At 42.7% G+C, this 576,716-nt stretch overlaps 15 protein-coding genes and 1 pseudogene across 27 annotated transcripts; 8 read left to right on the forward strand and 8 right to left on the reverse strand.

Moving 5' to 3' along the window:
• The first annotated feature begins 1,385 nt into the window (after positions 1 to 1,385).
• On the forward strand, positions 1,386 to 28,637 carry ntrk1 (neurotrophic tyrosine kinase, receptor, type 1). Of its 3 annotated transcripts, none has more exons than XM_029679731.2 (17): positions 1,386 to 1,834; positions 5,651 to 5,725; positions 6,321 to 6,392; positions 10,084 to 10,152; positions 10,502 to 10,656; positions 10,916 to 11,058; positions 11,400 to 11,538; positions 18,344 to 18,676; positions 18,863 to 18,883; positions 19,153 to 19,211; positions 19,339 to 19,441; positions 20,335 to 20,487; positions 20,649 to 20,779; positions 20,895 to 21,067; positions 22,541 to 22,796; positions 23,028 to 23,186; positions 25,319 to 28,637. In XM_029679731.2, exons 1-17 carry the CDS (start codon positions 1,635 to 1,637, stop codon positions 25,502 to 25,504), a joined length of 2,427 nt encoding a protein of 808 aa, XP_029535591.2. In that variant the 5' UTR covers positions 1,386 to 1,634; the 3' UTR covers positions 25,505 to 28,637. The 3 variants fall into 3 exon arrangements, with proteins under 3 accessions (XP_029535591.2, XP_029535592.2, XP_029535593.2); XM_029679732.2 differs by having other exon boundaries at positions 22,541 to 22,790; XM_029679733.2 differs by lacking the exon at positions 18,863 to 18,883.
• Positions 28,638 to 30,229: 1,592 nt separating this feature from the next.
• Positions 30,230 to 39,411, reverse strand: LOC115141106 (membrane progestin receptor delta-like). Its single transcript, XM_029679734.2, has 7 exons — positions 39,154 to 39,411; positions 38,573 to 38,700; positions 38,157 to 38,362; positions 36,054 to 36,180; positions 35,861 to 35,957; positions 35,436 to 35,580; positions 30,230 to 35,153 (listed from the first exon to the last, which is right to left on the reverse strand). The coding sequence occupies exons 1-7, from the start codon at positions 39,346 to 39,348 to the stop codon at positions 34,888 to 34,890; spliced, it is 1,164 nt and encodes a 387-aa protein (XP_029535594.1). The 5' UTR covers positions 39,349 to 39,411; the 3' UTR covers positions 30,230 to 34,887.
• Positions 39,412 to 52,625: 13,214 nt separating this feature from the next.
• LOC115141107 (nonsense-mediated mRNA decay factor SMG5-like) lies at positions 52,626 to 68,548 on the reverse strand. The gene is made up of 22 exons (XM_029679735.2): positions 68,108 to 68,548; positions 67,176 to 67,274; positions 66,961 to 67,084; positions 64,939 to 65,095; positions 64,777 to 64,866; positions 64,540 to 64,629; positions 64,010 to 64,088; positions 63,297 to 63,422; positions 63,107 to 63,175; positions 62,679 to 62,899; positions 62,358 to 62,495; positions 61,382 to 62,251; positions 60,941 to 61,110; positions 60,663 to 60,738; positions 58,243 to 58,418; positions 57,985 to 58,143; positions 57,789 to 57,848; positions 56,530 to 56,689; positions 55,027 to 55,117; positions 54,490 to 54,564; positions 54,194 to 54,332; positions 52,626 to 53,862 (listed from the first exon to the last, which is right to left on the reverse strand). The coding sequence occupies exons 1-22, from the start codon at positions 68,170 to 68,172 to the stop codon at positions 53,779 to 53,781; spliced, it is 3,318 nt and encodes a 1,105-aa protein (XP_029535595.1). The 5' UTR covers positions 68,173 to 68,548; the 3' UTR covers positions 52,626 to 53,778.
• A 13,343-nt stretch (positions 68,549 to 81,891) lies between these two features.
• On the reverse strand, positions 81,892 to 204,026 carry LOC115141108 (ras/Rap GTPase-activating protein SynGAP-like). The gene is made up of 25 exons (XM_065027201.1): positions 203,955 to 204,026; positions 194,045 to 194,169; positions 180,781 to 181,201; positions 180,539 to 180,698; positions 171,817 to 171,953; positions 161,702 to 161,807; positions 139,830 to 139,997; positions 131,650 to 131,744; positions 130,066 to 130,187; positions 125,303 to 125,456; positions 124,615 to 124,713; positions 122,292 to 122,531; positions 121,703 to 122,032; positions 119,892 to 120,036; positions 119,626 to 119,770; positions 119,200 to 119,436; positions 118,702 to 118,903; positions 118,176 to 118,384; positions 117,653 to 117,866; positions 116,717 to 117,313; positions 114,043 to 114,477; positions 106,058 to 106,240; positions 105,062 to 105,273; positions 97,779 to 97,860; positions 81,892 to 87,597 (listed from the first exon to the last, which is right to left on the reverse strand). Exons 1-25 carry the CDS (start codon positions 204,024 to 204,026, stop codon positions 87,187 to 87,189), a joined length of 5,301 nt encoding a protein of 1,766 aa, XP_064883273.1. The 3' UTR covers positions 81,892 to 87,186.
• A 1,668-nt stretch (positions 204,027 to 205,694) lies between these two features.
• Positions 205,695 to 222,640, reverse strand: LOC115142238 (PHD finger protein 1-like). Its single transcript, XM_029681692.2, is given in 16 exon segments — positions 205,695 to 208,633; positions 208,636 to 208,793; positions 208,930 to 209,013; positions 209,272 to 209,384; positions 212,264 to 212,342; positions 215,614 to 215,745; positions 216,009 to 216,076; positions 216,451 to 216,574; positions 216,798 to 216,866; positions 217,630 to 217,725; positions 219,127 to 219,275; positions 219,825 to 219,919; positions 220,439 to 220,525; positions 221,209 to 221,290; positions 221,394 to 221,472; positions 222,040 to 222,640. Coding segments are annotated over 15 exon segments (1,548 nt in total). The 5' UTR covers position 221,472; positions 222,040 to 222,640; the 3' UTR covers positions 205,695 to 208,499.
• A 4,397-nt stretch (positions 222,641 to 227,037) lies between these two features.
• Positions 227,038 to 252,568, forward strand: LOC115141110 (ral guanine nucleotide dissociation stimulator-like 2). 4 transcript variants are annotated; one of them, XM_029679748.2, is made up of 20 exons: positions 227,040 to 227,290; positions 229,008 to 229,177; positions 241,507 to 241,554; positions 241,687 to 241,770; positions 241,904 to 242,067; positions 242,266 to 242,322; positions 242,535 to 242,728; positions 243,032 to 243,138; positions 243,649 to 243,864; positions 244,600 to 244,703; positions 245,401 to 245,485; positions 246,650 to 246,709; positions 247,052 to 247,138; positions 247,261 to 247,293; positions 247,588 to 247,709; positions 247,840 to 247,929; positions 249,270 to 249,363; positions 249,706 to 249,930; positions 250,160 to 250,274; positions 250,370 to 252,568. In XM_029679748.2, the coding sequence occupies exons 2-20, from the start codon at positions 229,019 to 229,021 to the stop codon at positions 250,546 to 250,548; spliced, it is 2,223 nt and encodes a 740-aa protein (XP_029535608.2). In that variant the 5' UTR covers positions 227,040 to 227,290; positions 229,008 to 229,018; the 3' UTR covers positions 250,549 to 252,568. The 4 variants fall into 4 exon arrangements, with proteins under 4 accessions (XP_029535606.2, XP_029535608.2, XP_029535607.2 ...); XM_029679746.2 differs by having other exon boundaries at positions 227,038 to 227,290; positions 242,535 to 243,138; XM_029679747.2 differs by lacking the exons at positions 227,040 to 227,290; positions 229,008 to 229,177 and adding an exon at positions 239,778 to 240,127 and having other exon boundaries at positions 242,535 to 243,138.
• A 52-nt stretch (positions 252,569 to 252,620) lies between these two features.
• Positions 252,621 to 268,893, reverse strand: LOC115141111 (deoxyribonuclease-2-alpha-like). Of its 2 annotated transcripts, XM_029679749.2 has the most exons (7): positions 268,761 to 268,893; positions 268,128 to 268,225; positions 267,777 to 267,945; positions 265,408 to 265,507; positions 265,054 to 265,218; positions 253,675 to 253,899; positions 252,621 to 253,516 (listed from the first exon to the last, which is right to left on the reverse strand). In XM_029679749.2, exons 2-7 carry the CDS (start codon positions 268,223 to 268,225, stop codon positions 253,116 to 253,118), a joined length of 1,158 nt encoding a protein of 385 aa, XP_029535609.2. In that variant the 5' UTR covers positions 268,761 to 268,893; the 3' UTR covers positions 252,621 to 253,115. The 2 variants fall into 2 exon arrangements, with proteins under 2 accessions (XP_029535609.2, XP_064856151.1); XM_065000079.1 differs by lacking the exons at positions 268,128 to 268,225; positions 268,761 to 268,893 and adding an exon at positions 268,072 to 268,093.
• Positions 268,894 to 275,687: 6,794 nt separating this feature from the next.
• Positions 275,688 to 278,946, reverse strand: LOC115141112 (uncharacterized). The gene is made up of 5 exons (XM_029679751.2): positions 278,822 to 278,946; positions 277,949 to 278,480; positions 277,473 to 277,632; positions 276,916 to 277,142; positions 275,688 to 276,308 (listed from the first exon to the last, which is right to left on the reverse strand). Exons 2-5 carry the CDS (start codon positions 278,456 to 278,458, stop codon positions 276,168 to 276,170), a joined length of 1,038 nt encoding a protein of 345 aa, XP_029535611.1. The 5' UTR covers positions 278,459 to 278,480; positions 278,822 to 278,946; the 3' UTR covers positions 275,688 to 276,167.
• A 6,336-nt stretch (positions 278,947 to 285,282) lies between these two features.
• Positions 285,283 to 293,869, forward strand: LOC115141114 (pre-B-cell leukemia transcription factor 1-like). The gene is made up of 8 exons (XM_029679756.2): positions 285,283 to 285,737; positions 286,542 to 286,615; positions 288,364 to 288,608; positions 289,046 to 289,236; positions 291,032 to 291,167; positions 291,283 to 291,424; positions 292,912 to 293,000; positions 293,182 to 293,869. Exons 1-8 carry the CDS (start codon positions 285,499 to 285,501, stop codon positions 293,260 to 293,262), a joined length of 1,197 nt encoding a protein of 398 aa, XP_029535616.1. The 5' UTR covers positions 285,283 to 285,498; the 3' UTR covers positions 293,263 to 293,869.
• Positions 293,026 to 300,010, reverse strand: LOC115141113 (neurogenic locus notch homolog protein 1-like). Of its 3 annotated transcripts, none has more exons than XM_029679754.2 (11): positions 299,667 to 300,010; positions 298,541 to 298,691; positions 297,899 to 298,231; positions 297,558 to 297,787; positions 297,040 to 297,373; positions 296,611 to 296,759; positions 296,396 to 296,469; positions 296,153 to 296,282; positions 295,301 to 295,398; positions 294,783 to 295,114; positions 293,026 to 294,667 (listed from the first exon to the last, which is right to left on the reverse strand). In XM_029679754.2, exons 1-11 carry the CDS (start codon positions 299,719 to 299,721, stop codon positions 294,145 to 294,147), a joined length of 2,409 nt encoding a protein of 802 aa, XP_029535614.1. In that variant the 5' UTR covers positions 299,722 to 300,010; the 3' UTR covers positions 293,026 to 294,144. The 3 variants fall into 3 exon arrangements, with proteins under 3 accessions (XP_029535614.1, XP_029535615.1, XP_029535613.1); XM_029679755.2 differs by having other exon boundaries at positions 296,396 to 296,457; positions 298,541 to 298,694; XM_029679753.2 differs by having other exon boundaries at positions 298,541 to 298,694.
• Positions 300,011 to 301,057: 1,047 nt separating this feature from the next.
• Positions 301,058 to 312,360, forward strand: LOC115141115 (antigen peptide transporter 1). Its single transcript, XM_029679759.2, has 12 exons — positions 301,058 to 301,348; positions 301,799 to 302,128; positions 302,229 to 302,536; positions 302,726 to 302,856; positions 308,886 to 309,091; positions 309,419 to 309,616; positions 309,899 to 310,027; positions 310,274 to 310,462; positions 310,562 to 310,735; positions 310,899 to 311,058; positions 311,288 to 311,424; positions 311,646 to 312,360. Exons 2-12 carry the CDS (start codon positions 301,811 to 301,813, stop codon positions 311,871 to 311,873), a joined length of 2,178 nt encoding a protein of 725 aa, XP_029535619.2. The 5' UTR covers positions 301,058 to 301,348; positions 301,799 to 301,810; the 3' UTR covers positions 311,874 to 312,360.
• Positions 312,361 to 316,206: 3,846 nt separating this feature from the next.
• LOC115141116 (bromodomain-containing protein 2-like) lies at positions 316,207 to 325,329 on the forward strand. Of its 3 annotated transcripts, none has more exons than XM_029679762.2 (12): positions 316,207 to 316,394; positions 318,464 to 318,755; positions 318,964 to 319,101; positions 319,265 to 319,406; positions 319,619 to 319,776; positions 319,964 to 320,473; positions 320,693 to 320,821; positions 321,164 to 321,415; positions 321,856 to 322,118; positions 322,638 to 322,963; positions 323,203 to 323,328; positions 323,425 to 325,329. In XM_029679762.2, the coding sequence occupies exons 1-12, from the start codon at positions 316,375 to 316,377 to the stop codon at positions 323,550 to 323,552; spliced, it is 2,484 nt and encodes an 827-aa protein (XP_029535622.1). In that variant the 5' UTR covers positions 316,207 to 316,374; the 3' UTR covers positions 323,553 to 325,329. The 3 variants fall into 3 exon arrangements, with proteins under 3 accessions (XP_029535622.1, XP_029535623.1, XP_029535620.1); XM_029679763.2 differs by lacking the exon at positions 316,207 to 316,394 and adding an exon at positions 316,663 to 316,822 and having other exon boundaries at positions 321,164 to 321,403; XM_029679760.2 differs by lacking the exon at positions 316,207 to 316,394 and adding an exon at positions 316,664 to 316,822.
• A 4,473-nt stretch (positions 325,330 to 329,802) lies between these two features.
• LOC115142239 (H-2 class II histocompatibility antigen, A-U alpha chain-like) lies at positions 329,803 to 331,761 on the forward strand (annotated as a pseudogene).
• Positions 331,762 to 342,745: 10,984 nt separating this feature from the next.
• Positions 342,746 to 409,537, reverse strand: LOC115141117 (raftlin). Of its 2 annotated transcripts, none has more exons than XM_029679765.2 (10): positions 409,123 to 409,537; positions 399,339 to 399,505; positions 380,537 to 380,714; positions 374,709 to 374,817; positions 370,816 to 371,284; positions 367,855 to 368,058; positions 361,314 to 361,432; positions 351,512 to 351,615; positions 347,546 to 347,621; positions 342,746 to 346,825 (listed from the first exon to the last, which is right to left on the reverse strand). In XM_029679765.2, the coding sequence occupies exons 2-10, from the start codon at positions 399,481 to 399,483 to the stop codon at positions 346,073 to 346,075; spliced, it is 2,157 nt and encodes a 718-aa protein (XP_029535625.2). In that variant the 5' UTR covers positions 399,484 to 399,505; positions 409,123 to 409,537; the 3' UTR covers positions 342,746 to 346,072. The 2 variants fall into 2 exon arrangements, with proteins under 2 accessions (XP_029535625.2, XP_029535624.2); XM_029679764.2 differs by having other exon boundaries at positions 370,816 to 371,287.
• Positions 409,538 to 442,527: 32,990 nt separating this feature from the next.
• On the forward strand, positions 442,528 to 448,754 carry LOC115142051 (cysteine-rich venom protein pseudecin-like). Of its 2 annotated transcripts, XM_065000080.1 has the most exons (8): positions 442,528 to 442,612; positions 442,937 to 443,038; positions 444,637 to 444,737; positions 444,947 to 445,037; positions 445,368 to 445,510; positions 447,524 to 447,612; positions 447,736 to 447,818; positions 448,003 to 448,754. In XM_065000080.1, the coding sequence occupies exons 2-8, from the start codon at positions 442,975 to 442,977 to the stop codon at positions 448,128 to 448,130; spliced, it is 699 nt and encodes a 232-aa protein (XP_064856152.1). In that variant the 5' UTR covers positions 442,528 to 442,612; positions 442,937 to 442,974; the 3' UTR covers positions 448,131 to 448,754. The 2 variants fall into 2 exon arrangements, with proteins under 2 accessions (XP_064856152.1, XP_029537389.2); XM_029681529.2 differs by lacking the exons at positions 442,528 to 442,612; positions 442,937 to 443,038 and having other exon boundaries at positions 444,335 to 444,737.
• Positions 448,755 to 456,787: 8,033 nt separating this feature from the next.
• Positions 456,788 to 524,932, forward strand: LOC115141118 (inactive phospholipase C-like protein 2). Its single transcript, XM_029679766.2, is given in 8 exon segments — positions 456,788 to 457,124; positions 457,733 to 458,184; positions 499,245 to 500,205; positions 500,208 to 501,727; positions 508,531 to 508,734; positions 514,275 to 514,350; positions 519,087 to 519,196; positions 523,011 to 524,932. Coding segments are annotated over 7 exon segments (3,327 nt in total). The 5' UTR covers positions 456,788 to 457,124; positions 457,733 to 457,935; the 3' UTR covers positions 523,218 to 524,932.
• The last annotated feature ends 51,784 nt before the right edge of the window (positions 524,933 to 576,716 follow it).

The raw sequence follows: 576,716 nt of genomic DNA on the forward strand, positions 1-576,716 counted from the left end.
GAGCCATCACTATCTCCTGACTACTGCAGCAGAAATGGCAATTCAGCTGATAGCTGGTAATTGTGGTCAGGACACTATGACCTTATTCATGTGTATGATGACTAAGAGGGATGGGGGTGGGGTATACTATTTGTCCCTGGGGTAATGATTGGCTCCGTCTCATAGACGTCAAGAGATGGAGGGCCACAAAAGCAATGCTAATTCTATATGATTGTCTTTGCGATTTTGCAGTGAGCAATTTTAGCCTTCTTCGAATAACATTCTGCCGAGAAAAATTGGAGCCAAATTATATTCCGACATGAGTTTTTCAAATAATCATGCTAACCCTGTCTTATGACTATGTCACAAGGTAGAAAAGTGACAGGATCTGGGTTTGGTTTGAGCAGGCATTGTGAAAACAGAGGCAAACAACGTAAATACAGTTCAACACATTTACTTTAAGGCATGGTGTTTACCAAGGTTTCAGAACAAAGTTTCTCAATTTAATTCGATTTCATTGTCTCCATATTTCATTTACATAAACATCCTTTTCTCTTACGTTTAGCTTAAAATCCATGTTAGTTAAAACCATCACACAACATACAAAACAAACAAAAAGGGGCACAAGTAGGGACACAGGCCAGTATATTTGATCACTTAGTCATACAGCACAAAGTCCATTTGCCATGTGCTCTAATGAAACATTTCAGCCTTAAGCTCTGTTGCAACATGGATCCACCATGATTCTGCACTGCATCACTTTCTGTGGGCGTCTGCCTGGAACACAAAAGCGGGGGGGGGTTTAATACATCATTCAAAATCACATTATACGTTAATCGTCCAGTAGGAATGCTTGATTGTTACACATTGTTACACAAAATAGTGTAACAATTACCCCTTTGTAAATAAATGAAATAATTACATGCATAATAACCCTGTCAAAAAGTGATTGACCGCCTCATAGCCCGTTGTGTTGACTAGGGTTTCCTAGTATTGTATCTTCCCCGATTTGTCCACAACCACCACTAAATCCCTTATTAGCTCTGATATCACAAACCTACAAGGGAAGTCACCTCATTCATAAACCCATGCAGATAGACGGATTCACCATTTGCAACCATCTTCACTGCATGAGACTGGTTGGTACCCAAGAACCCTGACTCCTTAGTTGTCTCACACCTGCAACCACTGGTGGGACAGGAGACATCTCACTCAGAGGCAGGAGAGCATATCTCCCTCACCCCATTCCATCTCTTTCTCCCCCCAATTCCCTCTCTCTCTCTGAGGTGTCTGGTGACTGTGGCTCTCCCACACAGTCAACTAATGGCCTGCCTTGCCCCTCCCTCCGAGAGAGAGTGAGAGAGAGAGAGAGAGAGAGAGAGAGAGAGAGGGAGAGGGAGAAGGGAGGAGGGAGTGAGGGTGGGGAGGCTGCAGCCCACCAGCATCCCCAGGGCCCCTTGCCTGCCTCGCTCCTGCTGCTCGCTGCTGCTGTGGCTCAATACCAGAGACTCCTGGCTGGGATCACAACCCTGCGAGTCAGCCCAGAGAAGATCTGCTTTGTGTGGAGCCTTCCAGTCTGTTCTCCTGTTTAGTTCTACTCTGTCTCAGTCTGCACTGACAACTTTCTGAGCTGCCCCTCCACAATCTTCATCATCATGGCAGTGGTTGTGGGTTCTGCTCCATGGGTAGCCCCAATGGCTCTGGTACTACTGGCAATCACCCTGGCAGTACCAGCCCTGGGAGGGTGCCCATCCGCCTGCCGGTGCTCCTTCGCCATGCTGCAGTGCCTGGAGCCCAATGGCATTGCCACTATACCCGCGTTGGCACTACAGGAGAGCGAGAACGTCACGGAAATGTGAGTGCAGTTGGTTGCTTGGATGGTTGGTTGGTTGGTTGGTTGATTGGGTCTGCTGGGTTTGTTGTGTGTGTTTGTCAAGTGCTCATGTTCTGCTTATCTATCTGTTGGCTCAGTCTTGGATGGGGTGTCTGTCAGTGTTGATAATGAGTTGGGTTGGCATTATGGTTAATCTGTTGCTTTGATGAGCTGACGTTGGAGATGGTGAATGTAGTCCATATAGTCCAGTAGGGGGTTTAATCAAGGCGATTGGAGAGGGGAGTTATGTAACCCTATGGATTGAGTACCTTTTGTATGACCACCGGCCTTCAGGGTGTTAGTATGGTGATGAGCTGGTTAGATAACGGAGTTAATTTGATTGGTGTTCTTGCTTTGATGATTGCTTCTGCAAATTAGATTGGCAAAAGACACTCTGTGCAGGCACTTTTTGTGAAGTTTCACAGAACTGTTATTACACTTATTAAAGATGAAAAGTTCATGAGATTCAAAGAGTATGTATCAAAGTATGTATCCGGATGATCCGTCTTAAATCTTATCAGATACTTCTACTCTTAGCCCTCTTTCCATGATTTGTACAACTGGAGTTTCTCAATTTCTGTTTCCAGTGAACAAATTCCACTCAAAGAACTCACCGAACTGAACTCCCCCGCTTTGAGTTGGGGTTAAAGAGATTGTTTGATCTTGTGTCTGGTGGTTTCGCACAGGGCTGAACTGGGGACGAATGCACTGTAAGGGAATACTATCGATAAGAGCAGAGTTGGTGGTAGTGGAGTGATCAGGTCTGTGGGACTGTGTTGATATTGATACTGCTCACTGATACTCTTCACTGATACTCTTCACTGATATCCCTCACTTATATCCCTCACTGATACTCTTCACTGATATCCCTCACTGATATCCCTCACTGATATCCCTCACTGATACTCTTCACTGATACTATTCACTGATACACTTCACTGATATCCCTCACTGATACTCTTCACTGATATCCCTCACTGATACTCTTCACTGATACTCTTCACTGATATCCCTCACTGATATCCCTCACTGATACTCTTCACTGATATCCCTCACTGATACTCTTCACTGATACTCTTCACTGATACTCTCACAGCAAGGTGTTCAGATACATACATCCTTGCCTGGTGAGGGTCATCCTCACAAACCTGTTGAGAACATGTTGTTTTATAGGAGGCTTGTGGTTCCCTGAAGGACTATTAGCCAACAGAGTATATATACTTAAATAAAACTGCCATAGAAGAGACACATATATAATATTTTAAAGGGTACACAGTACACTCCACTTAAATATGCGCTACGGGATCCAGAGTTGGATTTGTTACATATCACATGAATTGCAACATTCATATGATATCATACCAATTGAAAAATGTGTAACATGTCACACGAAATGGTTGACATAGTACACAAGTAGATGAAAAATGGGGACCACTTTCAGCTCACCACTTTCAAAAGTGGCTGAAACTATACAAAAGTTGGAGGATGCATCTTTTAGGAGTTATCTGTTACTTTACAGTACCCACTTTTGTCCACTCTTTTCAGATAATTGGAAAATGGCTGTTATACTTAGGCAATACAGTACTGAAAATGGAACACAGAACTAAATGCTGTTTGCTGTAATCCAACGCTGTTCTGTCTTTGTTCCTCTCTATTGCTCTCAACAATTAACACTCGAACTGGCTTGTTAAGGGGGAGACTGCATCTACAGCATGTCCAGCTAGTACTTGACTTTCTCACTCTATACCTCTCTCTCTCTCTCTCTCTCCCTCTCTCTCTGTCTCTCCGTCTCTCTCTCTCTCTCTTCTCAGTACCTGTGGCAAAATGTGTTACTTAGAACTCCAGCAGAGCTGCTAAATTCATTCTGAATCAATTCAATCAATAAGCAAGAGCTGCTCGTTCGGGCATTTGTTTCAGCGGAACAAACAAGAAACCATTAACTGTGGAACAGGGGCCCAAATTCATAATTTGTTAAGTTATAAATAAAATGTTGCGAATTTGCAGCGAAGGCCCGCCTGAGAACACTAGATGAAATATGACCCACTTGGCTCAATCCAATAAGCATGGGGGCGATTGCTGATTCTCATTCCACCTGTCCTGCAATTACATTACTGCTCCGTGGGTCCAATAAATATCTGTGTTGCTCAGTGACAGACTGAAACAATAGTGCCCCACTGTTAAAGAAGGAAATATTTGGTGATGGAAAAACTGTCTGCAATGATGTCTGGCTGATGTCTTTTGTTACGTCATGGTCAGGTTGTATACTGACTGTAAAAGGACAATTTTAGTGATCAGAAAGAGAAGTCTTCACCTGGTTGTAATCTGGTTATCGGTCGTCATGTCAACCAGATACCAATGAAAATACATGACCAATTTCCCAGGTATTGTCATGAAAAAGGGTTGAGTGCTGCTTTTTTAAGCTGTCATATTTGGCTATACTGTATGTGAATAAAGTTTGGAATTTTTCTTGATAAAATTGTTCAAGTGGAGGAAAATATTTTCCCCTTGGTCCTTTTATGCTGCTTTACTTCTGGTTATTTATACAGTAATGGTGAAATATCATAGATGGTATATAACAGTCCACATAAAAATGTACTTTTCTGGCCACGTCGTGTACATATATAGGATCTTAATTTGATCACCCTGTTGCAGGATAACTTTTATGCAATGCAGGAAATGTTCAACTGGTGGTGTATTTGAGGTTTAAAAAGGCTTCTGAAGTTTGTAATTACATTTAGACATTTCAGAATAGATTTCCCTTATGGAAAATGTATCAACACCCACAAAATTTCCAATAATTATAATCTGCATAATAATTCACATTTTCTGTTGCTGCAAGATTATTTTCCTGCTGTAGCAAACTGGCTCACATTAAGTCCTACATCTGTACACTCTTACAAAAAAAGGATTCGAAAGGGATTCTTCAGCTGTCACATAGGAGAACCCTTTTCGTGTAGAACCCTCTGTGTAGGGGTACATGGAACCCAAAAAGGGGTTTACCTAGAACCAAAACGGTTCTTCAAAGGGTTCTACTATGGGGACAGCCAAAGAACCCTTTTAGGTTCTAGATAGCACATTTTTGTTCTAAGATTGAACATACAAAGAGGTTCAAGATACTGTAGTTCAAGACTAGGGCAAAGTGACCTTGTGTTAAATGAGTGTTGAGTTGACATACTGTCCTCTCGTGAAATAATAGGTTCGTCTGGAAAAGTGGAAAATGACTAATTGAAAATAATTTACCATCAGCAATGTCAACTGAGTGTCTCACAAGAAGACAAATGTTTTTTCCAAGTCTTCTCTACAGTATATTTAGTTTTGATATTAGCTTTGTGGTTTGTTTTCTTTGCATCTGCCTTGGTGTGGTTTTTGCTATCCGTTGTCAGGCTCTTGCCCACAAAGGCCCATGGTTTGGACAATGCACTCATGAATTTCACTATAAAATATAATACTCTGTGCTGTACTGATGTCAATTCGGGTATATTTTTAGGGCTTTCATCACGTTTAACACGTAAATCCTTTTGTATTGGTCATTATATTAACTGTCCTGCTTTGTCTGGATTGCTGTGGGTAAAAATAATTGATAACAATAAAGAGATCATTTTCCGCTCAAGCATTTTGTTTTGTTGTTTATAATAGGCCTACACAACTCATTGTTCCTAGACAGTATTATTGTATTTTACTTTTCAGTTGTTTTTCTGTTGCTTAAAAAAAAAATGTACTCAAATCAACTCTGAATGCCATAATTAAATGTCTGCTTTTAATTTGACATTGTATTTCTTTTTTTGTTTCATTACCCAGTTACATCGAAAATCAAGCCGACCTGGAGAACATTACAGAAGTAGACCTTGCCAATTATAGAGAGTTGAAGAATCTGTGAGTAACCTTGCATAATTTGTAATATGTACAGTATTTTTCTAAAGCTGTATGATAATGTGTTTGAGGATGTCTGTTTGTATTACTGCATGACATGTATACATATGCAAAATGTTCTACAATACGCCTAGCAGTTGATCTGATTGACTTGGCTTTAAATGTTTGGTTGGTCCTGTCATTGAGTGAGTGGTCTTCTCTACACTCCACCTTGTAGTACATAATCCCTCCCTATTCATCCTCTCCAATGTGCCCTCTACCTTGTTATAGCAATCTGCAGTACACAACTTTACAACTCAACATTTCATTCCCTTTATGGCTCTTTCAATCAAGGGGGTAAACCTCCTGTGTTGCACATTAGCCATTATTCTGCACCATAACCTGCAGTCCTGTACAGTCATTTCATTTCAATCCTTCTTCTGAGTACCTTACCACTACCGTATTCAAAGAAAGGAAATGGTCTGGCGCTAACTAATACAGCTAATACAGACTGGTCAATATACACACTATGGGTTTACTGTGGCTAATTAGTAGCATAATCAGTGATTCACACTTCCTGTTCTGTCTTTTGTTTGTCTGTCGTGTTTCTACCCCCCAGCACGGTCACGTTCTGCAGGCTGGCGTACATCTCGGCGAATGCTTTCCAACACAACCTCAAGCTCCAATATGTGTAAGTGTCCTTGGTTTTACAGAGGGATTGTCTTTCCTTGTCATGTCTCGACCCATGCTTGGGTCAGGCTCTTTGTTGCTGTCAATTAAGGGGAAGCCTCCCGAGCCTTGAGATCTTGAGCTTATTATTCAGCAGAGGTCACTGCAAAAATATAACAATTGCATAACAATAGATTTCTGCTGAAATACAGATTGAAATGACTGAAATGTAATCATAATTCATTTGATACCATTTTATTCAACAATGTAAGTTATTAAGGCCTTGGTGTAGTATCAGAGGCTCAACAGTAGTGGGTCATGCGGGACAGATTCTTACCTCTTTAACAGTGTGTTACATTTGTTTTACAAGAAACCTGCCATTTCAATTTCAAGTTAAAAGGATTGGGTTGATACAATGTAGACCAACCTGTTTTTACAAATGTAGTCACTATCAATGCACCAGCTATGGGACCACTTTTAGCATATTGAAATGACTTGGATTCCTCTTGTTAGAACGTTTGAATCAACTATATTAGAAGAACAAACACTGATGGGTGAATTGTAGATTATTTTTCTGATGTTTGTGTTTCTAACTCTGTGATCCAAACTTTCCCACAAATGGAATCCTTCAACTACCTTCTAAAGACACACCGTACAGCACACTGAAAAATAACAACTACAAACTAACATTAGTGTTGCCCATATGTAGTGTTGGGGAGTAGTGAACTACACGTTGTTCAACTAGTAATTGAACTACATTTAGCAGTAACTGGGTTGTTGTTTAACTAAATTCAAATCTTGGTAGTGTTTTCAGTAGTCAATGCCATTTGAATCATGAAGCCGGGCAGATAACTACTGGAACTACACACAACTTTTTTTGGGCGAAAATAAAACAAAATATGGGTGAAGTAGGCAAGAATTTCCTTACTTTTTCGTCATCAGACCTGCCTAATTCTCACTTAAAACATTGTTTTAGTTTTTAATAGGATAACAACTAAAACTGTGGTTGGTAATATAAGCCCTTAATTCTGTTAACATCTGACCCCAGAGTGAACTGTTCTTGCAATTTGTAGTCTATGACATTTCCGACTTAGATATGTTAATTTCCACGCAAAGTAGTTTGGATGTAGTGAACTACTTTTTCAAAGTAACTTTAGTTAAGTAAACTATGTTTCTCTTAACAGTAACTTAACTTCTTACAGTGTGAAGTAATTGGTAGCTTGGTAAACAATATTTTCAGAGTAGCTTCCCCAATACTGCCTGTATCCATGGCAATCATCCCTCCATCAATAGCTGACCCTTATCTCCACCATCTTGTCCTCATCATCTTACTAAACGTGTGTGACATGTCCGATGTTGTTCATCTGAAAGACAGGCGGTTTGGGAGGAGGAGGGGGTGTAGTGGGAAGGGCTCTGAAAGGGGTTCAGGGTTGGTGGTGGGGTGGTGGTGGGGCGGGGGTTCTGGCGAAATCGGAGAAGACTTCCACCAGTCACCATTTACTCGCTCATTTTGGTGGATTATCGACAACTGCTGCATAATAAATACACTCCACTAAGGGTCCATTATCGCTTAATCAATATTTCAAAGAGGGGGCTGTGGGGTGTAACAGATGTGTGTCACCCAAAACGGGTGAGAACATGGGGGGGGGGGCTCTGATACTGTACCCCCTTCCTTGATCCTTAAGATATTTAAGCAATAAGGCCCGAGGAGGTGTGGTGTATGGCCAATATTCTACAGCTAAGGGTCGTTCGTATGCAAGACGCAACGCAACGCGTGGTATATTGGCCATATATCACAAACCCCCGAGGTGCCTTACTGCTATTATAAACTGCTTACCAACGTAACTAACTACTACTATGTTTTTTCATACCCATGGTATACGGTCTGACATACCATGGCTGTCAGCCAATCAGCGTTCAGAGCTCGAACCACCCAGTTTATAAATTAAGATGCTAGGAGCAGCTGCCATTCCCGGCCATCTTCCCTCCCCCTGTGGCCTGGGAGGAATCGAGCTGGTAATAGATAAGCCCCAATGGCTAACCCATCTGACATGAACTTTTGGGAGCAAGGAAAACAAATAATTGAACCCCTGCTGGCCCCCATTGGCCCTGCCAGAGTGAATATGTATCGGTTGCATGAGCGGGCTCCCCAGTGTGGTCTGCTGTCATCTTCTGAGAGGTTTTGTTTACACCCTCTGTCAGCGCAGACGCATTTCAGAGCCGTCATGGGGATCTGCAGCATGTTTAAAGAGATACAATAGGGATACATAGGGGATAGCATATCTTAGCAGTGATATGCCTCAGAAATCCACTGCAAATCGCCCGCAATATTTCATATTTTTTATCAAATTAATTAACCTCATACACCTAATACACAGTATTTGATATGAGTAGAAACCTGTTCTCCTTTCTCCTCTTACAAGTACAAGCAGCATCATCAGGCTAATATAACTCGAGCACTCTAGTAGTGATCGATGGCCAAGTATAGCGCCCACCGTCTCAGAGAAGTGTTTGGGCTAATCACCTAATGTACAGAACGGTGAGACAAGGTGCGCCAATGACGTTTGTGAATGTAGCACTTGATGTAAAAAGACTTGCCTGGGTAATTGAGCAGAGTACATTTGGAGGCACTAATGTGTCCACCCAGAGAATAATTCTAAATAGGTCTGCATTGTTCTGCAGTGAGTGAACATATCATGGGATTAGTTCAGTATGATTTATTTCAACACCATAAACACACACATTTTACAAAACCATCTCTCCAGATGAATGTTTATTTACTTCATCTCCCCCCAAAAAATATTATAGATAAGACAAAAAAAAGTATATTACAGACTTGATTTTTTTGTCCTCATTGTGGCAGCGTTTGAGAAAGCAACAGGTGTCAGACGCGTGGTAGAACAGAAACACTCATTTGAATAGATATAACAAAGACGTGTGTAAACATAACAAGCAGCCAGGCTGTAGTGACTGCTGGTTGTTTGTGCGTGAATGTGAGGACTCTTGACACGTTGGACGTACAAAGACGAGCATGTGGAGACAGTGCAAAAACAAAATGGCCTCTTTTGCTTTAAATATTGAGCTGTTTGCCGTGCACAGACCATTCTTATGCAAAACTCAACATGGGTGAAACGAGGGTGGGGAATCAAATCAAATCAAATCCAATTCTATTTGTCACATACAGATGTTAATGCGAGTGTAGCGAAATGCTTGTGCTTCTAGTTCTGACAATGCAGTAATAACCAACAAGTAATCTAGCTAACAATTCCAAAACTACTACCTTATAGACACAAGTGTAAGGGGATAAAGAATATGTACATAAAGATTTATGAATGAGTGATGGTACAGAGCGGCATAGGCAAGATACAGTAGATGGTATTGAGTACAGTATATACATATGAGATGAGTATGTAAACAAAGTGGCATAGTTAAAGTGGCTAGTGATACATGTATTACATAAAGATGCAGTAGATGATATAGAGTACAGTATATACGTATACATATGAGATGAATAATGTAGGGTATGTAAACATTATATTAGGTAGCATTGTTTAAAGTGGCTAGTGATATATTTGACATCATTTCCCATCCATTCCCATTATTATTATCATAGGCTCAACAACAAATTGTATAATACTGTATTTAGATTTTTTTGCTATTTATATGCTGAATGTCCTGTTGGATGGATATTGTCTCCTTATTGTGTCACACAGAAACCTGGCATCTAACTCCCTGGAGCATATCAGTTGGAAGGTGTTCCATTTTCTTCCCCTGCTCAACCTGTGAGTAAAACACCACTCAGAACAACACTTCTGTACTCTCTTCAACTAGTCAACCTGTGACTGAACTATCAACTCAAAGATGGTCACTTTGTATGAGCAAAATAGACCCATTCCACTCTGTTTTGGAACTGATTGCAGAGAAATTATTTCACTGATGAATTATTTTCTATATTGAGTTTTTTCTCTCTATTCACTCTATTAATTCTAGAATGTTCTATTTGCTGTGTGCGTCTTTGATAATAATGACCTCGAATACTTTGTATAGACCTTTAGAAAGAACAAGAAGTTTACACAATTGAGAGAAAACTTTCGGACAAAAGAGACCGATTTTCTCTGTGTTCTCTTTCAGGGTTTTGAGGGACAACCCCCTTGAATGCTCCTGTGATATCCATTGGCTGCAGCAATGGCAGCTTAACGACCACAGTGACCTCGACAACCAACCGCTACAATGCTTCTCAAATGGCCATGCCCTACAGTTAGACTCCGTAGAGATGGAGAATTGCAGTGAGTTGAATTGATCGATTTTTTACTCAGTTTAGAGATAAAAATGTGATTTTACTTTATTGTTACTAAGTAATATATGCATGAATAGCATATACACGTATAGTTCAAACATTGTAGAAATAGTCTGACAAGGCTTTATTAGACTTAATTGCATTAGTGGCATTGCTGATTGGATTGCTATTAAACGTCATTATCAACATTTAGTACCCCAGGCCAAACCATAGAGTTTCCAACCCATTATCGGTCCATTGTTTTGCAGCTGTACCGGATGTCGCCATTGTCCATGCCAACACCAAGGTCCAGGAGGGAGGCAACCTGACATTTGTGTGTCAGGTGACAGGAGTGCCCGTGCCTGTAGTGAGGTGGCGCACGAATAAACTGCTGTCTCGCTATACTGTACAGGTACTAAGTGATGATGTCACGTGGACATACTGATTGGGGAAAACCAGCTAGATCAGTGTTTTTTCTGAGATATTGCACAATGCACTTTTTGTTCTCCTTAATATGCCTAACATATGTTCAACATATGTTTAAATACAAACTAGTAACAGGATCGGGGTCATATATGAAGGAATATTCAGAACTAAAAATAAAATAGAATTATGGTGCGTTTAGGTTTCTTTATTGTGTACATTGTCATAATCATTCAGACTCTCTTTGCATCTCAGATGTCTCCATGATTGTTGTAAACTGTAATGTGTAGCTAAACCCATGTTGTCCTCTGCGTCTTGTTCCATCTGCAGGAGAGGTTCTGGGGCTCTACTTTGGAGCTGGAGTTGCAGCTGTGGAATATGTCCTCAGAAGACAACCTGCACAACTTGACCTGTGAGGCAGAGAACCGGGCCGGGCCTGGGGAAGAGAAAGTGACGTTGGACATTGAATGTAAGTGCCAATGAACTATTAAAGCTGTCAGGGTGTTGAAAGCTGAAAGACTCAGTGAGAGCTGTCATACTGCAATGAAAGCAGGGGAGGTAGAGGAAGAGAAAAATTGTGTCAATTTTCCTATCGCAGCAATGTTTATAGCCAGACATTAATTCCCCAGAATTAAATATTTTGTATTAATAATTGTGGCAAAAAATAAGCCCACCTTGTCACTTTGCTTTAATATGCCACAAGTCTTTCGTTTCGATTATTATTGTTATCAGTTGTCACTCAATAATACATGACTACAGTAGGGATTTTAGCATGTAAATCTTGGTGGAGCAAACATTTATACTTTTTTTTTTATGCATACCAGCAAAGCCACTACATAACACAACACTAAACAATACATTAATTTCACTATAACGGTGACAAACGGTGCTCACAAACTGTTAGAGTCTTCTGTTCCAACAGCAGAGTTTTCTTTTCAGCACCATGGAGTGAATCCTTACCACCGCTACACCTGGCAATCAGCAGAGGCTTGTCTGGCAGCCAAACAGTTCATTCAGCCTCATAAGTGGATAAGAGCCCATCCATAATTTCGATAAAGACATTAACGAGCCAGCTAAGACGGACGTTGTCAATGTAACTATTTGTTCAACACTTTTGAAATGTACAGGGACAGAATTCAGAACATGGGTAGTTCTTGGAGTATTCTCTCTGTAGACCAATTCAGAACAGTAGGATAAATAAACGGGACATATATATCTACAGTGCATTCAGAAAAGTATTCAGACACCTTGACTTTTTCCACATTTTGTTATGTTACAGCCTTACTGGGGTGGCAGGTAGCCTAGTGGTTAGAGCTTTTGGCCAGTAACTGAAAGGATGCTGGATAGAATCTGAGCTGACAAGGTAAAAATCTGTCGTTCTGTCCCTGAACAAGGCAGTTAACCCACTGTTCCTAGGCCGTCATTGTAAATAAGAATTTGTTCCTACCTAACTGACTTGTCTAGTTAAATAAAGGTTAAATTAAAAAAATACATTATTCTAAAATTGATTTTACTCATCAATCTACACACAATACCCCATAATACCCCATAAGTAAAAACAGTTTTTTTGTTTACACATTTACATAAGTATTCAGACCCTTTACTCAGTACATTGTTGTAGCACATTTGGCAGCGATTACAGCCTCAGGTCTTCTTGGGTATGACGCTACAAGCATTCTTCTCTGCAGATCTTCTGAAGCTCTGTCAGGTTAGATGGGGAGCGTTGCTCCACAGCTATTTTCAGGTCTCTCCAGAGATGTTCGATCGGGTTCAAGTCTGGGCTCTGGCTGGGTGACTCAAGGACATTCAGAGACTTGTCCCGAAGCCATTCATGCATTGTCTTGGCTGTGTGCTTAGGGTCGTTGTCCTGTTGGAAGGTGAAGCTTCGCCACAATCTGAAGTCCTGACCGCTCTGGAAAAGGTTTTCATCAAGGATCTCTCTGTACTTTGTCAAGGGGTCTGAATACTTTCTGAATGCACTGCATACATATATATATATATATATATATATATATATATATATATATATATAAATACTGTCGAGGTTGAAGTTGAGGTTGAAGTGGAAGTTAACATACACTTAGGTTGGAGTCATTAAAACTTTTCTCAACCACTCCACAAATGTCTTGTTAACAAACTATAGTTCAGGCAAGTCGGTTAGGACATCTACTTTGTGCATGACACAAGTAATTTTTCCAACAATTGTTTACAGACAGATTATTTTACTTATAATTTACTGTATCACAATTCCAGTGGGTCAGAAGTTACATACACTAAGTTGACTGTGCCTTTAAACAGCTTGGAAAATTACAGGAAATTATGTCAAAGCGTTAGAAGCTTCTGATAGGCTAATTGACATAATTTGAGTCAGTTGGAGGTGTACCTGTGGATGTATTTCAAGGCCTACCTTCAAACTCAGTGCCTCTTTGCTTGACATCATGGGAAATCAAAAGAAATCATCCAACACCTCAGAAAAAAAATTGTAGACCTCCAAAAGTCTGGTTCCTCCTTGGGAGCAATTTACAAACGCCTGAAGGTACCACGTTCATCTGTACAAACAATAGTACGCAAGTATAAACACCATGGGACCACCACCGTCATACCGCTCAGGAAGGAGACGCATTCTGTCTCCTAGAGATGAACGTACTTTGATGCGAAAAGTGCAATCAATCCCAAAACAACAGCAAAGGACCCTGTGAAGATGCTGGAGGAAACAGGTACAAAGTATCTATATGCACAGTAAAACGAGTCCTATATAGACATAACCTGAAAGGCCGCTCAGCAAGGAAGAAGCCACTGCTCCAAAACCACCATAAAAAAGCCAGACTATGGGAACAAAGATCGTACTTTTTGGAGAAATATCCTCTGGTCTGATGAAACAAAAATAGAACTGTTTGGCCATAATGACCATCGTTATGTTTGGAGGAAAAAGGGGGAGTCTTGCAAGCCGAAGAACACAATCCCAATCGGGAAGCATGGGGGTGGCAGCATCATGTTGTGGGGGTGCTTTGCTGCAGGTGGGACTGGTGCACTTCACAAAATAGATGGCATCATGAGGAAGGAAAATTATGTGGATATATTGAAGCAACATCTCAAGACATCAGTCAGGAAGTTAAAGCTTGGTTGCAAATGGGTCTTCCAAATGGACAATGACCCCAAGCATACCTCCAAAGTTGTGGCAAAATGGCTTAAGGACAACAAAGTCAAGGTATTGGAGTGGCCATCACAAAGCCCTGACCTCAATCCTATAGAAGATTTGTGGGCAGAACTGAAAAAGCATGTGCAAGCAAGAAGGCCTACAAACCTGTAGGCTCTGTCAGGAGGAATGGGCCAAAATTCACCCAATTCATTGTGGGAAGCTTCTGGAAGGCTACCCGAAATGTTTGTCCCAAGTTAAACAAGTTAAAGGCAATGCTACCAAATACTAATTGAGTATATGTAAACTTCTGACCCACTAGCAATGTGGCTCCCTGCCTGTGCCATTAAACCCCTACAACTCATCCAGAACGCCGCAGCCCGTCTGGTGTTCAACCTTCCCAAGTTCTCTCACGTCACCCCGCTCCTCCGCTCTCTCCACTGGCTTCCAGTTGAAGCTCGCATCCGCTACAAGACCATGGTGCTTGCCTAGACACCTGAAACCCCACCTCTTTAAGGAATACCTAGGATAGGATAAAGTAATCCTTCTCACCCCCCCCCCCCCCCCCTTAAAAGACCTAGATGCACTATTGTAAAGTGGCTGTTCCACTGGATGTCATAAGGTGAAAGCACCAATTTGTAAGTCGCTCTGGATAAGAGCGTCTGCTAAATGACTTAAATGTAAATGTAAATGTAAATGTGAAAGAAATATAAGCTGAAATCAATCATTCTCTCTACTATTATTCTGACATTTCACATTCTTAGAATAAATTGGTGATCCTAACTGACCTAAAACAGATAATCTTTACTAGGATTAAACGTCAGGAATTGTGAAAAACTGAGTTTAAATGTATTTGGCTAAGGTGTATGCAAACTTCCGAGTTAAAATATATATATATACAGTATCGATCAAAAGTTTGGACACACCTACTCATTCAAGGGTTTTTCTTTATTTGTACTATTTTCTACATTGTAGAATAATCGTGAAGACATCAGAACTATGAAATAACACATATGGAATCATGTAGTGACCAAAAAAGTGTTAAACAAATCTGCAAAATGTTTTAGATTTTAGATTCTTCAAAGTAGCCACCCTTTGCCTTGATGACAGCTTTGCACACTCTTGGCATTTTCTCAACCAGCTTCATGAGGAACGGATTTCAATTAACAGGTGTGCCTTGTAAAAAGTTAATATGTGGAATTTTGTTCCTTCTAAATGCGTTTGTACCATTCAGTTGTGTTGTAACAAGGTAGGGGTGGTATACAGAAGATAGCCCTATTTGCTAAAAGACCAAGTCCATATTATGGCAGGAACAAGTCAAATAAGCAAAGAGAAATGACAGCCCATTTTTACTTTTAGACATGAAGGTCAGTCAATGCGGAACATTTCAAGAACTTTGAAAGTTTCTTCAGGTGCAGTCGCAAAACCCATCAAGCGCTATGATGAAACTGGCTCTCATGAGGACCGCCATAGGAAGGGAAGACCCAGAGTTACCTCTGTTGCAGGCGATGAGTTCATTAGAGTTACACATCTCAGAAATTGCAGCCAAATAAATGCTTCACAGAGTTCAAGTAACAGACACATCTCAACATCAGCTGTTCAGAGGAGACTGCGTGAATCAGGCCATCATGGTCGAATTGCTGCAAAGGAGCCACTACTAAAGGACACCAATAAGAAGAGACTTGCATGGGCCAAGAAACACGAGCAATGGACAATAGAACAGTGGATATTTGAGATTTTTGGTTCCAACCGACGTATCTTTGTGAGCCGCAGAGTAGGTGAACGGATTATCTCCGCATGTGTGGTTCCCACCGTTAATCATGGATGAGGAGGTGTGATGGTGTGGGGGTGCTTTGCTGGTGACACTGTCTGTGATTTACTTAGAATTCAAGGCACACTTAACCAGCATGGCTACCACAGCATTCTGCAACGATCCGCTTTCCCATCGTTTGGGAATATTATTTGTTTTTCAACAGGGCAATGACCCAACTCACCTCCAGGCTGTGTAAGGGCTATTGACCAAGGATAGGGATGGAGTTCTGCATCAGATGACCTGGCCTCCACAATCACCCGACCTCAACCCAATTGAGATGGTTTGGGATGAGTTGGACCGCGGAGTGAAGGAAAAGCAGCCAACAAGTGCTCAGCATATATGGGAATTCCTTCAAGACTGAAAAGCCTGAAAGCATTCCAGGTGAAGCTGGTTAAGAGAATGCCAAAGCTGTCATCAAGGCAAAGGGTGGCTACTTTGAAGAATCTAAAATCAAAAATATATTTTGTATATTTGTTTAACACTTTTTTGTTTACTACATGATTCCATGTGTTTCTTCATAGTTTTGATATCTTCACTATTATTCTACAACGTAGAAAATAGTAAAGAATAAAGAAAAACCCTTGAATGAGTAGGTGTGTCCAAACTTGACTGGTACTGTATATGTATATATTTTTAGCTAAACAGGTGGGGCTCAAAACAGGTGACTCTGCCTCACCTGCCCTGAATGACGAGTCGCCACAGCATTAGTAATACATCACTGTAACGTTACATTGGTGATGCATTATTTTTATAGTTGCATTTTTCTCATTTATCAACCCTACGCGGACAAAGACCCCAAACAGATGACAGAACAAAACAGACATCTGATTATAGAAGAGACATTATACTGTCAGAGACTGTGGTTTTGCATTAGCCCAGCTTCGCTACTGAAAAATATCTGAATTGCTGCAAACTGTGATGCCACAAAAGAGAGTGTGTTGATGCATTGGCAATACATTACAGTAAATATTGGCCAAACAATATCATTTCACCAACTCAATGACACTCATTGGAAAATAAATCCCCAAAAGAGTTGCAGCCAAATGCATGAGCATCGAGGGACAGTTAATGAATGTAGGGAGGAAAATGGGCTGATAAGCGTGGTAAGATTCGATAAGAGCCCCGGCTAATGGACTTCTCCCTCCTACTCCGGAACACAGTATTCATCCGGAGTGATTGGCAGCCTGTAAGTGCGTTAGCACGGCTAATCTATCAACATCAGTCCCCCTGGTGGATGGACACTCATTAACCGCTAGCCTTTAATTACCCTTAATTAGCTCCCCGATCAGCAGGGTGTTTACAGCCAGGGCTCTGCTCTGTTGAGTGGCTGGTCTGACCACTTCCTGTGATTCAGGCGATTGGTGCTGCAAGGGCAGCCTCCGTTCAGTAATATATATAAAATAAACTTGTTTGGGAAAAGGTTTTTCAAAATGAAAATATAGACTACACCCTAGAAACCGATTAGAAGACTCAATCAAACAAATCTAATCTATGAAGAAAACGTTTAACGGTTAACAATAATTTATTATTTAATTTCATACAGAGTTCAACAAAACTCATATTGTGCTCTTTTCTAACTCAATATTAACTAAATTGGGGTCATTAAGTCAAACCCGATGGATTGTGCTAATTGTGCTATTTCTTTGCCGTCCATGACTGTCTTTAGCATCTCTTTTCAGAGATAATCTCAAGAGGAAAGAGACAAATGCCTTGGTATCCCTTTAGCACAGCATTTTCTGCAGTAGGGTCATAGGTTAAGAGCAGTGGAATGGTCGGTGGAAATTGTCAGAGTGAGGGGTCTCTCTGCATCAGCATAGTCTTCGATCTAAAGAAGCCATTTCCTTAGGCTTCTTGTCGGCTCCGTGCTTCCAGGTAGCTCTTGTGGTTAGGGGCCCTAACAAAACCTGGATTCATTATTCATACCAGGTCAACAGGTTGACAGTGCAGATGGAGAACATTGATTCATGGAAACTCATAGGAGGAACCTATAGAGCACTTGGATGAGGCTGTACCTTCTATTGACCAACCAATAACTTTGTCTGAAACAGGTTGGATGTGGTAAACTGAAAATTCAGTACAAAGAGATAATTTATGTGTAGATAACTATGGTTATAGCTTAGTGGATAATTATTTAAGCTAAATGTGATCTCATTCTAATATCATGTTTAATGATTTACACACATTTATTGTCAACAATTTTGAGGGTATTGCTCACTGTACAATAGGTTGACCAATGTTCTGAATTCAGAAATAGCCTTTGTTTCACCTTTACCGCCTTACTCATTCACACATCCTAATGGACCACATCTCATGTCTTCCATCCAGTTCCATCCAAAATCATATTCCTGCACAACGCTGAGCAACAGCACCACTGGTGTTTCCCCTTTAAGGTGGATGGAAACCCTGAGCCATCCATCCGCTGGCTTTTCAACGGCTCCAACCTGACCGAGGGCCTCTACACCTACACACAGTTAATTCCCGACTCGGACGACGGCTCTGTGAAGCACGGTTGTCTATTTCTCAACAAGCCCACCCACCTGAACAACGGCCTCTACACCATCATCGTGGGGAACAGACTGGGCGTGGACCAGGCCACGGCCACGGGGATGTTCATGAACAACCCCTTTGACCCCTTTGATCCTGAGGGCATCATCCCAGGTGATTGTCTGAAATGAAAGGTCATAGAATAATAATAATAATAGTAATTGTATAGGATCTCAATGATACTGACCCTCACTATTCACCAACTTGTGTTATATTAGATACAGTCTCATGTGCTTGCATGTACAGTATGTACTGTATACTTAGTCTAAATTTGTCACCCTCTCCTTTTCTTCATGCCAGTCCTTGAAGAAAGTGATCCACGTAAGCCTTTTGAGTGTTATTTTAACAGTGATTATTACCTTGTAGAAACAGATAACCTTCTAAACTGTACCTAACGAGAATAAAAAATACTTATTACAGGTAGTAGAGTGTAAATTACCCAGGATTTTGCTTTCAGATACTCCACGTATCCCCCCCCCCAACATTTTTTTTATACACTGTGTCAGTGTCTTGCATACTTTATATGTGGTTATCAAGGTGATTTGTGAGTAACGATCCATCATTAATGATTCCCTTTCTGCTCCCTCCAGTTCCCACCAACAAATCTAACGAGGATGTCACTGAGAACACGGAGAGCAGAGTGTTTGGGGTGAGACACCATTCAATGGGTCTGAACCATAGCAATAATATAACATACAGTATGGAATGCTAATGTTTTAGCAAATGTCTGTTATGCTATGCTAAGCTATGTTGATGCTAATTATGTTTCTGTGCAGGTGTCAGTGGCAGTGGGTTTGGCTGTGTTTGCTTGCGCCTTCCTCCTCATGATGGTACTGGTCATCAACAAGTGCGGCCAGCAGTCCAAGTTTGGTATTCACCGTAAGTGACACACTCTACTATGCAATGTGTTTCAAATACCACAGTAGTGTCTGTCGGTTGTCATTTTGAACAAGGTATAGTCTCCTTTACTCAGAGGGTAAGCAACACGTTACTTGGGATTTCATAGAAGACAGGTACGAAACAACCTGAGATGGGTTAGCTGTTCTCAAAACACCTCAGTTGTTAGAAAGTGAAGGGTTGAGAATGAATTCGGACACTTCCCTGTCTGGATAATTCAATACGAGACAACCCCAGGAGAATATGACATTTTGACAACGGTAAAGACTCTGAAAGCGCATATCCATTCCAAACTGAAACAACCAAAAGCCAGCATCAATGCCAACTCATTTATTTCATTATCACATTGGAATTGCCAATAGTTCCGCAGAAAGCATTGTATTCCTTTCTAAAAGTAATTCACATGAGGCCAGGCAAAATAGGGTTTCCGCCAGGCTGTAACTTTGCACACTGTCAGCCCAACAGCTGGGTTAGAGTGCCTTAATTACAGCAGTGAACGGCGTCAGGAGCCCCTAGCAGCAGCGTTGGCCATTAAAGAAGACTGATGGAGACCAGCTCCTGTAGGCGTGATAGGTCCTCTCGGACCCCCCCCAGAAAGTGCCTAAGTGGGTCTGATTGCCTAAGTGGGCCCCCCTCCTGGCCAACTCGTTTCCCCTCGCTTGCTGCCATCCACCATTTTCTATCAGGGGCTCTGGGGGTTCTGTGGTTTTCTCGTTGAGTGGGTTTTACGATTGTTAATACTGTCTGCAGAAAATACAGTAGTTGCTTACTGCTCCGACGTCCACTTCCAACATTTGAACAATGCATCCATAAATTGCTGGAAAATAAATGGATGTATCACATTCAGGTCTCTCTCTCTCTCTCTCTCTCTCCAGGTTCATCTGTCTTGGGAACAGAGGATGATCTTGCTGTGTCACTGCGTTTCATGAACTTTGGGACCAGCCCTCCTTCCTCTGACGACTCTGGCATGTCCAGCTTTGTGGAGAACCCCCAGTACTTCTGTGGCATCTTCAAAGACAAAGACATGTGTGAGTGGAATTGGAATACAACTAGGGACTGGATACGTGCTAACTTCATTATGATTGCATTTCATATCTACCATGTTTTTCCTAGATAAAGTTGGTAATGCAGTGATCTTACAATGTTTTATAAGGCCCAATGTTAAAAGCCTTTCTCTTTGTATGTACAGGTGTGCAACACATCAAAAGACAGGATGTAGTTCTGAAGTGGGAATTGGGTGAGGGGGCGTTTGGCAAAGTCTACCTGGCAGAGTGTGCCAACCTCAGTCCGGACAGTGACAAAATGCTGGTGGCCATCAAGGTATGCATGAGACTTCCATCCATGGCCACACTTTCAGAGGTGCATTACATGAAGTTTAGACCTCCTAAACATGATGATGTCATATCCTCCCGTGACTGTGTTTCTCTGTGGTCAGACTCTGAAGGATGCCAATGAGTCGACCCGGCAGGACTTCCAGAGAGAGGCTGAGCTGCTCACAGTGCTCCAGCACCAGAACATTGTTCGCTTCTATGGAGTGTGTACAGACGGAGAGCCACTGGCGATGGTGTTTGAATACATGAGACATGGCGACCTCAACCGCTTCCTCAGGTATGGAAAAGAAACAGAACCTCCTACTTAAATCCCCACAGGGATAACCTCATGGCCGCCCATGCTAACCTTCCCCTGTTAACTTCTACTTATTAGCTTCAGCATGGTAACTATTTAGAAGCCGAGGGTTTTGTTCTAACATCTCTGCATCGTTGTGTCCACTGCTCTTCAGCAAAGCCACTTAATTGACCTTGATGAACCACACAAATGCAACTGTTTCTATGCCAAGCCACACTTGTAGACACCATCGTCCTCGCTGCTCTACCTTGTTGTGTTCCCAAGGCAATAACCCACTTGGGGTGGACTACATGGACCAACAATGTGTTGGAGTGGTTAAGGACACTTAGTTGTGAGAGTACCAAATCATTTCTGTGATCTGGGATGACTGAATATGTGATTTTAGATGCATTTTGGATATCATATCATTGAAGATGTCCACGTCGACCGCAGAACTTCTCGTAGCCTGTCTACACTCTGAAGTTCTAAAGACAAGTCTGGTCCAACATGGATGCAGGAGATATGTTCACTGAGCACTCAGACAGAGCACCACGTTGATACTGCAGATGACCACTCGTGCTGCACCTGGGATGTACTCTGAGACACCATTGAAACAGACATAGACAGTGTATGTCTGCCACTGCCAGGTGTCCAGTGGGGCCAGACTGGGAATGGAGACTCAATGTGCACACAGACACAGCCCACACTATCCAGATTCATGGATAGATGGAAATCACATTTCCAAGCAGACAGAATGGATGTGTGTCTCTTGGCCTATGAGGCAGCTGCTCGTCTACCCTACCACCTGCCTGTTAAACTAATAGTGATAGAATAGATAACTTCCTGCAAGTGACACATTTCTATTAGGATTGATGGACACATCGAGGAGCTTATTGGGAGTGAGCTACAAGTCAGAGTGGGTGGGGTGGATGCCATATTGAGAGAAACTGTGGAACGTTTGAAGAGTAAGGCTATCATGCATCTCGGAATCAAATTATTCCAAATGAATGCGAGGCGTATAACAAGCCTTATGTTTCCTATTAACCATTTGTTAAGTTGTTTTGTTATGGCTTGGTCTCTAGCTGAGCGCCTCTATTACACTTAAAAGATCTCGTATACATCCAACATGTTCCATCTGCAGATTGCATGCAGTAATCATCCATCTGGTCACTGTATGTTGATATTGCATCACTAGGTTGGTGCAAAAGTTAATGCATCAAAGGACCAATCAGAAGCCTAAATTAATCTGGGAGAGCTGGGCCCATATCACAAAGCATCTCAGAGTAGGAGCGCTGATCCAAGATCAGGTCTTCCGGTCCATATATTCATTTTGATCTAAAAGGCTATGTGATCCTATATAAACACTACTCTGAGACTCTGTGAATACAGGTCCTGATGGATGTCAGCCAAAGTATGTCATATGCCGTTCACCAAAAAGCCTGTAAAACTCGAAAGGTCGTGACCTCTGTCCACCAGGGCGCACGGTCCAGATGCCCATATACTGGAGGAGGTGAAGATGCCCCCGTTGGGCCAGCTCACTCTTCCCCAGATGCTGCACATCGCCGCCCAGATCGCTTCGGGCATGGTCTACCTGGCCTCCCTTCACTTCGTGCACCGAGACCTGGCCACACGCAACTGCCTGGTGGGAGATATGGGAGAGGGTCTGATGGTCAAGATAGGAGACTTTGGCATGTCCCGGGACATCTACAGCACAGACTACTACAGGGTAAAGGTGGAAGTAGTGAAATACTTTTTTAGGGTGGGGATTTGTCATCTAACACGCCATTGTCATGTAACATTTACACAACAAAGTATATCCAACTCTATGTACAACAAAATACATCTTGATATTTTCAATGTATAGGCTTATCACATATGAAGTAGCATGGTACATCTCAATTGTCATATTAATTATAATTCCATGAATGTACAATTGAATGACCATTGACCTCACTCCTGTCAGGTGGGTGGGCGTACGATGCTTCCTATTCGCTGGATGCCTCCGGAGAGCATCATGTACAGGAAGTTCACCACGGAGAGTGATATCTGGAGCTTTGGAGTGGTCCTCTGGGAAATCTTCACCTATGGGAAACAGCCCTGGTACCAGCTCTCCAACAGTGAGGTAAGGAACTGGGCACTAGGTAGGAAGCAACATGGGGTGGCAGGTTGCCTGGTGGTTAGATAGTTGGGCCATTAACTGAAAGAATGGCGGTTCGAGTCCCTGAGCTGACAAGGGGAAGAATCTGTTGACGTGAGCAACGCTCATTTCTCCAGGTGCTGTTCATAATGACAGACTCTGGGTGTGACCCTACACTCTGATGGTGTCTCAGGGAGAGTGGGATATGCAAAAACACATTTCCAATTCACATGTGAAATAGGACAAATATAAGCACCTACCTTTTTTTTGTAAAAGGGGCATCTTTGTATTGGTGATCAAAACCTTCTAGATTCATAGTAATAATGAAGTAGCTATAACTCTGATGTCTAGTTGAGTAATGGAACAGTGTCCAGGCAACGTGTAAATACTGTACCACATCATCATTCAGCCAGTGGATAGAGGGTGAAGTGTTTGATCATAGAAGGAGACTAGAGCACTAGGATTTCCCGTCTGCTATACAGCCAATCAATGACTTCATAGTAATCATGGCGGACCCAGTCCAACCCTTTTAGGTTGCACCCCAAGAAGTGGACTCTGTCCTGACCGCAACACACCATTATGGCCTGGAACCCTCTTTCCTTTCAAGTGGAGGGTAGATCAATTTTCCCGTCTACTCAATTCTAATCTCATTGGCTCTCATCTTTGCCCAGGGCCAATGACGTTTAACCTTGTTAACCTAATCATTCCCCGCCAATGATGGACATGTGTAATTATCATGTCGTCTAATTAGGGAAGGCAGGGATAAATCATCCCAAACACTCCATCTAGGTCTGAGATAAGGAGACGGGCGGCCATCTTGGAAAGTCACTATACATTTTTGTGCACTTATGAAGATGCACACAATGTTCTGAGAACCTTATGTTTCTTAGAGCTCGGTAAGAGCGTGGTTGTCCTATGGTTATTATGTATACAACCTTCCCACAACTTTCTGGGAATGGTGCAGGATAGTTGCTTTGAAACATTCTCAGCACTTTTAAGAAACTTTACAAAAAAACATGATTTTCTTGGTGTTTCATTACTTTGACAGAACGTTTCCTAAAAGTTATAAACTAAAATGACAAAAATGTACAGCTTTGTATAACTAAAAAAACATGGCATGCAGCTCCATCCTGGTAGTGCAGTAGACAAATTCCATGGCTGAAGAACAGAAGATCATAGGTTTGAATCTCACTGACGCTGTGCCACAATAAAAAATACACGTGTTTACATAATTAATGCCTAAGCAAATCCTATCTGTGCTTGGAGTTTCAAAACAATGATTCTAAGCTAGCAGTGTTATCAGAATGCTATTTAATTACCATCAAATAACCTATAATTTCCATTCTGGGAATGTTTATAAAAGAGGAAAACATTCAGGGAACTATAGTAAAACGTTTTCAGAACCTAAAAATATCAGGCAAAATTATCACTTCAAATCTCAGAACGTTTAAAAAACGTTCTGCTTTACTGGTCAGGAAATGTGTGGCTTCGTTCCCAGAACCAATGGGAAACCAAAAACGTACGTTCCCACAACTTCCAAGGACCCAAATGTGCTAGCTGGGCATTATAGTATCATGAGGTTCAGTGCTGACAGGTCTCTTCAGTTCATTGGATTAGGTTAGGGATATTGAACTCTTTAAAAGGGTTAAGTTGCTGGCTCTTTGTGTGATGTGGGGCCAAGGGCAGTCCTTGAATGGGAATAGGCATAGTGCAATTCAGTTCTTGACAGTGATAAATGCATCGAGCCATGCCAAGTGTAAGAATGTGTCAATTTGACCATTTTTCTGATGAATACCATTCCATTCTTTTGAAAGATCACCAGCTTATTAGAGGCAACATCTTTCGTTCTCACAGAACGTTCTCCAGAATTGTGCAGAAGTTGTCGACTCATCTTGACAACTCCACTTATTGTTCTAATCCAAGTGTCTTCACCTTAAGCTCTCTAGCGTAGCTTGAGCTTGTCTGGTCAAATTAATGAAAAGTTACAATCATGAAAACATTCAAACCCTGAGGTAATAGCCACAAATAAAGAGGCATTGCAAAAACTTGGAGTTACTGAAGCTAGCAGACCTTTTAATTCTAACCCCCTCCCTCTGCCTCTATTTGCACCCCCACAGGCTATCGAGTGCATTACACAGGGCCGGGAGCTGGAGAGACCACGCACTTGCCCCAAAGAGGTGCACGGCCTGATGCAGGGGTGCTGGCAAAGGGAGCCCCAGCAGAGGCTGGTCATCAAGGACATCCACAGCCGCCTCCTTGCCCTTGTCAAGAGCCCCCCTATCTACCTGGACATCCTGGGGTAGAGGTTGGGAGGTCTGGGGCTGGGGCAGTGTCCAGGCAAGGGGAAGTAGGGGAACTTACGGTCAGGGATGACGGGTATTGGGAAGGGGTGGGAGTTAGGTAAAGGACTGTGCGATGGCAATCCTGAACCTAAGCATTGCCGTCATTTACCTCTATTGGTCTTAAACACACCGACACCCCCTCTGATTGGATATTTGCTCAGGCCAGACTTAGCAAGGATCTAGTCTGATCGGTACCATTGGGTTGGGAAGGGAGTAGGGTGAAGTTGCCCCTAGATGCTGATATTGGGTATTTTTGGGCCACTAATGGTTACAGATCGGAGTGGGGGAGGGGAAGCTGATCCCAGATCTGTGCCTCAGAGAAACTTTACCCTGAAGCGATGGGAAGACTATGAAGATGGGGGTTACTTCCTACTTCCCGGCCACTGTTTTTTAACCCTAAAGCTGGACATACTGTACGGACACTGGCAACATCCATGCTGCTTCAGCTTTGCCTACTACCCCAGCTCGCCTCGTCTCATGACGACCCAGCCCCAACTCTGTGTGCCGCTGACTGGGAGCGGGAGGAAAAGAACGAGCCAGCGAAGACCTGTCAAGTGTTTACTGTGAGTGTTTTATTGTGTGATTGAACGGGTGTTGTCCTGATGAAGGGTTTTGCATGATTGGAAGAATGCAGACTATACAGTGCCTTTGGGAAAGTATTCAGACCCCTTGACTTCTTCCGCATTTTGTTACGTTACAGCTTTATTCTAAAATGGATTAAATAGTTTTACCCCTCATCAATCTACACACAATAGCCCATTTTTTTGTGCAAATTTATTACAAATAAAAAACTGAAATAAACATTTGCATAAGTATTCAGACTCTTTACTCAGTACTCAGCACCTTTGGCAGCGATTACAGCATTGAGTCTTCTTTAGTGTGATGCTACAAGCATGGCACACCTGTATTTGGGGAGTTTCTCCCATTCATCTTTGCAGATCCTCTCAAGCTTTGTCAGGTTGGATGGGGAGCATTGCTGCACGACTATTTTCAGGTCTCTCCAGAGATGTTCGATTGGGTTCAAGTCCGGGCTCACAAGGATATTCAGAGACTTGTTCCGAAGTCTTGGCTGTGTGCTTAGGGTCGTTGTCCTGTTGGAAGGTGAACCTTTGCTCCAGTCTGAGGTCCTGAGCGCTCTGGAGCAGGTTTTCATCAAGGATCCCATTGTACTTTGCTCCGTTCATCTTTGCCTCGATCCTGACTAGTCTCCCAAGTCCCTGCCGCTGAAAAACATCCCCACAGCAGGAAGCTGCCACCACCACCATGCTTCACCATTGGGATGGTGCCAGGTTTCCTCCATATGTGACGCTTGGCATTCAGGACAAAGAGTTCAATCTTGGTTTCATCAGACCAGATAATATTGTTTGTCATGTTCTGAGAGTCCTTTAGGTGCCTTTTGGCAAACTCCAAGGGGGCTGTCATGTGCCTTTTACTGAAGAGTGGCTTCTATCTGGCCACTCTACCATAAAGGCCTGATTGGTGGAGTGCTGCAGAGATGGTTGTACTTCTGGAAGGTTCTTCCATCTCCACAGAGGAACTCTTGAGCTCCGTCAGAGTGACGATTGGGTTTTTGGTCACCTCCCTGACCAAGGCCCTTCTCCCTCGATTGCTCAGTTTGGCCTGGAGGCCAGCTCTAGGAAGAGCCTTGGTGGTTCCAAACTTCTTCCATTTAAGAATGATGGAGGCCACTGTGTTCTTAGGGACCTTCAATGCTGTATAAATGTTTTGGTACCCTTCCCCAGATCTGTGCCTCAACAAAATCCTGTCTCTGAGTTCTACGGACAATTCCTTCAACTTCATGGCTTGGTTTTTTCTCTGACATTCATTGTCAACTGTGGGACCTTATATAGACAGGTGTGTGCCTTTCCAAATCATGTCCAATCAATTGAATTTACCACAGGTGGACTCCAATCAAGTTGTAGAAACATCTCAAGAATGTTCAATGGAAACCAGATGCACCTGAGCTCAATTTCGAGTCTCATAGCAAAGGACCTGAAAGGACTTATGTAAAAACAGGCATTTCTGTTTTTATACTTTAATACATTTGCTAAAATTTAAAAAAATATATACAATTTTTTTTTTTTTTTTTTTATTTAATCCATTTTAGAATAAGGCTGTAATGTAACAAAATGTGGAAAAAGTCAAGGGGTCTGAATATTTTCTGGGATTAACTGTTGCCTGAGAATATGGAAAAGTTGAATTACTTTAGTGAAGTTTAAGGGGCTCAGTGATTTTCAAGCCCGAGAATACTTTTCATAGGTGAAATTTCAAACATCTACAATTTTGATAATAACAGCTTTACCATTATGTTCAAGATGTATTGGAACAGTAAGACACCATCTTTCCATTTTCAAGCTGTGTGATATAATCAGCAGGAGTGAAAATATAGAGAAACCTCTTGTGCCAAGTCAATTGCACTAATCAGAAAGCTTTCTATTGTTAGGCAGTTATGTCAGATCCTTCATTTTTCATATACATAGCCCAGACCATAGTAAAGAAACTGCATACAAAGTTTGTGTTCTTCATGGCTATCACTTGCATTGTATTGGGATATTTTGGAATATGAACAAACAGTAAATGTTATCAATATAATCTTATTTGATAACCCAATTTGTTTATAACCCAAAACCCAACCATCATCTGGATTGAAAATGTCTGAATACAGTATTGTGTGTGTGTGTGTGTGTGTGTGTGTGTGTGTGTGTGTGTGTGTGTGTGTGTGTGTGTGTGTGTGTGTGTGTGTGTGTGTGTGTGTGTGCTCAATGGTAAGTTTGACCGGACGTCGTCTACTGTTGATATTGCTCACTACAGTTGTTTATAGCTAATGGAATACAGTACAATGTTTCGCATTTCTCCGCCTACTCATTCTAATCCGAATGTACAATATTACAAACATTATAGTAGAGTTGTACAGTTATTCTTTTGACCTATTCATTATTTATCTGATGTATTACTCTGCTTAAAATGTTTTACTGTATATGAAATAATTTGCTGTCAGAGGAAAAAAACAATGACGACTAATTGTAAAATAGGAATATTTTTGAAAAAACAGCGTGGGACCTTCTATTAAAGGCCAGGAAGGTGTTTTTCCTGATATACTAGTCTTACCTTTTTTTGCATTTAAATACTGTAGAATGATTTCTCTGTCCAAGGCCAGTGAGTATACTCCAAATAAAAACATGTGTAGGCAGTGCAAGATTATAGCTCATCGGTTCAGGTACAGTTACATAGCTTTCATAGGAAATAGCCATGTTAACATGCCTTATAGTGACCCCCTAAGCATTTAACATCAGCCTTTAACATCAAAGCAAGCTGCTGAAATCCAGGAAGGGACCAGATGGTTGAGAGAGATACAGCGAAATGGTTTCACATGTAACAGATGGATAACAGTGATCGAAACTTCAGGAGGAGAGTTACAGATGGAATTGAAATAGAGACCGTGATACAACCTATAGACACACAACAAGGTCCACTCTCCCTTTTAACCTTTCACCTTGAAAATAAAAGCAGACATTTTACAAGACTAGTAAAACAATTTGGACACCTTTGAATGTAAATATGTACATATACTTTATTGATGTAAAAAAAAAAAAAATGGTAATGTTCAGATATTGTTACCCCAACACTTTGTATATCGTCTGCCCATGAATAAAACAACCATTTGGTTCAAGGAGCTCAGTTTCCAATTGTCTACCATCTTACAGTACATGTTCTTATAATATTTCGGAGGATGAACAAATACAGACTAATTGTTCCTACACGTTTTAGCCTGCAAAAGCACCTTACATTGTGTGGAGGTCTGTAATCAATTACCTGAATTACACACAGCAGTACATTCTCACTGGAAGTCTCCCCACACACATCAGTTACTGGAAGAATAATGTTTTATATGACCTTAGGTTACCCCCCCCCCAAACAAACAAGCACACTTTGGATATATTACAGCAGCCTCTCATCACTTCACACTTTTTTTTCTCCCTCCCTTTTCTCCATATCCACTCCCTTAGGAGTGCTAATGGGTTGTGAGTAATGTTATATCGCTGGCTCTCTCCCTCTCTTTAGTGTATTGGAAATGAAAACACGTGTTAGGCTCATGCTGGACCACTGTTTCCTATGACGTCTTACAGGCAGAGACGGGACTATACCTTCAACCCCCTATAGAGATATACTTTCCACTGCCCATCTCCTTCCAGGACTGGGGCTAAGCGAGTCTCCCTCATCATCACTCCTCCTTTTTAAGATACGCTAATACACACTCTTTCCAAGGAAAAGAGCGCCTCTATTCCCCATCTGAAGTTTAGAGACCAATATGTCAGCATCTTCACCATTGACTGAGAGAAAACAATAACCTCAAATTGCCTCAAAACAAGATAAGCAGTGTATTTTGTTGTGTGTTATCGCAATTTGGTAGAATCTGTCAAAAATAACTATATTTTCTACTCTTGTGTGTACATACTGTTGGCTACAGAGGCAAAACAAATTATCCTTGTTCAATCATGCCCCCTACTGCTCACATTCATACATACACCAATACTTTGTTCCCTCTTGCAGTAGAACATTGGTTGTTTTACAGTAGATCATTGCTCAGTGAGTAGTGTATTGGAAAATAACTGCAGTACTACCCTATACGATCCAACATTTCAGCTGATACAGTTGTTATACACAGTCGACAGACAAACACATTAATGCTGTCAAATATGTGGTAAGTCATTTTTATTAGAGAATTGATTCCAGTGATGAATACACTCTAATAAGGCAGCATTGACACAATTTTAGTAACAAGATAGCAAACAATGACATTTTTTTTCTCTTCAGTTTTTCCCCCAGGAACTATATTAAGTTCTCCACACAAAACACAGCATATATGCTAAATAAAAATACAAATGGAATTAAAGGTAGTATGAAAGGAAAATAGGTACAGACATTCATTCAAACCGCTTCTTCCCTCTTCCCTAAAACCTAGCACTCTTCAGGAGTCACTGGAAGTTCCTTGGTGTGTAGTTTGTTGTGTCATCCAACCAAATCATTGCATAGCTTCCTATTTTACTTACTGTAACATGCCATTCAATATGAACACACTTTGGGAATCATCATAGCTTCATGAAAGTGATCGAAGTAAACAAACAGATGCATTTGAACTAATAGGTCATCACTGTGTTTTTTTCTCCAGCGATAACCTAGTTTGAACGAAAGTAGATTTCAATGACAAAAGCATAACAGAATGTTTAGAAATGTAGTTGAACATTCAAATATTCAACAAGTTAAAGGACAATAGGTTATATGCACCAACTGCAGGTATATCAGCACTACAATATGTCAATTCAGATACAGTTATGGTCGATATGGTCGGCCACACGCTAGTCACAACCCACTTCCAAGACACAAGTTGTAAGACGATGAAAGCACCATACCAAAATCAATAGTGTAAAACGGAGTGCTATAATGATGATGAAAAGGGCAACTACATAGGTCTCTCTGTGTTCAATACACTAACCCTCAAAACAAAAATTGTTTTTCAAACAATAGGGCTCTCGTTGGAGTAAAATGAAGTGTGTCTATGTGTGTATGTGTGTTTGCCTATACTGCCTGTACACTCTGCTCAACCTGCAACACAGTCCATTTCCCTCACTGACACAATATCACTTTCTATTCCCTCATAACCACCCAAAGGCTTTAGGGGAGACTTGGGTTGGTTGTCACACGTTTGACTCTGGTGTGTATTTCTCAGCACCAGTATATATAACAAGACTCTTTTCAACATTAACAGAAAGACCAAAGGTCTTGGGTTGAAATAGGGATCCTATTAGTATGTTTTATTCCAACATTGAGTAATAAGCCATCAAACACACTCTGCCCACTTGTGACAACCAGCCCCATCGCAGGGTTGGTTGTCACACAGTATAAGGTTCACAGGAGGTTGGTGGCACCTTAATTGGGGAGGACGGGCTCGTGGTAATGGCTGGAGTGGAATCAGTGGAATAATATCAAATATATCAAACAAATGGTTTCCATGTGGTTGATGCCATTCCATTCGCTCCGTTTCAGCCATTAGTATGCACCGTTCTCCTCTAGGCCGTCTCCCCTGATGGGGTTGGTTGTCACAATGTTGGCTATTAGTTTATTCCTTTATTAAAAGGAAATTAAGCAATATAGTTCACAGCGTCTTAGAAATAGCCTTTCTTTTATCAAATGATATTCCTAACAAAATGCAGGGTAACATATGACATTTTGAGTCAATTTGTGTGTGTGTGTGTTGCACACACATGTGTACATTTGTCGATGTGTGACAGAGAAAATATGTTTGGGAGAGAAAGGCAACAAACCCAGATAGCAGAGAAACCTCTGGACAATGGATGAATGATGAATCGGGAAGATGCAGGTTTAGACATCGTTTGCTAATTGGCAAGACGTCTCACAGATGGTTTTTAGAATACCTCCATTCTAAATTCTACAGTTCTACATAGTATATATGTCGGCCAGGCATCAAGACTCTATTCTGATGTCTCGGCGACATCTTCCCAATGTGCTAACGCTCTCCACCTTACATATATTATTCCCAACACATTTTGATCTTCCGGGAAGGAAGGTTTACAGCAACAGATCCCAATGCTAATTAAGATGCTACATGCTACCACATGGCTTGACCTAGGAACTCAGAAATAAGTATGGAATGTAGCTCTCCCTATAATATAATTTTTTGACATGTATACCCCCATAATGCAAACATTTATTTTTGGATGAAAAATGAAAAAAAATACTGGATGAAAAAAATACTGCCATCTTGAAAAAAAAGAAGAAGAAGTTTTGCCTATGAATTAAAAAATATATAAATAAATACCCTCACCTAAATGTTTTGTTATGATGACATGAATCGACTAGGTGGATTAGTTCTTTTGAAGAATTCACACATTTTAATCTTAAAAGTATTACACAGCGCCCTCTAGTTTGGGAGTTATAAGCACTGTGACAATCAACCCTGGTCTCCCCTACACACTGAATACAGAGCTACATGATAAAATAATGACGTGTGTGTTAGGTCTAGTGTGGTACATGGTAAGTGCAATTATGTCAAGAAATGATCACATGATGTTGGGGATGTAATTAATCATTTTTCCTCATCTATAACATTTACAAAAATAATCATGCAAATATACAGGTAATGCCCAAAATAAAGGAAACACTTCAGTAAATGAGGGATACAAAGTATATTGAAAGCATGTGCTTCCACACAGGTGTGGTTCCTGAGTTAATTAAGCAATTAATATCCCATCATGCTTAGGGTCATGTATAAAAATGCCCTATTGCCCATTATTTTGGCTACCATGGCTAGAAGAGATCTCAGTGACTTTGAAAGAGGGGTCTTAAAGGAGCACAGGGGGCTCAAAGGGTGTGTGTGTCTCTTAGTCACCACATTAAAACCCAATTGAACACTTATGGGAGAATCTGGAGTGGCACCTGAGACAGCGATTTCCACCCCTTCAACTAAACACCAAATTATGGAGTTTCTCGTGGAAGAATGGTGTCGCATCCCTCCAACAGAGTTCCAGACACTTGGTGAACCTATGCCAAGGCATAGAAGCTGTTCTGGTTCGTGATGGCCCAACACCCTACTAAGATACTTTATGTTGATGTTTCCTTTATTTTGGCAGTTACCTGTACATATTCACTACGCTTTACAACTGAACAGAAACAGTAAGTGCTGTTATATATACTACAAGGATGAAATACTCAAGAGATACCACACTCTTTTTCAAGGATACATGTAAACAATAGCCACTGACAATGTTATATCAGCATGGGGTGAGTGGTGTATTGGTTTGCCATAAACCTGCAATGACCACCACGATACCACATGAATACGACAGTGACAAGACCCTTTGACCTCCACTGACCACATCCACATGCCTGGGAGATGAGGAGACATTACTCATTCAGTTCTGTTGTGCGTCATCTAAGATTTCTTCCATCAGATATCTGTTATAAACAAAATCATTTGGTATGTCCTATCGATGTTACAATGATGGGTATGTTTTAGGGAGAATTTCAGTAATTCCCTGACATTTAAACAACATGTAGTGTTTCAAAAAATGTATCCAATGACCATTAATGTATGTTGTAGATGTAACAACTAAGAGTACTCCAAAGAACAATTAAAGTGACTGAGCATCCACAGGAACACAAACTGCAAAGAACCATGGAGTTTCCATGGAAACGTACCTCTGTAAAATGGCACCTGTCTTTTAATCATAGACATGGTACAGTGCTGTAGCTTTCAGGTACACGCTTAGAAAAAAGGGTTTCAAAAGGGTTCTTTGGCTGTCCCCATAGGAAAAACCTTTTTGGTTCCAGGTAGAACCTTTTTGGTTCCAGATAGAAATATTTTGGGTTCCATGTAGAACCCTCAGTGGAAAGGGTTCTGCAAGGAACTCAAAAGGGTTCTACCTGGAAACAAAAAGGGTTCTTTTAAGGGTTCTCCTACGGGGACAGCCAAATAACCTTTTAGGTTCTAGATAGCACCTTTTGTTCTGAGAGTGTAGACGTTTAGAGCAGGTTAATCTGAGAGAGCTATAATATAATCTGAGCACTACACTGGTCTGCAAATATATTCAAGTCATAGTGGAGATTTAAATGAGATGGTATTGAATATTAAAACAAAATGGTGGAATCATACTAAGTAGGCCAGTTAGTGATGGGAATCATGTAATGGATAGTCATACTTTATATTAAATATGGGTTTTGAGATGTTCTAATAATGGCTTACAAATATATAGGACAATTGAAAAACAGTTGCTAAATACTTATATATTAATATGAAAATTCCCTGCAAATTTAGAGTTAAAGATTTTTCCAGTTTGAGATTTACACAAACCAGAAATAATGTTAAGACTACTTAGGTAACATTTGGGTAACTATATATATAAAAGAAGGCACTTTTATGTGTTGTTAGACATCACATATGCTTCATACAACCCAGATCCTTTCAAGTATAAGTGAAAAGAAGTTGGCATATGATACTTTAACTCGAAATACTTCCACAACTTTAAACAGTAAACAATGATACTGAATAACTGAAAGGCTTCATAAAAATAGCTGGGTATTCGGCTTCAAAGTAAACAGTGAACACATTAATAAACTCCTAAACAAACCTTATAATGACGATAGAATAACATGTAGAAAAACCACCCTGTGATAATAATCCAATGGGTTTATACAAATACTACCTGGTTTTAAAAGGTAGAATACAACTTATTATCGTTATTATTTCCAAAGTTCACGACTGGGATAATGGTTTAGCCAACCCTTTACATTTGAACATACTAGTTGGTCACTGGTTGTGGGGAGTATCACTGTTGCTTGCGTTTCGCGGGTGGTGTCAGTGGGTGGTTGGCACTGTGGTGGGGGTTCCACAGCAGAGGGGCACTGAAGATGCCAATGATGCCTAGGTTGAGGATGATGCTGAGGGCCAGTGCCCCCAGGGTACTCAGGAAGGAGGGTACGGCCGCCTGCGCAGTGAGCCACGCCCTGCGTGAGGTCATATCTGCTAGCACCGCCTCCATCTGGAAGTGGGTACCCACCACGGCACAGATGTGGAAAAGCTGGTGACTGTGGCCTGAGAGAGGAGAGAGAGGAGGAGAGAGAGATCAATGAGAGAGAGTTATTAGAAATGCTTGAATTTGATCATACTGCAGTGAATAAGGATTTACCAGGGTTGCTCAAAGAATTGTCACCTTTCAAATATTTGCCTACAGTGCCATCACGGACACAGTAGAATGGACACTGATATGCGCCAACAATAACTGGCCACAGGCCAGACTAGCTAAAGCTTGCTCAATAACTGATGTAACCTCCCAATTCCAGTTGCCATGGTATCCGGGCGCTGGCGTGGACGTACCGAAGTAGTCGAAGCGCCCCGGGGCCAGCCTCTCTGGGAGGTGTGAGGCAAACAGGAAGCAGGTGAGGAAGGCGAAGAGGAGGTGGTAACAGTGACTGGGCAGGGCCTCACTGTGACAGCAGCTGCCCCCGCAGCACAGCAGCAGCTACACACACACACAGACACACACACATATACAAACACACATAAGATAATTGGCACAAACAGCGGCCAAGAGATTAAAAGCTTTAACAGCATGTGGTAAAATCTTTATTTATTCTACACAAAATCAGTTTCTAAGTTAATGAGCCAAAAGTCCTGGTCAATGTATTAAAGAGAGGCATTAATCGGATCTAAACTGTGACATAACAAACAGAATGCAACCCAATGACTGTAAAAGCAGACTTTCTGTGAACTCTGTCTACACCTTCTCAAAATACACTCACTCTGTAAAATAGAGGGATGTTGTCAAAGATGAATGGAAAGACAAATGCCCCTGTCCGGAGAACTTTACTGCGGTGTGGAAACTGCATCTCCAGGAATCTATAAACAAATAAAAACAGAGGGGGGGAAGTTACAATGGTTTCAACGACCAGGAGAGTGATGCATCATGGGTAGGATACCGTATTGGCTGCCTACCTAGAATAGCAGGACAGGCTGGTGCAGAATAGTGTGTTGCAGATGGCGATGGGCACAAAGTGTTGGTGCAGCCAGCTGTTGACCCAGCAGTCAGGCATCACATAGGAGCCATAGGTTATGGCACAACCTGGACACAAACACACTGAAAGGTAAAAAAAAAAAAAACATACGATATCTGAAACTAAATCTACCATGCATTTACCTACCATACACTCACCAAGCACTTACAATAATTATAAATTGCAATGCTCATAACATATCAATTAGGCTTTAATAACATACTAATGAAACATTGGCTTTGCACTTGCTGTACAAATGCTTCAATACCAGTTTCAATCCCAATGACGTACTTCCAATAAATCTAGAAGCTGTTTTAAATAAGCTTGCCTGCAAAACACCATCTACAGTAAATATTTGCAATTCTTATCCCAGAAACATCTGGCCATTTAGGGCTGGGTATGTTTTAGGGCTGGGTGTGTTTTAGGGCTGGGTGTGTTTTAGGGCTGGGTGTGTTTTAGGGCTGGGTGTGTTTTAGGGCTGGGTGTGTTTTAGGGCTGGGTGTGTTTTAGGGCTGGGTGTGTTTTAGGGCTGGGTGTGTTTTAGGGCTGGGTGTGTTTTAGGGCTGGGTGTGTTTTAGGGCTGGGTGTGTTTTAGGGCTGGGTGTGTTTTAGGGCTGGGTGTGTTTTAGGGCTGGGTGTGTTTTAGGGCTGGGTGTGTTTTAGGGCTGGGTGTGTTTTAGGGCTGGGTGTGTTTTAGGGCTGGGTGTGTTTTAGGGCTGGGTGTGTTTTAGGGCTGGGTGTGTTTTAGGGCTGGGTATGTTTTAGGGCTGGGTATGTTTTAGGGCTGGGTATGTTTTGGCAGTAAGGAGAATTGTGGTAGATTAAGGATCTTTTGTTTGTTTGAAAAGAGAGGGACAAGCCTATCACACACACCCATACAAGCAAACACACACCCAAGAAAAGCCCACGTATTCACAAGCAGAATGCAAATACCCAAGTATGTGAATTGGTTGAGCAAGCACGTGGACACAGACATGAATCCATGGAAAATGTATATGTGAAGGTGTAGAACAGTGGTATGCACACATCCATAAAAACTTTTCCCAGATGCTGGATCCGAGAGGAAAACATATGCTGATATTTTTATCTACTCTGTCTGTTGACCTAAATCTGACAGTGCAATCTGGTGCAGCATGCTTTCTGTTTGTAAGTAGCCCTGTATGGCTCCTCTATTGGATGAGCAACCCTCAGGCTGGATGTCTTAAATGAAAGACAAACATTATTCCAAGATGAAAGAATTGTAAAAGAAAACAAACTCTGATTTCACTGTTGGTATTGAGCTGTCGAACTTGTTTACATACTGCTTTACTCAGCTCATATGTACAGTGGGGCAAAAAAAGTACTTAGTCAGCCACCAATTGTGCAAGTTCTCCCACTTAAAAAGATGAGAGAGGCCTGTAATGTTCATCATAGCTACACTTCAACTATGAAGTCCTCTGAAGAAAAAAAATCCAGAAAATCACATTGTAGGATTTTTAATGAATTTATTTGCAAATTACGGTGGAAAATAATTTTAGTCAATGCCACTCCAACATTGCTCATCCTAATTTTTGAAATATTTCCTAATTCCATTCTTTGACTTTTAGATTTGTGTGTATTGTTAGATTGTTAGATTATTGTTAGATACTTGAACAAGACATGTATTATTATGAGGTTTTGTGGGCGAAAAAAACTTCATTACAGTGAATCTGACAAGCCCAGACAGCACAGCAACACGACACACACAGTGCCAAATCAAACATACACGAACAATGACGTAACCACACAAACAATGGTTATAAATGTGGCAAGTAGTATACAAAGTTCTAATCGTGCAAATGATTGCCCAAGTTCGCCGAGACTTTTTGGAACTTGAAAGATTGCACGTGGCCTTTAACCTGTGGGATTGCACCGGGTCGGATTAGTGGAAGCTGTAGCCTACTGTGAGAGTAGGCAGACTTGGTACTGGAGGAAATGTAACCAGAAAAAATAACTAAAGGTAAAGGAAGTACTAATAGTCTAACTGTGAAGTGCAGACAGTCAGACTTCATGCAGCGGGCCTTACCCAGGCTGTAGAGGCTGAGGGCGCCGTAGTCAAAGAAGTAGCAGATGTGGCGTGCCTCGGGGGACATGGTGCTGAAGGTGTGGGCACAGCTGGAGGTGAATGGATACACACAGATCAGCAGCATGTACACCAGCAGCGGCCAGGTGTAGCTCTCCGACAGGAAGTTCAGTGTGGAGCACAGGACGCTGAAGCGCCACAGGAAGTACCTGGGAAATGAGAGGCGTCGCAACACCGTCAGTTTCAATTCATATGAAATGGGGGAGTGATCGGAAGATTTGATACGAAGGCAGGAAGACACCAATCTGATATGCATGCTTTCCAGTCTAAACCAACCCTAATTGTTACAGAATACCTCCGGCTATCTATGGATCTGATCTCCTTGTCTACATTCAGAGTGTTTGCATTGGTGTACATACCATGTGGGCAGGAAGTGGGTCCAGATGTTGACTGTCTCATTGGTCATCTGGAAGCTGCTAAGGATGCAGTCCAGGGCGGAGCTTTGGGGGTGACGGTATCCCGAGATGATGCCATCCTCCCGGAACACCTGAAGGCAAAACACTGTGATACACAGTACACAGGCTACTATAGAGATTATCTAACAAACAACTGGAGGACATCAAGACCTGTCCTCCTAGTCTGGTACATCTGGGCCTGTATTTCAAAAAGTGTCTTCGAGCAGGAGTGCTGATCAACACATACATTGGGATTTTAGTAATTTAGCAGACACTCTTATCCAGTGTGACTTACAGTTGCATTCATCTTAAGATAGCTAGGTGGGACAACCACATATCTCAGTCATAATAGGTATTTTTTTTAGTAGCTGTAAGCAAAGTCAGTGCAAGTAGGGGAAAAGTCAAGTGCGAGTTTTAGTTCACGAAAGGCCATCTTTATTTTATTTTTTTATTTACAAAAATGGCTTGAACATTCAGTCTGTGAAACGTCTGAAGGTTTGTGAAATGGTTGCGAAAGGTTCCTCTTTCAGTATGGTCACTCTTACCTTGGGGACTTGGTGGATGTCGAAGAGCTGGGGGAGTTTGATGCTAAGCATGTCTGTGGGCAGTCTGATGGCCCCCCTCCCTCTCTGGCAGGCCTCCCTAAGCCTGGCCCTGCATCCCCGGCAGAGGACACACCAGACTGGGCAGTCAAATGCTGGGGCCTGGGCCCCCTCTCCAGGCCCTGGTTCCCATTGCATACAGCGGTCCCAACCCCAGGCTTGGCCCCAGCCCTGGGCCCAGCCCCCACCACCGCTGGCCACCCCACCCCCACACCACAAAGGAAAGACTGCAGAGAGAGAACAGGAAGAAAATGGCTGTTAGATATAACGCTCTAGAAATTACACTGACATACACTCAGATATATTGTGTGAGGACTGTTACATACCCATCAGAACTAGAAATGTGTTTACAAATCACACATGACACATCCACTGTATGTGAAATGGTTGGGGAATAGTCCACTCTGTTTCCACTTGATTTCAAATTACAAACCAATACAAAAACATTCCATAGAATTTTCTCATGGTTCCATCAAAATGAGTATTCTTTCTTTTGTCATAATGTCCTTTTTGACTGGACTCAACACAGTCTTCCATTGTGTCAACCTTCTCTAGACGTCCCCAGACATGGACTCAGATGTAGACAGTGGTTAGCATTGTCACATTATGGTGGACTGTTAGCTAACAAAGCTAGCATGACAATAACATGTTCCTGCTATGTAGTATTGAACAGAGGACTCCTTCTGTTCAGATAGCAAGGGAGATTGTTAATAAGAGCCTTTTGTTTATGAAGCCAGCAACCCACACCATGTTCAATATTGCAGGCATGCTTTGCTTGCCATTTATCAGCTGGCAAAACAACAAAAACCTCTTGTTGGTTTCATGCAAATCTGTCATCGTCTATTGAGAGTTCCTGTTGAGGAAGTTTCATTTTGCCCTACTTACTGATATTTAAATCACTCATCATCTCTCACTGTCTCTTTATAACTGAAAGGTATTTCAGATACCCTTTATGGAAATACACTGAGTGTGCAAAATATTGAGGCCATCAGGACCACATTTACAACATGAACTTGCTTCTTGGGATTACTCAATTAGCAGAATCAGTATGTGTGCATACAGGTGGGCAAACAGGTAGTGTCATCCCAAGGAGCACACGAATCCTATGAAAAGGAGAGCCTAGGAGGCCAAAATGATGGAGGCCACGGTGTATTCAATGGACCACTGAGTGTACAAAACGCTAGGAGCACCTTCCTAATATTAAGTTGCACTCAAAACAGCCTCAGTTCATCGGGGCATGGACTCTACAAGGTGTCAAAAGCATTCCATAGGGATGCTGGCCCAGCTGTGTCAAGTTGGCTGGATGTCCTTTGGGTCGTAGACCATTCTTGATACACACGGGAAACTGTTGAGCATGAAAAACCCAGCAGCAAATCGGTGTGCCTGGTACCTACTACCACACACTGTTCAAAAGCACTTCAATATTTTGTCTTGCCCATTCACCCTCTGAATGGCACAAACACAATCCATGTCTCAATTCTTTAAAATCCTTCTTTAACCTGTCTCCTCCCCTTAATCTACACTGATTGAAGTGGATTTAACAAGTGACATCAATACGGGATCATAGCTTTCACCTGGATTCACCTGGTCAGTCTGTCATGGAAAGAGCAGGTGTTCCTAATGTTTTGTATACAGTGTATATCATAGAAATGTGTGCAAACCACTATCAAAGCTTATTGTGAAATAGACACAAATGACTTGAGTTGCAAAGTCATACCGAATTCAATATAATATAGTTCAAATTGAAGAGGCAGTAATTGGGAGCACGCTAGACTTTGAAGTGACTTGTGTGAATCTGTGAGGAACAGGAAATTCGTGATGTGCAGTTCACAAATGATTATTTTTTAACAACCTTTTTAACTGCCTCGAGAGTCATGATACATTTTTCAGAGTGACTCGTTCCTTTTAGTCGTTCGTTTGACCTGCTCTGCTGGCCACGATGAATCCTACAGCAGGATTCAGACGCGTTTCTCCGGCTCAGTGGTTCCAGAGCTGTCTATATCATATGTGCGTGCAGGAAAATAGATCATGCTGCATATGCAGCATAGAGAAGAAGAATACATGTTTAGAACTGGTATTTGATCTCATGGTGTAAGAATTCATGTAATTAGTTGATTATCGAAAGCTATACAGCTTTGTAGAAGCCTAAACAGCCTGCCTCTGCTCAACAAAATCGAGTACGAAACGTTTGGGGGCCTGCAGCAGTTCGCGAACGATATCTTCCTCTCTGCAGTCAAGTCATTCCGCAAAGAGTCGTTCACAATCTAGTCTGGTTGTATGCTTATCTATCACCCACGTACGTTGTTTGAAGCACACTTGAGTAAGTCTCAGTCACAAATGACAGCTCCAATAAGCCCCCTGTGGTGAACGGGAGGCTTGTAGAATCATGAGCCTTTCCAGTTTTTAGTGAATCGTTCGCCGGCAGGGGGTCCTGCGCGCTCTAGGTACTGAATCAAATGAACGAAATGAGTCGAAAGATTCATACTTCTGACTGAACGAGTCGAAACGATCTGAGTCAGTAAAAAGAGTCAAACTTCCCATCACTACAGGAAATACTGTGTGATAGCCACTGAGGCACACACAAACAGCAGAGCATGTATGTGCTGAACAAGCAAACAGGATGGATAAACATGCCAGGAGAGGAAGGATCATGATGTCTACCTGGAACCAAAAAGGGTTCTTCAAAGGGTTCTCCTATAGGGACAGCAGAAGAACCCTTTTAGATTCTTGATAGCACCTTTTTATCTAAACATGTATGCTAAAGAGCACAATCAAACTAAATTCCACTCCAGCCATTATCACGAGCCCGTCCTCCCCAATTAAGGTGCCACAAACCTCCTGTGACCACCATCCATATGGTTTCCTTTGTGAGAGTACAGTTGCTACAACCGCCTCATATAAGTCCTATCCTAAGGCTCAGAACGGACGTTGCTCTGGTCTAATGATATGTCATAGTCAGAGCACTTATCTCAGTGTTGGCTGGGTGAAATATTACCTGGAGGTTGCCCTGTCATTATGGTGCATACCTCAGGCTCTGTGATGTGACAGTGTGTGAGGGGAGACAGAGACAGAGAGAGGGTACAGGACACTGCATGGTGGCCCAGCTGCAGGCCTTATCCTATTTACTGGGACAAAGTGTGCTTTGTGACTGAGGCCCTGTCTGGAGAGAGCAGGACCAAGGGCCGACTGTTACACACTGGCCTGGGCTCTATGAAAATGAGTAGCCATTCTGCTCAACACATGCACCCACGCACGCACGCACACACACACAATATTATACTGAATTCTGTATGACATTGCAATCCAAGTAATTAGTCTCTATTTCACAATAAGCTTTGATAGTGGGTTGCACATATTGATATGTACAAAACACTAGGAACACCTGTTCTTCCATGACATAGACTGACATATTGATATCACTTGTTAAATCCACTTTAACCAGTGTAGATGAAGGGGAGGAGACAGGTTAAATAATTATTTTTAAGCCTTAAGACAACTGAGACATGGATTGTGTATGTGTGCCATTCAAAGGGTGAATGGGCTTAACAAAAGATGTGCCTTTGAAAGGGGTATGGTAGTAACTGCCAGGAGCACCGGTTTGAGTGTGTCAAGAACTGCAACGCTGCTGGGTTTTTCATGCTCAACAGTTTCCCGTGTGCATCCGGAATGGTCCACCACCCAAAGGACATCCAGCCAACTGGAAACAACTGTGGGAAGCATTGGAGTCAACATGGGCCAGCATCCCTATGGAATGCTTTCGACACCTTGTAGAGTCCATGCCCCGATGAACTGAGGCTGTTCTGAGTACAAAAGGGGTGCCACTTAATATGAGGAATGTGCTCCTAGCGTTTTGTACACTCAGTGGTCCATTGAATAAACCGTGGCCTCCATTTTGGCCTCCTAGGCTCTCCTTTTCATAGGATTCATGTGCTCCTTGGGATGGCACTACCTGTATGCCCACCTGTATGCACACATACTTATTCTGCTAATTAAGTAATCCCAAGAAGCAAGTTCATGTTGTAAATGTGGTCCTGATTAAAACCTAGTTATAGGGTCAAAATGTTGCCTGTATAATGTTATTGGACTTTGGGAGTGTGCGGAATACTCACTTTGGTTACCACAAATCCCCACCTAGACATAGATGACTAAAACATCTGTGGCCATATTCAGAAAGTGTTTCAGAGTAGGATTGCTGATCTTGCATAAGTGCTGCCTTTTAGATCATAATGAATAACATTGAATGAACAGGGAGGACCTGATCCTAGATCCGACTGTAAATACGGTCCCTGGCTTCCTTTCTGCAGCAGAGAAACTGTGGTGAAGAAAACAAAATGAATTATTCTTAATCCTAACCCACCCCACTATGAAGTCATCTTTCATTCTAAGTGGACTCATCTTGACTCCAACTGTCCTCTCCCTCAGTACTCTCCCAAACGGACTCTTCCCAGCCGCCTCATTGCTAATCAGCTGTAAAAAAAAAATGATGTCAGGTGGTCATGTGAGTAAGAAATACTCTCACTGCAGAGTGGAAAAATAAACATGTCCATATATTTTGGCTTAGGGTACGCCCCAATTTTGTTAACTTCGTAGGAATCTGAATTGTCTCGCACAAACTATTGGCATCCATGTCCGTGTTTATGAGAAAGATCTGCTAAGTGACCAGGTGATGATTGGGTAATGGTCCAAACCAATTTATCTGATTAGATCTCATGACAATGAGCACATTGCAATGAGCACATAGATGATATTTCTCAGCTTACTTTTAAAAGAACTGCATGTTCTTTCACAACCAGTAAATCTACTTATGAATAACACAGATTTATAGCCTGGAATCTAACACAATGGTGAAAGTGAGCATATCAGTTTGGATTCCAGGGTGTGTCTAACAGTGTACGGTCCTTTCGATTCAGATTTCGTACTCCATCCACAGTTGGCTGGGGAGGACGGGCTCGTGGTAATGGCTGGAGCGGAATCAGTGGAATGGTATCAAACACATGATTTCTATTAGAGGTCGACCGATTAATCGTAATGGCCGATTAATTAGGGCCAATTTAAAGTTTTCATAACAATCAGAAATCGGTATTTTTGGGCGCCGATTTCCGATTTTTAAAATTTATTTACATTTGTTTTAATTATTTTTTTTAAATACCTTTTATTTAACTAGGCAAGTCAGTTAAGAACACATTCTTATTTTCAATGACTGCCTAGAAACTGTGGGTTAACTGCCTTGTTCAGGGGCAGAATGACAGATTTTCACCTTGTCAGCTCAGGGGTTTCAATCGTGCAACCGCACAGTTAACTAGTCCAACGCTCTAACCATTGCACTTCACGAGTAGCCTGCCTGTTACGCGAATGCAGTAGAAGCCAAGGTAAATTGCTAGCTAGCATTAAACTTATATTATAAAAAACAATCAATCATAATCACTAGTTATAACTACTAATCTAGTTTAGCAGGCAATATTAACCAGGTGAAATTGTGCCATTTCTCTTGCGTTCATTGCACGCAGAGTCAGGGTATATGCAACAGTTTGGGCTGCCTGGCTCATTGCGAACTAATTTGCCGGAATTGTACGTAATTATGGCATACATTGAAGGTTGTGCAATGTAACAAGAATATTTAGACTTAGGGATGCCACATGTTAGATAAAATACCGAACGGTTCCATATTTCACTGAAATAATAAATGTTTTGTTTTCGAAATGATAGTTTCCGGATTTGATCATATTAATGACCAAAGACTCGTATTTCTGTGTATTATTATGTTATAATTAAGTCTGATTTGATAGAGCAGTCTGACTGAGCAGCAGCAGGCCCGTAATCATTCATTCAAACAGCACTTTCGTGCATTTTGCCAGCAGCTCTTCGCAAGCACAGCGCTGTTTATGACTTCAAGCCTATCAGCCTAATGGCTGGTGTAACCAATGTGAAATGGCTAGTTAGTTAGCTGGGTGTGCGCTGCAAGGGCCGCGGCTTTTGTGGAGCGATGGGTAACGATGCTTTGAGTGTGGCTGTTGTCTATGTGTTCCTGGTTCGAGCCCAGGTAGGGGCAAGGAGGGGGACGGAAGCTATACTGTTACACTTGCAATACTATAGTGCCTATAAAAACATCCAATAGTCAAAGGTATATGAAATACAAATGGTATGGAGAGAAATAGTCCTATAAATACTATATTAACTACAACCTAAAACCTCTTACCTTGGAATATTGAAGTCTCATGTTAAATGGAACCACCAACTTTCATATGTTCTCATGTTCTGAGCAAGGAACTTACATTTACATTTTACATTTAAGTCATTTAGCAGACGCTCTTATCCAGAGCGACTTACAAATTGGTGCGTTCACCTTAAGACATCCAGTGGAACAGCCACTTTACAATAGTGCATCTAAATCTTTTAAGGGGGGGGTGAGAAGGATTACTTTATCCTATCCTAGGTATTCCTGAAAGAGGTGGGGTTTCAGGTGTCTCCGGAAGGTGGTGATTGACTCCGCTGTCCTGGCGTCGTGAGGGAGTTTGTTCCACCATTGGGGGGCCAGAGCAGCGAACAGTTTTGACTGGGCTGCGTGGGAACTGTACTTCCTCAGTGGTAGGGAGGCGAGCAGGCCAGAGGTGGATGAACGCAGTGCCCTTGTTTGGGTGTAGGGCCTGATCAGAGCCTGGAGGTACTGAGGTGCCGTTCCCCTCACAGCTCCGTAGGCAAGCACCATGGTCTTGTAGCGGATGCGAGCTTCAACTGGAAGCCAGTGGAGAGAGCGGAGGAGCGGGGTGACGTGAGAGAACTTGGGAAGGTTGAACACCAGACGGGCTGCGGCGTTCTGGATGAGTTGTAGGGGTTTAATGGCACAGGCAGGGAGCCCAGCCAACAGCGAGTTGCAGTAATCCAGACGGGAGATGACAAGTGCCTGGATTAGGACCTGCGCTGCTTCCTGTGTGAGGCAGGGTCGTACTCTGCGGATGTTGTAGAGCATGAACCTACAAGAACGGGCCACCGCCTTGATGTTAGTTGAGAACGACAGGGTGTTGTCCAGGATCACGCCAAGGTTCTTAGCGCTCTGGGAGGAGGACACAATGGAGTTGTCAACTTAACTAACTAACTAACTTAAACGTTAGCTTTTTTACATGGCACATATTTTACATGGCATACATTATTTTCTTCTCCAACACTTTGTTTTTGCATTAATTAAACCAAATTGAACATGTTTCATTTGAGGCTAAATTGATTTTATTGATGTTTTATATTAAGTTAAAATAAGTGTTAATTCAGTATTGTTGTAATTGTCATTATTACAAATATTATTATTATTATTTTTTTTTTAAATCCGACGATTAATCGGTATCTGCTTTTTTGGTCCTCTAATAATCGGTATCGGCGTTGAAAAATCATAATCGGTCGACCTCCAGTTTCTATGCATTTGATGCCATTCCATTTTCTCCATTCCAGACATTATTATAAGCCGTTATCCCCTCAGCAGCCTCCACTGTCTCCATCAGTAGTAGAATGGGAATTCTGTTTGTCTATTTCTGGTAAAGTCGAATAACGGGAGGTCTTGGAGGTGTTGCTCATGGGCCTCTGTGATAACAATGTGCTCACTACCACCCACTCTCAACTACACCACCCACTCTCAACTACACCACCCACTCTCAACTACACCACCCACTCACAAGGCTGTTCTGCACAGTAGCAACACATTTCTCTTCAGAATAATTTATTGGCAAGGACTTGATCATTCGTGACTTTCTATCTACAATACTATACAATTGTGCAAAGTAGTAACAAGAAAGTGAGAAGTAGGTTAAACCCTCCGTCGGAGGTGTTTGTTTAAGTGTCAGTGAGTGTCTGTCTGTGTTTGTGTGATAATACAGCAAACAAGGGGAAAACAAACACTCTAAACAGTGACTGCCAGTGGCGGTGACCATCCACAGTTCCCCTACCAACATGTTTCACGATCTACAAATGTTCCCATTTTTCCCTCCTTCCTCGCTCTCTCCTCTTCGTCTCCTCTTTACCCCTCCCCACCTCGTTTGAATGTGCAGCTTCTCTCCCACTTTTCCCTCTTTCTTGTTCCACTCTCTCGCCCAACTCCTGAATTCTGAAATTCTTTCCCTGGCTCGTGATCTCGTCACGTGACCTTCCTCAATAGAAGACTTTATGACTCAGGAGCTGAAGATAAGAAGTCTACGCGGGGGAGCATGTTGACATGGGCACATGTCAGTTTTATGTGAACAAGAACAAGGCACATCGTTCGCCCCATAGAACATTGCATTGTCATCTAGCTGCATGATTCTGTACAGTTTGCACTGGGATTGGAACATGGAAGACATCAACTCAACACACACAAACAATATGACTGACGGTCAAGTGTACCCTGAACAACGGGATTCACCGGTTTCTCATTAACGCGGTCTGTTGAGGACTTTAAATTCACACTATGCCACTATGCCATATGACATTATTGTAGGCTAGTGATAAATGGATTAGAATATCATCTGTTAAATCCAGTAAGAGCTAGATTTTCTTTCTTCTTAAATGAATCCTTCCTCTCGTCGCTTCTTTCCTGTAATCACTGATCTAACGTGAATAAATTGTTGAAAGCGTAACAGACCCTTTGCTTTCACCAATCTACAAACTGCTGAATGACTCTCTCACAATTGATTTGACACGATTTAAACAGGGTCACACAGTTCCTTGCTGCAGGTGTGGTGTCAACCAGTAATATCACTTATGATAATCTGTGATTAACTATAAGAACACAGTGTCACATGGAACAAGTTGCAACTTGTCATTGCAATAGCAATAGAGTGCCAACAACAGTAGACCAGACCAACCAGATATGTAGGGAAGAGATCTACATTTGGTCTATGAAATGTTTAACTCATATAGCCTAGGTAGGGCAAGGTAGCTGTCCTACCTGTCTCTCACACTACCTTTGTAGAGTAACGCACTAAAGCCCTGTACCAGAGGCAGGGTGAAACTCAATTAATTGCTCTAAAGTTGTCAACAACATGAACATTGCAAAAGAAATAATAAATGCTGAGTGCATAGTTTCATGAGAGAAACGAGATCCAACAATTGTACAAAGTTTCTCATAAAGAGCATATCCTGTTCAGACTTTTTTATAGGAATGTACAATGCCTGAAGTCACATTCATATGACATTAATACTGGAGAAATGGTCAAGGCAGACACACAACAATCACAGACAAACTGTTATGGCACAGGCTAAAAAGACAATCTCAGAGAGAAACTTTCTGGTGAGAGATTGGGATCTATTTTCCCCAAGAGAATAGCATTTACCCTGGGAGTCAGGCATGTGGAGGGAGAATATGCCCTAAAGAGAGCCGAGATGTGAAACCAGGGAAGGACTGCCTCACAGTCTTAGTGAACTGTAGGCGATCTATCAGCCTATCCTAGTAGCTCTCTACACAGCTCCTGCCCAGAAGAACCCTGGAGAGACTGAAGAAATGTTCCTCAGCGCGATCACGTGGACTGTTGCAGCAACATTAACAAGACAAAAGCCATTATCTGTGCTGCCGGCCAGAAATGACAAGATCAAGAATGTTCCCCCGTGCGCGTTTTTAATGCATGTTTGCTTTCCAAGAAAGAGGAGTACTGGATCGCCAATCTATTTTCAGGGACTATTTGTTCTTAATTTTCATGTCGGATAGCCTACCATATTGTAAGAAAATTGTTATAGGCCAATTGCCTATATGTTCGAGCGCAATGTCAAATTTGTCACACTTCAGACAATAAAACGCCTACACACTCATGACAGGCTACACTGCCAATTTCATCAATACAAATGAAATGTGAACACAAAACGGCAAATATGCCGACAAAACAGTGTAATGATATTTTAAATGACAAGATATATAGGTTACATAATATAATTAGCAAAATAGCTGAAAAGTCTGTTTCCGTGGAGACATTTTCCTAGATAACATTTTCAGGATTTCCATAGTTACCTACACGCAAGTGGCGCACACACATAAACGCACGCGCGCAGGTACACCCTCGCATACACCCACACAGCATCAAAAGAAAAACTAAGATATCAAAATCGATCAAATATAGGCTATTTGAAAGAAACATCGCACACTAAAAATGTAACTTTAAAAGACCTCGAATAACATTGGTTGATATATTATAGGCCTATCTATCTATGTGTGGGAGGGGTCATATAGCGATGTGAGAGGTAGCCCAACAACAAAAAAACAAGTGATGGTTTTCAGAAGTAGGCCTATAGAGTAATACAGACAGTGCTTGGAAAGAAAAACGCCATTTACCGGTAATCATATCCAGTAGCCTACACACACACTATAGGTTGTTACATTGTAACAAGCAAACTATGGGACGTGAAGAGAAAGAAACGAAGTCAAACCTTTCAGCTTTATATTGGCGGTGAGCTCATCTGCGCGAATCTTCACTGGTGCAATGTAGTCACTGACCAAAATGAACAATTGTTGCTTGTAATAAACTATAGTTCCATTGTAAATCCGATTATCCTGACCATTGGAGCCTGGTGTAAATCTGTATAAACTGTCTATGTCCTGCATTCCTTCACAGGCGAATAAAAACACTGCAAACCCGTTGCCCCAACGTCGAAATCCCACCCTCCTCACACAGCGACTTTTTGATTGGACGGGGACAAGAAAGAAACCTTGTTATGGAAAATCAGGAGACAAGGCAGAGAGCAATCTTTTAAGGAATCCCATATCATCGCATAATTATTATAATTTACATGCACAAACAGTTATATAATTTTCTTAATAAAAATGCCACATTGAAAAGTTTTTCACATTACATTGTTTAAACAGATTCGAAGACTATTGGATGATTTCAATGATGCTGATTTTCTTCTGTAGCCCATTCAATACCATAATCATATAGGTTTCAATTTTTCAGAAATTTTCACTCAGTAAGTCAAGGCAGGCAGGTCACTTTATAATATTCCAACTGAACCAAATCTACATGAAAAAAAAGGGCTTTTTTTTCATGGACTGAGAGGCACATTGATAAAATGCTTTGTTAGGACTTTTTATCCTCCCTCAGCACCCCTAGGGCCAGACTACCGCATTTGGGGTCAAGGGGGCCACAGGGCATTAACCTCTGCCAAAATGTGCATTAACACATGTTGCCATGGTGCAGAGAGACAAAAATGTTGTTTTCTAATGCTATTCTACACATTGTCATTATTGTTTTTTTTAAGCAGATTTCCTGTAATTCTGCCAGGGGCAGAGAACATTTTGCAGTTTTAAAGCTATCTGCATTTTTGCTATCTGCTATCATATGCTCCTACGAAGGTTCTAACGATGAACTTCGCCAAAAGATGCTTTTGGGAAACAGGGCCCTGGACTGTTCACCTCCCCACCACCATCCAGGGTAGTGAGGGGCACGAGACCTCACAACAGAAGAGACCAGGATAGATGGCACACAGAGACCTACTCACAGGACCGAGATTGATTGATGAGCCAGACTACACTGAACGGGTTCAGAATGAGAAGTTAGAGAGGAAAGTGGAACAGAACTACCATATTTCAATAGGTAAGGGTGTTTTTAAACTTTCGAACACGCCTGTAAAATAAAAACCATTAAATGTGTTCCACCAGCAAGCGGTACCAGAGTGCTAAGTCTAGGTCCAAAAGTCTTCTTAACAGCTTCTACCCCAAAAATAAATTCAACAAATAAAGAAACGTCATCTCACTGTCAACTGCGTTTATTTTCAGAAGATTTAACGGGTAAATATTTGTATGAACATAAGATGTAACACCTGAGACATAAACTGAACAAGTTCCACAGACATGTGACTAACAGTAATGGAATGTGTCCCTGAACAAAGGGGTGGTCAAAATCAAAAGTAACAGTCAGCATCCAGTGTGGCCACCAGCTGCATCAAGCACTGCAGTGCATCCCCTCCTCATGGACTGCACCAGATTTGCCAGTTCTTGCTGTGAGATGTCACCCCACTCTTCCACCAAGGCACATGCAAGTTCCTGGACATTTCTGGGGGGAATGGCCCTAGCCCTCACCCTCCGATCCAACAGGTCCCAGACATGCTCAGTGGGATTGAGATCTGGGCTCTTCGCTGGCCATGGCAGAACACTGACATTCCTGTCTTGCAGGAAATCCCACACAGAACGAGCAGTATGGCTGGTGGCATTGTCATACTGGAGAGTCATGTCAGGATGAGCCTGCAGGAAGGGTACCACATGAGATAGGAGGATGTCTTCCCTGTAACGCACAGCGTTGAGATTGCCTGCAATGACAACAAGCTCTGTCCGATGATGCTGTGACACACCGCCCCAGACCATGACAGACCCTCCACCTCCAAATTGATCCTGCTCCAGAGTACAGGTCTCGGTGTAATGCTCATTCATTCGACGATAACGCAAATCCGACCGTCACCCATGGTGAGACAAAACCACGATTCGTCAGTGAAGAGCACTTTTTGCCAGTGCTGTCTGGTCCAGCGAAGGTGGGTTTGTGCCCGTAGTCGACGTTGTTGCCGGGGATGTCTGGTGAGGACCTGCCTTTACAACAGGCCTATAAGCCCTCAGTCCAGTCTCTCTCAGCCTATTGCGGACAGTCTGAGCACTGATGGAGTGATTGTGCATTCCTGGTGTAACTTGGGCAGTTGTCGTTGCCATCCTGTACCTGTCCCGCAGGTGTGATGTTTGGATATACCGATCCAGTGCACGTGTTGTTACACGTGGTCTGCCACTGCGAGGATGATCAGCTGTCCGTCCTGTCTCCCTGTAGCGCTGTCTTAGGTACGGACATTGCAATTTATTGCCCTGGCCACATCTGCAGTCCTCATGCCTCTTTGCAGCATGCCTAAGGCACGTTCACGCAGATAAGCAGGGACCATACGCATCTTTCTTTTGGTGTTTTTCAGTCAGTAGAAAGACCTCTGTGTCCTACGTTTTCGTAACTGTTACCTTAATTGCCTACCGTCTGTAAGCTGTTAAGTCTTAACAAACGTTGCACAGGTGCATGTTCATTAATCGTTTATGGTTCATTGAACAAGCATGGGGAACAGTGTTTAAACCATTTTACAATGATCTGTGAAGTTATTTGGATTTTTACAAATTATCTTTGAAAAACAGGGTCCTGAAAAAGGGACATTATTTTTTGCTGAGTTTATAAGTCTTCTGAACAGCTAATCAAATGGCTACCCAGACTATTTGATTTGAAACACAATATTTTATTTTAAAATGTTGGCCGGTCATAGTCTCTGGATAAGTTCAACTTATTGAAACAATGGCTATTATTGTCATAAGGGTGCAGCAATGAGTATGTTCAGTTCAAATAGGTTGCTTTCCCAATTCAGAGTGTCCTGTGCCATGTCATGAATTGTGTAAAGCTTTGAAAAGTTGCCACTGTAAATGGTTTCTGCAAGAGAGTGAAAACAAGAAGACATTTTAAAATGAGTTCATTTTATTGTTCAATGCGTGGCCACACACATACCGAGTTCCTTTGCACTGTGCATGATGGGACATTTAGTGATGTGATGGTAGATGGGATATATCAGGAGTTCACAGGGGTCAAAACAAACACCTCGCACCGCCATATTGGGACAACAGCAGGCCCCGCTCTCCTTAACATCTAGCAACAGCACAAAGCTGACCCACTCGAGTCTACCTCTTCCTAAAATGGCACCATGACACAGAAGTCAGGACTATTTCCTTGAGAACGAAAGGATTACCAGACAGGTTTAGGGAAACGATATAAGACAACCCCATCCCTCCCCCTGCATTTCATTCCTGTGTGTATTCAGCACATCTTACAAAAACACAAAATAAAGTATATTTGGGTACAAAAATAAAATCCAAATTAAAACAATAGCAGGGCATAAACCGTCATTATTATTCCTCCTCATACACAGATAACAATACATTAGTCACTGGACACAAAAAGTACACCGCAAAAAAACTGATAGGAAAGAAACAAATCCTGGAGAAGTGTACGTCCATTGACCTGAACCCGTTTGTAACCCTCGAGCTCCAAGAATCCGATGTGTCGAGCGGCTCATCGCTTGGCACGCTAGAGATGTGTTCTCTCTTTGGGATTTACTCCACACCCCCCTGCCTTAGCAGACCAGACCCAGCCAGCCATAGGGCTGACAGTCCCACCTTCACAACACAAATAGAGGGAAAGGAGGAAACTGGAAACACTGCTCTACACATCTAAACCAATGGATTTAACTGAGCGTGAATGTGTATGAGTGGTTCTCTCTCGACACGTAATGTACTCGTTTCTATCGTATACAGTATATGCCTGGTTATGATGTGAACCAGGGTCACTTTGAGTGCGTAGCATCCCCACTTAATTCTCACCCCGACCTTTGGGATCACTTCTTTATGTTTGGGGGTCTTCTGCTGTTTCTTATTGCCCCCTTTGCCCATGTGTCTCGCCTTTTCTTTCCTTCAACTGTTTTACATCCCCCCTTCTTTCTTTCCGAGAGTTGATTTTCCTTGGAGACGCAGATACAGACAGAGCAACAGAGTGGGAGAGAGAGAGGGAGTGAGTGTGTGATCAGCTGTCCGCCGTGCCGACCTCGCCCCCGAAGCTCTCAGCCAATCTCCTTCCACTGACGGTAAAACTCCACAATGTTCTTCAGCTCCATGCCTGCTGTTGCCACTGCCTGGACGGCCGACTGTTACCAAGGAGACACAGACAATGGAGGGTAAGACTTCAACTCTTCTAAAGCCAATGAACATACAATGTAAGGTAAATATCACGGAAGGATGAATGGGGGAGGTCGAACATGCCAAACTTCTCTCAGAAAGAACTCTGGCTCTCTACAAAGATCTACACCATGGTAAAATGGTTTATAACAGGGAAATATTAATAGCAATACTGTACAATGCAAGGGATAAACCAGAAATACACAGTAGTCAGACCAGCCGCCCATACCAACAGTGGTTGCTGGAGAGCCTAAGGAACTGAGTGAGTGGTTGTAGTTATGTGTATTGTTGCTCACTGACCTTCATGGGTACAGAGCGGGTACACAGATCCTCCACTGAGTGACCGGTGAGAATAGTGACCATGCCAGCTGTGTCTTCATCTCCGTTGCTCTGGGAGACGGTCAGCTGACGACAGCTGTCCACCGTCTTGTATAGATGCCTTGAAATCAGGACACATAATGAAAACAGTTAACACTGGGAAAGAGTTCTACAGCTTTCATAAAATCTTTTACCACTTTTGAAGCATTTGTATAAGAATGCTAAGTATTGAGAGGTGGCCATGTGAAGAGACTGCAGAAAGACAAATGGAGGCTTACCAGGCTTCCATGTCCTGGCGTTTCAGTTTGTCCCTCTCAAAACTCCGCCCTGACTCCTTCTGGCAACGTATGTACCTGAGGTAGAGGGGGGCGGAAGAGGGGTTTACAACATCAAGTGTCTTCACCTATATGGGTTGCAGCCTATTTTTAGTTTACTGGATCACGGATTCAGAGTGGGTTATGGTTAGAAACATTGTTTTGTTAAGATCTGAAGTATTAAGGGCAATATGGGCCCCAACAGCTAGCTCATTTGAAATCGGTTACTTGAGATACATTGATATAAAAGGAACAATGACCTGTGTATCATTGTCTCTAGGGTTTCACACAGGATAAAGGCTAAGCACATTGAAAATGGCTTTATCTTTACATTCAAGGAACTGTCAACTCAACATATCCCATTCAATGATAACAGGCTATGCTTCTGACACAAGAACTGGCTTCGCTTGTGCTGGGTTGGCTGATTGTGGTTGTCAGATCTTAAAATGTGGCCCACTATATTACCATACGTCACACTTGAGGGTTGAGACAGACATATACCTGTTGCCTTTACGGAACTCAGACTCCAGGAAGCGGATACCGTCTCTCGCTCCGGCATTCTCCTTCTTCAGGTGGTCAAGGCCATCAATCACTGAAGCACATAACAGTCAACCATCATGTTTAAACTTTGGTATCTATTCATTTCATGCTCTAACTAGAAAGACAACACAGCTTCAGTCGTCCTCTCGGGAACTTACAAAACACAGCCAGCAAATAGCCAATGTCAAAACAAAATAGCAGGGCTATTCAACTGGCTGCCAGTAGGACAAATCAGGCCCGTTTATCAATTTAGAATGGGCTTCTGATCAATTCTGTAGTCCCGCCCATTAAATGCTGTCAATCAATATCACCCAACATACCAGTTACAGCCAATCAGAGCTGCTAACAGGGTCTGTCTGCCCACCTATCGGCTTTTTCACAGCAGATGAGATCACTGCAAATCATGCTCTGGTGTAAACTCAGCAGTGAGTTAAACACCACAGACTCAGCCATGGTTATCATAAACTTTATCCAATCAACATCTAGCCTGCAACATCACTTGTTTTATGGTCTGCTGAGCATCATGATCTACTTTTACATAATGATGCTCAGTGGCTAAGCACGGGTAGTAATGATGTCAAGAGAGCAGCCTGTGTTAGCTTAGGAAGGAGATAGTTGCTTTTCTCCGTGATTGACGCCACAAAAAAGCCAAAACATATCTAGTGAAAATGCTTGATGAACAGTCCATTTCAGATGTTCGTTTTTCAGTGACATCTTCAATCAATAGAAAGGATTTAATTTGAGAGTACAGGGAAGGGATAAAAACAGTTGATATGATTGAAAACCGTGTCAATAAAAAAAAATACATGTTATTTTCTCCTCTGATTTGATTTCCCTACACTGCGCAACTATATTCAGTTATCATCAGTACAGATCACTCCCGTGATGTCAGAGTTTTAAGATAAACTCCTCAAATCTGGTTGCAAAGTCAGCTTTCAGTTTAAGTCCCCAGAGGTGGTGCAGTTTGTTACAGGGAGTCGTTCTCTACTGATGCGAGGGGAGAGAGACTTCTCTGCACAAGTTAGTCAACTGAGATATGACATACCTAAAAGGTTCACTATGTGTAAACAAAAACAAAAGATGAAGCCATGTCTAAAACGGACAGGAAGGTAGGAATTAATGTGATGCAGGTCAACTGTGTTACAAGTACAAATGTGTTCCATTATTTAAAAAATGTCATGCACTGAATTAGGCTTATCTTAAAGCACTTAAAATGTACTTTTAATAAATGTGCTTTATAAGAGTAATCCCATGTATAAGATGTCTGGCCCCCCTGTAAATAACCTGATTCAAATCTGGACCCCGTATACTTCAATAACCCTGCAATATAGAAATCATATTTATCACAATTTTATCTCCACGCAATTCTGGTGAGAAACCTTTAAATTATGACTGCATTCAAACAGACTCATCCAGTCTAACACTGGGTTTATTCACCCAGACAGGGCATGGCTCTGTGCTCACCTGTGCGGGGAATGATGATGATGAAGCAGCCACTGCCAGCCAGATGTCTGAGGAGGTTGAGGTGCTGGCACAGGGCGGCAGAGTCAGGTACCAGGTACGGAGACATGGATGACTGGGTCTTGGGCTGTTGCAGACTGCCCTCTAGCTGAGACACCTCCAACTGTAGGGTAAGACGCGTGACAAATTGCTTATCTTGACGGGATGTTGAGTGAATAATACAGTGTCCTCCATAATTATTGGGACAGTGAAGCATTTCATCTTCTTTTGGCTCTATACCCTACAAATTTGGATTTTAAATCAAATCTATAAACTTTTTACCACACAAGTGAATTTGTCCCAAACTTTTGCTCTCCTAAAATGGGAGAGTGCCGTAATTTCTAAACGGTTATGGATGAAAATACCCTCAAATTAAAGCTGACAGTCTGCACTTTAACCACATAGTCATTGTTTGATTTCAAATCCAAATTCTTGCATAGAGCCAAAAGAAAAAAAATGCTTCACCATCCCAAGAATTACGGAGGGCTGTGTATTTGTACATTCAACATTAAGTAATATACTTCAATGGAATCATCCTAACCATCAGCTGAAATCTAATGAAATTCACTTCAAGGTTTTGGGTGCAAAAGTAAATTAAGACATATACACTTAGTATACCAAACATTAAGAAAACCTTCCTAATATTGGAGTTGCACCCCCCCCACCCTTTGCCCTCAGTACAGCCTCAATTCGTCGGGGTGTGGACTCTACAAGGTGTCAATTGCGTTCAAAAGGGATGCTGGCCCATGTTGACTCCAATGCTTCTCACAGTTGTGTCAAGTTGGGTGGATGTCCTTTGGGTGGTGGTCCATTGTTGATACACACAGGAAACTGTTGAGCTTGAAAAACCCAGCAGCGGTGCAGTTTTTGACACAAACCGATGTACCTGCCACATACCATACCCCGTTCAAAGGCACTTAAATATTTTGTCTTGCCCATTGACCCTCTGAATGGCACACATACACAATCCATGTCTCAATTGTCATAAGAGTTAAAAATCCTTATTTTCTAACCTGTCTCCTCCCCTTCATCTACACTGATTGAAGTGGACTAACAAGTGACATCAATTAGGGATCATAGCTTTCACCTGGATTCACCTGGTCAGTCTACAGTATGTAATGGAAATGGAATGTTACTAATGTTTTGTACACTCAGTATAGTGTCAGATAGCTAGATTGATAGTGTTTGGTTTATGATAGAATGGAATGTTCCAGAAGAAAGACCTGTAGTCGGAGCTGAGCCATGTCTCTCATCAAGCGATTTCGTCGAGCCTCCTCCTCTGCCTAGACACACAAACAGTGTTGAAATAGATAGTGTTGAAATAGATAATAGTATTTGAGCTTCACAAGTGAAACAAATACTGAAACTAGAGTGACTGCTGCTGTTTTGGTCTCATTGGTTCATTCAACTGTCGCTCACCATGCGGATCTGGGCCTTGGCCTGCTGCACCAGGTTTTCCTGCTCCGATTGGGTGATGCTGGTGAAGATGCCTGCCTCCGGGTTGAAGTGCAGCACATTGCATTGGAGATTAGTGAGGAAGTGGCCAAAGCTGCGGATGCAGCACACGCGCACCACACACTGAGATGGGGAGAGAAAGGGAGAGATCAAGTGAGATAGTAAAGTAGAGAGAGGGCAGCAAAACAGTGAGGGTGTCTAAGGGAAGCTAGGTGTGTGTACCTCCTGTACGGGGCTGAGGGAAGGTCTGGGGCGGGTGTAGTCGAGGCGGCGGTGGGCCAGGTTGAGGGCAGGTAGGTGTCGCAGGGCCAGGTCCTCAGGCAGCAGCAGGGACTGGACCAGGCCAGGCTGCTCACACACACTCAGCAGCTCCGTCACCTCAGTGTTCAAACCCAGCTCTAAAATACACAGAGAGAGAGAGATTAAGAAGTGACTTCTTGTCACATGTGCTCCACAGAATGAGACACATTTGGAATTTCATCCCTGAAAAGATGGGTTAAAATAACCAAAGGAGAGGAAAAGAGAACAGATGGAATGAGAAATATAATGTGAGAGAAGGGGAGAGAAGAATTTGGCCAACTCAAGCCTCCACCTCGGGCTCCCGAGTGGCACAGCGTTCTAAGGCACTGCATCTCAGTTCTAGAGGCGTCACTACAGATCATAGTTTGACTCCAGGCTGTATCACAACAGGCCGTGGATTGAGAGTCCCGTAGGGCGGCGCACAATTGGCCCAGCGTCATCCGGGTTAGGCAGTCATTGTAAATACCGTAATTTCCGGACTATAAGCCGCTACTTTATTCCCACACTTTGAACCTCACGGTTTTTTTAATGACGCGGCTAATTTATGGATTTTTCCCGCTTTCGCAAGATTCATGCCGCCGCCAAAAAACTGAGCACCGTCACATAATGTGACGTAAATCGAGCGCGCTCAAACTTCCCATCATTCTGATTATGGTAGTAATTTTGTCACCCTCATCATGGCAAAGACACAGAGAAATACATATGATGCAGCTTTCAAGTTGAAGGCGATCGATCTGGCTGTTGGAAAAGGAAATAGAGCTGCTGCATGGGAGCTTGGCTTTAATGAGTCGATTATAAGACTTTGTAAACAGCAGCGTGAGGAACTGACTCAATGCAAAAAGACAACAAACCTTTCAGAGGGAAGAAAAGCAGATGGCCCAAAGTATTTGCAGCCACTCGACATCAGTGTAAATCGTGCATTTAAGGTGGCGCTCCGTGTTCAGTGGGAGGCTTGGATGACAAGTGGGGAGAAATCCTTCACTAAAACGGGCCTCATGCGAAGAACAACTTATGGTCAAGTCTGCCAGTGGGTCCTGACAGCGTGGAGCATTGTCAAAAAATCCACTATCATCAACGGGTTTCGAAAGGCTGGACTGCTGCGTGTTGAAGGGGCAGCATGAGCTCAGCGGGGTATTTGCCTCCGGATGAAAGTGACAAGAGCGACAATGAAAACGATCCAACATCGGATGAAGCAATTCTGAGGCTATTCAACTCCGACACCGAAGGAGATGACTTCAGTGGTTTCAGTGCACAGGAGGAGGAAGATAGTGACCAATGACTTTCTTGGTAGGCTACTGTTTAAATGTTTGTTACAAGCCGTGTTTCATTAAAGCCTATTTATCTTTGTTACAAGCCGTGTTTCATTAAAGCCTATTTATCTTTGTTACAAGCCGTGTTTCGTTAAAGCCTATTTATCTTTGTTACAAGCCGGGTTTCATTAAAGCCTATTTATCTTTGTTACAAGCCGTGTTTCGTTAAAGCCTATTTATCTTTGTTACAAGCCGTGTTTCGTTAAAGCCTATTTATCTTTGTTACAAGCCGTGTTTCGTTAAAGCCTATTTATCTTTGTTACAAGCCGGGTTTCATTAAAGCCTATTTATCTTTGTTACAAGCCGTGTTTCGTTAAAGCCTATTTATCTTTGTTACAAGCCATGTTTCATTAAAGCCTATTTATCTTTGTTACAAGCCGTGTTTCGTTAAAGCCTATTTATCTTTGTTACAAGCCGGGTTTCGTTAAAGCCTATTTATCTTTGTTACAAGCCGGGTTTCATTAAAGCCTATTTATCTTTGTTACAAGCCGGGTTTCATTAAAGCCTATTTATCTTTGTTACAAGCCGGGTTTCGTTATAGCCTATTTATCTTTGTTACAAGCCGGGTTTCATTAAAGCCTATTTATCTTTGTTACAAGCCGGGTTTCGTTAAAGCCTATTTATCTTTGTTACAAGCCGGGTTTCATTAAAGCCTATTTATCTTTGTTACAAGCCGGGTTTCGTTAAAGCCTATTTATCTTTGTTACAAGCCGGGTTTCGTTAAAGCCTATTTATCTTTGTTACAAGCCGGGTTTCGTTAAAGCCTATTTATTTTTGTTACAAGCCGGGTTTCGTTTAAAGGCTGTGTAAAGTTCATTTGTTTCAATGTACCTGCGGCTTATTTATGTACAAAATACATCTTTTTGAATAATTCAGTGGGTGCGGTTTATATTCAGGTGCGCTTAATAGTCCAGCAATTACGGTAGGAATTTGTTCTTAACTGACTTGCCTAGTTGAAAAAAGGTTAAAAAATCAATTTAAAAAACGCAGATTAACAACCCATAAAAAGAACGGGTGCATTTAGTAACTCACCTGCTTCCAGCATCTTGTTCCCGTCAGGCAGCAGGTTGAGTAGCACAGACAGTCTGTTCCATAGGCTCTGAGAACTCTACAGACAGAGTAACGGCGTTACATTGAGCAGAAGACAGACAGTGAAACAGACACCAACAATGATGAAGACTACAAACCCTTCACCCGAGTCAGCTGATACAAAGATTAACTTGTATTTTACCAATTTAATGCAAATTGGATTTTTCAATGCATACTGTTTGTAAGAGCTTCTAGGTTTGTGAAAAATCCGCCCCCTTTACCTGTGCACACATGACGATAATGTCAGTGTTGGTTCTCAGCCAATCCACAAACACCTTGACCACCTGGATGAGCCCCTGATTGGTCAGAATCTCCAGTCTCTCTGACAGGGTCTTCTCGCTGTGTACTGATTGGTTGCTGTGCACGCTACACTCTGAATCGGAATCCACCTCTACAGGGAATGGACAAATAAAGAAATGAACATGTGTTTATTCTACACCCTAGTTTTCTTAGGGGTAACCTCAGATATACTGTTATAAAATGGCATATTTTTAGCAATGTGCTGTTGTTACCCAATGTAGTCTTTGGGAAAGACTAAAAACAGACTAGAAGTACATCATTATATTGAAGTTAATCTTAAAAAGAAAAACTAATATCCTGCACTATACAAAAATCACATAATAATCAACACAGCCGTCACTGTGTGTGGGCAGGTTACTAACCATTGTCGTTGGTTCCGTTGGCAGTGCCCGGGCCGGCGTCGCAGGGTGAGTCCCCCGGGGGAGGCGGCGTCTCCTGGGAGGGGGTGGTGGAGGAGGCATCTGGGTCGGTGGGGGTGGGGTTGGTGGAGGAGCTGTGGTGCCTCAGCAGCACGTTGCTGAAGGTGGGCGCCAGGCGGAAGCAGCGCTTGGCCTGGAACAGCTGGGATGACATGGCCTGGAGGTTACTGCTGATACTGGGGTCGCTGGGCAGGAGGGGGCCATTGGTGGCTGGAGGGGTGTCCCCGTCGCCGTCCTCCCTGGGATTGACTTGCTCCTCATCGTCTTCTCCGGGCTGCAGCTCCCCCCGAGGAGGGGTGTCCAAGTTCTCCGGGGTTTCTGAGTCCTCTATATCCTCCAGGTCGGAGCGTGACTCCTGGCTGTTCATGTCCGAGTCAGTCTCCACATCGAAGGCCGTGCCGCCCTCCTCGTCTTCCTCCGAGCCGCTCTCCCAGGTCCCCTCTGTCGGGTGCTCCCTCCCTCTCTTGCTCTCCTTCCCCAGCATGGCGGGGGTGAGTGGGGGTCCCGACGAGGCACCCCCAGAGTCGGCGCAGCCCCTCTGCTCTTCTTCATCCTCTTCATCACTCTCGAAGCCCTCGCTCAGGTCGCTCTCATCTTCTTTGCAGGTGGCGCGGCGGCGGCGCAGCATGGAGAGGCGGGCGTACTTCTTTTGCTTCTGTTTCTCCTCCTCCGCCTTCCGCTCACCGACGCCTGCTTTCTGGGCCAAACTACTCCGGAGGCCCCCCTCGTCCTCCTCATGGTCCAGGGAGCCGTTTTGCAGGGGCCTCTCCTCCGATGTCAACGGGTCAGACGGGTCTCTCAACTCAGAGTCGTCTAGGAGCAAACAAATATCATCATCGTTCCATTTCTTTTTCAGAGGATTAACAGAACATGAATAGTGTATAGGCAGCATGAGGTTAGCTGGGAGTGGTGTTCTCACCTGTGTTGTCAGTCTGCAGTGGGGGCACCTGGCTCTCCCCCTCCTCCAGCTCAGCCTGCAGGCGGATGTTGACATGGTTCACCAGGTGGGAGAAGAGGGCCAGCATGAAGGCTATTGACGCACTGTACTGCTTGGACCCTACACAAACAAGTCGACATATCAACTTTGCAATACAACGAATCAACATATCCCCTTATTTCTCCCTTGCAGTATGTCACTATCCTCACATGCCTACCGACTCAGCTCTACTTAAAACACCCTATACAATGTTTGAAAAGCGATTTGTAAAAACAAATATGTGACATCTATATTCTTACTGACCTCCCCGCTTCAGGCTGTGCACCACCATGAGGCAGGTGACCACCATCTTGAAGATGAGGGCGTCGGGGAGCAGGGCGCAGGGCGAGTCGTGCTCCTCAAGCTCCTCCTCGCTGGGGGAAGTGGCCTCGTGGCCATGTGGCGGCGAGGGCAGGTAGAACAGCACCAGGTTAAAATCCTCCAGCACCGACTGACACAGAGAGGTCAGCTCTGTCTCCAGCAGACTACTCACAGGGAGGAGAGAAATGGTAAGACATTACAAACACGGACCCAACAGACAATAGAAAGCAGGTTGAGACTAACCAAACAGGGTTATAAAAATTCAATCAATTGTTATTATCATCAGATAGCTTTGTCATATATGGACAAAATGTCAAGGTTCCTATTAAGATAAATGACTAGGGCCTAATTGGTTAAAAGTGAGTCCTAACCTGTTCTTGGGCTGCAGTAGACTCTGCAGGTACATGAAGCTCACCAGAAGTTGCTTGATGTCCTTGGATCTGGAAAGAAAACAGTTGTAGAAAGAGTAATAATCCCAAAAAGGACCATCTCAATACCTGTTTCAATGCTGACCTAGTGATTTGTCATTTCAGGGCTGTGGTGTGAGGAAACCAGACTGACCTTTGCCGTGAGGGAGACAGCTTCTTCATCTCCTGTTTCTTCACCTGGTGGTACATCTTAGCAGCTTTATCAAACAGACGCTTCAAATTCCCGTAGGCCCCCTCGAAGGGAGTCTCCGACTGTATACTGTTCAAACACGGGACCATAGAGGAGACAACCATGATCAATACTTGGTGGTAGGGGTGTGACGATACCAGTATCGCAATTTTTCGTCCATGGCAATGAAAACACGAAGCAGACCCAACTCTTTGGTCCTTTAAAAAACAGCTGTATGTAAAATAGTGTGTGCTATAGCTTGGAAAACAAATAATTGTGGCTGGATGACAACAATGTTTCTTTCCAAAATCAGGGCTGTTTTCCGAAAGCTCAATCCGCTTTGTGTTTTGTAAACCCACCACTACTAATGGTTATTGCAAAACTGGTATCGTCCCGGTACCACTCGGTGGCAAGTCTTTTTTTAACGTGTTCTGGATCCGAAATTGGGCTTCTTCTCCTAACAGACTGGTTTCAGAACCTCTACCATTTCAAACATGCTATTTAGTGCCTACTGATGTGATCCAAATATGAATTGCTGCCATGAAGATATTTCTCCCCAGCAGTGTGACTACATTGCCCCACTAAGGTAGAGAACAATAGCACAGCATAGTCTACAGACCAGTCAAAGATTGTGGATGTGCTGCAGTAAATCTAGACGTGTTGAAGTCACCTCTCACCAGCGTAAGTAGTAATAGGTGGCCTCCACGTTGTAGAATTTACTCCCCGCCAGTGTACCTAACTGATTGAAAGGCATTCCTGAAAACAAAACATCAAACACTTGTCAACATCATGGCACAATAAAGACATTGCTTTCCTTTAGCAGCAGCCATTTAATATTGACTTTCAGTTCGATTGATGAAGCCCTCTGAAGCACTCTCAAAAAGACAGAACGTTTCAAATGTGGATCAGTGATTTCTTGAGACTGAATGCACTCTCCTGGCCAGCTAACAGTTACTGAATTTCCCGTTTATGGCTCAAATGGTCCGCTAACCGTTCAGCTAGATCACTACGAGTTGCTTAAAGCTTTGACCAGTCATATAATAAAGCTCAATCAATAAGTGTTGTGTGAGTTCATCACTATGTGGGCAATATAACAAGAGTGATTCATTTGTAGATGGTGGTGTGACGTGAGTAAACCGGTTAGTGTGAAAAATGGCGGTAATGTGCTGTGAAAGAGAGGGCCGGTAACACCTTGTTGTCAACTCACCTACGTGCGGAGTGACTGACAGGGCCTGGTGGTAGAACCGCTCTGACAGCTGCTCAGCCTCCACCCCAGCCAACTCGTTCTGGTAACGGGCTGTGGAAAACATTCAAACAACCTCCTGTAAACCTCTCCTATACATTAAAATAAACGTGACCTTGGATTTGGGGAATGATATTCCATGGTCATACAAATAAGGTTGTCTCAAATCTCTTTGGTGAGAAAGATGAAGTTTTGTATTACCGAGATCTCCCAGGTACACCAGGCAGCGATGGCAGGCCATTTGGGCCCACTCCATCTCCTTAGGGGTGGCTGATACCGGCTTCTTCCGACCTACAAAAACAAATACAATAATTTATACACAGTGTCAATCACAGATACCGCTGACCTGAGTGTGTGTCTCACCGATGAGGGGGTCGGTGACATGGGTCCAGTCGATGCAGTCCTGCATTTCCAGCTGGTAGTGGGACTGGATGTAGAGCAGCAGGTGCTGATAGAAGCCCACGCCGGCTATCAGGTGAGTCCTGTAGGCACACTCCAGGGCACTGCGACTGTGGATGTGCTGCAAAAGACAGAGAGATAAAAGGGGGCCAGGTAATAAGAAGAGATTAGAAATAAAAGTTAAGGGTTGTGTGTACGGCATGAGGAAAGATAACGTGTGCATGTCTGAAAGCTCAGGAGTCACTGTACTGGCCACACAGTCAACATTTCCCCAATAACTTAGGGTGTTTTCACACATAGTCCCTTTTCGCACATTTTTGTGAACTCAGTGCGGTTTGCATAATGCAGTGTTTAACACTCCAAAAGGAACTCGGACCCCTCAAAACAGCCCCCGAAGCAAACTGAGGACATCTCCAGAGTTGGTCTGAGTTCGGTTCCATTATTTAGGGCAATGCTCCCCAGGTTCGCTTGCGATTACACACACTACTGCAACACTGTTTTCCCTGCCATAACCCCTCACATTGGTGCCACAAGAGAGAGGATTATGTGCAGGTTCGGAAAAAAAAAAACAGTGTGCCGTTTTTGGATATTGATTAGCGATTGTCAAGGACGCACAGACATTCCAAAATGTGTAGTGTTTTTAGTTCAGATTATTTGTTTGCAATATGTGATCTATAAGAGAGTTTCATACACTGTTTATTTGATTGTGGGGTTGGAAGTGTGAGAAAACATATTTGGGGAGAATCAACATAACATCCAAATCTATTCTAGCTCTTTAAGGGGCAGTAGCCTACATTGGGTGTACAATTTTCAATTAAAGCATTATTTAATCTGCAGTTATTCTTCCACTATTTATTCTGTTACCAATAATAATTACAAGTTAATAGTATCTTCTGATTACAATTACTTTGTCGCATCTTTTAACTAAATGCAATATATTAGATTATGAAATGTAAGTAGGTATATCTGTCCAATAACATATTTTGATTAAATGTATTATTTGTGATATATATATATATATATATATATTTTTTTTTTTAAACAACTAGGCAAGTCAGTTAAGAACTCATTCTTATTTACAATGACGGCCTACCAAAAGTCCTCCTGCAGTGACGGGGGCTGGCATAAAAAAATATAGGACAACACACACATCAAGACAAGAGAGTCACCACAACACTACATAAAAAAAGACCTAAGACAACAACATAGCATGGCAGCAACACATGACAACACAGTATGGCAGCAACACATGACAACACAGTATGGTAGCAACACAACGTGACAACATGGTAGCAGCACAAAACATGGCACAAGACAACAGCACAAAGGAAAGAAGGTAGAGACAACAATACATCACACGAAGCAGCCACAACTGTCAGTAAGTGTCCATGATTGAGTCTTTGAATGAAGAGATGGAGATAAAACTGTCAAGTTTGAGTGTTATTTGCAGCACGTTCCAGTCGCTAACTACAGCGAACTGAAAAGAGGAGAAACACAGGGATGCGTGCGCTTTGGGGACCTTCAACAGAATGTGACTGGCAGAACGTGTGTTGTATGTGGAGGATGAGGGCTGCAGTAGGTATCTCAGATATGGGGGATTGAGGGATTTATAAATAAGCATCAACCAGTGGGTCTTGCGACAGGTATACAGAGATGACTAGTTTACAGAGGAGTATAGAGTGCAGTGATGTGTCCTATAAGGAGCATTGGTGGCAAATCTGATGGCCGAATGGAAGTGGCTTGTCCCAGAGCGCATTGAGTGAATGTTAGAAAAAGATCTTGGGTCATTTCTAAATATAGCAATGTGAATGCAAAGAGGACTTGGACTGCAAAAGAGTAGAGTCCCCATTCAAAAGCGAGGAAAGTGTGAATACAAAGAGAACAGAGTTCTTTAGCTTCCTTTTTACCACAATGTTCACTTTAAAGAGGACGGAGATCAGTTATTTTAAAGAGGACTATATGGGAAAACACCCTTAAATGCTGTACCTTCTTGTGGGTCTTGATGACCTGGATGACCTCGTAGTAGACCTTCCTCCACAGAAGCTCCTCAGCCTTGCGACCATAGTCCACAGGGTGGAGAAACATCAGCTTCACACACAGCTCCCTCAACCTGGGCACAGAAGACGGATGAGGTTGGGGTTAGTGCTTTGCCTCTTGCCTTAGTGTTTAGGGCAAAGGTTGGAGTAGAGTAAAATGCTTACTTGTTGCGAAGGCTGATGTTTTCAGGCTTGAAGACCTCCCTGTACGATGACTTGCTGCCAATGATGACATCCAGCTTGTGTACCGACTCAACCACTGCCCTGAGCACGCAAGAGACAGTTATGGCAGGTAAATTACTTGGTAATTGTCATGGCAGGAATGAGGAAACTCATTCTTATAAATGTAGGGAGCTAACGTTAGCTAGCTAGCTATAACTGGAATATATAAACTGTCATACATGTTTCACACTGAGATAATGGTTGACATTATAGCTTCCTAACTAGGTATGTAAAGTTAGAGGCTTATGAAAAATTGTGTTTCGCCCTAAATAGGCCTAGTTATGCATGTTAAAAGTAGCCAGTCGACATTATTCATGTGGTGATGTTCTGCTAGACGCTTCTAGTTAGCTGCTAAATAACTAACTAGCTAGCAAGCAAGCAAGCTATGCCTATCAGCTAACTAGTACTGTGACAATACTGACAGCTGAAGCTATCACAACGTAGTTAAACAACTAATATTATTTAGAAAGCAAGTTGACACAGGAATAAGTTAGCTAGCTAATAGCACAGTAGCTTGTTACTGTGCTGTTAGTGCTCAGTTGTCTAGAAGCTAACGTTAGTTAGCTAATTAGCTATCCGCTTCATAAGTTCCCACTGTGCTACATCTGGTTATTTAAAACCCATACTATCGAAAATGTCCGACTACTTCGTAAAAATGTCATTGCCCTTCGACGAAGGCTTCGTGACAAGTACAGTTAACTAGCTAACGTTAGCTTATGCAAGTCAAAGACAGACAGGTGACTGGGTAGTTAGCTAACTAGCTAGTTGAATAGATGGCTAGCTAGTTAGCAAACTAGCTAAGGTTAGCTAGCCATTTATTTTACAACTGTTAGCTAGCTAATGTAATTGTTCCCAGCAAAAGGCCTTTACCTCACCTGTATAGCCGCTTGATGAGGAGGACTTTTGCCTCTGGCTCGCTATCCTGCCCAGGTCCACTCATGTTAGCATCTGGTGCCAAGAGTCACACGCTCCAGTCCAACAGAGTCTGCGTTCCCACCCTCTTCAACCCCACTCTTGTCACGGTTGCTCCGGGCTTGCCTCACCGGCAGTGACAACTGTGTTGACTAGCTAACGTTAGCAGCTCTATCCTATCCCGCAAACCACTACGTCGCTTTCTTATCTTATGTCGCTTGCCAAACTGCCCATCCGTTCGGAAACCGTTTAGGAGAGGGAATGCCCCAGTGTTTGTGTTAATTCCCGGTCAGTTATTACACCCCGATGGTTTCCTTGTGTTTTTCCCCGTTCCAAACATCGCTACGAGTAAGAGGACAGCCATTAAACAGCGGCCGCCAGAACAGCGCGAGACTTCGCGTGAAACGTTAGACCTGCTTCCGCGCGCGACCGGCACTAGTTACCACAGCCACAAATTCACGAACTCCGCTAATTCTACAATTTCCCTTAATTAAAATATGACTTTACCTTAACCCTAACCTTTACCACACTGCTAGCCTTATGTCTAACCTTGAATTAAGACCAATAAGCAAAACATTTTTTTATTTTTTTATTTGTGGCTGTAGAACCTAGTGGAAACCTAGCTATATTGCCAGACAGCCAGAGTCATTATGATTAATTTGTTTGTTTGTGATCCTTGGCAATGTAAAACGTTTGTATATATTTTTGGGTGATTAGGGCTGCATGGCACAATAACCGGGTAACCAATGATTATTGATGAAGACTGTCATGAAAATTAAATAAGAGCGATAACCACCGAAAAAAAACACCTGACTGAAGACGGAACTGCTGGGCAGTTGAGTTCGTTTCTGGACTCTAAAACTTGATGAAACTTTTATTGCACCTTGCTAAAACAAGCAAGCTGTTGTAGCAAACAAGTCTTTGGTTGCCTAGGCAATTTACATGAGTCATTTAGCAGACACTCTTATCCAGAGCGACTTAAAGTTAGTACATTCATCGTACCCCTTTCCTGCAGTCAAATGACCTAGTGGCCTCAAGGGTATAATGTTATTCATATTGTTTTCATAATTAATAATAATAAAAAATGAAAATCTGGTGTTTCTATGCCAAACAGTTTTGTTATATTTCAGTCTTCTGTGATGTATATAAAGTGTAATATTGGGATGCAAACTCAAAATTGAATACATGTCAACTATTTATCTGACAGGGTACAGATGCCTTTTTTTAAGCCCATGAACATGTGGGTGAGGTGTATACTTTTGTTTTGTTTAAAGTAGATTTGTTTAAAACTAACAAGAAACACTGTGTGACACAGATTTAGCCCACTGCAGTATTAAGATAGCTAGATTGGACAACCATATATCACAGTCATAATAAGTACATTTTTCCTCAATAAAGTAGCTATCAGAAAAGTCTGAGTTAGTAAGAGGGAAAATAGTTAAGTGTTAGTTCACAAAAGGAACTAAAATATAAAAAAAAAATTAAAAAAAAAAAAAAAAAAGTGTTGGTCCCATGTTTCATGAGCTGATATAAAATATGCGCACAAAAAGCTTATTTCTCTCAAAAGTTGTGCACAAATTTGTTTACATCCCTGTTATTGAGCATTTCTCCTTTGTTAAAATAATCCATCCACCTGACAGGAGTGGCATAGCAAGAAGCTGGTTAAACTGCATAATCACTACACAGGTGCACCTTGTGCTGGGGACAATAAAAGGCCACTCTAAAATGTGCAGTTTTGTCACACAACACAATGTCACAGATGTCTCAAGTTTTGAGGGAGAAGCAATTGGCATGTTGACAGCAGGAATGTCCACCAAAGCTGTTGTCAGATAATTTATTGTTAATTTCTCTACCATAAGCTGCCTCCAACATTGTTTTAGAGAATTTGTCAGTACATCCAACCGGCCTCACAACCGCAGAGCATGTGTATGACGTCTTGTGGGCTAGCGGTTGTCTGATGTCAACGTTGTGAACAGAGTGCCCCATGGTGGAGGTGAGGTTATGGTATGGGCAGACATAAGCTACAGACAACGAACACAATTGCATTTTATCTATGGCAATTTGAATGCACAGAGATACCGTGACAAGATCCTGAGGCCAAATGTCGTGCCGTTTAATCGCCGCCATCACCTCATGTTTCAGCATGATAAAGTACAGCCCGATGTCGCAAGGATCTGTACACACTTCCCGTTACCTGCATACTCACCAGACATGTCCCCCATTGAGCATGTTCTAGATCAATGTGTTCCCACCAATATCTGGCAACTTCGTATAGGTGTGCTTGGTATTATTGAAGATACTCTTTGAAGAGGTACGGTTTCAGATGTTTTCGGGAAGACTCTGTCGTCGTAGCTTCAGGTGGATGCTGGTTCCACAGTTGGGGTGTCAGAACAGGGAAGAGCTTGGACTGGACTGACCAGGAGCTGTGATTAGGATGGCCATCCCATAGGAGTGATTTAGATGAATTACCAAATCATGAGAGAGCAAACCACACACAAGTCAGAGTTATCATAAAGTCCATCTTTAATTATATGAGCTTCACCATAGCCCTGTGACTCTCAGATGATTCTCTGAGAGTGCTTACAAAACAGTCCTTAGTATCATTTATAGCCAAGACACACCCATCAAAACTCACATAACGAATAACAGATCTTAGGAACATTACACAAAGAACCTTTTACCAGAGTATCCCATCATTTATAGCATTAGCTATAAATTATCATTCAGTTTGGTCTCCTAAAACGAAACTCTTATCTCGTTCTTGGTACAACATAGTACCAAGACATTACCTCATCCAATGGTATATATCAATTGGCAATTTCTAGATAATCCCATAGAAAATACAACCCCTCCTGGACAAGCTTACAGAGAGAAGTGACTGGCACCCAGACATTGTGGAGCCAACTAACTGGTTCCCCATTAATCACACCATCCCTTCACATGGTTTAGGAATAGTTACAGACACATTCACAGATAAGACTAACCCGACCTCTCCCCTCTCTGGGCCCAAGTAACTTTTTCCACATACGCATGCTTATGAAAATTAATAAAACATCTTATTTATCAATGTTACCTAAAGGATTCTGATTCTGCTACCACAGGCCTTATACACTAGATGCATACCCTGTTCATAAGTGTAGCATACAAAAATTTAATTAAAAAGTGTAGCATACACTTCAGCCTATACGCTTCTGAGTGTGGACATCGCCACACTTATTGTAGATTCCAGAAGACCTAAGCGTCCCTTTACGTAAGATTGTTGCATAAACTTCATTTGACTTTAGGCTACTCTAATAGGGTGTGTTAAGTTACATTCGCTACGTTGCGTGACGGTTTGTACTGAACGACATGTTTCCCCAAAATGTTCAACGTTCTTGAACAGACTTTGAGGTACGTCGCAGACATCGATGCCTCAATCCCGGACAAAGAAAAACAACACAGAGCCATCGATGTGGGCCCCAGCTGATCATGAGGACTGTGTGCTCCCAATCTCTGTGGCTGACACGAGTTCAAGGATTCAAGGATTTTTATTTTATCTTTATTTAACTAGGCAAGTCAGTTAAGAACAAATTCTTATTTTCAATGACAGCCTAGGAACAGTGGGTTAACTGCCTGTTCAGGGGCAGAACGACAGATTTTGTACCTTGTCGGGGATTTGAACTTGCCACTGTTCGGTTACTAGTCCAATGCTCTAACCACTAGGCTACCCTGCTGATGTCGACCCTGACAAGGCTGCCAGCGCAGATGGCATTCCAAGCCTCGTCCTCTGAGCATGTGCAGACCAGCTGGCTGGAGTTTTTACGGACATATTTAATCGCTCCCTATCCCATTCTGTTATCCCCACTTGCTTCAAGATGTCCACCATTGTTCCTGTAGCCAAGGAAGCAAAGGTTACTGAACTAAATGACTGTCTTCGTAGACACTGTCACTAGCCAGCTACTCTACCCTGCACCTTAAGAGACTGCTGCCTTATGTATATAGAATCAATGAACACGGATCACTTTAATGTTTACATACTGTATTCTAGTCATGACTCATACTTATTTCATAACCAAAGTTAAGCAACACCCCATGTCCCTGTGTGAAAAGGAATTGCCCCCTTACACTCAACTGGTTGTGCCACCTTTAGCTGCAAAGACTAACCAAATACTTCCTGTAGTTGTTGACCAGTCTCACATGGCTGTGGAGGATTTTTGGCCCACTCTTGCATGCAGAACTGCTTTAACTCAGCGACATTTGTGGGTTTTCAAGTATGAACTGCTCATTTCAACATCTCAATTGGGATTAGGTTTGGACTTTGATTAGAACATTCCAAAACGTCAAATGTGTTGCTTTTTAGCCATTTCCATGTAGACTAGATTGTGTGTTTTGGATCTTTGCCTTGCTGTATGACCCAGCTGCGCTTCAAATTCAGCTCAGACGGATGGCCAGACATTCTCCTGTAGAATATAGTGATACAGAGCAGAATTCATGGTTTCTTCTAGTCAAGTCATCCAGGAACAGCAAAGCATCCATGAACCACACTACCACCACAATGCTTGACCATTGGTATGATGTTCTTAATGTGGAATGCAGTGAGTGTTTGGTTTTCGCCAGGCGTAATGGGACCCAGTTATACTTTTGAATCATCTGTCCATAGAACATTCTTCCAAGAGTTTTGATGATCATCAAGGTGCTTCCAGGCGTTTTTGGCAAACGTAAGTAAACTTTTGGATGATATGGGTCCCATGATGCCTGGTGAAAACCCAACACTGCATTCCAATACCTTGCAAAGAAGGACACCTAGTGGTAGATGGGTAAAATTTTAAAAAAGCATACATTAAATATACTTTTGAGCATGAAGTTATTAATTCCATCTCGGATGGTGTATCAATACACCCAGTCACGACAAAGACTATAAAACAGTTAGAGTTAATGGCTGTGATAAGAGAACTGAGGACGGAACATTGTAGTTAATCTACAATACTAACCTAATTGACAGAGTGAAAAGGCAGTTTGTACATAATACAAATATTCCAAAACATGCATTCGGTTTGCAACAAGTCACTAAAGTAATACTGAATACAAAGTGTTATGTTTGGGGCAAATCCAACACAGTTTTTTTAGGATAAAAAGTAACGGATTAGAGCTAAGCACAGGCAAAATCCTAGAAGCAAAATCCTAGAGGAAAACCTGGTTAAGTCTGCTTTCCAACAGACACTGGTTGACAAATTCACCTTACAGCATTACAATAACCTAAAACACAAGGCCAAATATACACTGGAGCTGCTTATCAAGACAACATTGCATGTTCTTGAGTGGCCTGGTTACAGTTTTGACTTAAATCGTCTTGAAAATCTGTCAAGATTTGAAAATGGCTGTTTAGCAATGATCAACCACCAACTTGATAGCGCTTGCAGAATTTTAAAGCTCCCAGAGACTTACCCAGAAAGACTCACAGCTGTAATTGCTGCCAAAGGTGATTCTAACATGTTTTGACTCAGGGGTGTGAATACTTGTGTAATGAATACTCAGGGAGAAAAAGGTGTAGATACCTGCGCGGCAGGTGTTTATTTCGCCTTTGCAGAAGGCAGGAATCGTGGTCACAGGCAGGCAATGGTCATACACAGGTAGGTAAATCAAAACTAGGACTGAATGCTATAACTGGTTCTCACAAATGAGCTAGGAAAAGGCTTAGCAGAGTCAAAACGAACAATACCTCACAAAGGCACAAACAGAATGAACTGAAGTAAATAAGGAGCTGATGAGACCATGTGAGTAACTAACACAGCTGAAATCAATGAACAAAAATGAAAGACAGGGCTACGTTCAAGAACACAAAGAACACAAAGAAACAGAACACAAGGTGGACTAAGAAAATTAACACAGAACCTTACAGTCCCCCCCCCCCCCCCCCCCCCAAGGAAGGCTCCTGACGACCCAATAGCACCGGAGGGTGGAGCAGGCGGGGGATCAGAGGCAGCAGCCTACCTCGTGGGGCGAGGTCCGGCAGGCTGGTTCGACAAGGTCGTGAACTGACCCGACATTCTGAGTCAAGGCTGATGTCCAGTGGGCCTGTTCGGGGGTCGACCCCGAGGTCGGGGAGCGGGACGATCCGGACGGTTACGGTGGAATGCCTGAATCATCCCTGTGTCGAGGATGTCCTGGTCGGGGACCCAGGACCGGTCTTCAGGTCCATAACCTTTCCAGTCCACTAGATAGTGGATGCAACCTCTCAGGCGTTTGGAATCAAGGATGGCTTGAATGGCATAGGCTGGTTCCCCTCCGACGTCCAACAGTGGGGGCGCACTGCAGGTTGACACTGTAGGATGAAGAGGACCGGTTGAAGAGACATGGAAGAACGAGGAGATTTTATACTGATGGGGTAACTGGAGGCAATACATGACAGGGTTGATGCGATGGGTTATCTTGAAGGGACCAATGAAGCGAGGACAGAACTTTTCAGGGGAGGCGGAGCCAGATGTCTCTGGTAGAGAGCCACACACGCTATCCGGGGTGAAAGAGTGGCGTAGGTCGGCAAAGCGTTTCTGGGTATTAGAGGCTTTCTGCAGATGCCGGTGAGCGGTCTCCCATACCTGTTCACTATGCCGAAACCAGTCGTCAACAGCTGGGACAGTACCAGGCTCCGCCTCCCAGGGAAACATGGGGGGTTGGTAACACACTGAAATGGAGTAAGGCGGAGGGATGAATGCATGAGTGATTTGAGCGTATTCGGCCCAGGCCATATACCGACTCCAGTCGTGTGGAGAGGTAGAACATTGTTGGCGGAGGTACTTCCCTATTTCTTGGTTCAGGTGTTCGGTCTGCCCGTTGGTCTGGGGATGGTACCCGGAAGAGAGGCTGAGGGCGACCCCCAGTCGGTCACAGAAGACTAGCCACACCCGGGAGACAAACTGGGGCTCCGGGGTCCTCCGGAATACCATACAGACGGAACACCTGCTGGAACATACACTCAGCCAATTCCATGGCGTTAGGTAAATGAGGAAGAGGAACCAGACACTTTTTTTTAAAACGGTCTACTATGACAAGGATGGTGGTGTTACCAGAGGATTCAGCAATGTCTGTGATGAAGTCAACAGCCATGTGGGACCAGGGTCTGTGAGGGATTGGCAAAGGTTGAAGCTTCCCGGAAGGGAGATGACGAGGGCTTTTGGTTTGGGCGCAGACTGGACAGGAGAGTACGTAATCCCTTACGTCGGATGCCAGTGAGGACCACCAGAACTTATGGGTTAGAAGTTTGGTGGCTCGTGTAATGCCCGGATGGCCGGACCCTAAGGACGTGTGACACCATTGCATCAGTTGGAGGTCTAACAGCTGCTGGTACGTAACTCCTCCCAGCTGGTGTCTCAGGAGGAGCCGGGTCTGAGGTTAGGGATTCTTCTATGGCTGAGTGAACCTCCGACAGTACCGGCCCCATAATGCAAGAGGAAGGAAGAATGGTGTAGGGTCTGAGTTACTGGTCAGAAGGTCAAACTGGCGGGAGAGCGCATCAGCTTTAAAGTTTTTCTTTCCGGGGATGTAAGTAACATGATAATGGAAGCGTGTGTAGAAGAGAGCCCAGCGGGCTTTTCTGGAGTTTAACCTCTTGGCCCCTCTGATATATTCCAGATTACGATGATCTGTTAGGACGAGAAAGGGATGTTGTGCGCCCCCCATTCTGAGGGCCAGCTTGATGGTAAGGAGTTATCTTTCCCCCACATTGTAATTCCTCTCAGCGGAGGATAACTTCCTGAAAAGAAGGCACAGGGATGTGATTTTGGAGGTGTTCCCACCTGCTGAGAGAGTATGGCTCCTACTTCAGAGGCATCCCCCTCCAGGGTGAAAGGAAGAGTCGGATCAGGTTGGCGAAGAACAGGAGCTGAGGGGAATAGGCATTTCAAGTTGTTGAAAGCAGTCAGGGCGGTATCAGTCCATTGAAGGGTCCGGGTCTTTTGGCTGGTAAGGGCACCGAGGGGAGCAGTTCCGAATGAACCGGCGATAGTAGTTGGAGAACTCAATGAAACGTTGGAGTTCCTTAATGGTGGTGGGTTTGGGCCAGTTACGGATGGCGGGGACTTTGTTCTCATCTATGCTGACACCTCCAGGTGTCAGTACGAAACCGAGGAAGTTTGCCAAGGTTACATGGAAGGTGCTCTTTTCAGTCTTCACATAAAGGTTATGGTCAAGGAGCCATTGAAGAAACTTTTGCACACGCTGTATGTGTTCCTTCAGGGAGCTGGACTAAATCAGGATGTCATCAATGTAGACAATGAGAAAGCAATCGATCATATCCTGTAAAACCTTGTTCATAAATAATTGGAAGACGGCAGGGGCGTTAGTAAGGCTGTAGGGCATGACCAGTGTCGTGGAAATTTCCTCTATTTACTAAATCATGAGAGCAAACCACAGTTAGTTATCACAAAGTCCATCTTTAATTATATGAGCTCTATCACAACCCTGTGACTCTCAGATCAATTCAGTGTATATCAATGAATTCTCTGAGAGTCCCTTACACATTGCAACTGAGATCCTTTATAGCAGAGACACACACATATCCAGACAGCATAGGCATAATTTATCGTTCAGCTTTGTCTCCTAAACTATGTTCTTTTCTCAAACTCAGAACCATAAACAAATCCTCCATATCAACAGCCATGTATCGAATCCATCCTATCTTGACAAGATCACAGAGACACACTGACTGGCACACAGACATTGTGGAGCCAAGAGATACACGCTTGACCTCTCCCCTCTCTCTGGCCCAAGCAACTTAGTCTTGACATAGAACAGATACTGGAACCCCGCCACAGTATTATACAAAAATAACATTCTGATGAGAAGTAACTTACAAACATATGATGAATATAAAACATCTTACCTATGTTACCAACTAATTCTGATTATTCCCCAACACCAGGTATTCGTAGTACCCTCATGCGGTGATAAGGGCCTTCTTCCATTCGTCGCCTTCACGTATACGAACAAGGTTATATTGGGATGTCCCAACTGCATGGGTTCTGGAAGACTCGGACGGGATGACGGAATCATGGAAAGAGAAGGTTTCGGGTTCCTGGGTGGCAGAGTTCTTCGGCGATCGGCGATGAGATGGTTGATGGAGATGGACATACGAATGTATTGATTTAAATCCTGAAGGTCACCTCTACAGGCTAGCTCCGCCTGAAGTTCCCTGTTGAGCCCTCATCGGTAGACGGTAAGTAAAGCAGCCTCACTCCATCCAATCCCTGCAGCCATGGTGCGGAACTCGAGGGCATACTCGGTAGCTGAATTGCATCCCTGTTGAAGTTCTATGGGGAGGTCTCCTATAGGATGACCGGAAGGAGAGTGATCGAATACCTCTTTTAAGAGGGTGTGGAAATGGGTCTCAGAGCCGAGTTCTGTGCTGTTGACAGTCCATATGGCGGTGGCCCAATCTAGGGCTTTGCCTGTGAGTAGAGACACAACCAAATCCACCCTGCTCTTGTCGTTGGCGAAGTTAGTGGGGATATGCTCAATGTATTTGCTGTATTTAAATAAGGAGCTGATGAGACCAGGTGAGTAACTAACACAGGTGAAATCAATGAGCAAAAATGAAAGACATGGCTACGTTCAAGAACACAAAGAAACAGAACACAAGGTTGACTAAGAAAATAAATACAGAACCTTACATTATGCAAATTAGATATTTCTGTATTTCATTTTCAATAAATGCTCAAACATTTCTGAAAACATGTTTTCACTTTGTCATTATGGGTTCTTTGTGTTGATGGGTGAGAAGAAAAAAAATATTTAATCCAATTTCAATTCACACTGTAACAAAACAAAATGTGGAATAAGTCAAGGGGTATTAATAGTTTCTGAAGGCACTGTATATATATATATACAAAGCTGTTTTCTTGCCCAATAAACATTTATTTGATTTTATTTGCTCCACTAGGCTACCCTGGGGTGGCAGGGTAGCCTAGTGGTTAGAGTGTTGGACTAGCAACCGGAAGGTTGCAAGTTCAAACCCCTGAGCTGACAAGGTACAAATCTGTCATTCTGCCCCTGAACAGGCAGTTAACCCACTGTTCCTAGGCTGTCATTGAAAATAAGAATGTGTTCTTAACTGAATTGCCTAGGTGCTTATTGAACAATAAGTGATGTATTTGAAGGGCAGTGAATTGAAATTAGACATTGGTTGTCCTTATGCCATTGAAAATCTGAGACACTGGCCGTGTCTGAAATAAAATAAATTTAGTATTGCTTTAAATGCCAAGATGTCATACTCCAGATTTTCCTAAACTCGGTCCTCGGGACCCCATTTTTTTTGTTGTTGCTCTGGCACCACACAGCTGATTCAAATAATCAACTAATCATCAAGCTTTGAAAATTTGAATCAGGGCAAAAATCAAAACATTCACCCCTTGGGGTCCCGAGGACAGAGTTTGGGAAACACTTTCATATTAATTTCCTCTAGTTGAATTCTCTGCACACTATTGAGGAAGAGAATCGTCTTTCTAGACCCAATTGTGTTAGATAACAGCTGATAATAGGCCTTTAATGATGAGGTGTACCAAACTTAACAAATGGCAAAATGCAATTGTTCATTTCCACACTAGATGAGCATTCTCAATATGGATGAGCTTAGTATGTTGATATTTGTTGCTTACTGCATTTGATTTGACTAAACAGTACGTTCTAAACTATGATTAGTACACGGTATGCAGTTTTAGTAAGTAGTAGGCAATACAGATTTCGGACACAGCCAATATCCACAGGAAAGTAGGCCTTAAATTGACTTCCAAACCCGGATCTGTGTGTGGCTCTCAAGGTTTGTTTGAGAAAACAATGTAAATGCATACACAGAATGCATGCATATACTAGCGGGGCCAGATCCCCAAATCTGGGGCACCTACCTCCAGGGGTTGGAACCAGAATTATTTTCCAATTGTTTAATTCTGAACAGAACCACATTTATTTTGTTCCGTTCCACTGTTCCAACCAAAATAAAGTTCTGAACTAGTTCAAACCCCCAAAAACAACCGGTTTATATCGTTCCTTACTGTTTATTTTTTAACCTGTGATATCAACAGTTTTTTACATTTAGCTCATTAAATTACTTGACCAATCAATGTGGATAGATTAGGCAAGGTAGTTGTTTACACGTGTGATGGACAGACAAGTGTAGACTATGGCGCAAGATGTGACTGACATTTTGTTGGTGGGGAGGGGATTGAGCGAAAGAGGGTAGTGGAGGAGGCTTGAAGTGCTGGGCATCTTGTTATGACATGCATTATCTGAATTAGGTCCACTGAATTATACCTAAGAGGGCCGGCTTCTATGACAGAACTTTGAATGTCCTTTGAGCTAGCTAGCTAACACGCTTGTGTGTGCAGAGTGGCACCAGAATTAAAAACACATCTTGCCTTTTTTGTAGTTAATAAATCCTTTGTGAAACATTATAATTAGGCCTTTTGAATCCTTAACTAGCATTGAAAAAGTGAATAGATTCTATCTTCTGAATAACGATTCTAACAACAGTACAGTAGCCTACGCTTTGGGAATGGGCAGGTAGCCTAAATACACACACTTACAAAGATTTTCAGCTTGCAGGCAGACACTGGAATAAGTTTCTGAGTGACAGAGTGAGCACTTTGCATAGGCGCTTTATTGCGTTTTCTTGTGGGACTAGTAAAAATGCCTACAACTTAAAATAAGGTTGTTAACTGGGTCCTTGTGCTTTTAAAATAACAGTTATGTTCCAGAACAGTATGGATTACTTTTGTATGTTCTATTTTGTTTCTATTTCTGTTTCTTGAAAATGTTTGCTATTTTTCTGGTTTTCGGGAGTCCTGCAATTCTACACATTTTGTCATGGCTTATGATAAGAGCATATGCTAAAATACAGGGGTTGGTTTAGAAAAGTCAGTTTAATAACACTTTCCTGTGGATATTTTGTCTCAAATTTCCAGCATAATTACCAACCACCAAAACAACCAGTAGAGTAAGTTCAAATGTAATTGTATTCAACATTCTGGCTTGCAGAGGTCCTGAAAGGACCTTTCCAAACAAGTTTATTGCATTATATCAGATGGTGACTAGCTAGCAAGCTATCACCAGATGATGTATCAGGCTACATACAGTGCCTTCCAAAATAATTCATACCCCATGACTTATTCCATATTTTGTTGTGTTACAATCTAAATCCAAAATTGATTAAATAATTTTTTCTCTCACCCATCTACACACAATAACTCATAATGACAAAGTGAAAACATGTTTATAAATATTGTTGCACATTTATTGAAAATGAAATACAGAGATATCAGATTTACATGTGTATTCACACCCCTGACTCAATACATGCTAGAATCACCTTTGGCAGCGATTACAGCTGTGAGTCTTTCTGGGTAAGTCTCTAAGAGCTTTGCACACCTGGATTGCAGAATATTTGCACATTTTAATTCTGCAAGCGCTATCAATTTGGTGGTTGATCATTGCTAAACAGCCATTTTCAAATCTTGACAGATTTTCAAGCCGATTTAAGTCAAAACTGTAACTAAGCCACTCGGGAACATTCAATGTCATCTTGGTAAGCAATTCCAGTGTATATTTGGCCTTGTGTTTTGTCCTGCTGAAAGGTTAATTTGTCTCCCAGTGTCTGTTGGAAAGCAGACTGAACCAGGTTTTCCTCTATGATTTTGCATATGCTTAGCTCTATTCCATTTATTTTTATCCTAAAAAAACTCTCTAGTCCTTGCCCATGACAAGCATACCCATAACATGATGCAGCCAACTCCATGCTTGAAAATACGAAGAGTGGTACTCAGTGATGTGATGTACTTTCCCCAAAGATAACGCTTCGTATTCAGGACATGAAGTTAATTTCTTTGCCACATTTTTTAAATTTATTTGTATTTTTTACAGTTTTAGTTTAGTGCCTTATCGCAAATATTTGTATTCTGTACAGGCTTCCTTCTTTTCACTGTCATTTATGTTAGTATTGCGGAGTAACTACAATGGTGTTGATCCATCATCAGTTTTCTTATATCACAGCTATTGAACTATTTAACTGTTTAAAAGACACTATTGGCCTCATGGTGGATCTCCCTGGTCCTTCTGGTTGAATCTCTGTTTGAAATTCATTGCAGAGACTGAGGGACCTTGCAATCATTTGTATGTGAGGGGTACAGAGATGAGGTAGTCATTAAAAAATAATGTTAAACACTATTATTGCAACTTATTATGTGACTTGTTAAGCACATTTTTAATCCTGAAATAATTTAGGCTTGCCACAACAAAGGGGTTGAATATATTTCTAAAAACATAATTCCACTTTGACATTCTGGGGTATTGTGTGTAGGCCAGTGACACAACATCTCAAATGAATCCATGTTATATTCAGGCTGCAGCACAACAAAATGTGGAAAAGGTCAAGGGGTGTGAATACTTACGAAAAAGACTAGTCTTAATTTTATCTCACATGAAATGCATCAACAGCCTCAGCAAATAATATCTGCAAACATGATCGGTTATGGTAATGTCAATGTCGACGACTATGATCTGACTGGCATACTGTGTCTTTGGTTGTCCAGTGATAATCTAATGATGTTTCTGTAAACTACAGTGTATCTCATGATATGGACCCCAGAATAGGCCGCATCAACTATGAAATGGCCAATAGGCCTTTGTAAGAGTTTCAAAATATGTTTCACTGTGGTGACTGTTCTGTAGGAATTATACAAAAAAATACACATCACATCTTAATTTAAGAAGTTAATTATTTGTTTATTATTCATTTATTTAAGTATTTCTATCTCCAAGATTCACCCACCCGAAAAATATAAATTCCGGTTTATTCAAAAATTAAATGAAGGAATTGTTATTGACCGCATCAAAGGAATGAATCAACAAAATCAAAGTGGCAATAATCATAATCATTATTACAATAATAATTAAATCATCAGAATATCCACATTCATAACAAATCCATGTACAATGGCAATACACTCTTCAATATCACTCTTCCATTAATATACACAAATCCCCGAATGTCTGTCCTTTTTAAAACAAAAATAGAGGGGTTGGGGGACTATGGCTTGTCAAGGGGTATGACTATGTGTGACCTGTGGGGTTGAAAGTTCAAGGGTGAGGGAGGGTTGGCGAGTTGGAGGCACACTTAATAGAACTTGAAGAAATGGCTAATAACATGGTGTTACTTGCATGGAAGAGTTGCTTCACAAGTAACAGTGTGACCTGAACCAAACGTTCAGCCTGACAGAGGGGTCTATGAGAGGCAGAGTTCGGGGAACTAAATTGGAAAGATTAGATAAGGGTTGTCTGGATAAATATATATATCTGAATGACAACCATTGCAAACATTTAATGTAGAGAAACGCAAAACTTAAATCAAATAACAACGAAGAATCATAATAGTTACAGGAATTCAAAGAAAAGGAGATGGAGGTCACTGGAAATATTATCTTAGTTATTCTATATACTGTATATGTACAAACATTGCTTGGTCACCCAAATATAATTTTTTTAAAATGCCTCGGTTGATGAGAAAATGAGTGCAAGCCAGAGATTGTTTTGAGAGGCATAAATAGGTGTGTAGGTGTTCAGAGGTGTCAGATCGGTCAGTGTCTGCACAGAAAGTGCTTCCCAGACAGCTGTCCTTTAAATTGCCAGTGTGAACCTCTCCACTCCCCAACATTTATTCTTTGAGGAGTCAAATACGTCATTTAAGAGAGAGAGAGAGAGAGAGATTAGAGGATTGAGGAAAAAACTGTACACCCTGCATATACAAACAAACTGTATATACACATAGACATACCATATATACACACACATATCCAGTATATACACAACAACTGTACACACACTGTATATACACACACATTCAATCACGTAAAAGGTATTAACCTCTAATCTCTCGCTCTTTTGATGTGTCACCGTTCAGTGGTCAGAGGTGAAGGAGGGCACAGGGTTTTATTTAGCTTCTGTGTCAGTGGAGTCCATACAAAGAAATCAAATGGAAGTTCTACAGAAACTTGGCTCCAGAATTCGGTCTCACCACACTGGAAAAACATGATAAACTCGCGTCTTCTCCACTAAGCTCACATCAGAGACAGAAATAGGAAAACAAGAACGTGATGGTAAGGATGTCCTCTTCTAAGGAGTTTTTAGATCGTCTGTAAAAATGGAGAGCTCCCCAGGGATTGTCAAGTAGAAAAAACAACATCCATCCTCACATCTCTCTTCCAGGGATTACAAGAGAGAAGTGGAGGGGTACAGGTCACGGCAACGTGCAGATCATTGTGAGGGGAGCAGGTAAAACAACAGTTTGTGTTTTTATCCGTCACAATCCCAGGGCAATCTTTCTCCCCAAAAGGGTCATGTTCCATAAGATTGTCTTAAGAAAAATCAGTTGATATAAAATGGATCATTTCTGGACTGTCATTAGATACTAGTCTTGTCATTATCAAGAAATAAACATTTGCGAGAGGAAGATTTCCAATGAAAAGTTGATGTAGTACTACGGTAAGAATAAGCATGATTATAGAAATATAAATCATAGCATTTTCTACATTTTTCAAAGTTCTAATTGAAGCAACATTTTGTTTTGTAGCAGTTTCACTTGTAATAGGCTGTGCATAATTAGTTTCCTTTAAATGTAAAACTAATAGAGATAAAGAAGAAAGAACAAAACCAAAACCAAAACCATGGCAGATATGAACAGGAGCAGAAAAAGTCTAAAAGTGAACAGAAACTGAGGTGGGTGGTTAAGAATAGATAGAAAGAGGAATGGGTAGATAGTGGGTGGACTGTAGAAAATGATAGGAAGGAAAAATGAAAGAAACCAATTGTGAGATCTTAGAAAAATGTTAGGAAAGAAAAATTACAGCACCTTTGAAATGCATCTTATACACAGCAGCTCTCCCTCTTTCATTTAACTTACTACTCAATCCCAAAAAGTTTATATCATGTCAATCTGCATAGCTGTTCTTCACATGCTTGATGAGCCAACAAAACCATTTCCCGAGATTGGCACGTCTTGAAAAGAAAAGAAAATATCTAATCACAAGCGTCAAATACAGATTGTCCAGCCATCCAATCAGAGAGAGAGGGCCCAAGTAAAGTAGGGTAAATAACACAGCAGATCCTTACATGGTCAGCTGTGGCTCTGGACTATCCTTAAGGTCAGGAGAATTGGACCAATGGCCCAACTTCTCCCTTTGTCAGCCAATCGCATCACGAGAGAGCGCTCTTGATATATGGCCAGGCCACGCGGGCTGCCCATGTTGCCTCAGCCAATTAGGTTCCAGATTGTCCTCCACGAAGCTGCGTGATTGGCTAAGGAGAGAAAAGGAAGACAGAGAGAGAAGGAACGGGGAGGTGCTTGATGAGTTGCTATCCAATCATAGCCATCCCACTAGGCACAGACGTCATTTCAACGTCTAATTTTGATTTACAATCGATTGAGTTGTCAACTAAAGTTAATTTAATCCATGTCATTGGATTTAGGTTCAAATTTGGGTGAAAAAATACTAAATTCCCTAACGTCCCTAATGAAATTGCATAACTACATCACATTTAGCCTTTTTGTTTAAATGATGTGGAATCTATGTTGATTCAACCAGTTTTTGCCCAGTGGGATAGATCTTGTTAAGAGATGCACCAACCACTGTATCGGATGGCAGTCCCTCCAAAGTAGGATTAATCTCTTTGTCAGTTTGTGTTTAGCTCTGAGGCAAATATTTGTTTACCTGAGTCTCTCAATTCTGCATCTCTGAGGTATATTAATGGCAATGCTCATATATCAACCAGTGACCCTGTATAGTCCCATATCTTTACTCAATGCAGATGTAAAACCCTAGTTGCTTTAAAAGCCATTTTATTACTGATATGTTTTGGCACTAGAAAGGTAGCCATATTAGCTGACTTAACACAAGTTAACTACAACAAACTCTCCCTATTAACAATCACATTTGGTTAACTTTTAATTCAACACTCTAAATCTCTCTCATATCTCTGAATCTCATCCACTCTACACTATGGCTAATCCCCTAGTACTGACCGACACAGCATTGGCGGAGGCATTTTGACCCTATACACAAAGTGCCGAATCCTAACTTGAGATCCGCATGTTAAACTCAGACTTACTCATAATGCATGATGCCAATGGGAGAACTGCAAAAATATAAATCAAGTTAGGATATGGCCCTTAGTAAATGGACTCTTAACCAAATACAAAAAGTGAAATAAGACTGGTGTTGGGTTCTGCAAAACCAGGACTGTCCTGAAGCATGTTAATTCACTTGAGACGCTAAGCCAGCTAAGGAATGTTATCCAATAAAGCACCACCAGTGTGAATCAAAAAGGGCCAAAATAAACCCAAGTTCACATCTAAACAAAGATTACAATGGACAAGTTATACACAAAACAAGAAGACATGACAACACAGTATAACAGTATTCAATGACATGATGATATCTGAACAGTTGACACAAAGCAACGAATTCCTTTTAGTGCACTGTGTGTGTAACATGTTTTAGATTCAAAGTACTCTTTACTAACGATGCCCCAAACAATCTTTTGTTTTCTCAAAATGTTGTTACATTAGCATTCATCATGCTCAGCTGAATGGTACGTTAACTTAAAAGTAGTCCCTCGAAACGACATGAAGAAAGTCTATGCCACATACAAATTTGTCTGAGCGCAGTTTGACTACTGGCCAAAATGTCATTATCTGAGACCCAGGCACTTAAGGCTAGACTTAACTGGCTACCCCAAAAAAAGAATCAAATAAATAGTTTACGTGGTACTAAACAGAAAAGGCCATGACAACAATTTTGGAAGTGTACTAGGTGTTACAAGTGACTACGTTATATGACAGGACACTGAAGGTCCACAAATAGTATCCCTTTGATATTTTCAACCACTTAAAATTGCTGGTAAACTTTTTACCTGACAACTTTGTTATTGTCTCATTTGGTTTAAGCACCCTACTGGACCCAGCTCCCACTCCATTAAACAATTGCACACGTAAGGACACGACACACATAACAAACAAACATAGACAAATACATAAAAGAAATAGGCTACCTTGACAATAACAGACAGAGTGAGAGAGACAGACATACAGACAGTGGGAAACATGACAGGCAGTGCTATTGACACACACACTTGATTTGGAGACGGCCCTGTTTGTGTCTGTAGCACCAGTTGATCACACACAGGTTCTGAGATTGAGAAGAGAAAACATTGCACGAGTCCAGTCCACGAATGGGAAGTCCCTTAATTTACACACGATGTTTTGAAAACATCAAACACTTTCCTTAGGGCAAAAATAAAACCGTATTCTGCTTGTTCTGGACTCTGTAGTTAGTCTGCATTTCAAACAGTTATTTTTGGATCTTGATTAGACTGTTTATGTACTATCATCAGTTAAAATAATCCTTCTGTCAATATCATCGCCGCCTGTTATTTGAAAACCCTGTTAAAATACACTCAAAGGCACTAAGGAAACCAGACTACAAAAGCCAGATGACCACATCTCTACCAATTAAATTTGAGAGCTGGAGTTTTCAGGACAGGAAATGACTAGACCTTTATCGATGTAATTATGGGATACTACACGCATGTATATAGTAGTAGGATGCTATTGGCTACTGAGAAGTTTTTGGGGAGTGAGACGTTATATAGTGTTTGCTTACTGTCTTTATTTGATTAAACAAACACACAAAGCAAAATCTCACATAGTCGCTTGGTTTGGGGATTAGGCCTATACCAGTGTATGATAGGCTCTATAGTTTGATCGATTGAAACAGTACATGAGGATCCCACAATGTCAACGATAACTAAAAGGTATCATTATCTTGTCCTGCAAGACAGATACTGACCAAAGCCCAGTTTGAGCATGACGGAAATGAGGTCCATTGGAAAGCCCTTTTGTTGTCTTGTATGATAATGCTGAACGTACTGTACAGTTAAATGTACAATGACCCCCCACACATTTCTTCTCTCTCTGGTTTGAGTACACATAAAAGAAACGGGAAAGATTGCAGTCATCTCATCCTCCTCAAAAAAGGAAGGAAATGTGGCAAGACTTTTTTATTTGTGTCTTCTCTCTCTGATTTGGTTTAGTGTTGTTTTTGACCTGCTCCCTCTCCTCTATGCCAAGTCCTGCTGTTGCATTGCTCTCAGTTGCCTCCGTGCTTGTCACTGGGGAGGATGTTGGGTTGACACGGAGCTCTCCATTCTGGTGTGGACTGGAGTGGAGATGAGGAGTGGGGGGAGGAGGAGGGTCTACGGGTGAGGTGACTCCATTCTCATTCCGGGGCAAGCCAGTGGAGGAGATGCATGAGGAAGAGATAGTATGGTCAGGATCAGTAGTCATCCCTCCTTCTTCTTCTCCTCCTCCTCCTCCTCCTCTTCCACCTTCAGTATTCACACAGGGGTCTGCTGAACCCAGGGAGGAATGCTGGGCCCCCTAGCAAGACAGAGAGAGGGAGGGAGAAGAGGAGTAGGAGAGGGGAGAGATGGGAGTGGGAGAAGGGGCATTCAGTGGGGGATTTGTGGCATGGACAAGGGTGTAAACGAGTCAGCCAATCCAGGAAGGAGAGAGGGAGGCAATATAAAGAGTCATATGTGAAGCAGGAAATGTGGGGAGAGAAGGCAACAGGGAGGATGGAAGGAGAGGGAGTATGGGTGATATAAACAATCAAGGAATAGTCAAATAAAAAGAGGAGGCCAGTGAAGAACAAACAGGTGAGTAGAGGGAGAGTAAATAGGTGAACCAGTTACGAATGTAAAAAGAATAGAATGGAGGAAATAGGGTGGGGTGATGAGGGTCCCGATAGGAGAGGATCCAAGCAGGAGGTAAAGAAAGAAAGGATCATGTGAGAAAGCAAAGGGAGGGAGAGAAATAAGTGACAAGGGATGGGAGGAACAATGGAGAAAGAGAAATAGAGGAAAATGAGTTACAGAGCAGAAGTATGAAGTACACCAGTAGAGATGGACAGCATAGGAGAGGGGATACAGTCAGAAAAAGAAAAGGTGGAAGGAATTACAATCTCGGGTTGACCAACATGTCAGAGTGTCTTGATCTTCATATGATGCTGAGTTAGAAGGGGGTACTAGTCAGGGACAGGTGTCAAAAGGAGTCTGAGCAGTCAAGTAGAATGAGAGTTGTGTCAGTCTTAGCCAATGAGATTAATTTCAAGGAATTTCTATACATTCTAATTTGTATTATAAACTGGGTGGATCGAGCCCTGAATGCTTATTGGCTGACAACCGTGGTATATCAGACTGTATACCACGGTTGTGACAAAACATTTATTTTTACTGCTCTAATTACATTGGTAACCAGTTTATAATAGCAATAAGGCACCTCAGGGGTTCGTGGTATATGACCAATATACCACGTCTAAGGGCTGTATCCAGGCACTCTGCTTTGCGACGTGCTAAGAAAAGCCCTTAGCCGTGGTATATTGGTCATATACCACACACCCTCGTGCCTTATTGCTTAAATATACTGTAGTAAAGGCTTGAAAACCATGGTGACACAAATAGTTATGACTCTATAACGTGATACAATTGTGTCACCTTAATTCATCTTACGCACATTAGAATCCATGCGCATTTCAGGTTTAGCATGGTTTTTGCTAAGCTTTCAGTCAATTGACCTTTGTCAGAGCAAAACTTTCACAGAAAGAAGAAAATCAATGAAGAGCCAAAAAGCGTTCACCGAAAGCTTAGCTAAGACCACAATAAATGTGCAGAAATTCAATACTGTTTTTTCATGCACCTTTGTTCCCTTGTCAAGTGTGTGGTTGATTCCCACACATCATTGAACCTTATAAGTACTTTAACATTTAAATAGTAATAAGTACTTTAAGATAAAACATTCTAGATGATAATATTATAGTATTGCATTACTATAATAGTCTAGCATGCAGATGTGTTACAGTAATGAACTTTGAATTGGAGGACATAATGACTAAATACTGCTCTACAAAGCGTGTATAAGAAGCTAGTATTCAAGAGCTCTTGAATAAAATCTCAACTGTGTCTAATCCACCAATCAGAATTTCTAACCCATACCCATTGACCAATTATCAATGGATGCTCATTCATTTACCAAATCTGTAAAACACTGGGTTAGAATTTGTAATAAGTGAATAAGTCAAAAGTTTGGTTTTGCTATCTATCCTTACCTACATTGGCGCAGAATAACGTCATTGCAAATACCAGATTGATTTCAGTTCTTAATTAAATCAAGCTCTGAATGCAAGTCATCGTGTTCAGTCCTGTTCAGTACAGTCTGTGTTGGAGCAGTAGGAAAGAAAATAGCTGGGTTATTGGCACTGATGGAGGTTGTGTTAGATTGAGGAAATGGTGTCGAACGTATCCAAGTCAAAACAGGAATGTGGAATCATTTCAAAGTTTTCTACACGAATAGAAGAATCTCAATTGACATTTACTCTACGAGATGCCAATACCTTTCCTCAAATGTGTAATAACTTCATTGAACAATAAGGACTAAAGACCATTCATATGATTGTACCAAGGAGTATGAAGTCTTAAAGATGTGAACGATGCACTGGAGAAGTGAAAGTCAGAAAAAAATGTAATTCAAGAGGGTTTTATGATCTGCATCCAGTACAGAAATTAGTCGGAAACAGGCCATTTGATTTCAAAACGAATTAGCATTAAATATCAGTGTGGGTGTGTCCATTGTGTGTAGCACATGTTTCCATCTCTAGAAAGAGAACAAAAAATGTCCTTCAGAAAGTGGAATTGAACTGGCAGACCTTTTCTCTTCTCACTCAGAACCTTGTAAAGCACACGGCGATAACCAATTTCAACAGAGATTACCGTTAGCATACATGCTAATCCCATTCCCTACTTGGTGCTAGCAACAGTAACAGGAAATGTGTTATGGAAACAAGAAGAACAAGTGGTATTTCTCTACCAGTGCTCGATTACTTTCAAACCAGTTCTACAAAAATTACTACAAACCCTTTCACATTATTTATCCAAGTTTAGCCAGACCTGCCAATGCAACTGAGAAAATTGTGCGAATATTTTATGATAAGAAAGTTAGATAGCTGCTAGATAGCCAACCTATGCTAATAAAAGAAGCAGCGATCCAATCAACTTAACAAAACGTGCATCACTCACTGTTAAAGATCCATATGTGCAGAGTTTGCTTACTTGAACAACTTGGTGTTTATATTTGTACAAAAGCTGCAACTAATAAAAGTTAGGAAATTGTAGACAAAAACAACACATAGCGGATGAATTGTGCAGTGTTAAGTGCATTGTTAGTATGCTTTGGTACGCAATTCTCAAATGTTCTTACTCAGCAACATGAATAGGAAATTAATTCTCATTTTCTGTTTCAAACTAGGCATATCATTGTGGAAATTAGATGTACAAACCAACCAAATATTCCAGAACAGTAGTATATGACTGACATACATATAAAGGACACTAGACAACTCTCCAAGTATGACCCAGAGCAAAAAGAACAACAATACAGTACTGGCGACACACTTGATCAAACTCACAATGACAATACATGAACATTGGATCAACTTATGTGCTCAGGTGCCATATACATACAGGACACATACACACAGGAATATATAAACACACTCTCCAAGAAACACACACAGTGACATATACGCACACCAGTTGTTTATTTTCAGGGAAGGATTGTGTCAGATACGGAGATTTCCCATAATTCCCGTCATTTATTTGGGGGAGTGGTGGGAGGGGAGATGAGTCGAATCGAATGGATATGTTGATGACCCACCGTAACGTGTTCCTCCGTGAGACACGTGCGGTGTGTGTAAGTGAGTTTGTGTTGATTTGAGCAGGGGTATTGTTGTATATGGATGTAGTCAGTTACCTTGTTGATATTGGTTCTTGGAATAGAGCCTACTTATATGTATTACTGCAGCAGAGCCATCAGTGTTTGTACATGTACCTAATAGAGTATCTGTGAATTGTCAAGCTGTTTGTCATAACTAGAACTAACTATGGCCTGGATTCAATCAGATCGAGCATTAACCATCGTTAACCAGTGTTGGCCGACATCTGCATAGCAAATGTTTTATTATCCCTACCGCGTTAGACGTTCATGAGCTGACATATCGGCGACTGTGCTCTTGTCCGTCACAAACCATTCCCTTCCTTGTTATCCCTACCGCGTTAGAAGTTCAAAACGGCGCTAGAAATTGAAGGCTCTATCGATGTTAGAAATAATGACTCTCAAATGTAATGTCAATCCATTGATGTTAGGCTAATGGGAGAGGTTTAAAGCCTATCAATCTAATTTGAGTGTTTGATTGGTAACACGGCTGCATAAATATCTAATGCGGCCGCATGGAATTTGTAGGATTACGTTGGGTGTAGTTTCGTTGCTTCTTGTGGATTTGACAACTCTTTCGCAGTTCCGACACTGCCAAAACAACGGCTATTCGGCTGTCAATCTGATTGAATCTAGTCCTAAGTATATATTACTTCCATCTATATTCTGATCAAACAGTTTGCTTATCATCCCAAAACAACACAGGGAATTGAAAGAAAAAAGTAGTGGAGGGATTAACAAGGATGAAGGATGTGAAGAAGGATGAAGGATGTGAAGAAGGATGAAGGAGTAGTTGCAAGGTTTTGCAAATGCCAACATTTGATAATAGTGGAGCATTGAAATGGAGCATTGAATTAAACAACTGAACATTTCGATGCATTTCGGTCAGGAATTCTACCATTGATGCTGGAGTTTTATGGTTTGAATTCAGAGGGTAAGCAATTTACCTAATGCAAAGAGTTACACGTTTAGGAAGTCTCCGTATATGACTGAATTTGTGCAAATAATGTTGGCATATTTGTCTGAGTGGTGTAAGAGTCACATACATTAATGTATACACTATGTGTATTTTAAATCTGTACAATACATAAATCTAAAATGTCAAATATATAGTGCTACACAGTGCCTATGGAAAGTATTCAGACCCCTTGACTTTTTCCACATTTTGTTATGTTGCAGACTTATTCTAAAATTAATTTAAATGTTTTTTCCTCTCATCAATCTACACTCAATACCCTATAATGACGAAGAAAAAAACATTTTTTTATTTAACAAAAAAATTAAATGAAAATATCACATTTTAATAAGTATTGAGATTACAGCAACGAGTCTTCTTGGGTGCGACGCTACAAGCTTGGCACACCTGTATTTGGGGAGTTTCTCCCATTCTTCCCTGCAGATCCTCTCAATCCTCTCCATTTTCAGGTCTCTCCATAGATGTTCGATCGGGTTCACGTCCGGGTTTTGGCTGGGCCACTCAAGGACATTCAGAGACTTGTCCCAAAGCCACTCCTGCCTTGTCTTGGCTGTGCGCTTAGGGTCATTGTCCTGTTGGAAGGTGAACCTTCGCCCCAGCCTGAGATCCTGAGTACTCTGGAGCAAGGTGGAGCAATTTTTGTCAAGGTTCTCTCTGTACTTTGCTCAGTTCATCTTTGCCTTGATCTTGACTAGTCTCCTAGTCCCTGCCGCTGAAACACATCGCCACAGCATGATGCTACCACCATGCATCACTTTAGGGATGGTGCCAGGTTTCCTCCAGACGTGACGCTTGGCATTCAGGCCAAAGAGTTCGATCTTGGTTTAATCAGACCAGACAATGTTGTTTCTCATGGTCTGAGAGTCCTTTCGGTGCCTTTTGGCAAACTCCAAGCAGGCTGTCATGGAGTACTGTCATTTCGAGTCTCATATGCAAAGTTTTTAATGATTTATAAATTTGCACAAATTTATAAAAACCTGTTTTCCTTTTGTCATTATGGGGTATTTTGTGCAGATTGCTGAGAATTTAAAAAAGAACACATTTTAAATCAAGGCTGTAATGTAACAAAATGTAGAAAAGGTCAAGGGGTCTGAATACTTTCCAAAGACACCGTCCAGCCTGGCCTCATAGACTAGATGTAAAAGTTAACAAAAATCTGGTACACTCAAATTAGTATGATATGTTATGTTTGGTATGGTTACATCAGGCCGAAGGTTATTTAAGGCAAAAATTAAAGGAGGGTAGTTGGTCGGTGTGGATGGTTGAGCGTATAGCTACTTTGCAACTACATAGCATGTTAGCTAACCCTTCCCCTAGCCCTTTCACCTAACTCCTGACCTTAACCTTAACCCCTAGCCTAGCTAACATTAGCCACTTAGCTAACGTTAGCGTTAGCCACCTAGCCACCTACTTAACGTTAGCCACAACAAACTGGAATTCTTAACATATCATACGTATTGCAAATGTGTAGCATATATTATGAATTGTAATATATCATACGAAATGGATGATGGACATCCACATATTAATACATGCCATACCAAACATAACAATCATACTAATTTGAGTGTCCCAGATTTTTGTTTACTATGTTATGTCTACCCCTGACTCTGGGTTGATATTTCAGCTCCAGCATTTATTGATTTTCTATTACAGTAAAGCTCGACATTATTCAAATTGCTGTTGACAAAATCAAAATAACCAAAATAATGTGAACAATAGGTAAAGAAAGAAATAATATTGCTGTTGATAATACGTGTGATTTTCTGTATAATGTCTGTGTAAGTCAATAAGTGCTTCTGTTGGTGCTGCATACGGTCAGTGACGCACATACAGTACAGTGGAGGAATCAAAGTGAAGAGGCAGAATGTATGGATGGAGAGAGGCAGTACCACTGAAGTGTATGCTGGTTGGTTTATTACCTTTGTACTCGGGGTGGAACGGGCGCGAGACGGGGCTGCACTAGGATGGATTGGCGCCTCCCCTAAGAGAAATCACCGTATCTCATCAACACAGGAGAAGAGGAGAGGAACGATAGAGAAAAGGAGGAGAGGAGAGGCTAGGCTTGTGTGCACTGAAGAAAGTAAAAGGTAGAAGTTGGGTGTCGAGGGTTGAGGAGCATTAGGGATACTCAACGCCCACAGGACACACACAAACACAAAGGAACACACACCACCATTCGCGCCAACACAAACCCAGCAGCCTGAAAGCACAAGAGGGCCCAACATGTCAACCAAGTCTGCATGCTGAGGAAGCAAACCAAGGCTGTTGATACACACATGCAGCAGTACAGATGGTAAGTAGCCATCTTGTGCAAGCCAGAACATGAGGCAGCTTGATGTACAAGTACACCCTCTGGACATGATGCTACTCTATCGCAGGGCCATAGCCCCCAACCTATCTCCTTAATGCGGAGCCAAGCAGAGACACATTGGGTCCCGTTTTTAGTCTTTGTAATGACACGGCCTGGGATCGAACTCCCAACTTTCCATTCTCAGGGCGGACACTGACAACAAGGCCACTGAGTTGGTTTGGCAGTAAAGATAGCTGCATTTTAATTCAAGCTAAATCTCATTCATTGATCCAAAGATTGAAAAGTCTTGTCCAGAAAAATGGTATCTCTGATCTCCTCTGAAGCTGAGGGGTTAGAAGTTGAGGCAAAAGGTCATGCTACTGCTAAACATGCAGTAATCATTGGCAAAAGTAATAAACACCACTGTTACTGCAACAAGGAATAAATAGTATTAATAAACAGAGTTAAACAATATAAATATGCATACACATGTAAAAAAGGTTGAATAACACACTTAAACACATACAGGGTTATAGAGACCGTAGATAACTGATGTGATAGAGATAACCATGTAAAGTGAGACATGCATTATATTCACAATGATGCATGGAACATTTAACATTAAGTTTGAGAGGATATGTACAGTACAACATCCAAATGATGATTTATTTGTTATGAGTCATTCCAAGGACAGGGTGATCTACTGTACTTTCAAGAGTGCTACCACTAGTTGCTGCCTACAGGTGAAATATCTTAATTGGACCCGTTTCTCACAGCAGGAACATAATCCTGCACCAACAGGAATGTGGATAATAATTCATGGATATGTTTGTAGGGGTTGATACATTTTTCAATAGGGCAAATCAAGTCAAACATTTCAAGTGGAAAATACAAAACATTAGAAGCTTTATAAACCCTCAAATACAAACAAGTTTGCATTTCCTGCTGAACAGGAAAATTCTCTGTTACAACAGATTGATCAAATTAAGATAGAACATTTGTATAAACGGTAATAATAAAAACTCAAGCAATATTATTACATTAACTAATTTAATCAAGTTTGACAATGAAATCCCATTAAAACCAGATATTTAGTAGAGAGGGGGTGGAGGTATTCTCAACATAATGCTGTAGGAATATGAATCCACAAATTCCACACAAAAAGCTGAAAGCCGAGTGAACTGCCCACTGTTGGGATAATAAAGATAACGTGAACGTGAACCCTATGAGTCACCGACACCCCCACCTAGACACCCGGCATTAAACACCTGTTGCTGCCATGGCGATGGACAAGTGATTGTACGGCTCACTGCAAATAATGACAGATATTGGATACGCAATCATTAAAACATGCCGACATGCTCTGCTTGGGCATAGCCATGATGGGAATGTAATGGTACACAAACAATTGGCCCACAACAATTTATGGCTTCATTTTATAATCTTATTGACTATAACCTTCAGAACAATGGAGATAACACAGAAATGTTCACGTGGTTGCATGATAATGGGCAATTAACATGAGATAAAAGAAAACCTGGGTGGAAGCATGACATGGAAATAATGAATGTCATCAGAAGTTCCATGTTGGACTGCTGTGATTTAATACTGTGTCCAGGAAGAGACCCAAACAGCTTCATGTTGGATAGCAAATCTGCCTCTTTCAGCTTGGAAACAAAACCAATGTCCAGATGGATGCCCAGCCTTGGATGCTCCTACGACCACTTGGGAAGAGCTACTCAAACTCTATCTCTCAGCCCTCAGAAAGAACCAATAGATTCCGATTCCAATGCTGTCTGAGGCTGTAGGCCAAGTCTATCATGACACTCCCTCAACTACATGTCAACCACAGACTGGCCACGTTCGACCGAGTGAAACCAGTGTGAGCGCAAAACTCTGGTCTGCTGCTTGTCTGGCAACTGAACACAACGCCACGCATCGCTGGACGGCTTTACCCCCTTTCAACCACAGTTTCTAAGCCTTTCTGGCTAATCTCTCCCTCTTCCCCCCTCCCTTCCTCTCCCTCACCCTCTCTCTCTCTCTCTCTCTCTCTCTGGGGGAGCTGTGTACTGAATGGAGAAATAACAGGAGAGACACATTGGATCACTGCTCACTTGAGGAAGCGTGGCTGAAGCCCTGACTGTTCGACACCTTGCAGGGGTGCTGCATTCAGCTGCATTCTTATCTGGGACATAGCGGGAGCCCTGTCTGTTCACACCGCTCAAACGTTCTGCTTTTGTTTTTATCTCTGCATGTCAGAACATGTCTGTTGCCTCTATTGAGTCTGATTTGACTCGGATTGGGATAAAGACATTTGGATTGGGGAAGTGGCTGGGTGGGACTCAGTGAAGCTTGAGCGTACATGTGGCATGTTGTTTGCAAGAGACATTGTGGTTTGACACATACTCACTCTCTCTCGCACATTCTTTTACACACACAAACACACACACACACACACACACACACACACACACACACACACACACACACACACACACACACACACACACACACACACACAGAGAAATCTGGCTTGTCTTTGCAGCATGACTCATGATTGAGGGTGGGCTTGACCGGTTTGACAGGAGATGATGGATGGCTGGCTAAAAGCATGGACCGAGAGACATTGAGTGTGGATGCTGGAGACGTTGTCGGCCTGACAAATTAACTCATCCTCAGGATCAAAACTGTTCAATAGTCGTGTATTATGTCTGTCTTGCATTTGTGTTAGACTTGTAATACAACTTGACGTTGACATGCTCAGTCTGAATAATAGGGATGAAGGAGTTTGGATTGAGGAAGCGGTTGGGTGGGACTCATCTTCTGGTGGAACAGGGATTTGATTTAAACGAATGAAAGAAGCTTGAGCATACATCTGTGATATCGTTTGCAAGAGACATTGGGGTTTGACACACTCTGTCTCTCTTCACACACACACACACACACACACAGACACAGACACATACACACACTGAAAGCTGGTATGTCTTTGCAGCATGACTCATGCTTGAGGGCGGGCCTGACGAGTTCGATAGGAGATGAGTGGCTGGCTAAAAGCATGGACCGTGAAACATTGAGTGTGGATGCTGGAGACGTTGTCGGCCTGACAAATGAACTCATCCTCAGGACCAAAGCTGTTCAATAGTTGTGTATTATGTCTTGCATTTGTGTTGGACTGGTAATACAACTTGATTTAATACATATAGTTCACACAAAGTTGATAGACGTGTCTGAGATGTACAGTTACTACAGACGCTGATTTGATTACAACCCGGATGTGGTCAGACGTAATATAAACAGATTGATTGAGAGACAGACACAAGATGTAAACAGACGTTCTTTGACCTTCAAAGCACCTAAGCGGATTGACAGACAAATGACAGTCTCACCCAAACCCAAGGACTTGTCTGGACGAAATAAAAGGGACAAATCAACAAAGAGATGAAAACAACATAGAGAAGGATAGAGAGATAAAGACACAGGCCATCCTACAGACATGGCGACCGGAAGAAGAAAATCACAGACCTGATCGGCGAAGACCCTAACGTTAGCTTTTGGCGGCTCAACCACGGCTCCTCCCCTTATCTCATCCTCCACAGCCATAAGTCTGAGAGAGAGAGAGAGTGAGTGAGAGAGAGAGAGAGAGAGAGAGAGAGAGAGAGAGAGTTCAAACAGTTGTGAGAGAATTGTGAGTAAACTAGACAAGAAGTAACTAAGTGTAATACGTAAGGCTTATAATGACTGTCCAGGTGCAAGCTGGATCTCTCATTGCCCTGAAAAACGTTGATTTGTCAATTATACCCATTACCTGGTCTATAGTAGAGTTGTTAAAACCTCTGGTAGCCAAATTATAATCTATTCAACCAATGCTGTAACTGTTTAACATACACTGCTCTAGTAATACGAGGAAGCATTTTTGAGGCAGTTGAAGTGCATGTTTCCATGTTCCCCAAGGGATTCAGCATGTCTGTCCAATTCAGGGTGTTTTCCAATGTAATCATGCCTAATGATGTCTAGATTGTGGTGTTTTGCCGGTTATCGTGTTCTGAATGGGGTTTAATTAGCAACACATCCTCATCCTCATGGAATAGTTGAACTGACACAACATGATAGAGATTCCAAATCCTTGTTAAAACCATTTCAAAGAGTCGTCTTGCAGGGATATTTGGAAACTTATTGCTACAGTCTCCATAGGATATTTTTCTTGCCTTGCAAATTCACCTTTAGACACGATTACTCAGCATCAGAATTATTTTCCAGAGAAGGGAACATGGATCATTAAATACTTGCCTCTGGAATTTCAAGATCTGGGTCATTCAAGGCAATGGTTCTGATATTTTCTTCAACAGACACAAAAGGTGAAGGATGAATTAAAAGTCACTGCAATCATGAGGTCAAATCCAAGATGGCGATCAGCTGTTTGGTGATGGACATTCAATGAACAAGGGTACATATGACATCCTAACTCCTACCTGGTCAATATTTCTGAGGTAATGAAATTCTTCTGCCTTGCTCATTATAGATTTCATTGTCTTCAATCTTATCACATCTACTTTCCGCCTGAATGACATGGTTGTTTTCATTTAAAGTCATACAGAAAAATTGCTGACAAAGTGGATGAACTTCAGAGTGTTAAACTCCTAAGATGAACAGAATGCTGAGAGAGGACTAATTACACAAAAGGAATGACTCATTTTAATACAGTGCCTTCAAAAAGTATTCACACCCCTTGACTTTTTCCCATTTAAAATGGATTACCTTGAGATTGTGTGTCACTGGCTGGGGTTACCCCATAATGTCAAAGTGGAATTATGTTTTTAAACATGTTTACAAATGAATTAAAAATTAAAAGCTGAAATGTCTTGAGTCAATAAGTATTCAACCCCTTCGTTATGGTAAGCCTAAATAAGTTCAGGAGTAAAAATGTGCTTAAGAAGTCGCATAATAAGTTACATGGACTCACGGTGTGCAATAATAGTGCTTAACAAGATTTTTAAATGACTACCTCATCTCTGTACCCCACACATACAGATAATTTTAAGGTCCCTCAGTCGAGCAGTGAATTTCAAACACAGATTCAACCACAAAGACCAGGGAGGTTTGTCAATGCCTCACAAAAAGGGGCACCTATTGGTAGATGGTTAAAAAAAGCAGACATTGAATATCCCTTTGAGCATGGTTAAGTTATTATTACACTTTGGACAGTGTATCAATACACCCAGTCACTACAAAGATACTTCCTAACTCAGTTGCCGGAGAAGAAGGAAACCGCTCAGGGATTTCACGATGAGGCCAGTGACTTTAAAACAGTTATAGTTTAAAGACTGTGAAAAGCGAGAACTGAGACTGGATCAACATACAATAAAACTGCAAAAAAATGTGCCAAAGAAATTAACAAGGCAAATATACACAGGAGTTGCTTACCAAGACAACATTGAATGTTCCTGAATTACCTAGTTACATTTGCCTTAAATCGGCTTGGAAATGTATGGCAAGACTTCAAAATAGCTGTCTAGCAACAATCAACAACCAGCTTGACAGAGCATGAAAAATTGCTATAACAATGTGCAAATGTTGTACAATCCAGGTGTTTCACAGCTGTAATCGATGCCAAAAGTGACTAACATACAGTATTTTGACTCAGGGTTGTGAACACTTATGTAAATTACATTTCTGTATTTCAATACAATTTCTAAAATAAAAAAAAACACGTTTTCACTTTGTCATTGTGTGTGATTTTTTTTTAAATCAATTTTTAATTCAGGATGTAACACAACAAAATGTGGAATAAGTCAAGGGGTATGAATACTTTCTGAAGGAACTGTATAGGACATTGTGCAGCGGCAACAGGGAAAGTGTGGACCAGACAGCCGATGTGATTGGTGCAAAAACTGAGCCAATAAGAGAAGCTAAAAACAGAAATAGCACAGATTTTAGTCAAACTATTCCAAAATGAGTGGTTGGTTTGGACAGAGGATAACATATAGTCATTTGCCACCATAATCAAGCTGTCACAATTCCGCAGAGAAAGCATTCTCTGAATATCTTTATGCTTAACATACAACTAAATTGATGCTTAACATGAATAAATAATGAAAATCCACAGGTGAAGTTTCAAACATTGGTGTTAGATGTTTTATTACATAAATAATGTACAGGGATTTATTTGACAAAAATAAGAAAGGGAAAAGGAATCAAACGTATGCACTGACAGAAACATTGGCACTGATCTAAGAAACAATGAAATGTAACATGAGTATACAGTAGAATTCTAAAAAAGGCAGACAGTGATTCACATGGGTGATATGTACCAAAACTAAACCTGTATATTTATTTACTTCAAGTTCAAGTAGTGTGCTTGTCAGGTCAAGTCGTACATGCAGTCAAAACAATGTGGGCATTTGTCAATATGAGGTCAAGGACAGGTCATGATATCTGACTTGTCTGTTACATAGAAATAAGGCAGGCGATTGGGTGAGTCAAAGGTCACATGATATGTAGCCAATTGTATGTACATCAACAGTAAACACTCACTATGTGCTGCTATTTGCCATGTCAATCCAAATGACTTTTTATTGCACAATGACAAGTTATATCTCTATGAAAACTTTAAAAGTAATACTGATGTAATATTATACATCTATACAGACTACCAATATTATGCTTGCTACAATGCCAAACGAGAGGCAATCGTATGATAGTGAACAATTCTTGTTCCACATCGTATCTCAAAAAATGACTCCCTCAAAGCTCTAACTTTAGCAAACAACGACGCCATTTACCCTTCGGTTTCCTATGACTTACTGCAGATCAAAACGACACACAGCAAAATTATAACAGATATATAAATCTTAACACTTTAGATAAATGGCACCAATATCCATCTGGCTACATGATTAACCTTTTTGTTCAAACACACTATACAGCCATGTGTAAGTCAGAGATATAAGTTATAAATGATTTTTTTACAGTACTGTATATGCTGTATCTATGGTATTTAGGGATTTACAGGATCCATGGTCATACATGCAGAAGTCTCCATATAATTTATGTTGATATGGGTTCATTTGATACTGAAAGGGACCTGAAAAAAACCTTTGAGTGTATGAGTTCTGTATGTATGGTCATATGATAGATGTATCTATGCATGTAAGGTTTACATACTCGATATCTTTGTGTGCCTGAATGTAGGCCTACATATGGATTGCTTCTGTTCGTAAATGCTAAATGTAGTCTATTATTGCACATCTCGTAATGCTAAAATATTGCTATTTCAATAGATTAAAATAGTTAATTACATTGGTAATATCATAACAAAATGTACATATAGAATCTTAAGAGTATCCTTATTGGTATGGCAGTACTGGTGCTTCAGTAGGGTATTGATAACATTTAGATAAAGTGTGTTACTCTAGCGTGTCTGATATTCTTTGATATCATATAATCTGTCATATTTCTCTTAAGAAACATAACTGCTACTCTAGAGGCACCAAGATAAATCACACACAAAAAAAGGCCTTCAAAAAAGTCGTTTCTAAGAAGAATGGTGAATGAGGTTTGAAAAACAATGATAGAAGTTTGGGTTTTGTGAAATGTGGAATGTATGGTTAATTATACTTTTGGAGGACAGTGGATATAACCACTTGAGCCACTGAAATTGCTTGAAACATACTTTCAATAATACATTTTAAAAACGCTAATAGCATCTCATTCATTGACAGCATATGGATCTGTCTTAAAACCTTGCAGCCATCCACTACTTACAGAATCCTCTAGATTACCTTGTCAACTGTAACAATGCCATTATCCAAACTAACTTCAAAGGGGAAGGAGAACTTGTCATTTAGATGCTAAATTAGGTTTACTCTGTGTTCTCTTTACACATCATATGTTAGGGAAATACTATCAAACTGTGGTTGCAGTTTGTAAAGATGGTATTGTTGGTATGGTATTGTTCATCCTCATGTCAAGCTGTTATGGTGATGACAACAAGATGTCATGTACTACCTTAGTCTTTGTTTCATGCATTTTTATCAAAAACACCATTATGGCCTCATACTGTATAGGACAGATAGAAGTCATATGATGTCACCTTTCAGTCCATTATTGTGCTTTTCGATTCAATCTAGGTGAATCCCTCTCAGTTTACGGTTATCGGAAATAATCACCACAGATGACGCAGGTAAACTACTGATGAAAAAAACAGCATGTTTGATATACTGGCAATAAAATGGCTGCCAAATAGTGCACAAAGGGCCTAAACATGTCTTTTGGGTTCTTTATGCACAAAGTTATGGGGTTATGGATGGGATTGGTTCCATTAAGTACAGCCAGGAACTGTCTCGGTCTTCATTCGATTTCTTCTTCCCTGGAATGGATTAAAAGTAGCAAAGTTCCCTGTGACACATATCTAACTATCAATTGCAGATTATTAGAAGTGGTGAACAAAAGCAGAACATTTACACGAATAGTTTCCTCTATCAAGTTCCTCATCTCAAGTCAATTTGTCAACGTTAGTCAGAATGTTCAATGAACATTTTCCTACTGACTGGGTGAAAACCAATTGCCTAAGGTATCTGCATACAGACATGAATCATTCATATGAATGAATTTCACTGTTGACCTCTCACCTTTGAATGAATGTGCAGTTAGTTTGAAGCTGTCCCATTATATATATACACTGCTCAAAAAAATAAAGGGAACACTAGAATAACACATCCTAGATCTGAATGAATGAAATATTCTTATTAAATACTTTTTTCTTTACATAGTTGAATGTGCTGACAACAAAATCACACACAAATTATCAATGGAAATCAAATTTATCAACCGATGGAGGTCTGGATTTGGAGTCACACTCAAAATTAAAGTGGAAAACCACACTACAGGCGGATCCAACTTTGATGTCAAAATGAGGCTCAGTAGTGTGTGTGGCCTCCACGTGCCTGTATGACCTCCCTACAACGCTTGGGCATGCTCCTGATGAGGTGGCGGATGGTCTCCCGAGGGATCTCCTCCCAGACCTGGACTAAAGCATCCGCCAACTCCTGGACAGTCTGTGGTACAACGTGGCGTTGGTGGATGGAGCGAGACATGATGTCCCAGATGTGCTCAATTGGATTCAGGTCTGGGGAACGGGCGGGCCAGTCCATAGCATCAATGCCTTCCTCTTGCAGAAACTGCTGACACACTCCAGCCACATGAAGTCTAGCATTGTCTTGCATTAGGAGGAACCCAGGGCCAACCACACCAGCATATGGTCTCACAAGGGGTCTGAGGATCTCATCTCGGTAACTAATGGCAGTCAGGCTACCTCTGGAAAGCACATGGAGGGCTGTGCGGCCCCCCAAAGAAATGCAACCAAACACCATGACTGACCCACCGCCAAACCGGTCATGCTGGAGGATGTTGCAGGCAGCAGAACGTTCTCCACGGCGTCTCCAGACTGTCACATGTGCTCAGTGTGAACCTGCTTTCATCTGTGAAGAGCACAGGGCGCCAGTGGAGAATTTGCCAATCTTGGTGTTCTCTGGCAAATGCCAAACGTCCTGCACGGTGTTGGGCTGTAAGCACAACCCCCACCTGTGGACGTCGGGCCCTCATACCACCCTCATGGAGTCTATTTCTGACCGTTTGAGCAGACACATGCACATTTGTGGCCTGCTGGAGGTCATTTTGCAGGGCTCTGGCAGTGCTCCTCCTGCTCCTACTTGCGCAAAGGCGGAGGTAGCGGTCCTGCTGCTGGGTTGTTGCCCTCCTACAGCCTCCTCCGCGTCTCCTGATGTACTGGCCTGTCTCCTGGTAGCGCCTCCATGCTCTGGACACTACGCTGACAGACACAGCAAACCTTCTTGCCACATCTCGATTGATGTGCCATCCTGGATGAGCTGCACTACCTGAGCCACTTGTGTGGGTTGTAGACTCCATCTCATGCTACCACTAGAGTGAAATCACCGCCAGCATTCAAAAGTGACCAAAACATCAGCCAGGAAGCATAGGAACTGAGAAGTGGTCTGTGGTCACCACCTGCAGAACCACTCCTTTATTGGGGGTGTCTTGCTAAATGCCTATAATTTCCACCTGTTGTCTATTCCATTTGCACAACAGCATGTGAAATTTATTGTCAATCAGTGTTGCTTCTTAAGTGGACAGTTTGATTTCACAGAAGTGTGATTGACTTGGAGTTACATTGTGTTGTTTAAGTGTTCCCTTTATTTTTTTGAGCAGTGTATATATTATATATATATATGTGGCTCCTGAGTGGCGCGGTGGTCTAAGGCACTGCATCTCAGTGCAAGAGGCGTCACTACAGTCCCTGGTTCGAATTCAGGCTGTATCACATCTGGTCGGGATTGGGAGTCCCATAGGAAAGCACACAATTGTCCGAGTTTGACCGGGGTAGGCCATCATTGCAAATAAGAATTTGTTCTTAACTGACTTGCCTAGTTAAATAAAAGTTACATTTGACTGTTTTTAAATTAAAATATCCCTGCATACATTTGAGTGTACAGGTTGAGGCCTCCCCATTATTTCTCCATACATTAATGTATCTATTTCATAACTATACATTATCTAGCCTCTCATATACTGTATATTCATCAATATTCCCCAGATGATTTCCAAAAATTAGCACCTGCCTAAGTAAGATTGTTGAATATTTCTTGGATAAACGTAATCAGACAAGAGTTCTCAACAATACATTAATTTATTTTCGTCTCTCCATTTTAGTTCTCTCTCCACACCTGTCTTCTCTTTCTCTTACTCTCTACATCTCCATTCTCCTTCTCCTCCACCACCCCTCTTTTTACCTGTTGATTATTCCTTTAATTTGGGAGTCTTTCTCCACCTGCTGTTGCCGTAGCCTCCTCTCGCTGTCCTCCAGGCGACTCTGGTATTGTGAGAGGATCTTACTGGTCTGCTGCTCCTGGGAGAGGAGCCTCTTCTCATACTCCTCCAGCTTCCTGTGGGACATGATCAGTCGCTCCTTCAGGGAGTGGATCTCCTCCTCGTATTCCTTTACCTGAGACAGACAGAGAGAAGAGAACGCATTGGAAATAGAAAATGGTTGAGCAATTGTCATACACGTCGACAAGTCACCATGGAATATGAAGGCAACCACTTTGTTGTCCAGTGTTCACTAAGGTCTAAGGCACAGTTTATCCCTTTTCACTTGCTCACTATGCACAAAGATCTAGCTATATCTGTTATGAAAATAACTCCAGAAGGGAGTATATTGAAAAAATAAAAATAGTTAAGCAATTGTCATACTGTTTATTAGCAACACATGACTAAACAACCAACAAATGTTCTTGGGGGTTGACTGAACACACCTTCACTCGGACAAAGAAATGTGGTAATGCGGTGTCTGCGGTCAAATATGAATATGCGAGCTAAAAGTTTGTTTATTTTCAATGACTCACTGTTGTTCAAGTTCATCCTCAGCAGTTTCTAAATTATTCATAAATAAGTGTCTCGGTACCATCTGCTCTCCACTGATAGACTTGACTTGCACTTCCCTGACATCTGCACTGTGCATTACCAAGGAGATGTGACTCAGATCAGTGTTACGGTTCTCTAGTCTCACAGTTTGCTGTTGAATATGCTGCTAAGTCGAATTCTGCATTCCTTTGAGGCATCGTTTTGTTACTGTCGATTTCCTAGAAGACTGGGATTTCAATGCCAAAGCTACAGTATATTGTTAAGACAATTATCTACTGTTTTTTTTATATATACACATTGAAAATGTCAAATTTAGGCTACCATTCTTTGTGTTGCAAAAGCTGTGGTGGGAGAGATGTATCTACCCTGTCTAAGCGAGACTCATCCATGCTTTTGGAGTACTCCTTCAGCTTGAACTCCTCACGGTCGATGCGGTTAGCCTCCAGAGTAATGTCAGCGGAGAGGTGAGGCATGTTGGAGACCCAGGCGACTGTTCTCTCATTGGCCGGGGTCGGGGGGTTAAGAGTCGAGGGCGACTGGCCAGAACCCTTGGGGAAAAAGACAAAAAGCAGATATGAAGAAGATGTACTAGCAGTGGTGTGTATTCATGGGTGCCAAGGGAAGCCAGGCTTTCACCAAAAAACATTTTTTTCAAATCATTTGTCTCTCTGTGTTTCATAGTTATCCTTCAATTCACAAGAGGCTGAATATATCTCACTGGAGAAAGCATCCGAGCGAGCAAAACACTGCCCCTCTGTCTCTGTATGTGTAGGCCATCTATCTGATGCTGTCTGGCCCAAAAGCGTATGACATTGTTGCCGGACGTAGCATTGAATACAAGGGAAGCAAATGAGCATTTGGATTTCCTTGATAAAAAAAAGTTTAAAAAATAGCCAATCGGCGTTGCGCTAAACTGAGTGAGCTCAACTGAATGGTCCTGGCGCATAAAATATAAATGTCATGGGAAGCCAGTTTGGATTTGGCATCACTCCTATCAAATCGCATTGGGAAACAACTTGAATTGTTGAATCTCGTTGTGTAGTTGTCCTCCGGTGGCTATCTAGCTAAAGTTGTCCCTTTCCTAAATTGGCCATGGATGGAGATAGGGATTTGGACTTGTGGTTTTACTTAATTCTCCGAACTGGCCAATGCTTATAACGGTAATTCTGTTCCAACTATTAATTCATACATTGTGCCCCTGGCCTGAGAGGATGGAAGTTCAATATGTATCTACTTGTAGAAGGCTAATGTTAACTAGCTAATGTTGATCATGAAAGAAAGTTAGGCTAGCGTGCAAGCATTTTAGCCAGGTAGCCTAGGACAACAAAAAATAAAAGCGTGTACTGTATGACAGAGTGATAGACTATTTTATCAACATGAAAGAGAGAAGGATGACATTGGCGTTTCTCTACAAGTAGGGTGAGTCAACATGTGTTTTAGACTTGCACATGCTGTGTTGTCATGTGCCTTGCTATGTTGTTGTCTTAGGGCTATCTTTATGTAGTGTTGTCTCTCGTGTCGTAATGTGTGTCCTATATATATACACACACACAGTTGAAGTCAGAAGTTTACATACACCTTAGCCAAATACATTTGAACTCAGTTTTTCACAATTCCTGACATTTAATCCTAGTAAAAATGCCAGTCAGGATCACCATTTTATTTTAAGAATGTGAAATGTTAGAATAATAGCAAAGAGATTTATTTTATTTAAACTTTTATTTCCGTTGAAATATTTTTTATTGAACAGACACAAGAATGGTGTATAGGTATAATATGATGATCTAAACATAAAAGAGCAGACAGAAACAACAAGACCCAGAGTTCTAGGTACAAAACAAATACAAAACATGACATACAGAAAAAGGACAGGTAGAAAGAGGGTAGATGTCACCCCCACTTATTCCCCCACTTTATCCCCCCCCTAATTCCCCCCTATTCCCCTCCTGACTGCTCGGGTGACGGGGCCAGCACATGCTGCCCAAATTAAAATATTACAATTAAGAGTTCGCTAAGATGTACAAATTCACAGCGCCGACTGGTCCAAGTAAGAGAGGTTTGCCAATTCGCTGAGCCATAATTTGGTACAGGGCGCTTCCCTCCTTTTCCAAAACAACAAGATTCATTTTTTTGGCGAAATGAGACTGTAAGAGATGAGTTGTTTTGGGGGGGGGTTGGTTAATCCGTTTAGGGAATCAGAGACACTCCCAGGATTATCAGAAGCGGGTCTGGGTCTATTGAAGTCTACAGAACTTCAGAGAGGATACTAAAAATTCCACACCAATAACCATACAAGCTAGAGCATAGGGCAAAGCAGTGGAGTAGTGTACCCTGCGCAGCCTGACATTTATAACACATAGGGGATGTATCAGGAAATATCCTAGTTTGGTTTTGGAGTAGTGTAATCTGTGTAATACCTTGAATTGTATGAGACGATGTCTGGAGTTAATGGAGCAGGTGTGGATATACTCCAAGCTATCTTCCCAGTCTGCCACAGAAATGTCAGTCCCTAGTTCTTCCTCCTATTTTGACTTAATGGCATCTGTAGAAGGTGTGCTAACAGATTGAAAAGCGTCATATAGACGAGATAACAGTTTGTCTGAGGTGGGGCATATTTTTATGCATCCGTCAAACATGGAAGGTTTAGCATTCCCAAATGTTGGGAGGTGTTTTCTAACAGTCTCTAATTTGTAGGTATCTGAAAAAGTTACTTCTGTGGAGATGATACATTTCCCTCAGCAGCTCAAAGGAAGCAAAGGTCCCTTCTATATATAAATCCCCTATGGTACTTATCCCCAGCTCTCCCCATCGCTCAAAGGTGTTATCAAGGTTAGAAGGGGCAAAGGAGGGATTCCTGGCAACAGGGAGCATGAATTACATTGGTCTAAGCTCAAAGTGGACTTTAATTTGCTTCCAGATCGAACTGTGCTATGTATAATAGGATTGTTATGATGAAGTGACATCTCCAGATTGACAGGCGACAAAATCACAGCGCCAATAGAGAAGGGGTGACACTCTTCCCGCTCCATACTAAGCCAGCTGGATGACGGAAGTGCGTCATCCAGCAGAAACGTAACAATGCGGAGGTTAGCGGCCCAATAGTCAAATATACAATTTGGGAGAGACAATCCTCCTTCCATCTTGGATTTACAGAGGTGTTTTTTTACCTATCCTGTGTGTTTTATAATCCCAGATGAAAGGATTGATAATTGAGTCCAGTTGTTTATGAAAGGATTTAGGTATGAATACTGGGATGTTCTGGTATAGGTAGAGCAGTTGTGGGAGGAAGGCCATTTTAATGGCATTAATTCTTCCGAGCAGAGAAATTGGGAGAGTTCTCCAAAATTGTATGTTTGCCTTGAGTTTTTGCATCAGAGAGGGGAAATTCTCTTTAAATAGTGAGGAGTATTGTTAGGTAACTACAATTCCTAGGTAGGTACATTTTTCTGAAGAACAACTTAAATGGGAGATGTTCTAGCCAGGAGGTGTTTTGCAACCATATGGGCATTAACTTGCTCTTGTTCCAATTGATTCTGTATCCCGAGAAGGTACCAAACAAATTAATCAGATCAAGAATAGCTGGAATACTAGCTTGGGGTTGTTATATAGAGGAGAATGTCATCTGTGTATAGGGAAATCTTATTTAGAGTATCTTTAGTATTATAGCCATGTATTGCTGCATGAGATCTCATCGCCTGAGCGAGAGGTTCAATAATTAGGGCGAAGAGCATAGGCGACAGTGCACAACCCTGCCTTGTCCCTCTGTCAAGGTTCAATCGGGGCGACAATGATTGGTTAGTGAGTATTCTCGCACAGGGGTTCCTATATAAAAAAATCTCCAATATTACATTTCTATAGGACCTTGAACTCTAACCCGTACGGGGATTGGTGTATATTCCTGGATAAACTTCTCTGCGTCCAAAACCGAGGAGACCAAATCTTCTCACCGGAAGGCGGGGTAATTCTGAGTCTTGCAGGGAAGAGCAAGGCTGGGCGAAGATGGAGTTTGTAGAGTTTGATCATGACATCTCTGTAGCCGGCACGATGATTTGCCACATCGGGCACATAATCCTCATAGACACGGAAGGGGTGCCCTTTATGTAACAGATTACCCCTCATTCAAGCCTCGCGCAGGATAAGATCCTTGGTCTTGACACTGTGACAACAGATGATTACTGGATGAGGACATTGACCCGGTCCAGTCACTGTGACAAGGGCGCGATGTGCACGGTCCAGCTGGGGATCCGAAGCCAAAACATCCGGTCCCATTGCATCCCTCAATAGCATGGCGAAGAAGTTAGTGGGGCGAGAGCCAGCCTCCACTCCCTCTGCCAGACCAACAACGCGAAGGTTATGATGTCTGGATCGGCCCTCCAGGTCGACCACTTTCACAGAAAGCCTCTGCACACTATCCTGCAATGACGTGAATAGCTTCTCTAACTCGTCTATCGTACCAGCGTTGAATTCAGAAGCTTTCTCAAGGTCCACAATACTCTGGCCCTGCGAAGCGACCGTTTGAACGGTGCTCTCGACTTTGGTGTCCAGTTCAGAAATAGTAGCCTTAAGATCCTCAGCTATAGCAACACGTAGTTCTCCCAAAGCCAGGGTAAGTTCTGTAAGTGTCACGTTGATGGCCACTCCAATACCTTGACTTTGTTGTCCTTAAGCCATTTTGCCACAACTTTGGAAGTATGCTTGGGGTCATTGTCCATTTGGAAGACCCATTTGCGACCAAGCTGATGTCTTGAGATGTTGCTTTAATATATCCACATAATTTTCCTCCCTCATGATGCCATCTATTTTGTGAAGCGCACTAGTCCCTCCTCTAGCAAAGCACCCCCACAACATGATGCTGCCACTCCCGTGCTTCACGGTTGGGATGGTGTTCTTCGGCTTGCAAGCTTCCCCATTTTTCCTCCAAATATAACAATGGTCATTATGGCCAAATAGTTTTTTTGTTTGTTTCATCAGACCAGAGGACATTTCTCCGAAAAGTATGATCTTTGTCCCCATGTGCAGTTGCAAACCTTATTCTGGCCTTTTTATGGCGGTTGTCGATCAGTGGCTTCTTCCTTGCTGAGCGGCCTTTCAGGTTATGCGATATAGGACTCATTTTACTGTGGATATAGATACTTTTGTACCTGTTTCCTCCAGCATCTTCACAAGGTCCTTTGCTGTTGTTCTGGGATTGATTTTCACTTTTCTCATCAAAGTACTTTCATCTCTAGGAGACAGAACGCGTCTCCCTCTTGAGCAGTATGACGGCTGCGTGGTCCCATGGTGTTTATACTTGCGTACTATTGTTTGTACAGATGAACGTGGTACCTTCAGGCGTTTGGAAATTTCTCTCAAGGATGAACCAGACTTGTGGAGTTCTACAAAAATATTCTGAGGTCTTGGCTGATTTCTTTTGATTTTCCCATGAGCTTGAAGGTAGGCCTTGAAATACATCCACAGGTACACCTCCAATTGACTCAAATGATGTCAATTAGCCTATCAGAAGCTTCTAAAGCCATGACATCATTTTCTGGAATTGTCCAAGCTGTTTAAAGGCACAGTCAACCTAGTGTATGTAAACTTCTGACCCACTGGAATTGTGATACAGTGAATTATAAGTGAAATAATCTGTCTGTAAACAAGTGTTGGGAAAATGACTTGTGTCATGCACAAAGTAGATGTCCTAACTGACTTGCCAAAACTATAGTTTGTGTTAACAAGAAATTTGTGGAGTGGTTGAAAAACGAGTTTTAATGACTCCAACCTAAATGTATGTAAACTTCCATAATCGAACCCACAAATGCTGATGCTCCAGATTGTCTAAAGAAGGCCAGTTTTATTGCTTCTTTAATTAGAACAACAGTTTTCAGCTGTGCTAACATAATTGCAAAAGGGTTTCCTAATGATCAATTAGCCTTTTGAAATTATAAACTTGGATTAGCTAACACAACGTGCCATTGGAACACAGGAGTGATGGTTGCTGATAATGGGCCTCTGTACGCTTATGTTGATATTCCATTAAAAATCAGTCGTTTCCAGCTACAACAGTCATTTACAACATGAACAATGTCTACACTCTACTTAGGATCAATTTGATGCTATTTAAATGGACAAAAAAATGTGTTTTTCTTTCAAAAACAAGAACATTTCTAAGTGATCCCAAAATTTTGAATAAATAAAAAAAATGGTGCTGGAATAGTTGAGGCAGCTCCTGTTTTCTTTGCGTCTTGTGGTAACTTTCCGTGGTTCTAAATCAATAGTTGTTTAGTGGTCCGAAAATGTTGGAAACATTAACTTGATTATGCAACGGTTTGTTACATGCAACATGCTTTGTGGACTTCGCCAGGTGTGATTGAATTTATTCTACCACTGTGTCTTCTTATTAACTAGGCCATAGGCCTATATATCAGGGTCGTAAGGCACATGAACTAACAGGTTATAGAGCAAACAAAGCAATTATCACAACACATAAGTTGTAATATGGCTTTTTTCTGACTTCCCCAGTGATTTTACCCACGCACCACTACTGTGTACTACACACATGAGGGGGTGACCCTTGGCCCTATTTAATCATACAGGTCACTGGGACTTTGGGGTTGGTCAGAAACAACTGTGCAAGAGATAGCATGGTAGAGGTGTTACAGTGGGGCAAAAAAGTATTTGGTCAGCCACCAATTGTGCAAGTTCTCCCACTTAAAAAGATGAGAGAGGCCTGTAATTTTCATCATAGGTACACTTCAACTATGACAGACAAAATGAGAAACAAAATCCAGAAAATCACATTGTAGGATTTTTTATGAATTTATTTGCAAATTATGGTGGAAAATAAGTATTTGGTCAATAACAAAAGTTTATCTCAATACTTTGTTACATACCCTTTGTTGGCAATGACGGAGGTCAAACGTTTTCTGTAAGTCGTCACAAGGTTTTCACACACTGTTGCTGGTATTTTGGCCCATTCCTCCATGCAGATCTCCTCTAGACCAGTGACGTTTTGGGGCTGTTGCTGGGCAACACGGACTTTCAACTCCCTCCAAAGATTTTCTATGGCGTTGAGATCTGGAGACTGGCTAGGCCACTCCAGGACCTTGAAATGCTTCTTACAAAGCCACTCCTTCGTTGCCCGGGCGGTGTGTTTGGGATCATTGTCATGCTGAAAGACCCAGCCACGTATCATCTTCAATGCCCTTGCTGATGGAAGGAGGTTTTCACTCAAAATCTCACGATACATGGACCCATTCATTCTTTCCTTGACACGGATCAGTCGTCCTGGTCCCTTTGCAGAAAAACAGCCGCAAAGCATGATGTTTCCACCCCCATGCTTCACAGTATGTATGGTGTTCTTTGGATGCAACTCAGCATTCTTTGTCCTCCAAACATGACGAGTTGAGTTTTTACCAAAAAAGTTATATTTTGGTTTCATCTGACCATATGACATTCTCACAATCTTCTTCTGGATCATCCAAATGCTCTCTAGCAAACTTCAGACGGGCCTGGACATGTACTGGCTTAAGCAAGGGGACACGGCACTGCAGGATTTGAGTCCCTGGCGGCGTAATGTGTTACTGATGGTAGGCTTTGTTACTTTGGTCCCAGCTCTCTGCAGGTCATTCACTAGGTCCCCCCGTGTGGTTCTGGGATTTTTGCTCACCGTTCTTGTGATCATTTTGACCCCACGGGGTGAGATCTTGCGTGGAGCCCCAGATCGAGGGAGATTATCAGTGGTCTTGTATGTCTTCCATTTCCTAATAATTGCTCCCACAGTTGATTTCTTCAAACCAAGCTGCTTACCTATTGCAGATTCAGTCTTCCCAGCCTGGTGCAGGTCTATAATTTTGTTTCTGGTGTCCTTTGACAGCTCTTTGGTCTTGGCCATAGTGGAGTTTGGAGTGTGACTGTTTGAGGTTGTGGACAGGTGTCTTTTATACTGATAACAAGTTCAAACAGGTGCCATTAATACAGGTAACGAGTGGAGGACAGAGGAGCCTCTTAAAAAAGAAGTTACAGGTCTGTGAGAGCCAGAAATCTTGCTTGTTTGTAGGTGACCATATACTTATTTTCCACCATAATTTGCAAATAAATTCATAAAAAATCCTACAATGTGATTTTCTGGATTTTCTTTCTCTCATTTTGTCTGTCATAGTTGAAGTGTACCTATGATGAAAATTACAGGCCTCTCTCATCTTTTTAAGTGGGAGAACTTGCACAATTGGTGGCTGACTAAATACTTTTTTTGCCCCACTGTATATAATGCTCTTTTCAGAGTGAGAGAAAATAACAGTGACAGCTATGAGCTTGTTGTCAGACTTAAGGGTAGATTGAACTACACAATAGAGTACAGTAGCCTGCATACCTGTTTGCTGATGGAAGGTTTAAGCAGGTGCTGTTGCTGTGGTTGTTGCTGTTGCTGCTGCGATTGCTGTATGGTCGTTGTAGTGCCTCCCTGTGGCCCCTGGCTCTCCCTGACAGAGCTCTGCTGGTGGGGCAGTCCAGGGGCTGTGTTGTCTTTGACCGACAGCTGTTGCCGCGGTGCCTGTTGCCGACCTCCGTAGCCCGACTCTGGCGATAGGTTGGCACTGGGCGGTCGTGTCTTAGCGGATGGTGTGGGAGCAACAGCCGCACTGACAGACAGCTGATGGGAGGTCTGTGATTTGACGCGTTGAGCGGAAGGCGGGGCGATGGAGCTCTGGCGCGTGGGCTGGACTGTGGAGGGGGGTGTGGCCAGGGAGGAGTGGGAGGTACCAGTCTGAGAGGCCATGCCCATCTGCTGTTGCTGTTGAAGATTATCCTAACAAGGACAATTAGAGAACACCAAGTTATCCTGGCCTTCAACCTGTTTCAGATGTTTACATTATGCTAATTCTAGTACCGTCATTTCCGGACTATAAGCCGCTACTTTTTTCCCCACGCTTTGAACCTCGCGGCTTATACAATGACGCGGCTAATTTATGGATTTTTCCCACTTTCACAAGATTCATGCCGCCAAAAAACTGAGCACCGTCACATAATGTGACATAAATCGAGCGCGCTCAAACTTCCCATCATTCTGATTACGGTAGTCATTTTGTCACCCTCATCATGGCAAAGACACGGAGAAATGCATATGATGCAGCTTTCAAGTTGAAGGCGATCGATCTGGCTGTTGGAAAAGGAAATAGAGCTGCTGCACGGGAGCTTGGCTTTAATGAGTCGATGATAAGATGTTGAAAACAGCAGCGTGAGGAACTGACTCAGTGCAAAAAGACAACAAAAGCTTTCAGAGGGAAGAAAAGCAGATGGCCCGAACTAGAAAATGAGCTTGAAGACTGGGTCAACACACAGAGAGCAGACGGCCGAGGTGTTTCAACTGTGCAGATCCAACTGAAAGCCAAAACAATCGCCACCGCAATGAAGTTTGAGGATTTTAGAGGTGAACCATCGTGGTGTCTAAGATTTATGAGACGTAAAGGCCTGTCCATCAGGGTACGGACGAGTCTGTGTCAGCAGCTCCCTCCCGACTACGAGGAAAAAGTTTCAAACTTCCGCAAATTCACTGATGCAAAGATAGCGGAGCATTCCATCGGCCCGTACGGCATCATAAATATGGATGAGGTTCCTCTGACGTTTGACCTGCTTCTCACTCGGACTGTCAACAGGAAAGGCATTTCAACAGGAAAGGCACAAGAAAAAACGCACTTCACCTGTGTTCTGAGCTGCCCGCCATCGGGAGAAAAGGCACTTCACCTGTGTTCTGAGCTGCCCGCCATCGGGAGAAAAGGCACTTCACCTGTGTTCTGAGCTGCCCGCCATCGGGAGAAAAGCTACCACCGATGTTGATTTTTAAACGCATGACGATGCCAAAAGAAAAATTCCCGAGAGGAATTGTTGTGAAAGTCAACAAGAAAGGATGGATGACGGAAGGCCTAATGCATGAATGGCATACGAAGTGTTACGGCATGCGACCGGGAGGATTCTTTCACAAGAACAAGGCATTACTCGTGTTGGACAGCATGAGGGCCCACATAACAGATTCTGTGAAAGAAGCCATCAAGAGGACAAACTCAATTCCAGCTGTGATTCCTGGGGGCACAACAAAGTATTTGCAGCCACTCGACATCAGTGTAAATCGTGCATTTAAGGTGGCGCTCCGTGTTCAGTGGGAGGCTTGGATGACAAGTGGGGAGAAATCCTTCACTAAAACGGGCCGCATGCGAAGAGGAACTTATGGTCAAGTCTGCCAGTGGGTCCTGACAGCGGGGAGCATTGTCAAAAAATCCACTATCATCAACGGGTTTCGAAAGGCTGGACTGCTGCGTGTTGAAGGGGCAGCATGAGCTCAGCGGGGTATTTGCCTCTGGATGAAAATGACTATTCAACTCCGACACCGAATGAGATGACTTCAGTGGTTTCAGTGCACAGGAGGAGGATAGTGACCAATGACTTTCTTGGTAGGCTACTGTTTACTGCTATTTATGTTATTTTTGTTACAAGCCGTGTTTCGTTAAAGGCTATTTATTTTTGTTACAAGCCGTGTTTCGTTAAAGCCTATTTATTTTTGTTACAAGCCGTGTTTAGTTTAAAAGCCTATTTATTTTTGTTACAAGCCGTGTTTAGTTTAAAAGCCTATTTATTTTTGTTACAAGCCGTGTTTCGTTTAAAAGCCTATTTATTTTTGTTACAAGCCGTGTTTGGTTTAAAAGCCTATTTATTTTTGTTACAAGCCGTGTTTCGTTTAAAAGCCTATTTATTTTTGTTACAAGCCGTGTTTCGTTTAAAGGCTGTGTAAAGTTAATTTGTTTCAATGTACCGGTAGGCACCTGCGGCTTATAGACATGTGCGTCTTATTTATGTACAAATTACTTCTTCTTTTTTAATTCAGTGGGTGCGGTTTATATTCAGGTGCGCTTAATAGTCCAGAAATTACAGTAATGTAGGCTACAAACAAATGTTGACTTAAATTATTATCATGTAGGAGAGACAAAAAGGCTAATTTGCACAAAAGTAGAACATGATTGTAAACACATTCTTGACCTTAAGTTAATCCATACCTGCCCGTGCATGGACAGTTGCCGCCGTGCGTAATCAGCCCTGCTGTAGTCATCACTATAGCTGTGTGAGTGGATAATGGCTGGCTGCCCCAGGTGCCCTGCCCCGGTCCTTAGGGTGGACAGGTCCTCGCTGCGGGAGAACCCCCCATGGGCGAACTGGGGGATGTAGGCCTGGTGCGAGCCACCGGGGTCAGGCTCCGGGGCCAGGAGCAGGGGCGGCGGGAGATGGGCCCTGCTGTGCTGGTGGTGAAGGTGGGGTCCATCTGCAGTGCCGGTGGCCAGGTGAAACAGGGGGTTCTGGAAGGAGAGCGGGTATCTCAGGGCGGCGGCCTGCTGCTGCTGCTGCTGGGACAGCGAGTCGGTGGTGGTGCCCATCTGGCTCAACTGGCTCAGCCGGAGGCCCCCTGACATGCTGGATCCCCCCGAGCCAGCCGAGTGGCGGCCCCCGGCCCGGAGCTGGCCGCTCAGGCCTGAGCCCAGGCCTCCTCCACCCTGGCTGCTGAGCCCTCCGAAGCTGCCCATGCCGGTGATGGAGGCCTGGGAGGAGTTGAGCATGGCCACCGACTGCAGGTTAGACACGCTGTTCATTGTGGAGTCCTGGAGGTCCATCATAGATATACACTTTATTGACACTGAGCACCTAGACTAGATTGATATAGCTAACACCCTTGTGTGCCCAACTCTAAAGTGCCAATAAGTTGATCAAGTGTTTTATCTATTGAGAGGGGTGGTTGTATGCCTGAATTGCATGTCCCATGACTTACCACTAAGGTACATGCATCATTTTCCTATGAGCGCATAGCTGCCATACTATCCTGCAGTCGTCTGCCTGACTTGGCTACCACATGGAAAGGAGATGTGCAGTTTACATAATTTCCTGTAGAACATTGCTCCTAATATATCTTAATGCTATCAAAACTCTAGAATTCAACTAACCTTGTGGTCTGGCTCGGTGATATCGGAACTACTGGTGCAGTAGGCAGGGCTGGATCGGGCCAAGGGAGGGCGGGTTACATAGAAAACGTCTTTGGAGGCTCGATGTGGGTGATCGCGCTCTTGGAAACTCAGCTGAGCATGAGCACGAGACGGCATGACCCCCCCACCGGACACACCAGATGTAGGGGAAGGCAAGCGAGTGATATCTATGGAGCTTAAGAAAGGCAACAACACATGGCAACAGATTGGAGAAGACGATGACAAGGTTATAGGTGTATTACAAGTTTGGCATAAAAGCCACAACCCAACTACAGCCTTATGGCGGGAAAGGCAACACCTTTACAAACGTACCAACCAACCATCCTCCTAGGGCTGGTTTCCCCAACACAGATTAAACCTAATCCTAGACAAAAAAGTATGTTCAAATGAAATTCTCCATTCAGAGTGCTTTTTTTGTCCAGGACTATACTTAACCTGTTTCCAGGAAATAGGCCCATAGGATTTGATAAAGCCAGGGCACTACCTGTTGAGATCCTTCATCATGAGATTCTGGAACTCCGAGGAGACTCCCCTGTGGAAGCTGGGTCGTGAGAGCAGCCTCTCCGTCTGTCTCTCATGGACTCTATCTGTCTGGTTCTGGTGGCTGGGCTGCCTCTGCAGGTGGGGGTTGCGCAGGGCCATGCTGATGTCATTCAAGAGGCGGGGCAAGGGACCCAGTTTGATAATGGCATCCTGTGGGTTAGGGTTAGAAGACTGACATGAATACAAGTTAGCAATGACAATAGGAAAAGCATTCAAATGGTTACATTTTTTGAAGTATCTTATTCTTGAAAATTGCAAGTATACTTAATCATTCCATTCATTCTACTGACTCATACTTTCAGATTACTGGTGTGTCAAGACCATACATAGATATTTTATTGTCCTGATTTCTAATTGGACTCAATCATTATTGAATAACACCACATTGGTTATCTGTAACTCGTATTTTTTTATTGGTCATATATTGTAGAGGTTATATTGTTAATATTTACCCTGATCCTCCCTACCTTGCTGAGCTGGGCCATGACCTCCCAGAGGAGGCTGTGCAGTATGGACAGCTCCCTGCCCAGGTCGATGTAGCCCTCGAATCCCCCCGCGTTGCTCACACTGTCCAGGTTGGAGATCTCATAGAGGAATTGTTGCATGGAGCCCCACTCCATCTCTAAGAACTCATTCATGAAGCTCATGTACTCCTCTTTCATACCAAATCTGAGGGAGTGAGAGAGAGAGAGAGAGAGAGAGAGAGAGAGAGAGAGAGAGAGAGAGAAGAAGAAGAGTCAAAATGCTGTATACTCACAGAGATTACATCATTTGCTGGTTTCCCGGACACAGAATTAGCCCAACCCTGGATTAATAACTAATAAGCACTTTCAATGGAGAATCTACATTGAGCACACTTTTTAGTCCAGGATTAGGCTTAATCTGTGTCCTGGAAAAATACTAAATATTACAAAAGTTTTAGCATAAGCATAACATTATAAGTTGTATTGAATGAATGAACTGACTTGGAGAAGTTGGCCAGATTCTGCACCACTTTGGAGATGAGGCTGAGCGTGCGAGATGTCTGCTCGTCTGGGTACTCCTGGGTCAGGTTGAACAGGGAGGGGGACATGACGGCCGGACACAGGAAGCGCAGGAAAAGGGAGCCGCTGATTAGGCGGTCTGCGATGTCCTCCCTCCCCCTCTCCGCACAGCGCACCCTCCACGAGGCAAACACCTCCTTCAGCTCTCGAGGAAACACACTGCAGAGAGATACAAATATTCAGTGTGTTATTATCATTTGATAGGATATTCTACTTTAGTCAGGCAGTGTATCCCAACAACTGAATGCAAATCTGGTGTTCAACAATCAAAATTCTGTAAATAAGTCTTTGGGTGCTGTAGTCCAGGAGTAATCCTGGTTGAATGAAAAAAATAGTAAGTCTACTGACCAATGGGAGTTGACGATTTTGCAGAGTGCCAGTTCGCAGCACATGCGGAGATTGGCTTGGTGATCTGGAAGGACAGAGGGTGGTGTCCTCATGGGGTCCACCTCGCAGTTCTCTTCTGATTCGTACAGTGCCCTTATGAACTCTCCTGAAACAAACACAATATCACTGACCATTAGGCAAACACAGAAAGATAATGAATATATAACAGCAAGAACAGTTCAACAATATGTATTGAGTGATTAATGTGAAGCATTTGAAGGCCACACCTATTGCATCCTTGAGGTACTTATGTCCAATCAGCTTGAGGTACTCTTCTATGGCTTTGGTGGCCAGAGTGTTCTCTCTGAAGATAAGGTGTTCTCGGTCAATGAATCTATCTACCTCACACATCGCCATGTCCGAAAGAAAATCCTGGGAAAAAACAAAACGTCAACATAGCATAGACTTTCTTTTTAAAACATTCAATTATAATCTATTGGGTACTCTCAAATTTAATTTTGAGGATATAATGCCTTTCCTCAGGTCAGAATGTAATTTGTTATCTCTTTTGGCTTATGGTTTGGGTAAGAAAACCAAGAAGTAGTCAAACTAGTGTTCATTTTGTAGTTCATAGTGCCTTAAAGATAGAATCCGCAGGTTGTGGGCGCCTCCATGTCGCCCCACTTCTTCTGTTGTGTTTTCACTTTGAACGAAAACAAGGGGATGGAGCCCTGAGCCGCCTTGGGCTGGCCTTCTGGGCAAGGTGTGTCTTCGCACTAAATCCTGTCTACTCAAACAACCCTGCTGCCATCCTCCGGAGCTGGAGAGGAAGTGAAAGTCACTTGCAAGCTACAGTCGCCAGAAACAAATACAGAGCAGACGAAGCAAACAAGCTAGCTAACTTGTTTGCAGATAAACTGTTCTGGTAGCAGGGTCAGCATTTTCAGAAAATGTAGACAGAAACAAGCATCATTCTCAGTTCTTGGATCTGAATCAACTCGACCCCAAAAGAGAAAAAGAAGCACGAAAAAGACTGCTCATGACCAATCCAGAAACCGGATAAACATTGGAATTAATTTTGAAAGGTGGAAGAGTGTTGCCGAAATGGCCACCATCCTCATGAACAGGTAGGTAAGTGTTGGGTTGCGTTTTTAGCCTGGGTTTTTTAGCTACATTAGCTGCTAACCTTAGTGTGTTCAATGTTCAAGCTTGCTAACATGGCTACTTAGCTAGCTGACATCTTTTGTATTTGGACTGTTTTGTACTCAAATAATCTAATGATAACTAGCTACATCATGTATACACTGCATAAACCACACAAGATGCCCAATGCCTTTATTTCAACCAGCTAAATCTAGATATGCAGATCGTTGACATGTTAGTGTGTTTGGTTTGTAGATGATAATGCTGGTTGACAGCATTTTCAACCTAGGACCACCCAAACAATGCATCATCTAGCTATACATTTGGTACAGTGACATCACACAAACATTTATTTCTCAGGGAGATACTGGTGGAGACAGTCTGATTTCGAAGGGAACCTGAGGTTGTAGAAGTTGTGGTTGTGGAAAATTCCAAAAGATAGGTAAGAAATGCTATGGAATGTTTTGTTGCGTTTTGTGATTCAATAATCATTTGATTGATAATCGACCAATGGAAGCGATGTTTGCCTGTTCAGCACATCTCCTACATAGCATGGCATTGAGCCCTACCATGAACTGCCCAAATTCAAGGACTGAATTAATATCCAGTGTGGCCAGTAAAGTAAACAATGGCTCGTCTGCATGACATATTGGTAGAACATGGGCCATCAAGTAATAGGATGGTTACATTAACATGACACATGTTACACTGGTTACATCACAACACCACATCCTATGTATTTAAAGAATACGGTTATGACACTGATCTATTTGGCAGTAATGCCCCCCCCACCCGTACTCCTGTTCCATCAATATTATGTTATCAAATCAAAAGCAGCATTTATCTGGTATATACACAGGATACAGTGAGGTAGGTGTATACAGGAATATGACCTTGTATTGTACCGTGTACTACTGAAGTAACAACTTGTTTAATGTTTCATGCCAATACTTACCTTTGCTTTCCCCGTGCTCTGTAGTATGTGGACCAGCGCACAGGCCACCTCTTCTTTACTCTTCACACTCAGTAGAGGCTCCAGCACCGCACACAAAGTCCGGTAGTTATTGGTAACATACTCGGCAAACTCCTTGTACAGCTCCATGGGCAGGATACTCATGGTCTGGTAACGGGATTTGAGGCGTAGGGAGGCATTGATGATCTTGCCCCCTGCTTGCCCCTTGGCCAGGGCGCTAGGCTGGATGACCGGGTACCACTGCTCCACAAACTGTCGGCCCGTGATGCTGGAGATAGGGATACTGACCAGTCCCAGGTATGTGCTCTTTTCCTGATAGAAGAGGGGAAATAAGGCATAAATCAGAGAAACTTAATGTGGGACTTTGTGGTCAAGAGTTATGGGGCCTGGGCCTTTAAGAAAGAGGAGAAAAAGAGGATAGTAATGAAACTAAAGTACATTTATTCCCGCGCCTAATCATTGGGCAAGCTGCTGTAATTAAACCACAGCAGTGCTTTAACCAGCCTGCAAACATGTCATTTTAACCAGTTTTATCCAGTTTTGCACACTGGTGAGAGAGTTGTCCCTTCACCTTGCGTCTCTTCTTGTCAGTCTCCTTGTAGAGATGAAGGCGTAGGTTGCGGACGGCTGGCAAGTTGTTGAACTCAAAGTGCTCGCCCCAGAACACGGTGTCAGTCCGGGGCTTGCTGGTGGTGCGTGCATAAAGCATGTCGTCCAGACAAAGTTCGCAGTAGTAGCGCTTCTTGGCGGGAAGTTCCCGCGCCTCGATGATCCAGAGTTTCAGCACGTTGTCCACCCTCCGACTGTTGTCCTGAAGAGGGTTCGAAGAGAGGGTGGCAAAAGGACAAGGTAGAACAGGGAGGAAAGAAAACCAAAGGGAGAGGGAGGGTTGAGTGGGTTAAGAACAGTGGTGTAAAGTACTTAAGTAAAAATGCTTTAAAGTACTGCTTAAGTAGTTTTTTGGGGGTATCTGTACTTCACTATTTATATTTAACTTCACAACAGTACATTCCAAAATAAAATAATGTACTTTTTACTACATTTTCCCTGACACCCAAAAGTACTCGTGACATTTTGACATGAAAATGGTCCAATTCACACACTTATCAAGAGAACATCTCTGGTCCTCCCTACTGCGTCTTATCTGGCGGACTCACAAAACACAAATGCTTTGTTTGTAAATGATGTCCGAGTGTTGGAGCGTGCCCCTGGCTATTCGTCAATAAAAAAATACAAGTGTGCCGTCAAGATTGCTTAATATAAAGAATTTGAAATGGTTTATACTTTTACTTTTGATACTTAAGTATATTTTAGCAATTTCATTTACTTTTGATTGTTAAGTATATTTAAAACTAAATACTTTTAGACTTTTACTCAAGTCGTATTTTACTGGGTGACTTTCACTTTTACTTGGGCCATTGTATATTAAGGTATCTTTACTTTTACTCAACTATGACTATTCGGTACCTTTTCCACCACTGATTAAGAACAGTCTAAGAACAATATGCACACATATGGATAGAGATAAATTAGAGAACACATATGTACTGGAGATAAATTAGAGAACACATATGTACTGGAGATAAATTAGAGAACACATATGTACTGGAGATAAATTAGAGAACACATATGTACTGGAGATAAATTAGAGAACACATATGTACTGGAGATAAATTAGATAACACATATGTACTGGAGATAAATTAGAGAACACATATGTACTGGAGATAAATTAGAGAACACATAAGTACTGGAGATAAATTAGATAACACATATGTACTGGAGATAAATTAGATAACACATATGTACTGGAGATAAATTAGATAACACATATATGTACTGGAGATAAATTAGATAACACATATGTACTGGAGGCATGAGAGACAGAAAGTGGACGTGTGATTGGTAATGTTGCAGCAGAGAGCTGCATTTTCTGAACATGTTTACAAAGAGCCAACTATGTCTGAAATCCCCCCCATGGGAGGAGAGCCTGCTGTGCAGATTGCACAGAGTGATGTTTTAGTCAGGGGTGACTCATTTTAACTAGTCTGAAATGCCACTGGATCGCTCAGCCCCGGCTTAGCTCAGCTCTTAATACCGAATTTCGATTGCTAAGTATATCACCAATTTTCCAAAGTTGTTATTTCTTAAGTACTCCATTGGTATGCCGCCTGACAATAAATGCAGATGTCCGCCGATACAACCCTTTCAACTGTTCATCATGAATTTCAATAGGAAGAAGAATCAAGAGCGTCTGTCTGCCCAGCGACGGTTGCGAAACCTAATGAACATCCTGGTCTCTATCGACGTCGCACCTCGTCTCATCTCTCCCATCATCTATCTGGTTGGAGATTCATGAGGGTGCAGAGGATATTTTGCAGCCCCCGTGTCGAGTCCTTGGAGCCCCGTGATTCAGGCCAGGAACCCTGCAGTCACCGCATCTGGATGAGTCAATCCACTCGGGCTGATGTTTCCTCTCGGTTTGCCTTAATAACTGCAGCTCCCTTGCTGCCACCGAGAGCAGTTATCTGTCTCACGTAATGGCTCTTTTGATAAGAGGGAGGGGAGGGAAGGGGCCTATTACGCAGACCTAGGAGATCAAGCTGAGCTGAAATTAGAAGATCTGTTTTAATCAACCGCATCTAAAGTGCTGAGTTTGCGTCTTTTTAGTTCTTTATTTAACTCTGATGATAGTGTAGAAGTGCTGTGTTTTAATATGTACTGTGTTTGATCACTATACATTACAGACATAGACAAACAGAGAGCACATGGAGGTTACAGTAAACAAAATGAGGAAATGCTCAGATTGACACAGACACATTGAAGACAGGGGAGAAGGAGGGAAGCACTGACAGACAGAGAAGTAGCTTAATTTCTCGTCCTTGTTTCCCCACCTTGTTGGGTTTGACAGCTCTCTGAAGATTCTCGATCCATTTGTCTCTCTCTGCACCCGAGCGACATGCAAAGCACTTGGTCCCTGAAGCCGTAGTCACCTGAGGTTACCAACGGTAACATCAACAGCCACAACCATTAGCAACTTGGGAGAAGATGACAAGTGGCATAACAACGTCCTTTAAATCATAGAGACTTGTGTCATGTACACGTCGGCTATGGGAAAGTGAGCCATGCAGTGAAAGCCGTTTTCACAACAAATTTCTGTGACAAATCAACTTGGGACATGAGCTCATTTCGAGCCGCTTGTTGGCTTTCTTTTTGATATCTTTTCCACAGATAACTAGATTTAAAAAAAATCACAGCCTTATTCAATAAATCCTTTTGTTGATGCCAATGGAGAGACTTCTACCCAACATTAGTAGCATTAGTAACAATAGTAGACAGACCTGGGTTCAAATGCTATTTGAAATCTTTAATATGTGTTAATGTGTTTGCTTTAGCCTGCCCGGAGTGGCAGATGGGCAGGATTTGAACTTTATTTTATTCTATTGGTTCCAGTGCACCAGGCAAGCTCAATCAAACCCAGCAAAGTTATTTGAAATGATTTCAAATAGTATTTGAACCCAGGTTTAATTAGTAGCACTATCTGTGTTCATTGTGTGTGTGTGTGTGTCGTGTCAGCGTCACCTCGAAACAGTACTCCTGTCCCAGGATGCTGGAGTGGACGGGCTTGATGATGGCGTCCTCATCCAGGGTGAGGTCCAGCGCCTCGGCAGCGCTGCTGGGAGACAGCAAGGACTCATGGGAGTGGGACTCTTTGAAGCTCTGCATCAGGCGCGTTCTGGGTGGGGAGCAGAGACACAGTGAGAGGAGCAGTCCCATACATTACATTACACCGCATCAAGGATACAGTACACAGCATTCTGAACTGTGGTTATGAAGGGTAACTCTACCACAGCCAAACAGCCACATATACACTAAAGTCAAAAGTTTCAGAACATGTCACTGTCACGCCCTAATCTGTTTCACCTGTTCCTGTGATTGTCTCCACCCCCTCCGGGTGTCGCTTATTTTCCCAAGTGTATTTATCCCTGTGTTTCCTGTCTCTCTGCGCCAGTTCGTCTTATATGTTTAGTCAAGTCAACCAGCGTGTTTTTCCCATACTCCTTTTGCTATTCTCTTTTTCTAGTCCTCCTGGACGCGCGGCTGGGGGCTCGATTCCTTCCATGTAGTGAGTTCTGGACGTACTCTGCTCGTCACTCCTCCACTGGTTTGAGCCCCTTTCAGTGTGCTCTGGGTTTTCAGCCGGACCTGGCTCCGTGGATCACGGGCCAGACTGAAGCTCCTGCGGTTGATGAGTGGTTCAGGTGCGCAGAAGTGTGGAGCGATGCCCACGTGAGACTCCAGCGTGCCGTCCACCGTCAAAAGGAGCAGACGACCCCCCGTTCCTCTACCAGGAACCTCCCACTCCGCCTGTCCTGCAAGAAGCTGAGCCCCCGGTTTGTTGGGCCATTCAAGGTTCTCCGGAGGGTCAACGAGGTGTCGTATAGGTTACAGCTTCCCAGTGACTACCGTATCTGCATCACCGCCTGGTATGGAAACTGCTTGGCATCCAACCGCAAGGAGCTACAAGGGCAGTGCGTACGGCCCAGAACATCACTGGGGCCGAGCTCCCTGCCATCCAGGACCTCTATACCAGGCGGTATCAGAGGAAGGCCCTAAAAAGTCATGAACTATTCTTTCTGCTTTCGCATGGCAAGTGGTACCGATTGGCCAAGTCTGGAACCAACAGGACCCTAAAACAGCTTCCACCCCCATGCCATAATACTGCTAAATAGCTAGTCCGTGTAGCTATTGGTTAACTATTTCACTATCTGCATTGACACTTTTTTTGCATCTCTTATGACTCATCACATGTGAGCTACTGTCACTGTTTATTATCTATCCTGTTACCAAGTCACTTTATCCTGTACATATCTACCTCCATTACCTCATACCCCTGCACATCGACTCAGTACTGGTACTCCGTGTATATAGCCAAGTAATCATTACTCATGGTGTGTCTATTCTTAGTGTTATTACTTTCTCTTTTCTTTTTCTCTGCATTGTTGGGAAGGGCCTGTAAGTAAGCATTTCACTGTAAGGACTACACCTGTTGTTTACGAAGCATGTGAAAAATACAATTTGATATGATTAGGGGGATGATTAAGTCAACAAGGCAACTGGCACCATGTGGCCCAAGAAATTCAACCACTGTCAATATTTTTCCTTTGAATGGCGGTATACACTTCTTGCACTAAAGGGACTACCCTCTGTTTATAGCTCCCTACAATCTCACTAACAAATCGAACTGTGACAAGGGGACTGGAATACAATCAGTCATTGAGGGCACAGAGAGCTAGAGATCTTTCATAACGGCAGGCCCAGTGGAGTTTTTCTGAGATACACTTGAGCATATCTGATTCTGAAAAAAATGAGAAACAGCACGCAACCATTCTGCTTTTCATGCCAAAGGAATCCGTCTGTACTCACAAATTCTGTGTTATGTGAGCGTCAAAAGAGGTCACATCAAAAAACAATGCGCTGCTAGTCTCACAATGGGTCTAATTGTCATCTGAAGAAGTAAACACATTAGCATTCAATTAGAGTTTCACTGGATTAGATTCGATTTGAGCATAACCACAATAGTGTTACCACGATAGTTCTTGGACAACAAAGCTATATTTCTATTGACAGCCATACTGTACATGCATAAGGCACAGAGCAACACGTGAATAGAATTGTCCATGACGCTTGCCCGCCCACACTGACTTATACATACAGACACACACACCGTTTATGCCACAATGCCACTGAACTGAAGAGGAGACAGATACAGAATGACAGAAAGGGGAATGACAGTGACCACAACACAGAAAAAGCAGAGAAAAGAAAGTAACAGTCTCCCTACTATGATGTCCCTGATGCATCCAGCTCTCTCGTGTTCTCCCTATGCCACTGTTTTTGTGGACATTCACTCATAACGTGCATCGAAACATTGAATACTTACAGTGGAGTAGGGAGAGAGAGAGAGAGAGAGAGAGAGAGAGAGAGAGAGAGAGAGAGAGAGAGAGAGAGAGAGAGAGAGATAGGAGAGAGAGAGAGAGAGAGAGAGAGAGAGATAGAGAGAGAGAGAGAGAGAGAGAGAGAGAGAGATAGGAGAGAGAGATAAAAATAGATCCAAAGAAATGAGTCAGAATGAGAGAAATAAAGGACAGTGGGGGAGGTCGAGAAAGGGAGGGCGAGAGGGCGGGAGAGACAGAAGGAGAGAGAAGGAGAGGGGGAAGAGAGTACCTCTCAGAGGAAATCAAGTTGTTATGTAAACTAGGGTAATTTAGAGAAGAAGGGAGTGACAGGGTTGATGAGAAAACAGAGAGAGAGAGACTAAGAGAGATGCAGTTGAAGTCTGAAGTTGACATACACCTTAGCCAAATATATTTAAACTAATTTTTCACAATCCCTGACATTTAATCCTATTAAAATTATCTGTTTTAGGTCAGTTAGGATCACCTCTTTATTTTAAGAATGTGAAATGTCAGAATAATAGTAGAGAATTATTTATTTCAGCTTTTATTTCTTTCATCACATTCCCAGTGGGTCAGAAGTTTACATACACTCAATTAGTATTTGGTAGCATTGCCTTTAAATTGTGTAACCTGGTTCAAATGTTTCGGGTAGCCTTCCACAAGCTTCCCACAATAAGTTGGGTGAATTTTGTCCCAGTCAGGTTTGTAGGCCTCCTTGCTCGCACACACTTTTTCAGTTCTGTCCACACATTTTCTATGGGATTGAGATCAGGGCTTTGTGATGGCCACTCCAATACCTTGACTTTGTTGTCCTTAAGCCCTTTTGCCACAACTTTGGAAGTATGCTTGGGGTCATTGTCCATTTTGAAGACCCATTTGCGACCAAGCTTTAACTTCCTGACTGATGTCTTGAGATGTTGCTTCAATATATTCACGTAATTTTCCTCCCTCATGATGCCATCTATGTTGTGAAGTGCACCAGTCCCTCCTGCAGGAAAACACCTCCACAACATGATACTGCCACCCCCGTGCTTCACGGTATGGATGGTGTTCTTCGGCTTGCAAGCCCCCCCCCCCCTTTTCATCCAAACATAACGATGAACATTATGGCCAAACAGTTCTATTTTGTTTCAGACCAGAGGACATTTCTCCAAAAAGTCCCCATGTGCAGATGCAAATCGTAGTCTGGCTCTTTTATGGCGGTTTTGGAGCAGTGGCTTCTTCCTTGCTGAGCGACCTTTCAGGTTATGTCGATATATAGGACTCGTTTTACTGTGGATATAGATACTTTTGTACCTGTTTCCTCCAGCACCTTCACAAGGTCCTTTGCTGTTGTTCTGGGATTGATTGCACTTTTTTCATCAAAGTACGTTCATCTCTAGGAGACAGAACGCGTCCAGTATGACGGCTGCGTGGTCCCATGGTGTTTATACTTGCGTACTATTGTTTGTATTGATGAACGTGGTACCTTCAGGCGTTTGGAAATTTCTCCCAAGGAAGAACCAGACTTGTGGAGGTCTACAAAAAAATTCTGAGGTCTTGGCCAATTTCTTTTGATTTTCCCATGATGTAAAGCAAAGAGGCACTGAGTTTGAAGTTAGGCCTTGAAATACATCCACAGGTACACCTTCAATTGACTCAAATGATGTCAATTAGCCTATCAGAAGCTTCTAATGCCATGACATCATTTTCTGGAATTGTCCAAGCTGTTTAAAGGCACAGTCAACTTAGTGTATGTAAACTTCTGACCCACTGGAATTGTGATACAGTGAATTATAAGTGAAATAATCTGTCTGTAAAGAATTGTTGGAAAAATGCACAAAGTAGATGTCCTAACCGACTTGCCAAAACTATAGTTTGTTAATAACAAGAAATTTGTGGAGTGGTTGAAAAAAACGAGTTTTAATGACTCCAACCTAAGTGTATACAAACTTCCGACTTCAACTGTATGTCTGTTCTGTGGCCATACGGCTGTCTGATGGTTGCCATGGAAACGTCAGGACTTTTTCAACTGAAATCGTCTATTGGTATTCTCCATGTATTAAGCAGTCATAAACGATGTAGTATGTAAAATGGGAGTGCAACGGCACTGAAAGGGGCGGTTGTGAAACAAACACTTACTGTCAAGGCTTACTGGTTTCATTAAAGCTAGGAGTAACAGTAAAACACAGTACATGCCACATTGTCCTTGAAAGGTATCCAAAATAGACACAAGAAAGCATCTTTAAGAGTCCCACATACATGTGGACACACAGGTAGGAGTGTACACACACACACTTAGAAAGACAAGTTAAGTGCCTGCCTGACCTGCTCCGGAACAGAGAGAGCAGGGAACACACGCACACCCACACAGAATCACACACAGACACACACAGAGACTCGTACCTGTCCTGGTCGGCACTACGGAAGCGGGGGAGGATCATGTGTCGAAAGCTGCTGGTGCGGTCCAGTTTGGGCTGACTCTTAGCCCTCTTGATAGAGCCCTTCAACCTTCTACTGAGGAAACTCTGAACAGGGCAGCCATGGAGAGAGGGAGGAGGAGGTGAAGAATGAGAGGGTGTGAAACAGGGATGGAGAGAGGGAGAGAGGGAGGGAGGGGACACAGGAAAGGAGAAAGATCAGAGTTGTCGAGAGGGGAAAGATCGATATTTTGTGCCCAAAATGGATTGGAAGAAGAACAGAGGACATATGTGATTTAGTGAATGACAGATGCACGAAGGGGGAGAGCAACAGAAAGATGTATTGCATATTATATCAGTCACACATCCACAATACAGCAGTAGTAGATTAGTGTAGTATCATCTGGTAACCAACAGTGGGTGGTGTTGTGCCATAAATATACCCACAATCCAACAGCATACACTGGACCTCAGTAAAAAAAGGAGCTTCCTATTGCAGTGCAGTTTTGTCCTGTGCTTCCATGCAACCATATTCCCCTGATTTTAATCAGCTGATTTAGTCAGTATATAACACAGGTCTAATCTAACAGGCTGTGTGTTGATACTGTGTCGTTTATAAGAAGTGCTGACAGGGAGAACAGGGCTTCAATAGTAGAATGAAAATCAATGAATGATGTCATTCTCCGCAACATGCAGTATAAGGTTCCATACAACTACTATGCAGCCTTTTCCTCTCAGAGTGGAAGGAGAGACATGCTGCTATTGTATCTGAATAATAACAATGCTTTTTATGACAGTCTTACAATACTGAATCAGCTGAATTCAACCTCTCTCCATGTCTAAAATCCACTCAGATATCAATCTGCACATTACACATCAACATTGAACACTCCATTCTGCGAGGAATTGGTCTGAATCGAGACCAACCATTCACTTTTTGTGAGCTTTGTGTCACTGAAGTCTGTTTTAAAGAAGTGACAAAAAATTTGACTAATTTGCTGACCGTCACAGTAACCGACTGGTAGGACTAGATAAGTCATTCTGGCTTGATTAGCCGGCCTGTCTGACACTTTGAAGCCTCATACAGTCAGAAGAACTGAATCACAGTGGTGGATCACATTTGGCATAGGGAACAGAAAATTCCATAGCATTTGGCAAAGGACGTAACGTGAAGTTTACAGGGGTTTCTTCACCACATACAGAGACATCTGAGTCATGTACCTCGATCGGAGGAAGAGGTGCGATATGGCGTCCGGTCACTGGGCTGGAAGCGGCAACCCTCCAGTCCCCCAGCCAATTAGAAGAAGGGGGGGAGTGGGGGAGACTAAGGGACAGGCAGGGGGAGAGGGGCAGTGAGAGAGGGGGAGTACCGACCCCTTTCTTGTAGCGTTGCTGAGGGCAGGAGTGGCCATGGGGAGGGAGGGGGAGAGAGAGGGTGAGAGGGCGAGGGGAAGGGGAAGGGAGGGGTTCCACTGGCCCTGCGACAGGTGTGTGGTGGGGAGTGGGAAGGGAGGGAGAGAGAGAGGGACGGGGGGAGCGAGTGAGGGCGGTAGGAGGGAGGGGTACTCACGGATTGTCGGAATGGTTGGGGAGGGGCAGTGGGAGGGATCTCCATGCTTGGCTGCTTCACGTTGGCTATGCTCTTCCGCCGGGCGCGAGCGTTCTCTGAGAGAGAGAGGGAAGAAGTCAGGTCAGAGAAAGAGAGAGAGAGACTCCAAAAGACAGGGAGCGAGAGAGGGCATGGTCTTGGCATGTGTGTCAGCGGGGAGACGGGGGTGAAAGAGAGAAGATACACACAGTACATGCATACGGTCAGGGGAGATAGGAAAAGTGTGAGAAACTGACAAGTAACGTGAAAAAAAACAGAAGGTGAAGTGAAGGTAGAGTGTCTATAAAAATTGCAAGGGAGAGAGCAAGAGAGCAAGGTTAAGGGTGAGAGAAGCAATGCGATGATAATGTCCCATTAACCCTGATCTCCATCATCCCCCTACTTTTTCTCCTCCTACCAGGAAAATGAGGGATGTAGATGGAGAGCTGCATGGGAAGGAAGATGAAAGAGGAGGGCATAGGAGGGGTGAGGTGAGTGAGTTGAAAGGGATGGGTTTTCTGTTTGGCCGTTCGACGAGGCAAACGTTAACAATCTGCACTGACTGTGTCGGGGGAGGGGAGAGAGGAGGCAGGGACCAAGGGAGGGGAGCAGGGGGGAGCATTCACAAACAAAAGCTCCTATTGACTTCCGTCCGTGAGTCAGTCCCTAATGTAGTGAATTAGGCAGTAAGGGAATACACTCTGTACTATCCATGATGGATGGCAGAGGAGACCAGTGGCCAGACAGTAGAGAAGATGGATCACACAAGCCCACTCTAACACTCTGTACTATCCATGATGGAAGCAGAACACACTGGACACAGACGTCAATTCAACGTCTATTCCACGTTGGTTCAAAGGAATTCCGCTGAAATGACGTGGAAACAACATTCATTCAACCAGTGTGTGCCCAGCGGGAGGAGACCAGTGGCTGGACACAGGAGAAGATCTGTGATAAGGCAAAAGAGAAGTTAACTAATGTACGCAGTATCATGGAAAGAAGGGAGCGAGAACGAAAGCGGGAAAGCATCTGAGGCCCCTTCATTTCAGTCTTTCTTTCCCTCCCTATCCCTTTCTCTGCTACCCTCTTTTGAGATAGATCAATGATAACATCGTCATATTTTGAGGCTATAAATATTCTTCCTGTCTCTTATTCTCTCTGTCTCTCACTCTTTCTCTCTCTCTCTTGTATTGTCTGTCTCTCTCTTTATCCCACCCTCTCTTCTCTCTCTCTTTTTCTTTCTCTCCTTCTCGCTCTCCCTGGTTCTGCTATCACGCAGACACACAAATACTCAGGCATACACACACACTCCTCCTCTCTCCCACGCAGCTATTTTACATAATTCAAAAGTGCATTTATCCTCTCCTCTCTCCAGCCTCTCATCGCACTCTCTTTCCTCTCCTCACTCTTCACGTTTTCCCATGGTCCCGTCTTTCCCCTTTACTTAATGTATCTTGTCTCCTCCATCCTTCTATTTCATCCTCCTTTCATTTATCTGAATTCCTTCTCTTTATCTGGTCTCTACATTCCCTCTACTTCTCAAAATGTCAATCTTTTCTCATGACTCTGCTGTCATGCTACTTTCCACTGCCCACGCACTGAGCTGAGCGAGCGCCTTAGGGAAGGATCCTCATTGTGATGATAACCAAGTCAACGAATCACAGAGGGTTATGAAATCCAAAAGGGTGTATGTCCATTATACACAGCGGAAAATCCCAAGACCAATGAACCAACTGCTAGTCCATCATTGTCCTTTGTAAATATGGGTAGCACACAAGATCTTAATTTGATCATTCTTTTGTTTCTGAGAATTTTCCTGCACAGCAGGACATTTTTACTTGTGGTGTATTTCAGCTTTAAAAAGGCTTCTTACATTTGTAATTTACACTTAAAAATGTCTGACTTGATTTGCCCTAATAATATATCAACCTCTACAAAAATGTCCATTAGTTATAATCCACATAATAAATAATATTTCCTCTGGCTCCAGAATTGTTTTCCTGCTGTAGCAAACTGGCTCAAATTAAGACCCTACATCTGTATTGAGGTAGTTATCATACTTAGGGACCTGAGTATTTCTGACCACATAACCTAACCAGGAAAACTACAGGCTCTAGTCACCCTGGTGTCATGATCTCTTATGACATAGACAAAACGTCATTTTTAGGGACCAGAGTTTTTTTCCTGACCATGTCACCTTTTCCTGGTCAGTTCACATAGTTAGAAAAATGGCAGGACAACAGTCATTATGTATGAACTCCAAATACAGCCCCAGTCAAAATGCAACATAAACTAAGAGGTGCATCATTTCCTCCTGGAACTACTGTTCACGAAACAAATTAGTTTTCCTAGAGCAAGTAGACTGTAGCCATGCCTGAGTAGCTAAATGAAATTCAGCTGGTATCCCTCCTACAGTCCAAAGGCGTGACTGCTCTGTGGCTTTAGCTAGCTAGGCATTTAGATAAGCTGGAAACAGTCAGCAACTTGACGTCAGGCTCTCTCCATGAGGGTGAAAACTTTGTCCTTTGTTGCCAATTTAGATTCATAAGATTATCTAAAAATATTGGTCTCATGGAGGATTTCATTGGGCCAAACCTTTGATTTGTTTGGAGATCTACCAAGTTGTTTTCTTCACTCTTTTCAACGCTGAGTCTACTACGTGAAGGAGATTATTCAAAAAGACAGCAAATATTACTCTTATGAATGTGGATTTGGATCGTCCAGATAATCCATCTGTAGATGCTCTACAGATGGTCATACTATTAACAAACTATCTGTTGATAAGCAACAGTTAGGATTAGGATTAGAATAATGTTACGTAATGGTTAAGGTTAGGGCTAGTGTTAGGGCTAGGGTTAGGGTTAGTCGATAGTTAGTTGAAATGTTGCTGATAGTCTGTAGAGCATCTACAGATGGACTATCCAAATAAAGTGTCACCGCTGGTTGTCATGGGTTACCCCTCTTGAAATCTTTGGGTTTTGTGTTCTGATATGATTGGTGAATGAAGCCTTTTGTTTGATCTGAAAGTGCACAGAGCCTTGCAGCGTGACGGTGAGTTTACGGAAATAGGAAATAGTTCAGCAAGGTCGTTCCGTATCTGCTGTTCACCACCATCGGCCTTCACTCAAAGCTCTCAAATCACAGCGTGAAGCCAAAACTGACATTGTGGAAGTGCTTATGCAATAAAGGTTCTGATGCTTCCGTACTAACAGAACAAACCCTTGAGATTCCCTTAGCATAACGCTTGCTAGGCAACAACAATAATTTGGCAAAGTCTGAGTGTCAGTTGGCTCAGTAAAAAAAGAAAGTAATGTACATGTTTGGTAATGATTATGAGCAAAACACTTAAATATACCTGATAGGCTGCAGTTATTCATACGAGCTTTGTGCATAATAAAACATTATGGTAATATTACTAGGATTAATGATCCGTTTCACTACAATATTTTAGTAATATAAAATCGACATTATATTTATTACACCACTTTTTTCTCATTATGGCAAATTTTGCAATCGCCAGGCAAGAATTTCTGCCCCATTTAAACATAAAGTGTTAATTGCTTTATCTACAAAGAAACAGTATTACAGTGTTGTGATTTTGAGTCGTTGCGGTTTGACCTCCAAAAGTGGATATTTCAAAGCTTTACAAATGCCAACAGTCTTTGTTCCAATTCCTTAGTGATATGCAAACTTACAAGAAAGGATCTGAGGCCGTGTAGTGCAGTGTAGCGCATACTAATCTCCACTAGTAATGTACTGTAGTGCTATGTCCCAATGTCCATACTAGCGCACTACTTAGCATACTACTTGCCCAATGCATTAGCATGCTTCATTCTAGATGCTATACTTATGTGTAACTGAGCCACAATGTATAACTGACCAGAGACAACATACTATGGGCAACTTTCTGTTCTATCCTGAAAAAGGAAAAACCTGCACTTGTTTTTTTCTTTTTTCACTATTCCTTTTGAACCAGGCACCCACATACTTTTAATTACCACAAACATTTCCTCATACTACAATTTTCTGCTCTAGAAATGACATAAGTAGATGTAAATGACAAGTGACCTAACACTGTTGTGTAGGGTTCATGGTACACAAGATCATCTGGGGTCTGGGCTAGCTTGTCACTTGGTATTAGGAAAGTGTAATCCCACGTGTCATAGCAGCAGTATGTCATTTTCGTATGAACTCAAATCAGATGTTATGAAGTAGGAGGGGAGAGGGGAATCATGCTATTGAAATCCTAAGAGCATCATGTATGTATTATGATGGGTGAGTCAGACACGTGTAAAATGTAGTCAAGCGTGATCAAACGTACATCCTTTAGGGTCTGTGCTATCCGGGATCTTTGGGATGTCCCTACACCAGTGAAGTTGACATTTTGACCCATCCTGACCCATACTGTAGTGGGGTGCAGTGCCAGTATAAAAGAAATGGAGCTCACACACTGATAAGCTCAACCACGTACCTTTATTCCCAAACATACCTTGACGTTGGAATTTATGAGTGTACGGCTCTATTTCTTCTACACATGTCAAACGTAACCACATATCCTCACTTGTTCAGTCATGTCCATGTGTTACTATAACACTTCATGCACTTCATGCTCAGAGTGGGGAGACAAGATGAGTGTGTTGAAGTTGCTTCTAAACACTGATATAGGGTCAGATCTTTTTTAATCCCAACATGGTCTCTTCTTATGAAGAGATTCGTAATCTGATCCTAAATCTGTTGTTAGAGCAACTTCTACCTTAAGTGGAGACAAATGAGAGGCGTGAATTTTGTGACGTTTTGCAGTAGCACCAGTATTATTTGTGTCCTATATGAACTCCTTAATGGTGTTCAGCAATAATCGACCACATTAAATATTGATTTATGATTATGCGTTAAAAAGCCACTGGTAAAAGGGACTCAATAGGTCCATTTCATTCAATTTCTCACCCAATCCCTTTTGATCCAAACCCGGGCTCTTTATGTAGTTTCCATGGCAACATTTTCCAAGTACCTTGCATTTGAGTTACAGACACATAACAAAGCCAGGAAACAGAAAAGACACTTAGGAGCCTATAAACTACATCCTACACATTCACCTTCGCAAACGCTAAGCAACAGAGGGAGGAAACACGCTCCAAATGTGGGGGGGAAATTAAAATCTATAGTCATGCTGATATCATTCGGTTAATGTTCAGGATATCTGGGGTACACCATGTCTAGTACTACCATAACTGAAATGACAGACGAATGCAAAGCAGTAAAAAAACATATAGCCTTAGACTGACTTAAATAGTATAGTAGTATATTAAATAGTACTAGGCATTACATAATGAAGGGAGGGTTAGAGGAATGTAGAGATGGTTTGAATGAGCCTTCTAAAAATAGAGGAGAAAGCAATAGGGTTCTCATTCTTCTGTTACTGCATCTGACTTTAACCCATAGAACCTTTTATACTGAGAACGTGTTCACAGATCCAGCAGGATGCACATGACGTGTGTGTTCATCTGCAATTGTGCATGCGTTTGTATACGCCGCCTACAGCCTACATGATGCCAATGATGCACGTGTGCATGTGCCTGTGTGCATACAGCACAGTTTGCACTGGCACGCACATGGATGTGTGAACATGTCAGTTTGCGTTGGCATGTGTTTGTGCATGTGAAATGGTGCACTCTTTTTCCTTCTGAATGTAAATCTGATGTCAAGCCGAAAGCTGAAGATGAAACGTGTGGGTGGCAACAGCTTCGAGCTTAGTCCCTCAGAGAGACAGGATGGGGAGGGAGGGAGAGTGAGGGAGTAAAAGAGCGAGAGAGAGAGCGAGAGGAAGGAGAGAGAGGGAGAGAGATGGATGTATAGAGTGAGAACGAGTGGGAGGGACAGAGCAAGACAGGAGAGTAAACGCAAGAAAGCAAGAGGTAGAAAGGTAGAAGGAAAACAGCGAAGGAGAGAGTGACAGAGTGTGAGAGAGAGAGAGAGAGAGAGAGAGAGAGAGAGAGAGAGAGTACAATAGCCAGAGTGATGGAGGCTGGAGAGGGAGTGGGTGTCTGAAATGCTGTGAGCCTTTTTGTATGTTTTCCATTGTTTTTCATATAATGCTGGTCTGCAGACCTGTTAGCTTTTGATCCAAGAACTGTAAATCCAAACGTAGGATCGTCTCTCCTGTGTGCAACATACACTATACTCCATTGTAGTTCTACGTTGATCTTTCTTGACGTATTTCAAAACACGTAGGTCATGTCTCTACATGTATGACCACGCCTTAGAGGATGTCTGAGCCATAGACATAGAATCTATAGAACTGATATCCTCATTCAAGTCAATGTTCCGTGATGGGTAATACCGGTGACCATATTGAGTGTACTGTCAAACTGACTTGGCCTTACCCGTTCTAATTCATTATTTCTATGGTATGCGCACTTAGGAGTAATTTCTGAGTTTTAATTGATGAATGATTTAACAGATAAACAATGTCGAGCTTTTAGGCTTGCCACTTAGCAGGCAGCGGCAGCTTACTTCGTAATTTGATGCATGTCAGAAAGGATACGTTGTCATGACAATACAATATTCCTATTTTTCAACTAGATATCCAGAATGAGCATGTTCTACTCTTGGTCTAGCTCTAGCCAATCAGGGCCAATAATGAAGAGGGCCGTAGCCATGTAAGATTTAAAGTTATAGTTGATATCCTATATCCTAAAATCAAAGTTTGCTAGATGTTTTCAGACCTCAAAGTGATTTGGTTTGAGTTTAGGGTGAACTATCACCATAAACTTGCCCAACTCAAATGTTTCATCTTATATTGGTGCAATATGTTACAATCTTCTTACTATTTGGGAAAGTATAAAAGCGGACCGTAACACATGAATAGTGGACCATGACAACATGCTTTCATGTGTGCACAACAAAACGAGATGCCTGTTTAATCCAAAAGCCTGTTCCTACTGTATAGGACCTGAATAGAATCTGGTGAATGCAACATACTTGGTCATGACCAAGATGAGACATGAAACATCAGATGATAACTTTGGTTCCTACCTAATAAAGAAGACGGCGTTGGTTCCTACCTAAGAAAGATGAGAGGTGTTGTGCTTCGATCCCAGACCTCTAAAGTATCTTCAGATGTCCATCGTCTATTCAGCCCACGATAAGAAAGTGGAGGCAATTCGAAGCAAATAACTTTAGATATCCAACTTTGTCTTGAGTTACCATAGTTTTCCACGGTCTGTGTCTGTTTGATATTGTTGTCGTTGTCACATTCCTTTGGGCCCAAACTTGCTGTAAATCAATGCTCCTCCACTATGCCTTGACATTAGTGTCTATATAAATAATGAAATGCATTGATGTCAGTGAGTATCTGCTGACACTGGACGTGATTGTGAATGTGTGTCATGGCATTTGTCTGATAGCCTAAGTGCATTCGTCTGGGTTGCTGTCAAGCAGGTAAGTGCCTCACCTATTGAGTTCAGCATCTGCAGGTCTGAGACTATGAGTTGGCCATACAGATATATTGCTCAGGCAGTGCTTGAGGTCAATTCTCAAGCAAAGAATCCAATTTAAATAACACCAGCAAGCAAAGACGGTAGAATATATTCTAATCAAAAATGAATATACAGCCAAATAACTATCAACAACTTTGTCCACACTTTAAATATTCAACACATAAATACACATATAAATGACTTGATTGCCAGACTTTACTATCCAGGCATCTTGAAATAGGAATCTCTAGATCAACTTAATGTTTCACTCATGAAAAAAAATCTATTCTAACTCAGTGAAATAAATATGAGAGGTTTTTATAAGTACAATTTAGGAGAGGGAAAATTAATAGCCTTACTCGTGGCATTTGTGTATAGGTCAATGAAGGGAGGCAGTAGTTTTCTCATAAGGTGCAGTGTCTAAACTTCAAGCTGTATACTTTTGAAAAGTGCTCATAAATATATTTATGATGACCTTAAAGTGCCACATGAAAGCTCACAGAGAATAAGGATGATTTTGTAGGCTACTATTTCCCCACACATAAATAACACCAAAATATTAGCTATCCTAGGCTATACTTGATTGAATTTGTAGACGTCTCTTACAGTAGTATATCCATATGGAAAAATATGAAGAATTAGAAATAGGCTATGTCTCCAAAGTCAGCGACTGTTATAATTCCTCACGGATGTATGGTTCATTCTTCCACCACCTCCCCCCAGCCAAGCTCTCCAGCACCGGCAGCGGCTGTTCCGCGGCGGGCAGTCGCGCTGAGAGCTCCTCTTCCCCGGCCTCTCCCTGTCCCCTCGCACCGGTGCCCTCGCCCCCAATCCCGCGGCCGTTTCCTCGGTAACCTACAGAAGATCTACAGAGGCGAATTTCTCTCATGTTTTGGTTGTAATTGAGCAATGGTTTTTAAGGGTTTTATGCCTTCTATCCACAAAATGATGTTGTCCAGGTGTGGAGGATAGATTTTCTACAAGACCTCAATTTCGAAAAAATAAAATAATGATTAAAATAAATAATAATAACACTTTTTGGTTAATGTTTTGTAGTTTTAGTTTTTTACAATAAGCAGATCAACCCATGACATCTGCAGCTGTGTATTTGTGTGAGTGGGGGGGGTTCGTGAGGTCCGCCTGTCCTGTGTGCCAATTATTGGAAATAGGCTAGTGCGCGTTCGGATGCGCTCCGACAAGTCCTACTCTTATACAAGGGGAAAGATATTCGAAGTCCTCTTTCCGTTGATAGACCGATGCTTTCTTAGTTCCCAAATCGCCAGAGAATATTGAACTAGCAGCAGTTTAGCAGATGCTGTGCCAGCGCCTGGACAGGCTACTCTTGCAAGTACAGGAAGCGCGAATCATTGGTGACCATCAAAACGCAAACGTCATACAAAAATAACGGCGAAACAGCAACACGAAAGTGAACAGTGTCCTACAGCATGGAATAACCGGGTGAATATTTCCAAATTAGCATCCCTTATCCAGTTGCTAGAAATTATAGTCCATCCTCAAGTAATCCGCCTCTCCTTCGATGGAGGTCTTATCCAACCTATATCGAACGAGACTGTGTCACACAGGTGTATATGGTTGGAGCAGCACTTATGCCTTGCCTTGCTTTGCCTTCACATCTCCCTCTCTCTCGCTCTATCACAGTTTTGTTAAAGGGATAGGACAGCGATGTTTTTGAAAGGGTGTGGGAGTCGAGTAATGGAGTGATTGTAAGTACAGTACTAGTATGAGGTGCCCAGAATGCGCTCTCTCTTTTTCTCTCTCCACCCCCTTCATCATTCTCTTCCTGCCCCCTCTCACTCACACACACACATCTGGGAGAATGAGAGGTTCAGAGCTAGGGGCAAGTGTGTGGGAGGCATGAGCGTAACAATATGACTATGACACTGAAAGTTGCAACCCGCTCATGCATACAGAAACACACACAGAGACACAAGACAAATCTGGGGTAGGTGTAATGGTTTCAATGCAAATAACATGATCTATCATGGAAAGAAAGGCAATGATAACTGAGTACATCAAAAGTACCCAAACACACCTGTAATGGTGACAAAACGCTATGCCTATCTTCACGTAGACCTACATCAAAGCACAATTTGCGGTACTCTTTTATCACCAACAGCTAAAAAGCCAGCCATTTTTAATTTCAGTCACTTAAGACATCGCCGGTGAAGGCACTTTATAGTAAATTTAAAGCCATCAGTATTTCCAAATGGGTAAAGGGTGACTTGGATCTGTTTCCATGACAACTGTAAGCTTGGACCAACTTTTAACCCATCGCATTACAGATAGTAAGACACTGAGCGATAAGAATTACAGGGATTGGTTAATTTAAGTATTGCAGAAAACAATTTACTACACCCCCTCCCACACACACACACATTTTCTCTCGTTCACCCCCCCCCCCTCGCTCCCTCTCTCTCACTCTCTCTCTCTTGCATTCTCTCTAACGTCTGTGTGTCTGCTCTATAATTATTTCCATGGTTACCAGTAGTGATGTGAACCTAAGGCGGATGTACTATTGTAGTAATCTTTCCGTCTCTCTCACCACTGTCATTTACTCTTCCTTTTCACATCCCTTGCTTACTCCATGCAATATAAATGTCCAACCCGTTCCCATAGTTCTCTCCCTGTCTCTCTCCATCAGATAGGATAGAGGGATGGTATGAAACGAGGACACACTTGAAGCGTGCACAGTGCCAGCTTGCTAGGTGGAGTGCCAAGGCTATAGAGTAAACTGGGATGTTGGCAGTGGTGGGCACAGGCACAGGCACGTGGGAAACTGGGAACGCATTGGAGGCACAGACACCGTTTACAGTACAGACACACGCACACGCACACGCACACACACACACACACACACACAAGCAGGCATATAAACACACACACAATTACAGTGCAGTATTCACAACACAAGCCCACGCATTCTCTTGCATGTGAAGATATTTGCATGGATGTTCGCACACCTTCTGTAGATACCCTACGGCCTCACACCCATAACACATACATCGCCTTCCCATTTACAACATCCCATTCACCCACCATATGGTGTGAATACTGTATCTCCCCATCTCCCATCCATTCTTACTCTATAACTTACTGATAGACCAAGTATATGAGCTCCTTTCTAGCTTCACAGAGCGTGGTGGAGCCTTTAGTTGACAGTCAGTCAGAGTGGGAGTGTTGGCCTGACAACACCGGTATTCTGTCTCTGGAAAACCACGTGCCTCCGGAGCTGCAGCACACGACTGTGTGCAAATATTCAATTAAGAGCCTGACTAGTGCAGCTGGAGAGCCTGGTAACGACACGCTACGTGTGAAAACAGAGCCAGAGAGCCGAGTTAGATATAATAGATATACAATACATACCTATAGGGGCATTGAGATAAAGGTGTTAGAGACAGACACAAGAAAAGGGCAACCAGTGAAGAACAAACACAACCCATATTTATGCTTATTTATTTTCCCTTTTGTACTTTTACAACGCTCTATATATACATAATATGACATTTGTAATGTCTTAATTGTTTTGAAACTTCTGTATGTGTAATGTCTACTGTTGATTTCTATTGTTTATTTTACATTTGTATATTATCTATCTCACTTGCTTTGGCAATGTTAACACATGTTTCCCATGCCAATAAAGCCCCTTGAATTGAATTGAGAGAGGGGCGAAGAGATAGAGACATTGACATAGGGAGAGAGAGGGGAGAGAGAGAGATGGAGAGATAGAGAGAGAGATAAACAGACATAGAGAGGCAGAGAGAGAGGGGGGCGAGAGAGATAAACAGAGAGATGGGGAGGTAGAGAGAGAGAGAGAGAGAGGGGGGGGGGCTAGAGCAAGCTCTAATACAATATGTACTACATGAAGGAAAGTTGGCCATCATATCGACATGTAATATCCGTTATGACTTCAATACTCTCCAGTCAATAGCTATTTTTGCCTCTTTTGTGTAAACGGATGTACTGGCATAAATGCTCTTGTATATGACGTGAGGACCAAGGTTGTTTTATCTTTGCTTGGTCACTTTCTTCAACACTGAACTCCCTCCATTTCAACTCCATCCATTTAATTGTGTATGGCAGTAACAACTACTGATTCTTGGCTAACCCATTTGTAGCAACTGGCATGCACCTATTTGAGATGCACAAAGAGGAAATATAGCAAACGCATACATTTGTATGCAAAAGGAGAGAGTCAGGGTCTATGAAAGCCATAAAGGAGAGAAATGATTGACATCTGCGTTAGCGATATGGTCCTCTGGATTGGTATAGCATTAACTGTTGGGGTTGTCAGTACATACAGTACTAGTCTGAGTCACGCCGGGGGGGGGTAGTGTCGGAACATACTAGTCTGAGTTGTGGGGGGGTTGCTGTGTAGTAGCAACTGAATGGTGGCATTTATTTCCCATAAGAATATGCTGCTGTACTAAAGCTCTGGAACACATTTCATGTCAGGAGAAGGTGAGGTGTTGATTGTGTGTAAAAAGACAGGGAAAAATAACAGTAGCGAGGCTATAAAAGTAGCGAGGCTACATACAGTAGCGAGGCTATATACAGTAGCGAGGCTATATACAGTAGCGACGCTATATACAGTAGCGAGGCTATAAAAGTAGCGAGGCTACATACAGTAGCGAGGCTATATACAGTAGCGAGGCTATAAAAGTAGCGAGGCTACATACAGTAGCGACGCTATATACAGTAGCGAGGCTATAAAAGTAGCGAGGCTACATACAGTAGCGACGCTATATACAGTAGCGAGGCTATAAAAGTAGCGAGGCTATATACAGTAGCGAGGCTATATACAGTAGCGAGGCTATATACGGTAGCGAGGCTATAAAAGTAGCGAGGCTACATACAGTAGCGACGCTATATACAGTAGCGAGGCTATAAAAGTAGCGAGGCTACATACAGTAGCGAGGCTATATACAGTAGCGAGGCTATATACGGTAGCGAGGCTATAAAAGTAGCGAGGCTACATACAGTACCGAGGCTATATACAGTAGCAAGGCTATATACAGTAGCGAGGCTACATACAGTAGCGAGGCTATATATAGTAGCGAGGCTATAAAAGTAGCGAGGCTACATACAGTAGCGTGGCTATATACAGTAGTGAGGCTCTAAAAGTAGAGAGGCTACATACAGTAGCGAGGCTATAAAAGTAGCGAGGCTACATACAGTATCGAGGCTATATACAGTAGCGAGGCTATAAAAGTAGCGAGGCTACATACAGTAGCGAGGCTATATATAGTAGCGAGGCTATAAAAGTAGCGAGGCTACATACAGTAGCGAGGCTATATACAGTAGCGAGGCTATATACAGTAGCAAGGCTATAAAAGTAGCGAGGCTACATACAGACACTGGTTAATCGGGCTGATTGAGGTAGTATGTACATATAGATATGGTTAAAGTGACTATGCATATATGATGAACAGAGAGTAGCAGTAGTGTAAAAGAGGGGTTAGCCAATATGCAGGAGCACTCGTTGGTCGGCCCAATTGAGGTAGTATGTACATGAATGTATAGTTAAAGTGACTATGCATATACTGTATGATAAACAGAGAGTAACAGCAACGTAAAAGAGGGGTTGGGGGGGGCACACAATGCAAATAGTCCGGTTAGCCATTTGATTACCTATTCAGGAGTCTTATGGCTTGGGGGTAAAAACTGTTGAGAAGCCTTTTTGTCCTAGACTTGGCACTCCGGTACCGCTTGCCATGCGGTAGTAGAGAAAACTATCTATGACTGGGGTGGGTCTTTGACACATTTCTAGGACCTTCCTCTGACACCGCCTGGTGTAGAGGTCCTGGATGGCAGGCACCTTAGCCCCAGTGATGTACTGGGCCGTACGCACTACCCTCTGTAGTGCCTTGCGGTTGGAGGCCGAGCAATTGCCGTACCAGGCAGTGATGCAACCAGTCAGGATGCTCTCGATGTTGCAGCTGTAGAACCTTTTGAGGATCTCAGGACCCATGCAGTGGGGAATGCAACCCCCGTTAGGAGCAACTTGGATTTACAGGCATAATGGAATGAGATATTGGACAGACAACTTATGGAACTCAACAGTCGTTTTCAGAACGATTCATGTGGGATAATGAAGAAGGCCGCAACTGCCTGCCTGCCCCGATCGATCTCATTTGGTCAAATGACAGTGATACAGCCTCCCAGTACCCATTATGACATTTATGTGGAAGATGCAGCAATAACTACTCTTTTGGTACAGCAGCTTAAACGAAAGGTACAATCATGCTGGCAATTTAAAAATATATATTTTTGTAGTAGCCTTTTTGCCAATAATGCGATAGGTGCACTTGATTCATCTGCCCTGCGTGCCGGGTAGGCGAAGTGTTCCCATTTTTAACCATTTTATTTGTCTGAAGATACAAACTCGGCGGGCCAAGAGAGCTAAATCAGGTGCACCTGTAGGCATTCCGTTGGCCAATTGGATAGCTTAGATCAGGGGTTTTCAAACTTTTGGGGGCCGGGGACACCTTTTGTGATAGCAAATTCATCAAGGAACCCTTCATTATTATTATACCTTTATTTCAACAAGGAACACAGACTGAGACCAAGGTCTCTTTTACAGCTGGGCCCTGCATATACATGTTTACACATACAGTTTAGGTACAATGATTAAGAAACGAGACAAGACAAACAAAATAATCACAGATAACACAAAGAAATACAGCAACAGATTACATTTACACATAGGTTATTCTACTAACAGCACAATAACTTGCATTACCCGACACAGTTACAAGCAATACAAAAATACAAAATGGGCAACAGGGGTACAAGAGTCTCAAGTTTAAGTTTAGTCTGCAGGCTATTCCATAGTCAGAACACAACTCCAGTGAGATAAGAATAGCATACAATAAGCTTTACTATGACTTTGGCCGTGCATGGCTGGACGAACCAAGTCTCGAGCCCTGGGAAGGAATGTTTTAAAGGCCCGCATCGGAGAGAACACCTTGCAGCTTTAAAGCTCCTTTCCTGCAATTCTACACATTTTATAATGAGGCAGAGAGAAAATGGGGCAGTTTTAAAGCTTAAATTACAGTGCATTTATGTTGTTGTGTTTACATTTTTTATTGTGGGGGAGAATACAATTAGTGGAGAATAGGCTTATTGTGGATACCAATATTCCTGTAAACCTACCAGGCCTATGTTGGCCAGGGTTAAGAACATACATTGTAGATTCATAATATTACATTGTATATTATTTTTGAGAACCCCTGGCTTAGGTCACCATGTCTACAGCAGCTTCGACGAGCATACAGCGAAAAACAATTAATTCAACCTCATTTACTGCCTTTTAAAAAAACATAGCTGGGATATGGCTGACTTGCTTAAAGAAATGTGGTTTCTACTGACAATTTAGATTTACAAACCATAGCATAAGGGAACGATGAGCGAATAAGAGGCAATCCGTAATTTTGATTAAGACATGATTAAGCCATCTAAGATGGACGTTGTCAATATAACTTTTGAAATGTACAGCGACAGAATTCAGAACATGGTCCATTCTTACAGTATTCTCCCTCTACACCAAGTCAGAACCAAATGATAAATAAAGGGGGCATACTGTGTAAGAAGACAATGAAAGCTCTTACAATATTTGAAAGGGGCCAAATTATTAAGGTGATGCACATGAGTTTCTAACAGTTTACTACACAACATACACTTACTATTACTTTCTTAGCTGCAGTATACATACAGTGGGGCAAAAAAGTATTTAGTCAGCCACCAATTGTGCAAGTTCTCCCACTTAAAAAGACGAGAGAGGCCTGTAATTTTCATCATAAGTACACTTCAACTATGACAGACAAAATGAGAAAAAAAATCCAGAAAATCACATTGTAGGATTTTTAATGAATTTATTTGCAAATTATGGTGGAAAATAAGTATTTGGTCACCTACAAACAAGCAAGATTTCTGGCTCTCACAGACCTGTAACTTCTTCTTTAAGAGGCTTCTCTGTCCTCCACTCGTTACCTGTATTAATGGCACCTGTTTGAACTTGTTATCAGTATAAAAGACACCTGTCCACAACCTCAAACAGTCACACTCCAAACTCCACTATGGCCAAGACCAAAGAGCTGTCAAAGGACACCAGAAACAAAATTGTAGACCTGCACCAGGCTGGGAAGACTAAATCTGCAATAGGTAAGCAGCTTGGTTTGAAGAAATCAACTGTGGGAGCAATTATTAGGAAATGGAAGACATACAAGACCACTGATAATCTCCCTCGATCTGGGGCTTCACGCAAGATCTCACCCCGTGGGGTCAAAATGATCGCAAGAACGGTGAGCAAAAATCCCAGAACCACACGGGGGACCTAGTGAATGACCTGCAGAGAGCTGGGACCAAAGTAACAAAGCCTACAATCAGTAACACACTACGCCGCCAGGGACTCAAAATCCTGCAGTGCCAGACGTGTCCCCCTGCTTAAGCCAGTACATGTCCAGGCCCGTCTGAAGTTTGCTAGAGAGCATTTGGATGATCCAGAAGAAGATTGGGAGAATGTCATATGGTCAGATGAAACCAAAATAGAACTTTTTGGTAAAAACTCAACTCGTCGTGTTTGGAGGACAAAGAATGCTGAGTTGCATCCAAAGAACACCATACCTACTGTGAAGCATGGGGGTGGAAACATCATGCTTTGGGGCTGTTTTTCTGCAAAGGGACCAGGACGACTGATCCGTGTAAAGGAAAGAATGAATGGGGCCATATATCGTGAGATTTTGAGTGAAAACCTCCCTGTCACGGGCGTCCTCCTCTTCATCTGAAGAGGAGAGGCGAGAAGGATCGGAGGACCAAAATGCGGCGTGGTATGTGTTCATGATGAAATTTAATAAAGAAAACACTGAACACTGACACACACTATACAAAAACAATAAAAGAAATAACGACCGTGACGCTAATGAGAAGTGTGCTGACACAAGCAATCAACATAGACAATCACCCACAAAACCCAACATTAAACAGGCTACCTAAATATGGTTCCCAATCAGAGACAATGACTAATACCTGCCTCTGATTGAGAACCATATCAGGCCCAAACACAGAAACAGACAAACTAGACATCCAACATAGAATGCCCACTCAGATCACACCCTGACCAACAAAACATAGAAACATACAAAGCAAACTATGGTCAGGGTGTGACACTCCTTCCATCAGCAAGGGCATTGAAGATGAAACGTGGCTGGGTCTTTCAGCATGACAATGATCCCAAATACACCACCCGGGAAACGAAGGAGTGGCTTCGTAAGAAGCATTTCAAGGTCCTGGAGTGGCCTAGCCAGTCTCCAGATCTCAACCCCATAGAAAATCTTTGGAGGGAGTTGAAAGTCTGTGTTGCCCAGCAACAGCCCCAAAACATCACTGCTCTAGATGAGATCTGCATGGAGGAATGGGCCAAAATACCAGCAACAGTGTGTGAAAACCTTGTGAAGACTTACAGAAAACGTTTGACCTCTGTCATTGCCAACAAAGGGTATTTAACAAAGTATTGAGATAAACTTGTGTTATTGACCAAATACTTATTTTCCACCATAATTTGCAAATAAATTCATAAAAAATCCTACAATGTGATTTTTGGGGATTTTTTTCCTTCTCATTTTGTCTGTCATAGTTGAAGTGTACCTATGATGAAAATTACAGGCCTCTCTCATCTTTTTAAGTGGGAGAAGTTGAACAATTGGTGGCTGACTAAATACTTTTTTGCCCCACTGTATCTCCCTTGCATATTACATCATTTATGCAGCAGCATACAAGACATTCTAGGACTCACCATTGTGTTGTGCTCACTTGAACAGGAAGGTGGCGCAGCGGTCCTTATTGTGGGCAAATTTTGTCATGAAACTTTGTCATCAAAGTCTTTAATTCTCTAGATTTATGGTGCTTTCAGGACAACTGGGAACTCGGGGAAAAAAACAGATCGAATCATGACATCTTCAGTTCGGAGCTCTAGAAAGAGGCCTGAGTTCCCGACTTGGAATTTCGTATTGGATGACCGTTCAAAACGTATTTTCCCAGTCGGAGCTCGTTTTCTCAGAGTTCCCAGTTGTCAAGAACACACTGAAGTCTGAGATTTCCCAGTTCTGCTTTTCAAGTTGTTTTGAACGCGGCAGAAGTCATGCTGGATTGACAGCATGGCTAATGTATTCAACCTTTTCTGGCCCATGGTTTTGCGTGTGAATGTTTATCCTTTTAAGCTTTGAAAAGTGACCTTTAAACCCAGACTTGGACCACACACCCTCTCCACCGAATAGCAGGCAGGGGAAGGAAAATTGTGATTGCTTTGCAATGCTTGCAGTTAGCCACTGATTCCTTCCAATCCACTCATTGTTGTTGTGTAATGTTTATGTCCAATGGCCGATGAGCACCGATACATTTTATCTATCATTTCTCTTCATATGACAAGGATTGAAAAGGATTTGCCAGTAGATTGTTGATGTGATTCATGATAATGACTGTTTTCTCTAACTTGCTAGTTAAGATTTTGAAAGTATGATGTTGACATGATCAGTCCAATCAAAGCTACGGTAGATATAACGTGATTTGATGTCATTTTATCTGTGGCCAACGACCTTGAGCCTTCTTGGATGGGCACTTCTAATGTAAATCTATGGCAGCACCCAAGGGGGTTTGAACTTTCTAGCTCTCCCTGTAGATTTTGAGATGACGTAGTGTCCCCATGAGTGACAGAACACTGAGCCAATCACGGAGCAACATAAGAAGATTAACAAACCCTATGCTCTGTATTTTCTGCTGGCTGCCCCTCCACAGAAAGCACTGAGCTAGGCTGAAACACTTGCATTTTGGAGCTGCCTTACTCAAGAAAGCAAAAGAGAGACAATGTCTGCATGCAGCTTTATCAACTCAATACATTTTTGTTTTACATTGTTTGCAAACTGATATGTGACACATTAATGCCAGAATAACAAGCAAAACAGGCAAAAATAAATATATGTTTCTTTTTAACTAAACAGGTGGGTCTCAAAACAGGCTCTGCCCCACCTGCCCTGAATGACGGGTCGCCACTGACCTAGCTTGAGACTCGCCACTGACCTAGCTTGAGGGTCTACAGTACATGGAAAAAATCAGACCTCTCTTACTGTATATGAAAATAGCCACATTTTTTCCCAGTCAATGTAAATATCCTATCATTTTTAGGAAATTAATTTCATTGTAAATATAACTTTGCCCTGTACTTATTTTCCCATTCACTGGCCCTATAGGCTACAGATAATTTAATTGACATCACATAAAAGACTACATTGTAGGCGCACTTGATCTCCTGTGCCCAGCAGACAATTGCACTCAGCTTACATTTTGACTCAGAACGTGATCTCAATAAAGAAAAGGTTGGTGACCACTGTTCTAGTCTATAATCCAGTAAACAGGAGATGACCTGAGGACATTTGGTGGCATTCCCATTAGGTCCCTAAATGGTCTCAGTGTGACGTTATCCCATTGACTTTCTTAGAACGTTGCGTAATGGTCCCAAAGACAAATTCTTTGGGTTAGTTCCGTCTAGTTCCTTCTACGTTCCCAGGACGTAACTGAAGACCATGTCAGGACCTTTCTCGGACATTCCCATGACTTTCATTAGGATGTTGTGCAATGGTCCCAATGGAACGTTCTCTGGGGGGCCTTTTTATAGTACCAGGTTTGACCCCTGAAGGTTCCACTGAACATTCTTAGTATGTTGTGTCATGGTCCCCTGGAGGATTTGTGTAGTTCCTGGTTGGACCCGGGGACATCCCCAAAGACATTTTTAAAATGTTCTTGGGATGTTGTGTCATGGTCCCCTGGAGGTCTTAAGGAACATTATGAATTTAAGAAAATGCATAAAAAAACAGAGTGGCATATTTTGAGCTTAAATATAAGTGCTTTGAGTGTTGACAGTAATCACAGTAATTCTGCCAAAAAGTTGTATTTTGAAAAACAGCTCAACGGGTCATTTTTAAGAGTAATTTGGAAACTGCAGAATCAACACGTCTTACCTGCTTGTGACTCTGTAGGATAATTTTAAAAAGTAAAAAGGAGTCGCTAGAGAACTATGAGCCAAGTAAAACCCTCCCCTAACCCGGGCGACGCTGGGCCAATTGTGCGCCGTCCTATGGGACTCCCGGCCAGTTGTGGCACAGCCCGGAAATGAACCCGGGTATGTAGTAACGCTTCTAGCACTGCAATGCAGTGCCTTAGAATTCTGTGCCACTCGGTAGACCCCATAATTACATGTTTTACCATTAAATTAGACCCGCTACCGGAATAGTGACATCCATGATGTTCTGGGTCAATTTGACCCGCAATTTGACCCACGCAATTTGACCTTGACCTTGGTCTATATAGTGCCTTCGGAAAGTATTCAGACCCCTTGACTTTTTCCAAATTTTGTTAGGTTACAGCCTTATTCTAAAATGTATTAAATTGTTTTTTTCCCTCATCAATCTAAACCCAATACGTCATAACTGATTTTTTAAAAACATTTTAGCAAATGTCTTAAAAATAAAAAACAGATATCACATTCACATTATTCAGACCCTTTACTCAGTACTTTGTTTAAGCACCTTTGGCAGTGATTGCAACCTCAAGTCTTGGGTATGACGCTACAAGCTTGGCACACCTGTATTTGGGCAGTTTCTCCCATTCTTCTCGGCAGATCATCTCAAGCTCTGTCAGCTAATTTCAGGTCTCTCCAATGATATTTGATCGGGTTCAAGTCCAGGTTCTGGCTGGGCCACTCAAGGACATTCAAAGACTTGTGGGGAAGTCACTCCTGCGTTGTCTTGAGGTCCTGAGCACTCTGGAGCAGGTTTTCATCAAGGATCTCTCTGTACTTTGCCTCGATCCTGACTAGTCTCCCAATCCCTGCCACTGAAAAACATCCCCACAGCATAATGCTGCCACCACCATGCTTCACCATAGGGATGGTGCCAGGTTTCCTCCAGATGTGACGCTTGGCATTCAGGCCAAAGAGTTTAATCTTGGTTTCATCAGACCAGAGAATCTTGTTTCTCATGGTCTGAGAGTCTTTACACGGAACCCAAACCAGCTGCGCGCTTTCGCCATCGTGCACTATCGTGCATAAATGTATTTAGTCCCCCTACACCAAACACGATCACGACACGCAGGTTGAAATATCAAAACAAACTCTGAACAAATTAGCTAAATTTGGGGACAGGTCGAAAACCATTAAACATGTATGGCAATTTAGCTAGTTAGCTTGCACTTGCTAGTTAATTTGTCCTATTTAGCTAGCTTGCTGTTGCTAGCTAATTTGTCCTGGGATATAAACATTGAGTTGTTATTTTACATGAAATGCACAAGGACCTCTACTCCGCCAATTAATCCACACATAAAACGGCCAACCGAATAGTTTGTAGTCATCTCTCCTCCTTCCAGGCTTTTTCATCTTTGAACTTATATGGTGATTGGCATCTAAACTTTCATAGTATTACCACGACTACTGGCAAAACAGTTCGTCTTTCAATCACCCACGTGGGTATAACCAATGAGGAGATGGCACATGGGAACCTGTTTCTATAAACCAATGAGGAGATGGGAGAGGCAAGACTTTCAGCACGATCTGCATCAGAAATAGAAAGGAGTTATATTTTAGCCCTTGGCATCGCATACGCTCGTTGGCACGTGCGAGCATTGTGGGTGTAATAATTGAATAACATGGATTTCTACATTTATTTTGTGACGCTCGTGCACGCGGCGTGACCGGTCTGGTCAGCATGTTAGGTGCTTTTTGGCAAACTTCAAGCAGGCTGTCATGTGCCTTTTACTGAGGAGGGGTTTCTGTCTTGCCACTCTACCATAAAAGCCTGATTTGTGGAGTGCTGCAGAGATGGTTGTCCTTCTGGAAGGTTCTCCCATCTCCACAGAGGAACTCCAGAGCTCTGTGAGATTGACAATCGGGTTCTTGGTCACCTCCCTGACCAAGGCACTTCTCCCCCGATTGCTCAGTTTGGACGGGCGGCCAGCTCTAGGAAGAGTCTTGGTAGTTCCAAACTTTTAAGAATGATGGAGGTCACTGTGTACTTGGGGACCTTCAATGCTACAGAAATGTTTTGGTACCCTTCCCCAGATCTGTGCATCGACTCAATTCTGTATCGGAGGTCTACGGACAATTCCTTCGACCTCATGGCTTGATTTTTGCTCTGACATGCACTGCCAACTGTGGGACCTTATATAGACGGGTGTGTGCCTTTCCAAATCATGTCCAATCAATTGAATTTACCACAGGTGGTCTCCAATCAAGTTGTAGAAACATCTCAAGGATGATCAATGGAAACAGGATGCACCTGAGCTCAATTTTGAGTCTGATAGCAAAGGGTCTGAATACTTGTGTATTTGCTGCAATGTGTGCCGATGCCCAGCTATTTAAAGGGACAGGTGGCTATTTGAGACAGAGTTTAATTGAAGTTGAAGAAAGTTGCAGTAAATCCCTGACCCTAGTCTCAGTGCAGAGAGATATTTTGCAGAGGGAAGTATTTTAAGACTACAGCCAACCAATGTATGAAAGCTGACTTACACACTCAGGGCTGAGGAAGGGAAACCAGCCTACACAAGAGATCCATGGACAACTGCCAGTCAAACCAGGAGCTATGCTGCTACTGCTGTTATTATTGTTGTTGCTCTATTTCATCCTCAGGATATATCACAGGATATGTGAGCACTTACATAATGTCGACATTTACATAGCTGCTCTGCATAAAAAGCTATTCACTAATTTAGGAATGGTATTTTCAATGGTGCTTCACTCCATTTCTTAACATGTCATTTCTGGTACCTCGTAATTGATCAATTGATCAGTAATCATTTATTAAAGGGTGATTTTTTTTGGTCAAAACTTCAATTACAAAGAGGATTCTAAAAGACTCGTCTTGAAAAATGTATTGTAGCTAAGATGTTGATTATAAAAACGTTATCTTTAAATCACATTTGCCTAATTTTTCAATAATATACAGCCCCAAGGAATACATATTTACTGTGTAGTGGCACTCTCTTCTCTGCTGGTTGTTACGCTTATTGAAGAGAAGGTTGCACAATATATTTCCACAAATCTAACAATGTAGATTGATATTCGCAATTTGAATTACATTTATCGGAAACTCCTATACCAACAAAACATTACGGTGGTGGCGGCAGTACACACTGAACTGCCTGATCTTTTTTGCAGGATATCATGGTAGTCAATGTTTGTTTTAGCCATTATACCTGGGTTTACTGCTGCTGCTAGTTGTAGCACTCAGGTTAGCATGTCATTAGCTATAGCTACAATCGGCCAACAACAGTCTTTGCCAGTTCGGGTATAGTTCAATGTCTATTATGATGGTTAAGGTCTATCTTGATTTTGTGTAGCAGATTTTGTGTATCGGCGAGAAATGCTGATGTGCTGAACTGCTAATAAGTGATGTGTTTCAAGACTGCTAGTGGTTAGCTAGTAGGGGTAAGCCAGGGGTGGAAAAGGGGCTATGCAAAAGGCCAGCGAGCTGTATTAGTGTTTTTTATTTAATGAGCTGAATAAGAGTTTTAAAAAATCACAGGATATGGTCAGATGATAAATTGGCTTTATTCAGACTGTCAAAATACATATCTTTAACAAAAGTAGGCCTGATGTGGGTATTCACCTTCTTATGTGGGCAGTGGTTTCACTCCTACTCCTGTAGTGCTCCTCTTCATGTCACATTTCCGAATGCTTTTCCGACCTGACTTCGGTCAAATTCGGTTAAAATATATAATTTCTCCCAAAATACAAATGTAAAGTGATAGGGTATAAAATAAACTTGATTCTACAATCTTCCCTTTAAGTGAAATATAATTTGACTACTTGTTCCAGATGAAGTAGCTTTACATCATTTCGAAAGAATTGTGGGAACAGTGATGTAAAAGAAAACAGCATTGATTCTAGCTTAGTGGGCATACAATTCCATGAACCATCTCTCTCTCTCTCTCTCTCTCTCTCTCTCTCTCTCTCTCTCTCTCTCTCTCTCTCTCTCTCTCTCTCTCTCTCTCTCTCTCTGCCCCTTTCCCCAGTGAATGTTCCCCTGCTCATGTCCATGAACCATCTCTCTCTCTCTCTCTGCCCCTTTCCCCAGTGAATGTTCCCCTGCTCATGTCCATGAACCATCTCTCTCTCTCTCTCTGCCCCTTTCCCCAGTGAATGTTCCCCTGCTCATGTCCACGAACCGTTAAAAGCTACAGTAGCGCTCCATTTGTATTCATTCGGAGTTCCAACATTAAGACAGCAAGATGACTCAGCAAATCTCTCCAAAGACAAGCGGCAGCTTTGGGGGTGGATTTGCAGTTCCCTCAGTGACAGACTCACAGGCTACCTGTCATCCTGCACTGTTAACTTGATATAGTACTAATAGTCTCACTAAAACAAACAATACTGTTGTTGATACTGCTACAGTACTATGTATGCTTCCTGCTGCAATTAAAACATATTGAAGTGTCCTTTGGTATTCCCATGTGGTAGCAAACAGAGAATAGCATAATTGGGGTTGGCTAATGGGATCATATTGCGTAATGTTGCAGTAGATTTTTGGTGTCAACGGAGGCTGAATTGCTCAAAACAAAGATATATCTGAGTAACAGACTCACTAGTCTAATATATACAAACTACGGACATGCATGGTAACTGTACTGAGGTTGTTGATGGGTTGGCAGGTTAGCGGTGGCTGCTGGAGTATGCTGCAAACATGAATCACTTCTGAGTTCCACTCTTAACCTGACAGTTGTTTTGTCCCTGGTGGAACCTCAAAGACATTGCATGTTGTTTTAATGAGTTAAAAGGCTGGGGGAAATCCATAATTTATACTGTTTATTATTATTCATTTCCTTAAAGTTATTGGAGGAGAAATTAGTTCAGTTATACACGCTAGTGTTTAAGATGGGATGTGGAACAACGCCTATAAATAAAATATCAATATGCCAATGTTGTTCCAGTAGACAGAAAACACAAGTTTATAATGGAGGAAAATACGAACAACACGTTGTGTTTTTTACATTGAATTTCCATTCAGCCAAAGGCTATCAATCAGATAAGCAGTTAGCTTATTATGGTTGTGATTTAGCCTGAGGTTAATTCATTCACATAACATGGATTCCTCTCAATGACTGAGCAGCCGTGGTGAAAGTCAATTTCAAAATGTAACACATAACATCGAAGGCCAACTTCATTAATGCAGATAATCACATCCAATTTTGAGGAGGTTAATAAGAGAGAGAGGAAACAATATATTTTCCTTCTGTTAGCACAGAATGTACTCTTTGAATGAACGTTATTGCAAGAGACCCAATAGGATCAGGAGCATATGCACTTCAATACCAATAAAGATTTAAAAGGATTATTTCTCTCATTATATTACATAATCAAGTCCCTTTTGCTGACCTTGCTCTATCAAATCAAACTTTATTTGTCACAAGCGCCGAATACAACAAGTGTAGACCTTACAATGAAATTGCCGTGCGGTAGCAGAGAAAACAGTCTATGACTTGGGTGACTGGAGTCTGACAATTGTATGGGCCTTCCTCTGACATTGCCTATTACAGTATATGGGTTCTGGATGGCAGGAAGCTTGGCCCGAGTGATGTACTGGGCTGTACGCACTACCCTCTGTAGAGCTTACGGCCAACCGGTCAGGATGCTCTCGATGGTGCAGCTGTATAGATTTTTGAGGATCTGGGAACCCATGCCAAATATTTTCAGTCTCCTGAGGGGGAAAAAGTGTTGTCGTGCCCTCTTCATGACTGTCTTGGTGTGTTTGGAACATGATAGTTCGTTGGTGATGTGGACACCAAGGAACTTGAAACTCTTTGCTGTAGTCCACGATCAGCTCCTTTGTCTTGCTCACATTGAGGGAGAGGTTGTTGTCCTGTCACCACACTGCCAGTTCTCTGACCTGCTCCCTCATTGTCATGATCATGTCTACCACTGTTGTTTCATCAGCAAACTTAATGATGGTGTTTGAGTTGTGTTTGGCCACGCAGTCGTGGGTGAACAGGGAGTACAGGAGGGGAGGGGACTAAGTACACACCCCTGAGGGGCCCAGGTGTTGAGGACCAGCATTGCCTACCCTTACCACCTGGGGGCGGCCCATCAGGAAGTACAGGATCTAGTTGCAGAGAGAGGTATTTAGGGTCCTTAGTTTAGTGATGAGCTTTGTGGGCACTATGGTGTTGAATGCTGAGCTGTAGTCAATGAACAGCATTCTCACATAGGTGTTCCTTTTGTCCAGGTGGGAAAGGGCAGTGTGGAGTGCAATTGAGATGGCGTCATCTGTGGATCTGTTGGGGCGGTATGTGAATTGGAGTGGGTCTAGGGCATCCGGGAGGATGCTGTTGATGTGAGCCATGACCAGCCTTTCAAAGCACTTCATGGCTACCGACGTGAGTGCTGCAGGGTGGTAATCATTTAGGCAGGTTACCTTCGCTTCCTTGGGCACAGGGACAATGGTGGCCTGCTTGAAACAGCCTGAGTTACACTTGGTTAACATCTGATATGGTAAACAGGGGTTTTGTGGTAGGTCAGACCTGCTCTTTGAGCTGTTTGAAATGACAAGTTAACACAAATGGAACATACCCTGCCAGTAAATACAGAAACATGCTACAGTACAGAGACAAGCCCAGCTAGTTTCAATAACTTCTCTTTATGGCTGAATGGCTCAGAAACGTGACATTTTGCAGCAGTACACAACATAAAACCACTTTTTACTCTATAGTGCTTATAGTTTCCATTATGCATGCTACTGCAATTGCAACCATTTAACATTGTATAAATAGAGTACCTCCACCATAATGCAGCAACTGCTATTCAAGCCAGATTCCTTATACTCCACTATTGGCACTACCGCCCCACACAGTCTGTCTCCCTATTCATTTTTTTTTCTTCCTTTAAAAAAAATGTTTACCCACTTTTTCTCCCCAATTGGTAGTTACGATCTTGTCTCATCACTGCAACTCCCCAACGGGTTCGGGACAGGCGAAGGTCAAGACATGCATCCTTTGAAACATGACCCGACAAGCCACACTTCTTGAACCCCAGGCTGCAGTGGCGCCTCAGCGCTGCAATACAGTGCCTTAGATTGCTGCGCCACTCGGGATGCCTTTGTCTCCCTATTGTAACTACTGTACCTTATATGTACCTTATATATGTCCAGGGTACATAGGGTGTTTCAACACCATGGACAGAGGGCCCAACATGGGCTAGAATCCACCAAAGATTAGATCTGTTTCAGTACCTTGGACCGCTCCGCACAGAGCAAAGATTTTGGGTTGGTCTGTGTGGCTGCATGCAGAACTTCTGTGGATAGGGTTTAGGTTGAAGTTCTAATTACAATAGATATTTGCATAAAACATTTACAGCACACTGCAATTATCTACCAAGATGAATGCCTTAATTGCATATTGATTGCTCCAACTTCAACTGTTTCCGTGCTTTCAAGGTGCAATACAAGGAAGTGGATGGGGAAGTAGACTAATTGCGTCTGAGTAACTTTCCGTATCCAATCCAAAGAGCATAGTGAAGTATCGTATGTGTCCCTAATCATAGATGCAGAGCCAAATGTCTTCATCAGAGATGGTCATTACATCAGGACCCAGCTGGGATTGTTGTCAAGTGTCTTCATTTATCAAAACGATGATAAATTAAAATTCACGTTTGAAGTATAGATACAGTACATAAACACATTGGAAGCATACCAAGATGGATACAAATTCAAGCTTGTTTTTTTGTTATGACACAAGAGTAATCTATTACTTTTACTGTATGTGTCCCTGGAATGAAGCACTTAAGTGAGTAGAGGACAACATCAGAGGGTCTATTTGACCTCATCCCCCATAGAGCATTGTTTGCAATCTCGATATTGTGTATAATTGGACAGTTTAGCCTGTCATTTTGATTCCATGCCTTTGTGTCCTATTTTTCTTTTTTGAAGTCTTGTCAAAATTGGATTTTCGAAGATTTATTTTGTACCGGTCAAATGTTTTAGAACACCTACTCATTCAAGGCTTTTTCTTTTTACTATTTTCTACATTTTAGATTTATAGTGAAGACATCAAAACTATGAAATAACACATATGGAATCATGTAGTAACCAAAAACGTGTTAAACAAATCAAAATATATTTTCTATTTGAGATTCTTCAAATAGCCACCCTTTGCCTTGATGACAGCTTTGCACACTCTTGGCATTCTCTCAACCAGTTTCATGAGTTAGTCACCTGGAATGCATTTAAATTAACAGGTGTGCCTTCTTAAAAGTACATTTGTGGCATTTATTTCCTTCTTAATGTGTTTGGCCAATCAGTCGTGTTGTGACAAGGTGGGTGGGGGGGGGGGGGGTGTACAGAAGATAGGCCTATTTGGTAAAAGACCAAGTCCCTATTATGGGAAGAGCAGCTCAAATAAGGAAAGAGAAATGACAGTCCATCATTACTTTCAGTCAATGCTGAAAATTTCAAGAACATCTTCAAGTGAAGTCACACAAACCATCAAAAACTATGATGAAACTGGCTCTTGCGAGCCTCAGAAATTGCAGCCCAAATAAATGCTTCACAGAGTTCAAGTAACAGACACATCTCAACATCAACTGTTCTGCCACTGTGGGGCGGCAGGGTAGCCTAGTGGTTAGAGAGTTGGGCTAGTAACCGGAAGGTTGCAAGTTCAAATCCCCGAGCTGACAAGGTTCTGCCCCTGAACAGGCAGTTAACCCACTGTTCCTAGGCTGTCATTGAAAATAAGAATTTGTTTTTAACTGACTTGCCTGGTTAAATAAAGGTAAAAAAAAAATAAAAAATAAAAAGAGGAGACTGTGTGAATCAGGCCTTCATAGTCGAATTGCTGCAAAGAAACCACTACTAAAGGACACCAATAATAAGAAGAGACTTGCTTGAGCCAAGAAACACATTAGACCGGTGGAAATGTGCCCTTTGGTCTGGAGTCCAAATTTGAAATTTTTGGTTCCAACCGCCGTGTCTTTGTGAGACGCGGTGTGGGTGAACGGATGATCTCTGCATGTGTATTTCCCACCGTAAAGCATGGAGGAGGTGGTGTTATGGTGCTTGGCTGGGTTCACAGTCTGTGATTTATTTAGAATTCAAGGCACACTTAACCAGCATGGCTACCACAGCACTCTGCAGCGATATGCCATCCCATCTGGTTTGGGCTTAGTGGGACTATCATCTGTTTTTCAACAGGACTATGACCCAACACACCTCCTAAAGGCTATTTGACCAAGAAGGAGAGTGATGGAGTGCTGCATCAGATGATCAGGTCTCCACAATCTCCCAACCTCAACCCAATTGATATGGTTTGGGACGAGTCGGACCGCAGTGTGAAGGAAAAGCAGCCAACAAGTGCTCAGCATATGGGGGAACTCCAAGTGAAGCTGGTTGAGAGAATGCCAAGAGTGTGCTAAGCTGTCATCAAGACAAAGGGTGGCTATTTGAAGAATCTCAAATATAAAATATATTTTATACTTTTTATATTTTACACTTTTCTGGTTACTATATGATTCCATATGTGTTATTTCATAGCTTTGATGTCTTCACTATTATTCTACAATGTAGAAAATAGTAAAAATAAAGAAAAAGTAGGTGTTCTAAAATTTTTGACCGGCAGTGTATCCTTATCCCATCCAATCCACGTGTATGCAATTTACTCACTTGCTTGCATCCAATCTACTCTCACTTTAGGATTATCCCAATGATGATCTCACGTTATCTCAGTTCCAAGTTATGCAGTAGGTCACAGTCTTTCTGAAATGGGTCACTGTGTCACAAGCATTTCCCTTGACACTGCCTCCTGATGACAGCATGGCAGGTTTCTGTTAATCAGCTCATTAATGGGATGCCTGGGGGGCCATTCAGTTTGGGCATCTCCTCAGGCTGGATGGGCTCTCACTGCATATGGTTCTCAATGGAAGGCTATTTGATAACATGCTATATCATAGATATGCTTAGAGTGGGATGAGCATCACTCTTCTGGAGTCAGTAGGCCTGTGTAGCCTGTGCCATTATAGGAGAGTATTGCTGTGTCAGACCGGAACAGGTTCATGCCAAATATGGAGTGAGTGGCCTATTGCAGTATCCCCACAAGACTGTTGTGGGGAGAGTTGCCCTATGTAGACGATGGGAGTGTATCAATGCTGAGACAAACATGAGGCAGAGTGAGAGAGATGGAGGCAGGCAGAGACAACGAGTCAGAGAGGCAGTAAGAAAGACATAATCACAAAATATCAGAAGTAGAAAGGCAGAGAAAGGTGAGAGCAGCCCATGACAGGTAGAGTCAGAAACACAGAACTAGAGTGAGTAGAACGGGCCTCCCATTCAAGTCAATGACGCCATAATCAGTGGACTGGCAGCCATTGCGAGGGTCCCCATAAGAGTAAAGCAGGAAGTAAAAGCAGGAAGTACAACATTACATTTGTGCTTTATGGTCAGAGGTTCCAAGCTATTGACTGTATTTCTATGGTCAAAAAGAATTCAGAGAGATAGAAGGGCCCTTAGCCTACTCACCCATCTCTGGATGGTGCCTCCCCTCAACAGGAACGCTGACTGTCCTCCGCAGCAGCTTGTTCCTGTGCAACTCGGAGCGCCGCTCGCGCATCAACAAAGGGTGTACCTGCATATGCACAGAGAGACAAGGTCAGGTCAACACACACGCATAATGCATTAAGCTATATTTTCAGAAGACCATAATGGATAGTATCTTGAAATGTCTCTCACTGAGCAGTAGCGGTGCGTGGGTAACATTTCTGGAGAAGCCAAACCAGAAAAAAAATCCTTATTACCTAGGTGTTGTGATAATTACATTGCTTGCTCTATAACCTGTTAGTTCCTATAACTTGACACTGATTTATAGGCCTATGGCTGAAACAATAAGAAGACACAGTGGCAGAATAAATTCAACCACATCTTTGTTTCATCAAAGAAACGGAGAGCAACATCTGTCCGGTGAAGTCAACAAAGCATATTGCATGTAACAAACAGTTACATGACCTACAGCATGGTAAAGCAAGTTAATGTTACTGACATTCTTGGACTACTAAACAACCATTGATTTAGAACCCCGGAGAGTTACTTCTAAATTTCAACAGAATCAAATCGCTAATGGTTAGTTTAATACAGTGACAACTACAAGATACCAAAAACAATTGAGTCCAGTCAACGTAAGTTAAATATGATGTGGCTATCCATGGTACTGATTTGTGTGTGTGTGCGTACAACTTAAGTCATTTTTGGGGTATCCCTACTTACTTTACTATTTATATTTTGGACTACTTTTACTTCACTATATTCCTAAAGATAATGATGTGCTTTATACTCCATAAATTTTCCCTGACACCCAAAAGTACTTGTTACATTTTCAATGTTTAGCAGAACAGGAAAAGGGTCCATTCACACACTTATCAAGAGAACATCCCTGGTCATCCCTACTGCATCTTATCTGACAGACTCACTAAACACGCATGCTTCATTTGTAAATTATGTCTGAGTGTTGGAGTGTGCCCCTGGCTATCTGTAAATGTAAAAAACAAGAAAATCGTGCTGTCTGGTTAAGGAATTTGTAATTATGTATACTTTTACTTTTGATTCTTAAGTATATTTTTGCAATTACATGTACTTTTGATAATTAAGTATGTTTAAAACCAAATACTTTTAGACTTTGACTCAAGTAGTATTTTACTGGGGGACTTTTTGTCATTTTCTATTAAGGTATCTTTACTTTTACTCAAGTATGACAATTGGGGACTTTTTCCACCACTGTGTGTGTGTGTGTGTTTGTGTGTGTTTGTGCGCGTCCATTTCAGCCCATGAAGGCCTGATTCATGCAGTCTCCTCTGAACAGTTGATGTTGAGATGTGTCTTTTACTTGAACTCTGTGAACCATTTATTTGGGCTGCAATCTGAGGTGAAGTTTACTCTAATGAACTCATCCTCTGGAGCAGAAGTAACTCTGGGTCTTCCTTTCCTGTGGCGGTCCTCATGAGTGCCAGTTTCATCATAGCGCTTGATGGTTTATGCGACTGCACTTGAAGAAACTTTATTCTTGAAATTCTTGAAATTGTCAGCATTGACTGACCTTTATGTCTTAAAGTAATGATGGACTGTCATTTCTCTTTGCTTATTTGAGCTGTTCTTGCCATAATATGGACTTGATCTTTTTACCAAATAGGGTTATCTTCTGTATACCACCCATACCTTCTCACAGCACAACTAACTGGCTCAAATGCATTAAAAGGGAAAGGAATTCCACAAATGAACTTTTAACAAGGCCCATCTGTTAATTGAAATGCATTCCAGGTGACTACCTCATGAAGCTGGTTGAGAGAATGCCAAGAGTGTGCAAAGCTCTCATCAAGGCAAAGGGTGGCTACTTTTAAGAATTTCAAATATAAAATATATTTTGATTTGTTTAACACTTTTTTGGTTACTACATGATTCCATATGTGTTATTTCATAGTTGTAATGTCTTCACTATTAATCTACAATGTAGAAAATAATCAAAATAATGAAAAACCCTGGAATGAGTATGTGTGTCCAAACTTTTGACTGGTACTGTATGTGTGTGAGGTTCGCTGGCTGGTCATATAACCACATTTTAAACATATGACCACGTCAGCTGTAATGTAATAGACATGTAGCAGGGCTTCCAGCAAAATATGGATGACATAAAAGTTTAATACATACAGTTGAAGTCGGTAGTTTATATACACTTAGGTTGGAGTCATTAAAACTTGTTTTTCAACCACTCCACAAATTTCTTGTTAACAAACTATAGTTTTGCCAAGTCGGTTAGGACATCGACGTTGTGCATGACACAGGTCATTTTTCCAACACTTGTTTACAGACAAATTATTTCACTTATAATTCACTGAATCACAACTCCAGTGGGTCAGAAGTTTTCATACATGAAGTTGACTGTGCCTTTAAACAGCTTGGAAAATTCCAGAAAATGATGTCATGGCTTTAGAAGCTTCTGTTAGGCTAATGTGAGTCAATTGGAGGTGTACCTCCAAGGCCTACCTTCAAACTCAGTGCCTCTTTGCTTGACATCATGGGAAAATCAACAGAAATCAGCCAAGACCTCAGAAAAAAATTTGTAGACCTCCACAAGTCTGGTTCATCCTTGGGAGCAATTTCCAAACGCCTGAAGGTACCACCAAACAATAGTATGCAAGTATAAACACCATGGGACCACGCAGTCGTCATACCGCTCAGGAAGGAGATGCGTTCTGTCTCATGGAGATGAACGTACTTTGGTGAGAAAAGTGCAAATCAATCCCAGAACAACAGCAAAGGACCTTGTGAAGATGCTGGAGGAAACAGGTACAAAAGTATCTATATCCACAGTAAAACGAGTCCTATATCGACATAACCTGAAAGGCCGCTCAGCAAGGAAGAACTGCACATGGGGATAAAGATCGTACTTTTTGGAGAAAACAAAAATAGAACTGTTTGGCCATAATGATCATCATTATGTTTGGAGGAAAAGGGGGAGGCTTGCAAGCCGAAGAACACCATCCCAACCGTGAAGCACGGGGGTGGCAGCATCATGTTGTGGAGGTGCTTTGCTGCAGTAGGGACTGGTGCACTTCACAAAATAGATGGCATCATGAGGGAGGAAAATTATGTGGATATATTGAAGCAACATCTCAAGACATCAGTCAGGAAGTTAAAGCTTGGTCCCAAATGGGTCAAAATGACCCCAAGCATACTTCCAAAGTTGTGGCAAAATGGTTTAAGGACAACAAAGTCAAGGTATTGGAGTGGCCATAACAAAGCCCTGACCTCAATCCTAATAGGAAATTTGTGGGCAGAACTGAAAAAGCATGTGCGAGCAAGGAGGTCTACAAACCTGACTCAGTTACACCAGCTCTGTCAGGAGGAATGGGCCAAAATTCCCCCAACTTATTGTGGGAAGCTTGTGGAAGGCTACCAGAAACATTTGACCCAAGTTAAACAATTTAAAGGCTTTGCTACCAAATACTAATTGATTGTATGTAAACTTCTGACCCACTGGGAATGTGATGAAATAAATACAAGCTGAAATAAATCATTCTCTCAACTATTATTCTGACATTTCACATTCTTAAAATAAAGTGGTGATCCTAACTGACCTAAGACAGGGAATTTTTACAAGGATTAAATGTCAGGAATTGTGAAAAACTGAGTTTAAATGTAGTTGATTAAGGTGTATGTAAACCTCCGACTTTAACTGTACATACACCCACTGCAGGCGACAGGACCCACCCCCCAACATACATAACAAGCAGTCTGCTGCGCTCAACATATCTAGTGGATGCACAGCACAGAGCACAGCACTCCATAGAGTCCTTTACCACGGTATACAATCCCCCATAGCCCAGTGAGCCAGAAGACATCTCCCGTCGCTGTCATTGGCAGGATTCATTTTGTTGACGTTTACCTCTTTAAAAAAAAAAACGTAATCAGGGATACACACACCATAAATCAAGTGTGTATATGATTATGCTTGTATTATCCACTTAGTGCACACTAATGAGTATGCTGTGAGATACATCACACGCCGAGGACAGATATATTGCAAGTTACGGAATGAGTTCCTCTATGAAACATGTATTATAAGACACCCAATCCCTACGAGTCCAGCACGTGCATGCATACAAGCTTGTGTACTGAAAGACTTGGCTTTGCTGTTTATATATTTTTTTATGACACACTGCGAGCACACTGTTTTAAATGCATCAGACCTCATTTTAACATCTATTTATAACGTTCACATTATTTCTGGTTATTTCTCAATGTAATCGAATTTACCTCAATATTGGACCATAAACACTCTAAGAATATCCTTCTAACACAGATATACTCTCTAACATGCTCATAATATGAGCCATCTGTCTCCAGGCCTTTTTATAAGGCCATAAGCGTAATAGTTGCTATATTGTTGGATAATTAACGGATATATTCATTCACAAGACTTCAGAGACGTCCCTAAATGTTTGTATCCACTCTTCTCTACTTCTGTTTCCTTGAGCCTGTGCTGCACCAGAACTCCTTTCTGCATTCTACGAGCACTTTGCTAATTAAATGTATCGATACACATAAAATAGTAATATAAAGAAATGTGATCAATGTACAGCATACGGTAAGTGCAAAATGCTTTGATAATCTAAGTGCATTATTACTTAATCAATCATTTTTATTCAGAAAGTTTTGCCCCGGACTTCAGTTGAGTCTAAGGCATGGAGTTGCCTCAATGAGAGTAGTGACTTTGACTAGGAATAAGAACTGAAAATGTTCACAGAGCAGCCGTGAGGCCGTTTAGATCACATTAAACTCTGACTCAAAACTGATCTTAAACACCCTACATAAATACTAGTCTATCATGGCATGCTAAACACGGTAATTTCCACAATGATGTCCACTTGAACGCAGTTAGCCCACTCCCCCCTCATCTCCACTGTGTCCCCATTCAGACACAATTCATCACAACAAGTGTATGGAAAAGACCCCCCCCCCCCCACACACACACACACACACAAACACACACACACGTACACACCCACTCTGACACACAGCACTTTCTGGTTGCGAGGGGGAACACCTCAGCGCTATTTATAGCTTGTGTGGCAGTGTTTGATTGGCAGAGGGGTGGGGGGGGGGCTGGTTAGGACAGTGGCGCTGCAGCTGGGGACTTGACACGGCCTTGGCACCGTCCCTGGTAGCCATGCTCATGAGTGGGCACACAAGGCAGGTTGGCACACAACACTGGCAGACTAGACAGAGGGCACATGGGGCCCGCACTGACAATCACACAGGGGCAGGGGTCTAGCATTGAAACCTGCAGGGAGCAAGAAAGCATGCTAATGGGGATTGCGTTGCTAATATGTAAACGACTATAATTGGAATGGGAATCTAATGCAGTATAGCAGTGTTTCCTCATTTCTGTCCTTGAGTTTCTGTCTCTGGGTTTTCTGGTGTTTGTTGGGCGAGTCAACAATCCATTTCATTCAATTGAAAAGTAGATTGAATACTGGCATGCAGACCTAGGCTCCCTTGAGTGTTGTCAGAGATAAGCTCATTCATACGTGAGGTAATTCTAATAGCTAACAAGAAGGTCAATTGTACTAGGTTTCGGCATCAGGCAAACTGTAGTCAGAGGCAAGAGTAGGAGCAGAAGTAGCTAAGACTGAAATAGACAGATGACTGTGCTCAGGCACTGCAAGGAGGGGTAGATGGTGGGTGGTGAGTAGAGGGAGAATGAAAGCCATAGATCTGAGTGAGAGGGAGAGGAGAGGGGCGCCTGGCATGGAGAGTTGAGCAATGCTGCAGGCTGCCTGGACCATATGTCACTACTGGCCCAGCTGTGATGGGTAGGCCGGGTGGGGGATATGGGTGGTGTGTGTGTTGGTGTGTGAGCTGTGTGTCTGTGGGGGTGGGGGGGTAATGGAGCGGCAGGTGTGTAATCCATTACTTTGTAACGGAGTCGTGATCAAACAGCGGCTGAGTCCACTACACGCGCACACACAATCACACACCCAGACACATTCACGCACACACACACAGACTTACGCACGCACACAAACACACATCAGCCTCTGTGTCCCTGGAAGTATGACAAACAGTTAGGCTGGCCAACACCACTGTCTGTCCTCAAGTCTCTCAATAACGTCCTATCACTGACAGATGTTCCCTCCCCTCGCCTCAGGCATTGGACACAGCAACTGGCATATGATAAAATCAAAGAGCGTCTTGGAATCTTGGCGTCTTGGAATAAGAAAAGAGGGCATTTAGAGAGCATCCCTAAGTACTAAATCGGATCAAATTCCAATCCAAAGTTGATCTTCATTGTTTGTATGTAAAATTTGAGCATGCTGCAGAACACTGGTGGAAGAGCTGTCCCACTACTCCCCTATGTGGACATTTCCCACAATACCTGCATTCAGTTGGAATGTTAGATAAAAGGGGGTGCTCCTAATGTTTTGTACACTCAGTGTATAACCCCTAATTATGTAATAAGTGGTGACCTTTTGAAAATGGCTTATTTCAGTTGTGCATAATAGTTATTCAGATGCCAAAAGGCAGTAAAGCTCTTGTTAAATAACCTTAGGATTTGCCAATGTACAGTGCATTGAGCCTTCTTATTGGTCAAATGAAGGAGCTTCTTTCTCATGACTCCTTCCATCCATGTGTGCCTTATTATAACATAATTGTCACATCCCCCCTGTTTCCAAATGGGTTCCCAAGGGTCATGCATGTGTAAAAATGCTAACTACTCCTGAGTCATGCTTTATGCAATGTGACAACAGTAGCTACAGGAAAAGCCACCATGGCGCTGCATTGTTGGCTCAGTCGCTAATGAATTTAATTTACAGTATCAACACTGCCAAAGCCATTGCAAACATATGGGCAGGGAATGCAACACAATGGCCATGCATGGATACTGAGACAAATCCTGTTCTAATTCCCTTTATTTTGAATTAGCCTAGCAGGCTAATGTGATTCAGTAGTAGTGAGAGAGGATACTAACATGTTAGTGCTAGCGCTGTGCTAGCAGGAAATAGTGCCCTCTGATTGCTTGCATAACACTGGGGCACAGTGGGAGGGAGAGCGATGACTGGAGGACAGGGCACTGGTGTGTGGCGTCTGGTGCACACAGTGCGGGGCTCTGTCACTTCATATCAGTGGCAGCCATCACTGTCGGTCCTCTCGCTCCCACCACGGGCACAGAGGGCTAACAGCAGCCCACTGGGAAGTGGTCAGTGCTCTTCTACTGTCAATGGCAGTGCAGCATAGAGTTTTTTTGTTAGGGAGTGAAGTTAAGTTGGATTGTGTCGTGTTCACTTTTTTCGATTGACTTCTGAGGTGGAGAGTATGCAAGTAGGGGAAGCTACACAAACAATATAGGGTTGAACAGAAGGTATAGTGACTTCTGTACTTGGACGAAAGGGTACACTCTTAATCTATTAGGTTAATTCGGACTATGCATAAGTCAAGCGTTCAACATCACCCATTTCAGCACTTGTAGTGTTTACTGAGGTGAATAAAGCATATTTGAAATAGGGGAGCACAGAATAGCACAATGGTGACGTGACAGATATTTTCACATGTTCTTCCAGAGCACTGTTATTTCCTCAAGCAGCCCCTTAGTTGAGACTGAAGAGGCCGCAATGAAGAGAGAATGGTATTTTGATGGATGTCATTCACAAAACAAAACAGAGTGGCATCTCAATGGAGCTGCTTGGGGAAGAAAGGAGAGAGCAGGTCTGTGGGATAGCCAAACACTACTGTCAGTCACACCAGGGAGAGAGGGAGGGAGGGAGCAGGGGGAGGAGAGGTAGCCTGAGAAATAGAATGTGTGAGAGAGCGAGAGAGAGAGAGAGAGAGAGAGAGAGAGAGAGGTACCCCTCTGTTCCACCTTATCTCCTCTTTGGCAACATATGATTGCTTTTTGTCATGCCACTAAAAGCATTTGAATCGAACAGAAATTAATCAAGAGGGGTGTGTGTGTATGACAGAGAGAGTGAGAGGTTGAGCGAGACATATAGACAGAGAGAGACAGAGCGAGACAGAGAGACAGAGAGACAGAGAGAGAGAAAGAGAGAACGAGAGAGAGAGATGGAGAGGCCCACTCGCGCCGCATGAGGTGAGTGACAGGCATGAATATTTAATCGCCTCTCATCCTCTCTCCAAGGTGGTGGCTATTGGCCCGTCAGGTCTGCCTCAAATCCATTCATAGCTTCTGCCTCATTGGCACAATTAGACAGGGATAAGCCTTTGATTAATTGACTTGGGCCTTCTTCTTATCGCTCCATAGCTGAAAAGGCCCTTATCTGGATCATAAGGTTCTTTATACTCCTTGTGAGTGACGAGAATGAAAGATATTGGCAGCTAGCCACCCTGCAAGTACCGCTACAGTACTCTATTACATCATTACATAGTCATTAATAGACTCATACTCTCAATCAAATGTACTATGAACACTGTTATTGTAGTGGAGTAGACGTTAAGTGTGTAAGTATTTTAATTGTGTTTTCGGATTCGTTTATTGGATATAAATCTGTAAATCTGTCTACAAGGTCTACATTTAAAGAGAATCCTTTCCAAAGGCGATACAGGTACAAAAGTGAAGGAATAGTACCCCCTTCTGGTCTTAGCTAGCAGGCTGAAATTCTACTTAGTATGATATAGCAAGTAATCTAAGGCATGCTATCTAAGGGCAAGTAATTTAAGGGGGGGGGATTAGTAATAAACAGTCAGATTGAAAGAGTCCCGTATTCCTAAAGTGTCTCAGAGTAGGAGTGCTGATCTAGAATCAGGTCCCACCTGGTCATGTAATCGTGTCATGTCTGTTATGATCTGAAAGGTATATTGATCCTAGATCAGCACTCAGATGGGAAAGGGGATACCAAGTCAGTTGCACAACTGAATGCATTCAACCAAAATGTGTCTACCGCAATTAACCCAACCCCTCTGAATCAGAAAGGTGCAGGGGGCTGCCTTAATCAACGTCATCAGCACCCAGGGAGCAGTTGTGGTTGGGGGTTAACTGCCTTGCTCAAAGACAGAGCAGATTATTTTTTCCACTTTGTTGGCTCTGGGATTCAAACCAGCAACCTTTCGGTTCCTGGCCCCAACGCTCTTAACTGCTAGGCTATGGGCACTGGTCTAACAGGCCCATCTTAGCCAGACGTGACCTACTTGCATAGAGGCGTACTGGTGTGAAAGTTGTTTGCCACAAAATCTTAAGCTAACAATAGGTGCAGGACTGAAACTCCCATAAGCAAGCCTTAGGCGACAGTGGCCCAGGACACCTGCCTTGAGTGTTTAATAGGAACACTGGCCTCCTTCAGGTCCAACATGTACATGAGATACTGTGTTATAACTAGGACCCCGGCCCAGAGCTTTTCCTAGTCATGTCATGTGGTCAGGAAAACATCCAGGAATTAAATCAGTGACAATGTTTATTGGCAATGTAATGTACTCAGAATACCATGTATGTCACGCCCTGACCTTAAAGAGCCTTTTTATGTCTCTATTTGGTTTGGTCAGGGTGTGATTTGGGTGGGTATTCTATGTTCTGTTTTCTATGGTTTTGTATTTCTATGTTTTGGCCGGTTATGGTTCTCAATCAGGGACAGCTGTCTATCGTTGTCTCTGATTGGGAATCATACTTACGCAGCCTTTTTCCCTTTTGTCATTGTGGGAAGTTGTCTATGTTAAGGGGCACTATAGCCCTTGTAAGCTTCACGGGCGTTTTTGTTATTTCTTGTTTTGTTGGCGACATTTGACTAAATAAAAGAAAATGTACGCTCACCACGCTGCACCTTGGTCTTTCTTGAACGACGGCCGTGACAATGTAATGTCAGGTCATGTCAAATACAGTTAGTTACATGCCTAAAGGGTCAATTGTGGTGATATCCTTTTTTAGATATGTATTGTTTTATTAAACCTTGTGGCTTTAGAAACTGTCATGACAGTGTTGCAGACACTCATGTCAGTTCAAATAAACCAGTCTAATACAGCAAAGTGAGCGATGGAATAGATAGAAATATAATTCCTAGAAAAGTAATCCCCTTTCAAGTCAATGGGTGGGTGATGGGTGGGATTGTATTTCTATAGTGTGTGCAGCAGTAGGTAAGTACCTCCTCCTGGTCCAACATGTAGAGCTGATTTCCGGAGATCACACAGAGACGGGGATTCCAGTCGGGGCGGTCGTAGGAGGGAGCGGCAAAGGAAGGGGCATGGGGGCGATAGGAGGGGGGGACGGCACACCTCGCATCTGGGGAGGAGAGAGAACAAGGGGAGAGGGAAGGAGAGAGGGGAGATGTGTCAGTTAGGGTGACTGGATGGTGGAGGACATGCCAGAACATGCCCGTCGACAGATGGTTGTTTATGTTTGCAAGCTGGTACATCTGCATCAGTTGAATCCAAAACACTGAAAATGCAATGTGACTTCTTCACATTTGTCCACATTTCACACATAACAACAATGCTCAATGAAAGAAGTGGACAGATTAATCTAGGACTGGTCGATTATGCAGTAAATAACTATATAATAATATAATAAACAAATCAATGCACTGATTCAGAGAAAATAAAACACACTTTTTACAGAGTTTATTTATTATGATTTGTAGCCATAGCCCAAAATATGGATAAAAGGGTCTGCAAAATCAGGGGTTCCCAAAATGGCGTCCGCAGAAGAGGTACTGCAGAGGGTCCGTGGCCAGATCTCTAAATATGTATAAAATAAATAATTTTAAAAAATACAGGGTACGTGCAATGCCGTCGGGGGTATGCCAAATAAAAACGTGATTCGCATTAAAAAAATATATATATATATATTTTTTTTTCTTCACATTTTCAAGCAGTCCATTTGTATTTTCTAATGGGGCTATACTTTTAGGTGAGGTTTTATTCTAGCCTGCGTAACCTTGTTTCACTGCCAAAAATAAAATGAAACCAAGCGAAGCGAAATAACAACACAATGTCAAATACAGCTAGCCTAGTCAAATAATTAACATCCAATCACATTAACCGTTACTCTGTCGCTGAAACTCCACTAACTGTCCGTATGTAGCCAAACGTAGCTGCTGCTCATTCCGTTTGCTCGAAAATTGATAAATGGTTCAAAAAAAGTAAGGCCCGCATCCATAGAGACACAAACCAGCTCTACTGGTAGTACTGCTACTACCAGCAGTACTACACCTGCACCTGTCGACAACACAAGTTGTTCTGCTTCCATAGAGACACACCCCAGCTCTACTGGCAGTACTGCTACTACCAGCAGTACTACACCTGCACCTGTCGACAACACAAGTTGTTCTGCTTCCATAGAGACACACCCCAGCTCTACTGGCAGTACTGCTACTACCAGCAGTACTACACCTGCACCTGTCGACAACACAAGTTGTTCTGCTTCCATAGAGACACACCCCAGCTCTACTGGTAGTACTGCTACTACCAGCAGTACTACACCTGCACCTGTCGACAACACAAGTTGTTCTGCTTCCATAGAGACACACCCCAGCTCTACTGGTAGTACTGCTACTACCAGCAGTACTACACCTGCACCTGTCGACGACACAAGTTGTTCTGCTTCCAAGAGCACATCCAATGCTAGCATCAGTAATTCTATATTTGTTATTAGCCCAGCTAGCATGGACACTGACAGTTGTGAATCTGATGCAGTCAAAGAGTTACTGCCCCCTTACCCGGGAAAGCACCGAACAACAGATAGGGACGTTGGACCATCGAAGAGGCGCAAATATGATGAGAACTACATTGATTTTGGGTTCACTGATATTGGGAATAGGTAGTTTCCTAAGCTACAGTGTGTTAATTGTGCAAAAGTACTATCTCACAACTCGATGACTCCTTCACTCTGGCGCAGACATTTAGAAACAAAACATGCCAATTTGAAAAATAAGCCAAAGGAGTTTTTTGAGCGAGAATTAAGACTTTCGAGTTGTAATACATGTACAGTATAAAAGCAACAGATACCATTACTCTCCTGCAACCCGCCTCACCCAATGTAGCTACTTTTTCCTAAAGTATTTATATTTACTTCGGAACCGGAACCCCTCAACTGAAGCTAGCCAGCTAACCACCAGCTATGCTAGCGGTCTTCAGCTAACCGGTCATCAGCTAACCTTTAGCTCGGAAAGCTCTCGCCAGTTCGAACAACGCAACGCTAACCAGAGCATAACGGACCTATTTATTTTTTTATCCCCGGATTCCCACCGCAAACGGAACATTTTTTTTCAGCTGGATCTTCACAACTAGCTATCGAGCTAAACCGCAACCCTGGTTGATTACTCCTGGCTAGCGTTTCCACCCACGTAGCTTGAAGCTAGCCCGGCCAGAGCCCCTGTGCTGCCACCGTAGCATACTCCTGGGCTACAATACCCGGACCCACGACCGGTCTATCGATGTCACCGCATGAAGAGGAATAAACAGACTCACCCCATCGCGACGTCCCCCAAAGGCTAACTCTCTAGCCCTCGCTATCTCCTTGCCTGCTAATTCGGCCTGCTAACTACTAGCTTGTTTAGCCCAGGTCCGCTAACTACTACCTTGTTTACCCCGGCCTGCTAACTCTTAGCTTGTTAGCACAGGCCTGCTAACCGTCTGCATCGCCGCGTCCCAAACACTCAGTGGCCCATATGTACTTTCTATCTCTTTGTTTATACCTTCCGGAAACCTGCCTCACCCAATGTGATACGGAATCGCTATTATTTTTAATTTTTAGAACACACTCAAGAACCTCCAGAAGCTAACCAGCTAACTAGCTACAAGCTATTTAGTCATTGTTAGTTTTTTAACCTGGATAACACTCGCCAGTCCAGCTCCCCTGCCCCATCCACCGCTGCCCCCTGGACACTGATCACTTGGCTACATAGCTGATGCACGCTGGACTGTCCATTAATCACGGTACTCCATTCTGCTTGTTTGTTTTATCTGTCGGCCCCGTTGCCTAGTCAACGCCATTTTACCTGCTGTTGTTGTGCTAGCTGATTAGCTGTTGTCTCACCTACTGTTTTAGCTAGCTTTCCCAATTCAACACCTGTGATTACTGTATGCCTCGCTGTATGTCTCTCTCAAATGTCAATATGCCTTGTATACTGTTGCTCAGGTTAGTTATTATTGTTTTAGTTCACAATGGAGCCCCTAGTCCCACTCCTCATACCCCTGATACCTCCTTTGTCCCACCTCCCACATATGCGGTGACCTCACCCATTACAACCAGCATGTCCAGAGATACAACCTCTCTCATCATCACCCAGTGCCTGGGCTTACCTCCGCTGTACCCGCACCCCACCATACCCCTGTCTGCGCATTATGCCCTGAATATATTCTACCATGCCCAGAAACCTGCTCCTCTTATTCTCTGTCCCCAACGCTCTAGGCGAGCAGTTTTGATAGCCTTTAGCCGCACCCTCATACTACTCCTTCTCTGTTCCGCGGGTGATGTGGAGGTAAACCCAGGCCCTGCATGTCCCCAGGCACCCTCATTTGTTGACTTCTGTGATCGAAAAAGCCTTGGTTTCATGCATGTCAACATCAGAAGCCTCCTCCCTAAGTTTGTTTTACTCACTGCTTTAGCACACTCTGCTAACCCTGATGTCCTTGCCGTGTCTGAATCCTGGCTCAGGAAGGACACCAAAAACTGCCAAAGGGGGAGGAGTTGCAGTCTACTGCAGAGATAGCCTGCAAAGTAATGTCATACTTTCCAGGTCCATACCCAAACAGTTCGAACTACTAATTCTGAAAATGACTCTCCAGAAATAAGTCTCTCACTGTTGCCGCCTGCTACCGACCCCCCTCAGCTCCCAGCTGTGCCCTGGACACCATTTGTGAATTGATTGCCCCCCATCTAGCTTCAGAGTTTGTTCTGTTAGGTGACCTAAACTGGGATATGCTTAACACCCCGACAGCCCTACAATCTAAGCTAGATGCCCTCAATCTCACACAAATCATCAAGGAACCCACCAGGTACAACCCTAACTCTGTAAGCAAGGGCACCCTCATAGACGTCATCCTGACCAATTGGCCCTCTAAATACACCTCCGCTGTCTTCAACCAGGATCTCAGCGATCACTGCCTCATTGCCTGTATCCGCTACGGTGCCGCAGTCAAACGACCACCCCTCATCACTGTCAAACGCTCCCTAAAACACTTCTGTGAGCAGGCCTTTCTAATCGACCTGGCCCGGGTATCCTGGAAGGACATTGACCTCATCCCGTCAGTTGAGGATGACGGGTCATTCTTTAAGAGTATCTTCCTCACCATTTTAGATAAGCATGCTCCGTTCAAAAAATGCAGAACTAAGAACAGATACAGCCCTTGGTTCACTCCAGACCTGACTGCCCTCGACCAGCACAAAAACATCCTGTGGCGGACTGCAATAGCATCGAATAGTCCCCGCGATATGCAACTGTTCAGGGAAGTCAGGAACCAATACACGCAGTCAGTCAGGAAAGCTAAGGCCAGCTTCTTCAGGCAGAAGTTTGCATCCTGTAGCTCCAACTCCAAAAAGTTCTGGGACACTGTGAAGTCCATGGAGAACAAGAGCACCTCCTCCCAGCTGCCCACTGCACTGAGGCTAGGGAACACGGTCACCACCGATAAATCCATGATTATCGAAAACTTCAACAAGCATTTCTCAACGGCTGGCCATGCCTTCCGCCTGGCTACTCCTACCTCTGCCAACAGCTCCGCAGCTCCTCGCCCAAGCCTCTCCAGGTTCTCCTTTACCCAAATCCAGATAGCAGATGTTCTGAAAGAGCTCCAAAACCTGGACCCGTATAAATCAGCTGGGCTTGACAATCTGGACCCTCTATGTCTGAAACTATCCGCCGCCATTGTCGCAACCCCTATTACCAGCCTGTTCAACCTCTCTTTCATATCGTCTGAGATCCCCAAGGATTGGAAAGCTGCCGCAGTCATCCCCCTCTTCAAAGGGGGAGACACCCTGGACCCAAACTGTTACAGACCTATATCCATTCTGCCCTGCCTATCTAAGGTCTTCGAAAGCCAAGTCAACAAACAGGTCACTGACCATCTCGAATCCCACCGTACCTTCTCCGCTATGCAATCTGGTTTCCGAGCCGGTCACGGGTGCACCTCAGCCACACTCAAGGTACTAAACGATATCATAAGCACCATCGATAAAAGACAGTACTGTGCAGCCGTCTTCATCGACCTTGCCAAGGCTTTCGACTCTGTCAATCACCATATTCTTATCGGCAGACTCAGTAGCCTCGGTTTTTCGGATGACTGCCTTGCCTGATTCACCAATTACTTTGCAGACAGAGTTCAGTGTGTCAAATCGGAGGGCATGCTGTCCGGTCCTCTGGCAGTCTCTATGGGGGTGCCACAGGGTTCAATTCTCGGGCCGACTCTTTTCTCTGTATATATCAATGATGTTGCTCTTGCTGCGGGCGATTCCCTGATCCACCTCTACGCAGACGACACCATTCTATATACTTTCGGCCCGTCATTGGACACTGTGCTATCTAACCTCCAAACGAGCTTCAATGCCATACAACACTCCTTCCGTGGCCTCCAACTGCTCTTAAACGCTAGTAAAACCAAATGCATGCTTTTCAACCGATCGCTGCCTGCACCCGCATGCCCGACTAGCATCACCACCCTGGATGGCTCCGACCTTGAATATGTGGACACCTATAAGTACCTAGGTGTCTGGCTAGACTGCAAACTCTCCTTCCAGACTCATATCAAACAACTCCAATCGAAAATCAAATCAAGAGTCGGCTTTCTATTCCGCAACAAAGCCTCCTTCACTCACGCTGCCAAGCTTACCCTAGTAAAACTGACTATCCTACCGATCCTCGACTTCGGCGATGTCATCTACAAAATTGCTTCCAACACTCTACTCAGCAAACTGGATGCAGTTTATCACAGTGCCATCCGTTTTGTCACTAAAGCACCTTATACTACCCACCACTGCGACTTGTATGCTCTAGTCGGCTGGCCCTCGCTACATATTCGTCGCCAGACCCACTGGCTCCAGGTCATCTACAAGGCCATGCTAGGTAAAGCTCTGCCCTATCTCAGTTCACTGGTCACGATGGCAACACCCATCCGTAGCACGCGCTCCAGCAGGTGTATCTCACTGATCATCCCGAAAGCCAACACCTCATTCGGCCGCCTTTCGTTCCAGTACTCTGCTGCCTGTGACTGGAACGAATTGCAAAAATCGCTGAAGTTGGAGACTTTTATCTCCCTCACCAACTTCAAACATCAGCTATCTGAGCAGCTAACCGATCGCTGCAGCTGTACATAGTCTATTGGTAAATAGCCCACCCATTTTCACCTACCTCATCCCCACAGTTTTTATTTATTTACTTTTCTGCTCTTTTGCACACCAATATCTCTACCTGTACATGATCATCTGATCATTTATCACTCCAGTGTTAATCTGCAATATTGTAATTATTCGCCTACCTCCTCATGCCTTTTGCACACATTGTATATAGACTCCCCTTTTTTTCTACTGTGTTATTGACTTGTTAATTGTTTACTCCATGTGTAACTCTGTGTTGTCTGTTCACACTGCTATGCTTTATCTTGGCCAGGTCGCAGTTGCAAATGAGAACTTGTTCTCAACTAGCCTACCTGGTTAAATAAAGCTACCGACAGGCAAGCCCCATACTATTATGGAGGACTTTAATTCTTCCTGCTGCAATGGATATAGCTTGGACAATGCTGAGGGAAAAGCCCAAAAAAGCTATTCAGACAATGCCTTCATCAAACAACACTGTTTCACGACGCATCAGTGAAATGGCAGGATATGTTTTGAAACAATTACTGCTTCGCATACAACCAGTGAATTCTATGCGTTACAGCTGAATGAGTCAACAGACGTGCCGGGCCTGGCACAGCTCCTGGTATATGTCCGTTACGTTTAGGTGGGGTCCACTGGAAACCAGGACAACAGGAGAGGATTTTTTTTAAGTACTGGAAAGCTTTGTGACATCAAGTGGACTTTGGTGGTCAAGATGTGTTGGTATCTGTACTGATGGCGCAAAAGCCATGACAGGGAGACATAGTAGAGTGGTAACGCGCATGCAAGCAGTTGCTCTCAATGCCACTTGGGTACACTGCAGCATCCACCGAGAGGCTCTTGCTGCCAAGGGAATGCCTGACAGCTTGAAAGACGTTTTGGACACTACAGTGAAAATGGTTAACTTTGTTACTTTGTTAACGCAAGGACCCTGAACTCTCGTGTATTTTCTGCACTATACAATGATATGGGCAGTGACCATGTAATGCTTTTACAACACACAGAAGTGCGCTGGTTATCAAGGGGCAAAGTATTGACACTTTTTTTTAAATTGAGAGATGAGCTTAAAGTTTTCTTTACTGACCATAATTTTCACTTGTCTGACCGCTTGCATGATGACGAGTTTCTCACACGACTGGCTTATCTGGGTGATGTTTTTACTCACCTGAATGATCTGAATCTAGGATTACAGGAACTCTTCGCAACTATGTTCAGTGTGTGGTACAAAATTGAGGCTAGCATAAAGAATTTGGAGCTCTTTTCACCATTGTATGATTTTTTGTGTGCAAATTAACACAAGCTTACGGACAATGTCAAATGTGATATAGCGAAGCACCTGAGTGAGTTGGGTGCGCAATTACGCAGGTACTTTCCCGAAAAACGGATGACACAAACAACTGGATTCGTTATCCCTTTCATCCCCTGCCTCCAGTCCACTTACCGATATCTGAACAAGACAGGCTCATCGAAATGAGTGATTTCTGGATTGGGCTGCGCTCAGAGTATCCTGTTTTGGCAAATCGCACTGTTAAGACACTGATGCCCTTTGCAACCATGTACCTATGTGAGAGTGGATTCTCGCCCCTCCTTAGCAAGAAAACTAAATACAGGCACAGACTATGTGTGGAAAATTATTTAAGACGGAGATGCTCTCCAATACAACCCAACATTGCAGAGTTATGTGCATCCTTTCAAGCACACTCTTCTCATTAACCTGTGGTGAGTTATTCACAATTTCTGTTGAACAAATAAAGAGCAAAATGATTGATTATTATAATCAAATATTATTATTTGTGCCCTGGCCCTATAAGAGCTCTTTGTCACTTCCCACGGGCCAGGTTGTGACAAAAACTCACACTCACTTTTATGTTTAATAAATGTATAGTGCGTGTGTGGCAGGCTTAAAATTATGGCAAAAAATAACATTTGAGAGTATGCTGATCCTGGTGCTAGAGGGGGTACGCAGCTGGAGGTTGAATGTTTGAAGGGGTACGGGACCATAAAAAGTTTGGGAACCACTGGTTTAGAGGATCTAACACAAAGCAATGTCATTATTATTCATCTGCAATGTAGGTTCTTATTAACCATAGGCAGCAAGGCCTGGGTAGCTCACAGGGATATCTACAAATTATACATTTTTCAGCTCAATGTTTCTTTGTTTTGAACATAAATGCACTTTAATTTCATCTTTAAAACTGCAAAGTTTTCTTTCTTGCTGACCATAGTAAGCTGTTTATTCTCTGTGTTGGTTGTGGCGTGATAGTGACTTGGGTGGGTCATCTAGGTGATATTGTATTTCTATGATGGCCTGATATGGTTCCCAATCAGAGGCAGCTGTTTATTGTTGTCTCTGATTGGGGATCATATTTAGGTAGCCATTTCCTCAGTTGTGTTTGTGGGATCTTGTGCACACCAGTAGCTTCACGTTTCGTTTGTGCTTTATTGTTTTTGTTTGATGAGTTTCGGTTTATTAAAAATATGTGGAACCCTACGCACGCTGCGCCTTGGTCTACAAATTACGAAGAACGTGACAGAAGATCCCATCAAAAACGCGCCTTCACAGCCCAGTGCGTCCTGTGCCAGCTTCCCCCACTTGCCGGGCTGGAGTGAGCATCCAGCCAGGAAGGGTCGTGCCAGCTCTGCGCTGTAGACCTCCAGTGCACCTCCACAGTCCAGTGCTTCTGGCGATGTTCCACAGTCCGGAATCTCCAACGACTGTCCACAGTCCGGAACCTCCAACGAAGGTCTAAGGTCCGGAACCCCCTGAGACGGTCTACGGTCCGGAACCCCCTGAGACGGTCTGCGGTCCGGAACCCCCTGAGACGGTCTGCGGTCCGGAACCTCCTGAGACGGTCTGCGGTCCGGAACCTCCTAAGACGGTCTGCGGTCCAGAGCCTCCTAAGACGGTCTGCGGTCCGGAACCTCCGGTGACGGTCTGCGGTCCGTAGTCTCCGGTGACGGTCTGCGGTCCGGAGTCTCCGGTGACGGTCTGCGGTCCGGAGCCTCCGGTGACGGTCTGCGGTCCGGAGCCTCCGGTGACGGTCTGCGGTCCGGAGCCTCCGGTGACGGTCTGCGGTCCGGAACCTCCTAAGACGGTCTGTAGTCCGGAGCCTCCGGTGACGGTCTGCAGTCCGGAGCCTCCGGTGACGGTCTGCGGTCCGGAGCCTCCGGCGATGATCCGCGGCCTGGTGCCTCCAGCGACGACCCACGGTCTGGAGCTTCCGGTGATGATCCCCACACCAGTAGCTTCACGTTTTGTTTATGCTTTATTGTTTTTGTTTGAGTTTCGGTTTATTAAAAATATGTGGAACTCTACACACGCTGCACCTCGGTCTACTCATTACGACGAACGTGACACTGCCTATGTTTTTTTATTTTTTATTGCATGAAATTAGCTTGAAAATGAAAAATATATATCTCCGATGCCAATAGGCAGGCTTTTTAACTGTTCTTTCCCTGGGACCGAGACATGGTTCGCCCAGCAATGCACTGCAGATGTCACAGTAAAACATCTCTTTGTATGACATTTTCATCTCACTGTGAGTTGTGTTATGGTTGTGAGGGGGTCCTTGATGAAGTTGCTCTCACAAAAGGAGTCCCCGGACCCAGAAAGTTCTGTGTGTTAAATGACTATATGTTCATACTACATCGCTAATGCATCGACATGCCTTTGCTCGTCCCCAGGTTCCCCCTCTGACCAGACGGCCGTAACAGACAGGCAGCTCTTCAGACAGACCCGGGGTCCTGAAGCAGAAGGGCCGTGGCATGAAACAGAGCAAAATAGGCTTGGTGATCCACTACAACTGCTGGAGTCAATTAGCCAAGCTCTGGCTTCAGTCAGCATGATGCTCGGTCACTGAGAAATAACCAGGGCACGATTCTTTGTCTTTTTCACTATCTTTCATAGTCTCCACTTCCTAGTGTGTCTCTCTATCACTTGTACTCACTCTGCCCATCCCTCTGGTTCTCCCTCTCTCAACTGTCTTTCACGTATTGACCTTCCTATTAATCTTTCCTCCAGTCTCTTTCTATGTTCCCTTCTTTCATATTTCTTTCTCTTTTCCCTCTAAGTTATGTCAGGGGCTATGTTAATGTTTTCATCAAAACACTTTTGCTATCCTTTCCATTTACATTTCAAGGAGAATGTGAAGCCAACATCTCAACGCTATTCTCACTTAAGACAGCCTTGTGTAGTGAATCCACAGACACCTCCCAACAAGGCCGGAAACAAGCACTCGACGAGAGGTTAGCCAAAGTGACATTCCCCACTCCTCACACCAAGACTGTTTTCACAATTCACACACTACATATCTGCAGATTGTACAAGTCCCAGAGTCAACCCTCTAACACACTTTATTTAACCCTTACCCATACATCTTGTAAAAACAACAGCTGTCTAGTGTCTACTTACACCTTTTCACTTTACAGACAGCACACTTTAACCCTTGCGCATTTCCCCATGTTTGAGAAAGGAAAGGCCCCTGCAGGTTGAATGATGTAAACAGGCTCTGACTCGGCTGACACACAGCACCATGGGCACACTCACAGCAGCGGGCCATGCTGTCCATTTGACACTATGCCAAGAAGAGAGCCACTCCGACCCTGAAAATAGGCCTACTTCAACCAAACAACCCTGTCAGAACCTTTATTTTACAATAAAAGCTTTCTAAAACATTCACTGTATTCACAATGCGAGTATCCCCACCAAGTAGGAAGCCAAGCACAAAAGGCAATCTGTCTAATTGTAGAGAATACAGCTGAGTTTGTTTTATATTCAAGTTTAATTATGAATAAAGCTGCTCTTGAATTATAAATGAGTTGCTAAATAAGCAAAGCTTATTAAGGGGATCACAGTGGTAGAATCCAAGGTATGATTCACCGTACGATATGAAGAGAGATGACATAACCCTGATTTCAACCTCTAAATCACCTTTCACTCATGGATTCACAGTCACTGTGGTTATTGTGACTGAGCCCCCTAGGGGTTTTCATATACACTCACATATCATTAAAAATTTGACCAAATCACAAAATCTAGGCCGTGAACATAGGCCAGGGCATGGAGGGATCTTTATATACAGTACCAGTCAAAGGTTTGGACACACCTACTCATTCCATGGTTTTCTTTATTTTTACTATTTTATACATTGTAGAATAATAGTGAAGACATCAAAACTATGAAATTCACATATGGAATCATGTAGTAAGCCAAAAATATATTTGAGATTTGAGATTTGAGAAAATTTCAAGAACTTCGAAAAGTTACTTCAAGTGCAGTTGTAAAAACCATTAAGCCCTATGATGAAACTGGCTCTCATGAGGAAAGAAAGACCCAGAGTTACCTCTGCTGCAGAGGATAAGTTCATGAGAGTTACCAGCCTCAGATTGCAGCCCAATAAATGCTTCACATAGTTCAAGTAACAGACACATCTCAACATCAACGGTTCAGAGGAGACTGTGTGAATCAGGCCTTCATGGTCGATATTGCTGCAAAGAAATCACTACTAAAGGACACAAATAAGATAAAGAGACTTGCTTGGGCCAAGAAACACGAGCAATGGACATTAGACTGGTGGAAATCTGTCCCTTCGTCTGATGAGTCTAAATTTGAGATTTTTGGTTCCAATCACCATGTCTTTGTGAGACGCAGAGTAGGTGAACAGATGATCTCCACATGTGTGATTCCCACCGTGAAGCATGGAGGAGGAGGTGTTATGGTGTGTGGTCCTTTGCTGGTGACACTGTCTTTGATTTATTTAGAATTCAAGGCACACTTAACCTTCATGGCTACCAGTGATACGCCATCCCATCTGGTTTGTGCTTAGTGGGACTATCATTTGTTTTTCAACAGGACTATGACCCAGCACACCTCCAGGCTGTATAAGGGCTATTTGACCACGAAGGAGAGCGATGACCAGATGACCTGGTCTCCACAATCACCCGACCTCACCCGACCTCAATCCAATTGAGATTGTTTGGGATGAGTTGGACCTCCGCAGTGAAGGAAAAGCAGCCAACAAGTGCTCAGCATATGTGGGAAGACTGTTGGAAAAGCATTCCTCATGCTGGTTGAGAGAATGCCAAGAGAAGAGTTTGCAAAGCATCATCAAGGCAAAGGGTGGCTACTTTTGAATTGTTTAACACCTTTTTGGTTACTACATGATTCCATATGTGTTATTTCATAGTTCATATTATTCTACAATGTAGAAAATAGTAAAAATAAAGAAAAACCCTTGAATGAGTAGGTGTGTCCAAACTTTTGACTGGTACTGTATATATACAGTATATATTTAAAAAAAAAAATCTTTATCATCTCTGAGAATGGCATGGAGAAAAATGTACAGACCATATAATCTTGTCCTGCAGCTAGAATTATGTACCTCCTTGTACATGGATGTTTACTTGTTTCACAGTTGAAGTGTTACTTTTTACATTCACAATATCAATGTTTGAATGTGGAAAGAAACGTTTAGAGTATTGAGACTACTACAGTATATCAATTCAATCATCATAATTTGATTGAACCTTTATTTAACTAGGCAAGTCGGTTAAGAACAAATTCTTATTTACAATGATGGCCTACCCCAGCCAAACCCGGACGACGCTGGGCCAACTGTGCGACGGCCTATGGGACTCCCAATCATGGCTGGATGTGATGCAGCCTGGATTCGAACCAGGTGACACCTCTTGCACTGAGATGCAGTGTCTTAGACCACTGCGCCACTCAGGAGTCCCCCAATCACCATCATCATTACCGCAGACAACATATAGCCTAAATTCCAAGGCCCAGGAATCCCAAAATATGAGTGTGACACTAGTTCCCCTCTTTCAGAGACACATTGGACAAGGAGAGAGAAAGCCTTTGACACTAAACGTTATAGACCTACAGCAGCATACCTAATGAAAGTCACAATGTTGTGGATCCACTGGGGATATCAGTGACTCATACCCACAATATGTGCTCCAGCTACAATCTGTACCTCCACCTTCATGCCTCATCATCTGAAAAACCTTGGGGGGAATTTCAATGAGTAGAAGCTAAAATGCATGTAGGGTATGGTGCATGCGGTTGGTGCGGTCCAATCTAAGTGGGCTTGTTCTGTGTTATAAATATAAAAAACACTGTTTTCGCGTTCTCTTATTAAAGCTCTCAGAATGTGCTGAGGTCTCTCTCTGTGGGCACGTAATGCCATTCTTTCCTGCCTACCTTTGCAGTTTGCCAAGGAGCAGAGCAGCCATCAGATGACTGGACAGCTTTATTCAACATTGTCATTACTGAGCCCAACAGGGGTAATGTTAATTTATACACATCACTAAGTTCTAAAACAGAGCTAAAAATAAACATGCAATATCCTCAGGCCGCCCGGGTCGGGCAACGTGCCAACGCCAGCGTGGCCTTGTTGGCTACTTTCAAGGCAAAGAAGCACAATGTACTGTACAGTATGTACACATTTTATACGTTACATGGTGCCCACATAGCTTCTATATCACATCATTCGGAATCAACAGGGGTATCCTACCATTCCATATTCTATGAATGCTTTTGAATTTATTGCCCAGATTTGATGTATTTATGAAAATATACACTGGTCTGCAATGGTGTTCTTTAATACGCTGATTCGGGACATTTAGTACATGGCCATCAGTGTCATGTGTGACGTCAAATGTCAGGGATGTGTCACAATGGGCCTCAAGGAATAGGTGAACACAGAGGTCCGCACTACACTGACACCGCACCGTGTGTGTGTGTGTGTGTGTGTGTGTGTGTGTGTGTGTGTGTGTGTGTGTGTGTGTATTCTCACCTATCAGATCATTCAGTCAGCCCTTGTCTGGCACCGCAGGGCTCTCCACTACCACGTATTTGTCCACACGGCGTCACTGTTGCTGCACTTTACGTGTGAATCCGCCCCCAACTCCACACAGGAAACAAGGTTACTGCCCAAGAGATGTCACTTCCGAAACACCCACTCTTGCTCGCTCGCGCTCTCTCCCTCACGCCCCCAGCCTATTGCCATGACAACCGAGAAAAGAATAGAATATAAGTGAGTGTTAAAGAGACAGATGATCAGAGACAAGGAGAAAGTGAGGAAGAGATGGAGGGAAAGATTGAGAGGGAGAATAGTAGAAGAGGGGAGACAGCAGGGAACGGAATGGACAGGGGGAGAGAGGAGTAGACAGGGAGAAAATGAGTGGGAGGAGGGAAGGATGGACGATAGGAGAGATAGAAAGAAGGGGGAGAGGAGGTAAGTGATGGGATGAGCTGGGGATAGGAAGAGAGGAGAGGTGAAGAACTGGGGATGCTGAGAAGAAGGAGAGAGATAAATGAAGTGATGAGAGAGGGAAAAAGGGAAGGAGGAGACTTTTTTTTGGAAAAGGGAGCCCACATCTTGTTCCCATAGCAACCCAGCCATCCATGAAAAACGGACTTGTTCCTCCCTCCCTCTCGCTCTCTCTCTGATGCGCACGCGCACATCTTTTCTGTCCATCTATCTATCTACACACTATAGACATATGTTGGTGGTGAACAATACTAAATTATTCCTTACACGGCTGTGTAACATACATCAACAGATACCACAGTCCAAAACGTTCACTACTGTTACTGTAAGACAACATAAGATGAGGAAACAAGATCTATATATTTATAAGCAAGCCGTCTGCTTGAATATACGGCGATAATAAAATCAAATGATAATATTTAAAGGTGAAATCAATGTTCCGATCATCCTACTATGAATCAAAATTAAATTAAACTTTCCCACAAACTCCCTGGCAGCCTCCCTCCATCTCCCCACAATCTATCGCTCCCCTCTCCCTTCCACATATCTGTCTCTCAGTCCCCCACTCCCACAGCCCATTTCCCTCTCGCTTCCTCACTCTCTCTCACACATGTATCTCCTACTGTCCCCCTTCTCTCACTCTACCCGTCTCCCTTTCACTTCTCTCACGCTCTTCTCCCTCCCTCTCGTTACCATCGTCTCTCTCACTATCTGCCACACAACTCTCTCTTGCCCTCTCTCTCTCCATTCCCATCCCTCCTCCAGGATGCTAGAGCAGTAGGGTGGAAAAACTCCACTGCCAGTTGCAGAGTTGGGTTGGCTTATTAGAGTGTACAGTATCACTCTCTCTCTCTCCTTTCCCTTCACTTGACTATTCCACGGGGCTACGCAGCAATCCCCCAAGTTGTGCTGCAAAACTCTCTTTACTTAGGCTTGAACAACATCTATAGGAAATGAGATGCAGGATTGCTTTGTCTGCTAACCCTTCATGGTGATGTGCTGTTCTGCCCTGTCAACCTGTGTGAAGGTGATATTCAATGTGCTGAGTATAGAGAAAATATACATGAATGGGACTCATCTGTGTGTGTGTGTGTGTGTGTGTGTGTGTGTGTGCGAAACCACGGTGATCCACATTCACAGGTAACTGCATTTATTTGCACACGTCTATCATCTATCATGGTGTGTTCTCCCATCTCTCTCTCTCTCTGTTTGCATATCCTGTCTCATGTCACCATGTGGGGGGTGCTCCACTGAGAGAAAGCAGGTCAAGCCTTTGGTCCTCAGAGATAAATAATAATTATAGTGATCTGTCCTCAATCCAGAGATAGACTAAGAACTGTGTCATTGTTATATTACCCAAAATGGCAATCTCTCAAACTGCTACACAGCTTAACTCACCTCGTCTGACAGACAGAGGAGTGGCGGGGAGTCTGACTGGGAGGCCCTCTGTTGCCCTGGGTGGAATTATGAAAGAACCTTCTGATTGAGAAAAAGCCAGAGGTGTCTTGGATCAGAGGTATCTGGGGTATTTCATGGCACCGTTTTGCCTCCTTGATTTTGACAGATCAACGCAATGATGTCTGAGTAGGAATCAACAGAGACCATCTAAATGGAATTCAGTTATGGGTTTTCTGCTTTCACTTCATCACCAAGATGTCTGTCATGTTCAGTGGAGTCTGAAATGATTGACACCCTTGATAACGATGAACAAAAATGACTGTATAAAATAAATAACTCAAATACTGAAAAGGAAAATTATATTGCTTTATACTAATAAAGTTGTTCTGAAAAATATATTTTGTTTAACAAGTAATAAAAAACAATCTCAAAAAGGTAGGGGTCAAATTATCGACACCCCTGTTTTCTATACCGTTCAATACCTCACAACGCAATGCCTTTTTCAAAAATGATTTATGAGATTGGCGAACACATTGGGAGGGATTTTACACCATTCCTCCATACAGAATCTTTCCAGATCCTTGATATCCTTCGTCTGCGCCTCTTCAATTCAAACCACATGTTTTCAATGGGAGTCATGTCCGGAGACTGAGATGGCCATTGCAAAATGTTGATTTTGTGGTCAATGAACCATTTCTTTGTTGATTTTGTGGTCAATGAACCATTTCTTTGTTGATTTTGTGGTGTGCTTGGGGTTATTGTCTTGTAAGATCCACTTGCTGGAAAATCCAATTGCGGCCAAGTTTCAGCCTCCTGGCAGAGGCAATCAGGTTTTTGGCTGAAATGTTCTGGTAGTGAGTGAAGTTCATGATTTTTAAGAAAGATTTTTAAGCCTTGAGACAATTAAGAAATGGATTGTGTAAGTGTGCCATTCAGAGGTTGAATGGGCAAGACAAAAGATTTAAGTTCCTTTGAACGGGGTATGGTAGGAGGTGCCAGGTGCACCGGTTTTCCCGTGTGTATCAAGAACGGCCCACCACCTCTGAAACTGTTTTTCTATCCAATAAATTACCACTTAGACGGACCACCTAAGAATTTTCTATACATAAAAACTCCTGTAATTAGCTCCAATGACTGTAATTTCCTCCATATTAAAGGGATAGTTTGAGATTTTGACAATGAAGCCTTTTATATACTTTCCCAGAGTCGGATGAACAGGAACAGCTAGCATGCTAACTGTTCCTGTAGACTTCCAGTCATTTAACTTTTTCAGACTGGACACAGAAACATAAAATTGGTATACACAGTGGTATTCTGTTTTCAGCTAGAAAAAATTTACAAAATTATTATTTTTTACATAATGAAATCCCCCAAAGTATTTTCCCCCAAAAATATATAAAAAAATATTGCGGACCCCTTGCAGCACCTCTGCGGACCCTAGTTTGAACCCCCCTGAATTAAGCAACTGCACAGAGCTCACCTCAGGGTTTTCTACAGTGCACACGCTAACACATTAACATGAATGGACATATGCCTCCCATGGCAAAAAAACGTCCTAATCTCAACAGGATCTACCAGCAGCAGGCTACCAGAACAGAGCAGCCCCTACTGCCAGATTCTATTTATTAATATCATTACTGTGAATGAGGTTTTAAATGAGAAGTGTAAGGGATGAGATAGTAAGGTTAACCCTAACTGAGTCCCAGACCCTCTTAAACTTGTCTGTGCATGTTACCGCATGTTATCTCATCCCTTGTTGCACTAAAACAAATACAGTCAAATTGTACTTGGGCGTCCAAGACCACTATGTGTGTGAACTGTCTGTTTCAGTTATAAAATACTGCAATACCTTCATCCATTATGTAAGTCAGATTTTTGTGTATTCTCCTCATCTTTCTCTGCATGTTCAAATATTCCGACATTCAGAGGGAAATAATGACATCATCATCACCCCAATTACCTTACACAACCCCTTCCCCTGACTGAATCAATCAGATCACTCAATCAACACAGTTATACAGCTTCCTGTGTCATCGTGGTATCGGTGGTCATGTGGTGACACATTTGCTGTCTGGTTGACAGTAGCCGTACAGAAGCCACTGAGCTGAAAGGACAAGAAAGGGGACTTGGGCAGACAAGATTAACTTGTGTATCTGTAGCGATCAAATGCATGCCAAATAACTTTTTGCTCAGTAAAGTAGTCCCCCTATGTCTCATTCCACAACTAACATTATTTTCCATTCAAAAAAGTTTAGTGACTTGGATAACTGATCTCAATTGTATATTCCCCAAAAAACATCATTTAGATATGTATCTGGTCACCATGACTGCAACTTCAATTAGGTAAATAAGATAGTTTTATTGTTGTTAAAGTCCCTTGTTCCACATGTATGCCCGATGTCTACAAAATAAGTGTCATTTAACTATCTCCCCTCTGAACAAGTTGCACAAATATATAGATGTATGTGCTTTCTCTCTTTTTTACTCTCTCATATGAAAAAGGTCAACTGTAAAACCAAATTAACAAAACTTGTTTTGGACAGCAAAGCTGTTGTTGAGCACTGATACTCTACCTCTGCATTCAGCACCACTGAAGTGGACAGCGACTGAATCGGTTTTCTGAAGTTCAGCCCCACATGTCAGTGGAAAGCGACTGTGTATAGTCAATGGCAGTGTGGAATGATGGTAAGGCCATTATACTTTAACCTAGAAAGGAACCTGTACTGAACAAAAATATAAATGCAACATGCAACAATCAATTTTAAAAAATGTATTGGTCCCTAATCTACGGAATTCACATAACTGGGAATACAGATATGCATCTTGTGTCACAGATACCTTAGGGGCATGGATAAGAAAACCAGTACCATCATTTGCCTCACGCAGCCGTTTGCCTCATGCAAATGTACTGCCAAATTCTCTAAAATGACGTTGGAGTCGGCTTATGGTAGAGAAATTAACATTAAATTATCTAGTAACAGCTCTAGTGGACATTCCTGCAGTCAGCATGCCAATTGCACGCTCTCTCAAAACTTGAGATAGCTGTGGCATTGTGTTGTGTGGCAAAACTGCACATCTTAGTGCCATTTTATTGTCCCCAGTACAAGGTGCACCTGTGTAATGATCATGCTGTTTAATCAGCTTCTTGATATACCACACCTGTCAGGTGGATGGATTATCTTGGCTAAAGAGAAATGCTCACTAACAGGGATGTAAACAAATTTGTGCACAAAATTATGGAGAAATTCCATACGCTCTTGTGCGTATGAACATTTCTATTTCAGCTCATGAAACATGGAACCAACACTTTACATATTGCATTTATATTTTTGTTCAGTCCATATAACCCTGTGTGTCATGTTCTTCATCTCAAACCAGGGGTTATCCAGCTCTGACATCCCGCTTGCTTGGTCAACACAATCTCAGTCAACTTTTCACCCCTAGCTAATATGAACACTCACCACTCGCTAGGTCAAACAAACTGAGACACTTTGAAGCCAGTTCTGTGGTTAAAGTGAGTGTGAAATCCAATGTAGTATCTTCATGCAGGAAATTAGTCTTCAAACATGGCATTGAAGCGAGAAACTACAATTAAAAGTGTTTCATAGGTGTCTCACACCTTCCTCTCCCAGCAGTCCATTTCTACCAGTTAGACTCTGCCTCTGATCAAAGAGATCAGGATGTTCTGCCATTATCTCCACTCTCATACAACTCTACTCCACATTGAAATGCCAAACAGAGCAACAACTGCAAGATAGGTTCTCTGAAAACCACTAGGACAGGAGCTTTCCTCCTGAAAAGAAAACTTACATAAAAAAACACTAGAAATTGGATTGCATTTCCAGTCTCTCTCAACAATCCACTCCAATTTAGATGATTCATTATTTGAAATAACAAAAGGGCATATCACTTAAACATTGCATGAATGCCAGCAAATACAGTCGAAATGCACTTATATTTTGTGTGGTGAAGATTCAAATGTGGTGGAGATGAGGTGCTAAATATAACGGCAGGCATGCAGAGTGAGCCTGGTAACCTTTATGAGATCTTCAGAGTAGAAGTTAATCACTAAAATAAAAACACACACAGACTCTCTCTCTCTCTCTCTCTCTCACACACACACACACACACGCACATGCACACGCACGCACACTCACAAACAAACACACATACGCACATGTGTAGGATCTTAATTTGAGCCAGTTTGCTACAGCAGGAAAATAATCCTGCAGCGACATAATGTGGATTATAATCAATGGACAATATTGAATGGGTTGATACATTTTCCGTAAGGGAAAATAAAGTTTGAAATTTCAAAGTGGAAATTACAAACTTCAGAAGCCTTTTTACCTCAAATACACTACAAGTGCTCCTGCAACAGGGTGATCAAATTAATATCCTACATCTGTACACAAGCACACTCACACACACACACACACACACACACACACACACAAAAGCATGCACGGCACATGCACGGCACACACACACACATTCTTGTGAGCCTTGTAAAATGACACATCTTTTTCTGAAGTAGACACTACCCTAAATGTGTAATAGTGAAACACTTTAAAATGGTAATAGACTACTCTGAAATGTCAGGGTCCAATGGCCTTGTTGTTGAGTATCAGCATATCAGTGTATTTGATTACAGCTAATTAAAATGCACCATTCTTCTTTGCAGTATCTGTGCATCTGAAGTGAATGAGAGGTACATCCCGTGAAAATTTAGACCTCCTTTCTCACCACCTTCAGTAAAAGTGCACACTGCATATATCAGCCACCTATTAGCATCACAAGAGAGGAGGGACGAATTAGCCCATCGCCAGCATGGTATTGACGGTTTGAGAGCACATTTGAATTAGCCGTCTGCCTTTATAACACTGTAATAAGATGGCTGTGAAGTCCTGTCAGCACATTATGGCGCCATGACTGGCTACTGTAACTCTCCTAAAACCTACGTCATATCAGAAAACAAACTAACATTCAAATGTCAGGTTCTATAGTATAATAATGAGTAATGTGAGGTGATCTGCTACTGTCATGGCCTGATTTGACCACCACGTCATTCTTACAACTGCGTATAATATGTATGCAATCTATACATTATGGCATCCTACATCAAGTGTAACCCCCCAAAAAGTGTGAAATGTATGTCACGAATATTACCGAAGGTGACTCCCCTTCTTGTTCGGGTGGCGCTCGGCGGTCGTCGTCGCCGGTCTACTAGCTATCGCTGATCCGTTGTTCTGTGTTCGTTTAGTTCTGTCTAATTGGTATCACCTGTTTCTTGTTTGGTTGTTAGGATAGGGTTATATAAAGTCTGTTCAGCCCGCTTCTGTTTCGTGCGGGCTTGTTCTCCTGTTTCTTTGTTTGAGTGTATTTTTGTTGGCATTTGGGTTTCACGCTGTCCGTTTATATTTCTGTTCATTTGTGTTTTCACTTTTGTTCATGTTATGTTTCCAGGACAATAAAGCGTGTTGTTTTTCCCACATCCGTTGCTCTCTGCGCCTGACTCCACACCTCTTCACTCATTTACACGTAACAGAAGCCCGCACCACCTATGGAGTCAGCAGGAGCAGCGACCACTCCTCTTCCCACTATGGAAGAGCGAGTTCAACATCACACGTCCATCCTCCATCGCCTAGGATCAGCGATGGATCAGATGATGGAGAGGATGGATCGTTGGGAGAGGAATGGTTTCCCTACTACTACCCCACCGACCCTCCTACCAGCAACTCTACCATCTCCCCCATCTGGATCCGGTTCCAGCGCTCTGCACATGACGCCTCCGAGGAATTACGATGGAGCAGCGACGGGTGCCAGGGATTCCTGCTGCAATTAGACCTCTACCTGGCCACCGTTCGGCCGGCCCCTCGGAGGAGAGAGAGTAGGGGTCCTCATCACCTGCCTGACCGGTAGAGCCTTGGAGTGGGCTAATGCGGTCTGGAACGGGCCCGACTCAGCGAAGGACAACTACCCGGAGTTCATCCGCCGTTTCAGGGCCGTGTTCGATCACCCTCCAGAAGGTCGAGCGGCGGGTGAGAGATTGTTCCATCTTAGACAGGGGACGAGGAGCGCGCAGGACTTCGCGCTGGAGTTCCGGACCTTGGCTGCAGGAGCAGGGTGGAACGACAGGGCCCTGATAGACCATTACAGGTGTAGCCTGAGAGAGGACGTCCGTAGGGAGCTGGCCTGTCGGGATACTACGCTTAGCCTGGATGGACTGATAGACCTGTCGATCCGGTTGGACCATCTGCTAGCTGCTCGTGGACGTTCTGAAAGGGTCCTGTCAGTTCTACCTCCTGATCCTCCTGCCCCTATCCCGATGGAGCTAGGAGGGACTGCGTCAAGGGAGATCGGAGGAGGAAGCTCCTCCTGTACCAGTTGTGGCCGGAGAGGGCACACGTCTGGTCGGTGCTGGAGGAATTCATCTGGGAATCGTGAGGGCAGGCTGAACACTCATCGGTCACCCCAGGTGAGTAAGCACCACACTCTCCCAGAGTTTCCTGTTGGTCACATGTTCATATTAATATGTTTCCTGAATTATTCTCCTTCTCTCCAGCATAAGGCACTGGTAGATTCAGGCGCAGCTGGAAACTTTATAGATCGCGGACTCGCTCAGAGGTTGAGGATTCCGTTAGTAAAAGTAGACCCCCCTTTTCTCGTGCACTCTTTAGATAGTCGACCATTAGGGTCAGGGCTGGTGAAGAAAGCCACAATTTCGTTGGAGATGATTACGCAGGGGAATCACAAGGAGCGAATTAGTTTGTTCCTTATCGATTCACCTGCGTTTCCAGTTGTTCTGGGGATTCCCTGGCTAGCTATTCATAATCCTACGATTTCGTGGAAACAGGGAACTCTACAGGGGTGGTCTGATGAGTGTTCAGGCAGGTGTGTAGGGGTTTCCATCGGTGCGACAACGGTGGAGAGTCCAGACCAGGTTTCCACCGTGCGCATTCCAGCTGAGTATGACGATTTGGCTATCGTTTTCAGTAAAAAGAAAGCGACCCAATTACCACCCCATAGGCAGGGGGATTGCGTGATAAATCTCCAGGCTAACGCTGCACTCCCCAGGAGTCATGTGTATCCTTTGTCCCAGGAGGAGAAGGTGGCTATGGAAACATATATCACCGAGGCTCTGGGACAGGGGTACATTCAGCCCTCCATGTCACCTGTCTCTTCGAGTTTCTTTTTGTGAAGAAAAAGATGGTGGTTTACGTCCGTGTATTGATTATAGAGGTCTAAATTCCATCACAGTGGGTTTTAGTTACCCAATACCTCTCATTGCTACGGCAGTGGAATCATTTCACGGAGCGCAGTTCTTCACTAAACTGGATCTCAGGAGTGCTTATAATTTGGTGCGTATTCGGGAGGGAGATGAGTGGAAAACTGCATTTAGCACTACGTCGGGCCATTATGAGTACCTCGTCATGCCATACGGTTTAAAGAATGCTCCAGCTATATTTCAATCCTTTGTGGATGAAATACTCAGAGACCTGCACGGACAGGGTGTAGTGGTGTATATTGACGATATTTTGATCTACTCCGCTACACGCACTGAGCATGTATCTCTTGTGCGCAAGGTTCTTAGACGACTGTTGGAGAATGACCTGTATGTGAAGGCGGAGAAATGTGAGTTTTCCAAACAATCAGTTTCCTTCCTGGGTTATCGCATTTCCAGCTCTGGTTTGGTAATGGAGGGTGACCGCATAAAGGCCGTGCGTAATTGGCCGACTCCGACCACGGTAAAGGAGGTGCAGCGGTTTTTGGGATTTGCCAATTACTACCGGAGGTTTATCCGGGGTTTTGGTCAGGTAGCTGCCCCTATTACCTCACTGCTGAAGGGGGGGCCGGCGCGTTTGCAGTGGTCAGCAGAGGCGAACGGAGCTTTTCATAAGTTGAAGGCGATGTTTACTGAGGCGCCGGTGTTGGCACATCCGGACCCTTCTTTGGCGTTTATAGTAGAGGTGGACGCATCCGAGGCTGGGGTTGGAGCGGTGCTCTCACAGCGTTCGGGTGTGCCTCGAAACTCCGCCCCTGTGCCTTTTTTCAAAGAAACTCGGGCCAGCGGAGCGGAATTATGATGTGGGGATAGGGAGTTGTTGGCTATGGTTGAGGCCCTGAAGGTGTGGAGACACTGGCTTGAGGGGGCTAAGCACCCTTTCCTTATCTGGACTGACCATCGCAACCTGGAGTATATCCGATCAGCTAGGAGAATGAATCCTCGTCAGGCAAGGTGGGCCATGTTTTTCACCAGATTTCGTTTCACTATCTCATATAGACCAGGTTCCCTCAACACTAAGGCTGACGCGCTGTCAAGACTCTATGACACTGAGGACAGGTCCATCGATCCTACTCCCATCATTCCGGCAGCTAAGCTGGTGGCACCAGTAGTATGGGATGTGGACGCAGACATCGAGCGGGCGCATAGGGGGGAACCTGCGCCTCCACAGTGTCCGGAGGGTCGTAGGTACGTGCCGCTGGCTGTCCGTGATCAATTGATTCGATGGGCTCATTGTCTACCCTCGGCGGGTCACCCAGGTATTTATAGGACAGTGCGAGGTCTTGAGAGGAAGTACTGGTGGCCCACTTTGAGGAGGGATGTGCGATTCTATGTTTCCTCCTGTTCGGTGTGCGCCCAGAGTAAGGCTCCTAGACACCTGCCAAGAGGTAAATTACAACCTCTTCCTGTTCCACAACGGCCGTGGACCCATCTTTCGGTAGATTTTCTTACTGACCTCCCCCCCTCTCAGGGTAACACTACAATCCTGGTCGTTGTGGATCGGTTCTCTAAGTCCTGCCGTCTTATCCCATTGCCCGGTCTCCCTACCGCCCTACAGACTGCGGAAGCTCTTTTCACCCATGTCTTCCGGCATTACGGGGTGCCCGAGGATATAGTTTCTGATCGGGGCCCCCAATTTATCTCTCGTGTTTGGAGGGCATTTATGGAACGTCTGGGGGTCTCGGTCAGCCTGACCTCAGGGTATCACCCGGAGAGTAATGGTCAGGTGGAGAGAGTTAACCAGGAGGTGGGTAGGTTTCTGCGGTCGTATTGCCATGACCGGCCAGGGGAGTGGGCGAGATATATTCCCTGGGCAGAAATAGCCCAGAACTCACTAAGCCACTCCTCTACCAACATGTCACCATTTGAGTGCGTGTTGGGGTACCAGCCAGTCCTGGCACCGTGGCATCAGAGCCAGACTGAGGCTCCTGCGGTGGAGGAGTGGGTACAGCGCTCTAAGGAGACCTGGAGGGCGGTCCAAGAGTCATTACGCCAAGCGAGTATAAGGCAGAAGAAGAGCGCTGACCGTCACCGCAGTGAGGCCCCGGGTTTGCACCTGGGGACAGGGTCTGGCTCTCGACCCGAAACCTGCCTCTCCGCTTGCCCTGCCGGAAGCTGGGTCCGCAGTGTATAGGGCCATTTAAAGTCCTGAGGAGAATAAATGAGGTTTGTTATCGATTATTACTTCCTTCGTATTATCGTATTAACCCCTCATTTCATGTGTCTCTTCTCAGGCCGGTGGTAGCTGGTCCTATGCAGGAAGATGAGGTTCCGTAAGTTCCTCCGCCCCCTCTGGACATCGAGGGGTCCCCGGCGTACAAGATACGAGCTATTCTGGACTCGAGACGCCGGGTGAGAGGCTTGCAGTACCTCGTTGACTGGGAGGGGTACGGTCCGGAGGGGAGGTGCTGGGTCCCGGTGAGGGATATTCTAGACCCATCTATGTTGAGTGAATTCCATCGCCTCCGTCCGGATCGCCCAGCGCCTCGGCCCCCGGGTCGTCCCCGAGGCCGGCGTCGGCGTGCTGCGGGAGCTGTGCGTCAGGAGGGGGGTACTGTCACGAATATTACCGAAGGTGACTCCCCTTCTTGTTCGGGTGGCGCTCGGCGGTCGTCGTCGCCGGTCTACTAGCTATCGCTGATCCGTTGTTCTGTGTTCGTTTAGTTCTGTCTAATTGGTATCACCTGTTTCTTGTTTGGTTGTTAGGATAGGGTTATATAAAGTCTGTTCAGCCCGCTTCTGTTTCGTGCGGGCTTGTTCTCCTGTTTCTTTGTTTGAGTGTATTTTTGTTGGCATTTGGGTTTCACGCTGTCCGTTTATATTTCTGTTCATTTGTGTTTTCACTTTTGTTCATGTTATGTTTCCAGGACATTAAAGCGTGTTGTTTTTCCCACATCCTTTGCTCTCTGCGCCATTTACACGTAACAATGTACACATAACACTGAAAATAGACTTAAAATGTCTGGGACTGAACATCTCAACAGGTGACTGATGATCTACCCTACAGTGCGATATCCCTTGGTTCTCATTGTAACTCTGGGTCCCAGGTAGGAACAAGGCTTCAGTGAACATTATCTTTGTGAGCCCAACTCTCCCATTTGTAATCCTGCTTGAGGCACCACAGTAGTATTTTAATAATCTATTCTTTTAGGGGGCACTTATCACAGGCTGGACTATCAGCATCGCAAATGACACGGTGCGGAATTCAGACTCACCCGAAAGCTATGTCAGGACATTTATTTGAGAAAATTAAGTCTGAGATTTCTAAGTGGAAATTACAAATGTCTTTTTAAACCTCAAATACACTCCTGCAACAGGCTGATCAAATTAAGATCCTACCTGTACATTACAAACTAACATCACACCTTTACTAAATGTTATTTTTTAATGATACATAAGCAAGTGAAACCTACTGTGTTTAGGTATCAGCTTTTTATTCCATTCAACCATCCCTAGGAACAAACTAGAGCTTGAGGTTGCCCGATTAATCGGAATGTTTTTGTAATGATAGTTTCCGGATTCGACCATATTAATGGCCAAAGGCTCGTATTTCTGTGTGTTATTATGTTATAATTAAGTCTATGATTTGATAGAGCAGTCTGACTGAGCGATGGTGATTTGATAGAGCAGTCTGACTGAGCGATGGTAGGCAGCAGCAGGCTCGTAAGCATTCATTCAAACAGCACTTTTGTGCATTTTGCCAGCAGCTCTTCGCAAGCACAGCGCTGTTTATGACTTCAAGCCTATCAGCCTAATCAAATCAAATCAAATTGTATTTGTCACATACACATGGTTAGCAGATGTTAATGCAAGTGTAGTGAAATGCTTGTGCTTCTAGTTCCGACAATGCAGTAATAACCAACAAGTAATCTAACCTAACAATTCCACAACTACTACCTTATACACACAAGTGTAAAGGGATAAAGAATATGTACATAAAGATATATGAATGAGTGATGGTACAGAACGGCGTAGGCAAGATGCAGTAGATGGTATCGAGTACAGTATATACATATGAGGTGAGTAATGTAGGGTATGTAAACAAAGTGGCATAGTTTAAAGTGGCTAGTGATACATGTATTACATAAAGATGCAGTAGATGATATAGAGTACAGTATATACATATACATATGAGATGAGTAATGTAGGGTATGTAAACATTATATTAAGTGGCATTGTTTAAAGTAGCTAGTGATACATTTTTTACATCAATTTCCATTATTAAAGTGGCTGGAGTTGAGTCAGTATGTTGGCAGCAGCCACTCAATGTTAGTGGTGGCTGTTTAACAGTCTGATGGCCTTGAGATAGAAGCTGTTTTTCAGTCTCTCGGTCCCTGCTTTGATGCACCTGTACTGACCTCACCTTCTGGATGATAGCGGGGTGAACAGGCAGTGGCTCGGGTGGTTGTTGTCCTTGATGATCTTTATGGCCTTCCTGTGACATCGGGTGGTGTAGGTGTCCTGGAGGGCAGGTAGTTTGCCCCCGGTGATGCGTTCTGCAGACCTCACTACGCTCTGGAGAGCCTTACGGTTGTGGGCGGAGCAGTTGCCGTAACAGGCGATAGGTGATACAGCCAGACAGGATGCGCTCGATTGTGCATCTGTAGAAGTTTGTGAGTGCTTTTGGTGACAAGCCAAATTTCTTCAGCCTCCTGAGGTTGAAGAGGCGCTGCTGCGCCTTCTTCACAACGCTGTCTGTGTGGGTGGACCAATTCAGTTTGACCGTGATGTGTACGCCGAGGAACTTAAAACTTACTACCCTCTCCACTACTGTCCCGTCGATGTGGATAGGGGGGTGCCTGGGGTACCAATGTAAGAAATAACATGTTAAAAAAACAAAATACTGCATAGTTTCCTAGGAACGCGAAGCGAGGCGGCCATCTCTGTCGCCGCCGGAAGTTAGTTAGCTGGGTGTGCGCTAATAGCGTTTCAAACGTCACTCGCTCTGAGACTTGGAGTAGTTATTCCCCTTGCTCAGCAAGGGCCGCGGCTTTTGTTGAGCGATGGGTAATGCTGCTTCGAGTGTGGCTGTTGTTGATGTGTTCCTGGTTCGAGCCCAGGTAGGGGCGAGGAGAGGGACGGAAGCTATACTGTTGCACATGGTGCCTATAAGAACATCCAAGGTATATGAAATACAAATGGTAGAGAGAACTAGTCCTATAAATACTATATTAACTACAACCTAAAACCTCTTACCTTGGAATATTGAAGTCTCATGTTAAAAGGAACCACCAACTTTCATATGTTCTCATGTTCTGAGCAAGGAACTCAAACGTTAGCTTTTTTACATGGCACATATTGCACTTTTACTTCTCCAACACTTAGTTTTGGCATTATTTAAACCAAATTGAACATGTTTCATTATTTATTTGAGGCTAAATGGATTTTTATTGATGTATTATATTAAGTTAAAATAAGTGTTCATTCAGTAGTGTTGTAATTGTCATTATTAGAAATAAATAAATAAAAATCGTCCGATTAATCTGTATCGGCTTTTTTGGTCCTCCAATAATCGGTATCAGTATCGGCGTTGAAAAATCATAATCGGTCGACCTTTACTAAAAACATCCAATAACTGCTCCATTTTGACTCCATGACTAATATAATTTTTTCTATTACTAATATAGTGACATATGTACAGTAAGTTGTTGAATATCTTCAGGTCTGAAGGCACAACCTGTCTGTGCATCATGTGAATCTGTGGGATCCAATGACATAATGTCCGGAAGGCCTGTGAGCCAACCATTATCCCGGATTGGCAGCCCTCTGATTGGCATCGGAGAGGAGATAGCTCATCCTGACCTTTTGCCATGAGTGAATCCTGACAGGATCAATCAAAAGACGAGCATCCTTTAAACATAAACTCATCGAGTCATTGGGCTCCAGGCTTTGCGGTGGAATTGAATAAGTGGGCCCCCCTCCCATAGTGTGGTCTGCACTAAGCAACCATTTCTCCTAGCTACTCATTTCTTATGGGATCCTTATGTAGATTTCCTCAGAATCAGCAGTAAGGCTCTTAGCGGATGGGGTATGTCTGGACCTTTTCACCACCAGGTTCAATCAGTACTGCTGGGGAACAGAGAGATAGTGAGGGAGTGGAGCCGTGGACTGAGGCTTAGCGGCATGCCTGAACTCACTGTACTAGAACTGTTCACGGGGGAGAGAGTTCCCTGACATGGCCCTATATCCATAGACCACAGATGTAGGATCTTAATTTGTGCCAGGAAATGTGAATTATTATAATTAATGAGCTCGCCCAGTACTCAAGCAAACTACAGTAGCAAAAAACATTCAGTTTGTCTGATTTCATTTTTGGACTACTGCATTATTACAATATCATTGTAAGGTCTTTCAACCACAACAAACATGTCCTTCCCCCCAGACAACATGGCTTATGGGGGGCAGCCCTCAAAATAACATTTCTGCTGACACTACCCAGAGGACACTTTATCATGTCACACTCAGAAACCATCAAGGACATTGGAGCACTGTGATACCCTGTGATAAACCGTGTATATTTTATACTGTGCTTTGATATAATGACACATGCTGCAGTGGACACTTTCACTTAAGAATGGTTATCTAACACAAGGCATGATAATTTATGGCCTGGAACATGTTTCAATCTGGACCCGATCTCGCTGTGCCGTATAGCATCATGGTCCTTGGTTTATTATGAACACTTTTTATGATAAAGGCAAGTCGTTGGTTGACCTAGTACAAAACCAAAGACCTTTAAGCATCTGCCAGTAAATGTTAATATGTGTAAACAATCTTGCCATCAAACTGCTCTACGCCACCTCCTGTGCTTATTCATACGTTCGCTGCACTGTTCCATGAATATGCTAAACAGTATGCAGATACAAGCAAATGAGGGGCAGTTGAACTTTGATTGACTTTACGTCTGTGGGCCAAAATTAGGAATACGATATTTCCTTGAGGATACCGAACAACACTGTCTTTGCTTGCATGCATACGCTAGCTGTTAGCATCTCTGGAAAAGGCTGAGGCGTAGTCACGCTTGACGCTCTTGAATGTTGACTTTTCACGTCTCGAGGGAAGTTGGCGTTTGAATTCCCAACTTCACGAAACTTGGACAGCGGGCAATTTAACTCACAAAATGCCAGAATCACTATAATGAATTGACATCAGACGAGATGGTATCTGGTGAGTCGCATCATTTACTCATTTTAGAATGAATTCTATATAACACTTCAATCTGCTGCAAACAGAACTCCAATGTACTCAACACCCATTGGAAAATGAATGAGCTTTTCCCCTGACAGATCATTGAACACGGTAGATCTCGAGCATACAGTACAGTAATAGCCTAACAGATGATGGTTCCTAGCACAGCTCGATTGGCGGAGGGTGTAAGACAGCCCCTTATGTCACACGAGAGGAGTGCTGCAGTCTGCGCTTTGGCGGTGCACTGTCTCTTTAAAATGAATGCCCATGCTTGAAAGGAGCTGCTGTATCAAACTACTGTAAAATCGACATGACTGGGTTGGCTCACAAAATACTATATGATTTCTATGGCATTTTCAGTCTAACAACTTTATAACTGATGCATTTCGGCATGGTGTTCGTCAAGGAGAGATAAAACAAGTGTTCTTATAGGGAACGACTGTTCAGTCAGCCATAAGTTTTCAAAAAAAGATGTGACTGATCACCTGATTTCATTTTGATAACATTACCTTGAGATTCAAACACAGACTCCTCTACCCAGAAAACCTGTTACATCTAAAAGGTTCATGGTGCCATCTATTGTAGTGGAAAGAGTATAGCCTGTACATTCCTATTGACACTGGTTTTGAAGGTATAATACTACTGTGCACACATTTTTCTGGCAGTGATCTCTCAAGAGTGGGCTCGCGTACAGTAGCGTAACATCTCACCAATATTATGCAACCAACTTCTATTGCTGTGCTCACACAAGAGGCTGTTGGGCTATTTCCGCTTGTGATGTGTTAGAAGATGACCAAAAGCATCATACTACAGAGTTTGAACTGGCCATTCTCTTCGAATGACTGATAACTTTAAGACATTCATGTATGGCTGCTGAACATGAGTTGGGTTTGAACTTTGTCAATGCACAAAGTACAGCACTGTCCTTACTGTACCCGGTGTTACAAGATATCACACCTCAGCAGCCTCAAGTCTCTCTCTTTCTCCTTCACCCCCCCTCTCTATCGCTCTCTCTCTCTCCCTTTACCTCTTTCTCTCACTCTCTCTCCTTCCCCTCTCTCGCTCTCTGTCACACACACATACATTCTCCCCACACAAGATGTGCAGTTGCTGTACAGAGCTACTTTGGTAATAGGGACTGGACTCAGTGTACCATACAACCCTTGGATCTCTCAAAGTCCCACCCAACTTTCAAGTAACCATAACATTTTACACATACGGTCAATCGCTCAATCAACAAGATATATTACCCCAAACAAAGCGTTTGGAAGCTCAAGTTCACACAGCATTAGTCATGGTTGCGGTGTCACAATTCCAAGGGAACTGACTTGAACATACACTTTCATGGACCATATTCCTCCACTACAAACTCATTAAATATTGAGTCTCCAAAACAAGCAAATAAGTACCCCTTCAGGCTCCTTACTGCACACATTGAATATATATGACTCAATTACTAGAGGGGCAAAGTTACAGTGTCATGGAGATACATGACCATGATCTAAGGACTTGGACTTGCAAGAATGTGATACCAGCAGGCATGCACACCTCAGCACATTGCAACACGGTGGACTATCCTACTCAGCGTGCACAGGCAAAGTGACATATTGACTGGCACACAGTGATAAAACCAGGTAGGTAGCTACCTCGAAGACACTACATCTTGCTGTACCTGCCTGTGTTTCCACTACGCCGCGTTAACGCACCCCTTTGCTAAATTCTGTATTGTATGATGGAGAGAGAGAGAGAGAGAGAGAGAGAGAGAGAGAGAGAGATGAGGGGGAGGGAGGGAGATGCAATAGTGGAATATTGTTATCTTACCTTGAAAGGGGACATAGGACATGTTCCAACGGCATTGAACGTGGTCTTCGAGTCTTGACAGTCTCTCGGCATGCAACAAAAATATCACACACCAGTCAGAAAATAAGGAATACGCTATTCACAATTGGAGTCGATATTAGCCAATATTCCACTGCTGTTCAGAAATATAAATTATAATCCACGACCGCCAAAAGCAATTGAAAATGTATCCCCGTGAATAAAAAATATATGCACAAATATATCACACGCACCGTTATTGAGGTGTGGGGGGAAAACACGAGAGAGAGAGAGAGAGAGAGAGAGAGAGAGAGAGAGAGAGAGAGAGAGAGAGAGAGAAAGGGGGCGGATGAGTGAGTGCGCGCGTGTGTGCGCTTTCCATTATATCTATAGCCTATCTAAGCATTGTATGTTCCATGTTTGCTCCTTGAAGTTCAAGAAGCAATGATGGCTAAAATCGCCTTATTGACTACGGCCCCTTCTACCGCTATCAAACGCGCACGCCACCGCACGCACAGCCACACACAAACGTGCGCACACACAAACACACTACACCGATTGGTGCTGCTGCCAATAACGCCGTACAGTTCGCTATAATTCTCTCGTTTTGGTGGTAGGCTATAAACTAGACTATTGGGAAGTCTGAAACTTATTTTAGGCTGTAGGCCTACGTCTGGTGACATGGTAATATTTTAAAGGGGTAGGCTAATTTAATGGTTTTCGAGAATGACTTCCACCAACTCATCTCAAATGTCAAAACGAACCACACATTTGGCCGTAGGCACTAAATTCAGAGCAAAATGGTTTCATCTTTATTCCTGAACTTTTTTGTTCCAATACAAAGATTCTGGGCAAAATTATTGATAAAGCTATTGATCATTTTTAGCGCCACATTTTAAGTTGCTGGTGTCCTAAAAGGAACAAAGCTAAAATGAGTTATACATGTGCATTGTATTCGTCCAATGTACACGTGCACAAATTGATTTGGAGTCTACCTACACATTATCAGGCTCAAGAATGGCATCACGTGTGCAGTTGGAAGCTGATGATTTCTCTTGGATCCAATCGTGGTCCATAGAGCCAACATGGCGTCCTGATCGGCTCAGTTGCTTCACCTGCCTGCACAGTACGGTGTCAAACTTGGATTATGGCTACCACCTGGCGGTAGACTCTTGCAGCTGCAGTTGGAGACCGAACGGTAAGGCCCTTTAATCTTTCCTTTACACCTCCTCCTAGTGGGACATGTAAGTAAGTACATGCATTATACATAATTCCATCCAAAGCTTTCATGCTGAATATACATTTCGGCCTAACGACCTATGTAAAGGCCTATAGTGATCTGCTAATTAGAATGACACCATATATATAGGATAACATACAGTTACTGCAGTAGGCATCATCATAGCCCTCTAAGATTCAGTAGGCTATCTGAAATGTCACTGCAATGAATCAACTGCTCTTGACATGCCATGGCAAAGAGATTCTTGGCAACAGAGCCATAAGGACTAGCCAATTGGTTTGCCTGGCAGAAGGGCTATTGATTCATCACAAAATACCTACATGTGAATGGGGTGTGAAATCTATTGCTATACCAATAGAATAAAATGGAATAGAATTGAAAATAACTCGCTGAAGTGCAATTCAACATATATTATTATTGGCTAGCCTACTGTAAATACAAATAGGCCTATACATATTGTAAGTTAAACAAGAAATGGACTGAAAACACTCAAAGCACATTGGTAAGATGTGAAGGGCAACTTTTAATGTTTTTTAATTTTACATTGGCTGTGTCAGCCTAGGTTATACATGTAGAAACGTAATTTGACCAAAAGTCCAAAAATACATCAAACCAAACTTGGACTTGACTACAAATAAAAAAGAGAAGACTATAGAGACTCTCTTAGCTTCTTATTCCTCAACTCAAAATCAGATTTACCCCAGTCCTTTGAAGTAATTTTGTATAGTTCCATCTATAACCTACAGTAACGAACACTTGACGGGTCTATAGACATACTTTACCATAGAAAACATACAGATACATTCATTACCATCGAACTGATGGTTCCACAGACCTCTTCCTATTCAACTACAGCCAAATTCACTGAGAATGATCTAAATCCTAAACTTGGATGGGAAGGACTGAGTTGGGAGGTTCATTTGACCTGCACTGCCATTTAGAAACGTGCCAAACACTTAGCAATCCAACCTGGACTCAGGGGTAGACGTAACATAGTAAATGTAAATCTGTGACACTCCAAATAGATATGTATTCATTTGTGGATGTCCATTATCCATTTCGAATTAGATGTTAGGAATTGTCATTTGTACATGTTACGAATTTGCAAAACGTATGATATGTTACGAATTCCAAATTGTTGTGGCTAACGTTATCTATGTGACTAACGCTAAAGTTAGCTAGGTGGCTAACGTTAACTACACTAGGGGTTAAGGTGAGGAGTTAAGTTAAAGGGTTATGGTTAGGGCTAGGGGATGGGTTAGCTAACATGCTAAGTAGGTGCAAAGTAGCTAAAAAGTGGTAAGTAGTTGCAAAGTTGCTAATAAACTAAAATGCTAAAGTCCGTGATGAGATTCGAACACGCAACCTTTGGGTTGCTAGTCATCTGCGTTATATACCTACCCATCCACTCTGACCAACCACATTACTTTCCTTTTTGCCTTAAGTAACCTTCTGTCTTATCTAACCATACCAAATGTAACATATCATACTAATTTGAGTGTTCTGGATTTACATTTACTATGTTACGTCTAGTCGATGAGACCAGGCTGAGCAACCATCTATTCACTATTAGAAACCAGGTCATTCGAGCACTGAATGCTGATTGGCTGAAAGATGTGGTATATCAGACCGTATACCACAGGTATGACACAAAATTACTTGTTTTCTGTTCTAATTACGTTGTTAACCAATTGCAATAAGGCACCTCTGGGGTTTGTGGTATATGGCCAATATACAATGGCTATGGGCTGTATCCAGGCACTCCGCGTTTGGTTGTGCTTAAGAACAGCCCTTAGCTGTGGTATATTTGCCATATACCACACCCGCTCGGGCCTTATTTCTTAAGTAAGAGATGGCATATTTCACATCATTCAATCTGGGGAATGGGCGACATCTTGTTGTGGTTTTTAAAAAAATGACTGAACATGGTTTCTGTTGACATGATTATAACAGTATAACTGCCTATTGTGTTATTTACTGTAACTACACCTGTAACACAATCTGTCTTCTGGGGGATACAACACATACATTTACTCTTATCTGTGTTTTATCCCACAAAAGGCAGAAATAAAGGATCTGTATAAATATAAACTCTGAACCTTGCACTATGATATTCTAGAGTTCTATACACAACCTCCTGTTCCACTATGATCTCCGGGGCCCAGTTCCAAATCAAACACAAACCCATAGCCCTTACCCCTTAGACACTTGGGTACATCTGAAAGGATCAGATATATGAGAAATATGATGAAAGCTGCACCTTTCCCTCTGATAGGTTGGATGAAACATAAGCCATATTGCTCATATCTATCCAATCTTGTCAGATCTACAGTGTCCAGACCAGGGCTTAGGTATCAGCATTGAAGTGGGCCAGAGTTAACGCTATCTCTCATCCTCAGTGTAAACCTGGAAGATAGGAGCTGACTCCTCTGTCTATGACCTGAAAATGGAAAACAGTACAAATAGTTTCACCTGCACATAATACCAGAATTTGTTGACTTCTCTTCCCTAAAAGAATGTAAAGCACCCCTCAACAAATTGACAGTGAAATCTGGCTCAACGAGCAGCCATTTTCCATGACTATCTGATCAAAGATTTTGATCAGTAATCTTGAGGTGTTTTGATATTTGTTTGGAATGTATTTTACACTAATTCTGTGTGTGAAAGCCTACACAACATTGTCGTGACTCTTCAATTGCAATTGGTGGATGAGGAAGAAAACCTTATAGAATAGTTATCATACATTTCAATCACCTGATCCCTTGATTCAGGTCAACTTCTCAATCTGCAGATGCACAATCCAGATAGGCACTATGCAACCACATCATCAAATCATTCTATAATAATATATTGTGAATATATAAATCTAACTATAAAACAAAAGCCCTGTTGCGGCTCCTAATATATTTCTATTACATAATATCATGTAAATCAAGTATGACAATAGGTAACATAACAAATTGCCTATAATCAAATACTGTATATACAATCTTCAAACGTAAACATGATAAATGCAAAGGCATATTCCAAAGGTATACAGTACAAATATAGGAGAAACACTAGCAAAGAGGGAGATATAGTAACACGTAGTGTGATGATATAGAATGGAGGCGATATCGTTTGAGCAACCTGGATTTGCCTTGTGTGGGGTTTTTGTTTTGCTTGTACTTGAAGTTGCCACACATTTCTGATGTGGCACCTGCACGACAGTCATTCTTTCTCTCTCTCTCTCCCCAATATCCCCTCTTTGCTGCCAAGCACTCTGGTGTGTTGATCCCCCCCCCCCCCCATCTCTCTCTCATTTTCTCTCAGTACACACTCACGTTCCCCCACTCCACGAGGTACTGGACCTTCCCGTCTGGCGTTACTCGCCTCGCCAAAATCCTCACCCCGTCCCCGCCCCCCCAGCCCCTGGCAGCTAACCCATCCCCCCCGCCCCCACGCCGCCCGGATAGGAAGGGACATCACGCAGCATGAGGGAGGGGCACGGATCCAACTTCTGGCCAGGCTGGTGGTGCTGCTGGTTGTTGTGGTGGTGATGGTGGGAGGATGACAGGGAGAAGGGGAGGCAGGGGGGCGGCACTCGACAAGGGTCTTCCGCACTGAAGAGAGAGAGAGATGAATATTTCACATCATACTTTTTGTCATTGTCATCCAGGCACAGCTATGGTTTCCTCTCTATATGTCTAGATTGAGGGTAGTCCCCAGAGAGCAGGAGGAGCTGTGGTTAATACTGACCTATAGTGATGCAGGGTTCTAGAGATGGCTGGGGCTCCATTATATGTGGGGTGATACAGGGCAAACATCCTCTTAGGTGGAGAGCTGTGGAAAGAGCAGGGATATAAACCTTTTTTTTTAAACGGACAAAGAGCAACAATGCATGGATTTCTACTGACACACTGCCTAATACAAGCATTTCGCTAAACATGTGTATGTGACCAATAATTTGATTTGATTTGATAAGGGTATCAGTGAGGATGTAATGTTAAAAAAAACAGTAACACTCTGTAAATATAGTACAATGCATTATTACTTGTTATACAGTATGTAAAGTGTAACCAATACAATAACAGTACCAACCCCAAATTCAGCTCCTCCTCCTTCCTGGAGTTGTAGAGGTTAGTTCCACCTACGTAGCCATGGCAACATGGCACCAGATCTATTGGGGTGGCTGGGACCGGGGGCGGACAAGGCTGGACACAGGAGAAACACTGATTAGCTAGTGTTCTGACGCCAAATCAGTGGATCCAAACACACATTAGACATGATACTCCAGTTCATGCCCTTTCATGTTATCTTTACAGAAGAATCCATACTGCTTGTGAATACATCTAAATAAAAACCAAAGGTCTGTTAACATACTGTATCATTTGATACATATCGTTTAAAAAATGCAATTGCATTTCACTTTTAAAAAGGCCGGACGCTGGAACTTTGTTAGTACAAAGGGCTAGTCTTTCCAAAAGGAAATATATGTTTTCATGTGACAGCTTTAAACCTGCATTACAATTCCACATCCCACACTTGTATTGTATTCCGCGAACACACTGCTGCAGCAACTTTTACATTATTTACAGTGTGATATTGCTATTGTATCACGATTAATTTAATTATCAGCACTTACTAGGTCTCATCAAGGCATAGCATGATCCATGTCCTACACGACCAAAAGTATGTGGACACCTGCTCGTCGAACATCTCAGTCCAAAATCATGGGCATTAATATGGAGTTGGTCCTCCCATTGCTGCTATATCAGCCTCCACTCTTCTGGGAAGGCTTTACACTAGATGTAGGAACATTGTTACGGGGACTTGCATTAGTGAGGTCGGGCAATGATGTTGGGCGATTAGGCCTGGCTGTGTGCAGGCCAGTCAAGTTCTTCCACACTGATCTCGACAAACCATTTCTGTATGGACCTTGCTTTGTGCATGGGGGCATAGCCCATGCTGAAACAGGAAAGGGCCTTGCCCAATCTGTTGCCACAAAGTTGGAAGCCCAGAATAGTCGAGAATGTAATCGTATGCGCGTTAAGATTTCTCTTCACTGGATAAAAAGTGGCTTGAACCATGAAAACATTCCCAGTTCATTATTCCTCCTCCACCAAACTTTACAGTTGTCATTATGCATTTTGGCAGGTAGCGTTCTCCTGGCATCTGCCAAACCCAGATGGTGAAGCGCGATTCATCAATCCAGAGAACACGTTTCCACTTCTCCAGAGTCAAATGGCGGCAAGCTTTGTAACACTCCATCGGACACTTGGCATTGCGAATGGTGATCTGCTCTGCCATGGAAACCCATTTCATGAAGCTCCTGACGAACAGTTATTGTGCCAACGCTGCTTCCAGAGGCAGTTTGGAACTCGGTAGTGAGTGTTACAACCGAGGACAGACAATTTTTACGTTCTACAAGCTTCAGCACTCAGAGGTCCCATTCTGTGAGCTTGCGTGGCCTACCACTTTGCGGCTGAGCCGTTGTTGCCCCTAGATGTTTCCACTTCACAGTAACCGCACTTCCAGTTGACCAAGGCTGCTCTAGTAGGGCAGAAATTTGACAAACTGACTTGTTGGAAAGGTGGCATCCTGTGACGGTGCCACGTCGAAAGTCATTAAGCTCTTATCCACTGTCAATGTTTGTCTATAGAGATTTCATGGCTGTGTGATGTTCAGCAACAGGTGTGGCTGAAATAGCCGTGTCCACATACATTTGTATATATATAGTGTATATCTGTCACCTCCATTGCCTATGATAAGTAGATTCATATTGTGGAGACTGACACGGAACCCAAACCGGCTGCGCCCGTGCGCCATCGTGCATAAATTTATTTTGCCCCCCCACACCAAACGCGATCACGACACGCAGGTTAAAATATCAAAACAAACTCCGAACCAATGACATTAATTTGGGGACAGGTCGAAAATCACATGTATGGCAATTTAGCTAGTTAGCTTGCTTTTGCTAGCTAACGTTAATTTGTCCGGTTTAGCTAGCTTGCTGTTGCTAGCTAATTTGTCCTGGGATATAAACATTGAGTTGTTATTTTACCTGAAATGCACAAGGACCTCTACTCCGACAATGAATCCACACATAAAACAGCCAACCTAATCGTTTCTAGTCATCTCTCCTCCTTCCAAGCTTTTTTCATCGTTTAACTTATATGGCGTCGCAGATGCTCGTTGGCGCGCGAGAGCAGTGTGGGTGCAATAATTGAATAACAAGGATTTCTACATTTATTTTGCGACGCTCGAGCACACGACGTGTCCGGTCTGGTCAGCATGTCAGGTACCATTTCTTACAGTGTGAGCTTGCTACCATAATAACAAAAGCATCAGTACTCTATCCCATCTATCCTTTGCTTCCTCAATTCTTAGCACACCCTCAGCTCTGTCAACCTCCAATGCTGGACTGTGACCCACAACATATACAGTAAATACAGCAGTGGTATACTAGCATTATCCCCTCCCCTTACTAGCGCGCTGTCCCTTTAAATCGAGGTGCTCTGTCAATGCTGCATTGTCAAAGCAGCCAGCGCCACCTGGCCAAACTGTAATCGACTGAAAAGTGCACTTAGAAGTGCTCCCAGATGCCTCACATCAGCGCACCTTCCCCTCTCACTTTCCCTGGGATAACCAACCTGCCCCAAGATGGCAGATGATTCATGTCCGCTCAGGATACAACAGTCTGCTGGAAGTGCTGCCTGCTGAAATACGACCAGTCTATAACATTTATTGTCTCAGGATAAGGGAGGCAGCCTGAGCAGTAGTATAAAAGGATGTGTATTTTCTATTAATATTAAAATATATATTTCTAAACCCGTGACCATAACATGTTGTCATATTCGATCGAGTCATAAACGTTAAACCAGCTTCAACTCAATAGTGTATGAGGGGTAGGCTGGGCTTTGAAGAACATGTAAACAGACAACACTGGCTATAAGGAGAACCTTTTCTCCACCCACTGACTGACTGTGACTGACAAGTCATTCCAATGTCAGGCAGCTCTTTGCTATGCAGTAAGGAGGCGGCTGATGGCTGATCTCTCCCTTGATGCCTGGTTCGAGACAGAAGCACTGACCTGTGTCTCCATGATGCGCCGCTTTGATTTGCGTGACTCTGGCCCCACCGCTCTCCTCTGGCAGGGCAGTGACAATGGGCTACTCCACATAACAACACAGAAACACAGTCAATAACTTGGGGAGTGGTGCAATGTTTTTACTTAGAAAACTACAGTACGAGTCAAAAGTTTGGACACACCTACTCATTCCAGGGTTTTTCTTTATTTTGACTATTTTCTACATTGTAGAATAATAGTGAAGACATCAAAACTATGAAATAACAGATATGGAATCATGTAGTAACCAAATTACTTTCCTTCTTAATGCGTTTGAGCCAATCAGTTGTGTTTTGACAAGGTAGAGTTGGTAAACAGAAGATAGCCCTATCTGGTAAAAGACCAAGTACATATTATGGGAAGAACAGCTCAATTAAGCAAAGAAAAACGACATGAAGGTCAGTCAATACGGAAACATTTAAAAAACTTTTAAAGTTTCTTTAAGTGCAGTCGCAAAAACCATCAAGCGCTATGATGAAACTGGCTCTCATGAGGACCGCCACAGGAAAGGAAGACTCAGAGTTAACTCTGCTGCAGAGGATAAGTTCATGAGAGTTAACTGCAGACATGAGACATCTCAACATCAACTGTTCAGAGGAGACTGTGTGAACCTGGCCTTCATGGTCGTTTGCTGCAAATAAATCACTACTAAAGGACACCAATAAGAAGATGAGAATTGCTTGGGCCAAGAAACACAAGCAATGGACATTAGACCGGTGGAAATCTGTCCTTTCGTCTGATGAGTCCAAATTTGAGATTTTTGGTTCCAACCGCCTTGTCTTTGAGACGCAGAGTAGGTGAATGGATGATCCTTGCATGTGCGGTTCCCACCGTGAAGCATGGAGGAGGTGTGATGGTGCTTTTCTGGTGACACTGTCAGTCATTTATTTAGAATTCAAGGCACACTTAACTTCTTCGAGATAGGGGGCGCTCTTTTCATTTTTGGATAAAAAACTTTCCCGTTTTAAACAAGATATTTTGAAACGAAAAGATGCTCGACTATGCATGTAATTGACAGCTTTGGAAAGAAAAACCTCTGACGTTTCCAAAACTGCAAAGATATTATCTGTGAGTGCCCCAGAACTAATACTACAGGCGAAACCAAGATGAAATTTCATACAGGAAATGGTCCAGATTTTGAATGCCCTGTGTTCCAATGTCTCCTTATATGGCTGTGAATGCACCAGGAATGAGCCTGCACTTTCTGTCGTTTCCCCAAGGTGTCTGCAGCATTGTGACGTATTTGTAGGCATATCATTGGAAGATTGACCATAAGAGACTACATTTACCAGGTGTCCGCCCGGTGTCCTCCGTCAAAATTATTGCGTAATCTCCAGCTCCATGCGCGTTCCATTTTCTTCAGAGGAGAAAGTCAACTGCCACGAATGATTTATCATCGTTAGATATGTGAAAAACACCTTTAGGATTGATTCTAAACAACGTTTGCCATGTTTCTGTCGATATTATGGAGTTAATTTGGAAAATAGTTTGCGTTGTAATGACTTAATTTTCAGTTCTTTTCTTACCCAAACGTGATGAACAAAACGGAGCGATTTGTCCTACACAAATAATCTTTTTGGAAAAACTGAACATTTGCTATCTAACTGAGAGTCTCCTCATTGAAAACATCTGAAGTTCTTCAAAGGTAAATTATTTTATTTGAATGCTTTTCTTGTTTTTGTGAAAATGTTGCATGCTGAATGCTAGGCTTAATGCTATGCTAGCTATCAATACTCTTACACAAATGCTTGTTTAGCTATGGTTCAAAAGCATATTTTGAAAATCTGAGATGACAGTGTTGTTAACAAAAGGCTAAGCTTGAGAGCTAATATATTTATTTCATTTCATTTGCGATTTTCATGAATAGTTAACGTTGCGTTATGCTAATGAGCTTGCGGCGATAATTACACTCCTGGATACAGGTTTTTTTCGTAGCCAAACGTGATGAACAAAACGGAGCGACTTGTCCTACACAAATAATCTTTTTGGAAAAACTGAACATTTGCTATCTAACTGAGTCTCCTCATTGAAAACATCTGAAGTTCTTCAAAGGTAAATTATTTTATTTGAATGCTTTTCTTGTTTTTGTGAAAATGTTGCATGCTGAATGCTAGGCTTAATGCTATGCTAGCTATCAATACTCTTACACAAATGCTTGTTTAGCTATGGTTCAAAAGCATATTTTGAAAATCTGAGACGACAGTGTTGTTAACAAAAGGCTAAGCTTGAGAGCAAATATATTTATTTCATTTCATTTGCGATTTTCATGAATAGTTAACGTTGCGTTATGGTAATGAGCTTGAGGCTGTATTCACGATCCTGGATCCGGGATGACTAGTATCAAGACAGCATGGCCACCACAGCATTCTGCAGCGATATGCCATCCCATCTGGGTTGCGCTTTGTGGGACTATCATTTGTTTTTCAACAGAACTATGACCAAACACACCTCCAGGCTGTGTAAAGGCTATTTGACCAAGAAGGAGAGTGATGGAGTGCTGCATCAGATGACATGGCCTCCACAATCACCCGACCTCAACCCAATTGAGATGGTTTGGGATGAGTTGGACCGCAGAGTGAAGGAAAAGCAGCCAACAAGTGCTCAGCATATGTGGGAACACCTTCAAGGCTGTTGGAAAAGCATTTCAGGTGAAGCTGGTTGAGAGAATGCCAAGAGTGTGCAAAGCTGTCATCAAGGCAAAGGATGGCTACTTTGAAGAATCTCAAATATAAAATATATTTTGATTTGTTTAACACTTTTTTGGTTACTACGCGATTCCATATGTGTTATTTCATAGTTTGATGTCTTCCATATTATTTCACAATGTAGAAAATAGTAAAAATAAAGGAAAACACTGGAATGAGTAAGTGTGTCCGAACTTTTGACTGGTACTATATGTCAGGGTATAAATGTGGTGTTTTTTATTTGAAGCCCATAGAGAATAAAAGAGAAGATGGTGTTGAGAATTTTTAGCAAGAGAATCAATGTCCACATGCGAATGCGCACATATGCACACACACTATAGATGATGTATTTATTGATGAAAATATTAGTTATAAACATATTCACCAGTGTGAAATAAGTGAGTCCTTCCCTTAAATGACTTAATGAGGCACACAGATGCCTGTTTAGTTAGGAACAGTTGTTCCTATCCAGCTAGAAGGACCACCGTTTACAAGGTGCCGCTCTTTTTCACTATTGTAAATGTGCAATTCATTACTAGAATGAATGTATCCATATAAAGAGTTGGGTCCTGAGGCTTGTGTTTGTGATGATGAGAGAATAATAATCACAGAAGTTGTCCTTACTCTGACCTTCTCCTTTGGGTGATGTTGATGGGCGGGTCAGTGATGAGGGGGGACGAATCAGAGGTCAGGGGAGGCGGAGCTCGGACCTGGAGCCCAAAAAGACACTTCTTCTTTTTGATCTCTTTACCAGAGACAAACCTGGATGACATCACAGAGAAAAAGACAACTTTCAAAAGACAACAACTTTGTAAAGTCAGGTCATCGTTCTTTTTAAAACAAGTTATCATTATTGTCTATGTTTTCTTATCGTTCTATTGACAATATCAAAGAGTTAAGAAACAATTAACTAACTGTATTTTCTTTACCCTTATGTACAATTCCAGAAGCAACACTATATCATAAATCTGGTCAAGCATAGCTGTGGCTTCTGTTTATTCTTCGCATCATATGCAGACTCTCACCTGTCTTTGTTGGAGTTCAAAGCGTTGAGCAGATTGTGACAGCGATCTTGCCTTGGTGTGTCAGAGAGCTGGGGGACAGGGAGGAATGAAAATCAAGAGCTTGATTAACACTGTGGATGGTAGCCTGAAACAAATGTTAATACATTTAGAGACACATTGACATTCATTGGTGAAAGGTAAACATTTCCATGGATAACGTAGTTAGTTATTAATGTGATTTGTGAACAGTTCATTAAAAAAGTGTATAACTGATTTAAATGCAACTGTAGTACCTGAGAGCCACATAAAATACAAGTGATATTCACTATTTAAAATGTGCTAAATAACAATGACAAGTAGCTAATGAAATCAAAGCACATAATTACCACGACTGCTAAAAATTACGCTAGCTAACACTTTCACATTGTTTCATCATAGCACATAAGTGAGGAAATGTTTATACCGAGCCTAGAAGCAAAGAGTCCCAATTCTCATTGGCAAACGACATGATTTCATGGTCGAAATCAAAGTATTTTCTCTTGCAGCACAAGGAGAGGTGGTAGAGCACCAAATGGGCCAAATCTACCCTGTATTTACAATAAACACACCAGGAAAAGACACAGTTAGTTCAGAATTTTTCACACCACAAAGCTTTTCATTACATCATTGAGTCGGAGGAATTAACATATTGTAACCCACATGACTCAATAAACCTGTCACAAGAAAATGGTTTTCAAGAGTGTTTCAGTGTGATAATCCCTGCAGTTTAAATGATGTAATCGTCTCTTAGCGGATACTGTATAGCTTTACCAGCTCATGGGTAGCCGTTGAATTGTCTCTGGTCCGTTTGCACAGACTGAGCACTGGAACTCATAAAACCTTTCAGAAAAAAAAGGAAACACAGATGATTCTATTTTTGTCTGTGATTGACCAGATATAAAAGTCAATGGAAACATAACATAGCATATCTGATTGACCAGATATAAAAGTCAATGGAAACATAACATAGCATATCTGATTGACCAGATATAAAAGTCAATGGAAACATAACATAGCATATCTGATTGACCAGATATAAAAGTCAATGGAAACATAACATAGCATATCTGATTGACCAGATATAAAAGTCAATGGAAACATAACATAGCATATCTGATTGACCAGATATAAAAGTCAATGGAAACATAACATAGCATATCTGATTGACCAGATATAAAAGTCAATGGAAACATAACATAGCACGCGGTTGCTGCTGTCAGCAAATTCTTCCCAGTTTCCATCACTTGTTTAGCAGATATAACAACCCCACCACATTCTACCTCACCATCGATCTCAAAAATTATTTTTCTATGCAGAAACAAAGAGTAATATAATATATCATGGGCATTAAACCAGTAGGATAATACAGATGGTTAAATGTGACAATAATGGTGTAGCGGACTGGACTAATTTGAATTCATTTTTACATCTACCACATTACATTGGACACCAGAGAGGCAGAATAACAACTGCACTGCTATTAGCAATAAACACTAACAGCATTAGCCCTACCACTGCCAGTTTTATAACCTCTCTGTTATGGTTTGACAATGGTAATGCAAAGGAGCAGTACAAGGCTATAGATAACAATACTCTGACTCACCTGTCTCCGTATAACAACGGCTTGGTCAGACACTGTGTGCAAGCTTCATGAAACCACTGACCACAACTTCCACACTGCAACATTTTCAGGTTCCACCTGCAGTTGATAAATATAAACATTAACCACACTCCCCAATGGCCTAAAACATAGCTAACATCTGGTGGCCACCTGACAAGAGTACTGTATATTATGTCTTTTTCAATAGGCTGCAATACTCAACTGAAAAACACATTATGTCTTGACAGGAGAGCTGTATAATGGTGAAAAGGACATACAGGGTTCCGACATGAATATTCTATTTGTTTTTGTCGGTAAGGAAAATGAATAGTAAATCTTATTGACCAATACTTGTGGTAAACACTAGTTATAAAATGTTATTATTAAGTGATAATGCCAGAGGAAGTGTTTGGAGGATATATTAGTATTATGGGTATTGTTAAAACCGAGACGAAGTCGAAGGCCGGCAAACCATGCCAATATATCCTCCAAGCGCGGGCTTTGAGGGCATTATCACTTTTATACAACGGGTTAACAACATATTCAAATAATGATTGACATATTTTCCTTATAAACGTTATTTTGATTAATTTATTCATACTATTTCATCATTCCACAAGATATAGTCCCGACACAAATCTAGGGTTGATACCCAAGCAGGCTGGTCGTTCGTTCTATCAGTTTGGTTGCCAGAGAAGCGACCCAGTCGTTCAGTCTTTTTGTTCTGTATCTATGGATGCGACTCAGTCGTTTGTTCTGAATGTTCCATTGAAATACTGACTTGCAACATTGTTATTCTTGCTTGCTAACTAGCCAACTACGGCTAACTTACAGTCATGTCAAACAGTGCAGCCAGAATAAGAGCAAAGTCGCTGCATTTGCATTGTCATTTATGTGGATACATCCGTAACAATGAGCTAATGAGGCACGATTTCGCCTGGCATAGAAAATGTGCTCTCTCTTTAGGACACTGCTGTTCAGAGGAGCTAGCCAACAACACAGCTAACACAATCACTTCAAACTGAAGATGGAAAAACAACAAACTAGCTGCACTTTGTTTCTTTTTATACATATAAAAATGATGCTGATTCATAATTTCAACTGGCTGAGAAAAGCTGCCTGCATGTCTGTCTCATCCCGACTTGTTACTATGGGACAGCTGGAGATAGAATTTGAATGTTGAAACAATGTTGCAAATGTCAGAGAGACAGACACCAAGGTTCATACAAATCTCTGATGTTAAAAACTAAATGTTGGTCTCAAAGAAATGTGAGATAATGTCTAGATGCTTTTTATAGTGGAGATCAGTGGATTGCGCAGTCAGATGGAACAGAGTAAATAGGCATTTTAACATCATAGACGTAGCCAGTGGTAACTTGTAGAATAGACACCATCTGGAATGCGGTTTTAACCAATCAGCATTCATGATTAGACCCACCCGTTGTATAACATAATTTATCTACTGAGGGCATCTGTTAGAAGCTATAAATTGTCACTCACTCTCCAGGTCCGGCACAGTAGCAGTAACACTGCTGCTGGTTGGTCAGATGCTGTGGGTCCCAGTCTAAAGATGACAGCTGATAGGGCAGCCGAAGTTTCATGATTTGCATGAGCCGGGCAAACCGTCCTCGTTTGATGGCTCCCCCTCTCTGAAAGACAATTTTGACAAATCGATTCACTACAGCGACCTCTCCACTCCCGGTCATGTCAGTACATTCAAGATAGATGACATTGGATGGGAACTATCCAGAAAAAGCGATTCATCTCATTTTATTGTAGGTCAGCTGAGTGAGATTATATCTTAAGAAAAGTCAGGTCAATGAGATCGACATTGACCGATGAGCAATTAGCCCTTAACCACAGTGCTCCCTCATCTAACACCTACAGTACGGAATTGGAGCATTCATGAATTACTGACCATAATGTCTATAATACAGTATAATCTTGAAACAATCTGCATTGACGAACTGGTCAGATGTCCAGGCACAACGTAGAGGAGTATCTAATCCCTATGGTGAATAATCCAGAGTTGTAACATTTCTGTGGTTTCCTTCAGATATATCCATTGACAACATTGTTTAACACAACACTGGTATTGAAATCCTCTGGATAGATTTTTTTTCAAATGTTACAAGTCTGAATTGGATATTTTCCCTGAGCCATGAGGCAGAGTGTGAAACAAAGATTAGCAGTCTAACCTTGGTTGCCACTGCAAAGACACATTGCCGACATATCCAAGAATTGCTGTCAGCTTCCGGCTCAATGGACGGAGTGTGGCACTCCGGATGATAACCTGTTATGGAATGGAGAGAGTGTTTACTGTAATTCACATACTGAGGATATGTTACTGATGGAGGCCTTTTCCTTGTCTCTTTTCATGAGATATTATACACTGAGTGTACAAAACATTAGAAACAGCAACGCTGCTGGGTTTTTCACGCTCAACAGTTTCCTGTGTGTATCAAGAATGGTCCACCACCCAAAGGACATCCAGCCAACTTGACACAACTCTGGGAAGTATTGGAGTCAACATAGGGACGGCATCTATGTGGGACGCTTTCGACACCTTGTAGAGTCCATTTCCCCCGACAACTGAGGCTATTGTGAGGGCAAAAGGGTTGCAACTCAATATTAGGAAGGTGTTCCTAATGTTTTGTACACCCAGTGTATATTATCTGGTAGAAAACCTGAAGACAAAAAATAGATGCCATTGTTTTTTTAAACTTTATTTAAAATAGTTGTGCCTATCCGTCATAAGTCATTCTTTGAAAATACCTCTATGAAGAGTACATAACATGTTGTGTTTTCTTACCATGACGACATTTAAGACAATTGATGAGAGGTTCTTTAAGAGGCGGGGCATCACAGACACAGCAAACTTCTTCCACTCCAACTGAGACTTAAGCGAGAGAGAAAATGAGTGAGTAACAGAGAGAGGGGGAGAAAGAGAGAGAGATCACTCAACAGTGTTAATTTATGTATATTGATTCATTTCGTTGCCACTTCATTGATTTCAAGGTCTCCTGCACCCTTTCAGATTTCACTCCTTTTGACATGTGGATATTTGGCTGTGCTTCCCTCCACTTTACACTACCTACGTGGGGGCGCCATTTCCCTATGGAGTCATTACACTAATAAATTCATAAATACACCAATTACACCTAAAAGTACCCCATCAGAATTGCCAATATTTCCAGGGAATGTTGTATTTCAACCTTGACTAGAGACATTAATTGCGCAACATTCTTTTGAACTACAATGGATCGGAATGGAGAGAGAGCATCAAATTAAGAACAAACTTTTCAAAGCTGAGAGAAAAATCGAAAAACATTTTATGAATTTCTTTAATCTCCCTGAAGTGAATCAAGGTAGGGTAAAAGTAAAGATTATTCAAATATGATAATAGTTGGAGCATCCTCAATTAGCCCCCTATCTATAGAAAGGGTAGATATGTATGAAATATTTGTATCAACATTTTAGGGGATATTTCTTTGATTCAAAAGTAATTCCACAGTGCCCAAGAACCCGCTGTTAAAGGTTTTGTGTTAACTGAGGAAAACAAGAGTAAGTTGTAAGTCTTACAAGAGTGAATGTCTTTTCTTAGGACCCAGAATTCCGAGTTATCCTCAAATCTCACCAGACAACACTGCTTGACTCCATCTACCTGAGGAGAGAGATGGAAACAGTGGAATTGTTCACTCAAACCTAAATGTAATACTTTCCAAATGCGCACATGCATGCACACACGTACGCACACACACACTTACTCTTTTCACATTGCCGAGGTACAGTAGTCCATCACTCCATCGAGCTAACACATCATCCCCTTCACTTACTCCCCCCATCCTGAAGAGAAGTGAGAGAGATAGAGAGAGAAGGGGTGAGGAAGAGGAGGGGGCTCATGTGAAATGGAAATCCAATTTATTTACTGGATACTTTGCTGCCATTGCCGACCGAGGTTTATGGCCTTATCGTTCCATGGGCACTGGGCTGGAGTGGATAAGGGGTTGCATTCTCACAAACCCAGCATAGCCACAGTCAGAATCCAGCAGGTTCAATGATGAGTGTAAATGCCCATGCATGGAGCAGGACAAACCATTATGACACAACACATGTGAGAAAATGCATTCACCACTGCATGATGACTGCACTGTAGTTTGATTGTAACACCACTGTACGCCTCTATACTTTGCTTTCTCATGCACTTCTGTGTTGTATCCTCTTTGAAAATCGAAAACGACAAACTTGAATAGAAAGGAATCGCTGTAGCCTATGGACGTAATCTCTGCACATCCAGCGGTTGTTCCAGTGCAGGCACTCAAGTCAAAGAGACACATGATACATAATAGCGTTTTCAGATCAATAAAAATTAACATAGATAGTGTTGCTGGATGAACAGAGAGCCATTGCTACCTGTCAAGTCGAACTCCTCTCCGTTGGGGTCACAGCGATTCCTGTGCCGGCTTGACATGAAATATTTTCTCCCTTCTGTTTTCCTCTCGTCTCAATTACTGCCCGGTTGGATGTGAAGCCTACGTGTGTGCCAAAGTGGATGTGCATGTATGTGTCTGTGCCAAGCGCGTATGTCTGTCAAGTCGTCAGTGAGACACCGTCGGTACGTCGGTCTTTCTCTCGGTCTGTATGGTCTGTCTGTCCTCCGCGACGTAGTTTCGTCATGTTCCGGTGCATTTGCTCTCTTTTCTCCACCTACTGATGCTATTAAGCGTGTTTGTCAGAGCAGCACGCGAATCAACCCGCGAGAGACGCCATCATCCCTGCCTCTTTCTCGACCGACTTGTTGTGACGCAGACATAAAACACCGAGAGATAGAGTGGGAGGGAGATAGTGGGGACCGGGTCAACGGCGGCGGGAACACCTTAACATCCGAAGAAATTACCTCTAAACCGTTATGACAAGGCAAGCTGTGTTTTCTAAAGAATTAACCAAATTGTGATAAAAGCCCGTTAAAAATCAGCCGACAACGATAGTCGCTGGAGTTTAAGTGGGCAATTAGTGGAAGTTAATTGGTACCTCCCGAAGAAGGGTGCTGCAAGTTTGGAGTCCTGGAGAAAGTTTTAGAAGGGCAAGTGGAAGCTGCGCTCACACGTGTTATTCACTTTTTTTCCCTTTTTTTCCCCATTCAGTAAATTGCACAATAAATAGTTTTCTTGCTATAGTAAGCATTTGTATTTCCTTCCAGCTAAAATAAAACTATAATCACAATCTAATCATACATTATCTAATTTCTTAACATTACTACACATTTTGATTATATAGCCTAGGCTGCAATATACAATATGTATAATAAACATTGTGATTGTTTATATAGAGTTACTTTGTGCAGTCTTTGTGGTCCCCTTGCCAGATAAGCCTATTTTCAGGTTTTGGACTATACAAAGCTAGCCTACTATGCCTAAGTAATTAAGGATAATTTAAGGCTTGGATTACTTTGAGCACTTGTCACTGTAGTCATCAAAGGGAATTGATGAATGTTATTTACAATAGTCTAATATTGTCCTATACATTTCCTCTTAATAATCATATTGTGTGTGAAATATTGATTATCTATGATCAATCATCTATTCTTTACTGCTTTACTGCACAATTAAAAGTTCAAACTTTGTGTATAATGTGATGAGTTACTCAGTGGCACAGGGCATGCATTCCATCACTGGTTAAATCGTTGTGTGTTTTGTAATATATACATACACTCAGTAATGTCATCACCACTTGTCTCTGCTCACTATCACCATGAATATCACTGGTCACACAAGCTTTCAATTCTCACAACAACTGGGTGATAACATAACATGGTAATAACCCATGTCAGAATGAGTAACAATTTGACTTATTTACCATTGGTTAATTATGAGCCCTGTAAATGTCACACATGTTCATGTGTATCATTTATGAACGGAAGATTAAAGGGCATTTAAGTGTCATACCATAACTTAGCACTGACAATTCTACGAGTAGGCAACATAGCCTATAGTTTAATAGTCAAAACAACAAGTGATGAGGTGTTTCATGTTATTTTTATCCTTAGATGACATGTATTTGTTCATTTGCTTGTCGTTGTCATTTGAATTTATCAAGCATATGGTAATTTTGTGCTCAAAATGGCCACTGGCATTTCTAAAGGGTGACAATGAGTTTCCATTGGCAACACTAGATGGCGAGCACACTACACCTTCTAATGCACTGCTTTGTCAGTACTGTAGTGGAGTGGTAGGCTAATAAAAATGCAGTGGTGGCATTTAGCTGAACTACAGTTCAATTCACATAACTGTGTGATGACAGAGATATTTTGAAATGTATCATTAGCATTTGGATGAGGATCACTTTGAATAATGGCAAAGCGGAATTATGCTTCTAGCAGTCTCACAGCAAGATTCACTATTTACCAAGAAAGGAAAGTGAGCCTGTTAGCCCAACTTAAGTATCATCACAGAAGAAAAAAAGGACCCCTATTCATGTTAATACGGGGCTTGTGCAGGGGTCATAAGGTTGACAACTTGATGCCTTTCATGTGCTCTCCCTTTTGGAATAAAGATGCCTCTCACACACACAGCCGGGGCTTTGTGAGCAGTTCTGTCATGAGACAGAGAGGAGGGGAAGGAGACATTCATGAGCTTCCGATAAAAACTCAGTGAGCTTTTGATAAAAGCTCAGTGTGGCTAGTGTCAATAGAAGGATTGAATTAAGAATATTAGAGTAAGTTTACAGAGAAAGAAGGAAACAAGCACCATTATTAGGATAATGTGATACTACATCATGGACAATGTTCCCTCTAATTGAGCACTGAGCAAATTTCAGGTCTGATGAGCGCAAACTTGAACATTGTGAACATTTACTATGAGCACTGAGGCTGTACCCACTTTAAGTTACAGTTTTAACAGTGTCCAAGTAGACTACTGTGGCTATTTGATTATAATGTAGGCCTACCATCAAAAACAATGAAGAAAAAGCATCCCATAACATATTAACATGGAAATGGCTGTTTAATCATTCTGCCTATAGTAGCAGCCATTGTGTGCTGTTCAATGTAGGTCTACATTCCATGAGACTTTTGAAAGAAAAAGAACATACAGGGCTTGACAAGAACCTGTTAATCCACTTGTCCTTCAGACAAGGAGGTCGACTGAAAATGTTGTTGTATTGTTTGATGCAAGAAACCACTTAACAAAATAAAATGCATTATTATTCCCTGAGTTGGAGCATTTAGCATTTTTCAAACACCTGAAAATGTTTTTCCTTCAATCTAGAGCCATAATAATTATGACTATGTTAAAAATATATTTATCTGAATAGGTTATCTAAGCATACATCTTTAACTATTCAATTGTTATTTTAATGAACGATGCACATTGATTCTTCAAGACCTTTTAGTACAACTACCACACGGGTATAGAGTATCCTAGCCATAAATATGCTTCTCTGCATCTCCACTAAAGTCTGGGTAAAAGATTGAAAGGAATTTGAGTCATTGCTTGCTTTTCTAAAGTCTAGCAACCTTGCCAGCAGGCATGCTAGCTAAGATAGTTAGACAAGCTTCTCTGACTTGATTAATAGCCTGAAATGGCTTGGTAGCTACCCATGCATACCCCACAAGACATGCCACCAGAGATCTCTTCACAGTCCCCAAATCAAGAACAGATTATGGGAGGTGCACAGTACTACAGAGAGCCATGACCACATGGAACTCTATCCCACATCAAGTAACTCATGTAAGCAGTAAAATGTAATAAAAAAAAACCAGATAAAAATACACCTTATGGAACAGCGGGGACTGTGAAGAAACACAAACACTGGTACAGGCACAGGCACACATACACATGATAAGATACGCACTCTACACACGGATGTTGAATTGTAAATATGTGATAGTGGAGTAGTGGCCTGAGGGAACACACTAAATGTATTCGGTAAAGTGTTATGAATTATGCAATATTTTAAATTGTATATAAATGCCTTAATGTTGCTTAACGAACAGTTCTCATGCTGACGTTGCTTCCAGAGGCAGTTTGGAACTCGGTAGTGAGTGGTGCAACCGAGGACAGACGATTTGTACGCGCTACGCACTTCAGCACTCAGACGTCCTGTTCTGTGAGCTTGTGTGGCCTACCGCTTTGTGGCTGAGCTGTTGATGCTCCTAGATGTTTCCACTTCACAACCGGGGCAGCTCTAGCAGGGAAGAAATTTGACAAACTGACTTGTTGGAAAGGTGGCATCCTATGACGGTGCCACGTTGAAAGACACTGATCTCTTCAATATGGGCCATTCTACTGCCAGTGTTTGTCTATGGAGATTGCATGGCTGTGTGCTCGATTTTATACACCTGTCAGCAACGGGTGTGGCTGAAATAGCCGAATCCACTCATTTGAAGTGGAGTAACATTATTTTGGCCATGCAGTGCATCTAGCTGGCTGGTGAAAGCTAACTTCATAAAATTGCTAAGTGGCTAGTATTACAGAGAAATAAAACATTTTTGTTTTATTTATTCATCAAGAAGGATCAATAGTCTAAATAGATTGATCAAATTAATTTACAAACATTCCTCCTACGAGTCCATCGCCGGCAGATAAAATCAAAGGAAACGCTATGTGTGTTACTCTACACTCTCTCTCTCCTCCTCCACTGACGATACTGACTACACACACACTAGAGCAGGGTTCCTCAGAAATCCCAAATCATAGAAAAAAGAACATTGACAATCCACCCAATTCACGCCCTGACCATACTTAAAACAAAGGCATAACAAAAGAACTAAGGTCAGAACGTGACAATCGTCCCTTGGCTGAATCTAGTTGATGATCCCTGAACTAGAGTATCCAGCTTTCTGCTTAGCATATCTGTACTCTGTGGAGCACCTTGGAAGGAACCTTTTTTTTTTACATGAAAAAAAGAAAAGAAAAAGAAGGACAAATCTGAGGGGGCTCATACCCTTGTGGCCCCTATGGACATGACACACTGTAATGCCTTCCAGCAGTGTTTGGTTCAATTTCCTTTAGGAAATGTTTTCCACTACTGTCAGCATTGGGGGGAAAAAGGTGTCAGATAGCCAAAAGAAAAGGTTTTTAAAATCCAGCAGATAAAATATTAGGTTCAATCACGTGTGTGTGTGTGTGTGTGTGTGTGTGTGTGTGTGTGTGTGTGTGTGTGTGTGTGTGTGTGGGTGGGTGTGTGTGTATGCTTTCCATAGGGAATTATTGGTTTTGTTCTTAAACCCTAATTTTAGGAGCCCATAGATGACTTGACATTTTTGATATTGTACACCAAACACACAGTCCAAATAGACTATATTTCCAAGACGACCACTTTTCCCCCCTCTCTCAGCCAGTGAGACAAGTGTAGGCTATGTTGCTAAACCCACTGAGCACACGTCTACAGGAACTGCGCCGTCAGAGCACAGAAAGCAGTGAGGGAGTGTGCTGCACACGAATGTGCTCAGTGCTGCTATCAGCACTAGAAGCTTGACAGGCGACCAGAGGGGGACACTGATACTGATAGAGGGGGTGAGAGACTCTCTTCCGACGTCGGTGCTGGAACGGATGGGCGCGACATTCGTCCACTAACCGGTAACGGTATATTCCACGGGGGCAAACACTACAGCTATCCAATGCTGGCGGAATTTAGCTGACGGTAGTTGGACACGCAACATTCAGTAAGTTCGTTCATACGATATAGACATGAATGACATTTTGTAATTTCATCATCTCTTTAATTGCAGGGCCCTCATAACATTTAATATATATGACCTTCTACAAATAGGCCTAAACCTTGTGTATTTGGTTACTAAAGAAACAAATGCTTTACACGCAAACTTTATCATCATATTCCGCTTAACCCCTATAGTGTCTTGTTTCCTATGATTTGAGGTGAACACAATTTGGTTGAGAAGTCAATACAGCACCACCCATCGGTTGGTTGAATTGAAAGAGAACATATGCAATTGGGGTGTGACCATCTGTAGCCTAGTTACAGTGTGGACTCACTCATGCAGACCAACATGTAATGTTTACCTTCCTCAAAAAGGCAGCAATGTCATGAATGGAAGTTATTCAGACCAGTGGATAACCGTTGGTTGTTTATGATGACAAACTAACAGTCAGTATATAGACACATTTTACAGATATGTTTTCCTATAACCAATATATATATATATATATTTAATAACACTAGGTCTAATTATATGTAGGCCCTCAAGACTGAGATACACTTCAAAGTTTAGCACCATGTTCCCAAAGATGATGTGATTGAGTTGACTGGTGTTCCATATAAGCCTATTGTATAACAATGCATGTAGGGTTGAAAAGTGCATTTCATTTCACAGACAAAAAGCTATGTATAACAGGTAGCCCAAATCTAATCTAATTGTATTTGTCACATGTGCCGAATACAACAGGTGTAGACCTTACAGTGAAATGCTTACTTACAAGCCCTTAATAACCAACAAGGCAGCTTTAAGAAAAATACCTAAAAGAATAAGAAATAAAGTAACAAATAATTAAAGAGAAGCAGTAAAATAAAATAACAATAGCAAATTATACAGATAAAGAGTAAACATAAAATGTTTGTTCCACCTATTTAAACACCTTTATCATCATTACTGAAGTAATGACATGAACCATACAAGAACAGGAAGTCTTCTGACATATCCATATGCTGTACATTCATATACAGTATCCTACACCACACTTGCTTGGCAAAAAAATGGCCTGAAACAGTTTCACTAATGTGAATCAGCAATGCATGGTCACATGAATATCTGCTGTCTCTAAATATATATAGTCAAATGGGGCGGCAGGGTAGCCTAGTGGTTAGAGAGTTGGACTAAAGGACCGAAGGGTTACAAGTTCAAATCCCCGAGCTGACAAGGTACAAATCTGTCGTTCTGCCCCTGAACAGGCAGTTAACCCACTGTTCCTAGGCTGTCATTGAAAATAAGAATTTGTTCTTAACTGACTTGCCTAGTTAAATAAAGGTAAAATAAAACATGTCAACATCCTCCTACAGTGTAACAGTGTTTTCTAGATTTCCATCATCATGGCAATCCACATCTCAGGGAGGGAGAAGGGAAAAGGAAGGAAGAGCTGGCATTCAAATTCAATGCTGGAGCAGGGCACAGTGAAATATAAATCATCATGTAAACAAATGAACTGCTACCACCAAAGCTTTGGTACACAATTAATTGTATTGTACAGTATACAGTGTTTATTGTACAGTATATTGTGTTTATTTGTTTATGCTTTTCCAAGTTAAAGTCCATGAACTATAAAATTATGTTGCTCCTGTGCCATTGACTCTCAATTTCTGAGTAGAAAATTGAAATTATAACCAATTAACCCCTTAAGTGCCTGTTGTTTATTTTGTGTCTCTAGCCGTCGGCACCATGATCCCTCGTAGTATGCGAACAGGTGGGATGGACCTGCCAGGGGTGGAGTCAAGGGATGTACCCCTCATTGGCTACCGGCCTTTAGCGTCTGACGATGTTCGCCTCAGCAGCCAATCAGGACAAGTGACTGAGAGTACTGGACTGGACTCCTCTGAGGTTGGAAGTGATTTTATATTTGATTAACTTGATTAGGAACATGTACTGTATGTAACTAATTCACAGCAATTAACTGCAGTAGTAGTTTCATCTGGGGCGGCAGGTATTCTAGTGGTTAGAGTGTTGGACTAGTAATCAAAAGGTTGCCAGATCAAATCCCTATGCTGACAAGGTAAACATCTGTTGTTCTGCCCCTGAACAAGGCAGTTAACCCACTGTTCCTAGGCTGTCATTAAAAATAAGAATTTGTTCTTAACTGACTTGCCTAGTTAAATAAAGGTGAAGAAAATTGTGATGAAGGATACATCAAGGTGCAGTTGCACTTTAATACCAGTAAAGTTATGGAGGGCACTGTTTCCTGTTATCTCATATAGCAAACTTTCTCCAGTGGTCTCATATTAAATACATTAATCTATGGGGAATTCAACAAATGGCTGCTTTGATACAGAAACTGTCCTGGGGCCCCCTGGGTGCACATTTTGGTTTTTGCCCTAACACTACATAGCTGATTCAAATAACCAACTCACCATCAAGCTTTAATGATCACATTCCTCAGACCAACCAGGGTAGGGGTTTAGTGTATTAGAGCGGTGGTCTGTGAAACCGTGGTAACAGGGCTCCCCTACCAGTTCCTTGAGTAAACAGCAGATGCGGTCGGTTGGTTTTCAAAGAACCTCAGGGATTTCAGTCGTTTTGATTTCGAAGACGGACACTAAAGAGGAGGTACTTTCCATCAAGGCATGCCAGTGAATTAGATGATGTTTGACCACCAAGCATTGAATATAATGCTCATGTCTACTGTAGACTACTGTAATATTTTTGCTAAGATGTTGCTTTCTTGAGCATTACTTTTATGACCATATCACATGTATTTTCTAATATAATTCACTATTTATATCCAGTTGAATTCCAATGAAACAGAAAGGGTTGTGTTGGTTGTTTTGAAAGTGTGCAAACCTGGACAGGTTGACAGCATGCGTGTTTTTCTCATGATGTATAACCTTTGTTTATGTTCCATTGGCTGAGACAGAGGCTGTAAAGGTTTTATCAGACTAGTTGTGGCAGTCCATTATTACTGGGTTATTCTATACTCACACAGCCGTGTTGTTATGTCACTAATGTCTGGGTTTTACTCCTTTTCAACCCTAAAGTACGCAGATAATTGTTTCCATTGTAAATTCTCGCCTCTTTTATAGGAACGATTGTGTTTGTGAGATATTATACTACTTAATTTATCAATCAATCAAATCCCTTTTTACATCAGCTGATGTCACAACGTGCTGTACAGAAACCCAGCCTAAAACCCCAAACAGCAAGCAATGCAGGTGTAGAAGCATGGTGGCTAGGAAAGACTCCCTAGAAAGGCCAGAACCTAGGAAGAAACCTAGAGAGGAACCAGGCTATGAGGGGTGGCCAGTCCCCTTCTGGCTGTGCCGGGTGGAGATTATAACAGAACATGGCCAAGATGTTCAAATGTTCATGGATGACCAGCAGGGTCAAATAATAATAATCACAGTGGTTGCCGAGGGTGCAACAGGTCAGCACCTCAGGAGTAAATGTCAGTTGGCTCTTCATAGCCGATCATTCAGAGTATCTCTCCCGCTCCTGCTGTCTCTAGAGAGTTGAAAACAGCAGGTCTGGGACAGGTAGCACGTCCGGTGAACAAGTCAGGGTTCCATAGCCGCAGGCAGAACAGTTGAAACTGGAGCAGCAGCACGGCCAGGTGGACTGGGGACAGCAAGGTGTCATCTGGCCAGGTAGTCCTGAGGCATGGTCCAAGGGCTCAGGTCCTCTGAGAGAGACAAAGAAAGAGAGAAAGAGAGAGAGAGAGAGAGAGAGAGAGAGAGAGAGAGAGAGAGAGAGAGAGAGAAAGAATGAGAGAGCATACTTAAATTCACACAGGAAACCGGATAAGACAGGAGAAATACTCCAGATATAACAGACTGACCCTAGCCCCCCATCACATAAACTACTGCAGCATAAATACTGAAGGCTGAGACAGGAGGGGTCGGGAGACACTGTGGCCCCGTCCGACGATACCCCCGGACAGGGCCAAACAGGCAGGATATAACCCCACCCACTTTGCCAAAGCACAGCCCCCACACCACTAGAGGGATATCTTCAACCACCAACTTACCATCCTGAGACAAGGCCGAGTATAGCCCACAAAGATGTCTGCCACAACACAACCTAAGGGGGGGCGTCAACCCGGACAGGAAGATCACGTCAGTGACTCAACCCACTCAAGTGACGCACCCCTCCTAGGGACGGCATGGAAGAGCACCAGTAAACCAGTGACTCAAACCATGTAATAGGGTTAGAGGCAGAGAATCCCAGTGGAGAGAGGGGAACCGACCAGGCAGAGACAGCAAGGGCCGTTCGTTGCTCCAGTGCCTTTCCGTTCACCTTCACACTCCTGGGCCAGACTACACTCAATCATAGGACCTACTTAAGAGATGAGTCTTCAATAAAGACTTAAAGGTTGAGACAGAGTCTGCTTCTCTAAAATTGGTAGGCAGACCATTCCATAAAAATGGAGCTCCACAGGAGAAAGCCCTGCCTCCAGCTGTTTGCTTAGAAATTTTAGGGACAGTAAGGAGGCCTATGTCTTGTGACCGTAGCGTACGTGTAGGTATGTACGGCAGGACCAAATCGGAAAAATAGGTAGGAGTAAGCCCATATAATGCCCATATAATTTGAGGTTAGCTGTAAAACCTTGAAATCAGCCCTTGCCTTAACAGGAAGCCAGTGTAGAATGGCTAGCACTGGAGTAATATGATCAAATTTGTGTGGGGGGGGGGTTCTAGTCAAGATTCTAGCAGCCGTGTTTAGCACTAACTGAAGTGTATTTTGTGCTTTAGTGTATTTAGTGTATTTAGTGCTTTTGCCGGAAAGTAGAACATTGCAGTAGTCTAACCTAGAAGTGATAAAAACATGGATTAATTTTTTGGCATCATTTTTGACAGAAAGTTCATGATTTTTGCAATGTTACGTAGATGGAAAAAAAGCTGTCCTTGAAATGGTCTTGATATGTTCGTCAAAAGAGAGATCATGGTCCAGAGTAACGCCGAGGTCCATCACAGTTATATTTGAGACAACTGTACAACCATCAAGATTAATTGTCAGATTCAACAGAAGATCCCTTTGTTTCTTGGGACGTAGAACAAGTATCTCTGTTTTGTCCGAGTTTAAAAGTAGAACATTTGCCGCCATTCACTTCCTTATATCTGAAACACAGGCTTCCACGGAGGGCAATTTTGGGGCTTCACCATGTCTCATTGAAACGTACAGCTGTGTGTCATCCGCATAGCAGAGAAAGTTAACATTATGTTTCCGAATGACATCACCAAGGGGTAAAATATCTAGTGAAAACAATAGTGGTCCTAAAACGGAGCCTTGAGGAACACCAACATTTACAGTTGATTTGTCAGAGGACAAACCATCCACTGAGACAAACTGATATCTTTCCGACAGATAAGATCTAAACCAGGCCAGAACTTGTCCGTGTAGTCCAATTTGGGTTTCCAATCTCTCCAAAAGAATGTGGTTATCGGTATCAAAAGCAGCACTAAGGTCTAGGAGCACGAGGACAGATACAGAGCCTCGGTCTGATGCCATTAAAAGGTCATTTACCCCCTTCACAAGTGCAGTCTCAGTGCTATGATGGGCTCTCAAACCAGACGGAAGCGTTTCATAAACATTGTTTGTCTTCAGGAAGGCAGTGAGTTGCTGTGCAACAGCTTTTTCTAAATTTTTTGAGAGGAATGGGAGATTCGATATAGGCCGATATTTTTTATATTTTCTGGGTCAAGGTTTGGCTTTTTCAAGAGAGGCTTTATTTATTGCCACTTTTAGTGAGTTTTGTACACATCCGGTGGATAGAGAGCCGTTCATTATATTCAACATAGGAGGGCCAAGCACAGGAAGCAGCTCTTTCAGTAGTTTATTTGGAATAGAGTCCAGTATGCTGCTTGAAGGTTTAGAGGCCATGATTATTTTCATCAATGTGTCAAGAGATTTAGTACTAAGAAACTAGAGTGTCTCCCTTGATCCTAGGTCTTGGCAGAGTTGTGCAGACTCGGGACAACTGAGCATTGGAGGAATACACAGATTTAAAGAGGAGTCTGTAATTTACTTTAATGAGCATGATCTTTTCCTCAAAGAAGTTCATGAATTTATCACTGCTGAAGTGAAAGCCATCCTCTCTTGGGGAATGCTACTTTTTAGTTAGCTTTGCGACTGTATCAAAAATACATTTAGGATTGTTCTTATTTTCCTCAATTAAGTTGGAAAATAGGATGATCGAGCAGCAGTGAGGGCTCTTCGATACTGCACGGAAGTTGCACGGAAGTTTTACAGTTTGGTGTAGCGCCATTTCCGTTCCAATTTTCTGGAAGCTTGCTTCAGAGCTCGGGTATTTTCTGTATAGCAGGGAGCTAGTTTCTTATGACAAATGTTCTTGTTTTTAGGGCTGCAACTGCATCTAGGGTATTCCGCAAGGTTAAATTGAGTTCCTCAGTTAGCTGTTTAACTGATTTTTGTCCTCTGACGTCCTTGGGTAGGCGGAAGGAGTCTGGAAGGGCATCTAGGAGTCTTTGGGTTGTCCGAGAATTTATAGCACGACCTTTGATGATCCTTGGTTGGGGTCTGAGCAGATTGCAATCATAATAAAATGGTGGTCCGATAGTCCACGATTATGAGGAAAAACATTAATTCCACGGAACAAAACTAGGTCCAGAGTATGACTGTGGCAGTGAGTAGGTCCGGAGACATGTTGGACAAAACCTACTGAGTCGATGATGGCTCCGAAAGCTTTTGTAGTGGGTCTGTGGACTTTTCCATGTGAATATTAAAGTCATCAAACATTTGAATATTATCTGCCATGATTACAAGGTCCGATAGGAATTCAGGGAACTCAGTGAGGAACGCTGTATATGACACAGGAGGCCTGTAAACAGTAGCTATAAAAAGTGATTGAGTAGGCGGTGAGGCCTCATTTAACACAGTACATTCATCAGGCTTCATCAGGCTTAAGCCATGTTTCAGTCAGGCCAATCACATCAACATTATGATCAGTGATTAGTTCATTGACTATAACTGCCTTGGAAGTGAGGGATCTAACATTAAGTAGACATATTTTGAGATGTGAGGTATCACAATCTCTTTCAATAATGGCAGGAATGGAGGAGGTCTTTAATTCCAGTGAGATTGCTAAGGCGAACACCGCCATGTTTAGTTTTGCCCAACCTAGGTCGAGGCACAGACACGGTCTCAATGGGGATAGCTGAGCTGACTACACTGACTGTGCTAGTGGCAGACTCCACTAAGCTGGCAGGCTGGCTAACAGCCTGCTACCTGGCCTGCACCCTATCCCATTGTGGAGATAGGGGAGTTAGAGCCCTGTCTATGTTCGTAGATAAGATGAGAGCACCCCTCCAGCTAGGATGGAGTCCGTCACTCCTCAACAGGCCAGGCTTGGTCCTATTTGTGGGTGAGTCCCAGAAAGAGGGCCAATTATCGACAAATTCTATCTTTTGGGAGCAGAAAACAATTTTCAACCAGAAATTGAGTTGTGAGACTGCTGTAGAGCTCATCACTCCCTTTAACTGGGAGGGGGCCACAATTGTATGACACTTAGGCCAATGTAATGTCATCACTTTGATATGACAAATCATTATATTCACCCAATAATTGCTGACCGTATCAGTTCAAATTAAGATGAAAACGTGATTGTCATTTATTTGATTGTCTCTTAATTACATGTCAATTAACTCCATAATTTTCCACTGACTACTCTCATAGACTTGCTACTTGGCTTTAGTGCGTAGTGCACATGATGCTCGTCTCATTGGCTTTGACTTCACTTAGCATGCAGTCTCAAGAAACTCCCCGGTGCTATAAAAAGAAGTCACACTGACTCAGGCACCAGCTGCAGTGGTAACTTCCCTCTTGCTCTGTTTGTGTCACATGACATGACCACTGTACTATGTGTCTCGTGTTAAATAATCCATGGGTGGCCACCAGCCAGTGGGTCTATGTGTTGTGTGTTGTACAGCTGCCACATCCCCCACTCCACTCAGATATCATAGGCCGGGTTTCAGAGGACATTCTATCAAGTGGAATTGAATCAAGCCACTTGTTCACTCTTTAATGAGGGAAACTTAGATGCATGTGAATGGATTTAGACAATGGGGTCAGGCCTCACAATGACAATCCCCCCCCCCCCGCAGGCAATGAAACTTTTCCACACAGGGCAACATGTTCTTTAGGTTAGGTTTCATAGATATGAGCTACCAGCAACAACATTTGTTTTGCTGGTATACTGTAGCTTGGTGGAATCATTTCAGTAGTATTTCCACTTATCTTAAAATGGGGCCTATGGTTTGTCATATATTCATTAATTCTGAACAAAACAACTAAGTGTCTTGCCAATATGACCCTGATAGTTAAAACAACCTTATGAACCAAAGATTTAAAAGAGATTTCAGATAAGACTTTGATATAAGGAAATAGAGCAGCTCTAGAATACCACCAGCGCTCACTTTAAAGAGTAGAGAGGGTACCATGGGATGCACAGATGAAAGCGTGAGAAGAAGAGTGGGGAAGGAAGGGGAGGAAGGGGTGGGAGCCTGAGAGGGAGAGTAGGGAGCGAAAGAAAAAAACAATAGGCATCTTTAAATAAAACTTCAGAGGATATATTTACGAGCCCCAATTGTACTGCTGTGTAAAGTAGTCAACAATATTGGTTTCAGCGGTGGGATTACGTTTTCACATGACAATACGCTCCCATTTGCTCACATACCCATTTGATCATACTGTATAACAACCATAGATACTTATTTAAAGAGACATAGCCCAAAATGTCTGATGTTGACGAATAAGTGACAGAAGTAGAACTTGAGACTGTGTAAAGACAGGGGGGGGAAGATTGAGAGATTGTGAGGCTCTTCCTGCTTTCCCCCCCTGCACCGATGCCTATCGTAGTGGTCAGAGGAGGCCGGGTTGTGAGGGAAAGAGAAAGAGAAAAAATAGCAGCTCGTCACAACCGCACGTTGTGCTTCCTGTGTTTGTCTCCGCTCATTATGTACTTCCTCTATGGAGAGAAAAGATGGAAATATAGAGACAAGGAGCATGTTGAATCATGAGAGAGGTTCCACATAAAGAGTATAAACATTGAGTTAACTAGCAGCGATGAGTTAAACTAGCAGCGATGGAAAAAGTGGGCAAACGAAAGAAAACATTGGACAAAATCTGTAAACATGAGCAGACAAAATGGGAGATTTGAATGATGCGGTATCTGAGGAGAGTCAAGCAAATTTCCTTATCAAGATGTTTCTCATGGAATGAACCTTAGCCACTTACTCCCATGATTGTTATCATCTGCTCCGTGAGCCAGCTTTTCCTTACAGCGGAGCAGCCAAGTCCTTGTATTGATTGTTGAGGAAAATGCACTCGAACAGATTCAAAGGTTTTGTGCATTTGGTAGAACAGAAACACTGTAGGGGTTGTTACATGCCACAATATTAGACATCCTCATTGGTGCCTCCCTGTTCCATCGCCACTCACAGACTGAGATGTGGTGATTGTGGTTGGTTGAGGTTGGCACGGATGGACCCAAGTAAGTGGTTCTACTGTAGGTAACTGTACCAGGAAGAGTTGTGGTTAAACTTAACCTTAGACCTACTGCTTGAGACAAAAACATAATACCATAGAAAAGTAGGCCTACAGTAGACCTATGTTAAAAATGTAAACAAGTTGTATTTTGCCTTACTTTTACAACTGCAGTCTCTTAGAAACAGTGACTGTGCTGTTAGCCTAGTTTGTAACACCCTGATTAGTTGAATGCACAGTGCTACTGTAGGCCTACAGTACAAAGCCTGTAGTCACTGTTTTGTGTGACCTGATGTAGGCTAGCATTGATGACAAGTCCTGTGTATTATATTCTTTCTGTGTACATTAAGGTGAATAAACCACGGCTATAAATCATCTTCAACTGGTTTGCAGTCCATGTATTTACACAACCTTCCTTCTGTCTGTTGCATAGAGTCATATGTGTGCAGACAGTGTGGTTATAGGTGCCGGTAAACAGAGCAACACAGGCTAACATAGGCTAGTAGTCTATGCTAGCTAGAGTTCAAATCACATTTTATTTGTCACAGGCGCCGGATACCAATGGTGTAAAGTACTTAAGTAAAAATACTTTAAAGTACTACTTAAGTCTTTTTGGGGGGTATCTGTACTTTACTATTTATATTTTTGACTACTTTTACTTCACTATATTCCTTAAGAAAATATTGTATGTTTTACTCCATACATTTTTCTTAACACCCAAAAGTACTCGTTACATTTTGAGTGCTTAGCAGGACAGGACAATAGTCAAATTCACACACTTATCAAACAAACATCCCTGGTCACCCCTACTGCCTCTGATCTGGCGGACTCACTAACCAACATGCTTTGTTTGTAAATGATGTAAATAGATTTCTATAAATAAAAAAAAACAAGAAAATGGGGCCATCTGGTTTGCTTAATATAAGGAATTTGAAATGATTTATTATTTTACTTTTAATACTTAAGTATATTATAAACCAAATACTTTGAGACTTTTACTCAAGTAGAATTTTACTAGGTGACTTTTACTATTACTTGAGTCATTTTCTAGGTATCTTCACTTTTACTCAAGTATGACCGCTACAAGACCATGGTGCTTGCCTACGGAGCTGTGAGGGGAACGGCACCTCAGTACCTCCAGGCTCTGATCAGGACCTACACCCAAACAAGGGCACTGCGTTCATCCACCTCTGGCCTGCTCGCCTCCCTACCACTGAGGAAGTACAGTTCCCGCTCAGCCCAGTCAAAACTGTTCGCTGCTCTGGCCCCCCAATGGTGGAACAAACTCCCTCACGACGCCAGGACAGCGGAGTCAATCACCACCTTCCGGAGACACCTGAAACCCCACCTCTTTAAGGAATACCTAGGATAGGATAAAGTAATCCTTCTCACCCCCCCCCCCCCCCACCCCTTAAAAGAATTAGATGCACTATTGTAAAGTGGCTGCTCCACTGGATGTCATAAGGTGAATGCACCAATTTGTAAGTCGCTCTGGATAAGAGCGTCTGCTAAATGACTTAAATGTAAATGTAAATGACTTTTTTCACAACTGCAGAATACAATAGGTGGACCTTACCATGAAATGCTTACTTACAAGCCCTTAACCAACGATGCAGCTCAAGAAATAGAGTTAAGAAAATATTTACTAAATGAACTAAAGTAAAAAAATAAAAATAAAGTAACACAATAAAATAACAATAACGAGGCTATATTGACTCGATGCCGGTGCGGGGGCAGAGGTTAGTTGAGGTAATTGTAAATCTAGGTAAGGGTAAAGTGACTATGCATAGATAATAAACAGCGAGTAGCAGCAGTGTAAAAACAAAAGGGGGGTTCAGCAGTCTTAAGCTGTTATGGAGCCTTTTGGACCTAGACTTGGTGCTCCTGTACCGCTTGCCGTGCGGTAGCAGAGAGAACAGTCTATGACTTGGTTGACGAGCAGTTGCCATACCAGGCAGTGATGCAATCGGCCAGGATGCTCTCGATGGTGCAGCTGTAGAACTTTTTGAGGATCTGAGGACCCATGCCAAATCTTTTCAGTCTCGTCAGGAGGAAAGGTGTTGTCGTACCCTCTTCACGACTGTCTTGGTATGTTTGGACCATGATAGTTTGTTGGTGATGTGGACACCAAGGAACTTGAAACTCTTGACCCGCTCCACTACAGCCCCGTCAATGTTAATGGGGGCCTGTCCGGCCCTTCTTTTCCTGTAGTCCACGATCAGCTCCTTTGTCTTGCTCACATTGAGGGAGATGTGGTTGTCCTGGCACCATACTGCCAGGTCTCTGACCTCCACCCTGCAGGAGGAGATCAGTTGGTTAACATGCTAACATCCAGACCTAGCTTCTACTAGTGCTAACAGGCTGTAGCCTGAACCAGTCTATCATTGTGAGGCTGTGAAAGTCTTCACCTGTGTGTCAACATGTGCTCACCCGCTAGTGTTGTTAGCCCCTTGAGTAAACAGGGCGTGCTTCCTGCTTTATTCGTTGACTAGGAACATTTATTAAGTAATTAGCATATGTCACATATTAACAGGTCAGTGTCAGAGGATGTAATGATCCTCAGAGCAGGTTTGTTGAAATGTTGATGATGGAGGATGAGTTTAGTCAATTAGGTCTGTCTCTAAATTTACTCTATTCATTGTGGGAAGAGATATAGTCAAACAGGTTTAGTTACACATGTAGGTCATTCACACAGTTAAAGAGAGTAGGAGAGAGGGAAGGAGGGATTGAAAGAAGGAAGGTATTGTTCAGCCAATAGCTGCAGGCCTTCTCATTGTGTGTAGGCTACGTGAGTCCCCTGTGTGTTCAACAGATGAGTATAATATTATATCATCCCTCTCCTGTCTGTCTGTCTGTCTGTCTGTCTGTCTGTCTGTCTGTCTGTCTGTCTGTCTGTCTGTCTGTCTGTCTGTCTGTCTGTCTGTCTGTCTGTCTGTCTGTCTGTCTGTCTGTCTGTCTGTCTGTCTGCCTGCCTGACTGCCTGCCTGCCTGTCTGGGTGCGAGTGAGTGTGTGCCTGGGTGCGAGTGAGTAAGTGAGTGTGTGTATACGTCTATCTCTGTGTGTGTTATGGGTGTGTTCATGTGACGCAGGCACACAGAGGGAGTGGTCCTACCTAATGACGGCTTCAGGTGTGTTTATGTGTGTTAAGTCCGAGAGCCAGACAAACTGAAAGACAAAGACAAACAATCCCTCGGTCATTGAAAAACGACGGTCAAGGAGACAATAGGAAACTAAAAAGACAGATGAAAGAAAGTGGACAAGATGGTGTTTGTGGCTTTCTTGTGAAGTTCTCAAAGAAGCTAAAGGCTTGTAGCCTGTCTGGACTTGTCGAGACAAAGGTAACTTGTGTTTTTTTGGGTCAATGTCAATCAGGTACAGATAGGGGGGAAAGAGAAAGAGCAACAGACATGAGATCAACAACAGAAACATGCTGCAGTAGGTAGACCAACATGTTCTGAACCTATGTCACGATAATAGACGGACTATGGATTTTTTAATCATCCTTTGTTAAACTAGGCAATTCAGTTAAGAACAAATGCTCATTTACAATGACGGCCTACCCCGGCCAAACCCTATCCCAGACGACGCTGAGCCAATTCTCCGCCGCCCTATGGGACTCCTAATCACGTCCGGTTGTGATACAGCCTGGAATCCAACCAGAGTCTGTAGTGACGCCTCTAGCACTGAGATGCAGTGCCTTAGACCGCTGCGCCACTCGGGAGCCCAAAATAAGATCCTTTCACTACATTAACTGAGCATGGACCTTCAGTACTCCAATTGATTTGAATGAGTGGTTACTGAAGGCACCTCCGCATGTCAAACATGAAACCGATAGACACGTTATAGGATACAGCAGTTGTTGCGTAACTGTGATGTCTGGTCAGTGGTCCAAAATGACCTGCTTTGTGCTTAATTATAATGCATTTGCACATATATGTTGACCTGGATATTGCTTATTGTGGTTGGATCTCAACTGAAGGGGGAAGTTAATGCAAAAGGAGGCAGTGCCCTAAAAAGCTTTTAAACGTGTTGAGGTTGTTGTGGTTTTACATGTCGGTCTCCTGTTTGGGTCACTGGTATGGATTGTTGATGTCAGACTAACGATGACGTCACTGTGTTTTCTCATGCATTTTCTTCAGCATGGAAAATCACATTTTCATGGGTGTAAATGTCAGGGGAAGTGTAAACGGATATATCCACTAAGGCATTAACCCCCCCCCCCCCCAGGTACTCACGGTAGGCCTGTTTCATGGAATGGCTCAGTGAAACTGTGAGCAGGTAATTTCAGTACAGTATCACAGTTGTTTTGCGAGTATTCGGATGGTTTATTTCATGTAATGTTATCCTTTCTGTTGAAGTGATGCGCTGTTTGTTTTCCAAAACAAATGAAAGATGCTGTGATCCATAGGCTTCGCTGCATTTACAACTGACTGTGGATTGTTTCGCGTTATTAAGACGTACTCCACTTACAACCTTATCAGATTTTTGGTGATATTTCACCCATGTTTGTTTCTTTTCTCTTTTCAACCCATTCAGATATTTCCTGTTAAAACTGCTTCGCTCCTTTGAAACTCCTAAATATTGATGTTTATTATTGTACATGTCTAATAACATAATATGCTTCATGGGCACGTCGGGGCTTTATGTTAAAACCTGAGATTCTGGTTCTGGTCATGTGACAGTACTTATTTTTATTGGATGTTATTGTATTCCACAGGGGGAGACTTCCCCCATGAAGACAACTTGGTACTGTCCTCTGGATTTGGTAGGTCAATGCAACTTGAGATAAGCATGAATAACTCGATTTTGGTGACAGTGGGAAATTTGTGCCAGAGTATGAATTATGCACTTTTTTTCTGAATCATACCCTTAATCATACTCTTTCTCTCTTCCTCAGTCTACTGTGTTGGAGGAGAAAGAGGACGGAGTGATATACAATGTAGTGGTGAAGCAACAGCATGGCGCCCCCACCAGTGCAACAGTGAGAATACATACCATTATGCAATGCACAGAAATTACAGTATAATTACACCTTACATCCTTACACTTTATCTTTGGAAGTCTGTATTGTCATGGTAGTGTTGTTATGAATCTCTCTCTCTCACTCCCTCCAGTCCGGCTCTCGTTCGCAGTGTGTGAAGGCGGGAACAGAGGAGAAGCTAGTTCAGCACCTCCTCCACTCCTTCGCCATGGGAGACTCCTCCTTCATCACCATCTTCCTCTCCACCTATCGCTCCTTTACATCCACCAAGAGAGTGCTGGACATCCTCATCGACAGGTGGGGAAGTCAGAGGAAACAATGCATTGCACACCGGTTGTATGTAGTGTTACGAAACGTTTTTGAAGTGCTGTAGAAAGACCAAGGGAAGGAAAGGAGACGCTGTGAAGAAGAAACCATCTCTTATTCAGCTTTTTTTTTCTCTCAAAGGAACTTTTGTCTATCTATTTCTTTCTCTTTTCTTCCCTCTTTCTCCAGATTGCAACATCCACCAGGAGAAAGTACAAGGAGTCAGACTAGGCAACCCTTCAACAGGTGAGTCTGATACTATATATATACTGTATGATCCCTTGTGTGTGTGTGTGTGTGTGTGTGTGTGTGTGTGTGTGTGTGTGTGTGTGTGTGTGTGTGTGTGTGTGTGTGTGTGTGTGTGTGTGTGTGTGTGTGTGTGTGTGTGTGTGTGTGTGTGTGTGGGCGTGCACACTTCTTGCATTTGTATTTCTCCCATTCCTCTCTCCCTCTCCCAGAGCGGTGTGTATGGTGTTCAGTATGTGGCTGTCAGAGTATCCTGAGGACTTCCGCTCTCTGGGAGAGCCTGGTCTTCTGCTGCGCCTGGCCCCCCTGCTGCCCTCCGACCCCTCTGGGACAGAGATCAGGGGTCGCCTCCTCAGACTGGCAGAGGAGCTCAGTGAACAGGCACTACTGCCTGACTCTAGTTCAGGTCACTATACACTCTGGGATTATGACAGTCATGGCACTGCCAACCTGAGGTTATATGAGGATTTTGTGGATGGCATAACCATAGATATATATGGGCAGAACTCTCCTCCAAATTGTTTCCAGGAGTTTTCTGTGATGATCTTCAGTGTTCTATTCCCACTGTCTGCTGTCCACCATCCAAATCTGGTGGAACCTGCTTCTGTAACGACCACCCTGATGTGTCTTTCCATAAGCCTTTCTTTTGTATCAGTTAATATAGACCTACATTCATTGGGATTAGTGTTGCATCCTCTCTGTCGTTTAGATAGGACCATTGCCAGCCCTCCTGCTGACCCCACTAAGTTTGATCCCACCAATATCCTGGGCTTCCCTGCTGGGCTGATTGCTGAGCAGCTCACCAAGATAGAAACGGTGGGTTTAACCTCTGACCCCTACAGTATCATTACTCCGCCTAACCTTATATAGATCATGGGAACATGCACTTTACTACAGTCTTAATTGTGTTCCTCTTTTTCTATCGTTACGTCTCTCTGACCCTTTTTTACTCATACTGGACATGTTTGCCACTTGCAATCTCCCTGGCTATGCTTTGCTCTCTCTCTCTCTCTCTCTCTCTCTCTCTTTCTCTCTCTCTCTCTCTCTCTCTCTCTCTCTCTCTCTCTCTCTCTCTCTCTCTCTCTCTCTCTCTCTCTCTCTCTCTCTCTCCCTGACTGACTGTCTCTCTTCCTCTGTGTATCTCTTTGTCTCTCTCTCTCTCTGTCTCTGTCTCTCTTGGTGTCTCTCAGTGTCTCTCTGTGTATCTTTCTCTCTCTCTCTCTCTCTCTCTCTCTCAATCTTTACTCACTCTATACCTCTTAATTCCCTCAATCAAGGTCCCTCACTCACTCACTCCTTACCTCTTCCCCCACTCTCTCCTAACAGGAGCTGTTTGTGCGTCTGGTCCCGTACCACTGCCTGGGCTCCCTGTGGTCTCAGAGAGACAAGAAGGGCCGCGAGGGTGTATGTTGGTCCGTCCGGGCCACTGTACGCCAGTTCAACCGGCTGGCCAATGCCGTGATGGCTTCGTGCTTGTGGCCCACGCAGCTCCGCAGCCAGCAGAGAGCCTGCCTCCTGGAGAAATGGATCAGCGTGGCAGAGGTCAGCCGGTCATCATTACAATAGAATAACTTTATTGTCCACCCACACCCGTTTGGAAGCAGCATTCCTCTGGAGGAATTTTGAGGTTAAATACCTCGCTCAAGGGCACAACAGCAATAGGTTTGGGATTCTGAGTTGAAGTAGAGAGTGAGGAGCAGAATACTAAGCTGTCTTTCTCAAAACATTAACAAGACTACACTGTACTTGACTTTCTGCATTATACTGTCCTCTCTCTATAAAGGTGCTCACAGTAGATGTAGTACTGCCATCCTGTAACTTAGGAGAACATTAGCAGCTTGCAGCAGGGCTGTTCCTGCTGACTCCGCGCACACAATCACACACACTTTCTTGCTTACACACTCTCACACACACACACACACACACACACACACACACACACACACACACACACACACCCCGTCCTCAGGTTGTTATGGACACATGAGCAAGCCGAGTCACTGCCAGACCTCTTTCTCCTTCACAACTAAAAGCCTAGCTAGCTCCTGTGTGTGTGAAGGAACTTGTTTGGAACACACACAATCTCACACACACTCTCAGGCTAGATATCACGGTTTGTTGCCAAAACACTCACGTCACCTCATCAACAGGTTTTTATGGGAGAAGTCACTTTAGGAATGTACATAGTTGACCATGTCAGACAGCGAGTGCCAAACAACCCCATTGATCTGGCGGCAGATATTCTCAGACAATGCTGCACTGTGTGTGTTTCAACAGGAATGCAGAGCCAGGAAAAACTTTTCGTCTCTCTACGCCATCGTGTCTGCCCTGCAGAGTAACCCAGTACACAGACTAAGGAGGACGTGGCTAGAAACGGACAGGTTGGTGGAGGAAAGCATTCCCATTGGTATAACAGAAAAACATACTTATTATTATCTTATTTGTTTTGTCTTTGTATGTTTATTGGATAGAGAGCGATACACTCTTAGAAAAAAAAGGGTTCCAAAAGGGTTCTACCTGGAACCAAAAGGGGTTCTTCTAAGGGTTCTGCTATGCTGAAAGCTGAAAAACCCTTTTGGTTCTAGGTAAAGGAGAGTGTGCTGAAATGGGCGGCCTGATTTGAACCCATGCTACAGCAGTACATATGCACTGGAGGCAGCGGCCTTGACCACTTGACCACAGCAAAATGTACTTCTGTTGCAGATGTTTTCAAAGTATTGTCATTCCCATAACATTGTCATTCTCGTAACACTATCATTGTCATAACTGTCTTTTTTTTCTCTTTTTTTCAACACAGCCATTTCAAAAACTCAGGAATTTAATCACGTTGTCATTGATATAACACCGTCCTTTCCCATAGTCAAACACATTTAACGTTCCATAAACACTACCGCGCATTGATCATCTCATCTTGTTATAATTTCCCCAATCATAGCTAAACTAATCATGGCTAGCTGATTCTCTTGGATGTGGATTATAGTGAGGCCCAGTAGACAGCAGAGAAATGTCAGTCCAGGCCCCTAATACCCTCTTTGGGTGCATGGCTCATTGTTGTTGTCATGTGACTCTGTCTGACAGGGACGCAGTGAGGAGATACGAGGAGCTGTCCAACATTTTCTCTGAGAAGGACAACTACTCCCAGAGCAGGGAGCTGCTGAAAGAGGTGAGTCACAGTGACATACGTACTGTATGTACATACACATGTACACACACACACACAGAGACACAGACACACACAGTGCACTGACAGCCATCCCATAATACAAGCGGTATGAGATGAGGACAGGTCTCATGTGAAGTGTCATCGGAGATCACACCAAACGTGTTTAACTCAACTCAAATGAATATATATTCAAGAGCGGTTGCGCTACACAGATCCAGATTAAGCACTACTCCAGGGCTAAAAATGACTTTGAATCATGAATCATGCCTTATAACCTAGAGGAAGGCTTCATCTGGGAGTGTACAGCCTCTCAATGTCAACGTCCTGTCAATCTAAATTCACCCGTTTCTCAACATGTATTGTATTTAGGATGCATTGTGAATTTCTGACGGGGGCGGGCTGGAAATCGGTAGGATTAGCAGGATTTTCATTCACTGTTATGCATTGTGCATCCATCAATACCTTATATTAGCTGCAATTTCACCAAGGCGTCCACGCAGGAATTCATCCAAACATATGCCGGAGCTTTCATTTGAAAGCTTCACTCCAGGCTTTGATGTTGGAAAAAAACTCACACTGCCTTCTGCTGTGCTTTGATAACTTACTAAGCAAGCTGCTTCCTTACCCTCTCAGTTTGTCTGGAATCGAGGGCCTACACAGTTACTACACAGGGTTTTAGAGCACATAGCCATGGTTCTTGTAACGATTGTCCTCTTCTTCTGACGAGGAGTAAGAGATGTCGGACCAATGTGCAGCGTGGTAAGTGTCCATAACGATACTTTATTTACATGATCACTAAACTACACAATAACAACGTGAATAACCGAAACAGACGAAACAGTCCAGTGTGGAACAAACACTGACGCAGGAAATAATCACCCACAACTCAAAAGTGAAACCAGGCTACCTAAGTATGGTTCTCAATCAGGGACAACAATTGACAGCTGCCTCTGATTGAGAACCATACCAGGCCAAACACAGAAATCCCAAAACATAGAAAAAGGAATATAGACAACCCACCCAACTCACGCCCTGACCATAATAAAACAAAGACATAACAAAAGAACTAAGGTCAGAACGTGACAGTTCTAAATTCTAGATTGTGTTCCAGATTATCATGCACCTAAGCATTGTCAAGCTTAGATGTTTGTCTGTGTTTTTCAGGAGGGCACTTCGAAGTTCGCCAACCTGGACGGAAAGATGACCAACAGGAGACAGATAGGAGTAATTGCTCTTTTTAGCGAGTTTGAAGTCACTCACAAAGCTCATAATCATTTTTGTCCTTGAAGGAAGAAGCATGGAATAAACTGTACAAAGGGCATCAGATAACCCTTTGCTGATGTAACGTAATGCAATGCTGGTATTTCTTCAATAGAGGAATTGTTGATGGTTAAGTAAGGACAACTTGATATACAGTACATTCACAGGTCTTAACCCAAGGTTCTCCATCTTAACCCAAGGTTCTCCATTGAGCATGCATTGAGTAGGCTTCATCTGTGTCTGGGAAGCCTGAAGCCCTATGCCTCTGTTTTTCATAATTCTCCACCCCTCCCCTCTCTCACACAGTCCAGTGCCCAGGGCACAGTACCCTACCTGGGGATCTTCCTCACAGACCTCACCATGCTGGACACGGCCGTCAAAGACAGACTAGAGGTGAGTCCCTTCATGTACTGTCATTTATCCCCCATCATGTGTCCAGCAACAGGAAGTTGGTCATAAGCTCTGGTGGTGAAGTTGCATTGACAGTGACATAATATCCTGTTCCTCCATTTCAGAACGGCTACATCAACTTTGACAAGAGGAGACGAGTGAGTGATGCGTTCAGGGCCTTTGCAGGGCTGCTGTTTAAATTCCTCATCACCCGTTGTCCACATGTTATTCCAGGATCCAGACTAATTCATTAGCCTCTGGCTCAACATAGCAGATGGTCTTCATAAATTGCTTTTCTGTTGTGCCACTCATTAAACGTGTGGCAGTGTATTGAATTCTGAAGCAGTGCGTTCATGCACATATTCATGTTTAACTTCTAGCATTTCAACTGATAATGTGCCATTAGTACTGGAGAGTCATTTGATGATAATGATTTGTTTTTCTCTTTGCAGGAGTTTGAGGTTTTAGCTCAGATCCGACTACTGCAGTCTTCCTGTAAAAACTGTGTTTTCCTCACCGACGAGGCATTCCTACAGTGGTACCAAAGTGTACCCTCGTTAAATGAAGAAGAAAGGTAAGCCGTGATTCTCTTTTGGTTTTTATTCATTTTACAATCAAACCATTCACGTTTGTACATACATGTTATTTCAAATTGAACTCTACAATTATGATGAATCGCTAATCACATTACATGATGTCTGCAGTTACAGACTGTCCAATGAAATTGAGGTGCCGTGCGAACCGAGCTCTGGTCGTACCCAGAACCCTACAGTCATCATCACACGGTGCCCAAAGTAATGAGGCCTATTATTACACTCTACACACAACATGCCGGTAGTATTCACTGCAGATCCCTTTCACTATCTATAGTGAAATACATTGGTTATATGGGCTCAGTACTATTGTAAAAGAATGGCCAGTCAGCATTTTCTGTGAACTATACTACACTACATGACCCAAAAGTATGTGGACACCTGCTCGTCAAACATCTCCTCCCCCCCCCCCCCCCCCCCCCCCCTTTGCTGCTATTACATCCTCCACTCTTCTGGGAAGGATTTCCACTAGATGTAGGAACATTGCTGCGGAGACTTGCTTCCATTCAGCCACAAGTCGGGCACTGATGTTGGGCGATTAGGCCTGGCTCGCAGTTGGCGCTCCAATTCATCCCAAAGGTGTTCAATGGGGTTGAGATCAGGGCTCTGTGCAGGCCAGTCAAGTTCTTCCATACTGATCTCGACAAACCATTTCTGTATGGACCTCGCTTTGTACACGGGGGCATTGTCATGCTGAAACAGGAAAGGGCCTTCCCAAAACTGTTGTTACAAAGTTGGAAGCACAGAATTGTCTAGAATGTCATTGTGTGCTAAAACATTAAGATTAAGAAACCCATTTCAGGAAGCTCCCAATGAACAGTTATTGTGCTGACGTTGCTTCCAGAGGCAGTTTGGAACTCGGCAGAGAGTGTTGCAACCGAGGACAGAAAGTGTTTTCAGCACTTGGCAGTCCGGTTCTGTGAGCTTGTGTGGCCTACAACTTCGTGGCTGAGACGTTGTTGCTCCTAGATGTTTCCACTTCACAAAAACAGCACTTACAGTTGACCGGGGCAGCTCTAGCGGGACAGAAATTTAGTGAACTGACTTGTGGTAAAGGTGACATCCTATGACAGTGCCACATTGAAAGTCACTAAGCTCTTCTGTATGGGCCATTCTACTGGTAATGTTTGTCTACGGAGATTGCATGGCAGTGTGCTCGATTTTATACACCTGTCAGCAACGGGTGTGGCTGAAATAGCCGAATCCACTAATTTGAAGGGGTTCCACATACTATATACTGTATATATAGTGACTATCTTGACTATCAAATTTGTAGTAATGTGGCCATAAGTAATCAGTTGTGGAAAATTGACTTGGGGGGGGTCTGGGGGTAAGTCCTCCGTACTTTTTTCCATTAAAAATATCCTCACACAGTGCAAGAGCTGGTAAATTAACATGCAACATTGGAAAGAGCTGAAAGCCAAGCTTGTACATTTACTATGTATTTCTCAGGGGCTGAGTAAGATGTTTTGTAGGTTGTTGTCATGCATATTACAGTGCATGATGAACATACATGATATGATTCTCCCACCTCCTTACAGCCTGAATTCCTCCAGGACCAGCCTTGTTGCTGACAGTGACGGTCTTTTTGACTTCCCCTCCCCCGTCTGTCACTTTCTTTCCAAATTCACCAAGGTAATTACAAAATAAGACCTAATATTTCCAGTTATTTTACATACTTTCCCAAAAATATAGTTGCATTGCCAGCTAGAATTGCAGAACATGCAATTACTATTCATGCGCAAATACTCGTAGTTATTGCTAAGTATTGCTAAGTAATCAAATGTGATTGGTTTAAAACAAATGTCGTAAAAACATACAGAAGAGCACTTTTAAAAGAGGAAAAGCTTTGATCTTTTAATTCTCTTCTGTGTCTTTTTATTTGCTTTGGCCTTTATGCAACAGACACTTTTTATCTTGTCATATCAGTAAGTATAATGTTTTTTAAAATGATTTTCATCACTATTATTATTTCAGCATATGAAATCCCCCTCAGTTTCCTGTCTGGATGTTGACTCCTCCCCTCCCACCAATGACCCCATCCCGTCTGCATTGACACCATCCACTCCCATTAAATCACATCGTCGATCAGTCTCCTGTGGCAACAATCCCACCAATAACAACAAAGGGTCTGAGCCTGATATGCGGATCGTCAGGATACGGATGGATTTACAAGATGGGAATATGTACAGAAGCATACTGGTACTGAGCTGAGATAATGACATATTGAGTTGAGATTTGATTAGAGATATTTGCCTTTTTTTGGTTTCAAATTATACACTGCACTGCACCCTGCACTCATGACTATTTACTTTAATCCACAAATATCCGTTAATGATAGTAATCCAAAACATTTCCTCAGGTTGTACACAGGATATTATAACTAGGAGTAAAAGCTGTCTGATATCATTGTCCTTCTCTGTTTCCTCAGGTGACAAGCAATGATAAGACGCCCACTGTGATCAGTTCTGCCTTAGAAAAACACAGTCAGGACCCCAAACAAGCATCCAGATATGAGCTGATCCAACTATTGCCCGAGGGAAAAGGTAAAGACATTTCTCAACCCGACCATACGAAATCCCTTTAACAGTTCTCTGTTCATATTGATTGTAGTGATGACTTTTCTTGTTCTGCCCTGTAGAGTTGGTCATCCCTGCCACAGGAAACGTCTTCTATGCCATGACTTCCTCTAGTGTGGACTTCCTGCTGCGCAGACAAGGAGGAAACACCCCTTTTCGCTCTCAACCAATCAGCACAGAAACTAGTGCCACCTTTCCTCGAATCAAAGCCAAGGGGCGGAGACAGCTCTTTCCCAAATAGGCTATATCTGAGACATAATTTGGCTAGTGCTTCTCAAGGACAGGACACGATAAGAATGCAGGCATATATCTCAGTGAGATGTGGCCTTGTCTTTCCTAATCTTTTTTCGAAGTGGAAACACATTCTGACCGAGCTTGTTCTAGCAAAATGTATCCTGAAACCTGTCTGAACTTGTTTGATGAATGTATTCTTATCTGCCTGTTTGTGTACACCAGGAAAGTCCATCAGTGTAGAAGGGTGCATGTCTCTCTCGTTGGCAATGCATACTACTGGAAATATACACCTAGAACAAGACCAATGCAAATCTTTAACAGATGGTGAATGGTGGTGAATGTTTTTTAAGTCTCTTTGACCATTGGCATCTCATTTCCTATTTAACCAAATGGAATAGCCTTGTAACCAAGAGCAACTGAGGAATCCAAATCATCTTGAGTATTTGAGGAATGTGCTTCAGGTGCCATCCTAGAAATGAGTTGGTAGTAGAGAACTTCATTAAATCAGAGTTTGGGTGATATGACCCTATTTGAATTGACCATGACCACAACAAAGTTTTACATTTCTCCATAGAGAGTGGATAGAATCAGGAATATGAATGATGGGGAGAGCACTGACAGACAGAGTCACTGAAACCTCTCATTATAGCAAAGCACAGGGGCTCATCAAAATGTTTTAACTATGTACTTTGTATGTATGCATATGTTTTTTTAATGTATGGACGATGTCATGATTGTGTTTACATTCCCAAGGAGCTATCAACAAGTGTCAGAATGACATGTTATTCATTGTGAAGTGACATGAAATGTATGAAATTGCCTCAAACTGCAACCATTTCAAATGGGTCAAGTCGTGTCAAAGATATACATGATCATTTCGCTTGGGCTTTCTGCATACATATTGAATGATAGTTCTGGTAGTATCTTGTGTAAAATACAACACATTTACATATACAGCCTTGCCACTCCCACACAGAATATAGTCATATTATGAGTACTAACCATTAGGCATAACAGCATCAAACCACAAACTCTATCCTAAACAATTCATGTGAAGACACTAATGAAAGTCCAGACTAGGTTGTGCGTATTGAAAAGATGTCTACCATCGCACCTTAATGCTATACTTTTCTAATACAGCATAAGCTCATCTTTATCAATGGTCTCTGAATGGGTATAGTTGGTAGTTGAAGTGGAAGTCTGTCTGAAGTGGACTTCAACCAGTGCACCCAAAGTCAGTCCTCAAAGACCCATGCGAGGTTAGTGAGGGATTCTCACCAATCCCTGAATGATGTTTAATTGATATTTTCTCTGACGTTTGATAGAGATCTGACAGCTATTAAGGTTTCATTATGCAATGTCTTTAGTCCAGGAACTGAATGTAGCGGGTTTTGCAGAAGGCTCTGCTTCTATCCCATGAGGATGAGACCAGTAGGAAGGAAAACCTGCACGCATAAGGGCGCATGGGGGACACGTTGTCGGAGGCCCTAACTGGTGAACTCTTGTGAACTCTGGCCAGTGCTGTTGAAGTCTCTACTAAAGGCTGAAGCATAGATACGGTAGTTCCAGGGAGAGGAGAGAGGATTCTGGGTAACGTAATTTGATGAAGTGTTAGCGCCAGGCTAAGCTACTGATTGTTTAGTGCCTTTCTCTCATTGGTGCTTGAACCACTTAAAGTGTCCCAAATGTCACCCTATTCCGTATATAGTGTATTACTTTTCACCAGAGCCCTATGGGACCTGGTCAAAAGTAGTGGGCTTAATAGGGTGCTATTTGACATGAAGCCTCTGCACTTCACATGCATTGGAATGTAATAGTACATATGATGTACATTCACAGTGCTGTATAAGCTGGCATGTTTATGCACTACATATGCCCTGTTGTTTTTGTGCGATGCATTTCCTTTTTCTATGCATTTTGACGTGACAGTAATATGAGGAATTTCTATGCAATTCCCCGGATGTGTGCTGTAATTCTGCTGTGTCATTTCTTATCAAATAAATGTACAAAGATGTACATATAAAATATTCAGACTGTGGTTTAGTATCTGGCTTGTTTAATGAAGAAACGTACGCAAAATATTTGTGCACCCCGCAACAGTACTTTCTTTATTGGGACAGAAGACAGTATCTTTGCCTGTTTCAAGCTAAAAGCTGAAAACGTCACCAAACATTTGACTAAAAAGTAAAAGAGAAATAAAGAAAAAACATTATACATACTTTAACGATCACAAAAACAAATAAATAATCTACATTTAAAAAAAAGGTTGAAAACAGACGCATATAAAATGTACCTGAGATCACAATCAACATTTCCTACAGTCATTAGCAACTTATAGAACTACACAGAATGTAGCAAAGTGCTCATTGTTGAATTATTACAGGAGTGCCACTTCCCTTTCAAATATGTTTCTATTCATGGCAATTTATGAAAAACTCCTAAACTGCCATAAAAAAAAGTGAATTAGATGCTGGTACCTTATTAATCAACATTCTATGGGGTACCTTGAGGGGTACCTTGTGAACTGTGTGCATACTAGTAACTTTACACTGATGCTTACTGCTTCATATCTCCCTAGTAGTGCCTTGCATCCTCTACGTCCACATCACACCCGCTAGTCCCTCCCCCGCACATCTCACACTCCAGCGCCGCTGTCCGATAGGCCTTCCACACCGTGGCGTCCTGCAGGCACACTGTCCCGCCCCCTCTCTTCTCCTCAGCCTCGTTCCGGTTGATGTCGCCCACACACACCCAGCCAGCAGCTCTATCCACCCCACCCCCGGTGGTACTCACGGCCCACTTGGAGTGGTCGTTGGAGGCCTTGAAGGTGATCCTCCCGCCTGGGGAGATAAGCTGGATGTCCAGGACCTTCCAGCCCAGGGAGCAGTCAGAGGGCAGGATGCCAGTGGAGCGGATCCAGAACTGGACTAGGAGGTCTGACTGGAGGGAGGGAGCCACCCAGGAGTGGTACAGATCTAATGGGAGACAGGAGGGGAAATGGGGATATTGTGGTTAAATGTTGGGTCATTCACAACTACAAAACGGCAATGACATGAATGGTCATTCTAACCATGAAACAACACTTCAACTGTTTAAAAAATGACAAACGAATAGTTTCTAAATTGTTCCTTACCATTATTGAATGATCTCCCCTTGGCAAAGCTGATGAACTCGGTTCCACCCAATGAGGTGAGGGACACGCTGCGATTGGATGCGGGTTGGGTGTGCGGTAAGTTGCTATAGGCCATCTGCCCTTGGCTGTTGTTACAGACGTCAGCCAGTGCGGGCACCAGAGAGGCCAAGGAAGCAGGGACACCACAGTCATACACATTGGGCTGGTTGATCTGCAACTGCTCTCCTGCAATGTAAAACATAATACATGTCAATTGAACACTTCAAACATTTCAATCAATGAATTGTGTAAAAAGTAAAGCAAATCATTATGAATTGACTGATCAATCTGTCTGTCTGTCTGTCTGTCTGTCTGTCTGTCTGTCTGTCTGTCTGTCTGTCTGTCTGTCTGTCTGTGTGATTCAATAGGCACCAAGCTCCAAGACAAGTACTATCTTAATCTATGACTTATTACATGACTTATTAGTATGATGACTTTTCAAAATGTTCAAACAGAGTAGCAGACAAATGCCTGTACGTATTAGACCACTGACTGTGGCTAAAATGAGATTAAAAATGTTTTAAGACAAGACAATGCTTTGAGTTCGATGGAAGTTGGCCTCCACTGAGAACTCCCATCACAATTTAATGACACTCATCTTAAGCTGAACAAAAATATATACACAACACGTGAAGTGTTGGTCCCATGTTTCATGAGCTGAAATAAAAGATCCCAGAAATGTTCCATACACACAAAATGTTTTTTCTCTAAAATGTTGTGCACTGTTAGTGAGCATTTCTCCTTTGCAAAGATAATCCATCCACTTGACAGGTGTGGCATATCAAGAAGCTGATTAAACAGCATGATCATTACACAGGTGCACCTTGTACTGGGGACAATAAAATGCCACTCTAAAATGTGCAGTTTTTTCACACATTACAATGCCACAAATGTCTCAAGTTTTGAGGGAGCGTGCAATTGGCATGCTGATTGCAGGAATATCCACCAGAGCTGTTACCAGATAATTGAATGTTAATTTCTCTACCATAAGCGGCATCCAAAGTCATTTTAGAGAATTTGGCAGTATGTTCAACCGGCTTCACAACTGCAGACCACATGTATGACGTTGTGTGGGTGAGAGGTTTGTTGATGTCAACGTTGTGAACAGAGTATCAAATCAAACTTTATTTGCCACATGCGCCGAATACAAGTGTAGACTTTACTGTGAAATGCTTACTTACAAGCCCTTAACCAACAGTGTAGATTTTACTGTGAAATGCTTACTTACAAGCCCTTAACCAACAGTGCAGTTCAAGAGGAAGAAAATACTTACCAAGTAGATTAAAATAAAAAGTAATAATAGAAAGTAACACAATAAGAATAACAATAACGAGGCTATATACAGGGGGCACCGGTACTGAGTCAGTGTGCGGGGGTACATGCTGGAGATGTTTCCTACCCTCACCACCTGGGGGCGGCCCGTCAGGAAGTCCAGGACCCAGATGCACAGGGCGGGGTCGAGACCCAGGGTCTCGAGCTTGATGACGAGTTTGGAGGGTACTATGGTGTTAAATGCTGAGCAGTAGTCGCTGAACAGCATTCTTACATAGGTATTCCTCTTGTCCAGATGGGTTAGGGCAGTGTGATTGTGATTGCGTCGTCCGTGGACCTATTGGGGCGGTAAGCAAATTGGAGTGGGTCTAGGGTGTCAGGTAGGGTGGAGGTGATATGATCCTTGACTAGTCTCTCAAAGCATTTCATGATGACGGAGGTGAGTGCTACGGGGCGATAGTCATTTAGCTCAGTTACCTTAGCTTTCTTGGGAACTGGAACGATGGCTCACACAGGAAGCGGCGCAGGTCCTAATCCAGGCACTTGTCATCTCCCGTCTGGATTACTGCAACTCGCTGTTGGCTGGGCTCCCTGCCTGTGCCATTAAACCCCTACAACTCATCCAGAACGCCGCAGCCCGTCTGGTGTTCAACCTTCCCAAGTTCTCTCACGTCACCCCGCTCCTCCGCTCTCTCCACTGGCTTCCAGTTGAAGCTCGCATCCGCTACAAGACCATGGTGCTTGCCTACGGAGCTGTGAGGGGAACGGCACCTCAGTACCTCCAGGCTCTGATCAGGCCCTACACCCAAACAAGGGCACTGCGTTCATCCACCTCTGGCCTGCTCGCCTCCCTACCACTGAGGAAGTACAGTTCCCGCTCAGCCCAGTCAAAACTGTTCGCTGCTCTGGCCCCCCAATGGTGGAACAAACTCCCTCACGACGCCAGGACAGCGGAGTCAATCACCACCTTCCGGAGACACCTGAAACCCCACCTCTTTAAGGAATACCTAGGATAGGATAAAGTAATCCTTCTCACCCCCCCCCCCCTTAAAACATTTAACATTTACATTTAAGTCATTTAGCAGACGCTCTTATCCAGAGCGACTTACAAATTGGTGCATTCACCTTATGACATCCAGTGGAACAGTAGTGCATCTAAATCTTTTAAGAGGGGGTGAGAGGGATTACTTTATCCTATCCTAGGTATTCCTTAAAGAGGTGGGGTTTCAGGTGTCTCCGGAAGGTGGTGATTGACTCCGCTGTCCTGGCCGTGAGGGAGTTTGTTCCACCATTGGGGGCCAGAGCAGCTTAACAGTTTTGACTGGGCTGAGCGGGAACTGTACTTCCTCAGTGGTAGGGAGGCGAGCAGGCCAGAGGTGGATGAACGCAGTGCCCTTGTTTGGGTGTAGGGCCTGATCAGAGCCTGAGGTACTGAGGTGCCGTTCCCTCACAGCTCCGTAGGCAAGCACCATGGTCTTGTAGCGGATGCGAGCTTCAACTGGAAGCCAGTGGAGAGAGCGGAGTAGCGGGGTGACGTGAGAGAACTTGGGAAGGTTGAACACCAGACGGGCTGCAGCGTTCTGGATGAGTTGTAGGGGTTTAATGGCACAGGCAGGGAGCCAAGCCAACAGCGAGTTGCAGTAATCCAGACGGGAGATGACGAGTGCCTGGATTAGGACCTGCGCCGCTTCCTGTGTGAGGCAGGGTCGTACTCTGCGGATGTTGTAGAGCATGAACCTACAGGAACGGGCCACCGCCTTGATGTTAGTTGAGAACGACAGGGTGTTGTCCAGGATCACGCCAAGGTTCTTAGCGCTCTGGGAGGAGGACACAATGGAGTTGTCAACCGTGATGGCGAGATCATGGAACGGGCAGTCCTTCCCCGGGAGGAAGAGCAGCTCCGTCTTGCCGAGGTTCAGCTTGAGGTGGTGATCCGTCATCCACACTGATATGTCTGCCAGACATGCAGAGATGCGATTCGCCACCTGATCATCAGAAGGGGGAAAGGAGAAGATTAATTGTGTGTCGTCTGCATAGCAATGATAGGAGAGACCATGTGAGGTTATGACAGAGCCAAGTGACTTGGTGTATAGCGAGAATAGGAGAGGGCCTAGAACAGAGCCCTGGGGACACCAGTGGTGAGAGCACGTGGTGTGGAGACGGATTCTCGCCACGCCACCTGGTAGGAGCGACCTGTCAGGTAGGACGCAATCCAAGCGTGGGCCGCGCCGGAGATGCCCAACTCGGAGAGGGTGGAGAGGAGGATCTGATGGTTCACAGTATCGAAGGCAGCCGATAGGTCTAGAAGGATGAGAGCAGAGGAGAGAGAGTTAGCTTTAGCAGTGCGGAGCGCCTCCGTGATACAGAGAAGAGCAGTCTCAGTTGAATGACTAGTCTTGAAACTGATTTGGATCAAGAAGGTCATTCTGAGAGAGATAGCGGGAGAGCTGGCCAAGGACGGCACGTTCAAGAGTTTTGGAGAGAAAAGAAAGAAGGGATACTGGTCTGTAGTTGTTGACATCGGAGGGATCGAGTGTAGGTTTTTTCAGAAGGGGTGCAACTCTCGCTCTCTTGAAGACGGAAGGGACGTAGCCAGCGGTCAGGGATGAGTTGATGAGCGAGGTGAGGTAAGGGAGAAGGTCTCCGGAAATGGTCTGGAGAAGAGAGGAGGGGATAGGGTCAAGCGGGCAGGTTGTTGGGCGGCCGGCCGTCACAAGACGCGAGATTTCATCTGGAGAGAGGGGGGAGAAAGAGGTCAGAGCACAGGGTAGGGCAGTGTGAGCAGAACCAGCGGTGTCGTTTGACTTAGCAAACGAGGATCGGATGTCGTCGACCTTCTTTTCAAAATGGTTGACGAAGTCATCTGCAGAGAGGGCGGAGGGGGGGGGGGGAGGTTGCAAAGAGCTTCCTAGGGTTAGAGGCAGATGCTTGGAATTTAGAGTGGTAGAAAGTGGCTTTAGCAGCAGAGAGAGAAGAGGAAAATGTAGAGAGGAGGGAGTGAAAGGATGTCAGGTCCGCAGGGAGGCGAGTTTTCCTCCATTTCCGCTCGGCTGCCCGGAGCCCTGTTCTGTGAGCTCGCAATGAGTCGTTGAGCCACGGAGCGGGAGGGGAGGACCGAGCCGGCCTGGAGGATAAGGGACATAGAGAGTCAAAGGATGCAGAAAGGGAGGAGAGGAGGGTTGAGGAGGCAGAATCAGGAGATAGGTTGGAGAAGGTTTGAGCAGAGGGAAGAGATGATAGGATGGAAGAGGAGAGAGTAGCGGGGGAGAGAGTGCGAAGGTTGGGACGGCGCGATACCATCCGAGTAGGGGCAGTGTGGGAAGTGTTGGATGAGAGCGAGAGGGAGAAGGATACAAGGTAGTGGTCGGAGACTTGGAGGGGAGTTGCAATGAGGTTAGTGGAAGAACAGCATCTAGTAAAGATGAGGTCGAGCGTATTTCCTGCCTTGTGAGTAGGGGGAAGGTGAGAGGGTGAGGTCAAAAGAGGAGAGGAGTGGAAAGAAGGAGGCAGAGAGGAATGAGTCAAAGGTAGACGTGGGGAGGTTAAAGTCGCCCAGAACTGTGAGAGGTGAGCCGTCCTCAGGAAAGGAGCTTATCAAGGCATCAAGCTCATTGATGAACTCTCCGAGGGAACCTGGAGGGCGATAAATGATAAGGATGTTAAGCTTGAAAGGGCTGGTAACTGTGACAGCATGGAATTCAAAGGAGGCGATAGACAGATGGGTAAGGGGAGAAAGAGAGAATGACCACTTGGGAGAGATGAGGATCCCGGTGCCACTACCCCGCTGACCAGAAGCTCTCGGGGTGTGCGAGAACACGTGGGCTGACGAAGAGAGAGCAGTAGGAGTAGCAGTGTTGTCTGTGGTGATCCATGTTTCCGTCAGTGCCAAGAAGTCGAGGGACTGGAGGGAGGCATAGGCTGAGATGAACTCTGCCTTGTTGGCCGCAGATCGGCAGTTCCAGAGGCTACCGGAGACCTGGAACTCCACGTGGGTCGTGCGCGCTGGGACCACCAGATTAGGGTGGCCGCGGCCACGCGGTGTGGAGCGTTTGTATGGTCTGTGCAGAGAGGAGAGAACAGGGATAGACAGACACATAGTTGACAGGCTACACAAGAGGCTACGCTAATGCAAAGGAGATTGGAATGACAAGTGAACTACACGTCTCGAGTGTTCAGAAAGTTAAGCTTACGTAGCAAGAATCTTATTGACTAAAATGATTAAAATGATACAGTACTGCTGAAGTAGGCTAGCTGGCAGAGGCTGCGTTGTTGACTATGTAGGCTAGCTGGCAGTGTCTGCGTTGTTGACACTACACTAATCAAGTCGTTCCGTTGAGTGTAATGGTTTCTACTGTGCTACTGTGCTGCTATTCGGGGCTAGCTGGCTAGCTAGCAGTGTTGATTTACGTTACGTTGCGTTAAAAGAACGACAATAGCTGGCTAGCTAACCTAGGAAATCGCTCAAGACTACACAATTATCTTTGATACAAAGACGGCTATGTAGCTAGCTATGTAGCTAGCTACGATCAAACAAATCAAGCCGTTGTACTGTAATGAAATGAAAAATGTGATACTACCTGTGGAGCGAAGCGAAATGCGACCGGATTGTTGAGTGCGGAAGTTCTGTTACGACCAGACTTAGATGCACTATTGTAAAGTGGCTGTTCCACTGGATGTCATAAGGTGAAAGCACCAATTTGTAAGTCGCTCTGGATAAGAGCGTCAACTTCCGGCGCCGACAGAGATGGCCGCCTCGCTTCGCGTTCCTAGGAAACTATGCAGTTTTTTGTTTTTTTACGTGTTATTTCTTACATTAGTACCCCAGGTCATCTTAGGTTTCATTACATACAGTCGAGAAGAACTACTGAATATAAGATCAGCGTCAACTCACCATCAGTACGACCAAGAATATGTTTTCCGCGACGCGGATCCTGTGTTCTGCCTTACAAACAGGACAACGGAATGGATCGCATGCAGCGACCCAAGAAAACGACTCCGAAAAAGAGGGAAACGTAGCGGTCTTCTGGTCAGACTCCGGACAAGGGCACATCGCGCACCACTCCCCAGCATTCTTCTTGCCAATGTCCAGTCTCTTGACAACAAGGTTGATGAAATCCGAGCAAGGGTAGCATTCCAGAGGGACATCAGAGACTGCAATGTTCTCTGCTTCACGGAAACATGGCTTACTGGGAAGACGCTATCCGGTGCGGTGCAGCCAACGGGTTTCTCCACGCATCGCGCCGACAGAAACAAACATCTTTCTGGTAAGAAGAGCGGCGGGGCGTATGCCTCATGACTAACGAGACATGGTGTGATGAAGGAAACATACAGGAACTCAAATCCTTCTGTTCACCTGATTTAGAATTCCTCACAATCAAATGTAGACCGCATTATCTTCCAAGAGAATTCTCTTCGATTATAATCACAGCCGTATATATCCCCCCCAAGCAGACACATCGATGGCTCTGAACGAACTTGATTTAACTCTTTGCAAACTGGAAACCATTTATCCGGAGGCTGCATTCATTGTAGCTGGGGATTTTAACAAAGCTAATCTGAAAACAAGACTCCCTAAATTTTATCAGCATATCGATTGCGCAACCAGGGGTGGTAAAACCTTGGATCATTGTTACTCTAACTTCCGCGACGCATATAAGGCCCTGCCCCGCCCCCTTTCGGAAAAGCTGACCACGACTCCATTTTGTTGATCCCTGCCTACAGGCAGAAACTTAAACAAGAGGCTCCCACGCTGAGGTCTGTCCAACGCTGGTCAGACCAAGCTGACTCCACACTCCAAGACTGCTTCCATCACGTGGACTGGGACATGTTTCGATTGCGTCAGATGGAAATATTGACGAATACGCTGATTCGGTGTGCGAGTTCATTAGAACGTGTGTCGAAGATGTCGTTCCCATAGCAACGATAAAAACATTCCCAAACCAGAAACCGTGGATTGATGGCAGCATTCGCGTGAAACTGAAAGCACGAACCACTGCTTTTAATCAGGGCAAGGTGTCTGGTAACATGTCCGAATATAAACAATGCAGCTATTCCCTCCGCAAGGCTATTAAACAAGCTAAGCGTCAGTACAGAGACAAAGTGGAATCTCAATTCAATGGCTCAGACACAAGAGGCATGTGGCAGGGTCTACAGTCAATCACGGACTACAAGAAGAAACCCAGCCCAGTCACGGACCAGGATGTCTTGCTCCCAGGCAGACTAAATAACTTTTTTGCCCGCTTTGAGGACAATACAGTGCCACTGACACGGCCTGCAACGAAAACATGCGGTCTCTCCTTCACTGCAGCCGAGGTGAGTAAGACATTTAAACGTGTTAACCCTCGCAAGGCTGCAGGCCCAGACGGCATCCCCAGCCGCGCCCTCAGAGCATGCAGGATGGTAAGTTGGTGGTTGAAGATATCCCTCTAGTGGTGTGGGGGCTGTGCTTTGGCAAAGTGGGTGGGGTTATATCCTTCCTGTTTGGCCCTGTCCGGGGGTGTCCTCGGATGGGGCCACAGTGTCTCCTGACCCCTCCTGTCTCAGCCTCCAGTATTTATGCTGCATTAGTTTATGTGTTGGGGGGCTAGGGTCAGTTTGTTATATCTGGAGTACTTCTCCTGTCCTATTCGGTGTCCTGTGTGAATCTAAGTGTGCGTTCTCTAATTCTCTCCTTCTCTCTTTCTTTCTCTCTCTCGGAGGACCTGAGCCCTAGGACCATGCCCCAGGACTACCTGACATGATGACTCCTTGCTGTCCCCAGTCCACCTGGCCATGCTGCTGCTCCAGTTTCAACTGGCCTGGGCCCTAGGACCATGTCCCAGGACTACCTGACATGATGACTCCTTGCTGTCCCCAGTCCACCTGGCCATGCTGCTGCTCCAGTTTCAACTGTTCTGCCTTACTATTATTCAACCATGCTGGTCATTTATGAACATTTGAACATCTTGGCCACGTTCTGTTATAATCTCCACCCGGCACAGCCAGAAGAGGACTGGCCACCCCACATATGCTCTCTCTAATTCTCTCTTTCTTTCTCTCTCTCTCGGAGGACCTGAGCCCTAGGACCGTGCCCCAGGACTACCTGACATGATGACTCCTTGCTGTCCCCAGTCCACCTGACTGTGCTGCTGCTCCAGTTTCAACTGTTCTGCCTTATTATTATTCGACCATGCTGGTCATTTATGAACATTTGAACATCTTGGTCATGTTCTGTTATAATCTCTACCCGGCACAGCCAGAAGAGGACTGGCCACCCCACATAGCCTGGTTCCTCTCTAGGTTTCTTCCTAGGTTTTGGCCTTTCTAGGGAGTTTTTCCTAGCCACCGTGCTTTTACACCTGCATTGTTTGCTGTTTGGGGTTTTAGGCTGGGTTTCTGTACAGCACTTTGAGATATCAGCTGATGTACGAAGGGCTATATAAATAAATTTGATTTGATTTGATTTGATGCGCAGACCAGCTGGCCGGTGTGTTTACGGACATATTCAATCAATCCCTATACCAGTCTGCTGTTCCCACATGCTTCAAGAGGGCCACCATTGTTCCTGTTCCCAAGAAAGCTAAGGTAACTGAGCTAAACGACTACCGCCCCGTAGCACTCACTTCCGTCATCATGAAGTGCTTTGAGAGACTAGTCAAGGACCATATCACCTCCACCCTACCTGACACCCTAGACCCACTCCAATTTGCTTACCGCCCAAATAGGTCCACAGACGATGCAATCTCAACCACACTGCACACTGCCCTAACCCACCTGGACAAGAGGAATACCTATGTGAGAATGCTGTTCATCGACTACAGCTCGGCATTCAACACCATAGTACCCTCCAAGCTCGTCATCAAGCTCGAGACCCTGGGTCTCGACCCCGCCCTGTGCAACTGGGTACTGGACTTCCTGACGGGCCGCCCCCAGGTGGTGAGGGTAGGCAACAACATCTCCTCCCCGCTGATCCTCAACACGGGGGCCCCACAAGGGTGCGTTCTGAGCCCTCTCCTGTACTCCCTGTTCACCCACGACTGCGTGGCCATGCACGCCTCCAACTCAATCATCAAGTTTGCGGACGACACAACAGTGGTAGGCTTGATTACCAACAACGACGAGACGGCCTACAGGGAGGAGGTGAGGGCCCTCGGAGTGTGGTGTCAGGAAAATAACCTCACACTCAACGTCAACAAAACTAAGGAGATGATTATGGACTTCAGGAAACAGCAGAGGGAACACCCCCCTATCCACATCGATGGAACAGTAGTGGAGAGGGTAGCAAGTTTTAAGTTCCTCGGCATACACATCACAGACAAACTGAATTGGTCCACTCACACTGACAGCGTCAACCTCAGGAGGCTGAAGAAATTCGGCTTGTCACCAAAAGCACTCACAAACTTCTACAGATGCACAATCGAGAGCATCCTGGCGGGCTGTATCACCGCCTGGTACGGCAACTGCTCCGCCCTCAACCGTAAGGCTCTCCAGAGGGTAGTGAGGTCTGCACAACGCATCACCGGGGGCAAACTACCTGCCCTCCAGGACACCTACACCACCCGATGTTACAGGAAGGCCATAAAGATCATCAAGGACATCAACCACCCGAACCACTGCCTGTTCACCCCGCTATCATCCAGAAGGCGAGGTCAGTACAGGTGCATCAAAGCTGGGACTGAGAGACTGAAAAACAGCTTCTATCTCAAGGCTATCAGACTGTTAAACAGCCACCATTGAGTGGCTGCTGCCAACACACTGTCATTGACACTGACCCAACTCCAGCCACTTTAATAATGGGAATTGATGGGAAATGATGTAAATATATCACTAGCCACTTTAAACAATGCTACCTTATATAATGTTACTTACCCTACATTATTCATCTCATATGCATACGTATATACTGTACTCTACATCATCGACTGCATCCTTATGTAATACATGTATCACTAGCCACTTTAACTATGCCACTTTGTTTACTTTGTCTACATACTCATCTCATATGTATATACTGTACTCGATACCATCTACTGTATGCTGCTCTGTACCATCACTCACTCATATATCCTTATGTACATATTCTTTATCCCCTTACACTGTGTATAAGACAGTAGTTTTAGAATTGTTAGTTAGATTACTTGTTGGTTATCACTGCATTGTCGGAACTAGAAGCACAAGCATTTCGCTACACTCGCATTAACATCTGCTAACCATGTGTATGTGACAAATAAAATTTGATTTGATTTGATTTGATTTTAAATGTAAATGTAAATGTAATGGTGGCCCACTTGAAGCATGTGGGAACAGCAGCCTGGGATAAGGATTGATTGAATATGTCCGTAAACACACCAGCCAGCTGGTTTGTGCATGCTCTGAGGATGCGGCTATGGATGCCGGCAGCTTTGCGAGGGTTAACACGTTTAAATGCTTTACTCACTTTGGCTGCGGTGAAGGAGAGCCCGCAGGTTTTGGTAGCGGACAGTGTCGTTGGCACTGTATTGTCCTCAAAGCGAGCAAAGAAGTTTTTTAGTTTGTCTGGGAGCAGGACATCCTGGTCCGCGACGGGGATGTTTTTTTTTTGTAGTCCATGATTGACTGTAGACCCTGCCACATACCTCTCGTGTCTGAGCCGTTGAATTGCAACTCTACTTTGTCTCTATACTGACGCTTAGCTTGTTTGATTGCCATGCGGAGGGAATAGCTACACTGTTTGTATTCGGTCATGTTTCCGGTCGCCTTGCCCTGATTTAAAGCAGTGGTTCGCACTTTCAGTTTTGCACGAATGTTGCCACCAATCCACGGTCTCTGGTTGGTTGCTGTGGGTACAACATCACCAATGCACTTGCTAATAACCTCGCTCACCAAATCAGCGTATTCATCAACGTTATTATCCGACACTATGGGGAACATATCCCAGTCGGATCGGGTTGTACGCACAGAGAGTCTGCCTCAGCATGAAACAGTCGCATGAAATAGAAACAATTCACAGTTTCATGCATTATAACAGGGTGGATAATCCAAGATCCTTTTTCAAAATTCTATGGTAAACCTATAGTATTCCAAATGACTTTTACAGGATTACAGTCTTACCAATGGCCTGAAAGCGTTCCAGTGGGTAGGTCACACAGATGAAGTTCTGTCCGTTCTGTACACCACTACCTGGGTAGGAATATTGCCCGATTTCCTTTACAGGGGGGAAATGAGGGGTGCTGTGGACCAACCAGTAGCCCTGTGTCTTGTCCAATAAGACAACACCTGAGATGGAGAGAGGGAGATACCAGTCACTCATTGAAAACTGAGTCATTTCACAACAGTACTTTCTTGTCTGACAAAAACATTAACATACTACAAATGGAGTAGCTGGCCAGATGCCTGGGTGCTGAGATTAACATTATAATGTCATGCCTGTATACAGTATACAGCTGAGGTTTATATTGTCCTGACCTTTAGTGTGGCCACCTCGGCTACTAAGGAAACCAAATCCTCTTTCTCCCTCCTCGGGTGGTCTCTGGTCATTGTACAGGATATATGCAATGTCTTCATTCTACAAGGGAAAGTAGAAACACTCATCATCAGAAGATATACACTTCCATGCATATTGTAAACTCTAAACTCAGAAACAAGGGTTATAGTGTCAATAGTGTTAGTTCTTTGATAACGTCATGTGCTGTATTTATTTATCATGGCTGTCTGGGTGAAAAGAAAACTCCAATTGCTCTGAAAATTAGACAGTGAAACAAGCAACCCACAAAAAGTTAGACTAGTTCCACATTTCTATTTTCTGTGTCATTCTGTCTCATTCCACTGTGACAAAAAACAGCCGCCAGCTACCAAAAATAGCTGCTAAATAAATACTGCTATGTGTTACTTCAAATGAAACTGTTAAGGCTGTGTATTTACCATCACAGACAGATGCAGGCAGGTGTCTTCACTGACATTTTCAACATGTCCCTGATTGAGTCTGTAATACCAACATGTTTCAAGCAGACCACCATAGTCCCTTTGCCCAAGAACACAAAGGCAACCTGCCTAAATGACTACAGACCCATAGCACTCACGTCCGTAGCCATGAAGTGCTTTGAAAGGTTGGTCATGGCTCACATCAACACCATTATCCCAGAAACCCTAGAACCACTCCAATTTGCATACCGCCTAAACAGATCCACAGATGATGCAATCTCTATTGCACTCCACACTGCCCTTTCCCACCTGGACAAAAGGAAAACTTATGTGAGAATGCTATTCATTGACTACAGCTCAGCGTTCAACACCATAGTACCCTCAAAGCTCATCACTAAGCTAAGGATCCTGGGACTAAACACCTCCCTCTGCAACTGGATCCTGGACTTCCTGATGGGCCGCCCCCAGGTGGTGAGGGTAGGTAGCAACACATCTGCCACGCTGATCCTCAACACTGGAGCTCCACAGGTGTTCGTGCTCAGTCCCCTCCTGTACTCCCCGTTCACCCACGACTGCATGGCCAGGCACAACTCCAACAACATCATTAAGTTTGCAGACAACAGAACAGTGGTAGGCCTGATCACAGACAACGACGAGACAGCCTATAAGGAGGAGGTCAGAGACCTGGCCGTGTGGTGCCAGAATAACAACCTATCCCTCAACGTAGCCAAGACTAAGGAGATGATTGTGGACTACAGGAAAAGGAGGACCGAGCACGCCCCCATTCTCATCGACAGGGCTGTAGTGGAGCAGGTTGAGAGCTTCAAGTTTCTCGGTGTCCACATCAACAACAAACTAGAATGGTCCAAACACACCAAGACAGTCGTGAAGAGAGCACGACAAAGCCTATTCTCCCACAAGAAACGAAAAAGATTTGGCATGGGTCCTGAGATCCTCAAAAGGTTCTACAGCTGCAACAACGAGAGCATCCTGACTGGTTGCGTCATTGCCTGGTACGGCAATTGCTCGGCCTCTGACCGCAAGGCACTACAGAGGGTAGTGCGTACGGCCCAGTACATCACTAGGCAGTGTCAGAAGAAGGCCTGAAAAATTGTCAAAGACCCCAGCCACCCCAGTCATAGACTGTTCTCTCTACTAACGCATGGCAAGCGGTACCGGAGTTCAAAGTCTAGGACAAAAAGGCTTCTCAAGTTTTTACCCCCATAAGACCCCTGAACAGGTAGTCAAATGTCTACCCGGACTATTTGCATTGTGTGCCCCCCCCCAACCCCTCTTTTTACGCTGCTGCTACTCTGTTTATCATATATGCATAGTCACTTTAACTATACATTCATGTACATACTACCTCAATTGGGCCGACCAACCAGTGCTCCCGCACAGTGGCTAACCGGGCTATCTGCATTGTGTCCCGCCACCCACCAACCCCTCTTGTACGCTACTGCTACTCTCTGTTCATCATATATGCATAGTCACTTTAACAATATCTACATGTACATACTACCTCAATCAGCCTGCCTAACTCGCTACTGTATATAGCCTGTCTTTTACTGTTGTTTTATTTCATTACTTACCTATTGTTCACCTAACACCTTTTTTGCACTATTGGTTAGAGCCTGAAAGTAAGCATTTCACGTGACAAATAAACTTTCATTTGAAAACACTCAAAAACTATATTTTGGTATTTTTTTCATTAGTCCACTGTTGATACAGTCCCAAAATGGTTTGCATGTCAGCAGTCAAGTTTCAAGATATTGGACTTCCAAGAAACAAAGTGTCACCGGCCATATCAACATGAAAAAAACATTTTGGGCCTGTATCAACAGGTCGTTTTTGAGTGGATTTTCCCTTTAAGTTTCACAGCTCATTCAAATTAATAATAGAAGGAACCAGACCTTCCCCTGCTCATACAGCTGGCCCACTGTCCTCCCCAGGGCTCCAGTGCTGTCATTCACCAACACTTTTCCATCCGTCCATCCCTCGCTCCCTTTGTCCATCAGTAGATAACTCTGTCCATCGTTGGGAAATTCACGATCAACATGGGGGAGTTTGTAGAGATAGAACCTGAGAGAGAAAGCAACAGAGAGAGAGAGAGAGAGAGAAGGAGAGATAGAGTTTGATTCTCAGTACTTTGTGTTGTTCTTGCACACCTTGCTATGCACACTGTCTGTGACTAAGTAGCTAACAGACCTAAGGGAAGAAGGTCATATCAGTTCAATCTTCAGTCTGCCCAGAACTGTTCTCACCAGTCAACAGCTTCCCCTTCATCATTGTAACAGGAGATAGGTGAGGTGCCTCCCTCTCCTGGTTGAAACAGGATCAGCAGGACAACAAGTACCAACATCTGAAGCGAAAGCAATGAGATCAAAATAGTTTTAGGAACTGTGAAAAACTATTGCCAAAATGGCAACTTCAACATTTGTTGACTAAAATGGAAAAGGGTGGCTGTAGAACAAGAAGAGAACGCAGCGATGCATTACAAATTGCATCAGTAGCCGAAAGTTGGTGTTACAATTATGTTACAATGTTGTTACAATGTATCAGAAGTAAACTAACAAAAAGTATCCGATTTTTCATTGAGTTGATATCTAATTGATTTGTCAAGAAATAATTAGAATGAAGCATAACCCATGCAAACGAAACGTATAGCCCCGTCAAACTCAACTCTGGACCTCGAAGCCAGTTCCACTGCGTTTTTTTGTTCCCCTCTAATCAGGAGGAGGGACTGGTCTGCGCAAATAATGATCAGATAGAACAGCAACCCAACAGGCTCCGGACCTCGTAGAATAAGAAAGAGTTGAATACACCTGCTAACGTTATAGCCTATGCCAAATGTGCCCCATTGAAAATTCTAATTTTTACATCAACACTTATCCTACCTTTGAGTAGATAAGAACTTGACAATTATGCTGATTCTACAGCTTTTCCGTATCCATGTGATCTTTGATTGTGGCGAACTATTCCATTTCTAAAGTCGAGATACATCCTTGTTTTGAAGTACGATGTCACGGGGCGGGCTTACGGTCACGAGTTAATGACAATAGTTTGCTTTTACCTACCCTTCTGCTAGCTCTGTTCCAGGGCGCCTTCAACGCCTAGTGGAGGATCTCGCACTAACGCCCTGGACCAGAGGCACTCTTCTGCCTTTTACACATGGGGAACAACCGAGGTGAAGACAGCTTCGGGTTGGATATTCGCCTGTAGTTTTCCTTACATTAACCAACAGCAGTTAGGGACCGTCAACATAGTGACAAATCAAAATGTTCACATTTCAATAGATCTTTAACCATTACTCCTAAAACCTTCAAAACTGGTTGTAGCTAACCCGATGGCATAGACACACATTGCACACACTTTTTTTTGTTGATTTACAACTTGCACTATTTTAAATTATGTATTTACATTTTTGAATTTCAATAGCTCATTGGTCATATGACCTAGTGACTTCAAACAACAATTCAAACAACAATTCAGAATGTTCAATGACTACCCTTCTATATTGCACACCCTTTAGTTTGTCCATTTTCATCTCACATGATTTTACATAAACTTTTCAAAATTTAGAATTTCAATAGCTACTTGGTCATGTGACCTAGTGACTTCAAACAAGGTTCAGAATGTCCACTGAGTGGGCCTACACATTGCACACCCTTTAGTTTGTCCATTTTCATCTCACATGTTTCTACCTGAATTTTTCTACATTTAAAATTTCATTCGCTCCTTGGTCATGTGACCTACTGACTTCAAACAAGGTTCAGAATGTCCACTGACTACCCTTCTATATTGCACACCCTTTAGTTTGTCCATTTTCCTACGTCTTTTGTGAGTAAAATCCTTTTTCCAAAATTGATGTAGGTACATTTCTGTGAAGAGGTATGAGGGTTGTGATATGGGTCAAATCTTTTAACGGATCAATACATTTCTATATTGCTTCCCCAGTATATGCATGAACCATCAGGCCAAGTGTTTTTGCTTGACCCTGCTGGACAGAAAGAGAATGAGAAATCGGAACACTCTGCATTCAAATTCAGGTCTTAGTTATTCCATTGTACTGGATCTAATACATATTATCATTTCACATACATTCATAAGTGTAATAATTTTTTATGACCTACTGTGAAAAACTCTCTTGGCTGCTGGCTCTGTCACTTTCAGACATGCACAGAGCAGACTGAAAGGGGAAGGGTAGCTCTTGACTTGAACCACAGGGGTTCTCTGTAAAGAGAGAGAAATCCAAAAGGCACAGACACACCCCTTGACTTTGAATTGGCACCGTTGACCTGTATGTATTCTCTCCTGATTGGCTCTGTGGTGCACAGTCTGGAAGTCTGACTAAAGTGCCAGAGGTATGAGAGACATCCTCCTTTGTATTTATGGGAACAAATATTTTCTAAAACTTTGGATCCTATTCTTGGACAGTTAGAAGACACAATGCATCAACGCAACAACAACAAAAATAATACTAATTACTGTCCATGAGCAACCTCAACCTTATGGGTCTGTGGGTGTTTGGGCAAATAAAGTGCCAACTCAATTCTACCAGTGACAAGTCTCTCATTCCCCTATGAACAAGGACACAGGGCAATAGTTTTTAATCTAAACCAGACCTTTTTTACTGAAGTAGACTAACCCCTAATTGGAGCTCTTTTCTTGACACACAGTAGCAGTTTACCAGATAAGAAGTCAAGAAGATCAAAAAGTATATTGTTGTAAGGGTGTATTACGTCCGGTGCTGGTCACATTGTCATATCCATTCTGGATTCTGAGTGGTAACATCAGAGCTGAAAAATGCCTATATGTATGTGTATACATTTTCTGCCAAGACAGAACTGCCAAAGAGGGTGGAGTTGCAATCTACTGCAGACACAGCCTGCAGAGTGCTGTCATACTATCCAGGTCTGTGCCCAAACAGTTCGAGCTTCTACTTTTAAAAATCCACCTTTCCAGAAATAAGTCTCTCACTGTTGCCGCTTGTTACAGAGCCCCCTCAGCCCCCTCAGCTGTGCCCTGGACACCATATGTGAATTAATTGCCCCCCATTTATCTTCAGAGTTTGTACTGTTAGGTGACCTGAACAGGGATATGCTTAACACCCCGGCCGTCCTACAATCTAAGCTAGATGCCCTCAATCTCACCCAAATTATCATGGAACCTACCAGGTACAGCCCCAAATCCGTAAACTCGGGCACCCTCGTAAATATCATCCTGACCAACCTGTCCTCTAAATACACCTCTGCTGTCTTCAACCAGGATCTCAGCGATCACTGCCTCGTTGCCTGCATCTGTAATGGGTCTGCGGTCAAACAGCCACCCCTCATCACAGTCAAACACTCCCTAAAACACTTCAGCGAGCAGGCCTTTCTAATCGTCCTGGAAAGATATTGACCTCATTCCGTCAGTAGAGGATGCCTGGTTATTCTTTAAAAGTGCTTTTCTCACCATCTTAAATAAGCAAAATTTGAACCAGGAACAGATATAGTCCTTGGTTCACTCCAGACCTGACTGCCCTTGACCAGCACAAAAACATCATGTGGCATACCGCATTAGCATTGAATATCTCCCGTGATATGTAACTTTTCAGGGAAATTAGGAACCAATATACACAGGCAGTTAGGAAAGCAAAGGCTAGGTTTTTCAAACAGAAATTTGCATCCTGTAGCACAAACTCAATAAAGTTCTGGGACACAGTAAAATCCATGGAGAATAAGAGCACCTCCTCCCAGCTGCCCAATGCACTGAGACTTGGAAACACTGTCACCACTGATAAATCTACAATTATCGAGAAATTCAATAAGCATTTTTCTACGGCTGGTCTTGCTTTCCACCTGGCTACCCCTACGCTGGTCAACAGCTCTGCACCCCCCACAGCAACGTGCCCATGCCTCCCCCATTTCTCAGATCCTTGACTTTGGCGATGTCATTTACAAAATAGCCTCCAACTCTCTACTCAGCAAATTGGATGCAGTCTATCACAGTGCCATCCGTTTCATCACCAAAGCCCCATATACCACCCACCACTGCGACCTGTATGCTCTCGTTGGCTGGCCCTCACTTCATATTCATCGCCAAATCCACTGGCTCCATGTTATCTATAAGTCCTTGCTAGGTAAAGCCCCTTATCTCAGCTCACTGGTCACCATAGCAGCACCCACCCGCAGCATGCGCTCCAGCAGGTATATTTCACTGGTCACCCCCAAAGCCAATTCCTCCTTTGGCCGCCTTTCCTTCCAGTTCTCTACTGCAAAATGACTGGAACGAATTGCAAAAATCTAATCTGGAGACCCATATCTCCCTCACTATCTTTAAGCATCAGAGCAGCTTACAGATCATTGCAACTGTACATAGCCCATCTGTAAATAGCCCATCCAACTATCTCATCCCCATACTGTTATTTATTATTTATTTTTTGCCCCTTTGCACCCCAGTATCTCTACTTGCATATTCATCTTCTGCACATCTATCACTCCAGTGTTTATTTGCGAAATTGTAATTATTTCGCCACTACGGCCTATTTATTGCCTTACCTCCCTAATCTTACTTAATTTGCACACACTGTATATAGACTTTTCTATTGTGCTATTGACTGTAGGATTGTTTATTCCATGTGTAACTCTGTGTTGCTGTTTGTGTCACACTGCTTTGCTTTATCTTGGCCAGGTCGCAGTGTCGCGACTTCCGCAGAAGTTGGCTCTCCTGCCTGTTCGGGCGGTGCTCGGCGGTCGTCGTCACCGGCCTACTAGCCGCCACCGATCCCTTTTCCTTTTTCTGTTTGTTTTGTCTTATTAGTTGCACCTGTGTCCTATTATGTTTTCCTGATGGGCTTCCTTATTTAAGGCTAGTAAACCTGCCCTTGTTTTGTGTGGGATTATTCTTGTGTTACGTGTTGTGTTGTTGGGTGTGTTCGCGCTCCGGACTGGGTACCCTGTGTTTTAGGTTGGTCCGTATTAAAGTGCACTTATCCCTTGGAACTCTCTGCTCTCTGCGCCTGATTCTTACCTCACACACCTAGTCCCGCGTGACACGCAGTTGTAAATGAGAACTTGTTCTCAACTGGCTGGTTGAATAAAGGTGTTCTCAACTGGCTTACCTGGTTGAATAAAGGTGTTCTCAACTGGCTTACCTGGTTGAATAAAGGTGTTCTCAACTGGATTACCTGGTTGAATAAAGGTGTTCTCAACTGGCTTACCTGGTTGAATAAAGGTGTTCTCAACTGGCTTACCTGGTTGAATAAAGGTGTTCTCAACTGGCTTACCTGGTTGAATAAAGGTGTTCTCAACTGGCTTACCTGCTTGAATAAAGGTGTTCTCAACTGGCTTACCTGCTTGAATAAAGGTGTTCTCAACTGGCTTACCTGGTTGAATAAAGGTGTTCTCAACTGGCTTACCTGGTTGAATAAAGGTGTTCTCAACTGGCTTACCTGGTTGAATAAAGTTGAAATAAAAAAATAAAAAATACTGTATGTGGGAATGTCTTATGTCCGTCCTTCATGTAGTGTTGGTACATGGAATATTCCTCAACTGCATATATCATAAATTGCTATTGCAAATAGAAGTATTATGTTCAACAGCTGACATTTTCAGATATTATTTTTACAAACACGCTTTGGTGCTTACAATTCATTCTCTATTGTCAAAGATTTGGTGGGCACTGTCATCTGTGATCTTTGTGATATGACTTTCTTTTAAGCACGTACTGATGAAACTGTTACTTAATATTTGTTTCTTAAAGTCTATAAACGCTCTACATTCATTCACTCTGTGATAGGGTTGGATCCTATATGCTACTTTTATTATTGTCCTGTAAATGGTTCAGTGCCTATAATTTAGGCTGTGTGTAGAATGGGGCATAAATGAAATTACCTTTACTACTAAATTACTACTAGATTATAGTGATAAGGAAAACAGCATACACATTTGGCTTGTGTATTCATTTGCCTATAACTAATCAGAATTCCCTTATGTTTACACAAAAAAAGAGAATACTTCAAAATGAGAAGATCCTGCCATGGATAAGACAACTGGGTGGACATAAAGTGGAAAGGAGGGGTATTAACTCACACCATGCAGCAGGACACCTTCAGCTGTGGGGTCTTTGTAATGCAGGTTTGATAGCTATATTTTCAATAATGAATGGTTAGCTGTTATGTGAAAATTAGGTCAAAACTCTATTTTATGGGCCTCCTGAGTGGCGGAGTGGTCTAGGGCACTACATCGCAGTGCTAGCTGTGCCACCAGAGACTCTGGGTTCGCGACCGGGTGGTCAGTGGGGCGACGCACAATTGGCCTAGCTTCGTCTGGGTTAGGGAGGGTTTGGCCGGTAGGGATATCCTTGTCTCATCGTGCACTAGCGACTCCTGTGGCGGGCCGGGCGCAGTGCACGCTAACCAGGTCGCCAGGTGCACGGTGTTTCCTCCGACACATTGGTGCGGCTGGCTTCCGGGTTGGATGTGCGCTGTGTTAAGAAGCAGTGCGGCTTGGTTGGGTTGTGTTTCGGAGGACGCATGGCTTTCGACCTTCGTCTCTCCCGAGCCCGTACGGGAGTTGTAGCGATGAGACAAGATAGTAACTACTAACAATTGGATACCACGAAAAGGGTATCATCCCCTCCCAAATTGATATGGAACTTTCAAAAACACATGGAGCAACTGTGAAAAGAAATTACTGAGGATATACTAAAATGTCTGGTATGTAATGACATTTAATTCAAAGTAAATGTCAATTCTTTATTTTTATGTAGTTGTGTGGGAAAGCCATATATTCAGTTTATGCCTATGATTTCAGAGTTCACAAGAGTGTGCAATATAGAAGGGTAGTCAGTGTACATTCTGCACCATGTTTGAAGTCAGTAGGTCACATGACCAAGGAGCTATTGACATTTTAAATGTAGAAAAATTCATGTAAAATCATCTGAGATTAAAGGGTGTGCAATGTGTAGGCCCACTGACTAGACATTCTGAACCTGGTTTGAAGTCACTAGGTCACATGATCAAGGAGCTATTGAAATATTACATTTTGAAAAACTCATGTAAAACCATGTGAGATGAAAATGGACAAACTAAATGGTGTGCAATGTGTAGGCCCACTCAGTGGACATTCTGAACCTTGTTTGGAGTCAGTAGGTCACATGACTAAGGAGCTATTGAAATTTGAATGTAAAAAAGGTTTGTACTTTGTTCACACTCCCTAACTATTTCAACTAGGAATACAAAATGCTGCTCACATTTCCACATGTTTATTAGCTTTGGAAAGCGAATGAATGCCCAAATCGTGAAAATAAGTCTTGCGCAATGTTGTGCACAATTTTTCCTACATCATGACACTTATTTGGAGTCTGTGGCTCAAGTGGTTTGAAAGCTATTGAGGTTTGAAAGTGCGAATATCTGTTGAATATCCAACTTGAAACTGTCTTTACCTCGGTTGGGGACCATCTATTTATTTAAATGGAAGAGCATATATGACCATAAAGCAAGCCGCAGACGTATGATGCATATTTGTTGGATACATATTTAATGAACAAGTGTGTTTTCCTTGCTGTTGTCAACAATGGTTGAACAGTTTAGGGATGGAGTTGATACATTTCCACTGTGCTGTGGAAAATGAATCCACGGCACATGTAGGCTAGCCTGACAGCCCAGTTGTCTAGAAAAGTTGGTTTCTGTAAACAGCACTAGTGCATTGCAACACTGTAATGTAAAGGCAGATATCTTTTGTTTGACAAATGAATAATTAATATTGAGTGGTCCAGTAGACAAAGGCTGAGGGACTTTATCGTAAGCGTTCTCAGGGAACAACTAGAAACACTCTTGATGCAAGTCTTTAACACATAGTTTATTCTCGTGAGCTGTATTCAAATATAACATGGAAACACAAACACTCTCATTCATACTCATTCACTGCTGCGCTGGGCAAAACTAATTTCCTCAAATTGCAATAAACACATTTAAAGCACCCAAAACCTTTTGGGGTTTTGAATATCATCCAAATTATTGTGCAGTCAACATACAAATCTGCCCACTCTGTAAGCTTAATATCATACAACAAACATTGGAATTAGTCTCTATAGCATTATGCAACTGAATTGACACCTCTGTTATTCACATACAATTTTTTTAAATGAAATTACTGATGCAGTCATCGATACAGATGATACTGTCAGCTCAGACCATAACAGAACAAAATGGTCATGCCTGGTCTGGCCAGGTGAATAAGAAGCAAAAGCCATTGCTCTATAGGGCTACACCACATACTCTGAGCCATTTGAGCCCATCACTCCAGCATGTGTATCTCTCAGGTTCCCACAATCCCAGGCAGCTCAGTCCTCTGGTCCTCCATGCGTCCTCCCTGGACACTCAGCAGTAAGGAAAAGAAGTCTTCATCATCCATAGGGCCCGGGGCCGCACTGCGCTGCTCCTCCAGCCTACCCTGGGCCTGAAGTACAGAGACAGACAGAAACACCACATGGCTTGATGCCTATTTTACACTGGACCTGAGGTACGGAGACGAGACATTACACCTACGTAACACCATATGACATGGTATGTTGTTACACCATACAACATAATACCTAAAGCCCATGTTACAGCACATGACACACAGGTGTAGGATATTCATTTGACCAGTAGAATAATCCTGCAGCAACAGCATTTGAATGTTTAGTCCACAATGTTGCATGATCGGTGGTTAGGCTATAAACTGGCCAAAATTAAGCTACATGAAAATGACAATACTGTTAATATAACTGTGTTAGTGCTGGTGTTTGTTCATTTTTGTAAATCACGAAGCTCATCTGCATTTTTTTGGGCTGCAGGAAAATTCTCAGCAACAACAGAGTGGTCAAATGAAGATCCTTCATCTGTAATGACAATGTAGCACTGTAACATGATATCAACGTAACACCATATGACATGATGCCTACATTATATTTTGCTTATGACAAGAACAAAATAATGTTTTGGTCACATTGACTACGGGCAGCTTGGGTGATTGAAGTCGTTTAAGAACACATTCTTAATTATCATGATGGCCAGTTACTTACCTGCGACATGAGAATCATATTGTACAAGTCCTCATTCTGCACCGCAATTGGAGCAGACTTTTTGGGCTTTGTATCTTTTACACTGCTCCTCTTCTTATTGGCTTTCGGCTTAGGGGGTGGGGTGTCATGTAGTTCCGCCCGCTGGTCGTCAAGCCGACGGCCTTGGGAGGTAGCCAGCAAGTCAAAGAACTCATCTTTCTGCAGCGAGGTCATTGAGGAGAAATGCACTGTTGGGAATGAAAGAGGAGAAAAGAGAGTGTAGACATGCTACATTTAGTGGCCTAGTTTCAGTTGGTGTCCTAGTTAATCATTCAAGCAATATTATTTCAATATTTCACCAATGTACAGAAGACATCCTAATATGTGTCCCTGCCACAGTTATATGATAGAAGCGCTTCAATGGATGTTGGTACCGTACAGTTATTTACAGTTTTTCCCCTTCATGAGTCAGCGTGTTTATGGGGAAACAAGGGAAGCTAATTGCAACAGCTTTTATGTTTACCACAGTCACTTAGTTAGTTATGATTACAGGGAGTTTTTTTTTCACATTCTATCACCTCTGTGGGCTCTGTGGGCTGGAATGTAGGTGTTGGGTTCAGAATGGCACCTTCTCCTCCCTCTGAACGAGCACCGCTGGTCATTGAGTCGTCTTCCTTCTTGCAGAGTAAAAACCAGGTCATACAGAGCGTCTGGGAAGTAAGGGGTTAACCGTTGAGCCTGGGAAAGACAGGTGGCAGGTGGCAGAAAGAGTAGCCATTATCAAGGATTTCAAAATGGGTGGTATCACTACTCATTTCAAACACACTGGCATTTCCACACCTACAAATTCTGTAACCACAAAATGAACCCCTCATTCTTCCACCACTGGGATGTTGTTTGTTCTTTTTCTATATGTGAAAGAAAACCCTTCTACATCAAAAACTAATGCTACATCAACAATGTTTAGACTGGTATTTGGTCACTAACGGAATTATTGTAATTGTGGGCACAAGGGAAATGTCTGTATTTTTTAGTGAAAGCAAATGTTATAAACCTGTTTTTGGGCATGCTCTGGGCTCAGCGTATCTTTGGGCAACTGGTCAGAGGCAAGATGTATATTTGTGCCAACTTGTAATCCTTGTGATGGTTTGTCCGTCTCCAAATCTTGTTCTGCTGTTTTGTATTTTTCTGTTATATCCACCATCACCAGCCCCTCTTTCTTGCATTCCATTTTCTGTCTATCCATTACCAATTCATCCATCCCTTTAATGTGCTCAACCCCCTCCTCTGTCCCAGTCTCTCCTTTTGCTTGATTTATTTGGTTATCCTTTTTTCTTTTGTCTCCATCTCCACTTTCAGTGTTGGCTTTTCCAATCTGTCCATGTCTGGCGGTGGCATCCTCTTCCGCACTGGAGTCTTCATCGTTGCTCTTGCCTGTTATTGGCTCTGTCCCTCCCTCAACAACTCTCTCAACATCCCCCTCCTTAATAATGATTAGATCCTCCAAAGGCTCCTCTTCAACTGTTTCAACTTTGACCCCTGGGTATTCCATGACAACATCCATTTACGTCTGTCTCAGTGTAAACCTGACAGAAATGAGATAAGACAAAATATATCAACTGAAGTTCTGTTGTACATTATTAGGATTGTTTAACTGGTTGTAAGAAAATGTTTTATGTAATCTAATAGAGTTTCTTAAAATGTTAACTCGCAACAACACATGTAGAAGACCTCTCGTTTGACATAGACTGAACGGCCACTGTATCTGTAAGCATAATATAGTAGAATCTCAAGACTGGTGTTTATGAAAAACCAGGACTGGTTTCCTGCTCCCTTCTTTAAGGCACTAAATTCCTATCTTGGATTGTACTTGCCCGCCTGCTAATCATTACCTTACCCACCCACACTCTCAATAAGTCTATCGTACCTGTGTTTGGCTGGAGTTCAGTTTCTGATAAACATCATCTTCTTGTGTCCACACTGATTAGGGATGGCATCACTGATTCACGACAGTTTTCTTCGTGAGAACTAATTGCTATCAGTTATGCTTCACATATCACCGTGACAAGCTCTTTCTCACTCTCTCTCTCTGCCTGCCTGTCAGCCCTCTAGTCTCTTCCTGTTCCTCTTACCCCAACCCACCCCTATTTATTTGTCCCCCATCTCTTTACGTAAAATGGCATTATGAGATATTACTGTAAAAAGTGAAGTGGTGCGATGTTATAGCCAGTGGTGTGATGATATCAAATAGCCTTGTTTTTAAACAAAGCCAAATCTCATAATTTGAGATGAACATCAGAAAGGGGGAAATGGCTATGAAGTTTAGCTCTGCTCATGTTGCATTTTGAGCCGAACAGCATACAGTCAGAAACAGCAACATGTTGAAACAGGCCCACTGTTATTCTGACAGGGGCTGTGGTTTGACATACTTCCTGTTGACTTGCAGCTAAAGGAGAAGTAGACAAAGTGTGTGAGAGAGAGAGAGAGAGAGAGAGAGAGAGAGAGAGAGAGAGAGAGAGAGAAAGGAAGAGAGAGTCAGAAGTGAGATGTGAGATGTTGATTATTTTTGGTGAAGTGAGAGAACAGCGGGGAGGGCAATTCATTTGGGTATATTCATATATGACTTGTCTGAACTATTCTGTAGTTCAAAAAGTGTTCTGCTGTTGTGTATGAAACTTGATCACTGTGAATTAATTTGTCAAATTTGTCAAATCTATTAATATCATGAAGTGCATGTATTAGCTGTATTGTCCTGTGTGGCGAGAGTAGGCAACAACACATCTGCCACGCTGACTCTCAAACTCTTTTGACTCATCACATACACAGCTGCTACTGCTTATTATCTATCCTCTTGCCTAGTCACTTTACCCCAACCTACAGTTGAAGTCGGAAGTGTACATACACCTTAGCCAAATATATTTAAACTCAGTTTTTCACAATTCCTGACATTTAATCCTAGTAAAAATTCCCTGTCTTAGGTCAGTTAGGATCAACAGTTTATTTTATGAATTTGAAATGTCAGAATAATAGTAGAGAGAATGAGTTATTTCAGCTTTATTTCTTTCATCACATTCCCAGTGGGTCATAAGTTTACATACACTCAATTGGTATTTGGTAGCATTGCCTTTAAATTGTTTAACTTGGGTCAAACGTTTCAGGTAGCCTTCCACAAGCTTCACACAATAAGTTGGGTGAATTTTGGCCCATTCCTCCTGACAGAGCTGGTGTAACTGAGTCAGGTTTGTAGGCCTCCTTGCTCGCACATGCTTTTTCAGTTCTGCCCACAAATGTTCTATGGGATTGAGGTCAGAGCTTTGTGATGGCCACTCCAATACCTTGACTTTGTTGTCCTTAAGCCATTTTTCAACAACTTTGGAAGAATACTTGGGGTTATTGTCCACTTGGAAGACCCATTTGCGACCAAGCTTTAACTTCCTGACTGATGTCTTGAGATGTTGCTTCAATATATCCACATAATTTTCCTACCTCATGACATCTATTTTGTGAAGTGCACCAGGTCCTCCTGCAGCAAAGCACTCCACCACATGATGCTGCCACCCCTGTGCTTCACAGTTGGGATGGTGTTCTTCGGCTTGCAAGCCTTCCCCTTTTTCCTCCAAACAAAACAATGGTCATTATGGCCAAACAGTTCTATTTTTGTTTCATCAGACCAGAGGACGTTTCTCCAAAAAGTATGATTTTTGTCCCCATGTGCAGTTGCAAACCTTTGCTGTTGTTCTGGGATTGATTTGCACTTTTCGCATCAAAGTACGTTCACCTCTAGGAGACAGAACACGTCTCCTTCCTGAGGGGTATGATGGCTGCTTGGTCCCATGGTGTTTATACTTGCGTACTATTGTTTGTTCAGATGAACGTGGTACCTTCAAGCATTTGGAAATTGCTCCCAAGGATGAACCAGACTTGTGGAGGTCTACAATTTTTTGGCTGATTTCTTTTGATTTTCCCATGATGTCAAGCAAAGAGGTAGGTTTGAAGGTAGGCCTTGAAATACATCCACAGGTACACCTCCAATTGACTCAAATTATGTCAATTTGCCTATCAGAAGATCCTAAAGCCATGACATTTTCTGGAATTTTCCAAGCTGTTTAAATGCACAGTCAACTTAGTGTATGCAAACTTCTGACCCACTGGAATTGTGATACAATGAATTATAAGTGAAATAATCTGTCTGTAAACAAGTGTTGGAAAAATTCCTTGTAAATAAGAATAAAAGAGAGCTGCACACTCTAGGAGCTCAGATGCAAAAAAATGTATTTCGAAACGTTGGTAATTAAATTTTTGCATCTGAGCTCCTAGAGTGTGCGGTTCTCTTTTATTCTTATTTTCAAGTTTTCTACTCCGCTAGCCAGCACCTCGCCTAAATAGGTGTGTGTTTCTTTTTCTTCTAGATCGTAAAAATTCCTTGTGTCATGCACAAAGTAGATGTCCTAACCGACTTGCCAAAACTACAGTTTGTTAACAAGAAATTTGTGGAGTGGTTGAAAAACGATTTTTAATGACTCCAACCTAAGAGTATTTAAACTTCCGACTTCAAATGTATATGTAAATCTACCTCAGTTACCTCCTAGTAACCCCTGCATGTCAACTCAACAGGGTTCAATTCTCGGGCTGACTCTTTTCTCTGTATATATCAACAATGTCGCTCTTGCTGCGGGTGATTCCCTGATCCACTTCTACGCAGACGACACCATTCTGTATACATCTGGCCCTTCTTTGGACACTGTGTTAACGAACCTCCAAACGAGCTTCAATGCCATACAACACTCATTTCGTGGCCTCCAACTGCTCTTAAACACTAGTAAAACTAAATGCATGCTTTTCAACCGATCGCTGCCCGCACCCGCCCGTCTGACTAGCATCACTACTCTGGACGGTTCTGACTTAAAATATGTGGACAACTACAAATACCTAGGTGTCTGGCTAGACTGTAAACTTTCTTTCCAGACTCGTATTAAACATCTCCAATCCAAAATGAAATCTAGATTCATAAACTGACTATCCTACCGATCCGGCGATATCATTTACAAAATAGACTCCAACACTCTACTCAGCAAACTGGATGCAGTCTATCACAGTACCACCACCACTGCGACCTGTATGCTCTCGTTGGCTGGCCCTCGATACATATTCGTTGCCAGACCCACAGGCTCCAGAACAGGGCTCCGGGCAGCCGAGCGGAAATGGAGGAAAACTCGCCTCCCTGCGGACCTGGCATCCTTTCACTCCCTCCTCTCTACATTTTCCTCTTCTGTCGCTGCTGCTAAAGCCACTTTCTACCACTCTAAATTCCAAGCATCTGCCTCTAACCCTAGGAAGCTCTTTGCCACCTTCTCCTCCCTCCTGAATCCTCCTCCCCCTCCCCCCCCTCCTCCCTCTCTGCAGATGACTTCGTCAACCATTTTGAAAAGAAGGTCGACGACATCCGATCCTCGTTTGCTAAGTCAAACGACACCGCTGGTTCTGCTCACACTGCCCTACCCTGTGCTCTGACCTCTTTCTCCCCTCTCTCTCCAGATGAAATCTCGCATCTTGTGACGGCCGGCCGCCCAACAACCTGCCCGCTTGACCCTATCCCCTCCTCTCTTCTCCTGACCATTTCCGGAGACCTTCTCCCTTTCCTCACCTCGCTCATCAACTCATCCCTGACCGCTGGCTACGTCCCTTCCGTCTTCAAGAGAGCGAGAGTTGCACCCCTTCTGAAAAAACCTACACTCGATCCCTCCGATGTCAACAACTACAGACCAGTATCCCTTCTTTCTTTTCTCTCCAAAACCCTTGAACGTGCCGTCCTTGGCCAGCTCTCCCGCTATCTCTCTCAGAATGACCTTCTTGATCCAAATCAGTCAGGTTTCAAGACTAGACATTCAACTGAGACTGCTCTTCTCTGTATCACGGAGGCGCTCCGCACTGCTAAAGCTAACTCTCTCTCCTCTGCTCTCATCCTTCTAGACCTATCGGTTGCCTTCGATACTGTGAACCATCAGATCCTCCTCTCCACCCTCTCCGAGTTGGGCATCTCCGGCGCGGCCCACGCTTGGATTGCGTCCTACCTGACAGGTCGCTCCTACCAGGTGGCGTGGCGAGAATCCGTCTCCTCACCACGTGCTCTCACCACTGGTGTCCCCAGGGCTCTGTTCTAGGCCCTCTCCTATTCTCGCTATACACCAAGTCACTTGGCTCTGTCATAACCTCACATGGTCTCTCCTATCATTGCTATGCAGACGACACACAATTAATCTTCTCCTTTCCCCCTTCTGATGACCAGGTGGCGAATCGCATCTCTGCATGTCTGGCAGACATATCAGTGTGGATGACGGATCACCACCTCAAGCTGAACCTCGGCAAGACGGAGCTGCTCTTCCTCCCGGGAAGGACTGCCCGTTCCATGATCTCGCCATCACGGTTGACAACTCCACTGTGTCCTCCTCCCAGAGCGCTAAGAACCTTGGCATGATCCTGGACAACACCCTGTCGTTCTCAACTAACATTAAGGCGGTGGCCCGTTCCTGTAGGTTCATGCTCTACAACATCCGCAGAGTACGACCCTGCCTCACACAGGAAGCGGCGCAGGTCCTAATCCAGGCACTTGTCATCTCCCGTCTGGATTACTGCAACTCGCTGTTGGCTGGGCTCCCTGCCTGTGCCATTAAACCCCTACAACTCATCCAGAACGCCGCAGCCCGTCTGGTGTTCAACCTTCCCAAGTTCTCTCACGTCACCCCGCTCCTCCGCTCTCTCCACTGGCTTCCAGTTGAAGCTCGCATCCGCTACAAGACCATGGTGCTTGCCTACGGAGCTGTGAGGGGAACGGCACCTCAGTACCTCCAGGCTCTGATCAGGCCCTACACCCAAACAAGGGCACTGCGTTCATCCACCTCTGGCCTGCTCGCCTCCCTACCACTGAGGAAGTACAGTTCCCGCTCAGCCCAGTCAAAACTGTTCGCTGCTCTGGCCCCCCAATGGTGGAACAAACTCCCTCACGACGCAAGGACAGCGGAGTCAATCACCACCTTCCGGAGACACCTGAAACCCCACCTCTTTAAGGAATACCTAGGATAGGATAAAGTAATCCTTCTCACCCCCTTAAAATATTTAGATGCACTATTGTAAAGTGGCTGCTCCACTGGATGTCATAAGGTGAATGCACCAATTTGTAAGTCGCTCTGGATAAGAGCGTCTGCTAAATGACTTAAATGTAAATGTAAAATCTATAAGTCTTTGCTAGGTAAAGCTCCGCCTTATCTCAGCTCACTGGTCACGATAACAACACCCACCCGTAGCACGCGCTCCAGCAGGTATATTTCACTGGTCACCCCCAAAGCCAATTCCTCCTTCAGCCGCCTTTCCTTCCAGTTCTCTGCTGACAATGACTGGAACGAATTACAAAAATCGCTGAAGTTGGAGACTTATATCTCCCTCACTAACTTTAAACATCAGCTTTCTGAGCAGCTAACTGATCGCTGCAGCTGTACACAGCCCATCTGTAAATAGCCCATCCAATCTACCTATCTCATCCCCATATTGTTTTTATTTACTTTTTTCTCTTTTGCACACCAGTATTTTCTACTTGCACATCATCATCTGCTCATCTATCACTCCAGTGTTCATTTGCTAAATTGTAATTACTTCGCTACTATGACCTATTTATTGCCTTACCTCCTCACGCCAGTTGCACACACTGTATATAGACTTTTTTTATTTCTTCTATTGTGTTATTGACTGTACGTTTGTTTATTCCATGTGTAACTCTGTGTTGTTGTTTGTGTCGCACTGCTTTGCTTTATCTTGGCCAGGTCGCACTTGTAAATGCGAACTTGTTCTCAACTGGCCTACCTGGTTAAACAAATGTGAAATTAAATTATATTAAAAAATAAACTCTGTACTGGTAACCTGTGTATATAGCCAAGTTATCATTACTCATGGTGTATTTATTCTTTGTGTTATTATTTTTCTATTTTTGTCTCTACATTGTTGGGATGGGCCCGAAAGTAAGAATTTCACTGTTAGTCTACACCTGTTGTTTATAAAGCATGTGACAAAGGGCCCGAGAGTTAGGATTTCACTGTTAGTCTACATCTGTTGTTTACGAATCATGACAAATAAAATGTGATGGAAAAAATAGTTGATGATTTGATTGGTAAAGACCTGTGACCTTATTATGAAGCTGATGCATTATTACATTAACTGATATGAAATCAGAAGATGATCCCTCCCTCATCATGGATGCAAATGCTCAATGTATTAGGCTACTTGCAGAATGAAAGATCCCCCTCTTCTCTCTTTTTCTGTTTCTGTTTCTCTTTTACACATACACATAGGCCTACACACGCCGTTGCCTCATAGTTATATCCATTTACCTGATTGTTCAGAATAATTACTGAGTTTAAAGTCATAGCTATGAATATCCCTAGTACAGTAGCCTATGGGCTCTGTCTGAAGTACAATTCGAATTTTATTAACATTCTTTTTCGAGACTTTCTTTGTCAATCGCTAGGGGACTCTAGTGCAGGTCTGCTATAGTGTTTGAGTTTTGAAGGGTGTGTGACTGTGATTACTCGTCCGCGCCACTGTGTGCCGCTCAGGATGTTGCAGCAGCAGCCTCTCACTGGCAACGGGCCCTCTAACGGCCGGGGCCTTGGCCTGAGCTCTCACCCCGGTATGCACCCTCTAAACTCGGTTCATCCATCTTCCCACCACCGCTCCGACGGAGACACGGGCCACGAAGGCGCAGAAAATGGACATGAAAGCCGCAGAGACATTGGCGACATATTGCAGCAAATCATGACCATCACCGACCAAAGTTTGGACGAAGCACAAGCAAAGTTAGTCACAATTGTTTATAACGTATTCAGATTTAGTCACACATTTCTGCAAATTTGCTCAATGGCCAAGAGTTAGCTAAAGTTTTCAGAAGTTTTAAATTGTTTTCTACTTTGAAGTGTTTTAATAAGCTAGCTAGGTAGCCAACGTTGCTAGCTAGCTAATTGGCTTTATGTCATGATATGTTGTTTATTAAATAGTTATTACTTATTCCTCTGGGCTATTTACACGGCTGTTGTTGTTGTGAATTTTTTGTGGCTAACTCGATGAAGAGGGTGAATTCTTGCTAAGCTAAAACTGGCCAGTTATCTAGCTATGCTCTATTGCTTTATTGTTAGCTTGCTAATGTGTTACTACTAACGCGTTAGCCAGTTAGATTTACATGTATATGAATTGCAAGATATTATAAACGGATTGTGGCCATGATCTTGGCATTAACCATTTCATGCTACATTTGTTCTACGAATAAAATGTTAACATATTATCTAGATATTGTAGCTGCTGCTAGCTAGCCATTTCATTACGTAGCCAACGTTAGCATAGCAGGCTACAGTGAACTCCAGTCAAAAGGTCACGAACAACAGAGCCGATGTTTGTTGTTGTGAATGACATATAGTTAACGTTAGCTAGCTAAATAAAGCGTGTGAAAGCAGGGAGCTAGCTAACAAACAAATAGCTAGCTAACTAACAAATATTTTGTTCGTGCTAATGGCTCGTTGCTAAATAGCTGACTAGATATACAGCTACAGTAGCTAACGTTAGTTAGCTAGCTAATAATAACAATAATATTTTTTTCCAATCGTCAGAAAACACGCATTGAATTGCCATCGAATGAAACCAGCTTTGTTCAGCGTCTTATGTGAGATCAAAGAGAAAACAGGTAAGTTAATTTTCACTAATTGAAACCCTTTGTTTGATTTTAAACTTGTTGCTAATTCGTTTAAAAGTTTCTGGCCATCTGTGATGAAACAGAAGAAGATGTTGGCTCCATCACAATAATAATGAGTTGCGCATAATCCATGCAGTTAGATGACAGTTAGAAAATTCTTTAGCTATTTTACATTTTCAACAAAGATGTATTGTGTATGATGACTTTTCAAATATTACCGCAAGATGACCCTTCCGTCATTTGTTTCATCCACAAAGTGCTTCTCCAAGTCTGTACCTCAGAGGGATAATATTTTAATATACACTGAACAAAAATGTAAACGCAACATGTAAAGTGTCCCATGTTTCATGAGCTGAAATAAAATATCCCAGAAATTTTCCATACGAAATTTTGTGCACAAATTTGTTTACATCCCTGTTAGTGAGCATTTCTCCTTTGCCAAGATAATCAATCCACCAGACAGGTGTGGCATTTCAGGAAGCTGATTAAACTGCATGATCATTACACAGGTGCACCATGTGCGGAGGACAGTAACTGGCCTCTCTAAAATGTGCAGTTATGTCACAGATAACTTTAGGTAGTGTGCAATTGGTATGCAGACTGCAGGAATGTCCACCAGAGCTGTTGCCAGAGAAAGTACTGTTCATTTCTCTACCATAAGCCACCTCTAACGTTGTTTTAGAGAATTTGGCGGTACATCCAACCAGCCTCTCAAAGCAGACAATGTGTAACCACGCCAGCCCATGACCTCCACATCCGGACTTCTTCACCTGCGGGATCGTCTGAGAACAGCCATCCGGACTGGTGATGAAACTGTGGGAATGTACAACAGAATAATTTCTTTACCTGACTTCAGTTCGGCTGCGTAATCGACTTCAGTGGGCAAATGCTCACCTTCATTGGATATGGCACGCAGGAGAAGTGTGCTCTTCGCGGATGAATCCCAGTTTTCACTGTACCGGGCAGATGGCAGACAGTGTGTATGGTGTAATGTGGGCGAGTGGTTTGCTGTTGTGCGTTGTGAACAGAGCACCCTATGGTGGCGGTGAGATTATGGTATGGGCAGGCATAAGCTACGAACAACGAACACAATTATATATGGAAATTTGAATGCACAGAGATACCATGACGAGATCCTGAGGCCCATTGTCGTGCCATTCATCTGCCGCCATCATCTCATGTTTCGCATGATAATGTAAGGCCCCATGTCACAAGGATCTGTACACAGTTCCTGGAAGCTGAACATTTCCCAGTTCTTCCATGACCTGCACAATGTCACCCATTGAGCATGTTTGGGATGCTCTGGATTGATGTGTACGACAGTGTTTTCCAGTTACCGCCAATATCCAGCAACTTCGCACAGCCATTGAAGAGGAGTGGGACAACATTCCAGAGGCCACAATAAACAGCCTGATCAACTCAATGTGAAGGAGATGTGTCGTGCTGCATGAGGCAAATGGTGGCCACACCAGATACTGGCTGGTTTCCATAAAAAGCCCCTACTTTTATTTTTATTTTTTTATGTATCTGTGACCAACAGATGCATATCTGTATTCCTATTCATGTGAAATCCATAGGTTACGACCTAATGAATGTATTTCAATTGACACTATATGAACTGTAACTCAGTAACATATTTGAAATTGTTGCATGCTGCATTTATATTTTTGTTCAGTGTAATAGGAGACATTGTAACTTAGTTTACCATGAATCAGATTGACAGACCTCTCTTGTTGCAGGCCTATCAATGCGAAATGCTCAGGAGGAAGAATCACAGGACCCACAGCTGGTGCGATTGGACAACATGCTGCTGGCGGAGGGTGTGGCTGGGCCGGAGAAAGGTGGCGGGGCGGCAGCGGCGGTGTCCGCAGCCACCAGCTCTGGAGGCATGTCTCCAGACAGCTCACTGGAACACTCCGACTACAAAAGCAAGTTGAGCCAGATTCGCAACATCTATCACACTGAGATGGAGAAATATGACCAGGTACTTTTCTAGTTGTTGTTTTTTTTCAAGCAGTGGGGCAGTCCGAAACCTTTTGTATTGTTTTTTTGCTTTATTGAAGAGATAGTAAAGTGTTGGAAAGACGGGGAAGATAGAGGGAGGGTGAGTCAAAGAGCAGTGGGCCGGATTCAAACTCATACCGACTCTGACATACACTGTGCATGTGTGCTGGGGTCAGTGGCTGTACTTGATTTAAGGTGGAGGGACTTGACACTTTGCACACACTGAAAATTACACCCTTTAGCGAAGTAAACTAAAATGAGGTGATGTTATAATTTAGGTGAGATAATTGAACATGAACATAAATGACCGACGTCAACAGTGTCGGCCCGCTGTTGACTTCCATCCTTTGAGCTCAACTGACTGTCATATCTGTCTCCAATCCCCCCTCTCGCTCTCTCTCTCCGTGTCTCCTGTAGGCCTGTAGTGAGTTCACTACCCACGTGATGAACCTGCTGAGGGAGCAGTCACGTACGCGGCCGGTATCACCGAGGGAGATTGAGCGCATGGTGGCCATCATCCACCGCAAGTTCAGCTCCATCCAGACACAACTCAAGCAGAGCACCTGCGAGGCCGTCATGATCCTGAGGTCCCGCTTCCTCGACGCCAGGTCAGCGTGTAACACTGTTATTGGGGTGACATAACACCTGTCAAAACTTGCCATGACAGTGAATGACAATTCATATACAGGTAGTATTTTTAATGAAGAATAAAACATTCCATAAATGAACAGTGGTTCATGGTCATACCAGTCATATTTCAAATCAAATTTATTTGTCACATACACATGGTTAGCAGATGTTAATGCGAGTGTGGCGAAATGCTTGTGCTTCTAGTTCCGAATGCAGTAATAACCAACGAGTAATCTAACTAACAATTCCAAAACTACTTCCTTATACACACAAGTGTAAAGGGATAAAGAATATGTACCGTAATTTCCGGACTATAAGCCGCTACTTTATTCCCACACTTTGAACCTCGCGGTTTATACAATGACGCGGCTAATTTATGAATTTTTCCCGCTTTCACAAGATTCATGCCGCCAAAAAGCTGAGCACCGTCACATAATGTGACATAAATCGAGCGCTCTCAAACTTCCCATCATTCTGATTACGGTAGTAATTTTGTCACCCTCATCATGGCAAAGACACGGAGAAATGCATATTATGCAGCTTTCAAGTTGAAGGCGATAAATCTGGCTGTTGGAAAAGGAAATAGAGCTGCTGCATGGGAGCTTGGCCTTAATGAGTCGATGATAAGACGTTAGAAACAGCAGCGTGAGGAACTGACTCAGTGCAGAAAGACAACAAAAGCTTTCAGAGGGAAGAAAAGCAGATGGCCCAAAGTATTTGCAGCCACTCGACATCAGTGTAAATCGTGCATTTAAGGTGGCGCTCCTTGTTCAGTGGGAGGCTTGGATGACAAGTGGGGAGAAATCCTTCACTAAAACGGGCCGCAGGCGAAGAGCATCTTATGGTCAAGTCTGCCAGTGGGTCCTGACAGCGTGGAGCATTGTCAAAAAATCCACTATCATCAACGGGTTTCGAAAGGCTGGACTGCTGCGTGTTGAAGGGGCAGCATGAGCTCAGCGGGGTATTTGCCTCCGGATGAAAGTGACGAGAGCGACAATGAAAACGATCCAACATCGGATGAAGCAATTCTGAGGCTATTCAACTCCGACACCGAAGGAGATGACTTCAGTGGTTTCAGTGCACAGGAGGAGGAAGATAGTGACCAATGACTTTCTTGGTAGGCTACTGTTTTAATTTTTGTTACAAGCCGTGTTTCGTTAAAGCCTATTTATTTTTGTTACAAGCCGTGTTTCGTTTAAAGGCTGTGTAAAGTTAATTTGTTTCAATGTACCGGTAGGCACCTGCGGCTTATAGACATGTGCGGCTTATTTATGTACAAAATACATATTTTTTTATAATTCAGTGGGTGCGGTTTATATTCAGGTACGCTTAATAGTCCAGCAATTACGGTACATAAAGATATATGAATGAGTGATGGTACAGAGTGGCATAGGCAAGATACAGTAGATGGTATCGAGTACAGTATATACATATGAGATGAGTATGTAAACAAAGTGGCATAGTTTAAAGTCGCTAGTGATACATGTATTACATAAAGATGCAGTAGATGATATAGAGTACAGTATATACGTATACATATGAGATGAATAATGTAGGGTATGTAAACATTATATTAAGTAGCATTGTTTAAAGTGGCTAGTGATACATTTTACATCAATTCCCATTATTATTTACAGAGCATAATCATGTTATTACAGTGCAGGTTGTGAATGACTATTGTGTGTCAATATCAGTTGTTACTGTAGTTGTGAAACGTATACTTCTGCCTGGGTTGCATGACTACTCTCAACACACTCACCTTTGTGTTGTCAGGCGTAAGAGACGAAACTTCAGCAAGCAGGCGACGGAAGTCCTGAATGAGTATTTCTACTCCCATCTCGCCAACCCTTACCCCAGTGAAGAGGCCAAAGAAGAACTAGCCAAACAGTGTAGCATCACTGTCTCTCAGGTAACCTTGTGTCATAAGTATATGCGTCATATATTTACTATTAGCTCACCCGTTGATACGCCCATATACAGTTGACTCCATTGACCAGCCTCTTACTGGCTTGTTAACTGAACAGGTGTGCAACTGGTTTGGAAACAAGAGAATCCGCTACAAGAAGAACATTGGGAAGTTCCAAGAGGAGGCCAACATCTATGCCATGAAGACGGCCATCGTGGCGACACAGAGCGAGGACTCTCCACACACGCCCAACTCAACAGGTAAGAGCTGAGGAAAGGAAGCCAGGCCTAGTGATACAAACTGTTTTGAGTTTATGGTTCATTTGGTAGTAGAAATGGATGGGTTGTTAGTGTTTTTGTGTTACGGAGCAGCAAGAGGAATATATATATATATATTCTGTTGAGTCTGTCAACAAAATTCAAACTTAAGGGGTACACCATATTTAAAGGGATGGCTTAAAATAAATGTGCTGAAACCCCTATTGAATGAAACATCTGTTGCCCAGCAAGTGGGAGGGTTTTCAGTGGTTGAATTACATTTAATCAGCACACGCAAGGGAACCATGTCTGCAAAGCCCGTTACGCAACTGAATAAGATACGTCTGAATTACAACTACTGAGAAGTGCATAGGAAAGGCCTGCTTGAGAAAGGTGTCATTTTCTAAGTTGGAATTGGGCCTTTTGTTCTGTCTTGCCAACTCCTTGCCCAACAATAGAAGTCGGTTTTACAGCGCAATCAGATCTGGGACCAGGTTGATGTTGTAGGCCTAATAGCACTTATTAAAGACGTCTCCCCTTTTGTTCCTCCACAGGATCAGATCTGGGACCAGGCTGATGTTGTAGGCCTAATAGCACTTATTAAAGACGTCTCCCCTTTTGTTCCTCCACAGGATCAGATCTGGGACCAGGCTGATGTTGTAGGCCTAATAGCACTTATTAAAGACGTCTCCCCTATTGTTCCTCCACAGGATCAGATCTGGGACCAGGCTGATGTTGTAGGCCTAATAGCACTTATTAAAGACGTCTCCCCTTTTGTTCCTCCACAGGATCAGATCTGGGACCAGGCTGATGTTGTAGGCCTAATAGCACTTATTAAAGACGTCTCCCCTTTTGTTCCTCCACAGGATCAGATCTGGGACCAGGCTGATGTTGTAGGCCTAATAGCCCTTATTAAAGACGTCTTCCCTTTTGTTCCTCCACAGGATCAGATCTGGGACCAGGTTGATGTTGTAGGCCTAATAGCCTTTATTAAAGACGTCTCCCCTTTTGTTCCTCCACAGGATCAGATCTGGGACCAGGTTGATGTTGTAGGCCTAATAGCCTTTATTAAAGACGTCTTCCCTTTTGTTCCTCCACAGGATCAGATCTGGGACCAGGTTGATGTTGTAGGCCTAATAGCCTTTATTAAAGACTTCTCCCCTTTTGTTCCTCCACAGGATCAGATCTGGGACCAGGTTGATGTTGTAGGCCTAATAGCCTTTATTAAAGACTTCTCCCCTTTTGTTCCTCCACAGGATCAGATCTGGGACCAGGTTGATGTTGTAGGCCTAATAGCCTTTATTAAAGACTTCTCCCCTTTTGTTCCTCCACAGGATCAGATCTGGGACCAGGTTGATGTTGTAGGCCTAATAGCCTTTATTAAAGACGTTTCCCATTTTGTTCCTCCACGGGATCAGATCTGGGACCAGGTTGATGTTGTAGGCCTAATAGCCCTTATTAAAGACGTCTCCCCTTTTGTTCCTCCACAGGATCGGGGGGCTTCTCACTCACTGGACCAGACCTTTTCCTAGGTGTTCCACCAATGAATGGAGAGCAGCCTGTCTACATGGGAGCACAAGTATGGAACTTCACTGTCATTCACATCATGTTACATATCATCTTTATTTTAGCTCGTAACTATTTGAGAGCACATTCTCATTCACAACAACAACCTTGTGGGGGAGATGTATTGGAGTGGAGAGGGGTTAATGTAGGTTAATGCCACTACAAGTCACCACATGTCTTTTTGTCTTTGGCAGACTAATGGGAACTGGCAAGGGCAAAACACACCCCCCTCTGCCACTTCCCCAGGAAACGACCACTCAGGGGAGTCTGACTGATGGCCCCGTCCACTTTGTGTCGATGACATAGATGGAAAGAAAACGGAAAAAGACTGAAAGAATGATATCACTCTTACTTGGCTGCAGTTTTTGTATGTCTTTTCTGTTTCTTACTGTCCAATGATATTATGTCCATGTTCATTATGTTTGTATGAGCTGTGTGTGTGTGTGTGTGTGTGTGTGTGTGTGTGTGTGTGTGTGTGTGTGTGTGATGTTTTGTAATTGGGATCATGGGTTTTGTTTTCCACTACTTTATATGTTACTGTGGTATGTGGGCAGGGAGGCTTGGGAAATTGCATTACCATTGTTTTATTAGGCTATATTATTAATGCTGTTACAAATATTTTAGGATTTTAGTTTAAAGGTCAGATATAGTTGCATTTAGAGGATGTGGGGGCAATAGAGAAAATCCAAAGATTTTGTGTGTTTGTTTTCTCTTTTCTACAGGGCTTGTTTGTCTGTGTGTGTCTATATCATGAATGAAGTATGTGTGCTGGTTATGTTAACAGTTTGAATGAGTATATCAACAGTGCTGTCATTCTGTACAGTGAGTGAAAAACACCTGTATTCTCTCTACCTCTTTTACAATAAAGACTCTGTATTCACAGTCAGTTGGTTTGTCTTGATTGGTTGATATTAGTATAAGAGAGACAGGTCACCTCCTAATATGGCAGAAGAAGAAAAAATTGCACATTAATCGTTTATTGATTTAGATATTTAGAGTAATTGAAGTTACTCATTTATTGACTGAGTTTATATCCCTTCTGTCAGTCTACTGTTAATTTAGGAGCAAGGGGCCTTTTACAGAAAATGTAAACAGCACATGATTGACATGCTGGTATTTGGGGTAATTTCAGCATGATATCTCACAGCAGAGCCCCCTTACAAAGCTGTTTGGTTCGAGTCAGGCATGTGGTTATTTAGCTTCTCACTTCGGGCTTTCTGTTCTGCCTTTTTAAAACTTGCTGCCTCAATCTCTGGCGCTGCCCTCCTGGGGTTGTCGCTACTATCGACTATTGATCTGCGATCTGATTGGGTGGGAGCATCTGTAGGAGGGACTATGATCACTCTTTCTATGGGCTCAGTGGCTATTTTCTCTGATAAGGCAACATAAATCGGTTCGGGCTGCTGTGAACTGGAGCGACGCTGCAGTGCATTCTGGGTACAGGAGAAGGACCGCTGTCGAGGAGCAGGCTGGGGTAACAGGAAGTGCGGTGTCGCTGCTCTCGGGACTTCCTGGGGCCTTTCACGATCTTCGTCCTCTGAGGTAACCTCCTGTAGAGTGCTGATTGGTCTTGGTGGACGCCCCATGATTCTTGGGGTAACCAAAGCGGTTGCTGATTGGTTGAGCTGTGGCCGCCAGTTCTGAGGGGAAGGGCACTGCACTCTGCCCATTGATAAATCACTGTCAAAAGAAGAGGGAGATCATACGAGTAGGCAGTGATGAATTTGCCTTATCAAGATGAGTAAATTGCTAAATGTTATTGTGAGTAGATGTGCCAAATGCCACAAGACTTTACCTTGGTGGAGGCGAAGACATATCCCGATGCCCTATGACACCAGAGAAGGAGGCACTTCTCCCAGGAAGCCCAGGGGAATTCACCCATTGGCTATACAGAAAGGCACGCTCATCCCACAGCATATCATTGGCTTGCTCCATAGGAATGGGCCCTCTCTGAACCCTGTGAGCCAATAGGAGTTCCAGGACTTGATGATGCATGCCCTCTCGGGCAACATCCAGTGCCCGGCGTCCTCTGCGATCAGACAGATCCTGATTTGCCCCGTTCAGGAGCAGGAACCGGGCGGTGTCGTAGCAACCGTGGAGGGCGGAGAGGAACAGAGCAGTCTCACCCTATCAGATAATGGGAGTGGTATATATCAGAATGGGAGTGTCGAAGCAATAATATTGGAGTGCCCTAAAGTTTAAACATTCTACGCAGATTTAACTGAACATAGTTTCTTTGAAGTTCCTCTTCCTAAATCTTCATACAAGTATGTGAAGAATCATTAAAGCAGAGGCTTCTGCTGGCCTTGGTACCTTGTTGTCCTGTAGGTCCACCGCAGCACCGTAGCGAGTGAGGGTTCTTGTCAAGGAGAGGTGGTTAACTGAGCATGCCCAGTGGAGGGCTGATCTCCCTGGGAGAGAGAGTGCATTTCAAGTGGAGGAAGGTAAGGGAAGGAAGGTGGGAGTTCAGTACAGAAAGAGAGGGAGTAAGTCAGCCAGTGAACAAACATTATACAACAGAGTCAAGCCCAAATGGTGAAAGATGGGGAAGAGGGAGATTTTGAAAGGGAGGAAATGAGAATGAAAATGATGGTGAGGGACTAGGGAATCAGCCCGAGAGGGAGAGAGCGAGAGATAGTGTGTGTGTGTGAGAGAGAGAGAGAGAGAGAGAGAGAGAGAGAGAGAGAGAGAGAGAGAGAGAAGAGCAATGAAGGTTAATATGGTACATCCACACTGCCTGGGCACTAGGGCACATTAACTTCTGTATCAGTTTGAGAGGGGGGCAGCAGGGGTGCTGTAGAGAGGAATGGAAGGGAAGAGTGGGAAGCCATGGAGGTTTTACCAGAACAGAAGAGAAGAGAAGGGGCACATGGGGAGGACCAGAGAGAGATGAGATCAGTTACACTGGTTACTCAAACCCTCAAAGTAATACAATATAGTAATATGTATGTGAGGCAGTGTGTTTATTTATGTCGTTATTACACCCATGGAAGCTACATAACATTTATGGATATTTGTTCCATGCAATATTGATTTTTAAAATACATTTGCACAGTAATCCTCCCATGACACTCTACAGGGAAGTTCAGTTAACAGTTTTTTTTACCGTCTAGCCTAAATTTAGGTTAATAATGTAATTGGGAAATTGGGAGAGTAAAGTGATACCAGTGTGGTCTGTGTTGTTGACCGGCACCCCAGCTCGTAGCAGCTCCAGAACCACACGGTCAAGCCCACTCCGGACCGCACGAATCAGGACCACTGACCCATCTGGACCACACCATTGAACCGAAGTAGACTGTCATAATAATGTTTGGTACAGTCAAAATGGAATACTGTAAATTACAACCAGCGTAATCTACAATTGAAATAAACATATTGACATTTATGTAGAATATGTATGGAACTCACTTGATTGGGTGCTCTGTGATGTGTCGACGGGACAGCATTTCTCTCCCATCCTCTTGGGGGGGCTAAAAGTGGAGCTGAAAGTCAATTTAGTTACTTGCGTAATTACGTTGTGCAAACCGTAAATTATTCTGTGACAAATTAATGTAAAGGAACAATGAGTCATTTTACAAGCCTACTAATACAGTATGTTAACCATGATCAGGAGGTGATGTTACGTTGTGTGGGTGATTGTGGGTGGCTCGGGGGGCTGCGGTAGTGCTTCTGCTCTTGCGTTCGGTGGTCACAGATGGACCTGTTGATGTCCTCCATAGAACTCTGGGTAAAGTCAGTGTCACTTCCAATATCCAGGTCCTTTTTCAGGGGCCTGAAATCATACGTTTATGCTCTGAATAGCAGTACTTTGTGCATACTTAGTGATATGACTACAGTATCACTAGTATTGTGTAAATTAGAGATAGTACAACACAACAGTTTTATCTAACAGACAGAGTAAAATTTCAGTTAGGTTAAAATGACCGTAATGGAAACAACTGAAAGCCATACAACCCATTACAATGAAGCAAATTGTTATCTGATCACAGCGCTGTTGATTTACTAGACTGAACATCCTCTAACTTCTCCCATAATCATTCATCTTCACTCACCGCAGTCGAAGGGCATCCTCCCCCAGTGGCTCTCTGCGTCTTTTCTTCTCAGCCTCCTTCGCTTTCTTCTTCTTTATCCCATTCCTGCCTTTCTCTCTCCCTGTCCTGCCCCTCTGCTCTCGGTGGGGTGTGTGCTGTGCCCATGCCTTGGCCACATTGGCTCCGCTGTCATTCTCAGTGACAGTGGATCTGTGCCTAACCCTCTCTCCTCCTCCCTCCCTCTCCTCTCGTCGTCGTCTCACCCTTCTGATCACCAAGACAACCATCAAGACCAAAGCCAGTACCAGGCCCGTTGCCACGCCGATCACAGCCCATATCCATGGAGGTGTTGCTCCTGTGTGGAGATGGGGGGCAGAGATATTAGGTGGTACTCGCACACACACGCACACACACACACGCACGCACGCACGCACGCACGCACGCACGCACACACACACACACACACACACACACACACACACACACACACACACACACACACACACACACACACACAAACTATGTAACAGGATACATACCATCATTAGTGTCCTCCTTTTCCTCAACTGGGTCCTCCTCTCTCCCTCCTATTTCCTCCCCAACCCCTCTTACACTAATAATGGCCTTTAATTCTGGGTGAGAGGGGACCGACACACGAGTCGATGACGTAGCAGCCCGCAGGAAGTTAGCTGCTTCGATGGCGTACGGGAAACAGGTAGAAGGAAGACGGGAGCACGGCCTGTTATCCACTTGCAGGAATAGGAGAGAACTGTTTCAGAGAGATGGGGAGTGAGAACATTGATGAGATGTTAACAAAATAACCTAGGTTAAAGGTTTTTTTTAAATAGGGGAAGCAAAATCACAATCTCTTCATAGTTACCCATTTGAGTCATCCGAAGAAGCTTGAGCCAGCAGGTTTTCGAGCTGCTGGGGATTAAAGGTGAAGAGGTCCTTGCTGGGGTCAAGGGGCACCGTGCCGCGCAGTTTGAGGGGCGTCTGCAGGAGGGTGCTGAGGGCCCAGAGAAGGGAACTGTTGGAAAATGTGCCGTGTTGCAGGGGGACGTGGGTGTGCAGGAGCAGGGTACCCTTAGCCCACAGAGGGCTGTGGTGCCCGTGACAGTCACTCCCGTCCCAGCCACAGGCGGCACTTTCACAGCCCTGGTCACAGTAAGAGTTGGAATAGTGGTCTCGGCAGTAGTGGATGTGACCTGAACTGAGAGAGGGGATAGTTAGAAGGATGCAGAGAAAGTGTGAACCCCAGCTGAAACATCTGGATGTATACAAAAAGGAAAGTGAAAGAGCAGGGTGTGTTTCATTCCAGGAAAATGTTCTCTCCCCTCTGCTCTTATTCACTCCCCTCACCATGAATATGAGACTACTGGGTAAGAGTAAGTCACCATATTGCTTTCACATATCCAGTCCTGTCAGATCCATGAAGGAGAGTGAGCAAATGGTAGAGAGGATGGAACATCTTCCTGGAATGAAATGCAGCTCAGATCTCCCTGCTGCTACAGTGTCTTACTTGCAGCGTCCTTTGTCCCTCAGACAGTCAAACCCGTCTCTCAGACACTCGGGCTCGGTGCACTCTTTATCACATGACCCATCTCTAAACTTGGCCTCACACTGTCTGGACGGACACTGGGCCCAGGGGTCACCACCAGGAGACGCTGCTGCTACTTGGGGAGGAATCACACACACACACACACACACAAACACAAAGGTTGGATTCCCACTTAATACTAATATACTAACTTAAACTGAATCACTTTGGATAAAAGCATCTATTAATTACAATACTGTATTACTGTATCAAGCAAGAACCTGTGCTTTGACCTATATTTTCAAGCTGTGTATTGTATAGGCCTAGGTGTATCTATCACCACCAAGCATTCATTGTTAACAATGCTTGGTACCGTGCCAGCCAGGCAGGCTATGAAAGGTGTGTCCTTGGCATGAACCATGAAACGGGAAATAGGAGGCCTGACACAAACAGGAAGTTTCCAGGATAGGCGAATAGCAACAGGAAATGGAGTGGGCTGGAACTGGATGAAGGTCGGAGGTCGTCACCCTGGCGATGAGGAATGGAATGGAATGGGACAATAGAGAGGCTTGGCAGGTGTGTGAGGGACAATACAATTATAGCACAGGAGAGTTGGGATTAGACATGGTGTACTGTATAGCAGTGAACATTTAAGAAAATACAGTACAATCTTTGACTCTTATGCAAGCAAAGCACTTTTTGGTCAGTCATATCTTTAAATCAGTGACACATTCACGCAGCATCTTATAAAGTGATGATGAAAGGATGTGAGAGCAGTATATGTCAAGTACGTCATAGTATTTTCTCCTAATGATATATCCTCAGAAATCTATAAAACATAGAAGTGAGAACATCAATGTAAAAAAAAAAGAAGTATGTTTTGTTCCTGGGTTTCAAAATAAAGAAAGTCGCACACTCCATGTATAAACTCCCATCAATTTAATGGGTATTTATCAACGTTTCGGCATCACTGTGCATTCCTCAGGGTTGCTAGGAAGTACCATGTAGGACTTCCTCTCTTTAGTCGATTACCTAGTAGAGACTTTACCTCACTCTCACAGGTATCGAACATCATATCAACAAGATAATAGCTGGAAGATGGACTCACCTTGACAGCACCTGCTCAAACCCAACAGAACAGCTGTCCACAGCACCAGCATCATTAAGGCAGGCAGGTCCCAGAAAGGATGGAGACGGCAGTAGCCTACTCTCTCTCACTATCCTCCCAGCTGTACCAGTGCGGTTACTAGGTCCAATGCCTTAGTCCAGCTATGGCAGGTCCGGCAGGACTGTACTCCGCTACAGTGTTGTGGGGTATCTCTCTGGGTCTCTTCTGGAGAACTTATTGTCTCACTGCGCTCCTGACCACGTTCGCAATGGGATCATGTGAACAGTTTATCTAAAGTATCTAAAGTGGTACACCCCAACTTCCAGTGCTGCTACCACCCACCTCTCTCTCTCTAATTATTTTTCAGAAGCACTGCGGATATGTGGACAACTTCCTGACACTGTGTGGAAAACAATAGGAGCGGTGTGTGTGTGTGTGTGTGTGTGTGTGTATGTGTGTGTGTGTGTGTGTGTGGTCTTTGTGTGAGTCTGCAGTCTGTTTTTCTACTGATTATAATGCCTCATGATGTAATCTTTCAAATGAACCAGGCCCTGTATTCATGAAGCAATCTAGGTGCCCCCTGTTCATGCAATCATACTAATTACGTTAAAAAAGGCTAAACTGATCCTAAATCAGTACTCCTTCTCTGAAACACATTATGAATACAGGCCCTGGAGTAAGCCTGCATATATCACTTTTTTAAAACTTCCCATGCAGGAGCATGTTCTCTGCATTTAAAAATATATATATAATCTTAACTACTGCAAACGACAAATAAAACTATTTCAAAATCTCAAAGATAACAAAGATAATAACCTCCAGGAATGTGGTGGGTGTTAAAATAGACAGATACAGCTGCAGGCCCATATGTCACCGGTCTCAAATGAAAGGATGGATCCAGGAACAGGAAACTAGGGGGTTCTACTTTCATCCTTAACCACAGGACTCATCAATTATGCCAAGAAACAGACTCACAGCAGGTGGTACAACAAAGATTGTGTGCCTTTTCAAGTTTTGGTGGTGGTGGTGGGGGGGGGGTGGGTCTATTTCAGGCTAAGGCATACTACTTACTCATTATCTTATCTGGGCAAAAAAACTAAAATAGTTTTTATTTATATGATGAGTTTATATGTAGAAACATTAGGCTGCTGTGCATTGTCAAGGGGAATATGCAAAAGATGGTCATGGAAATAATGTTTCAATGATGGTAGTGATGATGATTATGATTATCATCGTGTAGGTCATCAAGCATTCCACACGATGTCGCTATTCTGCATTAGATTCCTTTCAAGTTCAAAGGTGAATCAGCCAGTAAGTAATTTACTGTACAACATGTTCATATATATCAAGCCCTTACACAGTAATCACCTACTCGTTTCACATAAAGTATAGCATAGTATAATTAATATAAAATCGGCATTTGCCAATGTCAAGAAGGGGCGGGTCGTTCAAAAGGGACTTTCCAGTTGTGTACTTTCGGTTTTATCAACTCGAACGTGGGGTCCTCAAGTCTAGTCGCTGGCTGCTGCTGTATAACTCAATTAATACGAAGATTGCCCTTTATATGATATGCGTGTGTAACATAGAACATAGGCTAGATCTATTCTTAATAGATATAGGCTTTCGTTTCCTTGACATTCAGAAGAAAGTGCAACCTCATTCGCAAGAGCCCACATGCAAACGTGAGTAGTCTATATTTTTTAAAAGCTATTTAAACGTGTTATATTGTGTTATATATTACAGCATGTATTATAATGCGTTGTTACAATTCGTCATATCCTTCATGAAGCCAAAAAGACTTTGAAATTCACCTAATTGAAAGTGAAAGTAAAAATGGAAGCATAAGATAACAGCTGATTACACACTAGCACCCAATGTTGTCAATTATTAGTCGGTCAGCTGTTTTTCATTAAACTCCCTCCAATATTTTCAGATAATCTATGTCCCAGGAGTTTAATTTGGATTTTGTGCGAACTAATTCCCAAATTGCCACTTTTTCCATAATATGCTATATTAGGTCTATGTGCACATTTCATGTTCCATATGCTATCCCACTTAGTCCTCCTCAATTTAACCCCTTTATATGATGATCCTCAACCTCATTATCTGTCTCTCCCAACCTCCTGTTCTAGAGCCTGTTCAGGATGCCGAAAATGAACTTCTCTCCGCTGCTCTTCCTGTGCATGGATGTGTGTTTGGTGCAGACAGTCCGCTTGGCCCAACTCTCCCCTCTTCTCCTCCACCATCCCCTCATCACCTTGTGGGGTGGAAGCCTGCTCCGTGCCGGCCTCCACCTCTTTCTCACCTTCAAATTCCCTGGAAGTACCCCATGGATGAGCAGCTTCGAGGGGCTCCAGAGCATGGGGGTCCTCTGCTTCCATTGCCCACTCTACATCAGCCTTCTCTGGGCATGTGGCCAGTCCATCCTGGGGCAACTATGGGGTTGGCACTCCTGGCAGGGGGTGGGTGACAAGTCTATGTTGCTATAATTATGTTAATATATATACCCTTTTTGTTTTAAAAATTGACAAACCAAACAGACTAAAATCACTTGTTTTTCAGCTACTTCAGGGCTACTGCGTAACAGTCGTAGCATGGTTGTACTGGACACGCTACGTCCCTTCTCTTCTTACCAAGCCCACCAAGGAAACACAGAAGAAGACTGGGGCCTCTCTAGAGAAACTGTTGGGATACATGAAGCCTTATTTCATACGCTTTGGAGCCGTGCTGAGTCTTGTTGTCATCTCCTCCCTTGGTGAGATGGCTATTCCCCACTACACCGGCCGAATGACAGACTGGATTATGAATGAAGACGAGCCTGAAGCCTTTACTCACGCCATCACGGTCATGTCTCTGATTACAGTCATGAGGTATAGTACAGCATATATCAATCATTGGTGATACGATACTCTTGAGTCCTTCCAATTGATGCTCAGTGTTTGATAGTACTGTTTAATTTGGAGGTTTCAAGGGTCCTAATCACTTCCACAGGGCATTTATTGTAATGATACAGTAGTAAAGTGTTTATTTGCCCTCCTTCTCCCATCTCTATCATTCAGTGCTGTGTGTGAGTTTGTGTGTGACCTCATCTACAACATCACCATGAGTCGCATACACACCTCCATCCAGGGCCTAGTCTTCCAGTCGGTGCTGAAGCAGGAGATTGCTTTCTTTGACACAGCACAGACAGGTGAGTCACATATCATTGCAATCTACAGGTAACTGCCTAAATAAATTAAACACCAACATAAAGTGTCTTAATAGGGCGTTGGGCCACAACTAGCTGCCAGAATAGCTTCAGTGTGTCCTGGCGTAGATTCTACAAGTGTCTGGAACTTTATTGGCGGGATTGGCACCATTCTTCCATGAGAAATTCCATAATTTGTTGTAGGGATGCACCGATATGACATTTTTGGCCGATACCGATGTCCGATATTTTCCTTACCAAAAACAAACCCGATACCGATAACCTATATTTAACATTTTAGCAGCCTTTTAAGCATTCTAGTACAGTTAAATAGTTGAAACCAAGTGTCATATGTTCATTTGTTCAGTTAGGAACAGATTGTTTATTAACTTGTAAATTAGAAAAATTATTCATCCATGGATGTATTTTATCGCACAACAGATATTCATGACACAAATATGTTAGCTGCCCCGCATTACAAAGATGGTTAAGTTGTTGGTGGCTCTTCTTACTATCCAATCTTGACTGTATGGAGAAACTTAAATGCTTTAAAAGAAATATTGGTTTAAACTAAAATGCAGTTAATAATTGTTTTTGATTTAATTGCTTGAAAAAATGACTGTCTCTAGGCTGTCATAAACTGCTATAAATGGCACAACTTAAACTTAAAATGTGCTCAACTGACTTGACTAGTAAAATGAGAAGAAATATACAACACATCTCATCTTTCATTTAGGAAATAAAAACAAAAACACACAACTGCTTTGTTTTAAATTCAATTCAAATCTTGACCTAAACCAGCCATGAGTGAACAACAGAAAGGCATTGGGCTTAGTAAACATTTTTCCAGTGCCTCGAGATGGCTGGGTTACAATATGACTGCCCATTTACAATTTAAACATTTGGAGGAGGTTTTTCTTCACAAAGAGGACATGCTCGTCTTTGTCACAAGAGAGTCGTTTCTTTTTTGGTCTACAATGTGTGAAGCTGCACTGAAAAGGTGCTTACTGTCCACACTAGTACAGGGAGCACCAAGATACTTGCGCGCAGCTTTAGCTAGGATGGGGAAACGGTGCTTGTTACTTCTCCAGTATCCAGGTGCATCTTAATTCCTGGGAATAGTAGGTTCTGTCAGGCAAATGTTGGCCGATATAGTAACAGAAAATGAAAATACAATGCGTCTCTCTCTCTCTCACACACGCACACACACCAAAAGGTTATTTTGTTGGCATTTACGTATGTCCTCATTACCAGTAAAACATAATCAAAAACCTATTTCTTTGACTTACTTGCTGCGCTGTTTCGTTGTTCATTTGTTCAGTCGTTTCATTCTCAACCAGGATTTCATCATACATGTCAAGCAGTGGTTTCAGCCCTGTCTGTCCGTGGCCTCTTCTGTCGTGGGTCCTCTTCTTCGGTGCTCACTGTCACTGTGACCTTTTCCATCTTGTCCAGCTGTGTCGGTAACATTTCATGTAAACCCTGCTTCTTGTCTGCATCGAAGTAGCGGTCCTCGTACCGAGCATCGTGCATGTTGGCGACACAGTAAAGAGGCTCAGAGAGAATGCCACCAAATCGCTTGTTCACAGCGTCTAGTAGAGTATTTTTGCACGTTTTAACTCCACTGTCTGTGTCGGAAGTTTTGTTGAGCAGGTGTTTCAATGCCATGACAGATGGTATCACGTCTGCTGCAGACGCAGTTGAAGAGCTTATTTCTCGAGTCAGTTGTTCGAATGGAGCGAGGAGTGTGTTCATGTTTTCAATGAGAGTATCTGGTTTGTACTGATTGTTGCATGTAACTCATAGACAGCTGTGTACACGCCAAGCACTCGTTTTTGTTCCAGCAGGCTCTCCGTCATGTAAAAAGTACTGTTCCATCTGGTGGAAACGTCTTGCTTTTATGCCTTTTCGTTTTCACTCCAAGCTGCTCCTGTATTGCTTGTATGCCAGCTGTGAGTGTTTAAAATGACCAACTATCTTCCTACCTGTTGCCACTGTGTCAGAAACGCTGCAATGGACCAAAACACCTTCGTTCACAGCCAGTTGCAGCGTGTGTGCCATGCATGGCAAACTAGCGACTCCGCATTCTTCCAAAGCCTTTGTCATGTTACGTGCATTATCACGTAGCACAGCGTGTACTTTGTTCTTGGGGATTTTCCAAGTTTCAAACATTTTCTCAAATGCCATTGAAATGGCAGCAGCGGTATGAGAAGCAGCACATTCTTGAGCAATACGGCTTTCCTCAATAGGAAATCCTCATCGACCCACTGTGCTGTCAGACTCAGCATGCTCATGGGGCTGATGTCGCTGGTCCAAATGCCAGTCGTGAAGTTAATAGCAGCGACGCCCATAGCAAGTAGCTCGTGGATGTGCAATTCAGCAATACTGTGTAACTCCGGTAGGGCAACATCTGAAAAATAGCGTCTACTTGGTAGTGTGTACCGGGGCTCGAGATGCTCGACCAGTCGGTGAAAGCCAACATCATCCACAACAGAGAACGGTTGATTATCAAGGGCAATGAATTCCATTATATTGGCATTAATGGAATCCGCCTTTGAGTTGTCTCACTGAAATGATCTTACTCTTTCAAATGACTTGCTCGACTTGAACTTTGTTTTCTGCTTTTGTTTCAAGTAGTCGCTGAACGTCTGGGGGGATGCACTTTCAAATGAGTAATTAGGTTTGTGGTATTGAAAGATTTCACTTTCTCCCCTCCTCTGGAAATAATAGCAGCACAAACGTTGCATATGGCCTTTTTGTTATCTTCCTTTGAAACTTCGAAATAGATTCACGCCGCAGTCATTGTGGCCTAGGTTAGGAACGCTGTGTTGAACATGTAGCTCTGTATTTTTCGTGGCATCCTTACGTCACCTGCACTTCAGGTTTCACCTCGGAGTTAAACTAGATGTTGGCATTTTTGTCTAAAATCGGCCAATTCCGATGCATCCCTAATTTCTTGTTTTGTTGATGGTGGTGGAAAACGCTGTCTTATGCGTGTCTAATTGGGTTGAGATCTGGTGACTGAGACACACACATACCCTTTAAACCTCCTATGCTCTGTGAGACCCCTCTTTCAAAGTCACTGAGATCTCTTCTAGCCATGGTAGCCAAAATAATGGGCAGCTGGACATATTTATACATGACCCTAAGGATGTTCATTGCTTAATTAACTCAGGAACCACACCTGTGGGGAAGCACCTGCTTTCAATATACTATGTATACCTCATTTACTCAAGGGATTTCTTTATTTTTATCAGGTTTGAAGGTAAGACCCAGATGCAGACTGTGTCGGAGGAACAGTGTTTATTACAGCAACAGGGCAGGCAAACGACAGGTCAAGGCAGGCATGGGGTCGATAACCAGAGGAGTGGGGTAAAGGTACAGCACGGCAGGCATGGGGTCGATAACCAGAGGAGTGGGGTAAAGGTACAGCACGGCAGGCAGGCATGGGGTCGATAACCAGAGGAGTGGGGTAAAGGTACAGCACGGCAGGCATGGGGTCGATAACCAGAGGAGTGGGGTAAAGGTACAGCACGGCAGGCAGGCATGGGGTCGATAACCAGAGGAGTGGGGTAAAGGTACAGCACGGCAGGCATGGGGTCGATAACCAGAGGAGTGGGGTAAAGGTACAGCACGGCAGGCATGGGGTCGATAACCAGAGGAGTGGGGTAAAGGATAAGCCGGCAGGCATGGGGTCGATAACCAGAGGAGTGGGGTAAAGGTACAGCACGGCAGGCAGGCATGGGGTCGATAACCAGAGGAGTGGGGTAAAGGTACAGCACGGCAGGCAGGCATGGGGTCGATAACCAGAGGAGTGGGGTAAAGGTACAGCACGGCAGGCATGGGGTCGATAACCAGAGGAGTGGGGTAAAGGTACAGCACGGCAGGCAGGCATGGGGTCGATAACCAGAGGAGTGGGGTAAAGGTACAGCACGGCAGGCAGGCATGGGGTCGATAACCAGAGGAGTGGGGTAAAGGTACAGCACGGCAGGCAGGCATGGGGTCGATAACCAGAGGAGTGGGGTAAAGGTACAGCACGGCAGGCAGGCATGGGGTCGATAACCAGAGGAGTGGGGTAAAGGTACAGCACGGCAGGCAGGCATGGGGTCGATAACCAGAGGAGTGGGGTAAAGGTACAGCACGGCAGGCAGGCATGGGGTCGATAACCAGAGGAGTGGGGTAAAGGTACAGCACGGCAGGCAGGCTCACCCAGATGTTGGTAATCCAGAGGTGGGGTAAAGGTACAGCACGGCAGGCAGGCTCACGCAGATGTTGGTAATCCAGAGGTGGGGTAAAGGTACAGCACGGCAGGCAGGCTCACGCAGATGTTGGTAATCCAGAGGTGGGGTAAAGGTACAGCACGGCAGGCAGGCTCACGCAGATGTTGGTAATCCAGAGGTGGGGGTACAGCACGGCAGGCAGGCTCACGCAGATGTTGGTAATCCAGAGGTGGGGTAAAGGTACAGCACGGCAGGCAGGCTCACGCAGATGTTGGTAATCCAGAGGTGGGGTAAAGGTACAGCACGGCAGGCAGGCTCACGCAGATGTTGGTAATCCAGAGGTGGGGTAAAGGTACAGGACGGTAGGCAGGCTCACGCAGATGTTGGTAATCCAGAGGTGGGGTAAAGGTACAGGACGGTAGGCAGGCTCACGCAGATGTTGGTAATCCAGAGGTGGGGGAAAGGTACAGCACGGTAGGCAGGGTCACCCAGATGTTGGTAATCCAGAGGAGTGGGGTAAAGGTACAGCACGGCAGGCAGGCTCACCCAGATGTTGGTAATCCAGAGGAGTGGGGGAAAGGTACAGCACGGCAGGCAGGCTCACCCAGATGTTGGTAATCCAGAGGTGGGGTAAAGGTACAGCACGGCAGGCAGGCTCACCCAGATGTTGGTAATCCAGAGGAGTGGGGGAAAGGTACAGCACGGCAGGCAGGCTCACAGGCTCACCCAGATGTTGGTAATCCAGAGGAGTGGGGGAAAGGTACAGCACGGCAGGCAGGCTCACGCAGATGTTGGTAATCCAGAGGTGGGGGAAAGGTACAGCACGGCAGGCAGGCTCACCCAGATGTTGGTAATCCAGAGGAGTGGGGGAAAGGTACAGCACGGCAGGCAGGCTCACGCAGATGTTGGTAATCCAGAGGTGGGGGAAAGGTACAGCACGGCAGGCTCACGCAGATGTTGGTAATCCAGAGGTGGGGGAAAGGTACAGCACGGCAGGCAGGCTCACCCAGATGTTGGTAATCCAGAGGTGGGGGAAAGGTACAGCACGGCAGGCAGGCTCACGCAGATGTTGGTAATCCAGAGGTGGGGTAAAGGTACAGCACGGCAGGCAGGCTCACCCAAATGTTGGTAATCCAGAGGTGGGGGAAAGGTACAGCACGGCAGGCAGGCTCACGCAGATGTTGGTAATCCAGAGGTGGGGTAAAGGTACAGCACGGCAGGCAGGCTGACCCAGATGTTGGTAATCCAGAGGTGGGGTAAAGGTACAGCACGGCAGGCAGGCTCACCCAGATGTTGGTAATCCAGAGGTGGGGTAAAGGTACAGCACGGCAGGCAGGCTCACCCAGATGTTGGTAATCTAGAGGTGGGGTAAAGGTACAGGACGGTAGATAGGGTCAGGGACAGGCATTATACCAGGGGATAATGTGGAAGATGGGCGACACCTGGAGGGGGGTGGAGACAATCACAAAGACAGGTGAAACAGATCAGGCTGTGACAATTTTGGCAGTTACCTGTACTTCACCTTTCTTAAATATATTTTTATACAGTTGTTGGGTTACTAATTGATTAAGCTAACTGATAAACACATACTGTATGTCCAAAGGATATACCCCAGTTATTTTTAAGTGAAAAGGAGAGTATCTTAATAAACATGAGTGATCAGGTCAAGAGTATTGTGCGGATCGTTCTTTTCTTCAAAGTGAAGAGGATACCTTTATGCTATATATGTATGCTTTACGCTATATATATGATATATATATTTGCACACCGTCCCCTCCAAGGGGCTAACTTAACCTATGACCTTTGTTCCAGGTGACCTTGTGTCACGCATCACCACAGACACCAACGACATGAGTGAGTCTCTGAGTGAGAAGTTGAGTCTGCTGATGTGGTACTTCATGCGGGTCACTTTCCTCTTCATCTTCATGCTCAATCTCTCCTGGAAGCTGTCTCTCTTCACCGCTATGGGGCTTCCTATCATCTGGGTCATACCAAAGATATCCGGCAAGTGGTACCAGGTACAGGAAATCAGACCTTTTTCTAACGAATAGTAGTGGAAGTAGCCTGGTCCCAGATCTGTTTGCGTCTTCTTGGCAAAATGTATGGGGTGACAATGACAATAAGAGTTGGCTAGACAGCATAAACAGATCTGGGACCAGGCTATAGTGGGGGTAGTTTTGTGAACTACTGAACACTCCCATGAGTAACCTTGTCTGAGAGTTGCAGTTTCGTGTTTGCATACATCTTGATTCTACAAGTTACAGTCACCAAAAATAGCACTACAGAGCAGACAGAACGTTACCTGACCAATCAGAAGGTAACTGTGAATTTTGTTTTTGTCCCAGGAGCTCGGTGCGAAGGTTCAAAAGTCACTAGCCCAGGCCAATGACGTTGCCACGGAGACCTTCTCCTCTATGAAGACAGTACGCAGCTTTGCCAACGAGGAGGGCGAGACGGAGCGCTACAGGAAGAGGCTGGAGAAGACCTACTCTCTGAATAAAGAGGAAGCAGCAGCCTACGCAGCCTCAACCTGGACCAATAGTGTGAGTCTCAGCTTCAATTGTAAACGGTCACAGGGTGAGAGCAATTCATCCAAATTCAGTTCCAAAGAGCTTGGATTGCACATTGATTCATGAGGGTACATGAATTTGTCTGTAATATGGGCCCTGAGTTTTTCCTGGCCATGTGAACTGACAAGGGAAAGCTCTGGACAATTGTTATAGACTATAACTACTGTAGGTCCCAGAGTTTTTCCTGGTTACATGATCTGGAAAACTCTGAGCCCTAGTCATAATCAATAGTAACCCCATCTGTCTCCCTCTCAGATGTCAAGCCTGTTCCTGAAGGTCAGTATCCTGTACTATGGCGGTAGTCTGGTGACAGGGGGGACCGTCAGCAGTGGGGATCTGGTGGCCTTTGTGCTCTACGAGCTCCAATTCTCCTCTGCTGTGGAGGTAAGGCCATAGATTAACAATCTCCATCCAATCTACCCGCAGCCATCTTATGTTTAATGCCTACTGCCAAATCCAAACAGACCTAAATGTACACACCCTAACAAGGCACTGCCAAGTTGTTCTACAGTAAAATAGGGGTCAAAATGATTTATTAGTATCACAACATTTTAATCATAACTAGAGTTTTGAGTAGCAACATTTTCACTGTCACTTACTGGTGTCGCTTTTACACGTCCTGTCTGACAGGCCGTGATGTCGTATTACCCAAGTGTGATGAGGGCAATCGGTGGCTCTGAGAAGATATTTGAGTATGTGGACCGACAGCCCCAAGTTCCTCCAGAAGGCACCCTTGCCCCACAGAATCTTGAGGGACATGTTGAGTTCAAGAATGTCACATTTACCTACCGTACCAGGGAAGATACACCGGTGCTCAAGGTATATATACAGTATATTTACAGTATACTGTATACACATATACTGGATATGAATTAAAATTACATATACATTCAATTACAATTTCTCTTAATCTCTCAGGGCCTGTCTCTGGAGCTGAGGCCTGGGCAGATCACTGCCTTGGTGGGGGCTTCTGGAGCAGGGAAAAGCACCTGTGTGAGCCTGCTGGAGAGGTTCTACCTGCCCCAGGAAGGAGAGATCCTATTGGATGGACAGCCACTGCACAGCTACAAGAACCAGTACCTACACGACAAGGTCATTATGAACAGCAATGGAAGCAATGTTACTCTTCTCCTACGCCATATTAGTGCATAACATAATTAGCTACCAGCCTTTAAAGAAAAGTACACGATCACAATGTTTGCAAAGAAGTCATTAACCAACTAAATGCATTATCTAAATGAATAATTTCTCTCAGATCAGTGTGGTGAGTCAGGAGCCGGTGTTGTTTGCTCGTTCTGTCAAGGAGAACATCAAATATGGCAGAGATGATGCCACTGATGAGGAGATGTACCGGGCTGCTGAGCTGGCCAACGCCCACAAGTTCATCTCTGACCTGCCCAATGGCTATGATACAGGTGTGTCCCAAAAGATGAACGCATATTGACTTCATCCTGATAGGATTGGTAATATTGTTTCTTTGGGGCTTTGTTTAGTCCTTACTGATAGAAAGTTACACTTTTCTCTGCATAGCTTTGACTTTGAACTGTTAGTACTTTTCCTTCCTTAACTACTGATGACACGATTGTAGTGTATGTGTGTTATTCAGCTCTACTGTTCATACTTAATTGTTGTTCTTTATTCCAGATGCCGGGGAGAAGGGAGGCCAGGTTTCAGGAGGGCAGAAGCAACGCATAGCCATCGCCAGAGCTTTGATCAGAAAGCCTCGGATTCTAGTGCTGGACGATGCCACCAGTAACTTGGACACAGAGAGCGAGCATTTGGTAAGATAACTCTGAATCTTGTTATCTTTCACTGACAGGTCTATTTTTTGGGGGGTTAACCAGTTTCTGTTGATCATCTACTCATAATATAACCCGATGGAGGCTGTTTCTTTCCCTAACATGAATCATTTATTTACAATGTATTGTAATCTCAGCTAATCTCTGACAGTTCAGTGGCTTTAATTCAAACATACTCATCATGTTTCTCTCCATGTCCTTAGGTCCACCAAGCTCTGCTCAAGGACTCAAACCCCTGCTCAGTGCTGCTGATTGCTCATAAGCTGAGCACTGTGGAGAAGGCCAATCACATTATCGTTCTTGAGGAGGGAAAGGTGCTAGAGGAGGGGAGCCATGTTGAGCTGCTGGAGAAAGCTGGAACCTATGCTGACCTGGTGAACAGGCAGAACACTGGCTTCCAGCGCAAAGAAGGGGAGGAGCTGAAAAACTAAAACAGAGGCTCCAATCCCATGACACTTCTCAATTTACACTGAAATCCCACTCTGCCACCATCTCACATTTTCAACATTATTACCTACTATTTCTACTGTATCACATATGCTTTGCAAATACTCTGAGATCATAGCATCAAACTTTAGTTTAATTATCTCCCCTAAGTGATTTTGAGGTACTCAAAGAAAAAACGAATTACAAGAACAGTCCTGTAATATAAAAGGTTTCATGCAAAGAGCACATTTCTATGTTCAACTTTCTATTTGCACTATACTGCATCTTAAGTATTCTTAATGCCCCAAATGCATTTTCTATTTATTTTTACATGTATTTTTGTTTAATTGTTTTCCCACATTTGTGTTATAACTATGTAAATAGGGATCCCAAATAATGTTTTGTTTTCTGTGTACATTGTCTCTAAGGCAGTACAATACATTAGCCGTTTTCTGTTCTGTGTTAATGACAATAAACATTCTGCTCTCTGAATTCATTTCTTCATTTAGTATCTGTATGTGGGGGAATGGTTACATAATACCCGCAAGTGTTGCAGTTGATCTGTATTACAGCGGGAAACTCCACATCTCATGCTTTCACTTTTACTTGTCTTTGCTACAGGCCTAGATAATGATGCCAACGTCGAATCGCATAAAATGACCTCCAGCAATACTGTTACTGTAGAAGGCAATACGATGCTTAACACAGAGACAGTTTCATAACAGGTGCAATAGCATAGTTTTAGGTCCACAAACGTACACACTGCTGGAGGAGCCAGACCCTGCAGCAGTAGCAACACAGACAAGGGGTAACCCAAACATGTCACAGGGGCTGAAAATCTGAAGCATCCGTTTAAAACGTATGTCAACACCAAATAAATCCAGTCGCTGGTAGAGGGAGAGGATGGAACTAGGTGAAAATGTGCTGACATTCTGCAAATGTTCTCATCGATTAAACATCTGATCTCAACCCTTTTAGCTGTTCCCAGACTTGACGCTTAGCGTAAGTTAAAAAACATTGTTTAGGAGTGCACGGTCGAATTGAGTCTGTCTCGGTCCATGCGCACTTCACAGAATGTACACTAACGAAAATATGCAAATACATGAAACAAACGTACCAAATAGGATCTCGCTAGCTCGTGGCTTTGCCCACCTTGTTCTGCGCACAATTTCATTTGCTCACACTGTAAACGACCAACTATCTTGGGTTAGTTATAAATATCTTTGGTAGCGGGTCCATCACAGCTAAACTGTCGTAACACCATAGCAACAGTATTTGTTTCCCCATTAGCTTTTGTTGAGGCAGAAACTATTCCATGGGGTCCAAAAAAACACAAAACATGAGAAGTAACAAAACACTGGTACACTGATAGACAGTCGCACACATTTTAAACACAACGATATATAAACAATAAAAGTATAATAATTCAAACAATACAAGTAAAACAAATAAGTTGTGTGTGCATGTGTTTGTCAACGCCGATCCACGACATGTTTATTCTTTTTTTTTAAGGTAATTTTGCTGTTAGCTTGAGTAATTGGAGAATGGAATCCTGGCTCTGTGTAAACCTGTGCATTGTCGTTAATTCGTTTTGGATTTGGCTATTGGGAAGAGACCCCTGGTGGCATGTCTTGTGGGTATGTATGGGTGTCTGAGCTGAATGTTATTTGATTATGCAGACAATCTGGATTTGGTGTATTGCTCTGTTTTGAGCCAGCTGTGCTAGGTCTTTCTTTGCTGCACTTGACCATATTACCAGGCACTAATCAACATGGGACAAGACCAGAGTCTGAACAACTAGTACAGTTAATTTTTGTGTAAAAAAAACGCAGAACATCTAACATATTTTCATAACAGACATACATGTGTAAGACCAGTTGCAAATTATTTTAAAAATAGGGAAGAGTAATGGCTCAATGCAGCTGCCCTAAGGGACACTGTGGTGCTAGAGAAGCTTCCATTGATGAACACTCCCTGGGTTCTATTGGATAAATAACTCTCCAACCATGTGATTTCAGGTGATGTAAAGCCAAAGCAAGTGATGTTATTGATCCTAAATAGTTATTGAAGAAACTCAAAGACTGCACTGAAAATAATACAGCTCCAACTATCATATTATCCATTTATTTTAAGCAATCATCTGTCATCTGAGTCAGTGCAGTACAAGTTGAGTGCCCTTCTCTATGCGTGCTGAAAGTCAGTAGTTAACTTGTTCTCTGAAAAATAGCATTATATTCGCTCCATCAGTTTACTAAGAGCAGGCAGCGAAACTGATTAGGTGGCTATTAGAGCCAAAAAAAAGGCTGGTTTACTATTTTTAGGCAGTGGAATTACTTTAGCTTCCTTCTATGCCTGTGGACACCCTTTTTAGGCTTTGGTTAAAGATATAGCAAATAGGGGTGGCAATACAGTCTGCTACCATTCTCAATATTTTCTCATCAAGGTTTTCTATACCGGTTGGCTTATTATTATTGATGATAACAATAGGTTTTCCAACTCTCCCACACTAACTTCACCAAATTCAAAACAGTCATCATTCTCTTTCATTGTTATACATTTTACACAAAAATATGATGGTTCACTGACCAATGTTTTCATTTCACTTCAGAGTTTTTCCACTTCACTAGTGAAACAGTCATTGAAATGATTGCCAATATCAAAAGATGTTGATATAAATTACCCATCAACTTCAATAAATGGTGAAGATTAATTGGGTATTCTGCCCATGTAATTTAAGGTGCTCAGTCTTTTTTTTTCACTGTGTTTTATGTCATTTATCTTGGTTTGGTAGTTTCTTATTTTTGTACATTTCCCAATTTACAGTATGCCAACGAATCAGCTGACCAGCCTGACTTGTTTGCCACTTCTTTTACACCATTTTTTTGAACTATACAATTTTTCAATTCATCATCAATCTAGAGGGCTCCAACAGTTCTCACAGTTCATTTCCTAACAGGTGCATGCTTGTCAACAATTGGCACGAATAGCTTCCAGTGGATTCACTTCTTCATACACATCAATGGGAACTGATATTGCTTTAGAGCAAAGCCCTGCAGCATTATTAAGATATGATCAATACAAGTGGATGTCACAGATCCAACACTATTGGTATGCACTCTAGTTGGTTGAGTAATAAGCCTGAGTCATATTACAGGCATTAGCCACAGTTAGAAGCTTTCACTTGAGAGGACAGCTTCCCCTTCAGAGCACCCAGAAAAAATACCTATCTGTTAACATCGCACACACTATCAAGCATTGCACACATATTTAGATGAGGCAGATGAATTTGCAATCTTCTTATGGTCCATCTGCAGCTTTTTGGTGATTTTTCTCACTTTCTCCATCAAGGTCTCATGTAGAGACTGGAACGCCATCCACAACAATGTTATTCCTCTTGGATTGTCCCTCTAGATAGTTATCTGTAATAATGATTCACATACAGTACTGTCATCATCTCACATGGACTTAGTTTATCATCATCTTGCTGCAGTCAACTGCAATGCCATAGATTTGTTATTTTATCAGGCAAGTCAGTTAAGAACAAATTATTATTTACAAAGACTGCCATTTGTGCGCCACCCTATATAACTCCCAATCACAGCCGGTGATTGAGAGCAGCATGGATTCAATGCAGCCTGGATTTGAACCAGGTACTGCAGTGAGCCCTCTTGCACTGAGATGCATTGTCTTATACCATTTTGCCCATTGATTGTGGAACCTTCAGTCTACCATAAGGACAAAGCCTGATTTTCCTTTCCTAATTAATCATGTGACTTTTGGCTAAATGTCAGGTTTAAAAACATTCACTTTCAACTTAACCTTTATTTAACCAGGCAAGTCAGTTAAATAACAAATTCTTATTTACAATGGCAGCCTACCGGGGAACAGTGGGTTAATTGCCTTGTTCAGGGCAGAACGACAGATATTGTCAGCTCGGGGATTCAATCCAGCAACCTTTCGGTCACTGGCCCAACGTTCTCACCACTAGGCTACCTGCCGCCCCCAACTTTAATAGCCCTGGAAAAATATATTTCACTGCATAAGCTTGTAGGTTACTCTAGCATATCTGTTCAGTAGTGCAACTCATGGGAAAACCCTGGCCTAAACTTTATGATAAAATGGCACATCCAGGGTTACACTTATAGTATTGACTCTGGGCCAAGATGTTGAGAACAACTTCTTTAAATTTCAGAATCATCATGTCATGGCTGAACTGCCCCACACTCCCCCTGATGTGACAGATTGCATAACTTCCACTTCAAATAAAAAACCTGAGTTATGCTCCAACCTAGTGACTGAATAAAACCTACAACTGTGGCTGATACAGCCAATGGAGTGGGGACTGAGGCTGCTAGACTTTTAAGATTTTATTCATTCAATACATTGCAATTCTAACGTTTGGCAGGGGCCTTGGCCCATAAAAGGCTGTTGATTTTCTGGCTATTTTAGCTAGCTACCGTTAGCTACTTGGAGCTAAACATTGGGAAATTAGTACGCAGTCATGACATGAGCAAGACCTACCACCGGTAATAATTGTTTTGTATTTAGAATTCGGTTTCGTAAACGTAAATATTGTAACGGTTATATAAACAAATCATCTGTGTTGTTTTTATCTAACTAGCTAGCTAGATTAGCCGCCAAACTAAAGGAACGGGATGTTTTTCTTGCAGGGTGTGGCATGTTAAATTACAGACAGCGTGGATAGCCAAACATAATCTAGCACCCATGCGGAGTAGCCAATTGGAAGCAAGTATTACGAGAAGTAGGACAGGAATTGCACGGAAACGACACGTGATATGTTTATAAAGCGGCAGGCCGAAAGCTTTTCGGCGCCATTTCATTGTAGAACTGTTTGGTTTTTATTTAGTGGAAACCTAACAGTGGACAAATTTGGAACATAAAAAGAATCCGGATCCATCCTGATGGAAACGGCCGTTAACCCGCCCCTTGACAGGTACCTTTAGGAACATTGTACCTTCAGGCTCGGGTCGGAACTGATTTTGCAGGCTTGAAAATTAACACGAAACGGGACTGAATGGCTAAACCTAGTTAGCTAGTATTCACTGTCGGTGCATCATCTAGCTAACTAGTCTTTACTCAACTTGGACACCAAACAATTAAAATATTCCCTTGGGCTAGTAAGATGTAAATATAGAGATGTTTTTGTTCCGAACAACCCCTTAGTTAGTTATGCGGCGAGGGTGGATATTGCCATAATGTGGGTCAGCCTACTCAATAACTTAGTGCTGGGAGATTGTTTAGAATGGGCTGTGGTGATGAAATGCTTCACTGAGCGGCACTGCGCCACCGCCATTTTGCTGCTATAAATCATAATGACTGAGAAATAAACCGAGATAGGGCCGCAGATGTGCACTTTATTTGTAGCTTATTCCGTTGCTCTAACCCGTTTGTTTACTTTCTGATGTTCGCTAGCAAACGTTAGCATCCTGGCTAACTAGCTTGGTAGCTAGCTGGATTCAGTTGTTGACAAAGCTAGCCAGCTAAGTTAGCGTTTCCACAAATGGGGTCTCACATAAACAAGCTAGTAACAAGAGGATCTGATTGGATAGTTGTGCAAGGGTTTAAGTCACAGGAGTTTGAAGGTTTTGACTGACGATCCTGAGGGTCTGTTTTGGCGTCGGTGTGTTTACAAACACTCATAAAAGGCGGGGCGACGACACTGACCCCACGCAATAAGCGCAGAAGCCTCGCCTCTCTGCCGACTGAAATGATTGCCACAGTTAAGAATTAAAGCATATCACAATCTAACTAGCTAATTCCTTTGATTATAGCCTATTACCGGTTAACACCCACAAATCAATGTTAATTCAACGAAAATACTTGGGAGGTTAAGTATAACAAACACATAGAGAGGGCAGTAAACTGTTCAACATACTATCTATCCGTCTTTTTCCGGGTTATCAAGGAATAATATTACTAATATGTTGACAGATACTCTGCAGCTCTTTCCCTTTTCTTCAAAGGGGTTAACTTAACAAAGCCATGTTTGTGTGTAAGTCCTGAGATGAAAAATCAGCTCATGAGCATTGCCTACTTTTGTGTCAGTGGGGTGACTGGGATAAAAATCATCCAAATCTGGTCCAGTGCAAAAGATGGAAGCGAATAGAGGGAGAACCTGCATGTTTTCACTATTCTATCACTGAATGCAAGTTTAACTGCCATAAGTGGGGTACAGTACTGATGTTTAGTACAGTAGTGCTTCAATGCTGCCCCAGTGATTTTCCCATCCAGTGATCTGGGTTGCCGGGGCTGTGCCAAAAGTGGCAGCCTATTGATAGAATCCTCATTGCATTGGTGAGGGAGAAGATGGCGAAGGGCCTGTGTTGGCGAAGGGTTCCTTCCTAATGCTTTCCTGCTTGAATTGTAGGGCAATGATGAAATATCGCAAATATCAAGCACATTGTAGCTTACTACTTTTGAAATGCCAGGGCTGAGGGATAATTTTAGCATATGAATGAGTTTTCTGCCCAAATGTATCTCTCCCCTAATACACCCCTTTCTGTCTTCCCACGGCCTGTCCTGTCTATCCCACTACTTCAATCTCTCCCACCCTCTGTTCCTCTCTCCTGGTCAGCATCTCTCTGGGAGTGGTGGGGCTGTCTGGCGGCGGGATGGAGCACCATGTCTCGGGCCCAGGCAAGCGCATGCGGAAGCCCTCGCTGCTGTATGAAGGCTTTGAGAGCCCCCAGTTGCCACATGCGCCGCCCCCTCCCCCGGTCCAGCCCCCCGTCAGGGACCCCGGCCGGCAGGGTTGCATGACCAACCAGCTGCAGTTCCTCCAGAAGGCTATGATCAAGTCCCTGTGGAGACACCATTTTGCCTGGCCTTTCCATGAGCCAGTGGATGCCTTCAGACTCAACCTCCCAGTGAGTTACACTGTTTGTCTATGTGTAGAGATTAGTGGTCACCAACATTGGTCCTAGAGAGCCATTGGGGTTGCAAGCTTTTGTTACAACCAACCACCATGTAGGCCTACACCTATGAGTGTTTGTCCATAGTTGACATCCTTGTCACACCACCATTCAACAGTCGTTACTCTCTTTTTCTTTATTCTGTTCTTTCTTGCTCTACTAGGATTATCACAAGATCATCAAGCAGCCCATGGACATGGGCACCATCAAGAAGCGGCTGGAGAACAACTACTACCGCAGCGCCAGTGAGTGCATGCAGGACTTCAACACCATGTTCACCAACTGTTACATCTACAACAAGGTATGGCCATAATATTTACATGTGTAGGTCAGGCTAATGCATCAATGACAACGGACCGAATATGTTTATCATAAGGTCTTTCCATATTCACAGCAACTGTAGATGTACCGGTGTTAACTGGATTTTGATTATAAAGTGCCAGTGGCCTCTTCTCCTCTCCCAGCCCACAGATGACATCGTGCTGATGGCCCAGTCCCTGGAGAAGGTGTTCCTGCAGAAGGTGGCCCAGATGCCCCAGGAGGAGATTGAGCTGCCCCCTCCTGCCCCCAGGGGCAAGCCTGGCAAAGGAGGCCGCAAGTCCAACGGTGAGTCACTCTGGAGAATGTGGTGGGGAAAAGAACGTAAGGGCAATGTTCAATGAAGAGTTGGTGAATGTACTGTGTATGTTTGGTTACATATGAGTTGGAACAACAGTGTTTAACGTGTAGTTCACTGTACATTTTGGCCATAATATTCTTGGTAGTATTACCATTATGTATGTGTTCTTGTGTCTGATTTTTCTCTGTCCATCTTTCAGTGTGGAAAGCTCACCAGGTCCCTGCGGTGTCCCAGTCAGCATACTCCCCCTCCTCCTCTGACACGGGTGACTCCGACACCCCCCCCCAGACCATGCTGCCCAAGAGTCTGCCCCCCACACAGCTGTTGAGCCTGCCCCCCACACTGCCCACCGCTAAGGTACCACACCTCACTTCACTAAGACCTGAATAGGAACTTGCTATAGTACTGTACATTGTATTGATGCTACATACTTGTTGCTGCCTTCACACTGTATATAGGCTACAGAACCTCCATTGACAAACAGAATACCATACTGTAACTTCTCTCTCTCTCTCTCTCTCTCTCTCTCTCTCTCTCTGTGCAGAAGAAGGGAGTGAAGCGGAAGGCAGACACCACCACTCCCTCCAACATGATGACCATGCCCCTGGCTGTAGGAGGGGGTCGGATTGTGGGCCTGGGGAAAGGAGGCCACGGGCAAGGCCTGAGCCACGACCCCTCCACTCTCTCCCTCACCTCCCTGGGGGACATGGACCCCCCTCCCAGCCTGGTTAGAGGACCCATGGGCCCAGGAGGCCCCGTTCTGCTCCAGCCAATGATGGCCGGAGGCGGGAAGACCTTGGCTCGGCGCGGGGGCAGTGGACGCCCCATCAAGCCCCCCAAAAAGGATCTGCCGGACTCTGTGCAGCCCAAGGCGCCGCGGCGGGCCAAGTTGAGCCAACAGCTGCGTTACTGTAACAGTGTACTGAAGGATCTGCTGTCCAAGAAACACGCGGCCTACGCCTGGCCCTTCTACAAGCCAGTGGACGCCTCGGCCCTGGGCCTGCACGACTATCACGACATAATCAAGTGCCCCATGGACCTCAGCAACATCAAGGTCAGCTTGCAAGATAGAGATGTCGCACTGCCGTGACTCAATGAGAACTGAATGTGGCTGAAATACACAGTTCATAGATTACCTCATATCTTCTCAGATTTGTTTTGCGTGGATATCTGTCACAGTATGAAACCAAGGAGGCTTATCCCGATCTAGAGTCCTCTCTTTCATCTGTTGGAGTTTTAAAACGGTCTCTTTTCTCTCCTATCTTTCTCTCAGAGGAGGATGGACAGTCGGGAGTACAGGGATTCGCAACAGTTTTCCGCTGACGTCCGACTCATGTTCTCCAACTGCTACAAATACAACCCCCCTGACCATGACGTAGTGGGCATGGCCCGCAAACTGCAGGTGAGCTTGGTTCCGTCACCACAACTCACCCTGGAACCCTTAGTTCACCTTTGTTGCCAGACCTCTATGTCCACTTCATGCTCAGTGGGTTTTACTTGCAATGACTGCGGTATGTGGTCGTCTTACCTACCGTGGCTGAACGCACTGACTGCAAGGCGCTCTGGATTAGTCTACTTAATGACTAATATGTCAATCGTTTTGGTCTCCATTTCCTCTGTTCTGTCCCTACAACTTTGTCTCTCGTGATAACTGTTATTGTTGTGTAACAAAACAAAAAGGAACATGATCCACAATGGTGTTAAAAACAAGCTCTCACTCACTCCGTTTTGTCCGTCCATCCAGGACGTGTTTGAGTTCCGCTTCGCCAAGATGCCGGACGAGCCCCTCCAGCAGGCTCCCCCCAAGTCCCGTGGCATGGGCGGCGGCATGGGCACTCACGCTCACGGCGGAGGTGACTCCTCATCTTCGTCGTCGTCGTCCTCCTCCTCGTCAGAGAGCGAGCCCAGCAGCGAGAGCGAGAGCAGCCCCAGCTCGGACAGCGAGGAGGAGCGAGCACACCGCCTGGCCGAGTTACAGGACCAGGTGTGTACACAGGTAGAGTCAACCCCCCCCCGTTCACCTAACACACTGCACCACACACACACCTAACACACTGTACCACACACCGAACAGGTCTGCTTTCATCTACACATCACAAGCATAGACTGCATCAAGAGTTTAGACTTCTGTCCGACACAGGGTTTTCTAATATTCTGACAAATCCATGCTCGTATACATACTTTCACTCATTTGGTGTACATGTTTATACAAGTACTCTGTCTGTGTTCAAACATGCATGTACATAAGCCAGCCATTTGCTGTATTTTCTCACTATTACACTAAGGTAGGCCATCATTGTAAATAAGGATTTGTTACCTACTGACTTGCCTTGTTAAATAAAAAAATATCACAGTATTCCATCACGACCTAGCCATATACGTGAAGTGTATTTGTGCAGTTGAACACTCCACCTCTGGTCTGACCCCCGGTCACAGCTCCGAGCCGTACACGAGCAGCTGGCAGCCCTCTCCCAGGGTCCAATTGTCAAGAACAAGAAGAAGAGAGAGAAGAAAGACAAGAAGGAGAAAAAGAAGAAGAAGAAGCCGGAGAAGCGAAGCCGAGGACGGCCCAGTGCGGAGGTAGGGGGTGAGGACTGGGAGATGCCGATGAGGACTCCGAAGAGTAAATCCAGTAGCAGGAGCTCAGCTCCCGCCTCCTCACAGGGCAAGAGAGGCCCTGGCAAGAAGAAGGGCAGCAAGTAAGTACACACTGACCTCAAACATGACCTTTCTCTTTGCTTTTACTCAACTTTTCGATCTGTGATCCATGTCCTCTATTTCTCCTACCTGGCTTGTTTCAGTCTCTCATTTTGTAGACTTTCACATTGCTTCCTCTTTCCACCTTTTCTGTTTCCTCCCTTTGCTTTTTTAATGTTTCTTACACCATTTTATACTTCCACTCTTTCATCACATTCCAATTTCCAACTTAACCTGTTTGTCTCTAGAAACTGCAGTGGGGTAGCAGAGTACAGATTATTGTATGGGACCGTATATCAAGTTAATTTTGATAAGAGATGAAAATTTAATTAATTGAAGGTGATATGTTTATGTAAAAATGTAAATGTACTGAAATGTCAGTTGTCAATATATTTTGGGTGGGATCACGAGAAATAATTGGGTCCCCACAAGTTTTGGGCATGAAAAAATGGTCTCCCTGCTGGAAAATTTTGCATACAACTTCTTTAGGACTATTCCACTGTCTCTAACCCCCCCCTTAGAAACACCAAGAAGTCCCAGGCTGCTACCATGCCCTACTACGCTTCGCCTACTTTCTCCATGCTGCCCCACTACGACTCCGAGGAAGAGGAGGAGACGTCTCCCATGTCGTACGACGAGAAGCGCCAGCTGAGCCTGGACATCAACAAGCTGCCCGGCGAAAAGCTGGGCCGCGTCGTCCACATCATCCAGTCCCGCGAGCCCTCGCTGCGCGACACCAACCCCGAGGAAATCGAAATCGACTTTGAGACGCTCAAGCCGTCGACGCTGCGCGAGCTGGAGCGCTACGTCATGACGTGCCTGAGGAAGAAGCCCCGTAAGCCCTATGGTGAGCGGGAACAAATAGCGATAGCTGATGCTAGCTAGTATGGTGTGAAAGGGAATGCGTCATGTTGTCACTGCAGACACTTGTTATTGCCATGTTGCTGGTGCTGTGGTGATAATGCTACATGCTGGCGCTCTGGTTGACTAATACCATACAAAAGGAACCAGTCTTTCACTATGGAATGTTTTTATATGTATGTGTGGGCTGAGTATGTAACCTGTCCTCCTGTCTGTGTCTAACAGTGAAGAAAGGGGGCCCCGGCAAGTCCAGAGAAGAACTGACTCTGGAGAAGAAGAGGGAGCTGGAGAGGAGGCTGCAGGATGTCAGCGGACAGCTCAACTCTGGCAAGAAACCCCAGAAACCCAAGGGTGAGAACCACAGACACACGGAGCTGCTTTTGCACATGTAGCATTTAGCATTGAGATAAATGCTAATCCTATTCCCACTTTGTCTCTCTCTCGCAGCGGAGAAGCTCAGCGGCGTGGAGCCCCATGCCCAGCCCTCCCGCCTCAGTGGCAGCAGCTCCAGCTCAGACTCTTCCTCCTCCTCGTCATCCTCCTCCTCTGACACCAGTGAATCAGACTCGGGTTGATGAGACAGTGGGAGAGGGAGGGAACCCCCCGTAGAGCTCAGGGACATGCAGCAGCCCCAGGACGAGGTCTCCTGGGACGGTCTAGGGAGGAAGAAGAGTGCCCCTCCCTCGAATGGCACCCCAGCACGAACACTCAAGACGATTTATGATGATGGGATTTGTATGCAGGGTGGAGGACGCGTGAAGGTCACTAAGGATACTCAAGACCAGAAACGTAGAGATCAGCCAGGTTCAAGAACAGCTGCCATGTTAGCGCCTTTATTCTCAATGTTGGTAATGTAATAATACGAGAGCGCCTCTGACCGTTCTCAATGAAATGACCATTCAGGATAATGTATATCCAAGTCTTTACTGGTGTCAACAAATTGCATATCTGCTTTCGCTGAACATCTTCATAGGTTTTAAAACTATCAGGAATCAACAGCACAGCGGAGAAACGTCTATCACTTAGCAACAGCTATGGAGGAGGAAGTGGCTCTCAGAACGTTCAGACAGAAACCGCATCGGCCCAACTCTTTGACTCTGCTCAAGACCCCCCAACACAAATGCATTGTTATCCCTCTCCTCCCTGTGTAAATACTTGTACAATTGATCTATGTTTCTTTTATAAAGAAGAATTTTATGGTGATCCCCCAAAGAGGGAGACTGCGGAGTAGTGAAAGGATGTGAGATGTGCCCAGCCCCATGTTGGACACTTCTTGATATGCACTCATAGATTGATAAGAACTGAATGGGTATAAGCAGTATGGCAGAAACCCCACTTGCCCTCCCAGAAGCTATGTGGAGTGAGTATTGTAATGCTTCACACTTATCTGTTTTTTCACTACGGGGCCGTCACTGTCTAGTGGTTGATTTTCAGATCAGATTTTCAGACTTCTGTATTTTCTGTCAAGTCTTATAGCTGCAGGCACGAGTCAGTACATTTTTGTTGTTGCTGTCTGTGTTTCATTTGACATCTGTTCTAACTGCTAACAGACCTACGTTCAGCTGGACATAAAGTTCAGAGGCAAAAGGAGAGTTTTATTTCCATTCCATATGTTTACTCTTAAGAGATCTAACTACTGAAACTGTTTTCCTTGACAGTGAGATTTGTCCTACATGTACGACACTCACCATTTAAGAAACAGTCCGGGTGTCATTTCTCAGGAAAGGAGTAGGTTTCTTGATGGTGACACTGCAGTCTTACAATCACAGCAGTCATAGAAGCTGATTGGTTCTTCAGTTCTAAGCAATTCCGTTAACTGCTTAAAGGAAAATTCCAATCAATCATTTGGTATTTGTTTCATTAGTCCACTGTTGATGCAGTTCCACAATGTTTTGCATGTCAGCCATCAAGTTTTCAACATAGAACTTTCAAAATACAGAAAGTGTCACAGTATGATGCGCTTTGCAAGGTAACTGTTGGTTGGATGTAAAATCATCATGTACACAGGAGTAGACGTCCTAAGTTGAAGTTTGGACCAAGAGATACACCAGATGAGATGTACAGAAGCTAGGCTGTTATATATCAAAGGAAATGTGTGTGTGTGTGTATATATATATATATATAGTACTGTATTTCAGTGGTCAAATGATCATGTTTCTTTCTACCAGTGAGTCTTTTTTCCCCCCGGTCTTTTCTTTTATACTCTATTTTTATCCTCTTCCACTTAGTCATGCTTTTATTCCAGAACATGTCCTGAACATTGTTTTGCCTCCTGGTTGACTGGATTCCTGCCTCAGGAGCATGCCACTCATTTGAAAACTGTATATATTAAAATGAGACCTCTTCTATAAAGCCTTTTATATTTGTTTGCGATAATGTATACGCAGTACACCCCTATTATTTATACAGTGCCTATGGAAAGTATTCCGACCCCTTAACCTGTTCCACATTTTCTTACATCACATTTTCTTACAACCTGTTCCAGCCTTATTCTAAAATTGATGAGGAAAACAAACAATTTAATCAATCTACACACAATACCCCATAATGACAGTGGTTTTTAGAAATGTTTGCCAATTTATAATATTTTTTTTTTTAAATCACATTTACATAAATATTCAGATCCTTTACTCACTACTTTGTTGAAGCACCTTTGGCAGCAACTCCAGTCTTGAGTCTTATTGGGTGAGTTTGAAGGTAGGCCTTGAAATACATCCACAGGTACACCTCCAATTGACTCAAATTATGTCAATTAGCCTATCATACACCTTAGCCTATCAGAAGCTTCTAAAACCATGACATTTTCTGGAATTTTCCAAGCTGTTTAAAGGCACAGTCAATTTAGTGTATGAAAACTTCTGACCCACTGGAATTGTGATACAGTGAATTATAAGTTAAATCATCTGTCTTTAAACAAATGTTGGAAAATTTCTTGTCATACACAATATAGATATCCTAACCGACTTACCAAAACCTATAGTTTGTTAATAAGAAATTTGTGGAGTGGTTGAAAAACGAGTTTTAATGACTCCAACCTAAGTGCATGTAAACTTCCGACTTCAACTGTATATATATATATTTATATCTCTATATATATATATATATATACACACACACAAACAGACATTTTAAATTTGAGTTCATAAAAGGGAGTCAGTCAATCGAAATAAATTAGGCCCTAACCTAGGGATTTCACTGGGAATACAGATATGCATCTGTTACACGGAACCCAAACCGGCTGCGCGCGTGCGCTATCGTGTATAAATGTATTTTGGCCCCCTACACCAAACGCTATCACGACACGTAGGTTAAAATATCAAAACAAACTCTGAACCAATGTCATTAATTTGGGGACAGGTCGAAAAGCATGAAACATTTATGGCAATTTAGCTAGTTAGCTTGCACTTGCTAGCTAATTTGTCCTATTTAGCTAGCTTGCTGTTGCTAGCTAATTTCTCCTGGGATATAAACATTGAGTTGTTATTTTACCTGAACTGCACAAGGTCCTCTACTCCAACATTTAATCCACACATAAAACGGTCAACCGAATCGTTTCTAGTCATCTCCTTCCAGGCTTTTTCATCTTTGAATTTATATGGTGATTGGCATCTAAACTTTCATAGTATTACCACGACAACTGGCAAAACAGTTGGTCTTTCAATCACCCTTGTGGGTATAACCAATGAGGATGGCATGTTGGGTACCTGCTTCTATAAACCAATGAGGAGATTGGAGAGGTAGGACTTGCTGCGCGATCTACGTCAGAAATAGAAAGGACTTCTATTTTAGCCCTTGGCAAAGCAGACGCTCTTTGGCGAGCGGCAGCAGTATGGGTGCAAAAATTGAATAACATGGATTTCTAAATGTATTTTGCAATGCTCGCGCACGCGACGTGTCCGGTCTGGTCAGCATGTTAGTATGGGTCAGAAAACCAGTCCATATCTTGTGTGTCCACCATTTGCCTCGCTGCACGTTTTCAGGCTGTTGATTGTGGAATGTTGTCCCACTCCTCTTCAATGGCTGTGCCAAGTTGCTGGATATTGGCGGGAACTGAAACACGCTGTCGTACATGTTGATCGAGAGCATCCCAAACATGCTCAACGGGTGACATCTGGTGAGTATGCAGGCAATGGAAGAACTGGGACATTTCCAGCTTCCAGGAATTATGTGCAGAACCTTGCGACATGAGGCTGTGCATTATCATGCTGAAACATGAGGTGATGGCGTTGGATGAATGAAAGGACAAAGGGCCTCGGGATCTCGTCGCAGTATCTCTATCAGTGGAGGCTGCTGAGGGGAGAATGGCTCATAACAATGAGCGGAACTGAGAAAATGGCATGGCATCAAACCCCTGGAAACCGTGTGTTTGATGTATTTGATACCATTCCTCCGATTCTGCTCCAGTCATTAACACAAGCATATTCTCCCCAATTAAGGTGTCGCCAACCTCCTGTGCTGTGCATTGAAATTACTAGTGATAAAATGCAATTGTGTTTGTTATCCGTAGCTGATGCCTGCCCATACCGTAACCCCACTGCCACCATGGGGCACTCTGTTCACAACAACAAACCGCTCGACCACACAACGCCATACATGTTGTCTGCCTGGTATAGTTGAAACTGGGATTAATCCGTGAAGAAGACACTTCTTCAGCATGAGTGGTCATCGAAGGTGAGCATTTACCCACTAAAGTCAGTGACGACACCAAACTGCAGTCAGGTCAAGACCCTGGTGAGGACAACGAGTATGCAGATGACCTTCCTGCGAAGGTTTCTGACAGTTTGTGCAGAAATACTTTGGTTGTTCAAACCCACAGTTTCATAAATGTCCGGGTGGCTGGTCTCAGACGATCCCGCAGGTGAAGAAGCCAGATGTGGAGGTCCTGAGCTGGCGTGGTTACCCATGGTCTGCGGTTGTGAGGCGGGTTGGACGTACAGTATAACTAAGGGCAGACACTGTAATGATCATGACTCCACAGTAGGTGGCAGCAGTCAGACATGGGCTATGTCAGGGCGATGCTGATCATTCGGATAGAAATGTTTTGCGTAGAATAGGGAGTCATGTCTCAGCTCTATTTATTGCGTTTCTATCTGCAAAGTTCTGCATGTTTCACCTCTTTGATACATGCTAGTTGTGTGTAAGGTGTGCCATGCATACTCAGAATGCCTAACATGTTCTATGTAGTAACCATAGATATGGTAATACACATCAGTGTCATCCAGATCAAATCAAATCAAATCAAATGTATTTATATAGCCCTTCGTACATCAGCTGATATCTCAAAGTGCTGTACAGAAACCCAGCCTAAAACCCCAAACAGCAAGCAATGCAGGTGTAGAAGCACGGTGGCTAGGAAAAACTCCCTAGAAAGGCCAAAACCTAGGAAGAAACCTAGAGAGGAACCAGGCTATGTGGGGTGGCCAGTCCTCTTCTGGCTGTGCCGGGTGGAGATTATAACAGAACATGGCCAAGATGTTCAAATGTTCATAAATGACCAGCATGGTCGAATAATAATAAGGCAGAACAGTTGAAACTGGAGCAGCAGCACAGTCAGGTGGACTGGGGACAGCAAGGAGTCATCATGTCAGGTAGTCCTGAGGCATGATCCTAGGGCTCAGGTCAGTTGAAACTGGAGCAGCAGCATGGCCAGGTGGACTGGGGACAGCAAGGAGTCATCATGTCAGGTAGTCCTGGGGCATGGTCCGGAAAGAAAGAGAGAAGGAGAGAATTAGAGAACGCACACTTAGATTCACACAGGACACCGAATAGGACAGGAGAAGTACTCCAGATATAACAAACTGACCCTAGCCCCCCGACACATAAACTACTGCAGCATAAATACTGGAGGCTGAGACAGGAGGGGTCAGGAGACACTGTGGCCCCATCCGAGGACACCCCGGACAGGGCCAAACAGGAAGGATATAACCCCACCCACTTTGCCAAAGCACAGCCCCCACACCACTAGAGGGATATCTTCAACCACCAACTTACCATCCTGAGACAAGGCTGAGTATAGCCCACAAAGATCTCCGCCACGGCACAACCCAAGGGGGGGGGGAGGGGGGGGAGCCAACCCAGACAGGATGACCACAACAGTGAATCAACCCATTCAGGTGACGCACCCCCTCCAGGGACGGCATGAGAGAGCCCCAGTAAGCCAGTGACTCAGCCCCTGTAATAGGGTTAGAGGCAGAGAATCCCAGTGGAAAGAGGGGAACCGGCCAGGCAGAGACAGCAAGGGTGGTTCGTTGCTCCAGAGCCTTTCCGTTCACCTTCCCACTCCTGGGCCAGACTACACTCAATCATATGACCCACTGAAGAGATGAGTCTTCAGTAAAGACTTAAAGGTTGAGACCGAGTTTGCGTATCTGACATGGGTAGGCAGACCGTTCCATAAAAATGGAGCTCTATAGGAGAAAGCCCTGCCTCCAGCTGTTTGCTTAGAAATTCTAGGGACAATTAGGAGGCCTGCGTCTTGTGAGGTATGTACGGCAGGACCAAATCAGAGAGATAGGTAGGAGCAAGCCCATGTAATGCTTTGTAGGTTAGCAGTAAAACCTTGAAATCAGCCCTTGCTTTGACAGGAAGCCAGTGTAGAGAGGCTAGCACTGGAGTAATATGATCAAATTTTTTGGTTCTAGTCAGGATTCTAGCAGCCGTATTTAGCACTAACTGAAGTTTATTTAGTGCTTTATCCGGGTAGCCGGAAAGTAGAGCATTGCAGTAGTCTAACCTAGAAGTGACAAAAGCATGGATTAATTTAAAAGATTCGATTGGCTGATGATATTGAGGAAGTCACCTGACACCTTCAGCAGGACTGTTTGGAGTACAAGACTAGATTCGGAACAAAAACATTGGTACATTACTGATAAGCCTCACTGGACAAGTGTACTTGGGATGGGGTGCAGAGTGTTCCTGGCTTTAATACTGGGTGTTTGTCTACTGTCACACCGCCAAAGTAAGTCCACTTTTACTCATTTCATATGAGAGACAGAATGTGATTAGAGGAAGGAAGCAGACTGGGCATTATTTTGCTTGCAAGAATCACTTTAGCAGTATACTGGGTTCCAGTATTCTATTCCGTAAACCCATAGATGTAGACAGCTGCTTTATATCAGTTCGCATTGTTATTAAAACAACATTTACTGAAAGGCATAACCAAATTAATTATATTGCATTCAACTACTCTCGTACCAGAGAGCAAGATTGCCATGTTTGTCATTTTCCATCTCAACTTGTGTTATTGAACACAGGCAACCATTTCCTGCGTTTTTTGACCTTCTGCCAAAATAACATCACTAGCGACAAAGAGTATGACGTGGAGTTTGATGGAGATGAGCTCTTTTACGTTGACCCCATGACCTACTGGGTAGAGCAACGACTGTCAAAGTTCGCCCAGTAGTGGACCCCTGACCCAGGACTACCTCACTAAGTGTACGTGTCCCTCGGAACCTGCCAGTACAATATCCCCCACTGCATTGTGGGGGACAATTTGGGGCAGCAGTGGTTAGAGCGCTGGGCCGGTAACCGAAAGGTTGCAAGATCGAATCCCCGAGCTGATAAGGTATGAATCGGTCGTTCTGCCCTGAACAAGGCACTTAACCCATTATTTAGGCCCTCATTGTAAATAAGAATTTGTTCTTAACTGTCATGCCTAGTTAAAAAAAGGTTAAATATGTTTGTAATTTTTTTTTAAGAGCCTGCAGGAGGCAATATGCGAGTGCTGTTTCTGTAAAGTCACACCCCAGCTAGCACATCATTATCTGTTTTTTAGAGCTTGGTGAGAGTGTGGTTTCCTATGGTTATTTTGCATATAACCTTACTACAACTTTATGGGAATGGTACAGGATAGTTGCTTGGCTTTGTAACATTCTCAGCACATTTAAGGAACTTGACGAAGTGGTTTGATATTGGGAATGTTCTCAAATAGCTCAGAGAAGGTTAAGAAACAACATTCTTCTGTGTGAATTTCAGTACTTCAGCATAACATTTCCTCATGGTTCTACTTAAAGTCATGTTCTCAAATTGTTCAGAGAATGTTAAAAAAAAATCCATAAAAAAACCACAGGAAAATGTTCATAACGTTCTAATAATGTTATTTAAAAACATATACATTATGTTCTCAGCATCAATAAAACGCTCTGTTTGGTGCATTTTTTTTTTACAAACTCTGGTGCATTTAGCCCTTTAGGTCAGGTCATTTGGACTGGTGTGAACACTTTCCTCACTCGGGAGTGAACAACAGAGCCTCCCACATATAGTCCCAGAGAAAGGTGGAACTGGGAGTCCCCAACACACTCATCTGCCAGGTCATTAATTTCCACCCAACACCTGTTGATGTGACTTGGACCATTAATGAGCAACCGGTGGGAGAGAGGACCGTCAGTCATACCCAGTACTACTCCAATGAAGACTTCAGCTTCAGGATCTTCTCCTATCTCAGCATCACACCTCAGGAGGGGGACATCTACTCCTGTAGTGTGGGTCACATCAGCCTGCAGGAACCGTTCACCAGGAACTGGTGTGAGTCACTGCTGGTGTGACCTTATACTGTAGGGTACGACACAGAGAAAGGTGGAAGGTTGTTGATACTGTATTAGGGACAGTAATACATCCGTTGTTTCTTCACTATATGTGTCCACAGAGGTTGAAGTGCACACGACCCACCAGACTGTAGAGAGAGCAGTGTGTGTTGGAAGTGTGACTCTAGGAGTGGTGGGAGTAGCGACAGGAGTCTGGTTTATCAAAAAAGCCAAGAGGTCTGGTTGGGCCTTAAGAACATAGGAAACTATCAGCAATACAGCAAGGGCTCCATGTAACAATACCAAGTACAATTATCATATTCAGCAACCTACAACTGCGCTGGTGACTATGATGCAGTTCACTATTGTGAGGGAAATTTCTGTTAAACCTTACTAATGCTGTTGTACTAAGTATTGAGTAGCTTGGATGAATAAGGTGCCCAGAGTAAACAGCCTGCTACTCTGTCCCAGAGCATATTATTAGTAGTATTGAATAGAAAACACTCTGAAGTTTCTAAAACTGTTTGAATGATGTCTGTGAGTATAGCAGAACTCATATGGCAGGCGAAAACCTGAGAGAAATCCAACCAGAAAGTGGGAAATCTGAGGTTTGTAGTTTTTCAACTCTTTGCCATTTCAAAATACAGTGTAAATGGGGTCATGTTGCACTTCCTAAGGCTTCCACTAGATGTGAACAGTCTTTAGAACTTTGTTTCAGGCTTCTACTTTGAAGGGGGAGAGAATGAGAGGGGATTGAGCCAGGTGCCTGGCAGAGTGCCACAGGCTAGTGGCGCGCGGTCACGAGAGAGTTAGCACTCATTCCATTGCTTTTCTACAGACAATGGTTTCTACGACCTGTAATATAACTTTTTGAACTTTTCGTCCGACATTCGGCTGGACCTGAACGCACTTTTGGATTTGTTTACCAAACGCCCTAACAAAAGAAGCTATTTGGACATAAATGATGAACTTTATCGAACAAATCAAACATTTATTGTGCATTCTGATGAAGATCATCAAAGGTAGCTAGCCAGAAGCTAGTCAGAAGCTAGCCAGTTTACTGGCTAATGTTAGTATTCAGCTAAACACGGTTTGTGGTCATCAGCTATCCTTTAGCTCGAAAAGCTATCGCCAGTTTTGTACAACGCAACTCAGACCAGAACATACCGGACCTATTTTCTCTCCATATCCCCGGATTTCAACCGCAAGCTCTGGACATTTACACCTGGATCTCGCAGCTAGCGAGCTGCTATCCGTGTGACTATTGGCTTATGTCGATCCCCGGAGCAAACATAAATTATTCCGGAGCTAGCCAGCTGAAGAGTACCATCAGCCACTCCTGGGCTACAATCACCTATCCGTACCCGTTTTACTGCCGATGCGGAGCCCCACCGGGCCTTCACAACTGGACGACTGACATTATCTGCCCGAGGGAGTTATCCAACTGGCCCCTCCGTCACGACGTTACCTGAACGCCCATCTGCGGCCCGCTAATCGTTAGCTGTCTTATCGGCTGCAATCTGAATAGGTCTATTGGACAATTTTTCTTGGGTCACTATATCTATATCTATTTTGCCAATTGGATTGATCCCCTCTACCACACGGAACCCTACTAATCTACCGACGGAAACGCACGAGGTGGCTAAAAACAGACCTCCATCCTATGCTAGCTTGCTACCGATGGCCCGGCTAGCTGTCTGAATCGCCGTGACCCCAACCAACCTCACTACTCACTGGACCCTTATGATCACTCGACTAAAATTGCCTCTCCTTAATGTCAATATGCCTTGTCCATTGCTGTTCTGGTTAGTGCTTATTTCACTGTAGAGCCTCTAGCCCTGCTCATTATACCTTATCCAACCTTTCAGTTCGACCACCCACACATGCGATGACATCACCTGGTTTCAATGATGTTTCTAGAGACAATATCTCTCTCATCACTCAATACCTAGGTTTACCTCCACTGTATTCACATCCTACCATACCTTTGTCTGTACATTATACCTTGAAGCTATTTTATCGCCCCCAGAAACCTCCTTTTACTCTCTGTTCCGGACATTCTAGACAACCAATTCTCATAGCTTTTAGCCGTACCCTTATCCTACTCTTCCTCTGTTCCTCTGGTGATGTAGAGGTGAATCCAGGCCCTGCAGTGCCTAGCTCCACTCCTATTCCCCAGGCGCTCTCTTTTGATGAATTCTGTAACCGTAATAGCCTTGGTTTCATGCATGCAACATTAGAAGCCTCCTCCCTAAGTTTGTTTTATTCACTGCTTCAGCACACTCTGCCAACCCGGATGTTCTAGCCGTGTCTGAATCCTGGCTTAGGAAGACCACCAAAAATTCTGAAATCTTCATCCCTAATTACAACATTTTCAGACAAGATAGAATGGCCAAAGGGGCGGTGTTGCAATCTACTGCAAAGATAGCCTGCAGAGTTCTGTCCTACTATCCAGGTCTGTACCCAAACAATTTGAACTTCTACTTCTAAACACCTCTCTAAAAACAAGTCTCTCACCGTTGCCACATGCTATAGACCACCCTCTGCCCCCAGCTGTGCTCTGGACACCATATGTGAACTGATTGCCCCCCATCTATCTTCAGAGCTCGTGCTGCTAGGCGACCTAAACTGGAACATGCTTAACACCCCAGCCATCCTACAATCTAAACTTGATGCCCTCAATCTCACACAAATTATCAATGAACCTACAAGGTATCACCCCAAAGCCGTAAACACGGGCACCCTCAAAGATATCATCCTAACCAACGTGCCCTCTAAATACACCTCTGCTGTTTTCAACCAAGATATCAGCGATCACTGCCTGATTGCCTGCATCTGTAATGGGTCAGCGTTCAAACGACCTCCCCTCATTACTGTCAAACGCTCGCTGAAACACTTCAGCGAGCAGGCCTTTCTAATCGACCTGGCCGGGGTATCCTGGAAGGATATTGATCTCATCCCGTCAGTAGAGGATGCCTGGTTATTTTTTTTAAATGCCTTTCTCACCATCTTAAATAAGCATGCCCCATTCAAGAAATTTAGAACCAGGAACAGATATAGCCCTTGGTTCTCTCCAGACCTGACTGCCCTTAACCAACACAAAAACATCCTATGGCGTTCTGTATTCGCATCGAACAGCCTCCGTGATGTGCAACTTTTCAGGGAAGCTAGAAACCAATATACACAGGCAATTAGGATAGGAAACACTGTCACCACCGATAAATCCAATATAATTGAGAATTTCAATAAGCATTTTTCTACGGCTGGCCATGCTTTCCACCTGGCTACCCCAACCCCGGTCAACAGCACTGCACCCCCCCACAGCAACTCGCCCAAGCCTTCACCCATTTCTCCTTCTCCCAAATCCAGTCAGCTTATGTTCTGAAAGAGCTGCAAAATCTGGACCCCCACAAATCAGCCGGGCTAGACAATATGGACCCTTTCTAAAATAATCTGCCGAAATTGTTGCAACCCCTATTACTAGCCTGTTCAACCTCTCTTTCGTGTCATCTGAGATTCCCAAAGATTGGAAAGCAGCTGTGGTCATGCCCCTCTTCAAAGGGGGGGACACTCTTGACCCAAACTGCTACAGACCTATATCTATCCTACCCTGCCTTTCTAAGGTCTTTGAAAGCCAAGTCAACAAACAGATTATCGACCATTTCGAATCCCACCATACCTTCTCCGCTATGCAATCTGGTTTCAGAGCTGGTCATGGGTGCACATCAGCCACGCTCAAGGTCCTAAACAATATCTTAACCGCCATCGATAAGAAACAATACTGTGCAGCCCTATTCATTGACCTGGCCAAGGCTTTTGACTCTGTCAATCACCACATCCTCATCGGCAGACTCGATAGCCTTGGTTTCTCAAATGATTTCCTCGCCTGGTTCACCAACTACCTCTCTGATAGAGTTCAGTGTGTCAAATCCGGAGGGCCTGTTGTCCGGGACCCTGGCAGTTTCTATGGGGGTGCCACAGGGTTCAATTCTTGGACCGACTCTCTTCTCTGTATACATCAATGATGTCACTCTTGCTGCTGGAGAGTCTCTGATCCACCTCTACGCAGACGACACCATTCTGTATACTTCTGGCCCTTCTTTGGACACTGTGTTAACAACCCTCCAGACAAGCTTCAATGCCATACAACTCTCCTTCCGTGGCCTCCAACTGCTCTTAAACGCTAGTAAAACAAAATGCATCCTGGCCGCCTAGCATCACTACTCTGAACAGTTCTGACTTAGAATATGTGGACAACTATAAATACCTAGGTGTCTGGCTAGACTGTAAACTCTCCTTCCAGACTCATATTAAGCATCTCCAATTCAATATTAAATCTAGAATTTAATCTTCCTATTTCGCAACAAAGCCTCTTTCACTCATGCTGCCAAACATACCCTTGTAAAACTGACTATCCTGCCGACCCTTGACTTCGGCGACCTCATTTACACAGTAGCCTCCAACACTCTACTCAGCAAATTGGATGCAGTCTATCACAGTGCCATCTGTTTTGTCACCAAAGCCCCATACACTACCCACCACTGCGACCTGTATGTCCTCGTTGGCTGGCCCTCACTACATATTCGTTGCCAAACCCACTGGCTCCAGGTCATCTAAGTCTTTGCTAGGTAAAGCTCTGCCTTATCTCTGCTCACTGGTCACCATAGCAACACCCACCCATAGCACGCGCTCCAGCAGGTATATTTCACTGGTCATCCCCAAAGCCAACATCTCTCTTGGCTGCCTTTCATTCCAGTTCTCTGCTGCCAATGACTGGAACGAATAGCAAAAATCATTGAAGTTGGAGACTTAACTCCCTCACTAACTTCAAGCATCGGCTGTCAGAGCAGCTTACCGATCGCTGCAGCTGTACAAAGCCCATCTGTAAATAGCCCATCCAACCAACTACCTACACCATCCCCATATTTGTTTTGAGTTTTTCCTGGTCTTTTGCACACCAGAATTTCTACTTGCACATCTATCACTCCAGCTAAATTGTTATTACTTTGCCACTATTGGCATATTCATTGCCTCACCTCACTTTGCTCACACTTTATACAGATTTTCTATTGTGTTATTGACTGCATTATTGACTGCATCCGTTTGTTTATCCCATGTGTAACTCTGTTTTTTTGTCACACTGCTTTGCTTTATCTTGGCCAGGTCGCAGTTGTAAATGAGAACTTGTTCTCAACTGGCCTACCTATAAAAAAGGTCCTTCTCAATGTGTTCTCCAATCTCATAGAATCTTTTTTTTTAAATACTGTGTTGTCCTTGCAAGGACAGGGTGCTTGGAGTACTGAAAACAGGAGTACAAAAAGTACCCAAAAAGTTTTTTGGCGCTATCTTTTTTAGATTTGTATTACTTGTTGAACAAAATCTATTTCTTTATGCTATTGTGTTAGTATAATGAGTTTTTTAAATAGGTTTTGTGTGTGTGTGTGTGTGTGTGTGTGTGTGTATGTATATATATATATATATTTTTTTTTTTCGCTCCTCTTTATCAAGGGTGCTGGTAATTATGGACCTGGCTGTATGTAATGTTAACATGTGTGCAGGTAATTGATGTGCATTTCAGACAATAATGCTAGCTAGATACAGGGGATACAAGAGGTTATACAACAAGGTCATTTTTCTGTCTTTATTTAATTGGTAATGTTGACTCATTAACATCCATATAATTGTTTGAATGTCGATTATAGCAACAAAAAAAATCATAGAATATCACAGCTCTGTTATACCAAATGTGAGGAAAAAGCTACTCATTATGCAAGTCCTGTTGAATGAAAATGATTACTTCAGTTGCCTTGGGACTGCACATGCACAGCGATAACAGAAAGGCTCTTTATGTGAGGTAAGAAAATGAACATTTTGAAGTCAATGTAAATTAACTGATCTATTTTGATAAATAGTCGCTCCTACCTATCTCTCTGATTTGCTCCTGCCGTACATACCTACACGTACACAAGACCCAGGCCTCTTAATTGTCCCTAGAATTTCTAAGCAAACAGCTGGAGGCAGGGCTTTCTCATATAGAGCTCAATTTTTATGGAATGGTCTGCCTACCCATGTGAGAGACGCATACTCGGTCTCAACCTTTAAGTCTTTACTGAAGACTCATCTCTTCAGTAGGTCCTATGACTGAGTGTAGTCTCGCCCAGGAGTGTGAAAGTGAACGGAAAGGCTCTGGAGCAACTAACCGCCCTTGCTGTCTCTGCCTGGCCAGTTCCCCTCTTTCCACTGGGATTCTCTGCCTCTAACCCTATTACAGGGGCTGAGTCACTGGCTTACTGGTGCTCTTTCATGCCGTCCCTAGGAGGGGTGCGTAACTTGAGTGGGTTGAGTCACTGATGTGACCCTCCTGTCTGGGTTGGCTTCCCCCCTTGGGTTGTGCAGTGGCGGAGATCTTTGTGGGCTATACTCGGCCTTGTCTCAGGATGGTAAGTTGGTGGTTGAAGATATCCCTCTAGTGGCGTGGGGGCTGTGCTTTGGCAAAGTGGGTGGGGCTATATACTTCCTGTTTGGCCCTGTCTGGGAGTATCATCGGATGGGGCCACAGTGTCTCCTGACCCCTCCTGTCTCAGCCTCTAGTATTTATGCTGCAGTAGTTTGTGTCGAGGGGCTAGGGTCAGTTTGTTATATCTGGAGTACTTCTCCTGTCTTATCCGGTGTCCTGTGTGAATTGAAGTATGCTCTCTCTTTCTTTCTCTCTCTCGGAGGACCTGAGCCCTAGGATCATGCCTCAGGACTACCTAGCATGATGACTCCTTGCTGTCCCCAGTCCACCTGGCTGTGCTGCTGCTCCAGTTTCAACTGTTCTGCCTGCAGCTATGGAATCCTAACCTGTTCACCGGACGTGCTACCTGTCCCAGACCTATTGTTTGATCATGCAGGTAATTTATGAACATTTGAACATATTGGCCATGTTCTGTTATAATCTCCACCCGGCACAGCCAGAAGAGGACTGGCCACCCCTCATAACCTGGTTCCTCTCTAGGTTTCTTCCTAGGTTTTGGCCTTTCTAGGGAGTTTTTCCTAGCCAACGTGCTTCAACACCTGCATTGCTTGCTGTTTGGGGTTTTAGACTGGGTTTCTGTACAGCACTTTGAGATATCAGCTGATGTACGAAGGGCTATATAAATTAATTTGATTTGATTCCATCTGCGTGTGGAGCCCCACCAGGGTATATTCGGTGACGACACAGCCGCCAAAAACATCAGGTTCCGCTGCAGCAGCAACCCCACACTCACAGGCGCCGGGCCTGGACTACGGCGAGTACAGCCTCTGGAGCCCAGGATTGTGGCGATGGCGGAATCTGTGGCATCGAGACCAAGATGGACGAATACCAGTACGGTCTGGATGACTCATCTCTCAATGACGTGCGCTCCGACTGTTGCGCCAAACTCCAGCAGGTGAGATAAGATGGTTGTGATACCGGATCATTTATCATAGAGGGTCTTGTGTATGATATTGATATCATGGCAGCTCTGGAACAAGGTATATCACTCATTTTCTAACTCTCTGGTATTCTTTTGTCTTATCTTCACTGTAATAATCTGAGGGAGATACCTCTTCTGGACCAAACAGCCCAGACCTGTCAACACACAGGCACTGACCCATAGTCCATTCAAGCCAATCTACACTCAATATCTGAATCTACCACTGGTTCAAACCTAATAAATCATTCAACTGTGTCTTTATGGCTCCTTCGTTCAGTGAGGCTGAAACAAATGACATTAGCTCCTACTGAATATAACCCACTCATCTCAGCTGAAGACCCCCCAGATCACTCCACAATACACACTGAAATCCTCATCAGCATGAGAACAGCATGTTTTCATAGAGCGTCTCTAATGAACCAATAAACTCAAAAGCAAAGTCATAACAAGTGTGCACAAAATGGAGGTGCTGACACATGCATTTCTCCTCCTAGAAAGGGAGCTAATTAAGAAATGACAAGGGTTATTAATTAATTTACAGTTCAAAGGCCTGACGGGGTTCGATAAGGCAGTGATTGGCATACACAGAGGTAATTGTGTTAATGTGTAATCTGCAAACGCAGTGAAGGACCGTGTGACTTTATCAAGCTGCTCCGCAATGGTTTTCACCAGATAATCAAACATGAGGCAATGGAGGCATACTTATAATGACCCATAATTCACTGCTCTGGAGTTTCTCTTTCATGCTAATGAGTGAACTTCTGGTGAACTCCAAGTTAAGTTCAAACTTATTTGCCTCTTGGTACACAATACTTTAATTTAGTGTGGGTTAGATTGGAGTGATGGTAAAGAGTGATGACATAGGTCCTCTGTATATGTATGTTGATACTTTGAAAGGAACCTTATAAGACCATGAAGTGTTTAAATGCAGACAAAATACGCATTTGTTTGCTGAGTCATAAGGAGCATCAGAGGTAGGTACATCCAACCAGATGAGCAGGTGACTGGCATGACCACTAGATAGCAGTGTTATCTTAGAGGTGAATTGACATGGTTTAGTGGATGGATGGTATGACACAGGGGCATTCAACTCTTACCCTACGAGGTCCGGTGCCTGCTGGCTTTCTGTTCTGCAGGATAATTAATTGCATCCACCTGGTGTCCCAGGTATAAATCAGTTCCTGGTAAGAGGGGAACAATGGGGGGGAAAGCAATGGGGCTGGCCTCGAGGTCCAGAGTTCAGTTTAAGGGGTATGACAGAACCAACTAGATGAAAACCAGCAAAAATAACAGTATACACAATGTAGATGAATAGAAATGATTAAGTGATCCGTTTGAATGTCCTCTTACAGTTTGCAGTAAATCAATTAACCTTTATGGCCCTCTGGGCACAGAATGGTATTCCTTGAATTAACCTTGGCGTATCATTATATAAATATTTAGTCTGATAAAATCAGATCTTAAAACAAGATTACCAAAATTCTCCAGACATTCAGTATGCCACATTCAGCAGGTTTATCCCAAACCAAACATCAGTTCAGGTCTTAGTGGTAAACCCCATGGGCCACAGCGCTTTAGGCCATAAGTACAGTTGTTCAATACTACAACTGCAGGGTGGAAATGAGGATTTCTGACACGCTCTAGTGGTCCACCTCGTCCCCTTGGTCATTTAAGATCTAATAATGCTTCCTGTAGTGGACAACATGGATATGATGTGGTTGTGGTTTCATAGCCCTTGTTATAATGACCCTGTCCTCCCCAGGGCTCCTAGCTCTCATGATGTATAGATCACCCCTGACCGCGAAACTCTACGTAAATAGGCTTGTTTTCACAAGCAGCATTACCATGAGTTATGAACACATGGGGCCCACGTAATGTATTTTAATACAGCAGCATAATGCCTATACATCTGATCACCTGTGACCCCTCCATGGTACTGAAAATGTCATAAGTAGATACGACAGATTTTAAACAATAGTTATGTTCGTTTTTTTACCCCCTTGTGCCCCCTAAGAAAATGACATTGTCTGTAAGCGCATAGCTACACAGCACTCAGGTCCAGCCTGATCCAACAATAGAGAGTCCTTGTACTGTAGAGACTGTGAGGGACTGAAGTTTTCTGCATTTACCTCTTTACATTCTTTCAGCACTCCAAGGCCAACCTACAAGAGCCCTTCATTCGGGGGCCGATTCCAACCCGAGTTAAGCGTGTGTAAATGGAATGGAATGACCTTTTTATGCACCTTTCTCTCTATGGGTATTCTGACCTTGAACTTGAGAATAGCATGCTATTCAACCGCTATTCGTTTTGGGTGGGGATCAAATAAATGAAGGTGTGGTGGTGTGTCTACAGATATGCCGTATTCTAACCTCGACTTAATTCCCTCATAATTACACCATCTTTACACATGATGAAACAATGAATAAGGTCAACATCTACTTTATTCTTTTCCCCTGATAGAAATAACACCATTCTCCATGCACTGTAATTTACAAATTGATAAGAGCTAGGTAAATGAGTAAGACGTTTGGATAAGGGGATTGTAAATATAAATGACAATCGTTTCCTAACCCTAAATAATACACAAGATCAGAGTATTTTAAAATCTACTAACTGGTGGTGGGAAGGAGATAAATATGTGTGTATTAAGATGGCTCTTTCATTAATCCCCATTCTGAACCAATTCTCTCAATTACACTGAGTGTACAAAACATTATGAACGCCTTCTTTTTCCATGACACTGACCAGGTGATTCCAGGTGAAAGCTATGATCTCTTATTGGGGAAATTGCTTAAATCCACTAAAATCAGTGTAGATGAAGGGGAGGAGACAGGTTAAATAAGTATTTTTAAGCCTTGAGACAATCGAGACATGGATTGTGTATGTGTGCCATGTAGAGGGTGAATGGGCAAGACCAATATATTTAAGTGCCTTTGAGTGTGATATGGTAGTAGGTGCCAGGCGCACCGGTTTGAGTGTGACAAGAACTGCAACGCTGCTGGGGTTTTCACGCTCAAATGGTCCACCACCTAAAGGCCATCCAGCTAACTTGACACAACTGTGGGAAGCATTGGAATCAACATGGGCCAGCATCCCTGTGGAACACTTGACACCTTGTAGAGTCCATGCCCTGATGAATTGAAGCTGTTCTGAGGATAAAAGGAGGTGCAACTCAATATTAGGAAGGTGTTCCCAATTTTTTGTACACTCACTGTCTGTCAAGAAAATTTGAATTAAAGGTACACCATATTTAATGGGATGGCTTTAGAAATATGTACTGAAAACCCTTCCGAATGAAAACTCCACGACAAAATCTGTTGGCCAGCAAGTGGGAGTGTTTTCAGCAGTTGAATTATATTTAGTCAGTACGTGCAAGGTAGCCACACCTGAAAAGCTTGTTACACACCTGCAAAGCTTGTTACACACCTGCATACGGTAAGTATGGATACCAACTACCGAGAAGTGCTTAATACATTTTTAAAAAGAATAGATTTTCTGAGAGTGAATTGGGCCCTTAGAGCTGAACCTGAACAAAACATGTCTCAGCTTGTTTTTCTCACTGGCCAATGTCATGTTTAACCACCCGTGTGATTCTACAGTCTAATGGTGCATTTGAGTGTTTACGGAATCTAAGACATTGAAGGTTGCACATAAAGCTTTTACAAGAGACTTGAAAATTGAAAGACCACTGATGAGCGAAATGTGTAGTGCTGGGTAATGATTTGAGTTTAGGAATGACCCCAAACATGGCAAAATGCATTGGTTTTCAGAATTCCCCTAGGAACATAAAACACCACAGGTGCACATTAAATATAAATAATTTTATAATATACAAATTGTACAGTCATGAACAGTAGGGATGTGGACATTTCCATGAAAAGCGAATACAAAGAATACCTTCGTTTTTACAAAGACTGCAGTGCATGACGGTAGCCGATGACCAAAGACACTCAACATTCAAAATGGCAGCGCAGGTGATGAAAACAGCAACATCGGAGATGAAACCTAACAATACAATTCCAGAGGCCACGAGCAAGCTAAAGTGACAACATAAAGAGATTGCCCTCCTACTGTATCATGTTTCTGTCATTTCTAATCTGTCCATTTCACATCATAACACACAGGAAATGAACCCTGGAACACACATTTTGCACAGCATTATCAAGAACAATTGCACTGCCACTGACTGCTGAGCTTTAGACAATTATGGTTACATAAAGACAGGAAATAGTAGATGACCTTTTTTCTATGAGTGGGTTGGAGGCGCTTGTTCTAGACAAGGCTGAGGTTAGTTAGTCACAGGATGAGGGATCGTCAAGGAAGAGTAAGTAAACAACATTCAGCATCATTTAACTGATGAAGTGCCAGATCCTGCTTCACCTTCTCTCCATATCCTTGTTTTTCAGTATCAGGAAAAATGTAGCCTACCCACTCTCCCCAGAGTCTACTTATGTCAAAGCTGAGCAAATGTACAATCACAAATCATCTCTTATCACGAGAGATGAGGGCATGGAGTTCACGAACCCCCAGGTAATACAAACGGATACAGGACCTGGTGTCATTTGACCCAACTCTGTGGAGGTTACAGTTGTCCATGTTAACGGTGTCCTACCGGAATGCTGTAGGTGTTAAAATACAATGATGTAAAGGATGAGATCACCTGATAGTTCCTGGCTGTATTTTTCCACACTTTCCTACCATAACTTGATGTACATTGTACTTGAACAGGCAGTATTGTCTTCTTGTAAAATAATATACAAAGGAACAAGGATCACAGATATAAAAAAAAAAGACTCAAATTGGTATGAACAACAGAACTGATGAACACATAATAAACAATGTATGAATAAGCAAATATGACAGTCCTACGTGATCTTATATCCGGGCAAAAAGCGATTTGTTTAAATCTAAAGAGAAAAAATGACTTGATAAGAAGCCAATGGGGAAATCTGTCTCAGGTCCAGATAATCTCTACTGTTATCACAGAGGGGTGTTTTAGATTTACATTTCTTACTCATATTCGTCCTAGTCACACAAATATTAAAACTGACAAGTCATTTATATTCTCTCTCTAGCTGTGACCCACAAAGCTAAATAAAATATGTTGAATACAACAAGTGCTTATTAAAGCTCGTAATCGCCTAAAGCGAAGTGTCGCTGGAGAAAAACAATACCACAGATAATATCACAAAATAAAAATAAAAGATCCTGACTTCATATCAAATCTGCTATTTGACATGTGGGCAAACTCCTTTCTACTTGAACAAGTAGCAGCGGTGGAAAATCCATCAAATATGGTTCAAACATGACCTCTGACCACTTGGCCATTAGTAATGACCTCACGCCTACAGCATGGACCATATGGTGGGAAAAGTTGCCAATGACGACTCCATAGCTACAAATCCCCAATATGCCTAAGGAGGTAGCTAGCTCCAGTATGAGCGTTAGAAAGCACACTTCAGCTAGCGTTAGCACGACAGAATACACCGAGCCTAACTTCAAATCAAAAACAGAAACTTACCCTTTAAATCAACAACACCTGTTAAAGCCAAATTCCTTACCTCCCGTTCAAATCTAAAACAGAGAACACTGAACTTACCCTCATACTACCTTCAAACACTGATTGTAGCAACCCTCTCAGGCTATAACACTGAAACCACCTTGAAACTTCTGACATTTGTACTTGACGATTTAGGCCCAGTATCACAATAAGGCTATCCTGGTCACAGTTTGGAATTCTATTCTATACAATACATCTGCCATTGAGATGAACATTTCAGAACAGTCGGTTTATTCAGAAAATTACCACATCTACAAAACGGCGACAAGCCTATATTCATCTGTAAACATACAGGTTTCTACAGACTTTGCTTAGCAACTGCAGCACAAGACAAATCAATCCCTATGAAAATCACAATTCAAATGAAGTGCTATTTGTTATTTTTCGAGGTGAGGTTTTCCACTGTCAATAGCCACATAAGTGACCCCCATTATAAATGTATGACTTGACTGACACCCCACTGACAACGTCCATTAGGCGGTTAATGATTTCTCCACACAGCATCGATGCAGCACCACTTTCAAATGGAAAGCAACATGACACCTTGAAAGACTACATTAGGATTTTGGTATGGTCAGAAATGACACCGTCAAGAGGGGCTTTTAAAAGCTTGAGGTGAAATACTAAAGCAAAGTCAATGGAAAATGGCAATTCGAACACAGCTATTCCAAATTGCTCAATCATTTTTTTTTTTTTTTTTTTACTTCTTCTGCGCTCCGTTTCTATCTTGAACACCCAGTCGTGGCACAGCTCATAACCTTGCCCTCATACTTGCCAAGTACTTTTTAATGACCATTGATTGGAAAAGCTATTAAAATCAAACGTGTGTAAACTCTCAAAGTTGACTCAACATTTCCATGTTTGGTTCTCATCACACTTCACTTCCACTCACCCACACACATTCAATGGAGATTTACTCCATTATCAAACCCTTGACTTGGCTTGGATATTGACACATTCGGAATGCAAGGCGAATGCATCATACCTACTATAAGAATCAAAGTGATTATCAGCATCATCTGTAGTACTTTACATTATGTGCTAAAAGTAAATCAAGTTCCATTCACCTTGCATTGGATTGCCTGTCGCAACAACAGCCACTACATTTCCCACAGTGCTCCTCATCTAAACCCATGTGACATACAGTAACTGTACCACTATGGTACTGTACAAATAAGGACAAGCGAGTTTGCCTGGTTAAAGTCTGTGTTTCTTCAGACCCAAGCCCCACTGGTTCCATCAATTTGTCCATTATATCCAGTGACTCTCGTACATTAGTATCCTGCGCATCATTCTCAGTTATGTACGTTCACTATGTGTAGGCATAGGATCAGTCTGAGGCTGTGAGAGAGACTGGTGTGTGTCCATCTGTGGTAGAGATGTGTCCGTTGTGGAGAGATGCTGCAGAGGATAGAGTGATTACATGGTAGGAGGATGTTGCAGCAATTTAGGCTGTTCCAGGGGGTAATGGTGACTTTGTGGAGCCCCTATCTCAGGTTATGATGTTTTGTAGGTAAATGATTGATGGGTAGGAAAACCCTTAGGTGTGATCTCTGCTGTGGTCTGAAGAGGTTTACACATCCGACCTTTGACTTTCTTCGGGGCATTGATTGGTCAATTTGATCTGTCCATCATCCTTTACTGCCTTTTGCACCTCCTGCACTAAATGTTCATCCTGGTCAGCTGGGTCTTGTTGCAAGTCAACATTCTCAGTTTCTCCATTCTCTTCCCCTCCATTTGTCTCTTCCTTAGTCTCAACCCCATTTTCCTTCACTTCCATTTCAGCTCCTCCCCCTTTCTCCTCTTTCTGCCCTTGCTCTTTGGTCTCCACCTCCACCTCTGAACCCTTGGTAGTTTCGGTTTCATCATCAACTGCCACCCCATTTTCTTTCTCTTCCACGATCTCCCTCTCTCCATCTCTTTCCTCCTCAGTCTCTGCCCCTGTTTCTTCTCCCTCCTGCACTCTCCCCTCTTTGTCGCTCTTGTCATCTGTTCCTGCAGCTCCAACTCTCTCCTCCCCAGTTTCTACCCCGCTTTCTACCCCTTCCTCAGTTTCTGCCTCAACTTTTTTCTCTTCCTCCACCTCACAGGGAGCCTCACCCTCTTTACACACAGTCTCTACCTCCACCTCTTTCGCTTTCTCCTTTTTGTTCCCCCTGTTTCCCTTCACGTTGCTCTCCTCTTTGAGCACCTTTTCCCCATCGTCAAGAATCTTGGAGTCTTCCAGATCTTTCTCTGCTGCCGATTGCTTGTTTTTCTTCTTCTTCTTGTTTTTTGACGTGTCTTTAACAGAGTTCTTGTTGGACTTGCTTTTGAATATCAGTTTCTGAAAGACAGGATGTTTGTGTAAGAACGTTTCTCTAAACTGCTGTTCCATTGGCCATGTTAAGGATGGACAGACAGACTGTTGGAAATGGACATAATAGCAAACTTGGAAAGAACAAATTAAAACGATTCTCATTGTGGGGAATGAAATGGTAATTTCAAGGGAATTGATTGGTGCCTTCAGGGGTACAGACCAAACAAGAACATATGGCTGGTAATATTTTTTGAGATTGCCTCCATTGACCCTCTTTTAGCTGAGACTTACAGTATACTGAGGCAAACAGCATGTTTCCTGCACACAAACATTCACATTATCATTCTCTGCCCCACTCTGCCAGGGTTATTGCCCATCAGTTTGGTTGCCAATGGTGACCAGAGTTTAAATTCAGGTCACAGACAATATCAACACAGATTCATTCCACAAAGGACAAAGGTCAAATCTAGAGGTTATATCAGTACAATCTAGGGTCAAATGGAAAGTTCTTTCTCAACATGCATTGCCGTGGTTACCACAGAATGGCTCATATCTCAGGAAGAAAGGGGTTCATTCTCATTTGACCGGCAGTGTGCATATTTATCTCTGTGAAAACAAAAAGAAGTGTGGTATGGTGAGGGGTGATGTTGGCCTTGGAGCGCTGCTCTGGCTAGTGAAAAAGCTGCGAGTCGACCCACATGTGCATAAGACAAACACTAGGAGGGGTCATAATGAGAGGTCACACACCTTGGAGTCCCCCCTCTTGCGGGGAAGGACAGGTCTCTGAAGAAAAACGACCTGCTTGGTGGCCAAACTTCCATCACTAGGGCAGAGGGAGAGATAACAGGTAGAGGTGAAATTGGAGAGCGGGAGGGAGAGAGAATATAATTAGAACTGAAATACAAATAACTTTGGAAACCATAGCCATTTTCTTGATTGTTACTTTATTTGTAGAGAACAACATCTGTACCATCGATAAAGAAATCCATGTCACACAAATCAGATTGCCACAAGCTCTTTTAGAAATACTTGGGGTCATTTCAGAGCAAGGAAGAGAGGAATGGAAAATGCAGTTTGTATTATAATGCTCCAGTTCCACATGGGGGAGGAATCCACACTCCAGGGTAGACCTTATAATGGTTTGTGTGACTAGTATGGTCAGCGCTGATGCTATATTAATAGCTGACATCTACCACAGATGTGAGTTACATAGCAGTGGTCAACCTCGATAATTCTGCTTTCTTCCCTTTCTATCCTTTCTTGTTAACACGAGAAACCAAAAAAGAATTTGGAGAAATGATGTATGTACATGTGAATATGTTCTATGCTTAGCAGAGAGTTCAGACACCAAGAGAAAGATACCATGTTTACTGGTTTCCCCAAAACATGGCTGTCCTCATAAACCTCTCCAAAATAATCCCTGTCCATGCACATGTCACACTCTGTGTTCATTTATGGATAATCCATACAGTACAGACGACAGACAGACTAATCCACCGAGGAGATTCTGTCATCAGAGGGCTTCCGGTCTCTCGTGCTTGCTCTCTCTCCTGTTCATCTCTCTTCGTTCCATCTCACACGCATAACCTTCTCTCTGCTTCTCTCCATCTTTCCATCCGAAATGCACGTATCGACTCTGTTTCTTACTTTAGCCTGCTGTTTCTAACGATCTGTCTCCTTCACTTTACTTCTCTGCTTCTTCCTCTTCTGTGAGCTTCATGTAGACTTTCTCTGTCCTTTCCCTTTTCCCTTCTCTCTTTTGTATTTCCCCTGATCTCCCTCTCCAGATCGCTCTCTCTGTCACTTCCTCTCTCGGACTCCCTCATCCGTTAAAATATATGTACTCTTATACACATGGGGAAGAAGCAGCTTGGAGTTAAGCTGGATCCTTAACTTGGCATATGAAGAACAACGGAAATGTATGATAGGGTGACAACGGTATAGCGCTGGCTACAAATCTTCCCCACAACATCAAATGGGCTTCCAGATCTCCTGTAGAGGCTTACTATCTAAACCACCCCCATTTCCCATCCCTCCCTCCTTACCCTATTTTCCAGCCTGTCATATTGCCCGACAGCTTCCTGCTGAATGAAAGCGGAAAAGCCAACCGGAGTCCTAAGAAAAAGCCCATTAAAGTAGAACGGAGCGGATGAATTACAGGCCCCTGGTTGCTACAGTCCTCTCATAGCTGTCAGTGTCTTGTTGCTACAGACCTCTCATAGCTGTCAGTGTCTTGTTGCTACAGTCCTCTCATAGCTGTCAGTGTCTTGCTGCTACAGTCCTCTCATAGCTGTCAGTGTCTTGTTGCTACAGTCCTCTCATAGCTGTCAGTGTCTTGTTGCTACAGTCCTCTCATAGCTGTCAGTGTCTTGTTGCTTCAGTCCTCTCATAGCTGTCAGTGTCTTGCTGCTACAGTCCTCTCATAGCTGTCAGTCTCTTGTTGCTACAGTCCTCGCATAGCTGTCAGTGTCTTGTTGCTACAGACCTCTCATAGCTGTCAGTGTCTTGTTGCTACAGTCCTCTCATAGCTGTCAGTGTCTTGTTGCTACAGTCCTCTCATAGCTGTCAGTGTCTTGTTGCTACAGTCCTCTCATAGCTGTCAGTGTCTTGTTGCTACAGTCCTCTCATAGCTGTCAGTGTCTTGTTGCTACAGTCCTCTCATAGCTGTCTATGCCTTGTTGCTACAGTCCTCTCATAGCTGTCTATGCCTTGTTGCTATAGTCCTCTCATAGCTGTCAGTGTCTTGTTGCTACAGTCCTCTCATAGCTGTCAGTGTCTTGCTGCTACAGTCCTCTCATAGCTGTCAGTGTCTTGCTGCTACAGTCCTCTCATAGCTGTCAGTGTCTTGCTGCTACAGTCCTCTCATAGCTGTCAGTGTCTTGTTACTACAGTCCTCTCATAGCTGTCAGTGTCTTGTTGCTACAGTCCTCTCATAGCTGTCAGTGTCTTGTTGCTACAGTCCTCTCATAGCTGTCAGTGTCTTGTTGCTACAGTCCTCTCATAGCTGTCAGTGTCTGCAGTACTGGAACAGAAACTTCATATACCAGCAACAAGACTTTCTTTGGTACAGTGGTAGGGGAACTTGGTGTATCATGTTTAGTGGTTACCTGTGGTTGTTCAATTCAGCTTTATTCATGTTTTCTGTAGTGTAACGTTAAGCATTTATAACGGTATAATGAAGCACTTACTTATTTACTTAAAACAGTTACGATGTCCAAACATCAGATTTACACCAAACGTAACATGTTTCATGTGGCAGAAATATGCTGCACATTACCACGTGCACCTTCACATTGATGTTACGTTGATTAAAGAAGCCTTGAGTCCCGGTGGATGTTCACTTTAGATGCTAACTAGTGTGTACGTAGGCCTATGCAGATCAGAGTCCATGTAGACCCCATTGGAAGAAGTGCACTTTGCTCATCCTCAGATAGTATCCCAATGTGCATTAGCTTTAATATAGTTGTGGAAAAATGGAAGAGTCAACATAATACAAGTGTAATGAAGAAGCTAATCTGAAATGGGTCATCAGCTACCGTTGCTGTGCACAAAGAGACGAGTGTTTCAGAGATGGAGAGAAATGAGCGTTGCTGTGTTGTATCTAGGCCGGCTCTCTGATTAATTAGCCATGTTGCGCTGTTGTGTTGTTGCAATTTGAGAGAGAGGGATACAAATAAAGAGTGATGAAAAAAACAAGGGACGAAAATAGAGCGGTAATTAATCAGCTATGCTCCGGAACGGTCACAAACACGACCCCCAGAGACAAGGTCACGCAAGGGAAACATATAACTGCAACCGTGTTGAACTCTAAGCATATACTTGGAGTCTACATAAGCGTGACACAACACATAACTCTGACCACTAGCGGCAATCAGTAGTTGAAACAATAACAAAGTGTTCTCCCCACCACGGTTTCAGTCAAAAACGGGGGCATGGGGTTGGAGAAATGTTACCACTCAAATTCTATGGATGCAAGGACCATCCATGATATTAAAATGATAGTTTTAACCATGTGTTCAGTTTGTTTGCCTTTACTTTGTTTACAAACATGGGAGTGAAACATTTTGGGTTCTGATGTGGTACGACAGTTGAACTAAGCTCACAAGATATTTATTTACAAGTTATATTCTTCAAGGATCAATGCAAGGGGTACATATCATTGGATTGGACGTGTTCTGACTTGTGATAATGATGAGTGATTGTGCTTGTGACTGTGTAAAGTGGGGTTTCAGGTGAGAGACTTGGAAGACATGTTGTGGCTGCTGATAGATGACTGAGTTGTTGACTGCTAGCGAATGTGTGCGTGCATAGTCCTCATATAAGATGAATGAGTCAGCAGAGGCTGAGCAGAAGAACCGTTACATTTCTCTGAAGGGATTTTCCAGTTACACACATTTGTGGGTTTAAACTGTCTCGCACCACACGCTGTTACGTATGAACCTGCCAATTGGGGCCAGTTAGTATTTTCGTTGAACAACCTTGTTCGAGTTCTTCTGACTGACTTCACAATCCATTTAAGTTGAGCTGTTAATTGACCAGTGATATGGGCTGAGATGGGTGCTCTTTGAACTCAAAGAGAAGGCAATGTAATCTCCAGAGGGTTAATCAGGTTGACCAATCGATACCAGAGTTAGGTAACCAGGAGATATGGTGGTCATTCAGGCCCTAACTCAACATTAGTGAGAGTGTGTATTGGAAGGTGAAAGTAGTTACCTGTTGGTCTTGATGATGGGTGTAGGCAGCACACACGTGAGTCTCCAGCCGTACATGGCAAGAGACTGGAGCAGGGGAACATAGTCTGTCTTCACCTGCAAGCCCTAAAGAGAGAATACAAACACATGAATATTACATACTCCAGTCATACACAAACACTATATACACGCATGCATACACGTACGCACAAGCACAAGTACGAGTAGGGCTGGCACAATTATCGTTTCATCCTATTACTGACAATTATAGACAATAACTGTGAACTTCAAAAAGAGTGATCATAATAGTCATAATGCATATTCATTTTAAGAGAAGGGGGGATTCAACTTCATATTCAAGTAGATATAAATGACTCAATAGCAGTTTTTCATTTTTACGTGAAGCGGGTAAAGTTAGTAATCATTTTACGAGCAGAACGGCACCGTTGGGAGTAGCTTAATTTCCAAAAGTTCCAAGAGGTTTTTGAGACGGGGGTGTTACCAAAGCTGGGTTGTACTCATTAGGTTTGTCGTAGCTATTTTTCAGAGATGCATTACGATGCTCAAAACATTTTAACAAAAATGACAATTATGACAATAACTGTGCCCATTTGCATGACAAGTAATCTTTACCCAAAATTCCAACGTATGAAAACACACACGCAGGCAGACAGGCACACACACGCATAAATGTATGCATGCATAAACACATAGACCATTAAAACCCCATGAAAAGATCCACGATTACCCAAGCTCTTGACAACAGATGATGAACTATGTATGATGCATAGCAAAATACATGCATTTCTGTCAGATTGTTCGCTGGTATGACAGTGTAGTGCACATGAGATTTGGGTTAAAGACACACTCTCGTCGCACGCACACATGCGCTAACGCCTCTGCTCACACAGGAAGTGTGTTTGTGGTGTTCCATCTCCTCTGCATCTGCCCTCACTGACAAACCACAGCACATGTCAGATTTGAAAAGAAATACACTGCTCAAAAAAATAAAGGGAACACTAAAATAACACATCCTAGATCTGAATGAATGAAATATTCTTATTAAATACTTTTTTCTTTACATTGTTGAATGTGCTGACAACAAAATCACACAAAAATGATCAACGGAAATCAAATGTATCAACGCATGGAGGTCTGGATTTGGAGTCACACTCAAAATTACAGTGGAAAACCACACTACAGGCTGATCCAACTTTGATGTAATGTCCTTAAAACAAGTCAAAATGAGGCTCAGTAGTGTGTGTGGCCTCCACGTGCCTGTATGACCTCCCTACAACGCCTGGGCCTGCTCCTGATGAGGTGGCGGATGGTCTCCTGAGGGATCTCCTCCCAGACCTGGACTAAAGCATCCGCCAACTCCTGGACAGTCTGTGGTGCAACGTGGCGTTGGTGGATGGAACGAGACATGATGTCCCAGATGTTCCCAGATGTGCTCAATTGGATTCAGGTCTGGGGAACGGGCGGGCCAGTCCATAGCATCAATGCCTTCCTCTTGCGTGAACTGCTGACACACTCCAGCCACATGAGGTCTAGCATTGTCTTGCATTAGGAGGAACCCAGGGCCAACCGCACCAGCATATGGTCTCACATGGGGTCTGAGGATCTCATCTCGGTACCTAATGGCAGTCAGGCTACCTCTGGCGAGCACATGGAGGGCTGTGCGGCCCCCCAAAGAAATGCCACCCCACACCATGACTGACCCACCGCCAAACCGGTCATGCTGGAGGATGTTGCAGGCAGCAGAACGTTCTCCACAGCGTCTCCAGACTCTGTCACGTCTGTCACATGTGCTCAGTGTGAACCTGCTTTCATCTGTGAAGAGCACAGGGCGCCAGTGGCGAATTTGCCAATCTTGGTGTTCTCCGACGTCCCCCACTTGTGGACGTCGGGCCCTCATACCACCCTCATGGAGTCTGTTTCTGACCGTTTGAGCAGACACATGCACATTTGTGGCCTGCTGGAGGTCATTTTGCAGGGCTCTGACAGTGCTCCTCCTGCTCCTCCTTGCACAAAGGCGGAGGTAGCGGTCCTGCTGCTGGGTTTTTGCCCTCCTACGGCCTCCTCCACGTCTTCTGATGTACTGGCCTGTCTCCTGGTAGCGCCTCCATGCTCTGGACACTACGCTGACAGACACAGCAAACCTTCTTGCCACAGCTCGCATTGATGTGCCATCCTGGATGAGCTGCACTACCTGAGCCACTTGTGTGGGTTGTAGACTCCGTCTCATGCTACCACTAGAGTGAAAGCACCACCAGCATTCAAAAGTGACCAAAACATCAGCCAAGAAGCCTAGGAACTGAGAAGTGGTCTGTGGTCACCACCTGCAGAACCACTCCTTTATTGGGGGTGTCTTGCTAATTGCCTATAATTTCCACCTGTTGTCTATTCCATTTGCACAACAGCATGTGAAATTTATGGTCAATCAGTGTTGCTTCCTAAGTGGACAGTTTGATTTCACAGAAATGTGATTGACTTGGAGTTACATTGTGTTGTTTAATTAAGTGTTCCCTTTATTTTTTTGAGCAGTGTATATATTGCACACCTTGTAGTTCTACACGGGCATCTACAGTACATTTGGGTCCCAAACCAACAGATTGTATTTTATTTTTAAAAATGTACCCTGTTTTCTCCCCAATTTCGTGTTATCCAATTGTTTAGTAGCTACTATCTTGTCTCATCGCTACAACTCCCGTACTGGCTCGGGAGAGACAAAGGTTGAAAGTCATGCGCCCTCCGATACACAACCCAACCAAGCCGCACTGCTTCTTAACAAAGCGCGCATCCAACCCGGAAGCCAGCCGCACCAATGTGTCGGAGGAAACACCGTGCACCTGGCAACTTTGGTTAGCTCGCACTGCGCCCGGCCCGCCACAGAAGTCGCTGGTGCGCGACGAGACTAGGATATCCCTACGGACCTCCCGGTCGTGGCCGATTACGACAGAGCCTGGGCGTGAACCCAGACTCTCTGGTGGCACAGCTGGCGCTGCAGTAATAGTGCCCTTAACCACTGCGCCACCCGGGAGGCCTCACAATCAAGTCTTAAGCCACAAGCCAGTGAGAATTGGCCAGGACCCATTGTTCGAGAAACACTGCAGTAGGGTAGAGAGGGCTCTGTTGAAACTGTTATTTACATTGGCATTTGCTGTCCCAGCATCCCTCTGAATATCCAGAGCTGTGAGAGCTGTGTTTTAGGGTTTGTGTTGGAACCTCTGCCAGAAATGGACACATTTTCAAAGCTATAAAAGCAAAGTAAATTGGGAAATAAGTTTTGTTTAATGGCCCTCTTCATTCCTGAGCGTAACTGAGACTCGACTGAGTGAATCATGTTCTGGAAGATTCCCTCACCCTGATCTCACCGTGGTCACCTTGCTGCATCAGCACATGAGAAACGGAACCCGGGGAACTCTGTCTTCTGATTTGTGTGTTAAATATAATCTATATATAAAAACAGGGTAGGAAGCAAGCTAGGGTGGTAAAGGGCTACATTATCAAGAGTGGAGAACAGTGAGGTAGGGGCTAAGATTTGAAAACAGAACCGTGTTATAGAGTAAAACTAGCAGGGTGGTGTTGAGTTCACAAAGAGTTGGAGGAACGAAAACAGAGCTCTATTGTTTTGAAGTAATTCTCAACCGTTTCTATTTGAGAAGAATTGACATACTTCGCTCACTTTTTGCAATAAGTCTAATTGTACCTTCATGTTTTTACAGGCCGTAGTCTGGTCTATCAGCCCAGGGAAATGATCTAGGCTACTCCTCTAGCCTTCTAGCTATCACTTTGTCTTTGGACCGGGCTGTACTTCTTCCACCACAATCTCATTGTATTTTTATGGACAGTGTATCCTGAAACGAGGCTTAAAAGTCCCTACTCTGCATGTCAATCATTGAGAGACTGAGAACATTTTTGAAAACCAACAGCTGTAATGAAGACTAATCACACCATATACAGTATAATAATAATAATAAGAGTAATAATAATCAACATAGTTTCAATAGAATATGTCAACATTTTGACATTTAACCATTGTAGTTAGCCTAGATGTCAACCAATTATTAGTCACATATTTCGGTGAGCAGAATTCTCTGGGAACTTCCTCATCCACAAGCCATGAGCATAATTTCCACATCCCTCATCAAACTAGTCTGACCATAGGAGTGGACTCATGCAGGGAAAGTGAAAATTGGTCTCTGTATATAGGTCAGCTTGTCTCACCTCGGCTTCAGAGGAAAAATAAATCATTGGCAAAGGATACACTTTAATGATCCCTTCAGTGGTCTCCCTGCCACACCTGCTGCTACATGACTATTGACATGCCTTGGTTTACTTTTGACCAGTATGTGTTCAAATAAATATTTCAGTAAAAAGCCAAATAACAAGCAATATCTATGCTTAGATAATCTTTAAAAAGTCATGCAAGTTATTACTAATTTCCCCAAGACCCATTGGTGCTGTTGAATGAAAAACTAATCTCCAAAACATAAACTTTTCAGGAAATGGAAAAAAACGGCAACATTTTCTCATTAATGAACATAAAATTATGAAACTTCAGAAGCTATTTTGAATCCATGTTCTTGGTCCTGAAATGTCATGAATTGTTCAGAATTAATTGAGGGGAGTTACTGCTTTCAATACATGCAGAATTGTAGATACAAGGTATTCATCTGACAGAGATGATAATTTAGTCTATTCTGGCTATTCAACATTTTGCAACACCCACTGCATGTTAATTGGCTGCTCAAATCGGGCAGCACCAATAGGGTGGATGGCATATTTTAGCTCATTACATCATATAAATCAAGCATAGCACCATGACAGACAAATGTTGGGAGAACTAGAGTCTAGACTACAAGTTAACATGAGAGGCCCTCTGACCGATGACACCTGTTAAAATGGCCAGCTTCAGTCAGCTGATTCTAGCCATCCTTTATGGTTAGCTCTAAATCGGGTAGTTTAGCCTCCTATTCAGAGGTCCCCCACTTTTGTTAGTATCTTATTGGCCAAGGTCACGCCAAATACTTATCATCACATCTTGTTCAGCCTATCAGCAGCCTTAATTTCCGGGACTTCAGTTTCAGTTGGTCTATGTCAGAAACGTACTATCTCCATCCTGATGAGCACTTCCACAGTTTTCCCTCCTGCTGAAGTTTTCCTACTGTGGACTGAATCCCTGTATGAATGATGTTTAATTGTGCGTGCATCTAAACGTAAGTGCCTTGAGATCTGTGTCATGTTATGTGGAGCTAAGTTTTGTGGTTTATTGTGTACAATTACCATGTGTTGAGCTTGTTAGCTAGCTCGCGCTTCCCGCTAGCACTACAGTTAGCATTTTGCATTGGAATGCATGAGCATTTTAGCATGACTGTTAGCGATTAGCGGTTTGTTAGCCTTACACCATAAATTAACAATGCTATCTTCTATTCTATATATATACAGTGGGGCAAAAAAGTATTTAGTCAGCCACCAATTGTGCAAGTTCTCCCACGTAAAAAAGATGAGAGAGGCCTGTAATTTTCATCATAGGTACACTTCAACCATGACAGACAAAATGAGAAAAAAAAATCCAGAAAATCACATTGTAGGATTTTTAATGAATTTATTTGCAAATTATGGTGGAAAATAAGTATTTGGTCAATAACAAAAGTTTATCTCAATACGTTGGTGTAGCTATTATACCAGCTTATACGAACAGGAGTTCGCATTAACTTCTTGTGACTCCCCATCCCGGATCCGGGAGCGTAATCATCGCTTGACACTAATTAGCATAACGCAACGGACATAAATATCCCTAGAAAATATTCCTATTCATGAAAATCACAAATGAAATATATTGAGACACAGCTTAGCCTTTTGTTAATCACCCTGTCATCTCAGATTTTCAAAATATGCTTTACAGCCAAAGCTAGACAAGCATTTGTGTAAGTTTATCGATAGCCTAGCATAGAATTATGCCTTGCTAGCAGCAGGCAACCTTGTCACAAATCAGAAAAGCAATCAAATTAAATTGTTTACCTTTGATGAACTTCGGATGTTTTCACTCACGAGACTCCCAGGTAGATAGCCAAAGTTAATTTTTTCCCAAAATATTATTTTTGTAGGTGAAATAGCTCCGTTTGTTCTTCACGTTTGGCTGAGAAATCGCCCGGAAATTGTAGTCACGAAAAAGGCAAAAAATATTCCAAATTAGCTCCATAATATCGACAGAAACATGGCAAAAGTTGTTCATAATCCATCCTCAAGGTGTTTTTCTAATATCTATTCGATAATATATCCGTCGGGACAATTCGTTTTTCAGTAGGACCGATTGGAGTAATGGCTACCTCTGTATTTTACAGAGTCACCCTGGGAGCCATCATGTGACCACTTACGGCTATTCTTCAACATAAATGCGTTAAAACCTGTTATGGATCATGCGCATTTTCGCAGCTTTTTGTTAAAAATCGCGCAACATTTCAGCGTCCTGCTACTCATGCCAGGAATATAGTATATGCATATGATTAGTATGTGTGGATAGAAAACACTCTGACGTTTCTAAAACTGGTTAAATCACGGCTGTGACTATAACAGAATGTGCGTTTCATCGAAAAGTGCAGGAAAATCTGATCACTGAAAATGGGAAAATATATCCATGCGCCACATTGTTAAACGTGAACGACATTAAATGGGGCCGAGGTTGCAATACCTACAGCTTCCACACGATGTCAACAGTCTTCTCATTTGCCTACGATTTGTTTCAAACGGACGCAAGGCGGCGCCTTTCTTCCGGTCTCCGACCGGATATTTTGGTTGAGATTTACCCGGACATTATTTCCAGACGTACAGCTATAGAATATACATCGCCTCGTGATCAATTTGATCGCTTATTAACGTTTACTAATACCTAAAGTTGCATTACAAAAGTATTTCGAAGTGTTTTGTGAAAGTTTATCGTCGACTTTTTTAATAAAAAAAAATGACGTTACGTTATAAAACGCTATTTTTTTCCTTAATCACACAGTCTTCATAGATCAATATCTAGGCTATATATGGACCGATTTAATCGAAAAAAAGACCCAATAGTGATGTTTATGGGACATCTAGGAGTGCCAAGAAAGAAGCTCGTCAAAGGTAATGAATGTTTTATATTTTATTTCTGCGTTTTGGGTAGCGCCGGCTACCGCAAAATCTGTCGTTTTAAGTGGCGTTGCAGTATTTTGGGGGTGCATGCTATCAGATAATAGCTTCTCATGCTTTCGCCGAAAAGCATTTTACAAATCTGACTCGGTGGATAGATTCACAACGAGTGTAGCTTTAATTCAATACCTTGAATGTGTGTTTTAATGAAAGTTTGAGTTTTATCAAAAACTATAGGTGTCTCTCTGAAATTTCCGCTGATTGATGTTCCTGCATGGGAACTATATTCTGCGTCATCCTTAAGAAGGTACGTCACAATGCTGTAGACACCTTGGGGAATACGTAGAAAGCGTTACTTTTTTTTTTTAAACAACACCGTGCCAATATATCCTCCAAATATTGGCTTTTTGGGCATTATCACTTAAGTATAACACTTCATAAAATCTCAAGTAATGTATAGTATAACCCAAATGTTGACCATATTGCACCACATGCATTCCAAATCCCCAAAGGACACAGTTAGGCATTACATATTAGCAGTAGTGCTATCATAAAATAATATTCACACACATCCACTTCCTGTTGTTTTCAGTTGTCATTCATGTTATTTGTTAAATAATTTATCTAGAAACTGAGAATGTTAGTAGTACATTAACATGCCGGTATTCTAAGTATTTCATTCCCTTCCATCAATGTGAACTAATAACAAGGTTGCAAAATCTATAAAGAATATTTCTCAGAGGTCTCTAGGAGAGGAACTTTTGTTGCAGCTTTAAGAGCTCAATGATAAGGGGAGGCATTGCATTATATCCAAGGCTGAACTTTCATATTGATTTTCCTTTTGATACGAGAGACGGGAGCACAGTCCTAATTTGAATTTCATTGTGTAGGAAATTATGTCTAGTTATTCATTTTGTGGGCTCCATGAACATCTACTATATGTCCTATTCAGTTCATTTAGTAATTTATTGTAGAAATAGGAAAAGGTCTTCCAGTCAGATGCAAATGTCTTTCATTGTAGCCGAGCTTTGTCAGTCGGCCTTCATCAGAGCATAGTCATTTATTGAAGAAAATGGGAAGTATGTCTCTGATTGGCTAAGGTAGAATGTCCATCCATAGACCTATGCAGAATTCTGAGCATCTGTACAGTTATTATTTAGCCTTACTTTTCTTGATTAAATGGTCTAACGTATACATTCTTATATGGTGAATACATATGGACTAATATGAATTTTAAGTACCAAATAAATTGCTGTCAAAATGACCTCATCTCCCACACAAAAATGTGACATTAGTGACAATTGAGGAAGGTCTGAATTTCTAGATTACAGACCACAAACAGTTTGGCCACAAACAGCTCTACATATCTACACTGTACCAATCATACCACCTTCTACCAACGTGATTGTGAACACTGCGCATAAAATACTGTAACTCCTCATTTGGGTTTAAAGTCAGATTTGTTTTAAAAGTTTGCTATCAATTAACAAAATCTCTGAGAAAAACTGCACTTCCTGCTTCAACACAACAATATTGATTAAATTCTCAGTGAACCAGCCTGTTTTCTTGTTTTCGCGGCTCATAAATCCAACCACCTGTCAGTCTTTCAGCAAGACGGCAACGAGAGCGCTGAAGAAAAATATCCCAATCAATATTCTGCATAATTTTTCAGTGTAATTATTCTGGCACCGAAATGACAATGAGCGGTGAGGATAATTTGCATATACATTTTAAGCAGTTATCATAATGAATGTGCCAGCAATGAAGTCTGATCATCCTTTGTAAAGTAGTGTTATCAAGCTAACTTCAGGAGCGATAAGTTGAGCAAAATTGCTTTTGATAAAGTCCTGGCCAGCATATTTTGATTGGATCCATTGGAGCTATAATGTGAAACATCTAAAGTTGTTACACATTGTTGCTTTGTCCTTCAATGAACTTCCAAAGGTGCTTAAAAAAGTATATTAAATCCATGTTATTTCTCAGTGGTTGACAAAATAATTGCTAAATCTTTAAAGACATTATTGCAGTATCTTTACCACAGTATTCACATAAAGATACCTACATACTCCACGATTTTCAAAATGGCGCAGTGTATAACCTTCACAAAACACATGCGCCTAGGTTTTTGTGTGGTGTGGGACACTGACAAACATGACGTTTTAAGGCGGCGAATATTGTGTAGTCTGAATTCTTCAGTCATTTTAAAGGGTTAAGAGCATTTTGATGTCGATGGTTAAATTCTGTCTTTGTGAGCCGACTTCCTTTCTGAACTGGACGATGCTCCAGTCACATTTAGGGGACATAAGTATATTTTCACACTTTGACAGCCTCAAACTACAAACTCTGACAGTGATACACACACACACACACACACACACACACACACACACACACACACACACACACACACACACACACACACACACACACACACACACACAGAGAGAAAAAAAGCCTCAAACCCTTCAGAAGTAGACAGAAATCCATTTCCAACTTGGATTTGCACAAACTGGGGACTTAATGGCTGGCCAGATAAGGGCTTGTTTGCTGCAGATAAGACAAGCCACCATGACACATGTGCCATAGCCACCATGGTTAGAGGGAATATTTCCATATGATGACTCTCCCAGTAAAATGTAAGGACAAACCGCTCCAACCTTGGAAAACACTCCGAGCCATGTAAAAAGCCCACTCACATCAATGACAGTCCACTGCTCCACAACGATGGCGTCGTACGTGGTGGTCACGCTCTGGTCGCCGCCCTCCGTCCCCTCCTGGAAGATGAAGACGCTTTCCACTGATTTAGGCTGCAAATCTGTAGAAAATGGAGAGGGAGGCCATGAAGGAGTTAGTATTTACAGAATGGAGGGTGTCTGTCTGTCTGGCTCCAAGGCCTCTAGGCTGTGCAAGAGGAGAGGGAAGTTAATGACATTACGCAGCCGACCAGCAACCCACACACACACACTGGGCCATTTATTACCAGGCATGGCTGCAGCATGGACCATTTGTATAAGCAAGGGCTATGGATTATGGATTATGTAGCTATGACAGAACAAGAGAGAGGGGGAGAAGAATGTTTCCTTCAGGGAAGAAGCTTGGAGAGATTATAGATGAACAGACAGGTATTACGGACAGATTGTTGAAGCATAACACGATTCATCTGAAAACAATGATATGCTTTACATATTGTAGATATTTACATGGAAGAGACTATTAGGGCCATGGTACCATAAACATACTTTTCTGTAGACTCCATTTCATTTGAACCCCATGGATAAGGGTAACATTCCCAGTTTGGGCATTATTGGTATAGGAACATTGGTGAGCTTCTTCTCCATCGCATTTCTTTTGATTCCATTGAGCTGTGTGCTAGAACCTATTGCCCTTCAGACCAGGGCTCTCAGTTGGCTCTCAGTTGGCCTGAGTGCTTTCTCATTACTCCTGTACCATTTACACACTAATAGAGTTGGTGCGGCCCAGGCTCCACCATGAGACACTCCACATTTCATTACTCTGCCCTAATAATGGGGGAACGAGGGCCGGCTGGAAAGGGAGGGATGACAGGGTCCTTTATTTCTCCCCAGAGAACCCATTTAAGGCTGCTGGACGAGCTCAATTGAAGATCTCTCAGACATCTATTGGCTCCTTTCAAATACAGACATTGTCGTTGTTCATTCCCCCTCTCTCCCGCCCTCCCTCCCTCCGTCCTTCCTCCACCCTACCCCTCCTTTACACCCCCCCCCATCCATTGTTCATCAGACGTCTCCCTGCTTGGCGTGTAATTGGAAAGCCCTCTTGGAGATTGTGTTGGCCTGCCGATGCACTTGGATCACACAGGTGAGATGCATACAGGGATTGAGTCCCTTTGCTTTAGGAGGAACACACTGCCTCCTGGCATGATGCTGCCAGACACTGAGGCACCGTGGGGTTGAGAGGTTTGGGGGACATGTAGTGCCAACACAAATAACAGCATAACATTTTGAGTTGAGTCTTGACTGACAATGTAGTGAGCAAAACAGAAGCTTGGAGGGAAACACATGTTCATTTGCAATGGGACAATGTAATCTCATCCACTAGCCTATCCTCTCCAGGCACCTGAGGTTGAACATACTGAGTGAGATGTGCTCATACTATCTCCGACACATAGAGAGTGAATTGAAAGACAAAGAGTGACAGACGTACTGATAGATAGTGACAATGGCGGCATGAGTCGTGACACCGACTGACACGGAGCATCAACCTAACTAGGGCCCAGTGACAACCAGTGACAGGGGAGTGGACTGAAGACAGGCACTAAGTGAGAAAGACTGATGCTAGGTTGACATAGACTTTGAAGGAGAGACACAGAGGAGTAAAAAACAGGGAGAGGAATCTAAAGCCTTATTGACCGCAGAAGCAACCGAATGACCCTGCCCCAAGTCCTGTCTGTTACTGACATGACTTAAACATGTGTGCTTAGCACTGCCGGGGAGAACAGGAGGGCTGTGACAGCTTATCTATATTTTAAAACGGGACAGGCAGGCATCCAGAGAGAGAAGGAGAGATATAGAAAGAGTGGGGTTACTAATGTGTGTTGATTGGCCAGGGCTTTCCTCCTATGAGCCAAAGGTTTGGAGGCTGGGAGCCATGTACCTGTGGTTACCGGGCAGACTTCTGGTTGTAGCTAGGGTTTTGAGGAATATGACATGAATAATGTACCCTGCCTTACACAAAGGCATATACTTCCAAAATCACACTCACAGTCAGTGGTGTGAAGTACTTAAGTAAAAATACTTTAAAGTTCTACTTAAGTTGTTTTTTTAGGGGTATCTGTGCTCTATTTTTGACATATTTTACTCCACTACATTCTCCATCATTTTTTCCGGACATTCAAAAGCACTCGTTACATTTGGAATTCTTAGCAAGATTCCAATTCACACACTTATCAAGAGAACACCCCTGGTCATCCCTACAGCCTCTGTTCTGGCAGACTCACTATACACAAATGCTTTGTTTGTAAATTATGAGTGTTATTTGTAAAAAAAAAACATAAAGAAAATCGTGCCGTCTGGTTTGCTTTATATAAAGCAAAGGAACTTGAAATCATTGACACGTTTACTATTGATACGTAAGTATATTTTAGCAATTACATTTAGTTTTGCTACTTAAGTATATTTAAAACCAAATACTATTAGACTTTTCTCAAGTAGTATTTTACTGGGTGACTTTCACTTTTACTTGAGTCATTTTCAATTAAGGTCTCTTTACATTTGGGTACTTTTTCCACCACTGCTCACAGTCACTCACATGCACAAACACACGCGCACGCACGCACGCACGCGCACACGCACACGCACACACACACACACACACACACACACACACACACACACACACACACACACACACACACACACACACACACACACACACACACACACACACACACACACACACACACAGGCCTTCAAGCCCTATTGCACAACCAATCTTTGGCCATAAAAATTGCCAGCACAACTTTCCTCCAAATTCTTTTCACTCTGAAGTAATACCTTATTGGAATTTCATATTCTGGGGAACTCTCTCTCTCTCTCCACCGGCTTTGCCTGAATATAGAAAGCCAAGCGCTATGCTAGCTGTCATGCATATGAATAGCTCAAATGTTTCACAGTGCCGGCTACAAATCCTCATTGTCGCGGCAGAGATAGCGTAAGCTAAGTGTAACAAAGAAAACACCTCCCATCAACACCATTAGTGTCAATTCACCAGTAAACAAACCGCTCCCCTTCAGAACTCCAGCTGTGGCGTAGCCGTGTAGGGCTGCAAGGGCGCTTTGACACACTGGGCTGGGCATAAATCTTTAATGCCCCTCTCATGACGCCGCAGGGTGGCGGGGCCGTTAACGTTACACAGGAGCCGCCTGCCAGTGCAACGGTCTGCAAATTCAATAACAAACTAATATCCGACCCTCCGTGCCAGAGAGGTCTCTTCCTCTCTGAACCCACTCCCACCAGTCTCCCGCCTCCATCCACCTAGCCACGCTGGGATATTAAACAGGACTTATTCCCCCCCTCCCACCGCCCCGCCTCCTCAGTGAGCTTCACCATGGAAACCCATCTCTTCAGGGGCGAGGGCAGAGGAGCAGGAGGAGAGACTGTATGTGTGGTATTCCCCTGGTATGGTTGTCGACAGCCGGCCACAATCGGGAGGTAGCGCCGGGTTTAGCAAAAGGCCAGCCGAGCAGGGAGAATTCATGAATATGTATTCGAAGAGGCGTAGGACTGTAGGAGTAAACAACAGTGAAACAAGTTCAGAACAATGGAGGGAAACTTTACATTGCTGAGAGATGATTCCTCTGTAACTAGAAGGTACAGGGAGATGTATAGTTATTAGCGTTGTTAATTCTGTTTTTAAAGAGAACCTAAAAGGGGTAACTGCCTACCGCTAACCAAATTTGCTTGGCTTGTTTTAGGGTTGTTACATATATATGATATTCCACTGGCGGTTACTTTGGTAGGCCTGTGATGTTTTGGAAAGTGGGAGAACATCGGGAAAGTAGATGCACTACCAAACAGTTCAGAGGAAGAGCTTAACAACAGGAACAACAAGACCTCTTTCAGAAAACATCAAAAGGGAAATTGAAGAAAAAAAATAAGAAAAAAACAAGGCAGAAGAAGATCATGCAGAGTACTGGTACACAGTTGTATTGCACAGGGGACATGATGACAATCAGAGACACTTATTTTGCACTTCTGATGCTCTGCTGTGACTGTCATTATAATCCCCAATCAAACCGAGTGTCATCGCCACTGACACGCTACATCTTTTATTGTGCTGCTTCACGTTCCAGAATACCCTTGATGTTTATAGAGAGGAGACGGTCTCAAGCGCCAGAGAGAAGAGTTTCTTCTCATGCTCTAATGTATTCACACATGGATCTCAAAGAGGTGCTAAATTTGGATTCGTCTGCATGGCCATGGGTTCTCAGGCTTGTTAAAACCAGACGCTCCTCCGTTTTGATGTAATTAGCAACAAACACATGATGTTGCCTTGGCTTTGATATCCTACCGTTCACAGTTCCCAAGAGGGTCACACGAACACAACGTTCACCTAGACAAACTTGTCTGTTTTGAAAAGGGTTTGGCAGGCATGAATTGACAGGCTGTTCCCGATACAGTATACTTGACAAGCTATTTCTGATAGGGAGCTGACATTTTCCAGATCAATACAGAACACGGCCTAGCCAATGATTTATTTTTAGAATATACTCATTCTGTAATAAAAGATGCATATCTTAACCACACATAAAAATGGTAAATATATTAGAATAACTTACTAGAAAAAAGGAATTATAATAACGCGGTTCATTACCCCACATTCTAAAGAGAGAAAATATGCAAGGAGGCACTCATTTGCCATCAGGTTAATTATCTGTGTTTCAGAGGCGCTGATGCGTTCACTTTAGGAGATTAATGAATTATGACTCTTATTTACTCAAGCTTAGGTTTTTCGTCACCATCAGAATTAAGTGGCATGCCCCAGGGTCTAGATGCAGAGTGCAATGTGCAGTAGAGGAGTAGCACAGCACACTACCAGAACAACAGCAGCACAGACTGGACAGTTTGAAAGGGGACATGATATGGAGACATTTTGGCAATAGCTAAGTCATAATTTCCTTTGTCTTAATATTAATAATTGTTTACATTGTTTACTAATGTGGAACAAAATAATTGGTTTGACAGAGGGATGAAAAAATACTTTCCATAACTAAACTAAAGTCCTCTCACTGTCAACTGCGTTTATTTTCAGCAAACTTAACATGTGTAAATATTTGTATGTACATAACAAGATTCAACAACTGAGACATAAACTGAACAAGTTCCACAGACATGTGACTAACAGAAATTGAATAATGTGTCCCAGAACAAAGGACTGCACCAGATTTCCCCGTTCTTGCTGTGAGATGTTACCCCTCTCTTCCACCAAGGCACCTGCAAGTTCCCAGACATTTCTGGGGGGAATGGCCCTAGCCCTCACCCTCCGAGCCAACAGGTCCCAGACGTGCTCAATGGGATTGAGATCCGGGCTCTTCGCTGGCCATGGCAGAACACTGACATTCCTGTCTTGCAGGAAATCACTCACATAACGAGCAGTATGGCTGGTGGCATTGTCATGCTGGATGGTCATGTCAGGATGAGCCTGCAGGAAGGGTACCACATTAGGGAGGAGGATGTCTTCCCTGTAACGCACAGAGTTGAGATTGCCTGCAATGACAACAAGCTCAGTCCGATATGCTGTGACACACCGCCCCAGACCATGACGGACCCTCCACCTCCAAATCGATCCCGCTCCAGAGTACAGGCCACAGTGTAGCGCTTATTCCTTCAACGATAAACGTGAATCCGACCATCACCCCTGGTGAGACAAAACCGTGACTCCTCAGTGAAGAGGACTTTTTGCCAGTCCTGTCTGGTCCAGCAACGGTGGGTTTGTGCCTGTAGGCAACATTATTGCTGATGATGTCTGGTGAGGATCTGCCTTTCTACAAGCCTACAAGTCCTCAGTCCAGCCTCTCTCAGCCTATTGCGGACAGTCTGAGCACTGATGGAGGGATTGTGCGTTCCTGGTGTAACTCGGGCAGTTGTTGTTGCCATCCTGTACCTGTCCCGCAGGTGTGATGTTCGGATGTACCAATCCTGTGCAGGTGTTGTTACATGTGGTCTGCCACTGCGAGGATAATCAGCTGTCCATCCTGTCTCCCTGTAGCGCTGTATTAAACGCCTCATAGTACGGACGTTGCAATTTATTTCCCTGGCCACATCTGCAGTCCTCATGCCTCCTTGCAGCATGCCTAAGGCACATTCATGCAGATGAGCAGAGACCCCGGGCATCTTTCTTTTGGTGTTTTTCAGAGTCAGAAGAAAGGCCTCTTTAGTGTCCTAAATTTTCATAACTGTGACCTTTAATTGTCTACCGTCTGTAAGCGGTTAGTGTCTTAACGACCGTTCCGCAGGTGCATGTTCATTAATTGTTTATGGTTCATTGAACAAGCATGGGAAACAGTGTTTAAACCCTTTACAATGAAGATCTGTGAAGTTATTTGGATTTTCACGAATTATCTTTGAAAGACGTAGTCCTGAAAAAGGGACGTTTCTTTTTTGAGTTTACTTTGCTAGTACTATACCATAGCAGAACAGATGTTACATTGAAATGTAATGTGTGTAAAAACACAAAGTGGACGTTGGATAGTTTGTTTACCGTTGTCGTTGCCCAGGTGGAAGTATCCATCAACGAGCGAGGCCCCGTTGTTGAAGTGCTGGGTCATGTGATCCAGCCAGTTGGCCTCCACCCCTTTGACCCCCTCGTCACGGAGTTGAACCCTCAACGGTACCTTCACAGTGTAGTACTTCAGTTGGCCCTCACTGTCAGTTGGGTGGTTGAACAGGGCTAGCAGCTCCACCCCTGAGAACACAGAACACTCAATCTCAATCTCTTTAGATTGTGCTGACATGAAACATGTCATGCAACAGAGATTCATAACGCGACAGAGTTGATACTTTGTAACAGAGGTGATTTATAACACTTAACAAAGTTGACTCATACCCCATAACAGATGTGATTTATGACACATAACAGAGTTGACTCATACCCCCATAACAGAGGTGATTAATAACACATAACAGAGTTGACTCATCATCATTTTCCCACAATCCCGTACCAAAGGCTTGTGCCTCAATTGAAATGGTCCTTTAATATGGACCAATGCTTACAAATTTGGATGGACTGTTGTTTTGGCAGCAGCCATTTAAATGAAGTGCGGCATAATCTTCTCTTTTTAATGCTAATATCTGCCATTCCCATGTGAACCAGACGGAGGGCCAGAATGTGTTCGACTCCCACACACGAAGACTCACAAAAGATGCACGCACGCCTCACACACACAGAGTGCATCAGAGGGGACCATGGTTCAGTTGCTCTGGTTTTCTGTCAGTCATTCAGTCAGACACCCAGGAAGAATGAATCATTTATATCCATTTCCTTTCTGCCACGTCTGACTGATGTGACAGCTGGCCACCAAATTCCCAAAATCCTGTCGTTTTTTCCACTCTTCAAAGCTCCAGAATGACAACTGAATGACAATAATGCAACACAACTCTCCCTGCATACGTTGGAAAAACGACAAAACTTATTGAAAACCAAGCCAAGTCAATACAACAAAGTCGCTCCACTAATCTTAATTGTTCTGTTGTTTTCCCCCAAAAGAGTGAATTTAAATGAGGCTTTCACATGATATTAAAGTTGATGTTTACTCGTTCAAGGCCAGCGGTTCTGAGGGACTGCTAGCTTCACCATCCCACTAAATGCTCTGCGTCTGCAATGTGTCACAGACCGTTTATCATTTATGCATAGCTGACAGAAACCTTGCACTAATGCATCTGACTAAACCAGACAGCTCAATGGGAACGCATTTAAAGATGAGATAATCGTGGTAAATTGTACAACATACATTTTAGAACAATTTGCGGCATAGGTTATTTCCATTTGCTAGGTTAAATCTGAATTACGGTAATCTGGAGATAAAGATAACCCAGGGTCCATATCTGTCAGATCAGTTCCCACATGATGACCACTTCAAAGCGCAACTGACTCGACAATTTCAGCATCAGGGGCATCAAAGTTAAACAAATATTTTAGGATCGCCCTCGACTTGCCCTGAGAGTTGGCGATAACACAAACAGTAGAGTGTATTGGCTATTGAGACCTGCCAGGCCACAGTCGCATGGGAAATGACAGACCTGCTATGAGACGATACCTTGTGTGGTCCAATCATTTGAGAAGATTGACGACTAAAGAGTAAACGAGCGCATGAACGCAATTGCAACATTCCAAATGGGTCTCCTTTTAAAGTTTGGTCTGATGGATGCCTGTCCAAGTGACAAGGTCAGGCCCCATAATCCTAACTGGTAATGTGTACTGTACAGAACCACTGTTGAACATGACAGCATCTGTTCTGCTAATCCACCCTCCTCAACACTGATTTAATCAGGACTAACATTTCATAATAAATACATGCTCAAACCAACATGTAGACCAGCTTTCTCTGCAACATTTACATTTACATTTACATTTAAGTCATTTAGCAGACGCTCTTATCCAGAGCAACGTGATTCTTAGTTGGGGAGTGGTTAGCTTCATACTGCTTCATTTCTAAGAGGTAACGGCAATAATGTGAGTGACCATTGGGATGTTTGTCCAATCTCTGTCTTCTTTTTATACCATCACTTCCTCCTCTCACAAGGAATGTTCTCAGCACTAGTTTCAATAACCTCAACGATCTTTGATGCTATTTTATAGCACGTCGGTTTCAAGTCCCAGTTTCACTTCTGACTGTTGGCTTGTGACCCTGTTCCCTGTTCCACATTCTGCTGTTCAGGAGGATTATGGGGGCAAAGCCACCCAGAACTGAGACTTTGAGTCAATTTCAGCAGAGAGCATTAGCGAAGAGGACAAGGGTACTTGGCACATGGTCACACACAATGCTGGCTATGCCGTGGTGGTGGTGTGGACTGTGGAGGTTTGAGGAGGAGGCTGAGTGAGGTAGGGGGGATTATCTCACTGGTTTGGGGAGGAGGCTGAGTGAGGTAGGGGGGTGATTATCTCACTGGTTTGGGGAGGAGGGATGAGGCTGAGTGAGGTAGGGGGTGGGATTATCTCACTAGTTTGGGGAGGAGGGAGGAGGCTGAGTGAGGTGGGGGATTATCTCACTGGTTTGGGAATGAGGGAGGAGGCTGAGTGAGGTAGGGGGGATTATTTTACTGGTTTGGGGATGAGGGAGGAGGCTGAGTGGGGTGGGGGGGGTGGGGGTTATCTCACTGCAATACACACTTGAGGGACGTCCAGATGGACCAGGGTGCTTTGTCTACAGGGAGCCAAGTATGTATGGGCGCACACATGCACACACACACAGAGGGGAGCATTCAACACACATGCACATTTATGTTTTCCAACTGGGGTTGAAAGAGAATGTGTGAGAGAAGAGAAGAGCTGTCCATCTGGTATTCTAAGATGCTGAAATATGCTAATTTAATCCAACTTTATGCTGCACCACAGTCTGAGGAAATTGAAGAACCATTTATGCGGTTTCAAGTTGAATCTTGCCTGGCATACAGTATACAAATCCAATTACATAGTAACGAATAGAAATCTGACAATACTCACCATTGGCTCGCTGAGGGTGACGGCTTGGCTTCTCCTTCAGTTCTATGACGTTTGTCTTGTTATTGTTGTGTGTCAGTGTGTCTTCCACTATAACATCCTGATCATCATCTTGCTTGCTCTCTGTGGATGGTGTTATGGGAAGAGAGGACCTCCCATCATGGTTGCTTTCTCCGACAGTGGTCTCACTCCCCACAGTGTCCATAGTCTGGTCCTCCCCCTCCCCACCCTTACATAAGGAGCCTTGTCCCTCATCAGCCCCAGTGTCCATCGCCTGCTCCTGGGCTCCTGGTTCTCCATTGGTCCGGGGGCTAGTGGGGCTTTGGCTGCTCAGGGAGCCTAGCATGGAGCTGGGGCTGGAGTGAAGGGAGAGGGAGGGCGTCTCTGGTTCTCTTGTCTGGGTACCTCGTAACCCACACGGCTCCTGGATGAAGCCCACAAACATGACCCCCTGGTCTGCAGCATCCTGGATCTGCTGGAGAGACAGATAGCAAACAACCGCCTTAGAGAGATCCGTGGACGACCTGACTTTTACAAATACAATTTAATAATACCAACCTTTCATACTGTATGCTCTGTTATGATGGACTGTTATTTAAGATCATGTTGGTTAATCATGAGTAAGATCAAAGTTGTAGCTAGTGCTCAATGGACTTTCTAAAAAATGTGTGATAATCTTGAAACACAATCTAGAACATAAGCACACAATGCTAAGTCATACCATTATAGAACCATGGCTATTTTTCCCCCCTGAATTTCCCCCATTTACTCCCTATTTTATCAACCAAATGGATTCCAGGGGAACTGTTTACATACCTGGTATTATCATATAATTATAGAGGCACTCCCCCTCCCTCCACCCCTCTTACCAGCATCAGCCATTCAAATTGAACTAGAGTTGATTGGATTGCAATGGCTCCAGCCCTGGCAGGACTGCATCCCAAATCAAGCATTGCTTTTCCCATTTCATTGTCATCTGGCATTCTATGTCAATATTGGGATTTTCCATCAAAATGAAATTGAAATGTTAACTGTCAAGCAGTGTTAATGATGCCATTCTCCATTCACATTCTGTCACAAGATCCAGCCAGAGGCAGTACATTCTGCTATCTGCAGCCGGGGACCAGGAGAATCCAAATCAAATCAGCATGGGTGCCATATCACAGGTTATCCTCTATGAAATGAAATTGTAAAACAGTCACATCGTTTCCTAGCTCCATTGTTTAATATCTATTGAACGTTCACTCAGCACTTGCACATTTTTATTCCCAGACAAATTGCAAAATGGAATTGCCAAGATGAAAATAAAAATATTATATCTCATTTGAGGGTAACGTTGCCAGTCAATGAGGGAGAGGGATCATTTCTACTGTGTGTGTGTGTGCGTGTGTGTTAATGTGGGTCGACTCGGGTGTGAAGGTAATGGATAGCCTTTGAAATGGTCCGCATTGAATGGAAAATCACACTACTGTGTATTGCACATGCTCAGGTCAGAGAAACAGGTAAACGTCATATGTTTCTGTTACATTGCTATTTATAATGACAAGTCTCTTTTGCTTTTAATAGACGCCTGTGATATCTCCTAACATCAAATCAAATCAAATCAAATTTTATTTGTCACATACACATGGTTAGCAGATGTTAATGCGAGTGTAGCGAAATGCTTGTGCTTCTAGTTCCGACAATGCAGTGATAACCAACAAGTAATCTAACTAACAATTCTAAAACTACTGTCTTATACACAGTGTAAGGGGATAAAGAATATGTACATAAGGATATATGAGTGAGTGATGGTACAGAGCAGCATACAGTAGATGGTATCGAGTACAGTATATACATATGAGATGAGTATGTAGACAAAGTAAACAAAGTGGCATAGTTAAAGTGGCTAGTGATACATGTATTACATAAGGATGCAGTCGATGATGTAGAGTACAGTATATACGTATGCATATGAGATGAATAATGTAGGGTAAGTAACATTATATAAGGTAGCATTGTTTAAAGTGGCTAGTGATATATTTACATCATTTCCCATCAATTCCCATTATTAAAGTGGCTGGAGTTGGGTCAGTGTCAATGACAGTGTGTTGGCAGCAGCCACTCAATGGTGGCTGTTTAACAGTCTGATAGCCTTGAGATAGAAGCTGTTTTTCAGTCTCTCAGTCCCAGCTTTGATGCACCTGTACTGACCTCGCCTTCTGGATGATAGCGGGGTGAACAGGCAGTGGTTCGGGTGGTTGATGTCCTTGATGATCTTTATGGCCTTCCTGTAACATCGGGTGGTGTAGGTGTCCTGGAGGGCAGGTAGTTTGCCCCCGGTGATGCGTTGTGCAGACCTCACTACCCTCTGGAGAGCCTTACGGTTGAGGGCGGAGCAGTTGCCGTACCAGGCGGTGATACAGCCCGCCAGGATGCTCTCGATTGTGCATCTGTAGAAGTTTGTGAGTGCTTTTGGTGACAAGCCGAATTTCTTCAGCCTCCTGAGGTTGAAGAGGCGTTGCTGCGCCTTCTTCACGACGCTGTCAGTGTGAGTGGACCAATTCAGTTTGTCTGTGATGTGTATGCCGAGGAACTTAAAACTTGCTACCCTCTCCACTACTGTTCCATCGATGTGGATAGGGGGTGTTCCCTCTGCTGTTTCCTGAAGTCCACAATCATCTCCTTAGTTTTGTTGACGTTGAGTGTGAGGTTATTTTCCTGACACCCACTCCGAGGGCCCTCACCTCCTCCCTGTAGGCCGTCTCGTCGTTGTTGGTAATCAAGCCTACCACTGTTGTGTCGTCCGCAAACTTGATGATTGAGTTGGAGGCGTGCGTGGCCACGCAGTCGTGGGTGAACAGGGAGTACAGGAGAGGGCTCAGAACGCACCTCTTGTGGGGGCCCCGTGTTGAGGATCAGCGGGGAGGAGATGTTGTTGCCTACCCTCACCACCTGGGGGCGGCCCGTCAGGAAGTCCAGTACCCAGTTGCACAGGGCGGGGTCGAGACCCAGGGTCTCGAGCTTGATGACGAGCTTGGAGGGTACTATGGTGTTGAATGCCGAGCTGTAGTCGATGAACAGCATTCTCACATAGGTATTCCTCTTGTCCAGGTGGGTTAGGGCAGTGTGCAGTGTGGTTGAGATTGCATCGTCTGTGGACCTATTTGGGCGGTAAGCAAATTGGAGTGGGTCTAGGGTGTCAGGTAGGGTGGAGGTGATATGGTCCTTGACTAGTCTCTCAAAGCACTTCATGATGACGGAAGTGAGTGCTACGGGGCGGTAGTCGTTTAGCTCAGTTACCTTAGCTTTCTTGGGAACAGGAACAATGGTGGCCCTCTTGAAACATGATATGGTTATGGCCATCAGCTTGCTTGAGAGTGGTTAGTGTTACCATGTCCTCACTGCAGAATGAGAGCAGCCCTCTGTAAAGACTTTCATTTTCCAGTTCTACATAGGCTACATATTTCCTATTTTTCCAGATATTAGAGAGAGTGCTCCAGGAGCCGATAGTTTGAAGGTCAGAATGAAACTCAGGTCCTCAGGCGACTGGCCGGCTGAATTGATAACCCATTTCTACTCCCCAATGTTTTATTAAAACTAAGGACCGTCTCGTCTACTGGCTGTGGAAAGCAAGTCGAGATAAAGAAGAAACCAAACAGATTTTAGTTTTTGCCCACAGCGCCTTTAGGACTTACTCATAGGCTGGTCAGTTGTGTCTGTTATCTGAGTCCACTATACCCTTTTCACACTATCACGCCACCTGAACAAAACTGTGCAGGCTTAATAGTTTCGTTCACATCGATGTCCTTTTCAGCACAGTTGTGGATGCCTAACCACTAACCTGGCCAGCTCAGTACAGCTTGGCTTGGCTCAGCTCATCTCAGTAGTGTGACAGGGCCTTATCTGAGGCTCACCTTCTTGACATAGCCCTGGATGAGCTCAGGGGTGGGCACCTGGTCGGTAGACAGACACTGCTCCAGCTGCAGACGGTAGGGAGCACAGTTTGACTGGCTCTTCTCCAACCTGCGGTAGCAGCCCACACAGCAAGAGAGAGAGGAACAACACATTTCAGCCAGTCACTTCAGTCATACACGATACAGACATACACCACATTCTGTAATACATCTCTGAAATGGTTGCACAGAGAAATCCTTGGCAATGAAGTATTTATGGATTTATGAAAATAATGTATTAATAAATCACATATGAGCCGTGTTAATGTAATTGTTGGCCTGTGTGACAAAAAAAAAGAAGGAGCACTTAACGTAGACACAAATCAGGATTGAAAGGGGCACATTAGGGTGGGATAGGAAACTCAATGCAATACAAATCTTGTCTTGTTTTTCCACTTATCAGTATTGTGGGTGGATGGAATCTATGTATATGGGTCTGTATTTTTCTATCTTCTCTGGAGGAAATCCCACAGCTAGCCCTGGAGGAGGCCAATGCCCCAGCTTCCATCGCTCTGCTTCACCTCTCATCCTGTTGACAACACGGATGGGACCCTTCCACCCTCGCCACTGCATGTGTGTGTATGTACAGTACGTACGTGTGTGTGTGTGTGTGTGTGTGTGTGTGTGTGTGTGTGTGTGTGTGTGTGTGTGTGTAAGGAGACTTTAAACATTATCCCATGCAGCCTAGGCCTAGCTCTCTCTCTGTCACACGGACTTCACAACACAGCGGGAACCTGAGTCATCTCTCACAGTCAACAACAACCCCACAGAAGTCAGACGTCACCGTCACGCCAGTCCCCCATCATTATGCAACTTATCCCAGATCAAATGTCAGTAGCAAACTGTGTCAAGGAAAATCTGCACATTGGATGCAAATGTTTTTGCAAACTTACTGTGCAATTCACAGCACCGTGAAGCGCCAATGTAAAGGAAAACCTCTGAATTCTTGCTATTTGTTTTCCACGTTCTGTAATTTGAAGTCATGAAAAGCAGATTGGATCTGTAAACTTGAGGAGGGTGTCACGCCCTGACCTTAGAGAGCCTTTTTATGTCTCTATTTGGTTTGGTTAGGGTGTAATTTTGGGTGGGCATTCTATGTTCTGTTTTCTATGATTTTGTGTTTCTATGTTTTGGCCGGGTATGGTTCTCAATCAGGGACAGCTGTCTAACATTGTCTCTGATTGGGAACCATACTTAGGTAGCCCTTTTTCCCTCCTTTCGTTGTGGGTAGTTATCTTTGTTTGTGGCACTAATGCCCTGTAAGCTTCACGGTTGTTTCTTTCGTTTGTTGTTTTGTTGGCGACATTTTGAATAAAAACGCTGCACCTTGGTCCACTTCTTTTGACAGCCGTGACAGAACTACCCACCACCAAAGGACCAAGCAGCGTGGTGAAAGGGACTCCTGGACATGGGAGGAGATCCTGGAGGCAGGCTGGGGAGTATCGCCGTCCAAGGGAGGAACTGGGGGCAGCTAAAGCAGAGTGGCGGCGATATGAGGAGGCAAGTCAGTGAAGCAGGCACGAGAGGCAGCCCCCCAACATGTTTGGGGGTGGCACACGGGGAGATTGGCGGAGTCAGGTTATAGACCTGAGCCAACTCGCCGTGCTTACCGTAGGGAGAGAGTGACTAGTCAGGCACCAGGTTATGCGGCTCTGCGCCATGTGTCTCCAGTGCACTCTCATAGCCCGGTGCGCTCTCTGCAAGCTCCCCGCAGTTGCCGTGCTAGAGTTGGCATTCAGCCAGGAGGGATTGTGCCGGCTCAGCGCTCCTAGTCTCCGGTGCGTCTCTTCGGCACAGGTTATCCTGCGACAGCTCTACGCACGGTATCCCCTGTTCGCCAGGAGAACCCAGTGCGGCCTGTGCCAACTTCCCGCACTTGCCGGGCTAAAGTGGGCATGCAGCCAAAAGGAGAGGTGCACGTGGTAAGCATCAGATCTCCAGTGCTCCCCCACAGCCCGGTTCGACCTGTGCTGCGCTCGGGAGGTGCCGGGCTAAAGTGGGCATTCAGCCTGGAGGAGTGGTGCCAAGGGCTATGCACCAGATCTCCAGGGCAGCCACACGCACCAGGCTGTCTATACGCCTCTTCCCATCAGGGAGGGTCCCCAGTCCGGAGCCTCTGGCGACGGTCTCCAGTCCGGAGCCCCCGGCAACGGTCTCCAGTCCGGAGCCCCCGGCAACGGTCTCCAGTCCGGAGCCCGCGGCGACGGTCCCCAGTCCGGGGTCGGCAACGAGGGTCCCCGTACACCAGAGGTGCCACCAAAGTGGGGTGAGCCAGTGGTGGAGCGGGGTCTGCGTCCCGCACCTGAGCCGCCACCTCGGATAGATGCCCACCCAGACCCTCCCCTATACGTTCAGGTTTTGCGGCCAGAGTCCGCACCTTTTGGGGGGAAGGGGGTACTGTCACGCCCTGACCTTAGAGAGCCTTTTTATGTCTCTTTGGTTTGGTCAGGGTGTGATTTGGGGTGGGCATTCTATGTTTTGTTTTCTATGATTTTGTGTTTCTATGTTTTGGCCGGGTATGGTTCTCAATCAGGGATAGCTGTCTATCGTTGTCTCAAATTGGGAACCATACTTAGATAGCCCTTTTTCCCTCCTTTCGTTGTGGGTAGTTAACTTTGTTTGTGGCACTAATGCCCTGTAAGCTTCATGGTTGTTTCTTTCGTTTGTTGTTTTGTTGGAGACATTTTGAATAAAAAGGAAAATGTACGCTCGCCACGCTGAACCTTGGTCCACTTCTTTTGACGGCCGTGACAGAGGGCTCAAATCCATAATGGACAAAGTGGGAGAAAATAACTAGTCTCCCATCGCCTCTCTAGAGGTAAGGACTTCTTTAAAAATAAAATGCAGTCCATTTTAAAATGCAGTCCATTTTCTCGGTGTGAAACAGGTTACTTGCATTCAACCCCATTGATCTGCTGTCTACCGCCAGGCTGCTAGAGTAAGTGTCAAATGCATGCCTGGCTCCAGCCTGCAGCTGGTCTGACTGCAGACTCCTCCTGGGTGTACATCTACATCTGACTTCCCACTCCTTATGCAGACTGCTGCTGCTATCTATTCAGCCGCACTGTCAGTCAGGTTCAACCGTTCAAGGTTCTGTATCCCGGACCACAGGGACTATTAAAGGCACAGTCTGGGATTTGGAATCTGGGGATGGTTATTTTAATTCTTGATATGGTGGGGCGTGATGAAACCCAGAAGCCCTCACATCGGGCGCCAAAATCGCAATTCCAAAAATCACAATCTCCATGACAACGGCTCGGTCAGGCTCCACCATCGAACCTGTGTTTAGCAATCTTTCATCCCTGGCCTTTAATAATATAGCACATATTTTTCTAATGTCAGCTTTTCACAGAGTCATGAATAATTTCTTTGGACGAATCCCCTCTAATGGTTTCTGGTCCATACAGCTCTCTACCCGAGCGCATGTGAATTCTACAATTATCCAATAGATGATGAATATATCCCATCAGACACTGCCTGCTGAACTGTAACCCCTCTACGCCGCAACCAAATTGAACATTGGGAAATTTGACAGTTGACATTTGAAAATTAAAATGGTCCTATCCATTCTCTCTGATCCACAGATTTGAGCAGGTTACCACGGTCACCAGTGACAAATCACAGTCAAAGAGACAACAGGCTTTTAAAGTTATGGCCTACTTAAAGATGCACTCCAGGACCTTAAGCACAACAAATTCGGAACGTATAGTACAAATTGGATTGAAAATTTATAATTGTAAAATCGACAACATTTGCAGGACATAACATATCATTCAAAATGAATGACGTACTGTAGTACCCAATTTGATGACATAGTACACACAAAAAAGGGACCACTTTTGGCCCGTGAGCGCCACTTTCAAAACTACTGGCTGAAATGATACAAGTTTGAGAGTTTATCTTGAACTAAATAGTTGTTCCAATTGACAGTGTTTAACATGAACAATACTGGCTCCCAGCTCTATATAAGCTACCTGCCCCTGTGTAATTCCTGGCTCTAGAAGCTTTTGCAATGTCACACTACTGTGCAGCTATACCCTTGTTCACTGAGGCTTTACAATTGAGGCTAATACTGTAGAAAATTGGTTGGGATTGTATCCAAAGAGACATTGTGTGCATACTAAACACAGCACATCCAGCTGCTGCTAAGCATAGCCTAGCTGCTGTTCTTGTTCTGGTTCTCACACACACACTATCTCTCCCCCTCTGTCTGTCTCCAGCTGACGCATAGCGCACTGCAGAGCGAAGAAGACACTTTTGGGTCTGTTTGCTTTGGGAGAGTGATGAATGGTTGCGCTGTCATCTGCAGTTTTGGCTCCCTGATTCAAGGGACTGACAAGGGAATAGGAGAGGAAGATGCTACCTGGTTGATTTTTTTGTTTTGTTCTTTCTCTTTTATCCCACCCCTCCCCCCCGGGGCTGGTGCTGATGTGAGCAGCCGTCTCCACGGTGACAGACTCTGAGATAAAGCAGGACGGTTTGGCCGGAGGCATCAAAGGATGGCAGCCCTTTCCCCTTTCTCTCTTTCTAACTCCCGCTCGCTCGGTCACACTCCAGCTGTGATCTTATTTTCTCTCTCTACCGCTTTCTATTCCTCATATTCTCTTTTTTCCTTCAGAGGAAGGCAACCATGTCGGTGTGTAAAAACCATGCTGCTGCCCATTCATCCATCCCTTTTCATACAAAATCAATATTTATGTGCTCCCAGCATAGGATTAGTGTCTGGAACTTGTTTGTGAGTGGTTTTTGTGTAGAGACAGTGGGAGAGAGGTGTGATGTATTTCCCTAGACCATAGGAGCTCATTAATGGGCACAGGCTGTCTTTAGAAAGAAGGCAAGAGCCACCTGAGTGGATGGATTGTTGTGCTTTACAACTAACTAAACCCTCCACCTGTACCAGCCAAATGGTTTGATCCTATCAAGACAACACTAGGCAACCAGGAAGCACAAAACAAGAAAAACAGGGCACGGAGCCTAAACCCCAATATACTGAGGAATGTGCAGGAATTATATGTCCATGTTTGGAATTATTTATTTTAGGAATCTCGAGATTAATTCCTGGATGATAATTCAACGAGAGGAGAGTCCAGGGATTTATGGAGTGTGGCGTCACTGTCCGACCCCAGGGCTCTGGATCCACGAGAGAGAGCAGACCCGGCCATAAAACACTGTTAAGAGGGGAGGGTGAGAGGTTCAACTGCTTCCCCTCTAACCTCTCTGTGGGGAAAGTGACTAGTGAGTGTCTGGTTCTGCTTCACACAGGCAGAGACAGACCTGCATGTGGCCTAACACGCATGAAACCGCTGTCCTTCATAACAGCCAGCTGGTAGAACACAGGGCACACGAGGCAAGCCAGACAGGGCTTCAGCCGGAAACCACCACTACCAGCACCACCCCACCATGCCCTTCACATACACTTGGAGTAAAACCATGCCCTGATCCAAGCTGACTGTCACCCAGGGCTCGCTGACAGGTGCCCGGGTGGAGGGCAGACATGGGGGGGCAGCTGTGACTTTGGCCCATTCCACATGTTGGCCGGAGCATCAAAAGCTTGGAAAGAGATTATTTGCTTGCTAACGACCAAAACAACAGCCCTGTGACAGCTAGCCCAAAACAACCTCTGCAATACCAATGTCTACATCCATGTAGTAATATACATTTTTATTTGCTGTACATATTACATAATGACAAAGCTTACATAAACACAAATGTATTGACCCTGGATAAGGCGTCTGCTAATTGTGTCAATGAAGGTGCTCTGAATAAGTGCAATGTGTATGTACTCGTACCCATCATCGAGTCGGATCAGCACGGCCCTGTAGAGCTGGTGCTGGGGGCTGACTGCGTCGGAACCACAGGGATGAATGAAGGGGTGAACGGCAACTAGGGAGAAGCCCTGCTGGTACAGGTTCTGGAGCTGGGCTGGGAGCTCCCGCACAGACGAAAGACACAGTGTAGATGAGCCATCTGAAAGACAGGGAACGAGAAAAGGTACAGATTCTGAAGAACGTGTGTGTGGTTGGTTCAGGTGTTTTGTCATGGTAGTGGAAGTTATAGTGATAGTACTGACTATAGTTGTAGTCCAGTGAATGATACTCAAATTCAGGTAAAAGTGATAAACAGAGAGGAGATTCAGCAACCTTTGGAAGACAATGGAATTCAATAAATAAAAGCTTCATTGTTAAAAGTAGAACCGAAGCGTTTCGGCTGTTGGTCTTCCTTCGGACTTTTAAACATACACAGGGAACTATCATGTACAACCAGGAAAAGTCTCACAAAAAGGTTACATTCAAATGGAATCTAGTGGAACTCATCCATGACCAGGTCAAATAGAGATACGGAGGGAGGTCAACCAAATTGCCTAACAGAAAACATCCCTATCAAATGTCATAATACTTTACTGCAGTACAACAACCCAAACGTAAGCAGGACCGGATGTCAGTGTTGATCCACGGAGCATTTTCAGTTTGTTTTGGCAATTAGCATCATGCCTTTGGCTTTGGCTCCCTGGTCTGAGAGTTGATAAGACAGGATAAAAATCCAATCAAAGCTGATTGTTTAGCTCTATGATACGAGCCGCTTTCGAGGACAGCTTTGATGCCTTCTCGACAGGGCTTAACCTCCCAATAGCAATAGCAGTGGTGAAGACAGACGCTTGGAATTAACAAGATAGTAGACTCGCTGAGTGACCAGATATTTTGACGTGGGGGGGAGAGGGAGGGGGGGGGGTGTATTTTAAGCCTAGTCGTCTCAGCACAATCCAAGCAGCTCGGCCAAGCCATCCACAGCTCCAGAACACGCTGTGAGGCGACATTTAAACAGGTCCAAACAGTTTGCCCGCTTGGGAGACAGTCAAGACAAAGAGCAGGATGGAGGGAGGGAGGAGGAGAGGAGGGGTGAAACAAGTTGTGGGAATGTCACTGCTGTAATTGGAATCAATGCGGCATAAAGTGGGAAGAAAAAAAGCAAAGTCCATGGGAACGTCGGAACGGAAAGTATATGAGAGGTCACGGTCAGGGAAGGATCATTTGGTCATAGAGAAATATTCACAACTTCATGTCATCAACAAGAAAATGCTTAGGACAAAATTAGTGTAACTCTCACATTAGCATTTGTGGTTGAATAGATCCAACAGAGTGATGGTGCTACAGACATGGGTTCACTCAAGCGAAATGATGAAGTTAGTGTTTTCCCAGTCAAACCACAAATCAAAAAGACATAATGTGCCTGTTTCTATTTGCCATTTACTTTGGTTGATACATTTCACTGTGTTAACTGAGTGTCTGTGAATTAATATAACAACTCAATTGTTCTACCAGTCTATAGCACACTACTGTAACACAATAGTGTGACTAACAGTATAGTATATCGGGTTTCCCAAACTCTGTCCTGGGCTGAATAACCAAGTCATCATCAAGGTTTGATTATTTGAATCTGCTCTGTAGGGCAAAAAATAAAACGTGCACCCGGGGGGCCCCAGGCCCGAGTTTGGGAAACCCTGCAGTATATCACCAGAACAACAATAGAGGAAAGGGGAGCAGTGGAGCTTGTAATGCCAACCAGGAAACAGCAGCATTGTGGAGGAGATGAAAGCTGATTCAGTGAGGATCTGAAGTCTCTCCTGGGCATGGAACCAGAGGTTCATTGTGAAACAGCTACAAAAAAAATCCTCTTTCCCCTCAGGCCAGTAACTGGTTGGCTAAAAATATCCCCACATTTTCTCAATCACACTCTGTCCTACTCCGACACAATACAGGAGCTTCCAGAGCTAAAAGGCATGACAGAGAAAGGAAATAGGCCACCCTCTCAAAATGTGTGGAACATCATTTCTTTTCTGCCCTACTGCCGTTGGAAATGTAATTAATCCTTCTGTGATCTGTGATTTTATTTTCTTGTTTTGGTGATCCACGAACTCTTTTCCCTTTCCCTTGAGGCTGGGTTCTGTGCTGTGTATGTATGCTGGGTCTGTGAGATGGTGTATATATAATAACGTGACCAGAATTCTCTCTGCTTACTTTCTGAACACTCCATTGAGATGAGTAAATATAGAATATGTTTTTCATTAAGAGCCAATGGAAACACACCCATAGGGGACTTCTTAAGTTGCCTCTAATCGCTATGAGAGCTGATCCTGAAATCGAATCCAAAAGCCGTCATACAGTGACCAACCGATATGTATATTTATCATTCAAACATCTCTTTTGAAGCCTAGTGCAGGGTAATGCGAGGTCTCACAAAAATGTGTGACGCGGTGAGAGCGTTTATTTGGCAATAAGACCCTGTTATCCATACAGAAACCCATTTTTTTTAAGTAGATAAATTCAGATTAGATTCTGTGCAGTATATGTATATCTCAAGTCAATGTTTGCGTTTAATATCGTAAACGTGAGGGCCCTTGTTTGAAAAGCCCATATTCAGACTGAGGCAGTCTGTTTAACGTTATCAACAAATTGGAAGCCAATTTCTCTTCCCTTTTTTTTTGTTTACCCAGAAAATAAATGAACTTACATAAACAGAAGGGGAAAAAATGAATCGTACCTTGACAAATAATGAAAGAAAAGGCTCCTGGCTGACAGCCAATAAATTAGTTTTCTGTCAAATTCTGTTAGCACAGAGTCATCAAACAAAATACTCCCATTTAACAATGAAGAGTAAACAAAATGTGGGATTTAAAAACATATATTATCTGTTTCTCCAGGTTATGTCCACACACAGGCCATACTGTTTCTCCAGGTTATGTCCACACACAGGCCATACTGTTTCTCCAGGTTATGTCCACACACAGGCCATACTGTTTCTCCAGGTTATGTCCACACACAGGCCATACTGTTTCTCCAGGTTATGTCCACACACAGGCCATACTGTTTCTCCAGGTTATGTCCACACACAGGCCATACTGTTTCTCCAGGTTATGTCCACACACAGGCCATACTGTTTCTCCAGGTTATGTCCACACACAGGCCATACTGTTTCTCCAGGTTATGTCCACACACAGGCCATACTGTTTCTCCAGGTTATGTCCACACACAGGCCATACTGTTTCTCCAGGTTATGTCCACACACAGGCCATACTGTTTCTCCAGGTTATGTCCACACACAGGCCACACTAGATGAAAATAAGTTTAACTGTTGGATCCTATTTTTGTAAAAAATAAAAAGTGATCTGTGAAGAGAAAAAAACAGACATTGAATATCCCTTTGAGCATGGTGAAGTTATTAATTACACTTTGGATAGTGTATCAATACCCTCAGTCTCTACAAAGATACAGGCGTCCTTCCTAACTCAGTTGCCGGAGAGGAAGGAAACCGTTCAGGGATTTCACAATGAGGCCAATGGTGACTTTAAAACAATTAGAGTTTAATGGCTGTGAAAGGAGAAAATTGAGGATGGATCAACAACATTGTAGTAACACTGTCATGACCCATATATTTACACCTGATGTGACATACAGTATATTGCTTTATTTTATGGCCGGTTATGACGCATTCATATGTTTCAAAACCTACATTTATTCAAATGTGTCAGATGTAATCACTGCCAAAGGTAATTCTAACATGTATTGACTCTGGGGTGTGAATACTTATGTAAATGAGATATTTCTGAATTGAATTTTCAATACATTTGCAAACATTTCTAAAAACATGTTTTTACTTTGTCATTATGGGGTATTGTGTGCAGATAAATATTTAATCCATTTTGAATTCAGGTTGTAACACAACAATGTGGAATAAGTCAAGGGGTATGAGTAACGTTTTGATGGCACTGTCAATGTGACATATTATACAACGGTGTGTCTAATCCTGAATGCTGATTGGTTAAAACCGCATTCCAGCCGGTGTCTATTCCACAAGTTACCACCGACTAAATCTATGACGTTAAAATGCCTATTTACTCTGTTCCATCTGGCTGCGCAATCTGCTGTCTCATCAGCCCAGCCAGGCAATTTATAAACTTGATCTCCACTATAAAAAGCATCAAGACATTATCTCACATTTCTTTTAGACTAACATTTAGATTTCAACAATGGAGATTTGTATAAACCTTGCTGTCTGTCTCTCCAACATTTCCAACATTGTTTCAATATTCAAATTCGACCTCCAGCTGTCCCATAGCAATAAATGTTTTGGGAATAGGGAAGTCTGAACGTTTTGAAGTCTTTCCAGCTTCAGTTTGAATTGATTGTATTAGCTGTGTAGTTGGCTAGCTCCTGTGAACAACAGTGTCTTGACGAGAAAACACAGCTATGCCAGGTGATATCGTGCCTCATCAGCTCCTTGTTATGAATGTATCCAAATAAATGTCACAGCTTAAAGAAATGTTAAACAGCTTAAACAAATGCTAATGCAGCTACTTCGTTGTTATTCTGGCTACACTGTTTAACGTGACTGTAAGTTAGCCGTAATTGGCTAGCTAGCAAGCAAGGGATAAGAATGTTCCCAGCCAATATGGCAATGGAACATTTAGAATGAATTCCTGGGTCGCGTCTGTAGACACTCAACAAAAAGACTGAACGACTGGGTCGCATTTCTGGCAACCGAACCGATAGAACGAACAGCTTGGGTAGCAACCCTAGATTTGTGTCAGGACTATTTCTTGTGGAAGGGTGAAATTGTATGAATAAAATCATTAAAATATATTTTTTAATGAAAATGTCAATCATTATTTTAATATGTTGGTAACCCGTTGTATAAAGGTGATTATGCCCTTGAAGCCAGTGTTTGACTGTCACACCCTGACCGTAGAGAGCGTTTTATGTCTCTATGTGTTTGGCCGGGTGTGGTTATCAATCAGAGGCAGCTGTCTATCGTTGTCTCTGATTGAGAACCATACTTAGGTACCCTTTTCCCTCACCTGTTTTGTGGGAAGTTAACTTTTGACTTTTGTTCAGGGCACATAGCCCAAAGCTTCACGGTTTGGTTTTGTTCTTTGTTTTGTCGGCATCATTTTTAGTAAAGAGAAAATGTACGCTTACCATGCTGCACCTTGGTCCAGTCCTTCAGCCAGCCGTGACATTGACTTCGTCTCGTGCCTAACACCCGTGCCAATATATCCTCCAAACACTGGCTTCTTGGGCAGTATCACTTAATTATATAATGCTATGTCATCAAAAGTGACATTCAACTAATGTCAGCCCAGGTGAAATATACTCTAACTACAATGGGTAGATGTCACTATTTTGACATCCTCTAATGATACAATGTTGCAGTGCCAATATGTTTACAATATAATAGCATCATACACCCCACTTGCCATACAGCATTAAGACATGTGTAGACTCTGACATCCCTTATAATGACACCGGCTCAATTGTTCATTCGCCCTCTACCATCAGTTCCATGTAAGCACCATTGAGCTCGGCTGTTGCACTTCCATCAGTCAATGTATTAAAAATGAAATGAGTAAATAGGAAATTAATAAGCTGAGAGATTTGAGCGTGTGGGCTCCACCGACACTCGGTACTCTGCCACTGGGGGACATGGTTCAATACGATTTGCATGAAACTTGAGTGGGGAAAAATAGACCCGAAATAAATTATCTATTAGAACTCCACAGGAAGAAGGTTTCACTTTTCCCCTATCTGCTGTTCAGCATCATTTTCCCTCATCACAATTAAAGCGCTGTATATTTTCCTACCACACTAATAACTCATTTTGCTTATGGACAATATCATATTCAAACTGATGTACAAACAACTTGAAGTTTATAGTATCATTTCATTCAATTGAAAAAGTTAGCTGCTATGAGTTCAGGGTATGGAAAGTGGTGTTTTGCATGACAAAATGATATGCATACTGTAGAGTAGAATATCCTTAAACCATACAGGAAGGGGCCTCCATATTGTAATTGGATTAGGATACTACAATATGTCATCCAAAGGACAATGACTAATGTAGCACCGTGCTCAAAATTACAATAGCCGCCACCCCTTTCCTATTTCTCCCCTAACGGGAGTACATGGTCGTGAATTGTGGGTATACCTATGGGGTTTACGGCAGTTCATAAAGCCTTACAAATGACCACAGAAGACCATTTAAAGGCTGTGTTAACCCACCCTTGCAGTATACTGTAAGTATCCAAAGTTCTCATACCCTCATCTGTGTCCAATTAAAATACTCTCCCTGAACCCTTCTTTCCACTGAGCACAACCTCTGGACCCATATCCCCTGTCCAGGCCCTGCCCTGTGTCATTAGCTTTCATAGACCCATAATGAAAATGCCGGCAGGTCCCCTGTCCGCACCTCTCCCACATTTCTTCCCCCACCACCCTCCTTTGTGGAGAGCAGAACCTATGGACCATACTTTCCTTCCATCTCTCTCTGCTCTGGGCCTAGTATCATTAGCAGTCCTAGCTCACAGTGCTCCACTGTGGAGCCCCGGGGGCACAGCCTTGCGCCTTAATTACCTAACTAATGAGTCATTGTGAGAGGCCTGCTGGTGCCGTGCATTGGCCCGCCACTCGCTCAGAAGTAAACAAAAATGCACGCTCTCTAAGACTTAGGCACACCAACCCCGGTAAGCACACAATCTCTCAAACACACACAAAGAGACAGACACGCACACACATGTATGCTTGCTCTCTCACACGCGCGCACACACACACGGGCATTCACACCTTGTGCTCTGGCGAAGTGGGAGATAACCTGCTCCTGTTCCCTTCTCAGATACAGTGTTGAAGATGACCACATTCTAATCATTTAAAACTGAACTACTGCCAGGGGTCATGTTCCAGAGGGAGGAAGAGTCACTGCTAGCTTGCAAGATGCTGTTACAGGCAAGTCTTATGACAGCTTACACAGTGGCACCGTAACAGACTGCATCATGAGAAGAGTAGGCGGTCATCGAGAGACTGGACCCATCCGAAGCAGGCATAATTGATGAAGAGCTTTGGTTTAGTGTGTCGTTTGACTAGGCAGTGAGTCTCCAACAAGGACTGCTAAAATGCTCATGTAATTGTACTTTTGAAGTCTAGACAGTGCATTTAAGCGTCCATCTGTAGATCACCATGTACATATGCATCCCCTGCTACTTTCAATCTCAGCACAACCACACATAAGCTTATAAAAGAGCGGAAAAGCACAGAGTTAACTAAAAGCTCCCTCTTTAAAATGTCTAAACACTGTACGTTGTGATGGCTAAATGAAAAGGCGCTCGGCGACTTGATGGAGGGAAAACTACCTGTAATTTGTTCTGCCAGTAAAAAGGTTTATAAATAGGAAAAAAGGGCTCTCTGGAATTAAGTCTCTCCCTCCATCAGATTTTCTTGACAGGAAGTCTCTGAAGCAAGTTTTCTGAGAAAGTAGATCTGTTGACAGCCCTGTTGCTCGGAGACGGGCAGCTCTTGAGAGACAAGCAGTGTTAAATAAGCAGGCGTTTATCAATGCCCATATGAGTCCATTGACGACATTCAGCAGTGCACCACAGCAGACCTGGGTTCAAATAGTATTCTGAATCTTTCAAATACTTTAGCTGTGTTTGACAGAGGTTGCCTGGCCGCAATTGAACCAATCGGAAAATAAATCCCAAAAGTGAAAACCCTGCCCACTTGGCACTCCAGGCAGGATCAAGTAAACACTCAAGATCTCAAATACTATTTGAACCCAAGTCTGGCTCCACAACAGTACAAGAGTTTCTCCTTCCTCCCTTTAGGTTTGAGTCCATTTCCACCACATTTTCTGACATTAGGGTTCCATTGAAAGAAGCCACACTTGAATAAGTGAAGTGTTCAACGCCAATTGATTGGAAGATCCAAAATTAGAATTGTAAAATATGGAGATTAGAATTTGACAAAGTAGCTTGTGATTAACATAAGGATTAGACCCCTTCAACAAGGCTAGATTTACATTCCTTATTTACAGGCACCTTGTCCCTGGCATCAAATGCATTTCTGTTTACTCTCAAGTCCATAATCTTCTTTACTTCTGTTCTTGGTTTATATAATGTATGAGAATGTTTTGGGGAGGGATACCAATGACCACAGCTCCAGCTGTGAGAATATTTCTTCTTAGGAAAACATGGGTAATATGTCTTAGTGAAAAACGAAATAGTTTTTATAATGCCTACCGACTGTGTTTGTACTAGATGTATAAATCACCACCACTATGACTATGGGATCATATCTTTCCATATAGAGAGATATTACAAACCACAAGGCTGTATGTTATGTCTGTCTGGTTACCTGTGGGTGGCGGAGGTTGTGTGCGTGTCTGTTTCTGTATTGTACGTGGGTGGAAGGCGGTATCCACATTGATAATGACATGCAAACAGCCCTAGGTCCCCGGCATTCCTCTGGGATCACCAGTTTGAACATCTCATGTAGTGCCCTTGGTACGGAGAACCAACTGCAACTCAATACCTAAAGCCTAGTTAAATAAAAGGTCCAAAATTTTAAATAATAACCCAATGGAGTAGAACACCTCGGTGCAGTAGTAGACAATGTAGTGGTATACCTCAGGGCTGAGTACAAGCCCCATATCAAAGGCTGTGAACTCGAATATGTTTGATGATAAAATGTGGCTGCATAAAACTATCAATGAGGTGTTACATGTTTTTCAGCTGAACACAGGCCTCTTGAGAAACCACATGCAGTACCTTCTGAAAGTATTCATACCTCTTGAATTATTCCACATTTTGTCGTGCTACAGCCTGAGTTCATAATGGATTACATGTATTTTTTCTCCCCCATTTACATACACCCTATAATGACAAAGTGGAACATGTTTTTAGAAATATGTGTTTTGTTGGATTTTCCCCAAACATAACGATTTGTATTCAGAAATTGCCCCCCCCAAGAATTAAGTTTTACTTTGTCTTATTGCAAACAGGATGCATGTTTTGGAATATTTTTATTCTGTACCGACTTCCTTCTTTTCACTCTGTAATTTAGGTTAGTATTGTGGAGTACTACAATGTTGTTGATCCATCCTCAGTTTTCTCCTATCACAGCAATTAAACTCTAACTGTTTTAAAGTCACCATTGGCCTAATGGTGAAATCCCTGAGCGGTTTCCTTCCTCTCCAGCAACTGAGTTAGGAAGGACGCCTGTATCTTGGTGACTGGGTGTATTGATACACTATACAAAGTGTAATTAGCTCAAAGGGATGTTCAATGTCTGCTTTTTTTTTACCCATCTACCAATAGTTGCCTTTCTTTGCGAGGCATTGGAAAACCTACTGGTCTTTGTGGTTAAATCTGTGTTTGAAATTCACTGCTAGACTGAGGGACCTTACAGATAACTGTATGTGTGGGATACAGAGATGAGAGTCATTCAAAAAGCATGTTAAACACTATTATTACAGAGAGTGTGAGTCCATGCAAGTTATTATGTGACTTGTTAAGCTAATTTTACTCCTGAATTGATTTAGACTTGCCATAACAAAGGGGTTGAATACTAATTGACTCAAGACATTTCAGCTTTTAATGTTTAATTAATTTGTAAAAATGTCTAAAAACATAATTCCACTACGAAATTATGGGGTACCTCAATTTAGTCCATTTTAAATTCTGACTGGTAACACAACAAAATGTGGAAAAAGTCAAGGGGTGTGAATACTTTCTGTTTTCACAACTGTGTAGAGTAGATGATCCACTTCTATGTGCAGCCGGCCCTGTAAAACATGTGTCTGCACCTGCACACACGGTGTGAATCATCTCATTCTCTTACATAGCAGTAATAAATAACTCTACTCTTCCTCATATTTTCCATAGAGATGCACTTAGTATTTGCAGTAACAAAAGTTAGGGAGACATATGGGAAACAAGAGGACCCCAAACTCTAACTGATTCCCCAGACTGAGTCTGAAGGGGCCAGTGGGATACATCAAAAGACACTATCCTAAATGAATAAACAGATACTCTAATCATCCACACCCTCTTCAGTAGTCATTAACTCCCATTACAGAAAGCCCTGTACTCACACCTCAGTCTCCCAGCAGATGGGAGCTCCACCAGACAACAGGTGGTAGATCGTCATGGAAACCATCCCCGGCACTATAATGATTGAACCCATGGAAACAATGCCTGGGACCTCGCTAACAACTCAGACGTATGAGTGAAATACGAGACAGATCTGCAATAATTACAGAATGTGTCTATGATCTTTATTATAATTAATTGCTTACAGTGCCTGCGAAACACCATCTTTTGTTTGTAAATTACCAGAATAGATTGCTATAGACATAGAGGATTATTATATATATAATTGACGCTGTGATACCTACATACTTCACAAGCGATGTACTGAATTCTTGGAGGACAAGACCCGTGTTCCCATGAATTATGAAATAAGTCAAATGCAGGAGAATGACTGACTGAAAAACATATGAATATATTATTAAAGAGAACAGATAGAGACGACTAGTGCTACGTACGATTGACTCCGTTTACACAGTATGAGAGACAGGCTCATGGAGAAAGCACACACAACCAGTGTGTGTTGGTGAGGTGGGCTCAAACCTTGACATTACTATTTAGAGAAGACGTTTTGTCAATACGATACTTTTTCTTCTGTGTGGTTTTCAGAGAACCCACACGGCCCAACGGAGTCGAATGAACACTGTTTAGCAAACATTTCCCCAAGTTTGTCGATAGCTGAGGATAAGTCATCAGTGGGTAGGCTACTCTCGTCCTTCAGGTTTATTTGAGGGTTGATGATTTCTCAGTGGAGTCTTGTGTTGGTTCTCACAGCAGAAATCTGAAGAGAACCCCCTCCCATATCTACATCGATCTAATGAGATATAACTAATGAATATGCTTTTGAAAAGTCAGACTTTTCATAACACGCCAGCTCAGAGGAATTCAAACAGCTCCAGAATGTCTGAAGCTCAACGTTAGTGGTTGATGGGAGAGCATGGCTATAGGATAAGCAGCAAGTAGCATGGCAGTCTTGAGCTGTGCGTGTCAATTATTCAGTGACACTTTTTGAATGACAACTGGAATTCCACTAACTGAATGAGAATGAAGATGAATGAAAAACAACTGCACATGTTCAGATCTGTCATTTAAGTGTGCACATGCATACACTCTCAGTACATTCTGTATCTTGTCATTACAATTTCAAGCTTTCACAGAAAACCAATGCCTCATGCACATTGAGGTGAACCTTCAACCACGACCTCCTTTGAAAACAGAAATGTTCAAACCTAGCTTTCAGGAAGTGAGGTCAAGATTCTCCAGAATGAGGACACTTCCTGTGAACAGTGAGCAACAACCCAGTGCTGTCTTTATAAAGTCCAAGAACAGCCATGAGAGGATACAATATATCCTCTTTTTATAGCAGACAAATATCATTGTTCCTCATTTGGGTTGTGTGAAGGCTGGGGCAGAAGTGTTTGGTTAAATTGAGCTTGTTTACTCCTCAGCTATCTTTGCCTAGATTGCATTTCAACACAATCAATACTGTCATATTGGATCAGAGCAACAGGATAATACGACCCAATAAAGCTGTGAGGGGGCGTATAGGGGGTATTGTGTATCAGAGTAGCGGGAAGAGGATGGAAGCTAGGATCGAAAATGGGGTTGGTAAAAACAGGCATTCAAACACACACGTGCAACATGTGCACGCACACACACACACACACATTCTTACAGTATATTTACAAACACATAATGCACACAGACCCCACACTCAGAAATCCCTACACACCTCTAGAGAGATAAAGAGAACTAAATAAGACAGGTTTATATCTGGGCTGCCAGTAAAACCAAATCATGAACAGACTATTTGCCTCCAAGAAGGAGAAGGGACATATTTGTATGTACACATATTTCACGTAGCAAATGAGATTCCGTTCACCACAGAAGACAGACCCTGAGACACAGGAAACAGTATTTGCAGAATAAGAATAATTCCCTCCTGCAGAATCAAGGCTAATCTCAAACATATTGCCTCAGACACAGGCTCAGATACAGGAGGTAGAGAGAGAGGGGGAGAGGAAGGAACTGTACAGAAATCTGCGTTTCCTGTTGATGAAAACGTTGTCAGCAGTTGCTCTTGTTTGAAGCCTAATGATTAAGAACCTGCTGAGTTTTACAATGTCAGACATTTTAATGCTGCTCCAACACATTTTCTTTTAAAAACAATAGGCTGGTATTTGACTGCTTGAGTGGTCCAAAGCAATAGTAAGGAACATTCAGCACTACATAATAGCAGAGTAGCAATCATCTGTTGCTGTATGGACACCTGTAAACATATGCCTTCTGTATCGAGCAACCTCAAAGGGTATTTATATGTGGCGTATTTACAGAATAGTTCAACATCCTACTTACAGTGTATGACATACACTGAGTGTACAAAACATGATGAACACCGGCTCTTTTCATGACATAGACTGACCAGGTGAATCCGGGTGAAAGCTATGATCCCTTGGAGGTGGATTTAACAAATTACATCTCTATCAGTGTAGATTAATGGGAGGTGACAGGTTAAAGAAGGATTTTTAAGCCTTGAGAAAACTGAGACATGGATTGTGTATGTGCGCCATTCAGAGAGTGAATGGGCAAGACAAAATATTTAAGTGCCTATGAACGGGGTACGGTAGTAGGTGCTGCTGGGTTTTTCAAGCTCAATTGTTTCCTGTGTGTATCAAGAATGGTCCACCTCCCAAAGGACATCCGGTCAACTTGACACAACTGTGGGATGCATTTGCATCAACATCGGCCAGCATCCCCGTGGAAGGCTTTCGACACCTTGTAGAGTCCATGCCCCAACGAATTGAGGCTATTCAGAGGGGAAAAGGGGGGGTGCAAACGCTATATTAGGAAGGTGTTCTTAATGTTTTGTACACTCAGTGTATTTGGTTACAAATTGAACCTAGTAGGAGCTGTCTGCTATCCAAAGCCTTCTGTGGTTTATTGATTGACAGAGTATGCTAATCCAACCAGTAACATCAGAGGTTTCCATCGCTATCACAACGTCTACAGTTGAAGTCGGAAGTTTACATACACCTTAGCCAAATAAATTTAAACTCAGTTTTTCACAATTCCGGACATTTAATCCTAGTACAAATTCCCTGTCTTAGGTCAGTTAGGATCACCACTTTATTTTAAGAATGTGAAATGTCAGAATAATAGTAGAGAGAATGATTTCTTTCAGCTTTAATTTCTTTCATCACATTCCCAGTGGGTCAGAAGTTTACATACACTCAATTAGTATTTGGTAGCATTGCCTTTAAATTGATTAACTTGGGTCAAATGTTTTGGGTAGCCTTCCACAAGCTTCCCACAACAAGTTGGGTGAATTCTGGCCCATTCCTCCTGACAGAGCTGGTGTAACGGAGTCCGGTTTGTAGGCCTCCTTGCTCGCACATGCTTTTTCAGTTCTGCCAACAAATTGTCTATAGGTTTGAGGTCAGGGCTTTGTGATGGCCACTCCAATACCTTGACTTTGTTGTTCTTAAGCCATTTTTCTACAACTTTGGAAGTATGCCTGGGGTCATTGTTGATTTGGAAGACCAATGTGCGACCAAGCTTTAACTTCCTGACTGATGTCTGGAGATGTTGCTTTAATATATCCACATAATTTTCCTGTCTCATGATGCCATATATTTTGTGAAGTGCATCACCAGTCCCTCCTGCAGCAAAGCACCTCCACAACATGATGCTGCTACCCCCGTGCTTCACGGTTGGGATGGCGTTCTTCGGCTTGCAAGCCTCCCCCTTTTTCCTCCAAACATAAAGATGGTCATTATGGCCAAGCAGTTCTATTTTTGTTTCATCAGACCAGAGGACATTTCTCCAAAAAGTACGATCTTTGTCCTCATGTGCAGTTGCAAACCAAATTCTGGCTTTTTTATGGCAGTTTTGGAGCAGTGGCTTCTTCCTTGCTGAGCGGCCTTTCAGGTTATGTCAATATAGGACTCGTTTTACTGTGGATATAGATACTTTGTACCTGTTTCCTCCAGCATCTTCACAAGGTCCTTTGTTGTTGTTCTGGGATTGATTTGCACTTTTTGCACCAAAGTATGTTCATCTCTAGGAGACAGAGCACGTCTCTTTCCTGAGCGGTATGACGGCTGCGTGGTCCCATGGTGTTTATACTTGCGTACTATTGTTTGTACAGATGAACGTGGTACCTTCAGACGTTTGGAAATTGCTCCCAAGGATGAACCAATGTGGAGATGGAGGTCTACAATTATGTTTCTGAGGTCTTGGCTGATTTCTTTTGATTTCCCCATGATGTCAAGCAAAGAGGCACTGCGTATGAAGGTAGGACTTGAAATACATCCACAGGTACACCTCCAATTGACTCAAATGATGTCAATTAGCCTATCAGAAGCTTCTAAAGCCATGACATAATTTTCTGTAATTTCTCAAGCTGTGTAAAGGCACAGTCAACTTAGTGTATGTAACTTTTGACCCACTGGAATTGTGATACAGTGAATTATAAGTTAAATAATCTGTCTGTTAACAATTGTTGGAAAAAATGACTTGTGTCATGCACAAAGTAGATGTCCTAACCGACTTGCAAAACTATAGTTTGTTGAAAAAGCGAGTTTTAATGACTCCAACCTAAGCGTATGTAAATTTCCGACTTCAACTGTACATTCACACTTTAAGGCAGATGTGCATCCTACATGGGGCGGCAGGTAGCCTAGTGGTTAGAGCTTTGGACTAGTAACAGGAAGGTTGCTAGATCAAATCCCCGAGCTGACAAGGTCAAAATCTGTGGTTTTGCCCCTGAACATTTACATTTACATTTAAGTCATTTAGCAGACGCTCTTATCCAGAGCGACTTACAAATTGGTGCATTCACCTTATGACATCCAGTGGAGCAGCCACTTTACAATAGTGCATCTAAATCTTTTAAGGGGGGGGGGGGGGTGAGAAGGATTACTTTATCCTATCCTAGGTATTCCTTAAAGAGGTGGGGTTTCAGGTGTCTCCGGAAGGTGGTGATTGACTCCGCTGTCCTGGCGTCGTGAGGGAGTTTGTTCCACCATTGGGGGGCCAGAGCAGCGAACAGTTTTGACTGGGCTGAGCGGGAACTGTACTTCCTCAGTGGTAGGGAGGCGAGCAGGCCAGAGGTGGATGACCGCAGTGCCCTTGTTTGGGTGTAGGGCCTGATCAGAGCCTGGAGGTACTGAGGTGCCGTTCCCCTCACAGCTCCGTAGGCAAGCACCATGGTCTTGTAGCGGATGCGAACAAGGCATTTAACCCACTGTTCCTAGGCTGTCATTGTAAATACAAATCTGTTCTTAACTGAATTGCCTAGTTAAATAAAACAGTGTGTCTTGGAATATAAAATACCCATAATCATTAGTAGTCCTACAGGCTCATTCATTTGTCATACCTCTAATGTTTGGATTAGGTCATGGGATCCTAGATTTGTGGTTGGGGTCAACATCTACCCTAAGTGTGTCTTTTCTGTTTAGGTCATATCTACATTATAAACAGCATGTTGAATGGAATCGAGCATGTTTCATCTGTGCAGGTGCATCAAAGCTAGGACCGAGAGACTGAAAAACAGCTTCTATCTCAAGGCCATCAGACTGTTAAACAGCCACCACTAACATTGAGTACACACTGACTCAACTCCAGCCACTTTAATAATGGGAATTGATGGGAAATTATGTAAAATATATCACTAGCCACTTTAAACAATGCTACCTAATATAATGTTTACATACCCTACATTATTCATCTCATATGTATATGTATATACTGTACTCTATATCATCTACTGCATCTTTATGTAATACATGTATCACTAGCCACTTTAACTATGCCACTTTGTTTACATACTCATCTCATATGTATATACTGCACTCAATACCATCTACTGTATCTTGCCTATGCCTCATATATCTTTATGTAAATATTCTTTATCCCCTTACACTTGTGTCTATAAGGTAGTAGTTTTGGAATTGTTAGCTAGATTACTTGTTGGTTATTACTGCATTGTCGGAACTAGAAGCACAAGCATTTCGCTACACTCGCACTAACATCTGCTAACCATGTGTATGTGACAAATAAAATTTGATTTGATTTGATTTGATTTGTGCCATGCAAACACTTCACCCAATGAGAATATAATGGTAATCTAAAGTAAAACCTGATGACCGTGAATTCACTTCAATGTCATTCCCCGAGAACCGACCGCTGTTCAATTCTCCCTCTCGGAGTGGTGAACCGGGATAAATTCTGGCTCCCCGCATCCAGGGGCTAATCTCCACTCAGAACACACGACGGTGTTCTACAATTCCACTGACCTCTCATTTCCGTGCTCCATATTCCCGCTTCCGATCAGAGCACAGGCGGAACGCCGCTGCTTCTACATGTCAGTCACACGGAGCGGTGAGGAAAGCTTATATTAACAAGAGGACTTCAGGCTCTGGGGGTTTTGCATATAAATAATGTGTCTGGAGCCAAGATGAAATCAAATGGTGTGTGCGTGCGTGCGTCTGTCAGCTGGATTTGATTTCAAGGACAAAATCTCTGTAGCTATATGCTGTCTACTGGAAACTAACATAAGTGTGTTTTCAATTTTTCATCCTCTTGACATTTTAAACATTTGAAATCACATTTTAGGAAATAAAATACGTGCCAGGCACTCCAAGAGCCTTTCTATGTGTGTACGGTGAGATGGTTTCTTTCCACACCGGTTAGCACAGCACTCAGTTTGTCCTTTCCCTATGGGGCCATGGTGTTAATATCAAATAATTCTTGCCTCTTTGTTTCAAAGCCATTTTCTGAGGTAAATGAAAGGTAGCAGCATGGCTATGTTCGTGAATGTGAGTAATATACTTACATAAAACTTGGGGTTATAGCTTGCTAGCTAAGGCTGCCTGGTATTTACAGTGGCAGTTTATTAAAAGCTCATGACACATTGCTCTTCATACCTTGGTCCGGTCTTTATGTGGCTCAACATGGCCCCCTGTCATTTGGTAATTTAAGGGCGCTTTCACATATCCCCTTATGATCCGGATCCTGGAGCGTTTGGTACCCTGATCCGTGCTATAAAGCATGTGTGAAACGCAAACGAACCCTGGCTGAAATGAATCCTGGACCTGTGTGAGTAGCGGGACCAAGATCCAGGACCAGAGTACCAGATATCGTGACACAGCAGCACGAGTTGCGTGGAACTTTCTTTCCCAGTTGTAAACACGCTAGCTTGCTAACGTCATGGAGAATGTGCATCTTGATAATCGCACCCTGAAACTGGTATTTTCAGGTCTTGAGAAAGCAAAACGTATTCTGTAGAATTGCTCCAGGAAACCGAACCAGGGTACCAAATTACATTTGTGAAAACACCCTAAAAGTATCTGGCGGTGCTATATAGTGCCTGTTTTAGAGATACATTGAGCTATGGACATTTGGAAACAAATAAACTAGAACATTTGTAATCTTCCAATGTCCTAATTGTTTGCCTCAATTCTCCTAGATTTGATTAGTTGAAAGTGTTTGGTTAGAGCTTGTTGCTGAGACCAAAACACTTTTTAGAACAAGAAAGTATAAACCCGGATACACAGAGGCCACATTTACATTACAAAGGCCTTATACCCAAGTAATTGGAATAAACAGGCTAGTTAGTATATACAGCCATGAGTACGTATAGTGCACTTCTGTGATCATATGAAATGTTGTGTATTTTGTAGGAAACAGCACTAAGAGTTGCAGGAACTATGAAACTCCCTGTAGCCTAGTCACATGCCTGGTACAATATAATTACATACAGTAAGTTATCCCCCAACAGTTACCCTAAAAACTGCTTAGGTAATGTAAGGATTTTCAGACAGACCCAAACACTACAGGGACACAACTACACAGACTCAGTATAGTCCTAGGAGACATAAACAGACACAGCTTTAAAAAAGAGCGAGGCAGAGAACTGAGAAAGAGCGAGCTAGCGAGAGACAGTCAGACAGACCCAGTGGGGGTGGGGGGGAAGAGGAGAGAGAGAGAGAGAGAGAGAGAGAGAGAGAGATGCACACATACAGCCCCAGACACCCAGATGGTGTATCTTAGTGCCCATTCTCTCCCCGTCAGATTGACTAGCTAATGGAGTCTAATAAACTGTCACAGCCAACACACAGCACACTACATCTCCCAGCTTCTCCCGGCTCCAGAGGGCTGCATCTCCCACCAGCACACCACCACTCACACTGTTTGAATTGTAACTTCTCATGGAGGGAAATAAAGTGATGGCTATATTTATCCCCAGCTTCCATAGGTCTCTGCTGCTCACCCCATATACCCGCCCCTGAGCCATGAGCAGAGCAGGTCTCAGGAAGCAACACCCCAGCTTCCATCTTATCAACACCTCAAATTGCAACAAGAAACGCCTCTGTTGGCTGCGGGTGTGTGAGTAGGTGGGAGAAGGAGATGGAGTCTATTATGGTGGAGGAATGTATGTCAATCTAAGTGTGAGGCGGCGGGCAGCATGTTCTGTGGTTGAAGTGCATGTCAGTTTAATTTCTGGTACTGAACTTGAACAAGATGATGGACAATATGATTGTTCAGCATATCTTTGGTGTGTAAAAAGAGAGTTGGAAAACATTATAATTTGGTATTCTTACTGTAACAGTGATTTAGTACGTTTTTCAAACGGCTTAGAAATAACCACTGAATTGTCTCTGAAATTTTGCATGTCTTACCGTCTTTCCCGACGAGGAAGTCGACGTATTGGTATGTGTAGGCTACGCCCACCTTGGTCTCCACCTGTGGTCTCTTCAGGGTGGAGTAGATCTTCCCTGGACTGCTCTCCTCTGATGGCTTCAGCTTCCTCAGTCCACAGCCCATTTCCCCAGAGTGTGTGTGGACCCTACATAGGGAATAGATGGGGCAGAATGAGATGTGTGTGTGTGTGTGTGTGTGTGTGTGTGTGTGTGTGTGTGTGTGTGTGATAAGGTGGGTTCATATATTTGTCCTATTTCACACATGTACAAGTGTTTATTAATACACTTGTGAATTTGAAATTAGTTTTTTTGCATATCCTAAATCCCCTTGAGACACCCTTGAAGAGTGGGGTCATGGCCAGGGTCTGCCATCACCTTGTTTGCTCTGGGATTTAAACTAGCAACCTTTAGGTTACTAGCCCAACGCTCTAACTGCTAGGCTACCTTATGCTTGTGTGTGTGTGAAACTGGACACCAGTCCCCAAAGCATAAGACATGTTCAATTTAGGGAGAGATGGATTAATCTCTCTATCACACACACCTACACACACACACACACACACACACACACACACACCTCACGTATGGGGCCCCAAGGGAGTCTCAGAGGGAAAACCAATAAATAAAAACATGCTGGATAAGCGGCTCCAAATAAATAAATAAATAAAGCATAAATGAGCTTGATTTTTCATGGGTTCCGGAGCCCTCGTTCCCTGGGGGACAAATTAACAGAGACAACCGTGAAAGACTATGGAAAGGGGCCTCTAAAGAGCCTGTGCACCGGGTGTCACCCAAATGGCTTGTGACAGCGGTGCTGCATCTCCATTGGCTCAGGCTGGCACAGGTAATATCCCATTGTGCTCTGCTGATTAAACCTGGGAGGGTGTGATGGGGGTTCCAGGGGGCGCCGGCCCCCCAGCTGATGAGGAACGCACTGTATTATGTTCCCCTCTAATTATACGCCGTTCCGGGCTTCGCCAGCGGACTAATCCAAGAGGCCGTGGCGGAGACAGGAGGATAGGGGGGGGGGGGGGGGGACAGGAGCGAACCGGTGCTCTGTTAATGAGGTGAGCAGGAAGAATGAAAAGGTGAGAATCAATCAAGGGAAAAAGAGGAAATGGGTGGCTGGTTGGAGATTGTTCGCTAGAGAGACGAGTTAGGTAATGCATGGCAAGTAGAGTCTGGAGAGATAGGCCACTGTAATTAGACCCTGTTGAATAGAAGTGACGAGAAGAGGGAGATGACAGAGATTCAAAAGTATTGTCATGAGAGCCACTGTCTTCCACAACACCTACATAGATATCCGTGTTTGTATTATGAAATGAAATGTGTGTATCACCTATAATCTTTGTCTCTTTTTAATAAATGTCATACGTGTGCATAACATGTATAATTTATAACAATACAGGCAATGGCTTTCAAGTCAATACAACCAGTGGCATACCACAGTTTTATTGACCATCTCATACTATTCTACACATTTTGCAATGAGGCTGAGAGACTTAAGCATTCTTTAAGCATATTTCCTGCTATTCTACACATTTTGCCATGGCTTATGTCCTGCCTTGCAGTGGCTGCAGGGCGTGTAGTACACCAGTGAATACAAGGAATGCTTGCAGGATCTGATGTTTTGTATTTTTGTAAATATGCTTCAAAGAAGTTTTAAAATTGGTTTTTAAATGTTTAAAATAGAACTCGGCGAGTCATCTCCGGGAATTGTGTAATTTCTTCTCTGTCTTTAAACTGGGGCTCATGCCTCAGCTCCAAAATCAAGAGCACACATTTCAAATCCCCAAAAAAACAGATCTTCCATTTCCCTAAAAGTGTTCAATTTCTCCAAAACAGCCCCCCAGGACTGAACTCTAAAGCAACTCGGCTCAATGACATCACCATTTTTCTGTCATCAAAGAAAACAGGCGAATACTACAGTAAAATATCCATAGTTTTTAATATTATCTCAGATGTGCTCTGTCTAAGTTCCAGTGAACTCCGGAGAGAGGCTCCGTAATGTAATGTACAGGAAAGGCAGAAGAAGTCTGAACAAAAGAAGAGAGAAAAACAAAAGGCTGAACATTTTTGAAAAACGTAGGGGCTCTTATTCGTATAGCTCCTGGAGACCAACGGGGGGAGTGAGGCGAGGCCAGGGTATTTTTAGAGTTGACAGAAGAAGTGTGAGATGTTTATGATTTTCAGAGGGACTGTTTTCCCTCTCAAACGTCTCTTCAGAATCGAGGTGCATGTTCTGAGCATGCTCTGTCTGAGCTCTGCCTCTATGGGCCTGCTTTGGTTAATCTCCTCTGCTTTTCAGACTGACAGCGAGGGAGTTTGGGTTACACCAACAGTCCAAATAACGGCTCGATATTGTCAGAAAAACAGAAAGGCATTGATTCCTTGCTGAATTAGTAACGATCGGTTCACTGTTTCTTTCCTTCTTTTGTTTGGAGTTAATTGCATTTGAGGTTTTACTCGATAAGACTTTGTAAGGCAAGATGTTATAGAAGTCCAAAGGGTTTGTTGTAACTGGATGTACTTAAATAGGATGGATATACACTGAACAAAATAAACGCAACATGCAACAATTGAAATTATTTTACAGTTCATATAAAAGAAATCAGTCAATTTAAATATATTTTTTGGGGACCCTAAGGTGTGGATTTCACATGACTGGGAATACATATGCATCTGTTAGTCAGATACCTTAATAAACAAGGTAGGGCGTGGATCAAAAAGCCAGTCAGTATCTGGTGTGACCACCATTTGCTTCTTGCAACGCATCTCCTTCGCATTGAGTTGATCAGGCTGTTGAGTGGGGTCTGTGGAGTGTTGTCCCACTCCTCTTCATTGGCGGATATTGGTGGGAACTGGAACACGCTGTGGTAAACGTCGATCCAGAACTGGTGAGGATGACGTGCATGCAGTTGAGCTTCCCTGAGATGGTTTCTGATAGTTTGAGCAGAAATTATTTGGTTATGAAAACCAACAGTTTCTCCAGCTGTCTGGGGCTGGTCTCAGACCATACATTGTTGGTTAAGGGCTTGTAAGTAAACATTGCACAGTAAGGTCTACACCTTCGGCGCATGTGACAAATAACATTTTATTTTATTTGAAGAAGTCGGATTTGGAGGTCCTGGGCTGGCGTGGTTACACATGGTCTGCGGTTGTGACACCGGTTGGACGTACTGCCAAATTCTATAAAACGACATTGCTTATGGTAGAAAAATCAACATGAAATTATCTGGCAACAGCTCTGGTGGAAGTTTCTGAAGTCAGCAAGCCAATTGCACGCTCCCTCAAAACTTGAGACATTTGTGACATTGTGTTGTGTGACAAAACTGCACATTTTAGTGGCATTTTATTATTCCCAGCACAAGGTGCACCTGTGTCATGATCATGCTGTTTAATCAGCTTCTTGATATGCCACACCTGTCAGGTGGATGGATTATCTTGGCAAAGGATAAACACTCACTAACAGGGAAATAAGCTTTTTGTGCTTATGAAACATTTCTGAGATATTTTATTTCAGCTCATGAAACATGGGACCAACACTTGACATGTTGCATTTCTATTTTTGTTCAGTGTAGAAAGTCATGTTTGTTAGCCATGAACCTGTTTGGAACGGAATATAACCGTCTTAATGGTGCTGGACCCTAGGAAGAGTAGATCCTTAATAAATATAGAATTCAATGGTTAAACATCCTTCATAACCTTCCAACGTCTCCACAGTTGCTTAGCACAGAATTTATGTTATATCTGCGTGGGAGTAAACTTAATACATGAGTTAATAATGTACGATGATTCTGTAAATATTTGGTTGGATCAGATATGGGCAACAATATAACGAGTGATGATTCATTAACCTTCCATAATGCTGTCTAATCATAAAATAATTTGTCTTCTTGGAAGAGTCATGTAAAGACACAAATCCCTGAGAACAAAGCTCAACTTGTGATGAAAAGATCTATTTGGACTAGAAAGGATTAGAGAAGTGGTCACCAACCGTTTGATCGGATTCTAAGTTGATCACCAAACATTTCAGTAAAAAAACAACGATAAAGCCTTGTGTTCCTATTTTTTGACTTAGAAAGTGATGTTGACTCAGAAAAGGTTGGTGACCGCTAGATTAGAGGAAGAGTTATCCATCTCCAAACTTAAAGGGTGGCTGAACTTCCTGATTTGGCCTTGTTTTTCGGCTTGGTCATTAAGAAATGCAGCGGACATGACAATCAAATAAACGTTTGACTCCCATCGATGCCACATAGGCAGGCTGTATTCAAAACTAAGAAGTTGGTTTTCAGGGGCAGACGCTTTTTAAAACACGGCCATCTCTTACATTGCCTCCGTTTCTACCCCGGACTTCTGCCTGTGTCTACCACAGTAACCCCGATTACCCCGGTTCTTAAATGTGACAAATAAAGCAGTTGTGCAAAAGGCGCAGTTTCCTGGCAGCTGCTGTGTTGTCCACTCAGGGGGGAGAGTGCTCTCAGGGGCCCGGAGCAGGGCCATTCCCTGTTTGGACTTCCTCCCTCCTTCCTTCCTTGGCTTCTCACCTGGGCGGGACAGTGGACAAGGAGGATAGGAGCAAGGGGCCCGACAGAGGAAAAACAGAGGTGGGCTGGGATTTAGGTTGCGTTGGTGACCATACTACAGCAACAAAAACAATTAGACCAGTTCTAATATTACATAGCTTGAAAGCCCTGTAGTTAAGATGAAAACAATGACCATAGCGCAATCCCAAATACCGGGGCTTCTCTGAAAACTGGAATAGCTTTTTTGAAAAACCACAGCTAGACACAGTTTATTCAATATAAATCTCCAAGGACAAGACATAATGACACACATAAAGAAAGAGCCTTGCTGAAAGATGAGGGGAGATAAGTGCTGGTAAAAACAGAGTGTAGTAAACAAGCATCTGCTTGAGCCTCTCCAGTGCTTCAAGGCTGAGTGTCCTGGCTGGCCCGGTGGTTGGTTCGATCTGGTTCCAGCCAAGCCATCCCTCTATCGTCTCAAGGCCTGGGCACAGCCGGCTACATATGCTGCACCCAGACACACATGTACTGTAGGGAGCTATTGCCATGGGAACCAGCCCCTTTAGAACTACTTCCCCTCTCAGGGGAATAATAGACACCAATATCTCTATTTTCCTCTCTCCAAGGGCTATGCTCTCGTCTCTCCCTTCTCTTTCTCTCACTGCCTGTAAGGTCTTCTCTCTAATTTCCTCCCAGTCTCTGTCTTTCAGGTCTGTATTTTGCATTTGCTTTGTTTGACAGTCATTATCTTGATAAAGTATGTGTAATCTCTTCACTCTGGGTTTTATACAATACCCTGAACTCAACGCATTTCTAAATCTATCATGCATAAACATTGCAATGGATGAGTCCGATCATGACTAAAGTGAATGGCACACAGCAAGAATGGAAATAACATTGCGAAAGAGGAAAATCTGGTTAATAATATTATATTTTCCAAAACATAGGCACAGAGATTTCAAGGAATGACTCATTGTTTTCATGCAAACTTGCTGGAGGCGGGCCATTTTTTTATTTACAGCCAACTGAAGCTTTGCTTTTCAGATACAGTATTCGACAAGTCCTTGAACATTACTTGATCAATACTGCTGCAAGTTCTTGACCACCCAGTCAATTTTCCTTCGAGACATGCAGTATCAAAGGGAAGTTTTCTTCCTCGCTTAGCGACTACAAAACAAGTGAATACTGCATACCACCATGTTTTCCTTCCAGCAAAGGGACTTCTCTTAATATCCATTCTAAGTACTTTCAGGCTATGCCAAAGGCTTGAATAAATTGGTCTCTTCAAAAGCCCATCACTAAAGAAAGAAAAAGGTACAATCTTTGCCACAGATCATGTACTGAAGCATTTCAAAGGACATAGATGTGATGCTTATGCAAGAGTATAATCCATTTAGACTGTCATCGCTGTCAGGAGAAATGCAAAGAATTACCCGTCATCTTTCAGCAAGTAATCAGGCTAAGCTGTTTACCCAAAAGGCCTAAAATACGGTGGGTAGGTACTTGTAGGGAGGCAAATAGGGATAAATAGAGTATGTGTGGAATTGTGTGTGTGTAGAGTCTTTCAATATGGAAATATTCTTTCAGTAATTCTCAGTTTTGGTTCTTGTTTAAAATATGTTTTATGGGAAGACAGAACTATGTTCAAGTACTATCCCAGCTAGCACAGTGAATCTGGGCCAATTCCGGCTGAGAGTCGGGGCACTCGGCTGAGAGTCAGACACGGCCGATGTCATGTGGCCCAAGTCTGGGCCCCCTTCGGCAGTATTACTTGTGGCTAGGATGTGGGTTTGAGCTCGGGCTGATTCCGGTGTGAGTTTTCTGGCCCAAATGTATTACTTGGGCCTCAGACTGATTCCAGTGAGAGTTATCTGGCCCAAATATATTACTTGAGGCTTGGGCCGATTGGGGGCTACTCTCTGGCAGATGATTACACGGGCTGCTTTATATAACATTTAATTATTGATTTTTCCATATTTTCTCATTGTGTCTGTGATCAAAAAATACAATGAACAATTAAATGAAATTCTTTAAGAGTCCTGTGTAGTATTTGAGTATTTTGATACTTTGTGCAAGGCAATTGATAAGCATTAAAATCTTTGTGGATGGAGCCTCCTGAGTGGCGCAGCAGTCTAAGACACTGCATTGCAGTGCAAACTGCGTTGCTACAGATGCTGGTTTGAGACCTGTGCCGGCTGCAACCGTGAGACCCATGAGGCGACGCACAATTGAGTTAGGGGAGGGTTTGGCCGGCCAGGATGTCCTTGTCCCATCGCGCTGTAGCGACTCCTGTGGTGGGCCAGGCACAGGCACGCTGAAACACAATTGTTTTGTGGATGGGTGGGTATAATTTGTATGTATAAAATGTATAATAGTAATATTTAAAATTACTAAATCGGGTAATTTTGTATACATGTATTTAAATTAGCATCAGGCCGCTTCTGGGGAGATTCTGGTAAGATGCTGGCAAAGTCGGCTGAATTCCGTTAAATGGAAACGGTTTAAAATCAAGCAAGACTTTCCAATTCTATTCAAGCCAATTCAATTCAAATTCAACTCAGGACCTGTTTGGCCCTGTTTGGCCCTGTCCGGGGGTGTCCTCGGAGGGGGCCACAGTGTCTCCTGACCCCTCCTGTCTCAGCCTCCAGTATTTATGCTGCAGTAGTTTATGTGTCGGAGGGCTAGGGTCAGTTTGTTATATCTGGAGTACTTCTCCTGTCCTATTCGGTGTCCTGTGTGAATCTAAGTGTGCGTTCTCTAATTTTCTCCTTCTCTCTTTCTTTCTCTCTCTCGGAGGACCTGAGCCCTAGGACCATGCCCCAGGACTACCTGACATGATGACTCCTTGCTGTCCCCAGTCCACCTGGCCATGCTGCTGCTCCAGTTTCAACTGTTCTGCCTTATTATTATTCAACCATGCTGGTCATTTATGAACATTTGAACATCTTGGCCATGTTCTGTTATAATCTCCACCCGGCACAGCCAGAAGAGGACTGGCCACCCCACATATGCTCTCTCTAATTCTCTCTTTCTACTACCTGACATGATGACTCCTTGCTGTCCCCAGTCCACCTGACCGTGCTGCTGCTCCAGTTTCAACTGTTCTGCCTTATTATTATTCGACCATACTGGTCATTTATGAACATTTGAACATCTTGGCCATGTTCTGTTATAATCTCCACCCGGCACAGCCAGAAGAGGACTGGCCACCCCACATAGCCTGGTTCCTCTCTAGGTTTCTTCCTAGGTTTTGGCCTTTCTAGGGAGTTTTTCCTATCCACCGTGCTTCTACACCTGCATTGCTTGCTGTTTGGGGTTTTAGGCTGGGTTTCTGTACAGCACTTTGAGATATCAGCTGATGTACGAAGGGCTATATACATTTTTTAAAAACATTTTGACCAGTTAAATCTCTACACCCTGGTCCAATATCAGACATGTGGGAACTGGATTAAAATGGAAGTTTGAACATCAACGCAGCTGGACGACAGAAGTCAATGTTCAGAAAATCTGTGAACATGATCAACTTTATGAAACACACAATAGTGAGTTCCTACTATGTAGGCCTTATAGATTATATCAGGCGAGTATTCAATTTAACACCGTAATTATGTAATGAAACTGTTTTTGCTCCGGCTCGCTCGCTTCACCTTTTGTCCCATCTATTATTCTCTGTTTCAAATGAGGCCTACAGCATGGAGCAGATACCACAATGACTTTCCCATTCAGGGCTGGCCAGTTATATTTGGGTTGTGGCTAGTCTGTGATGCAGTCATATGGGGGTTCCTGTTGAAAAGTGTTTCCCTGTGTGTGTGTGTGTGTGTGTGTGTGTGTGTGTGTGTGTGTGTGTGTGTGTGTGTGTGTGTGTGTGTGTGTGTGTGTGCGTGCGTGCGTGCTAGCTCGTGACCCAGCAACAATATAGGGTTAACAGCCCAGCCCTCACAACCAACCAGCTGGAACTGATTAACAGTTCACTCAAACTCTCTCTCTTCCTCACTCACTCCCTAACACTCTCTCTCATTCCTTCTCACTCTTCCTGTCTGTGTGCATTCCTCTCTCATGCCCTCTTCTCCTTTCTCCCAACCTCTTATCCCTTCTCACATCCTTCAACTCGTTCGCTCTACTTTGTCCCTCCCTCGCTCTTGCTTTCTCTCACACTGGCAAACACACTCACACTCTCTCTCTCTCTCTCTGCAGTAGAGCCTAAGGTTTAATACTGTATGTCAAGCACATCTTGAAATGCCATCAGGGTTCAGTGATTGGAGCTAGGTAGACATTTTTGGCATTCTCACCCCTCTGGTACCACACTTCTAGTTCTCTGCTGCCAATGACTGGAACGAATTGCAAGAATCACTGAAGCTGGAGTCTTATATCTCCCTCACCAACTTTAAGCATCAGCTGTCAGAGCAGCTTACCAATCATTGCACCTGTACACAGCCCATCTGTAAATAGCCCACCCACCTACCTCATCCCCATACTGTTATTATTTTTTGCTCATTTGCACCCCAGTATCTCTTCTTGCACATTCATCTTCTGCACATCTATCACTCCAGTGTTAATGCTAAATTGTAATTATTTTGCCACTATGGCCTATTTAATGCCTTATCTCCCTAATCTTACTACATTTGCACCCACTGTATAATGATTTTTAGATTGTGTTATTGACTGTACGTTTGTTTAACCCATGTGTAACTCTGTGTTGTTTGTGTTGCACTGCTTTGCTTTATCTTGGCCAGGTCGCAGTTGTAAATGAGAACTTGTTCTCAACTAGCCTACCTGGTTAAATAAAGGTGAAATAAAAAAATAAAAATACATTTAAAAAAGAATGTGACTTCAAACCAACCAGCTCATTGATCAACACGATTACTGCTCTGAGCATAAGAAGGTGTTTATGTGTGTATGCGCGCGCACGTTTGTGTGCATGCGTGGGTGTGTATGGGAGGAGTGTGGGTTGGTGATCAGGAGTTTCTTGTAAGACATTGCACACAAGCCAAACTTGTGGCTTGCGGCATCCCTTGACTGATGCATTCATCCTCATTAATCTGCCTCTGAACAGTTGTTATGCTATAAACAACCAGAACACTAAGTTGTCTGTGACTTCTGTCCAAAAAGATGTACAGTCTGTCTTTATCAGTGTCTTTTCCTGTAGGCTACATATTTATTTTCTCAAGCCTTGAGAAATAAGGATGTAGACTAGTGGTAAACACATGCAAGTTAAAGTAGAAAGAAAAGGGAGTTACCTGATCAGAAGCTGTTGACTACGGGAGTTGGAAAGTTTACTGTTGAGATCAAGAGAAAGCCACTGGAACGGCTCCCCGAACAAACACACACATTCTACTGACAGGAGAACAGCACCGCGCAACAGTCCACGCTCAGATCCTCTGCGATTCTTCACTCAGGTCCTGCAGATACAGCTCGAACAGAGGCTTTCTGGTCAAAGAGGGGAAAAAGACAGCAAGAAGACTAAAATCTGGATGGGATCAGTAGCTCTGCCAGCTTGTTCGATCCTCGCCAGAGGCTGACTAGCTAACGGTGCGCAGCAAACACTTTGAGCGCGTGCGTTTAGGTCATGCTCAAAGTATGCCTCGGCTATGTTCTGCAAGCTCAGGGAAACCACATCCTGTCACATATCTACCTCCTCTCTATCTCTCTCTCTCTCTCTCTCTCTCTCTCTTCCTCTCTTGTGATTGTCTGAAGCGATGGAGCGCTCTGACCCAACCTCTGTTCGGCGCAGCCCCTCCACCCCTCTATCTTTCCCTCTCCCTCTCTTTCACTCACTCAAGGCTTCTCCGGGAGCCGCACCAGTTCCAGTCGACTGACTGAAGAATCCATCTGAGGATGAGGCTGGGGGAAAGAGGGAGGGCGAGAGGGAAGGATGGGGGGATGCCAGAGAGAGAGGGAGGGCGAAATGGGGAGAGGTGAGGAAACAATAAAGGGTGTACAAGGAGTAAAAGTGGAGAAAGAGCTGGGGAGACAGAAGGATGGAAAATAAAAATGGTAATTTCAAGGAGAGATATGATGTATTATACATACTAGTGTATTCCTTGACTATTTGGTGGGGTTGACTATGGGTAGGGTACAGGGTGTGAGAATGTTTTGGTGGGTAAGTTGTTGTGTCAGCACTTCTGTGGTGACTATATATATTTAATACGATCCTGTCGAGGCCCCCTATAGCTGCATATTCATTATTCACACCAGGCTGTGAGAGGGACCACTGCTCTGGAGACAGTTGTCTGACACAGAAACCAGGGATTTTGACAGAAGTGAACATTGAAGTAAAACAACATGGGAAAGCGATTGCAATGTAACATGGAAGATATTCTTTATGCAGGTGCAGTGGTGGAAAAAAGTTCCCAATTGTCATGCTTGAGTAAAAGTAAAGCTACCTTAATAGAAAATGAAAAAGTGAAAGTCACCCAGTAAAATATTACTTCAGTAAAAGTCTAAGTATTTGGTTTTAAATATACTTAAGTATCAAAAGTAAAAGTATAAATCATTTCAAATTCCTTATATTTTAAGCAAACCAAGATGGCACAATGTGTATTTAAATTTATGGATAGCCAGATACTCAACAGCGCTCAATTTGCAAACAAAGCATTTGTGTTCAGTGAGTCCGCCAGATCAGTGGCAGTAGAGATGACCAGGGGTGTGAATTTGACAGTTGTCCTGTCCTGCTAAGCATTCAAAATGTAACTTTTAGGTGTCAAAATGACATACTTTTACTTCACTCCTAAAGAAAATTAAAAGTTGTCCAAAATATAAATAGTAAAGTACAGATACCCCAAAAAACAAATTAAAGTAGTACTTTAAAGCATTTCTTCTTAAGTATTTTACACCACTGTGCAGGTGGATGGGACAGATCATTTATGGGACATCAGCGTTGGGTCTGCTGTGTACATTTGGGGCTCTTGCATCATTGAGGATACTATTCTCTCATGGAGCAGCAAAAACATTGCTGGACAGTTCAGATGTTGCCACCAGAATTGGCAACACACTGTTGTCTGAGTAATTCAGATGGAACCAATGCTTTTCCAATGGGAGTCATCTGTTAACGAATGAGAGAGTCTGTCTTTTGATGGCGGCAAATCGTCCGAAAATAGTTCACTTGAGTTGTACTTTTGACAGAAAATGATGTACGTCATATACGATTCCATCCGTTTTCGTGCGTCTCAGTGTGTCTCTGGCTTAATTGCTGAAACGAAGGACCAGAGGCAATGCCTTGAGAAAGATGCCATTGTCCTGGAGAAGTCAGTAGACAAGGGGAGTTTACATGGAAGGCAGAAATCACAAGGAATCTCAGTTTATCGCAAGTGAGTCATCGCATTTTAGCTAACAAATTGGCTGAGAAGCATTCCTTTGTCCATCTAGATGACAAATCGGAGTGCAAATAAAATTGAGTTTGGCATTCAAGATTCTGCTTTAAAATGTCCTTTGCGTTACTCATTGGAAATGTTATCAATAAACATATGCATTTCCCTTGCGCTGCATGCTGTGCAGATGATAGCCTCATGATGCTCTTGGTCATAAGAAGCTTATGAACATGTTAGAACTCTCTGAATTGTTGTTAAAAATGGCTTGTGTCAACTTTAATCATGGCCTGACATTTGAAAATCACATGAAAAGCATATCCATGACAGCAGACTTCCATCCCAATGAACATTTCTAGAAATACACTACATACATTTCAGCCTTTCTGGACAAAAACATTATCATACAACATCATGGTTATGCTTAGAACATTGTGATGAGCTTCTGAAAGTATTATCTGGAAAGCCACTCTGCAATTGAAAGAATCCTGGCCTCAGCCCATTTCCTTGAACAATAGGGCAGTTGTATGCTCAAAACAGGGCACTTTCATCCAAGGGCATACACCTCTTCCAGTGGTGTTGGGCCTCAGTCAGAAGGCAACCATTTCTTCGGGTCACAAATTAATGATGCATCTCTGTTGAAAGCTTGAGATTCTCTATTCTACTACACAACAGGATCCCTATTAGAGTTCAAACGTACCCCCTGAAAGCAAGAATAGGAACTGCCAACACACATTTAGTTCTGGGCTACACGCATCCAATTTAATATGGCATATTTAGCATTGGAGTACATTTTACAGGCAAAGGTGACATTGGATGAAACACTGTTCCAGGAGTACTACTCTGCCCTTGGAGAAGATTTCAAATATCACGTAACACGCAGCACTGATGGTAAAGGATGGGTAGCTGTTTTCCCGCTTGTTATAAGTTACAACTGAAATCAAAAGCAGCCAGTCTGCCAGAATAGCTCCTTTGCTGAAGCCTGAAGAACAGTAATGATCTTCCACAGTGTAGTTGCCACCATGTTTAGTCGCGGGTAATCAGTTTATAATCTGTCAAAAAGAATCATGTTGAAAACAAAGGACATTTACATGATGTCATCAGAGTGATTGCCTGGGTGGTGTTATTAGGTTTATACTTGACTGTAACCCTAAGATGACCATAAAGGAATGCACCACTGGTATTACTGACATTTTCCCACTGACACAAGTTCAGAAACCATTCAAATGGGATAGCATCACCTAGCTTTAGCCGTAGCTTTGTGCATGCTGGTGTTTCATACAAGTCATACTCAAAATAAGTCTAAAGAAATTGCTTAGATGGAACTTTGTGTCATTGTAGCATAACTGTAAACACTGCCAAATCTTGAGAAATTGAGTTGAGATTAAAAAAACATGACCAAATACATTTCCAGATTCAAATGTTTAATTTTCAAATAATTGAGCTAACTTATGTGCTGAAATGTAACAGTTTATTTGGTAGATTTTACACAGATAAACATAATGATGAGAACTGCGAAGAAACATTTGGAACATATTGTAAATTTAACTTGGGTTTATTGACTGACAGTACTTTAACAAAAACAAAGGAATTCATAGGAATTCACTTTTTCTTACACAATACAGGTTCAGTGGACCCACTTATTGTATGGGATGCCTTTAAATATTCATCCCAAAAAACAAAAATGTTATTGGTCAATGGAGAAAAGACTTACAACAGAAATAGAACATCTAACATTACACATTAATGGTATTGGTAAATGTACTACAGAAAGCACTGAATAATCTAGACACAAGACAAAATAAGTTTGAGGGACTTAATTAGGAAAAATCAGGCTTCACTTATCTTAAAAAAACTGAACAAACTGGATGGAGAATGACTTAAATGCCTCAACCTTCAATATATAAATGCAACAAAAGAATTACCTACAGAACTACTTCTCACCAAAGGAGATTTTGAATGAGGAAGTAAAATATTGTAAATAAATGTTCAATTGTCAAGTTCCTCCGACCTCACTTCACGATGAGTTGTGATATCCTTCTACCAATTTTTAAAAAAAACTATGTGACAAAAAACAAGATTCTTGTTACAATTATCTAATTACACAAAATTAATTATCGATGGCAATTGATTCCTTTCAGATGGGGAAAAGCCCTAGCCTGGACATTACAATAGAGATATAAACATTTGAACTACTGAAAGATCCATTACTATCATGTTTTAAATTACTTGAATATAAATGGAAAACTGTCAGACACACAAAAAGAGGGACCGATCTCTCTCCTACTGAAGCAGGAATCGGGGAATTGGAGGCCCCTCACCCTTCAATGTTGCAACACAAATATATTGGCAAAATGTATTGCTCAGAATTTAAAAAGAATCATCAGACGGGATTCTTTAAAAAATATTTGAAAAATTATTGAAAATGTAAGAAAATGCACCCTGCACCCACAACAGCAACTCGCCCAAGCCTTCCCCATTTCTCCTTCTCCCAAATCCGTTCAGCTGATGTTCTGAAAGAGCTGCAAAATCTGGACCCCTACAAATCAGCCGGGCTAGACAATCTGGACCCTTTCTTTCTAAAATTATCTGCCGAACTTGTTGCCACCCCTATTACTAGCCTGTTCAACCTCTCTTTCGTGTCGTCTGAGATTCCCAAAGATTGGAAAGCAGCTGCGGTCATGCCCCTCTTCAAAGGGGGACACACTCTTGACCCAAACTGCTACAGACCTATATCTATCCTACCATGCCTTTCTAAGGTCTTCGAAAGCCAAGTCAACAAACAGATTATCGACCATTTCGAATCTCACCATACCTTCTCTGCTATGCAATCTGGTTTCAGAGCTGGTCATGGGTGCACCTCAGCCACGCTCAAGGTCCTAAACGATATCTTAAGCGCCATCGATAAGAAACATTACTGTGCAGCCGTATTCATTGATCTGGCCAAGGCTTTCGACTCTGTCAATCACCACATCCTCATCGGCAGACTCGACAGCCTTGGTTTCTCAAATGATTGCCTCGCCTGGTTCACCAACTACTTCTCTGATAGAGTTCAGTGTGTCAAATCGGAGGGTCTGCTGTCTGGACCTCTGGCAGTCTCTATGGGGTGCCACAGGGTTCAATACTTGGACCGACTCTCTTCTCTGTATACATCAATGAAGTGGCTCTTGCTGCTAGTGAGTCTCTGATCCACCTCTACGCAGACGACACCATTCTGTATACTTCTGGCCCTTCTTTGGACACTGTGTTAACAACCCTCCAGGCAAGCTTCAATGCCATACAACTCTCCTTCCGTGGCCTCCAATTGCTCTTAAATACAAGTAAAACTAAATGCATGCTCGTCAACTCTTCATCTTGGCCAGCTCGCAATTGTAAATGAGAACTTGTTCTTAACTTGCCTACCTGGTTAAATAAAGGTGAAATAAATAAAAATAAAAATGTTAAAATTTAAAAAATATCTAAATCCAAACTGGTTTTCCTAGTAGGCTACTCAGGCTATGTCTACACAGACAGCCCAATTGTAATATATATTTCTTGCAATAATTTGTCTTTTGACCAATCACATTGAACTTTTCCCACCAGATCATTTTCAGATCTGATTGGTCAAAATACCAATTAGGGGAAAACGATCAGAATTGGGCTGCCTGTGTAAACGTAGCCTAATGTAACAGTATAACTTTAGACCGTCCCCTCGCCCATACCCTCTGCACACATCAACAACGGACACCCACGAAGCATCATTACCCATCGCTCCACAAAAGCCGCGTAACTACTACTTCAAGGTCTCAGAGCAAGTGACGTCCCCTATTAAAAAACGCTATTTAGCGCGAACACCGCTAACTAGCTAGCCATTTCACATCCGTTACACTAAGAGAGGCACAACCAATGTTCAAAAGGGGGCCTTTTCGCCATAATACAGATTAAAACCCACCATGTCTGTCACGTCTGCCACCCCGGGCGCTTGAGGGCGCCAGGCTGCCCTGCATCACTCACTCCTTCCCTCACTCCTTCCCTCGTCACACGCATCAGCGTTATTGGACTCACCTGGACTCACTCATCATCTGTTTATTTCCTCCCCTATATTTGTCAGTTACCTTGCTCTGCTCCCCACTGCTGCATTAATTGTTGTTTTTTGTCCGTGTTCCCTGTTTGCTGATGCTGTTACTGTCTCGTTCCATGTCTGTTCTATATTAAGCGTTTTATTCCCCGTACCTGCTTCGTCTCTCTAGCGTCATCCGATGTTACCATTACAGGTGGCTTGACAATGGAACCCTATTTAAAGTGTCCTTTTTTTAAATGAAGTCATACAGAGTTGGTTACAATTCTAATTTCATCCTCCAGAAGAGGCAGAACAAATATTACAGTTTAACTCCAATATACCGATAGAGCAAAGATCCATTTATTTGGAAAAATTGTATATGGAAGGTATCATTATGAATGATATTGTAAATAATGATGGTAAAATTGTCACAATCACAATTAACAAAGGTGTATGGAAATGTACAGTATGTTCAATACAAAAGTATAATAACTCATCACATCTCTGCCACAAAAATGGAAGAGGCAATTACCTAAAAGAGAAAGGAATGAATTGGTTTGTCTGCCTTCAATGAAAAACCATGCATGACTTAAATTGAGTAGTATAAATTGTAAAATGTATCAGTTTCACAATTGTAGAGTACTGGGAAAGATGGCTAAGCACGTGGACATTTGAGGGTTGGAATTAGAGTGTACAGTATATGTGAGTCAAAATAGCTTTAAGTAACAGTAGAAGTTTACTACATTCAGGGAAGGGAGGGTATGACAAAAAAAGAGGGGAAAAAATAAACATTTGGATGTACACTCCCCTCCATATGTATTTCGATAGTGAACCATATTTTAAATATTTTCATTTGTTTAACATTTGGCTCTACACTCCAGCATATTGGATTTAAAGTAAACACCTATGAAAATATCCTCAAATACAATGTGCATTCTGCATGAAAAGAAATCTGTTTTACCGTATATGAGGTAAATATCACTTTATGCATACCCCCCCCCCCTCATTTGAAGTCAAGTACTGTATTTGGACAAATCCCTTAGTGTATTAAAATAGCTGCCAGAGCCGACCGTCTGTCCTGAGCTGCCAGAGCCGTTCGTCTGTCCTGAGCTGCCAGAGTCTCCAGTCTGTCCTGAGCTGCCAGAGTCTCCCATCTGTCCTGAGCCACCAGAGCCGCCCGTCTGTCCTGAGCCGCCAGAGCTGCCTGTCAGCCAGGAGCTGCCAGAGCCGCCAGTCAGTCAGGAGCTGCCGGAGCCGTCCGTCAGTCAGGAGCTGCCAGAGCCGCCCGTCTGTCCTGAGCTGCCAGAGCCGTCCGTCTGCCCTGAGCTGCCAGAGTCTCCCATCTGTCCTGAGCTGCCAGAGTCTCCCATCTGTCCTGAGCCACCAGAGCCACCCGTCTGTCCTGAGCCGCCAGAGCCACCCGTCAGCCAGGAGCTGCCGGAGCCGTCCGTCATTCAGGAGCTGCCAGAGCCGTCCGTCTGCCAGGAGCTGCCGGAATCGCCTTTCACTCCGGAGCTGCCGGAGTCTCCCGTCCGTCCGGTGCTTCCAGAATCTCCAATCCTTTCGGGACCCAGGGCTAAGGTCCCCAGTCCGAGGTCGGCGGCGAGGCCACGGAGGCAGGTGAAGAGGCGGACAAAAACTATGGTAGAGTGGGGTCCACGTCCCGCGCAAGAGCCGCCACCGCGGACAGACGCCCACCCAGACCCTCCCTTCAGGTTTTGCGGCCGGAGTCCGCACCTTTGGGGGGGAGGGGTACTGTCACGTTCTGACCTTCAGTCCTTTGTTTTTTCTTTGTTTTAGTATGGTCAGGGCGTGAGTTGGGGTGGGCAGTTCCTTATTCTATAATTTGGGATTTCTGTGTTTGGCCTGGTATGGTTCTCAATCAGAGGCAGCTGTCAATCGTTGTCCCTGATTGAGAACCATACTTAGGTAGCCTGGTTTCACTTTTGAGTTGTGGGTGATTGTTTCCTGTGTCAGTGTTTGTTCCACACTGGACTGTTTCGTTTGTTTTGTTTATTCACGTTGTTATTTTGTATTTTAGTGTAAATATACAAGATGAACACTTACCACGCTGCGCATTGGTCCTCTGATCCTTCGTACTACTCCTCTTCGTCAGAAAGGAGACACCCTGTTCTGTTGCCTCATTAAACATTTGATCCAAAATCCAAAATGCAGAGCCACATTTTACATTTCTGCTTCACTGTCCAAATACATACAGAGGAGAGTGTAGCTGCCTCATCCTTTTAACAAGTGAGAATGCCCTCTAGTGTTTATTACTGAAGGTACAGCTTCACTTGGCTCAAATATTCAAGAGACACTGGACAAATGGAACTGTACAGTCTGAGGATAGTTCAATATCTATAGGTCATACAACTGAGTGTGTGTGTGGGGGGGAAGGGGGTTTAAATAGTATTTAAAAGGGGCAATCAGGGATTGGTACATCCATTTTAGGACATTTCAATTAATATACCGTATAGCCATTGAGTCTTGAAGAATATAACTTTCAAAATGTATTGTGATTTTATTTCAACTGTCTTGCCACATCAGGACCAAAAATATAACAATATCCAGAATCTTAAAATGACCCAGTTCTTCCATGGCGTGCATACTCACCAGACATGTCACCCATTGAGCATGTTTGGGGTGCTCTGGATCGATGCGTACGGTAGCGTGTTCTAGTTCCCGCCAATATCCAGCAACTTCGCACAGCCATTGAAGAGGAGTGGGACAACAATCGACAGGCCACAATCAACAGCCTGACCAACTCAATGCTAAGGAGATGTCATGCTGAATGAGGTAAATGGTTGTCACAACAGATACTGACTAGTTCTGATCCACGCCCCTACTTTAAAATAAAAAAGGAATCTATGACCAACAGATGCATATCTGTATTCCCAGTCATGTGAAATCCATGGATTAGGGTCTAATGAATGTATTTCAATTGACTGATTTCCTTATATGAACAGTACCTCAATAAAATCTCTGAATTTGTTGCATTTATACTTTTATTCAGTATTTTTAGGTCAGACTGCATACATTGTATTTGCTGCATCCCAAAAATGTATAGTGTGTAGAGAGGAACACCCAGTTAAAAATACAAACATAAGTGTTGTTGACAGACGTGAATGATGGTAAAGGTGACGTGGGTGTTTGGTTTCATCATATTCTCTCATTTCATTTTAAGTGGTTTGCAGATTTAAAAAATGTAAGAGGTTAGCATGTTTTGTTCTAGCCTCTAACCTTCTCACTGACCATTATTCACTAAAAGGAAACCATGGCATTATCAGGATTTATTTAGAAGTGTTCAGGGACGAGATGAAGTGCTTTCATTTCTAAACTGTAAAACAGATTTGCATGAAAATAGCCACAAGAAGGTGACACCCTGTTCTGTTGCCTCGTGAAACATTTGATCTAAAATCCAAAATGCAGAGACACATTTTACATTTCTGCTTCACTGTCCAAATACATACAGAGGAGAGTGTAGCTGCCTCATCCTTTAAATAAGTGAGAATGCCCTCTAGTGTTTATTACTGAAGGTACAGCTTCACATGGCTCAAATATTCAAGAGAGACTGGACAAATGGAACTGTACAGTCTGAGGATAGTTCAATATCTATAGGTCATACAACTGTGTGTGTGTGTGGGGGGGGGGGGGGAGGGTCAGGGAATATGTTTGAGGATCTTAATCAGGAAAGATCAGGCTTCATTTATCTAAAAAAAACTGAACAAACTGGATGGAGAACGACAAAAAATGCCTCAACCTTCAATATATAAACGTACCAAAAAAATTTCCGACAAAAATACTTCTCACCAAAGGAGATTTTGAATGAGGAAGTAAAATGTTGTAAATAAATGTTCTATTGTCAACTTCCTCCAACCTCACTTCACGATGAGTTATATCCTTCTTGCAATCTTTAAAAAAACTATGTGACAAAAAACAGGATTCTTGTGAAGGTCTAATTACACAAAATGAATTATCGATGGCAATTGATTCCTTTCAGATGGGGAAAAGCCCTAGCCTGGACATTCCAATTTTTAAATTTTTAAATTTATTTATTTCACCTTTAATTAACTAGGTAGGCTAGTTGAGAACAAGTTCTCATTTGCAACTGCGACCTGGCCAAGATAAAGCATAGCAGTGTGAACAGACAACACAGAGTTACACATGGAGTAAACAATTAACAAGTCAATAACACAGTAGAAAAAAAAAGGGGGAGTCTATATACATTGTGTGCAAAAGGCATGAGGTAGGCGAATAATTAAAATTTTGCAGATTAACACGGGAGTGATAAATGATCAGATGGTCATGTACAGGTAGAGATATTGGTGTGCAAAAGAGCAGAAAAGTAAATAATTAAAAACAGTATGGGGATGAGGTAGATAAAAATGGGTGGGCTATTTGCCGATTGACTATGTACAGCTGCAGCGATCGGTTAGCTTCTCAGATAGCAGATGTTTGAAGTTGGTGAGGGAGATAAAAGTCTCCAACTTCAGCGATTTTTGCAATTCGTTCCAGTCACAGGCAGCAGAGAACTGGAACGAAAGGCGGCCAAATCAGGTGTTGGCTTTAGGGATGATCAGTGAGATACACCTGCTGGAGCGCGTGCTACGGATGGGTGTTGCCATCGTGACCAGTGAACTGAGATAAGGCGGAGCTTTACCTAGCATGGACTTGTAGATGACCTGGAGCCAGTGGGTCTGGCGACGAATATGTAGCGAGGGCCAGCCGACTAGAGCATACAAGTCGCAGTGGTGGGTGGTATAAGGTGCTTTAGTGACAAAACGGATGGCACTGTGATAAACTGCATCCAGTTTGCTGAGTAGAGTGTTGGAAGCAATTTTGTAGATGACATCGCCGAAGTCGAGGATCGGTAGGATAGTCAGTTTTACTAGGGTAAGTTTGGCGGCGTGAGTGAAGGAGGCTTTTTTGCGGAATAGAAAGCCGACTCTTGATTTGATTTTCGATTGGAGATGTTTGATATGAGTCTGGAAGGAGAGTTTACAGTCTAGCCAGACACCTAGGTACTTATAGATGTCCACATATTCAAGGTTGGAACCATCCAGGGTGGTGATGCTTGTCAGGCGTGCGGGTGCAGGCAGCGAACGGTTGAAAAGCATGCATTTGGTTTTACTAGCGTTGAAGAGCAGTTGGAGGCCACGGAAGGAGTGTTGTATGGCATTGAAGCTCGTTTGGAGGTTAGATAGCACAGTGTCCAAGGACGGGCCGGAAGTATATAGAATGGTGTCATCTGCGTAGAGGTGGATCAGGGAATCGCCCGCAGCAAGAGAAACATCACTGATATATACAGAAAAAAGAGTCGGCCCGAGGATTGAACCCTGTGGCACCCCCATAGAGACTTCCAGAGGACCGGACAGCATGCCCTCCGATTTGACACACTGAACTCTGTCTGCAAAGTAATTGGTGAACCAGGCAAGGCAGTCATCCGAAAAACCGAGGCTACTGAGTCTGCCGATAAGAATATGGTGATTAGCCTCCCGGGTGGCGCAGTGGTTAAGGGCGCTGTACTGCAGCGCCAGCTGTGCCATCAGAGTCCCTGGGTTCGCACCCAGGCTCTGTCGTAACCGGCCGCGACCGGGAGGTCCGTGGGGCGACGCACAATTGGCCTAGTGTCGCCCGGGTTAGGGAGGGCTTGGTCGGTAGGGGTGTCCTTGTCTCATCGCGCACCAGCGACTCCTGTGGCGGGCTGGGCGCAGTGTGCGCTAGCCAAGGTGGCCAGGTACACGGTGTTTCCTCTGGCGCATTGGTGCGGCTGGCATCCGGGTTGGATGCACACTGTGTTAAGAAGCAGTGCGGCTTGGTTGGGTTGTGTATCGGAGGACGCATGACTTTCAACCTTCGTCTCTCCCGAGCCCGTACGGGAGTTGTAGTGATGAGACAAGATAGTAGCTACTACAACAATTGGATACCACAAAATTGGGGAGAAAAAGGGCTAAAAAAGAAAAAAAGAAAAAAAGAATATGGTGATTGACCGATTCGAAAGCCTTGGCAAGGTCGATGAAGACGGCTGCACAGTACTGTCTTTTATCGATGGCGGTTATGATATCGTTTAGTACCTTGAGCATGGCTGAGGTGCACCCGTGACCGGCTCGGAAACCAGATTGCACAGCGGAGAAGGTACGGTGGGATTCGAGATGGTCAGTGACCTGTTTGTTGACTTGGCTTTCGAAGACCTTAGATAGGCAGGGCAGGATGGATATAGGTCTGTAACAGTTTGGGTCCAGGGTGTCTCCCCCTTTGAAGAGGGGGATGACTGCGGCAGCTTTCCAATCCTTGGGATTCTCAGACGATATGAAAGAGAGGTTGAACAGGCTGGTAATAGGGGTTGCGACAATGGCGGCGGATAGTTTCAGAAATAGAGGGTCCAGATTGTCAAGCCCAGCTGATTTGTACGGGTCCAGGTTTTGCAGCTCTTTCAGAACATCTGCTATCTGGATTTGGGTAAAGGAGAACCTGGAGAGGCTTGGGCGAGTAGCTGCGGGGGGGGGGGGCGGAGCTGTTAGCCGAGGTTGGAGTAGCCAGGCGGAAGGCATGGCCAGCCGTTGAGAAATGCTTGTTGAAGTTTTCGATAATCATGGATTTACCGGTGGTGACCGTGTTACCTAGCCTCAGTGCAGTGGGCAGCTGGGAGGAGGTGCTCTTGTTCTCCATGGACTTCACAGTGTCCCAGAACTTTTTGGAGTTGGAGCTACAGGATGCAAACTTCTGCCTGAAGAAGCTGGCCTTAGCTTTCCTGACTGACTGCGTGTATTGGTTCCTGACTTCCCTGAACAGGGGAAGTCCAATGGAGATATAAACATTTTATAAACTACTGAAAAATCCATTACTATCATGTTTTAAATTCTTTGTATATAAATGGCAAACTGTCAGACACACAAAAAGAGGGACCGATCTCTCTCCTACTGAAGCAGGAATCAGGGGGGCTGTACAAAGTACAACATTTGTGATTGCATGAGGCAATGTAGCATTCCACCATTCACATGCAATCACAAACTGATTTGCAGCCCATCCAAGAATGGTTTCCTTTTCCTCCCCACCTACTCACCTTTTTTATTGCCTGGAGGTGGAAAGTGGATGATCATCGGCCACATGACCAAATGTCCCTCCTGGATGTAATGGATGCTGGGTGCAGAGACTTCTTAGTTGAAGACTGCCAGGGGTGGATAAGGCATGCCAAGCATTTCTATCCAAGCTGCATAGCGAGAGACGACATAAGATGTGATGTGGACGAGAACATGTGGCCAAATGCTGAAGATCATATAGATTAGAACAGGACTGTGCATTTTTGTGTTTTTTCCCCTCTGTGCCTATTGTACTGTAATTGTGTTATATTTTTACACATTTGGAACCAAAAGCAATGTATGTTGGTTTTGTTGTTGATCACTGGCAGCAATTTCATGTTGCTAATAAAGATTTTACTGCAGAAATTCTGTCACTTAATATTTTTTCTACTCTACGTTCTATAAAGTAAAGATGACTCATTCACTTTTAGATAGTATGTTGCCAAAAATGCACACATTCAACACTCAACCAAAAAATGTAGTGGTTTACAGTAAAAGGAAACTGAATTATGAAACACTATGGATTTCGTATTGTCTATTGTATGCAGGTAGAACAGAAACATGAAAAGTAATGCAGTTTTTGTAATGCCATCAACTTTTAGTATTTTTGAAAGTCGCTGTGCTATGATTTCCTATATGTTCCTCTTGGATAGAAAACATGTGTAAGTGTTTTGACAATGATTAGATATTGAGACGGGTTTGCCGTGTTATGATAGAGTTAGTGTACGTAGAGAAAGTTTTTTTGTATTTTGAAATGTAGAGTTGGTGTTTAAGGAACAAAATGTGGTTTTGAGCAGAAAATGTACTATTTGGCTAATTGTGTGATGTTGCTGTTTTAAGACTTTAGAAAAAGTATCTTACGTATAAGTAAATGCTTGTTAGCAATTGTAAAAAAAAGTAAACATTATTTAAAAGGGGCAATCAGGGATTGGTACATCCATTTTAGGACATTTCAATTAATATACTGTATAGCCATTGAGTTTTGAAGAATATAACTTACAAAATGGATTTTGATTTTATTTCAACAGTCTTACCACATCAGGACCAAAAATATAACATTTTCCAGAATCTGAAAATGACCCAGTTCTTCCATGGCCTGCATACTCACGAGACATGTCACCCATTGAGCATGTTTGGGATGCTCTGGATCGATGCGTACGGACGCGTGTTCTAGTTCCCGCCAATATCCAGCAACTTCGCACAGCCATTGAAGAGGAGTGGGACAACAATCGACAGGCCACAATCAACAGCCTGATCAACTCAATGCTAAGGAGATGTCGTGCTGCATGAGGCAAATGGTTGTCACAACAGATACTGAGTGGTTCTGATCCATGCCCCTACTTTAAAAAATAAATACATCTATGACCAACAGATGCATATCTGTATTCCCAGTCATGTGAAATCCATGGATTAGGGTCTAATGAATGTATTTCAATTGACTGATTTCCTTATATGAACTGTACCTCAGTAAAATCTCTGAAGTTGTTGCATTTATACTTTTATTCAGTATTTTTAGGTCAGACATCTTCAAATAATATTTTTGCAGGAATCTCCTTGCGAATGATTTTGCCGAAGATTGTATCACTGCCGGGCTGGGCAACCTGAGCCTTTGCTATCTAATCCACCATTGTATTTGCTGCCTCCCAAAAATGTATAGTGTGTAGAGAGGAACACCCAGTTAAATATACAAACATAAGTGTTGTTGACAGGTGAATGATGGTAAAGGTGACGTGGGTGTTTGGTTTCAGCATAATCTCTCATTGCATTTGAAGTGTTTTGCAGATTAAAAAACATTTCTGCTTCACTGTCCAAATACATACAGAGGAGAGTGTAGCTGCCTCATCCTTTAAATAAGTGAGAATTCCTTCTAGTGTTTATTACTGAAGGTAATAGCTTCACATGGCTCAAATATTCAAGAGACACTGGACAAATGGAACTGTACAGTCTGAGGATTGTTCATTATCTATAGGTCATACAACTGAGTGTGTGTGTGGGGGGAAGGGGGTTTAAATATTATTTAAAAGGGGCAATCAGGGATTGGTACATCCATTTTAGGACATTTCAATTAATATACCGTATAGCCATTGAGTCTTGAAGAATATAACTTTCAAAATGTATTGTGATTTTATTTCAACTGTCTTGCCACATCAGGACCAAAAATATAACCATTTCCAGAATCTTAAAATGACCCAGTTCTTCCATGGCGTGCATACTCACCAGACATGTCACCCATTGAGCATGTTTGGGGTGCTCTGGATCGATGCGTACGGTAGCGTGTTCTAGTTCCCGCTAATATCCAGCAACTTCGCACAGCCATTGAAGAGGAGTGGGACAACAATCGACAGGCCACAATCAACAGCCTGACCAACTCAATGCTAAGGAGATGTCATGCTGAATGAGGTAAATGGTTGTCACAACAGATACTGACTAGTTCTGATCCACGCCCCTACTTTAAAATAAAAAAGGAATCTATGACCAACAGATGCATATCTGTATTCCCAGTCATGTGAAATCCATGGATTAGGGTCTAATGAATGTATTTCAATTGACTGATTTCCTTATATGAACTGTACCTCAATAAAATCTCTGAATTTGTTGCATTTATACTTTTATTCAGTATTTTTAGGTCAGACAGCATACATTGTATTTGCTGCATCCCAAAAATGTATAGTGTGTAGAGAGGAACACCCAGTTAAAAATACAAACATAAGTGTTGTTGACAGAGGTGAATGATGGTAAAGGTGACGTGGGTGTTTGGTTTCAGCATATTCTCTCATTTCATTTTAAGTGGTTTGCAGATTTAAAAAATGTAAGAGGTTAGCATGTTTTGTTCTAGCCTCTAACCTTCTCACTGACCATTATTCACTAAAAGGAAACCATGGCATTATCAGGATTTATTTAGAAGTGTTCAGTGACGAGATGAAGTGCTTTCATTTCTAAACTGTAAAACAGATTTGCATGAAAATAGCCACAAGAAGGTGACACCCTGTTCTGTTGCCTCGTGAAACATTTGATCTAAAATCCAAAATGCAGAGCCACATTTTACATTTCTGCTTCACTGTCCAAATACATACAGAGGAGAGTGTAGCTGCCTCATCCTTTAAATAAGTGAGAATGGCCTCTAGTGTTTATTACTGAAGGTACAGCTTCACATGGCTCAAATATTCAAGAGACACTGGACAAATGGAACTGTACAGTCTGAGGATAGTTCAATATCTATAGGTCATACAACTGTGTGTGTGTGTGTGTGGGGGGGGGGGGGTCAGGGATTATGTTTGAGGATCTTAATCAGGAAAGATCAGGCTTCATTTATCAAAAAAAAACTGAACAAACTGGATGGAGAACGACAAAAAATGCCTCAACCTTCAATATATAAACGTACCAAAAAAATTTCAGACAAAAATACTTCTCACCAAAGGAGATTTTGAATGAGGAAGTAAAATGTTGTAAATAAATGTTCTATTGTCAACTTCCTCCAACCTCACTTCACGATGAGTTATATCCTTCTTGCAATCTTTAAAAAAACTATGTGACAAAAAACAGGATTCTTGTGAAGGTCTAATTACACAAAATGAATTATCGATGGCAATTGATTCCTTTCAGATGGGGAAAAGCCCTAGCCTGGACATTCCAATTTTTAAATTTTTAAATTGATTTATTTCACCTTTATTTAACTAGGTAGGCTAGTTGAAAACAAGTTCTCATTTGCAACTGCGACCTGGCCAAGATAAAGCATAGCAGTGTGAACAGACAACACAGAGTTACACATGGAGTAAACAATTAACAAGTCAATAACACAGTAGAAAAAAAGGGGGAGTCTATATACATTGTGTGCAAAAGGCATGAGGTAGGCGAATAATTAAAATTTTGCAGATTAACACGGGAGTGATAAATGATCAGATGGTCATGTACAGGTAGAGATATTGGTGTGCAAAAGAGCAGAAAAGTAAATAATTAAAAACAGTATGGGGATGAGGTAGATAAAAATGGGTGGGCTATTTGCCGATTGACTATGTACAGCTGCAGCGATCGGTTAGCTTCTCAGATAGCAGATGTTTGAAGTTGGTGAGGGAGATAAAAGTCTCCAACTTCAGCGATTTTTGCAATTCGTTCCAGTCACAGGCAGCAGAGAACTGGAACGAAAGGCGGCCAAATGAGGTGTTGGCTTTAGGGATGATCAGTGAGATGCACCTGCTGGAGCGCGTGCTACGGATGGGTGTTGCCATCGTGACCAGTGAACTGAGATAAGGCGGAGCTTTACCTAGCATGGACTTGTAGATGACCTGGAGCCAGTGGGTCTGGCGACGAATATGTAGCGAGGGCCAGCCGACTAGAGCATACAAGTCGCAGTGGTGGGTGGTATAAGGTGCTTTAGTGACAAAACGGATGGCACTGTGATAAACTGCATCCAGTTTGCTGAGTAGAGTGTTGGAAGCAATTTTGTAGATGACATCGCCGAAGTCGAGGATCGGTAGGATAGTCAGTTTTACTAGGGTAAGTTTGGCGGCGTGAGTGAAGGAGGCTTTTTGCGGAATAGAAAGCCGACTCTTGATTTGATTTTCGATTGGAGATGTTTGATATGAGTCTGGAAGGAGAGTTTACAGTCTAGCCAGACACCTAGGTACTTATAGATGTCCACATATTCAAGGTTGGAACCATCCAGGGTGGTGATGCTGGTCAGGCGTGCGGGTGCAGGCAGCGAACGGTTGAAAAGCATGCATTTGGTTTTACTAGCGTTTAAGAGCAGTTGGAGGCCACGGAAGGAGTGTTGTATGGCATTGAAGCTCGTTTGGAGGTTAGATAGCACAGTGTCCAAGGACGGGCCGGAAGTATATAGAATGGTGTCGTCTGCGTAGAGGTGGATCAGGGAATCGCCCGCAGCAAGAGAAACATCACTGATATATACAGAAAAAAGAGTCGGCCCGAGGATTGAACCCTGTGGCACACCCATAGAGACTTCCAGAGGACCGGACAGCATGCCCTCCGATTTGACACACTGAACTCTGTCTGCAAAGTAATTGGTGAACCAGGCAAGGCAGTCATCCGAAAAACCGAGGCTACTGAGTCTGCCGATAAGAATATGGTGATTAGCCTCCCGGGTGGCGCAGTGGTTAAGGGCGCTGTACTGCAGCGCCAGCTGTGCCATCAGAGTCCCTGGGTTCGCACCCAGGCTCTGTCGTAACCGGCCGCGACCGGGAGGTCCGTGGGGCGACGCACAATTGGCCTAGTGTCGCCCGGGTTAGGGAGGGCTTGGTCGGTAGGGGTGTCCTTGTCTCATCGCGCACCAGCGACTTCTGTGGCGGCCTGGGCGCAGTGTGCGCAGTGGCGGCCAGGTGCACGGTGTTTCCTCCGGCGCATTGGTGCGGCTGGCATCCGGGTTGGATGCACACTGTGTTAAGAAGCAGTGCGGCTTGGTTGGGTTGTGTATCGGAGGACGCATGACTTTCAACCTTCGTCTCTCCCGAGCCCGTACGGGAGTTGTAGTGATGAGACAAGATAGTAGCTACTACAACAATTGGATACCACGAAATTGGGGAGAAAAAGGGCAAAAAAATAAAAAAAAAAAAAATAAAAAAAGAATATGGTGATTGACCGAGTCGAAAGCCTTGGCAAGGTCGATGAAGACGGCTGCACAGTACTGTCTTTTATCGATGGCGGTTATGATATCGTTTAGTACCTTGAGCATGGCTGAGGTGCACCCGTGACCGGCTCGGAAACCAGATTGCACAGCGGAGAAGGTACGGTGGGATTCGAGATGGTCAGTGACCTGTTTGTTGACTTGGCTTTCGAAGACCTTAGATAGGCAGGGCAGGATGGATATAGGTCTGTAACAGTTTGGGTCCAGGGTGTCTCCCCCTTTGAAGAGGGGGATGACTGCGGCAGCTTTCCAATCCTTGGGATTCTCAGACGATATGAAAGAGAGGTTGAACAGGCTGGTAATAGGGGTTGCGACAATGGCGGCGGATAGTTTCAGAAATAGAGGGTCCAGATTGTCAAGCCCAGCTGATTTGTACGGGTCCAGGTTTTGCAGCTCTTTCAGAACATCTGCTATCTGGATTTGGGTAAAGGAGAACCTGGAGAGGCTTGGGCGAGTAGCTGCGGGTGGGGGGCGGAGCTGTTGGCCGAGGTTGGAGTAGCCAGGCGGAAGGCATGGCCAGCCGTTGAGAAATGCTTGTTGAAGTTTTCGATAATCATGGATTTATCGGTGGTGACCGTGTTACCTAGCCTCAGTGCAGTGGGCAGCTGGGAGGAGGTGCTCTTGTTCTCCATGGACTTCACAGTGTCCCAGAACTTTTTGGAGTTGGAGCTACAGGATGCAAACTTCTGCCTGAAGAAGCTGGCCTTAGCTTTCCTGACTGACTGTGTGTATTGGTTCCTGACTTCCCTGAACAGGGGAAGTCCAATGGAGATATAAACATTTTATAAACTACTGAAAAATCCATTACTATCATGTTTTAAATTCTTTGTATATAAATGGCAAACTGTCAGACACACAAAAAGAGGGACCGATCTCTCTCCTACTGAAGCAGGAATCAGTTGGGCAGTACAAAGTACAACATTTGTGATTGCATGAGGCAATGTAGCATTCCACCATTCACATGCAATCACAAACTGGTTTGCAGCCCATCCAAGAATGGTTTCCTTTTCCTCCCCACCTACTCACCTTTTTTATTGCCTGGAGGTGGAAAGTGGATGATCATCGGCCACATGACCAAATGCCCCTCCTGGATGTAATGGATGCTGGGTGCAGAGACTTCTTAGCTGAAGACTGCCAGGGGTGGATAAGGCATGCCAAGCATTTCTATCCAAGCTGCATAGCGAGAGACGACATAAGATGTGATGTGGACGAAACATGTGGCCAAATGCTGAAGATCATATAGATTAGAACAGGACTGTGCATTTTTGTGTTTTTTCCCCTCTGTGCCTATTGTACTGTAATTGTGTTATATTTTTACACATTTGGAACCAAAAGCAATGTATGTTGGTTTTGTTGTTGATCACTGGCAGCAATTTCATGTTGCTAATAAAGATTTTACTGCAGCAATTCTGTCACTTAATATTTTTTCTACTCTACGTTCTATAAAGTAAAGATGACTCATTCACTTTTAGATAGTATGTTGCCAAAAATGCACACATTCAACACTCAACCAAAAAATGTAGTGGTTTACAGTAAAAGGAAACTGAATTATGAAACACTATGGATTTCGTATTGTCTATTGTATGCAGGTAGAACTGAAACATGAAAAGTAATGCAGTTTTTGTAATGCCATCAACTTTTAGTATTTTTGAAAGTCGCTGTGCTATGATTTCCTATATGTTCCTCTTGGATAGAAAACATGTGTAAGTGTTTTGACAATGATTAGATATTGAGACGGGTTTGCCGTGTTATGATAGAGTTAGTGTACGTAGAGAAAGTTTTTTTGTATTTTGAAATGTAGAGTTGGTGTTTAAGGAACAAAATGTGGTTTTGAGCAGAAAATGTACTATTTGGCTAATTGTGTGATGTTGCTGTTTTAAGACTTTAGAAAAAGTATCTTACGTATAAGTAAATGCTTGTTAGCAATTGTAAAAAAAAAAGTAAACATTATTTAAAAGGGGCAAACAGGGATTGGTACATCCATTTTAGGACATTTCAATTAATATACTGTATAGCCATTGAGTTTTTTTTTTTTGTAACAGTATTTTTATTGAAATTTCACAATTTTCACCCATATTAAGAGATACAACAACAGAGACAAAGCACACAGAACAAAAAGAAAAACAGCCCCCACTTACCCATATCTACGTGCATATACATACACATACATACATACCCATACATACACACATATACATATACCCATGCATATACATACACATACATACATACACATACATACATACCCATACATACACACATATACATATACCCATGCATATACATACACATATACATACACATACATACATACACATACATACATACACATACATACACACATATACATATACCCATGCATATACATACACATACATACATACACATACATACACACATATACATATACCCATGCATATACATACACATACATACATACACATACATACACACATATACATATACCCATGCATATACACACACATATGCATACATACACGCACGCACGCACACACATATACACACCCATACATACGTACACCATTTTCCTCTCCCCGCTCTGTGCTTCTCTCACCCCATCACCATCATTGCGTCCCTCAATACATACATTTTAAACAAACTTACAAACAGAAATTAAACAAAAAAGCTCAGTTTAAACCAAGAGGTTAGGTTCCACACATGGAACGTACAGTGTAGTTCTGAAATACATAGATCCCCGCCATTCTAAGAGAATCCTTGCAGCATAATAGCTGATACCTCAGGTTCTAGGTAATTTAGATAAGGTTCCCATACTTTGTAGAACTGGTCTGTTTTAGAATGCAATGTACATGTCAGATATTCCAGAGGCACCCATTCAAATAGTATCTTATGCCAGTCTTTAATAGAAGGAACCTTATCACTAATCCACTGTAAAAGGATGTTTTTCCTCGCTGCGAAGGTAAGGATGTTGTAAAGCCTTCTTTTACAGACAGAAGTAACATGCCTACTAGGGAGACCTAACAGTAAAGAAACTGGGTCCAATTCTAGATCAACCCCTAGGATCTTTTCAATTTCTTGCAGGACACCAGACCAGTATCTTTGTATTTTGGTACATGACCATAAACAATGTGTTAGGGTGCCTGTATCAGTTTTGCATTTAAGACACTGAGGGGAAGAGGAAGTGGGGCTAAAAGCATGTCTGCGATTTGGGGATATATGCAATCTGTGTATTATTCTTAATTGGATTGCTCTAGTACGGTTACATATAGATATTGTTTTGCATATCTCCAAATGTCCTCCACATCTCTTCGTCAATAGTAACAGACAATTCTTTCTCCCACACTTGTTTCACCCTCTGCGTGTTGACAGCAGAAAAGGACCTTAAAGTATCATAAAACAGACTTACAGACATTTTCCTTTGTGGGAAAAAAGCATTCTTTCAATGACAGACATATCAGGGTTACCAATTAAGGTGGTGCTCTCCAGAATATAATGTCTTACTTGTAGGAAGCGGAAAAAGTCCTGCTTTGGGAGTCGATATTTCTCGACCATCTGCTCAAATGACAACAAAATCTTGTCAGCAAATAAGTCGTTTAGCCTGCGTATGCCCTTATTAAGCCATAAGTTAAAGCCAGCATCCAGCAATCCTGGACTGAAATCTGGGTTGTTAAGAATTGGGGTAAGAGCAGAGGTTAGCTTGGACCTTCCCAGGAAGCGTTGAACTGACCTCCATACTTTGAGTGTGTTAAGTGTAACTGGATTATTGCAGTGTTCTTCTACAGACTTGAAACTTCTGAAAAATAAAAGATCCTGTAAGGGGTATTTTGAAAGAGAAGTCTCAATGTCTAACCAAATAGAGGAGTCATCATTTGTGATCCAGTCAGAAATATAACAAAGGTGGGCACACCATTGATAGAACTTGATATTGGGCAGGTCCAAGCCGCCCATAGAACTTGGCAGCTGCAATATTGCCATCTTAAGTCTTGGCTTGCGTTTACTCCATATAAAGGAACTTAGCCATCCATTTAACATCCTTTATTACCTTATTGGAGAGTAACACTGGGATCATTTGGATTGGGTAAAGTAGTCTAGGTAAAACGTTCATTTTCAGGAGGGATATTCTACCCAACCAAGAAATGGGGAGAGAGTTCCAGCGCTCCAGATCCTGTCTTATTGTATCAAACAAGGGAACAAAATTGGCTTTGTACATTAGCTGGAATTTAGGAGTTACAAATATACCCAGATACATGAAGCCTGAGGGAGACCATTTAAAAGGGAAGGGGGGAGAAGTATTAGGTACAGAGTGTAGGCTACCAAGTGGCATAGCCTCTGACTTAGTTAGGTTAATCTTGTAGCCTGAGAATTCACTGAATAATTCAATTATATTAATAAGAGATGTAATTGAAGTCTCGGGACTAGAGATGAATATCAGGACATCATCAGCATACAAGCTTATTTTATGGTGAACATCACCAATGAGCAGCCCCTGTATAGCAGGCGTTACCCTGATGGCCTCGGCCAGTGGTTCCATAACGAGTGCAAAGAGGAGGGGGGATAAAGGACAGCCCTGTCTGGTACCTCTGTATATAGAGAAGCTATTTGACCGTAGCCCATTAGTAAGGACAGCAGCCTGAGGATCATCATACAAAACTTTCACCCATTTTATAAAGTTGTCCCCCCAGACCAAATTTATTTAGAGCAAATAATAGGTAAGACCACTCCACACGATCAAATGCTTTCTCAGCATCTAGGGAGAGCACAAGACCATCTACAGCACTTTGTTGGTAGGCTTGAATTACATTAAGAAGCCGCCTGACGTTGTTGCATGACTTACGGCCCCTAATGAAGCCAGTCAGATCAGGCCATGGAACTCTTTATAGAACTCACTACAAAACCCGTCTGGTCCTGGGGCCTTACCATTTTGCAGATTCTTAATTGCGAACATTATCTCTTCCTTGGTAATAGGGGCATTAAGGAGGGACCTCTGTTCTTCGGAGATAGTAGGGAGCTCAATCTTACCAAAGAAGTTCTCCATTAATTTTGGTGCATCCTTTGGCAGTTCTGAGGCATAAAGGTTTGTATAAAATTTCTTAAATGAGTCACTTATCAATTTATTTTCATATAAATGATTACCATCAGAATCAGTAATAGTAGCAATTGACTGAGAGTCAGCCCTCTTTTTAGCTAGGTATGCCAAGTACTTTCCTGGCTTATCGCCATGTTCATATAGCTTTTGCCTGACAAATCTCATTTTCTTTTCAGCGTCCTGTGTTAGGAGAGAGTCTAGCGTTGATCTAATGACTGATATTTCCTTTAATAGGGCAGGAGTGGGCGTTTTAATGTAGTCCTTCTCTTTAGTTCCTAATTCACCCTCTAACATTTTTTGCTTTTCCCGCTTTTTCCGTCTCTTAGTAGCTGTGTATGACATAATCAGACCCCTGGCATACGCTTTACAGGTCTCCCAAAGGAGCGAGGGGTTATCTGTTGATTGAGAGTTAATAGAGAAAAATGCTTTAAACTCTGTTATAAATTATGATGTGAATGTATGGTCTTGAAGAATGGTTGTGTTCAACCTCCAATGTCTTGACCGATTGAATGCCCCGTTGAGTTTTATGTCCAGGATCACCTCAGCATGATCAGATATGACTATGCTTCCTATCCTAGCAGATAAAACAGACTGCAAAGACGTCTTGGGCATAAAAAAATTATCTATTCTAGTCTGACATCCATGAGGTGCAGAGAAAAAAGTGAACTCTCTGTTGGAGGGATGGAAAGCTCTCCAGACATCCGCATACCCCAGATCATCACAAATAGCTTTAAGTGACTTAGCTTGAGGAGAGAGTGAAGCTATACCACTGGGAAACCCATCAATAAGGGGGTTCAACAAGCAGTTAAAATCTCCTCCAACCACTGCAGTGTCTGAGTTTAATTCTGAAAAGTCTAGAAATGCCTTAGTGAGGAAATCAGGGGGGTGAGCAGGGGGGAAGTAAATGTTCATTATGGAAATGTTCTGCCCTTGTAAAGTACCATTAATTATAACAAAGCGACCAAATTTATCTTTCACACAATTCAAGACCTTAAGTGGTAAGTTCTTTTTCACCAGAATTGCTACACCTCTACTTCTGGATGTAAATGATGAGAAAAACACTTGACCAAACCCTCCTTGTTGTAATTTCAGGTGCTCCTTATCATCCAAATGGGTTTCTTGCAACAGTGCAATATCAATATTTTCTTTTTTCAAAAAAGACAATACTTTCTTCCTCTTAATGGGGTTATGGCTCCCTCTAATGTTCCACGTACATACACGCAGTCTGTTATCTGCCATTGTATCTTGACCATTCAATATTCAGACTGGATCCTACTGTAAAAGTGGGGTGGTACCTTTTTCCATGTGTTGAACTCTCCTCTATCTCACTGAGCATAAACAAAAAATATGAACCCTGAACTCGAACTATACTAAACCCAAAAATTAAACATGTAAAATTCCAAAAGGGGGTTTTCCCACTAGCTAACATGCAGGGGATTTCAACTCTCCAATGTAGACTCTTAAGTCCGCATTGCCGCTCAATAGCCTCATCCTTTATATATATGGAAAAGAAAATCAATAGAAGAAGATTGAGGCTCTTCCACCTAAAATCAAGCCTAGGCACCAATATGGATTCACACATATCCCAGCCTGAGCTATAGCGGCTATTACTTTAGCAAGAAAAATAATAAAGTTACGAATATTACTGAGCCGGAGTACGTGGGGACTCACACCACTGTTTCGTGATCAGATTCAACCAAAAATAAGCAAAGTTATTCAATGCTGTGGAGGTGCAGCTTAAAGTTATTTACCCGAGAGAGTCAATAAACGCAGCAGCCTCTTCAGGTGTGTAGAGCTTTTTAGGTGATCCGTTGACCATAATCTTCAATGTGGCCGGGTACAACAGAGCGTAGTCCATCTTCATTCTCCTGAGTCGAGCCTTCGCCTCATCAAACGCTTTGCGTCTTCGTACAACCGCTGTGGAATAATCATTGAAGAATGAGACCTTTGGACCTTTATGTTGACTACCATCAGAGCCGATGTTTCTAGCCGCATCCATGACGCGCTGCTTGTCGGTGAAGTTGTGGAACTTTATAACCACCGGCCGTGGGCGTTGATTGGGGCCCGGCATCGGTGCTTGAGAGCGATGGGCTCTGTCCAGCTTCACACGACCAGCCTTAGTGTCCATTTGTAGGTAGCCAGGGATCCATTCCTCAAAGAATTTTACTGAACGTGTCCCTTCAGAATTTTCCGGGAGTCCCACAACACGAATATTGCATCTGCGTCCTCGATTATCCAAGTCGTCAATGTGCTCCGCCATTTCGCGCACCTGTTTCTCAAGTGCTTTTATCTTAGCGTCCATAGATGTAGTTGAAGTTTCCACTGCAGCAATTCTTCCTTCCGCCTCAACAACACGTTTCACAACGCTCTGTATTTCAGCTGAATGGCCTGCTATTGCTTCCAAGACCGTTCTTATCTTAGCATCGATCACTTTAGTAATGTTATCAGTCATCTTTTGAATCATCAGGTCCATTGTGCCCGGGTCCGCAATGGTGTTAGCTTCGCTAACGTTAGCTAGCTCCTCATGCACATCCACAGGGGTGGTGGTTTTGGTCGACTTCTTAGTAGTTCTATTGGGCATGTTGTCGGAGATTTTTGCGAAATAGTCGTCAAGACTCATTATATGGTAACTTATTTAGCCAATTCTACCACTTTTTCAAGCTAGGAGATTAATGTAAGAATATAAATTTACGAATGCCACGAGAGCTCACTGAAACACTGTGTTCTCTCTATGGCGCCATTTTGTCCCCCCGCCATTGAGTTTTGAAGAATATAACTTACAAAATGGATTTTGATTTTATTTCAACAGTCTTACCACATCAGGACCAAAAATATAACATTTTCCAGAATGTATAAAAAGTATCTTACGTATAAGTAAATGCTTGTTAGCAATTGTAAAAAAAAAAGTAAACATTATTTAAAAGGGGCAAACTGTCACGCCTTGATCATTGTATTTTGTGTTTTTGTTTGTTTGGGTAGGCCAGGGTGTGACATGGGTTTATATGTTGTTTTTCGTATTGGGGTTTGTAGTATTTGGGATCGCGGCTGATTAGGGGTGTTGTATAGGCTTGGCTGCCTGAGGCGATTCTCAATCAGTCAGGTGATTCTCGTTGTCTCTGATTGGGAACCGTATTTAGGTAGCCTCAGTTTCGCTTTGTATTTCGTGGGTGATTGTTCCTGTCTCTGTGTAGTGTTCACCAGATAGGCTGTAATAGGTTTCACGTTCCGTTTGTTGTTTTTGTATTTATGAGTTATTTCATGTATCGTTCCGTTTTCATTCATTAAAGTCATGAGTAACCAACACGCTGCATTTCGGTCCGACTCTCTTTCTACAAACGAAGAAAGCCGTTACACAAACAGGGATTGGTACATCCATTTTAGGACATTTCAATTAATATACTGTATAGCCATTGAGGTTTGAAGAATATAACTTACAAAATGGATTGTGATTTTATTTCAACAGTCTTACCACATCAGGACCAAAAATATAACATTTTCCAGAATCTGAAAATGACCCAGTTCTTCCATGGCCTGCATACTCGCGAGACATGTCACCCATTGAGCATGTTTGGGATGCTCTGGATCGATGCGTACGGACGCGTGTTCTAGTTCCCGCCAATATCCAGCAACTTCGCACAGCCATTGAAGAGGAGTGGGACAACAATCGACAGGCCACAATCAACAGCCTGATCAACTCAATGCTAAGGAGATGTCGTGCTGCATGAGGCAAATGGTTGTCACAACAGATACTGAGTGGTTCTGATCCATGCCCCTACTTTAAAAAATAAATAAATCTATGACCAACAGATGCATATCTGTATTCCCAGTCATGTGAAATCCATGGATTAGGGTCTAATGAATGTATTTCAATTGACTGATTTCCTTATATGAACTGTACCTCAGTAAAATCTCTGAAGTTGTTGCATTTATACTTTTATTCAGTATTTTTAGGTCAGACATCTTCAAATAATATTTTTGCAAGGAATCTCCTTGCGAAAAATTTTGCCGAAGATTGTATCACTGCCGGGCTGGGCAACCTGAGCCTTTGCTATCTAATCCGCCATTGTATTTGCTGCCTCCCAAAAATGTATAGTGTGTAGAGAGGAACACCCAGTTAAATATACAAACATAAGTGTTGTTGACAGGTGAATTATGGTAAAGGTGACGTGGGTGTTTGGTTTCAGCATAATATCTCATTGCATTTGAAGTGTTTTGCCACATTTTACATTTCTGCTTCACTGTCCAAATACATACAGAGGAGAGTGTAGCTGCCTCATCCTTTAAATAAGTGAGAATGCCTTCTAGTGTTTATTACTGAAGGTATAGCTTCACATGGCTCAAATATTCAAGAGACACTGGACAAATGGAACTGTACAGTCTGAGGATTGTTCATTATCTGTAGGTCATACAACTGAGTGTGTGTGTGTGTGTGGGGGGTCAGGGATTAAGTTTGAGGATCTTAATCAGGAAAGATCAGGCTTCATTTATCTAAAAAAAACTGAACAAACTGGATGGAGAACGACAAAAAATGCCTCAACCTTCAATATATAAACGTAACAAAAAAAAATACAGACAAAATACTTCTCACCAAAGGAGATTTTGAATGAGGAAGTAAAATGTTGTAAATAAATGCTCTATTGTCAACTTCCTCCAACCTCACTTCACAATGAGTTATATCCTTCTTGCAATCTTTAAAAAAACTATGTGACAAAAAACAGGATTCTTGTGAAGGTCTAATTACACAAAATGAATTATCGATGGCAATTGATTCCTTTCAGATGGGGAAAAGCCCTAGCCTGGACATTCCAATGGAGATATAAACATTTTATAAACTACTGAAAGATCCATTACTATCATGTTTTAAATTCTTTGTATATAAATGGCAAACTGTCAGACACACAAAAAGAGGGACCAATCTCTCTCCTACTGAAGCAGGAATCAGTTGGGCAGTACAAAGTACAACATTTGTGATTGCATGAGGCAATGTAGCATTCCACCATTCACATGCAATCACAAACTGGTTTGCAGCCCATCCAAGAATGGTTTCCTTTTCCTCCCCACCTACTCACCTTTTTTATTGCCTGGAGGTGGAAAGTGGATGATCATCGGCCACATGACCAAATGTCCCTCCTGGATGTAATGGATGCTGGGTGCAGAGACTTCTTAGCTGAAGACTGCCAGGGGTGGATAAGGCATGCCAAGCATTTCTATCCAAGCTGCATAGCGAGAGACGACATAAGATGTGATGTGGACGAAACATGTGGCCAAATGCTGAAGATCATATAGATTAGAACAGGACTGTGCATTTTTGTGTTTTTTCCCCTCTGTGGCTTTTGTACTGTAATTGTGTTTCATTTTTACACATTTGGAACCAAAGGCCACGTATGTTGTGTTTTGTTATTGATCACTGGCAGCAATTTCATGTTGCTAATAATGATTTTACTGCAGCAATTCTGTCACTTAATATTTTTTTCTACTGTTTTTCTGTACTGTCGCCTCATTTGAAAATATCTGTTTACCCGTTTAGAAATGAAAGCACTTTATGCATCTATCCCCCCCGCCCCTCATTTGATGCCAAGTACTGTATTTGGACAAATTCCCTTAGTGTATTAAAATAGTCCAAAATTATTTGGTCCCATATTCCTTGCACTCAATGACTACATCAAGCTTGTGACTTTACATTTGCAGTTTGTTTTGGTTGCATTTCGGGTCAAACTTAGCCCAAAAGAACTGAATGGTGAATAATGTATTGTCATTTTGGAGTTACTTTTATTGTAAGTAAGAATATAAGATATTTCTGAACACTTCTACCTTCTACCTGTGGATGCTGCCATGATCATGGATAATCATGAATGAATCGTTAATAATATGTGAGGATACAGAGGCACAAAGATCACCCCCCTCTGCAAAAAAAACATAAAATGCTAAACTCACATTATTTGCAATATGAGAGGTTAGAATGTTTTGTTATAGCCTCTAACCTTCTCACTAACCATTATTCACTAAAAAGAAACCATGGCATTATCAGGAAACATTTAGAAGTGTTCAGGGAATAGATAAGGTGCTTTAATTTCTAAACTGTAAAACAGATTTGCATGAAAATAGCCACAAGAAGGTGACACCCTGTTCTGTTGCCTCATGAAACATTTGATCTAAAATCCAAAATGCAGAGACACATTTTACATTTCTGCTTCACTGTCCAAATACATACAGAGGAGAGTGTAGCTGCCTCATCCTTTTAATAAGTGAGAATGCCTCTAGTGTTTATTACTGAAGGTACAGCTTCACATGGCTCAAATATTCAAGAGACACTGGACAAATGGAACTGTACAGTCTGAGGATTGTTCATTATCTATAGGTCATACAACTGAGTGTGTGTGTGTGTGTGTGTGTGTGTGGGGGGGGTCAGGGTTTAAATATAATTTAAAAGGGGCAATTTGGGATTGGTACATCCATTTTAGGACATTTCAATTAATATACTGTATAGCCATTGAGTCTTGAAGAATATAACTTTCAAAATGGATTGTGATTTCATTTCAACTGTCTTAGCACATCAGGAAAAAATATAACAATTTCCAGAAGCTGAAAATGACCCAGTTCTTCCATGGCCTGCATACTCACTAGACATGTCAACAGTTGAGCATATTTGGGATGCTCTGAATCGACACATAGGACAGCATGTTCCAGTTCCCGCCAATATCCAGCAACTTCGCACAGCCATTGAAGAGGAGTTGGACAACATTCCACAGGCCACAATCAACAGCCTGATCAACTCAATGCGAAGGAGATGCCGTACTACATGAGGAAAATGATGGTCACAACAGATACTCACTGGTTCTGATCCACGCCCCTACGTTTAAAAAAAAAAGGAATCTATGACCAACAGATGCATATCTGTATTCCCAGTCATGTGAAATCCATAGACTAGGGCCTAATGAATTTCTTTCAATTGACTGATTTCCCTATATGAACTGTTACTCAGTAAAATCTTTGTAATTGTTGAATGTTGCATTTGTACTTTATTTGGTATTTTTAGGTCAGAGAGCATGTATTGTATTTGCTGCACCCAAAAATGTATAGTATGTAGAGAGCAACACCCAGTTAAATATACAAACATCACAAGCGTTCTAGACAGGTTAATGATGGTGAAGGTGATATGACATTGAAATACATGACCTGGGTGCTTGGTTTCAGCATATTCTCTCATTGCATTTTAAGTGTGTTGTAGATTTTTTTTTAAATACTATTCTCATAAATGTACCTACCCACTTTCTATGTGCCCTCTAGACATACTGTATTTCAGCCTTTTAGGGATAGAGGGAATCGATTTGGAAAAAACGAATTACACCTTGACTATGACAGACATTTGTTTATTAGCAATGATACACAGTCAATTCAGTGATTTATTGGTTTATTAATCAAAGTTAACAAGATCTTGATATAAAGTCAAGTCATTAGCATAATCCAATAATCTTATTGAGGGTGGCAGGTAGCCTAGTGGTTAGAGTGGAGGGACGGCAGGTAGCCTAATGGTTAGAGTGGAGGGATGGCAGGTAGCCTAGTGGTTAGAGTTTAGGGACGGCAGGTAGCCTAGTGGTTAGAGTGGAGCGATGGCAGGTAGCCTAGTGGTTAGAGTGGAGGGACGGCAGGTAGCCTAGTGGTTAGAGAGGAGGGACGGCAGGTAGCCTAATGGTTAGAGTGGAGGGATGGCAGGTAGCCTAGTGGTTAGAGTTTAGGGACGGCAGGTAGCCTAGTGGTTAGAGTGGAGCGATGGCAGGTAGCCTAGTGGTTAGAGTGGAGGGACGGCAGGTAGCCTAGTGGTTAGAGTGGAGGGACGGCAGGTAGCCTAGTGGTTAGAGTGGAGGGACGGCAGGTAGCCTAGTGGTTAGAGTGGAGGGACGGCAGGTAGCCTAGTGCTTAGAGTGGAGGGACGGCAGGTAGCCTAGTGGTTAGAGTGGAGGGACGGCAGGTAGCCTAGTGGTTAGAGTGGAGGGACGGCAGGTAGCCTAGTGGTTAGAGTGGAGGGACGGCAGGTAGCCTAGTGGTTAGAGTGGAGGGACGGCAGGTAGCCTAGTGGTTAGAGTGGAGGGACGGCAGGTAGCCTAGTGGTTAGAGTGGAGGGACGGCAGGTAGCCTAGTGCTTAGAGTGGAGGGACGGCAGGTAGCCTAGTGGTTAGAGAGGAGGGACGGCAGGTAGCCTAGTGGTTAGAGAGGAGGGACGGCAGGTAGCCTAATGGTTAGAGAGGAGGGACGGCAGGTAGCCTAATGGTTAGAGTGGAGGGATGGCAGGTAGCCTAGTGGTTAGAGTTTAGGGACGGCAGGTAGCCTAGTGGTTAGAGTGGAGCGATGGCAGGTAGCCTAGTGGTTAGAGTGGAGGGACGGCAGGTAGCCTAGTGGTTAGAGTGGAGGGACGGCAGGTAGCCTAGTGGTTAGAGTGGAGGGACGGCAGGTAGCCTAGTGGTTAGAGTGGAGGGACGGCAGGTAGCCTAGTGGTTAGAGTGGAGGGACGGCAGGTAGCCTAGTGCTTAGAGTGGAGGGACGGCAGGTAGCCTAGTGGTTAGAGTGGAGGGACGGCAGGTAGCCAGTGGTTAGAGTGGAGGGACGGCAGGTAGCCTAGTGGTTAGAGTGGAGGGACGGCAGGTAGCCTAGTGGTTAGAGTGGAGGGACGGCAGGTAGCCTAGTGGTTAGAGCATTAGGCCAGTAACTGAAAGGTTTCTGGATTGAGTCCCCGAGTTGATAAGGTAAAAATCTGTCGTCCTGAGCAAGGCAGTTAACCCACTGTTCCCTGGGTGCCGTGGATGTTGATTAAGGCAGCCCCCCCACACCTCTCCGATGCAGAGGGGTTGATTTAAATGCGGAAGGCATTCAGTTGTGCAACTGACTAGGTATCCACTTTATTTGTTAGGGACCTTTCTGAACACCCAAAGTCACCTTGCATCATGATAAGGTGTACAAAATGATTTCCAATTGTATTATGTCAGTTGCCAACAAGTCATGCATTCCATTTTTAAAGAAATGCCTCTGACCTCAGAGCAGATAGTTATTATGCAAAAGATAAATCCTTCTTTGTTAACTGAATCTATACAACAGGATTTAGTCATACACACTAAACAGTCATTATTGTGGCCCAGACACATTGGCTAGACAGACCCCACAGGCAAAGTCTTCAAAGGCTAATTAATCTGACTGACAAAAGTGCAAGCTAAAACAAACTCAAGGAAGACTATTTGCCATTGTGAGCTCCCTAATTGGTGTATCATTCCAAACAAAGAAATGCATCCACTCATATGCAGTCAACGCCATCCATAATTGTTATTTTATTTACACTAGTATTTACAGAGCGCTTCTCCTTTCTTCGTGGAGGGCTGCAGAGTGGAGAAACTACACCCCATGCGCTTACAAATTCATATTTACCTCTGTCAGCTTCTCAATGCTGGTTTCTGGATGCATTGTTGTTCTGCATCTATTGTGTAATATTGACAGCCTCTGCATCATTAGTAGTGAAAAAAAAGGTGAGCCTACCACGTAGCCCGGCGTTGGCCCTATAAAAGGAAAAAGAACAGCACCAAGCGCCACTCAACCTCTTGAAGACCCATGAGCAGGTAAGCCTCTTCGCTCTGCAAGAATTACAGATCTTTGCAGCATTAACTATTCGAGAACATGCAAGTTAAAATATGAATTCATCAGTCTCCATGATGTGCAAAGGCTAGTCTCTTGATTCTCAAAGGATTGCCTATTTTCATTGTTTAGTACATTTTTCGCTTATGGCTATCAATGTGAATATGTTAGTGAGAAAAGACAAAAGTTGGTGTTAAAATACAGTAACAGAAATGCAATATATACCTTCATACAGTTGTGCAAAGGTTCTGACAACAGGTCAACTAAGGCAAGGTACTCCATTGTGATCATGTGGATTCTTATTCTAGATAGGTGCAGTGTCTCTCTCTCCCGGATTTCAGACACAATGTTTGCGTTATTGGTTTGCATCCTGACACTGCATGACGTGTACTCTGCGTGCAATGTGGTAAGTACTGCTACTAATTACTGAAAAGAAAACCACATATGTAATATGGAACAGTACATTAGATGTGAGGCCAATTACATGTTAAAGTATTTATGAAAGATCTGACTCTGAAAGCTTTTCATTCTTTCCCTTGGGCCATCTCCTACTGCTGTGCCCACAGCCACGTAAGTACAATGCCTTGCGGACATTCTAACACAGTGTCCAGTGAAAGTCTACACACCCCTTGCTGCCGTAACATTTAAAAAGCGATTCATTTTCATATGTTCCACAACAGAGCTACACAACCGACTCCAGATTTTAAAAGTGAAAGACAGTTGTAGAACATTCTCCAAATCAATTCTAAATTAAATGAAAATGTCTTGATTGCATATGTCTTGACATCCCAGAGTTCATACTTGGCTGAAGCACCTTTGGCAGCCCTTAAAAGCATTGAATCATTTTGAATAAGATTCGACCAGCTTCGCAAAACTCTTAGGGCAACATGTATTCATTGTTTTGTCAAAATTGCTAAAGCTCAGTAATTTTGGCTAGGAATCATTGATGGACAGCAATATTCAAACCTTTTTTAAGGAGATTTAATTCAGGATTGAGACTGGACCATTCAGGAACAAGTAAGCACCTCTTGGAAAGCCATTCAGGTGTGTCTTTGGCATTAAAATAGTTGTAATTTTCCTGTAGAAAAAAAACTACCTCAGGGTTATTATTATGGTGGCAGATTCATGTTTTGGTAAAGCTTGTCATCGGCAGGGACTGGGGAGTTTGTCAATTTCAAAATAAATATGAAAGCCGCAAAGCCCAGGTAAATATTGACCAAGAAATCCCCTCCTCAGTCTTCTGAAAACCCTGGGATAGAGTTGTATTTTTCAGTGAGACAATTATACCTAACCTTATGTCAAAGACACACCCGAATGGATTTCCAAAAGGTATTGTGTCGCCGAGTGGTCTGGACTTAGTCCTGACATAAATTTGCTTGAAAAGAGGTTTAAATATGCTTTCCATCAATGATACCCAACCAAATGTACTGCGCTTGAGCAATTCTGACAAAAAATTATTGGCATATGCTGCCCTAAGAGTTGTGCACAGTCGGTAGAATGTTATTCTACATGATTTACATCTGTAATGGCTGCTCCACCAAGTATTAACTCTGGGGTGTGAAGACATACGCAAAAACAAAACATCTTTGTTTTTTTGTTGTAGTGTGTTTACATTTTCTATAACTTCATTTTACTTCAGAAAGGTGGAGTAGGTTGAGTAGATCTGTACTGTAGGAGAACACCCCCCCCGCTGCAATTAATCCCTTTCAATTTCATGCAGCAAAATGTGAAGACTTTGCAAACGGTGTGCACTTTCACTATCCTCTACCAACATGATTCTAAACTATTTAAACTGGATTTAGTCATTACACACAATGTTTAATTCATCACGTGCTGTTTTTCAAAAGAAAGTGGATTGATTTGGGACTCAAGATGTTGGAAAATACATTAGGAGTAAATAGTTGTTTTGTATTATGGTTTAGTGAAGAATTTACCTGTGGGGTAAGTAATGTGCATATAATCCCACAATGTAATATATGTGTGTGTGTGTGTGTGTGTGTGTGTGTAGAAATGTGCCCAAACAGCACAGTAGTTCAGGCTGAGATCCTTAACCAGCACAACGCCTTCCGGAGAGCGGTTACGCCAACTGCTAGAGACATGCTCAAGATGGTACGCTTTCATGATTCATATACTTTCCATCAGTAACAACCTCAGAATCAATGTTTCCAACATAGTATCCCCCAAAATCCATCGTAAAGAGTATAATCCCTGATATGTAATTCATAGAGCAGCCCTATGGTATACTCCTTGGACACTAGTATGTGGATGTCAGTCTTGTGGATGGCATTATTCTAGAGTTTTTTGTATCTGATCTGCAGAACTGGAGCGAGGAGGCAGCGGCCAGTGCTCAGGCTTGGGTTGACACCTGCTCCATGACTCATGGCCCACCCAGCAGTCGCATGCTTGGCGGTATGTTTTCCCCTTTGTCTCTCCTTGACATCTCCTGTTCGTCCCCTGCTGTAGAGCAAACTAAGACAAATATATATATGATTGATTCATGCAACTCAAGACTTTCGCTGCAATGGTATCAATGTGAGCGCAATCTTAAGCTCAAATATATTTGGAATGTCATGATTTCTTATCACCAGTGACTATGGTAGCTTACCTGGTATCTTATATTTGTTGACATCTTATATCCTGCATTCAAATACATTTTCGTCAACTGTTCCAGTTTGATTTCATTGTTACCCACCGACAGTATGTAGCAAACTTTTCCATGCATGCTTTACTTATGAACAGACTACGAAATGGGTGAGAACCTGTTCATGTCCTCCACTTCGAGGAATTGGACTCAAACCGTTACAGCCTGGCACAGTGAGGTCAGAGATTACTCCTATCCCAATGGATCTATCAATGGTAAACCCATCGGCCACTACACACAGGTAACATTCATCTTATGTGCAGATACATTATGACATGAAGTGCCTTCAGAAAGTATTCAGACCCCTTGACATTTTTCACATTTTGTTAGCCTTATTCTAAAATGGATTAAATAAAACAACTTCCTCCACACACAATACCCCATCATGACTAAGCGAAAACAGATTTATTTTATTTTTATTTTGCACATTTATTAAAAACAAAAAACCGAAATACCTTATTTGAATAAGTATTCAGACCCTTTGCTATGAGACTTGAAAACAGGATGCATCTGAGCTCAATTTTCATTGATCATCCTTGAGATGTTTCTACAACTTGATTGGAGTCCACCTGTGGTAAATTCTTGATTGAAAATAAAAAATAATTGAAAGTAAAAATTGATTGGACATGATTTGGAAAGGCACACACCTGTCTATATAAGGTCCCACAGTTGACAGTGCATGTCAGAGCAAAAACCAAGCCACCAGGTCGAAGGAATTGTCTGAGAGCCCCGAGACAGGATTGTGTCAAGGCACAGATCTGGGGAAGGATACCAAAAAATGTCTGCAGGTCCCCAAGAACACAGTGGCCTCCATCATTCTTAAATGGAAGAAGTTCGGAACCACCAAGACTCCTCCTAGATCTCTCTAGGAGGGGGAGAAGGGCCATGGTCAGAGAGGTGACCAAGAACCTGATGGTCACTCTGACAGAGCTCCAGAGTTCCTCTGTGGAGATGGGAGAATCTTCCAGAAGGACAACTATCTCTGCAGCACTCCACCAATAAGGCCTTTATGGTAGAGTGGCCAGACAGAGGCCACTCCTCAATAAAAAGACACATGAAAGCCCGCTATGAGTTTGCCAAAAGGCACCTAAAGGACTCTCAGACCATGAGAAACAAGATTCTCTGGTCTGATGAAACCAAGATTGAACTATTTGGTCTGAATGCCTAGCGTCACATCTGGAGGAAAACTGGCACCATCCATATGGTGAAGCATGGTGGTGGTGTCAGATTCATGCTGTGATGATGTTTTTCAGCGGCAGGGACTGGGACACTAGTCAGGATCGAGGAAAGATGAACGGAGCAAAGTACAATGGGATCCTTGATGAAAGCCTGCTGCAGAGCGCTCAGGACCTCAGACTGGAGCAAAGGTTCACCTTCCAACAGGACAACGACCCTAAGCACACCGATAGAGAAATAAACATACCTTCTGAACAGATTCGACCACACCCAAAACAGTGCACAGCAACAACACTATGCAGTCTTAACACTGGACCTTTAGGTACAAAAGGACCCGCAATGGACTATGTTGTATTTTTATACATTTTTACATGTCCACCACTAATTAGGTCAGATAGGAAACACACACCAAAACTACAGTTCATATTCTGTCACATACATTTTCAGGGATATTTAATTGCATATACTTGTTGACACCAAAGGAGTATACTTACAAAATAGATTACTAACTCATTGACATTTCTTTGAGTAGCAATTTCAGTCATTGTATTGTACATACACTGAGTATACCAAACATTCCTAATATTGAGTTGCCCCCCCCCCCCCCCCCACAAACTGGTGCATCTGGCACCTACTACCATAGCCCATTCAAAGACACCTTCCCATTCACCCTCTGAATGGCACACATACACAATCCATGTCTCAATTGTCTCAGGGCTTAAAAATCTTTCTTTAACCGGTCTCCTCCCCTTCATCTATGCTGATTGAAGTGGATTTAACAAGTGACATCAATAAGGGATCATAGCTTTCAGCTGGATTCACCTGGTCAGTCTATGTCATGGAAAGAGCAGGTGTTCTTCGTTCTTAACATATTGTATACCGGTACTGTATATTGCTATGGACCATTATGCTACACCTGCAATAACATCTGCTAAATATGTTCATGTGACCAAGGAAATGTGATTTGATTTGCTATGCTGTATGGTAGTCAGAGAGGTGTGTAGTTACCGACAAGTGTCATTATGGTTATTTGCCAATGAAACTCTGATAACACTAAACTGCGTTTCCTTTCATATAGGTGGTTTGGAACAGTTCGTACAAGGTTGGCTGTGGTGTGGCCTTGTGTCCTGGCCCAGTCTACGTCTATGGATGCCAATACTACAGAGCGTATGTTGCACCAATCACACCCAAAATGCACCTAACACCTGTGTACAATTTCACCCTATTTACTGTAACTGGTAGTGGAAGGCAGGCATCATCCAGCGATCATTTCAATACTTTGGTTAACAGGGGAAACTACAAAGGAGTGGCTCCATACAAGGAAGGAGCTACATGTGCCGACTGCCCCAACTCCTGCGAAAATAAGCTTTGCAGTAAGTACCAGACAGGATGAAAACACATGCCTGCTGTCTAAAATCTTACCAATATGACTCAGCAATGTTAGTGATGCCTTTTAAAAACATTTCCACACGGGTTCAATGTACAATAATCACCAAATGTAAACTGTCAATATACAATGAATTGACTGCCAATGTTTCTTCTCATGTGTCATTTCAGCCAATCCCTGTCCTTACGTAAACAAATATGCCAACTGTGCCGCCATGAAAAAGCAGGCCGGATGCAGCAACTCTTTGGTGTACGCCTGGTGTCCCGCCCTCTGCCAGTGCACTTCCAAAATAACATGAAACCACCAGGCCTCTTCAAAATGGTCCACTGAAAGATAACTTTGAATGATTCCTCTGTTGTTTCCTTGTCTATGAGAAAAGAAAAAAAAAACATATACACCTGGTTGATCTATCTACTGTACTTCTGGTGAAGTCAGTTCATTTGAAAAATACTAACTGTCACTAATAATATCTTAATTATCACTGTAGGTCTAAGGTACAGTTAAAGCCTTAAAAAATTATTCTTATTCTGGGGGTAACATAGGGTGTCTAACCTATAGTAACTAATGATAGTTGGAAGCAGAGCAATTTATTTTGTTCCCTTTCATTGATTTCAATGTCTTCATACCAATTTGACCTCCCAAAAAATCCATATTTTATTTGCATGCAAGTTGAATAAGAATATCTTCTACATTTTGATACTTAAATTTCTGCTAATAAACTACACAGTAATGTGGTTATACAGAACAATAATACCTCAACACATTTAACTTTAAGTTGAATCAGGGCATTATTTGATGTTTGATGGAATGCAAGGAATGCTGCTCGTAATTTTCTCTATCAAAATGAAATATTTTCACGTGACAGAATTATATAACCCTTATTATTTTCCTCAATCACATTAAACGATCATGACGATTCATTCATGGACTCTGTGTTAATGGTTTTACAACCCCCAAAGCACAACATTTTCTTATGATTTTAAATGGGAAACTGAGGTGATGGAAATAGATCCAAAGGCCTCAGTAACAGGTCCCTATCAGATAGTCAGTGTCACCACCAGATGCCTCTGTTGTACAACAGTCAATTCTGTATCAGAATAACTATCTGCAGGCTTGATACACACCATCCCTTCTCATGTCCCTTACAACATCCTGGAACTGATCAATATGTCTTTTTAACAATTGATTTATGTGAACTATGCATAACCCTCCTACACATAAACTCAGACATGGTTAACTTTGACTAAAATATTAGAATGTAAACTGTAAGGATCCTTTTTAAATAGCTAAAGAGAATAAGAGATGCTACAAGCAAAACAATGAATTATACTGTTATCTGTTTCAATAACTCTATAGGCTATGCTATTGAAGGAACATATAGTCTTCTGTTGATAATTTACATAAATACAGCATATTGATAACGTCTCAGATTGACATTTTTCAGACTGTAAAATGCTATATTTTTTACCCAGGAAATCATTTGGATTGACACAATCTAGCATCTTGAATTAAATCCAAGATCTTAACATTTGCTGATTAACATCCCGTGCGAAAAATGTGTAATATTTTAATATATTACAAGTATACTTAAATATACAAGAAAATTATAATAATATACATCAAATACGAGATTTTTCTCTTGTATATCCTAAGTATACTATAAATATAATATCATTACACTTATCATTACACCTTTATTAAAAGTGTACTTTAAATTAATTTTAATATAATTTAAATTAGTATACTATAAATATACTATTGTCAACCTTCAATACACTTATCCAAAATATAGTTGAAATTAATTGTTTTTCAGTCTTTTAGTATACTATATGTTCACTATCTTTAAACTTAAACACACTCATTAAAACTTGAAATGCTTGAATTGTAATTTTAGTATATTAATTCAAAATACACTTGGTTGTTTTTAAATTGAAGCATAGATTTGACTTAAAAGACACACCCTCGTCCACTTACCCTCGCCTTATGCCCTTGGGGGAATCCCCATCGCCATCTTGGCGAGTGGTCCAAATGATTAGACAAGCAAGGGACGTTTTCAACGTAAGGCCCTCAGCCCTCGTTTTTAGTTGGCTTTGCTGTATAATTATGTTCAATCCGGGGCCTATAACTTCCCTAAAACTTTAATTGTCATGTGTGTTATCAAAATACTCTAATGTCAAAGTGGAAGATAAATAAATAATAAGATTAATACAAATTTGATAACTAAAATAGTCATTCAGCCTTTTTGTTTAGGCAAGCATAAATTAGTTCAGGCTTAACAAATCACAGAACATGTTACATGGAGGGGTTGATATGATTTTTTTTATGACTAACCCTTCCTCATACGACATATGTAAGGTCCCTCAATCAAGTATTGAATTTCAAGCACAGATTCAACTACAAAGACCAGGGAGCCATTCAAGAGCCTCATAAAAGGGCAGTGATTGCTAGATGGTAACAATATCAAACCAGACATTGAATATCTCTTTAAGGATGGTCAAGATATTAATTATGCTGTGGAATATGTATTAAACCACCCAGATACATTAAATATACAGTTATCCTTCTGAACTGAGTTGCAGGACAGGAATGAAACTCTTCAGTAATGTTACCATGAGGCCTTTGGTGATTTGTAAAATACTTACTGAGTTTAATGGCTGTGATGGGAAAAATTGATATTGTCGTGACACAATAATTGTTGAAATGACAGAGTAAAAATATTAATACAAATATACAGAATATTCCCAAAAATACATTGTATGCAGGCACTAAAGTAACACTGCAAAAAAACTAAACGCCAAGCGTTATATTTGGGGCAAATCCAACAAACATCACTGAGTAACTGACTCCTTATTGTCAAGCACGGTGGTGACTGCATCATGGTATGGGTATGCTTGATATCGGCAAATACTGGGGAGTTTTTCCCGGATAAAAAGAAACAGGATGGAGCTAAGCACAGCCAAAATCATAGGGGAAAACCTGCTTCAGCCTGCTTTACAACAGACACTGGGAGAGGAATTCACCTTTCAGCAGAACATTAACCTACAATACAAGGCCAAATCTACACTGGAGTTGCTTACCAAGAAGACAATGAATGTTCCTTAGTGGCCAAGTTACAGTTTTGACTTAAATCTGCTTGACAATCTATGGCAAGATTTGAAAATGGCTGTTTAGCCATGAGCACCAACATCATGACAAAGCTTGAAGGATTTTGAAAAGAATAAACAGCTAATATTGCACAATCCAGGTGTGTAAAGTTCTTAGAGACTTAAGCAAGAAGACTCACTGTTATAATCGCTGCCAACAGTGTCATTACATACTATAAACTCAGGGAGCTGAATACTTACGCAACGACTATATTTTAGTAATTTAATTTCAATCAATCTTTCAAAAAAAAAAGATAAATCTTCCACTTTAACATTAGAGTACTTTGTGTAGATTGTTGACAATTAAATCCATTTGAATCCCACTTTGTAACAACAAAATGTGAATAAATCCAAGGGGTATGAATACTTTTGCAAGTGCCAATAATTAGTTTTGAAGTACTTTCTGCATTCCTGTTCAACTGCTTTATAAGGGCTCCTGAGTGGCGCAGTGGTCTTGGGCACTGCATCTCAGTGCAAGAGGCGTCACTACAGACCCTGGTTAAATTCCAGGCTGTATCACATCCGGACGTAATTGGGAGTCCCATAGGGCGGCGCACAATGGGCCCAGTGTCGTCCGGGTTTGGCCGTGGTAGACCGTCATTGTAAATAAGAATTTGTTCTAACCTACTTTCCTAGTTAAAGAAAAGTTAAATATATATATATATATATTTTTAAAGCTGAGAAGCTGCCATGGTCAATCAAGGTAACCTTTATATAGCTAATGTGATTAATAAGCAGAAGTGTATTGAAAAACTATACTTGAAACATTGTAAAAAAATGTTTTGTAAAGAAAACACAGGAATTCTAATTCAAATATCTTTTTAGTGTAACGGCGTTCTTCGTTTGTGGAAAGAGAGTCGGACCGAAATGCAGCGTGTTGGTTACTCATGACTTTAATGAATGAAGTGCGGTACATGAAATAACTCAGAATACAAAACAACAAACAGAACGTGAAACTAATTACAGCCTATCTGGTGTCTACAACACAGAGACAGGAACAAACACCCACGAAATACCAAGCAAAACCCAGGCTGCCTAAATACGGTTCCCAATCAGAGACAACGAAAGCACCTGACTCTAATTGAGAATCGCCTCAGGCAGCCAAGCCTATACCACACCCCTAATCAGCCGCAATCCCAAATAATACAAACCCCAATACGAAACACAACACATAAACCCATGTCACACCCTGGCCTGACCAACTATATAACGAAAACACAAAACACTATGACCAAGGCGTGACATTTAGTATATTTCTAATTGTCAGAAATACTGTATACATAAAATGTACTTAAGGTGTATTCAAAGTATATTTGTTAAGCTCTTTATCTAATATACAAAGAATATACTTAAGCACAGGTTTCCCAATTTAGATCATTTGAAATGTAGTTAATATATTAAACGCTAATAAAATTGACATTACATGCAATAAATATGTAATATTTCTCCAATTTAAATGTACTTAAAATATGTTAACGAAGTATGATTTAAGTATATATTGTTTTTTAAATTCCCACCTGGGATGTCTAGCATCCCTGGTTTTCCTTGTATAATTTCAAACATTCCTTTTTAATGTATAACATTCTACAACATATTTGATGATGAAAGCCCAGAACCTAGGAAGAAACCTAGAGAGGAACCAGGCTTTGAGGGGTGGCCAGTCCTCTTCTGGCTGTGCCGGGTGGAGATTATAACAGAACATGGCCAAGAGGTTCAAATGTTCATAGATGACCAGCAGGGTGAAATAATAATCATCACAGTGGTTGTCGAGGGTGCAACAGGTCAGCACCCCCGGAGTAAATGTCAGTTGGCTTTTCATAGCCGATCATTCAGAGTATCTCTACCACTCCTTCTGTCTCTAGGGAGTTGAAAATAGCAGGTCTGGGACAGCACGTCCGTTGAACAGGTCAGGGTTCCATAGCAGCAGGCAGAACAGTTGAAACTGGAGCAGCAGCACGGCCAGGTGGACTGGGGACAGCAAGAAGTCATCAGGCCAGGTAGTCCTGAGATATGGTCCTCCGAGAGAGAGAAAGAGAGAGCATACTTTTTTTTACATTTTCCTTTATTTAACTAGGCAAGTCAGGCAATATTTTCAATGACACAGTGGGAACAGTGGGTTAGCTGCCTGTTCAGGGGCAGAACAACAGATTTGTACCTTGTCAGCTCGGGGATTTGAACTTGCAACCTTCCGGTTACTAGTCCAACGCTCTAACCACTAACCCCCAGTTAAATTCACACAGGACACAGGATAAGACAGGAGAAATACTCCAGATATAACAAACTGACCCTAGCCCCCCGACACAAACTACTGCAGCATAAATACTGGAGGCTGAGACAGGAGGGGTCGGGAGACACTGTGGCCCATCCGACGATACCCCCGGACAGGGCCAAACAGGAAGGATATAACCCCACCCACTTTTCTAAAGCACAGCCCCCACACCGCTAGAGGGAGGGGGGGGGCAACCCGGACAGGAAGATCACTTCGGTGACTCAACCCACTCTAGTGACGCACCCCTCCTAGGGATGGCATGGAAGAGCACCAGTAAGCCAGTGACTCAGCCCCTGTAATAGTGTTAGAGGCAGAGAATCCCTGTGGAGAGAGGGGAACCGGCCAGGCAGAGACAGCAAGGGCGGTTCGTTGCTCCAGTGCTTTTCCGTTCACCTTCACACTCCTGGGCCAAACTACACTCAATCATAGGACCTACTGAAGTGATGAGTCTTCAATAAAGACTTAAAGGTTGAGACCGAGTCTGCATCTCTCACATGGGTAGGCAGACCATTACATAAAAATGGAGCTCTATAGGAGAAAGCCCTGCCTCTGTTTGCTTAGAAATTCTAGGGACAATTAGGAGGCCTGCGTCTTGTGACCGTAGCGTACATGTAGGTATGTAATGGCAGGACCAAATCGAAAAGATAGGTAGGAGCAAGCCCATGTAATGCTTTGTAGGTTAGCAGTAAAACCTTGAAATCAGCCCTTGCCTTAACAGGAAGCCAGTGTAGAGAGGCTAGCACTGGAGTAATATGATCAAATATTTTGGTTCTAGTCAAGATTCTAGCAGCCATGTTTAGCACTAACTGAAGTTATTTATTGCTTTATCCGGGTAGCAGGAAAGTAGAGCATTGCAGTAGTCTAACCTAGAAGTGACAAAAGCATGGATACATTTTTCTGCATCATTTTTGGACAGAAAGTTTCTGATTTTTGCAATGTTACGTAGATGGAAAAAAGCTGTCCTTGAAACAGTCTTGATATGTTCGTCAAAAGAGAGATCGGGGTCCAGAGTAACGCCGAGGTCCTTCACAGTTTTATTTGATACGACTGTACAACCATCAAGATTAATTGTCAGATTCAACAGAAGATCCGTTTGTTTCTTGAGACCTAGAACAAGCATCTCTGTTTTGTTCCGAGTTTAAAAGTAGAACATTTGCAGCCATCAACTTCCATATGTCTGAAACACAGGCTTCCAGGGAGGGACATTTTGGGGCTTCACCATGTTTCATCGAAATGTACAGCTGTGTGTCATCCGCATAGCAGTGAAAGTTAACATTATGTTTCTGAAAAACATCACCAAAAGGTAAAATATATAGTGAAAACCATAGTGGTCCTAAAACAGAACCTTGAGGAACACCGAAATTTACAGTTGATTTGTCAGAGGACAAACTGATATATTTCCGACAGATCAAATCTAAACCAGGCCAGTCCGTGTAAACCAATTTGGGTTTCCAATCTCGCCCAAAGAATGTGGTGAGTGTGATGTTAGTGATGTTTCAGTTTCACCATGTGTTTTGATCAATGACGTACAGTGCATTCGGAAAGTATTCAGACTCCTTGACTTTTCCACATGTTGTTACATTACAGCCTTGTTCAAAAATGTATTAAAGTTTTACACACAATACCCAATAATGACAAACCAAAAATAGGTTAACATTTTTGAGAATGTATTAAAAATAAAAAACTATTTTACATTTAAATAGGTATTCAGTCCCTTTACTCAGTACTTTGTTAAAGCACCTTTGGCAGCGATTGCAGCCTCAAGTCTTGGGTGTGACGTTACAAACTTGGCACACCTGTATTTGGGGATTTTCTCCCATTATTCTCTGCAGATCCTCTCAAGCTCTGGCAGGTTGGATGGGGAGCAGCCGTTTTCAGGTCTCTCGAGAGATGTTTGATCGGATTCATGTCCAGGCTCTGGCTAGGCCACTCAAGGAAATTCAGAGACTTGACAGGAAGCCATTCCTGCATTGTCTTGGCTGTGTGCTTAGGGTCATTGTCCTGTTAGAAGGTGAACCTTGAGCGCTCTAGATCAGATTTTTAACAAGGATCTCTCTGTACTTTGCTCTGTTCATCTTTTCCTCAATCCAGACTAGTCTCCAAGTCCCTCCCGCTGAAAAACATCCCCCCAACATGATGCTGCCACCACCATGCTTCACCGTAGGGATGGTGCCAGGTTTCCTCCAGACATGATGCTTGGCATTCTGGCCAAAGAGTTCCATCTTGGTTTCATCAGACCAGAGAATGTTGTTTCTCATGATCTGAGAGTCCTTTAGGTGCCTTTTGGCAAACTCATAGCGGGCTGTCATGTGCCTTTTACTGAGCAGGGGCTTCTGTCTGGCCACTCTATCATAAAGGCCTGATTGGTGGAGTGCTGCAGAGATGGTTGTCCTTCTGGAAGGTTCTCTCATCTCCACAGAGGAACTCTTGAGCTCTGTCAGTGACCATCGGGTCCTTGATCACCTCCCGTACCAAGGCCCTTCTCCCCTGAGTGTTCAGTTTGGCTGGGCGGCCAGCTCTAGGAAGAGTCTTGTTGGTTCCAAACTTCTTCCATTTAAGAATGATGGAGGCCACTGTGTTCTTTGGGATCTTCAAAGCTGCAGACATTTTTTGGTACCCTTCCCCAGATATATGCCTCGACACAACCCTGTCTCGTAGAGCTACGGCCATTTCCTTTGTCCTCATGGTTTGGTTTTTGCTCTGAAAAGCACGGTCAATTGTGGACCTTACATAGACAGTTGTGTGCCTTTCCAAATAATGTCCAATCAATTGAATTTACCACAGGTGGACTCCAATCAAGTTGTAGAAACATCTCAAGGATGATCAATGGAAACAGGATGCACCTGAGCTCAATTTAATTTCAATTTCTCATAGCAAAGGGTCTGAATACTTATATAAATAGGGTATTTCTGTTTGTTATTTGTAATAAATGTACACACATTTCTACAAACATGTTTTTAATTTGGTCATTATGGGGTGCTGTGTGTAGATTGAGGGAAACAAATATTAGAATAAGGCTGTAACGTAACAAAATATGGAAAAGGGGACGTGGTTTGAATACTTTCCCGAATGCACTGTATATAAACCCTGGATGGAATATGCTGGGTATTGGCCAAAGAGACTCTTTGAAGCCACTGGTCGGCCATATTGGCACTCCACAGAAGGAGTCCTCCAAAGGAATGAATGAATTTCTACAGTATTTCAGTTAAATGTATCAAGGACAGAATTACATGCATATGTATTTTGTTATTGTCGTGGGGACAGTAACATGAGTACTTTCAAAAATGACACTTTAAATATATATATATATTATATAACGTATGTTTAACTCACATAATATAATTGTAAAGTATGCATTAAGGTGTTTGTAATAGAATAAACGTGGGGGGGGGGGGGGTTAGACATGAATAAATGCATTTATATAGCTTCCAAAATGTATTTTTTCTACTGTGGTGGGTGCGTGCCAAGGTGTAGGCGCGGTGGCTTCAAAACTGTGCCTGGTGCTGTCTTCTAGTGTAATTATAAAGCACTGGTTTTGATCGATGAAAGCAGTTTTCATGTATTTCAATAAGACATATTTTTCTATGAGCAAGGTTTGATTGACAGAAGGTTCGTTGTCGCTGCTGCCTGTTACAAGTAGTTCGTTCACCTTTTGACTTTTGCTTAACGGGTAGCTCGCTAGATACATATTTAGATAGCAAATGTATTGACAGTTGGGTTTAGTCGGTGACTATTTGCTAACTAACATTAGCTGCATTGCAAGCTAACTAGTGCAGCAACTGGTGGTGATGCATGGACTGAACAGTAGTCTCGTCGTTGCAGCTGGATAGCACAACAGAATGGAACTTCGTTCTCTTTTGACAAGACTTTATCAAGCAAGGCAAGTGTGATAACATGAAATTATGTTGGCATGTGTGGCTGTAGAACAGATACGAGAGGGTTAGTTAAAACATATTTGTCTGTAACATTAGTGTTAGTTTGCCAGGTTAGTTAATGTTAGCTAACTATTGGCAAGTTAATTAAACGTGGGCTAATTTGTCAGTTAACGTAACATGACTGAGTAAGGACGTATAACTAAGTTTGCTAGCTATAACTAAATTAGCTCTAGTCCAGATATACAACACAGCAGCTAACAAACAAGCCACTTCTATCCCAGACGAACGCAAATATGGCTAACTTGTTGACTAACGTTAAACTAATTTACGAATGTTGCATAGCTAGGCAGCTAACTATCGAATGACTTACCAGACATAATTTCAAATGATCCATTATGAAATAATTTTGCAATGTTTTACCGACAGCTTTGCAAATTTAAAATGCCATTGAATGCAATTGAACTGTTTGTACGTAATTAACGTTCGTCAGCTAACGTTACCATTCAAAGTCACATTATTAGACATCGTCTGCATACCATTTCAGATCATGTCTAGCATTGAACAGTTTAATCTATTGGTATTCAATGTCTCTTGTTGATGTTTTGTTTTACAGAGCACAATCCATGGAAGACGCGACATTAAATACCAGTCAAATATGGACCAAGAAAATGATACGGAACGTTTTTGTGCAGTTGTTATAACGAGGTAGCTAGCTAGCAAGCCAGGACATTGGATAAATACAACAGCGTTGCAAGTGAAACACCTACATAGCAGCTTGACAGCTAAACTTGGTCTGTCTGTGTGCGTGGAGTGCCTATGGCGGAGTTTGGAGAGAACGACGGCTCATCTCCATCGAATACTGGGGATTCGGTGCCTTTGCCCAGTGATAAAACAGACGGGAAGACGCAGTGCGAAGTATCGGTCTTCAATGGGGACTGTGGGATACCGGCAGACATGGTTGGATCAGAAACATTACATGACAGCCCAGGGCTTGAAAGCGCCTTCAACTCCTCTGTCAGATTGGATTCCAAATCCGGAATACCACGCAGGAGCAGCATTATAAAGGTAAATCATATTTTTATGCAGATTTACAGGGATTTGAGAACACAAAGAGGTCTATGGTTGGCTAGATTGTTAGCTTCGTGGATGCATCCTTAGATTTGATCTTCCACTAAGTGTACATGTTATGCACATTGGTTCAGCAACCTCGACCAAATGACCACTTGCAATCCAAAAACCACTGTTCACACACACATTGACAATGCAAACAGTCAGGTGAAAGTAGAGGTATTGTCTGAATTTCATTGCAAGTGTCAATTCACCATTCAGAGAAAAAAGTGATCCGTTTGCGGCATCTCTCAAACAGCAATTTTGAGTGCTTGATGTTTACCATATGTTGCCATTCAACATTTGGGAAAGTCTGGACCAATTCCTGTGGTTAAGAACAGTTTCCAAATTAAATTGATGCCATTGTTGCTTCTCAACACATTGGTTTGGTAAGCAGTTCATCACATGAGACAAAGCTTTTCCTCATTTAGACCTTTCAGCTTTGAATTTCGTTGTCTTCATTTAGATAGTGTTGTCAGTTGGCCTCAATATTAGCCAACAACAGATGGCCTCATGAAGGAAATTATGCATTCACCTATTTCCTCATATTGACTGTTTTGCAAGGTTGTTTTGTTTTCCCTGTAAGTGAAGGCTACAAATCCCTAAATAGGCCTACAAATTGCATTTAAGTGTAGCCTAGGTCTTGCATACTGAGGCTACCACATTGCTAAACTCACAGCTTTTTTGTATTTCTCTTATTGCCGCTCTCTAGGCAGGTTTCCATTGCTTTTGTTGAATAAACCTGTGTCAATGTCGTGAAAAAACAATTGCGACGTGTAATGGAAACGGCAGCTATTGAAGAAATGTTCTAAAGATCAACAACATTTTTTATCCATTCAACGGGTGGATTTGTCTAGTCAAACTTTCTTCATTGCAAGAAATGATGATGGAAACAGTTTTTCAGAATAAATGAATAATTTAAGGTACTCTGGGCACGTGATGTCACACGTTACTATAAAGCTTCACTACACATTTGAATTCTTAATGTCTACTGCTTGCAAAAAATGTTTTTTTTCAACTATACAAATGTTTATTTGGAGAACAAGGATTGTCTTGACTTTCAAGAATGCTTGAATGGTTTTGCCTTGCTTTTCTGGTTGGCTGGATGCAAGTTTTACAATCCAATTATTTCAGCTCTACAGGAGTGCAAGTTTCACAATAGCACAGACCATGGCGATACGTTGGCACATGAGAATTATTAGAATATGGCAAAGATGAGTAAATTCTTGCATTCTATCCATGCTGGCCTTTGCGGGCTACCTGAGACATGAAACATACTGTAGGTGGGAAGGCATACAGACTGTCACATTTATTAATGCGCAAATCTTTAGATTTTTAAGCTGGTTATGGCTTACACTCTAGCCCAGGGATGTGCAACTCCAGTCCTTTGTGGCCTGATTGCTTTCACATTTTTGCCCCAGCTAACACCCCTGACTCCAAAAATCAACTAATGATCTTTAGTTTAGAATGCAATTAGTTTAATCAGATGTATTTGCTAGGGTTTGGGGGAAAAGTGTAACAACCACTGAGCCCCTGAGGACTGGAGTTGCCCATCCATGCTCCTAGCCTTCTTAGTGATACACTTATCAGATCTGCAAGTCAACTGTGTAGCCTTATGAATGGATAGTCCACCCTGTGACTAAAGTTGCATCACTATCTTTAGATCAGGTAATTTCTGGACCAACTGTAGATGAGGCTCGTACTTGTTATTGTCCAAAATCTCAATCAACTGTTATTCATTGTGAGCCTTTTCATTGTGTTATTGTTGATTTGCCAGCAATGAACACAGTTCTTTCCATTTAAGCTCTTTTCCAAGCCAGGTTTTGTGGGCAGCACTTTCTTGGCACATTGAAAGCGTTGAACTTTCATGCTCTCTCTGCCTGGAGATTGATGTAGGTAATATTGACATTTCTGCCATGTAAAGTTCCAAGTAATCTCTCACCACACAAGGACCTGTCTCACTTCCCAGCTGTGAAGAACTATTTATTTTATCTGATATCCACTCCTGTGACACAAGGTTCAATATCCTCTGTTAATAGGTCAATTATATCTATTGAAATGTATTGGAGAGCAGAGAAATCTGTATTTACCCCCCCCAAAATGTATTGCACATACCTTCACTCACCAAGCTCTTGGTTGGTCCAGGAAGCCCACATTTAGGAAACCTTTTGTGTCAACAAACCTCTTATTGCTATTGAACAAAGCATAATGCACTTGTCGTGCAAGAACTGACTGGTCCGAAGGTAGTCTACTGCCAAAGGATCCAGTCAGCAAATGATCACATTTTTAAATAGATTTTATTTCACCTTTATTTCATTTATTATTTGTAAGTCGCTCTGGATAAGAGCGTCTGCTAAATGACTTAAATGTAAATGTAAATGTAAATTTCACCAGGTAGGCCAGTTGAGAACAAGTTCTCATTTACAACTGCGACTGGCCAAGATAAAGCAAAGCAGTGCGACAAAACAACAACACAGTTACACATGGGATAAACAAACGTACAGTCAACAATAGAAACATCTAAATACAGTGTGTGCAAATGAAGTAAGGAGATAAGGCAATAAACAGGCCAATAGTGGCGAAGTAATTACAATTTAGCAATTTACACTGGAGTGATATGTGCAGATGAGGATGTGCAAGCAGAAATACTGGTGTGCAAAAGAGCAGAAACACAAATATGGGGATGAGGTAGGTAGTTGGTTGGATGGGCTATTTACAGATGGGCTGTGTACAGCTGCAGCGATCGGTAAGCTGCTCTGACAGCTGTTTTCTTTGCAATTCGTTCCAGTCATTGGCAGCAGAGAACTGGAAGGAAAGGCGGCCAAAGCAAGTGTTGGCTTTGGGGATGACCAGTGAAATATACTTGCTGGAGCGCGTGCTATGGTTGGGTGTTGCTATGGTGACCAGTGAGCGAAGGCAGAGCTTTACCTAGCAAAGACTTATAGATGACCTAGAGCCAGTGGGTTTGGCGACGAATGTGTATCGAGGACCAGCCACCAAGCGCATACAGGTCACAGTGGTGGGTATTATATGGGGCTTTGGTGACAAAATGGATGGCACTGTGATTGACTGCATCCAATTTGTTGAGTAGTGTTGGAGGCTATTTTGTAAATGACATCGCTGAAGTCGGTAGGATCGGTAGGATAGTCAGTTTTGAGGGTATGTTTGGCAGCATTAGTGAAGGAGGTTCTTTTGCGTAATAGGAAGCCAATTTCAAGATTTAACTTTGGATTGGAGATGCTTAATGTGAGTCTGGAAGGAGAGTTTACAGTCTAGCCAGACACCTAGAATTTGTGGACAACTATAAATATCTAAGTCAGAACCGTCCAGAGTAGTGATGCTAGTCGGGCGGGCTTGTCCGGGCAGCGATTGGTTGAAGAGCATGCATTTCGTTTTACTAGTATTGAAGAGCAGTTGGAGACCACCGAAGTAGTGTTGTATGACGTTGAAGCTCGTTTGGAGGTTTGTTAAACCTCTTAGGGATCCCTTATATCCCATTCCCGCTCGAATCCCGTTAACAGGATTGGTTTGACAACATCCAGTGAAATTGCAGTGCGCCAAATTAAAAAACACTCATAATAAGAATTCATAAAACATACAAGTGTTCTACATCAAAATAAAGCTTAATTTCTTGATAATCCAGCCGCTGTGTCAGATTTCAAAAAGGCTATACGGCGAAAGCAGACCATGAGATTATCTGAGGACAGCACCTCGCATACAAACACATGAAAATCACATTTCAACCAGGCAGGTGTGCGATAAAAGTCAGAAATAGCGATATAATTAATGCCTTACCTTTTGAAGATCTTCTTCTGTTGGCACTCCAAAATTTCCCAGAAACATCACAAATGGTCCTTTTGTTCGATAATGTCCTTCTTTATGTCCCAAAAATGTCAATTTATTTGGCGCGTTTGATTCAGAAATATACCGGTCTCAAGTCGCTCAACATGCCTACAAAGTATCTAATAAGTTACCTGTAAACTTGGTCCAAACATTTTAAACAATGTTCCTAATCCAACCTAAGGTATCCTAAAACGTAAATAATCGATAAAATGTAAGACTGGGTATACTGTATTCAATACTGGATAAAAACAACGTGAAGCGCATTCCAGGTCATGCGCAACAAAAAACTTGAGTCCATCTGAGTGACAAATGGAAAGAACAGGACTACTTCTTCATTTCTCAAAAGAAAAACATCAACCAAATTCTAAAGATTGTTGACATCTAGTGGAAGCCATAGGAACTGCAAATATTCATATTAAAAAGGGTTTCCCATAGAAAACTAATGGAAAACACATTGACCTCGAACATTTTTTTCCCCCTGGATGGATTGTGCTCTGGGTTTCGCCGTGCCAAATCAGTTCTGTTATACTCACAGGCATTATTCAAACAGTTTTAGAAACTTCAGAGTGTTTTCCAAATCTAGTAATAATATGCATATCCTAGCTTCTGGAACTGAGTAGCAGGCAGTTTACTTTGGGCACACTTTTCATCCGGACGTGAAAATACTGCCCCCTAGCCCAAAGAGGGTTTAACACCGTGTCCAAAGAAGGGCCAGATGTATACAGAATGGTGTCGTCAGCGTAGAGGTGAATCAAAGAATCACCCGCAGCAAGAGCGACATCATTGATATATGCAGAGAAAAGAGTCGGCCTGAGAATTGAACCCTGTGGCACCCTCATAGAGACTGCCAGAGGTCCGGACAACAGGCCTTCCGATTTGACACACTGAAATCTATCTGAGAAGTAGCTAGTGAACCAGGCGAGGCAGTCATTAGAGAAACCAAGGCTGTTGAGTCTGCCGACAAGAATACCGTGATTGACAGAGTCGAAAGCCTTGGCCAGGTCGATGAAGACGGCTGCACATGTGGCTTACCACCAATGTCCCAAATGCAATAAGGGACTGTAAGACTACACAATAACAGCCTTCTCTGCCAGTCTTGACAAGTTGGTATAATACAACACTGGTCCATATGCAAACCAGAATTGGGCAAATTTCCAGGCTAATCATGCTGGCCCTGTCAGACCAGAGTTAAAATGGACAACCCCCATTAGTAGCAGTGGGTTCTGCTTCAGGTCTTGGACCTGTTCATAACTGTGCAGCCATATTACATGCTCACATCTCTACATTCCACTTCCACCTTACACTAGCCTTTCAAATATGTCAGTGACTAGAAAGTGATGCCACCATGCTTTTTTGAAATGACACTGAACAAAAATATAAACGCAACATGCACTAATTTCAAAGATTTTACTGAGTTACAGTTCATATAAGGAAATCAGTCAATTTAAATACATTCAATAGGCCCTAATCTATGTATTTTACATGACTGGGAATACAGATATGCATTTGTTGGTTACCGATACAGTACCTTTAAAAAAATAATAATAATAAAATGAAAAGATAGTGGTGTGGAGCAGAAAAACAGTCCGTATCTGGTGTGACCACCATTTGCCTCATGCAGCGTGACGCATATCCTTCGCATATAGTTGATCTGGCTGGTGATTGTGGCCTGTCTTCACTCATAAAATGACTGCTGATTTTCAACTGTATTATGGAGCGCAAATCCCCATTTGCACAAGTTGAAAGTTTTCCCTCAATTTGTAACCTTTGAAATCAATATTGTTTTTACATTTAGATTATTTACTCAACAAATTTTCACTGAGAGAACAGCTTTCTCTGGAACAGGTAAGATATTTGTTTACATGTTTTGATTGGTCAGATAAGTGCAGGCTTGTGGTAATGGCTGGAGTAGAATAAGTGGAATGGTATCAAATACGTCAAACCCATGGTTTCCATATGTTTGATGCTATTCCATTTGCTTCGTTCCGGCCATTATGCCTCCTGTGATGTGGGGAGAGAGCGGGGTGGGCAATGGAGGGGGCTTGACATGAAGCACTGAACATCATGATGTGAATTGGAATGTGTTTAGGATATTACATGCATTATTACAGAATGATGCACTAAAAATGTGTAATATTTTTAGAACATGGAACAAGGAAAAACATTATTAACCGGTTCTTAAGATTTGAAAATAATGGTTCTGACCCGAACACTAGATATCACTTTTGTTTCTGTTCCTCAAAATGGTTTTGTTCTTTTTTTGTTTTGTTGTTATTTTAAAAGGTTCCAATCCCTGAGTAATATAATAACCGATTTCTCTACTAAAGCAGGATAGTTTTTCTGCAGTAATGAGAGGATGTGGTCAACAGTGGTGGAAGAAGTACCCAATTGTCATACTTGAGTAAAAGTAAAGATATCTTAAAAGAAAACTACTCAAGTAAAAGTGAAAGTCACTTTGGCCTAACAGTTAAAAATGATCTGTTCAGTTTTGACCAACAACTGGAAATTACTGATTTTGAATGAGTTGAATGAACCTGTGGCTAAATTATTTTTTCACAGATAGTTCACTTAACAAGGTCCCTCCATTGTTTGATAGCTATCAATTCTCTTCTATATCTTGTTGCCAAACCACAGCTCAGAGCATGTCCCTGATTAGTGATCAACCAAGCAAAATGTAGGCCTAGGATTTTTCCAACTGTCCACTGCAAATAAGTCTTCTGATCTGGTCCAGGCAAAACAAAAGTAGCAAAACATTCTCTTCCAATTCAGATGCTCCTTATTTCAAGGGGAGCCTTATACTGCTACTTAGTTAGCTTAGGAATCCCTTGCAGCAATTTATTTTTCTCCCTTTTCTCAAGATCAGATTTATTTGTCGATATTGAGTAGTTTACATGACACAATCCTACACCAGTTTGATGCCTGATATTTCTTGCACCCTAGTCCTAACCAAACCCAGTTGAATGTGAAATGTCATTGGTCTCATAGACTAGATGCAACATGGTAAATGTAAATCTTGGACACTGAAATTGGATTGAAATGTTACATTTGCTATGGTTACATAAGATGGATGATTACATGAGACAACTAAAGGAGGGTTTGTATGGCTGGGGTGGATATATAACGCAAATGTCTAGCAACCCAAAGGTTGTGTGTTCGAATCCCATTCATCATTTTAGCAAAATTTGACATTTTACTACTTTTTAGCTACTTTACAACTACTAAGCATGTTAGCTAATCTTTCTTCTAACCTTAACCCTTTTAGCTAACCCTAACCTAACTCCTAACCTTGACCCCTAACATCTAGCAACCCAAAGGTTGTGTGCGAATCTCATCAAGGACCATTTTAATTAATTAACAACATTGCAACTACTTAGCATGTCAGCTAACCCTTTCCATAACCTTAACCCTAACCTAACTCCTAGCCCTAACCTTGACCCGTAACTCTAGACCCTAGCCACCTAACTAACGTTAGCCACAACAATTTGGAATTCGTAACATATCCTACGTTTGCAAATATGTAAAATATTGTACGAATTGCAATTTGTAACATATAATACGAAATGGATGATGGACATCCACAAAATAATAAATGCCATACGAAACATTACATATCATACTAAATGCAGTGTCTCAGAATTGTATGCACAGAATAATATGAAATGCTCTGAGACCAGGTTGGAAATGTCTGGTGTGTGGCTGCTATTACGGATAGGCATTAGAAATAATTTCACTACTCAAATATCATGACCCCCCCCCCCCCCCCCCTTACATGTTTTTAACCTGAGCCTTGCACGAGGGAGAAATGCGGAGGGTTCCGCTATGATGGAGCAGCAGGCAGAGGGGCCGGTTGTGTGAGATTGAGAGAGACAGACTAGAAAGTAGCCACGCTGGCTCGTGCTAGTTAGATAGACAAAAAAGGTTAGCTGCTGTTTATCAGCCCATAACAGTGCATGTCTTGAGTCTAGGGCTGGGCGGTATACCGGTATTCATTCATGGACCAGTTTGGGTTTTTACTTTACCTTCTGTAACGGTATTTGAATGTTTGGTTCGTTAAATGTGATATAGTTTGCAAAGCTACTTTAGTCATCTTTCTCAGCTCTCTCTCCATGTCGCTATCCACACAGACCTAGCCCCGCCCCTTGCCTCTCAAGGTGCAAATTTGTTGTTCCTCGACCACGAGACACTTGCGTTCAGTCTGCATGGTCAATGCAGAGCATGCAACAATGTTGATGACAATGATTCTGTTTTTGCTTTGCTTTTTAATATAAATCCACTTGCGTTCTATAATTACACAATTAGTTTGTGATTCTTACATCTGCAAACAGCAAGTTTGGCCTAAATATTGTTAGTCGCTAATTGTTAGCCACTAATGCTAATTGCTAGCTAGCTAATAAATATACTGAGTCAGAGCAGACGTAATTAGATATACAGCCTGATTTACATTTACATTTAAGTCATTTAGCAGACGCTCTTATCCAGAGCGACTTACAAATTGGTGCGTTCACCTTAAGACATCCAGTGGAACAGCCACTTTACAATAGTGCATCTAAATCTTTTAAGGGGGGTGAGAAGGATTACTTTATCCTATCCTAGGTATTCCTGAAAGAGGTGGGGTTTCAGGTGTCTCCGGAAGGTGGTGATTGACTCCGCTGTCCTGGCGTCGTGAGGGAGTTTGTTCCACCATTGGGGGAATGAAACTGATAATACCAGTGATGGTGTAGACCTAAATCAGCATGTTGTTTGTGCAACAGTATCTTCTAAATCAAAGAGGAATATGCAAAGCAAGACCGTGTTAGCTACATGAAGTAGCTAAGCGAACATTAAATGTAGCCAAAGATTATAGGGTCCCCCAGGAAACACTTCTCAACACTTTGGTTCCTACCCTGTTGCAATAACTCCTCCCTAATCATATTTCCATGATTCCAACAGTTCTCCCAAGTGTTTTGCTCTAAATCGCAAGTCAAAATCGCAATTGCAACATTTGGTTAAAAACAAGGCCTAGATTGTTTGCCCATATCGTGCAGCCCTACATGGCAGTGTGGACATGATCTCAAATGAGTGCAGGAAATGCAGAAATGGATAAATGCGTAAAATAATTTTTGGTTGAAGTTTGAACGGTATGAAACAGAATGGAGAAATACTCATTGCAATCACTTAGAATCTATGTGTTGCTGCTATATGTTCACACACTACTCATAAAGCAAATGTATAACTTGTATTATTCAAAAACATAAAATATGTCCACTCTAAAAAAATATAAAAATAAAATAAATACCGTGTTGTGATATTTTGGGCCATATCACTCAGTCCTACTTGACTGCATCAAATCGATATAGAGAAGATGGCTAGCTGAGCAAAGTTAGCCAGCTAGTAAATGAGGCTACAATATGCTGCGCTCCTTGTCCTTGTAAACAAATAACATCATAATTCAGATTAAACAGCCTACCTTGTTCGTTGTAACCCACTCATTCTCATTTGGCGTTTAATTCCATAATTTCTTTTCATTTTGGATTGATTAGAGATCTCTCACTTCCCTTGCTACATATGGAACCGTGGACTGTAGAGCAGTTTTGATTGGCTGACCAAAATCAACAAGCTACATGTGTGAAATGTGTGTAGGTTACCGGCATAGATGGCTACCAGTATTATTTGTATTTTTATGGGGCACACGTCATACACACACACACACACACATATATATATATCCATACGTACACATTTTTAATACAATTTAAAAAAATTGTAGTTTCAAATGTCATTCTTGTATGTAACAGTGTCATGTGGATAATTTACTTAAGACAAGGCATTTTCATTCCTAAATAAATTAGGCCTACATTTTTTTTTTTAGGCCTATTAAAATACTAACATCCGTTTCAGATATTCAAATATTTGAATAACTGTGCCCATCCAAATTAAATAAATTCGCAATAGACTGGCTCATGATTAAAATGTGCAAAGTTATTAGGGCTGTCCTTGACAAAACAAAATCTCGGGCGATCGAGAGTCGTCTGTTCTACATGTAAAACATGTATTTTTCCATATATAGACACACCCTATGTTTGAATACAGCCAACTATATGTAGGCTACTGAGCTTGTCTGATGCTTTAAGCACTGTGATTTAAAAATGAAGACACACAAATTACTGAAGAGGGAGCCAGAGATCAATATAGCCTAACCAGAAGAATAAAAACCTGTTCCCGACACTCTTCCTCCTGCTGCTGGCCTTTGCAGATTATACCAGTTTATGCTCCTGAAGTTGCCGGTAATGGGCTACACCAGTGGTCGGCAACTTCTTCCATTTGGAGTGCCAAGTTATCATACTATTTCTACTGATCTGCATGCCAGTTATGATTTTCAAATGCACATTTTCATGGAACAGTTTTATATATCTCAATCAATGTCATGTGGTTAATCAAAATTCTATCTGAATGAAAACTATTCAAATTTAAACTTCTGTTGCCATTGCCGATATGTAAAAATAGCGTACATAAAGCCAACAAATAAAAACATTGCAGTCCGCAGGTAGAAAATATCCTATGAATCACATTGGCTATGCATGGCCTGTCTGTAAGGAACTTGAAACATTGTCAACTATTAGCCCAAAGCTCCTGCTAGCAAACTTGTAACATTGTATAAAATATTCTGGGCCCTCAGTTTCCTGTGCCAGTGAGCTCCGGAGAGACAGACACAGCTGTAGGCTGTTTGCGGGATAAGAAGTAATCAGGTAGGTCTATTTTATGACGTTTACACCGGATCAGAGCATGACATTTTTATCAAGAAAGATTTTTCAAATAGGCTACATTGAGGAACTATTGGCATTCTCAATGGATGTAAAAAGTCTTTGTTTACTTGCTTTTTGAGGCGAAGAAAAAATTACTTTGAGAAATAGTATCAGATCCCAAAGGGGCACATTTATAGGCCTACATTTGCATGCAGGCCCGATAGTCTATAGGCCTACTTCTATGTGTAATTAGGTGCGTGTCCTTAGTCAAGATTGGCAGGAGCAGTACAGTACAAACAAGACATGGAATAAATTGACAACTCGTAAATGGAATGAAATAAACCAGGGAAGCCTAGGTTGTGCACTCTGCAAACACTGTCCACAACACTGTCCACTCCTACAATGACAATGGTAAGACTGTAGTAATAATATATTGAATGCATAAACAGAAATGACCTTAACCAAAAAACATTGTAGATTTGTAGAAATAATGGGAATTAATTGGTAAATGTACTACTGGTGATACTGGTGTGCCGTCCCTGCGGCCTCTGCAATGGATTAGTCCACTCAGACAGGCGTGAATCAGACGGGTGCCTCGTGTGCCATACACATTTTTTAAAATATTTGCCACTGCTCGACAAAAAAAAAATCTTGGTCGACCAACAGCCTATCAACCAAACAATCGACCAGTCAACTTAATCGAGTCAGCCCTAAGAGCTATGAAGGGAACATGGAGCAAATGGATTGCGGGAGCAATGCCTCGCCTCATTGATCCTGTAATTACTTATCATTGGGTAGGCTATATTATGGTTTCAGTAATCGGCCATCGGATGCATGTAGGCATACCTAATTGTCACACATGCACTGTGCATCACTGTTCGTTATATTCTTTGTAATTAATATTTCACCTTGTTATATAAATGGCTGCAAGAATGTTAGAAATTAAGCACTGCGGCAATATTCTGCCTCGGTTGAAAGGAGAGAGCCTAGGTCTCTTAGCCTAGTATGCTGCGCAACATTTGCTGTCAGTGAAAAGCCGGAAAATATGTAGGACATAGAAAGTTCGAACGCCAACCCATTTTCATGCTAAGCTACTTGGTCAGAGGAGCAGTAGTACGTTTTTAGGGAAGACCGCAGTAGTGGTGCGTGGGTAAAATCACTGGGGAAGCCAGAAAAAAAGCTATTATATTACTATGTGTTGTGGTAATTGCGTTGTTTGCTCTTTAACCTGTTACTTCATAGGCCTTGCAACTGTGACAAATATGCCTAAAGGCAGAGACAATAAGAAGACAGTAGCAGAATAAATTCAACCACACCTTTGTTACAGCAACATCTGTCCAGTGAAGTCCACAAAGCATATTGCATATAACTGACAGTTACATGCCCTACAGCATGGTCAAGCAAAGTAATGTTTCTGACATTTTCGGGCCACTAAACAACTATTGATTTAGAACCATGGAGAGTTGGCGCAAGTCGCAAAGAAAACAGGAGCTGCCTCCACTATTCCCGCACCATTTCAACTTCATCATCATCAAATCACCTACAGTATGCTTAGTCTAATACAGTGACTACCAAAAAAGATTTAGTCCAATCAACGTAAGCTAATATGATGTGGCTCTCCATGGTTCTGATTTCTGTGTGCATGTGCGTTCGTGCAAATAGAGCGAACATGTTGACTCACCTTATTTGAAGAGAAAGGCCAATGCCATCCTCCTCATTCATGTTGATGAAACGGTCTATTACTCTGTCATACAGTACACTCTTTTATTTTTTTGTGGTCCTAGGCTACCTGGATAAAATGCTTGCTCGCTAGCCTAACTTCCTTTCATGGGCAATGTTAGCTAGTTAACATTAGCCTTCTACATCTAGCTACTTATTGAACTTCCATCCTCTCAGGCCAGGGGCACAATGTATGAATTAAGGGTTGGATTAAGCATTTGCCTGTACGGAGAATTAAGTAAAACCACAAGTCCAAATCCCTATCTCCATGGCTAATTTAGGAAAGGGACAATTTTAGCTAGCTTGCCACTGGAGGACAACACAATGAGATAGAAACAACTTGAATTGTTGTGTCAATGACGTTTGCTCTCAATGCGATTTGAAAGGAGTGACACCAAACCCAAACTGGCTTCCATTGACACATATTTATTTATTTTAATTTTTTGGGGGTGCGCCAGGACCATTCACAGTTGAGCTGACGCTGATTAGCTATTATTTTATACTATTTTTATAAAGAAAGGCCGAATACTTGCTGGCTTCCCTGGCATTCAAAGCTACGGGCTGCATCATACTCTTTTGGACAAGACCGCATCAGATGGCCTACACATGGAGACAGAGGTGCGCTGTTTCGCTTGCTTGGATGCTTTCTCAGATGAGATGCATTCAGCCTCTTGTGATTTGAAGGAAAATTATGAAAAACAAAGACACATTTTTTGGTATGTTTTCTCTCTTGGTAATTTTTTGGGGAAGTCTGGCTACCCTTCACATCCATGAATACACACCACTGGAAGACTGTCCATCCCCCATGTACCAGTATCATTTATTAATTCATCCACTCAGGTGTCACTCATTTACAGGGCTGGGGACTTGACGGAGAGCTACTGGCTATAACCTGTTATTTTAGGGGGACCACAGATGACTTGGCAGTACTCAAGTGGCTTTACCAGGGTAATGTTCATAGTAGACCACCATTAATTGAAGGGAAGTGCATAAGAGCACCATAACGCAGGTATACACATTTCTGACACCTTTAATTATTAACAGATCTTAGCACCTGTTCACTTTAAACACAAGTCCGTTTTTGAATTGTATAGTGGTAGGGAATAGGCAACTAGATTCAGCTGCGGTCTGATTTTTGTTAGAGCGGATGTTCGGGTGTCCGGAACATAATTATTTCTACACTGCAAAATTGACCACAAGTAGTAAGGCCAAAAATATATTGTATTTGAAAACAGTTTTGTACCTGATTTTATATTGACACGATCACGTATTTTTATTTGTGGGAATACTTGATATAAATGTTAACTGAATTCCTGGTGATTTAAGTATATATTTTTTGCAGAAAAACTGAAATCCTTGGTGATATTAGTCTTTAATTTTTTTTTTTTTTACAAAAATCTTTGGGGGGGGGGGGGGGAATCACTCACAGGCTGGTTTTGGCCCACGGGACGCCTGTTACTGACCCCTGCTATACATCTTCAAGAGTTGGCCCAGGATATGACAATTGTTCGATAGCGTACATTTTGCTCAGTCTGTAGTCACTGACTGCAATGAAGGCTAGTCGATCTCAAACACGGCCGGCATCTTTTGATCTGTGATTGAACGCTAGAAAGACAGTCACTGTCACGACGCATTGGCATTGTACTGTAGAACTTTAGTACAATTTATTGATCTCACAAGATTTCTCTTCTCACATCCTAATTTGTTCATGATTGGCATATGGATTCCTTTGACCTGACCACATTCCCTCTGCCCCACATTCCCTCTGCCCCAGCACCGTTCTCTTCTCCTGTTTGACCTTTGGGCTCTTCCAGCTATGCAGCTGATAAATTAGCAAAACCGTAATCACAATAAAGTTTATGCAGGCTTTGGGCATCTTGATACCCATGGCAAAAACTAAGCAGTAGGGCCTAATTTTATTCACAGTGCAGTACTGTGGTGTTAAGAAGCCTTCCAGCAGGATGTTAGGCTAGTCTCATTAAAGATGCTGAACGATATTGAAGCTGCTCACTCTCCTTCATGGATATATATTGTGTGACACGACACCTATGATTTATTGCTGCTTGCTTCTTTAAAGTTATACTTTGGTAAGAGTCAGATGAATTGTGGATACCATTTTTATGTCTGTCCAGTATGAAGGAAGTTGGAGGCAGTTTTATGAGCCAATGCTAACTAGCGTTAGCGCAATGACGAAGTCTATGGATATCTGCCAGCATGGGTTTGGACCTATGCAATACGATGACTGCACATGTTGCCTTACTTCCTGGATCCAGTCCCATACTGTTTTGAATGGGATTTAAGATTATATAATCAAATTAATGAAAACATGGTCATTTGAGATGTGTATATGAATTTATATTTGTGGATTAATTTACTTCTACCCAATGCATTTTATAAAGATTTTTGATTTCATCTCATTTTTATTTATTTATTTTTAGCTTGAAGACCATTGAAAAAACAGAAGTGGTCACACTTTCCCATCATAAAGCAATGTTATAACTGATATTGCACATAGGTCTACCTTTCATTTACAGTATTGGCTATTGTTTCTAAAATCACATTATAGTCTAATACAAATCTGGTTCAGGTCAGATTAAATCAGGGGTTCCCAATTAGGGCAGGGCTCGACATTAACGCTTGTCCTCTTGTCCAGGACAACTTGAATCTGAGCGGAGGTGGTCAGCATTTTAAAACTATTAATCATAAATGTTTAAAACCTGGATGTTTTATGTCATTTTATGAAGCATGTATTACCTTGTTTCAAAGTAGCGTAGCTACAATTCAACCTTTTTTATAAATTTTGAGGGAATTATTTTATAAACACTTAACTTCCTATGGCTGGGGGCAGTATTGAGTAGCTTGGATGAATAAGGTGCCCAGAGTAAACTGCCTGCTACTCAGGCCCAGTTGCTAATATACGCATATTATTGGTAGATTTGGATAGAAAACACTCTGAAGTTTCTAAAACCGTTTGAATGATGTCTGAGTATAACAGAACTCATATGGCATGCAAAAACCTGAGAAAAAATCCAACCAGGAAGTGGGAAATCTGAGGTTTGTAGTTTTTCAACTCTTTGCCTATCGAATATACAGTGTCTATGGGGTCAAATTGCACTTCCTAAGGCTTCCACTAGATGTCAACAGTCTTTAGAACCTTGTTTGATGCTTCTACTGTAAAGGAGGGGGGAATGAGAGGGGATTGAGTCAGTGGTCTGGCAGAGTGGCATGAGCTGACCACTCGCGTTCACGTGAGAGTTAGCTTGAGTTCCATTGCATTTCTGAAGACAAAGGAATTCTCTGGTTGGAACATTATTGAAGATTTATAAAAACATCCTAAAAATTGATTCTATACTTAATTTGACATGTTTCTACGGACTGTAATGGAACATTTTGACTTTTCGTCTGCTCGCGTGTCATGAATTTGGATTGCTGGGCTAAACGCGTCAAAAAGGAGGTATTTGGACATAAATTATGGACTTTATCGAACAAATCAAACATTTATTGTGGAACTGGGATTCCTGGGAGTGCATTCTGATGATCATCAAAGGTAAGTGAATATTTATAATGTTATGTCTGACTTCTGTTGACTCCACAACATGGCGGATATCTGTATGGCTTGATTTGTTGTCTGAGCGCTGTACTCAGATTATTGCACGGTGTGCTTTTTCGGGTAAAGCTTTTTTGAAATCTGACACAGCGGTTGCATTAAGGAGAAGTGTATCTATAATTCCATGCATAATAGTTGTATCTTTTATCAATGTTTATTATGAGTATTTCTGTAAATTGATGTTGCTCTCTGCAAAATCACTGGATGTTTTGGAACTACTAAATATTAACGTGCCAATATAAACTCAGATTTTTGTATATAAATATGAACTTTATCGAACAAAACATATATTGTGTAACATGAAGTTCTATGAGTGTCATCTGATGAAGATCATCAAAGGTTAGGGATTAATTTTATCTCTATTTCTGCTTTTTGTGACTCCTCTCTTTGGCAGGAAAAAAAATGGCTGTTTTTCTGTGACTAGGTTTAGACCTAACATTATCGTTTTGTGTGCTTTCGTTGTAAAGCCTTTTTGAAATCGAACACTGTGGTGGGATTAACAACAAGTTTATCTTTAAAATGGTGTAAAATACTTCTATGTTTGAGGAATTATGAGATTATGAGAATTTGGTGCCCTGCACTTTCACTGGCTGTTGTCATATCGATCCCATTAGCGGGATTCAAGCCATAAGAAGTTTTAACCTCTTAGAGCTACCCCCTACTTTTTTACATTTCCGCCTGAAGACATACCCAAATCTAACCAAATGTAGCTCAGGCACAGAACCAAGGATATGCATATTCTTGGTACCATTTGAAAGAAAACACTGAAGTTTGTAAATGTGAATTGAATGTAGGAGAATATGACACAATAGATCTGGTTTAGATAATACAATGAAAAAAAACATTATATTTTTATTGTGGAATCATCATCTTTAAAACGAACAAGATAAAACAAACATTCAGTGAAAAACATGAGGGCAACAGTACTAAGTTTCAGAATAATAACTTCCAAAATGAGTGTGCTACATGACATTTATCATGAAGTCACCCAGGTGTCCCACACAAGTAGCCCAAATGTACCCAAATGGCCAAATTGGTGAAGGTATACATTTTGAAACAAATAGCTATATACAAAATGCCAAAATGGTATTCTAACACACCCCCCCCATTTCTTTAAAAAAAAAAAAAAAAAAAATGAAAATAATAATAATTATTGACAAAAAAAAAAGAAAAAAAAAATATACATTTACAAAATAACATGGACGGCAAGGAGTCATCATGCCAGGTAGTCATGACGCATGGTCCTGGTCCTCCTCCTCCGAGAGAATTCGAGAGAGCATACTTAAATTCACACAGGACACCGGATAAGACAGAAGAAGTACTCCAGATATAACAAACTGACCCTAGCCCCCCGACACATGAACTACTGCAGCATAAATACTGGAGGCTGAGGCAGGAGGGGTCAGGAGACACTGTGGCCCCATCCGATGAGACCCCCGGACAGGGCCAAACAGGAAGGATATAACCCCACCCACTTTGCCAAAGCTCTACACAATATTGTGCTGCTGATGCCAGGTGCCATATCAGTCCCTTTCTGCTGTAAAGTGAGTATCAACAGGTATAATAAACAGATATATATATGAGTACAGGGAACATAAGGTTGAATATATTATTACAGACCTGCTGGATCTACTGTCTTTATTATATTACAATAGACCAGCTGTATCTACTGACTCCATTTCACTTTGGCCATTGTTGTGGGCCTGCCCTCCCCTCAACAGCCTCAAATAGGCTATTTCATGTGGGTTGGGGTGGGGCGGCAGACACGCATCTCACATTTCATATCATTACATGTTTATATATTGCTTCTAAAATAAAAAAAAACTTAATTGCAAACAAGGGCATTAGCATGAGAAGAACTTACCAGTCCAAAACATGTCCTCTCCGTTCAAAAAATATTCCTCCACTTGGGAATCGCTAAATGAATCGTCCTACAACAATCTGTCTCACTTTTCTTCGAAAATTGTGTGTACACCTGTATATCTAGACTTCGATTTAGCTTTCCCTGACTTAGTCGCCATACTGATTGATATATTAACAGCTGAATCTGCGCGTTTACTAAACAATGCTGTGCGTAATATGCGTAGCTCCTTCCGGTATAAAACTTCAATAGCGAATGACTCGTAACGCCGGAGTTTACTACATGGGTTGGTCTTCCAACACATAACCATAGCCAATGAGCTGAGGTAAACGGCAATATGCAATCTACCCAGCTAGATTTCAAGACAATCAGTGGTCATTGGGTTAAAATACAGTCAATCAACGAAACCATCGTCATATCATTGGTGCACAGTGATGTCATTACTTGTTGTCTTCAAATCGGTTTCTTTCAGTCAATACGTCCCGCAAAATGTCCCATCAGGTTTGGTTGTGTTACAAACAAACCAGTTGATTGCATTGAAACCAAACATGACTGGAGAAGTCACATTTTGTGTGGGTATTTAGCCTCGAATGTGTTGTCGAAAATGGAATGAGACGGAATTCATGACACAAGCGGTTCACAAAAATGTTTCGTGTTAGGCTATAAAAACAGGTTTTATCAAACAAAAGATAATTCATTGTGTAACAATGAGCATTGGGATTGCAAACAGACGAAGATCGTCAAAGTTAAACGATTTCTTTTAATGCAGTTTGATTTTGTTAGCCTGTGTTGAAATAGTATTTTTTTTTTATGGGGCTCTATCCTCAGATAATCGTATTGTATTCTTTCGCAGTTAATCCTTTTTTAAATCTGACAACGCAGTTGGATTAGTAAGATTCTAGGCTTTCGATATATGTGAGACACTTGTATATTTATGTAGCGATCACCGTATGTTGTGGAATTTCAGCCTGCTACCGGGTTCCGTGTGCAAGAGGTTAATATGCTATTGAAACCAGCATTTTTCTCATGTTCTCTAAAAAAATTAAAAATAATAATGTTTTATTTGTTTTATTGTCCAGCAGCCAAAGGCATAATCCTAGTCATAGCTTTTGAGAATGGCGATTTCCCTCTAATTGCATTTTGGAACATTTGCGTGTCGCCTACAGCCATGTGTGTGCACTGTTGAGCTTATAATATGAAAATATAAAACAAATTTTAAAAATGTTAAGCTAAACGATCTGTCCTCCCTGAACTGTCCCCAAAGCCGGTTTTGAACCAAATACATATTTTTTTATCGCCTCCAATTTCGAGCCATGGAGGAACTTATTTTATAAGGCATAAAAAGTATTTGATTGTAATATTTTATAGGCTACCAAGAGTAGCCAACCATCTAAGAGTCTTAAAAGGGTTGTGTTCTGTTTTGAGACAGGCTGGAATATGCAAAGAAGCCAATATGCAGAGTAGCCTACATTTTTATCTGATTCTCTGTTAAGAAATATAGTAATTGATTTCATTTTGTAAAGTGATTTCTTGCATCATACAGTGATGTAAAAATGGTGTTACAGACTTTTTGTTGACAAGTACTAAATCAGTCATCCAAAGGACAAGTATCTAAAATAGTTCATGTCAAGCCCTTATATGGGTCTCGCCCCCCTGTGGGTCACAGGATTTTCTCTGATTTGGGGCGGGGGACATTTTTTCTAATGTGGAAAAATAAACCTGGATTAAAGGACTCTTGCTAGACTAGCTGTGAAAGTGCTTAGCTTCCTCACACACTGGTGGTGTATGCATTGATTGCATCACTCAAATCACACTCTGTGTGAGGAGTGCATCAGGGATTGACTGGAGCTAAATCAATCAATGTGGATTTGGGTAGCTTCAGGGGCTCTATCGACATCCTGCAGCTGCAGCAGTTCTCTTCTGTCTCTGTTTTGTAATGCCTGTCTGATTGGTAACCCAGCTTGGCCCTTTGTCATTCTGCTTTCCTAAAGCTCAGTATTTACATTTTGTTTTTTTGCCCTAGCACTACACGGTTGATTCAAATAATCATCAAGCTTTGATTATTTGAATCAACAGTGTAGTGCTAGGGCAAAAAAATAAACGTGCACCTCTTTGGGTCCCGAGGACAGAGTTTGGGAAACACTGGTGTTGTAGGAATGGCCCAATTCACTGGGGTTGGTAATTACTTAGTCTTAGAACACTCTCCAGTCCACATGTGAATTTATGTATCTCTATAGTCAATGTTTTTGAAGTAGCTGTGAACTAATTGAAATGGGCCATCTGAATACTGCAGTAGAAAAGAACCAGGCCCAAATAATTACCACAACAGGTATGCTTTATCATGTGTGTGAGGCACCCAGTGAGAAAGCCACCAGGGTTTTGGAGCGGCTCGTGTGTTTTTGTTCACTATTTGGATTGCAATTTCTTTCACCCAGGATGAGCTACTGAATATTAGGGACAAGTTACCAGGTGGTTTTTGTCCTGAGATTCTGTCCTCATCCGATGATATACTGCTGGAAACCCCAGACCATGAGTCGGATTTCTAATTGAGGCTATGCGACTGTGCTTTGGAGAAAGAGGGGGAGATGCGCCAGGGAGAAGGCGAGGTCTCCTGTTCCCTGCTCCTAGGTCATTTCCTCTCCAATGTGCATTCACCTCACAATTGACATGCTACAACTTCTGATTAGAACAAAAAATGACTTCTGTCACTTCTGCTTTCTGCTTCACTGAATCTTGGCTAAATGACTACACACCTGAAGCTGCTGTGGATATACCAGGCTTCCAGCTATACTGGGCTGATGGTGTACAAGAGCTGTATGCTTTTACATCAAACAATTTTGGTGCAATGATGTCACTTTACTGGCGAAATCTTGATCTGTTGACTTGGAATGTATTTTCATCACCTGCCATCTGTTTTATTCACCACGTCCCTCACCCCCTGGTTTTGGGGTTCCGGGATCCCCTCCAGATAATTTTTGTATAAGGACTTTTTAACAGGACATTCTATTCCAAAATGAATTAAAAATAAATGATGTTGACACATTTAAAATATAATTTCCTCCTCTAGAAATTATTCCAATTACGTATTTGGTTTTTCTTACAATTATTTTAACATATTGGACCATACATATAGCCTATGCATGGTCCATATTATCAGGTATGCTAATAGCAATAAGCATTACCACATGTAGTTGGGGCTGATGCGGTGACTGTATTACCACCACACCGGTGGTCACGAATCATGAAGGCAGTCAAATTCTACGTGACCGTTTAGTCACGGTAATTAGGTGTCACGCCCTGGTCGAAGTATAGTATGGTTGTCTTCGTTTATTTGGTCAGGCCAGTGTGTGACATGGGTTATTGTGGTGCGTTTTTGTCTTGGGGTTTTGTGGGGTGTCTAGCATAGTCTATGGCTGCCTGAGGCGGTTCTCAATCAGTCAGGTGATTTTCGTTGTCTCTGATTGGGAACCATATTTAGGCAGCCATATTCTTTGAGTATTTCGTGGGTGATTGTTCCTGTCTCTGTGTTAGTTGTCACCAGATAGGCTGTATAGGTTTTCACATTCCGTTTGTTGTTTTTGTATTGTTCGTGTTTTTTTTTCTTCATTAAAGATGTATCGAACTAACCACGCTGCATTTTGGTCCGACTCTCCTTCGACGGAAGATAACCGTAACATTAGGCTTCTCCAAGCTTTGATGCTGCTGATTGTCATTAGTAGCCTACCAAACTTGCTAACTGCCTGGTACTCAGCACTCTATTGTCCCTCTAATAACTCTGACATCAATGCAAATGTAATCGAAAATCTAATCAAACACTTCATAAGAGCCCATGAGCTTATGTTGTGCAACGTTTCTATAGGCTAAACAATTGCGTGAGAACCGAGTGATTGCCTCTACTAAAAAGAGGATCCAATCAGTTTTCTATAGGCTAGGCCTACTATTTTCTCCACTTTCCTAATATTAAGCACATTGCTTACTTTTACAACAGGAGTATAGCCTACCTGGCTGGCATTAAAATGTCCCATGGGGAAAGTGTTCTCTATTTGCTATTTAATAGATTACATGTATTTTTTCCACTGCCCCTGTTTCGAGACAGGTGCATGATTTAACTTTTTGCGTCGAGCCATCCCGGATCCGGGATCGTGACTACAGCCTCAAGTCCATTACCATAACGCAACGTTAACTATTCATGAAAATCGCAAATGAAATGAAATCAATATGCTAGCTCTCAAGCTTAGCCTTTTGTTAACAACACTGTCATCTATGATTTTCTAAATATGCTCTCAACCATAGCAAAACAAGCATTTGTGTAACAGTATTGATAGCTAGCGTAGCATTTACCGTAGCATTTAGCGTTAGCATTCAGCAGGCAACATTTTCACAAAAACCAGAAAAGCATTCAAATAAAAATAATTTACCTTTGAAGAACTTTGGATGTTTTCAATGAGGAGACTCTCAGTTAGATAGCAAATGTTCAGTTTTTACAAAAAGATTATTTGTTTAGGACAAATCGCTCCGTTTTCTGCGTCACGTTTAGCTACGAAAAAAACCTGTATCCAGGATTGTGTAAATCTATCCGCAAGCTCATTAGCATAACGCAACGTTAACTATTCATGAAAATCGCAAATGAAATGAAATAAATCTATTTGCTCTCAAGCTTAGCCTTTTGTTAACAACACTGTCATCTCAGATTTTCAAAATATGCTTCTCAACCATAGAAAAACAAGCATTTGTGTAACAGTATTGATAGCCTAGCATAGGATTATGCCTGGCATTCAGCATGCAACATTTTCACAAAAACCAGAAAAACATTCAAATAAAATAATTTACCTTTGAAGAACTTCAGATGTTTTCAATGAGGAGACTCTCAGTTAGATAGCAAATGTTCAGTTTTTACAAAAAGATTATTTGTGTTGACAAATCGCGCTCGTTTTCTTCATCACGTTTGGGTAAAAAAATAAAGTCATTAAAACGCGAACTTTTTTCCAAATTAACTCCATAATATCGACAGAAACATGGCAAACGATGTTTAGAATCAATCCTCAAGGTGTTTTTCACATATATATCGATGATAAATCCTTCGTGGCAGTTGACTTTCTCTTCTGAAGAAATGGAACGCGCATGGACCTAGAGATTACGCAATAATTTTGACACAGGACACCGGGCGGACACCTGGTAAATGTAGTCTCTTATGGTCAATCTTCCAATGATATGCCTACAAATACGTCACAATGCTGCAGACACCTTGGAGAAACGACAGAAAGGGCAGGCTCATTCCTGGCGCATTCACAGCCATATAAGGAGACATTGGAACACAGCGCCTTCAGAATCTGGGGCATTTCCTGTATGAAACGTCATCTTGGTTTTGCCTGTAGCATTAGTTCTGGGGCACTCACAGATCATATCTTTGCAGGTTTGGGAACGAAGTTTTTTTCTTTCCAAAGCTGTCAATTACATGCATAGTCGAGCATCTTTTCGTGACAAAATATCTTGTTTAAAACAGGAACGTTTTTTATCCAAAAATTAAAAATTAATTTCACACAAATTATTAAGTATATGTAAAGACAAGATTAAATTAACCTGTTGCTTCTACCCGGGACGCTTGCGTCCCAACTAGAGCTCTGGAAATGCAAATGCTAATAGTATTAGTTAAAACTCAAAAGTTCATTAAAATACACATGCAGGGTATCGAATTAAAGCTACACTCGTTGTGAATCCAGGCAACAAGTCAGATTTTTAAAATGCTTTTCGGCGAAAGCATGAGAAGCTATTATCTGATAGCATGCAACACCCCAAAAGACCCACAGGGGACGTAAACAAAATAATTAGCATTTCGGCGTTACACAAACCGCACAATAAAATAGAAAATTTTCATTACCTTTCACCATCTTCTTTGTTGGCACTCCTAGATGTCCCATAAACACTATTTGGGTCTTTATTTCGATTAAATCGGTCCATATAAAGCCTAGATATCGTTATATGTAGACTGTGTGATAAACGAAAAAAACATCGTTTCAAAACGTAACTTCATTTTTTTAAATTCAAAAAGTCGACGATAAACTTTCACAAAACACTTCGAAATACGTTTGTAATGCAACTTTAGGTATTAGTAAACGTTAATAAGCGATAAAATTCATCAGGAGGCGATGTAAAGATCATTAGCTGTCCGTCTGGAAAAATGTCCGGCTAGAAACTCAACGAAAATATCCGGTCCTAGACCGGATTAGATACGGTGTCCTGTATGTGTTTGACCAAGAAAAAACTCGAAGGGAAATGACAAGACTCTAGACACCCTGTGGAAGCTGTAGGTACTGCAACCTCAGTCAATTAATTGTGGTTCACGTTTATCAATGGGTTCAAGTAGCGCATGGATATATTTTCCCCATTTTCAGTGATCAGTTTTTCCTGTGCTTTTCGATGTAAATGCCGTTCTGGTAAAGCCACAGCAGTGATTTAACCAGTTTTTTAAACGTCTGAGTGTTTTCTATCCACACAGACTAAGCAAATGCATATACTATATTCCTGGCATGAGTAGCAGGGCGCTGAAATGTTGCGCGATTTTTAACAGAATGTTCAAAAAAGTAGAGGGTCGACTGAAGAGGTTAAGAATAGGCTAATATTGTCACCCATCAGACTATCATTTGTGAATTATATATTATCACTGAATGATGCCCAGCATAAGGCAAGAAACAATGCCTTTTTTTTTGCATCTTTGTCGAATCATAGTCGCACACCTCGTAGTATGTTTTGAGAAGGTTTGTATTGCAACTAAAGTGGGCAAATAACTTCACATCTATAAATAACTAGGCTGGGGTTGCCGATCTGTATTTATGCTAGCTTTTTTAACTATTTAGTATCCTATTGATTAATTTTATGTCCCCCCCCAAAAAAACTTGTATAAACACAGTGAATATAATGTAGGCCTACATGTTATGTTAACTTGGGGTAACATGGCACATGGGGTAACATGCCCCCTGCCTGTACTTCTCACAGAAACCACTTCATGTCACCATTCCCCCCCAACACGTTCCCTAGTTGCCACTACTCTTGCTCAACCAAAAATGATGTCTCATCACAATTTAAGTCCCTACCCAAAAATGATTTTGAGGTAGGGTGGTGTTTTATCCCAAGTTACCCCACAATTGCACATGTTACATTTAGCCCCACTCCTCCCCTATGCACTCATAGTGAATTGCACAAGGCCATGACACTGCTAAAATCTACTGGTTTAAAATGGTGCAGTTTGCGCATATTTAGTACTTAAGAAACAAAGGCAAATAAAACTTCTGTTTTCCCTGCTATTGCAAGAGTTGTTGTGCATTGACTGCTTTTCAGAATGCAGGTTTCCCTCCCTATGGCACTCATAACTTGAATGCGCCTTGAGAGGAATATTTCTCTTGCATAGAATACACAACAACAAGCCGACTAGGTAAATAGATAGATAGATGTATATAAACTATTCTACAATGGGATTGTCTGGTTTTTCTATTCATTACTTGTTTTGTTTGTAGAGGAAAAGCAAATGTGGACTGTTCTAGCGTCTTCATATTTGAAAAAAAAAAGTTTCATATTATTTTAGCGTGGCAGTAATGATTTTGCCGCCAAAATAACTGCAGAGGAAACACTGTTGCTCCACCTCATCCCCTTATACAGACAGAAACTGAAACCCGCAAAACCTGTCAAACATACAGTGGGAAGTTACAATTGGAGAGTTAAAGGACTGCCTGGACTCCACAGATTGGGACATTTTCAAGGAAGACCATATCAACATGACAACACGGACAGGGTAGCATCTTATATCAGTGTCTGTGGAAAACTGCTTTCCAACCAGTACTTTTGTCACATTCAACAATGCCAAACGCTGGGTCAATCCAGAGCTAAAAGGCCTAAACTCAGCCAAGGAAGAGGCACATAGGAGTGGCAACATGGACCTTTTAGAGTGCCCTACCGCCCCACCCATTGTCAACAGCGTCACAAACGTCAGGAAAGCTGCATGCCCAGGCTGGATTTCCCCAGCCACAGTAAAGCACTGTGCTGACCAGCTCTCCCTTCTATTTACGGACACCTTCAATCCATCACTTGAACTATGCATTGTTCCTCCCTTTCTTGATTCCTGCATTGTTCCCATTCCAAAGAAATATCCTGCCTGAATTACTACAGACCTGTTGCACTCACATCAGTCATCATGAAGTCCCTCAAGAGCCTTGTTCTATCCCACCTCAAAACCATCACTGACACCATCCTTGACCCCCTGTAGTTCACCTACAGAGCCAACAGGTCTGTGGATTACGCTGTCAACATTGGCCTCCACTCCATCCTTCAGCACCTCGACAACCAAAGGACACGCGTAAGGATACTGTTTGTGGACACCATCATCCCAGATCTGCTGCAGGACAAAAAAAACTCACTCAACGGAACGTATCCAATGGCGTGGTTTTAGAGGCCCTCTTTGGCTGCAGAGACAATGTTGCTGATTTCCTACGATTCTAATCAGTTTGCCATGGCAAAGTCAACATGCCATACATACAAAGTCCCATGCCATACATCTTTTTGAATTTTATATACTGTTTTATTTTTTATTTTTATTTTGGTGATTGTTAGTTCTCAAATTATCTTTATTTAAAAATGTTTTGCTCCATTATATTTCCAACATACTTTATATCTGATATTAGTTGTTAGATTTTACACTAAAAACATACCACAGTAGCGGCCAAGATTTAGCAGCAGTCATGCGCCGCTGCTGAATGCATATAGGGGAAACACTGCTTATTAATCGGCCACCTGCTCCACACTGATCGTCCCACTCAGTCTATGCACCCTGTACTTTCATACTAGACTGCACATTGCTTTCTGCACTGGCTTTGGGCTATGCTTCAGACTGACTCCCACATAGTGCCTTCTGAAAGTATTCGGACCCCTTGACTTTTTCAACAATTGGCTAGCCTTATTCAAAATGGATTATATAGTTTTTCCTCATGAATCTACACACCAATACCCCATAATGACAAAGCAAAACAGGTTTTTAGAAAAGGTTGCTAATTGAAATATCACATTTACATAAATACTCAGTACCTCGTTGAAACACCTTTGGCAGCGATTACAGCCTCAAGTCTTCTTGGGTATGATACTACAAGCTTGGCACAGGTGTTATATACAGGTATTCCAAGCTTTTAGCGTCATACCCAAGAAGACTTGAGGCTAATTGCTGACAAAGGTGCTTTGACAAAGTACTGAATAAAGGTTTTGAAAACTTATGTAAATGTGATATTTCAGATTTCTTTTTTTGCTTTGTCATTATGGTGTATTGTGTAGATTTCTGAGGGGAAAAAACTAAGTGGAAAGTCAAAGGGTCTGAGTACTTTTCGAATGCCCTGTATATGAACTCAGCAAAAAAAGAAATGTACCTTTTTCAGGACCCTGTCTTTCAAAGATAATTCGTAATATCCAAATAACTTCACAGATATTCATTATAAAGGGTTTAAACACCGTTTCCCGTGCTTTGTTCAATGAACCATAAATAATGAACATGCACCTGTGGAACGGTCATTAAGACACTAACAGCTTACAGACAGTAGGCAATTAAGGTCACATTTATGAAAACTTAGGACACTAAAGAGGCCTTTCTACTGACTCTGAAAAACACCAAAATAAAGATTCCCAGGGTCATCTGTGTGAACATGCCTTAGGCATGCTGCAAGGAGGCATGAGGACTGCAGATGTGGCCAGGGCAATAAATTGCTATGTCTGTACTGTGAGATGCCGAATACAGTGCTACGGGAAGACGGGACAGATAGCTGATTGTCCTCGCAGTGGCAGACCACGTATAACAACAGCTGCACAGGATCGATACATCTGAACATCACACCTGCGGGACAGGTACAGGATGGCAACAACAACTGCCCGAGTTACACCAGGAACACACAATCCCTCAATCAGTGCTCTGACTGTCCGCAATAGGCTGAGAGAGGCAGGTCCTCACCAGACATCACCTGCAACAACGTTGCCTATGGGCACAAACCCACTGTCGCTGGACCAGACAGGACTGGCAAAAAGTGCTCTTCACTGACGAGTCGTGGTTTTGTCTCACCAGGAGTGATGGTCAGATTCGCCTTTATCGTCATCGAAATGAGCATTACACCGAGGCTTGTACTCTGGAGCGGGATTGATTTGGAGGTGGAGGGTCCGTCATGGTCTGGGGCGGTGTGTCATAGCATCATCGGACTGAGCTTGTTGTCATTGCAGGCAATCTCAACGCTGTGCATTACAGGGAAGTCACCTCCTCCCTCATGTGATACCCTCCCTGCAAGCTCATCCTGACATGACCCTCCGGCATGACAATGCCACCAGCCATACTGCTCGTTCTGTGCGTGATTTCCTGCAAGACAGGAATGTCAGTGTTCTGCCATGGCCAGCGAAGAGCCCGGATCTCAATCCCATTGAGCACGTCTGGAACCGGTTGGCTTGGAGGGTGAGGGCTAGGGCCATTCCCCCCCCCAGAAATGTCCAGGAACTTGCAGGTGCCTTGGTGGAAGACTGGGGTAACATCTCACAGCAAGAACTGGGAAATCTGGTGCAGTCCATGAGGAGGAGAAGCGCTGCAGTACTTAATGCAGCTGGTGGCCACACCAGATACTGACTGCTACTTTTGATTTTGAACCCCCCCTTTGTTCAGGGACACATTCTTCCATTTATGTTAGTCACATGTCTGTGGAACTTGTTTAGTTTATGTCTGTTGTGGAAATATTTGTATGAACATAAGATTCAACATGTTAAGTTTTCTGAAAATAAACAAAGTTGACAGTGAGAGGATGTTTTTTTTGTGTTGAGTTTATTAACTATTTTGCAGTCTTATGGCTTCGGAGTAGAAGCTGTTTTGGGTCATGTTGGTTCCAGACTTGGTGCATTGGTACCGCTTGCCATGCGGTAGCAGAGAGAACAGTTTTTATTACTTGGGTGGATGGAGTCAGCTTCAGCTTTAGATTTTGGTTCTGTATTCGTTGGAGGGCTTAGCACAATTTCTTATAAGCGTCCGGAGTCCGGAGTCCCACTCCTTGAAAGCGGCAGCTCTGGCCTTTACCTCGGATGTTATCTGTAATCATGACTTCTGGTTGGGATGTGTACATATGGTCAATGTTCTCCTAGAAAAATGAAGGATTCTAGCTTTATTACCTCAAATGTTTTTGTCTATCTGTAACTGCACAGCACAATTTCAGAGTCAAATTCCCGTACAATCAAATGTACATGGTGAATGAAGCTGATTCTGATTAATTTCACCCTCAATTAACTTTCCTTAACACTAAAAGCATGCATTTTGCATGAACATTTGCAAATGGGGTCTAGTTTCTCACAGGGAAGCTGCAGAATGAGTTTTAACTAAGCCCTCAATTTTGAGCGAGACACCTGATCCTAGAGCTTAAGCAGACATTGCAATATTCATTTCTTAAAGACCATGGCTTTAGCTTCAAAACAGGGTTTTTAAGCTAATTAACATCAATTCAGGGGCACACAATTCAGGAAATCTACTCTATGGCTCCCATGCTAGTTATTTATTTTATGGTAGATTTGACTCTGAGGTCTGATACTGAATTACAGCTGGACATTTGTCAGGTTCCTCAGTGGTATAACAGCCACATCCCAACTGGGGATTGAAAGTCCTGTATTTTAAGCATTGGCCCATATGTTCCTCCTAAAACAGGCTTTTTCTACATCCAACACCCACCATGTTCCTACATATGAAATATTCTTGAAAGCACTGTTTGCCAATGTGATCAACGCTGGAAATAGCCTACCATGAACATATCTGATATTTGCTGTGACTCCTAGCCTATTAATGCATCTAAATCCCCCTTTTATATAGTAAAACCTAAGCCAGCATGGCTGACTCCTAATGGCTGTTTTCAGATGTGCTCTTTAACATGTGATGGTCTGTCTGCTCTGTGGATGTGAATGAACCCTGGTGTTTGGAGGTCAGAGTGGTAGATGAGGTTGCAGTCACGAGCCTTCTCCACATAGGGAGGCTTCTTCACGTTATAATCGGGGGGAAATACAGTCTGGTCCAGATGTCTCAGACTCAGATGTCAAAGCCAATGCTCTTTTCCCTTTTGAGCGTTTGATGTTATTGAGACGAGAGCCTGATAAGAGACAAAATTATGAGCAATATCCCCTTTATGCTATAATAGGTTGGCAGCGAAATGTGTAACCTGAAATCCTATCTGCTCTTCTGGAGTTTAGTGCTGTTGAATGTCGCTTGGTAACATTATCATTTGAATGATTAAAACGCTTTATAAAAGTCAAATATCGGTGTTGTTTATTCAATACTATTTAGCCTAGCATAGATGTAGACTAATATTGATGATCGCATTATGCAGCAGTTGTGGTTGGTCTCTTGTGTGATGCTCAAAACGGTTAGCTCTATACAATGCGCTTGGTCTGGACTGTATAATGGGTCCCCTGTGATTACTTCAGATGTACAGACTGTCCTGAACTGCTCATTGAACCAGTAAAGGGGGTTTCAGTCTATTAGGGAATTCAGAATTCTATGGGAGTTTTTGGCAGCCGAACACACTTAAATGTAATGCGGGGAGACAAAAAATACTCTCCAAATCTCCCCACGCCACTAAGCCCTGCACAGGTTTAGCTAGGCCTATGTTATTAAATTTATCAAACATCATATCATGTCTCTGTGGTTTTACTTTACCCAGAAATACCTATGTACAAAATGACTGGAACTCCAGGTGCAGAATCTGGCCTGCCTATGTATTTGGCCTACACATTTGCAAAGGAAATCGGGCTTTGCCAACGCAGGACTATGCGTGATGATAATTGGGCCTGTCATTCTTAATTACGACAGCAGCTCAGCAGACACCTGGGATTGCCTGGGTACAGCATCATTGTCGAATAACAAAACACAGAGATGTTGTGTTACTTCAGAAATTGGGACATTTTATTATCCAGTTAAAATATATTAATGAAATGGATTGTGTACCAGTATGCTGCTAATAAAGCAAAAAAGTAAGTATCTCTGCTGAGCAAGTAGGCTAAATTAAAACATTGGAGATTGTATGGTTTACAATTATGTTCTTGAGGATTCTGTATCCTTTTAGTTTCAAGAAATGTTTCTCTTTCAGGATAATTTTGAGCCTTAATGAAATCATGTGTAAGTAACTAAAAACACCCTCCTGACTTTGGCCATTACATAAGACACAGAATTGTATTTTCAGGAAATAAATAACCACAGTTCAGACGTGTGTGTGTGTGTGTGTGGGGGGGGGTTCTGTGGTATCGTTTTCTTATTTGGGGAGCTGAAACCAGTCCTCACTGAGCGCAAGAGGAAATCCTGATTAGTAGTCCTCGCCTGGAAGCCGTTGGCCATTCAACAGGAACACTACTACTGTTGCAGGCAGCCACACCTAAAGGCCAACACGAATGAAAGCCTCCCAAAGACCAGGTCAAAATCCTTGTCCAGATCACATGGATTATCTTCAGTCATGCATTTTGGCTTTTTCTAAGCCTCAGGAAAGCTCCTCCAGTAGCAGTTCTGTCTGGAGTGATGTACTTATTTTGAATACTTTACTTTGAGATTAGATCCTTCCTCACAGCACAGAGATGTATGTGAATCTCTGGTTAGGTTCTGCAGGGGGTAAAAATGAAGTGGTGGGGCCCTGAGGTTGATTAGTACCCATTTTAAAGTACATCCAGCCTTCCCTTCAATTACACCACAGAGCAAGGGCGAGAAAGTGTTCGATCAACATGGCCACAGTCCTGTCACCAGATGTGACGTGTTGATACAAGAGATGAATGTGTCTCTGGAATGCCATGGCTTCAAGGAATACAGTTTTCATGGCTTCATACCGCCAAACCCTGAAGAATGTCATGGTTGAGACTTTCACCTGCATTTGTAGACCAGGCTAAATCTAACTCATAAATTCCACACACTTTGCCAACTGATAAGCTTGACTTTTCAGATTTTTCAGATTTAAAGGCCCTGAGGTATCAAAGCTATAATGTTACTAACCGTTTGTGACAAAACCAGGCTAGCCGTGATGTACGAGTATGATCCAAGTTGCCAAGAGAAAAAAACGGCCACTTTTTTTCTTTCCTTAACCTTTTTGGGATAGGGGGCAGCATTTTCACTTTTGGATGAATAGCGTGCCCAGAGTGAACTGCCTTCTACTCTGTCCCAGATGCTAATATATGCATATTATTATTAGTATTGAATAGAAAACACTCTGAAGTTTCTAAAACTGTTTGAATGATGTCTGTGAGTATAACCAAACTCATATGGCAGGTGAAAACCTGAGAAAAATCCAACCAGGAAGTGGGATATCTGAGGTTTGTAGTTTTTCAAAGCTTGGCCTACCGAATACACATTGAGATATGGATAAAGTTGCACTTCCTACGGCTTCCACTAGATGTCAAACGTCTTTGGAACTTGAATGAGGATTCTACTATAAAGGAGGGGCTCATGAGACCTCTGAGTCAGTGGTCTGGCAGAGTGCCTTGGTCTCATGACGCTCGCTCCCGACAGAGTTCCCTCTCGTTCCAGTGCTCTTCTGAAGACAAAGGAATTCTCCGGTTGGAACTTTTATTGATGTTTTATGTTAAAACATCCTAAAGATTGATTCCATACATCGTTTGACATGTTTCTAAAGGACTGTAACGGAATATTTCGAGTTTTTCTCTGGATGAAGTGCCTGCGCCTCATGACAATGGATTACTGGGCTGAACACGCTAACAACAAGTGGCTATTTGGACATAAATGATGAAACTTTATGGAACAAATCAGTCATTTATTGTCGAACTGGGATTCCTGGGAGTGCCTTCTTTCTGATTGAAGATCATCAAAGGTAAGTGAATATTTATGGTGTTATTTCTAACTTTGTTGACTCCAAAATGGCGGATATTCCTCTGCCTGTTTTGGGTTCGGCGCGCCGTTCTCAGATTACGGAAAAAGCATAAAGTTTTTTTGAAATCTGACAGCAGTTGCATTAAGTAGAAGTCTACCTTTAATTCTGGGAATAACAGTTGTATCTTTTATCAATGTTTATTATGAGTATTTCTGCAAAATCACCGGATGTTTTGGAATCAAAACATTACTGCACGTAACGCGCCAATGTAAACTCAGATTTTTGGATATAAATATGCACATTATCTAACAAAACATATATGTATTGTTTAACATGATATCCTATGAGTGTCATCTGATGAAGATCATCAAAGGTTAGTGATTAAGTTGATCTATATTTCTGATTTTTGTGACTCCTATCTTTTGGCTGGAGAAATGGCTGCTTTTTTTTTTTAGACTTGGCTATGACCTAACATAATCATATGTTGTGCTTTCTCTGTAAAGCATTTTATAAATCGGACACGATGGGTAGATTAACAAGATGTTTATCTTTCATTTGCTGTATTGGACTTAATGTGTGAAAGTTACATATTTCTAAAACATATTTAAAACAATGAAAAAAAATGGTATTTATCGTCCTATAGCTAGTTCCCAGAGTTTTGGGGCAGGTACACCTGACTAGCGATCGCTGTCGTTACAAATCGATACTTGGAGTCACAGTATCAATATAAAATCGGCAAAGAAAATCACGCGCTAATCTACTGTATTAATGTTTTTTTCCTTAACCACAACAGACACTTGTGGATGAGTTTGTTTCTATCTAATGCAGTGTTGGCCAATATTTTTATAGCGCGCTCCTCAATCTAGAATTTGGCGTTTTGAAACAAATAGTGATGCAACAGTCCTTTTTTTTACGCACAGAGCCAAGTCTAATTTAGAATGACTGGGCAATAAAAAAAAAAAAACTTTCAGCTCATTTCTCACTGACTGGCTTTGTTAACTTCTTACGGATCATTGGGACGTTAGCGTCTCACCTCGACAACATCCGGTGAAATTGCAGAGCGCCAAATTCAAATGACAGAAATTGTAATATTAAACTTTCATGAAAATACAAGTGTCATACATCATTTAAAGCTTAACTTCTTGTTAATCCAGCCGTGTTGTCAGATTTCAAAAAGGCTTTACGGGGAAAGCACACCGTGCGATTATCTGGGGACAGCGCCCAGCATACAAAGGCATTAAAAACATTTTCCAACCAAGCAGACGCATTGTGAAAGTCAGAAATAGCGATAAAATAAATCCCTTACCTTTTGAAGATCATCACCTGGTTGCAACCACAAGGGTCCCTGTTACATAACAAATGGTCATTTTTGTTCGATAAAGTCCTTTATATCCCCAAAAAATAAGTTTATTTGGCACGCTTCATTCAATAATCCACCGGTTTCCCCTCCGTTCAAAGTGCATACAAAATTAATCCCAAACGCTACCAATAAACTTGGTCCAAACATGTCAAACAACGCTCCTAATCAATCCTCAGGTACCCTAATATGTAAATAAATGATACAATTTAAGACTGAAAATAGTATATTCAATACCGGAGATAAATTACCAAGGGTGCGCCCTCACCGGAGCACGTCACAAACATTTCCCAACCAAGCAGATGCATCACGCATCGCTTACCTTTGAAGCTCTTCATCTTCTTGCAATCTCAAATGTCCCAGTTACACAATGAATGGTCATGTTGTTCGATAAGGTCCTTCTTTATATCCCAAAAATGTATTTTATTTGGCGCGTTTGATTCAGAAATACACCTGTTCATACATGCCTACAAAGGAATGTAAAAAGTAACCTGTAAACTTGGTCCAAACATTTCAAACAATGTTTCTAATCCAACCTCCGGTACCCTAATATGTAAATAATCGATAACATTTAAGACGGAATAAACTGCTTCAATACCGGAGAAAAACGAGGAGCGCGCAGTCATTCACGCGCACCACAATTCTAGAGTCCTTCTGAGTGACACTTAGATCCTGGGTGGATTGTCCTTTGGGTTTCGCCTGCCAAATCAGTTCGGTTATACTCAGACATCGTTTTAACAGTTTTAGAAACTTTAGAGTGTTTTCTATCCAATACTACCATATGCATATCCTAGCTTCTGGGACTGAGTAACAGGCAGTTTACTTTGGGCACCTCAGTCATCCAAACTTCCGAATACAGATCTCTATCCATAAAAAGTTAAAACCGCTATGAAGAGATGTTATGCAATGTATAACATGTAAATATGTGCTCATGTGTAGCTTGTAAAGATGTGCTGATTTCTTGTTGGACAGTTTTCTCTGTAGTCATTTTTCTACAAGACCAGACGAGTGGGGGTTACAGTGAAGTTTAGACCTCTGCCAGTAATGGTGTTAAACAAAATAGCTCACCAGCAGTTCTTCATCACAATAGCCACTTATTCATATGAATACTGAAGCTTTCTCAAAGGTAGAAGGTACATATGCCACAATCTGTGGACCATACCACCCAAACATTTTTGCAATGGCTTAAGTTTTGGAATCCGATCATACAATTGAGATGTAGACCTATAGAGTGTATTGGAGGATCTTTTAATTTCTCTGTGGTGTAGTCCTATATCTCTGAACATGTCATCCAGCACTGTTTTGAACTTGAAATCCTTTTGAGTTGCACCTTTTTTAACCCTCTGTGTACACCTGCAGACTATAGAATGAAAGAAAAGCGCTAGCGCTGCCTACAGAGGCTTGTCTGTATTTTTTAAAAGTGCAATCATAGCTTACTGTGGCTTTCCTTTGTCTCATTTGAACCTCAAGTCTGAGAGTGAGGGGTAGGAAGTAGCTGACTAGAATAGATAACATGTCAGGATGCTTGTTGCTATTCTTTCACCAGGGCGGAGAACCACAGCGTCAGACGGGTCAACACTTTCATATACCGTACTAAAGAAAATATGTGACCTTGCCTACTATTGTTTGTAGGCTATGACATCTGTAGTGTACTCACAGGCTGTGATTCTTATTTAGAATCTTATAGTATAATAGAATTGGTGTCCAAACCTCAAGTGTTACAACAAAATCAACCCTAGGCTCTTTTTTATATTTAAAGTTTTATTAAGTTGGTTTTCAATCAACCAACAAAACACGTTCCACATTCAGGTAAAAAAAAAAAAATCTAAATATATAATTATAATAATAAAAATACAATAAAAAAAAGAAGTTTTTTTGGAGTGTATGTACAGTGCCTTGCGAAAGTATTCGGCCCCCTTGAACTTTGCGACCTTTTGCCACATTTCAGGCTTCAAACATAAAGATATAAAACTGTATTTTTTTTGTGAAGAATCAACAACAAGTGGGACACAATCATGAAGTGGAATGACATTTATTGGATATTTCAAACTTTTTTAACAAATCAAAAACAGGTGGATTGTATTTATATCATTAGTCATTTAGGTCAACATTGGATCATTCAGAGATCCTCATTGAACTTCTGGAGAGAGTTTGCTGCACTGAAAGTATAGGGGCTGAATAATTTTGCACGCCCAATTTTTCAGTTTTTGATTTGTTAAAAAAGTTTGAAATATCCAATAAATGTCGTTCCACTTCATGATTGTGTCCCACTTGTTGTTGATTCTTCACAAAAAAATACAGTTTTATATCTTTGTTTGAAGCCTGAAATGTGGCAAAAGGTCGCAAAGTTCAAGGGGGCCGAATACTTTCGCAAGGCACTGTATATATATATATATATACACACACAGTGGGGCAAAAAAGTATTTAGTCAGCCACCAATTGTGCAAGTTCTCCCACTGAAAAAGATGAGAGGCCTATAATTTGCATCATAGGTACACTTACACAACTATGACAGACAAAATGAGAAAAAAAATATCCAGAAAATCACATTGTAGGATGCTTAATGAATGTATTTGCAAATTATGGTGGAAAATAAGTATTTGGTCAATATATACTTTGTTATATACCCTTTGTTGGCAATAACAGTGGTCAAACGTTTTCTGTAAGTCTTCACAAGGTTTTCACACACTGTTGCTGGTATTTTGGCCCATTCCTCCATGCACATCTCCTCTAGAGCAGTGACGTTTTGGGGCTGATTTTCTATGGGGTTGAGATCTGGAGACTGGCCAGGCTACTCCAGGACCTTGAAATGCTTCTTACGAAGCCACTCCTTCATTGCCCAGGCGGTGTGTTTGGGATCATTGTCATGCTGAAAGACCCAGCCACGTTTCATCTTCAATGCCCTTGCTGATGGAAGGAGGTTTTCACTCAAAATCTCCCGATACATGGCCCCATTCATTCTTTCCTTTACACGGATCAGTCGTCCTGGTCCCTTTGCAGAAAAACAGCCCCAAAGAATGATGTTTCCACTCCCATGCTTCACAGTAGGTATGGTGTTCTTTGGATGCAACTCGGCATTCTTTGTCCTCCAAACACGATGAGTGAGATCGGGGTGAGATCTTGCGTGGAGCCCCAGATCGAGGGAGATTATCAGTGGTCTTGTATGTCTTCCATTTCCTAATAATTGCTCCCACAGTTGATTTCTTCAAACCAAGCTGCTTACCTATTGCAGATTGTCTTCCCAGCCTGGTGCAGGTCTACAATTTTGTTTTTGGTGTCCTTTGACAGCTCTTTGGTCTTGGCCATAGTGGAGTTTGGAGTGTGACTGTTTGAGGTTGTGGACAGGTGTCTTTTATACTGATAACAAGTTCAAACAGGTGCCATTAATACAGGTAACGAGTGGAAGACAGAGGAGCCTCTTAAAGAAGTTACAGGTCTGTGAGAGCCAGAAATCTTGCTTGTTTGTAGGTGACTAAATACTTATTTTCCACCATAATTTCCAAATCAATTCATTAAAAATCGTACAATGTGATTTTCTGGATTTTTTTCTTCTCATTTTGTCTGTCATAGTTGAAGTGTACCTATGATGAAAATTACAGGCCTCTCGTCTTTTTAAGTGGGAGAACTTGCACAATTGGTGGCTGACTAAATACTTTTTTGCCCCACTATATGGTATGCTGCTCTCAACTTTACTTTGACCTCTTTGTTAGCATCTCATCAAATCAGTTTATTGGATGCGTACACAGTTTAGCAGATGTTATAGTGGGTTCAGTGAAATGCTTATGTTACTAGCGCCTAACAATGCAGTAAAATGTCAAATAATCCCCCAAAAAAACAAATGCAAGCTATCAACAAATGTCGGAACGAACCCGAATAGCTGTAACCGTAATCCAAATGCAATGTATACATATATACACTTGGTGAATTTAAACAAGCTATAGTAAGAATATGTACAGCAGTAGATACTGTATATTAGAGTGAGACCTGATGAATTATGATGCATTAATTGACCCACAATAACAATTGTTTGTTCCCACTCAGCTGAGTTATTTTAAGCTCTCTACAGCCTATAGTTTCAGTATGAAGCACTTATCTAAGGTCAAATATTTATAGACATTAGAATAGCTCCTTAGAGGTTGTAATTCATCTTAACATGTTGTTCTGCCTGCTCCACATAAAAAGACCGGTAACCTTCAGGTGTGGTGTGTAGCTTGTTGTTTTAACTTCTTATGACTGGAGGCAGTATTGATTAGCTTGGAGGAATAAGGTGCCCAGAGTAAACTGCCTGCTACTCATGCCCAGTTGCTAATATATGCACAGTATTAGTAGATTTGGATAGAAAACACTCTGAAGTTTCTAAAACCGTTTGAATGATGTCTGTGGGTATAACAGAACTCATATGGCAGGCAAAACCCTGAGAAAAAAAATCCAACCAGTAAGTGGAAAATGTTAAACTCTTTGCCTATTGAATATACAGTGTTTATGGGGTCAAATTGCACTTCCCAAGGCTTCCAATAGATGGCAACAGTCTTTAGAACCTTGTTTGATGCGTCTACTGTGAAGGAGGGGAGAATGGGAGCTAAATGAGTCAGTGGTCTGGCAGAGTGGCATGAGCTGACCACGCGCGTTCACGTGAGAGTTAGCTTGAGTTCCATTGCAGTTCTGAAGACAAAGGAATTCTCCAGTTGGAACTTTATGGAAGATTTATGTTAACATCGTAAATATTGACTCTATACTTCATTTGGCATGTTTCTACGAACTGTAACTGAACTTTTTGACTTTTCGTCTGGCCTGTACATCATGAATTTGGATTACTGGGCTGAACGCGCAAACAAAAATGAGGTATTTGGACAAATGATGGACTTTATTGAATAAATCAAACCTTTATTGTGGAACTGGGATTCCTGGGAGTGCATTCTGATGAAGATCATCAAAGGTAAGTGAATATTTATGTTATTTCTGACTTCTGTTGACTCCACAACATGGCGGATATCTGTATGGCTTGATTTGTTGTCTGAGCACTGTACTCAGATTATTGCATGGTGTGCTTTTTCGGTAAAGTTTAAAAACAATCTGATACAGCGTTTGCATTAAGGAGAAGTGTATCTATAATTCCATGCATAATAGTTGTATCTTTTATCAATGTTTATTATGAGTATTTCTGTAAATTGATGTGGCTCTCTGCAAAATCACTGGATGTTTTGGAACTACTAAACATTAACGTGCCAATATAAACTCAGATTTTTGTATATAAATATGAACTTTATCGAACAAAACATGTATTGTGTAACATGAAGTCCTATGAGTGTCATCTGATGAAGATCATCAAAGGTTAGGGATTAATTTTATCACTATTTCTGCTTTTTGTGACTCCTCTCTTTGGCTGGAAAATGGCTGTTTTGTGACTAGGTGCAAACCTAACATAATCGTTTGGTGTGCTTTCGTCGTAAAGCCTTTTTGAAATCTGACACTGTGGTGGGATTAACAACACGTTTGTCTTTAAAATGGTGTTAAATACTTCTATGTTTGAGGAATTTTAATTATGAGATTTGTGTTGTTTTGAATTTGGCGCCCTGCACTTTCACTGGCTGTTGTCATATCTATCCCGTTAGCGGGATTCAAGCCATAAGAAGTTTTAAGTTGCTCAATATGTAGCAAATGGAGTGAGTGTTCACTAATTCAATGCCAGATGGAATACAATTATGAAATTAAAAGTTAGCAAAATGAGAAGGAGTAGGCTACAACGAGCAACCAACAGGTAGGCTATTGTTTTATCTGAATGGGGTTGGGGAGAAAGTGCAGCATTTAGCCTAGCTAGCTATAGCTTCTCTAGGCTGCTCCAGTCAAGACGGGTAATGTTGTATGGGATGATAAATAACATTGTGGCTGCTACAAGTTAGCTAGTCTTGGCTAGCTAAATTAGCCGAGATGTCTCATCTCCCGTCTCTAATATTCCAGTCTCTGACATTGCGCGTTCTGATATATCTTTATTTTTTTGGATTGTCTTTTATTTTTTATTGCTACATATTGCTGCACTGTTGGAGCTAGAAACACAAGCATTTCACTGCACCTACGATAACATCTGCAAATCTGTGTACACGACCAATAAAAGGTTGTTTGAGCCTCTCTCCCTCGCGCAGCAGCAGTGCTCATGTTAAAAATGTGCACATGCATTTAAAATATCCAACTAAATGGCAAATATAATGATAATTATATTTGATGAAATTATTTAATATCCCCATAGCTGCTGCCTAAGCACAACTGATTATGTCCCATATACTGGCCTCTTCCTCTTTGATCTGAGTGTGACTTGCTTCCACAGAGTCAAGATTTTTACTGTACACATTTCACAGAAATGTTGTAATTTTCTTTATTGAGCCAAGTTTAGTTCAATAGTTCTCTCCCTCTGGGCTCTGAGAGGTAGGGCTGAAAAGGAAACATTGAGGACCTCTAGACCATAAAGGCCTGCCATCACCAGCAGCAACATGGACAAAGAGAATTAGCAGGCTGCCATAGCGCTGCATTATTGTCCAATATTTGAACATTATGTTTTATACCTCACAAAGCTCCTCATGGCTATTTTTAAGAAATGATATCAGTGTATTTTGGTCAGCTGAAACGGTGCTTAATTAATGAATACATATTTCCTCAGGGGTTAAGCCTGAGAGGTAAAATACTGTTTTATAGAGATTAATCTAGTAAACTGTTTTCTCTCTGAAAAGCAATGCTCACGATAATGCAGTTAGACGTCAAACACTGACATTAGGCAGCTCCAATCACCAAGGAATGCTAAGGAGTTAAAAATATTTCAGTGAAATAATCAACCCATTTCAATATGCAGACACGTGCAAATGCTTAGTCATACAGAGTCTAGAATACCCCCACTCCCATGTTTTCAGTTGGCCTATAGTAAGTATATCTCAAATCAAATATTTTTCTTCCTGCTCAGAGAAGTGATTGAAAGAGTATTCAGCTCCTCTTTTTACCTCTAAATCTAAAGTGATGTACTTATTTTCCACTGGTTTACAGATCAGGTATTCAGGTTTTTGCTTTTCTTCCTTAGGATGGCTCGAGGCAGCGCAGAGAGAGGAAGAAGACTGTTTCGTTCAGCAGCATGCCCACTGAGAAGAAGATCAGCAGTGCGAGCGACTGCATCAACGCCATGGTGGACGGCTCTGAACTGAAGAAGGTCCGCTCCAACTCCCGCGTTTACCACCGCTACTTCCTCCTGGACGCCGACATGCAGTCTCTAAGGTGGGAACCCTCCAAAAAAGAGTCAGAGAAAGCCAAAATTGATGTCAAGTCCATCAAAGAGGTGCGGACAGGGAAAAACACAGAAACGTTTAGGACCAACGGAATATATGATCAGATATCAGAGGACTGTGCCTTCTCAATCATCTATGGGGAAAACTATGAGTCTTTGGACTTGGTTGCAAACTCTGCCGATATGGCCAACATATGGGTGACCGGGCTTAGATACCTGATATCCTATGGGAAACACACCTTGAATATGATTGAAAGCAACCAGAACAACATGCGCTCCTCCTGGCTCGGTGACCTCTTCGAGGAGGCTGATGCCAACAACAGCAAGCACATCAGTCTATGTGCTGCTGTGCAGCTAATTAAAAACCTAAACGCTGGTCTCAAAAACATTAAGATTGAACTCAAGTTCAAGGAGTTTCACAAATCTAAAGATAAGGTGGGGTGTGGTGTGACTAAGGAGGAGTTCATTGAAGTCTTTCATGACCTTTGCACAAGACCAGAAATGTATTTCCTTCTTGTCCAGTTCTCTAGCAACAAGGAATTTCTAGATACCAAGGACTTAACTATGTTTCTGGAGGCTGAGCAGGGTATGGCACAAGTAAGTGAAGACACCAGTCTGGAGGTCATTCAGAGCTATGAACCTTCCAAAGAGGGGCAGCTCAAGGGCTGGCTCTCCCTTGATGGGTTTACCAATTATCTCATGTCACCAGAGTGCCACATCTTTGACCCTGAACAAAAAACAGTGTGTCAGGACATGAACCAGCCCTGTCCCACTATTACATCAACGCTTCCCACAACACATACCTGATCGAGGATCAGTTTAGAGGCCCCTCTGACGTTACAGGGTACATCCGTGCCCTCAAGATGGGCTGTCGTAGTGTAGAACTAGATGTCTGGGATGGACCAGATAATGAGCCTGTCATTTACACTGGCCACACAATGACCTCGCAGATAGTCTTCCGCAGTGTCTGTGACGTCATCAACAAATATGCCTTTGTTGCATCTGACTTTCCCCTGATATTGTGTCTGGAGAACCACTGCTCTTTAAAGCAGCAAAGGGTCATGTTTCAGCACTTGAAAAAGATTATTGGTGATAAGATTCACATGAAACCACCCTCATCTGAGGACAGCTACCTGCCCTCACCCTTTGACCTCAAGTGTAAAATCCTGCTGAAAGGGAAGAAGCTGGGCGCGATCTGCATCGGCTCAGAGGGTGAAGTGACTGATGAGGATGAGGGGGCTGAGATGTCCCAAAGAATGAACATTGAAGCCGACGAACAACAGAGCATACCACTGAAAAAGTTCCAGCTGTCCAAGGACCTCTCTGATCTGGTAACGTTGTGTAAATCGATTGCGTTCAAAGACTTCCCAACAGCTTTCCAAAGCCAGAGGCACTGGGAACTTTGCTCGTTCAATGAGGTTTTTGCCAGTCGCTGTGCCAGTGAATTCCCAGGCGACTTTGTTAACTACAACAAGAAATTATTGGCGAGAGTCTACCCCAGCCCAATGCGGATTGACTCCAGTAACATGAACCCTCAGGACTTCTGGAAGTGTGGTTGCCAGATCGTGGCAATGAACTACCAGACCCCCGGCCTGATGATGGACCTAAACATTGGCTGGTTCCGTCAGAATGGGAACTGTGGTTATGTGCTGCGACCAGCCATAATGAGGGAGCAGGTGTCATATTTCAGTGCCAACACTAAAGACTCAGTGCCTGGTGTGTCTCCTCAGCTCTTGCACATAAAGATCATAAGTGGACAAAACTTCCCCAAACCAAAAGGCTCAGGCGCCAAAGGAGATGTGGTTGACCCTTACGTCTATGTGGAGATCCATGGCATCCCTGCTGATTGTGCAGAGCAAAGGACTAAAACTGTCAATCAGAATGGGGAGAACCCACTGTTTGACGAAAGCTTTGAGTTTCAGATAAATCTACCTGAGCTGGCCATGGTGCGCTTTGTGGTGCTTGATGATGACTACATTGGCGACGAGTTCATCGGCCAGTACACAATCCCCTTCGAGTGTCTCCAGCCGGGATTCCGGCACACACCGTTACAATCGCTAACGGGAGAAGTCCTTCCCCACGCCTGGCTGTTTGTCCATGTGGCCATCACCAACCGAAGGGGCGGGGGCAAGCCTCATAAGAGGGGACTGTCTGTGCGTAAGGGCAAGAGAAGTCGGGAGTACGCCACCATGAGGGTGCTGGTCATCAAGGCTGTGGATGACATCTTCAAGACAGCCATACTGCCACTGAGGGAAGCCACCGACCTCAGAGAAAACATGCAGGTAAGGGATTGAACATTATTTGTAATAAGGGTTACATGGAGAAAATCGGTCCCCTCTGAAATGAAACTGGATGGCCCTCCCTTAAGCAAAATATATTTGATCTAATCCCTCAAAATAAATTATAAAAAGAAGTGACCCTCCCCTATACCCAAAATAATAATTAAAGCAAAGTGGATAGCAGAGAACATGTCTACCGTTTACCCTCGTGTCTTGGACAGACCAGAGCATTGCATGGCAATGCAGGAATTCTTTATAGCGCACAGGCCTGCGGGCCAGAAGGTTATGGGTTGGCAGACCACCATGGACAACAGTAGGGATAGAAAGATCTCTCTCCTGCAGGTCCGAGGGGGAAAAAACCCAACATTTTTTATAAAAATGTCATGCACTTTGACATCTTTTTTAATACCACACAAATTACCAAAATTACAGTTTAACCTCTTACCTCTACCTGGGACGCTTGCGTCCCAACTAGAGCTCTGGAAATGCAAATGCGCTACGCTAAATGCTAATAGTATTAGTTAAAACTCAAAAGTTCATTAAAATACACATGCAGGGTATCAAATTAAAGCTACACTCGTTGTGAATCCAGGCAACAAGTCAGATTTTTAAAATGCTTTTCGGCGACAGCATGAGAAGCTATTATCTGATAGCATGCACCAATACACTACAACAGAAAAGCACAGCAGGGGACGTAAACAAAATAATTAGCATTTCGGCGTTACACAAACCGCACAATAAAATAGAAAACAGTCATTACCTTTCACCATCTTCTTTGTTGGCACTCCTAGATGTCCCATAAACACTATTGGGTCTTTATTTCGATTAAATCGGGCCATATAAAGCCAAGATATCGTTATATGTAGACTGTGTGATAAACGAAAAAAACAGCGATTTCACAACGTAACGTCATTTTTTAAAATTCAAAAAGTAGACGATAAACTTTCACAAAACACTTCGAAATACGTTTGTAATGCTACTTTAGGTATTAGTAAACGTTAATAAGCGATAAAAATCAACCGTAGGCGATGTACATATCATTATCTTTCGGTTCAACCAAGAATCAAAGAGGATTAAATTCACAAGATACTCGACTGCATGGGGATGCTGTGGGAGTTGAATGCTCGGTCTTATCTAATTCGGCTCACTGTTAACAATTGCTGGAAGTGGCGCAAGGATATTTATTTCCATTTTCTGTGATCAGGTTTTCCTGCGCTTTCCGATGTAACGCACGTTATGTAATAGCCACAGTCGTGATTTAACCAGTTTTAAAAACGTCCGAGGGTTTCCTATACACACATTCTAACCATATGAACGTACTATATTCCTGGCATGAGTAGCAGGGCGCTGAAATGTTGCGCGATTTTTAACAAAATGTTCAAAAAAGTAGAGGGTAGGAGCAACTAGTTAAGAATGGACTGGGCGATAGCTTATGTGTTCATCTTATCATATTTCTCCAATGCCAAATCAGTGTGTCTGGTTTGCAACGTAGCTGTCCGTGTTTGCAAATGATTGGGAATCTGAGCATTGGTTCTTTTAAAGGTTAGGCCTAACCTTTCCACCCCAGACAGAGTACCGACGCTTTCAAATGTAAGCTTTATCTGCTGGCCACTTTTTCCCCGTGGTTTAACCCAACGAGAGATGGTCAGAAGTGTTTCCCTAAAGGCTGTCTGGGTTTAAACATATTCTATTGTACACAGTGAACAGCTTAATCAACTGATAGTGACAGAATTAGATTTCATCTCCCAACCAAAGTCTGTTTTGTCTCATCGGCTATAGAAGGTTGTAGCTCAGCCTCTTAATGTCAAAGAAAGGATCCATCGGAGTCGCGTCTTTCCTGGGTACTTTACAGCTTGTTTCTAGCATAAAACATTGCGGACCAAAACGCTGTTATAGATCACTTTACATAATCGGATCCCATTTTATTTTCTTCTTAATCTTACGCTAACAAGAGGTAGGCCTGTGATTTTTGCCATTTTTAAATAAAATGTAGGCCTATGGCATACCCTCTCGATTTGAGTGTTTGTTTTAATTTAACAGCCCTTCACTGACACGGGGTAGGATATTTAAAGAATGCATGAAGTGGTGGAGGAATTGACTGACAAATCTATGGCTATAGCAGCCTATAGCCTAATTTAGTCTGTCAAAAAGGTAGGCCTGGGTAACCATTCTGTAAATTTCGATCCATCCCTAAGGATTGACTTGTAAAACATCAACAATTTATGCCCAGTTTATATTGGCCAGGCTAGCCTATATTAACCTCTTACGTCGACGCATGCGTCCCATCTAGCCATCTGGAAATGCAAATGCACTACGCTAAATGCTAATAGCACTCGTTAAAACTCAAAACGCTCATTAAAACACACATGCAGGGTACTGAATTAAAGCTACACTCGTTGTGAATCCAGCCAACAAGTCAGATTTTTAAAATGCTTTTCGGCGAAAGCATGAGAAGCTATTATCTGACAGCATGCAACACCCCGAGATACCCGAAGGGGACGTAAACAAAATAATTAGCATAGCCGGCGCTACACAAAACGCAGAAATAAAATATAAAACATTCATTACCTTTGACGATCTTCTTTGTTGGCACTCCTAGATGTCCCATAAACATCACTATTGGGTCTTTTTTCCGATTAAATCGGTCCATATATACCCTAAATATCGATCTATGAAGAGTGTGTGATCAAGGAAAAAACACAGTTTTAAAACGCAACGTCATTTTTTAAAATTAAAAAAGTCGATGATAAACTTTCACAAAACACTTCGAAATACTTTTGTAATCCAACTTTAGGTATTAGTAAACGTTAATAATCTATCAAATTGATCACGGGGCGATGTGTATTCAATAGCTCCACGTCTTGAAATCATGTTCAGAAATTTCTACTCCAAAACATCCTGTCGGAGACCGGAAGGAATGGGCTCTCTCTTACTCGTTTGACCAAGAAACAAAGCGCAGTCAATTGACAAGACTGGCGACATCGTGTGGAAGCTGTAGGACTTGCAATCTCAGCCCCATCTAATTTGCTTTCCAATAGACAATACATGCAAGTGGCGCATTGATATATTTTTCAGATTTTGGTGATCAGTTTTCTTGCGCTTTTCGATGAAACAGACGTTATGTTATAGTCACAGCCGTGATTTAACCAGTTTTAGAATTGTCAGAGTGTTTTCTATCCACACATACTAATCATATGCATATACTATATTCCTGGCATGAGTAGCAGGACGCTGAAATGTTGCGCGATTTTTAACAGAATGTTCGAAAAAAGTAGGGGGTAGACTTAACTAGTTGCTCCAACCCTCTACTTTTTTGAACATTTTGTTAAAAATCGCGCAACATTTCAGCGCCCTGCTACTCATGCCAGGAATATAGTACGTTCATATGGTTAGAATGTGTGTATAGGAAACCCTCGGACGTTTTTAAAACTGGTTAAATCACGACTGTGGCTATTACATAACGTGCGTTACATCGGAAAGCGCAGGAAAACCTGATCACAGAAAATGGAAATAAATATCCTTGCGCCACTTCCAGCAATTGTTAACAGTGAGCCGAATTAGATAAGACTGAGCATTCAACTCCCACAGCATCCCCATGCAGTCGAGTATCTTGTGAATTTAATCCTCTTTGATTCTTGGTTGAACCGAAAGAGGGGCACGATGTACCTCCGGTCTCCGCCCAGATCATTCCGGAAGAGCTCTCTCCTGAAATTTTTTCCAAGACGACAGCTAATGAATGTACATCGCCTACGGATGATTTTTATCGCTTATTAACGTTTACTAATACCTAAAGTAGCATTACAAACGTATTTCGAAGTGTTTTGTGAAAGTTTATCGTCTACTTTTTGAATTTTAAAAAATGACGTTACGTTGTGAAATCGCTGTTTTTTTCGTTTATCACAGTCTACATATAACGATGTCTTGGCTTTATATGGCCCGATTTAATCGAAATAAAGACCCAATAGTGTTTATGGGACATCTAGGAGTGCCAACAAAGAAGATGGTGAAAGGTAATGACTGTTTTCTATTTTATTGTGCGGTTTGTGTAACGCCGAAATGCTAATTATTTTGTTTACGTCCCCTGCTGTGCTTTTCTGTTGTAGTGTATTGGTGCATGCTATCAGATAATAGCTTCTCATGCTGTCGCCGAAAAGCATTTTAAAAATCTGACTTGTTGCCTGGATTCACAACGAGTGTAGCTTTAATTTGATACCCTGCATGTGTATTTTAATGAACTTTTGAGTTTTAACTAATACTATTAGCATTTAGCGTAGCGCATTTGCATTTCCAGAGCTCTAGTTGGGACGCAAGCGTCCCAGGTAGAGGTAAGAGGTTAACAGGTTTTAAGTAATATTTTTGGGGCGAATGTGCATGCTTTAATAAAGTTGTGGATGAGTCGTTTGAATCAAGTTTATTTACTCATCCGCCTACACGGGCATGTTTTTGTTAGAATATGAACACTGACCCCTAGAGTCAAGCGAGGATCACAGCAAGATTTACTACAAAGGCTGTGTAGCATCTAAAAAGAAAGCCCCTTTTGGCAAGAGGAAACAAAACCACCAAGCTTGATTTAATCAGATTTGCTCTAATCCATGTGTATTGCACAACAGTTGAGACAGACTCAAGGAGACTTCGAAGCTCAGAGGCAGTCTGGTGACATCCCCAGTGGAGCACTGAGGCCTGGGGCTGATATTCAGATATCCAGGTAGTGGCTTATGAGCATACCTTCTAATATGTCAAATGGAAAACGTGTTACGTAATACTACACTGTGGCGCTTATGGGCTTGTCAGTAATAATTCTAATTCTAGAAGGAGATTACTGAAAGGACAGATTACCACAAATTATGATGAAGTGGAGTGGAAACGAGACTAGTGTGTCACCTATTTTTATAAGAGCAAAAAACGGATATGGTGTTTTACTTCAAATTTGCACTCAGTAAGCTGTTAGGAGCAATGATCAATCTTTTATTGGTTGAAACAGGACATAACAGAAAGATATCGACCAGAAGATGAACAGTAGGCTATTCTTACCCAGTACCCACATGACAATTTGCCTGTTCAGATGATCCATCTGCTTTTGTGCATTCCTGTGTGCTCACTAGCTTTCCACTAGGCCCCGCATGAGCTAGTCTACTTCAAACAGCTGGTCTTTTCTGATCTTCGCCATCTTTTTCCCACTGAAGCATACAGAGCAATGTGTCAGAAGGAAGTCGCATACTCCCCACTCTGTGGTTGGTCTTTTGTGGGGCATTGTGTATTAGGGTTTATTTTGGTCGTTCTGTTTACATTGTAGTCATTATGGATAACAGGCCACTGGCCCTGAGACTAACACATCTTGGGCGTTCTCTCTGTGGCTGTTTGTCCTCCCAGGTTGTTTACACGCTGTTTAAATTGGGCCTTTCACAGGAATGTGTGTGTGTGTGTGTGTGTGTGTGTGATCGAATGACTAACAAAAACCAACAAAGGTCCTTGAAGGTAACAAGTACTCTTAACTACTTCCTATCACAGGGTATTTCTCTGTACTTGTACTTCAGCTTCTAGGCTGTTAATTAGTAACTACATAGGCCACATTAACTTAGGTAACTTAACAGAGCTCAGTTATTTTCTATGATAGATAATTGAAAACATTAGGAATCATCTAATCACGGATCTTCAGTCATAATGAATTAAATGAAACAGCTGAATGAGATAATTACTCAAGTGAACTGTCACGGCAGTGAGCTTTATCTTAAATGACTAAAACCAAACCAAACTGAAATGAAAACAAACAGGAACTCTGAACCGTAATAATTCACTTGTCATTCATGCCCCAGTATCCTTGAGGCTAATACTGTTTTGCAACTTAATTTGCAATAGGGGTGTGGACGTTTAAATGTTAAAGAATTTGGGATCCCTAACCGAAAAAGTTTATTTTAAATTTTAATGTAGATCCAGAAAGTAAACGGCGTGAAGCGAACCCATGCATGTGCCGATACTGTGTGAGAGTGATGTGTTGCATCTCTCTCATCTCTATATCCTAGCGTATTCATTGATAATAGGCCCTGCTTTACTGAAGTTGCGAGACATTGCAGGCCAAGACATTGTGAGATACAGCATTGTATTGCGAGATAGAGCTTTTGATTGCTGATAGACAGCCTAGTTCACGGTTCTGACTCTGTCTGCCTGTTGGTCGACCTGCCTATACTGTGCCCCTCCCCTCTCTCTCTCCATCCCTTGCTAGCTCGCTATGAAAGATGCAAGTGTTTGATTAGTTTCCGTACTTCCGAAAACACAGTCTCCTCCGTTCTAAAAATACAAAATCTTAGGAGTCAATTCCTAGCGGAATCGAATCTTGACACTCAGAAATGGGAGTCGAGGAATCAATTATTTTTAAGTCTACTTTTCACCACTACGTCATCGGCGTTAACAGTTGGAAAAATGGCAGAGAAAGGCAAGCGACAGCAGCAAAGTCCTGTATGGCAATACTTTGAGAAGGAAATGCAAACATTGAGTGGTGGAATTGAGGTACATTAATGGCAGTACAGGTGCAATGCTTAACCATCTGAAAAGGGACTCCCAAACCGCTGCTGGCCGCAGCGCATCTGCATTGTGAATTCACATGGAATTTGATCCATTTTTCTAATTGTTTAATTTGTGACATCCCTAGTCTGCAGTACAGTATGCTGCATCTTGTCCATTATAGAAACCAACTCAAGCTTTCATCTTCCACTTTGTCCAGTGTTCTTTGTCTTCAATGCAACAACATGCTTACTTAGTCTTTAGTTCATCATCAGGACACCAACCCAAGCTTTCATGTTCCTTTGCAGAATGCCATAGTGCCCTTCAAGGAACTATGTGGCCTCTCGGCGGTGGCCAACCTGAAGCAGTGCATCCTGGCCCTGTCCTCCCGGCTGACAGGGGCTGACAACAACCCCCTCCTGGTGTTCAACCTCAAGGACCAGTACCCCACCATGGAACCCCAGGGCCAGCTACCAGATGTCCTGAAGAAGGTGGTCACCACCTATGACATGGTGAGTACAGGAGGACTTTTGTTTGAACAGTATCATGTTTTTTTTCTTTCTTCTTCTTTGTTTTATAAGGTTAGTTGAACGAGGACATTCTTTTTTAGGACCAGGACTTGGAATCCGGGATCTTACTGCATATTTTAATCTTGATTTGATTTGATTTTAATAAAAGCCTTTCTCATTAAGACCACCACTAATGTGCTGATTTGTAAAAACAACCTCAAAACACCTAGAGCATTAGTTTGATTCTAATCAAGTCAAGAGGAGGGTTTAGTGGGATTTGAATGGTAACATGGGGTTAAGAGGGTTAGGTAATAGGGCAGGGGAAGAGTTGTTTTAATCAAGTAATTTAATCAATGTTGACAAAGGACTGAAGTTATATTACACCCCCCTCGGGCCTTAATTATATATGGCAAATATACCACGCCTAAGGGCTGTTCTTAGGCACGACGCATCGCAGAATTTCTGGATACAGCCATTAGCCATGGTATATTGGCCATATACCACAAACCCCCGAGGTGTCTTATTGCTATTATAAACGGGTTACCAATGTAATTAGAGCAGTAAAAATACGTGTTTTGTCATACCCATTGTATATGGTCTCATATACCACGGCTGTCGGCCAATCAGCATTCAGGGCTGAACACCCAATTTATAATGCGTCATTGAGGCTATTTCAATACAGACCTATTACGCCTTACACCTCACCGCAATCAATGTACCTTAATAGTACAAGAGTGTTATAGAATGCCCTTCATCCCCATTTTGAATGTTTCATTACTTATCTAATGTATATGCTACAATACAGAGCGCAAGTTAACAACAACTTGAAAGCTCTGCTAGATTATTCAACGTGGCCATGGAAAAAGGAACATTGATATTTCATTCTCAAATCTGTAGCCTATTTGCTCTGAATATGTATTGAATACGCTTTAAAATATTCATACTTTTGATATTTCTATTTGACACCAGCTGTTTTCTGTGTCAGACATGTTTGCCTTGTACAAAGCATAAATCCTGGAGAAGTATTGGTGAAGCTTATTATCCACTGTAAACACAGGTCAAAGGCCACAGACTGCATCAGTACACCATTAGCATAGCATTTACCTAATGTATTCATAATGTCTTTCTCTTGACTTTAGAACCCCCACACAGAGCATGAAGGTAATGTGCTAACTAACCTGAGAACAAACGAGTCTTACGTAATTCTACTCAAGTGTCTCACTCATTGAGAGTCATGGACAGACGTCAGTAAAGTTTGGATCATGAGTTAATCGTTAGACAATGATTCGTGTGTCCTCAGGAAAATGTGAAGTGAACGAAGATCCAGTCGTGTGTCGTCGTCCCCTGGATACATTTTATGTAGAAGGACTGAGAAGCTCAGTTTGGGTGACATTTTAAAAGGACATCCAAAAGGAATAAATACATTATGCTGACATGCCCCTTGCCTGTACTTCTCACAGAAACCACTTCATGTACCATTTTTTTCCCCCCTCCAACACTTTCACTGGTTGCCACTACTCTTGCTCAACTAAATATGTAATCTGTCTCATCACTCCAAAAAATGATGAGGTAGGGAAGTGTTTTACCCCAAGTTACCCTACAATTGACCCGTGTTACGTTTAGGTCCACTCTCCCTATGCACTCGAGGTGAATTGCAGAGCGGTAACGTGCTCAACCATGCCGCTGCTAAAAACTCTTGGTTTAAAATGGTGCAGTTCAGCATATTTAGGAGTATAGAAATAAGTATGAATGGAAAGCCGGGATCCACCTCTTTTTTTTTAAACAAATGCTATTTAAAACGGTTATTTTCCCCCACGATTGAATTAAGAATTGTTGTGCATTGACTGCTTGTTAGAATGCAGGTTTCCCTCCCTTTGGCACTCATAACTTGAATGCGCCTTGCGAGGAATATTTATCTTGCATAGAATACACAACAACAAGCCGACTAAGTAAATACCGTTGAAATCGGAAGTTTACATACACTTAGGTTGGAGTCATTAAAACTCGTTTTTCAACCACTCCACAAATTTCTTGTTAACAAACTATAGTTTTGGCAAGTCAGTCAGGACATCTACTTTGTGCATGACATAAGTACATTTTCCAACAATTGTTTACAGACAGATTATTTCACTTATTATTCAGTGTATCCCAATTCCAGTGGGTCAGAAGTTTACATACACTAAGTTGACTGTGCCTTTTAAACAGCTTGGAAAATTACAGAAAATGATGCCATGGCTTTAGAAGCTTCTGATAGGCTATTTGACCTCATTTGAGCCAATTGGAGATGTACCTGTGAATGTATTTCAAGGCCTACCTTAACTCAGTGCCTCTTTGCCTGACATCATGGAAAATCAAAAGAAATCTCAGAAAAATAATTGTAGACCTCCACAAGTCTGATTCATCCTTGGGAGCTATTTCCAAACGCCTGAAGCTACCACGTTCATCTGTACAAACAATAGTACGCAAGTATAAACACCATGGGACTATGCAGCCGTCATACCACTCAGGAAGGAGACACATTCTGTCTCCTAGAGATGAACGTACTTTGGGGCGAAAAGTGCAAATCAATCCCAGAACAACAGCAAAGGACTTTGTGAAGATGCTGGAGGAAACCGGTACAAAAGTATCTATAGCCACAGTAAAACAAATCTTATATCGACAGAACCTGAAAGGCCGCTCAGCAAGGAAGAAGCCACTGCTCCAAAACCGCCATGAAAAGCCAGACTACGGTTTGCAACTGCACATGTGGACAAAGATCGTACTTTTTGGAGAAATGTCCTCTGGTCTGATAAAATAGAACTGTTTGGCCATAATGACCATCGTTAGGGGGAGGCTTGGAAGCCGAAGAACACCATCTCAACTTTGAAGCACGGGGGTGGCAGCATCATGTTGTGGGGGTGCAGGAGGGACTGGTGCACTTCACAAAATAGATGACATCATGAGGAGGGAAATTATGTAGGTATAGTGAAGCAACATCTCAAGACTTCAGTCAGGAAGTTAAATCTTGGTCGCAAATAGGTCTTCCAAATGGACAAGGACACCAAGCATACTTGCAAGCAAAGTTGTGGCAAAATGGCTCAAGGACAACAGTCAAGGTATTGAAGTGGCCATCACAAAGCCCCGACCTGAATCCTATAGAACATTTATGGGCAGAACTGAAAAAGCATGTGTAGCAAGGAGGCCTACAAACCTGACTCAGTTACACCAGCTCTGTCAGGAGGAATGGGACAAAATTCACCCAACTTATTGTGGGAAGCTTATGGAAGGCTACCCAAAACATTTGACCCAAGTTACACAATTTAAAGGCAATATACCAAATACTAATTGAGTGTATGTAAACTTCTGACCCACTGTGAATGCGCTGAAAGAAATAAAAGCTGAAATAAATCATTCTCTCTCTCCTATTATTCTGACATTTCACATTCTTAAAATAAAGTGGTGATCTTAACTGACCTAAGACAGGGGATTTTTACTAGGATTAAATGTCAGGAATTGTGAAAAACGGAGTTTAAATATATTTGGCTAAGGTGTATGTAAACTTCAGACTTCAACTGTAGATATAAACTACTCTATTATGGGTTTGTCTGGTTTTGTTTGCAGATGAAAAGTAAATGTGGACTCTTCCAGTATCTTCAAAGTGCTCCTCTGCAGAAATTGTCTTAATTGAAAGTGCTGTTCTTCGTGTTGTAAATGTATTGTGTAGATTTTACTAGAAAAAATGTAGGGAAGTACCAATGTTCTACAAAGTAGTAGTTTGTTTATGATAACCATTACCATTTTGAAGCCTTGTAAAACACTCCCAGTAGCACCACAAAATACACAAATCACCATAGCTAGTATTTAGCGAGCAAAGCCAGCATTCAGTTCAGCTGCTTACCTCTCAATCCACTATAAATACCTCCCCATGTTGCTGTGTCTGTCACCAAGGCTGTAATTTCTTCACCCATTAGTAAAGTAATCAGTGTGCCTGACAGCCTCCAGCCCTGTTACTGCAGCTGTGGACTGTCACAAACAGCCCCCCCTCCTCCCTCACACACCACGCCCGCCTCCCTCAGCTTAGTCACAACGTGTTACACTCATCATAGACTGTAGGAATGCTCTGGGTTGCCCTCATAAAACTAGGTTTGATGCCCACCTCAATAAATATATAGGCCATATTATTAATTGTCAGTGCTTTCAACTCATTTTGTAAGTCACTCCTAATTTTCAAATTATGTATCACCAAAGAACATTTTCTAATATCTTTATTACCTAATGTCCCCATTTGGGTGTAGAGGGCTGGAGTCTCTGTTTGAAACCTTCATCTCTCTCTTCACTGCCTGAAGTGGAACGCCCAGCCCAGCAGTCCACCATGGACAGGCTGTCACAGACACACAGTCACAGTGCTGCTGATCCACTTAGCTCCTGTCACATCGCTCTCAATGCTCCTAAGTAGGTACTCTCCTCTTTCTCACTGGTTGGAAAACTGGCACAGCAACAGGCATCGATCTCGGGGCGGGGGCGCGCGCATGTTGTTGGGTCACCGGCTGCCCGTCAGAGATTGACTTGGCAACTAGAGCTCTGCTGAAACAACTGCCCACGCTCCCCATCCCAAGCCCCCTGACCGGTCTGCCTTGACAATGGAACAAGGACCTGCTTTTATTATGTGACCTTGCAGTGCTCTTAAGTCACTGAGGGAATGTACAAGTCAATTACGCCAGAGCAGCGAACATAAAGCCCAGCACCCGGAAGGCTGCTGTAACTGTGTCATCTCGCCCCAGAATCGCATTAAGAAACCTATTCTAATTTTAGATGATACATCATTTCCTTCAGATGATCATATTAATTGCACTCCGAGAGGCGGTAAGAAGGGAGAAAGATCCAGATGGTCGTACCCGTGTGTATGGCTCCTGGGTGGTGCAGTGGGTATTTACCAGGATCCATGACAGTAAACACACGCATCATTAACCCCCCGAAATACCCCCGATGTACCAGGGATGTATTTTGGGGTGTTTATTTTTTGGTCAGGCATAAGAAGTGGAAATGGGCCTCTATCTGTGATCAGAGCCACCATGACAATTTCAACACAGTCATGGAGGTCAGAAGTGTGTGCACTCAATTAAGGCAGGGAGCTACATTTAGCGGTCCGCTACCCAGCTGTAATGCCACAGATAAGGCTGCGTTACGCCTCCGAACAAGGCCTCTCCTATTTACAACAGATTGCTGTAATAAACAATAATAACCTACTCTTGAAATCACGTGTTTTCAGACCAACTCTGAAACAGGACTTTTTATAACGGTAACATGCAATTACTGTAATACCCTAGTTGTCTTGCAACTTTCAATAACATGCTCTGATACACTCCCCTCCCTCTGTTTTTACTGTGCCTCAGCACAACTCCCGCTGCTTGGCCCTCTGTCTCTGTAATAAGGGCCTAGGCTGCTTTCTCCCCCGCACTGGATACATACTTCGCAAAATTAAGATTGCTCACCACCGCAGGATGCCAGGCTGCTGTAAAGGGAATAAAGAGGTTCATATGGACTGTTTTCTCCTCTCCTGACAGATGATCCAGACCAGCAAGACTCTGCTGGAGAACTCTGAGGGAGTCTATGACCGAATACTGCTAACCCAGAAAGCAGGTAAGAAAGGGAAAGGGGATACCTAGTCAGTTGTCCAACTGAATGTATTCAACTGAAATGTGTCTTCTGCATTTAACTGAATCAGAGAGGTGCAGGGGGGCTGCCTTAATCGACGTCCACGTCTTCGGCATCCTGGGAACAGTGGGTTAGCTGCCTTGCTCAGGGGCAGAATGACCGATTTTTACCTTCTGGTTAATGGCCCAACACTCGAGAGGGATAGAGCTGAATAAAGAGCGTTTAACATGAAAAGCCCATTTCTCTGCAAAGATCCACTGTCCCTCAGATCTTCCCTTCTTCCTTTCATGTACAATCATCCCCCCTCTCTGAAGTCTGCCATGGAGAGCGGCAGCTAACAAAAAAGATGGACTGATTTATGCCGGCCCTGTTACATAAGAGTTATTAACATTTGATTCATGCTCATTTCTGTGACCCGGATGCTTTGAAACGCTGCTTTGGTTCTGCTTGGTTTTTGATGATTCTCACGGCGTCGGCCTCGCTGCTCCTCTAATTAGGAGGGTTGCAGCTGAGGTGTTAAACACCCAGGTTCTGAACAAAACAACATCAAAGACTGGCAGGCGGCAGCGGTCCCTTTATGCCTGGTTTCCACCAGGAACCGCACCGCTACAAGACCTGCAGAACGGGATCAATCCCATTTTATAACAAAATGAACGGGAATCATTGTATGAGCAATTGATTGGAAAAGAATTGATCTCATTGTGAGGGTAATTCTGCATTTGCACTTTGATATGAATATTGCAGCTTGTGTACTCTTGCAATTTTATTATATCTGTGCTATTAGCACTGTTTATCCCACTCCTTTGGTGAGTCTCTGAGAATAGCCTTCTGGCCCTGCATAATGTATTGACTTGATCTGGGCAGGGGCGGTGTTAATCCAGTCTGCTCTGGGGCCTGGGGGATCGGGAGGATCTTGGAGCCTTGATAGTGTGATTGGCAGCTGGCAGAGATCCCACCCCTCGCTCCAAGGTGGGAGAGTCTTCGCTTGAGAAGCTGTCAGAATGTTCACTCTCTCTTCCTTCCCCCATTATGAGGAGAACTCAACAAGGTGGATATTTCTAGAAAGAGCTCTAATGGTTCAAACTCTGCAAAACCAAATTGTGTGCTTTAAAAAGCAGCATAAAATTGACCTGTAGATTTACTCCAGTACAAATAAAATCATATTCAATGAGAGGATAATTTAGACGTCTGTGTCTAATCTAATGCAGCGTATTTCAGCAATGTTTTCCATCTAAGCATTGTAGATGTTTCATTTATCATGGAGTAACTTGCTTGGAGCGCCGAGTGAGGAAAAACAGGCCGTCGTTCCAGGGGGCTGGGATTTATTGGTTTCCAGATGGATGACATATAAAATATTCATAGTCTATTGTCTTGGCTCATCAGGGGGGTGGAGGAGTGTGTCTTTTTAACTGAGGTGTGCGTCGCAAATCAATGGCATCTCGCCGTCGTCTCCTCTTAGTATTCATCACAACACCTACAGGGCCTGCCTTCAAGCTGCTGCCCGAGACCTTAGCCATTGGTAGTCTGAGAGTTTAGATGTGAACGGCCTAAAGGAATGGTGATGAAAGGAACAACAAAAACAACTATTTCTCTAGGCAGCAGGGTGATACGGAATTGTGCTCAGATGGGTCACTTTTTGGTGTTCGCTAGATCTATAGTATTACAGTATATTGTGTCCATAGTCTGAAAGCATTCCTCTTCAAAGTTGCTATGAAACCATCACACTTTTTCAATGTATAGCTATTTGCCTCTAATCTTTTAAATGTCTATGAAAAATGAACCTAAAAGTAACTAGGGATGGGCACACGTACACAGTACCAGACTTAAGGTTTGCATTTGTTTACTAATTATTCGAATACAAGTACTCGAAATTCACAAATGCAACTATTTAGTTGGTTACATTTATAAGCACTGACAATTTCAAACTCGAGTAAGGTGTGTGTATTCTTTGAAGTATGTCAAGTGCAGTGAAAAATGTAAGTTTGGTTTTCAATTGTGTATCAGAACAACCAGCATAGCGCAAACTTTTCTGCCTTCAGCCCCGTTTCACGCTAACATGTGAGTACTCAATTATTTCCATGAGTACTCAAACACAGACATTTTTTCAAGTTCCCATCCCTAAAATGTACCTAACTAGGCCACTCAGTTGAGCCAAAATGATAGGCTACTGAAGCTAGGAAATGCTTCATAAGTATTTGTATTATTTCATTACTTAATATGGGCTCACAAGACAACTATACAAGTTAAACATGGGCTTCCACATTAGCTGCCAAAGGCAGGTCACTACCAGGCACCATATCAAATGTACTGGGCTGGATTCAACCACTGACATTTTGCAAAATAGGACACAACAGATGTTGTATTTTCATCGATATGTATTGTCAGCTGTGAGTGTGAGTGGAAAATGGGTCAATACAAACTGTATTCCCTCCGGACAGTGAGCAGAACATTCCAGCAAAAAGCTACTGGAGTTTGGAGTCATCCATCATAACTGCTCAGAGAGCAAACCGCCTCAAAAGACCCTCTGGGTAACAATAAACAAAGCTCACTACTTATTTGTATTTATTTTATCTTTATTTAACTAGGAAAGACAGTTGAGAACAAAGTCTTATTTTCAATGATGGCCTAGTGGGTTAACTGCCTTGTTCGGGGGCAGAACGACAGATTTGTTCCTTGTCAGCTCGGGGATTCAAACTTGCAACCTTTCGGTTACTAGCCCAATGCTCTAACCACTAGGCTATCCTGCCGCACCTTTAAACTTACTGTCTAAAGCGCACAGATCAAATGCAATACTTGACACTCACACGGGTACCAAATAACATCTGGGACAATTCAATAGCTGAACCCCAAAATACACCTAGTCTGGACAGAGTAATGCTTATAACAGATCCCACCTAGGTTAACTTTTACAAACTGCCTAAAAAAACAAGCTAAAGAGAAAATGTGGAACATAAGATGAATTGAAAAACACCATTACAGTAATGGCCATTAAATGCCGTAGGTGATTATTCTACAGGGTCAAATGCATCATCTATTCAGGAGGATTGGGGACACTCAATCAATGTGTTGCTTTTGCGATTCAATCCATTATTAATAAAGCTAGTAAACATTGTAGGCTACAATACAGGTTGGGGAAACAGTTTCATGAATATTTCCTATGACTGGGCACTCTGGTCCAAGTTCATTATGCTGAGTTATTGAGCTCCAGGCAGACGAGGGAGAAGATAACACCATCGAAAGAAACTAATCCCTGTTGTATTGTTATTGGCCACGGCAAACCCCTTTCCTACCTGCCGCTCGGTTATGGACTGTCAAAGGTGACTGAGAACCTTTTGGTGGCTCTATACAGTCTCTGTCAGCGAGCATACGCTTGCAGAGAATTGAGTTTGAAAGGGTTTGCTCAGAATTACAGAATTAGTCCCCCCTACACTGCGTTGCTAAGCAACCCCTGCTGAGAGTTTGTGTGTCTTTCCAGCACAGTCATGCTTCACGAGTACAACAGTAGTGACTGTAGTTACAGCAGCACAACTCCTGAGGGTGGGGGATAATCATTCCGGAATCATTCAGATGTTTCACAGTGCACAAATTCAAAATGGCTGGGAGGAACAGATTATTAGCACTGTGTATGGTCCAAAAAAAAAGTATATGCCCTACGCATTCTCTGTAAGAGAATACAATAATAGCCTCAACCAGGGCCTAATTTGTGAACATTTTTTGGCCCATTTTCTGTCTAGACTCTTCATCTAGGTCAGCTATGTGCTAACTGCTGGAGTGCCAATATCACAGACCTCAGAATCTCCTCAACATCCATCCATCCAACTCACACCCAGCGTATATCTCAAATGTATGGTATTTGGTGTTGCCATGGAAACAACGCCAACAGGGCTGGGAACTGACCCAGAGCTAATAGAGCGCCGTGATAGATCTGAGCATGCTCAGTCCGACCGTTTCAGCTTGTGTTTGTTTGTGTGTGTGTGTCTGCCATCAGCTGAGTCTGGTGACTACTATCAGTAGTATACCAAGCTCCCGTTACAGAGCACCTTAATGGCCAGACCTTCAGCTGTTGCTCTGATGTTGTGGACTCCACTGCAACGTGACTCAAATGAAACACACGGCAATGTTAGTCTGTGTATCCTAACGGAGAGCAGCACGCAGTCCGAGAGAGAGGAGGGAAGAGGGGAAGGAGAGGAAGGGAGCTCCTCGGGAGACAAGTCCCTCCTCTGCTCAGCACCTTGATGCTAATCCAGAGTGAGAGGATGTCGTGTCTGTCTGCCCTGCCCATGCTAGTCTTGCTCTCTCTTTCTCTCATGCTCTCAAGAATATGTCTCTCACTCCATCTTGACCTCACCGGCTTTGCTTCCTTCCTCATGTTGTCTGCTGGGCAGCTGTTTTCAGGCTGGTGTAATTGCTATGTACACTGAGAGACAAACATACAAAACTGACGGGCTGATGGTTGAATCCGAAATGAATACTTAACGTATGATCATCTAATGTGTGTTGGTGTTTTATCATTGTCTCACACGTCAAGAATAAAACCAAATGTGTGAAGCCTTAACTTAAGACTTTTCTCATAGTGCTGACACTTGCCTAACCCCAATTGGCATTTCATGCAAAACTAGCATATAAATGCATTGTACGTCAATGCTAGCTTCTGTGACAAATGTGTGTGAATACAGTGCGTAAAACTCATGTGTCCCCTCCCCTGACCCCTCTCTTCCCAGCGATGGCGTTCCATGAGAACCTCCATGACATGGCGGTAAAGGAGGGCCTGAAGGGCAGGAAGCTGGCCAAGGCTGTGGAGAGCTTCACCTGGAACATAACCATCCTCAAGGTAAGGATAATGACCACCTAGTTTGAGTCATTTGTTTCTGAAATCTTTTTTTTTGTGACAGTTTTTAGCTTTTGTTTAATCTATTTTAGCTACCAATAAACCGTTTAAAACCATCACGTATAAATCGATCTGTGGACACCGTAGATCAAAATGGCTTGCATTGAGTGGTAGCCCTGATTCTGACACAGGAAGTATGTCTCTTCTGCCTGTATGAAGCAGGATGTGAAATCTGACACCACTTGCAGCAGGGATGTCCCTCCTTCCATTTAATTTGCCTACAGTGCCCTCGGAAAGTATTCAGACCCCTTGACTTTATTCACATTTGTCAGCAATCTACACACAATACCCCATAATGACCATGCGAAAACAGGTTTTTAGAAATATTTTGAAAATGTATTAATAACAAAAAACAGATACCTTATTTTTGTAAGTATTCAGACTCTTTGCTATGAGACTCAAAATTGAGCTCAGGTGCATCCTGTTTCCATTCATCATCCTTGAGATGTTTCTACACCTTGATGAAGTCTACTTGTGCTAAATTCAATTGATTGGACATGATTTGGAAAGACACACCTATCTATATAAGGTCCCACAGTTGACGGTGCATGTCACAGCATAAACCAAGCCATGACATCGAAGGAATTGTCCGTGGAGCTCTGATACAGGATTGTGTCGAGGCACAGATCTGGGGAAGGGTACTGAACGATTTCTGCAGCATTGAAGGTCCCTAAAAACACAGTGGCCTCGCATCATTCTTAAATGGAAGAAGTTCACCACCCTGGATGGTTCCGACCTAGAATATGTGGACATCTATAAGTACCTAGGTGTCTGGCTAGACTGTAAACTCTCCTTCCAGACTCAATCAAATCTAGAGTCGGCTTTCTATTCCGCAACAAAGCCTCCTTCACTCACGCCGCCAAACTTACCCTAGTAAAACTGACTATCCTACCGATCCTCGACTTCGGCGATGTCATCTACAAAATAGCTTCCAACACTCTACTCAGCAAACTGGATGCAGTTTATCACAGTGCCATCCGTTTTGTTACTAAAGCACCTTATACCACCCACCACTGCGACCTGTATGCTCTAGTCGGCTGGCCCTCGCTACATATTCGTCGCCAGACCCACCGGCTCCAAGTCCATGCTAGGTAAAGCTCCGCCTTATCTCAGTTCACTGGTCACGATGGCAACACCCACCCGTAGCACGCGCTCCAGCAGGTGTATCTCACTGATCATCCCTAAAGCCAACACCTCATTTGGCCGCCTTTCGTTCCAGTTCTCTGCTGCCTGTGACTGGAACGAATTGCAAAAATCGCTGAAGTTGGAGACTTATCTCCCTCACCAACTTCAAACATCTGCTATCTGAGCAGCTAACCGATCGCTGCAGCTGTACATAGTCTATCGGTAAATAGCCCACCCAATTTTACCTACCTCTTCCCCATACTGTTTATTTATTTACTTTTCTGCTCTTTTGCACACCAATATCTCTACCTGTACATGACCATCTGATCATTTATCACTCCAGTGTTAATCTGCAAAATTTTAATTATTCGCCTACCTCCTCATGCCTTTTGCACACAATGTATGTAGACTCTTTTATTTTTTATTCTACTGTGTTATTGACTTGTTAATTGTTTACTCCATGTGTAACTCTGTGTTGTTGTCTGTTCACACTGCTATGCTTTATCTTGGCCAGGTCGCAGTTGCAAATGAGAACTTGTTCTCAACTAGCCTACCTGGTTAAATAAAGGTGAAATAAAAATAAAATAAAAAGTTTGGAACCACCAACCACCCGGCCAAACTGAGCCGGAACCGCCCGGCTAAACTGAGCAATCAGGGAAGGGCCTTGGTCAGGGAGATGACCAAGAACCTGATGGTCACTCTGACAGAGCTTTAGAGTTCGTCAGTGGAGATGGTAGAACCTTCCAGAAGGACAACCATCTCTGCAGCACTCCACCAATCAGGCCTTTATGGTAGAGTGGCCAGACGGAAACCACTCCTCAATAAAAGGCACATGACGGCCCGTTTGCCAAAAGGCCCTTAAAGACTCTCAGACCATGAGAAACAAGATTCAATGGTCTGATGAAACCAAGATTGAACTCTTTGGCTTGAATGCCAAGGGTCACGTCCGAAGGAAACCTGGCACCATCCCTACAGTGAAGTGTGGTGGTGGCAGCATAATGCGGTGGGGGTGTTTTTCAGCGACGAGGACTGGGAGACTAGTCAGGATCGAGGCAAAGAGGAATGGAGCAAAGTACAGAGTTCCTTAACGAAAACCTGCTCCAGAGCTCTGACTGGGGCGAAGGTTCACCTTCCAACAGGACAACCACCCTAAGCACACAGCCAAGACAATGCAGGAGTGTCTTCGGGACAAGTCTCTGAATGCCCTTGAGTGGCCCAGCCAGAGCCCTGACTTGAAGCCAATCTAACATCTCTGGAGAGACCTGAAAATAGCTGTGCAGCAACGCTTCTCATCCACCCTCACAGAGCTTGAGAGGATCTGCAGAGAAGAATTTGAGAAACTCCCAAATACAGGTGTGCCAAGCTTGTAGTGTCATAATTGCTGCCAAATGTGCTTCAAGAAAGTACTGAGTAAAGGGTCTGAATACTTATGTAATATTTCTAAAATAATTAATAGATTAACAAATACTTTGTTTGTCGTAGATGGAGAATATTAAAATGAGATGAAAGGCGAGTTCCTAACAGGTTCAGGAAGTGAAGCTAGAGCTCCGAGAGATGTTCAATGCGATGGGGCCGATGTTTTGATCGAGAGACCTTTAGAAACTTTTCTAACACTAAATTTTCTCTAACAGTAAATATACAAATATGTATTTTACAGTTCTAAGGAAGGTGAAATCTTAATGGATTTGAAAAAATGTAATTTCAAGCCTTATACATAGTTTTGTTGAATAGGAAATAATCAAAATATGATCTGTGTAATTAAGCTTGTGTCCTCAATAGTGACTACACCTCTGCAATAATAACTATATTTATAACTATTTTTACTAGAGAAGTGAGAGTTTAACCTTGGAGTATGCCGCATTACTAGTTATTGTTTATCTCATGAGAAATAATTACTTTTGGGGATTACAATGATTACATTTTCGATTACATTTAGTTACATGTAAGAGGTTTAACTTAATGTTTGTTTTGAGGACCGACATAAGCAGTGAATTTAAATTCAAGAAACAACTTCAGAGCGAACACTTCAGAGATTATGATTCCACCGTGCAGTTGAGCTTCACTAAATAAGGAAAAAACTATATTTTTTGAGAGTTTGTTTACAGAAGGGACATAAGGTAGCTAGGTTTAAATTGACATTTGTTTTTCAGCTGCAGCACGGTGGAATAAGAGCCTATGTCTGAGCTAGTTAGATTGCACACACTGTCTGATGTATTTGTCTTCATGCCGTTCATTTAATCCCTGTGTCAATGCAAGGGGTAATTATCGGGGAATGACCTTCCACATATTTATTTGTGATATTTGCATGCGTTAATTGCATGCTCACCTCATGAGCGTTTGGGCTCATCATTTATACATGGTCCCTGGGAAATTGAGTTGGTGCCTGGTGAGTGTTTGGCTACGCTGCATAATTCATTATACACAGAAGCAGCGGTTACGCTCTGTGGGTATTGGGGAGGTGTAGGACTCCAATGTCTGACCGCATACAACGAAGATTAAACAGTTAGTACCACACTACTCTCTCGCTTCGTGACCTTTTTGTCTTTCTGTTTAAACCGGAGATTAAAGTTGTTAATACATGCTCCGTTGTCTCTATATTGCCATTCCTGTCATGTCCCTTCCTCCCCTCCAGGGCCAGGCGGACCTGCTGAAGCACGCAAAGAGTGAGGTCCAGGAGAGCCTGAAGCAGATCCACTACGCCGCCCTCACCTGTAACCTCAGTAAGGACGGGCCTTCAGGGAGCACAGCGGGCTCCGAGTCCAGGACCCGACCACGCAGCCTGGACGCCATCCCTGAGAAAGCCACGGGGGAGGACGAGCTCTCTGAGGAGGACAACTGAAGGCTTACGCCCTAAACCCTTCATACCTCCAAGCCCCTTGCCCTACCCTAGTGGCATACATAAATCTCCTTACCGCAGTCCTACACAAACCTAACTACAGTATACCTGTTCTAGTGCCGTATACAACCATTCCATTCCCACCCCAGTCCCACACAAACCTGACTACAGTATACCTGTTCTAGTGCCGTATACAACCATTCCATTCCCACCCCAGTCCCACACAAACCTGACTACAGTATACCTGTTCTAGTGCCGTATACAACCATTCCATTCCCACCCCAGTCCCACACAAACCTAACTACAGTATACCTGTTCTAGTGCCGTATACAACCATTCCATTCCCACCCCAGTCCCACACAAACCTGACTACAGTATACCTGTTCTAGTGCCGTATACAACCATTCCATTCCCACCCCAGTCCCACACAAACCTGACTACAGTACACCTGTTCTAGTGCCGTTGCCACACACAACTATTCTTATTCCAGTGCCGTATACAACCATTCCATTCCCACCCCAATCTCACTCAAACCTCCCTTTGCTTAACCAGGTACCACACAAAAAGCCCTTAACCCCTCCTGCCCACCTCAACGTCCAACAGCAAGATGTTGCAGGTCAACTAGGAGGGTCAAGTGAACTTGCAGCCACGGGACAGTCTTAAAGCCGTGACCTACTGTAGAGAGAGTGCACTTATTTACAGGCAGACCCCAGGGTCTGACCCTAGGAGAGCCGCTCTAAAGGGTCCAAGGATTTCTTAAGCACAATTTACGGGTTTCTGACCAACCAGAAATTAGAGCTGTGAATGTAATAGGAAACAGGAACAATGGAGAGAAGGAAAGAAGAAAAGGGAGGCGAGAGCTGTTTACAATAATGAACTTGTTCTTGTCTGCCAAAATGGTATGTTTATATATGGAGTTCTGTTACTTTTTTTGCAGCGTGCTTCATTTTATTATTGTATTCTTGAGAAATAAGATTTATTTTGTAAAGGAAATGGCTCGTCCATGAAAAATAACTATTTTATTTGTCTGTACAGATGTGAAATTGTGGTGTCCTTTACACTTTCCCACTGGAGAGTTCCTTTGTCGAGACGAGGGACGGATAGACTTTCAACCTCAGTGTGTGGTCCAAAGGGTGGCAGTCGGAGTCTTAAACACAACCAGCAACTGCTTAGGGAAGGAACCATGGAGAGAATAACTCGTTAGGTCTACGTTTTGGTATCATTTCACCATTCCACGTGAGAGGCTTGAGTAAGGTGTACAAAGTAATAATAGCTTCTCAACCCGTCCTGGTAACAAACCAACACCCTATTCATGAATACGGTTTCATATATGACTGTGCCTCATTGCTACAAATCAGTCAACAAAAGGGATGGATGGTGAGGAAAGAGCTGTTCTTCCTCGCATCCATCTGTCTTAACCTGCTTTTGCCCACCAGTTGCTTCTAGTTTGTATTTTGTTCATTCTCTCCACAGTGCTGAAACAGCGTTGCTCCTGGTCAACTTTAGCCACCCACCACCACCTCTGGATCTCACCCACCAGTGTTTTAACTGGGCCCACACTGGGACAAAAAGTCATTCACAAACTTCAGTGCTGTGACAGTTGTATTTATAACTGTTGTTAACCATTTTTACAGATGGAGAGAAAAAGAAGAAAAAAATACCGGTTTTGCTTTTCTGTTAATTCCTGAAACCTTCAGAATAAACCACGTTAAATCGTTTATGGTGTCTGGTGTCAGATTCAATGACCGACCGTATGAACATTCATTAACATTCTACAGTGTGCTGTTTTCTGTTCTATTAATGCTATTACTGTTCAAGGGCAGACAGAGACTTCAGGGTCTGGATATCCCATCCATCGCATGGAGCTGCTGGAGGAACTGAAGGATCTCCATAGATTTGTTTACAGTGTGCTGATAGGAGTGGAAAGAGCCTTGGGATATCTAGCGAACCACAGGCGTGTCTGGCACATGTTCTCAGATACACACAGACCTGCACGCACAGCTGATAACCCATAAAAACAGACACAATTCTTCTTCTTTTTTGTCACTGTTTGTTTCCACTTTATTTCCCTGATAGACCACTGCATTGTGGTCACTGGTCGGCACAGAAAAACAAGCACCCCAACACATCACAGGACAAAGGCCTCAGGACATGTTCTTAGAAAAGCAGAAAGATTGTCCCCTGTAAGTCAAACCAGAGTACAGCACCACAAACTAGCATTTAGAATAGATCAAAGCAAAGTTTATTGGTTGCGTACACAGATTTGCAGATGTGCAGTAATACCTTGCAATAAAAAAAAACACTCCAGGACAAATCATTAAAAAGACATTCTATAGGATAAGCCATGATTAGAATACAGTATATATATGTGGGTAAAACAGTATGTAAACATTGTTCAAGTGACCAGTGTTTAATGACTACAGTATGTACATAGGGCAGCAGTCTAAGATGCAGGGTAGAGTACGGGGTGGTACCCGGTTAGAACCATGACTAAGGTTCAGGGCATGGTACTGGGCGGAGGCCAGCTAGTGGTGAACGTTTAACCGTCTGATGGCCTGGAAATAGAAGCGGTTTCTCATTCTCTGTCCCAGCTTTGATGCACCTATACTGTCTCTGCCTTCTAGATAGTAAGTAGTGGGGTGAACAGGCTGTGGCTCGGGTGGCTGAGGTCCTTGATGATCTTGGCTTTCCTGTGGGTGCTGTAGGTGTCCTGGAGGGCAGGTAGTGTGTTCCCCCGGTGATGTTGAGGATGAACCTTTTGAACAGTGTTTTTGTCATACATTTTTATAAATTAAACATAGTCATCATATGGAGAATTGGGATTCATGTCAGTTCAGCTGTACTATCTATAGCAATGACTCAAATCTGGGTATAATGTTTTTTTTTTATGACTATACCTGAAAACATTTACATTTACATTACATTTAAGTCATTTAGCAGACGCTCTTATCCAGAGCGACTTACAAATTGGTGCTTTCACCTTATGACATCCAGTGGAACAGCCACTTTACAATAGTGCATCTAAGTCTTTTAAGGGGGGTGAGAAGGATTACTTTATCCTATCCTAGGTATTCCTTAAAGAGGTGGGGTTTCAGGTGTCTCCGGAAGGTGGTGATTGACTCCGCTGTCCTGGCGTCGTGAGGGAGTTTGTTCCACCATTGGGGGGCCAGAGCAGCGAACAGTTTTGACTGGGCTGAGCGGGAACTGAACTTCCTCAGTGGTAGGGAGGCGAGCAGGCCAGAGGTGGATGAACGCAGTGCCCTTGTTTGGGTGTAGGGCCTGATCAGAGCCTGGAGGTACTGAGGTGCCGTTCGCCTCACAGCTCCGTAGGCAAGCACCATGGTCTTGTAGCGGATGCGAGCTTCAACTGGAAGCCAGTGGAGAGAGCGGAGGAGCGGGGTGACGTGAGAGAACTTGGGAAGGTTGAACACCAGACGGGCTGCAGCGTTCTGGATGAGTTGTAGGGGTTTAATGGCACAGGCAGGGAGCCCAGCCAACAGCGAGTTGCAGTAATCCAGACGGGAGATGACAAGTGCCTGGATTAGGACCTGCGCCGCTTCCTGTGTGAGGCAGGGTCGTACTCTGCGGATGTTGTAGAGCATGAACCTACAGGAACGGGCCACCGCCTTGATGTTAGTTGAGAACGACAGGGTGTTGTCCAGGATCACGCCAAGGTTCTTAGCGCTCTGGGAGGAGGACACGATGGAGTTGTCAACCGTGATGGCGAGATCATGGAACGGGCAGTCCTTCCCCGGGAGGAAGAGCAGCTCCGTCTTGCCGAGGTTCAGCTTAAAACAAGGCAACCTGTGTATAAACTAATGCAAACTTTACTGTTAAACAATCTTAAAGAAGAGAGGGGAATGGATTCCATTCGAATGCCATTCTGGATGCCTGTGACAGTGTCTGGTTAGTGTCAGTCGCACCACAGACAAGACAGGGCCTCGCAGATCACGTCAAAAACCAGTGAGGACACATTCCCCATAAATAAATCTTAATGTTTGGAATAGATCTACTTTTGTAACATTGTGAAAGGTCTAAACTTAGATATTTAGTGGGTGATGCATTGGCTAATAAATGAACTATCCAACGTTTGCTTCAGGACAGACAGCCTCTGCTGTATGTGTTTGTTTTGTTTATGCAGTTGTGCTTGCAAGGCACTGTAGACTACTATAGACTTGTGAGCTGGCCCGAGATGCACTTGTACGTGCAATCCCCTGGTCGCTGGTCTGGCCTGAGAAGCGAGTCTCCCTGTGGTCTTCGTGATGAAGCAGTGGAGGCCATTAGTCTAGCTGTGGACCAGGCCTCATTCTCGGGAGCTACATCCGGCCGGCATGCCATGGCGTGATGGCCTGGAGATGCCTTGGACTGAGCTAAGGCTATGGAGCCAAAGTCAGCCAGTATCTTCTCTCAGCTCTGCTCCCATCGATCCACATTCATCCCTTTGCAATGCTCACTCAAAACTCCTATTCTGCCACTGATATGAGCAAGAGAAATTACATTTCTTAACCCACAGAGAAAAGAGACTTTTGATCCATAACTGATTTATGGGTCAGGCTTCTGTGCAACGTTCTCTAGGAATAACCAGAGGAACAAACAGTAGCCCTGTATTAGAAAGATACTATCTTTTCACGGTGAATAATTCATGCTCTTCCAGTCACTAAACTGCACGTCCCAGAGCGTATTGCTCTCGCTCGACGGTCCCCTTTGTAGAAAACCTGTGTTGGTCATCCAGAGCACTCAGTGCTATGCGCCTCTCTGCAGACTAAGCACCGCAATCATGCCCGGGGGCATAAGCCTCAAGACTAGAAAGAGTATTCAGAGAAAAAGGCCCACAAACAAATAAATAGAGCTCTCCCAGAGCTAATGCTAACACCGAGAGTCTTTTTCTGCCTCCACATAAAGAGATGTGTAGATAGCTAGCTGCTTATCAGTTTAGCTAGCGGCTGGCATGTCCAGGGAATTGCTCGTCTGCTGCTAACAACGTAGTGAACAACACCCTGCCCCCCCCCCAACTATAAAGCTATACAGGACAAATTGTGTGCTTATCTCAAGAGAAGCTTAATGGAACACATGTATGCAAGCCAGGTCTGCAGGGCGCTCTGTTTATGTCATTCTTTAACAAGTTGTCTATTTTAACTGTAAAGTGGAAATGTTCCACATCAAGTTTCAAGTTTTGCATTGTCAAAATGACATTGAACAGCTCTCCTTGTTAGCTTGACCACCCAATGTTCTCACGCTGTCTGTCTCGCAGATGAAGCTGTCACGTCGACCAATGTGTACCATACACACTGATCATAAAACAGTCATGTATTTACATATCAACATACAATCGAGATATCTGGGGAAGTGGCGATGCCATGTCAGACTACCAATCCAAGCTACCATCTTGACCCTAAAATCTGTCAGAGGAATACTGTGCATCTTTTTGGTAACTAACCTAGCAGAATCTTGACAAGGGATCCAGCGTTGACTGGTCTTCCGTTCCTTTCACTGTCACACTGCTGCACGAACTCCAGTTTTATCATGGCAGTGAAAGTGAAACAGGGTATTCCAGTTTCTATTCCAGGCTAGACAGAGTGGGGGTTGAAAACACACCAATTCTTCTACTTTCTTTCATAAATATCATTATCTCTCCTTGACTGGATCTCTGAGAACTGTGAGTGTCATCCTCAGACAGACTCAGATATAAAGATTTCTTGACTTGGTGGTCAAAAATAGACATTTTAAAGGACTTGTGAAAGCTTTTGAGTGATCAAAAAGAAATTCACTGGATATAGATTTCTTATGTGGCCTACCCATTAATGCTTTTACAAATGTGAAAAGAAGTGTGGGTCAGGGTGTTTAGGGGAAGGATCAAAGTTACTTTGAGAGAAAGGGCCTAGATCACAGTAGGCTACCACTTTACAACCCACCCATGGCATATAAAATGAGTGTACAAAACATTAGGAACACTGCTCTTTCCATGACAGACTAACCAGGTGAAAGCTACGATCCCTGATTGATGTCACCTGTTAAATCCACTTAATTTTATTTCACCTTTATTTAACCAGGCAAGCTAGTTTAGAACAAGTTCTCATTTACAACTGTGACCTGACCAAGATAAAGCAAAGCAGTGCGACACAAACAACAACAAAGAGTTACACATGGAATAAACAAGCGTACAGTCAATAACACAATAGAAAAAAAGTCTATACAGTGTGTGCAAATGGCGTGAGGAGGTAAGGCAATAAATAGGCCATGGTAGCGAAGTAATGACAATTTAGCAGATTAATACTGGAGTGATAGATGAGCAAAAGAGCAGAAAAGTAAAAAAAATATATTTTATTTTTATTTCACTTTTATTTAACCAGGTAGGCTAGTTGAGAACAAGTTCTCATTTGCAACTGCGACCTGGCCAAGATAAAGCATAGCAGTGTGAACAGACAACACAGAGTTACACATGGAGTAAACAATTAACAAGTCAATAACACAGTAAAAAAAAAAATGGGCAGTCTATATACAATGTGTGCAAAAGGCATGAGGAGGTAGGCGAATAATACAATTTTGCAGATTAACACTAGGGTGATAAATGATCAGATGGTCATGTACAGGTAGAGATATTGGTGTGCAAAAGAGCAGAAAAGTAAATAAAAATAAAAAAAACAGTATAAAAACAGTATGGGAATGAGGTAGGTGAAAATGGGTGGGCTATTTACCAATAGACTATGTACAGCTGCAGCGATCGGTTAGCTGCTCGGATAGCTGATGTTTGAAGTTGGTGAGGGAGATAAAAGTCTCCAACTTCAGCGATTTTTGCAGTTCGTTCCAGTCACAGGCAGCAGAGTACTGGAACGAAAGGCGGCCAAATGAGGTGTTGGCTTTAGGGATGATCAGTGAGATACACCTGCTGGAGCGTGTGCTACGGGAACTGAGATAAGGCGGAGCTTTACCTAGCATGGACTTAATAAAAACAATATGGGGATGAGGTAGGCAGATTGGGTGGGCTATTTACAGATGGACTATGTACAGCTGCAGCAATCGGTTAGCTGCTCAGATAGCTGATGTTTAAAGTTAGTGAGGGAAACTTCAATTCATGTAGATGAAGAGAAGGTGACAGGTTAGAGAATGATTTTTAAGCCTTGAGACAATTGAGACATGGATTACTTGTGTGCTATTCAGAGGGTGAATGGGCAAGTGCCTTTGAACTGGGTATGGTAGTAGGTGCCAGGTGCACCGATTTGAGTCTGGTTAGAACTGCAAAGCTGCTGTTTTTTTTCACGCTCAACAGTTTCCTGTGTGTATAAAGAATGATCCACCACCCAGAGGACATCCAGCCAACTTGACACAACTGTGGGACGCATTGCAGTCAACATGGGTCAGCATCCCTGTGGAACGCTTTCGACACCTTGCAGAGTCCATGCCCTGACGAGGGCAAAAGGGGTGCAACTCCTTTGGGGCAAAAGGGGTGCAACTCAATATTAGGAAGGTGTTCCTAATTTTTTTGTACATTCAGTGTATAGTAGCCTACCAAAAAAAACATACGAAAATGTGGGACACAACTAAACAATTAAAACAGCTGTACTTTCCAAACTAGAACATGTTTGGTAGTACCAAATCCTTGTCATGTGCCTGTGATGTTTAAGGTAATAATCAATGCTCTCCACATTCCTCGTAAGAACGTTTCAATAAGAGGTGTTATATTGACCCTCAGTGGCCGTAGGCGGTACTGCAGGCATAATGTTGTCACAAGGGAATATGATAAACTGAAGGTTAAGACATCCATACAGGGGGACAGTTGCATACTGACTGGGATGTCAGTTATGGATGTGTGGGTTATATATTCACATGTTGTTCCTCTATAAAGAGCACATAAGGCATCTTATATTGTTTGGATGCTATCTCAGAAAAAAACAGCATAATTTTGGTTCCTCTGTGAAAGACTCTAAAAGAAACATGATTTGCCCTGCAGATAATTGTTTATCTGCTTGCATACACAACAGGCCCACTTGTAATTCAAATTCTCACAACACACCTGTATCTGTTATAGTGTATAACAAGTATGCAGGATTCAGCCTGTCTATTAGCCCATTGAACTCAGACCCCCTACAATTACACAGCATGTGTTCCACATAAATAATACATGCCTTTTAATGAAAATAATCAAGAACACCTCACCAACAAAGCCTTTCAAAAGGACAAACAAATAGTTTCAGTTACTCAAAATGGCCAGACTAATATCTAGTGCACAAGACCTGAGATACTAGCTTTCCTATACTGTATGCACTGGTTAAAACGTAAAAGCATGAGCTACAACAGTCTCTCTCACAAAAGCTCCTCTACTCCACTAGGTGGCAGGTGGAGCTAAATCAAGCGCCGTAGCATCCCTACATAGAAGGTGCTCATGAGTTCTGCCTTCCAATTATGGGTTATTCTACAGGGACCTGGCTCTGAGAGCTGCCTCCCGGAGTCTCACAACTGCCTGCTTCCCTACTCAACTAACCAAAAGCAGCATCCCACAATGCACCACCTTTCCCTTCAGTGAGGATCTGACTGCTTGCAGCCGTATGCACATATGCCTCATGTTCAAAAACCAACATCATGCTTCATCGACTAACCTTTATCATGGTACCCCTATAGGGTTACACTACTGGAGGGGTAGTGCAACCCTATAGGGGTACCAAATGATCGGCAGATGCTTATGCATCTTGAGGATCACTGATATTTTGGCATTATTTGTAAGGCCACAAAACAAAATGTATTGATATTTGTGCCTATAAATCTCTGACGCAAACGTCCAAGGTGCTATTAGGCCACATAGAACCTAGAGACACAAGCATTCCGCAGCACCTGCGATAACATCTGCAAAACTGTGTACGTGATCAATCAACTTTCATTTGATTTAGCAACAGGAACCAAACCGAAACAGCTCATACTATTGCCTACTCTCTCTATCGACAAATCCCTGAGATGCTATTGTCTATAATTACATAAAGAAGGATGGGACAATTATCTAATGTACATCATTATACTGTTGGACATAACCCTACAATCAAATGAATGAGCAGGATAGACCTTTCTGTGCACTGCAGTGTCTCTTGTATGCCAGTAGAATTGTTTCATCCTTCCTTACTTATCTAATTTTAGGCCATTGTTTACAGAGAGCCGCAGAGAAACACTGCATTGTTTGCCAGGGAGGGGAGGGGGGGGGGGCATGATGGAATCACTGCTCAAAGTACATTAAAATGGAAGGCAGCGTCGAGGTGACTTTAGCTCCTAATTAAAAACAGATGTGTCCATTTAATAGTCTTAATACTTTGAGGGAGAGAGACAATCACTGCAGAAATATCTATTTGCCTCATTAAATCGAGAGGCTTGATCATGATGGGGAGGAGAATAATGAATTAAGACAGACATGTTTACCAGGTTGTTTAAATAGTATTTGCCAGAAGAAAGAGAAGATCTAAATAGACTGTTGTTGTGTTGCACAGATTATTGGCTATTTAAGTGATGAAGTGACACGATGAATGGCAAGGAGTAAACTAGGAGCAGAATGGCAGTGAAACATTATTATGGACAAATTCTATATCAATCACAGTAAAGATAGCTTGAACGTCTGTTAAAAGAAACAACAGTAACACTTTATTTGGATAGTCCCGAGTAGATGTTCAATAACTGTCAACAACATTTCAACTAACTATCCACGAACGCTAGCCCTAACCTTGACCCTTATCCTAACCCTAGACCTAACTAGAACCCTTACCCTTATTCTAACCCTAACCCGAACCATAACCTTTAGCGAGCATTTGCTTATCAACAGATAGTTTGTTGATAGTGTGACCATCTGTAGATCTATGTGGCATATTCTATATGGGACTATCCAAATAAAGTGACAGAAACAACTTAAAATTCAGTTTACTGTGGAATCCTCCCCTTATCATTAGAAAAAGACCAATGCGATAGTGTCAAGACAAAGCTAGAGATTATATTTGAAAAAAGTTCTCCACTACAGTATGTAATGGGGTTATATCCAAACATAAACATTTCACTGGTAGTACGGTAGCTGTTTATGTCTATCCACACCACATATAGGTGTGAGAACAATGTTACACAAGTCATATCGCAGACTGTTTTGTTGTGTACTGCCAGGTCACCTCATTGAGAGTTTGAGTATGACATGCGTGACATATCCGATTAGATTGAAGTTGTATAGACATGCAGTAGATAACTTAAATCTACTCGACACATCGGTCTGTGTGATGGGGACAAAGATGTGTCTGGACACTTCAGCCTTGTTCAGGGATCTACTGTCATACTCAATCAGATCGGTGCACCGTACCAGCCTCTACTGACGCCTGTCCAAGCCTCCAGGGGGGATCAAAGAGTGAGTGGCGTTGTGGCACTCCAGGAAAACCTCTCAGAGATCCATGGTACTGTTCTATTGTTAACACCTATCACAGCTTTAACAGTATGGGCTTATTTGAAGTACAGTAGAGGTTGTTCCTTTATCACAGATATTCATGGTTTTACTGAAAGGAGTTGGCACGGGCACTTTATTATATTTTCCATAAGGTGTGAAATAAAAGATCCCAGACATTTTCCATACACAAAAAAAAGTATTTCTCTCAAATTTTGTGCACAAATTTGTTCACATCCCTTTCAGTGAGCATTTCTCCTTTGCCAAGATAATATATCCACCAGGGAAGCTCATCTGTGTGCTCGTCGTCCTCACCAGGGTCTTGACCTGACTGTAGTTCGGCATCGTAACCAACTTCAGTGTGCAAATGCTCACCTTTGATGGCCACTGGCATGCTGGAGAGGTGTCCTCTTCACTGATTAATCCTGGTTTCAGCTGTACCAGGCAGATGGCAGACATGTGAGTGAGAGGTTTGCTGATGTCAACGCTGTGAACAGAGTGCCCCGTGGAGGCAGTGAGGTTATGGTATGGGCAGGCATAAGCTACCGACAACGAACACAATAGCATTTTATCGATGGCAATTTGAATGCAGAGATACCGTGATGAGATCCTGAGGCCCATTGTCGTGCCATTCATCTGCCGCCATCACCTCATGTTTCACAATGATAATGCACAGCCCCATGTCTAAGGATCTGAACACAATTCCTGGAAGCTGAAAATGTCCCAGTTCTTCTCTGGCAGGCATACTCAACAGACATGTCACCCAATGAGCATGTTGGGATGCTCTGAATTGACGTGTATGACAGAATGTTCCAGTTCCCGTAAATATCCAGAAACTTCGCACAGCCATTGAAGAGGAGTTAGACAACATTCCACAGGCCACAATCAACAGCCTGATCATCTCTATGCGAAGGAGATGTGTCGCGCTGCATCAGGCAAATGGTGGTCACACTAGATACTGACTGGTTTAATGATCAACTTCCCTACCTTTTTTTTTAAGGTTTCTGTGACCAACAGATGCATATCGGTACTCAGTCATGCGGAATTGATAGATTAGGGCCTAATTAATTCATTTCAATTGACTGTAACTCAGTAAAATCTTTGAAATTGTTGCATGTTGCACTGATATTTTTCTTCAGTATATATAAATTCAATTGTTGCATGAGATGTTTAATCAGAACACTTGATGTCGACCTCAAAAGCTTAGTTAAACACTTTTCGGCTTGGGCAACATAACAAGATGTTTGTCCTGTCCATTGAGCATTTTTAATCAAAAGTAAACACGAGGTAAGTAAACAATAAAAAATGCCCTTTACATTTCTATGGAAATATAACACTAAATCATATATCTTAAAATGAATTTGCAGTGGCAAGAAAGAAGGCCTCACTGAATTAGTTGGTGGAAATGATGAGGTAATTGGCACTGGATGGATCTGCTGTGTGAACAGGAAAATAAAAATACCCAGAGGGGCAGAGTGATCTCACGACAAAGGAGGTGGGGGGGTGGTCTCCCTGGAGTCACTCTCACAAGGGGAGCAAGGGAGAAATGGAGGGAGTGTCTACTACAGAGACAAAGTCAAGAGTAACCTACTCAGGTGACATCAAAGGAAGACCAACGAGCATAGAAAGAGAGAGAAGGAGGTGGGGTGGGGGTGAGGAAGAGTAAATCTGACAAAGCAGGAGGGGATCAGGGGATGAGGGGTTGGCGCTATTGTGCATTGTGTGGACGAGACATGCCGTTCCCTGGGGAAGGGCCTATTGGCGCACAGGACCCTGACTGAGACACTTCGTTAGCGGGACTGTGTACGTAGGGACTGGGATAGTGCCTGGGGGGCAATTATTATTATTAACGCAATGTGCCCCGATAGTCCCCATTCCCCAATAGCACAGAACAGACCCACATAGGGGTCCAATGAGAGTGTCCCATAAGGGCAGCAGGTGGGCCGGCGAGGCGCTAATATCTGGGCTAATACTTGCTGTAAAGTGCGGCTAATGGCAGTGGTGGGGGACACAGAGGTGACACTGGGGGGACGTCTCAGACTCTGGCCGTGTGGGGACAGGGCCTCAGGTTGTAATTAGTAGCCGGTGAAAACACAGCTCACCAGAGGAGCAGGGAGAGGTAAACGGGGACACCAGGGTCTCAGCAACAATAATAATTACCAATCACCAAAACAATCAACCCAGGATATTCTATTAGACAAGCTATCACTGCCACCACTGACCCACTGATTCAGCCATGTGGTTAGGCCAGGACCTCGGAGCTAAATCCAGTTGCATCCAGGAAGATAATGTAGAAGAAGGCATGGATTTTTCTGCCATGCCGATTTATTTACTATTTTAAAACAGTTTGGGACATCGTAGGAACATCAGGGAACACAATTTGTGTAATGTCAGGGAACACAATTTGTGTAATGTCAGGGAACGAACCATGGAAACTCAAACATTTTATTGTCCTCAACGCACATTTTATAGAATGTCATAGGTTCTGCAGTGAAATGGTATTTCACAGCCTTGCCGATATCATTTAGATGAATGCTGAACAAAACAGGCCCTAAATTGGAGCCTTGGGGAACCCCCTTTCTAATACTCATTTAAAACCCTCACATCGTATGTACATTAGAACTCTCTTTCTTGTGATGTGAAAGGTAAAGAGAACAGGATTTATCTCCATAGTAAATCATTCTGATTGTGTGTGACAAAATACTGTTTTATTCGGGATTCATTGAAGCAAGCAACTAAGTGACCACTATGTACCATTGAGTACAGCTGGTTGGTGTTGTATTCTTTGAATAAGTATAAGTATCAGGAGAAAAAAGGAAAGAGAGCATTGTCAATGTCAAGTATACAGTTAAGAACCAATATGCTTCCATGAACCATAATTCAAATGTTAATATGTATATATTACTTTACTCAAAAAAATAGATTGAGTCTATATGTGAAAACTGACAAACAAAATAATACAGGAAACCACAACCCACTGCGACCTCATGTACGGCTGTTACAGAGTATCTAAAGTCGACCTCTCGCTGCATCGAGCCCAGGGCAGGGGCTGATGGCAGATCTCGGGGGAGCCATTAGCGTGTGGATCGGCGGTGGAGCACGGGGGGGAGATAGCACAAGTCATGAGAGAGCGCCGGAAAACTCACAACACACTAACAACACCTGTCACCCCTGCACCTAATGAGAAACACAATTAGCAATTAACGGTGCGATCTGTCAGTGCTAATACCTGCCTCGCAGTACTCACACACACTGAGCTGTATCCCCTTCATCAGCACAGACATACATACAGGTAGGGAAAGAACCCAAACAAGCAGACCCATTATAACTGGTAAGGTGATGTAATGCGGGCTGTATTACCTCTGTCTCAGGTGGACTGGGGCGGCTCGTATTAGCTCAATACCAGGCACATGCACATATAGGGCTCAGTCAGTGCCCTTTGGCCCTCTTACGAAAAAGTGCCCTCGCAGCTCTGTGGATTTTATTTGATCAATTACTTTTTCATTTGATTTTGAGTCTCCTAAATGTTTTTATTTTAAAGGTAATGAATTGCACATTAAACTAGTTAATTTCATAAGCTTCTGAATCTTTGAAAATTCCCCACCCCTGCCCTCCAGCCCCAAGAGTGCACTCGTCTGACTTGCATGCAGTGGCCATTGGTTGTGGGCGCTGGGCGGGGAGACTTGAATACCGGTAGGAGGATACTTTTGAGATGGATCTGTCATGTGTGTCTTTCCCTGTTAGGGACAAAGAATGGGGCAATTCGACTGCTTGTTAGTAAGAGGCAGATCTCACAAGCAGCACAAACTCATATCAAGTAAAAACTAGTTTGTTTCAAGCTAGCATATTTATATTGAACAAGAATATTAACTCAACATGCAACAATTTCAAAGATTTTACTGAGTTACAGTTCATATAAGGAAATCAGTCAGTTTAAATAAATGAATTATGCCCTAATCAATGGATTTTACATGATTGGGCAGAGGCGCAGCCATAGGTGGGCCTGGGAGAGGGCATAGGCTGGGAGGGCATTGGCAGAATTGGTTTTTCCCCACAAAAGGGCTTTATTACAAGCATGAAATACCCAGTTTCAGCTGTACGGGTGGGTCAACTTCAATATTACAGATAGATTGTAACGTCCATCAATGTAATCGTCTGCATCCTTTCCAATCCCCCATATATATTTTTTTTAGTATACACCTTAGCCAAATACATTTAAACTCAGTTTTTCACAATTCCTGACATTTAATCAGAGTAAAAAATCCCTGTCTTAGGTCAGTTAGGATCACCACTTTATTTTAAGAATGTGAAATGTCAGAATAATAGTAGAGAGAATTATTTATTTAATATTTTATTTATTTCATTACATTCCCAGTGGGTCAGAAGTTTACATACACCCAATTAGTATTTGGTAGCATTGCCTTTAGATTGTTTAACTTGGGTCAAATGTTTCGGGTAGCCTTCCACAAGCTTCCCACAATAAATTGGGTGAATTCTGGCCCATTCCTCCTGACAGAGCTGGTGTAACTGAGTCAGGTTTGTAGGCCGTCTTGCTCACACATGCTTTTTCAATTCTGCCCACAAACTTTTCATAGGATTGAGGTCAGGGCTTTGTGTTGGCCACTCCAATACCTTGACTTTGTTGTCCTTAGGCCATTTTGCCACAACTTTGGAAGTATGCTTGGGGTCATTGTCCATTTGGAAGACCCATTTGCGACCCAGCTTTAACTTCCTGACTGATGCCTTGAGATTTGCTTCAATATATCCACATCATTTTCCCTACCTCATGATGCCATCTATTTTGTGAAGTGCACCAGTCTCTCCTGCAGCAAAACACCCCCACAACATGATGCTGCCACCCCCGTGTTTCACGGTTGGGATGGTGTTCTTCGGCTTGCAAGCCTCCCCCTTTTTCCTCCAAACATAACAATGGTCATTATGCCCATGTGTCTGGATTTTTTATGGCGGTTTTGGAGCAGTGGCTTCTTCCTTGCTGAGAGGCCTTTCAGGTTATGTCGATTTCGGACTGGTTTTACTGTGGATATACAGTTGGAGGATCAGGGCTTTGTGATGGCCACTCCAATACCTTGACTTTGTTGTCCTTAAGCCATTAAAATACACTGCTCAAAAAAATAAAGGGAACACTTAAACAACACAATGTAACTCCAAGTCAATCACACTTCTGTGAAATCAAACTGTCCACTTAGGAAGCAACACTGATTGACAATAAATTTCACATGCTGTTGTGCAAATGGAATAGACAACAGGTGGAAATGATAGGCAATTAGCAAGACACCCCCAATAAAGGAGTGGTTCTGCAGGTGATAACCACAGACCACTTCTCAGTTCCTATGCTTCCTGGCTGATGTTTTGGTCACTTTTGAATGCTGGTGGTGCTTTCACTCTAGTGGTAGCATGAGACGGAGTCTACAACCCACACAAGTGGCTCAGGTAGTGCAGCTCATCCAGGATGGTACATCAATGCGAGCTGTGGCAAGAAGGTTTGCTGTGTCTGTCAGCGTAGTATCCAGAGCATGGAGGCGCTACCAGGAGACAGGCCAGTACATCAGGAGACGTGGAGGAGGCCGTAGGAGGGCAAAAACCCAGCAGCAGGACCGCTACCTCCGCCTTTGTGCAAGGAGGAGCACTGCCAGTGCCCTGCAAAATGACCTCCAGCAGGCCACAAATGTGCATGTGTCTGCTCAAACGGTCAAAAACAGACTCCATGAGGGTGGTATGAGGGCCCAACGTCCACAGGTGGGGGTTGTGCTTACAGCCCAACACCGTGCAGGACGTTTGGCATTTGCCAGAGAACACCAAGATTGGCAAATTCGCCACTGGCGCCCTGTGTTCTTCACAGATAAAAGCAGGTTCACACTGAGCACATGTGACAGACGTGACAGAGTCTGGAGACGCCGTGGAGAACATTCTGCTGCCTGCAACATCCTCCAGCATGACCGGTTTGGCGGTGGGTCAGTCATGGTGTGGGGTGGCATTTCTTTGGGGGGCCGCACAGCCCTCCATGTGCTCGCCAGAGGTAGCCTGACTGCCATTAGGTACCGAGATGAGATCCTCAGACCCCTTGTGAGACCATATACTGGTGCCGTTGGCCCTGGGTTCCTCCTAATGCAAGACAATGCTATCTAGACCTCATGTGGCTGGAGTGTGTCAGCAGTTCCTGCAAGAGGAAGGCATTGATGCTATGGACTGGCCCGCCCGTTCCCCAGACCTGAATCCAATTGAGCACATCTAGGACATCATGTCTCGCTCCATCCACCAACGCCACATTGCACCACAGACTGTCCAGGAGTTGGCGGATGCTTTAGTCCAGGTCTGGGAGGAGATCCCTCAGGAGACCATCCGCCACCTCATCAGGAGCATGCCCGGGCGTTGTAGGGAGGTCATACAGGCACGTGGAGGCCACACACACTACTGAGCCTCATTTTGACTTGTTTTAAGGACATTACATCAAAGTTGGATCAGCCTGTAGTGTGGTTTTCCACTTTAATTTTGAGTGTGACTCCAAATCCAGACCTCCATGGGTTGATAAATTTGATTTCCATAGATAGTTTTTGTGTGATTTTGTTGTCAGCACATTCAACTATGTAAAGAAAAAAATATTTAATAAGAATATTTCATTCATTCAGATCTAGGATGTGTTATTTTAGTGTTCCCTTTATTTTTGTGAGCAGTGTATATTTTATATATAAGTAGCCACCCATTGCCTTGATGACAGTGTTGCACACTCTTGGTATTCTCTCAAACAGCTTCATTAGGTAGTCACCTGGAATGCATTTCAATTAACAGGTGTGCCTTGTTAAAAGTTTATTTGTAGAATTAATTTCTTTCTTAATGCGTTTGAGCGAATCAGTTGTGACAAGGTAGGGGTGTTATACAGAAGATAGCCCTATTTGGTAAAAGACCAAGTCCATATTATGGCAAGAACAGCTCAAATAAGCAGAGAAATTACAGTCCATCATTACTTTAAGACATGGAGGTCAGTCTATGCGGAAAATTTCAAGGACTTTCAAAGTTACTTCAAGTGCAGTCGCAAAAACCATCAAGTGCTATGATGAAACTGGCTCTCATGAGGACCACCACAGAAAAGGAAGACCAGAGTTACGTCTGCTGCAGAGGATAAGTTCATTAGTTAACTGCACCTCAGATTGCAGCCCAAATAAATGCTTCAGAGATCAAGTAACAATCACATCTCAAACATCGACTGTTCAGAGACTGCGTGAATCAGGCCTTCATGGTCGAATTGGAGTAAACTAACGGACAACAACATTTGACTTCTACTTCCAGCTTATACTGTACATACTATATACATTTTACCGAGACAATATATTTTAAAATAGTTGTCTTTTGTTTGTTTTTTGTCCCATCCCATCTATCTCTGAAGACCATCCAGTTTTTCTATTTTCAACTGTGCTGTGATGTTTCACAAAGGTTCTGAACCTTTCTATTCTCATAGTTCCTACAAATGGTAAATTAAAGATCTTAAGATCTTACTTCTTATGGCTGCAGGGGCAGTATTGAGTAGCTTGGATGAAAGGTGCCCAGAGTAAACGGCCTGCTCCTCAGTCTCAGTTGCTAATATATGCATATTATTATTAGTATTGGATAGAAAACACTCTGAAGTTTCTAAAACGGTTTAAATGATGTATGTGAGTATAACAGAACTCATATGGCAAGCAAAAACCTGAGAAGAAATCCAAACAGGAAGTGAGAAATCTGAGGATGGTCGATTTTCAACCCAGGCCCTAATGAATTCACAGTGGTATATGGATGAAGTTGCTTCCACTAGATGTCAGCCGTCTTTAGAAACTTGAATGAGGCTTCTACTGTGTTGTGGGCCTGAATAAGTGCTGAATGAGTCAGGTTACTGGCAGAGAGCCATACCCTGGTCACGCGCATTTCCCATGATATCGACATGCGGTTGGAACTTTATTGAAGATTTATGATGACAACACCCTAAAGATTGATTCTATACTTAGTTTGAAATGTTTCTTCGACCTGTAATATAACTTTTTGAAGTTTTTGTCCGACGTTCGGCTGGACCTGCACGAGCGTTTGGATATGTGCACCTAACGCGCTAACAAAAGTAGCTACTTGGACATAAATAATGGACATTATCGAAAAAATAAAGCATTTATTGTGGAACTAGGATTTCTGGGAGTGCATTCTGATGAAGATCCTCAAAGGTAAGTTAATATTTATAATGTGATATCTGGTTTCTGTTGACTCCAACATGGCGGAAAGTCTTATTTATTTTCTAAGCGCCGTCTCAGATTATCGCATGGTTTGCTTCTTCCGTAATTAAAAAAAAAAATCTGACACAGCGGTTGCATTAAGGAGAGGTATATCTATAATTCTATGTGTATAACTTGTATTATCATCTACATTTATGATGAGTATTTCTGTTGAATCGATGTGGCTATGCAAAATCACTGGTTGTTTTTGGAACTAGTGAACATAACGCGCCAATGTAAACTCAGATTTTTTTTATATAAATATGAACTTTATCAAACAAAACTTACATGTATTGTGTAACATGAAGTCCTATGGGTGTTATCTGATGAAGATCATCAAAGGTTAGTGATTAATTTAATCTCTATTTGTGCTTTTTGTGACTCCTCCCTTTGGCTGGAAAAATGGCTGTGTTTTTCTGTGGCTTGGTGGTGACCTAACATAATTGTTTGTGGTGCTTTCGCTGTAAAGCCTATTTGAAATCGGATTAACAACAAGATTACCTTTAAAACGGTATACGATACATGTATGTTTGAGGAATTTTAATTATGAGATTTCTGTTGTTTTGAATTTGGCGCCCTGCACCTTCACTGGCTGTTGTCATATCATCCCATTAATTGGATTGCAGCCCTAAGAAGATATTAGTGATCGATTGACTGAAACTTTTCAAATAACCCAGCAGTGCTATTTGCAGAGTTAGCTCCAGGTAAATGTTGCAATTCTTTAGCCATTCCTGAACATATGACAAAAAACAAGCTGAAAATGAAAAGTACCTGTCACGTATATTCCCTCTCCGGTCTCTAGGTCATCAGGCTGCTGATTATCCCGCACACCTGTCACCATCGTCTCGCGCACCTGTGCCTCATGACACTAACCTGGAATCCATCACCTCCTTGATTATCTTCCCTATATCTGTCACTCTCCTTGGTTCTTTCCTCAGGTGTTATTGACTGTTTTCTTGTCGGTGCGTTGTTTGTGTTTTGTGTTCATTGTTTCTTTTATTTATTAAAACATTCACTCCCTGAATTTGCTTCCCGACTCAGCGCACTCGTTACAGTACCAAAACAAATGATCTAATGAGCCTGTCTCGTCGCAGCAAAATCTGGAGAGCTGGGATGGTTGTATATATTTACATTTACATTTAAGTAATTTAGCAGACGCTCTTATCCAGAGCGACTTACAAATTGGTGCGTTCACCTTAAGACATCCAGTGGAACAGCCACTTTACAATAGTGCATCTAAATCTTTTAAGGGGGGGGGGGGGGGTGAGAAGGATTACTTTATCCTATCCTAGGTAATCCTGAAAGAGGTGGGGTTTCAGGTGTCTCCGGAAGGTGGTGATTGACTCCGCTGTCCTGGCGTCTTGAGGGAGTTTGTTCCACCATTGGGGGGCCAGAGCAGCGAACAGATATATATATAACATTCTATTTGTTGTATAATTTTGTATAATAATTTAAAGTTTTGAATCTGGCGTCGTTTTGTGTATAAATTCATAAAGCATGTGCCATGGAATGGGTACATCGCAAATCTCTTCCCAACTATTTTGCAACCTACAGTGGGGAGAACAAGTATTTGATACACTGACGATTTTGCAGGTTTTCCTACTTACAAAGCATGTAGAGGTCTGTAATTTTTATCATAGGTACACTTCAACTGTCAGAGACTGAATCTAAAACAAAAATCCAGAAAATCACATTGTATGATTTTTAAGTAATTTTTAAGTAATTAATTAATTAATTAATTGCATGACATAAGTATTTGATCACCTACCAACCAGTAAGAATTCCGGCTCTCACAGACCTGTTAGTTTTTCTTTAAGAAGCCCTCCTGTTCTCAGCTCATTACCTGTATTAACGGCACCTGTTTGAACTCGTTACCTGTATAAAAGACACCTGTCCACACACTCAATCAAACAGACTCCAACCTCTCCACAATGGCCAAGGGGGCTGTGTAAGGGCTGTGTAAGGACATCAGGGATACAATTGTAGACCTGCACAAGGCTGGGATTGGCTACAGGACAATAGGCAAGCAGCTTGGTGAGAATGCAACAACTGTTGGCGCAATTATTAGAAAATGGAAGTAGTTCAAAATCACCCTCGGTCTGGGGCTCCATGCAAGATCTCACCTCGTGGAGCATCAATGATCATGAGGAAGGTGAGGAATCAGCCCAGAACTACACGGCAGGACCTGGTCAATGACCTGACAGAGAGCTGGGACCACAGTCTCAAAGAAAACCATTAGTAACACACTACGCCGTCATGGATTAAAATCCTGCAGTGCACGCAAGGTCCCCCTGCTCAAGCCAGCGCATGTCCAGGCCCGTCTGAAGTTTGCCAATGACCATCTGGATGATCCAGAGGAGGAATGGGAGAAGGTCATGTGGTCTGATGAGACAAAAATAGAGCTCTTTGGTCTAAACTCCACTCGCCGTGTTTGGAGGAAGAAGAAGGATGAGTACAACCCCAAGAACACCATCCCAACCGTGAAGCATGGAGGTGGAAACATCATTCTTTGGGGATGCTTTTCTGGAAAGGGGACAGGACGACTGCACCGTATTGAGGGGAGGATGGATGGGGCCATGTATCTTGAGATCTTGGCCAACAACTTCCTTCCTTCAGTAAGAGTATTGAAGATGGGTCGTGGCTGGATCTTCCAGCATGACAACGACCCGAAACACACAGCCAGGGCAACTAAGGACTGGCTCCGTAGAAGCATCTCAAGGTCCTGGAGTGGCCTAGCCAGTCTCCAGACCTGAACCCAATAGAAAATCTTTGGAGGGAGCTGAAAGTCCGTATTGCCCAGCGACAGCCCCGAAACCTGAAGGATCTGGAGAAGGTCTGTATGGAGGAGTGGGCCAAAATCCCTGCTGCAGTGGGTGAAAACCTGGTCAAGAACTACAGGAAAAGTATGTAATTGCAAACAAAGGTTTCTGTACCAAATATTAAGTTCTGCTTTTCTGATGTATCAAATACTTATGTCATGCAATAAAATGCAAATTAATTACTTAAAAATCATACAATGTCATTTTCTGGATTTTGTTAAATCAAATGTTATTGGTCACATACACATGGTTAGCAGATATTAATGCTAGTGTAGCGAAATGCGTGTGCTTCTAGTTCCGACAGTGCAGTAATATCTAACAAGTAATCTAACAATTCCACAATAACTACCTAATACACACAAAGCTAAATAAAGGGATGAATATGTACATATAAATATATGGATGAGCGATGACCGAGCGGCAAGGCAAGATGCAATTGATGGTATATAATACAGTATATACATATGAGATGAGAAATGCAAGAATGTAAACATTAAAGTGGCATTATTAAAGTGACTAGTGATCCATTTATTAAAGTGTCCAATGATTTCGAGTCTGTATGTAGGCAGCAGCCTCTCTGTGTCAGTGATGGCCGTTTAACAGCCCAAACAACTACCTCTTTCCCTACTGTATTTATTTTATTTATTTATTTATTTTGCTCCTTTGCACCCCATTATTTTTATTTCTACTTTGCACATTCTTCCACTGGAAATCTACCATTCCAGTGTTTTACTTGCTATATTGTATTTACTTTGCCACCATGGCCTTTTTTTTGCCTTTACCTCCCTTATCTCACCTTCGTATATAGACATCGTATATAGACTTGTTTATACTGTATTATTGACTGTATGTTTGTTTTACTCCATGTGTAACTCTGTGACGTTGTATGTGTCGAACTGCTTTGCTTTATCTTGGCCAGGTCGCAATTGTAAATGAGAACTTGTTCTCAACTTGCCTACCTGGTTAAATAAAGGTGAAATAAAAAATAAATAAAAACAGAATGATGGCCTTGAGATAGAAGCTGTTTTTCAGTCTCTCAGTCCCAGCTTTGATGCACCTGTACTGACCTCGCCTTCTGGATGGTAGAGGGGTGAACAGGCAGACACTCGGGTGGTTGTTGTCCTTGATTATCTTTTTGGCCTTCCAGTGACATCGGGTGCTGTAAATGTCCTGGAGGGCAGGTAAATGTCCTGGAGGGCAGGTAGTTTGCATTGTGCAGACCGCACCACCCACTGGAGAGCCTTGCGGTTGCAGGCGGTGCAGTTTCCGTACCAGGCAGTGATACAGCCCGACAGGATGATCTCAATTGTGCATCTGTAAAAGTTTGTGAGGGTTTTAGATGACAAGCCTAATTTCTCCAGCCTCCTGAGGTTGAAGAGGTGCTGTTACATTGGAGATGTTGTACCCACTGTGACTATTAAAACCTACCCTATTCAGAAACTTTTACAGATGCACAATTGAGAGCATCCTGTCGAGAAACTTAAAACTTTACACCTTCTCCACTGCTGTCCTGTCAATGTGGATAGGGGGGTTCTCCCTCTGCTGTTTTCTGAAGTCCACAATCATCTCCTTTGTTTTGTTGATGTTGAGTGAGAGGTTGTTCTCTTACATTTACATCTTGACACCACACTCCGAGTGCCCTCACCTCCTCCCTGTAGACTGTGTTGTCGTTGTTGGTAATCAAGCCCACTACTGTTGTGTTGTCTGCAAACTTGATGATTGAGTTGGAGGCGTGCATTGCCACGCAGTCATATGGGTGAACAGGGAGTACAGGAGGGGGCTGAGTATGCACCCTTGTGGGGCCCCACTGTTGAGGATCAGCGAAGTGGAGATGTTGTTTCCTACCTTCACCGCCTGGGTGCGGCCCGTCAGGAAGTCCAGGACCCAATTGCACAGGGCGGGGTTGAGACCCAGGGCCTCAAGCTTAATTATGAGCTTGGATTGTACTATGGTTTTGAATGCTGAGCTGTAGTTGATGAATAGCATTCTTACATAGGTATTCCTCTTGTCCAGATGAGATAGGGCAGTGTGCAGTGTCATGGCGATTGCATCGTCTGTGGACCTATTGGGGCGGTAAGTAAATTGAAGTGAGTCTTGGTTGGCAGGTAAGGTAGAGGTGATTTAATTTTTTAAAACTTTGATTTGATTTGATATGATTCTTGACAAGTCTCTCAAAGCACTTCATGATGACAGAAGTGAGTGCTATGGGGCGATAATCATTTAGCTCAGTTATCTTTTCCTTCTTGGGTACAGGAACAATGGTGGCCATCTTGAAGCATGTGGGGACAGCAGACTGGGATAGGGAGAGATTGAATATGTCCGTAAAAACACCAGCCAGCTGGTCTGCGCATGGGCCGGGTTAGTCCTTGGTAGCGTCGGTGGCACTGTATTATCCTCAAAGCGGGCAAAAGTGTTTAGTTTGTCTGGAAACAAGACGTCGGTGTCCGTGACGTGGTTGGCTTTCTTCTTGTAGTCTGTAATTGCCTGTAGACCCTGCCACATACGTCTCGTGTCTGAGCCGTTGAATTACGTGTCCACTTTGTCCCTATACCGACATTTTGCTTGTTTGATTGCCTTGCGGAGGGAATAACTACACTGTTTATATTCGGCCATATTCCGTCATCTTTCCATGGTTAAAAGCAGTGTTTCAAGCTTTCAATTTTGCGCAAATGCCGCAATCTATCCATAGTTTCTGGTTAGGGTAGGTTTTCTTAATCACAGTGGGTACAACATCTCCAATGAACTTCCTTATAAATTCACTCACCGAATCAGCGTATAAATCAATGTTATTCTCAGAGGCTGCCCGGAACATTTCCCAGTCCACGTGATCAAAACAATCTTGAAGCATGGGTTCCGATTGGTCAGACCAGCGTTGAATTGTTCTAGTCATGGGTGCATCCTGTTTGAATGTCTGCATATAGAACAGTAGGAGCAAAATGGAGTCGTGGTCGGATTTGCCGAAGGGAGGGCGGGGGAGGGCCTTGTATGCATCGCGGAAGTTAGAATAGCAGTGATCCAGTGTATTGCTGGCACGAGTGCTACAATCAATATGCTGATAAAATTTATGTGGTCTTGTTCTCAAATTTACTTTGTTAAAATCCCCGGCTACAATAAATGCAGCCTCGGGATATATGGTTTCCAGTTTGCATAGAGTCCAGTGAAGTTCCTTGAGGGACGCCGTGGTATTGGCTTGAGGAGGGATATACAAGACTGTGATAATGACTGACAAGAATTCTCTTGGGAGATAATTTAAATGATTTTGGATCACTCCTCTTTTCAGTTCTCTGCATTTAGCAACTGGAACGAGCTGCAACAAACACTCAAACTGGACAGTTCTATCTCAATCTCTTCATTCAAAGACTCAATCATGGACACAGTGTCCACAGTGTCTCCTGACCCCTTCTGTCTCAGCCTCCAGTATTTATGCTGCAGTAGTTTATGTGTCGGGGGGCTAGGGTCAGTTTGTTATATCTGGAGTACTTCTGTCCTATTCGGTGTCCTGTGTGAATCTAAGTGTGCGTTCTCTAATTCTCTCCTTCTCTCTTTCTTTCTCTCTCTCGGAGGACCTGAGCCCTAGGACCATGCCCCAGGACTACCTGACATGATGACTCCTTGCTGTCCCCAGTCCACCTGGCCATGCTGCTGCTCCAGTTTCAACTGACCTGAGCCCTAGGACCATGCCCCAGGACTACCTGACATGATGACTCCTTGCTGTCCCCAGTCCACCTGGCCATGCTGCTGCTCCAGTTTCAACTGTTCTGCCTTACTATTATTCGACCATGCTGGTCATTTATGAACATTTGAACATCTTGGTCATGTTCTGTTATAATCTCCACCCGGCACAGCCAGAAGAGGACTGGCCACCCCACATATGCTCTCTCTAATTCTCTCTTTCTTTCTCTCTCTCGGAGGACCTGAGCCCTAGGACCGTGCCCCAGGACTACCTGACATGATGACTCCTTGCTGTCCCCAGTCCACCTGACTGTGCTGCTGCTCCAGTTTCAACTGTTCTGCCTTATTATTATTCGACCATGCTGGTCATTTATGAACATTTGAACATCTTGGCCATGTTCTGTTATAATCTCCACCCGGCACAGCCAGAAGAGGTCTGGCCACCCCACATAGCCTGGTTCCTCTCTAGGTTTCTTCCTAGGTTTTGGCCTTTCTAGGGAGTTTTTCCTAGCCACCGTGCTTCTACACCTGCATTGCTTGCTGTTTGGGGTTTTAGGCTGGGTTTCTGTACAGCACTTTGAGATATCAGCTGATGTACGAAGGGCTATATAAATACATTTGATTTGATTTGACACTCTTACTGACAGTTGTGGCTACTTTGTATGATGTATTGTTGTCTCTACCTTCTTGACCTTTGTGCTGTTGACTTTGCCCAATAATGTTTGTACCATGTTTTTTTGCTGCTACCATGTTGTGTTGCTATCATGCTGTGTTGTCATGTGTTGCTGCCTTGCTATGTTGTTGTCTTAGGTCTCTCGTTATGTAGTGTTGTGTCTCTCTTGTGATGTGTGTTTTGTCATATATTTAGATTGGAATAATTTTTTAAATCCCAGGCCCCCGTCCCAACAGAAGGCCTTTTGGTAGACTGTCATTGTAAATAATAATTTGTTCTTAACTGACTTGCCTAGTTAAATAAAGGTTCAATTAAAAAACAATAATAATAATATGGTCGGCTTTTGATTGGAAGGAATTCTAGGTCAGGTGAACAAAAGGACTTGACTTTCAGTATGTTGTTACGATTACAACATGAGTCGTTAATCATGAAGCGTACACCCCTGCTCTTCTTCCCAGAGAGCTGTTTATTTCTGTCGACGCGACGCATAAAGATTCCCGGTAGCTGTACAGACTCCGGCAACATATCCCGAGAGAGCCATGTTTCCGTGAAACAGAGAATGCTACAATGCCGGATTTCTCTCTGGAAAGCAACCTTTGCCCTAATTTCGTCTACCTTGTTATCTAGAGACTGGACATTGGCAAGTTATATACTGGGAAGCGGATGGTGGTGTGCACGCCTTCGAAGTCTGATTAGGAGGCTGCTCCGTCTACCTCTTCTGCGACGACGTTGTTTTGGGTCGGCCTATGGAATCAGATCCAATGTCCTGGCTGGTGGTGCGAACAAAAATAGCTATATTTCATTTTCAAATAACCGAAAGTGAGAGGTTGTAATCTAAATAAAGTGAGGGGTTAGACATTCTTACTAATCTGCACGAGAACCTGTTCAGATTTAAGTATAACATTTTTATGGCTGAAGCCTTTAGTGAGAGGTCTAATGTTTTAATATTTAATCATTTCTGCCCTTCGAATTCATATTCATTTTATAAATAGGCCCATTTTAATTTTGTCTGGCTTGCCGCTCCAAATAAAATTGAATAATAGTTGTAGGCAAGGCCATACACAAATAGGTAAACTGGGATATGACTAAAGAGTTAATCAGGGTGATTTTTCCACAAATAGACAGGTGTTTTCCTTTCCATAGTTATCAGACCTCAGGATAAGACCCAGATGCAGACAGTTCGAATCACAGATGTTTATTAACAAAACAGGGGTCAGACAGACAACAGGTACAGGGCAGACATAGGTCGGGTAATCCAGGGCAGAGTCAGAAAGGTGCAGAATGGCAGGCAGGCTCAGGGTCAGAGCAGGCAGAGGTTAGTAATCCAGGGCAGTGTCAGACCGGTATAGAACGGCAGGCAGGGCTCGAGAGAAACAGGAGTATGGGAGAAATACCCTGGTAGGCTTGACGAGACAAGACGAACTGGCAACAAACAAACAGAAAACACAGGTATAACTGCACAGGTGGCTTCCCGAGTGATGCAGTGGTCTAAGACAGTGCATCGCAGTGTTAGCTGTGCCACTAGAGATCCTGGTTCCAGTCCAGGCTCTGTCGCAGCTGGATGCAACCGGGAGACCCATGAGGCAGCGCACAATTGGCCCAGCATCGTGAGGGTTTGGCCAGCTGGGAATTCCTTGTCCCATCGCGCTCCAGCAACTCCCGTGAAGGGCCGGGCGCATGCACGCTGACACGGTCACCAGGTGTACAGTGTTTCCTCCAACACATTGGTGCGCCTGGCTTCCGGGTTAAGCGGGCTTGGCTTCCAGGTCAAGAAGCAGTGCGGATTTCAGAGGACGCACGGCTCTCGACCTATGTCCACTTCACAGTCAGACCATTTTAATGAGTAGGTGTGTCCAAACCTTTGACTGGTACTGTAGGTACATGCTTTGTGCAAACACTTGGTGAGACTGTCCACAACATGTGATGTTTATGGTTCCGTCTGTTCCATGATAGAATCACGTGTAACAGGAGCTAGACAGAGATAAATGGATGAGATATAGCATATATCTCCATCTACTGCCCTGTAGACACATGGCACTCATTCTTGCATTGGTTCTGTTTATGAAGTAGCGGTACATAGATCATTTAAAGTAATTGATTCTTATCAGCGAGAAATTGCTAAAGTTCCCTTGCATGGGGAAACCAAAGTGCCACACTATAGAAGATTAAGAACAGAATAGATAAAAGAATGAAAGAGAATGGGGGAAAGAGAAAGAGAGAAAGAGAGAGAGAGAAAGAGAGAGAGAGAAAGAGAAAGAGAGAGAGAGAGAGAAAGAGAGAGAGAAAGAGAGAGAGAGAGAGAGAGAGAGAGAAAGAAAGACAGAGAGAAGAGGGAGAGAGAGAAAGATAGAGAGAGAGAGAGAGGGAGAGAGAGAGAAAGAGAGAGAGAGAGAGAGAGAGGAAAATAAAGATAGACGAGGGATGGCTCACTTGGAGAGTGATTTGACCAGCCCACAATCGGAACGATTAGTACCAGTACCAGACTCTCCATCTCTCTTAATCACACACACAAATGCACACAAATACACACACGCACGCACACACACAGTGGTTGTGTTCTAATTGGATTAGGCCTGTGTGTGTGGCATCTCCAGGATGGTAATTGTGTCAGCCGTGCTGGTCAACGGGGAATTGAAGTGTTAAATCCAATTTCGAATTTGTGTCTCTCGTTCAGGGGGGGGGGTGTACAAGGGTACCAACCATATGTCACCATCCCCAATTCCAAGGGATGAATATGGATGAGCGCAATGTTAGGCTCCCGTGTAGCCCTATGAGGAGCTGGCTACGTCTGTGACAATGTGTACTATTTGTTATGGCTGACGACGCGCGGTACTGCAAGACATCACCAAAACTAAGTGTGGAAGGCAAGATATTTCCAATGTGTCCCTTTTCTAATCAAATTAAACCGCAGGCTCTTATTTAAATACTGTGATATTTTACCGTGTGCATTATACGACATTTTAGTGGTAGGCCTAAATTATGGCTCTTACATCTTAAATGTCAAATTGCATCTACACTAAGCTAAGAAAGTGTAAAGCACTATAATAACTGGAATGTACTGTACACTAATGTGTTAGTTAATGAGTGTGGGTGGTTGTGTACATCAGAACTAATATAGGTGGTACAGCTCAAGCACAGTCTGTCCAACAATAGCAGCTTGCTAATTACCCATGTCAATTACGCCGAGTTTTGATAAGTTACAAAACATGCACAACATTCTGAAATTAGATTATTAACAAGTGCATGTGTCTATAACAGTCCTGCAATCTTTTGAAGACTTGATCACATCAATTACTGTCAAAGTCAGCACAAAAGTGGCTTCCACACACACGCACACACACAACACACACGTGTGTAAGCTCTCAATGCATGTGCACAGGTGCGCACGCACGCACACAGGACGGCAGGTACACTTGTACATGTGTGAAATTGAACAAATATAAGCACACTCCAAAGTTGTATTATTACACACACACACACACATTCCAGAGAAGGCCTGCCTACTAATTAAATCAACAAGTGGCTGCTTTTCATAACTTGCATTATGCCTGTACTTCTGTGGAAACCCAGTGGCTCCATGTGAGGGGAAAGTTTGTTTTTGTAATTGTCCCTGCACACAGACTGTTTGACAGGGGCAAACAGAGGTGCAGCTCTATCCTTGATGTGTCTGCGAGTGCCAGCCGGTCCCCAGAGGGCCAACTATACTAAAAAGACTATTCACAGTTAGGATGAAGTGCAGAAAGAGAAAAGAGAAGAAGAGAGAGAGAGAGAGAGAGAGAGAGAGTAGCACTGTAGCCTGCAGGTGCACAATAACATCTGGTGAGACAGGAAGCCTAGGACACCCAAGATTTCTTCAAATGACAGCTTTTAATTGGGCTGTGTGTGTGTGTGTGTGCGTGCCTGCGTTTGAGAGATAGAGACAGAGAGAGACCCATATTATGCAAGGACAATTGTAAACGCCACAGTTATATGCGTTGTAAAATGTAATTTGTCAGTTGCACGAACTTTGAGAAGCAGAATGTTTGGTATTTCGAGGAAGTTGCAACAATGTTGTACCAAATGGTGCTTTTAAGAGAACTTGGAACTCGGGGAAAAAGTTAGCTCAAATCATGACCTCAGTGATCTTCAGGTCAGAAAGTCAAAGCTCTAGAAAAATGTTTCTGACTTGGAATTCCGAGTTGGATGACCATTCAAAAACAAAATCCCAGTCGGAGCTCGTTTTTTCCCCAAGTACCCTGTTGTTTTGAACCCAGGATCAGTTGACTTTAAATCACTCTTCTTCCTCTATCATCCTTACCTCAGTTCAACCCTCTTTAGAGAAACCAAGGCATCACTGATGAGACAGTGAACGCTCCTTTCTATCTGCATGGCACTCTCTAGCCTGGAGAAGACTGGTGATACATCTCTGTATAGCTAATGAACTGCATTTAACAATAAAATGCACTGAAAATGGAACATTTCATTTTACAACAAGATCAATGGCACTGACAAACTCCCCTTTCGCAGAGTTAGCGGGATGATGTTCCGCAGGCAATCCAATCAATCACTGAGCACCAACGCCAAGATCAATCAATGCTCAGGCTTTAAAAAAGCAGAGGAGGAAGGAAAAGGAGGGGAAAAGACGTGTTGTGAAGTGTTTCTCTCCCCTCTTCGGTGAGAAGGGCCTTGTTAGGCTCACTAATCACTCGTTTGAAAGGTCCTCCTCCTTATCGCCCTGCTCGCTTGTATTCCGGGATGATTCTTTTTGTGTTTCAGAGGGGGGAAACATGTACAAGTCGAGGGCTTGTGAGTGAGCGATCACGATCATCGTTGTACGCTCCATCTGCGACACAAACAAATTCATAATGCCAGGCATCTGCTTTCATTTATAAAGGGCTCACTTAGCCAGCATTGCTCTCCTTCACTCCGCCTCTCTCTCGGTCTCTCTAGCCACATCAGGCTCCATGAGAGCGCCACTTGCCCTCTTCCTCACCTAATCCTCCCCCTCTCTTTCTCTCACTCTCCATGCGTCATTTGTTTATTTTTTCCCCCTCGTATCCCACTCTTCTCTCCCTCTCCCGTTGTCTAATCATCCAAGTCTGACTCAGGTGATTAGAACACAAGTGATAGAATGCACAAGCACACATACCGGCGTAGGAGTTTGATGGAGACCTGTGAAAAGTGTTCTTCGTCAAAGTCCTTGAACTACTTACTCAAAGGTGTGAAGTTGGAGGTTTTATTACTCAGACCCAGTACGTTCCTGTACAGAATAGTTGTTTCATCTGATTCAGATTTAATCCAATTTCAAATGAGCAAAATGCTTAATTTGATTTAATAACATTGATTTAATCACATATTTTCTTGATTCGTGTCAAAGAACATGTTACTCATGAACACCAGTGGGATAGGCCTATGAAATTCAACATCACCTGATAACAGTTTAATTTGCAGGATCAACATTCCAGATGGCATGATGACAGTTCACATAGTAGGTAAACTAGGCACACAAGCACACAGCTCATTCAAACATTGTTTGATCGATTTCATTTCAAATCAGGGCCATCAATATAAGAAGTCTTGGTATTAACAGAAAAAAGTTAAGTGCAATTTACCACCAGTAGGTGGGGTACTTCGCTCGCTATACTTGAAGACCCTCACACACCCGCACGCACACAAAATAACCTACAATACCCATTATGAAGTACATTTTCAAAAATGGGTTTTTATCATGAAAAATAAAATGCAACATCTGTTGTAAATATATTTGGATACATTAGTGTGTCCTTTGGGATCTGCATGAAGCACATAGCCCGTGGTGATGGCTGGCAGTGTGTGGGCACTGATGCAGTCCACAGACTCCAATGTCCACACTCTTCCAAGCAAAATACAGAGTGGGCTAAGATGGAATACTACTGGAAAGAGGATATTTTTGTTCCGATGGCTTTCTGCACTTTGTCACAGAGTAACTTTATTTTCCAAGTAAGAAGGTCACCAGCCCACAGAACTAAACAGGGTATAGTGCAGGTGGTTGTGGATGCAGAGCTGAATCCTGGGCAAGCATGTTATTTATTTTAGCCAGCAACATTGCACAACGTACATATTGATGTCACTCGATATTGCACTGCCCTTAAAAAGGCACAAATATTACAATCTATGATGACAACTGCTTAACCAGAAAATATTCGAAAGCAATTTGAAATCCTGCAAGTGTCTATGAAATGCCTCAAGCACGCCTCAAATTATCCCCCTTAAAGTTACTCAAATAAACTCAAAACAATAACTTAAAACGAATATCCATTATTTCCCCAAACAACTGTACCATATCTCTATATGAAAAACACTACCACTGCCAGAGTGGTCATTTATCCCAGCTAAATGTCCCTCCGTGGCAGCCTATAGTCCCAGGGAGAACACCCTCCCATGTTGTCCTCCAGCTGGCTGGCGGTAACCATAATAGCAGTCCCCAGTAGGCGTGAGCAGAGCAGGTCGTGGCTGTCTTTACCGGCATCATTAAGCACCATTGGTTTAATGAACACAGCATTTAGCAGTGCTTGGACCTTCATGCTCCGCTGCCTCATTAAGTGGAAAGCAAACTAATATGGGGAGGCACCTAGAGCTCACCTCTATAGAGAAGAGCTGCTATCTGTATGGTGAACACACAGGCCTATCTCCCAGAGCTGACACTCAACAGCAGACGCAAAGCCTTCCCATGTACTCTCAGAGCCACATTACAACTCACTGTCCAGCCTTGAACATGTGAATATCCCTATTGGTTGAAGCTTTTACAGTGAGATTATTCAAGATCTTTTAACCTATGTGTTTTGATATGCTATTAATGGATAAACATTCAATCTTATCAAACCACAGAACATGTAACAAAATATGTTTTATACAAAAATGCAAGCATCACAGATTAAAGTTTACATTTAAAATGGTTAAGGTAAGGGTTAAGGTTAGGGTAGTGGTTAAGGTAGGGATGCACAAAGGATCCCAGATAGCACTAACCCTCTCCCAGGGGAGGTCTTTGTTGGGGATCTTTCCCGCTCTACAGAGAAATAATTAAGGGCCCAGCTCTCTGGTTTATGGTCAGAGAAGCAGCTGCTTTGACATTTACAGTCTGATACAACAGTGAGGGGAGAGAAGAGTAGCACTGGCCCCTCCCTCCAGCTGTGTGTTACACCCTCTTTCTGCATATTCTGCATAATCCACACCACCGTTAAGTCAATCATAAACAGATCATGTCACCGACAAACTGCAATGGGTTTTTCCCCTTCAGACGACGGGAGCAAAAAATAGCAGGGCTTTGGCAGCGTGGTTTGAAGTGTTGATAAGAGATATTGAGCAAGATGTGAATGGTGTTAACAAGAGGCCTTGGGGATGGGACTCGTTGAAATGAAGAGTCAAGTCATTAACGAGACCTCAAGTGATTAGAGACAACAGTGAACGTGGAGCCAAAACTACTTTTTCAGTCAAACGTAATTCTAAATCAGTGCCTTGCAGGATGAGTTTAAAAAGAATGGCTTCAGAGGGTTAACTCTCTTACTTCACATTTCATTTAGGAGAGTTGATAAGCACAACTGGAAAACATACTGTGCACTCATTTATAGCTCTCATCCGAGTATCAAACTATGTGATTTGGTAATAACTTTGACAACAAACAATGGTTAAATAATTTCCTCATAATTGTATCCACTGTAGACAGCAGTACTGTATTCTCTATCTCTGCCTGACCTCTCCTACAGAACATTATAATGGCAGATGCTCTCTATCGTCCTGTGGCTTATTGCTCCTTTTCCCCATGACTTCACTCTTCTGTAACAGTCTCTCTCTCTCTCTCTCCCGCAGCTCTTCTATCTCTCCCTCCCCTCTCTCTGTTGATCTTTTTCTATCTATCCTAACCCTCCTCTCATTATTTCCAGACATAGGTCGTGCAGGTCAAGGGAAGATGTCTTCATTACGAGTGAACGGAAAAAGTTGGATCTCTCTCCGGTTATTTTGGCAGAAGTATCCATCAAGGACGGGAATAGAGCTGTAATGCTACAGATGTCCTATTGATTGACTCACTGTCAGAATCAATAAAGTTAGGCATTTAAATGGCCGTTTGAGTAGCAGAGACATTGAGGCTGCTCCTGCACAAACATTGAGAGATTTACAGTGTCATTACCTCAAGGATCTGAATGTTTCTTTGCACTATTAATCATGGCCTATATACGGCCAGTCTGAGATACTAATGTCTTTAGAATAAACCATTGAGATTCACAGGCCTTTTATTACCACCACAAACATACAAGGGCACATACTGAACAAATGTGACAGCAGTGTACTGGACCAGAAAGGGTTAAAAGTATCTCCTCCATTGTCTATGTGTGGGACATGTGGCCTCATTCAGCTACCGGAGATGCCCGCACCACAGCCCACAGCTAGCAGCAAGTTAGCAACCAAGGTCCTCCTGACAGACAAGGAACTGTATTCATTAATTACTCCCTCCATTCCTCACAGCAAAACTGTAAACAACACGGGATATGGGGAACTAGAGAGCGATTAGTGAGATAAAAGAGGAGGAAGTGGAGGAAGGGAGGAGATGGAAAGAGTAGGAAGGAAGGAAGGATAGAGGTAGGTGGAATAGAGGAGGGAAAGACAATAAGATGAAGAAGGGGAAGGGGAATAAGAAGGGCCCAGGGAAGACAAGGTTATGGGTAAGGGGAAAAGTGACATACTGTATTTTGCAGGTCTGTTTTTGGCGAGCAGGGGACATTGTCGCAGAGGCATCCCAGTGCCTTCTCCCTCTCTAATTATTCCAATTATCATGGCATGCTATGAAAACGTGATTAATAACACAGAAGATATTGTTGTGGCAATTAGCCATATGGTGGTGGGACTCTGCTCTGTCACGATTTTGCCATTAGCATCTACTTATGTTTGTCAGGAGCGTGGAGCCATGACAAGCTCAAGTTCTGCTCACCTTGCACTCCCCACAGAGAGACACACACTGGGGGACTGGGTATTCCTCCTGGCTCCTTGCTTGACTGCATTTTTCATGCAGCATCCAGTTCAGAGTGGGGACAAAATGTCAACTAGCGTCTGGGACGACTCATCAAACTCTGGTGCTCTTGGGGAGGAAGAGGGAAGGAGGAAGAGGGGTACTTAGTGGATTATCTGCTGTGGTGTGACATTCAAACACATCATTTCTCTCTCTGTGAGATTATTAGGAGATTCAAGCTATTTTAACCTATGCTTTTTATCCTCTCTCTCTCATACAGGGTCTCGGCCAGTCAAATGACTGCTTTACGGTAAGCAGTTTTTACAGCGAGTCCTCTTGTTAAGACCTGTTGGAATTTTCCAGATGGCAATAAAAATGCATGAGGTCTCCTGGAACCGTGGAGAGCTCCGCCACTTAAGAGAGAAAAACAAAAACACCCAGAGAAAAGGAAGCAGGTAGCTAGTTTCTTCTTGGAATCTGATACCCCAAGGACCAGGAGGAGAGATCTTCACAGGAGAGTATTGCACTGCTTAGAGAACTGAGGGAGGCAGTGCATTTTGTTATGCCAACAAACACTCGTAAACCTGTTGACAGACAAGAGAGTCCAAATGCTGTTTCAAAAATGCTATAAATGTTTTACACAAGTGAGGAGAGATAACTTGTCTTTAGCCTTCAAAACCATGTTTTTAACCTTCAAAATTATTTACAAAAATCATATAATTTACACTTAAAGCAATAAAAAGAGTAGGCCTATAGAGGTCTATTAATGTTACATACGGTTGAACAAATCCTGCAACAAAGCAACTGCACTGATTTACCATTAATAAAATTTATAACAGATAAAAATGACATTATTGTCATTAACCCGTGTAAGACAGGTATAATTTCTTTAAAGCTGCAATATATAACCTTTTGGGTGACCAGACCAAATTTGCATACTGTAGAAATGTGACTTATATATCTGTTTCATTCTCATTGAAAGCAAGTCTAAGAAGCAGTAGATCTGTTCTACTGTATGTGAAATATTTCGATGTATTCCGTTCTTACGTTTCCTTTTTGTGTCTGTTACTTTCGGTGTTGTACACCAGCTTCAAACAGCTAAAAATACAATATTTTTGGTTATTTCACAGTGGTTTGGATGGTACAATGATTCTCTACACTATACTTTGCTTGTTATGAGAATTAAGTGAACTATTAGAATTTTAGCAACCAGGAAATGGCAGATTGATTTCTGCATATTGCACCTTTAATAGTTTTATTCCAAATCCTCCAACCTTAGTCGACTCACTTCTGAGCAACATAGAAGCACCTGATAACAACATTGCCATGCCATCAGGGACCTTAATACGGGCTGAAGAGAGGAGTCGAAGAGGAGGGATATGGGCTTTTCATAGGATCATTAAAACAGCAAGATGGATTCAGTAATTGAATGAAAAAGCAGGATCTGAACAACATCTGTGCCATCCACATAAATCATTTCAATGAGAGGCTCAAACTACAATAAAACCCTCAGCCTTGGAGTCAGAGAAGCTGTCAAATACGGATGACAAGATAACAGTCCATAGACGCAGCAATTCAACTCACTATTCAAAATAATGTGGTGGAATGAAAAAGAGGCGTACATGACAGGAATGTTACTCAGTCACTTCTTCTCCTCTTTCTAACTCCCTGTGGAGCATAAGGCCGCATGACAGGAATATAACACAGCCCGTACACAAGCTAAAGGACAACCGCGTTTACCAAAATAACTCGTAACGCCCGTCAAATGAATTCCTCCACATGCCATTGTGAACTTGTTATTGAGTTGTTTCATTAGTTCTTATATGTAATACTTATTCTTCACCTTCCACACCATCATCTGGAGTCGACAGGATCAGGAGATTACAATTTTGCTGCTAATACAAAAGAATGTTTGAAAGATAAATGGAATCCAACAGAAATGTCCACCTAAACCAGGGACAGTATTCTGTAATGTGATTCAGTTTCACTCTGGATGTCACCTGTACCTGCCTTGTTTTTGCAGACGTGGCCGACATACAAATCTAAAACGTCCATTTACTTCCTGTCAAAATGCATCTTTATTTTGAACTAACAGTTAAAGTGCAATATGAGGGGGTCTTTGTGCAATATGAGGGGGGTCTTTGTGAAATATGAGGGGGGGTCTTTGTGCAATATGAGGGGGGGGTATTTGAAGCTCAAGCCCTCAAAAGAGGTGACATTCTTGAGAAGTTGGGAGGGTGCAATTGTCTACCTATATCTCACTTGTGTAAACCACAAACTGTCAAATCTACTCACAACCGACAAACTACTCATGATAGGATTTTGGCAAAATGCATGCTGACGTCCACTAGACAGAAGTTTTCTACATAAAATACCATTTAGTTCATTCTACCTTGATGGTGTGGCAGTGGGTGGTTTTAAAGATAGTTCCTTACCGTTCCAGGCTGAATTTAACCTGAAACAAAGTGCAGAGTTCATTAATAAAATATCCTTCACTGCCCAGAACAGTATGTGAGTCATACTGTAGCTAAGAACTCATTTAGAGCGGTCCTTCAGTCCAGTAAAGAGAATATTCTGTCTGAAAGCTACATTAGTGTGTTGATACTATGTGATATAGCAATCAAACATGGTCTAGAAAGCCTGGTTCAATCAATTTGGTTGACAAACAATCAGACGTGTATGAATGATTGTTAACCTTCTATCTAATCTATTTTTATACTTGTCACGTGAATATTCCCACTGGCTTTGACCTCTTTCAAAACAGCTAAGACAGTGGAAATGCATGCTTTGTGTAGTCATGATCAACCCACTAATTATTCAATACTCCAATAACACAATTGGTCATGGTGAATGACTAAAGCATTGACACCAGATGGTGGCTTTGTCGATAAAACCCCACACACATCCTGTGTGTATTTTTCAGCCAAGAAGGCGGTCGGTCAACAGTAACTTTTGAATCGTAGAAATGATCTATGGCTCTGTATTGGAAGGATGTCTGAGACAGCTACCTGCGGAGTGCTGGAAGGCATGACGATAGGATGTCAGCAAGGGTTTGTGCATTATTGTGTGTGTGTATGTGTGTGTGTGTAAGTGTTTGTGCGTGTGTGTGTGCGTGCATGTGTGCAGCTCATCATTTGTGATGTCCAGTTCAGTATTTTTAGAGTCAACAAACAATATTTCCAGTGTCATTCACTCCAGGATATACTGAACACCACACATTAATGTTTTCTCTTCAGATTGAGAGGGTCTCTCGAGGCTGTTTCATGGTGCAGGTCGCCTAGTGGTTAGAGCGTTGGGCCAGTAACCGAAAGGTTGCTGGATCAAATCCCCGAGCTGACAAGGTAAAAATCTGTCGTTCTGCCCCTGAGCAAGGCAGTTAACCCACTGTTCCCTGGGTGCTGATGTTGTGGATGTCAATTAAGGCAGCACCTCTCTAATTCAGAGGGGTTGGGTTAAATGCAGAAGACGCATTTCAGTTGAAGGCATTCAGTTGTACAACTGACTAGGTATCTCCATTTCCTTACTGTCCTCAGTGTGCACCTGCCATTGTACAGCCTTCTTTCATGACCTTTTGTTTAGCTATGCAGATACAGTGCCTTGCGAAAGTATTCGGCCCCCTTGAACTTTGCGACCTTTTGCCACATTTCAGGCTTCAAACATAAAGATATAAAACTGTATTTTTTTGTGAAGAATCAACAACAAGTGGGACACAATCATGAAGTGGAACGACATTTATTGGATATTTCAAACTTTTTTAACAAATCAAAAACTGAAAAATTGGGCGTGCAAAATTATTCAGCCCCCTTAAGTTAATACTTTGTAGCGCCACCTTTTGCTGCGATTACAGTTGTAAGTCGCTTGGGGTATGTCTCTATCAGTTTTGCACATCGAGAGACTGACATTTTTTCCCATTCCTCCTTGCAAAACAGCTCGAGCTCAGTGAGGTTGGATGGAGAGCATTTGTGAACAGCAGTTTTCAGTTCTTTCCACAGATTCTCGATTGGATTCAGGTCTGGACTTTGACCTGGCCATTCTAACACCTGGATATGTTTATTTTTGAACCATTCCATTGTAGATTTTGCTTTATGTTTTGGATCATTGTCTTGTTGGAAGACAAATCTCCGTCCCAGTCTCAGGTCTTTTGCAGACTCCATCAGGTTTTCTTCCAGAATGGTCCTGTATTTGGCTCCATCCATCTTCCCATCCATTTTAACCATCTTCCCTGTCCCTGCTGAAGAAAAGCAGGCCCAAACCATGATGCTGCCACCACCATGTTTGACAGTGGGGATGGTGTGTTCAGAGTGATGAGCTGTGTTGCTTTTACGCCAAACATAACATTTGCATTGTTGCCAAAAAGTTCAATTTTGGTTTCATCTGACCAGAGCACCTTCTTCCACATGTTTGGTGTGTCTCCCAGGTGGCTTGTGGCAAACTTTAAACAACACTTTTTATGGATATCTTTAAGAAATGGCTTTCTTCTTGCCACTCTTCCATAAAGGCCAGATTTGTGCAATATACGACTGATTGTTGTCCTATGGACAGAGTCTCCCACCTCAGCTGTAGATCTCTGCAGTTCATCCAGAGTGACCATGGGCCTCTTGGCTGCATCTCTGATCAGTCTTCTCCTTGTATGAGCTGAAAGTTTAGAGGGACGGCCAGGTCTTGGTAGATTTGCAGTGGTCTGATACTTCTTCCATTTCAATATTATCGCTTGCACAGTGCTCCTTGGGATGTTTAAAGCTTGGGAAATCTTTTTGTATCCAAATCCAGCTTTAAACTTATTCACAACAGTATCTCGGACCTGCCTGGTGTGTTCCTTGTTCTTCATGATGCTCTCTGCGCTTTTAACGGACCTCTGAGACTATCACAGTGCAGGTGCATTTATACGGAGACTTGATTACACACAGGTGGATTGTATTTATCATCATTAGTCATTTAGGTCAACATTGGATCATTCAGAGATCCTCACTGAACTTCTGGAGAGTTTGCTGCACTGAAAGTAAAGGGGCTGAATAATTTTGCACGCCCAATTTTCAGTTTTTGATTTGTTAAAAAAGTTTGAAATATCCAATAAATGTCGTTCCACTTCATGATTGTGTCCCACTTGTTGTTGATTCTTCACAAAAAATACAGTTTTATATATTTATGTTTGAAGCCTGAAATGTGGCAAAAGGTCGCAAAGTTCAAGGGGGCCGAATACTTTCGCAAGGCACTGTATCCCTCATCATCAACGTCAATTTAATAGTGAAAGACTGGCAATACGCTGAACTTTGTTGTAGTAAACATCAAAATAAATGGATGTTGGATGAAATTCGGAGTATCAGAATAAAGAGAGTCGCACACTCCATATATAAACTCCCAGTGATTTATTGAGTATTTACTAACGTTTCGGCATCACTGTGCCTTAGATATACATCCTATATCTGGTTAATTGTTAATTGTACATTTTCCACATGAAGAGGCCATTAAGTGTGTGTTACTTATCCTGATGTCCATATAACAGATGCTAATAATTCTCCTATAATTGAGGACGGATAGAGGGGAAGAATTTTGTTCAACTTGATCAAAAAATGCTTATGGATATGAAGACAGCTATGCTTTAAAAAACTTACCTAAGTAGATAACCAACCAGTAAATAACTGTTTAAAAATGAATTACTACAATGCATAATTGACATGTTTATATGTGTTTGTATAGTTGCTAATTTAATAGCATTTAATCTACATGGCAAGGTATAGACTTGTACAACCTACTTTGACATTGTCATTAGTTAACGGGGAGGTGGAGGAAGCCATCTTGTTTTGCTTGAGTTTGTACCAGTGACTGAATGGCACTTTGTAAGGTGGTGGATAAAGTAGGTATTTTACACCTCTCAACAGGATTAGACACAACACAGAAGATTAACACTTCCTCTATCTGCACATCTTTTTTTGTTCTCCTTCATTTGTCTGCTGGTTGTTGTTGTTGATTTGTGATCCTAATGGCAGATATCCATGTTGAATTCCCATGTAACGCTGTGTCTGATTACCCCTCTGATGTGACTTCTTTCTCTGGAAAGAACTGGTTCCACTGGTAGTGAAAAGTAGTGGGATTGTTGTATTCGATCTGTATCCTGCATCTGCCAAAGAGTACATTAATGTCGACTTCACTTCATTTCAAGGGTTAAGCAAATGATGACTCCAGCCTGCATTACTATCTTATCAGTGAACGTGTAAAATAATTGACTATCCCTTTCACACAAAAAAAATGCACTGTCACATATCGGTCCCATGTTTCATGAGCTGAAATAAAAGATCCCCGAAATGTTCCATACGCACAAATGGCGTTAGTGAGCATTTCTTTTTTGCCAAGATAATCCATCCACCTGACAGGTGTGGCATATCAAGATGCTCATTAAACAGCATGATCATTACACAAATGCACCTTTTGCGGGGGGACAATAAAAGGCCAATTTTTTCACGTGTTGACATGTACACCACTGGTTAAAGAAAGTGGCACCAGAGAAAAACAACAATGTATTTTCCCAAATTTGAATTTCCATCATAATTAGTTACATCAAAACTTCTGACAATTTTCTATAATAATCTGTGATATCTACCGGTAAATTTTAAAACAACTTTAAAGGCATCGTTCCATCTGTGTTCATCATTACAATATTGCTTACTTTATATGAAGTTTTGTTTATATTACATTTTCTTCTGATCTTTTATGATTGGAGTTGTAATTAGAGTGTAGATTGCAGTGGCGGGTTATGGGATGCACTGCTTGCTTTATGGCCTACTATAAATCAAGTTTATTTATGTCGCCTCTGTAATGATTTTTTTTTAAACAGACCTTTATTGGCAGAAAGCAGAGTGAAACTTTCTTTCAAGCCTTTAAAAAGGAAGCTACGGTAAATAGAAAATGTAGTGAAATGTTAAAATATGCCAAAAAGTAAAAGGTATCTGACATTGTGGTGAATCCTTTGTCCTGTCTTAAGACTGTCCTTGTCTTGCAGACTAACAGTAACAATCAGTTGAGGGCTATTTTAACGTCTTCATTCCACATGATTAAGTCCGGTATTAGGCCAGTAATACTAAGTGTCACTCATTTCCTTGTTACTCAACTTGCAATACAAACTAATGTCATGAACCTACATAGAACAGCTTCACTGAAAAGATGGGCAATTAAACCAAATTCACAAAGCGTAAAACAACCTTGACATTTTCCGTCTCTGTTCAAAGACTAGACAAAACAATTCTATAACAATCAAAACTGTCCAAACATATGTGCTTTGATTTTCTCTGTCTCCGTGCTTTGTTTAGTCTACTGAAGCTCTGCCAAGACAACCACTGATGTTTCAAACTGTGACATTTCCCACTATAAAGTGATTATCCGTTTTGATTCATTAGCTTGTAGGATGCTGCACATGAAGAGAAAGTTCACCTGAACATTGAAGTATGCTCATTTTGAGGAACAATTTCACAAAACTGCAGCTAGTTGAACAGAAGTGATGAAAGTCACGTAGAAGAAAAGGAATTCCATGGCCCTCATTTTCAAACAGGTAGTCACTTTATCAACAACTTACAGAGACACCACTTACAGGGAGAACATTTCCCAAATGGCAGAGTAGAAAAAAACATTTCTGGATGTATCATTTTGAGGAAGCCTCCATTGGTTCATAATCATGATCTGGTTGATGGTCACAGTCAACAAACAGACAATAAATACTGTACACATTACGGATAAGTAAAGAAAATGAGTGTTGAAAGATAAGCTGGATGTTAATATGACCTTAAATATGCTTCATAAAAATGACGTTTATTTTGACTGGTGATTTTCTGCATTTATTAAAGTCCCATCAGGTAGCCTGATTTCAGATGTGTTCATGTAAATAGGATTACTAGGGAAATCGTTTCTCTTGCAAAGCATGTAAATGTTTAAATCAAATGTATATTAATCTGACTATTCACAAATGGTATTGTGTGCATGTAACAGTCCTCACTGTCTGAATCACACACCATCTGTGAGAGCACCTCTTCTTCTGGCATCAGCATGACTTTTCATTCCCTGTACTTCTAAATGCCTTACAGTACAGAGCTGAGAGACATTTCGAAAAACAGGTTTTAGCGAGCTCTTTTATCATGTGGATTAGCAGTGTTCTTCAACTTCAACAACTTAAAGGACAATCTCAGCACGTTATAACCAATTATTATGCTGTTAGTATTGTTGCGACCCTAGTTTATAAGCGCGGATATCGACTGCCACTTGAGCATGCTTTTGTGCTACAGTCGATGGCGCGATGGCCTTCAGGCCAGAGGGTTAAGGGTTCGAGCCGTGCTCCCTGCCTGTTTCATTACAGTATACAGTTCATTTGGAAAGTATTCAGACCCATTGACTTTTTCAACCTTTTGTTACGTTATAGCTTTATTCTAAAAATATATTTTTTTTTATTCTCATCAGTCTACACACAATAACCCATAATGACAACGCGAAAACAGTTTATTTTTTATTTTTGCACATCTATTAGAAATTAAAAACAGAAATACCTTATTTACATAAGTATTATAGATCCTCTGCTATGAGACTCAAAATTGAGCTCAGGTGCATCCTGTTTCCATTGATCATACATGAGATGTTTCTATAACTTGATTGGAGTCCACATGTGGTACATTCAATTGATTGGATATGATTTGAAAAGGCACACCTGTCTATATAAGGTCAAAGCAAAAACCAAGCCATGAGGTCGAAGGAATTGTTGGTAGAACTCCGAGACAGGATTGTGTCGAGGCACAGATCTGGGGAAGGGTACCAAAACATTTCCACAGCATTGAAGGATCTCAAGAACACAGTGGCCACCATAATTCTTAAATGGAAGAAGTTTGGAACCACCAACACTCTTCCTAGAGCTGGACGCCTGGCCAAACTGAGCAATCATTGGAGAAGGGAGGTGACCAAGAACCCAATGGTCACTCTGACAGAGCTCCAGAGTTCCTCTATGGAGATGGGAGAAGCTTCCAGCAGACAACCATCTCTGCAGCACTCCACCAATCAGGCCTTTATGGTAGAGTGGCCAGACGGAAGCTACTCCTCAGTAAAAGTTTTTCACAGTAGCAGGGACTGGGAGGCTAGTCAGGATGGAGGGAAAGATGAACAGAGCAAAGTACAGAGAGATCTTTGATGAAAACCGGCTCAGGACCTCAGATTGGGGCGAAGGTTCACCTTCCAACAGGACAACGAACCTAAGCACACAGCCAAGACAACACAGGAGTGTCTTTGGGACTGAATGTCTGAATGTCATGATCTCAATGATGATCTCCATGATCTCGCCATCACGGTTGACAACTCCATTGTGTCCTCCTCCCAGAGCGCTAAGAACCTTGGCGTGATCCTGGACAACACCCTGTCGTTCTCAACTAACATCAAGGCGGTGGCCCGTTCTTGTAGGTTCATGCTCTACAACATCCACAGAGTACGACCCTGCCTCACACAGGAAGCAGCGCAGGTCCTAATCCAGGCACTTGTCATCTCCCGTCTGGATTACTGCAACTCGCTGTTGGCTGGGCTCCCTGCCTGTGACATTAAACCCCTACAACTCATCCAGAACGCCGCAGCCCGTCTGGTGTTCAACCTTCCCAAGTTCTCTCACGTCACCCCGCTCCTCCGCTCTCTCCACTGGCTTCCAGTTGAAGCTCGCATCCGCTACAAGACCATGGTGCTTGCCTACGGAGCTGTGAGGGGAACGGCACCTCAGTACCTCCAGGCTCTGATCAGGCCCTACACCCAAACAAGGGCACTGCGTTCATCCACCTCTGGCCTGCTCGCCTCCCTACCACTGAGGAAGTACAGTTCCCGCGCAGCCCAGTCAAAACTGTTCGCTGCTCTGGCCCCCCAATGGTGGAACAAACTCCCTCACGACGCCAGGACAGCGGAGTCAATCACCACCTTCCGGAGACACCTGAAACCCCACCTCTTTCAGGAATACCTAGGATAGGATAAAGTAATCCTTCTCACCCCCCTTAAAAGATTTAGATGCACTATTGTAAAGTGGATGTTCCACTGGATGTCTTAAGGTGAACGCACCAATTTGTAAGTCGCTCTGGATAAGAGCGTCTGCTAAATGACTTAAATGTAATGTAAATGTAAATGTCCAGCTCAGACATGAACCCGATTGAACAGCTCTAGAGAGACCTGAAAATAGCTATGCAGCGATGCTGCCCATCCAACCTGACAGAGCTTGAGAGGATTTGCAGAAAAGAATGTGAGAAACTCCCCAAATACAGGTGTGCCAAAATTGTAGCATCATACCCAAGAAGAATCGAGGCTGTAAACGCTGTCAATGGTGCTTTAACAAAATACGGAGTAAAGGTTCTGAACACTTATGTAAATGTGATATAAGTTTTTCATTTTTAATACATTGCAAACATTTTGAAGCGTCTGCATTGCCCTCGTCTATAGCACACTACGATTCCCAGGGTGCATTTAGTCTCCCGTGATGCAATACTCTGCATAGTTAGCCTGCAGTTAGCTTACTAGCTAGCTGGCTATCAAGCCCAGATGAAGCTTAGTCTAAATATATTCCTTATTATGTCATAAGTAATGAGTGCATTTCACAACATTCCAAACAACATGTAGCCCTGTTAGAGGAATTAGAGGAAGCTGACTATAAATATCATTCCATAGTTTTTTGAGCATCTATTTAAAATATTGACAATGTTATTAGACAAAGACAACCAGAGCAACATAGCAGGGAGTTCCAATATGATCCGAAAACTAGAGAGGGGCTATATACAGTAGATCGCTGAAAATGACCGTTTTGCTCATCACTAAACAGTCAATAGATATGAAATCATAGAATTACACTAAAACTGTGCAGGACACCACTGAATACTTCATAATAACAACCCACATGTTAAAAATGGTGTCCTTTAAGCTTGGCACACCAAACACTGAAGGAAAAAGTATTTGTCTTTTCAAGATGGGGCCAGAGGGGATGGCTGCTGTTTTATGGGCTCTTAACCAACTGTGCTATTTTGTTAGTTTTTTGCATTGTTTGTAACTTATTTTCTACATAATGTTGATGCTACCGTCTCTTATGATCAAAAAGAGCTTCTGGACATCAGAACAGTGATAACTCACCTTGAATAGGACAAGGTATTTTTCTTGAATGAGTCGGACGAGAGGGATTTACTCCAGACAAGAGGCCCTCATCCCCATCATTCAGGAGAAAGAGACTGAGGATTCGTGAAAGGAGATCGGGGTGCCTTGTGAGGATCCGGTGACGAGTGGCTAATCTGTCTTTGCCATTGGTACTATTGGCCAACGTACAATCGCTGTATAATAAAGTGGACGAACTAAAAGCACGTATATCCTGCGTGCTCAGTCCCCTCCTGTACTCCCTGTTCACTCAAGACTGCACAACCAGGCACAACTCCAACAGCATCACTAAGTTTGCTGATGACACATCAGTGCTAGACTTGATCACCAACAACGACGAGACAGCCTATAGGGAGGTCAGAGACCTAACAGTGTGGTGCAAGGACAACAACCTCTCCCTCAACGTGATCAAGGCAAAGGAGATGATTGTTGACTACAGGAAAATGAGGACCGAGCACGCCCCCATTCTCATCGACGGGGCTGTAGTGGAGCAGGTTGAGAGCTTGAAGTTCCTTGGCGTACACATCACCAACAAACATGGTCCATACACACCAAGACAGTCGTGAAGAGGGCACGACAAAACCTATTCCCCCTCAGGAGACTGAAAAGATGTGGCATGGGTCCTCAGATCCTCAAAAGGTTCTACAGCTGCACCATCGAGAGCATCCTGACGGGTTGCATCACTGCCTGGTATGGCAACTGCTCAGCCTCCGACCGCAAGGCACTACAGATGGTAGTGCGAACGGCCCAGTACATCACTGGGGCCAAGCTTGCCATCCAGGACCTCTATACCAGGCGGTGTCAGAGGAAGGACCTAAAAATTGTCAGACTCCAGCCACCCTAGTCATAGACTTTTCTCTCTGCTATCGCACGGCAAGCGGTACCGGAGCGCCAAGTCTAGGTCCAAGAAGCTTCTAAATAACTTCTACCCCAAGCCATCAAACTCCTGAACATCTAATCAAATGGCTACCCAGACTATTTGCATCTCCCCCTCTTTTACGTTGCTGCTACTCTCTGTTATTATCCATGCATAGCCACTTTAATAACTCTACCTACATGTACATATTACCTCAATTACATAAAGTAACCAGTGTCCCCGCACATTGACCCTGTATATAGCCTCGCTATTGTTATTTTACTGCTGCTCTTTAATTATTTGTTACTATTATTTCTTTCTTTTTTTTAGGTATTTTTCTTAAAATTGCATTGTTGGTTAAGTGCTTGTAAGTAAGCATTTCACTGTAAGGTCTACACCTGTTGTTTTCGGTACATGTGACAAATACAATTTTATTCTATTTTTTTTATTTGATTGGAAATGGCTTTCAATTGTCAGTTATACCGTGACGCCCTGGCCTTAGAGTCCCTTATTATTTTCTATGTTTGGTTAGTTCAGGGTGTGACTCGGGTGGGAAAGTCTATGTTTTCTATTTCTTTGTTTTTGGCCGTGAGTGTTTCCCAATCAGACGCAGCTGTCTATCGTTGTCTCTGATTGGGGATCACATATAATTGTCATTTTCCTTTTGGGTTTTGTGGGATCTTGTTTTCTGTATAGTTTCTTAGCCTTACAGAACTGTGCGCTTTCGTTTTTTGTATTTGTTTGTTGCAGGTTTAGCACTACAAAGTTTTACGTTCGTTGCGTTGTTTATTGGTTTTTGGAGGAACATTAATAAAGAAAATGTACGCCTACCATGCTGTACATTGGTCCGGTCATTCTCCAAACGAGGAGCATAACATATACCCAAACAGGGTTCTTGAAAAAATACAGAGGCATGATTACACATTTGTGTACTCTGAAACAACAAGTTGTGAGACAAACAGGCATAAACAATGAAGGTAAAAATAGCACACAAAAAACAGGATGGGGAAAAACAGAATCATCTTCCAAATGGATTTGGAGGGAGGCGGGGGCTAAATCGGTCTTGTTCATTTGTGACGGACTTGGCGTGAGACTTGTGCTTGGATACAGAAAAGACGGTTACACCAGAAATCGGCAGTTCCTTGATTATTGCTGTACACACAGTTTCCCTCTTCTTACCTTCTAACAAACGGTGCAGAACCTGATGCACCACAATCACCCATTAATCCCGCTCTCTGCCGGATCCCAGCCAGGTAATTACTGTTTAAAAATATTTCATTCCATTCTCTCCAGAAAAGGAGACAAGTGGAAACAAAGACAACACTGTTCTGAACAACGACAAAGGGCCGCTTTAAATTCTCTCCCTTTCTCCGGAAGAATTGGTGGCTTTGTTTGCACACAGTACAAGGTGTCTGAAACAAAATCTGCTGCTATTTCATATTCAAATGTTGCAGTCACGCTCTAGTTTCTACACTGAGAAGTTGGGTCTTTGTGGGGGAGGTACTCTTTTCTTCTCGCTGGAATGTTCTATGAAGCCACTCCGTGGACTTGTCTTGCACAACAGTTGAAACCAAGCGGAAAGCTACATTTTTACTCATAATTCTCACGGCCAAAGATCTGTTCACATTTTGGTGCAGTATGAATATACTAATATGTATGATACTGTAATTAGAGAGTAGCATGTTCATCCATTCACAACCTGTCCTGTTTGTGTGTACAGTCAACCCTCAAACAGTGACCTCTTCCTGACACAGTAACTATTGAAGCCATAAACAAAGGCTGTGCTGTTTAGACAGTTGAAGATAAGTGTAGGTGACATGGATTAATGAGATAAACCAGACCTGAGTGATATGACAGCTGTATTGTGGGAAAGTTCTGAATCTGCTCAGAGATATGACACAATCTGATTATGATAATCTACAGCATTTGACCTGTTCTGCACCACTGTAAAAGAACATCTGAGCTACCAGATTAACTCTTCCTCAAGCCCTTGTAAAATACCTTAGAGGGGATGTTTTCACGCTGAATCTGTTATACTTTTCAAGAGTGGTTTGTGCAAAGAATGAGTATCAGTCTAACCATCAAAAGGGCAAGTTAAGTCGAATAGAAAAAAATATGCTAGACCACAACATTATCTCAAAATATTCCACCTCTCAGAGATTTGATGCATTGAAAAGATCTATTTCTCAGGTTCTTAATTTGTAAATTATGCCTATAGAGTTGGTTCAAGGACGTGTTGGGTGTAGTAAACGCCATGTTCTTTCACAAATCAAAGTCTTGGTTATGTTGTGACATTTTGCCCCTAAAAATAGATGACAATGCTACACATAGTTGTGAAATGCTGGCAGTGGCAGGAGATGTCATGATAAGTAAGTAGGCAATGCTCAGAGGGAACATCAAACACTCCGTTTGCCACTGTATGAACACTGCACATGACAGCATAATACTCTATAGCCTATGTCTTTACACATCCATTGACTAGCCTCAGAATGTCAAAATCCTGTATATTCGCATACAGTGTAGTGGACATAAATGACATCTTCATGATATTTACTGAACATTGTAGAAATATTCTCAGAATAACTTACTCTTATTCTTCTTTTTGTGGCTTTCCGGGCAGACTAGATGCTGTGTTGCGTATTGCTGCCTCTCACAGGTCGGAGTTCATGTTGCACATTTTTGGTCACTAAGAACAACTTACTCCCCAATTCAGCATTCAGTAAAAACTGAACAGCACCATACAGGCCCCCCCCGTGTGAGCACAGGCGGTGGAGTCAGAGATACTGCTGGGTAATGCAGAGGAGAGGAGCTCAGGTGTGCTGACAGGTAGTGCTAACGGGCCCCAGGGGCCCCATGGGAAATCAGACGCTGTGCTACTCTCACCAAATGAGTGTGTTTACCGCTCGGGAAAAACAAACACACGTACACAGAGAATGGCTGTTCCTCTATGTGAGTGGAGAGAAGACAACTACCAGAGCATAGTAGGAGTGAGAGCGGGTATCAAGTAGGGTCGTGAACGAGGGTTTTGCGTCATGTGTCGGCCGCACAGGGACAGAACCCACCTTTATGGAGCCAATGCATTTTATACCGACAAGAACATTTTATGAACAATAGTTGTTTTATTGGAACAAATTAAAGGGAAGGTATTCACACTATGCGGTCTACCAGCCTGGTCTCAAAGACTAGACGTAACATAGTAAATGTAAATCTGGAACACTTCAATTAGTATGATATGTTATGTTTGGTATGGTTACATAGACAGATGGTTACTTAACCCTTAAGGCTAGGCGTCCTGCTAGCGGGACAACTTCCGGTGAAACTGGAGGGCGTGCAATTCAAATAAATAATTATCAAAATTCTGGATATTAAATATTTAGGTACATACAAGTGTCTTATATCGGTTGAAAGCTTAACTTCTTGTTAATATGTCCGATTTACAGTAGCTATTACAGCGAAAACATGCCATGCGATTGTTTGCGGACGGCGCCCCACATAAAAATATTTTTCCACCGGCATAGGTTTCATACATTCACAAATAACAATTAAATATTCACTTACTTTTTGAAAATCTTTCTCTGATTTCTCATCCAAAGGGTCCCAGCTATAACATGTGGTGTCGTTTTGTTAGATAAAATCCTTCTTTATATCCCAAAAGGTCAGTTTAGTTGGCACCATCGTTTTGAGTAATCCACTCGTTCAACATGCAGAGAAAGGAATCCGAAAATCTACCCCTAAACTTTGTTTCAACAAGTCAAAATACAATTCTATTTACTTCTCAGATAACCTCAAATGTAATCAAACTATAATATTTCCTACAGAAAGAAGTATGTTCAATAGGAAAATGATTTTAGCAGGTGTGTCCTGTCTTCATGGCACGCACAAACACGAATTTCCAAGACTGTGTCCCTGTACTAAAACTGATATTTCTTATTCGTTTTTGAAGTTACAAGCCTGAAACCTTGAACATAGACTGCTGACACCCTGTGGAAGCCATAGTAATTGCATCCAGGGAGCTAATTTTCAATATTACCTTTTACTTGCCATTCTAAGAGGATGGTCTCTCCAAAAATAAATCTGGTTGGTTTTTCTTTGGATTTTCTCCTACCATATCATATTGTGTTTTATTCTCCTACATTATTTTAACATTTCTGCAAATTTCAAAGTGTTTTCTTTGAAATGGTACCAATTATATGCATATCCTGGCTTCGGGGCCTTTGCAACAGGCAGTTTACTTTGGGCATGTCATTCAGGAGGAAATTGAGAAAAAAGGGGCCTAGCCCTAAGAAGTTTTAAGGCAAAAACGAAAGGTGGGTGGGCGTATAACACAAACGTCTAGCGACGCAAAGGTACGGAACATATAATACAAATTGTAAATCGTAACAGATCATACAAAATGGAGTGTCTCGGATTTGTATGCAGAATAATACAAAATGCTCTGAGGTCAGGTTGTGGTGTCTACAGGCAATAAGGCCCATTGGATTGTAGATGGACTGACTTTACAACAACTTTAATAACTATTACTTCTTCATCAATGCACATCCAAATGTATAACGGATCAAATCAATTATCTAAATGATACAACAAAATGCCAAATCAGAGGACGGTTTGAGAACAAATTGGCGGTAATGTTTTTTAACCTCTCTCAGTGGGATTATTGGTTTGCACTATGTGTGCCATACTACAGAGAACCCATAGTAGAGTGTTTCTCAACCCCAATTTGCAGTCTCATACACTACAAACCCAAAGAATTAACTTCTGAGGGTTTCATGCCTAAACGCAAGAATATGGATGTGAAATTATCATGGGGAAACAGCAGGGTGTGAAAAAAGAGCCTCTTTAAACCCACAAACACACTGCCTCTGTCATGGAAACCTGGCCAAGCCCAAGCCCGTGTGTGTGTGTGTGTGTGTGTGTGTGTGTGTGTGTGTGTGTGTGTGTGTTCTCCTTTTTAATTAGAATTCTTTCTGCCAAAATGTGTTTTGTTGTGACCAGTAATTTTTTAACATTTTAAATCAAACAATATGGCTGACAGAAAAATATACAATGAATCAGCAGAGTGCCACGGTGTCTGGATTCACAATTAATTAATTGAATATGTGATTCTGATGGCTGATATATTGCTTTTTTTTAAATGACCTCACACTAAGCAACACTATAAGATCATATACTTGAAAGAAAACTGTAATAAAGATACAAATATAGAAAATAGAAATAACAATACAAAATGCTAAAATAACACCTCAATGAAATGACAGGTCTGATTCATCTTTACATGGTTGCTTTTCCTCCTTGTAGTTGAGCTCTTATGAAGCAGAAACCCAAGAGGACCGTGCTCAAAGGACACGCAGGTTGACGCTCCCTTAACCTTGAGCAATAATATATCATTACCTCCAATGTGTGGAGGTAGAAATAAACAGACTGTATAGCAGCTATACAAACAACTTTTATTGCTACTCCAGGGCTTTGCTGCATGTTTATCTGCACCCCCATATAATCACAAAGATTGCCAAAGTTGAACTGATTCCTTTCCCTACAATTATGTAAAAACGGTTTTGTACAATGTTGGCTATAGATTATAAAGCAATGGGGTGTTTTAATGTAAATGGTGTTGAAATATATTCTATTTATCTATTTGGACATGTTTTCTCATTTCATTTCTATAACGTCATATTGACATTAGGGGGTGCTGGAATACTTCAGAGGGGAAATGCTTAGGAGAGTTTGATTTGAGTTGTGATGATACAAAGAGCTTGAAATCTTATATCATTTTAAGAACTTTATAACACTTTTAAGTTAAAGGAGTTAGATGAGTAGAATAAAGACATCCAAATCTAAATCCTAATACTATACAATCCACAGTAAAGTGCATTTAGGAATATTCTGGAAATAATGTTTATTCCAAATTGAATGGGTATTTTGCATTTGACCTTCTACAATATAGTAAAAAAAAAAGACATACTTGTTCCTTAAGAACAAAATGCTAATTTTCACATACTGTATTCTACATGTATATCCATTTGAATGCATGTCACAGCAAACTGCAAATATTTATACATCACTATTAGACACATACTCAGTCCATCATCCACATAGGGTGAATCTAGCATCAAATCTTCCATACAAACTCAACTCAAACTTCTACCAAGTAACTTATTCAAAGTAAAACTCATGAATTATTTAAGAGAACACATTTCCCCTTGTTTATTTATATATACATATGTATAAAATATCATTTATTCTAAGAGGGTCTATAAATCAAAAGTATTCCTGGAGAATAACAGATAAGTGAGGTTATTGTGCAATGAGGCCAGCTGGTGGTAATAATTTAATGACGTTTTACAGGCGCTATAAAGACAGAAAACAGATGTGGCATTAAGGATTATAAAGTTGGTAAAACTTTTAACAAGTGAGATGTATTTCGGCAGTACAACAACACAACCCCAGAATAAAAGGAATTTACACATCCTTCAATTCCAAAGCTATCAATCACACGCATGTTATTCCTCTGGGAGCGTCTTTACATGCATATTTATCAGCTCAACATGCTAATTCCCGCTGCTATACGCCCGCCAGGCACGTCTCCAGGCGTGTTTATGACTCATAATTGTTGATATCCTTTGATATATTTCTCTCAACTAAGACATCATTTGGCTTTTGTGGTCTAAAGTCAATGAGGCACAATGACCCGGGCTTTCAATTCAAATTTACAGTTCAATATCTATTATATGCTATTCAGAGCCTG

The sequence above is a fragment of the Oncorhynchus nerka genome, linkage group LG14, assembly GCF_034236695.1.
Source record: "Oncorhynchus nerka isolate Pitt River linkage group LG14, Oner_Uvic_2.0, whole genome shotgun sequence".
Classification (NCBI taxonomy): domain Eukaryota; kingdom Metazoa; phylum Chordata; class Actinopteri; order Salmoniformes; family Salmonidae; genus Oncorhynchus; species Oncorhynchus nerka.

Coding starts and splice junctions, on each gene's coding strand:
- LOC115141117 (XM_029679764.2), bottom strand. CDS start 399,483: ATGGGCTGTGGACTGAGGAAGCTGAAGCCATCAGAGGAGAGCAGTCCA. Junction 368,059..370,815: donor TCACCCTCAGCGAGCCAATG/GTGAGTATTGTC, acceptor CTGTGTTCTCAG/GGGTGGAGCTGCTAGCCCTG. Junction 351,616..361,313: donor AGCAGTGGACTGTCATTGAT/GTGAGTGGGCTT, acceptor TTCTCTCTTTAG/GGCTTGCAGGTGAAGACAGA.
- ntrk1 (XM_029679731.2), top strand. CDS start 1,635: ATGGCAGTGGTTGTGGGTTCTGCTCCATGGGTAGCCCCAATGGCTCTG. Junction 6,393..10,083: donor AACCTCAAGCTCCAATATGT/GTAAGTGTCCTT, acceptor TGTGTCACACAG/AAACCTGGCATCTAACTCCC. Junction 19,442..20,334: donor GTCCAAGTTTGGTATTCACC/GTAAGTGACACA, acceptor CTCTCTCTCCAG/GTTCATCTGTCTTGGGAACA.
- LOC115141114 (XM_029679756.2), top strand. CDS start 285,499: ATGTTGCAGCAGCAGCCTCTCACTGGCAACGGGCCCTCTAACGGCCGG. Junction 291,425..292,911: donor ACACACGCCCAACTCAACAG/GTAAGAGCTGAG, acceptor GTTCCTCCACAG/GATCGGGGGGCTTCTCACTC. Junction 293,001..293,181: donor CTGTCTACATGGGAGCACAA/GTATGGAACTTC, acceptor TGTCTTTGGCAG/ACTAATGGGAACTGGCAAGG.
- LOC115141107 (XM_029679735.2), bottom strand. CDS start 68,172: ATGAGTGGACCTGGGCAGGATAGCGAGCCAGAGGCAAAAGTCCTCCTC. Junction 64,630..64,776: donor GGTGTACCTGGGAGATCTCG/GTAATACAAAAC, acceptor TGTTTTCCACAG/CCCGTTACCAGAACGAGTTG. Junction 54,565..55,026: donor GAGTTCCGTAAAGGCAACAG/GTATATGTCTGT, acceptor CCTCTACCTCAG/GTACATACGTTGCCAGAAGG.
- LOC115141116 (XM_029679760.2), top strand. CDS start 316,791: ATGGAAACGGCCGTTAACCCGCCCCTTGACAG. Junction 319,777..319,963: donor CCACACTGCCCACCGCTAAG/GTACCACACCTC, acceptor CTCTCTGTGCAG/AAGAAGGGAGTGAAGCGGAA. Junction 323,329..323,424: donor GAAACCCCAGAAACCCAAGG/GTGAGAACCACA, acceptor TCTCTCTCGCAG/CGGAGAAGCTCAGCGGCGTG.
- LOC115141112 (XM_029679751.2), bottom strand. CDS start 278,458: ATGGATGTTGTCATGGAATACCCAGGGGTCAAAGTTGAAACAGTTGAA. Junction 277,143..277,472: donor AGCCCACAGAGCCCACAGAG/GTGATAGAATGT, acceptor CATTCCCAACAG/TGCATTTCTCCTCAATGACC. Junction 276,309..276,915: donor ATATGATTCTCATGTCGCAG/GTAAGTAACTGG, acceptor TCTGTACTTCAG/GCCCAGGGTAGGCTGGAGGA.
- LOC115141108 (XM_065027201.1), bottom strand. CDS start 204,026: ATGCCGAGAGACTGTCAAGACTCGAAGACCACGTTCAATGCCGTTGGA. Junction 171,954..180,538: donor GGACGCACTGGGCTGTGAAG/GCGCGTTTTTGA, acceptor TCTCCTCCCCAG/ATGCGAGGTGTGCCGTCCCC. Junction 130,188..131,649: donor CCCAACCATTCCGACAATCC/GTGAGTACCCCT, acceptor TGCCCTGTTCAG/AGTTTCCTCAGTAGAAGGTT.
- LOC115141111 (XM_029679749.2), bottom strand. CDS start 268,225: ATGTTGGTACTTGTTGTCCTGCTGATCCTGTTTCAACCAGGAGAGGGA. Junction 267,946..268,127: donor GAAGGGGAAGCTGTTGACTG/GTGAGAACAGTT, acceptor TTTCTCTCTCAG/GTTCTATCTCTACAAACTCC. Junction 265,219..265,407: donor CCGAGGTGGCCACACTAAAG/GTCAGGACAATA, acceptor TCTCCATCTCAG/GTGTTGTCTTATTGGACAAG.
- LOC115141110 (XM_029679746.2), top strand. CDS start 229,019: ATGATCCCTCGTAGTATGCGAACAGGTGGGATGGACCTGCCAGGGGTG. Junction 242,323..242,534: donor ACTAGGCAACCCTTCAACAG/GTGAGTCTGATA, acceptor TCCCTCTCCCAG/AGCGGTGTGTATGGTGTTCA. Junction 243,865..244,599: donor AATGGATCAGCGTGGCAGAG/GTCAGCCGGTCA, acceptor GTGTTTCAACAG/GAATGCAGAGCCAGGAAAAA.
- LOC115141113 (XM_029679753.2), bottom strand. CDS start 299,721: ATGATGCTGGTGCTGTGGACAGCTGTTCTGTTGGGTTTGAGCAGGTGC. Junction 297,788..297,898: donor TCTTCGGATGACTCAAATGG/GTAACTATGAAG, acceptor TCTCTGAAACAG/TTCTCTCCTATTCCTGCAAG. Junction 296,470..296,610: donor CCCACAATCACCCACACAAC/GTAACATCACCT, acceptor ATTGACTTTCAG/CTCCACTTTTAGCCCCCCCA.
- LOC115141106 (XM_029679734.2), bottom strand. CDS start 39,348: ATGCAATGGGAACCAGGGCCTGGAGAGGGGGCCCAGGCCCCAGCATTT. Junction 35,958..36,053: donor AGCCTGTCCTGCTATTCTAG/GTAGGCAGCCAA, acceptor ATTTGTTTATAG/ATTCCTGGAGATGCAGTTTC. Junction 35,581..35,860: donor ACATCCCTCTATTTTACAGA/GTGAGTGTATTT, acceptor GTGTGTGTGTAG/CTGCTGCTGTGCTGCGGGGG.
- LOC115141115 (XM_029679759.2), top strand. CDS start 301,811: ATGCCGAAAATGAACTTCTCTCCGCTGCTCTTCCTGTGCATGGATGTG. Junction 309,092..309,418: donor TATCCGGCAAGTGGTACCAG/GTACAGGAAATC, acceptor TTTTTGTCCCAG/GAGCTCGGTGCGAAGGTTCA. Junction 309,617..309,898: donor CCTCAACCTGGACCAATAGT/GTGAGTCTCAGC, acceptor TCTCCCTCTCAG/ATGTCAAGCCTGTTCCTGAA.
- LOC115142051 (XM_029681529.2), top strand. CDS start 444,501: ATGTTGGAAAATACATTAGGAGTAAATAGTTGTTTTGTATTATGGTTT. Junction 444,738..444,946: donor CTAGAGACATGCTCAAGATG/GTACGCTTTCAT, acceptor TCTGATCTGCAG/AACTGGAGCGAGGAGGCAGC. Junction 445,038..445,367: donor CAGCAGTCGCATGCTTGGCG/GTATGTTTTCCC, acceptor ACTTATGAACAG/ACTACGAAATGGGTGAGAAC.